At 50.4% G+C, this 575,549-nt stretch overlaps 2 protein-coding genes and 1 long non-coding RNA gene across 7 annotated transcripts; all 3 read left to right on the top strand.

Annotated features, from left to right (window-relative positions):
• Positions 1-184,312: 184,312 nt before the first annotated feature.
• On the top strand, positions 184,313-528,343 carry LOC131519405 (uncharacterized). 5 transcript variants are annotated; one of them, XR_009265618.1, is made up of 4 exons: positions 184,313-184,422; positions 323,931-325,810; positions 519,973-520,101; positions 526,858-527,430. XR_009265618.1 is itself a non-coding variant. In XM_058742434.1 (3 exons), the coding sequence occupies exons 2-3, from the start codon at positions 520,077-520,079 to the stop codon at positions 527,613-527,615; spliced, it is 783 nt and encodes a 260-aa protein (XP_058598417.1). In that variant the 5' UTR covers positions 476,465-476,662; positions 519,973-520,076; the 3' UTR covers positions 527,616-528,343. The 5 variants fall into 5 exon arrangements, 2 of the variants coding, with proteins under 2 accessions (XP_058598417.1, XP_058598407.1); XR_009265620.1 differs by lacking the exon at positions 526,858-527,430 and adding an exon at positions 526,256-526,444; XR_009265619.1 differs by lacking the exons at positions 184,313-184,422; positions 323,931-325,810 and adding an exon at positions 408,258-410,010.
• On the top strand, positions 487,186-489,327 carry SOX1 (SRY-box transcription factor 1). Its single transcript, XM_058742410.1, has one exon. The coding sequence runs from the start codon at positions 487,202-487,204 to the stop codon at positions 488,378-488,380; it is 1,179 nt and encodes a 392-aa protein (XP_058598393.1). The 5' UTR covers positions 487,186-487,201; the 3' UTR covers positions 488,381-489,327.
• A 26,521-nt stretch (positions 528,344-554,864) lies between the features above and the next one.
• On the top strand, positions 554,865-558,707 carry LOC131495077 (uncharacterized). The gene is made up of 3 exons (XR_009253764.1): positions 554,865-555,533; positions 556,901-557,097; positions 558,606-558,707. It is a non-coding gene; the product is annotated as an uncharacterized LOC131495077 (long non-coding RNA).
• The last annotated feature ends 16,842 nt before the right edge of the window (positions 558,708-575,549 follow it).

Raw genomic sequence — 575,549 nt, 5'->3', positions numbered from 1 at the left:
ACAGCTGTGCCCTCCCACCCCATGATGCAGAAAGCTTTTACTTAGAGCCTTTTCTTGTATGTTCCCTCCCCACCGCAGACCGTCAGGATTCAAATGCAGCATTGCTTCTCCTAGGTTCTGACTGTTAACAGATGGCTGCAGGATTATGGAAGACCGCAGCCAAGTACAGGATGCATTGCCAACCTAGAGGCAGTCACATTCAAAGGTTTAAAAAAGTCTTACAGAGGTAGTGGAAACCGAACACACAAACAGCGAACCACGCACCTGAGGTCTCCAATTTCAGGGCGTGGGGAGGTGGTGCTGGAACGTGGTTCCCTCCTGTCTCTGCATGTTGACTGCCGGAAATCCGCACAGCATCTGTTTCCTGGAGGCTCCCATAGCCGCTGGCCCTGCCCCGTTGGAGCACGTGCACCTGTCAACCGCAATAGCCTCCTTCCTCGTCTCTGTGTCCGTGGGGCACGGCTGTCTGTCTCTCTTGCTGTGCCGTCCGCTTGGGGGGACCAGAGCCTGGCACATAGGAAGCCCTTGGCATGTAGGTCACGTATGTGTTGGGACCTCTGCTGACAGCCTCTGACCCTGCCTCCTCAATGAATCTGTGCTGTTGCTCGAGCACAGGGTTTCGTCCTCTTTGAGAGCCCAGAGGTGGCCGAGCTCTCTGCTCGCCAGCTGGCCTCCCCCATCCATCCTCCATCAGAGTCAGCCATTCTTTAACCACGCAGAGTCCACATGACCTACTTCCTCCCACCTACGTCTTGTAGAAGATGCTCAATCCAAACACAATGAAAGAGCCCTTCTCCCTTTCCTGCTTGGTCTCTTACCACCCCAGATTGCCTGCAGGTTCTTTTGTTTTAATTGTGCTAAAACACGCAGCACATAAAACTAACCATCCTCACCATTGTAAGTGTGCGGTCAGCGGCATCGAGCACGTTCCCAGTGCGCTGTGCAGCCCTCTCCACCGTCCATCTCCAGAACGTTCTCATCTTCCCAAACGGAAGCTCTCTTCCCATTAATCACCAGCTCCCTACCCCATCCCCAGCCCTGATGGCCTCCGTTCTACTTCTCATTTCTGTGGATTTGATGACTCTGGGTCCCTCCTTTGTGTGGAATCACATAGTTGTGTTTTTTGGGGCCTGGCTTATTTTATTCAATATGATGTCTTCAGGGTTCATCCACGTTGAAATGTGTGTCAGAATCTTATTCCTTTTTTTTTTTTTTATTATTTGCTAATGTTTATTTACTTGTGTGAGAGAGACAGAGTGTGAGTGGGGGAGTGGCAGAGAGAGAGCGAGACACAGAATCGGAAGCAGGCTCCAGGCTCTGAGCTGTCAGCACAGAGCCCGACATGGGGCTCAAACCCACAGACCACGAAATCATGACCTGAGCCAAAGTTGGATGCTTACCGACTGAGCCACCCAAGCGCCCCTATGAATCTTCTTCTTCTTTTTTTTTTTTTTTTTTTTAATTTTTTTTTCAACGTTTTTTATTTATTTTTGGGACAGAGAGAGACAGAGCATGAACGGGGGAGGGGCAGAGAGAGAGAGGGAGACACAGAATCGGAAACAGGCTCCAGGCTCCGAGCCATCAGCCCAGAGCCTGACGCGGGGCTCGAACTCACGGACCGCGAGATCGTGACCTGGCTGAAGTCGGACGCTTAACCGACTGCGCCACCCAGGCGCCCTCTTCTTCTTTTTTAAGGCTGAGTAATTCCATGGTGTGGATGGACCACATATTTGTTTATCCGTCCTCTGTCGATGGACACTTGGGTCGACTCCACTTTTGGCCATTGTGAATACTGCTGGGAACGAAGGAGTGCAGATATCTGTGTGAGCCTGTGGGCCCTTGGAGACAGCACCCAGCCTCCTCCACACGTTCCTGGGCACTGCTCCCGCCATCCCCTGTCCGCCGTGCACCAACTCCGGCACCTGCCACTTGCCCCATCAAGGCTTGGCACAAGTGACCCCCTCTGGAGGGGCCTCCTGGATGCCCGAGCCGAGCCTGTGCCCTCACACTCTGTTCCTCTACCTTCCTCCGTGTTCTCATCGGTTAGCTTCACCACTCAGCTACAGGATTAGGCGTGAACCTTTTGGGACTCCGACAAATACATGTGTTGACTGGGTTAACAAAGGGAGAGTCAGGCAGTCTGGGCAACTTAAATTCGTTTGAGTCCCACTCCACACCATCCTTATAGCCTCAGTATACATCCTGGCTTCCTTTCAGAGCCCTGACTTCTATTCTGCCTTTGTTCTCGAGGGACCGTCCGGGCCGTTTTCACCGACCACAGCTCCTCTCTGCACAGAACACTGATTACCAGATGCCCAGCAATTGGGTGGGTGAGCCAAGGACACAGGGCTCCACAGAGCCAGTAACTTGCCCCCGAGTGAGGGTGATGCCTTTGTGTGAAGAAATTCCATGCTTTTTATACAATAAAATGTGAAACCACACTGGGAAAAAATATGTCAAACTAAATAACGGAAACCACTTTCCATTGACTTCTCAGGTCATTTGACCTGACCCCAAGCCTTAGTGGTCAGCCCTTTGGTTAACTACAGATGGCACAAAGAGATTAGTCCCGTAGTTACCGCTGATTCCCTTATTAGTCAATTTCCTGGTTTTATGTTCTGGACTTTGCCCTGGACCCACAACAAAAGCTTGGTGCATCTGGAGAATGGCACCCATTTGTCACTAGCCGAACCAGACACCCAGGAGAGAAGGAGTCGCACAGATCAGCATCTTTCGTGACAAGAGCCTCCCAGAGATGTTTATTTGGCCCGCATTGCACCCAATGGGCCTCACCCGCCTGTGCCTCCTGAAAGCCCACGCAGAAACAGTATCTACTGCTCCAGGGCCAGAAGGGTGTTGCCAGAGGTTGTAAGAAATCCACTCTGCCGGTTGACATCCGTCACTGGGGTTACCACCCCCACTTCCCACCCCGTCTCTCTCTCCCTGTTTTGAAACCACTAAAAGCAGATGGAGTGACTGCACTTCTGTCAGTGCGTCTGTGAGTGGTAGCGAAGGTTACATATTAAATGACCTCCTTGGGTGCCAGTTTCGTAATAAAGCATTTAGCAGCTAGCAAGTCTGTATGTTTGTGCTGGGTAGTTATTTGTTTCACTGAGATTAAAGAACTCTGAACTTTCAGTGTGTGCTATTTATTGTATTGAGCTGTGTTTAAAGGAAATCTGCTGCTTTTTCATTGACTGGAGTCTCTAGCTAACAGCACTTTAAAGAAGTGGAAAATGCTCAGTTATCACCCGATGTGAGCGGGATCAATAATCGTTTAGTAGCGTCTGATGATTGGAGGGGCTGTTACACACGAGAGCGGTGTCTCCTTGAGTGGCTCTTATCAGTCCTTTGTCCATCTCCCTCTGATAATCAGACCAAAAATATGGGGGGACTTCTCCCTTCTTAAGTCAAGCTTGTGAAAAACATTGGAGATATGATGAAACCCCCCACCTCATTGTTGAGCTCAGCCGGCAGGAAGGTCCAGGAGCTGGGTGGCTTTCTGTGACAGATGGGACCGGAAGGTGCACGCTCCACTGAGACACGCATCGAATGATGTCAGAGAGTGGGTCTCGCAACACTGAGACGACATTTAAGAAATTGGGGTTTAGAGCCCGAAGTCGTTGCCGTTTCCGCCCTCTTCTGTCCTTCAAGCCTGAGTGGGGTCGCGGCACACGAGGCGCGGCAGCTGTCGCCAGGGCACGCTGGCTGCGCCGGGAGCTTTGGTGAGCGCGCTGCGAAAGGAGGCGAAGGAAGAGTTTCAGGTTATAGTTGGAACCGACCCCTGTACTCCAGGATACTGGGCACTTCAGAGTTCCTGACGGGATCTCTCGAGCCCTGCTCTGGGCAGGACACTGTTTTAGGCGTGGGGTCCCAGCTGTGATGGGCCACATGTCTTGACAGCGTCCCTCCGTCCTGGAGGAGTGAGGATGAGCAGTGGATGGTGTGGACACTGTCGAGGCCTGTGAAGCAGAGTCGTGTCTGGGCTCCAGGGACAGGAAGCCTGTGGCAGGCTTGGGGGCTTGGCCACCGTGGTAGATCAGACCCTTGTCAGTCCCGCCCTTTGCCGTGACACATGGCGCCCCCTGGGGGACCAGGCGGAGTCTGTGTCACCACTGGAGTGTCTGCAAACGTGTGGTGACTGATGCCTTGAATGTGACGGTTCCAGCCTCGGGTGCCTGCACTCTCCCACTCGCTGTGCGGAGAGCAGACTCGCACAGCCGCCAGACCTGGGCCCCTCGCAGACCCCCAAAACTGCACACCAGACTGGGGGGGAGTCTGCACTGTTCTTGGGGAGAGTCCCAGCATCTGTTGCATCACTACCATCGTCCCTGCCTGGCACCCAAGATCAAGAAGGTCAAGCACTGTGTACGTGTCACGGGCACCGCTCCTCCTGCCTCGAGCAGGACCTGGCCAGAATAAAGCAAGACGTGCGTGCGCTTCTGCAGACGTCATCTCCGCACTGTCGTGTGGCTCTGCTGAGCCCGCCCGGGAAGGAGGTTCTCCCCTCAGAGCCGCCCCTCAGCTGCGCCCTCTCCTTGCCTTGAGCCTAAGCGGAAGGACAGGCCTGGCCTCCCCCCAGCCTGCCCTCCCCCGGGCTCGTGTGTGTATCCGCTCACACACACGTGCACACACACCCCTGTGTACCCCTGCAGGCACACCGACGCTCACGTGCACACACCCGCCTTCACACACCCACGTGCATGTGCTCATGCCCAGGTGTGCGTGTGCCCATGTGTGTGCCACCACCACGCTCACCTGAGACCCCAAGAGAGCAGGCACGAGGCCCATTGGAACACCCTGGGGAACAAAGCCTAACTCTGCTCTGACACAGTGACGCCCGTGGCTGACTTCAGCCCCACCCAGACACCCTTGTTTGCTGCCTCTGTGCCCCTCTCTGGCTGGCCTGGACTGCCTGATGTATCTGACCATTGTCACCAGGCCCCACAATTCATTGGCACCACTGTATCCCACTGTATCACCCCCGCCCTCGACGCTGTCAGGCTCCGATCGCCTCTGTCCCCAGCCTGAGCGGTGCCTCGGCTGCTGGAGAACGTCACTGCTGTGCACACAGCCCGTGGCCTCCACGAGGCCATCCTGCCCAGCCTTGCCATTTCCTACCCTCCGCGTAGCGGCTCTCATTTCCCCCGATGGCAAGCCCAAGCCTTTGCCGTCGGTCCCAGGCACCCACCCCATCTGCCTCCCTCCACACCAGCACGGCCTGGCTTCTCGGCTCTCCCAGAAGGAGGCCTCAGGCTGCCCCCCAGCTCTCGGCTTGTGGTCTCCACAGGCTCCTGACACTTGTGGCCGCAGTTTGCGGTTGGCCACGTGAACTGTGCTCCGCGCCAGCAGGCTGTGCTTGTGTCCCCAGCCCAGTCTCCAGAGCTTGGGAAAGTGCCACCCTCCCTGGCAAAGGGGACAGGGTGGAGGCCATCCTGGATGACTCAGATGATCCCTGAGACCCAGTCTAACCACAGGGCCCCTTCCTGCCTTCAGTCAGAGAGAAAGATGTGGTGGTGGAGGACGGGTCACAGGCAGAACGTGGCTGTCTATGGAGACAGAGGAGGTGGCCCACGAGCCGAGGCGCGTGGAACCTGGAAAAGGCAACCAACCTTGACGTGAGCCCCGGAGACCCGTGTTGGACGTCTGACCTCCACAGACTGTGAGAGAATCAATTGGTGTTGCTTTAAGCCGCTGAACTTGAGGCAGTTTGCTATGGTAGCAGTAGGACACTAGCACCCCGGCACTTTGACCGGGTCCTGCGTAGGGCAGTGTTCTCAGTAGATCCTTGTCGAGTCTGCGGATGGGTGAAGGGGCGCATTGTGCCTTCCTTTCTCCTCTGGAATTATTCAGAGCTGTCTCCACTTCCCACCCTCTGTTTCCTCAACTCCCTGCAACATGGCCACTGCTCATTACAACATCTTACTCAACTTCTTTCCTCACCTGAAACTTTAGAACACTCCCTGTTCTGGAAACTTTTCCCACAACCAACTGCACTCACATCTCCTCAAGCTCTTCTGTCTCCCGTTTGCTTTCTGCCTTTTCTGTTTGTCTTGGGCCTATGTAGCCACTCCCAGGCACATCACTCCCTCTCGGATCCCACAGTGACCTCTAAATTGATGAGTCCTTGTTTCTGTGGAGGCTCAACTATGCAGATTTTGGCCCTCTGGTCACACGCTGTGAGAGACAAAACATGCCGTATCAAACATGTTCCTGTTATGTGTCCTCCAGACTCTATGAGGTCTGTGAGCATTTCACAGTTCCTCTTCCTCAGGGAAAAATGTTGAGTGCCCCCATGATTTTAGAGGGTGGCCCAAAAAGCCAATCTGCATTGACCCCCACTGGACCTTGAGACTGCGGGCTGAGCTCTTGTGTCCAGGATCTCGTGCACTGCCTGGTGCACGGGTGGTAAGCACTGTGGCGATAAAACTTTTTTCTAGAATCACGATTTTCTTTTTTTTTTTTAATTAAAAAAATTTTTAATGTTTATTTATTGTTGAGACAGAGAGAGACAGAGCATGAGCAGGGGAGGGGCAGAGAGAGAGGGAGACACAGAATCTGAAACAGGCTCCAGGCTCTGAGCTGTCAGCACAGAGCCCAACACTGGGCTCGAACTCACGAACTGTGAGATCATGACCTGAGCCGAAGTCGGACGCTTAACTGACTGAGCCACCCAGGCGCCCCTAGAATCAGCATTTTCTAGAGTATGCCTCTTTATATCACCAAATAAGCTCATGACTGCGTATCTTTCGGTTTGTGCTGGGATTTCTAGAAGGATCTCTCAGGTGGCAACTGCCTAAAGTATATGTCAGCACTTCACTTGATAAACCCAGGTATTCCTGTAAGGACAATCTCCATAAATTTCATGTTCAAAAGATGCCAATCTGTTGCCTCGCCCCAGATATATCTGTTATGTCATTATTTGCTGAGAATTTCATCCGAGGAAGGGCTGTGTTAGCCTAGAGCTCTCTAAGAGAATTAAGTTGCTGAGGTTCAAGTAAGACTTTGTAATAAGCTAGACCTTGATAAAGACACCCAGGAACCTGCTCTGTGTAGCCTGTTTTTCAGAGAATGGACCTTCTTCTTTTTTCTTGGCAGCCAACTTAAAGAGGGGGACGTTTATTTTCCCTTTGACATGTTATTCTGTATTTTTGAAGGTGAGAAGGCATCCTGTTCAATAACAGGCATCCACACTTTTTCCACACCATTACCTTTTCTGGAACTCTTTTCTCCCCGACTCTATACTGTCATTTCCTCTCTGAGGCTGAATTAATTGCTCTTTCCTTATGCCCATTTTGATCATCTCTTGGTAATCACTAACACAAAATGGCTTGCATTTACCCTCTGTGTAAATCACGGGGTGGCCACTCTGTGACGAGCCGCTCTGTGTGCTTCGTGTAGTTGTGCGGGCCTGGGCTCTCCGTAAGTGGGGTTGAGTTGAAGTGATCAATGAAGCTTCCTCACCCCGTGCATTTCAAGTTGAAAGCCCCCACCCACTTTGGGTGTTTGCATTGAGCGTTGTACTTTTGACTGCTCTTGGCTTCCTGTCCCCTCCCATGGCTACCAGGAGCATGTGAGGGTATGAGGGACACTAGTGTGAGGGGTGCCTGTGTGGGAGATACAGGTCTGAGGGATGAGTGTGTGAGGGGTACTAGTGTGTGGAATACTCGCTGAAGGATAATTTAGCTTCTGAGGGATTTATGTTCCAATGAAGGAAACTGGAAAGGGGACCAAAACTCACGGCAGCTGGCGAGCTCACCCTGCTTGTGTCCTCAGGGGGCATAAGGACGGGGTTCTCAAGAGGAAGCTGGGCCGGGTTTGATGCCCTCAGAGAAAACAGACCTGGGGCTCCGTCCTCCTCCTCGAAAGCCTTCCCGACTGGCCATGGTCTGGTGGGTGGTGGAGGGGCCTGAGGCCTGGCCGAGCCCCAGAGCCCGTACTCTTTTCATGCTAACGTCTACTTTTAAGTGACTTTTGAGAGGCAGTTGTTCCTCCACCGGGAAGAACGCAAAAATGCCTCTAAACTCACGCTGGATAATGGCTTGCTTCCACCGAGGGATGGTCCGGAGGGTCTAATGGTCTCAAGGATTACGGTTCAATTTCCAGTGTTAACAGCAGAGCTGAAACTGGCAAAGGTGGTGAATGGCCATTTTCAGACACTCCTGACTAAAAGAAAGGATATTTTCCAATCTCTGCCTTTTGTCCCCTGGCTTAGCAGAAAGTATTCTTTTCATGCACACACGGGCAGGTGTAATGCTGTTCTTTTTGTGCATAACTTTTCATCTCAGGTCAATGCTGGGGTTTTTTTTTTCTTTTTTGTTCTGCTTTTCTTGAAGGAAACACACGTATTTATATATTTTGGAATACAAATAAAGTAGTGCACTTCCGATGAACTTTGTATTCAGTAGCTGCTTCGACATGGTAAAGTCATTCTTTTGGGGCACCGTTTTAAGATTTGGACTACTTTTACACGATGTGTACTTTTTCCAGTTAATCCTTTCAGCGGCAGTCTTCCAGGCCTATCCCTTAGTAATATTTAAAGACATCCCATGGCTCCTGGTCCCTCTCTGTTGCCAGAAGCCTGGCCTCGGCCTCGTCCAGTTGGACACTTGACTCTTCCCTCCAGTGCCTTTGCTCCTTTGCCCTCCCAGTGCAGCCTGCCTCGCTGGCCTGGAAGGTATCCAGCTGCTCACACACCGGAGTGGAGAGGAGGATGGGGCAGAGAGGCCGAAGCTTTTCTGTAGCCGGGGGTCTGACTTCGGCCCGCTGACCAGGGTGCCACCAGGTGGGCCAGGTGCCTGGCCATGCTGGAGCTGTAGGGGGCAGCCATCCCAGCACTCGCTCTCCCTTCCTCCGGGGGGTTCCTCTCCGGTGGGCTGTGCTTTGCAGGGGTAGGGGGGCATGTGGGACAGTGTGAGCCTGCTTCCCTCTATCCGTGCTCCCCCCCCACCCCCCCACAGCGTACCCTTTCCTCTACCCCTTGTCTTTCTATGTAGGATAGTCTCTTTGGCTGAAGGTGGACCTGTGGGCATGGAGGGTGGTGAGTGGTGGGCGTTCTCCGCCCCTCCTGCCGGAAGGAACGGTCTCAGCACTCAGGCCAAACACTCCCACCGGCGATTCCCTCGTGTGACAGACAGGGAGAGCGGCTTTCTCAGGTGCAGCAGAGAAAGTAGACCAAAGCTAAGGGACAGGGCGCTAAGCCCGGGCTACCTGGGCGCTGTCTCAGGGCTGCAGGGTCAGGCGGAGAGGGTCTAAGTCAGCCCATTGCCATAACCTCTCCAGTGCCACGTTACTCACCTGTCAGGTGAGGATTCTAGCGATGCTGGCATTACAGTTTGTCCTGATGACAGACGCAGGGCCTGGCATGCGATTATTATTTATAAGTATGAGGTCTCTGTGGATAAGTTTCCACAGAGGACGGCAAATGAAAGCTGTCATTTTATAACCTGCTCTCCATGGAACATAGAAATGCTAAGTGATGTGTGCTCAGTTAGAACCTCACGCGGCCCTGCCTTCCCTTTTCTCCACATCACCGCGAGTGGACGGTGAGAAGCACATTGTCACCTCTGTGCCGGGGCAGCTGTGGGCCAGGCATGGGGGGTCGGAGCTTGGTGGCGACTTAGGGAGTGCTGTGCACGCGTGCACACTTGCACAGGCCACCGCCTGGTTCTCGGCATCACCGGGAAGATGCTTGGGGAGGGCCCGCACCCGTTGGCTGTGTGCTCGAGCGGGACTCGCGCCGCCGCTGTCCCTGTGCTCCCCTGCAGAGCTGGCGGCGGCTCCCTGGCCGACTTTCCGGGGCTGCCGTCCGTGGAAGCTGCCCAGGTCCTGGCAAGGCCTTCGGTTCACAGGAGGATTCCCGGTCTGTGCTTGGTGTGGTCACCTGGTTGGGGGCGGCTCCCCTGGGGCTTGTCCCCCCTCCCCCAACCCCAACATGTCTCAGCTCTGCCTCAGGTTTGCCGAGGGTTGAGGCTGATGCCCGTCTGGCCCCCCTGAGAAAGGATGCTGAGGAAGGAGAGCGGGAGCGCCCCAGGGGCACAGAGGCCTTCAGCGTGTGGCCTGCAACTCTGGACTCGCTCTTGAAGGCGTCTGGTGACTCAGCCGCGCCGGCCCGGAAAGTTCCAGAGGAAAAGCTCCTGTATTTCACCGGCTGGCTCTTTGAGAAACTCAAGTCAGCCGTGGGAAGCGGCAGCTCGGTCTGGTCTCTTCTGGGCAAAGCCGTTTCTTACAATGCGTCTCACAGCCTCGCGCCTCCGTCAGGGCCATTCAGGGAGCGAGTGTAGCCGGGTCATTGCGTGGCTTCGAGACGGCTGGGCACGGTGGCTCGGGAGGTAGCACGGGGCAGCGCCTGAGCAAACACACCGTGTGGGGTTGGCAGATGAGGAGAGACATCACGTTATGGCCTGGGATGCGGCAGAGGCAGGTGAATAATTTTGAAACGGCTGTTTAGTGAAGGTTGCCGTGCACGTCCCAGCCTGCACGCGGTAGTCCACCGTGTCGCCTCTTAGCCCATAGACATCATCCGCAAGACTCGCCGTGCCTTCCCGTGCCCACTGGCCCATCCCTAGTGGCGGTATTTCCACCCCCCGTACGGCTCGTGTGATTTTGTGTAGGTGTGTAAACGCCTACATTTTGTGTTTGCACCTGAAACCAGAGTTTGGCATCCCCGGATGGAGGAAGGTCTACGGGCAAGGCCTCGGTTTCATCCTAAGGGAGGACATGTCGCTCCGGGATGACGTCTCCTTTGTTCTTCTTTAGGGGCCAAGGCGTTTCTGCTGTTCATTATGTGGACTCAATTAGAACCCCTGGCAGATCCAGAGAGGCTAGATCCAGAAGGCCCAGAGTCTGCCTTTCTAGTCACTGACCCCAGTGGCTGAATGCCTATCACGTTTGGAGGAGCCACATCTAAATTCTGACACTAAAATTCCGGCCCCACTCAAACCATCTTATACCCTAGAGTGGTCAAGATGTGGTCGCAAGGTTTGTCACCTTTCACCTCCCATCACGAGAAGCGTGGGTTTGGGGAAAGCAGGAAGAGCAGGGGTCCACCACAGATTTGGGACCTACCCCCAAGGCACCTTGCGGTTGACGCGCTGCCCCAGACCAAGAGTATGGACGCACCCTCCCAACCGCAGCAGCGGCCACATGGAGGCTGCCTTGGTCTGTGTACCAGGTTCTCTACCCTTCGAGGAATGACACTCAACTCCCAATTTCCAAAGAGGAAACTGAGGCCCAGGGAGGACCCGATGGCCACTGGCTGTCCCAGGTTCACACAAAGGCCTTTCCAAGGGCTTTAGACCCACATGATGTGGCCTTTCTCAGACTCTCTGTGCTTCTGGGTCACTTTGAAGCTTCTTACACTGGGCCGGGGAGCCCTGAGAAGGTTTTCCTGTCATTCTATGAGTATGGTGAAATAGTTTGCAAAGACAGGATGCAGCCCTTGCTTTGAAGGGCTTGCTCTCTTACAGGGCGACAGACACACACACTAGTGAGAAGGTCACATTCACTGGTTTGTTTTATTTACGGGGCAAATAAGTGGTTCTAGCCACAGGTTGTGACATGTCAGCGGTTGGGGGGGGCAGGGGCATGAGTGTAGGGGTCGCAGCAGAGGTGGGCCCTAACTGTCGGATTTGGAGGGAGCATGTTGGATGCAGGGACGGAGCGCATGGGGGAACACAGTGCAGCTTCCTTTCCAACACGGTTGAGGGTCTTCGGTGCCTCAGATCCCACATGAGCATGAGTGCAAGTGGGGCTGGGCCGCCACCCGCCCAGGGACCACCTGTGGTGGGGATTAGAACGGACACCCTTTCTCTGTGTGGGCCCAGCCCCATCGTTCCAGGGTGGGTGGCTTGGCAGCCAGAGTCCCACCATCTCCCTCAGCTGTCCTCAGTCCATCTGAGTGGCAGACAGCACGGTCAAAGGGATGTGTCCCGCTTCTGCTGAGCTTATGCCCTGGGTCGTGTTTGCGGGAAGGCAGCCCCGAAACAGGATGCTGAAAGAAAAAGTAGCCGTTCCCAACCGACAGAATGGGAAAAGATATTTGCAAGTGACATATCGGGTAAAGGGTTAGTATCCAAAATCTGTAAACAACTTACCAAACTCAACACCCGAAAAACAAATAATCCAGTGAAGAAATGGCAGAAGACATGAAGAAACACTTTTCCAAAGAAGACATCCAGATGGCCAACAGACACACGAAAAGATGTTCAACGTCACTGCTCATCAGGGAAATACAAATAAAAACCACACTGGTTTTGATTCATCTGACCTGACACCGGTCAGAGTGGCTAAAATGAACAACTCAGGAAACAACAGATGCTGGAAATGATGAGGAGAAAAGGGAACCCTCGTATACTGTTGGTGGGAATGCAAACTGGTGCAGCTGTTCTGGAAAACAGTGTGAAGGTTTTGCAAAAAATTAAAAATAGAACTACCCTACAACCCAGCAAAAGCACTACTAGGAATTTAACCAGGGGATATGGGAGTGCTGATGCATAGGGGCACATGTACCCCAATGTTTATAGCAGTGCTTTCAACAACAGCCAAATTATGGAAAAAGCCTAAATGTCCATCAACCAAGGAATGGAAAAAGAAGATGTGGTTTATATATAGAATGGAATACTACTTGGCAATGAGAAAGAATGAAATTATGCCATTGGCAGCAACGTGGATAGAACTGGGAGGTATTGTACTGACTGAAATAAGTCAGAGAAGGACAGATATCGTATGTTTTCACTCATATATGGATCTCAAGAAACTTAACAGAAGACCATGGGGCAAGGGGAGGGGAAAAAAATAGATACAAACAGAGAGGGAGGGAGGCAAACCACAAGAGACTCTTAAATACAGAGAACAAACAGAGGGTGAATGGGGGGTGGGGTGAGGGGAAAATGGGTGATGGGGAGGGAGGAGGGCATTTGTTGGGATGAGCACTGGGTGTTGTATGCAAGCGATGAACCATGGGACTCTACCCCCAAAACCAAGAGCACACTGTATGCACTGTATGTTAGCCAATTTGACAATAAATTATATTTAAAAAAAGAAAAGAAAAGAGAAGAAAAAGTAGTCATTCCAAATTGAGTGGAGGGCTGCGGGGACCAGACGCCAGGACTGGGAAGGCTTCCTCGGGTTGAGTGGTTGGTGTCCTCGAGAGGAGGAGAAGGAACCAGGTCAGTGTAGAGTAGAGAGAATATTCCAGGCAGACAGAATAACAACCTCATGGGCCTGAAGAGGGAAACACCTCAGGGAGTTTGAGAACTTTTAGAAAGCTGGTGTGAACAGCTTACACTGGGATTTCCTAAAATGGAAAATGCTTTCAGTTCTATCTGATTTGGTACTAGGTAGTAAAAGTCGTTAGAAGGACTTGGGAACCAAACAGAACCCTTCTAGAATGTTCGTGAATTTAGTTGCCTTCCATCTGGGGCAAAGTAAGCAACAAGCCCACAGAGTTGGTGCTGAGATTCAAGAGGGAGGAATTGGAATCTTTTCTGAACAGATGTTGTTAAGCACCTACCATGTGCTAGAATCTAGAGTCAGGCAAGGAAAAAACATACTTGAGCTGATGAGGACACTTTGAATCAGAAAGAGCTTCTGACTAAGTAGTATTGATGTAAAGGGGCTGTAAGTATGTCAAATAAAACAATCTCTGGAAGTAGGGCCTACACTGTGGGCCATTGGGATGGGATAGATCATAGCCTGTTGGATTATACTCTGTAAGACATACATTCTGGGGGTAATTAAGTTAACAAATGTGTGATCTAATAACACAATATCGTTTCTTGGATCAGTTAGCAGTTACCTTGATAATGCTATATAGCAAACCACACCAAATTCAGTGGTAGCAACAGCAATGCCTTGTTTTCACAGATGTGTTGGTTGGCTGGGGCTGGGCTGATCCATGCTGGGTGGCGTCCATGCTCCCCAAGCGATGGACGAGCTGTGTATGTTCTTGTGTCCGTAGCGGGGGTGTAAATGAACACGGGGAAACATGGAGGCTTCTTAAAGTCTGGGCTTGGAACTGGCCATTCAGTTAGTCAAGGCAGGCAGTGTGCCCGGCATAAGGTTAAGGGAGGGACCCCAACGCCCTTGCCCACCGTGAGGGGCAGGTGTGGATTCAGAGAGCGTGTGGAGTTAGGGTCAGTGCAGTCTAGCATTCCTCCCTTACCTGGAGATCACTTACCCAACAACTTCTACCATCCAGAACATTGTTTCAGAACAAAATAAGCAGAAATGGTTTCAAATAAAACAAAGTGACAAAATCTGTAGCCTACAATTCATGCACTCTATACCTGGGGGACCTTTAAGTTTTGCTCAGGCTGTTTACTTCTCCTTTATGTGTAATTCTGCTGAGAGTATGTCTTAGTCTGTTTGTGTTGCTGTAACAAATATCACAAACTAGGCATTGTATTTCTCACAGAAATTTCTCATAGAAATTTACTTCTCACAGTTCTGGAGGCCGGAAGCTCAAGATTGGGATGCCTGCAGATCCATTGGTGGGAGCTTGCTTCCTGGCTCATAGACCACTGTGTTTTCACTGTGTCCTCACGTGGCAGAGGGGGTCAAGGAGCTCTCTGGGGTCGCTTTTATAAGGGCACTAATTCCATTTATGAGGACGTGACCCTCATGACCTAATCACCTCCCCAAAGCCCCACCTGTAATCACCATCACCTTGGGGGTTAGGTTTTAACATATGAATTCTTGAGGGGGCACAAACATTCAGTCCATGGCATATAGCAATTCACAATAGGGCTCCCTGTCACTAGTGCTAAATCTCCTGGTTCTAGTGTGCCACATGGAATTCTAGAATATTACAAAGGCAACATTTAGCATCAAAATCATATTCTCAGATCAAGAGCAAAATATCTTCTAGATATGAAATTATTTTCCCCTTGGGTTTCTAGTTATTTATTTACTTGTGCAAATCTGTGATGGATGTTTAACTATATTTGTGAGAAAAATATTGAATATATAGCACTTGCCTAAACATGATATTAGGCACAGAAAACTAGAAAGGAAGGGTGCGCAGGTGAATGTGCTGTGTCCACGTTTATGGGATTGAGCTGGGGAAATGTCCTGCACAGGAGGAAGAGTGGTATTATCTTACACACGGTCCACGTGGTACAACGATGTGAACCGTTGCTGTCCTACAAGAAACTGCTTGAGCACCAGCCTGCCAGAGAAGGTCTTAAGTGGGGCTGGTCCCAGGAGGGCGGGATGTGGGTGAACAGCTCCACTGTCCATCCACATGCATAGCCATATCACTGAGGCAGCCCGACACAGAGTCCCTCGTCTTGCATTTCGGCCGGTCCTGCCAACCTCGCTGCCAAGCCTGTCATTCCCCTCCCAGGCCTCCACTGGGTCCTCTACCCCTGAGCCTGTGTCTCCCCTGGACTCCTGAATTGCTGCAGGGACTGTTATGTGCCCTGCTGATCAGTGTACTCCCAGCGTTTGGCACGGTGCCCGTACACAGGGGTGCTGAGGAAGCACACCGGCAAGTTCTCGGAAGGCCGCCCTTGGCATCCCGGACTGCCTGCCCCAACTTCTTTTCCCAAGGCCCTGTCCAGGCCTGCCAGGCCTAGAGGGTCTTCATCCTGCCCTCATGCCAGCTTCGTCTCTGGTTGTTCTCACCTTCAATATCTAGCTCTTGGGGGTTGAATTGTGTACCCTAAAGAGACTCATGGAAGTCCCAACTCTTGGAACTTGTGACTGTGACCTTACCTGTAAGTAGGGCATTTGTGCATTTAATCGAGTTAGGATGAGTCATACATCCTATACGTTGTGGGCCCATACACAATGACTAGTGTCCTCATAAGAAGAGAAAAATGCGGACGTGGAGATACACGGGTAGACCTCCTTAAGGCGATGGGGGTAGAGATTGCAGTGACACAGCCAAGTGGTCCAAGCCAAAGAATGCTGAGGATTGCTGGTGGTCACCAGAAGCTGGGAGAGAGGCCAGGAAGGTCCTCCCAAGAGCTGCCAGAGTGGGCCAACCCTTCAACACCTTGATCTGAGACATTGCCTCTAAAACTGTGAGAGGGTGAATGTCTGTTTTCTAAGCCACCAGTTTGTGATACTTTGTTATGGTGACCACAGGAAAATGATATGGCTGCCCACACACATGTGTTCTCCACTTCTCAAATCCCCCTGCCTCTCTTTCACTCCTCCCAGTGAACCCTGTCCTTCCATCCCATCTCAGCCTGGCCTCTGCCTCTGAAGAGTCTCCTCAGACTCCTTGGACTGGCCTGATGAGGCCATCGCTTTGTGACTTCACTTTGCCTGGTTCCCTCCCTTAGGCATGAGCATCACTACTGTAATTCTGCATTTGTCATATGAATTTGGTTATTTTCTGGACATCCCACTGGATGATAAACTCCACGAAGGCAAAGACTGGCTACTTCGCTTGCTGTTATACTCTGGTATCAAGTACAAGGCATGGCACTTGGGAGCTACTCAGCAAATTTTTGATGGATGGATGGATGGAAGATGGGTGGGTGGATGGATGGATGAGTGGGTGAGTGGCTAGGTGAGTGGATGGTGGGAGGGTGGGTGGATGGATGGATGGGTGGATAATGGATGGATGGGTGGGTGGGTGGGTAGGTGAGTGGATGGTGGGTGGGTGGGTGGATGGATGGATGGATGAGTGGGTGGGTAGGTGAGTGGGTGGGTGGATGGTTGGATGGGGAGGGGTGGGTGGGTAGATAAATGGATGGGTGGATGGGCAGGTGAGTGGCTGGTGGATGAATGAGTGGACAGAAGGGTGAGTGGGTGGGGTGGGTGGATGGATGGATGGATTGATGAGTGGAGGGTAGAAAAGTGAGTGGATGGATGATTGAAAACAAATGACAGATCGTATTCTGTGGATATTTTCTTGGGATAGCACTAACATCATTCTTTTCTGTGCAGTTCAAGCATAACAGGTTCTCATAGGCTTTCTTCGAGACTTGAGTAAGATTCTGTCCAACTCTCGCATACAGTTCCCAGAAGCCTATACCTTTTGTACTCCCTCCATTTTACAGATAAGGACGCTGAGGCTGAGCATGACTTACCCAGGGTGGATTGCGAATTCTGCCTATGCCTCTCACACCTGCAGCCACCCATGCTGCCACAGTGCCTGACCACGGAAGGTGCTGAGGTTGAAGCAGCAGCCGCGGGGTGGGCTGGGCAGTGTCACGAGGCAGCTGCATCCCTCTGTGTTCCTGTTGGAGGGCCCGGCTGTCCCCCTGCGATGTTCTCCCCGCGTCTTGTGCGCTTTGAATGTGTCCCCCCTGCTTCCTCTCTGCAGCAAATCCAGGGAGAATGGATATAGAAAGGCAGCCTCTCTCTCACTGTTCTGGAATCATCTCTGGGGATTTAGTGTGTGCTGAGCAGCTCTGTGCCTGGCTGCGGTTTTCTCTGTGGCCTCACAGTGAACAGTGAGCGTTTCCAGAGTCTCTCGTGACCCATTTATACTTTGCAAACCATTTCGAGAGCCCATCTTTACACAGCCCCCCACTTACATACTTCTGCATGCTTTCATGACGTTTTTCCAGAAGTGAGCAGGAATTTATGAGAGTGTCTTCAGAAAATGTAGCTCCCAGATGACATGAGCCAAATTAAGCCGCCAGCGTATGTGCGCAGTGTTGGCGGTGGGCACAGACAGAAACCACCTTGAGCCGATGTGATTGTGGCTTCGAGGTCGGGCTGTCACCTTCCTCCCAGAGACAGTCCTGGCAGTGCGGCCCGAGGAAGGCATGCGTTTCCCGAGCCCTGGGATAATAATACACCTCCTATTTATTTGAAATAAACTAGGCATAAGAAGTGAGATTAATGATATGTCCAGTCCCAGGGTAATCACTAAAATTAGCAGAAGCAAGTTGCATAATGCAAGTGGCGAACGTCCTTTTCTCGGGTGCTCCTGGGCTGCTCTGAATGGTCGGGTAATGAGTAATGCTAGGCCTGTTAATGAGAACAAGAATGCTTAAATAGGGAGGCTGCAAGGTTCTCTGCTGATTATTATCCACTACTTATGGGTGAATGGTGTTTGGGGTTAAATGTAAGAAATGCTCTCTGCCTCTCCCTCTCTCCTCCTCCTTCCCCTCTCTCTGCTTCGTCACCGGGCATTTTATAAATAGTGCTTGGGGTCAGGGAGACTTAAAAAAAACAAACCCAACATAACTCTCAACAGAAAATAAGGCTAGTGGTGCCTCCTGGAAGAATACCCCATGTGCCAGAGGCCATGCGTGTGAGGGAAGGGAGGCTTTGTCTCTCTCCTGTCGTTAGGGCTGCAGACACCTGACCCAGGTACAGGATCAATGCGCACGCGGGCCCTGGGCCTGGCGTTTTGTTTGTCTGCAGCTTGTGTGCTCTTCAGTTGCATGTCAGACCCTCAAAATCAATTCCTGTTTGATTTTTGCAACAGCCAAATGGGCCAGCTAACAAACGACAAAGGGCCCTATTCACAGCAAAGGGATTGTTGCATTTCACGTACAATTTTGCGGGAATTTAACCAAAAAAAAAAAAGAGACAGAGAAAGGCAACCCCTAACCAAGCACATAATTTTCCTGCACCATTCACTGTCTTGTCTGATTCACCGGCCCTCCTGCAAGCTGCCCAGCACAGTCCTCAGGAGGCGCTCACGCAGACGGGGCCCCAGGGTGGCATGGGCCCAGGGCCCACTGGGAGGAGTATTTTTTTATTTTTTTTAATGTTTATTTATTTTTGAGAGAGAGATAGCATGCATGCACAAGAAGAGGGGGGGCAGAGAGAGAGAGAGAGACAGACAGACAGAATGGGAAGCAGGCTCCAGGCTCTGAACTGTTAGCACAGAGCCCAGTGCGGGGCTCGAACCCATGAACTGCCAAGATCATGACCTGAGCTGAAGTCAGACGCTTAACCAACTGAGCCACCCAGGTGCCCCTGGAAGGCGCCTTTATTTGCCTTGCCTGGAGGGGTTGCGACTTCCACCTTCTCTACTCCCTTCTTGTTGTCTTTGCCCCTAAAAAAACTGTAATGGAGTCAAATCTGTGGCGCAGCCTCCTACTGCCCGTGTTTCTTCTCACCTGCCCTTCCTTACCCCTTACCAGCTCCCCCTGCCACATAGGTAGGGCAGGGGGGGTGGCCCCGTGTCCACAGGACATGATCCATTGGTGCCTGCTGCCTCCCTCCCCCCAACCCCGGCATCTCCAGAGGGCAAAACTTAGGATGAACCTTGAGGTTCACTTTATAGAATGGGAGATTTTGAAATTTTTTTTTTATTTTTTAATTTTTTTTGAGAGAGAGAGTGAGTGAGAGAGGGGCAGGGAGAGAGAGAGAATCCCAAGCAGGCTCCAGGATCTGAGCTGTCAGCACAGAGCCTGATGCACGGCTCTATCCCATGAACCATGAGATCATGACCTGAGCCAAAGTTGGACCTTTAACTGACTGAGCCACCCAGACACCCCTAGAGTGGGAGATTTTTTAAAATTAAAATTTTAATTACCTTCCAAATGTGTAGAAAAGCAAATTGGTAGGATGTCACGTTTACATTTTTCTTCGAATTCTCTCCAATCTTAATAGCATATCATATTGGTACAATACTGTCTTCTATTGGATTTCTAAATATTTGCTATCATACTGAATTTATTGTAGGGTAGATATTTTTTACATTGAAGAATTTAAAAATCAGATGCATCTCCCTCCACGGCACCTCACAGTTACAGGTGGCCACATTTTTCTCTTAGTAGTGCACAAGATAATGGTGTGTCTTATGACCAGCGGGGTCCGGCATTTAAATTCAGGTATTAGTATGGATGTTCTGACCTGTGTCCCTAAGACAAGGTTGGTACCTGCTGCTCCTCTCCTGGGGAAGCATGAGAGCCAGCTGTGAGATTTTGGTGCCACCGTCCCCAGACAGGGACAGATAAATAGCACAGAGCAGCCAGATGTATAACCACATCGAGAACAGTTAAAACATCACCAGTCCTGATTTTCTGGAATTCAGTATTACTCTACTGGTGTGTGTGTGTGTGTGTGTGTGTGTGTGTGTGTGTGTGTGATTTTGGGGTTGTTGGTGAGTGGTAGGGTGATTTACTTTATAGGTTTCAAATCCTTTTTAAAAAGATAAACAGGTTTATCTTATTATTTTTACTTTGATACTTTGACCAGATTCTAGCAGTTTCTGGCTTTAATGTATTAGATGCCTCCCTTCTCCCTTCTTTCCTCCCCTTCCTTCCTTCCTTCCTTCCTTCCTTCCTTCCTTCCTTCCTTCCTTCTTTCCTTCCCTCTAGCCTTCTTTCCTTCCTTCCTCTATCCTTCCTTCCCTCTATCCATCCATCCTTCCTTCCTTCCCTCCCTCTTTCCTTCCTTCCTTCCCTCCCTCTTTCTTTCTTTCCCTTTATCCTTCCTTCCTTCCTTCCTTCCTTCCTTCCTTCCTTCCTTCCATCCTTCCCTCTATCCTTCCTTCCCTCTATCCGTCCTTCCTTCCGTCTCTCCTTCCTTCCGTCTCTCCTTCCTTCCCTCCTTCCTTCCTTCCTTCCTTCCTTCCTTCCTTCCTTCCTTCCTTCCTTCCTTTTCCTTCCTTCTCCTTCCCTCTGCACTCCCTTCCCCCTTCTCCCCTCCTCCTCCCTCTCCTGTTTAAAGCCTCACCTCTGCCAGGCCCTGGGCCCTGCTGCCACCAGGCTAGATGTTTCTGTGTGCTTGCTCCCCTTTGCCCAAGTCAGCTGCATTTTGGTTCTTCTTCAGCTCACTGCACGTGACAGCCCTCTTCTGCCCCTGTTTGGTTAGGAGAAAACATGTGTTTTCCCGAGTTTTTCTTTGGAAATTGACTGAAGCTCCTCGCTTCTCGGGAAGTCGGGGCATCCTCACTGCTAAGTGATCATCCGGGAGGGTCTTGCCAGGTGTCCTGACTTCTAGGCCCCTCCCGGTCGCGGTTGTGGCCACACAATTTCTTTACCGTCTCGGGTACCAGACCCATCCTTACAAAAGGAACTGAGGTCCAGTTCTCTGGGGGATGGCTCAGGAGTCCTCTTGGGCTGGTGTTTTTCTTGGGGCAGAGTGAACGCTGCCCCGACCACTGGACCGCCTCCTTCTGCCATCCTGTCCTGAAGCCCCTTCCTCAGCTGGGTGGGAAGCACAGACAGAGAAGAGCCCTATCCTCCTCCCCTCGGCCGCAGGACAATAGGGGTGAGGCAGGGAAAACAGGGAGTTCTCTGGTGTTTCCCCTGTGCTTCGGATCCCCAGCCTAGATGGCTCTCCCTTGGTGGAGGCAGGGGCGACCAGGGGACCTCTGGAGACCCCTTCCTGGCCTGTGGGCATGGGGATGCGAAGGAGCCGTTGGTGTCGGTCTGCTCTGGGCTCTCCTGCCTCCTCCCACCAGAGAAGGACCTCATGACGTCCTTTGTGAAAGGCAGTGCCACCCAAGGTGGATTCCTAAGTGTGTGTGGGAGGGAGGGGTGGTGGCAGGTCCTGCCTTGGGCCTCACGGGGGCCCCCAGAGCCCTCGTCTCACGTCCCAAGTTCCCAGGTGAGTGACTCTGGAGTTGGTTTCTGCCCAATGGGCCCTTTGGCGAGCTTTCCTGCATGCCCTCTAGTGCTCCAACGTGCCTGGACAGGAGGATGGGCATCTGAGGAACTGCCACCCTTGCAGATTCACGTTCAGAACCCCCGCCAGGGACCCACCGGCTGATGCAGACTCCTGAGCTTCCTTGTGCACGACTGGCAGAAGGCAGAGACACCTACCTGTCTGCACCCCAAGGCTTTGCTAGGCAGCTTTACTGGAGAGGGTGGGCGCCGAATCCTTGCACAGTTAGTAACTGGGTTCGGTGGCCTTGCCTGGCGACAGACCTCCTACACATGTGGAAATTGCTACTGTGCTTAATCCTATGTGTAGAGAAAGCTGTTTTTTAGGGAATTTGGTGCCATCGTACTTTTGGGGCTTAATTTTATGTGGGTGGAATATTAGAGTTTGGTATCCGTTGGGGGACATGTTATATTTTGCAACAGAAGGAAAAATGCTACGGTAAATAACAATAAGGAGATTTGGAAGAATTTCAGCTTTTTAAAAGGGCCTTCTGTCTTCCATTCCCAAGAGAAAGAGGTTTCCTTTCTCTTTAGAATATTCAAAATCAGCATTAAGCATTAAGAGTCCTGATTTTGAACACCACTTTTCTTATTGGTATTTTCTCTCCAGAAATGGTTTAAGAGTTTCTCCTGTTAGTATTTCATTATAGACTTAATTTCTACCGTGTCCTTAAAAATTATTAAATGAATCTATTTTTAACCTAAAGGTAAAACGCATTCATTCTCAGGTAATGTTTTAAGTATTTGGATTATTTGAAATTAGATACTGCCTTTGTTTTTATTTTAAAAATGTACCGAAACAGTTTTAAATACAGCTGTGGCGCTAGCGTCAGTAAATATTTTACAGTGTGAATGTTTTGGAAACTCATTTTCACTTAATGTGTCTTAGCACTGTTGTTTTCCTTCCCCCGAGAGCCAGCCCCCAGCCGCGTTTCTGGGTCTGTCATTAGCGATGCCAGAGTCTCTGCAGCCTGGGACGGGCTGAAGGATTTTCCAGTCTGAGTTTGGTTGCATTTCTGGCTTTTGCAAATAGATGGCACTTTTGACTTATCCAAGAACAGCGCTGATCAGACCTCTGCACATGGAAAACACTCACAATGGTCTCTGTATAAGTCAGAAATGTATTTGTTACTATTCACGTGGAGGCTGGAGATTGTAAAATTAAGCCTCTCGGAAGACAGCAGTATTGCGTCTCTCTTAAATGCTAAAACCTTAAACACGACTACCCCAGGTATGAAAATTGGCGCATTTCATTCTGTTTTTATGATTTTAATTATGCGTTGGTGCGTGGCGGTCTTTGATCCGGAAGAGCAAAAGAAAAGGGTATAATGAAAGTTTGATTTGAAATAGCATTGTGTGGGGCTGTGAATGTTTTTAGTGACTCATTTGTTGCAAAAGGCCCTGGTGAGTATCTTGGTTTCCTCCCCTTTTCTTCCATCCGCACACACGTGTGTGCAGGCGCACGCACGCGCTCTCTCTCTCTCTCTCTCTCTCTCTCTCACATACACACACACACACACACACACACACACACACACACAGAGGAGGCTTATAGCCCCTCACGCGCACAGAGGGGAAAAAAATCCGGCTGTTGTCTTGCAAGTGTTACTTATCATATTAATTAAAATCTGGTGACATGATAACACCGCCAGCTGTGTGGGAAAGCGAGGGAAATTAACAAACGTTTGATTTGTTGTCTTGCTAATGTGACACTTATTATACAGGTCAGAGTAAAACAATACCTCAGCCAAAATATGCTAATGCAGCGGGGAACTGTTGCAGGGGTAAAAACAGTGGTGTTTATTATAATGAGGCAAAATAGCACGTTACCTTTAAGGGAAGAGGTGATCTTTGAATCAAGCGGCATAACCCAGTTTTTAAGCATCAAGTCGTCAGAAGTAAAAAGAAAATGTGTTAGAAACTTTTCCTGTATAAGCTTTGAAAAAACAATATGAGACCTTGTTTAAAATAATTTGGGTTCAAAGCAAATACGTTTGCTGTCTCATTTTTTGAACTACTTTTGTTAGGGTAGGAAATGAATTCCGTAGAACGTCACCATATTGCAAATGTGTTGTGTATGCTTTTGTGCTTTGTCATCATCAATTAGGTTTATAAGGATGGGAGTGGTTTAAAATCGGGCTGTATTTGCAGAGAAATAGTGGTATTTATATTCATCTTGGGGGTTATAAATGCTGCTAAGAGTGAAAGTCAAAATTGTTTTAAAAAGTATAAACAAGAGAGTGTAATCTTAAGGGAATTGGTTACCGCCACTGGGTGCCTTCCTCCGGGCTCTGCCCCACCTCCTTTGGTCTTCAGTCCTGCACACTTTCTTAGAACACTTGGCAAACTTCTGCATCCGGTGCGGCCGCAGACAGAGCTGGGGTCTGCATGTGTGTGCGGGGAACGCATCCTGCGTTTCTTGGGGGTCATAGCATTTGCATCTGTATGCTCTAAGATCCGAGATTTTCCCTTTTCTGAAGGGTTCTCTGCGTCCTGCTTCATCTTGGCAAGGCCTCTGCAGCCTGGACGGGATCCCTTCCCCCTGCTTCCTCCCCGTCCGCAGTTTTGCTCCTGCTCCTGAGATGGGGTGTGAAGTCGAGCATTTGTCTGGCAATCTTTGACAGCAGATTGTGTAGATTTTGCCTGAGCGCACACTCGTCGCTGGGAACTGAATTTTGAGTGAGCCACCAAGATCAAAGGTCAGACGGCAGGTCAGAAGGGTGGAGGTCCCCTTCCCAGGTGTGAGCGTGGTAGAGGGGGGCCAGGACAGGTTGGGGCCCTGGGGGGGGTCAACCACAACCTGTGCAGGCTGAGCTGTGTGGAGGCTCGGAATCTCCAGCCCCCCTCGGGGCCCTGTCCTAGGGCAGCGTGACTGTGCTCTCCACCACGTCCAGAAGCCACTGGTTGGGGGTGTGCTTTTACCTGGGAACCTCACCTGTGCACCTCAGCACTCGCCTTTGGGTCCTAACCGTGATGAAGGTGCTTTCGAACCTGCGTCACCGTTGGTTCTGTGGGCAGAGGACAGATTGTTTCGTACTGTTCTATCGTAACATGCCGAATGATTCCATTCAGAAAGCCAAGGTTTGAACATTAAGCCAAAACGGCAGTCCCGGAAGGCCGAGGGCTCCGGTAGGATCTGGGCTCCACATTGTAACTTCAGAAACGCCGCGGTAACAGTTTGCTCGTGGTCCATGTATTTGAGCTGTGCTGAGAGGGACCCTTGTCGTTGATCACGTCCATATAAATCATCACGTCTCCTACCGTGTGGGGGCAAGACGCGAGTAGGTCCAAAATATGATACTGTGTACACACATTCTCAGTTATTAGGAGGCGGTTTGCAGTCTGCTCGGACGGACAGAGCGCCGAGAGGCTACAGCGCGTCTCCTGTTAGCCCAGCAGTCTTAATCAGGCCTGCGTGACAGAAGTGGCATTTCGACATACAAAGACATTTAACTCCGACAAAAAAAAAACCACTGTATTTAGCTTTGAATGGATTTTTTTCTTCTTTGAAGAGCTTGTGTTTTTCTGAACATTAAATTATTAATGAAAGAGTGAAAGCAATAAATAAGGGACGATCGTAAATGTTACGGTCGTGGCTGCCAGATCCACACTACAGAGAGAAGCAAATGTCCAGTGTTGCCGAGGTTTTGTTTCCCTCCTGTCCGGGGACTTAAGCGGAGATGCAGAGAGCAAGCTTTGTGCGAACGTCCCAGCTGGAGGGGGTCCAGAGCATACCCAGAACGTGTTTGGTGATGCTGAGAACAAAATCAATAGCACATGCCCAGAGCAGGGTTTGAATCTATTAGATAAATGCTATCCAAATGCCATTATATATATTAAAAAAACACTTAACGTGGATGACCCATCAAGGTGTATTACTCTATCGGGGCGTGATGATGGAACTGAAACTAGGAAACAGGACTCTCAAGCAGCATTATTAAATAGCCTCCAAGTCTGACCCCTCCTTCCCCGCCATGAGGCCAGAGACACAAACAGCTACTTGCAGTGGCCATTAGTGTAGGGCGAGCCCGCACCCAGCATCAAAACAGTATGCTTCGTTCCAGACCGTGCTAGAATTTGTTCATGTGCCTGAAAGTCAGTGGCCGATTGATATGATTGACTTCGAACAAATAATGACAAATCACCCAAGGGATGTTGAGATGTCCTTCTGTCCACCTCATGTGTGCACTTTTCTCAACGTGCCCAGCCACAGATGCCGGGAATGTTCCAGGGCCGGAAGTACAGATTCACCTTAGGAAGACCCTGCATCCTGAGGCAGGTGAACACCCTGCGGCCACCAATGACAGTAGTGACCGCTGTGTTTGTGCCACTGGCCTCACCCCAGGCCGGTCTGTGCTCTGAACTGAGAGAGTGTTGTCAAGTGGAGTGAGCCCTCGCTCTGTGTGTGTGTGTGTGTGTGTGTGTGTGTGTGTGTGTGTGTGTCTGAACATTCTCCCTGTTGGGTTATGCACCCTCCCTCAACCTCGCCAGCTCTCCCTCTCCAGCTCAACTCAATTAACTGCCTAGAAGGCCACCCTTTCAGAGTGTTGTTCCAGACCGCAACTTGCTTTTCCGGAGCTGGTCGGAGGAGTGCGGCTCTGATAGCTGCTATTGGACCTCCTTCTCGTTACATTGATCTCCGTAATTGTGCTCACGTTCACTTTAATTCCTCTTTGCATAAGACCTAAAACGGCGCATTCTCGCGACACAGCAGATTCTGTGGCGGCTTTCAGTCCACCTGGGGACTTTGGAAACTGTGATGTGCAAGATACACTATTCCCAGGCTCCTCTCGGCCCTGGGGTGGCCCTTCCCTCAGCGCGTGTCCTGGGCAGCACCGCACAGGTCCGCACTTTGCAGTGGGCAGCGCTGCCTTGATCCTGTTTAAAAATAGACATAACGTAAGAACGAGCCCCGCAGACCTCCTTTTGTGTATGAGAAACAGTAATCTCATAGAATTAATTGAGAGAGCTGTCAGTCAGCCACTCCCTTCCCCGTAAGGCACTGAGGTAAGGACACATTTCTGACCTTCTCAGTGTTGACTTTTGTCGCCGCACCTGCCGGGTGTAACCCCCTAGCCCTTTTAGTTACAGTGAGCGTGACCCTGGTCGCCCTGCTCCTGTGCCGTGGCAACACGGCATTAGTATACTATTTATTTCCTCTAATTCTCCATAAATACTGGGGAGGGTGTGATGTAGAGAAAAGAAATTCAAAACATACCATTTGGATTTTAAGGACAGTTTTTGAAAAAGAGCAATTTCCATATATCAACACTTTTTGGTGTGATCCGTGAAACATTTTGATATGATTTAGCAAAACCAGTTTTTGCATCAGGAACGTTATAGCTACCTCATCTGCATATGTAAAGAACACAAAATGGAATCACATTAGGTATAAATTCAATGCGAAAGAGACGCCCTTCGTTAATGCAGCGTTACGGTGGAAAATTCACATGCACAGAAGTCATGAAATTCAGTGTTCCGGCTCTGGCAGCAATTACAGCTGGGCCACATTTGCATACTTTGGCATTATATATATGCCGGGAGGTCTTCTACCTTGAGAGGCAAGCGCAGGCTCTTTGCTCAGCCCCACAGTCTCTAGGAAGGGAGAACTGGTGACCGTGAATAAATTGTGAAATGCGCTTTTTCTTGAATCACGGGCTGTGTTTCCAAACTGAAACCGAGGGTAGAGACATCTCGTTAGAAATGCCGGTGGTGGTTCTGGACAGAACAGGAACACGGGAGGACAGGAGCAGCCCCGCCGCCCTGGAGAATGTGCTCAGTGCCCTTGGTTCCCAGGCCTGACCCTGGTCCCTAGAGCACCTGCCTGGGTAATGCATTGTTGGAAACAGGTTCCGGACGCCCCGTGGTTGCGCTATCACCCCTAGACCAGCCCTGGAGCTGACCTAGGTGGGCGTGCTCACAGATGGGGGAGGGAGTGCCGGGGTGGGGGGGAGCCTTCCACCCGTTGCTTTCACCCCTGCTAGTGCATTTCCATTTCAGACTCTCCCCATCCTCCAGGCCCCTCCTCCCCCTCCTCCTCCCCCCTCCCCCCACCCCTCCTCCTCCTCCCCCTTCCTGCCCCTTCTCCTCCCCCTTCCTCCCCCTCCTTCCCCTCCTCCTCACCCCTCCTTTCCTCCCCTTCCTCCTCCCCCTCCCCCTCCTTTCCTCCTTCTCCCCCTCCTCAACCCTTCCCCTCCTTTCCTCCTTCCCCTCCTCCTCACCCCTCCTCTCCTCCCCTCCTCTCCCTCCTCCTCACCCCTCCCCCACTCCTCCTCCTCCTCCTCACCCTTCCTGCCCCTTCTCCTCCCCATTCCTCCCCCTTTTCCCCCTCCTCCTCACTCCTCCCCCACTCCTCCTCCTCTTCACCCTTCCTGCCCCTTCTCCTCCACCTTCCTCTCCCTCCTTCCCCTCCTCCTCACCCCTCCTCTCCTTCCCTCCTCCCCTTCCTCCTCACCCCTCCCCCTCCTTCCCTTCTCTCCCTTCTCCTCACCCCTCCCCTCCTTCTCCCACCCCTCCTCCTCATCTTTCTAGTCCCTCTTTCTCCTCTTCCTCACCCTCTTCCCCTCCTTACCTTCTTTCTCATTCCTCCTCAACCTTTCTGACCCCCTTCCTGCCCCTCCTGCCCCACCTCCTCACCCTTCCTCCCTTTCCTCCTTATTCCTCCTCCCCCTCACCTCTCCCCTTCTCTCCTCACTCCCCTCCTCACCCCTCCTCCCCCTCTACCTGCCACTCCTCCTGCCCCACCTGCCCCTTCTCCTCCCCCCTCCCCCTCCTCCTTTCCTCTTCCTGCCCCTCCTGCCCCTCCTTCCCCCCTCCCTCCTCTCCTTCCCCCTCCTCCGTCTTCCTGCTCCTCCCCCATCTTCATCATCATCATCATCATCATCATCATCATCATCCACTGGGATGGTGCTTTCTGAGAACATTGCTAAAGTCGTCCTTTCACTGGATCTCTGCTCCAACTCCGTGGGGACCAGAAGGAGTTCCCACTCTCACTTTTGCACTGAGGCTGAAGGGCTGCCTTACCCAAGGTCAGGGCTGAAGCAGCCTTGACTCCTGGAGTTCTGGCTCCAAGCGTCTCTGCATCCCTGGCAGCCTTGGCCTCCTGCTTGCAGGCGGCAGCAAACAGAAACTGTTTTGTGGAGGTGGAAGCTGGATGGCTCCCAGCAGCTTTTGGTGGAGGCGTGGTGAGGGAGCTGCAGGGTTTGAATACCTGTCACGTGCGGGCTTGAGCCCAGACATCCAAGGAGCCGCGTGACCTCCCTGGAGACTCATATCCTCTTTTCCAATTTCCCTGGGGGGCCAACAGCTGGGTTCCTGGGGCCAGAGAGCCCTGCGACTTCAGGGTGGGTGCTCTGAGCAGTTCTTTCCCTCTGAGGAAACAAGCTCCCCATCAGTAGGCTGAGGGCACAGGTAGGCATCAGAGGGTGATGCAGGGCTGACCTCATTTCCTGCGTACCTGCGTTCCGCTCACGCCTAGTGGAGCCGGCAGCTACGGGATCTGTCGCCCCCTCCCCGCATCCCCTGTGTTCCGGCCGGTCCTTGAGGCCACTCGGTCCTTGCCTGGCGCTTCCAGGCCCCAAATCCGAAGCGCATGGGGACTTCTTATTGCCCAGCGTATACACAGCTGCTCTTTCAGATGCGTCTGAGCCCACCTCACAGGCACACCTGCCCGTGCTGACTGTGGCGTTCTGCCACAGTGGCTCTGATGCACTGCTGTGCCACCAGAGTTCTCCCTCCAGGCCAGGGAGGTCACGGTCCGGAGGGTCAGAAAGCCCCGACATACCCCCAAGTCAGGAGCTGATGGGTAAGAAGATGTGATGCCTGGTACTGCGGTTCCAAGACATTGGACCCAGTTGTCCCCTAGCCCGTGGTGATCTCTGCGACCTTTGCAGCCACCAAAAACATTATTTTAAAAAGTATGTGCCAGGGCACCTGGGTGGTTCAGTCGGCCGAGCATTGGACTCCTGTTTCCAGCTCAGGTGGTAATGTCTCAGTTTGTGAGTTCAAGCCCCGTGTCAGGCACAGAGCTTACTTTAGGTGCACCTGGGGGCTCAGTCAGTTAGGCATCTGACTCTTGATTTCTGCTCAGGTCATGATCTCACAGTTCATGGGTTTGAGCCCTGTATCAGGCTTTGTGCTGACAGCAGGGAGCCTGCTTGGGATTCTCTCTCTCCTTCTCTCTGCCCTTGCCCCACTCATTCTCACTCTAAATAAATAAATAAATAAATAAATAGATAAACAGTAAAAAAAAAAAAAAAAGTATGTGCGGCTCCAGTGACAGTGTGCTGAGGAAGGACTGAGCATGGGTTTGTGTGACCTTGAAGGAGTCACATAACCTCTCGCTGGTTCTGTTCTCCAGTTAAAGAAATCACAGTGAAGGTTCATGCCCACTGCGTCCGAGATCTTTGTGACTGGCCAAAACCTACCACGCCCAGAGGGGTGCTGTTTGTGGAGGGATTCAGGCACTGAGGGTGGATGCTGTCGGGCTCTGGGCTGTGCCCGCCGGCTGTGCGGATACAGCAGGCACTGGTCCAACTGTGTGGGTGACCCCTGAGAAGGACAGCCAGGACTTAGAGGTTGGTGGCGTTTACAAAGTGGGCTTTTTGTTCCTTCTCCCTTAAAGATCTGGGGCCAGCACCCCACCCTGCCCTTAGAAAGATTCTGTGTGTGTATTTAAAAAACCTTGTATGACAAAATTTGTTTTTTTTCCCTTTTTGGTGTAGGGTTTTACGAGTGTAACAGAGGCATAGATTCGTCAGGATAAAGAGCAGCTCCACCACCAGCAGACCCCCTCATGCTGGCCCTGCACAGTCACACCAGGGGTGGCTAACCGTCCTGGTTTTCCATGGAGGGAGGGGTGTCCTGGGACACAGGACTGTTGGTGCTGAACCTGGGAAAGTCCTAGAGTCACCGGGACAGCTTGGCCACCCTACCCCTGGGAACCCTGGGGCTCTCTTCCCTTATTTCGTTGGAGCACCTAGGAGCCTCTGAGGCGACGTCTCCTGCTCCACACGACGCCTCGAGGGTTCATGCGTGCTCATCCACGGGTGGCTCCGCTGATGGCTGGGTGGCATTCTGTGGTTTGGACGCATCGCATCTGCTTGTCTGTTTACCTGTGGAAGGACATTTGGGTCGTTTCCAGCTTTGGTGTTCACAGATGAAGCTCCCGTGAACTGTCGTGTGCAGGTTTTTGAATGTACGTGTTTTCATTTCTCTGTGAGTGGGATGGCTGGTCGTATGGCAAATCTGGGTTCAACTTGATAAGCACTTGATTACCGGTTTCCCACAGTGGTGTGCCGTTTCACTTTCCCACCGGGAAGATAGGAGTATTCCCATCGCCCTGCTCACGTACCTGAAACGAGGGTGCTCCTTCCTGCAGTGCTCAGCTTCAGGCCCCAGGGAACTCTTGATGGCATCTGGGGACAGTTTTGGTTGTCACAGCTTGGAGGGCCCTATTGGTCTCTCGTGGGTGGAGGCCAGTAGTGCTGCTAGACACCCTACGGTGCACAGGTCGAGCCCACGACGGGGACCTGTGCACACACAGGGCTAGTGATGCCTGCCTAAGACGGCCCTCAGCTCAACCATTAATTTAATTCAATTAAAATGGACAGAAATGCTGCCAGACAAGCATTCTGGAGACCAGGGAATAGTTTGACTGCTCGGGGCCTGCAGAGGCCCAGGATGGGGGTGTCAGGAGACCATGGGGGGCTCGTGTGGAAATGTGGGTCCTCCTGAGACCCTCAGAGCATCCTCACTCACCAGCCGGCCATCCCGTGAATGTGGAGTATGGCCCAGCGGCTTCTTAATTGTGTGAACAACTTAACTCCTTCCCTTGCCCAAAATGAATGAAAGTAGCCTAAAGAGAATGGGGTGTCTCAGGGCACTTCCTTAAAATAGAATTGTTTCCCTGCATTTTTAGTAAGCATCAAGTGGCCAGCAGAAATAGCAACAAGTCTGTGTATCTTTTAGAGTCAGATGAGAGGTAAAATAATTCACTTAAAGATGATTAAACCCAAGGAATGCATGGGAACCACAGTTATTTAATAAACAAGCAGGAAAGAGTTGAGTAAATCAGAAAGGAAGAGAACAGTATTTGGAGGAGATAGACACAGGCCAGAAGCTTTTCAAAGCCCCTGTGGTTTAGCTAAAACTTACGCACGTGAACGTCTGATAGGATTAGTTCCAGCTTGTGGGTTTCTGGGACGAGGGAGACGTGGGCACAGACACACGCCCACTGGGCCCCTCCAGCGCAGTGCCTTTTTTTTCAGATGTGGGTAACTGAGAAAAAAAATCAGTCATCTTTGGCATCTAAGACTTTAGGTCTTAGCTTACTTGTTGATTTCTCTTTCCCTGAGACACGTAACTTCTAAAGAACGGCGTATTCATCCGATTCTAATTTCTAATGACAATCAAAGCGACATCCAGCTTAAAAGACCATATCAAAGTGATTCAAATACCTAAATGCCTTGCGATTAAATGTACTTTTTGGTCAAGGGCTGCTTCATTGACAGTTGCCTTTCTTGGAGTCACCTCAGGACATTGTGGCTTCCATCTGGAGCCTCCTCGAAGGCGGGAGGCAGGGTCCCTATTCCACCTGCTGCCCTCGGTCCACTCGAGTCCCCCAGCAGCACATGGAACCGGGTGGGGCATTTTTGGTGCCGCTGCACACATTTGGGGTGCTCCTGGTCCTTGGTGCCCAGGAAGTCCTGTCCCGAGACAGGACCACCGAAGCCTCACCAGCCTGCCGGGGGCCCTGACTTGGGCCAGTTTGTGGAAACTGAGTTGGAAGAGCCAAAAGTGGAGGCTTACTTCTGGCTCCTGAGCAACTGCTTTGTACCTCTGGAGGCAAGTGCCGCCCTCGCTGGCTAAGCACTACTTCCCCTGGCCATGACCTTTGACTTACAAGATCCTGGTCTGAGCCGAGTGAGCCCCCAGAGCCCTGTGACTGTGCCCCCAACTTTCATGCCTGTCCTATTCCCTGGGTGCGGATGGGCCCGGGACCCTGCATTTCCAACCATGGGGGATGTCTACACTGCGGGTCCACGGCCCTCACCACGGAGGCCGGGTGAGGGGATTGGTTTCGGATTCTTGCCAAATGCCCTGACACCTCACTGCTTTCTAGCAAGGGGTTCTTGGCTGCACTTTAGACTCTCCAGGGGAACTTAGAAAGCTAGATGGACAGAAGCAAGATCCCTGGAACCTGCTTGCTGGCAGCCACAGACCCACACCGTGTCCTATCTTGGTAGAGAGTAGGGACCTTGCAATGGCGGGACACATTCAAACATACAACACCACGTGGTCCTCTTGCATTTGAAACACTTCACAGTCAGCACAGGCTGTGCTACGGTAAGACACTTGGCAGGGGTCGGTTCTCTTCCCAGGGCTCCGTCGGCTAAGTGCCTTTAAAGCCACCAACATCATTACCTCTAAAAAAGGCACAGGATGAAATGGAGAGTCTGACAGCATCCAGAGAGCAAGTATTCAGTGTTTCAAACAAATTAGTCATATTTGTCTGTGAAACTTTTGTAATGGCTCACGAGGGAAGACGTGGTTGAGAGGGGAATGCACGTGTGTGTACGTGCATGTGTATAAATGCGTGTGTGTGTACTGCCCGTGCCCACGTGCACACACCTGTACACTGGTGCACACAGTGTGCTGCGTACACGCATACGTACACTAGGTGCACATTCGTGTGTGCACGTGTATGTGCACACGTGTGCACATGAGTGTGATCACACATGAGGAAATGGCGGGTGGGCCACTTGCCAGGTCGTGTTGGTGAGCATGATCGTTACTTAGCATTCTCCTCTCAAGGAGCCCCGGGTGCTTTGCTGATGTCATTTCAGGCCAGCATGAAGCCGTGGAGGGTCCTCATTGTCACTCTGACAGGTGGAGGAGTTGGGGCAGGGCAAGGGTAAGTGACCCGAGTCGGGTGAGGCCTGGGGCTCTGTGACATTGCTCGTGTGTAAGGCGGGTTTACATACCTGTGCCGCCCACCCGGCAGGTCCCTTCGGTGGAGCTCGCAGGGGAGAGGGCAGCACGGCCTGGTTCCCGCTCTTGGGTGAGACGGGCAGGCCCAGAGGAGGCAGGCGGGCGATGGCAGCAGGCCCACAGCCTCTGGGCCAAGCCCTGGAAGTCGGGGAGGGTTTCCCAAAATAACGTTAGCTTGGGAGTGGGCTTCAATCAGAGGAGAGATGTGAGTTTGGGAAACAAAGTGGTAGATCCATGAGGAACAGTTGCTCTTTATTCTCTGGAGCTCATGGTTAGGATTTGGTCCTCTGGTCACTGACACACACGCACTGTTATGGTGTGATTCAGGCACACAGGGGACACACTGTTCCGCACAGCCGTGTGCTCACCACCAGCCTTGACGGGAGACCGCGGCAGAGTCCCCTCTGAGCCTCCTCTCCAGTCCCAGAGGTAACCACCTGCGGCCCCGAATTGTTGCCTTTAAGACCAATGAGCAAGATTAATTCACAGCTTGGAAAGGTTATAGAAACCCAGGCTGCTCTTTAACTGTTTTCATGGTTCTTGCTGGGGGCTGAACGTTCTGTTTTTTTTTTTTTTTTTTTTTTTTTAATTTATTTTTGAAGGAGAGAAAGACAGAGTGTGAGCGGGGGAGGGGCAGAGAGAGAGGGAGACACAGAATCCGAAGCAGCTCCAGGCTCCGAGCACTCAGCACAGCGCCCGACGCGGGGCTTGAACTCACGGAGTATGAGATCGATCATGACCTGAACTGAAGTCTAATGCTTAACCAACTGAGCCACCCAGGCGCCCCTTCATTGTAAATATTCTTAAATACAGTCACATTCTCTATGGGAATATTACAGTTAATCAGGCTAAAAGGGTTCTGTAGAAGTGTCATTCCCTTGGTGGTAACATTTTCCTATGAAGAAAAAGATACCAAGGGTCGAACGTAAGAGCAACATCCTGGTCATGTAAAAGTGCCTCTCTGGCAATGTAACTTCAGGAGATAATCTTGAAAACACATTTTACTGTCAACATTGACCGAAGGACTCATAGGCAGAGAGTTTAAGAGAGCCCATAAAACGTGGCCTGTGTACAGGGTCGGATTTTGCTCTTGTTCTTTCAGTGGCACGGCCTCCCTCCTGTTCTCACATCCTATCCCCACATTAACAAAGGCGTTTGCAACTCTCCTGTGTAGAATCCAAACAACAGGTGCCTACTGGGCACTAAGTGACCACACCTTGAGAACCGCTGCACTAACCAGTGGTTCTCTGTGTTGGTGGAAGATTAGACTCACCTGAGGAGTTTTGAGTCCCCTGATGTCCAGGCTGCAGCCCACCCTGCCTTGCTCTGCGTGTCACATGGAAGGACCCGGGCCCCCCCCGCCCCGTGTGGTCCCACAAGGATTCATTTTCTGCCTCCCCGTCGCACATGACCACGGTGAGAGCAACATAAAGCACGTGTGTTCTTCCCCGGTTCCTGTGGTCCCAAGTCTCTGGGCTCGGGGGCTCTCTCACCGGGCTGGAGTTCTGCGTCGGCCACTGTGACCTCACCCGGGCCCATTCTGGTTGTGGGGGGCGCCGGGCTGCTGGAGGCTGCAGACCGGGGCCTGTCTTCTTGCGAGCCAGCTTCAGTCTCTTTTCCTGTGTACCCCGTCCCTCATTAAGGCCTGGAATCTCTAAGGGGCTCATCAGATTGGGTCTGGCCCACCCAGGATAAACTTCTCCTTGGTTAACTCAGAGCTAACCGACCAAGGGGCCCTCATCTCATCTGCAAAACACCTTCACTTTTCTCTGGCCAAGTCACAGGAACCCCGTTGTGTTCTCCGGCCCTGCCCTCCCTCCTTGAGAGGATTATAGAGGTTGTCTTCATGGACGAGCAGGAGCAGACGTGAACAGGGGTCCTGGGGGCCATTCTGCAGACCGAGCCAGACCAGGAGCCTCACCATCGCTTCAGGAACCTGCTGGAAATGCAGTCTCTCGTTCCCACCCCACACCTACTGCATCACAGCCTCTGGGGCGGGTCCAGCAGTCTGTCTCATGAGCCCTCCAGGCAGTTCTGGGCTGGGTCCCCAGCCCTGGGTCCCGATGGAGTCTGCGCACAGAGTGAAAGGTGTCAGTGACAGCAGGGGGCGTGGAACCAACCGTCTGAGCTAACGTGCTTCACAAGGCTACTATTGAGGCTCCGCTCGCCTGGCCCAGCTATTCCCCTGGGCCCTCCCCTCTGCATGGGGAAGTCTAACAGAAGGGTCTGGCATGAAGCCCTGAGCCACCACCGTGAGTCCTCGCAGAGGGGAAGCTGAGACAGCCTGGAGCCAAGGCCTTTTGCTGCGTTGTTTGCTTAATGGGCTTTGTGCTATCCTGGTGCTGAGGGCCACCACTGTCCTGCTGGACCCTGGGTGGGACCCTGGCTCAGCCATTCACTGTGTGAACAAGCACGTCACTTGTTTCCTCATCTGTGGAAGGGGACCAATAATAGCATCTTTGTGGGATGTTTTTGTAAAGAGCCATTGAGATAATCCACCTAAGTACTTAGCGGAGTGCCACCAAGTGTGCCGTCAATACCTTTTAGCTGTTACTGTGATAATACTCGAATTGGAGAAGCCTCTAGAAACCGTCATATCCCTCCATTTTATGGAGGAGGAAAAGGAGAAGGCTCAGAAGGCTTAGAGACTAGCTGGTGATTACAGAAGCAGTGGCAGAGCCTCAATCAGGTTTTAACTCCATGCCTCCACCTGTCATCCTACCACCCGCTCTGTCCCTCCTTCCACCTGCCATCCCTCCCTCCATCACTCCCTCTGTCTCTCCATCTATCCATCCCTCCATCCGGCAAACATTTATGGGACATCTGAGTGCCAGGTGATGTCGCTGGTGATTCCTAGGTGAAAACGTATGGTTCCTGTGCTCACGATTCTCCTGGCTTAGTGGGAATGGGGGCTTCGGCATCGTTGATTGTGATGTGGGGATCACGCTGGCACGGGCGCTCCCTGGATCCTAAGGAAAGAGGAGGGCACTTCTCCAGCTCGTGTGGGGCAAGAGGTGGGTTAGGAAAGGTTTTCTGGATCTGAGAGGGTACGTGGTGTAACTTTGGGCAAGGAGAGAGTTCGTACACAAGCCGAGTGTGGTCCTCTGCCCAGCAGAGCCATCATCCTCTGGGAGGCTATACAAATGCAGAGTCCCAGGCCCCACCCCATGTTGGGATCTGCATTTTCAAAGGTTCCCGGGGGTTGATGAGCACGTGGCAGTTTGAGGCAGTTTAATGCCACGTGACACGATGTGCCCCCTCTCACTCCAGCTGTACTTGTGACATAAATGCAAGTGCTTTGCAGAATTCTGATACCAAATCTTGTTTTTCTCCATAGTTCCCGAGATGCGGTCCCCACCCTTGTCTAAGTCTAACCCCCGGGCATGAGGCGCTGCCTCGTGGTGCTGCACTTGCGATCTGGGCTCGCACGTTAAATAAAAGCGGCGACGTGTTAGAAGCAGACCAGGGCTCAGTTCTGGAAAATGGTATGAATACCATATAAACCAAATGGCCCCTACGTCCCTAGTCTCAACAAGAGAAAGCTCCCTAAAGAAAGGAGTGTGCTCTTTGGCGGCCACACCTCGGCGTGTCTGGTGGGTGCGGTCTGTGCTCTGGGCCGAGTTCGTCCTCTTCTGAGCCCCGCCCCCCCCCCCCCCCCCCATGCCTCCGCTGACACTGGGCATGCCGGCTATCTGCTGTGACCCGGGTCCTCGCAGCCCGGCCTTGGGATGTGGTGCCCTTGGCTCCTCTGCTCTGGTCGCCTCCGGGCCTCCTGCGGAAGCCGCTTTAATTGGCGGGTGGCCGGGCCCTGTCGTGGGGGCCGGGGGCACATGTCCATCTGCTGGCGGCACTTGTGCGGTGTGGTGCTGCCCCGGGCCTGGCGGGGGTGCCCGTGCCCCAGAGCGGGGCGAGTGGGGCAGGACCTCGAGCCCTTCCTGTCCCCCCATCCCCCAGGCCCCCTGCTCCCCTTCTTCAGAGGGCCGTCCTGGCCTCTCCAGCTCTCGGCGGAGAGGAAGGAGACGCAGGACGAAATGGGCAACTTACACTGTGAACGTGTGACACAGTGACGTTTTATTTTTGCCAAAAAATCAGTCCCGTAACGAAAGCACGAAGTCAAGCTAAATCATTAAAGAATTCCCACTAAATCCAACCGCTCTTCCCACTGGAGACACTTGGGTTGAATCTTTGTTCCAGATCGCACTCTTGAGTCCCCGATCCGCATTTCTGTCACCTAACGTGGCACATTTTGAGTTAGTGGCTGGCTGTCTCACCCTAAAATCAGTTCAAGGAAAACGCCTAACTTTCTACTGCGATGCTCTGTTTCCTCTCTTCTCAATTTCGCTGGTTGGCATTTCCAGTTCAGTTAGAGCCTGTGAGGCACCTTAAACACCTTTCCTTCCTTGTGCTAACTGCCAAATACCCACTGCCAACCCTTGTCAATTATATGATCTCCACATAATAGGAAAATCCCAAATTTATTTTGTCATGGACTGTTTTCTCCTCCTTATAAATGTAACCCAGTCTTACTGCAGAGCGCTTAGCAAATATAAAAATTATAAAGAAGTAGATGAGACCACTCCTCCCCCCCTCCCCCAACACACACACATAGCCACCATTTGCTGCTGTGCTTTTTTCTGGTCTAACTTGTGCCTCGAGAAAGTTCCCCGCAGTCTGCTTCTCAGTGGGAAATGCCTCTGTGCTCCCTGTCGTGGTGGAGGCCTTTTTGAGCCAACCCCTTCCTGTCTCTCCAGGTGCGTGTGTCAGGGCCTTGTCACATGGCCCATCACCTGGAATGTCACCCTGGTTCCCCTGAAGCGCCCCTCCCCCATGTCCCATATGCCTCTGTCTGCAGGAGAAAGCCCGCTGCTCCGCAGGTGGCTGGCTCTGTGTCCTTTGCTAGCCTGGTGCCATGGCGGACCCCTTCCTCACACCCAGCGTGTGCTCTGTGTCCCACGTGGTGGAGCCTCAGTAAATGTTTGCCGAGTGAGTGAGTGTGCTCTGAGCCTTGTGTGAGCAGATGTGATACGTCTTCTGTGCTCACCTGCGCTCCGTCTGCCTCTTCCTTGTCAGAGCCACACTAATGACCCCGAATTGTGCCCCACAGAGTGACTTGGCAGGCTGGCCGGGGCCACCACTGTCCGCAGGGACCTGCTGGGGCTCTCTGGTCTGTTGTCGGCGAAGGCACCAGGTTGCGGCTTTGCTGCTGCAAACCTCTCCCAGCGACAGAATGGGACCCCGCGCAATAAGACAGTATTGACTTGCGTTGAGAACACCCGTCAGATGTATTGATCTGAAAACAAAACGTTGGCCAGCATAGGGGCTACGGTCGGCACTTCACCTTGAGGGACAAAACGCTTGGGTAGCTCACAGAAATATGTATCCTCGCACACGTCTTGAATGTCTTTGCTAGCAACCTCTGAGAAATAGTTTGTGTGCTTGGGACTCCACAGCAGGAGTTAGCACCTCGTGCTGAAGTCCTCCGGGAGGGGAAGCTGGGATACGGGTCCCGCCCCTCCTTCCCAGCCCCCATGGTGAGGGCTGTGCTTGCCAGGCTGTCTGACTTCACTGTACGGGTCACCTTGGGGGAAGCCTGGTACTTTCTGTTTTAACAGCACAGGGCCAGGTTCCAGGGGAGCCAGGGTGGAGCCAAGTCACCCGGAGCCCCTAGGATGAATGTGCAAGTGGGTCGCTTCAAGTTCAAGTTGATGCGACACCCAAACTATGTACCTTTAGATAGTGTGCGTGTTGGCAGCCTGTAGCACCACATCCTTGGCACGAGTGAGGCTGGGAGGGACTGGGTCCAAGCTCCGTGAGGATAGATGTCGGGGCTGAGGAGGCCGAGGGGACCAGGGGGCTCGGCGGAGTTTCCCGGGGCTGTGCCACCCCACTGGTTTCACGGCTGCCCGGCGTGGCTGGGCGGCTCTGGATGGCGTGCTGCAGACTCAGCTGGAACTCTGCATTGCGGACGTGAGGAAGCTTCCTGGCGTGGAGCCGGCCTCCTGGTTTTCCAGAGGGCGTAGCGGCCATGGAGCTGTACCCTCCTGTGTCTTTGCTGACTTTCCCTGCTCTGAATTCATTCCTCGGTTTTGCCTTTTCTGACCCCAACCGCCCCACTAGCACCGAGGGAGGCTGCTTAATCGGCACGCTGTTTTCAGTGCAAGCAGCACCCCGGCGGGTGGGGGGGTGGTGGTGGTCTTTAACCTCTGGTGCTTCCCCAGTCGCTACGCCAATGGGGAGGGCACCGCCGACAGAGTCACCAGACGTTGTGTGGTGTGCGGGACAGTCCACGTGAGGAAGCAGCGTCCCCTGTCACACACATTCCATCAGGAAGTTGGAAACCCTGTCTCTAAGTGCCTGCTCCTTGTGCCAGCTTCTTTTCCGTGGTGTTTTCCGAGGCATTTCACACGGTTTTAATAATGCTACCGTTTTCAGAAATGCTTGAAAGAAGGGAAGGTTATTCTTGATGTTATTTGGAGCTTGACCAAAAGTTGGTCCCCTTTCAAATAGCCCCCCCACTGATGAGAACACCACTCGCATCTGAGTCACCATGTACACATACATCTGTCTCGTTTGACTCTTGTGACCGTCACGTTCACAGCAATGCAAGCGTCGACACAAACGTGGGGTGGCTTCAGGATGTCTCTGGGGTGATTCTGTCTAGGGACTTACTGGTGAGATCCATGGTGTTTCTCTTATGATCACTTCCCTTGAGTTGTGTTAGGACATTATGTCAAAACTTAAAACTATGTGTGCGGGTGGATTTTATTCCTCCTTTTTCAGATAGCACGGGAGATTATACAACAGGTTGTAAAGAAGGACCCTGGCTCTGCCTGCTGGTAGGGCACTTCGCACCTGCTTCTGACCTTGAGCCCTCTGACCACCCCTTTCTGGAACCTAGAACCTGACATGGACATGAGTCGGGCCAGACCCTCCTTCTGGGACTTGATTCATTTTTAGGTTCCTTTTAACTTCGCTCAACACTTGCCTATGTCTCTTTTCTTCAATTCCCGTCTTCACTCTCATTCAAATGTGTGAAGTGACGTTTGCTATGACGTCCTATGTCATGATGTCACACAGCCAATACACCACCTCCTATTAGGTCTGCATGTGGTCACATACATTGCCGTGTAATGTGTGTGCATAGTTTCCCTCTTGGCTTTATCTGTAATTTCGAGCATTTATTCTCTTTTCTTATTGACCTTATTCAAATTGTGCCCATTCTAAGAAATATGTAAGTTTATGTTTATGTTTATTACCTAACTCAGAATTTTATTTTATTTTATTATTTATTTTTACATTTTGTAATGTTTATTTAAAAAAATTTTTTTTTAACGTTTATTTATTTTTGAGACAGAGAGAGACAGAGCATGAACGGGGGAGGGGCAGAGAGAGAGGGAGACACAGAATCTGAAACAGGCTCCAGGCTCTGAGCTGTCAGCACAGAGCCCGATGCGGGGCCCGAACTCACGGACCGTGAGATCATGACCTGAGCCGAAGTCGGACACTTAACCGACTGAGCCACCCAGGCGCCCCTAAATCAGAATTTTAAATCCTATTTCATGAGAAAGTGACAAACATGTCAGCTGGCTTTTTCAATTTACAAAGTTGCCTTTGACTTGACTCTTACTCATAGCAGTGGATGTTTTTTAACTTAAAAATGTTTCTTTTGATTCATTTTTTCTTTCAGAGCATATAGGGTCTTTCTCATGTATGTCCTGTAATTATTGGCACAGTTGCTGTTTGGGCTTCACGAATCCAGTTGTTGGTAAACAGTGCCCTCCCCGAGCACACCGGCATGTGGTGATGGCGAGAAAGCAGCACTGTAGATGCCACAGAACGTGGAGTGGGGAATGGTGCGCGGGACAGGTGGATGCCAGGGGGCCGCCTGCTTGATAATTCGCTCCCTGTCATTTCCATCCTTGATCGCCAAAAAGGAGAAAAGCACCCCGTCTCACATCCTTTGCTTTGACTGGGGAGGGATCGTTACTGACGGAAAGCAGAACATTGGAACACTGAAGTCAGGAGCACATGCCTTCAGAGTCCCCTCCCTCAAGGTCTGAGGCCCCGGGTGGTATGAATGTGGGCCTCCTTTCCTGCAAATAACAGCCAAAGGCCTGTGGGATCCCTGGCACTGTGGCGGGTGCCAGGACACGGGGCAGAACCGGATGACTCCCCCCAAGTTGCTGTCGCATATCACAGAGGGAGGCGAATGCAGGGACAGGTGGAGACAAAGGATCTTTCCAGGAGGAAAGACCAGAGCAGGGAGGTCGGGACATGTGCCACATGTGTGGCTCCTGAATTGCTGAGGTGGTTTTTATTTTTCTTAAAATTTTTTTAGACATTTATTTATCATTAAGAGACAGAGAGAGACAGAGCATGAGCATGGGAAGGGCAGAGAGAGGGAGACACAGAATCCGAAGCAGGCTCTAGCCTCCGAGCTGTCAGCACAGAGCCCGACACGGGGCTCGAACCCACAAACCGCAAGATCATGACCTGGGCCGAAGTTGGACGCTTGACCAACTGAGCCACCCAGGCGCCCCCTGAGATTGTTTTTATTTATTTATTTAATTATTTATTTATTTTAATTTTTTTTAACATTTATTTATTTTTGAGAGACAGAGACAGAGCACAAATGGGGGAGGGGCAGAGAGAGAAGAGACACAGAATCGGAAGCAGGATCCAGGCTCCAAGCTGTCAGCACAGAGCCTGACACGGGGCTCAAACCCACAAACCATGAGATCATCACCTGAGCCGAAGTCAGAAGCCCAACCGACTGGGCCACCCAGGCGCCCCCTGAGGTGGTTTTTATACATAAGCAAGACTTTGCAGACAGAGAGGAGGAAGGCAGCAGGAACGGCACGTGCACATGTGTGGTGTCCTGAGTGGCCAGTGCTGTCTGAGGGACGGTGGGGGATGCCTTTGGAAGGGAGGCTGGACCAGGTTGGAAAGACTCTGGGGTGACAGGTCAGGAGTTGGGACAGCTGGTAGAGACCCAGAGGGGGAGTGTGTTCAGACTAACTTGTCTTTGGAAAAGGTTTCTGGCTGCTGAGCTGCCGGCAGAGTGGTTTGGAGGCTGTGGAGGGAAGTAATGGGACAGACCAAGGCTGTGGCCAGAGGGCTGGGTTTGGAGACACTTGTCTCGTGGGCTCCACGGGTGAACAGTAGATGCTGGGGGCGGGAGACAGGAAGGAGGAGATAAGCACCCTTCAGATCTCTAGCCTGGCTGACTGACGTGGGAGCCTGGAAACCAACGGGCTTAACGTGGTCTTTGAACTGTTTTCCAGTTCCGGTCGATCTGTGGTTCCTAAAGACTCAGGGGAGAATGGATGGTCTGGGCTCACAGGAGGAATGGGCTCCATGGGGGACGTGCTGTGTTGAGACCAAGCATTGGGGGGTTCAGGGACACATATGTACACACATTAATTCTCTGCAAAGAACAGTCCCACAGACTTTAAAACATACCGAATTGTAAAAGTGCCCCATGACTGACGTGCCAGAGAATGACAGATATGTTCAGAGTGGCCGGAGACTTTGGACTACGTAGCCTGGTTTGCTCATTTTCTAAGTGAGGTGGGATATGGGGGCCCTGGGAGGTTCAGTGAAGGTCACATATCTAGTGAGGGTCAGAAATGAGTTGGATCCTATGTTGTCCGGCCCTAAGTTTACACTGCGTTCACTCTCCCATGCTGTTTCTTTTTGTCTGTTCGTGTGTGTTATTAAAACACACATGGGTTCCCCAATATGAGAACTTCATTGTGAATGTGGTGGTTGTGTCGGAGAATATCCCTGTTCTTAGGAAATATACACCCAGGCATGACCAGGTAGAAATGCATGTTGTTTGCAGCCTATACTCAAAAGACTCAGGGAAAACAGCCATCTTTCTCTCTCTTTTTGGGATATATATATGTGTGTGTATGTGTGTGTGTGTGCCTGTGTGTGTGTGTGTGTGTGTGTGTGTGTGTATATGGATTATATATTATATATGTCTAGATTATACAGATGGATATCTGTATGTGTATATATGACAGACACAGAGATGTGTATGTACATACAGAGGTAGAGTTGGAGAATTGTCTCTGTGTGTATATACAGACAGATCAGACAGACAGCTAGATAGATCTAGATGGATACCTGTATATCCACCTGATGACTGTGGTTGATTAACCTGGTTGGCTTACTCACTTCCTGTAACGTTTGGCACTTCTCAGGTTGTTCTGACATACAGAACCTCCTCTGTTCTAATAGAACCCTCTCGGGAGGTAGAACAGGTGCATTGTCCGTTTTTCCTCCTGGCTGAATGGCTTCACTAAGATGCACCTAGCTGGCTGGAGACAGAGCCGACCTGTGAAGAGGTCTCTGGTGTTCTGTCCATTGCTGTCCACATTCTCTCAGCGGAGGCCGTGCTGCGTTCCGTCAGAGGGAGTCTGAAATGGGATCTATTTGGCCATCCCTGTTCGAAAGTTTTCTGTAACAGGAACCTCGGCAACAGTGTCCACGGGGAACATTTTCAGCCACGGGGGAGCGTCGTGTCAAAAAGAAAATGCCACGTCTTCTGTCAAGGAAATGATCCCCCGAGTCCGGCCCAAATAGGCACCGCTTATTCTGGTTCAGCTTCGCTCAGCAGTGTATTCTGGGGTCACTACTGTTGATAAGAAGCAAAACTTCTTTTTCTTTTTTCTCTTCAAAGAGAGGCATCTTGGATGCCATTGCCAACTTTGCCGTGGTTCTGTGGCCAGAGAGAAACTGGCATTGCCTGAAACTCAATTGTTACTTAATTTGTTCAAAAGCACTAGAAAATCTGGAAGAAGGGGCAGTGAGGGATGTTTTCCTGGTCAGGTTTTATTTGTTTCTGCACTTTGAGAAACTCTTGACAAGTAGACCGGGACACTTCCTGGTCATTTTTGTTCCTGGAGGATCTGACTCCACTTCAGAGCATTTTCGGCATGTTCAAAACTGTGTTCTGAGGAACATTTTTTTTTTTTTACAGTTAATTAGTGTTATATAAAAAGACTCTGCAGGACAAACAGATGCATCAAATGATTCACAGTCAACCTTGTTCTCAGTGAGCCACGTGGTCTCCAGCGTCCTACGGTTCTGGGAAATGTCATGATGAAGATATGCCTGGTTTTTGTTGAGCCTAGCGATTCCCAAATCTGTGGACTGCAGAGCCCCCGTTTTCTTTTCTTCTTTTTTAAAGTTTATTTTTTGAATTTATTTTGAGTGAGAGATAGAGAGCAAGTGGGAGAGGGGCGGGAGGGGAGAGGGAGAGAGAGATTGAGAATCCCAAGCAGGCTCCGCACTCCGTGCAGAGCCCGATGTGGGGCTCGGACTCAAGAACTGTGAGATCGTGACCTGAGCCGAAGTCGAGTCAGACGCTCAACCAACTGAGCCCCACAGGTGCTCCGAACCCCGCTTTTCATTGGTAATTATTAACATCAACGTTGGCAACTTCTCCCGTCTATTCTTTTGGGCTGAAGTTTGCAGTAACACCTAGTTTGATCGTTAGGAAAAAGAAGGTATCGGCTCCATTTTCTACTTAGGAATCTGTTCCTTCCGGGCTCTTCTCTACAGAAAGGTGCAGAGAGCATGAATATAGCTTGCAAATGTGTGTATTTAGGAGTGCAGGATGCTCTTAAAGTGTTGCATTTTAGGAGAGCCTAACCTGTAAACCAGGCGGTGAGGGGCAGATAGGCCTTGCTGAGTTAGGCCTGCTTCCCAGCGCTGGCGGCTGGCGGTGGCACGTGGGGCGGCTCACAAGATCCCCGAGCGCAGTCCTGCCTCGCTCTCCTGGGTTCACCTCCACTCACTCTGCTGTCTGCACAGTTTGGCACCTCCTGTTTTCCTCCGTCCCCTTCCGTCGCCTTCTTCAAACCCAGATCCTGGGTTTTCCTGACCTTACTGTCTTCCGTATGTGTGTTCGTGTGTTCTGGGTCACGTGTTGACGGGTTGCCTGCCGCGTGCACAACGCTGAGGGCAGAAGACCCAGAATGGTACCATGACAGTCGCCCTGTGCGCGAGAGCCTCTCAGTCCAGCTAAGGAAAGGCCTCTGGGAGGGAATTGCTCGGATCTGCCTCAGCTTTGTGGCCTGCTCCAACCCACCTTCTCCAGGAGGTGACATTCCCTGGGCCACGTAAGCCAGCGCTGACCTCCCGCCCTTGGAATTTTCACTTCAGTGTAGTCTGCTCTTGTCCCCTTACTATTTATTTATTTACTTACTAATTTTTCCACACTGAGGTTTTTTTTTTTTTTTTATTTAAATCCAAGTTAGGTAACATCTAGTGTAATAATAATTTCAGGAATAGAATTTAGTGATTCATCACTTACATATGACCCCCAGCGCTCACCCCAGCAAGTGTCCCCTTAAGGCCCCTCGCCCATTTAGCCCGTCCCCCCACTCAGTACCCCACCAGCAACCCTCAGTTTGTTCTCTGTATTTTATTATTTATTTTATTTTATTTTTATTTATTTATTTTTTTTTTTATTTTTGGGACAGAGAGAGACAGAGCATGAACGGGGGAGGGGCAGAGAGAGAGGGAGACACAGAATCGGAAGCAGGCTCCAGGCTCCGAGCCATCGGCCCAGAGCCTGACGCGGGGCTCGAACTCACGGACCGCGAGATCGTGACCTGGCTGAAGTCGGACGCTTAACCGACTGCGCCACCCAGGCGCCCCTGTATTTTATTATTTAAATGGAGCCAACTGTGCGTTCCCTTGGCTACTTGGTGGGGTTGAAAACCAGGATCATGTGTCAGGGCCCCCACGGTGCTAGGAGTGTGCATGGTGGGTGGTTGCCGGATTCCCCCTAACTCGGCACTCACCGAGCGCCACGTCGCAGCCCAGGACTAGGGGCTGGGGTACGAGAAGGGGGGGACACTTAAACCTTTCTTCGGGTGTTCGACACCCGGAAGGCGAGTTCCTCATCAGGGGCTAAAAAGTCCCCGAATTCCCCTCCCACGAGAGCTGTGCCTTTACAGCACTGTGACCCAAACCCAGTAAACGGTGGGTTGTAAGTCGGCACTCTGCATACACATTTGCCCGCACACCACACTGACACTAAAGTGTCGCACAACTTTGCAGGTGTGGTCAGGTGAAGAGGGTCCCACTGGAGTAGCACAGGTCCTCAACTCCATATGACTTCCTAGGAGGAGGAAGTTTGGATACAGACTCACAGGGGAGAAGCCACGTGGCAAGGGGGCCGCGGGACGGAGCATGCGCCCACAGGCCAAGGAGCACCGCGGGCCGGGGGCCACACCAGAAGCTGGGGACGTAGGAAGAGGTAAGGGAGGCTTCTCCCCTGGGGCTGCCAGAGGGGGCACGGCTCTGCTGACGCCCGAGTGTTGGGCCTCTGGCCTCCAGAAGACACATTCCGGTTGTGTTAAGCCGCCTGGTTTCTGGCAATGAGTTACAACAACCTAGGAAACGAGTGATACCATCACAGAGTTTTAAACAGGATGATAAACGTGACCCCATTTGCTTTTTTGAGAAAACCCAAGTGCTGTGGAAAAGGAAGGTGGGGACCAGGAAGGTGAGGCCCTTATATCAGCCACGGGGGTGTCGGAAACCTGGTGTGGCCCTCAACCGCATCACCTGCCACCCTGTTCTCCTGTTCAACTCCACGCCTGGCTGGGTGTCCAGTCTCTGCTTGGTGGCCGGACGGCCTTCAGACCAGCTCATGGGTTCCTGTCTTTCTTAAACCCCCACCTAACGTGGTCTGCTCGTCCCTCTGTCGTTTCACTAGAGCTGTTTTCTGGGAGCGCTTAATATTAGGAACCTGTCCTGAGAAAGACTGGAGTTTTTCTTGGTGCTTGGTGTTAAATCTGGCTTCACCAGTGAACCCATTTGGTGGCTCTGGCGGGCGACTCTGCGGTGTTTGCGCTGTGTGGAGACATTCTAGTTGTCACAACAGGCGGGACGGGCCTGCCAACGGTGTCTCGCTGGTAGAGCCCAGGGACGCCGGCCATCCCACAGGCGCAGGCCAGACTGGAACAGCCGAGAACGTCAGTGGTGCTGGGGTCACTTCCTCTCCACGCTCGCGCTCTCTCGTCTGCAAGAGCGCTTCCCTCGGGCCAGTGTGAGCATGGGGTGAACAATACACACGGTTCGACAGTGCCGGGCTTAGGTCCTCACTTAGAGGCCTGTCCCATGCCCCTGGGTGCCCACGGCACCAACACCGACACTCCACCCGTGAGTGACCTGCTGCTCACAGTGTGTCTGTCCTGCCACCTTCCTGTGTCTGCCCGCCACGGAGCGCACTCAAAGTGTCACCCTGGTGGTGCTCAAAGTCTTAGTTATCAGAGGGGACTGGTGTCTTTCTGTCCTCCAGGCCCTCCCTCTGTCTGGACCTGCTTTTCCCTCCCTCTCCCTCTGGCCCGTTGCTACGAATGCCTCAGGCTTGAGCTGGGCGGTGCTGCTCACATCTGGACTGGATTCCCTCACCCACCGTACTCCTGTCCCTCCATCATAGCCCCCGTCTGCCATAGGCCGCTGATTCCTCAGCCGTCCACCTCTCCAGCTTGGCGGCCACCGCAGTGGGGACAGGTCCTGCGGCTGTTCGCATGTCACTGGTTCTCGGCCCTCGGTGCCCTGCTTGGCACGTGGTTGGTACGGAGCAGACACTGGCCCAGTGAGTGAAGGGGTGGCCGACCTCCACAGGTAGGCTGAGTGGTCCGGGAGTGGCCGGCCTGGAGGTGCAGACGGAGCAGGAAAGTGTCGGATCTGGAACGGGCCGGGTGGGGGTTGTCCACCAGCCCCGTCTCCCCCTCCCCTGCACTGTGTAGGTGTCATGGCACCAGAGAGGAGAGTTCGTCACGTCTAAGGTGTGAGATCGCTCCCTCTTCCTGTCTTCCAACCACCTAGAGGTTGTTTTATTTAGCTCCTTCCGCTGGTACTTTTGTTACGTCGCCCAGTTACTGAGTGCAAAGTGTGAAGGATTCCTGTCCTCAAACCCTCGCCGCTGGAGGAGAGAGAGCGAGATGAGCGTTCGTGATACCGGGAAGAGGTGAGCACGTGCTCAAAGGCACGGAAGGCTCCCGAGGGGGAGGTTGGCTTTGGAGGATGCCGGGAGGGTGAGGGGAGTCTCGGGGGCCGACCGGAGCGGGGGTCAGGGAGGCAGGGGGTGCAGTGGCGTGCGGACGTCCCGAGGCGGGAGCCGCTCCTTGTCTGCGGGTTGGCAGGGGTGCCGTGCGGCTGCAAGAAACGGGAAAGCCACAGGGGGCTGACTTTCCTCCCGAGACGAGACAGGCAGCTCCCGGTGCCCGCGTAGCTGTTGGAAGGCCCAGCAGCGATTCGGCCTTGCTGACCTTCGTCCCCGTGCTTGGCCAGTACGTGGCTGTAAGAAGACCCGCTCTTCAGCTGTCACATCCGCTGTCAGGCTGGAAGAGGGGCGGCGGGGGCAGGACAGGCCGCGGGGGGGCCTGTTGCGGGAGGAAGGCAGCAGCTTCCTCTGACACCTGGGCCGACCCCCACTTCGGTGCCGTGGCCACGCTGTGGGGCAGGGAGTGGAAAGGACCCCAGAAGGTCAGAGTTCTGTCCGCCAGAGGGGCAATGCCCATCATCACGCTCAGGCTGCGGAAGGTGGAGAGAAAGCGCAGACTGAGGCTGGGCGAGGGGGAGCCTCGGCTGTCCCGCCAAGCGGTGGGACCCCGCGGAAGGCACGGGAACCGTTGAGGAATTCACCTGGGGAGGGCTGTACTTTAGAAAATTATTTATCTATTTTCAAAAGGTGTTACTTTTGGGGCACCTGGGTGGCTCAGTCGTTGAGCTTCCGACTTTGGCTCAGGGCATGATTTCATGTTTCATGGGTTTGAGTCCTTCATCGGATTTGATGTCAGCACAGAGCCTGCTTGCGTTTCTGTCTCCCTCTCTCTCTGTGCCTCCTCTACTTGCACACGCATGCGCTATCTTTGTCTCAAAGTAAATTAAAAAAAAAAAAAGAAATACTTTAAAACAAAAGATTTTACTTTTAAATAATCTCTACACCAAATGTAGGGCTCAAACTTACAACCCGAGATCGAGTCTCACACTCTAACAACTGAGCTGCCAGGTGCCCCTGGGGAGAGCTGTACTTTAGAAGAAGGATCTAGCAGCAAGTTGGGGAGTAGAATGAGCAGGGCAGGAGCGGAGGTGGAGAGAGAGTCGGGGAGCCCCCGCAGTAGCCCAGCGGAGGCCCGGCCAGGGTGTGGCTTCAAGGAGCAGGGTGGAAACCGAGAGGAGAGAGGACCGGGTGCCCAGGCCCAGGAGGTGGGGTTGGGGATGATGGTGCTGCATCGGAGGGGACAGTGTTGGGGTTAGCACCAGAATCTTATGGGGGTGCCAGTGAATCCCTAGGTGTCCCCAAGTTCGAGTTCCACCTCAGTCTGCAGCCCCCCCCCCCCCCACACACACACACAGGGTCTGTCTTTTCCAGTTTCAGCATATGGTTTGGGCACCTTGTGGAGTTCGAGACACTCTTCTCTTTTTCCACCTGCAGTTTGGGGTGGTTAAAAAGAGCAGCTGTCCTCAAGTCTTCTTCATGAGTCTCAGAAGTGGCATCTAACTCACTCGAAGAAGTACATCCTCCATAAATAGATTTGGCAGGAAAGCTGGGTGAGGTCCCATGATTATATAAAAACTAGTGTTCATTTTACATAAAATGTCAAGTTGGTCTTTAAATAGCAGTCTCTGAAGCACAAGCCATTTTATTATCCATTAAGTCATTTAGCATCCACTATACAGTTTTTCAAAGTTATTTTTCCCAGAGGGGTTGCTGATACACAGTATGCTTGCAGAAGGGCGCCAAGAGGAGAGGGGAGAGACTGTTGAGAAGAGACGAGCCTACAAGCAACCTCTTTAAACTGTTTACTTTATGATTTACAGAAAATGCAGATATCAAATTTGAGACAAGGAGTCAAAAGGAAAATCTCTAGATGCTGTCGTGGGCTCAGGGCTGTGTTTGGTGCAGCTCAGTGAGGCTTGCTCTGCTTTGCAGCTCTAATAGTTTCCATCTTGGACACCCATGGTCCTAAATCTGTCACCCACGTTGAATTCCTGACCAGGACCCCGTATCAGGCACAAATGCATCAGAGAGAAGCTGTGACCTCAGGCTGGTAAGAGCCCCATCTGTCTGGGGAGACTGAGTCCGCACATGTAAAGTGACCCAGATGCTCTCTGAACCGTAGATAATCTTGGCCTTACTCTTCATGCTTACTTACTCCTTGCTGCTTCTCATTTTAAAACGCCAGGATAGCCCTGGACCCCTCCTCCAGTCCCTGCTCCCACCGCGCTGGACTCATCCCCAGGAGGGTAACTCCCTCCAGCTCTTCGTCTGAAGTTGAGCCTCAGGGAAAGTTAAAATGTGCATGTGTCCCAGACCTCTGAACTGTCTATGGCTCACCCTGGAGGGCCCAGGGTCCCTTGATATAAACCCAAGGGGCCCGTGTGTTCTAGGGTGTTGGGCGTCATGCGACATTCGGGTTGAAGGTGGCTAGTGAGGACGGGTCCTGTCACTTGTATGTGTGTCAGTGGTCCCTTACTTTTCTGGGTGTGGCTCACCAGGGGGTGAGTGTGGTTTGGAAAGAGGACTTCCCATGAGGTAGAGTGCTTTTTTTTTTTTTTAAGTTTATTAAAAAATAAATGAACCTGCAAGATCATAACTTGAGCTGAGTTCAAGAGTCAGAGGCTTAACCCACTGAGCCACCCAGGCGCCTGGGAGTGGAGAGCTTTGAATTCCTTTTGTGGAGGATCAGATGGCAAGGTCAACCAGGGCGCTGTGTCCATTGGGTAAGGCCTGCTCCGTTTCACCCAGGGGCGGCCTCGTGGCCCTGAGCTTGAGTCTGTCCTGGGTGCTCTAAGTAATGCAGGCAGCTGGGATCTTGCTGTCCTAACATCGTTCCTGGTATTGTTTGTCCATTCCGACCCTACCTGGCTCTCTCAAAGTTGAAGCTGTTTCATTGGGGTGCTGCCTTGGACCAGTCAAGCATGGGATTTTTTTCTAGGGTGTGCTAGCCTGGGGTGCTGTAACAAAATACCACAGATTGGCCGGCTTGTCAACAGCATAAATTTAAGATCCAGTGCTGGCCGACTTGGTGTCTGGGGAGGGCTCTCTTCCTTGCCGCAGATGGCCATCCTCTCCTTGTGTCCTCATTTGGTGGAGGACCGTGTGTCATCTCTTAAGGCCACTAATCTCACTTGTGAGGGCTTCATCCATGTGACCTAATAAATGCCATCACATCACAAATTTGAACATGTGAATTTTGGGGGAAACAGTCTGTAACACAGGAGTAAAATTCAAGATATTTAATAACTCGTATGCCATGGATATAACCAGACAGAATAAGCCTCAGCTGTTACACAAGGGCATGTCCAAGAAGCCCCTATCAGCCAGGGATCAACCTTGGGGGTTTTGGGGTGGTCAGTGCAGCAAGGCATACGCAGGGAATGAAAGGCTGTAGTTATCTACCAAGTCCTGGGCAGTATTTCAGTATCTTAACATCTGGCACAGCTCTATCCACTGCTTACTGGATGAATATCAGTTTAATTAGCTTGAAGCTCATGAGTCTGTCCTGCTTGGTTTCTCCCTCCCTGCTGCTTGGAAATTTTGGAATTCCAGGGTCATCTTTTGTTGCACTGTAGGACTTGAGGGCAGATAGGTACCCAGGATATCTGCTTCCAGTTCCCAGAAAGATAGTGTCTAAACTATTGTCTGTTCCCTTTGACCTGCAAACTTCCCACTTCATATCATTTTCCCAGTAAAATAACACTATTTATTACTCTAATCCTGAAACTCAGCACCTCTTCCTAAGGACTTGAACCTATGGATTTTCCCGTGGACTCAGACACCTGCTGTGTGCCCATTCTGTGTCTTTGCTGGGGCCACATCCCCATGTGAAATGCCCCTCTGTCCACCTTCAAATGTCCCAGGCTGCTTATTACTTAAGTCTAAGTTAAATGTTCTCCCCCACCTTTCTTACCTCGTGCATTTCCTTTACTCTTCTAATTCTTCATTGGCACCTCTCACAGACCCGTCACTTTCCACTTGGATGGCAGTTATGTCTCTGCGCACCTGTCTGTGCTGTGACATCTCTGAGCCTAAGACTGGCATAGATCTTAATGTTTCCTGAGTGCCTCTGGCAACATAAAGATGTTTTATATGGTGATAAACTGAGGGAAGGACAAGTTAATAATTGTTCCTGGCATTTGTAGGAGGTAGAGGATTTACTGATATTTTGCATTCCAGAGTTCACCTGAATTTTACAACAATCTGTAAGCGAAGTTGGTTATGAGGTTTATATAGTGGGTAAAATTTATAATCTAAGTAGGTTATAGCCATAAATTACAGAAATGAATGGAGATAGCCATTATCAATTATTTAATGAATCTTTTTTTTTTTAATGTTTTATTTATTTTTGAGACAGAGAGAGAGCATGAACGGGGGAGGGGCAGAGAGAGAGGGAGACACAGAATCAGAAGCGGGCTCCAGGCTCTGAGCCATCAGCCCAGAGCCCGACGCGGGGCTCGAACTCACGGACCGTGAGATCGTGACCTGAGCCGAAGTCGGACGCTTAACCGACTGAGCCACCCAGGCGCCCCTTAATGAATCTTTGATAAATCTGAAGATTCATGTCAACCGTGATCCTGGTTTTAACTCAACAGATTGTGACATGAACTCCTGTTTTAGCATTTCTCCTAAATAAATACCTCTGGGTCGACTGGGTTGAGCTTTATGTCAGCCCCAGTCCCATATGCCTGTGAACCCAGGACACAACTGCAGAGATACAAGGTTGGCTAAGGTTTCCAAGGGGCTTTCAGCTTATTTGGGGAGACAGGGGAGTAAATCTATGAGATACCAAGTGTTTGGTTACCTCTTGCCGTGTAATCAACCCAAACAGCAGCTACGTCTCATGATTCTTTCTGCAGGTGGACTGGGCTCAGCGGGGGTGGGAGGAACCCTTCCACAGGGCTCACTTGGAGCTATCCGTGTGGGTGCGGTCAGAAGGTGCTGGAGTCATCTGCATCCTAAACATTGATGCTGAGGTTCGGGGGCCTCCCCTCTCTAGGTGATGCCCATATGGTCTCTCTGGTCTTTCCAGTAGGAGGGTCGACTGTGTACACAGTGGTTGGGACCTTCCACACACTGTGTCCCAAGAAGAGGGCACAGAACATGCCAGTCCTCTTAGCAGCAAGACCTGAGCCTGGCACAGTGTCATTCTAGCACATTCTCCTGGTTCATGGAACTCAGGTCCAACCCAGATTCAGTGTGAGAGGTCCAGCCCAGGAGGCATGGCCATAGCCACCACTGGAGATGAGCCAGCACACAGAGCAATGGGTGGGTTTTAGGAATGTGCACAGGCTGCCCTGGGAGCACAGAGAAGCCCAGATTCAGGGCAGAGATGGTTTCTGCAAGGTAATGAATCTAGAGCACATGTGGGTTTTTTTTTCTTTTTTTTTTTTTTTTTTTTGCAGTAAGTAAGATTTAGCCAAATGAAAAAGGAATACTCAGTGAGTGAGTGAATTAACAAGTGAATGAGTAGAGTCAGAAATAGAATATTGGGGTTTTCTATAAAAAAAAAAACCTAAGGTGGGAGGCGTGGAGATAATATGGAAGGCATTTTGGAGATGTGTAGACATGGAATGGAAGGATCATTCATCAACATGAAAAATGTCTGTCTTTTCACTACCCAGCTGGCATCACATCACTGCTGCAATCATGGGGACACATGTGCAGCGCACCAGCTCTGTACATGTTTAACTTTGACCTAGAGGTTTCAGCCAGTAAAATAGGACAGAAAAAGGAAAGAGGCAAACAGTTTCAAGATAGAGAAGGTGATGTTGTCGTTTTCAGATTAAGATTACCTAGAAGACCCAAAAGAATCAATGGAAAAACTATTGGCATAATGATTGAGTAGCGTAAGGTAACTAGTCACAAACTAAATGTTCAAACATGGAGAGCTTTCTTCTACACCAATGGTAGTCAGATAACATCACTGGGAAGACGTTCAGCAGGAGCTACAAAAGTTTACCTAAGAGTTAACATGACAAGAACCAGATAGGACCGAACCCAAGAAAATTATAACTCTACTGTATGACAAGAGAACACAAAAAGAGGTTTCGGTGATTGCAGGGACAGGCTCTGCCCCAGTTGGAAAACCAACACTGTAAAGGCATCATGCCTCTCCAAAGTGATTTGTAGGAGGCTTAAGGCAATTCCTATAAGACTGCAATGGGCATTTTCTTAGAACATGAGATCTTGATCTTTCTTGATCTTGGGGTTGTAAGTTTGAGCCCCACACTGGGCATAGAGATCACTCGAAATGAAATCTTAAACCCAAGAAACTTAGAGAAACCCATGAAATATCAGCAACATCAGATATTCACACAGATCATAAAGCTGTAATACTTAAGAGGGTGTTTTGCTGCCATAAGAGCAGATGGGCAGATCAAAAAGCCAAAAATGGAAACTGCCAAATGGACTCAAATATATAGTTAGTTCACGATAAATGTAATATTTCAGTCAGTGAGAAAGAAAAGGAATATTCTCTATGGAATGCTGAAATAATTGGTTAACCATTTGGAGGCAAAAAGTTAATTACATAACTTCATATATCATTTACAAAAAACAATACATTGAATGATTAAATGTAAAATAATTAAATCGTTCAGTAAGAAAAAGGAAATACAATCTTGGGATGTGGATGGAGGCTTTTTTCTTTTTTTTTTTTTAACAGTAAAGGGAGCAAAGTAAGTTGGAGAGATTTGACAATAACAAAAAAGAAATAGTTCTGTGTCTCTCAAAATACATGCAAATTAACCCCAAATGACAGACCAGGTGAAAATATTTGCAACAAAGATAAAGCCATGGCGTATTTTATCCACTACATAGAGGGATCACAGGGCAAGAAAGTAACACGTAATCTGGTAGAAAACTCAAAGGCAATGTGGAAAAGCAGAAATACAAATGGCTGGTAACTCCCTTAGAAGGTTCAATTTCTCTAGCAGTTAACGAAGCAGTAGTTAAAATGGGGTGTCATTTCATCTGTTAAACTGGCAAAGAAAGAACATGAGCGTTCCTAGTGTTGAGAAGGAGAGGCGATGGACACAGCAGAGAGGACTGAAGACAGTGAGTATTTTGGAGTGTAGTCTGACCTCAAGAGTTTTATAAAGTATATATATGTGTTGCCTTTTGACCTACCAGTTTCTTATCACAGAACTTATCATAAGAGGAGAATCAAGAATTTGCACACTGTTCATATAGGAATAACAGTCAGGGTGTTATGTCTGATTGTTAAAAACTAAAAACAGCCTAAATGCTTACTTTAAAACATGTAAGCTGTGACATCCATAAAGTGCTACACTGTCCAGCCTTTAGAAATTACTGTTTAGGGGTCGGGGCACCTGGGTGGCTCAGTCGTTTAAGTGTCCAACTTTGGTTCAGGTCATGATCTCCTGGTTCATGGGTTCGAGCACCACATCAGGCTCTGTGCTGACAGCTCAGAGCCAGGAGCCTGCTTCGGATTCTGTGTCTCCCTCTCTCTCTGCCCCTCCCCCGCTCACGCTCTTTCTCTGTCTCTCAAAAAATAAACTTAAACAAAAAGAAATTACTGTTTAAAGCATGAAAAGGCATCGCAAAATGTGCACAGCAGACGTCAAAGTGAAGCAAAGAGCAACGAAGAAACAACAGTAACCACAGCACAAAGCCAGGAGGCTGAACCATCAGTGCTGTATCCTGAATAGTCCTCTTTCTCTCCATCTAACTCTCCTAGAGAAAGAGCTTAAGTTCTATGTTAAATGTTAAGTTCATAACATTTTGAATAGTTATGTTTCCTCTTTGTGCTTTTTGGAGCTTTCCATGTTTTCTCCAATGGACCTGTGTCCCTTTTCTTTTTAATCCAAGAGGAAAATGTGGCTTGAAAAACAAAGCAAACAAATGTTAACTACGTATTGCTCAACTCCCGTATTGCTTAGATGTGGCTTTTGGTCCTGCTTTGGGGAGTCCCAACTCTTGCCTCCTGCTATATCCTTTCCAGGGACCTCAGGGCTGACAAATATACCAGGACAAAATTAGTTGTACTTGATTGTCTTCATCGGTCAAGCCGCTATAACGACACAGCACCGACTGGGCGGCTTGAACTACAAAATCTGTGTCTCATGGTCTGGAGTCTAGAAGTCTGAGATCAGGGAGGCAGCGTGGCTGGGTTCGGGGGTGGGGGTGGGGCTCTTCCCGGCTCCTCGCTGTGTCCTTGCTGTGACTGTGGAAGGGGCGAGGGCGCTCTCTGGGGTCTCCTTTATAAGAGCACCCACTCATTGCAGGGACTCAGCCTCATGACCGAAGCACCTTGCATAGACCCTCCTACACCATCACACTGCGGGGGTGGGGGTTTCAACACACAGATTTGGGGCACCCACATGTGGGCCACAGCGCCAGACTTAAATGTGATGGACTGTTTGGGGGAAGGAATGGAGGAAATTGGAAACTCAGGACGCGCGGGTAAATGGGACATTCAGTACATCAGGTTTCTCCAGGATTTCTGCCTCTGGGAGGCCCAAAGCTCTCTGATTTTCACTGCCTGTCAGCATCTCTGGCATGTTCTGGAAGCAGGTCTGCTGAGAAAGCCTGTATGAGCTCAGAGGAGTTCTTTTCTGGGGTGCCTTATTTGTAGAAGGTGGCTTCTCCCCAAGGCCGGCTCTTAAATTGTTTCCATGGTTAATGAGAAATAATTATGGTGAGGAGCCCCCAGCTCTGGACCTAAGTAACAGTCTCTGTTTAAAATAGTTTGTGGTTGGGGCGCCTGGGTGGCTCAGTCGGTTAAGCGTCCGACTTCGGCTCAGGTCATGATCTCGCGGTCCGTGAGTTCAAGCCCCGCGTCGGGCTCTGTGCTGACAGCTCAGAGCCTGGAGCCTGTTTCAGATTCTGTGTCTCCCTCTCTCTCTGCCCCTCCCCCGTTCATGCTCTGTCTCTCTCTGTCTCAAAAATAAATAAACGTTAAAAAAAAAATAAAATAGTTTGTGGTTGATATCAAGTGAGGCCAACATGGTCTTCCTCCCCCACCCCAGGTCTCCTTCTTTATATCATTCAGAGGGAGTGACTTTCAGCTCCACACCCCACGTGCAAGGGCAGAGGGCGCATCTGCTTCCCTGCTGTGTACACAACAGCAGCTGATTGTACATTATTCACCAGCGCACTAAATACAAAGGAGGAGAGGCGCAGGGCTCCATAGGTAAATTTGGAATTTTTTTTTTTTTAACAAATGTTTAAAAGTACCAGGAAGGAAGAAAGGGAGGGAATGAGGGAGGGAGGAAGGGAGGCAGAGGGAGGCGAGGGAAGGAAGAAGGAGGGGGAGGAAGGAAGGGAGGGAGAGAGAGGCAGAGGAAGGGAAGGAAGGAAGGAGGAAGGGGAGGGAGAGAAGGAGTGGGGGAAGGAAGGAGAGAAGGGGAGGGAGCGAGAGGGAAAGAAGAAGGAGGGAAGGGAGGGAGGGAGGGATGGGCAAGGAAGGAAGGAGGCGGAGGGAGAGAAGGAGTAGAGGAAGGAAGGAGGGAGGGGGAGGGAGAGGAGTGGAGAAGGGAGGGGGAGGGAGGGGGAAGGAGGGGGAAAGAAGGAAGGAGGGACGGAGGGATCAAGGGAGGGAGGCGGGAAGGAACCCCTAACAAATCAAGATGTCTTGGCCATGACTTTGCATTAGAGTTGCCCGTCTGCTTCTCAAGAATTCAAATGAATTTTGAGAATCCCCTTAGAAGTGACAACCCAAAGTGTAAGAAATGATAAACGGCTTTGGCCTCGGTAATTTTTATTAAGCACTAAATGTCACATTTAACCTGCATTACTGAGAGCAATTACCCACATATCAACAGTCAAGCGGCGCAGAGCCGTGCCTGGAGCGGCGCGTTTGGCTCCATCTGGGAATAAGGATTTTCAATTAGGAGCCAAATAGCTGCAGAGGGGCCGGGGTCCTCCGGGGCTCCCAGAGGAGGCCTGCGGGGTAGTCTTCCGAGTGAGTCATTGCTGGCAGTGTCAACAGATCATCCCCAGCCATCTGCTGCCAGAGCGGCGCTTACTTTATCAAATCTCAATATTTACAGACGCTGATCAGCTCGTGGGACCAGGATGGCTCCCTGCCAGGGAGTTCTGGGAGATTCATTTAAGGTGTGTTTCAGCAGGCTAATTAATTTACAAGCACCTGTGTCATCGCCGGGAGCTGTTAGCACAGCAGATGAGCCTCAGCCCGGGAGGGAGACTTTCTCTCGGCTAAATTGATTTCAATTGATTTTAATTTGCTGATGGCACAGTTGCAGGTTTAACGTGAGCCTAGCCCGAAGCCCCTGTTTTCGCCCCCCTTTTGGGAGTGAGCCTTGCGGATGGCGCATTTCTTGGCCCTGTCGTGGAGGCGAGGAAAGCCCGCGGCAGGAAGCTTGCGTGACACCTACAGGCTCCACGGACTCTCAGAAGCAATATTTACTGTGTCTAATCAGACGTGAGGCGCGGGCTGCCAGTTAACATCCAGGGTTCCCAGATAGATCCGGGCTTCGGATAAACAACAGATAATTTTTCAGTAGGCGAGCGTCCTGTGGGGACATTGTTATTTATCTGAAATCCAAACTTAACCAGGTGTCCTGGGTTTTATCCGCTGAGTCTGGTAGCACTGGTTGGGAGCTGCTGAGTCAGCACAGGAGCAAGCGTCCCCTCTACCTGGGTGGTCTCCTCTGCGGCTGAGATGTTCTTATCATGGACACTTGATTTTTCTTAATATATATCTTGTAAATATGTATGTTTTTTATTTGAGAGAGAGAGCACAATCGGGGAGAGGGGCAGAGGGGGAGGGAGGGAAGGAGAGGCAGAGGGAGGGGGGGGGGGAGGAGGTCAAGCAGGCTCCATGCTCAGCACGGAGCCTGATGCGGGGCTCGATCCCATGACCCTGGGATCATGACGCGAGCCAAAATCAAGAGTCGGACGCTCAACAGACTGAGCCCCCCAGGTGCCCCTTGATTTTTATGTGAAGGTTTGAATCAGAATTTCTGAGCCAGATCTTCCACTTCCTCCTCTAAACACAATTCCTACAACTACGTGCTCTTCCTAGCCAGCTGCTTGAATGATGGAGCGAATCTGCTGTAGGCTGACCCCCGCCCCCGCCAAGGTGATGGTGTTAGGGAGTGGGGCCTTTAGGAGGTGATTAGGTCCTGAGGGTGGGGCTGCTATGACGGATTAGCACCCTTATGAGAGACAGCCCTCCGCTTCCCTCTGCCTGCGCCGTGACAGCCAGCGGGGTGGCAGCCGTCTGGGGACCTCACCAGAACCCCACCACGCGGGCACTCTCATCTCAGACTTCCAGCTTCCGGAGCTGAGAGAAGTGAATGTGTGTTACTGAAGCTGCCCAGTCTGTTGTCCTTTGTCATAGCAGCCCCACTTGAGACAGACGGAGTGAGACTTGTTCAGTGTCACACAACTACGGTGAGGACCAGGACCTTGACGGTATTATCTTTTGGTGACGGGCAGAGATTCAAAGTTTGGACGGTGCTCATGTACATGTAATTAACATGTCCCAGGTGGAACTCATGTGTGGGGGACTCAGTTCCCCATTCCAGTTCCTGTGGGTGTCACCCGCACTGCCCTCTGCCTGGGCCTCCTCCCTCACGGAAATGGCCACCGGACTGATTGATCCTCCTGCCTCTCCCAGTTCTGGATCTTCATTAGATCACAGGGCTATTGTTAACCTGGGCCTGATTGTATTAGTAGTCAATTTGTAAGTAATTAAGTTCTCTGTTTATTTTTTAAAAGTGTTTTTGTCATTTATTTAATAAGTTTTGATTGCAGACTTACGTGTACAAAATGCTGTGATATACTCTGAGGGGGTTTGATTCAAGCATCAAGTCTAGACACAGGCCGTCTAGAAGCATACAACAAATACGTGTATATCTTGTGCTCAGTAGGATTTCATCCCTGGTGCTAAGACTTAAGAGAAAATTCTCCTGTGGTTCCTCATGGAAAGGTGGCTGTCCAGAGTGCTGAGTGTCATCCTAACAGCAGCCACGAGGACAACTTGTGAGAGCTGCTTCTTATGGTGCCCTTAAAACAGGCTACTGGTAAACCTAAATCTCGTACTTTGAATAAAAGTCACCAAGGTGATCCCAGAGTAATTGTAGACCTGGTTTTGGTCTGGCAGACCCCGAGCAAAGCACTGGATGAACACGTCCTTCGGCACCCTTCCTTCTCTCGGTGATGTGTTGCTAAGTACCTGGTGGCACTGATTTCCAGGCAGTGGGTTGGGCGAGTTTTCCCCGCCTAAACAGGGCCCACCTTGAAGCTGCTTAACATTGTTCCAAACGGAGAGTGAAAACCATTTGTTTCCTCAGACATCTTCGCTTCTGTACCGCCTTCCCAGGGCTTTTGTATCTGAGTGTTGCTAGTGTAGAATTGGCATTTTACTCAACTTAATTTCTTTTTAAAAATATAAATTACTATTTTTTTAGATGGCTGTTTCAGCTTTTGAGTAAGCAGTACCGTGAATGAAGTCATGGGTTTGATGCACTCTGTTTTCTTGTCTTGTTACTTGTTCATGTGTTGCTGAGATCACCTGTGTGTGTCCTGCAGCCTGCATAATCCCACGGTGGATGGGGTACCTGAGTCCTTCAGGAGAGATGAGGTTTAAGCAGAGATAGCCTCTATTCAGTAGAGGATTAAATAGAGCACCTGAAGGTGAAGGTTCCCCACAAAAGCTGCCAGGACACATGTCCTACCTTTCCACGAGAACTTTAAAAGTCTCAAGGTTCTGGTTGTGTACAGTACACTGAGATTTAGGAGGTCCTCCCTGGAGCATTTTCTCAGCTGGCTGCAGCTGGGAAGTGCTGCGGGTTCGGGATTTATGTGTGCGCAACAGTTGGTTAGAAATACCCACTGAGCAGGTGTTCTTGGAATCAGAGTATGGACTGATTTGATTGTTGGAGGCTGGTTCCCTGGCAGCATGCAGGACATTTGTTTGGGAGAGTGCTGGAGGCCCACAGCTGAGGAGGAGAGGGGAGGAGTGGGGGGATGTGGGGGAGCCAACGGGAATCGGGCTGGCCATGGTCTCAGTGGAGGACCTGGCTGGCCCCGTGGGGCGCCAGGAACCTGTGTGGTCTTTCAGGCTTTCCTGAGTTGGGGCAAGAGGGCCAACCCTTTCTAGCCTGGGTGGGCCACCTTCCATGTGGGCTGTGTCCAGAGGGGTGACCTTGGGTGAGGCGGCTCTCTCTGGACAGGGCTGTCCCTGAGAAGGGCTGGTGGCCGAGGGCCAGCCGCCAGCAGCTTCCTGTGTCCAGGAGTGGGACCTTGCCTTCTGAGGTGGGACAGGGGGGATCATAGCATCTTCCCCATTCACAAGGCAGGCATGTTTGACACTTGCCTCTTACGTATGCCATTGAGCCCTTTACACATCTTGTTGTGAATCCTCTCAATACACTTAAGAGGAAGGCATTTTTATCACTTCCATTTATCGTATGATAAAACTTTCATCCCGGGGTAGTAAAGGCACCAACATCAGTGAGTGGTTGAGTCAGGAGATGGAACCAGTGGGCTCACTCCAGGGCTCATTCCACTGTGGGGAGTTAAGTTCTGTAGATGTGTGCACACGCATATTTTACATGTGTGTATAAATATATATGCTATGGGCGTACGTGTGTGGATATATACGTAAACCTGTGTACAGCCCCGCCTCGTATGCTGGTTCAGATGCTGTCAGAAATAGTATTACCTGAAAACGTGTGTCAGGTGGTGGATGAGATAGAACTATCACTTTCTATCATGAGGGGAGAGCCGTCTGTGGAGGAAGGAGGCCCAGGATCTAGAGAATGAGGGTGGTTTGGCCCTTGAGGCCCAGAAGGCAGGGCTCGCACACCAGGTCTGGGGTCCAAGATTCTGGCCACCACATCCCCGTGGCAACCACAAGGTTTGAGAGGAGAAGCGTTTTGGACCCCTCCATGTGGGGGCATGTCGGACAGTCTTTGCCCCAGCCCGTGGAGGGGTGTCTCAGGCCACCTGGGGAAAGAGCCCAGATGTGTTGGGAAGCGGTATTTTCCTCTCCCAAGGCAGTCTCTGTTCATCCATCCCTTTGTCTCCTTGTCCGTCCCCCACGCAGTCTCCGGATCAAAGGGCGGATTCAGGGAGGCAGTGAAGGAAGAGATCCCTACGGAGGCATGTTCGGTTGCCCACTAGCCATTGATTAAGGCTTTGAAATTTGAATGCATTTCATCACGGTTGCAATTATTTTAGCCTGGGGGGAAAAAAAACTTTTATAGCAGGTGCTCACCAGCACCATTAGGAAGAAAAGTAAGTTACCTGAATAGTAACTTTAAAAAATGTCATATGCTTGGGAACCTCCCGAGATACTGGTTGTAAAATGCTCTCAGTGATAACACAGTGATTTAATTTGCTGCATGAGGTCCTTAATGATAAACCAGCTGAATAATGGTGATGAGTATTGGTGACATCGAGCTTAATTTTGGAATATATCAGGTCCTTGTTAGTGACAGTAGAATGGTGCCATCTGCGATGGGAAATACTTGCTTTCCAATTTTCCAGGGGGTGGAGTGGGGAGAAAGCATATGGGTGGCTCTTCCAAAAACAGGGCTTTAAAAGCATTCTTGTGTTTACCCTCCTAGAAATTATTATAGGATTCAACAAAGGAAGTTTGCTACCCTACTGACACGTGAGGTGGTGTTAAGGAGCAAGTTTTTGTTTTTTTTAACTAAAACAATTTTTTTTTTTATTTGAGAGAGAGAGTGTGAGCAGGGGAGAGGGGAAGAGAGAATCCCAAGCAGGCTCCCACGACCATGGGATCATGACCTGAGCCTAGGCTAGAGCAATCTAACCTAGGCTCAAACCGATGAGCCACCAGGAGCCCTGGGGCAGGTTTTGAATAAGTGTAATCAATGGCATTTTTAAAAAAATTTAGCACCTATAACTTAGCCTAGGTTGGATTACTCTCACATGTGCAAAGGTTAAGGATAAACCAATAAAAGCTGTAACTTTGTTTTACTCCAGTCGGAGTCCTACAAGATGATTAAGAACACGCCAGTCATCTCTCTGATAGAATCTTGCGTGTTCTTTATGCACAGAGTTGTCCTGAGAAACGGACTTTTAATTCTTAGGAAAGAAAGTGGATCAGTGCGGCAAACAGTAGGACTAGTGTCGTGAAAGGCCTATAGCTGAGGAGGGGTGTACGATTTCCATGTAAAGAAAGGCCTGGGATCCCACCAGACAGGGCTCATTAATTTAAGACAGTTGAACTCATAAGCATCAGAGTTCACAATTCAATTATGCAGGGAGATAATCTTCCTGTGGTGGTTTATTTAGCTCGTGAGTTCTAATTAATTCTGTTCCACGAGGGAGGGCTGCAGAGAGCAGCCTGGGCCCATAATCTCAGGGCTGTTCGTGTTCATTTTAGTAAGCTGTGCCCACGCACACGCGCGGCATAAAATACCTTCATCCAGTCTCTGTTGCATTTAGCTGACGACCTCAAGAGTCAGTGTTGGGATATTCTTTTAACTGAGCAGGCAGCAATTTCTAGAAACCATTGGGTTGTGTTCTGACTCTGCAGAAGCTGCCTATGGCAACTGTCCTGCTCCCTGTCACCCGTTTGGATGCTAAAAATAAGTAACAGATTCAACTCCAAGGATGACTCTGGTTGATAAGAGTCTATTTACAGTCTACCTGATCTGCCTCTGTCCTTTGGGGCCCCAGGATGCTCTCATTTCACTCCCGTATCAAAGCTCACTCCTCTCACCGTCTTCTGTGAGCCAGACCACAACCTACCTGAGTGCCCTGGTTTCTGATCTTCCTTTCCGGGCTTTCGACGAAGGTGAGGATGTCAGATGGCCCTCACAGTGGTAGGTTGAACACAGGGACAGGGAGTAGGACAGAACAGCTGGACTCTGAGGACAAATGCTTCGAAGAGTTGTTAATAGGTGCCACATGTTGTCCAGGATGGTGATACTTTGCTCGTCAGTATGTTTGGATGAGCTTGTTGTAGAATTTATTTTATTATAATGTGTGCATGTGTATATATCCTGTTTATGCATTTGGCCCACCTTGGGTGAGTGCTACGTGCCAGATACTGGGCGTAAAGTGGTAGGCTCGTCGGGACAAGCTAAGTTTTGTGAGGGAAACCACAGCCCCCAGAGCTCAGCAACCTGAAACAGCAAAGGCTGCTCAAGGTCCAGTTGGGGTCCTCCCTGTGTCTCTTCCCCTCCAGGCAGCACCCTCGGGAATGGTCATCTGCGGTAGAAGAGAGAGTGGGAGCTGTGGAAGGCCTTTCCCCAGCAGTCCGGTCCTTTGGGCCAGAAACGACACACGTGATTTCCACTCACAGTCCATTGGCTGAAACTGGCCACGGACCCTCCCAAACACACGGGGTCAGGAGGGGCACGTCCCTCAAATGCCCACAGAGCCCGGGGCCAGGGGTGTTTGGTGGTCAGCAAAGTGACTGCCCGCGTGGCGTGGACACATCTGTGCGGTACAGTTTGTTGGGCAGCTGGACATCAGCAGATGATTGCAGAAGTCACCACTGCAACCCTGATACGTGCCCTGGGGCAGTCTGAGGCATCACATGTGGTCCTTGGGCATTGTCGTCTATTCATGAGAGTAGTTTCTTGTTAGAGGTTTGACATCTCTTGGGTGGAATAAATCGCAACCCGTAAACGTTTAGAAGCCGAGGAAATTGACTAATAACTCTTGGTGGTTTTTAAATCCTATTCACTAGGTCTCTTGGGTTGAGGGGTCTGGTTGGACCAGAGGAGTTCTGACTTGGCCCATCTGGATTTGTTTGATCCACAGAAACTTTTCTCGGTCAACCATTCTCGGCACGGGTCAAAGGCAACAGCAACCTGATATTTTGGATTTGCGTATCAGATTTTCCAGGAAAATAGGTTTTGCTGCTTTGAAATATAATACAGACCAACCTCAAATAATTCTTTCACGTGAGAGCAATCTGAGGCCCGAGGAAGTTAGTGGCTTCTTAAGGCTATGTTAGAAACTAATGTCAGAGCTCAGTTGCTGCTTTCATTTTTCTAATCACTTAAAAAAATTGTGGTGGAATGCATATAAATAAAATGTACAGTTTTCACCATTTTACATATTTTTAAGTGTAAGTTCAGTGGCATTAACTGCGTTCACATAGTTGTGGGTCCCTCACCGTCGTCTGTCTCCAGAACTTCCTCCCCAACTGAAACTGTCCCCATTAAACACCAAGTCCCCATCCCTACCCTGTGGCCAAGAGCCCGGTGTCCCCCCAGACTTTGGGTGCTCTGTGCTGGGGTGAGTCCTCCAGGCTGGGGGTATGTCCGGTCTTTCAGCAGGACACCCCCAGATGTTAGGTTCCCCCAGTTACCACGGTTAGTCCTGCTCTGCTGTGGCAATAGTCACTCCTTGGGGATTGTGGGGCCTTTCCCCTGCCTGCCCCCGGGCTGGGGGCACATTCACCTGGGGAAGGCCGGGGCCTGCGGGGGTCTGTGGGTCCCAGTCTTCCCCACCTGTGGTCTTGGCCCCTGCAGAGCGGGGCACAGAGGGGAGATCCCCCCACATCTTTCCACGGCCTACTGGACACACTGCTCTCCTGTAGAGGCCGCTTGGCAGCCCCGTTTCCGATGGTTCGTGCAGTCGGACAAGGTGTATCATCCAGCCAGCATCTCTCAAAACTTGGGATATGTCATTAGGGCCATCGATGCTGATGACATTTCTTCACTACTGTTGCTTCTGTTTGAAGTGTTCAGTCAGTTGTACGGGGACAGACAGGAGACTCCACAGCCTGTGCACATGGCCCCGTCCCTCCTGAAGGTGCCTCCAGACACTGGAGAACAGCCCCTCGTGGAGGAGGCCCACGTCTCAGGAGAGGTGGGACTGGGTGCACCGGGGGACTTTGGTGGCTGCAGCGCTTGTATGAGAAGTGAGTGATGAATCAGGGAACGGTTGTGATGAATATTCAGGGAAGTTGTATGCAGCTGGGGTGTTCCGGTCATTGGAGGGACGGAGCTGAGAATCTTAGAGTCGCAGAAATTCTCAGGAGTTACATGGTCTGCCGGCATCAGATCACACCAGAACTTTTCAGTTTTCCTTTCAATTTCTGCCCCAGAGGAGTGGGAAAAACAGAAAATTCATAAGAAAAGGCACCTGGCATACTTGAGAAATTAGTAGTAGAATGTAAAAGACAGTAAAGGAAACAATCTTTTGATACAAAGTGTCATAGCCAACATAAATAAATAGGTTTTGCATCTGTGATGTTATAAAGTTAACATAGAAACACAAGAAGAGTCTTTTAATTTTTAACATATTTATTTACGTGTGTGTGTGTGTGTGTGTGTGTGTGTGAGAGAGAGAGAGAGAGAGAGAGAGAGAGAGAGAGAGTATGAGCAAGTGAAGGGCAGAGATAAGGAGACACAGAAACTGAAGCAGGCTCCAGGCTCTGAGCTGTCAGCACAGAGCCCGATGTGGGGCTTGAACTCACAAACTATCAGGTCGGGACCTGAGCTGAAGTCAGACGCTTAACTGACTGAGCCACCCAGGTGCCTCAAGAAGGGGTCTTGATGCCAGATTTGTTTGGACGAATCCAGATCCGATTCCAGGAGAAGAACTCGTAGTGATTTTGTTGTCATGAACTGAAAGGACCAGTTCAAGGCAAGCGCAGAGATTTGTTATTAGTAATTTAATTAACAAATGAAAATTAACTTTTCAAGTTGTACTGAAGGTATGCAATTTTAAAAACGTACTCTATATATGTGTTCATTTTAAGATAGAGCCACTTAGTAAAGTGGAAGGCATACGTTTAACAGAGAAGTTTACTTTTTTTTTTTTTTTTTTTTTAAGAAAAAGAACGAAAATAATGGGTGGGAGACAAATACACAAAGATTGGCCAGGTGGCCCAGGTGAAGTGTCATTTTCAAGACCCTGCTGTTCCTGAATCTCCCAATTCGAGGAAAGTTCTCAAAATAAAGGCCTTTGAGAACTAAGCTTTGCCGACCGAAGCTTATGGAGGGACGGTACAGTCCCAGGTCTTAGTGGGACGCACAGCCCTCACATCTCTAGTCCTGTTCGGAATGCTTCATCGTCCCCGCAGAGGGATGTGAACCGTTGACCACACCCTGCAGGCTGCCTCGACAAGGCGTCCTCATCTGAGTGGCTTACAAGAGACCCCAGCCTCTGTCGCCCCTCCCGACCCCTGCGCCACCACAGGGGCGCGGCTGAGCAGGGGGAAAACCCCGCTTGCCTCTCCTGGAGCCTATGGCTGTGCTGGCCTGCACGGGCTTGTTGCCGCGAGCGTGGTGGCCGCAGCCCTGATCTGCTGAAGGATGATGTTGTTATGACAGTGCCAGTCTCTCAACAGCTGGGGAGCCTTGAGGGTTGTATACTGGACGTCACACAAATACGTTTTTGGAGGTGATAATGTGGTGCTGGACGTAACGCTGGTACGATGAAAGAGGCACGTTTGCAGGAATAAACGATCAGAATGCTCTTTGGGGACAATGAAAGTTACTCTGAATAGTTTAAACTGGATAAACAGCTTTTAAAGCAAACCGCATGCTTCCAGGCATCCGTATGAGGCTTTTTACAGATTAGACTAGATCTCTGGGTAATATCGTTGGGGAAACATCCTCTGTTTCATCTGGAACCATGCAACTTTCTGATTAATAATATTAATGGGAGAACTGATATTCCTGTTTGTACAGGGAACAAAAATGCAATTCTAATAGAGGCCAGGACAGGGACGGGGAGCTTGTCAGGGGACGACTTCACGCTGATGCTCTCGAGTTCTGTCTTTGTTTAGCTTCTGGCTCCTTCCAAGCTGTTGGGTCTGTAGCCTTTATGTATCACCGACATCTGTCATCTCCATCCTCCATGTATGGGACACGGACCCTCCTGAGCTGTATGTTTAAGCCTCTTTAAAATTGCAGAGCGCAGAGTCTTGGTGATGATCCAACCCACACGTTGCCCACGAGAAGCAGCTTCCGCAGCCTGCTGTCCTCGATGTCGGTCCCCACCCTCGAACAGCAGCACAACCGGAATGTGCCGCAGGCTTCCCTGGCAGACGGGCCTTTAACGTATCAGTGGTGTTGCCCGTCGGTGCCGCTTCCCTGGAGCATTTGTTCCACTCCTCAGGGTTCCCTTCCCAGCCCCAAGTCGGCTCTGTGGTCAGGTGGCGGGGGGTGGGGGTGGGGAGGGGGACCAGCAGCCCTAATGTGACATGAGACAAAATTGCATGCTGTTTCCAACAACTTTGCATCCTGTGAAATCCTGGGCTGTGTCGTGTACGTGTGCGTGTATGTGTATGTGCATCTGGGCACATGTGTACGAGGCGATAAGAGTACAACTCTACTTGGGACTTGATGATGAAAACAGCAATGTGAAGATCACTTGTGGGAAGGTGGGTGTGGATTGCTGGGAAATGACTTTGTGAGGTGTGGGGACCATCACAGACTGTGCCCTCTGCAGGGCGTAACCCCCCACCCCCACCCCCCCGACCCCCCGCCTTGGGACCGCTGAGCCTCACACACACCCCCTGCCCTCTTTGGGACTGCCAAGTTCACACTCCCCCTGCCCTCTGCATGGCTGCCGAGTGTCACACACACTCTGCCCTCTGCAGGGAGTAACCCCCCCCTCCTTGGGACCACTGAGCCTCACACACCCCCCCCGCCCCTCGCCAAGTTCACACTCCCCCTGCCCTCTGCATGGCTGCTGAGTGTCACATACCCAGCGCGTCCTCTGGGGGGCTGCTGAGCGTCACACATACCCCTGCCCTCTGTGGGGTCTGGTTTCCTTGCTTGTGGAGGGCGGGTAGGTTCAGCACCCTCTAGGCCCCGGGCCCAGCCGCGTGCACATAGACGTTCCCAGAACACGCGCTGCACTGACTTGATGTGTAAGTTGTAACTGAGGCCGTATCCTCTCTCCCCTCCTGTGTGCCCCTAGACCGCACTGCCTATCACTGGTGCGTGGGACCGAGTCTGGACCCCATCCGGCCCTACCCGACGCCCCGGCTCGGCCTCCGTTCCCCACCAGCCCCTCAGGTGTGGTGTTCTGATCTCAAGCAAATTCCCTTCAATATTTCAGAGAAAGAAAACTCGATTTCCAACATGAAACCTGTTCCTAGGCTTCCTGCACGACTGAGCCGGGCCCTCCTTCCGACACCGGGCCCGTCTTTGTTCAGAGGAAGGAAGAATGAGGTAGACTGCAGAGTGCTCGGGCAGGCGTCTGCTGCTCTAGGAACACGTGTATTGTGGCGTATCATGTAACGGTGCGCTGTGGGGAATAGTAATGAATAGTTGGGACCACAATAATGCGCATTGTTGATGTTTGTTAAAATAAAGATATTCAATTTATAATAAAAGGGATTAAAAGCTTAATTCATGGCTATGTTAATATTTGCCTGCGAGTACTCAGATAAAGGGTGACGCACCTTATCACGTCGAACACCTGCGCGCACAAGTTCCTCCACGGAGATCTCCATGGGATTGCATGTTTTACAGAGCTTAAACTTTCATTTCCCAAAATAATGATATCATTCATTTACAGATATAGATAGGCTCTCCTCACTCCAACTCTATCCTGCAATGAGTATTGTGACTTCAGCTACAAAAATGCGGATTAATGGCGGCAGTGATCCGCCGCGATTTTCCCACTGCAACAGCAGACGAGCAGGCAGGCGCCAGCCAGCCGTGTGTGCACGCTGTCGCTTCTGGACGCCCGCAGGCTGCCCCCACCTGGAGGTTCTCCCGCCAGTAGAGGGGCATGGGGGAACCGGCGTGGTGGAAAGTGCCTGGCCACAGACACTTGTGAATCGAATCATGTTTTAAAGTATCCTGGCTGGGGTGGGGGGCTTTGCTCTTTGTGGGAGGTTTGTGACAAATTGTTTGGGTGAAGCGTCCTGATGGAAAGTTAACACGTGCTTGTGAGCACCTCTGACTTCATCATCCTGGGCTAATTCCCTAGGAGATGCAGAGGTATGGTCAACTGTGCCTGTAGCCTCAGAACCCCCACCAGAGTACTAAGCTACATGTTATGTAGGTGGTAGACTGTTGACATATTTAAAGATCTTGGTTGTATCAGTGTCCTGGGGGCGGCAACAGAGCCCCACCCTGGGGGGGGCTGCACCACAGACCTTGTTTCCTCCCAGTCCTGGAGGTGCTGGCCTGGGATCGGCGTGTGAGCCCAGGATTGGGGTGTGGGCAGGGCCGTGCTCTCTCTGATGGCACTGTGGAAGGGGGTCCCGCACACGCCCAGAGTCCCCGCGATGGTTCCTGTGGTCTCTGCTGTGTCCAGACCTCCTCTTTTATAAGGACACTGTCCCTGGATTGGGGCCACCCGACCCCTGTATGGCCTCAACCAACCACATCTGCAGCAACCTTGTTCCCAGATAAGGCCACATCCTGCGGTTCTGGGGGTCAGGGCTTGAAGATATGCCTTGTCAAGGACACGATTCAGCCTGTTACAGTGGTGGTAGCAGCTGGAGTCCTGGATTGCGTAGATGGCGGGGACCGGCATGAGGCCAGTGGTCTGAGCAGACGCTGCCTCACCCAGGGAGGTGGCCCAGAGAAGCTGGGCCCTGGGCAGGGCTGTTCTGTGGCCCCTGGCTGGCTTCTTGTTCCCAGACTTGCAGGAGTGCATGAGATGAGCATATGGACTGGCCCCACAGGCACCGTGGAGGAAGCCACCCCCGTGGCCGGGATCAGATGTAGGGAGATGGGGTAGACCCAGAACTCCCAGTGTCTCGAAATACAAGGGCGGTAAACTGTGATGCTCCTGGAAGTCAGGGAAGTGCTTCCTGGATGCAGATGGACGGACCCCGGTGATGGCGTTGGCGGTATCTGAGCCCAAACGCAGCAGCTTGTGGCCCACACGCGTTTCCAGGCCTCCCCTCATTCTGGGCCTGTGGAAATGAGTGAGGGCTCAGGAGCTGATGGGGTTAACCATACGCTCATCGGAAGAGCTCCCGTGGTCCTCCTGTTGTATTGGGCACTGTGCTGAACCTGTTGTATTCGTCACAGATGCATGACGTGACCCTCCACCAGGAGGAGGCCCTGATCCTGCTGTCTAGATAAAAGTGGGTGTTGAGTAATTTTCTCCAAGGGTCTCAGCTTCTGTTGGGTTTTGGCCCCATCAGTTTGGGTCCAGAGAGCTTGCTCTCGACCCTGTGCTGTCAGCCCCCGCCACAAAAACCACAAAAGGTTTCAGAAGGATGAGTTAGGGAAGAGCTTGCCGGTAAGCAGAAAGATAACTGGCTGGCTGTAAGGGCTGGCTAAGCTCTGGTGTCTGGTGGGAGGAAATCTGGCTTTCATGGGCTGGAATGTGTGTGAAGGGCATGGGAAATAAGTTGGGTAGGAAAGGTTGGAGTGACTATATAAGGGTTTAGAAGCAAGCAGAAGTCTCTAAAGTTGAGTCTTGCAGTGAGCAGGTGCCATAAACTGTTCAGAAAGAGGCGGACGTGTTGGGGAAGGTGGGCCAACTGGTCAGAGGGGGACCAGAAGCAGACACCTAGTGGCCTGCTCCCCACAGAGGGGGAGTGGGGGCGGTGGCCATGGTCTAGGTCTGGTGATGAGCTGCAGAGGTTGGATAAAGAGGAAAGAAAGGTTTTCAGTAGAAGACACTAAATTAGAAACAGATTTACTGCAAGAATAGGCATTATACATCATGATTATTCTTGGCCCTTATAATTTCATATGATTTAATATTTTTCTCAAAGAACCCATTGCGTATGCACTTGAAGTTGATTTCAAAAACAAACGTTCTGTGACTTTGCATGTAAATAGACCCACACGTCTGATAAAGTTGCCAGATCATGTGTCCCTTTATGTATTTCAGTTTGTGGCTCAGGAAACATGGGTCCAGGAGAAGACAGGGGGCTGTGAGCCACCACGCCAAGACTGAAGGGGCAGCGTGGGGACAGGCGGGCTCAGGAAGGCTGGCGGGTCTGGGAGCACAGCCTCGGGCTGACACCTCGGCCGGGCTGACATCTCAGCAGACACAGGGCAGCCCGGAGCAGGCCTTGAGAGGCGGGGAAGGCTGGGCTTGTGGAGACAAGAGCCCAAGGGCCAGAATCAGCAGGTGCGTGGGCACCAGGCCCCAAGTCGGGCTCACAAGTTGTGCTCGTCTTGTTTGATTCGGTGACCTCTGGCGAGGGCTTGTCAGAGGCCAGGTCCACCGGGTGCCGCATGGGCAGGGCAGGGCAGGCCTACACCCTGCCTCACGTGCTGGAGACATGCCTGGTTCTGGGGCGAGCATCAGTGTGGCTGCCTCTGAGTGTGGACAGAGGAGGCAGCCTGACAGCCTCATCTTCTACCTCTATGTCTGAAAAGTGGACACAGGACACGCCATCCATTGGTGCTGTTCACACACGTGAATTCATCCATATGCACAGTTGCACAGTGTTGTCTAAAAAGTCACCTTTATGGGGCATCTGGGTGGCTCAGTGGCTTAAGTGTCCGACTTTGGCTCAGATCATGATCTCACTGCTTGTGGAGTCCGAGCCCCTCATCGGGCTCTGTGCTGACAGCTCGCAGCTTGGAGCCTAGAGCCTGCTTCAGATTCTGTTTCCATCCCTCTGCCCCTTCCCCGCTCGCTCTCTCTTTCTTTCTCAAATATAAATAAATGTAAATAAAACAAATATAAAAAATCTAAAAAGTCACCTTTAAACGCATACATCATGGATTCTTTACAGAAGATACTGAACGATGTGTGGTTAGGATAGCTGCACGACCAGGATGCGCAGTGGCTTCCGGTCACAGGGACCGTGTCTGAAGGAGCATGGAGGAGGAATGGTGGAGGGGGTTTGCACGAAGAGCCTCTGATGGAGACCAGTTTGTGTTCCCGTGAGCTGCACTGTCCACTATGTCAGTACCCAGCTGCCAGCGGCCATCAGATTCGAGTTAATTCAGATTGAATATATTACAGCCTTAGTTCCTCAGTTACACTGGCCACATTTCAGGTGTTCAAAGAGCCACACTGGCTGCTGGCCACCGCACTGGACAGAGCAGGTGTGGGACATTTCCATCACTGCAGAAACTGGAGGGATGGCGTTGCCCTAGGGGACCACGTCTGCAGATCTAGAAACACCGCGGGGTGATCTGGTGTAGCTGGTTGTTTGTGTCACAAAATGAAATCAGCGTCCCTGTAACTATCGTCCCCCCCCTTATTTCCCTGTTGTCACCGTTTACGTAGGACAGGTCTATTTTCTTTTCTTTTCTTTTTCTTTTTTTTTTAGAAGAAAGGACAGGTCTATTTTCTATCTATTTTAGGTAGTAAAATACCAAAGTGGGTTTTAAAAGAGTCTATTTTAACTCTTTAGCTAGAAAAAGGCCAAAGTGGAACTTTGGAACAGTGGTAGGAAGGAGCGGCTAACAAAGTCGGCAAGAATAAAATTGTAACTGGCAGCTTATACAGTGTAAACAAGCGAAATTAGCAACCTTTGAAGTTGGTCGTTTGTTTTTAGGCGGCCACTGCAGCAATATTTCATTGTAGCTAAGTTTCAAATGCAGGGCAAAATGAAGCCAGTCTGCTCACTTGTGGGGTAAGAGGCACTTCTAAGGGTAGCTGGGGGCCCCTTCATTCTTTGCGCCACCACCCGCCTGTTAGGAGCTCCCAACGCCGCGGTGGCTTCGGGCTTGGCGGCTCCAGCAATTTGATTTCCTTTCAGCTCTGCAGTTGATGAGCTGGGTGACGTTGAGGATCTACCTGAGTAGATCCACCGAGCCTCAGTTTTCTCAGTGAAGAGGGATCCTGTGGCATGTCCCGTATGGGCTCCCGTCAGAGCGGGATGTGAGCTTAGCGCCGGACCCAACACACGCAAACCACCAGCTGTGCTTTGCGCCTGGTGCGGTTATAGCTGGTGGGCGCTGGAGACCAGGTAGGCTGGTGTCAGATGCGAGGATGGATTTAAAACTGCTGTCTCCACAGCCAGATCACGGCTTCCTGGGCAGGCTAAGAACTGGGCGCCCTTCAGAGCAATTTTCTGTTCGTACATGGGTGGCATTCAACAGGAAGATTTTGCTAGCTTTTGTTTTTTTTTTTTAAATTTTTTTTTTTAACGTTTATTTATTTTTGAAATAGAGAGCATGAACGGGGGAGGGTCAGAGAGAGAGAGGGAGACACAGAATCCGAAACAGGCTCCAGGCTCTGAGCTGTCAGCACAGAGCCCGACGTGGGGCTTGAACTCACAAGCCGCGAGATCATGACCTGAGCCGAAGTCGGATGCTTAACCGACTGAGCCACCCAGGTGCCCCGATTTTGCTAGCTTTTGAAACAGAGAACTGAACGAATAGAGAATAAAAAATTGGAACTTTTCTGATGAGACTGGTTTCATTTGACTCCGTGAGCGACCCGTGGATCATTTAAGTCTGACGGCGACACCCGGGCTGTTCCCAGATGCTCCCTGCGGACCAGGCTTGCACGCAGCATTTGTGAGCAGGGCGGTCCCACGCCGCTGTGTGAGCCCTTTCCGCACAGGGAGTGGGCAGATGTCGCTTGCGTGCGGTTGTGCCAGCACGTGTCCCAGGACAATAAACAGCTGCCAGATGAGCAAGAGAGGGAATCCGAGGTCAGGGCCAGGTCGGGACATGCTGGGGTCCGAAGGTTGGCTCTGTGGAAGATGGGGGCCCAGCTGTGGAGCGGCCGTGGTGGTCTCTGTGTGCGGACAGGGGGTGGCCCGAGACCAGTGAGGCTCCTGTAAGGTTGAGGAGCAAGACCCCCGACCCGAGGAGGGCGGCTGGGTGGGCGTCCACAGCAGGGGAGGGGCCGGAGAGTCCCTGTGGGACGGATGCTGGTTGTCCTGGGACAACAGTAACCTCAGAAAGGGACTCTGGAAAGGCACCTGGGAGGCTGGTGGATGTGGAGGTAAGTGCCCTTCCATGTTCACCGTGAACTTGATGCGTTCCCTGACTGTGACAGCACAGGACCGCTCCCTGTCACCCTTAGTCGCAGAGCCCCAATTCTGGCTGAGCCGTCCCTAAATGAAGGTGATGCTCCCGCCCTTCTCTGCGGCCACCTTGGCCTCACCCCGCGTTCTAGCTACTGAGGGCAAACAGACATGTGCATGTGACTTCCCGAATAGCTCTTTGGAGGCACACAGTGTGATGTTCTCCATCCGTCACCTCTGCCCGCCCCCAGAAGGACACCGGGAGGGACAGAGTGACAAGAGGCATACTGCATGGAAGGAGCTGTGTTTCTGACGCTTAGAGGCCTTCTGCTCCAGGCGCCTTCATGTGAGGGACAAATACGCCCTTACTGGATAAAGTCACTCTTCTCCCAGGGGTTGCTGTTCAGTCTGCCCAGGGCCGAGCTTCCCTCCAACCCCCACACCCCAGAAGGGGTGCTTTCGTGAACGGAGAGGGGCCTGGAGGCTCACCCTGGAAATAGGAGGACTAGATTACCCTGAATATATAATTCTTACTGAATTTATTTCTTCTTTTCTTAAAGAGAGCTTTTTTAAAATATTTATTTCTGAGAGAGAGAGAGAGAGAGAGAGAGAGAGAGCGCACAAACGGGGGAGGGGCAGACAGAGAGCGAGACACAGAATGGGAAGCAGGCTCCAGGCTCTGAGCTGTCAGCACAGAGCCCGACGTGGGTACTGAAACCACGAACTGCGAGATCGTGACCTGAACTGAAGTCGGACACTCAACCAACTGAGCCACCCAGGCGCCCCTTATTGAATTTATTTCTACATAAGACAAGTTTGGTTCAGTTGACCTGTTAAATTACTTAATTTTTGTGGACTCTGTTTCCTTATCTGTGGAGTGGGCACAATAATACCACTTGGAAGCTGGTTGTGAGAATTGCCTAGCGGAATGCCCAGCACACAGAATAGACTCGCAGACTCGATGCATGTGGGTCACAGAGCATCAGTGTTATAGGTCCTCAAGTACATTCTGTAAGAACAGAGTGAAGGACAAGATACTTTGCTTTTTTGCGAAGATCTAATTCTCATCCCTCTTTGGTTTGGTTTTCTCGAGACTGCTCCTTCCGATCATGGACCGTGCATTCACATGAGAATAAAAAGAATCCACGTTTTTTGATACGTGGGGCTAATCTCTGAATCCCTGGCATAAAGTGAATTCCTGAATATGTCCAATATGTCTTTATCTGAATTACTGTCATTTTCAGTGTTGATTAGTAAATGATGGCAAGTCTGCCTTTAGTCTTCTGTAGAGTGGAGGGAAATATTTATATAGGTGTGGGTGTGTGCACGCACATACACGTGCGTGGCTATTATGGAGTGTGGAATAGCTGGTCAGTTCCCTCCAAATAAAAGAGGAGTGAGTACAGGTTTTGAGGGGATTGCTTCAGAGTCCACTCCTCCTGGGTGTTGTCATGACACAGTTCAGCTCTGCCTTAGCCTGGACATTTTTAAAGAGAACTATGTTTATAGGAAGATGGGCTTCTGTCCCCACTCCTTCGTTTACACAGAATGACTTTTTCTTTAAACACTGGGACTTTTGTTATGCTAATCAGGCAGGGACCATTTCCAATTCAATTTCACCTGGGCCTGGTCAGCGGTTCCCTTTTGTGGCGTCTCTTGGGACCTTCCTTGTCTTTTAAGCTGTAATTTAGTTGGAGCTGCCGTCAATTTCCTGTGCTCATTACGTCTGCCGCGGTATCTCGGCCCTGTCATTGTGCTGATGTTCCAGACCAGAGGGGAGCGTGCCTCTCAGGCTGGCCTTCTGCCGGCCTCATGGCCCAGACCCAGGTCCCCTGGCCTCCTGCAGATGCCCTGTTCTCAGGTTGGTTCACATCAGATCTGGAGATGGGAGCTTGGCTCTGCAGAGACCTGTCAGGAGACGCCACTGCTCAGTGATTACTTAGTGGTTTCAACCAGGCGCACAGGCTGGGCCATGGCTCTCGCTCTGGCCCATCCTGGGAGAAATGAGCTTTCAAACCCACACTTTCAAAGTTGACACAGGAACACCAACCATTAAGAGTGTCTGATGATTGGGGTGCCTGGGTGGCTCAGTCAGTTAAGCGTCCGGCTTCGGCTCAGGTCATGATCTCACGGTTCGTGGGTTCCAGCCCCACGTCGGGCTCTGTGCTGACGGCTTGGAGTTTGGAGCCTGCTTTGGATTTTTCCCAGTTGTCATGGAAGTCAACGTCAGCCAGTTCCTGAATCGGGGCACCCGGTGTGGGGAGGCTGGGCCTTGAGCAGTTTTCTGGTGGGAAAAATGAAAACACACACCTGCTGGCATGAAGCGGGGGCTTCGTAGCTGCCAAGCTCTCACACACAATCGAGGTAACCCGAGAAGAGACCTGCCAGAACAGCCGGGCATCCTGTTTGTGGGAGAAACAGAACCTTTGGATCGGGCCTCAGAGGTTCATGTTGGCCTTATAATCGAGGGTTATTAGTTGCGGTGGACTTAAAAAAAAATCTACTTTCCTATAACACGTGAAGGTGACATTAACAAAACTGAGGAGACAGACACATGTGCCTTGTGAGTCTCTAGAATATTCCCTTCATCTGCGGTGCTCAGTGTGCTTGGATCTTGGTGTTTTCTTGTGCTGTTCCTCCTGGACCCCTGCAGCAGGTTAAGCTGATCCTAATGTTGGCACCTGTCTCTCAGAAAAAAAAAAAAAAATACAGCAAAGATTCCCTCTTCCTTTATCTGAATAATGGCTCAATTTATTAGTTGTGGATTAATCAATCCCTTGTTCCAAAAGAATTCTGAAGTAGTTGCATTATTAACCCAGGGGATAATTTCCTTCATTTACCATAAAGGTTTTGCAGAAAGTTTGAGGCCAGCCACGTTCACTTATCTCAGGAAGTTGCCTCGTTTTCTCGCCCAAGTGTCAGAGGGAACAGTGAGTGTTAGAGAAACACGTGTGGGCTCACACAGGCCCCCCCACCCCCACCCCGCCACAGGCTCGGCTTTCCTCCCTCCGCCTGAACCTTCTCACTGGCAGTGTTGCAGTCTAAGAAAGAAGGGTCTAGCACGCAGACTCCCTCAGCGCTCCCTTTAAGTCTCGGTTTTACTTCATGAGATATCTCTATGGCTGAAAAATTGCAATTAAGCGTAGTCTTTTACTGACATACTCGAGCATATTGCTTTTTACTCCTTCCCTCCAAATACTGCTACTGTCTAGTACAAATGGAAAGTGAGGCAGGGAGGTAAATGGCCTTGGCCAAGGTCGCCCAGCAAGACCCCTGAATATCCGGACCCCTGCAGAACTCTGGGCCAGCTCTCCACCAGCCCCACCACACCCGCAGGTGTGCTAGTAGGGGGAGGCAGTGGAGGCCCCAAAGAGCCAGAGGCCGGAGATAATACTCTAATAACACTTTGTGATGTCTGCATTAATATGACACACTGCAGTGACAGGGCCTCACAGTGGGAATATCACAATGGAGTGGGAGATTGTCACTGAGGCCAGGGCTCCCTGGGAGTCCATTCAGAGAAGGGGGTTTTCATTTTGCAGGCTTCTTAAAAGTTTGTTTCTGAAAGACACCTTTACTGGGATTTTTTCCCCCCAGCTCAAACATTCGCTGCCCTGGAGTAAACAGTCTGTATGTAGGGTTGCTCATTTTATTACCTTCTTTGGAATATCACCTGCTGGCCCCCAACACTGGGTCTTTTCTGGAAGTCAGAGGGGAGCGTTCATTTGTTTTCAAAATAAGAAAGCGCAAGAATGGTCTTTGCTCTGACCATGGATGCCATCGCCTCTCGCATCAGTATATGCAGGTGCAGGCTCTTAGATGGGCGATGGCCTCAAGGATGGGCGATCCAGAGGACGGACACTTGGGCAGTGTGTGAGGGCCGCCAGGAAGGGCCTGAAGGACCATTCTGGTGCCTTGCATGTCACCCAAAGAAATGCATTCCTTTGGATAAAGGTTCTTTGGCCCTTTGTAAAGATGCCCCCCAAAGTACCACCACTCAACATTCAAGGCCTCATTAGGGCAACCGGTCTGAGCGATAGGTGTCATTTGAAGTGTGTCTGAGGACTTCTAGAGGAAGCCATGACCTCGGACCACACCATGTAATTGTTGGCCCCTTGTAAGTTGGTCGGCAGGACTAGTTTGTGTCTGTCTGCACAGCCTTGCAGGGGTGACGGTGGCCCTGGTTTGCTCACCTGTGGTCCGGGTTCTCAGCAGTCAAAGGTCAGGGGGGGTGAAGCATCCCTTCTGTGACTCCTCCTCACCTCTGGTGCCCAGAACCCAGAGGCTTTCTTCAGAAAGGTTCTCTCCAGGCTTCCAGCTCTTACTCTGGTCCTTGTTCCATGTTGCTAAATACCCTGCTTACACTGCTCTTCCTTGAGTTTTCAGTTTGGGGTTTTACATATTGCCCTACTAAGGGTAAGGAAGATTTAACCTCGTTCGCTTTCTCGGAAGCCTACTTTCTCTCCCCCCATTGTGCCCATATGGGAATACTCTAATAGTTGGTCACACGGATACCCAGCATTTCTATGAACTTGCTGACCCATGTGCCATTCATGCTGTCACGGGATGCATGAAGATTGAGCTTTGTTCCTTGTACTTTTTGTTTATCCTGGAGTGGTTTTGTTCTCTTTCCGTAATTTCCTACATACTTCCTGCAGATCTATCTGTAAATGCTTATAATTTAAATACAAAGCGTTAGACTGACTTCGCCCCATCTGGACGGACTGCCCTCTAGACCAGCCACCTGGCTGGTTTTCTGGACTCTTCTGCCCTGACCCTCCTGCGATAGTTTAACCACTCCGCTGGCTAGATCCTGTTTCCTGGATGCCACGTTGAGCACGGACGGTTTTGTCTTCCTTTTGGTAGATCGCATCTTCCACTACCTTTCTGAAGAAAGTGTGTGTGGAAGGTGATTTAAATCACTGTCTTGTTTTCTGCATGCGGCCTTAGCTGGTGGTTGGCTGGGGATAGACATCTAGGTCACGTGTGATTGTCCCTCAGGTTTTAAAGATGTTACTCTCCCATCTTCGAGCTGCTGGTGCCGGGAGCCCCGAGGCCATTCTGGTTCTGGATTTTTGTCCTGAACTCCTTTCTGTCCCATCCCTAGAAGCCTTTAAAAAGGATCTTCTTTTGGGGCTCCTGGGTGGCTCAGTCCGTTAAGCATCTGACTCTCGGTTTCAGTTCAGGTCATGATTTCACAGTTCTTGAGTTTGAGCCCCATGTTGGGCTCTGCATTGACAGTGTGGAGCCTGCTTGGGATTCTCTTTCCCTCTCTCTGTCCCTCCCCTGCTCATTCTGTCTGCCTCTCTCTCTCTCTCTCTGAAAATAAATAAATAAACTTAAAAACCGTATGTAAAAAGGATCTTCTTTTGATCCCAATATACTGAAGCTTCAAGAGCATGGTCTTTGATATTTATTGTAGGTATCTGTGGATGGTTGTCTGTCATTCTATGGATGGGTCACTGAAGTCTGGATACTCACATTCTTCCATCTGGGAAGTTTTCTCCTAATTCTTTCATAATTTCTTCCTCTACGTTTTCCTTCTTTGTTTTACCTGGGGTTATACTACTCGAATATTCTGTCTTTTGTGTGGACCACTTAATTTTTCTTATTTTGGCTCTCTTTTTCATTTTGTTGATTTTTCGTATTGTTTATTTCTGAACAATTTCATCATCTTTCTCTCCTAAATTTTTCATTTTAATCCTACTTTTAATTCTTAAGATCTCTTAAGGTATCTTATTTTTTCCTTGAGTATGACTTGGATGTCTTGGTTACTAAGATGCAACATCTTCTCCTCAACATTATTAGTGGTTAGCTTTTTAAAAATTTTCTACGATGTTTATTTATTCTTGAGAGAGAGAGAGAGAGAGAGAGAGAGAGAGGGAGGGACAGAGAGAGAGAGAGGGAGACACAGAATCTGAAGCAGGCTCCAGGCTCTGAGCCCAACATGGGGCTCGAACTCACAGACTGCGAGATCATGACCTGAGCCGAAGTTGGTTGCTTAACCGACTAAGCCACCCAGGCGCTCTGCTTAGCTTTTTAAAAGAAAAATCTCTTCTGACCCCTGCCCGAGTTCCTCCTATCGATCTGTTCACTTGTTCATTTTCATCTCCGCCTTTCTCATTCATTCCTCTTGCACATCTGGCGGCCGTGGCTGCAGGCACATCGGAAGGCGCGGTGGTAAACAGCAGTGCAGAATCAGCTGCGCCTGCCTCCTGAGAGCCAACTGTTGAATGTTCGGAAACTTTGTGAGCTCATTGTTCTGTGCGACCATGATTAAAACTTAAATTGCACAAACTTGCAATTAAGTAAGTTATGTGGAAAACGGGAAATAAATCCTTAACACATCACCCTAATTACATTGACTGTATTTTACTGTTGTCCATATGGTGAAGTTCTTCATGGCCACAAGACAGTAGGCATCCCGTGCGATGGCACGCCGCCACACTTGTCTTCCCAGCTCCCAGAGGCGGGTGCGTCATGACGGCAGCTTGAAGTCAGCCGTGGTGGGAGCATTTACGCCACGGAAGTTGTCCAGCACTAGAGCAGGGCTCTCTGACCATGCAGCCCCACCAGGGAGTCTGTTGTGGTGCGTCCCCCCAGCGCACCAGGTGGTCACCTGTTCATGCCCCCTGGTGCTTGCCTGTCCAGAAGATAGCCCCTTGGGGTTCGTTTCCAAATGTGAGCAAGGACTTGCACCGATCAGTGCAGTGACCTCCCCTGCGGCCCGGGTCTCCAGGGCTCGTGGAAATGGCCCCGTGAACAAATGTCCCTCTCCAGCCGGGAGAAATTCTCTCTTTCCTTCATCAAAACTCAATTTCCTTCCAATGTTAGGTCTAAACAAAGGCCAGAACTTCAGCTAATAGTCCTTCTGAAGTTCACAAAACCATTGTCTGAAAATGTTCACATTGTGGTTCGGAAATGACTACTTTCCAAAGAACAAGGCCATTCCGATGTCGCTTTTACTTCTCAGTAGGAATGTTGGGTTTCAGTTCTTTTGTACGTTCAAGAAACTATAGTTTTTGTAGGCTACGCATTTTTTATTCTGTTTGAAAATATTTATAACAGTAATTAGCACCATATTCTGCAGTAAAGTGTTTAATATTTGTTGTAAAGGGAACTATAGCTGTGTGTGCCCACTGCAGTGTGGTATTTTAAAACATTCAAAATGGAGAGTCCTATAGTTAAGACACAAGACATCTTTGAATTACAGTTCAATTTTCTTAAAAAGTTAAAATAAAAATCAAATCATATACATATATCATTTGTGACAAAACTAATATTTTCTGAGCTCAGTGTTTTTGTCTAAAGATTATGACGTTTTGAATAGGAAAAAATATAAACAGCTAGAATAAGACAATCATGAAGAAATGAGATAATAGTCTTCAGATGAAACAATTAAATATGAATTATGACATAATTACAGACCCCCCGATGGGTAAAGAAGAAAGCTCCTGATGATATAATCGTGTTTTTCTGTAATGTCTATTGCTGTTTAGGCTAAAAAGATATTTGTTCCATCGCATTCTCTTCTATTTTGTTGTTTGAACCTTTCTCAAATGTTCCTTTAGGCTAGGAGATTTGTTGCTTCAACTGGGTTAAAAGTAGTGATCCTAAAAAAAAGTTTAATCAGAGTTCCGGTGGATCTGCATAGCAGAGCGCTCCCCCGCTTGGCAGACAGGGACACACAGAATTCCTCCTGTCGGGCTGCATTTCGGCATCATTTCAAAGCATTAACGGCACAGCCTTCAAAGTCACCAGTGCTTTTTCCTGAGCAGACTGGTGTACAATTTATTTAAAAGTTCAAAAAATCAAACAGGCTGTATCTACTTGTACAGGACGGATAGAATCATTCCGATCTGAGGCTTTCAATTTTGTTTTCATCTTACACAGTTTCATTCAGTAGTAAATGTCCTCATCCAGCCAGCATCGCTGCCTGAAGAGAAAGCTTAGTTTCTGGAGGTAGGTGGCTAGACGCTGAGGGAAGAAATTGTTATGTGTGCATATGGGCATAAATGCGGACGTATTCCTGTGTACTTTCGCCTTCATACGCACACACGTGCGTATCTGTGTCCTCACGGCAGTGGTTCATATGCACATATTTTCATAGACAAATGCAAACAACATGTTCATGTACATATGCATATACGCACATATTCATATACATACGTACCACATTTATCCATAAAAGCAGCAATATCCAGATCCAGATCCACGTTCATAAACACACTGACATTTCCGTGCACAGAGTTGGATTAGCCGGTGTGTCTGATGGCTTGTGCCATGACACTCAGGTTACAGTGTGTCTGGAGAAATCAAATGCCACTGTAGCAGCTATCCAGATTTGTATTTTACTCACTGTTAAATTTGGGTTAGATGATAAGCATGGATTTTTGGCCCACGCTGGCACCAGTACCCAATCTGACTTGCCAACAGCTCTTTTAGTACATCTGTCTACACCTGTGTTCTTCTCTCCATTGACTTCAAAAAGTTAAGGGTAAAAATGTCTGGGGTGGTTCATTCTGGATTTCTCACTTGTAAATTTACATCATCCTTTTTAAAATAAAACTAATTTTTTTATATGTAATGTAATTCATGGTTATTATAAAAAAAGGTGGAAAATATGGCCAAGTAAGGGTTGGCAGGAGCTGTTCAGCTACAGTGATGGGTAACGGGGCTGGAGTCCTCAACTACAATAACAGCGTATTTCTCCTTCCGACTGTTATTTTAGGGTGCTGAAATCCTGATGTAATTCAGTTTTGTATCCTGGTTTTATTCTAGTCGCGCTACAATATAAGCATCTCCCCATGTCATTGCAATTCTTTGTCAGCGGTTTTCAGAGGCTGTAAAACGTACCAGCATACATAGCCGCGTCTGGGTCACTCCTCCCGGGCTCTGTCATTGAGCACACACTTGCTCTCCATGGTTTGCGGTGTTAGGACTGTCTCAGAGTGAACATCTCTGAGTTAAGGATTCTTTTCTTTTCTTTCTTTTTTTTTTTTTTTTTTGTTAAATTTATTTATTTTCAGAGAGAGAAAGAGAGAACATGCTAGCAGGGAGGGGCAGAGAGAAAGGGAGACACAGAATCTGAAGCAGGCTCTAGGCTCTGAGCTGTCAGCACAGAGCCCGATGCGGGTGCTCGATCTCACAAACCGCAAGATCATGACCTGAGCTGAAGTCGGACGTTTAACCACCTGAGCCACCCAGGGTCCCCAAGGATTATTTTCTAAGAATAGATATTCAGAAGTGAAATTTCTGTGACAAGATATGAACACATTTAAGGCTCCTGATGTGTTGCCCAGTCACTTTCTCCTGGTCAGCATTTGCCCCTCCATGGGCAGGGCGAGAGCCTACATCCTACATCCCTTTAAGCTTGCTAGTGTTTCCGACCGCCTCAACCCTAGTGTTGACATTCACAGAACAGCCATTCCTCAACACCATTTTGTTCACGGGTGGTGTGGGAGGCTCTTTCCTGGTTTTCGTATAATGATACCACTTGGAACCCTCCAGAGCTCTAGCTAAGACTCTTCTCAGCCCCCACCCAGCCACGTTCTCTGCCCTGGGCAAACCGAGCTCCCTCTGGGTTCTCTGTCCTTGTCCTCTCTGGTTCTTAGCTCATGCTCTACTAAATTTGTTCCATTTTGGATCTTTTCATCATTCACCCTTTTTTCTATTCCATGATGACAGAGATGTGAAACTCAAGGCCCTCTTTGGCTTCCTAAAAGCAAGCAAACAAGAGCCCAGTCCATTCTTAGGAAGAGAAGAGCAGCCAGAAGGTCTGGCGTGGCTGAGGGTGGTCAGGGGCTGCCCTGAGGCGAGGCAGAGCCCCCACGAGCATTAGGCAGGGCTCAGGTTAGACACCTGGGCCCCAGCAGGCCTCCTCGCCTGGTCCTGCCCCTCTGTCCTGCCCCTCTCCCATAGCCTCAGGGGCCCTCATGGACCTCCAATCCCTCTCATTCCTCTGCACGGTCATGCACCCCTCCTTCCGCCTCCCCTGAATGGTCACAAGGTCAGGCCTTTATGTCAGAGGGTCAAGGTGCTTTGTGGGACAAGGGTTCTTCTCCTGGGCCAGCTCGTCCACTTGAGAAGGGAGTGGCAAGGGTGGGGGTAGTACACGCCTCGTTACAGTGAAATCTGAGGAGTCCGTGCTCCCCAACCTTAGGGTAATGGTTTTCGGACAGTTATACAGAGGGGGCGGTATCTGGTACGGCCACTAACTGCTTCTCTTCTGTTCCCTCTTCCATTCCTCTCTTTGAAGTATTTATTTATTTATTTATTTATTTATTTATTTTCAGGTATAATTAACATACAGCGTTCTGTTAGTTTCAGGCGTGCAATATAATGATTCGACATCTCAGTTCTCATCATGCTCTCAATCCCCTTTTTCTGTCTCCTGCTCTGTTCCCCACCCACCTCCCCTCTGGCGACCACCAGTTTGAGTCTGGTGTTTTTGATCTCTCTTTTTTGCTTTGTTAAATTTTAAATTCCACGTTCGAGTGAAATCGGATGGTATCTGATATTCTCTGACTTCCTTCGTTTAGTACCATACCGTCTGGCTCCATCCATGTTGCTGTAGATGGCAAGGTCTTATCCTTTCTATGGCTGAGTCATACTCCACGGTATACGCATACCACGTCATCTTGATCCTTCTATCCACGGACACGTGGGCTGCCTCCACATCTCAGCTATCGTGAACCACACGGCAGTAGACACAGGACTGCGTGTGTCTTTTCAAATTAGTGTTTTCGTTTTCTTTGGGTAAATAAATACCCAGCAGTGGAACTGCTGGGTCACATGGTATCTCCATTCTTAATTTTTAAACATTTTTTAAGATATTTATTTTTGAGAGAGAGAGAAAGAGAGAGAGAGAGAGAGAGACAGAGCGTGAGCGGGGGAGGGGCAGAGAGAGAGGGAGACACGGAATCCGAAGCAGCTCCAGGCTCCAAGCTGGCGGCACAGAGCCCAACACGGCTCGAGCACATGAACTGTGAGATTGTGACCTGAGCTGCAGCCGGACGCTTAAACGACGAAGCCACCCAGACGTCCCTCCCGTTTTAATTTTCTAAGGAATCTCCATACTGTTTTCCACGGTGGTTGCACCACTTTGTGTCCTTGAAGATTTTAAATCTACCCTCAGGCAAACACCCACTTCCTGGGCGGTGAAATGTTCTGCTTTTGACTTCCTTGTTTCAGAAGGACGCGTGCACAGGTCGGTGAGTCCAGAGGGCCAGTGGAGCCCCTGGGACGTGCCCCAGCCCCCCTGCCCCCAGTGTGGGAGTGGCGGTGACACGTGCAGACCCAAGACCTGGAAAAGAGGGAGGGAGGCGTCGCCAACAGTAAGCAGCGAGCAGACCGTGTCCTGTGAGCTGGGAGTCAGCTTGTCCTCGCTCGGTGCCCTGAGCCGGTGCCTCCCACCCTGGGTCCCTGGGCCAGCGAGCATCACGCGCCTCTTGGCGGACCTGTTGGTGGCGCGGTGTCCCCTGGGAGCAGGCCAGGAGTCTGACTGGCAACCGGGGCTCTGGGCGCTGCTGCGGCCCCTGCTATCTGAGCACACGGGGCTCAGGGTGAGCGGCCCCACCTTGCCAGAAAGACGGGGCTTCGGGCCCTGCGGGGAGGCCGTGTCCCATCCCGGCTTCGACGTGGGGGCAGGTGGGGTGCCGTGCTCCTGTGGTTTCTGTGACGCAAGACAAGATGTTCGGCGGGGTTAGCGTGAGGACAGTGCACCGCAGGAGGCTGTCATCGCAGTGGTTCTCATGACAGAGCGGGCACCTTTTTGTGTAATTACAGAGCGTGCTTATTCATTATTTTCACTTAGCTAGGTCCATGCTGCACGTGGATGTAGGACATAATATGTGAACGTGGTGTGTGTGCGACGCATACGTGTGTGTCCACCCATATTCAATACCCAGGCAGATAATGCCGTATAATAGTGTGGTACGCCGGAGTTTTAATCAAGGCGTCCCTTTGTGAGGGAGCAAAACTAATTGTGTTGTTGTGTGTTGGAGGTCAGAGTTGTTATAATAAAACATCCATCTTGGAGATTTTTAGAGGAACCTGTTTAAAAGGTTAAAGTGGGTAATTATCATACCCTAATTTACAGCTACTTGGCAATAAGAGTTGCTTTTCAATGAACCATTTATTCATGATCCACTGCTCCACACTGCGGGATTCTTCTTGACTAGGTTAGGAGATGTAATTAATAAATGATAGGATTATTTATGGTTCACGGTGCCAGATTGGGAAATACAATGATATACAGAGTGAGCTGAATGATTCTCACAAGCAGCCTAGCAGACTTTAATCCATGGATTGAATTGTCATATCACTTGATATAGTGAAGTGAATTCTGGATGGAATTCGTAGGACGTCTCTGCATGACGGCCTGGAGCTTCTCGGGTGCTGATAGAAGGCGGCCGTGCCCTGAGGCGCTTCCTGTCCATCGTGGTCTGGATGCAATTTGAGGGGAGGGGTACAGGTATGTTTGTAGGATTGCCCGTAGTAGGAATCCTCTCTAAATCATGGTTACAGATAAATTAGGACTCAGATTTAGAGTCATAACAAGACAAGAAATCTGAGGTACTCAACAAGCGTGCCTTCATATTATCAAGTCAAAACACGGTCAGCCTGAGCTACTAGATTTTTCCAAAGGTGAGTTTTTTGGCATAAAGACAATGTTTGTGATGTTGTTTGTTTTCCAAGCCCCTCATGACTCTGGCACTTAGTAAGCACCACGTGTCATTGAAAATTGCGACTTGCTTTGACTGGTGTGAGACCTCAGAGCTCAGGCCTGTCCCCTCCACGGATGGTCTGCAGGGATAGCATGCAAAGCCGTGGGGTCCACACGTGCCCACTTGGCCAAGATCGGCTTTGGCACCTGCCCCCCCAGATGACAGTCACCGCCACAGTGAGTGCAGCTGCAGAACTACCGTATCGCTGCCTCCTGGGGTCCGTGAAAGATGCCAGGAGCTGTGCTGTGTGTCCTACGATTTCAGAGTCCACCTTGCCACGTCCTGGGGGCTGACTGATGCCATTCCAGCCACGGGTGAGAGACCAGGGCTCAAAAATTGAGTGATACGTCTGGGGTGGCTCAGCTTGTGTGGGCAGGATAAGTCAGTGCTCAGGATCCCAGAGCGACAGCCCCATCCAAGAATCCCATAAAGTGTGTCTTTTGTGAGCTGTGAAGCACTTCTTCATGAGGTTTTTCTTTCCTTAAAAATTTTTTTTTAAGTTTATTTATTTTGAGAGAGAGAGAGAGAAGAGAGAGCGCGTGAGTGGGGTAGGGGCAGAGAGAGTGGGGAGAGAGGGAATCCCAAGCAGGCTCTGCAGTGTCATCACAGAGCCTGATACAGGGCTAGAACTCACGAACTGTGAGATCATGGCCTGAGCTGAAATCAAGAGTTGTAGGCTCAACCCACTGAACCCCTCCAGGCGCCCCCTCATGCACTTTTTCAAAGTAACCTGCCTGCTGCCCGGGGAACTTGGCTATAGATACATTTGTATTTACATTTATAATCAGTAGTAATAGGGAGAAGCGTCCCTGAGAGGTGGGAGGGACACAGGACCGGTGGCTCCCCTCATCCGTGGTCCATGGAAGGCGCCCAGAGCCCTAGTCTAGAAAGGGCTTCACCCAGGTCACTGGTTCACCCGTCTGATTATAAATATTTTGGAAGTTCCCTTTTCTACCTGCGTTGGGTTGAATAGTGCCTCTCACCATGACCACTCCGACCCTCAGAGTGTGACCTTGCTTGGAACAGGGACTTTGCACATGTGATTAGTAGGGTGAGGTCGCTCTGGAGTAGGGCAGGCCCCGATCCAATGACAGGTGTCCTGTAAATAGCGGGAGATTTGTGCGAACGTTCCACTGAGCACTTGAAAGTCGTGCAAGGGTAAGGGCAGATCATCCTTGAGTGTGGCTCTGAGGACATTTGGGGACAGGTAGCACCCTCCGTCTCTGCGGCCAAGTGCCAGAGCATGCCCAGCTACCATGGCAGTTAAAACGAGGGTGTGCACCAGCTTCAGTGGGAACCACAGACCCCGGGGAGCCGCTGTGAGGTCCTGTGGGATCCGAAATCTCGAAGTCTCCACGGGCAGAATATGTAAGGCTGGACACAGGATTTTCTTTCATCGTGCCTTCAACTTCAGAATCTTCCGGGTTGGGCTGCGTGTCAGATGGGGCTCCGGGTGCTCTTAGCACCTCAGAGGCAGGGCCAGGCCAGGCCAGGGTAGGGGTCGGCTGAGTCCTTTCATGGGGCCCTAAGATGCAGTCCCAGAACCTGGTGGGCATTGGCACATGTAGGGTCAGCTGTTGCCTGCGTTTTAAAGTGCTACTTCAAAGTCCTGTTTTGGGAGGAGTTGTAGACATACACACATTTGTTCTCCGGCTGGGGTTTGATAGGTGGCTGAGGAGTGGCCTCGTTTAACTGGGGAGGCAGGTTCTCAGTGGTAACAACTGCCAGATGCAGGGTCCCCCTTACGTGATAGGCATTTGTGGGGTTTCCTGATCTTTACCATAAGCTGGCAAGGAAGGTATGACTCTCACCTTCTGTTCTAGTTGAGGCTGAGACACAGAAGTTGACTCACCCATTCCAGGTTAAAAATGCCCGTGTGAGACAGTACCTGTGCCCGACTACAGTGCTGTGTGGATGTGGAACTTTCCGGCTCCTTTCTCGACTTAACAGACATAAATAGAGCTCGGACAGAGTTAATGCTTTCATGTCAGAAAAGGTTGTGCTTCGTTTCCAGTTGCTCGCATATCAGTTACGCATTTTGCGTATGGACACCTGTTTCCATTCTTCCCGGCTTGTCCGTTTTTCCTGTGTATCTGTCACCAGCTTTAGTCAAATAGGAGTGGCAGCTGTAGCAGTAAACTTAGAGTAGTTAATGGCATTATTTTTTAAGTCCTGGTAAAAATGGGGGCCAGCGAGGAAGCGTGCATTTGGTAGAAATGGAGCATGGGGACTTGACTTAGCCGCCCCCCGCCACCGCCCCGTTCTTAGAGATGTGGTCGTTTAGGTGCCGCAAGTACTCTTCATGGAATGAAATAACCCGGAGCTTTTTGACAGGCAGAGCAGCATTTGTTCGGCCCAAAGTCCAGCTCTGTGGCTTTTGAGCTTTGCTTAGTGTTTTGAATAACGAAACAGAAGGGCCTTTGTTTGGCAGCTTGAGGGTAGAGCGAGGCTGTAGGAGGCGGGACGGGAGGCGGGCTGCACAGCCTGAATCCGCAGGCAGCAGTGAAGCAGGGCGGGGCAGACGTTCCTGAAGTTGAACGGAGTCTTCGGAGTTTAAAGGAGAAAGAAACGGACGAGCACAATGAAGTTTTCCTGGAAGTATCTCCCTCTGTGGAATGGAATTTCTGCATGTGATTCCAAATTTAGTTCCCTTCTGCACCACTCTCCGCTGGGAGTTGTTGCCGTGCGTGAGTGAGCTCGGAGAACAGTTTGGAAGGGTGATTCGTGTTTCATTTCTGGTTTGTCCAAGTCTGATTACCCCCAAATGAACTTCAGTGCAGGGGCTGGGGCCTCAGTTTCCTCTGACGGACGGTGGCCACGACTTTGGAGCCTGTGTTTTGATTTGGAAGCTTGTTTTTGGGTAGGAGATTCAATTCTGTCAATTAAGGTAGAACACCTGCTTTTTCTCTGATTTTTCAGTAGATTTACATTTTGAAAAGCAAAGCAGGTGCTTGAATTTTGTAGCGTTATAATGAAATGGAAAATTGTCAATGTCACCCAAGTGATTGAAAAATTTCCGAAATGAAGTTGAATTCATGAAATGTTACAAGGCCATGAGACCCAATTTCAACATGGCTTCCAAGGGCAGAATCAGCCAGAGACCTAGTTAGAAGAATCTGGAGAGACTGATTCTTTATGTACTAACACTCTAGGGCTTTATGGATTCCCGGAGTTTTTTTTTTTTTTTTTAAAGGAGGGTCGGGATGCAATTTTATGTAGCATGTTTAATACAGCATTTGTGAATAGCAAATTGTCAGGAACTCTTAGGAGCGCTATTATATCTGTGATTCTGGAGCCAGGAATAGAGAAATTACAGCAATTACAGTCCCATCTCATTGATTAACGCGATTGCAAAATAGTCACGAAAATATTGGCATTGCTGCTGTAGTCTGTTTTACCTAATAACGTTCATGCCAATCAAACCAGATTTGTCAAAGGAAAGCATTAAAACAACAGTGGCAACACCCTCACCATCTCATCCCATGTAACTTAACGTATGTGAGGGGAAGGCTGGTAAGTCTCTCCCGAACGAACCGGTCTCTTCCCAATGCTGGCGTTTAGTTTGCAATCGCTGTTTCTTGACACAATCACAAAGATAGTTATAACTTTGTTATTATCTTTTAAATATTTATTTATTCTGGGGAGAGCTCACGCAGGGGAGGGGCAGAGAGAAGGGGACAGAGGATCTGAAGCAGGCTGTGTGCTGACAGGCTGACTGTAGCCAGCCTGATATGGGGCTCTAACCCACGAGCTGCAGTATCCTGACCGGAACTCATGAAACGTGTTATCATGACCTGAACCGAAGTCGGACGTTCAACTGACTGAGCCACCCAGGTGCCTCTAAGATAGTTAACTTTAAAATGTTACATATTTTGGGACGCCTGGGTAGCTCAGTTGGTTGAGCTTCTGACTTCGGCTCAGGTCATGATCTCACAGTTGGTGAGTTCGAGCCCTGCATCGGGCTCTGTGCCGAAGCTCAGAGCCTGGAGACTGCTTTGGATTCTGTGTCTCCCTCTCTCTCTGCCCCTCCCCCACGTGTGCTCTGTCTCTCAAAAAATAATAAATAAGAACGTTAAAATGCTACGTGTTTTGATATGTAAAGAAGTCACTGAACTGGATAGTCCTGTTACTACACATGTCATACAACAAATTTTTGAAAAGACAGAACCTGAAAGCCGGGTGATGGCTTCCCTGGAAAAAGTTGTTGTTCAGGAATTCTGTTTCTGTTTATGCGTCTTTCCACCAAAAGTGAGAGGCTGTACTTGGATGAAGTCCCTGAGCATGTGCAAGTCGTTGGCATTTCCGGGCTTTCTCTTTCGTTCTCCCTAGTGTCTCGTCTGGCAAGAGAATTTGCTCCTCGTCATCTCGCGCAGAAACGCTGCCTCCATATCACGTGTTACACCTTGTCCTACATCTTGTCCCTTATGTGGTTCTGTGACTTGTCCATGTTTTTATGCATGGACACCTTCAGTCTAAGCAAAAACTGTACAAATAAAATTCAGGGGCACCTGGGGCTCAGTCGGTTGAGTGTCCGCCTCTTGATCTCGGCTCAGGTCATGGTCCTGGGGTCCTGGGATCGAGTGTTAGGCTCTGTGCTGACGGCGTGGCGCCTGCTTGGGATCCTCTCCCTCCCTCTCTCCCTGCCCCTCCCTCTTTTTCAAAAAATAATAAATAAGCTTCAAAAAAGATGTCTCTAAATAAATAAGTAAACTAAAAAAATTCAGAGCATTTTGCAAAGCTTCCTCATTTACCTTGCTTTTCTGCTCTTGGCCCCTGCTCCTATGTTAATGTAAGTACGACTTTATATTGAGCCAAGAGTGATGGGATTTGGGGAAGATACTGAGGCCCTTTTCTTCCTGACCTCCAGATGACAGTTGTAGGGCACCGTTAGCTCTCTGAAAAGACTCCTCCTTAAGTTGCACGTGCCTCGATATGCTCGGTTGGGAAGCAGGAAGAATGAGAGAGAGTTGTTGAAAACACTGTGCGATGCAGACCCACACCAAGCTCATTAAAACCCCCATACTTAGTTTGTTGTTGATTGAAAGCTAAGACAAGGACATTTGTGAATGAGAATTAAGCCAGCCTCAAGCAGTACATTTATAAACTGCCAGCACCCCCAAACAGGATTGGATGTAAATAAAATCAGCAGCCTTTATTTCTTGCCCAGAGAAGTGACAGCACAAGGTACCCATCTATAAAGCCACGATAAGGTATATTCGAGCTCTGGCACTTGGGAGGCTAGCAGACATGTGGAATGTAAATGACAGGCTCCTTCTGTCCTTCAGCCCACCCATCGCTCCTTTCCAGCCTTGTCAGGTGCTCCCTGCCAGCCAGCAGGGAGCCCACCTCAAGCACAGCGGCTTCCTCCCTAAACCGCTGAACTCCTATTACCCATCGCTTATGGGATGCAGCCTTCCTGGATTTCTGCAAGGGCAAGTGACTTGCCGTCTCCTCTTTGCTCCTAAGGTACTATAGTCATATTTCTGTTACAGTGTTTACCCTCCTGAATTCACCCACTTACACACTTGAACGGGGTGTCTGCCCTGCTCCCCCTTTGTGCCAGCACCCAGTGTCCTATAAATATTTGTTCAGTACATGGATGTGGGAATGAGCGGATCAACTCAGCAAATTCAGCTGTGGTTCCCTCTCCCAGCCCTTGGGCCTCAGAGGTCATGCAGGGTGCCTACACAGAGCTCAAAATCCAGCTCTTACTGCAAGGATTAAATGAGGCAATGCCCACTATCACACTGCCTGGGATACTAAGTGCTCAGTAAACGCTAGCTGTTGTTCGCGGTGGACTCAATATTATTACGGGGCTTGAGAAAATGCAGTAAAGAGGCCTAGGCTCTGCTGTGTAACAGTAACATCAGCTAACGCTTACCTAGTGTTTACTGTATGCAAGACACTCGCGGAAGCCCTTCACACCGACCAGCTCACCGATGTCCTGGTGGCCCTGTGAGGGAGGTACTCTGAGGCTTCTGGTACAGAACAGCGCACTGAGACACAGAGAGACTGAGTAACTTGTTAAGATCGTGCAGCTAAAAAGAGGCAGATCTGGGATTCAAACCAAGGCAGTGCGAATCTAGCATCCATAATACAGAAATTATTTATTACGTGCCTACTGTGTACGAGGTGTTCTAGGTTGTACATGTCACTGCTGGAACTGCCAGAAATACACGGTTTCATCAGAATTTAAGGGAGAGAGATTCAGTCAAGCAAGCTGAGCTGTTCTGAAGATTTTGTTGGATTATAATCATTTATTTTCAGATTGAGTCTGGTCAGAGACTGAAATAATACAGGTTAGTCGTCCTCCAATGTTTTAGTCTAAGGATCCCTTTACACTCCTAAAATTTATATAGGACCCCAAGGAGCTTTTGTTTCTGTGGGTTATATCATTAATATCCCTGGATATTAACCACATTAGACATGAAAACAGAAACATTTGAAATATTGATTTATTTAAAAATTATAATGATAAACTCATTTTATGGTAATATAATGAACTTTTTTTTCCCTGAAAAATAGCTGTTTCCTCAAACAAAAATCATTAGTGACAAGAGTGGCAGTTTTTACATTTTTGCAAATTTCTTTGATGTCTGTCTTAAGAAAGATGCCTGGATTTTCATCCTCTTCTGCATCGGCTTGTTGCTGTGTGTTGTTGTGGCTGAAGAAGGTGAAGGCCACCGGGCCTCGTGCAGATGTGCAGCTGAGATGGGAGGAGGGTTTGAACAGCCTTGCAGATGGCGTGGGCACGCCTTTCTGGCACAGCACGACCCTCGGCACGGGGACGTGCCTTCTGGGTTGGTGGCCACACAGGATAGGAAGCCGGATGAGCAAACCTCTCCTGCTCTGTTAGGCTGAAATCATCACTCTTTGAATCAGATGTGATTGTGTAATATCACATGCTGGTCATCTGGAGAACACGATTCCCTCAGTTACATAGATCTTCCAAATGTGCCACATCAGAAGGTCACCTTCATTAATATCCTTGCTCTGTCCTCAGAGACATAAGTACCAAGATGTCAAGTCACCGAGGCCAAAACAAAGCTCACGAACTTTGAAGTTTCCTTTGAAATCTCATTTTCTCCTTGGTGAAAAAGACTAGCAATTGTTTTCCTTGAAGTAACAGGGTCTCCTCTTTGTGCGGTTTTCAGACAATGCTCGCCAAGCACCCAGCCTGAAGAGTGCTGGTCTGGGAGGTAGAGGACACTGGTGTCCCACAGAGGAGTGGCTGGTGCGCTCCTAGCTCCGCAGCCACACCTGTCCTGTCTCACCCTGTGGGGCATGGGCAGAAAGGCCTGGGGCCCAGGGCCATGCTTTCAGAAAAGGACTACTTTTTTCCACGTCATCAGGGACCTTCCTGTGTGACACTAGCTTTCTCTCTGTCTCTTTATCTCTGAGCCCAGGGTGGTGAACAGTTCGGGGATGACCAGTGAAGTCTGGTGGTAGGCCAAGTCACCAGAAGTTTGTCCACATCCGGTGAAGGGATGCTCCCCTCTTTCAGGTGTGGGCTGAATTCTGTCTCCCAGGATGATGTATCCAAGCCCTGACCTCCAGAACTGCAGGATGTGACCTTATTTGGGAACAAGGTCACTGCAGATGTCATTGGTTAAGTTGAGGTCATACAGGGGTCGGGTGGCCCTAATCCAGGGATGGTGTTCTTATAAAAGGGGAGGTGTGGACACAGCAGAGACCATGGGGAATGCCGAGGGGACTCTGGGTGTGTGCGGGACCCCCATCCCCAGCACTGTGAGAGGGAGCATGGCCCTGCCCACACCCCGATCCCAGGCCGCTCCCCAACCCCAGACCTGCACCCCGATCTCAGGCCCCACCCCGATCCCGGGCCCCACCCGCACCCAAATCCCAGACTGGGAGAGAACAGGGTCTGCAGTGCAGCTGGCCTGGGGTGGAGCTCTGTTATGGCCCCAGGACACAGGTACCCCCAGTCCACAGAGAAACATTCTCTGCTGCCAACGTATTTAGTCATGTGGTAGGAAATGCTGCATGGTCCTGCAAACACAGCCAGCAAATCCAGACTTTCTTTTGCTTATGCATTTCATTTCTTTCACTTGCTAACATAAATGGTGCTGAACTCAGAGTGCCTCTTGGCATAAAAGTGCTCACTGTCTTCACCAGTGACTCACGGCTTTTTCATCTTTGCTTCCTGTTTATTATTATTTCAGAGATTTTGCTTAAGCCTGTAAAAATATAGAGTTTATCTAGCTCTGTATGTTGCCCTAGAGAATAAACCTCCCTGATTCTGGAGGTGATTGTGGGCGGAAAACAAATTCTTTTACACTTTCAGGCTGTTTATGGTCCCTGTTACCACCTTCGGTGCCTTCTGGTTCCTGACCACATGAGACTGTGTCTCTGCATTCGTCCAGAAACAGAGAGGGCTGGGCTGCAGAGGAGGGCCAGGGGCCTGTTCTCCTGACGCCCTCCACGAGGGGAGGGCGCTGGGCCCCTGGCAGGGGCTCTGAAAGCAGCACGCGTCCTGAACCCAGAGACAGAATCACGCTGTACTGAGTCTGCAGTTTTCCTGTGAAGCTTTCTAATGAAGTCCAAGTGCAAACCAAGGGAGCCAGAAGACCGAGCGTGGCCTTGCGTTGTCCAGGTTTTTCTAATTTTTCTTCCTGATTTCTGGCTGCGTGATATCTTGGAGGTTCTCTTAGGAGGACACGTCCTGAAGGCTCCTGGCATGCCTGCTGGTGTCCACGTGAAGTTTGTGGTTTCAGTGCTTTTTTCCTCGTGGGCTGGTGTGGCAGTGTTGGTGGGCATTTCGTGTGAAGCATTTTGGAAGGATTATTAAGTGATTTGACATTATCCCTTCTGGAGCTGCCAGGGGAGACCCTTTGCAGAGGCACCGGGGTGGTTCATCTAAAGGCCAGTGGCACATATGGGACGATGAAAAGGGAGTGTGTGCAGAATTCGGCCGAAGGGACGGTGAGGCAGGCAGGGAGGGGTGAATGGCCAGTAAGCAGAAGGTTCAGCTCCAGGTTACGGGCTCGTCTGCTCCCCCTCCCGCCCCTCCCCACGCCAGCACAAGCCTGTGGCTCAGGCCGGCTCAGTGACCGTCACGGGGAAAATGCCACACACACGTTCGTCCTTCGCCTGTGCTCGTGCTGTGGTCCAGTGGCTAAACTTCCCACACGTTTCGCCTCCCTTTCCACCACGCGTGACCTCCGCCCTCCTCCGTTTGCGTGTGGCGCAGTGTGGCTTCACAGAAAGAAGTGCGCTTGCCGGGGACCCACGGGTGCAGACCTGTGCGCGGTGTCTTAGGAGGTCCTGGGTTTCTTTTCTTGCTGGGAAACGTTTGGTGATGATAAAATTTAAAAAAAAGAATAAAATATATGCTAACTAATTTGGATGTAAATTAAAAACAAAGAAAAAGAAAAGAGTCCCCAAGTGGCCGTGGCGCTCACCCTGCGGGCGGGGCCGGCGCTGAGGGTGGCGGGGAGACCCTGCACCTCAGGACCACCGCGTCACCTGCCTCTGATCGCAGAAGAGCTGCGGCCGGAGGAGCTGGGACCTGCCTGGCTCTGACGTTTTGTAGCCACCATCCAGGACGCTCTTGGTCATCTCCGCGTCCCCATTCTTAACGCGGGGTGATGCTGTGCCTCACTTCCTGCGCGGGGTGTCACAGGGACCACAGAAGAGTGAATAGGAGGAGTTATGTGTTGTCCTGGGTGCGGCCGGGGAGGGGCATCCCGGCTCTGTACCTGAAGCAGGTGCGCATTGACCCAGTCCACACACACCTCCTGTTCCGTGGGTAACCACGTCTCTCGGCTTGCGTCCCTCTTGATGGTGCCTGGAGGCCACCGCTCTACTCACGTTCCCTATGGCTATGGCATTTCAATAAATGGTTCTGGAGCCACCAGTCATTTCTGCCCAGACTCGCGTGTGTCCCTGAGAGGTGTGGAAAGCCTTTTCTGGTTGGAGAGTCGGGAGAGCTTTATTGTGCTGAGAACTCTTCGTCTGTGCATTGCTTAAAAAGTTCACCAGCTCAGTGGGTGTTGACCTCCCTGGGCGCCTCACCAGCACGTGTTCTCCCCCACCTGCTCTCCTGCCCTGTGCCCCCCTGCCCGGCCCTCCCTTACTGCTCTGAAGTCTTCGGACTGGCCTTGATCTGGAGCCTCGGCTCCGCGATGGCGCCCTGCCCCAGGGAAGCTCACCGCACGCACACATCCATGAAAGAAATGCCATTGACCCAGAAGTTCACTCGGAGAGCTGTAAAATTTGACTCCAAAGAGCCTTGAGAAGGCTTGCGGAAGTCTGTTTTTATAGCAGAGTGCTGCAAAACCAGGCACAATTCCCATTCATATGCCAAGACGGAGCGAACGTGGGGCACAGAGTGGTGTTATAAGTGTCTTTCTAAAAAAGTTCAGTGTTCAAACATGTTTGTTAATGTTACAGAAAAACAGCTTTCATTAAAAAACATTTTTTTAAGTTTACTTATTCGTTTTGAGAGAGAACACAAGTGGGGAAGGGGCAGAGAGAGAGGGAGAGAACCCCAAGCAGGCTCTGAGCTGTCAGCGCAGAGCCTGACGTGGAGCCCAATTCCACGAACTGTGAGATCACGACCTGAGCCAAGATCAGGAGTTGGATGCTTAACCAACTGAGCCTCCCAGGCGCCCCTGAAACAGCGTTCATTTTCAATACTTCCATTTTCATGGCGGTGTGCTGCCACACTGAGACCTACTGTGTGCTGCCTGCCACACCCACACGTGGGAACCCATGCCATCAGGGGCTCATGAGTGTGGGACAACACCTGCCACACAGGACAGGGCCGGCTCATCAGCCCTCTGCCTGGAACTGGAAGCAGAAAGGGGCTTTCCCAGCATGGCACTTCGTTCTAATGACATGGGCCAGTGGCCTCGTTCTACTGACCTCATTGGCATACCCACCCGGCAGGGCACAGCCAGATGAGTGGGGATAGCAGGTGCCACTGTGAGCCCCGCCTTCCCCCTTGGCCTCTCAGGCTGCACCTACCCACCCTTTCCCCGCCAGTCCAGCCCCGGAGGCAGCTCCAGCGTGCGTAGATGTAAGGTCCTTAAATTCAGTGTCCGGACATCCTTAGGTAGTTGATGCTTTGGGAAGGCCTTGGAATTCCAGAAATTCTATGCAATGTTGGTGTGTCATATATATTTTCTGGGGAGCATATCCAAAATTATCATCAGATTCTAAATATTCAGAATATGCTCTTGTGGCACAAGTTCTGCCTGGAACGATCATAAAGCAGATTCATGTGGGAGGTGTGCTGTTAATCCCTGTGGCTCTGAACCTGGCACCCCAAGGGGTGGGGGTCAGAATTTTCTGGGTCTAGGAGGGGAAGGAGGTGGTGTTAGACAGGGCCTGTGATGGGTAATTTTAGGTGTCAACTTGGCCAGGCCATGATTCCTAGATATTTAGTCAAACATGAGGGTCAATGTTGGTGAGGAAGTGTTAGATGGATGTGATTAACATTTAAATCAGTAGACTTTGGGGGCGCCTGGGTGGCTCAGTCGGTTAAGAGGCCGACTTCGGCTCAGGTCATGATCTCGCGGTCAGTGAGTTCAAGTCCCGCATCGGGCTCTGTGCTGACAGCTCAGAGCCTGGAGCCTGTTTCAGATTCTGTGTCTCCCTCTCTCTGACCCTCCCCCATTCATGCTCTGCCTCTCTCTGTCTCAAAAATAAATAAATGTTAAAAAAAAACAAAACACAAATCTCACTGCTGGCTTAGTTTAAATCAGTAGACTTTGAACAAAGCAGATTGTCTTCCTTGATGAGGGTGGGCCTCCTCCAATCAGAGGAAAAGGACCAAGGTCCCCCAAGGAAAAGGCACTTCTGTCCTGCAGACAGCCTTTGGAGTGGCACTCTCTGGGTCCCCAGCCTCCTGGCTTGCCCTGCAGATGTTACATGTGCCATCCCCTGTGATGTCCTGAGACAGTTCCTTAACCTAAATCCACTTTTCAATCTCTCTCTGTTTCCTTCTCTTTCTCTTTCTCTCTCTCTCTCCACACACACACACACACACACACACACACACACACATACACTCTTTATTGGCTCTGTTTCTCTGGAGAACCCTAATGCACAGCCCTACTTTTTCTATAAATGTTTATCAGTACTTACTATTTGCTGAGTATTTCAGATGTGCTATTTAATTCTCAGAATAACTCTATGAGATGCTGATGGCCCCCTTCTGGGGGTCAGGAGGACATTGGGGTCAGTCTGACACTCTGCCTTCATTCCTTGTGATTCCTAGCAGAATAGGAAGTCCCTCACGGGCTGTATTTCCTGGGCAGCACTGGTTACCTTCATTAGGGTAGAATGCGTTTTGTCTAAAGCCTTACGACTGTCAGAGTATGCTCAGCTGCTCTTTGGCATCAGGACAAATTTCCTTCTTAGGCTTTTCCTGGCTTCATCCTGAGCCTTCTTGTCTACATTGACACTTCCCAAACTGAAGGTCAGTGAGCTTGGAGGGACTGGTGGGGAGCCTTCGAGAGGCTGGTTTCCTCTGCAGCTCGGCCTCTGCTCCACGACCACCAGGCGGCCTGCTTCCCAGGGAGCCGACCCAGGGGCTCCTCTGGACCCCATTCCCGGCTAGCTCGGCCTCAGGAGAGGCACGGATTGACTTGGCGTAAGTTCAGCTGTGCAATCACTCCCGTGTGCAATCATGCTGCGTTCTCTCTCCCGGCCAAAGTGCTTGGCAGAGCCCGGACCCCGTGGGGAGGTGAGGGTGCCTCTCACCCACTCTCAACACCACTCACCCACGTTGACCGTACACTTGAGTGCAACACTCCTCTCATCCTCCAATCATACCCTGGACGAGGAGGAAAGATTGCAACTGCCACAGAGGCAGGGCTGGAACGGGGGCTCCTCCAGGCCGCCCCCGCCCTGCTGCTGCGTCCTGGCCGCTGCCCAGAGCAGGCCTCTCTTCTCGAGTCTTCTTGGGTCATCACCATCAGGAACACCGGGGTGGCATGAGTGGGGTTGTTCTGAACCCTGGATTTGGCATTCTCCGGTGGCACCGGGGGACTGCACCTCTGAGCCTGCCGGAGGAAGGGCAAATGTGGGAGTGCCAGCCCAAGGTGTGGGCTTCCGGGAGTGAGCGGGTCACGCCCGAGTTGTTAGTAGATGCCAAGATCCACAGAAAATGGAGCGAGGCCTTGAGGACAGGAGGGGGTGCGGGCTGTAGCGGGTGCCGTCACTGAGAGACTAAGCGTGGCCCACGGCGGGACCGTGCTCCCTGGGGGCCACGGGTCCCCGGATCCGTTGTCTTGACGTCAGCGGCCACCGTGTGACACTCCTTAGGCTGCCCTGTTTCTTTGGCCGCCATAGAAAGTTTGGCCTGGGAGGCGGACACTTGCCATCTGCAGTCTTTGTGTGAAGCCCTCTCTCTGACTCCTGAACGAAACTTTTCCCTGGATGAGCGCGTCTGTCCACGAAACGGACTCAGGTGCTCCCGTCCTCATGCTTTGTTAGCAGTCTGAGCTGCCAACTGCCCGCCCTGCTCCCGCTGCCTCTCCCGGGGCCGAGGTCCCCTTCCTCCTTTCAAACTGTTCCTCCAGACCCAAGCTGTGTCTGTTCCCTCCCGCATCTGCTCTTGCCATGTCAGCCAGGACCACCCTGTCACCTGACACCTCTCCATGGTTTCCCGATGTTGTGGACCGTCCCCTGCATGGCTTACCCCAGGCTACCTCCTGTTCTGCCCACCCTGGGAGGTGTTTCTTCAAAGTGCCCGGCACAGGTTGGGGGGGGGTGTCTCAGGAGGGAAAACGCCGTAGCGTGGTGACAGAGGGATAGGGACAGGAGTCACCAGCCATGTGAATGCATGGGGGCCGTGGGGGCTGCTGGGGTCCAGACCTCTTCCCCTTGGGTCAGCAGCGCTCCTGTCATGTTCTGTATGTGGCTCCCGGCACTCAGTTGACAAATAAAAAGTGGTTGTATATCTCATGAGAAGTACGTGTTTACAAAAAGGAATCGACCAGAAACCATAAACTGGCCACTAATTGCATATGAGTCATTGCCCTTAGAAGTAAAACTCTCATTTTAGGAAACGGGGAGTGTGGTGTGCTCTCAGGATTCGAAGCAGAGAGAAGTGGTGTCTCAGCAGTAGCGTGGCAGGCCTGGGGGCAGCCCACATCATTTATTGAGCCCCCCGCCCCCCCGCCCAGTGGTCAGGATACCAAGCTGAGTAAATCTCAAGCTCAGGGCGGGGATTGCACACAGATGGCGTCTAGAGGCCAACCGAGCCCTTCAGCGATGGGCTCCAGCGTAGAATGTTTCCAGACTGTCTCCTGCAGCTCTGCTTGTCCTTTCTTCCGTCCACCAGATTTCTCCTGGACTGCTTCCTCCATCAACGTCCGGATTAGTCAGGGTTCTTCTGTTGCAGGCCACAAAAACCAAATCTGCCTAATTTAAGCAGAAAAGGATTTTTATCTTGGACTGAAAGGGAAGAGTCAAGAGCCAGGTTCTGGTGGAGACAAAGCCCGAGCAGGTGCGGGAGTGTGGCTGGGAGGAAACTCGGACGCTTCCACAGCGTGTGGCTGGAGAACAGGCTCCCGCCTTCCTGTTGCTGCTTATTGGTGTCATGCCACATCTGCTCAGAGCCCAGAGTCGTGGCAGTGAGAATCTGAGTGACCTGGCCTTGATGAGTGTGCACCGTGGGCACCCCTGGGGAGAGGCGTCACCTGGATTCTCAGCAACTTGGTGCCTTTCTGAGCCGATGCCAGAGGGGAGGATCTGGAGAAAACCTAAGGTCCCAGTCTTCAGTTGCTAGGTGCAGGGAGACTGGGGATGGGGGAGAGGAGCAAGTTTAGTGGAGAGGGAGGCAAGGTAGCAAGTTGGTCTATGATCTATGAGTTGGGTGAAGCATCCAGGTGGGGAAAGCTGGTTAGCAGTTCGCCCGGAGATCGTGAGAAGGTTCCAGGCTAGAGGGGGCCATTGGACTTCATGTTAGAGGGTGACTGACTACAAGGAGTGGACTGGATTATACAGGGAAGGGAAGCAGGGTGAGAACCCAACACTGGAGGAGCTCTGCTGTTGTAGGACTGTCAAGGTTGGAGAGAGTCACCACAAGGAACTGGGTCTGGTGGCCAGTGCTGCCCGGGAGGCAAGCACACTGTCTTGGGTTCCCATGATATTGCCGTATCTTCTCCCACCCTGTCCGGTCACGGGCACCATATTGAAAGTGGCTGCACACGTTTCTCAGGCCTTTGGCTCTGATCAGTTGAGGGAACGTTTAGTGGCCGATTTCTTTGATGGAAGCTCTTGGAAATTTCTAGTTTTTATGAAAATTAAATAACATTAATTTTGGAGAAAAACACAGTTCTCTCCCCCCGCCCCCCCCCTCCCCCGTAATGCTTCAGAGGGCCAGGGTTTTAGCAGAACCGTTCAGTCTTTAGAACACGATGTGGAAGCCACCCCTCCTCACCCGTGCCACCCTGTGCTTTGACAGAACCCATGCATCACATTGTTTAGCAAGCCACCTCCTCCAAAGACATTGTACAGTCTATTTCCACAGAGCGAAAGGCTGACAGGGAGACAGATCACGACATGTTCAAGGTTATTCTTGCCAGGGCTCTGGATTCCACAGCAGTGGAAGTACAAATATTGTCACTGATGTGGCTTCCCATCTCTGCAGAAATGCGTACCCGACGCGGTAAATCATCTTCACTGGTTTCACCCCTTCCTCTCTCTACGCTTCGTATAAAGACAGCGATCGTGGCCACAGCCCCCATCGGAGGCCCCAGGCCCCCTCGCTGGTTGTGCAGCCGGGACTCCTGGACTCTGCCCTCGTTCCTGGGGCTGGGGCTTCGGCTCATGGTGAGCGAGCACGAGAGCCCCGCGGTGTGTTCAGCCATGTTGGCATTGTCGTTTGAGATTTCTTTTAATTAAAAGTCTGCCTCGGAGTATGTCAAGTACTTCTGTGTTTTTGCCATTCTTCTTATCTCTATGGCAACAAAAACATTTCAACATTTACATGGACATCATATTCTTAGCTAATGTACTATCTGAACCGTGTGTGTGCCGAGGAGGGCCCGGCAGAGGCTGCTTCTGCTGGCTGGGATGCTGGAGTTGCCAAGACAACCAGGAGGCCCAAAGATGTCCTCACGGGGAGCAATAAATGGAAGCTTTAAATTAATTCACCCTCGTGTGTTTTTGTAGCTTAAGTTGTTAATTGAAATAATAGGAATGACCTTCCATGTAGATTCAAAGCACCTGTCCTATTAAAATCATCTGTGCTATTTACTTAAGTACACTCGTCTATCAGGTAAATCTAGCGTGAAAAGGGGTAAATGGAAGACACATCGCACTGCTAGGTACTGAGTTGCGGTAATGGGGGAGGCAGCTTCCCTTGTGTCAGGCCTGAAATACGGGAAATAAAAATTTGTGTTTTGGAACTTCATTTGCTTCTGCTCTCTTCTTGCTGGCTCCAAATCTGGGGACCTCTGCAGCCTGTCAAACGCTGGCGCTCGGCTAAGGGGGGCAGCCTTCACTGTCCTGCCGGTGCGGTCAGGCCGGCGGACACACTAATGTGGTGCCCAGTGCCCTGCGCCGCTCCAGACCGCTGTCCCCTGCTCTCATAAGTATCCAGGCCGAAGTGTTCCCCCAGCACGGCGCCTGATGCTGTAGACAGTCCAGCAGCACCCCCTGCCCTGCCAATTCACCTGCTTCTCAGGATGCTGCTGTATGGGCACATCATAGCTTGGGATCCTAACTGATTTTTTCCTGCAAAGTGAAAGTCACGGGGGTGCCTACAGGAAAGTGGAGAAGAGAGTCTTCTCACCCATGGAAATGTGTTCTCGGTGACACTTTGCCTCTGAAGAATATTCTCTTGGGGCCATGGGTCAAATTTAGAGGTTACGTCCGTAAACTTGAGAGCTCAGAGGGAGGGATAGAAGCGTACATTTACATGATCCGATGTAAATATGGGGTTAATTGCAGGTGCCAACCCAAAGTGAGCCGACAAACCCTCAGGCCAGGTCTGCTGCCTTCCCCGAAATCCTCCTTATTCACTTCTAGACCTCCTTACTGCCTGGTAATGTCTTGCCCAAGTGTTGGATTGCCAGAATGGGAAGCCAGTCATCAGGCTTTGAGGTGATGGAGCCCCGGGCAGGCTCACACCTGCAGGACAGAGGCAGGAGCCCTAGGGCCAGGCCTGGGGGGTGGGTGGGGGCACCAGCCAGTGTGTGTGTGCAGAAGCCTCAGACTTTGAGGGAAGAAGGAAGGGAAGAAGAGAGGGAAGACATTACCAAGGGGAGAACTCAAACCTTTCTACTTCCTGCCTTTGTATCGGGCCAAGCTGCACGTATGGGTGTAACTTATTTTCTTAGTCCCTTGTAAGAAGTATGATCGAGAATTGTGCATTTTGGTTCCTGTTACCCAATGTCTATGGCTATAGACAAACAGAAACAAAACAACACAAAACAATAAACAAAAAGCAAATCTAAAATAAGCAAGTGTGCAGAACTCGTACTGTTTTGGGAATGAAATTCTGATTTTCCTGGATGTTTTCAGTAACACCGCTTCTTAATTGTGAGGTATGTGATGTAAGAGTCATATTCTGGGAACGTGTCTCAAGGGTCCCTGCTAATTTTGAGAGCCCAGCCAGAGGCAGCAGGGGAGAGATGGTGTAGCCTTGGGGGCACAGGGCAGACTTCCAAGGCCACCGCCTCTAGACCCTGGCATCTGCCCCCTAGAGCCCTGCTCAGTGACAGCACGAGGGCCATCCCTCCCTGCATGGCTGCCCTCACTTCAGGACTCAGAAAACAAGCCTCAGCCCTCCCCACGCTCTCTCATTTGACCAGAGTCTGGAGCACCTGCCCTGAGCCTCTGGCTGGGGCTCCTCCAGGGGGAGATGGGCGGGAGGGCGGCCCAGGCGCAGCAGCCAGCAGCGAGATTCCAGAGATGATTAACCACCAGGTTTCTAGGGGATTGGTAATCACTCTAATGGTTTTCTGACTGCTGATTTTAGAGGCATTATCAGGAGGGCTTTTATAATGATGACTTTTACTCTGTAGCTGCACTGTGTACTGTGACTGCATGCTATCGAGTAAACAGGGAGCTGACCTAAGCACAGTTCAAGCAAGCTCGCCAGTGAACAGGCGTGCACGTTGCTTTTTCATTTGGGGGGTGGGGGGGGTGCGAGTTTATTGGGGGTGTGACTTGTACTACTGGGTCTGGCTTTTTTCACCATTCATGAAAACGATGGCAAAGCTTTACTTTGAGGAGCTGTTTCTCCCCCAATTTAAAACTTTTCTCCCTTTTTAAAAAGGGCTTAATGAATCCTTGTGGCCACACGTATTTGACTTCAATTAAATGGCAGTTTCAGGCAGATCTACTGTCAGAAATAGTTAAATAATAAAATCAAATAAATAGTGAAAACCTCGACTTTCACCACGGATGGCATACACCAGCAGGGCGCTCTTGCTCATAAAGGTGTTCCTGCCACTGGAGCGCCCCCCCCCCCCCCAGTTCTCCTTCAAAAACATAAATGTTTGAACATGCGGCTGCTTTTAAAATAAGGACCTATCACTGGACATACGTTTGACTATCTCCATACCTGGGAATTCCTTGTTATGCTGGTTTGTGCCTTTTAAAAAAGAGAAAGACTGGCGGGGATGATCCTTCTTGGGAGAAGATGCTTGTGGTTCCAGAAAATAGGGTTATTGGACTCTGGGCTGGATGATTGCAAATCAAACACTGGGTGAATAATTGGGAACTTGGAGAAATCAGAGAGGATGCATCCCACAGAAGCACACGATTCCTTCTGTAAACACTGTGCTCTTGATGGATTGGAGAAGTGAAGCACGTTTCATGGCTCCTTGTGTGTCCAGCATGAGACCTGGCAGGTCCGTGCACGTGTGGATGCAGGGAAGGGCTCCAGCCGTATCGCTGGCGGTAAGTGACGTGTGCTGAGAAACTGAAAGAGAAGTCTAGGCTTCAAGTAAGGCCTTCCTTCTGGAATCCATCTTCCTTCTGGAATTTGCTAAGTTCATTATTGCCACACAGTGATTTTTTCCCATACCTTTGTGTATTTAATTTCCTTTTTAATAGACAAACTGTCATGGGAGGTTACATTGAGCATTATTATTCAAAGGAATGTTTATATCACTCAGATAAATATCATAGGGAATTATGGATTGGGAATGTATTTATTACACACACAACTGAGAAAAGTGTCTGTATTATCAAGTAAATACATGCTATATTTAAATGTGATAACAATCACCAATCACCAAGGTTTTCCTCAGTGTTCTGGAATTAGAATACATAGAAAGGCAAATTAATATTTAAACCTCCGTATACTTTGGAGAATCCCCAATATGCATAATAAAAAGCCACGACTGGGTCCCCTGCGGTGGGTAGGGTGGTGTCACAACTGAATTTACCCTGGGGCAGGAGAAGTAGGGGCCAGGGCTGAAGGTGATGCCTCCACCGCTAAAGTGGTAATTCCATGATTATTAAGAGCTTTTATTGCTTGTGGCTCCTCGGTGGGCAGCAGATAAAGTACTTGAAACAAAACAACTTAAGTCTTTGTGAGCCCAGATGCCAAGGTGAGGATAGGACACACAGCTGAGGTTAATTGGGTAATAATTATCAAACATGCAGAAAGCACGTACATGATGTTGTGCAAGTCAAAGGTGGAAGCTGGGACATGGAATGAGCTGCGGGAATGAAAAGTTTAGACCAGGTGGAGGCTGTGCAGGGCAGGAGGCCTGCGGTGGCATCTCGGTGATTTGATTTGGCTCAGGTGAAAGGTGACGTCCGTCAGCCACCCAGAGAATACACTTCCCTTCTCTCTTCCTTTTCGTTGGCAAGGAAGTAAGAACCAGGAAGCGGTTGGGACCAGCCTGTATGTCACACGATGAAGTAGTAGGAACTACCTAAGTTTACCTACATCTAGGAAAAGGACAACACGAGAGCTTCTGAATCTACCCAAGAGTGCACACAGAGTGTGTTCTCTGAGCATCTGTGGGGGCAGAGACTCCAAAACCAGGCTTAATGGTTCATTCCTGGGTTACATCTTCCAAGCAGTCAGGATGTTTATCCTTCTGGCTAACCAAAATCCGTTTTCAACCATTTGGGGGTGGTAGGGCTGGCTGGAACCTTAGAAGCTGTCAAGTGCAATCCCTTTATTTTGTAAGCAAGTAACTGGAATCCTAGAGAGGTAGTGTTCCTCACTCAGGATTACCTGAGCGGTCATGGCAAAACAGGGGGCCTTCTTATTTAGTATCCATGTGGAGAGACAGACCCTACTTCTAGAAGCCACTTAGGTCTCTAAATCAGTCTTACCCTGATTAGCAGCCCTAAATCCTTGAAAATTTCCCACTATATCACCTTTTCCTTCCCTCTAATTAAAGAAAAAAATTTTTTTAACGTTTATTTTTGAGACAGAGAGAGACAGAGCATGAACGGGGGAGAGTCAGAGAGAGAGCGAGATGCAGAATCCGAAACAGGCTCCAGGCTCCGAGCTGTCAGCACAGAGCCCGACGCGGGGCTCGAACTCACGGATCGTGAGATCATGACCTGAGCTGAAGTTGGACGCTTAACCGACTGAGCCACCCAGGCGCCCCTCCTTCCTTCAAATTTTTAATCAATAATAATTTGATCATATGTGATCTATAAACATCTACTGTATAATACAATGATATCTGAAGTATAGAGATATATAATCTTTAATAAGTACCTGGCAGTTCTAGAAACTGCAAGATTCTTTAAGAAAGTATCTTAGATAATCAATCCTCAGAAAAGTCCTGCCAGGTAAATACTATTATTTACATTTTAAGGTGAGGAACATGAGCTTCACAAGGGTCCAATATTTTACCCTCAGAGGTTAGGTCATAACAGAAGTGTTACCCCCACTGTGGTTTCTCCGTGTCCAGATCCGGGTGGCTGTATACATAATGTGCCCCCCTCCCTGGACTCCTTCCTTCTCTGAACCTTGTTGGAGGCTGAGATGCCCGAGTAGGATTCCAGAAGAAGACGCCCAGTAGAGCATCTCTGTGCCCACCATCTGTGTCCTGCTGCAGTAGCCCGTGTCCTTGACCCCCAGCCCTGGCCCCACTACCGGTCTTAGTTAATGCTTCCAAATGTATGCTCCACAAGACTAAGGACCGCACACACCTAGCGGATCAGAGGTTTGCGCTGTAATCAAACAGAGTGGCGTGCACAGAAGTCAACGGTGCGTGTGTTTGAACAGCCATAGATATAAGCGGTATTGTGAGGGACAGTAATGAGTTACTGCTACAAAGCCAAACGTCTCCATGCTCCTTGTCTTTATCACATCTGTCCACTGTACTGATGTGAAGGTCCTCCCTAACTTCCCTACAACCACACACGCACGCACGCACTGGGAAACGTGTGTCACACTCCTCTGTCCCGTCCCCCCCCCCCCCCCCAGCACTGACACTTTTCCTTTCTCACTCTCTCACTTGAAAGGCCCTACCCTGACTGGCCCCTTCAGCTCTCCCGTCAAAGCCCCTGATGTCCTGGAGCAGAATGACAGAGGGGTCTGGGGTCTGGGTCTGTGACTGGAAACATCCACGTTCCAGACCCTCCCTCCCAGACACCTGTGGATGTGACTTGGCTAAAGTGCAAAGTGACCGTGGTCGGGGGAGGAAAGATGGAAGGCAGGACCGTCCGAGACTCTGCGAGTCCAAACAGAGCCGTAAAATCAAGGTACCCCACAGATTGTGCTGATTTCCCCTTTGAGAAAATAGCCATCTTCCAACTGTATTCATTCATTCAACCACAATGTATTGAGTATTGAGCGACTGCAGTATTCTGTATTTGTGAGAAAAAAGTCTTAAGTGGCTCTTCAAAGAGCTGAAAGAGGGCTAAATCATTTATTAAGTCTTAAGATATCAGTCCCTGTGGCTTAGACTTGACAGGAAGTGGAAATTGAGTGAGGGGAACCCTACGGGTGTGGGATGTGCGAAGTAAGAGAGAGTCTTCATTTGGTGTGTCAGCTGAGGGCTTGGGCTGGGCTGAGACTGGCAGAAAATGACACTAATTAGGGATTTTATATTTCTTAAGCAGCCAGAGGCCAGAAATCCTCCGCCATAGGCTGGTGTACTCGGCCAGTGGAATGTGAGGGACGTGGTTGCTTTTTTATTTCTGTTCGGGCGTCATTAACGGTCTTGTTGCCCCAGTCCCTGGATGGCTGATCCGTCGTCAGCACTGACTCTGCCTTGCTGGCAAGAAGAAAAACGCACGCATGTACACACGGGGACGGGCCCACCAAGACGCTCCCCCGTAGGAAGCTTTCCTGAGCAACCCACCCAGCAACTTCTGTATGGCCCCCTGGTCAGAAGCATATCACATCACAGACACCGGTAGTTTGCAGGGCAGAGCATTTTACCTGGCACAGTGCCACCACAAAGAAGTCAACGTCGTTAATAAGGAGGAAGGGAGAGTGTACGTTCCTCGCATTGGGCGAGGTTTTTGGAAGTTGACCCAGTGGGGAGAAAGAAGTCAGAAGGCAAAGGGCTGGCCAGTCTGTCACGGACACTATGGGTACGATGATGATATGGGAGATACTCGAGTGGGCCTGCTGGAGGCAGGGTGGCTTGTAAGGGCTGGGGTGTGGGGTGTGGGCATGTGTGTGGAGTGCCTATGGTGTTCTAGAAGCTGCATTTTATATATGGAAACGGTGGCCATTTAGTCACTCTAACCGGGAGGCAGTCTGGTCTGGCGGTTATGGGTGTGGATAGTAGGGTCAGAAAGCCCTGGGTTACAGATCCCGTCTCTGAGCTCCTCACCGCTGGAGTTGGAGGTTACGGGTCAGCAAGCAGAGGGGGCTAAAGTGATCAGTGTGGAATCAGATCAGAGCGGGGACGTCCGTGTTGAGCTTGCATAGATACAGATGGCTGTACACACAGAAGTACTCACAGATATGGGCATATACCCAGGCCAGCACACACACACACATTTCTTTGTCAGCTAAGAGGGCCTGCAAGCAATGCCACCCCAGTAACGCCAAGCACACCGGTGCCCAGAGCCAGCTATCTGAGGCCATCTGTTCTCCGGCAAAGCAATCCGGGTCTCCTAAGAGAAATGCTGGTTCCCAGAAACGTACATGACGAGCCTGGAGCGCCATGGGGTGCCAGCGCCTGACTGCTGAATAACCCCAGGCAACAATAATGACACTTCGGGGGTGGGGACGCAGGAGCTAACCACAAGGGCCCCGATGGCCAAAGCTGGAAGAGTTTGGGAAACATGGGAAATAAAGTGGTATTGGATTGCAACTCCGAGTATGAAGGAAATATTCATGAGTCCATGTGGGTGTAAATAAGAAATTGGTTGAATAAGTAAACGGGGAGACGAGACAAATCTCCCATCTGGAAGAATTTCACGTACACACTGCCCGCAATTCCACAGCCACTGTGTATGCACCCCCCCTCCCCCCCGGCGATTCCGAACACACTATACGCACTCCTCTGGCGATTCCACATGCACACGTACACCGCACCCACCCACCCAAGCACTCACGTGCACACTCACACCACACACACACACCCACATACAGTCAACCAAGTACTCACAGTCACATGTTCACATTTCACCATTTGAAAACACTGGCAGAAGGAATCATGGGAACCGTTGTAATCTCGGGACTCTGCTCTCTCAGGGCAGGGAGGCTGAGGCACGGGTTACTTTCCCTGAAGGAATCCAATCATGAGACACTGATCCTTTGGGGAGAGCTGAGAAAGCTCTCATTTCTGGGAGTGCTCCCCAGTCCCAGGGAACCTTGACATCCTCACCCATGCGGGAAGGCCACGAACCGGAAGGTCTTTGACATCTGTGTGCCACTTGTGAGGAAGGCACAGGTATTAGTCAGGGAAGGGGCCCCGTGTCGACTACCCACTGTGGGGAAAAGGCCCGTGGTGCATGTGGTGCATCACCGGAGGGGAATTCTGGGTATGGTGGGATGCACACGTATTTGAAGAGCCAATATCAAGGCCATCGGCATTTCTGCTGGATCCCCAGCATCTCCCCATTGACTTGAACTTAATATACTCTGCGGCCAGCCGAGCCAAAGGCCCATTTGCCACGGTGTTTTTCTGTGCATTAGTGTCCATTATCAAGTAATGGGTGTCTATCAGTGTCAACATGTCCGCAGACAATTAATTCAGCTCACTACTTCTTCCTGGTAATCACGAGTCACTGGACCATCCGGTGCCACATGATATTAAGTACCCTTTTGACCACTGCAAGGAGCATTTACAGGAGGACATGAGGGAAAGTGACATTTAGTGTCTATGGCCGTGAGCTGACAGGCAATATCGCTTGTGAGAGAAAGAGATTTTTTTTATAGGAGGATTTCTTACAGGAGGACTTATATTTAGTATTTTGTATATTTTATGATTTACATTGAGTAGTAGATATTAAGCATTAATATATTGTGGGTTTTGTATTATATACTAAGTAGTAGACGTGGAATATATTTGGTGAAAGATTTTATAAAAATAATCATATATAGTAAGATTCTAGTTGTTCTTTAAGTGTTACGACCAGTTAGAAGAAATCACATAGGAGACGTGATCGCATTCGGAGGAGTGTACGTCAGGCGACAAGACAGAGGCAGTGGAGATAAGGAGGCTGGAGGCGTCCCTGGAGTGAGCGGAGTGAGTGGAGTGAGAGCCATCCGGGCCCCGACGGGCTGGACAGCTCGGCAGGCACTGAGCCGCGGGGGCTCCTTCAGCTGCAGGCCCTCTCGGCGCTCGCGGTAGTGAGAGACGCTGGTGTCTGCGGTGGAGGGACAGCTGTCCTAGCTGCTGGCCCCGTGGGAGGTGTGGGAACAAAGCTGTGGGATGAGTGCAGCGTCACCCAGGAAGTATGTGCGGGACTGAGCTGTAAATGGAAGGCACAGAACCGGACCCCGGAGCCTCCGGGCTTCTCGCGTCCTGCCGGCCTGCATCCCCCCACACTCACCAGCTGTGGCTGGTGTGCCTCAGTGCCTGGGACGGCCGGCTCTCGGAAACCCACCAAGAGATCGGGGGAATGGGCGGTTCCAGGAGAGGATGGGAAACCCCAAAACTGAAATGCAAACTTTTTAACTAAAAGTTTCGAGAAAGTAACACAAGGGCAAATTCATGAATGGCTACACTCAGTGTTCCTCAAATTGTGTTGCATTTGGAAAACGGTAAATTAGCTTTTCGTACACTAAAAAATCCCTGGGGGTGGCTCCCTAGGTTGAGCGACCGACTCTTGATTTCGGCTCAGGTCAGGAACTCACAGTTGGTGAGGTCGAGCCCTGCTCCGTGCTGACAGCATGGAGCCTTCTTGGGATTCTCTCTCTCTCTCTCTCTCTCTCTGCCCTTCCCTCTCTCATGCTCTCTCAAAATAAATAAACTTAAAAAACACTTAAAAAAACCCTGAGCATGCATACAGTTGCCAAGATGGCATAGCCTGTGGTAGATCAAATGTGTTATTTGTTGCCAAACAGGACAACAGTAACACAGGAGAAACTCGTAGGGCTTATTATTCTGTGCCAGGCCTGTTTCCCCTCCTAATGGGTATTAATTCATTTACTCACCATAGTAACCTGTGATATAAGCACTATTGTCATTTTCGTTCCATAAATGAGGCGGGGAGGTGTTAAGTCACTTCTAGATTACACAGTGCTGGACCTCTGCTTTACGCCATCTCTGAAAGGAACAATTATAAAATTCTTCAAAACTTAAAGGAAAACATTAGATCATTGTGGGGTGTGTGGGCACGCGTATGTCTTTCATATCCTTGGGGTGACTGGGGTGGGGTCTTTGAAAGAGTGCTTGGAGCTGGCAGGCGCTTCCAGTGGCTTTCCCGGCGACCAGGTGTGAAAAGCACAGTGGCTGTTTGGATGCTAGGCTTTGCTGCGCGGAAGTCCTGCCCCAGGAGTGACGGGCACGTCGCACGGGTGGACTTGTGTGTGGCTCTGGTCCGGGTAGCAGGCACAGCACACTGCCACCTGGGCTCCCCTTCTAAACCACACTGACCATGGCTGTGGGAGAGGCCGATGGGGGAGGGGGTCGGCCAGTGGGTACTGCCTTCCTCAGTTCTTCCTGGAATGGGAATCGGGTGTTTCTGGAACATGACTCTTTGAATGAATTGGGATTTTTCCCATTTGTCATTTTATTAGCAACTCATGGCAGCTGTTTTTTGGGGGCTAAAAAGAGGAGAAAGAAGAAGGCGTGTAAGTAAAAGGGGTAAGCTAATGGCTTGCCCAGAATGCTGTGGCCATTTATGGGGGCCCAAGGGACATAACAGAATTGCCATAATGTTACGTTTCACACATTTTATTTTAGCAATATGATCGTCTGGTCACTTCTGCAAATCAGTAGCACTGCAAAAGCGATTGTTATAATTATAGATTCATTCACTCTAAGATGGTTCAGACTGACTTTAGAGATCATACTACCAGATTTTCAGCTTAAAAATGACTTTATCCTGGGGGCGCCTGGGTGGCTCAGATGGTTAAGCGTCCAACTTCGGCTCAGGTCATGATCTTGCAGTTTGTGAGTTTGAGCCCCGCGTCGGGCTCTGTGCTGAGAGTTCAGAGCCTGGAGCCTGTTTCGGATTCTGTGTCTCCTGATCTCTCTACCTCCCCTCCGCTTGTGCTCCCCGCCCCCCGCCCCGCCCTGCTCAAAAATAAATGAACATTAAAAAAAAATTTTTTTAATGACATGATCCTGTCACGTATAACAGCAAGGTATGAACAAAACTGGAATTTCTTATGCACATCGTGAGAAACAGAAGTAAAGCTGTCCTGTGAGCTGTGCTCTGAGAGTGTGAGCTGGAAGGACTAACTTTTCCTATTACATGTGTTTGCCAGTATGTGTTTTCTCCCTCCTGTTTTGAGGACTGAGGTTCTCCCTCGATGTCACTCTGTCTTTCTCCGTCTTGACATTTAATTTGGGGGGGCAGGGGAAGGTGTCCGTGACGCCCCCTCGGAGAGGCAAGGGGTCCCCTGGGCAGGACGCCGTGGCGCATTGCAGGTCCTCTGGGAGAGCGTCATGCTGTTTTCGGGCCTACGTCTTAGGCTTCCCTGATGGCGAACCTCCGTGTCCCTGGGGAGAGGGAAAATAAAATTCTCTCAGCCCAAAACGTGCTGGGTGCTGTGCCCTGTTCATCCTTGGTAACGCTTACCTGGCAACTGGTTAACACAACGCCGAGAAACTTCTCTGTTTTCAGTCCCCGAAGCTGAGCAAGCATGTCGGTGTGGGCACACTCGTGACCCAGCTGTGCCCCTCGCCCCCTGGCCCCTGCTTTGATAAAGCCTCTGCCGAGTGTGGCTGCTCCTGGCTTTCCGGAGGAGACGGCACACAGTTCCAGAGGCCAAAACCACTTTTCAAACAACCACAGGTCTGTTTAATCCTGCGTCACCTTCCTGCTTCTTGCCGCCTGGCCGCGTGTGAAGCAGGTGCACAGGGCCCAGCGCCTACTTCCTCTCCTTCTCTCCCTGAGCGCCCGGGGCCAGGGCCGCCACGCATGCCTGCCAGGCCTTGGATCGCCTGCCTCCGCCCACGTGGGCTGGCACAGAACTGACGACAGCCGTCTGCACGGGACCCGGGACTCCTGGGACGTCACCAACGCTGGGGTGCACCGCTCTAAGTATTCTTGCACAGCTTGGGGCAGGGGGCTGAGCGGGACTCTCTTTCGGACTGTACTCCATAAAACTCTGCTGTCAGACAGCCCTCTAGGCCCTCAGTCAGATCCGTTGGTCCCTGTAGGCCAGCCTTCCCGAACCCAGGCTGACGGGCGAGAGCACGAGCAGGGCTCGGAGACACTGTGGGTTTCTGCCAGGTAGCCAGTCCCCACAGGGGCTGGCGTGTCCGGTCCACGGCCGGGGGGCACAGCCACGTGCCAGTCCCGACACGAGCTGGCGTCTCCAGTGCGTGGTGGGAGGAGCAAGGGAGGGCGTGGCCACATGTAAACAGTTCATGACCTTTTCCTATCATGACCACTTCTGACCATGGTGCTTTCATTATGGTCACTTCTGACGTAGCAGGTTTGTAAACGTGCAGTGCGGGGACGGATCCCCCAAATGCACAAGCTTGGATCCGACGTCATCACACAGAGTTGAGACGAGGACACGGTTCGTGGCCTTGTTTGAATGAAATACCCCTTGTCAACCCAAAGCAGAATGTTTACCCTGACTGGGTAATGATCGGTTTTCTAACCAGACGTGCACTTCTGGGCTGGTTCTCTGCTTACAATGTCCGCCTGTGTCTTCCCAGCCCTGTAAAGGGGGCCACATTCTGTGTGAAGGTAGGGAACGTCTCGCGAGACCTGGGAAGGAACGCGTCCATACCTGCTGGTCTCAGAGCTCGGGTGGACACATGGGGAGCCCAGAGGTGATGATGACAGGCATCCTGGGCTGTGACCAACAGCTGAAAACCATGTGTAGTTTTTACCGTGATTGCCGGTGTTCAAGGCTGTTTTAGTGAGCTGCTTACAACTGCAGAATGTGAACAGCCTTCCCCAGTTTCCTAAGTCAAGTTTAATGATATGTTTTAGCCAGCCCCCAAGTGCTAAAGTGGTCTCCATTGGATGGCAAATCACATCAAAGAAATAAAGAAATCAGCTGGAGAAAACTCCCAATGTGTAAGTTAAAAAAAAAAAATTCAGTCGTATTCTATTTTATTTTGGGGTGAGATAGAGTTATCTCACTTTTTTGCTAATTTATCTTCAGGTTTAAAGATGAGGACACCTGAGGTCTTACTCCCTGCCTGGTGTTAGTGTCAGAGACGAAGGGGTTGTATTGTTAATATTCACGGCGACTGTCATCTCTGAGTTCTCTAGTGCAGGTAGGGGAGCTTCTAATACTTACAACGCTTCATGGGCGGCTGCTGGGAACCCCATTCAGTGGGGAAAGAAGGTGAGTTGTAGGAGCTTATGTCGGACTGGGGCTGGAACAGGGACACAGCCCAGGACAGGAGGAACTGCTCTCGGGGCCTTCTTCCTGGCTGTGTGCCCCCAGCATGGAGACTGTGCCTCCCATCCACATCCAGCACGGTTCTCTCTGTCCCGGAACTCGTCACGGGCGCTAGATAATTCCCCATCATCTACGTGCTGGATCCATAGGGGCAGACACAGTTTGTTTAACAATATCCCCAGAGTCCGCAATAAAATAACTGAGGAAAACTCACATAGGAAAGATAGCATAGTCAAGTGGCTATGATTTGTTGTGGTTGACGTTGTTTTATTATTGTAGATGCTTGATTATAACTGAGTTCAAAAGAAAGTGTTCATGCTCTGTTAAAAATGTTTAAACACACAGGAATAAAAACTCTGGTGGGAAATAAAAGGAATTTTTTGCATGGAGCATGGGGCCAAGGATACGAAGTTGTTAGTCTGTTTCTTACGAAGTATAAACTATAGGACAAAATAGCTTCTTTCCAATTTACAAAAGCAATTGAATTCCAGCTTGACAGCATAGTTTCTTGGTGACTTTTAGTGTCCGTAGATTCTGAGAAGCAGAGGCAGGTCCCACTGTCCCGTCCGTGCACATGGTACACATGGGGCATTTCTGCACACGCTGAAAAGTGAGTTGGAGGCATGGTTCATATTACTGTCTCTGGGTGCCCAACCGTGACGGATATAAATATTTTATTAGGCAAACCTGCGGGTCTCTGAAGATTATATGTCTTATCAAGTTGACCCTTATAATTATGTTGTCTCCTGCAACCATGGGATCTCTTTTAATTTTGCAGTTCTCTGGTAAATATTGAACCACAAGGAAGGCGCACAACTGTAGGCAGAGACTAGTGAGGAGGGAACAGGGTTCCGGCAAGTGGGTAAGGACGCGTCTCCCTCCCGCTGCTCTGGAGAAGCCAGCACTTGGAGAAAGGGCCTAATTAGGCGAGAAAACAGTCTTCATCCTGTTTGATCCTTACTTTGTTACCTCTCGCTCTGCTGGGGTTTGGACCCACCTGCGTCTCCCATTTTTCAAGAGAACTTTCGTGCGAAGTCACGATCCCTGAGGAGGGTGAGGGCGCTGAGGCAGGAGAGGTGGGGATGTGAGCTGGCACTTTCCTCCTTGGTCCCCGCCCGCTGGCCGGGGCGTCTGCTCGCTTACCCTCCTCATCAGTTCGTGTTTCGCTCCAGGGCGCCACGGGCACAGCTGCGGAAGCACCCCGCGCGTGAGCCTGGCTATCCTGCATGGGGCGATGCTGACTGGGAAAGAGCCCCTTAGCCCCCAAGTGTGCACGGTGGGGATGGGGGGCAGGCACCGGTCAGCCTGGCTTCTCATCTCCCCCGTGCCCCAGAGCTCGGCCTGGATCCCTCTGTAGCTGATGGAGGCTGCGCCCTGGCCGTGCCCAGCAGGGCCCCTCCTTCGTCACTGCGGTCACTTCTGCGTGGCTTGCTCTCCCCCTCCCTGCCCTTCTTATCCTGTGCAGTATGTCCATCTTTCTCACACTCAGACAGACATAGCCCCAAACAGGTGTTCGGAGAAACAGATTTCTGGGTACAACCTGCCAGGCGGCGAGCCTACAGGCCACCCTCTCAGCTGGCCTCTCAGTGGTGCGAGACGTGAAATCAGGACGTTTCTGTGGCTTGTGTAGCAGTGGGAGGGGGACTCCTGCCTGACTCCACGGACGTTGCTTTCTGCAGGCTCCTGGTTGAGCGTCTGGCTTGTGAACAGTGTCGTGGGACCTCTTGTTCTGGGTGGGCTGACTGTGTTCAGTTTGGGGTGAGGCACCCACTGCCATCCTGGCCAGGGACTCTCCCAAGGGGGGTACAATCAAGGACTGGAGACAATGAAGGACAAGGCCACCAACAGGGTGGGGACCTCTGAGCCGGCGTGGTGCCACTCTGATGGGCTTCCTCCTGGCCCTGCAAAGTGGACACCGATCTCTTTGGAAAGGAGGCAAGAAGTAAATTAATTTGTGCAGCAACTAGATTAATCTGTGCACTTGAGGACTCAGGGAGCAGTGTTTATACTCTAAGGATACTGCTGGCCCAAGGGGCTGGGGGCTCCTCTCCCATTTGGGGGTCACCTCAGGACGTGACACCGCCCAGCCTCAGCACCATCACGGGGCTCAGACTCGTCCACTGGCATTAGGGTGGCAGCAGTGGGTGACAAGGCTGCAGTGGAAAGAGCTGACAAAGACACAGATGGCCGACTGTGAGAGGAAGAAGCCACAAGATACGGGGAGACCCCAGACGGCCCTGTCACTCGTTCTTTCTCTTGCTCTTTCTGTTTTTTCTGGTAGCAGAGTTTAGGATTTTAATTCGCTCCAAAGTCTCTGAAGCAAAGACCACAACAAGTCATCCCGCTTTCCTTTACAGCTCCTCCCTCCCAAAGCAAAGACAAGACACAGACGACCACAGCAGCACTATGTATGGGAAAATATTTAACTTTATACACGGGATCCTGCAGGAGAGTTTTGTACAGTGAATTCACCCTACCAGTGAGGGTTAGCTCCGTCACACAGGCCTTGGAAAAGCGTCCAATTGAGGCTGAGGGGGGTGGCAGGGAACCCGGGGGGGGGGGGTCTGTGGGCGGGGCCAGTCTGATGCCCAGTCCCGCATGGCCTCCAGAACATTGTAGACTCTGGTTCTAGGAGCTTGGGTTTTGAATCCCTGCTCTGCGGTGCTCCTGGGTCTGGGGCCAGTGACTTAAGCCCGGAGGGTTTGGTCGCTGCCAGGTGGGGACAGCAGTAGCATCTGCCTCTTGGTAGTTACACAGTATAAATGAGGTAGTTCCCGTACAGGACTTCACTGGGCCTCCTCGGCACCAAGTACTCAATAGCGGCCAAGGTCCTGCCTTTCTTGACAGACAAGAGAAATCAGTCCCTGGGAAAGTGGAGCTTTTCAGTCCAGGTTGTCATTTGTCCAGGACCCAGGGCAGATGTCGACCTGGCAGCGTCCTCAGCCTGCCCTGCTCCCCAGGCCCTCCTGTTTCCTGGTTCTGACACCTGCCTGTTGCGCTTCCTGTTCTCCGGGGAGGGGCCTTGGGGGAAGTAGTGATGGAAAATGGGACGGATTCCTTTCTCCTATAATTTGCTTGTGGAAGACAAATTCAGAATTAATCCCTTACTCACTGGTGGCAAACTACACAGCACCTCAGAAAGACGGTCCTATTGGACTGTTCTTTGGTTCTGGCTCAGTTGCACATTTCTGAAGTCTAAATTGTGCCCAAACATACCACCCTCCCCCTACTCCTTCTCTTCTTCTCTGTAGTTAAGTAACTTTTCTTTAAAAATCAAACAAACGAGCAAAAACTCTTCCTCCAGAATAATTAGAGATTTACAGAAGGTTGCAGAATAACAGACAGGGAGGCTGCACACCCAACCCCAGCCTCCGTCAGCACTAACGTTCCGCGACTAGAGCCCAGTGTCAATGCCAGGACGCGGCTTCTTCAGGTTCCAGCGGTTCCATGTGGACGCATTGCTGTGCGTGCGTACAATTCTGTGCTGTGGTGTCCCTTGAGGACCTGTACTCGCCACCCCACGGTCAAGCCACGTACCCAGCCATCGCCACAGACTCCTGTTAGCACACGGTTGGTGCACCCTGAGATCGGACTTTATCACTCAGCATGTTTCTGAGGTGAAACCAACACTCGTTCCTTTTCATCGCCACGCCGTAACCTGCGTGGAGATAGACCACGGTCTGTTTGACCACTTAGAGGACCCACGCTGTCTCCAGGGTGTGACTGTTGTTACCAGTAAAGCTGCCATGGACATTCATGGACAGGCTTTTGTGTCAACAAAGCTTCTTCGGAACAGATGACCAGGAAGGCGGTTGTTAGGTTATACGCTTAATTTGTTTATAGTTTTAATAGAAACTGGCACTGTCTTCCCAGAGTGGCCTTCCTGTTGAATGTTCTTACTGACAACATGTATGCATCCACTTTTGCTGGACACTGTCACTGGTTCCATTCTCACCATCATGGTAGCCATACAGTGATACCATATTGTGTTTTTTTTTTAATTAAAAAAATTTTTTTTAATGTTTTATTTTTTTGAGAGACAGAGAGAGACAAGAGTGTGAGTGGGGGAAGGAAGGGCAGAGAAAGAGAGGGAGACACAGAATCGGAAGCAGCTCCAGGCTTGAGCGGTCAGCACGGAGACCGACGTGGGGCTTGAACCCACGAACCATGAGATTGTGACCTGAGCCAAAGTCAGATGCTCAACCGACTGAGCCACCCGGATGCCCCTCTAAGTGGTTTTAATTTGCCTTTTTCTAACTTCTTTTATTTGCCATCTGTATGTCCTCTTTGGTAAAACAGCTATTCAGGTTTTTGGCCCATTTTGTAATTAAACTATTTTTTTTACTGTTGAGTTTTGAGAGTTCTTTGTATATTCTAGATACAAGTCCTTCTTTGCCTGGTATGTAATTTGCAAGTGTTTTCTCTCAGACTAATTTCTTTTCATCCTGTTAAACATTTTTAATTTTGACGAGTTCTTATTGTTTTCTCCTTGCTTGTGTGTCAAGTCTAAGAGTGCTTTGACTCATTCTAGGTCCTGAAGATTTTCTTCTTCTTCTTCTTTTTTTTTCTAAAAATTTTGTCGTTTTCCATTTTCTGTTGAGCCTGTGTTTGACGGTGGGCTGAGTTTCATTCTTTTTTTTTTGCCTAGGACAATCCAATTGTTCAATAGCACTTGCTGAAAAAGTTATTCTTCCTCCATTAAATTGCATTCACACTTTTGTGAAAAATCAGTTGGCCATATTTGCATGTGTCTGTTTCTGTGTTCTCTGTTCCATTCCACCCATCTCTGTTCTTCTGCCAATACCAGACTATTTTGATTACTGTAGATACATGATGGTGGACTGGTTCCTCCCTCTTTATTCTTCTTTTTCAAAATTGTTTTGACTATTCTAGAACATTTCCCTTTTCATACGCATTTTAGATTTTTTTAAATGTTTATTTATTTTTGAGAGAGAGAGAGGCAGACTGTAAGCAGGGGAGGGGCAGAGAGAGAAGGAGACACAGAATATGAAGCAGGCTCCAGCTGTCAGCACAGAACCCGATACAGGGCTTAAACCCACGGAACTGTGATATCATGACTTGAGCCGAATGTGGACGCTTAACTGACCGAGCCACCCAAGGCCCCTTCATATGCATTTTAGAATAAGCCTGTGTATGTTTATAAAAAAACAACAACAACAACTTTTCTGGGTTTTAGATAACAATTGCATTAAACCTATAGATTTATTTGAGTAGAATTGACATCTTGAGACATGTTGAGTCTTCCAATCCACAAATTTCGTATGCCTCTCCAATATTTATTTATTTATTTATTTAAAAAATTTTTAAATTTATTTTTGAGACAGAGAGAGACAGAGCATGAGCAGGGGAGAGGCAGAGAGAGATGGAGACACAGAATCCGAAGCAGGCTCCAGGCCCTGAGCTGTCAGGACAGAGCCTGATTCGGGGCTCGAGCTCACAGACAGTGAGACCATGACCTGAGCTGACACCGGACGCTTAACCGACTGAGCCACCCAGGTGCCCCGCCTCTTCAATTATGTACATCTTCTTTAATTCATTTCATTGTCATTTTGGAACTATCAGCATACAGATCCTGTACATGTTTATTTCTTTGGAACAGTTGCCAATGGTATTACATTTCTGATTTTCATTTCCCTTTGTTTATTGTTGATTTATAGAAATACAATTGATTTTTGTGTATCTTACGTCTTGTGACCTTCCTGAACTCACTGACTAATTCAAAGAATTTTTGTGGATTCCTTGGGATTTCTATGTGGGCAATCATATCACCTGTGAATATAGCCTATTTTCTTTCTTCCTTTCCAATCTACTCCTTTTATTTTTCTTGCCTTATTGCACTGGCTAGAACTTCTAGCACTAGGCTGAATAAATGAGGAAAACAGTGATACTTCCCCTCCCCCAACCTAAAGGAGGAAACGTTCAGTCTTTTCACCATTAAGTGTGACGTCCACTGTAGGTTTTTGTAGCTGCTTTTTATTAGGTTTAGGAAGTTTTCCTTTATTCCTAGTGTGCTCAGAATTTTTATTATAAATGGGTATTTGACTTTGTCAAGTGCTTTTTCTGCTTCAGTTAATATAAACATGTTTTTTTCTTTAGACTGTTGATATGGTGGATTACATTGATTTATTTTTGAATATTGAACCAGATTTGCATACCTGGAATAAATTCCACTTGGTCTTAGTGTATTATTCTTTTTGTACATTGCTGGATTCAGTTTGCTAATTTTTTTTTTTTTTTTGTATTTTATGTTCGAGCTTATGAGAAGTATTGGTCTGTAGTTTTCTATTGTCTTTGGCTGTTTTGGGTATCAGAATAATACCAGCTTCATAAAATGAGTTGAGAGGTACTCCCTCCTCTGCTGTTTTCTGGAGGAAATTATGTAAAATTGGTGTTAATTCTTTAAATGTTTATAACATTCTCCAGTGAAACTATCTGGGCATGAAGATTTCTTTTTCTATAACTCTTAAATTACAAATTAGAGTTTTTTGTAAGTTTGAAAGACTACATATTTGTTTATTCTTGAAAAGCAGGAGGCAGGTGCTATGAAAGCTTCTTTGGTAAGAAGCATGGCTTGTAGGCGGGGAAAGGAGTAAGACACGGAGATAATTTGGGTCAGTATCTTCATGATCCTGACATTTCTTACTTCTTTAAATGGTCCATTTTGGATACAGCACATGATGCAAAAGTTCATCTTTATTTTTATATGTTACATTCCGAAGACATTTTATGGCATGATTTTGATAAATGTTACCAATTTCTATTTCTTTCTGTTTTCAAACTTTTGGACCTTTACAATATAGAAATGCTTCTGGTCTTAACCTAGTTTTTTTCTCCCTGTTTCTCTATTATATTTAGAAGTGTGTTTCCAAAGTCAATTTCTTTCCTTGAGTTGTTACAAAAGAAGCAAGCATCTGCCCAGATAACTAGTGGAAGCTGAAAATCTATTCCTCTATGGTCCCTACTTGTGTGAAGTAAAGTTTGCAAAAGATTTCATGTTCTGCTAGCAAGTAAATTGTGGGATCTCTATGATCTACCTCAGTGTCAGTTAAGACAGTGCCAGCTAGGAAGTGTCGATTCTTTGAGGATGAAACATCTCCTTCACATGGCTATTTAAAACATATCTACGGAAAATATAAGAATATACAGATAGTCTCTGTATCTAAGTGCTGACTACCGCAGTGTGGAGGAAGGCCAGTTTGTTTCCTTCTGGGAATAGTCGCTACCGGGTAGTATTTATAAATGGCTTTCAAATGAATTATTTTAAAAATAAAAAATTTTTTCATTAAGCTCAGAAGGAGATGTAAATTCTGTTATCAAGGCCCCAGTAGTTTGTCTTTATGAAACAGATCCTGCAAATGTTCCAAATTTATTTTTTTTAATGAAAAACACATACACTTGTTTGATTACCCATGACGGTGAAGTAGGGAAGTCATTATAGACAGAGGAATCGCTATTGGCTTGCTTTCCTGTCTGGAGGAAGAGGAAAGGGTATGAGTATGTCCTCTCTGGTAACTCACCCCCCCAACAGAGCCAAAGCTGGTGCTCTTGGTCTCACCATTTAGAATCACCCCACAAGAAAACCTCCTATTATTTAGAAGTGCGTTATTGTCAGCAAGTAAATGCTCTCATCTCAGTGTTGATAAGGTTAAGGGAGAAGGATATTGCAGTCACCGCTTGTGTCCCAAAGCGGGGTGTGTTTCCATGAAAGCAGCTCTGTATAAATAGCAAATGCAGATTCTATCGATGATGTATCTTTGGACCGCTATTTATTTTCCCTTCAAAGTGTGTGAAATGCTGCTGATCTTTTTATTTCTTAGAGGATGAACAATTGCAGCCTTAAGAGACATTTAAATAATGCTTAATTTTTAAAGCAAGAGAATAAGACGAATGGATGCGTTCAGCTTAGGCTTCAGATCAGGTTTCTGTTTTTTTTTTAAAGCTTAATGTGTGATATTAGCCTATTAAATAGCGTTCTTTTATTTGATACATTCCCTATCCCCATTAGACATCATTTCCATTGATGATATTTTGCATTGTTTGCACGTTAGCGCATCTCATACTAAAATACAGGGGATGGAGGGGAAAATAATTAGATTTATGGCTTTGCACTTTTAGTTTCTGATTTAAACATCTGTTAAAAACTAGCTCACGATATGGTACATACAAGGCCATTATCTGGTTAAATGAGCTTATCAGAATAACATATCTCTGTGAGTGATTTTTCTGGAGAGGAGGAAAGCGGATAGCCAGCCCTTCCACTCGGTGGAAACACAACTTGGAATTTACCATAGCAGCAGAATGCAGTCAACACAACAGTCATCATTAGGCAGTTAATGGTGATAGCTTCTGTATAACTTCGTAATACTCAAGCTTCTCTTGGCGGGGGGGGGGGGGGGTGCTGGGAGGTGATGATGGCCCACCTTCAGGCGTGCAAGGAATTCTCCAGACCCTCGGCGTGGAAGGACCTACAGACGGACACTCAGAGAAGTCAGCAGGGCACATCACACTGTGGGCTGAAATGCCTAATCACTCCTAAAGATGCTGGAAAGGGGGGTCTAAAGGTATGTTCTGTCTACTGGCTGATTCTAGACTGTCTTTTCATGAGACCAAAGATAAAGTTAACAGTTTAAAATGACAGATTTGCAGATACACTGATGTGGGATTCAGACTTGGCTCTCCTACTTTAGATGCTTTACTTTGGGTAGTTTACTTCCACTTCTTCTTCTGTTTTTAATTAAAAACATTTTTTGAATGTTTATTTTATTTTTGAGGGGGAGAGAGAGCATGAGCGGGGGAGGTACAGACAGAGGGGGAGACACAGAATCTGAAGCAGGCTCCAGGCTCTGAGCTGTCAGCAAGAGCCCAATGCGGGGCTCGAACCCACAAACCATGAGCTCATGACCTGAGCGGAAGTTGGACACTTAGACAGCTGAGCCACCCAGGCGCCCTGAACCAGAACATTTCTATCCAAGCATGACATATATCCCCCATGTAGGGAGGGAGGCTTCCCTGTCCTTTGATAGAGGTTTAAAATTTCTGTAATTTTCTTTTTTTTATGTTTATTTTTGAGAGAAAGAGAGTGAGCAGAGGAGGGGCAGAGAGAGAGGGGGGACTAAGGATCCAAAGCAGGCTCCACACTGACAGCAGAGAGCCCAATGTGGGGCTCGAACTCACAAATTGCAAGATCATGACCTGAACTGAAGTCGGCTTAACCAACTGAGCCACCCACGCGCCCCTGTTTACTTCGACTTCTTGAGTCTACTTCCTCAGTTTTAAAATGTGGGAAATATTAGTTTTGTCTAAATAATTTCATGCCTTCTGTGTCTGGGAAAACTTTTTTCACATAAATTAAATACAGACTGAGTTTGAAGAGCCCATGACTTTTTCTTTTGCTCTAAATTCTAATGACTATTCCACTTATATTAGTATCTTGTGATTTAAACATACTGTAGAGCGGAGGGGTGTCTGGGTGACTCAGGTTAGGCGTCCGACTTTGACTCAGGTCATGAACTTGTGGTTTGTGGATTCGAGCACCACATCGGGTCTGTGCTGACAGTTCGGAGTCTGGAGCCTGCTTCGAATTCTGTGTCTCCCTCTCTCTCTGTTCCTCCCTGCTTACACTCTGTCTCTCTGTCTCTCTCAAAAATAAAGATTAAAAAATACCATAGTGTAGAAAGGAAACCATAAAAAATGAAGTGTGAACCATCAAGCCAACTTCACATGGATCCGAGAGGATGTGTGTAACTCCCAGCTTGTCGTAGGTGCATTGAGTTTCACATAGGTTTGCTGATACATTTGTGGTGCTGATAACTCAGTAGATTTCACTTCCCATGTGAGATGGGTGTATGGACTATGGACAGTAGCCTTCAGGACTTGCCTCCAGCCAGGAAGATCTGAGTTAGAATCCTGAATGCAACACTTTTTCACTACATCATCTCAGGCTGGTCTCTCAGTGTCTTTGTTTTGTTTGTTTGTTTTTAATATTTATTTATTTTTAAGAGAGAGGCAGACTGCGAGCAGGGGAGGGGCAGACAGAGAAGGAGACACAGAATCCGAAGCAGGCTACAGGCTCTGAGCTGTCAGCACAGAGCCTGATGCAGGGCTCGAACCCACGAACTGTGAGATCATGACCTGAGCCGAAGTCGGGCACTTAACCGACTGAGCTACCCAGGTGCCCTATCTCTCAGTGGTTCTGTAACCTCAGATTCTTTATTTGCAAAACAAGGGTAAAAATACCTGCTTTGAAAGTTGTAAGAATTCTAGGTGTTTTCTATTACAAGCTGGTGCAAAGTTAGGAGCTCTGACCACATGCCTGGATCTTAGCGAGTTTGCTAATGCAGTGCTGTCTTCATAGCACGAAAGGCATTGTTATTGGTATTGTCTTTCCCCAGACCCCCAGAGGATGGCACTCCCCCACCCTGCTGTGTAAATGGCTCTCGTTGAGGTCCTTCTAGACCCTGCCAGTGTTTTCCCTCAGGAATGTCCTTTAAAGCCAGGTCTCTCCCTCCCTTAGTATCTGATGTGTTCAGTAGTGATAACAGTATTTAGAAACCTTTGTCTCTCATGACAGGGTGGGATTCAATCAGCACCCTGTACCTATCTGTCCAAATCTGTCCTAATTAAGTGAAGCTCCTTTACGGGTGATCAACAGAAGTATAGGAGATGATTGGATTCCAAGTAACGTATATGGATAGCAAATTTCAAAAATAACTCAAAGCTTTAATGCCTAGTGCGAAGTTAAAAATAAGGTAAAAATTAAGAAGAAAATTGATGTCTTTAAGGAGAGCCATCCTTTTAAGTATACGTACCTCTGAGTTGGAAAGTTTATCTGATGAGATAGTTAAGCTGTAGGAAGCACTATTCAGTGTGTGGCAGGAGGAGAATGTTACTTGCAAAAATGGCTTGCGCTTTTTTTCCAAAGATGTTAATATCTTCAGCAGCCACATGTCCAGTGTGGAGCATGGTATAAAAGAAGTCATGCAGGAGACAACCCAACTTTCCCATTTCCTGGCGTGTGACACAGGGCAGTAGAACCTGTGATCTAATCTTTTAAAGCTAAGGGTTCCATATCTTCGAAATGGGGGAACGCCACCATCACCTTAGTTTCGAGGATTAAATGAAATAACATGTATGTACATAAACCACGTGGCTCAAACCTAGGCACAGCATGGGGGTTTAAGAACTACTCATTTTTGTTCCTGTGATTATGGGGGGAAAGCAAAAGCATTTAGTCATTTATTCAACGTTCTCTCCATTAACATATGTCTGACTTTGGGTTTTGAAATCCTGTGCACACACCCTCTAAGGTACTTTTCATCTTCTAGAATCCCTAAGAGTTTAACAAGCCCAGTCGATAAAGATAACCCACCGTTGATTCCTGGGGGCCACTAATCCACTCCTGGAGCATGGCCACCTCTGGGTAAAAAGAGCAACAAATATTTATCAGCTACATAACACCTCGACTACATTCAATGGAGTCCTTTTATAGTATTTCCTACAGGACGGAGATAAGAAAGCCGTGCACGACGGCGCTGTTACACCTGTGTGTGTTTATCCAGGTCTTTAAAAGATAAATACTGTAATCAGGGAGTCAAATATTAGGCAATTATAAGACTTCAGAGACTCGATGATGAATTCAGTCCCTTTCTCGCTAGTTGGGTGATGGATTTAAATCAGAAACAATAATCTTGCCCCGAAAGGGAGTTTCGCTCCCTCCCGGACAGCGGAAAAGTAGCCGAGAACCCTATGTGTATGTTTCAAAATAAGCTGCGCATCGTCTCAAGTCAACCTGGGTGTTAATCAGAAGATTGGTGAGGCTCATCAGTTCCGTCCTTGCACGCGGCTAATTGCATTAAAATTCTTCCGTGAGCACGCTTCGGATAGCCCAGCCACTTGGAACATGCAGTCAGTTCTGTGTTTCTCTTGTAACCTAGTGCCTGTTTGCTTGAGGTTATGAGCCACGTTCCACTCTGAGAGGTGTCCGTGCCCCGGGGCACACACAGTTCTGCCCGAGGGCCATCAGAGCTCCCGAAAGCAAGGGAGAGCACTCTGCTGGAGGTTCGTGAGCGAGCCTTCACGGCGTCTCCATTACGTGGCCTGGTTTTGGAGAGCCTTGATTTCCCTGATGTCTGAAGTAGGATTGATGACTCATTTCTCCATCTGGTGATTCCCAAAGAGAGACCAGTAGGCATACCTGAGCATAGCAGCCAGGAGCCAGTCTGGGAAGCAGTTGGGAAGGGCTTCTGGCTTCTGAGGAGACTGACCCAGACGGCACCTGCCACTTCCCTCGGCCGAGCCCAGACGGGAGGGGGCCTGTGGAGGGCCAGGGCAGAGACCCTGCTGTTTCATATTTGGGGTTCTACGTCCCCCATTTCCAAGGCTGGTGACTCTTAGAGGGAGAGATGGTAGAAAGGGGAGCAGGTTCAGAAAAAGAAGGCAATGAGTGGCTAACACTGAGACACTGCCAAGTGTCATCCTCAGGGAGGTAGTGGAGAGAAGGAAGGAAGTGAGAGAGGAACAAAGTTCCCAGCAGATCAGGGCACAAAGAACAGAAGGATGTGAGGTCAAGTCAGACTGGGGGCAAAGACACGCGTGAGAGGGCATCAGAACGGCAGAAACACGATGCTCCTGGAGCATCCCTTTGTGAGCTTCCCTTCACTGGGGAGTTTTCAGGTACCGGTACTGGCTGAGCGATGAAGAAGGCTGAGAGGTAGGTGTCGCTGTCCAGACCTTACCGGTGCGGGAGCCCGGTCTCAACAAGTAAAGTTCTGGGCACCACACAGCCGCTGGGTGACAGCAGCAGGAGTCTGCCTGTTTGCTACTACATTACTCTGGTTCTGTCCACCTCGGGGTTGGCAGACTTCTTCTGTAAGGGCTATAGCAAATATTTTAAGCTTTCTGTCACCATGTGGCTCAAAAGCAGCCACAGACAATATGCAAACGAATGGCCATGGTGGGGTACGATAAAACTTTATGTACAATACAGACAGTGGGCCAGAGTTAGCTTGAGGGCCCTAGCTTGCTCATGCCTGGTTTACATAAAGGTGGGCGGGTGCACTGGGGACAAAAAAAAAAAAAATCCAGATACGTGCCTGAAGGGAGCCTGAAGAGGGTGTAGGAGATGCCATGATGCATATTTAATAGGGCTGAGGAAGGTAGTGGTGCCAGTTACAGCAGGCCGCATTAGTGGTGGTTCCTGCAGCAGCTTAGCCACACAATCCCTTCTGTTGCTAAATCATCTTCATATGTTTTAAAAGCACAGGTGAAGTCACCCTGTGTCCTCAGTGTGAAAAGTTTCTTTCCTTTTTTAAAAAAAATTTTTTTTTAAATTTTTTTTTTTTTTCAACGTTTTTTATTTATTTTTGGGACAGAGAGAGACAGAGCATGAACGGGGGAGGGGCAGAGAGAGAGGGAGGCACAGAAGCGGAAACAGGCTCCAGGCTCTGAGCCATCAGCCCAGAGCCTGACGCGGGGCTCGAACTCACGGACTGCGAGATCGTGACCTGGCTGAAGTCGGACGCTTAACCGACTGCGCCACCCAGGCGCCCCTAAAAAAAAAAAATTTTTTTTAATGTTTATTTACTTTTGAGGGAAAGAGACAGAGGTGTGAGCAGGGGAGGGGCAGAGAAAGATGGAGACACAGAATCCGAAGCAGGCTCCAGGCTCCGAGCCGTCAGCACAGAGCCCGACGTGGGGCTCGAACCCATGAACTGTGAGATCAGTACCTGAGCCGAAGTCGGACGCTTAACCGACTGAGCCACCCAGACGCCCTGAACAGTTTCTTTCCTAAACAGCAGTCTCCCTCCCTATCTTCTGTTTCCAGCGCTCTGCCCAGAACCTCTGCTCAGTGACTGTCCTTCCTGGGGGTGAGCTCCGGTGGCTTCTAGGAGGTCACTCAGCCCCGTGTGAGAGGCTTGCCGAGGATCTGAGTTCACAAAACACTTTACTTTTTATCTCAGTACTTTCCTTGGCTCTTACTTCTTTTGGAGAGGAGTCCAGAGAATCGTCTAATGTCTTTTCTGTGTCCTACAAAAGTATCAAACACAAGTGTGGATGATTTTCCAGCCAGCGAAAGTCACCTTGTGGGAATTGACTTAATAATTTGTGTGTGTATTTTCTGTTTGTTGGAAGAACTGTGCTACAAGCAGGCCATTTGATTATCATTCATTTTCCTTGACAGTCAAATGCCTTGAAAATAAAACCCGGAGCTGGTATAGCGGAACAAACTTGAACTCTTGGTTGCAAAATGTTGATCTGCATCAACAGTTCAAAGAAAAATACAAGAAACGCTGTCCCTTGTCCAACAAGGAGCCAATTCAAGGACACAGCTGTGAATATGCCCCAGAATGGAACTCGCTTGCCTTATTTTGTGTCCAGCTAAGGGTACTCCAAACACATTACCTTCATTTGCTTTGTCTGCTTCTCGTTTGCATCATCAACACTCGTCTGACCTCTGTCCATTAGCAATACCAAGAAAAAAATTTCTTGTCCTTAATTAAAGTGTCTTTTTGAGCCTCCTGCTTCCTAATTGTTTCACCTCTGCCTGCAGAAGCACCAGGAAAAATTCTTCTTGTTCACCCTAAAGTATTGCTCCTGAGTTGTAGGATATTAGATTCATCAGAAACCTGTGTGGCCACCTGGCTCATTTCTAGCCTGTATTATGCCCACGAGAGAGCTTTAGTGAAGTCCGGGGGCTTGCTCATAAATGGGTGTGTGTGGACCCCTAATGCCTGGAGATTCTCTGAGTCTTGGGATGTAAATAGAAAAGCAGGATGATAAACATGGGTGTTTATCCCAGAAATAAGCTCTTCCCAAAAGATTGGCGGCCTGTTTATTCTCCAGTCTGCTTTCATCGTTGGCCTCAGTCACATGAAATTGATGGTACTCTCTTTAAAGTGCTGGAAAACACTATTTTTAAATGCTCATTCAGGAAGCCAGACACCCTGGAAGACCCGTGTTCCAGTTGTCACCAACTACGAAGATACTGTAGGTTCAGTGAGTCTTTGAGAGCAGAAAATCCGCATCTCGGTCATCGGACCTAGCGTCCTTGGATAGAACAACGAGTCTGTAGCTCAGTTTTAGGGCAGGGGTTGGCCGCCCGTGGCCTGGGGGCCAGATCTGGTCCACACGCATTTTCTGTGGCTACTGACCTAAGAATGGATTTTACATTTTTGAATGGATGGCAAGAAAATTAAAAGAAGAATGGCATTTTTGTGGTACATGAAAATGATATGAAATTCAAATGTCAATGGCCCTAAATAAAGTTTGCTTGGAAGACAGTCATGCCTATTTGTCTACACATGGCTTCTTTGAGACTATGAAGGCAGAGAAACAGAGAGAGCGTTTGGCTTGCAAAGTCAAAAATATTTATTATTTTATTTTTATTTTTATTAGTTTTTAAATAATAAAAATTAAAATTTTAAATTTATTATTATTATTATTATTTTAAATGTTTATTCATTTTTGAGAGAGAGAGAGAGAGAGAGCAGGGGCGGGGCAGAGAGAGAGGGAGACACAGAATCCGAAGCAGGCTCCAGGCTCTGAGCCATCAGCCCAGAGCCCAATGCAGGGCTCGAACTCGCGGACTGCAAGATCGTGACCTGAGCTGAAGTCGGACGCTTAACCGACTCAGCCACCCAGGCGCTCCTATTTTTTATTATTTTTTAAAGTTTATTTTGAGAGGGAGAGCGAGCCCGCACAGGGGAGGGGCAGAGAGAAAGGGAGAGAGAGAATCCCAAGCAGGCTCTGCACTGTCAGTGCAGAGCCCGACATGGGGCTTGAGCTCACGAACCGAGAGATCATGACCTGAGCTGAAACCAAGAGTCGGATGCTTGGCGCCCCATCTGTCCTTTAGAGACAGAGTTTGTGACACATGTGCTGAGTGTCACGCCTGGTACTTTGCTTGCTTTCTTTCATGTACATCATCTGCCCTGAAAATTCACTAAGTTCTGCTTAGGTATGTGGCACGGTGGCTCTGAAATATTTCCACTCTACTCTCAGCCCACGGAGTGGGAAACTTCCAAATGCAACAAAGACATCAACACTTGATGGTAAATGAAAATACACGGTGGTCGACCGTCTGGCATTAAAGACCCAGGCACGGCAGGCAAACCAAACCAGTCCCAATTTCAAATCATTTTCCCTAAATATAATGCGTTTCAGGAGAGATTAAGGAACCTGCTTACTGCAGGCAAGGCAGCCACGTGGCCCAGGCAGCAGGCCCTAGAAGGACTGAGTACACTCCGCCTCCCTCCTCTGGCACCTCTTTGTTAGGTCTCCCAGGAGTCTGCGCTGTCAGGGTCCTTCCTTTGTGCAGAAGGAAGCAGCAGGGGAGTGTGGGCAGGGCTGCTGCTAATCTGCAATCCAATGCGCATTTGTTTTGCTGTTGTTTGCTTCAGAGTTTCTGGAATCTATCACTTATATGGATTATGTAATAAGAGCCAATCAGCTCGGTGAAAACCAGCTTCCGAAAGGCAGGAAGTTTAATTTAAAAAAAAAAAAAGGATGGGACTGGCTTATGCCAGGTTATAAAAGTGAGGTTGACCCCAGTCTCCCTTTCCCCTCGGAGTCACGGCTCTATAGTTGGCTAGCTTTCCAGTAATTGAATCTGAAGGTCGTGTCCTGTTCTTTAAGAATTGCCAATGGAGTCTTGTAATCCTCTCCTGGCCTCCTCGGTGCATCAGGACTTCGGTTTATTGACATGTAATTAGATCAGGCTGTCACTACATCACTGTCAGCGTAGACATCACGGAGTACACAGCTGATCCATGCAAGATCTCCGCTGGGATGCCACCTGGCCTTGTCAGTCCTCCAGTCGAGGGCTACATCTCCTTTGCTGTGCCTCATTCCAATGGTGGCAGGAACTGTGGTGGCGGAAATCTGGTGTCTCAGGATTTTCCTGCTGACTTTCGACTGTCTTGTTTTCTGCAACACTGAAGGGCACCAGTGACGGTGAAATACTGAAGACGGGGACTGCAAACCCAACCATCCCGCATGACTCCTCCCTCTCTGGGTGACCCGCCCCCCCCCCCCCCCCGCCGCGAAGTAAGGCAAGCATAGGGGCCAGAATGCATGGAGCACCAGAATGTATGAGGGTTACAGTGTTTCCTCCCCTGAATGTTAATTGATGTGAGTTAATTTGGGGAAAAGAAGCCTAGTTTCTCTTTCTCAGATGACCAGTTATAAACAGGTGTTTACTGATAACACTGTAACTGACAAGAGGAAATGCACTGGGTGGACAGAGACGTGCCTGTAGATTGTCCCCTGTGTTTGGTGACAGTGAGTGCTCCCTGACACTGTTGAGTATCTTCCTCCACACCACGTTCTTCCCTGAGACTCTGAAGAAAGTACTCTAACCCCCCTCACTGTGCCCGTGAAGGAGCAGGGCTGAGGTTTGCTGTCCTGTGAGTGTCCCACAGGTTGGAACATCTGTGTCCTCTGCTCTCGGCCATGTCGCCAATGGCAATGGAGGGATTTTTGTATCCTTTCATAACTCCTGTTGCAATTATTTGCATTAGCAGTTCCAGCTACGGTGGGCGGCTCAGGGGAGGTCAGCTTGGGAACAAATCCAAACATTCTCAGCAGTGCAGGAGGTGGCCCAGACCCCACACAAGAAAACCGCTTCTTGGTTCTGTTCCCTGTGGGGTGAGAGGGCCATGTGGCCGTGGGAAGCAGTGGTGCCCTGGTCAGGGGAGGCTCTTTGTTACTGTGTATGGACCCCACGTGTGGGGAGGGGCGGCCTCGCGGAGGGGGGTCGGGTTCCCCCAGAGTGGGTCAGGTCCCCGCATGTGTGGAGGGGCAGGCCCCGGGAGTGGGTTGAGTCTCCCAGGAGCAAGGTCAGGTCCCTGGGAGCAGGTCGGGTCCTCCAGAGCAGGTCAGGTTCCCCAGGAGCAGGTCAGGTCCCCCGAAAGTGGTTCAGGTCCCGGAGTCCCTAGTTGGTTGGGTCCCCCGGAAGCGGGCCATCCCCTAGGGGCTTCACGTCGCCTGGTGCTGGTGGTTTTACCCTGTGGGAGACATGGAGGCCCAGACCGTCCTGGCTGGAGAGGGGACAGGGACCAGACAGGGAGCACAGTAGGGGAAGAGTCTACTCAGGAAGGCCTGTGTTCAGGGGCCACTGGGGAGGCCGAGGCAGCTCCCGGCAGCGCGCTCCGACCATGTGCACCAGCAGGTGCCCTGAGGAGGCTGTGCGGGGACGGGGCAACGCGGGCATCAGAGAACCGGTTGAGGGGAGTCCGTGACGCCAGGAGCTGCTTGGGGCTTGGGCCGCGGGCCTTCTCCCTTCCACGCTCCTGTGCCCGGGAGGCCCGACCGACCGTGGGAAGAGCTCGGCCCGCACACTCAGGGGCAGTGCTGGGCCTCCATAGGTGACAGGAGCCCCGACGTCACTGCGGTTGCTGCAGACAGCACGTGGTCCGTCTCACCTTCCTTCTGGGGGACGCACGTCTCGTTTGCGGTGAAGGAAAGTTGGAAAAGGAGGATGTGCTTGCAGTTAAATTAGAAATGCATCCAGTGCACAGTACACGTGACAAGCAACGGTGCTGGTGCTGTCAGCGCCCAGCGGGCCTCCCAGCGGTGGGCCGGGCCTCGGGCAAGCCATGCCCTCTGTGTGCACGCTGCTCTGTAGTTTGCACGAGCATCCCCTATGTTCGGTTGTATGCGTGTGAGTCCGGTTTGCACTCTAAAGATAGCTCAGACGGACTGTTCCTCACCTGTTCAAGATCTCTTGGAGGCAACTCCCTGTCAGCACAGGGGTGTGGGAATCTCCTCTTGCCCACAGCTGTGAGGCTAACCTGGTTTGTGCCGTGAGCCCCTACCTGCTTAAGCTTCTCTGGTGCTTTCTGCATCGCCTTGGCCCTGGGGAGCTGAAGGTGCGCGTCCCAGAGGTCTGCCCTGCACCCAGCCCCTGCACCCCTGCTTTTCTGTCTCCCTGGCCCGTGGGGAGCGGGCACTCCAGACCCCAGAGCTGGCCCCAGATGCTGAGGCTCATCCCCACACCTGTGCAAAGGGCAGCGTGGGTAGAATGATCTAACCACCTTGGACATATGTGACCTTGCCTGGGCTGCCTGCTTGCCTTTACTGCCCAGTGGAAGGCTCCACTAACTCTCTTTGCAGCAGGTGCATGTGTAGAAGGAATTGCTACAAGTTTGCCAAAGGTGTGAGCATCCTAAACTCAGAGAGGTAGTTGCTAACTCCCTCCCAACCCCAATTCATTTGGATGAACATTGAAGATGCAGACCGAACGGGCCAAGAGTTTGCAACACGAGGCCACACAGGGAGAGCTCGAGTGCTGCGTGGCCGGGGCTCCATACGTGGTGGTACACAAGCCAAGGGTCAGTGCCCTGGCAGCAGTCCACAGCTGGTCTATCCATCCAGTGGGCTATTACTCAGCCATAAAAGGGGGAATGAAGTGCTGACACATGTCACAGCACTGTGGGAAGGCAGACACAGAAGGCTACATACACTCTGATCCTATTTGTGTGAGAGTTCCAGAACAGGTGGATCAATAGAGATCCAAGCAGATGGCGGTCACCAGGTGGGGGGGGGGGGGGGAGGGGAGCTGAATGAGGAGAAACTCTTCAATGGGCACGGGGTTTCCTTTGGGATTCTGGAGTTAGATGGGACTGTTAGTTGCACAGCATTGTGAATCCAAGAAATGCTGTTGAACTGTTCATTGGAAAATGGTTTGTGTTACATTATGTGAATTTTTTAAAAAATTTATTTCAATTTAATTTAATATTTTTAAGTGTTTATTTACTTTTGAGAGAGAGAGCGTGAGTGAAGGGGAGCAGAGAGAGAGACACACACACAGAATCTGAAGGAGGCTCCAGGCTCAGAGCTGTCAGCACAAAGCCCGACGCGGGGCTCGAATCCACGAACCGTGAGATCGTGACCTGAGCCGAAGTCGGTCGCTCAACCGACTGAGCCACCCAGGCGCCCCTGTAAATTTCATTTTAGTAAAACACTTTAGAAAAATGCTTAAAAGGCACTGTACAAGGGGAGAAATACGCCGTCTCTCTGTTTGTGTTCCATTAGCAGGTAGAGTCTTGCAACTGATATTTTTGGCTGCAGCTCTGATTGGCATCTAGTGCTTAGGGGATGGCTGTGTGCTCAGACCTCCGTGGGTGTGTTGACCTTGACTTCGCGTCAAAGCCAGCTTTGTTCTAGCTTCCTGGAGGCTTGCTCCTTTCCAAGGATTAAATCAGATGCTGCATAGTGGATTTGGTGTGGAGTTTTGGTTTAAGCAGGACAGTATTTATCCTTTGTGAAAAATTGGTCAGGTGGGCTTATGTATTGACAGTTTATTTTATGAGAGGAAAAACAAACTCTACCAGATTTTCTCTAGGTTTTAAAAGAAGCAGTGAGAGCATGTTGGTCACTAGGTTACTGGTGTCTGTGATTTCATTACAGATTTCATCAGCTGTGCTTCTCAGGAAGGGAGATGAGGTATTTCATTTAGTGAACTGGGCTGAGTTTCTGCCTCAAAGAGCTCCTGGGTCTCTCACAGTCTGGTCTGTGCAGTGGATTCCGATCCTTCCTCTCCACGGAACCTTCTCTCTGGCTGCACCCAGATCGGACCGTCTGTGGTCTGTCGTGGTGGTTCTGCATCGGCCTCGACCACCCCGGTCAGTCCAGCCGGGGGCGGGATTTCCAGGCGCTGACTGCACACCTCCCAGGTACAGGTCACAGCCATCTGGTCCAGTGGAAAGCACAGCCCTTGCTCTCAAGGGCGCCTGGCCCTGGATGCGGCAGCAGGTGCGCTGGTACCCAGATGCTCTTAGCTGGAGTTCCGTAAATCTCATTTCGCAGGGGAAATAAACCTGCATTTCACATTCCGGAAATGCTAGCAGGCTGTAGGAAGTGGAGACAGTTTTCACAAACAGACTGAAATTTCAGGTGGATTTTAAGGGATGGGTGGAATTTACCTTGTATTTGAATTTAATACCTGTTATTATTATTTTAGATAGCAAAAGTAGACGCAGCTAGTATCCCCAAATCAGAAAACACAAACAGGTAGAAAAAGAACAGACCAAAAACGAACATACCTGACTAATGAAGAAATAAGACTGTGGGAACATTGGCATGATCTTTCCAGAACCTCCCTCGCCCCTTTTCTCCCCTTCCCTTCCCGTCCCCACCTCTCCGTCCTCCACCCTGCCTTACTTTAGTCTGTGTATATGGTCTATTGGTAGGCTGCTTCATAGGGACCAGGCACTATGCTAATGGTGCACACACAGACACACACACACACGCACAGAGAAATAGGATCATGATGTTCATAATCTGCCCTTTTCTCCTGATGGCATATTAACTTTTCCAGTGTAAGCAAATTTGTTTCTATGGCACAATTTTAAATGGCTTCAAACTATTGTGTTATGAAGCTAGGTGATGATTACACACTCTCTTGTGTTGGGTTTTCCCACTTTGGCTGGTGTAGTCACCATGATGAACACCCTGGTGCTAATCCTCTTGAGGATTCTTTTTCCTTCGATCAGTTCTCAGGATCATTGCATCAGTGGGCCTGTACATGTTACAGGGTTTTTTTTTCCAGAATGTCGCTGAACAGTCCCCTCAAATGCCTGGATTTATGCTCTGATCAGTGGAACAGCGTTGTGTCTGCTGCCCTGAGAGTTTGCTGAGAGTCTGGCCAGTTTGATAGGTGAAAAGTCACCACATATTTGCATTTATTTGATCATTGCTGACTGTTAAGTTTCCTATGTTACCTCCCTGTTTTGCCCTCCTTCCCTCCCCCTCCTCGTCTTCCCCCCATCTTCCCCCTCCTTCCTAATCCTCCCCTTCTCCTCCTCCCCTTCCTTCTTCTCCTCCACTCTCCCTCTTCTTCCTCTCCTGCCCACCTTCTTCTTCTCTTCCTCTTCTCTGAATTACTTTCTCAAACTTCTGGCCCCTGGTGTTTTTATTATTGGTTTATAGAAGCTCTTTATTTATTAAGGGTATTGCCCTTTGTCTTAAATGCTGAAAGCTTGTTTGTAAATGGAGGTCCCTGGGACTGACCAGGAGAAAGGGGAAGAGCTTTCCAAGAAGGAAATGAGAGGGATAGTGGTTCAGAGGTGGGACTGACCACACCTGCCTGGGAAATGTGGTGAGCCCTAGGGTGAGCACCGAAAAGCACTTGCAGATGGTGGATCAGAATCAGTCTGGACAGAGAGGCGGAGGCCCGAGCACAGGGTGCAGTTGCCAGGCCCTGCAGTGCCCCTGGGCGTGAGTGTGTGCGTGAGAGTGTGCATGTGTGTTTAGTTAACAGTGGCCAGAGAGCTATGGTTCTCCATGTAATTTGAATCTTCCACCAGTAGGGGTGGAAAGAGTTCTCTGGTGTAAGAATTCTGACAGGGGCACTTGGGTAACTCAGTCGGTTGAACATCCAACTCTTATTTTGGCTCAGGTCATGATCTTGTGGTCGTTGGAATTGAGCCCCAAGTCAGGCTCCGTGCTGAGTGTGGAGCCCACTTAAGATTCGGTCTCTCTCTCTTTCTCTCTCTGCCCCTCTTCCCCACTCACTTGCGCTCTCTCTCTCCCAAGTTAAAAAAAAAAGAATTCTGAGAAATGCCAATACACGACACATAGAGACTCTTCTCTACAGTAAGTTCTCAAACTCTGAGCTCTGACCACTAGTGACTTTTCTTCGGCAGGGACATCACCCGGGCAGCAGTGGCTTCCTAGATTTCACTGTGGTTGGCACTGTGGGAAAATCCCAAGCTCTGGAAGTGTCTCCAGCTTCCGGGAAGGGGGGAGGGATAAACACAGCACGTGTACACCGATGATGTCGGCACTCCAAGCATATGAGGCCCCATAGGATTCGGCGGTTCCAAACAAGAGGACTCACATTGGGTTCGAGGCAAAAGAAACTAGAAAGACGTCGGTGGGTCGGCTGGCGTTGGAGCCGCGGGGTCCTCTGCACCATGGTCCGCAGAGGCCCCGACCCAGGGCTGGCTGTTTCTCCTGCATCAGACGCAGCGGGCCTCTTGCCCACGCCTCTGGCATGGCCCAGGACAGATGTTTTCCTGGATGACCTTCTTCTGAGGCAGAGGAGAGTTTTGGAAGAGTAACTTTGGAAGGGCTTCAGCCTTTCGGGCTGGCCTGCTCTGCTTCAGAGGCCAGCTCCCGCCCTGGCCAGCTCCAGATCGCACGTGTCAGTCTGAACCCTGATGGCTTCATAGGTTGCATAATCTTAATCAACTGTGTGGGTTGAGAATGCCCCACCCAAAGTCATATGTCCAAGCCCTGACTCCCAGAACCGCAAGATGTGACCTTATTTGGAAACGAGGTCGCTACAAACGTAACTGGTTAAGTTGAGGCAGCTGTCCCCTGCTGCCTCTCTGTCTCCTGGCAGGTGTCATGGGGCCGGGACAGAGCATGGCTCTCACTCAGTTTTGCCTTCTCAGCTGTTAAAATTCGAAGTCATGCACAGGAAGCCATTTCAGTAGTTTCCCTCTTTGTGAAGTTACAGGACAGACACATTACGGTTTATTTTTGACTCCACCTTCTGAACTGGCACGACACATCTCCAGAACCCAAAAAGACCTCTTGGAAAACACTCCGGGATTTGTGGCAGGGAAGGTCAGATTGTTTGAAAATGACTAACGATTAGTTTATGGTGCTCGTAATACAGGTTCCATAACAATGGAATTAATCTTTAGAGGGAAAAATTAAAAGGTAGTTTGCCCCCGAGGGAGCCATGCAGGGTTTGCACATCAGTATGATGAGCGCTCATCGGGACAGACAGCAGAACCCCAGGACGCCTCATTGTTTAATCAGGATGGGTAATATCAACTTGATTAATCCACCGCGCTTCCCCGTGACAGGGCTGCTGGCCCCACCGCCTGGCACTGCTCCCATCCCCGCAAGGAGGGCACCTCTCCACGGGCCCACCTGCCTCTGCCCTTGGCTGGTGTGCCGCAAGCACTCACCTGTCACCTGAAGGGCAGCATGCCTGGCGGCCGCCTGGAAGAAGAAAGCTTCCTTCCCTCCCATAAGTGCAGAGGGATCCCAGGTTTCTGTGCCCCAGCTTTTACCTGGGGGGATGCTGGCTGCGGCTCTGACAGTGAATACAGACGCTGCCGAGTCGGACGTGTCCGTGGGGACCCCGCATCCCATGTCTGCAGATATGGCCACTCACCGTCCGTGCACGATTCTTTCTGGGGGAGGGGCGCACTTTTAGGAGACACAGAAAGGACTCTGGGATGCCCCAGTGGCTGTCTCTGCCTTGATGGGCCCCAGAGTCGGAGGGCCCAGACAGAGCCTGGCATGGAGCCTGAACCCCAAGGGGAGGAGTTAAGGTCCAACAAACAGGCTCTGCTGTCCTCACTTGACCACAGTGTTCTGGGTCCAGCCGAGACCACTCCTCTCCCACCACAAGAAAATTACTGAACTGATGTACCTGTTTTGATTGGTACAGTTTTCCCTCAGGGGAGGAGCATGCTCGTGCATTTATAGGTACATCCAAGGTAATCATTACATGGCGGTGTGCATGGGTGGGGCGTCCTGGGTGCCGCTGCAGAGCAAACGTGAGGCCGTGCCTTCCATTATGTGTGACGGTGTGTTTGTAGGGACGCTGACTCAATAGGAAAGGTGGGCATGCGTGTGTGTCCTAATTGAGGCGGGGGCGGGGGACCAAGACTGACCTGGGAGGGGGAAAATGAGTGGTAAGAATGGACGGCGTGCTTCCTTTTAATCGCGCTGTCCTTGGCAAGTGTAGGGGAGGCTGGAGGAACAATGGGGCACTCTCTGGTGAGACCTTGTGGCGCTTTGCACTCGGGGGTTTGAAACGGCGCCTTGTTCGCCTGCGTGTGCACAGCCTTACGGTTCCACCGTCTCCTGACCTTACAGTCTCGGGGTGGTGGCACAAAGTGCCGGCTTTCACAACTTCCAGATCATGTTGTAAAGGCAGCAGAGACCAGCAGCGTGCACGTGCTAGCATGATGTCGGTTAGCCTTGAGGAGAACGAGAGCTTGGGATTTTGAAACTGCTCAACAGCAAACAGGGAGCTTTTATCAACGTTACTCACAAGAAGAAGAATTTTCTGTCATTTTACTTTACAACACAATTAAATAAGGGATCGTGGTGAGCACACTATTATGGCTGCGCAGTAAAATTTATATTAAGAATCTCACTGTTTACAAAACATATTGTCTTGTAAAATGTTGCTTGTTTCATTTTAGGGAAAACACAAAAACCTCTCACACAATAAAGCATCCTCTTAACATCTTATAACAATATATTAAAACCATACATGCCACTAGGCCAGCAGGATGGATTTCCTCTGAAATTCTGGATATTAGCATATTAGTGATTGAAAAAGCTATTATTTGCCCTCAAGGGAAAATCTCTTAGCATCTTTCGCCAGCAAAATTTTGAAAAGATATGTATTTAAAATAAATCTGCACCTTACTTTTGAAAGAAAAGTGTAACTATACCAACAATTTAGCGGCCGTCCAATTTGCCCCCCTCGGAAGGAAGGAGACTCGGAACGCAGAATGGCTGCGTGGCCTCCGGGAGCTCCCGTGCACTGCGCCTGGGTTTTTATCTTCTCCTCAGGCTGAAAAGTATTTCCTTTTTATATTTTCCACATTGTTGTTTATACTTTCTTTCACTTCTACATTGTCAAGAATTTTCATTAGGAAAAGAAAGCAAAATGACCCCAGTATTAGCCAGTTGCCAACGTGGGTGCTGATAGCCGATGCTGTGTGTGTGTTTGGTGAGGGGGGAGTTCCCTTAAATGACATTGTAACGGGAAGCTTCCCTATTAACAGCGAACACCGCACGTTTTCCTAAATGCAAATATCAGAGAATCTGGTGTCCCCTTCCCGTTGGCTGGGACGTGGCTAACAGCCACCACGTTACAAACTGGCCGTTGCCCGTTGTGAAAATACAAGACGATGTAACATCATGACAGAGGCCACTGCCAGCACACAAGACAGGACATCGCGGCGGCCGCTTCCCATCAGTCAGCTTCCAGATCTCTGGGTGACGGTCTCTGGATGAACTTGATGCGCCGTCCTGGAGGCCATGGCAGGCCTGAGCACACAGGCAGTTCTGCTCATGTGATCGGCTCTGGGTAGAAGTGCTCTGTTAACGTGACCCCCAGCCTCTCATTTCCTGCTCCTGTTTGCTTTGGGGAAGAAGCCAGAAAAGTCTGCAGCTAACGCAGACCCTGAAGCCATCCTGGGCTTCTGGTAGGAACATGAAGGGACAGGCTGGTGGCCGCCGGGCAGAGGCCAGGGACACGAGTGTGTGCCCAGCTCTGCTGTCAGCCCTTCCCTGGATGCCCTCTCCGTCTCTCCTGATAGAGTCTCCCAGGCCATTTATGAAGCACCTGGTGCACGCCAGGGACTGTGAGAGCACCTACGCGTGTTTGTTCTTTGAATCTCACGCCACCCTGTGAGTGCATGTAGCCTGCAGTTTGTAGCCGCCCCGGTGTCACAGCCCCTACCCGACAGGACTCACGCCAGGCCTGCTCTGCTCCAGACCTCATGCTGTGGCTGTTGGGGCATATTTGAGGGGATGAGTTCTTCCAGAAGGGCCATTGCCTGATGAGGGCTGTAACAGCCACGTGCCTCCAATGGGACGGACTGGATTTCACGTGGTCGCAGAATCTCCTCATAGGAAGGCGGCAATCCTGGGGAGAGCTCTGGAACGCAGACAGATCTCTTGACAGATGACCGCCAGCCTCTGCCACTAAGCGTGGCACTGCAGTGAGGCTGGGCTCAGGGTCCCAGACAGCCAGGCCGGAGCCGAGATTCTACGTCATGGTGGGTAACTAGAGAGCACATCTTGTGTTTATTTCCGCCTACGGGTAGCTGGTGTGAGAGGCAATGGAAATGCACGCATTTGGTTCCATAAAATCACATTACGAAAAATGACCTGTGTTCCCAGACCCAGGGTTTCACCCCTCTGTAGGGCAGGCCCTGCACAGGATCGGCGGGGGGCGGGCTGAGCCTTCTGTGGAGCGTTCCAGCTCCAGAAACACGCCGGGGGTGATGGTCCGAGAGGCCACGCAAGTGTGGGCAGAAAATGGCCCTGTCTCCTTCATGGGGTATGACGGCTGCTTCAAGAGGTCACAGAGCTACACTGAGACACTGCGTGTGAGCTGAGATCCCGGCCCCTCCTGTCCTCAGCGCTGCCTCAGGACCTTCATGGCGAACAGCACTGCATCAGGTTTTAGGGTGTTTATTAATAACTTAAGCCTAAAGAATCTGAAAATCTCTGCTCAAGAGGAGGGAGATACTCTTTCTTTTTTACTTTTTTTTTTTTTTTTTTAAGTTTTACTTTATTTTTGAGAGAGAGAGAAAGCAGGGGAGGGACAGAGAGAGAGAGAAGGAGACACAGACTCTGAAGCAGGCTCCAGGCTCCAAGCTGTCAGCACAGAGCCCGATGCAGGACTTGAACTCATGAACTGTGAGATCATGACCTGAGCTGAAGTCGGACGCCTAACAGACAGAGCCCCCCAGGCGCCCCAGGAGATTCTCTTTCTGTTTGTTTCTCACATTTTAAAATTCTAAGAAAATGTGCCATTTTTAGTCTTGAGAAATACTTTCAGTGATGTCCTGGGCTTTTTTAGACACAATGTCAAAACTCTGGATGAGTGTCGTCAAAGGGGGTCTGCAGCAGGGCTATCCCCCATCCTTCTTGTGTGGGGGCCACGGTCTGACTTTGGGGACCTGGAGGCTGCAGATGCCATCTCCACGTGGGACCCCGAGAGGTGTCTGTGACGTGTGTGAAGAGCCAGGCTTTCCTGGGGCAGACAGGCTTTTGTGTGAAAGCCCAGGCTGTGTGGCCCCAGGAATGTCCCTGGCGGGGACATTGACGCACAGTGTGGTGAGAGGGATGCCTGGAGGGACGGCATGTGGCTCTGAGGCCACACGCTGTCCCGGCTCCTGTGACCGATCCCCAGATGCGGATCTCCCAACGTGAAACCAGGCTTCTGGGCGAGTGGCCAGACCGTGTCTTGTTTACCTGGTTTCCAGGCCTTATTTTGACTCCAAGTAGGAACCAGTGTCCTTCTTCCTGGTGTGCGGCTCATACCTGTAAACATACACCTGTGTTTCTGCCTGTTCTCATCCCTGCGAGATGCAGCGGGGACAGTTTGAGGTGTGGTAATGGAGAAGAGGACGTTTGATAGGATGCTTGTAGCTGTTGGGGCACATCAGGTCCCTCCTCCCCTGTAGGGTGGTGTCACCACTCCGACACTTTGGAAACATCCTCGTCGGAGGTCACAGGAGGTTGGAAACCTTTACCGAGATGCACTGTAAACGGAACGCGGACTGTGGATCATGGTCTGCCTTATGTGCTGTTGCCAGTGGTAAAGATAACGATGATTCTGGCAAACATTCTATCAGACTTTGAAGGGCCTTCTGTGTCTACCCGACACTGGACTAAAGCAGCAGAGAGTTGCCTGAGTTGTCCGTGAGGAGGGGGCGCGGAGCCACAGGGCAGTGGGTGTCAGGGTGAGCCTGGGAGGTGCGGGCCTCCACGTGGTCGGGGGGCACAGCCCGCTAGCAGGGTGCTCTGCGGGGCTGGGGGCTGCTGGGCCTTGGAAACACGGTGCCCGTCATTCACTCCTTCGGTCAGCTTGATTAATCGGGTCCTTCCTGCATTTCGGACCCTCTCTTGGGGCTGCAGACACGGGAACCATCGGCCCATGGCTTGCAGAGAAGGTAGGGAAGGAATGAAGCAAATGTGAGTCTGGTGTTGGGGGCCCACAGCGCCTCTGTGGGGAGGGCGGCAGAGCAGGGTCCAGGGTGGCCCAGGCAGGGAGCCGCAGCCTGCCCATGAGGGAGGGAGGATGGAGGACAGATGCAGCTGCCGGCATGCCCAGAGCTGTGTCCTGAGTGCTCCCGGAGCCCCCGAGAAAGCCGCCGGGATACAACGTGCATCCTTTCCCACTAAGGGGGCAGAAAGCCCAGGGTAGAGGCTGTCTCCCTGGGTTCAGCAGGCCAGACCAGAGGGAGGCCAGAGGTTGGGGGAAGGGTGAGGACTTGTCACCTGGCTTCGGTGGGGGCGAAGGTAATGTCTTCCCAGAAGGGTGACAGCAAGGAGCAGACTGGCTCAGTGGGGAGAATGTAAGATACCCTAGAACATTCTAGCGGGACACCCAGCAGTGGACGTGCAGGCACATGCTCAGGAGGGACACAGGACGGGGCTGTGGCGAGCAGGCCTACCCCCGTCTCTTAGGTTTCACTTGTTTCCCGCGTGCACCTGTCTGATGGGGGCCTTCCCGGACATCTCTAAACGGAGGCCCGGGGCCCATCTGGGCCCTTCCGTCCTTGGCACCACCATTTCCTCTAGCCTCCTGGAGCCCTTGCAGCCAGAAAGCAGAGCGGAAGTCTGGAGCCTCTGCGGGAGACCTCTTGGACCCGACAGTCCCAGGTCCCAGCCCAGCTGCGAGGTAGGGCGGGCCGGTGGCTCAGCCATGAGTCTGCAGGGGTGGTGAGAGCAGCCGGCCCCGGATCAGCAGGCGAGGTCAAGGCAGACCCACACCCACCGACGTCACGACACGACGGAAAACTGCCCGCGGCTTTTGACCTGGACAGTAAGACAAGGCTGCCTGTTCATTTACTGTGAGTGTTTACCTCCCCGCTCTGGTGTGGACCGAGCAGGGTAGAAGGGTGTCGGCTTCGTTCACCGCTTTCCGGCTCCCGGCTCGCGTAACGGCAGGGGACCGGAGCTGGAGCGTGTGCTGGGAGGGGCCGGCTAGGCGGCACGGGGACCGTGACTCACACTCAGGGAGCCGAGGTCAAGAGAGTGGACAGCTCTGAGGGGAAATGACCAGGTCTGTTCCTGTACGCTTTCTGCGCCAAAGATGAAATCGGTTGTTCACAGACACATTTTGACACCTGCACGAGATTATAAAAACTGCCTTATGACGCTGGTGCTTTGGTATAGATTTTGTCACTGCTGTTGCTCATTTTGAGCACAGGTCTGGCTTTCTGAGAAGAGAGCTCTGTAAATGGGCACCTCGGAGGAGGTCGGGCCAAAGAGAGGTTGTCTGCAGTACCCGCCCCGGGTCAGCTCCCTCCGGGAAATCTGGGAGGGCCCTTCCCCGTGTCTCCGGCTCCGGGGACCCTGAGGGCCCAGCCTCTGTCCTCACGTGGCCATCTTCTCCCTGCACCTCCTGTCTGTGTCCAAATGTCCTTGTTTTTGTAGGGACACCAGTCATATCGGAGGAGGGGTCCACTCTCCTCCACTGTGACCTCATGTTAACTAATCACATCTGTAATGACCCTATTTCCAAATAAGGTCGCATTCTGAGGTTCGGATTAGGGCTTTCCCCTGTCCTTTGGGGGACACAGTTCAACCCGGAACAGCCTCTATGGGGAAAAACGTGAACAGAGAACGGTGCTCGGGTTGTTTCATGGCCCCGAGGTACAGACTCTGACCCATCAGAGCAGACGCTTAGCCCATGAGGCGGGACACTAGTCAAAGGGAAGGATGCCTGTCTGTGGGCATGTGACTATGGGCCCCTGGTCAGGCTGGCAGCCTCTTCACCCCCTGGCCGGGCCAAACGAGCCTCAGGGGCAACCTGGGTGAGACTCAGCTGGTACAGTGTGTCCATGTACTGACTGGGGACCTGGGGGCTGTGTGGGGCACCTGCCTGTGTCTGTCATGTGGGGAGAGGTGTCCTTGGGCAGCCTCCTGGAAAGCGTGAGGTCTGGGACCAGGAGCAAGGACTGACCACCTGCACAGGAACAGAAAGGGTCCCCGCCCTGCACCTCGGGTCGCGGAAGTGTTGGCCTTGTTTGTGATGCGGACCGTGGGTTGAGGGAGCTCCTGGCTCTGTAGCTGCACCCGAACCTAGAATGTGCAGACAGACGTTACCAGTCCTTCCCGAGGGGGTGACCAGAAGACCCGACCGGGGCGGCAGGAGCCAAGACGGTCTGAGTCCTAGCAATAGGCAGGGCCGCTTTGAGAGGGAAGGAAGTGTACTGAACGTAAATATGAGTCTCTTATGTTCTCTGGGTTTTTATAGGAAATTGTAGCATCCTGGTCTGGGACTGTGTGTTCTTCGTGATAATTTACATCTCCCACAGAAATCTGCCAAGCAGCCAGCAGGCGACAGTGGATTGTTCCTGGCCCCACCACCGACTCAGGGCTGCCCCTCCTGTAATTGGGGAGAATGGGGAGAATGGCCCACAGCCCTTAGCACTGACTCAGCCTCTGTGGGCTCGCCTCCTCCTGGCTTTCCCCACGTTGCCTGAGGAGGCTGCTCTGGCTGAGCTCTGCTCTTTTCTCTTTGTGAAGGAGTTTTCTTTTCCCTTGATGTCTTTAACTTAAAAACAAAAATCAAAGAGTTGTGTGATTCCCATTGGGACGCATTATGCAGGAGGAAATTATTCCCATTAGAATCCGGTGAATTTCACATATATCTAGAATTGCTTTTATAATAAAAAATAAATGTTCTATAAGTGATAGTACCTGGGGAATATCACCAGTCCTGACATAAGTCTGGTTGATTTCGTGTTCGGAAGTCAGTTTGTCACGCCACTTAGCAGCATGACTATTGCACGGCATCTCATCTTTGATGGGTGTTCTGAAAAAATAACACTGTATCTCTGCCTTTAGTATTGCTTCATTTAGATTCCCGGTATGTTCGGGGCGGCTGCACCGTTTTACTCTAAAGAGCTCTGCACTTCCTCAGGGGTCCCCGGGCTGTGCGTGACAGAAAGGGGGCACACACTGCCACGTGATGCTCACTTCTGGCACAGTCCGCCTGAGAGGTGGTCTCTACCACCAGGTGAATGACAGCTGAGGCACAGTCCTGAACAGAGAGAGCCGGTCCGGCACACGCACCTGGAGGAGAAGGATGCAGAGGGGCCCTTAGCTAGAGAAGAGGGGCGGCCGGTTCAGGGGGGTGATGCCAAGTTTCGGGGGCCAGCACTCAGGGGTCCATGTGATTTTAGAGCTGCTCCTGGGGTTCAGAGAAAAGTCAGGGCGCGTCGCGTCCCCTACCGGTGTTTAATACCACGAGCAGCAATGCCCCAAACTGCAGTGCAGACGCGTGAGGCCAGGGCCCCCGAGGTGTCTGCAGGGTGAGCTGTAGAGTGAAATCTGAGTCCCCTCTGTGCCTCATCACCCACACCCACACCCACACCCGATTTTGTCCGTCTGTCCTCGCAAAGTTCACAGTGCACAGGTGCGAAAGTCCTTCCCACACAAACATTTTGAGTCTTTGTCTCCTTAGGTGCGTTTTGCAGGGTGTGCAGGTGAGACTCGTGGAGAAGGGCCTGGAGCCTTGTGGCCGTAGGAGCCGTCCCAGCCTCTGACACATGACGCCCTCCTTTATTTTAATCTCTCCCCCCACCAAAAAAAAAAAAACAAAAAAAACCCAAAAAACGTTTGGTCTCCATTTTCTTTAATGGGATGAGGCAATTTCTTTTAGATTTGCTTAAACTCACCCGCTAGCTCTGAAAGGAGAACATTATCTGTAGATCGAAACATCGCTCCTGCCCGAGCTGAGCTGTGGCTTGTGCGGAATCCAGCATAGTGAAGGCGGATGCCTCCAGAGCGTGTGCAGACTCCGTTGTTTCCTTTCTTCCTCCCCGCCACCGCCGTGAGGGCTGGAGCGGATTTTGGTTCACAGCACAGTGTGCAGTGTTAACTAGGTGACATATGGGTGGGGGACATTCCTGCCTGTCCACTGCCGCCGGGGGCGGGGGGGGGGCGTTTCCATGGAGATAAGAAGCAGAAGTGCTCCCTGCCACCTCATTGGTATGCATCCCCAGTACAGGTTCATTGTGCGTGTGCTAATGACAGGGTGGCTCGTAATAAAGATGGTGCACTGGAGAGATTTGCTGCCTTGGTATATTTTTCCCTGGCAGAAAACTACTTAGAGACTGTAGTCAGTAAGACGATGACTGGCAGGCTGAAGAGGCTGCTTAGCGGCATATGGGGGAAGGCTGGTGCTGTGTGCCACACGCATATGCTGCCATTAAACTCCAGCTTTGCGCTTTGTGTGTTCCTGGGCTCGTGCCAGGGAGCCCACCTGCTGCAAGAATACTTGTAAAGCCCAACTCAAAAGTGATTGAAAAGCTACTAGAATAAACTGTAATAACACAGTGCTTCACAGATGGGACATAATTGCAAGCTAAGTGCACAGCCTCGGCAGTAATGAAAACACGAGCCATTAAATTAAAATCATAAGGGAAAAAACGATAAAAGTCTGTTGATTTTTTTTTTTTAGTTTTATTGCAAAAACTTCAATTTTCCTGCCCTCATTAATCAAATACCATAAAACTATAGTGTGACTCTGTTCTCGTGGAGGTTCAGGCAATTAGAGCGGTGAATGTTGAGAAAAAGGATGTAACTTTTGTCATTCGCTTGCTGGCATAACGCAGACCCCCCGTCACCAGAGCCACCGGTCCCGACGCGTATGTGTCCATCTGCAGATCGAAAGAGCCTCCGGGAATTTGCCCTAAGTTACGGCGGTTTGTCTGAGTTTGTCCGGGGCCAGGGCCACGTGACCGTGGAACTTTCGCTTTGTGCTCCATATTCGCACGTGTGCAAAGTGAGCCCTTTCTCCCGGGTCAGCCCGCCCTTTGTGCTCCAACATTACGGATTTTCCACTTTTTTTGACAATCACGAGAGACCCCCCGAGCCGTGTGAACACGGGGGCTCGACGGGCGTCCGAGCCAGGGTGGCCGGTGGGCAGAGGCCAGGCCTCCGTGCGATGGGCGGTCGGGCGCCGGCAGGAGGCGGGGGCCGTGGGAGCCGAATGCGCGGCGGGCGGGGGGCCTCCCCGGGCGTCTGGTGCCCCCGGGGCCCCGGCACCATTGTTCTGCTGCTTTCTGTGGGTGGGCCTTCCGGGGAGAAAGGAGCGTTTGTGTCTCTGTCATCACCCAAGTAAACAGCCTTTAGAAGACTTTCTTTTTTCGTTTTTAATTATGCATTTCTTTGGCATTCCTCACGGCAGAGTGGACGAGTTCCCATCCATTCAAAAAAACAACAGAAAAAAAACAAACCCAGCAGCAACCACGGGATAAATATGTTTTCACTTTACAAGGGGAGCTCGGCGCGCAGTCCTGGGGCATCTCAAGCCGTTGATGGGGGAAGAACAACGTTTCTCCTGCTGGCCCTCCCGTCGGGGGACAGAGGGTCGTTTCTCCGAGAATCCCGCGCTCCCGACTCCGAGTCGCCGAAGAGCTGACGGGCCGTCTGAGCCGAAGCGGCTGTGGGAAAGCTCTCTGCGATTTGGTGGCAGGCAGGCTGGCAGCTGACAGTGCACGGGAGCACACAGCCTGGCATGGTCCCTGCCCAAAGACCGACCCACAGCCACCGGGCAAGAACAGGGTGGGCAGGCCAGGACCCCTGATCAGACAAATCTGTGGCTTTTAGACAGCTCAGCTGGGCCCAGCCACGGTGGGGGGGGGGGGGGGGAACGTCATGATCACCTGCCGCGACCATCGCAACACTCACATCACGCGGCCTCTAGCTGCTATTACTGCCTTCACACCTGAGTGTTTGCCACTTTTGCCCGGCGGGACCTGTCCAGACTCACCTCATGATGTGGTCTTCGAACGTGGCTCGTAGGACAAGTACACTCGAGTGTGGGCATCTCCCCTGCCTGTTTGTTCCATTTTTGCCTCCCTTCCTTGAGAACCGCTCGTCTCGCGGCCAGATGCCCCCAGATGGCAACCAGGTTTGATGGGCCACGGTGGCCCTGGCAGGAGTCTGGAACCAGGGAGGTCCAGAGAGAGGACAGAATCAGATGAGGCTTGGGGAAGGAAGTAGGCTCTGATGTGAACTTCAACAAGAAGGGGATGTGTAGCCTTTCTGGGCTGTGTTTGTATGAACAACACTGCCACAAGCCTCCTTCGCTGTGGTCACACTTGCTCTGCGGGGCTGTGCCTGTCCCACTGTCCCTTCCCTCTGCTTCGGACTGAAACTTGGGTAAAAACAGCCCCTCTAACTGCTGAAAGGGATGTGGCCCTGTGTTACACTCAAAGGGAGAATTTATACTGGTCCTTTTTCCTTCCTCAGCTAAACAACTGATGTGTAAAAAAGCATACACACGTGTGCTTTGCCGTAGGTGTCCATGGCCAGCCCGCATGGGTCCCCTATGAAATTTGCGGGGACCATGTGAGAGCCATCCACCACTTTCCAAGCAGCGTGGCGTAGCAGTGATTTACATGTGGTCGTTTGAAGGAGGGCGGTGGGAAGTCCACAGCAAATGAGTACTTTTAGAACACCTGCAACCACGTAAGCCTATGTTCATTTTTTGTGTGCAGCCTGGCTTTCTGGACTGTCAGCAGGATCCCCGATTTGAAATCCCAGCAAAGGGAGCCAGGCTCCGAGGGGCGCGCTGGGGAGACTCAGGAAGCGGCGTGTGCGAGTGTGCAAACCCAGTGTGGCTGCTCGGGAGATCTGAGTGTGCCTGCACCACACACGCATTATTTGGGGGTGTTCAGAGCTGTTTCTCAAGAATCCCGCTTATGCGTGTGTTTCTGTTTTATAAGAAAGTGTCGGGGCGCCTGAGTGGCTCGGTCGGTTAAGTGTCTGACTTCGGCTCAGGTCACAATATCACGGTTCGTGGGTTCGAGCCCTGCGTCGGGCTCTGTGTTGACAGCTCGGAGCCCGGAGCTTGCTTCGGATTCTGTGCCTCCCTCTCTCTGCCCCTCCCCTGCTCGTGCTCTGTCTCTCTCTCTCAAAAATAAATAAACATTTAAAAAAAATGTGTATGAGTGTGGCGTGGGCATGCGTCAGCAGCACCCCACGGGGCTTCACTTGTACACCCACGGAGCCGTTGGTGACATGTTGTTCTCTTGGAACAGGAGTTCCTGCTAAGCAGACTACCGGCTACTCTGTTGTTGGCTCCCTTGCTCTGCATTCTTTCTAATCTCTAAGCCCAAACCCAGATGAGATGCACGGTAGGCTGCCAGCCAACAGGGCTGCTGAAATCAGCGTGGTTTAGGGGCAAGTCCAAGCTGTGGTTACAGGACCGTGGAGTCAGCAGGGCCACCCTGCACGGCACGCAGTGCCCTCGCCGCTCATGGAATTGGTCAGCTTATGATTTGCGTCATCTGTTTTCTCTTTGCCTTACTTAGCAAGATGGTTTAAGAGAAAAAAAATGGCAATTTCTTTTGTAGTGGAAAACCTCAGGGGAGGATTGGAGGTGATGCAGTACGAATGGAGGCCCCTCAAAGGAAGGAGAAGGTGGCCTGTCCCAGGTCTCCTTCCGCAGGGGATGGCACAGAGTTACAGATGTGAGTTGTTACAAGTTCTTGTCACCTGCCAGCTCCTGCAGTGAAGGAATTGGCTCGACTTCTAGGTTAGAGCTCACAGGTTTTGCCCGATTCTCAGGCCTGGTGATGACGTATCCAACCTGGTATCTTACGTGTCCCCCAAAACACGCCCATTGGTATATTTAGTCATTGTGCGGTGTCCCTGCCTCTCGGGGGTCCGGACTATGGGAAATAATTCACAGAACACGGCCGTCCTCACTTGGATTTACTGGAGCAGGGGTGTGCCAGGCTATAGAATTGGATGCCCTCTCCACCCCAGCCTCTGCACTGTCGCCGAATGACCTTCAGCCAGGCCTTTGCCCTGCCCGGCCTGCCCCTGATAGTGTGCCCCCATCCTGACCTGTGTGCAGCCCACCTGTCCCCGAGCTTGCTCGCCTATCTGGAAGTCTGATGCCTGGATGAGAGGCCGTCGGTGCTCATGTCTGGGTCGCGGTTTCACAGGACCATGGCGGGTGTTCAGGGTCCCTGGTGGGCTGGGTGACGTTTGCAAGGCCTCATGCATATCCCTTGGGGGCGAATGCACTTGTGGGAGATTCACCTGAGGAGCCCTGTGGAGTCTCCTGAGGTGTTGACAGTGGTGGTTGTACCCGTGTTCGTCATCCCAGGCTGACCTGCCCTCCAGGACATGACTCTGTGCTCACACATGACTTCTCGCACCAGGGGCCGCTGTGTGTCCCCTCTGCTCAAGGCGGCGGGTCTGTCTCGGAGGTCATGGAGGGACTGGCTACATCACCCAAACCTGCCATTGTGACCACCTCTCTGATCACGGCCGTCCAGTCGAGAGGGCAACAGTGCCTGTGGCCTCCATCATTGTGAGTGAGGGGAGAGCCACCCTCTCTCCCTCCTGGAAGGGGCCTCAGGTTGCAGAGCACCCGGCCCTCTGCCAGCCTCCGGTGTTCTAACAACCTACTGGAAAAGGGCCCAGGGACTCAGTCCCGCCGGCTTGGAGGTGATAGAGCAGGGAAGGAGCTCGGGGTCTCTGCTGTTCCCAGCAGACACTTTTTTTTTTAATTTTATTAAGAAAGAGCCTTTTTTTACTAAAAAGCCAACACTTGCCTAGGCTTTATCCCTTGGTGGGGCAGTCTGGGCCACCAGCAGTTAGCGCCTGTCTCCTTTGCAGAACCGTGTGTGTGCGCCACAAAGTGCAAGGATAAGAGGCTCCCGCTAAGTTATAATCACAAACACAGCAGAGTGACGTTAGTGGGATGCCTTATGAAACCCAATCCTGCCGTGGCAAACATCACCATCTGTGGGGGTCCAGCCTCTCTGGGGGGGGGGGGGAGCAGCTGGGGAGGGGTTGTCTGTGTGCAGGAGTGGGGAGGGGGTTGGGCTGAGACCTCGGACAATCCCATGGGCACTCTGGGGGTGGGGACCCTCCAAGGGTACCTCTAACTGAGGCCCAGGACGAGCCAGGCAGCGTGGGGGTGTAACACTGGGGGACACCTGGTCTTCCGGAGCTGCTGTAACAGAGCACCACAGAGTGGACGCTGAACACAACAGGCTCTGGAAACTGCAAGGCTGGGTCGAGGTGTCCCTCTGACACCTGTGGGGTCAGGTCCCTCCTGCCTCTTCCAGCCTCCTGAGCTCCAAGGCTTGTCAAAAGCATGGTTCCAGTCTCTGCCTCCGTGGGCACGTGGCCTCTCCCTCAGGGTGTGTGTCTGTGTCCCCTCTTCCTTTTCTAGGGACACCGGTCATTGGGGTCCGGGCCCTGCTCCTGCATCACTTCGTCTTAGCTTACACATCTGCAAAGACCCTATTTCTGAACAAGGTCACATTCCGCGGTTCCTGGGGCCGTGGGCTACTTGTCCCAGGACAGATGGGCAGCCTCCTTTGGCTGGGGCAGTGGTTGAGGCGGGGGTCTTGGCTGGGAGCCTTCGGTCTTTCCTGAGTTGGGCGTGAGGGCTGTGGTGCTCAAGGGGAGATTTGTGCCCCATGCAGGCCCTTGTCCCATCCCTATGTGCTTCCACTGGGAGCTCGCGCCTGGGCTCCGAGGGGCAGCGTCAGTGGCAGGGCGTTCCTGAGGTTCTTGCACATGCAGTAATAATGTGGAATTTTCCCTTGGGTGCATGGGGGGTGGATCTGGATCCCATCACTTTCCCCACCGGTCCCTTTCTCTAGTCGCTGAGCTAGTCTACATCCCAGACGACCACTCCTGACCCTTCCTCCCACCACTTTCTTTCACAGTCCGACATCTTAAGCCACGTGCTCGTCCTCCTGCCCACCTGTCCTCAAAGCTGTGGCCTCCTTTCTTAGGACAGAAGGGACGTTGCAGGAAAGAGGGTCCCGCCGGCACTGGCAAAGCCAAGATAAGCTGATGGGAGGGGAGAGATTGCATGCAGGCTGTGCCTCGGCAGGAAGGGCTTCTGGAAGTTTCTTCCCCAAGCACATGCATCAACAGAGGCCACAGGGGTGAGGACACAGGGTGTCAGGGGCAGCCCCATTTCTGGAAGGTTTGTAGAAATGAGAGACACATAGAAGACAGACTACCCAGTAACCTGGGGTGAGATGCTCACAAAATAAGGAAACAGTGGGCTGAAGACACAGCCTAAGCTAGCCCCTGGAGGGTCTGGTAGGGAAAGGGCCACACAGGACACTCGACTCTACATACCATGCCCCTGGGGGCAGGTCGTGTGTCCTCAGCGGTTCCTTCCCTGTGAGAGTCAGAGGGCCATGAGGCTAGCACTCTGCTGCCCAGGGTTGTCCTCTCTGCCCCGCGTCCTCCCCCACGTCCTCCCTCACTCTGGGCTTTACTGTTTCAGATGAGGAAGAGCTTGGGTGAGAACACACCAGGCATCTGGATCTTTTGAGGCCACACCACTGTTCTCGGGAATGATTTCGATGCCACAGGGCAGGGGCTGTGGAGGCCCACACGGCAACACCTGAACCCGTGTCCCAACAGGCTCTGGTGGAGATGCACCTGTTCCCCCCACTGTAGCTGCACGTGTGTTCCAAGGCTGTTCCCAAATCAGCAGATCCCAAAATGCGTTGTCCTAAGAGAAAGAATAGAGTGTCTGGGTGTCTGAGACTCTCGGCCGGTTTCCGAGGAGCAAAGGCCTTGGCTGGGGCCATTCAGTGACTTCTTGGCTGGAAAGTCGCCAGTTGAAGGCTGACAGCAGCGGGCAGTGCTTGTGGGCCTGGGTCCATGGTCCTCTAACCTGAGCTCAAGACGGATGATAGGCAGCTGGAGATGCCACCAGCAGGGCAGGGGACAGTCCTGTGGGGGGAACCAAGCCCTCCTCCTTCCCACGCTGTGGCTCAGTCACCCACACCTGTCACCCCCCACGGGGGGGGGCAAGTGGCTGAGAGGGCCCATCAAAGGATGTGTCCTGCCTCCGGGCATGTTTTATTATGCAAATAGTTTAACTGTTTTATTAGGAAGATGATGTAGGTGGTTGAAAATACTTTTGGATCCTCTAAGGTTATCTTTGAATTCAAAAGGCAGTGTCCCCAGAGCTTGTCTTATAGTCTCTGCTTGGGATGTTACTGAAACAGGACACACCCCATCCCCCCACCCCCGCCCCGTCCCACTAAACGTCTCCTGGTTGCCTGTGGTGCACCTCACTAAACACCAAGAGGAAGACAGGGAGGTGCGACGTGACCCGGTCCAGGAGAAGCCGAGGAGCTAACTGAAGACGTGAGGACCTCATCTGAAAAAGTCATTGAAGAGGCGGCGATGAGCCTGAGCTTACGGGGTGAGTGAGCGGGAGTTAACAGCAGTCAGAGCCACGGAAAGTGAACTCTGCCAAGCAGCATGGTGGGGACCAGGTCTTGAGCCCGGGGCCAAGGTGATGGAGCAGGTGTGGCAGCAGGAGGACAGCTCAAAGCAAGGCAGCCTGGAGCGACACCAGACCGGGGACCACAGCTCACAGCCTCAGTTCCTCGTGTTCCTCGGCAAGTCACGGCCTCACACGTAAGACAAGAAGTCGCCCTGGGTTGAAAGTGTCCCCAAATCCATGTCCTTCCTGGAACCTCATGATGTACACTTATTTGGAACCAGGCAGTTAAGGTGAGGTCGTGTGGAGTAGAGGGGACCCCGACCCAATATGACTGGTGTCCTTGTAGAAGAAGAGACACGCAGGGATGGGTAGGTGCGGGCACAGACACATTGGCAGACACCACGTGACTGCGAGGCAACTATGGGAGTGACGAGGCCCAGTCCGGGGCACCAGGGGTGGTGGGGCCGCCGGGGGCTGGGCTGGCTGGCGTGGCCTGGCCGACACCTTGGCTGCGGACCCTGGCCTGCAGAGCCGTGGGAGAGCAGGGATCCGTTGCTCTGAGCCCCATGGTTTGTGGTCGTGTGTTCCTGCCAAGATGCTGACGCAGGGGGTGAACCAGTGCTCACGAGCCCAGTGGGTGGGCCGCCCCGTTGAAAAGGATCAGGAGGTCCCAGAGGGACAGTGTTGAGTTGGGCCAGGCTGGGCCAGCTGGAGGAGAGGCCTGAGGCCAGGCTGCCAGCAGAGGGAGTTTTGGGTGGAGGGAGGGACGGACAGGGAGACCGCTGAGGGCTTTGTGGGTACAGGGCACGGGTTTGGCGAGGGAGGCCTGATGGGCCAGGCCTTTCTTTGGGGAGACGCGGTGGGGCCATTGCCCTCCTGAGTTAATGAAGCTGCGTTCACTCTCCCCCGTGGATCGCCACTTCCCCAAAATTCCATGCTCCGACGGGAGAGCTGCAATCTGGTCCTCCTTCTTGGCGACAATTAAGCTTCCGACCAGGGTGAGCTGTTCCTCCATCACAACGTAAGACAATGAGAGCGTGTACGGCGGGGAGGTCGCGTGGCAGCACCAGTGGGCAGGGCTTTATCGGGAGCTCGGGCCCTGGTGTGGAGAGGCCCCTCTTTCTCCAGCAAGACACAAATCTGAATGTGAGATGTCATTAAAGCCTCCTTCCTCTGCTACTGCTTCTTTTAGAATAACAAAAACACATCAGTGGTGAGTTTCGCGTTATTTTTAATAAAAGAAAACCCTTTAATTTACATATATTTAAGGCTAAGTAAATGAAAATGCATTATGTTACCACTCTTCTAGTGAATAATGAGCCCATAGGGTTCAGAAGAATGTTTGCTTTTCAAACCTTGAGCTCGCCTAGCTCAAGTCTGCCCCTGGGGCGAGGGAGGGGGCACGCGTTGTTGTCAGGGGCACGCTGGGGCTGGCAATGCCCCAGCGGGAGACGTGGGGCAAATGGATTCTAGTCAAGCCACAGCCCCCAAATCTGGTCATCCAGGGCGTGTGCCCGGCAGGTGCTGAGCCCAGGCCCTGCTGGGAAGCCCAGGGCCACACTGTGGGCCTCCACCTCCCTCTCCTGAAAGCCGCACTTCCGGCACCGCCTCTCTGACAGCAGGCACCGGGAGCCGGGAAGACAAAAGAAATTACACACATACATGCGCATACCCACACACATATGCGCACACACCTGCGAACACACACATTTTTGTCTCCGGCGTTTTGTTAGAAGAAAATGTCCTTGGGGTCATTGAAAAATCACCATCATCCCTGACCTTCAGAGGAGAGCCTGGCATTCCGTGTCCTGCCGTGGTTCCCCGGAGAGGACAGCCTGTGGCCGTGTCTTCCCTGAGATCCGTGGGTGAGGTATTTGGCCCAGGCTCTGGCAGGCAGCACCCCAGGAGGAAGGTTCACTGTTAACGATGATGAACAGTCGCTAACAAGCATTTCCTGCGTTCTGCACTGACTTTGGTGGGGGCCTGCCTGCCTTTTCTAAGAAAGATACTTTCTTGTCAACCTGAATACAGAGGGAAACTGAGGCAGGCTCGAGTGACCAGAACCTGGGTTCATTCAGGAGCAGCAGCTGGGGACACACACACGGTAGCAGGTGGCAACGACCCCGTGGAAGGTCCGGGGTGGTGATGGTCACGGATGGGCAGGAGCGTCAAGAGGGGGCGTCCAGCCCGAGTCCCAGCAGTGAGTTCCCCGGCTCCGGGATGGGCAGAGACTCTTGGTGGCGCTCATCGGTCAGGAGGTGAGTGTGGTTTTCCGAAAGTCCCGTGTTTTCGGGGAATCAGTATGTCAGTTCTCAAGTTTCGGTTTCCTGAGGGCGCAGGTGTGAGCTTCTCCACTTCGTTCCTCTGGTGATGTTGTACCCTGAGAGTCTCTCACATTCTATACCTTCAGGGGCCACATTTGGGCTTGAGGGGCCCCCTCCTGGCTCCCTTGCCCCTCACTCCACCAAGCGTGAAGTGTGGGCTGGACACAGGAAAGAGAAACGCTCCCCTGCCAGGGAGGCCTCCAGGCTGCCAGGTGCCTGCTGGGGGCTCTCCTTGAGCACTCGCGGGTTTGCTCAAGCTGGGGAGGCTGCAGCGTCGCGTGCAGACCAACAGTCCCCTCGAGGTGGGGACTGAGCTCTGGCCGGGCCTCTCAGGGAGTCCTTCCTGCCTGGAGCAGGTTGGCCAGGGCTTCCAGGAGGAGGTAGCTCTAGTGTCAGACCCTGAAGGGCGGCTGAGGAACAGGCTGAGTGGCCCCAGGAGACCCGCGGCCGGAGCGGAGAGCAAAGGCAGGCCGGTCCCCTGGACTTTCAGGGACATTTCCTGCCCCGGTGCAAGGACACGCTCTTTTCTGCCTGTTTCTATTTTCCCCAGTTAATCAGGTGACTTGAAAAGAAGCTAGATAAGGGCATTGTTTGTGCTGACATCACCCTGACGATACTGTCTGGGGAGACCCGAGGGGGACGCTGCCTTTCTGAGCGATAGAGTCATTAGGGGCCTCTCATCACCTCTGCGCATCTAGGTTAATTACCACAGAAGGCCTGGAAATGGCAGCTATAATTTTTCTCAAGAAAGTACTGCTATTTTTACTCTTCGACAGACCCTATTTTGCAGTTCGGTGGTGTGATAATTTTCGTAGAACGGCTGTCGTGCGTTTGATTAAATTTGGGTTGCAAGTTAGGCAGTGATGGCCCCACGGCCCGTCGATCAGCTCCAAACAAGCAGCTGTTCCCTCCAGGAAACGGGGTGGGGCCTCTGCGGATGCCCGTGACCACCTTGGCACGAGATGCTTTCTGTTTAGGAAATCACAGCCAACATTTACCAAACAGCATAAGGTAACAAACCTCTGGCTTTGGGTTATCACTGAAGTCACCGCAAGGGATGCTGTTCAGAGAGCCTGTGTGGGCGGTTTCCTTTTAGAACGTTATTATGACCTGTGTGAATCTTGTGAAGTTTATTTTGAGAGAGCCAGCCGGAGTGGGGGGGCAGAGAGAGAGGGAGGGAAAGAATCCCAAACGGGCTCTGTGCTGTCACCACAGAGCCTGACATGGGTCTCACCATGAGATCATGACCTGAGCCGAAATCGAGAGTTGCATGCTTACCCGATGGAGCCACCCAGGTACCCCTCATGTGATGTTGAAGTAAGTAATTTGTGGCATAACTTGTTTGGGGTGAGATCCGGGAAATTGTGTCGTGTACCTGTTGAAGTCTCTCATGAAAGGACAGATGGCTTTCGTGGACATAACATCTCTATTTCCTTTTTTTTTGTTAATGTCTTATTTATTTTTGAGAGAGATAACAGAAACAATGTGAGCAGGGGAGGGGCAGAGAGAGAGGGAGACACAGAATCCGAAGCAGGCTCCAGGCCCCGAGCCGTCAGCACAGAGCCCAACAAGGGGCTTGAACTCATGAACTGTGAGATCATGACCTGAGTTGAAGTCGGATGTTCAACCAACTGAGCCGCCCAGGCACCCCTCTATTTCCTTTTGTTTCAAAACCAGATGAAATTTGAAATGCCTGATTTGAAACCTGTCCCTAGAGCTGTCTCTCCTGCCCTCCAGACCATCCATTGGAGTGTGGCCTGACTGCACCCCTGCCGTCTGCCTGGGGCGTGCACATCTGTGGTTTTGATTATTGGCAGCCTCTGGTGCTCTGTTCACAATCACGTGCAACTTGTAGGGGTGGGAGAAAGGATATTTGAACCTCTCTCTTCCTCCTGAAGTTAGCCCTTCGGTTCACCCCTTCCTTGTCCTTTGGGGAGCTGTGGAGGGTATGGAAGCCCTTGGTACAGTAATCAAATATGCAGGAGGGCGAGGCCTGGAGGCATTAGAACATGCCAGGGCGCCTGGGTGGCTCAGTCAGTTAAGCATCCGACTCTTGATTTCAGCTCAGGTCATGATCTCACGGTTTGTGGATTCAAGCCCCGCGTTGGGCTCTGTGCTGACAGCTTGGAGCCTGGAGCCTGCTTCGGATTTTGTGCCTCCCTCTCTGCCCCTCCCCCACTTGTGTCCTTCCGCCCTCCACAAATAAATAAACATTAAAGAAAAAAAAAAAAGAACATGCCTTCCTGTGGCATCACTGTCCTCCTGCGCAGCAGATGTCCAGGGCCAGCCAGTGTGGAAGATGGAGATTGTAGAGGAAAATTTTAGCATACGCGTCTCTTCTGGAGAGCGCTGGGCGCCCTCCCAGGTCTTTGGGGGAGTCAGGGTGGTGGCATCTTGATTGATTCAAATATGGCTTCGTTCAGGAAGCTCTTCCTGGGTCTCCACACCTTGAGTGCTGCGTGAAGGTATGTCTGTGATTGTGCGGGTGGTACCTGTGTCCCTGCGGGACCCGAGCTCTGTGGGAGCAGGGCCGTCCCTGCCTTGCAGCCGTGTCCCCAGGACAGCACAGCACCTGGCACTCAGACACCTGCTCAGGGCAGGATGCTCACGTTGTGATGTGGCTTGGCACAGGCACCCTCAGATGCCTGGGCCGGCATTAGAGTGTTCTTGAGGGAGCCCAGCCCTGAATGCTTAGCCTTTTGAAGGAGATGACTTACCAGTATGTTTTGTTTACTTTTGGGGAAATTGTCTCATTGGAGATCTGTGGGGCTGTTTTCTAAACTGAGGGCTGAACGTTGTGCTATGCTCATTCCTGAGGCTCTGTGGACTGTCACATTTGGGGATGAGCCGGCATGGCAAGGGAGAGGTTCCCCTGCTCCGCTCCCCTTAGGGGGGAAGTCATAACTGTCAGAAGCGAGATATAGCTGTCAAAAGTGCATGAAATCAGGTGTGCGAATGGGAAACAGAAGTCACAGTTCCTTTTGTTCTGTGACAGGGTAAGAATTTCAAATTTTTCATCAGAGAGGAAATAGAATTCTAGCAGTTACATCTAAGCGATGGGGGCCTGTCCCCAGAACCAGCGCTTGCTTATGCACAGCGAATTGACCCCAGTAACCCAACATGGCAAACCGGGGACAGTAGCTAAATGCACAGCAATTGTGTTTTGTTTGGCCAGTAAAACCAGCCCCTCTTCGACTGGGCACGTGCTCATTCCAGATGTGACCCTGGGCCCCGGTTCTCCATGCGCCCCGGGACTCGGCCTGGGTCTCCTGACCTGGTGGGATTGCCCCAGGAGGATCTGTCCTTGTCTGCACTGCCTCACCAGGCAGACATCCTGGCCTGTGATGGACACTGGGGTGGCTCAGCCAGCGGGATTCGAGGAAAGGCTGGGAGACTGATGGTCACCTTCTGGGTCCTGCTTGCTCTCTGTCCCCAGTGGCCCTCGTGGGCACCGCTGCTCTGTCTTGGGCCCCAACCTGGGCCCCAGGCAGGAAGAACAAGGAGGGACAGGCTGGGGACAGCCTGCTGGTCCGCTGTCTGTCTGTGTGCTCCTGGGGAGACAGCGGCCTGCCCAGAACCCCCCATTGGGGTGCATCCCCAGCCTCCAGACCGGTCCCTGCACCACTTGGCTGCTGGAGCCTGGGGTCTGCCCTGCACCCCCTGCGTCGGAGCCCCAGACCCTGAGTCTCCCTCAGAAACCCCACAGAATGGCTTGGGTCAGCCTCCTGCACTCAGCCTTCTTCCAGTCTGAGCCTTGGATTTTATCTGGGATGATACTTTCCCAGAGTGGCAGCCAGCGATAAGAGGCACGTCATTTGACTGTGACCCTCATGTGTCCATTTTCAACGTCCACAATCCCCGTGAGACTGTGTGGACAGCCAGCCCCAAAGGTCCCTTCCCCCACCTGCCAGAACCCTACATTTGCCACTCACCTCCAGCCCCAGTGCCCTCACTGGGATGGGGTCTGCCCTCAAGAGGTGGGGGAGGTCCCTCCAAAAGAGGGGTGCAGCCACCCTGGGAAGGCGAGGACCTTTCTACACCATGGGTCCTCCAGCAGGGAGGGCAGCCCTCGTCCTGCCATGTGGTGCACCTGGCCAGCCCATGCCCTCCTGCTCCTCCGTGGCTGCAGGGCTCTGGGGAGACAGGTCCCCCCTCACCCTGTTGGATTCGCACCTCCTACCTGGCAATTTGCTCCTTGGAACAGAGAGGCAAAACCAAACTTGCTTGCACAGACTGGCTCCAGCCTGGAGATTAACACCACTTCAGACAAGGATAGAATTTTCTAGGACATGACGTGCATTGGGCGCTTGGCGGCTGCAGGTGCTGTATTTTCTCTCTGCGGCCGACCATGGTCCTTGAGAAAATACCGAGTATACCCGTGTAGCCTCGGTCTTTCTGTTGGTGCGGCCCCGAGTCGTGATCAGATGCTTGGTCAAACACAATGTGAAGGATCGTGCAAACATTTGTAGCTGCGTAAATACTGAATAATTTACGAGGGCAAACCTCCATATGCAAATGTCATTGTTCGTGCATTTATGTATTTACTGTTGGTTGTGGGGGGCGGCTAGAGCCTCATTCTTCCAGAAGAGCAAACAAAGCTTACTCTCCCAGAGGAATTCACTCGTGCATGCTTGCACACCTACTGTGTGCGGGCGCCATGCTCCACACGACCTGTGTCCCCACCTGGGGGATTCCCACCCAGTGCTCCTTGGTCACCTGTGTCAGAGTCCCCGGGAAACTTTTCATAAGCAGCTTCCTGAGCTCCCCTCAGACCAACCAAATCAGAGCCTGTTGGGGTGCGCCCAGGAATCTGCGTCCTCACAAACGCCCCCGTGATGTGGGCCACACTCAAGTCTGGGAAGACCATTTCTGGCCAGCGATGTCTGAGAGTCAGGTGTGTGGGGCGGAGTTCCTGGGCCTCCCTGTAGGACAGGGCCTCCAGCTGGGTGGGGCTTTGCATCAGAATCAGCTGCGGAATGTTTTTTAGCCCAGTGCAGCCAGCACCCCCCCCCCCCCCCCACTTGGCCTGGAAGTTCTGATTCCTGAGGTCAACACGGGCCTGGACATCTGCATTTTTTGGCAAGCCCACCAGGCATCTCAGATGCGTGCTGAGAGAAAATGCACCAGGCCCAGATCACCATGGGTAATTCTGATGGAGACTCAGCATTTGTATCTTGTGACTCATCTGGTGAAGAAATCGGGACCCGCAGAGAGGCTGGGACTGCCCAAGCCATATTTCCCAACAGGTCCTGGCGGGACAGGTCCCCGGAGCCCGCTGCAATTTCCCACACACCACAGGTTTCTCCCCCCACCACCTCCCCAAGTGGGTGTGGGTGGGGAGCTGAGCTAGGTCCCAGGGCGGAGGTGGCCTTTGCTACTGCTGACCTGGGTGAAGCACAGGGATGGCTGGGTTACTGGGCCAGTGGTTAGTTACAAAGCTGTCTCCCTTTGGTCAACAGCTGTGATGTAGGAGCTTTGCCTGGGAATGGCAGATACCACACTGGATGGGACCAAGTCCCTGCCCTGCCATCACACATGTCCAGGGACAGAAGGATGGCACAGATAGCCAGGAGACCACATATCCCACGTTAAAATCAGATTAAGGCTGGGGCGCCCTGGTGGCTCAGTCGGTTAAGTGTCCGACTTTAGCTCAGGTCATGATCTCGCAGTTCGTGGGTTTGAGACCCACATCGGGCTTTGTGCTGACAGTTCTGAGCCTGGAGCCCGCTTGAGATCCTGTCTCTCTCTCTCTCTGCCTCTCCTCTGCTCATGCTCTCTCTCTCAAAAATGAGTAAACTTAAAAAAACTAAAAAAATATCAGATTGAGGCTTTCACATATCAATTTTTAAATGAACTTCTAAAGTTTAGAATAGCTTCAGCTTTACAGAAAAGTTGCAAAGAAAGCACCGAATTCCCAGACACCTCATACCCGGTTTCCCTTGCTGTGCGGTCTTACCTGAGTACGGCACACCTGATGTACCAGTGAACTGATATTTATACTTTATTAGTAACTAAAACCCATCCTTCTCTAATTTCTTCTTTTTCTAGGAAATGGCCTCTTCCTGTTTCAGGATGCCATCACCGTTTTTTTTTTTTTAATTTTTTTTAACGTTTATTTATTTTTGAGACAGAGAGAGACAGAGCATGAACAGAGGAGGGGCAGAGAGAGAGGGAGACACAGAATCTGAAACAGGCTCTATCTAGGCTCTGAGCTGTTGGCACAGAGCCTGATGCAGGGCTCGAACTCACAGACCGCGAGTTCATGACCTGAGCCGAAGTCGGACGCTCAACCGACCGAGCCACCCAGGCGCCCCAGCCATCACCGTTTTTAAAGCTTAGGCTTTGTTGAGCAGTTGCTAGGTGCCGAGCACTGTGATAAACGCTTCATATGCATTTTTTGAAATTTTCTCCTCTCAAGAACCCTGACTCGAGGCATGAAGTGACTTGCTCACAGACAAGCATCCCACCTGCTTCCGGGCTGAACACGAACTCAAGCGTGTCTCAGTTCAGGGCCACATTCCTACGCCATGTCGCTGCATCTTCCTGGAGGGGGGTGGAGGTGACTGGGGTGGAACCCCGCGTGGGGAACCCTCAGTGTGGAGCCCCAAGGTGGCCACAGGACAAATTGTCAGAGGGTTGTGACTTCTGAACCCTTGGGATGGTGAGTCAGAATGCTGGAAGAAAAGATTAGTCTGGTGTATTAACAGGCAGCTTCGATATTCACGTATCTGAATTCAGATACAGAGTTTCCTCCAACAGTAGGAGATAAAGATTCAAAGCCATAGTGTGACTTTAATTCACACAAGAAAGCAGCCCTGCCTGATATGTTTCCTAGATTGTCAGGAATTCTATGGTATCAGGATAAGTAATACACTGTGAGGTTATGGGTATGTTTTCTAAATAAATATGGTGGAAGAGTGGCTTCACATTGTACCTGTTTGCTCAGCCTTGAGTGTAGACGAAGTCACCATCTACATATCTTTGGCTCTTTACATGCGTTGGAGCTTTCAAATTCCAAATGGTAGAAACCCAACCGAAATCAACTTGACCGAAGACAGTCTGTTCACGCCACTAGAAAGGCCACAGTGGAAGAAACTCCAGGCTGGGTCCAGGCTCTGAGGGGTGTCACCTGGTGTCACTTGCGTTTGTCAGCTGGTCACACTCTCACCTGTTGCCAGAACCCTGGGAAAGAAGGGTGGAACCCTGAGCTGGCGGATGGCCATCCGTGATCCCAGGGAAAAGATCCTCTGCTCCCAGCCCCAGGCTCTGTTCTTTCCTCTGAGTTTCTTCCTCCTTAGTCAGCTCCGGTGGCCGTGTCTTAGTATGCAGGCTGGGGGCAAGTGATTTACTTCTCACCATTCTGGAGGCAAGAAATCCAAGATCAGGTCTTTCCCAGGGCCTCTCTCCTTGGCTTGCAGATGGCTGTCTTCTCGCTGTGTCCTCACGTGGTCATCCCTCTGTGCCTGTTTGTGTCTTTGTCACCTCCTCTTATAAGGACACCTGTCATATTGGGTTGGTGCCACCCTTGTGACCTCATTTTATCTTAATGACTTCTTTAAAGACTCTTCTTCCAAATGGAGTCCGTTCTGGGTAGTGGGGGTCAGGACTTCATCTGGTTGAAGTTGAGTCCATAACAGATTCTCCCATCCTTGCCCTGCACACATGATCACCGGGGGACCCTTTGTCACCCACCATATTTTGCACTGGAGCTCAAAGTTATTCCCATCAGCAATTTGAGTCATTTGTTGGAGAGACATCAGGAGCTCATCCCTGTGAGATCAGCAGGCTTTGTCAGCCACATTTTAGGAATAAGAACACCACTTTCCACTTCTAAATATCTGAAATATCTAAAAACAAACCCCTTGTTATCCTTTTCTTTTTAGGTTTTCCACATATTTTTCATAACTTAAAACCATGGTGGGGCATCTGGGTGGCTGAGTCGGTTAAATGTCTGTCTCTTGATTTGGGCTCAGATCATGATCTCACGGTTCATGGGATCGGGCTCCACATTGGAGGCTGCTGTCCGCACAGAGCCTGCTTGGGTTTCTGTCCCTCTCTCTGTCTCTCCCCAGCTCATGCTCTCGTTCTCTCTCTCTCTCTCTCAAACATAAATAAACATTAAAAGAATTAAAAAAAAACATGGTAAGAAACTCCAATGATGAACTGTTTTTAAATTCAGAAACTTTCACTGAAAGAGGTGGAGCCCTGGCCATTTACAATCAACATCTGCCTTTCTGAGAGTACTGTTCACACGCATGCACACGCACCCCGGAGGCGGTTTCTCCCATCCCTGGGGCGGGAGACAGGATCGGAGTGATCATCCTCTAACACACACCTGTCATCGACCTTCGGTGGATTTCAGGGACAGAGACCTTTCCCACAATTAGGGTGCACCCAGAGGACTAATCTGCTGCTTGTGTTCTTGTCGGAAACGGGATACTATAATGTAGCTGTCGACTGAAACGTGACTCCGTGGAACTTTGCTGAGACAGGTGGAGGGGCCGTCCCTCATCCTCTGTGCCCTCCGCTCCTGTGCACCTGCCACAGGCGACAGCGACTTGATTTTTAAGCCATTCGAAGGGCCTTGCGACAGCTTTTGTTGCTGGCTGGTTGAGGTTGTCACATGTTGGGCATATGAAAGAACAAGGTCAGGATTCTTTTTTCCTAAAACCTGTTGGACGGGCAGAGCTGTGTGCTGCTCTGTATCTCACGGTATCTGGGGACCTGGAGCCCGTCATGAAAGATGCGTACCCACCGTGTGTCACAGGAGACGGCCCCACCTTCGATCTGCGAACGCGCCCTGGAAGACACCTGCTCCGATGCGCTGATGGACAGTGCTTTAAGCATGTTTCCTATAACAGCTTAAGGCTCTGAAGGTAATTTATGAAGCAGAATTTCTGTTGACTTTGATCCTTTTGGTGGTTAAGTACTAATAAAATGAGACTAAGCTGGCCTAGATGTCTCACAGCTGGTGTTCAGAGTTGATGGACAACTGAAGCTCATCAAATATTCATCTCCTCCTGGCATCCTGCCCGCCTCCGGGAAGTTGTCACAGGAGCGCTGTCAAGGACGCACTGGGATGTGCCGCGTGCCCTCCTGCACTGGGCCTTCTTGGCCTGTGATCTGTTCCTTTCTGCCGCCGGCCTCATCGCGTGCCTGATTTTGTGGGCCCCGAGTGTGAGCGACTTTCTCTTTCTCCTGAGCACCATATCTTGGCACTTTTTCTTTAAAAGGTCTGGTTCCTGGGAAAACAGATCTGAGACCCAGATCTGCCTGCGGGAATTTTCTGGGGTGACCTCCCGGGGAGGGGCACTTGTGGAGGTGGGTCAGGTGACAGTGCATGCCCCAGCCAGCCCCTGGGAGCGTCACCCTGCTCTACCCACAGACTGAAGGCACCCCTCTGTCCTACTCATTCACTGGCCACCAGGAACAGGTCCCCGTGGGGTGGCTGGGAGAGACACTAGTGCCATAGTGGGAGAGGGTGTGGGGTCAGGGCCCCTGCCCTGCTGTGTCTCATCCCAGACAGATGCTTGTGTGGACTGCTGGGAGTCTGCGGACCTTAGAACTTGGTGGACCTGGCTGCTCCCGCTCGTGACAGTAGTTCTGTGACGTGGCTACTCGACGTCTGCTGCTAAGAGCCCTAGAGCGTGTGACACCTCTAAATGGTGTGTAACTCCTTCTGCGGATGGCCTGGCCTCGCTCTACAGCCGGGGTCCAGGACGAGATGTTCCTGTTGGCCACTGGTGCTACAGCTCAGCGCGACATTTCCCCACCGGGACCCCTCCACTGCCACAGGGTCCTTCAGGCCATGGGGTCCCACGGGAGGGCCGCCTGCCACTGCCTGGCCCTGCTGCATTCTCTGGGCCTACTGAGCCGGGAGCTCTTTCTGTCACTAGGTCAGCACAGGAGCCGTGTGCCCCAGTCTGCATTACACTGCCTGCTGAGCCCAAGGAGGTCCCCACCCCAGTCATGGCTTCTGCACGGCAGACGATGTGAGCGGGGTCTTTTCCCTTTTGCTTTGGAGGGTACGTCTCCGTCCTAAAACTGCCAATTCTTAGGATTTATCTCTCGTCACCTGGAATTCTCGTGTCTCCCTTCTCAGCCCTGCTCTTGAGGTCTGTGGCCGCTGATATGGTGGACTGTGGTCAGGTTCTGTGGGGAACTGGTCTCAGTGCTATAGGGCCCCTCGTGGGGAGCTGGGATGGCCCCAGGGCTGTAGGCCCCTCGTGGGGAGCTGGGATGGCCCCGGGGCTGTAGGTCCCTCGTGGGGAGCTGGGATGGCCCCGGGGCTGTAGGCCCCTCGTGGGGAGCTGGGATGGCCCCGGGGCTGTAGGTCCCTCGTGGGGAGCTGGGATGGCCCCGGGGCTGTAGGTCCCTCGTGGGGAGCTGGGATGGCCCCAGGGCTGTAGGTCCCTCGTGGGGAGCTGGGATGGCCCCAGTGCTGTAGGGCCCCTCATGCCAGAGGGCACAGAGTTAAAGCCAGCAAGGTGCTTGGCATCCACTGTCACCGTAAGCTACTTGGGTCCTACTTCTGGGTGGGGGTGCAGACAAGGCACTTTCCAGGTCAGAGGCTGGATCCCAAGCTCCCAACACCCTACCAATCTCTCCTGGTGGGGACCCCACACTAGGCACAAGGTTGACCCCCCAGACTGATGCCATCTCAGCGCTTGGCCGTGGTTCTTCCTCACTGTGATGATAGCATGTCTTCTGGTCAGTTTCTCCTCAATCTTATCATTATTTTTAATGTTTATTCAATTTTGGGGGAGAGAGAGAGGGAAAGAGAGAGAGCATGCGCTACTGGAGAGGAGCAGAGAGAGGGGGAGCCAGAGATTCTGAAGCAGGCTCCGGGCTCTGCGCTGTCAGCACAGAGCCCGACGCGGGGCTTGAACTCACGAACCGTGAGAGCATGACTCGAGCTGAAGTTGGGCGCTCAACCTACTGAGCCACCCAGGGGCCCCCTCTCCTCGATCTTCTACACGCTTCAGGGCTTCCTGGCACTGTCCTCACATCCCTTCTGCCGCATTTCTGACTGTGTGATGTCCAGTCACATTGGACATACCCTCTGCACATACCCTCCCCGCCCAGAAAATAGTGAGGATCTTGCCCAGTTTTCGGTCCTGGCAGGCGTCTTCCAAGCTCTGTGCTTCTTTTGCAGCTGTTATGTTTCTGCAAACCCGTCTGATAATTTCCCATTGCCACTTCCTGTGAGAGAGCAGGGGCCCTGCCCTTGAACTGTTCATGATTACCCAAGATGGCAAAATGCCCTGTGATTCTGGAGTTAATGGGGTGCTCTCAATTTACGACTGGGTGTGTTTTTGTTTGAAAGGCACACATCTCAGGACATGAATCTGGTTACAGTTGTTAGCTCACACCTTGAGTTTTGGCTCAAAAATATAGCTATTTGATCAAGTGAGGAAACTTCTGAAGATGTAGACTCTGGGCTGGCCAGCCTCAGGGCTGCGGAAGGTTCCAGACAGGGGAACACAGGTCAGGGCAGGAGGGCAGGGCTGGCGCTGGGAATCCCAAACTCACCGGCTGATTCCTCCTCACCTTGGCTTTGCTTTCCAGCACATGGATGAAACAGAGCTGGCAGAATGTCCATTTCCTTTTTAAAGTGATGTTTTCTTTGCAACTTCTTTGGCTGTTTTATCATTATTTTTTGCTCATCGGATGCCAGGATTATAAGTGTAGGAGGCAACGTGCGTAATTAGCAGAAACTTGGCTTTCGTCGGTTCAGACATGAAACTATATTATTAGGAAAGGGAACAGAGCAGAGCCTGTACGTGTGCAGAGGAGAGCCTCCAGTCACTTTGGGGGGGTTCCCTGGTGGTGGGGGGGGGGACACGACACATGAATAAATGCAAACGTTTGGAACAGGCGTGTCGTGCACAGACACCACAGAGGTATTTATCTATCCATGATCTGGAGTTAATGGAGGCCTTCAAAATAATTTGTTTATAATCAACATTTTCTTTTTTTTAAGTTTATTTATTTTGAGAGAGAGAGAGAGAGAGCGTGCATGTGCACAAGCAGGGGTAGGGCAGAGAGAGAGAGAGAGAGAGAGAGAGAATCCCAAGCAGGCTCTACACTCAGCGCCTCAGCGCAGAACCTGAGGTGGGGCTGGAACTCATGATCTCTGGGTACTTCATCTGTGTGTGTCTGTGTGTCTGTGTGTCTGTGTGTGTCTCTGTATGTGTCTGTGTGTGTTTGTGTGCCCATGTCTATATGTCTGTGCATGTGTGTGTCTGTGTGTCTGTGCATGTGTGTTGGGGGCGGGCATTGTGCTCTTTGGATGTGGTGAGTGAAGGAAGTGGAAAGAAGGCCACCCACATCTTGACCTTGGGACCAAAGCATTGTTGGGCAGCTCCCCGTAAGACAGATACCTTTGTCGTGCCACAAGCTTCTTGGCTCCACTCGGAGCAGCAGGGTCAGATGTTTCCTCAGATATGTCCAGATCGTCTTCCCTGAGCCACAGAGACATAGTCTGAACTCCACCTCGAATTAGCTCATGTGACCAGACACAACTTACGTCACCTAAGTCAGGCCAATCTGCTACAGCCCATCTGGCTGAATGGTGCATTCTCCTAAGGAGTGAGAATCTAACTTCCTTTTAAAAACAATTACACTGAAATGTTTAATTTGACATTCACAGGTCACGAGTCTGAGGGAGAAGAATCACCCTTTATCTTTTGCGCTCCCAAAAGAAAAGTAAATTGTTACCGTCAGATCTTTAGTTTCCCTGAACAGCAAGTTGACATCATAAACCACTAAAACCTTCCCTCCTGCTGTCCCGGGTCACTTGATCGACAGCCTGCTTGTGCAATGGCATTTCACTGTCCTGTCGACATCAATATCTTTCAAATATGTTCACTGGACAGTGCAGTATTTCTACAGGTCTGTGTATTGGTTCACGTGGTTTACTGTTTGGTAAGTGACAGCGACATCACAGCACATAAGCTAGTATCTTATTTAAAACAGTAATGGAACTTTCCTACATGTTTTAACAAATCTTAGGAGTCTTCCTTCTTCCAAGTACACACCTCCTCCATTTGGGTTTTGGAGGTAAAATGTGAAGTGGTGGAAATACCCTTGTAGCTCAAAGCGAATTGCCCAAGTCGAGACAACGACAAGGACGTTTGGGACTCTGAACTTCAGGAAGAGGAACTTTCCAGGGAGAGGAGTGGAGAGATCCAGAAACCATCTGTGAAACCAGGGAGTCCGCACAGAAGAAACACATAGAGGAAACACGACGGAGTTAACTGACGCCCCGTGTCCTTGGGGAGCCCCTGGTAGTGACGGGACCTTTAGGCGCCTCTGTGGGGATCAGCTGGTTTCTATTTATGAGTCACCCAAGTTGCGTCCTTCTCTCTGCCCCTGTCCACTCAGAAACAGTCAGCGGCTCTTGGCCACGCCCCGTGTTCCTCTCCCAAAATGCAAAGGGGGGGCTGCAGGGTTGTGGGCTTCCTCGATTTTCCTGAAAGGGGCGAGTCTAGGCCATAGGAGTTTGGTGAGATCTCCCCTCTCCTTCCTCCCCTCTGGTCATCCTTTTGCAGGAAACCTTGGAAGCGCACGGTTGCAGACTCGGTGTCTGGGTGCTCTCCTCTGCCCTCTTCTTGCACCACGTACCTGGTCTCGCTGGTGCCAACAGTGGGCTCTGCACCTTGCATACAGCAGGCGCCTGGTAAATGTAGAAGGGATGGATGAGTAATTAATAAAGGTTTGTTGGAAGGACTCGGGGCCTCGGGTGAGAGTGCCAGGTGCTGGGGGAGAAGCTTAGGGAAACAGTCTGGCCGGGCAGGCACCTCTTGGCCTCCCGGCCGCCCATCTTGCTGTGCACGGCCCGCTGCCCTTGTCTGCTCTCGAAATTCAACCTGCTCCTATGAAGAGTGTGTCCTCCATTCTATCTCCGTAATGTTTTTGTTGTTTAAAACGTATTTTCTGTTTCTCCATCTTAATCTCGTCTATGCTTATATGTCTCACTTTGCATCTGGTGACTTTAGACCTGGATCTTAATCTTCCCTCTCCTTCTCTTGAGTTTTTTTTTTTTTTTTTATCTCAGTGGCTTTTGGGTTTAGCTTTTACTTAAATACCATAAAACGTATCTTATGTGCACTCCTGACTCCTTTTTATATGCTCCACACAAAGCTGAAGGTGAGGCTTCAGAGCCAAAAGAATTGGACTTTTCAACCCCAAAGCCTAAAACCGCCTGGTCATGGGGGCACCTTGACATGCTCCCCTATAAGGCAGGGACACACACAGTGGCCACTCGTGGTGGGGTGGTCATGATCAGTGCTCTCAGGAGTTGGTGGATATTGTTAGTGATTTTAATGATCTTTTGCTTTTAATTCCTTTTTTTTCTATTTTTAAATTTATTTTTCTATTTTTGCTTGTTTATTTCCACTTCATTCCTTATTTTAACCTATTTGGTATAGGGCTTTCCAGTTTTATTCTAAACTTAATCTTATTAAAATGTAATTACAAAATAGATCATAAATTTAAAAAATAGTACAAAACAGACGTACACATGAACTATAATAACACCACCAAATGTGTGTTGACCACTGAGCTTGAGAACATGGGACACGGCCAGCGCCCAGGCAGCCCCTGCGTCCTCACTGAGGACGTCCTTGCTCCTGCAGAAGTAACCAGCACAGCCCGTGGGCATGGGTCCTCTATAGCAAGACAGTGACTGGTTTGGGGTGTCTCCTCACCTCACCTCACTGTAAGTGGAATCACGCTCCAGGCCTTGCTCTTTCCGCTCAACATTCTACTTTTGAGATCCGTTTTTCACTGTTTCACACAATGCATTTATCCCTTCTGATGTGATAGACACTGGGTTTGGTATGACAGCATTTGTCTCTTGTTTTTCCCCATAGTGTGCACACTCCTTGTGCCCTGTGTGCTGGTCTCTGCAGGAACGGATGGCCAGGTCACGGCGCGTACACATCTTCAGCATTAGTACGTGATGACAAAGTGTTGAACAAACTGACTCCCCTCGGTTCTCACCTTCACAGACCCTCAATACTATCAGACGTCTTTAGGTAAAAAAAACTCAGCCAGTAATTGTGAAACAGTATTCTGCTGGGGCTTAACTTTGCGTTTCCTGGGTCATAGTGAATTCATCCTGTATCTTGGGCCACCCCTGCGAAGTGCCCACTGTTACCTGTCACCTGTTTTTCTGTGGAGCCGATGGTCTTTTGCTTAGTGCTACACAGAAGCTCTACACATAGTCTGGACATGATTTCTTTGATGGTGGGTGGGGTGCACTTTATCTTCTTCCAATTTCTGACTTCTCATTCACTGTGCGGTATCTTCTGATGAACACTGTTCTAAATGCGGTTGGGTGTGTCCATCTTTTCCATTATGCACTGTGCTCTTTTAGTCTTTAAAAAAATCTTTTCTATGTGAAACTCATAAAGGTGTTATATTTTCTTCTGAATAAAGAAAATTATTTCACACCTAGGCTACTGATCCATTGTTTTTTATATAGTGTGAGGTAGGGAGCCCAGTTCTTGGTTTCTTTGGGTTACCAGTTGTCCCATTATTTCTTTACTTAACTGTAATGCCGGCTTGGTCAGAAATCAGGTTTCAGGGTCTGCTGCTAGTGTCGATACTCTGTTCCATTTGTTTGTCATTCCTCATGCCCATACCATACCATCATTACTATAACTGTATAGCAAGCCTCGATATTTGGTGTGTGGTTATATGATGATTATATTGATACAGTTTAATGCAAGAGTGACATTGAAATCTTATAATAAACTCCATTTGGACATGGGTTTCATTTGCTAATGATTTTGCAAATATTTTTTTCATGTGTAAGATTGGCCTGTCATCTTTGCTTCCCATACCACCCCTGATTTTTATAACAAGCCTTAGAAAGTAAGTCGGAGGAATATTTTCACTTTCGGTAGTCGCTGGAATGGTTGTGTGGTGTAATAAGACACTTCTTGGTAGTATTTACTTGTAAAACCATCTGTATATTCTTCGTAGATAGTTTAATGTAATTTAAAAAAATTTTTTTAATGTTTATTTTTGAGACAGAGGAAGACAGAGTGCGAGTTAGGGAGGGGCAGAGAGAGAGGGAGACACAGAATCCGAAACAGGCTCCAGGCTCTCAGCTGTCAGCACAGAGCCCGATGCAGGGCTCGAACCCATGAACTGTGAGATCATGACCTGAGCCAAAGTCAGACACTCAACTGACTGAGCCACCCAGGTGCCCCAACTTTGTAGATAGTTTAAAAAAATATTGATGCAAGGGGCGCCTGGGTGGCGCAGTCGGTTAAGCGTCCGACTTCAGCCAGGTCACGATCTCGCGGTCCGTGAGTTCGAGCCCCGCGTCGGGCTCTGGGCTGATGGCTCGGAGCCTGGAGCCTGTTTCCGATTCTGTGTCTCCCTCTCTCTCTGCCCCTCCCCCGTTCATGCTCTGTCTCTCTCTGTCCCAAAAAATAAATAAAAAACGTTGAAAAAAAAATTAAAAAAAAAAAAATATTGATGCAAGGCATTTAATGGTTATAGGATCTATAAGAGGTTATAGGACCCCCTTCTGGGGTCAGTTTGAATAACTTGTTTAATGCAGAAAATTTGTTATTTTCAAATTGGTTGGCCTAAGTATGTTCTTGATAATCTTAATAAAATTTAAAATATCTGCTGTGCATGCATTATTACCCACTTTTTAATTCATGCTGGTATATCTGATTTTCACTTTTTTTTACCTTTATAATCTCCAGAGATTTATTAATTTGATTAGTTTTTTTCAAATAACCAAATTTTGGCTTTGTCGATCCTTTCTCCTGTACCTGTATTTCTACTGCATTAAATTTTGTTCATCATCATTTCCTTTCTTTTACTTTGTTGACTTTGTTCTGCTATTTTAGTAGTTTATTAATGTCCAGGCTTTTTTTCTTTTCTAATATAATTGAAGACTATGAATTTGCTTCCTGTCATGACTTTGGCTGCATCCTGCAATTCCTGATAGCATTTTCATTATTTCTCAACTCTGAGTTATTTTCTAATTTTTATTATGATTACTATTTTGATGCATGAGGTTTTTCAAAGTGCATTTCTTACTTGACAAATATATGGATTTCTTTTAAAATCATTATGTTATTAATTTGAACTTAATGTGATTTATTGAATCTAAAAGGCTACACAAGAAGTATTCAGATTTCAGAAATGCTAAAATGTGGGTAAAATGACAACAGTAATTACAAGAAGTCACTGATTGTCACACACATCCAAATTTAGATTAGAGATACCAAAAACTAAAAAAGAAAATTATGCCTCAGAGTCTATAAAATTTTGTTGCAGTCAGAAACTGTGTTAATGTTATGTTAATTTATTCAAATATTGTGCAATTTGCTTCACATGATCAATATTTGTAAATGTTACTTGAGTGTTTAAAAAAATTAATTCTTTTCTATATATATTCCTGTTGTATTTTTCTATCAACCTTTTAACTACTGTTAATCTAGGTGTTTTATATCACTACTGATTTTTGTCTATTTGGTGTGTTGATTATACAGAGAGGTGTTTTAGAAATCATCTGTGATGCTAGATTTCCCAGTTTTTCTTTATAGTTCTATTTTTGTTTTATATATTTTGAAGCTGTATTATTAGGTACACTATACTTAGAATTGTTAAATTTTCTTATTGAATTGAACCTATTAAACATGCCATAATCTTTTTTAAAAGTTTTATATCTCGGGAAATTCTTTTTGCCTTCAAACTTTTTTGTTTTCAACTGATTAAGACGTACAAATGCCAGCTTTCTTTGGTTGTTTATTTGGAACATATTTTTCCATCTTTTTGCTTTTTGCCTGTCTGTGCCCTTATATTTTAGAAATGTCTCTTATAAACAGCAGATAGCTGGGATTTTTAAAATTCAGCATGATAATCTTACCCTTTTAATTAGGAAGTTTATTCATTTATAGTTATTGTGATTACTTGCATTCCTGTCTGTTTTACCTCATGCTAGTTGTCCTGCCTTTCTTAGGCTTTTTTTGTTCTGTTCTTATCTCTTTTTAAATTAATTAATTTTTTCTTCCTGTCTGATTTTCCAGCTCAGTTTAGAAGCAATACATTCTATTTCTATGATATTTTTGATTACTCTAAAATTAATAAGCCATAAACCATCTGACTTGACAAAGTCTACAGTTAATATTTACCCTCTTCACAAATGATATGAGTCTTAGCTAGCATGCTTTTATTATAAATTATGTGTTGCATCACTCTGTTTCTTGGCTCTGTCTTGTTATTTTTAACTGTACAAATTTATGTTATTATTTCCCAAAGCTAATGTTTGTTTGAACTTATGTAGATATTTACTATTTTCTTTAATAAACATTTCTTCTTGCATCTCAGATATTTTTTCCTGGGATTCCTTCTCTCTTCCTAGAGTTCACCCTATAAAAGTTCCTCTAATGAGGGTCAATCATGGTATTTTTGAAATGTCTTATTTTCATCATTATCTTTGAAAAATACAGTTATCTAACTAATAATTTCAAAGTTGTACCTATTTTTCCCCCAGAACCTTAAGGACATTATTCTATTGTCTTATGACTTCTCCTACTATTGAGAAGACACCTATCTTTCTAATTGTTATTTCATTTTAGGGAATCAATTTTTTTCTTCCCTGTTCAATTAAAAATGTCTCACTTTGTCGTTTATACTCATCAGTTTCACTAGGATGTATCTAGGTATGGATTGTTTTTAGTTGCCTTTCTTGGGGTTTATGGACATCCCAAATATGAAGATTCATGTCTTTGAGAAATGTCGAAAAGGTTTCTGCCATTATCTTTCCAAATACTGCCTCTCTCCCATTCAATTTTTCCCTCTAGAATTCTGATAAGAAATACTTTATATTTTCTCATATTGTGCTGTACTTATTAAGCCTTATATTTTCCTTACGTTTCCTTTCTCTAACTACTCCACACTGGGTAAGTTTTTGAGAATCAAGATCTGTCTTCCAATCATATAATTCTTTCTTTAGCTGTATCTAGTCTGCTGTGTAACTTTTCTATTAGAGTTTCTGTTTTCAATGATTAGATGTTTCGTTCTTTAAAAATTTGCTGTCAGGTATCTGTTGTACGTTTGGTCAGGAGAGACTTTAGCTTTTGTCGGTGTGTGTCACTCACTGTTTACCATCACCTGTGCAACATGTGTTAGGAAAAATAAAATGGCTGCTTGATGTCATTGACCTTTCCTTGACCCTTGATTCTGTGGGAAGAAACTGATTAGGGCACCATCACATCAGTTCCGCGGAATTCCATAGATACTGGTGTGTAAAAACCTGTGCATTAATATTACTTTGAACTGTGGCCTGTCAGTTTATAGGAATACCAGTGGGAGAAATCAAAAGTCTATTATAGAACCCTTTTCATTTAGATTATTAGTTAATGACTGTGTATTAGTTCTGGATGAGCTAGGTGATTGTCTCCGTGACAGAGAGATTAGGAACATTCATGCGAAGCCCTAACTGATGTGAGGCTACTTATAATCTTTATACCATTTGGTTTGAATATTCATTCTCTTTACTGCAGAAATGTTTGATTATGTTCTGCGTCTGAGGTCCTCTTGGGATGTTATATAGTAAATTGTATTTGGCAGAATTTCTTCTCTAAAATCTGAAAACTTGTTGATTCTGAAAAAAAACCAGTCCTGGGAATTTCAGATAAGGGATTGTTGCCTTTTAATACTTATATCATTGAGTTCGGGTGGGGATTAAATAACATAAATACTGTAGAGCTCTAAGTAGAGCATATACTCCTTGATAGTAAACCCTTAATAAGCAATAACCACTGACTACAGCACTCCAGAAATTGCTCTGATTATCATAGTTACTAAAGAGGTCGTGGGGACAGAGGGACTGGGCAGTGTGGACCTAGACATCTTAATATTTTTATGCTGTCTTGCATCTCACACATGTCAGAGTGCAAGCTACGTAAGCATTTTGGAAGCTTGTTAGGTACTAACATAGGTTGGAACCAGCAGGACTGAGAACTTTAAATGATTCAGTGGGATAGGAAGGAAATGGTAACGTGCCGCAGTCAGCGTAGGCAATCAAACTGCATCCAAAGAGATGGGAGAATTGTGTTATAAAATTGTGGCAGAGCATGGGTTTCTCAACTTCTGGCAGGAGGTGGTGGGGAGGGTTTATCTTCTTTTTGCATAGAAGTCAGTTTTGATGTTGTGCAGTATGTTTGTTTTATCTCCTGTTACTTATTGGATTTTTCTTCTTAATCAAATTAGCAAATACTTTTAAAAATTATTTAAGCTTTTTTAAATGTTTATTTATTTCAGAAAGAGAGACAGCGTGCGCACACACACGTGAGTGGGGGAGGGGCAGAGAGAAAGGGAGACGCAGAATCTGAAGCAGGCTCCAGGCTTCGAGCTGTCAGCACAGAGCCCGACACGGGGCTCGAACTCATGAACCGTGAGATCATGACCTGAGCCAAAGTTGGATGCTTAACCAACTGAGCCACCCAGGTGCCCCACTTTTAAAAATTACTTACAGCAAATATTTTTAAAGATAAATGCTGGCTGGTTGGTTGAGTTGAAAGATAGTCTTTGTTACTCTAAACCAACTTGGTAGTATTTATCAACTTTCTAAAGAATGCCAGCATCTTGAACCCACAATCTCCATTTCCAGGAATCAGTCTCAAAGAAGTGATGTGAAATGGAAACTAACACGTCTGTGCAGGAGGACGTACCCTCCAGGGTAGTAGCTAGTGTGTAGTTGGGAAAGGTGATATGCATGTGTATCCATTGGGGAATGGCCAACTAACTCACAGTATTTTCTGGGTACGGAATATTACAGAGCCATTGAAAGTGATGCTTTTTAGTGACACGGGAACTACTGGTGACAAATGTCCAGTGATAAAGCAGTATGCATGGTCTCCACTGTGTGAAACACATGCATACACAGAAAAATACCAGAAGAAAGAGCCGAAAATGCTTGTGTTTTACGTGTGGGATGATTGGATTACAAGTGTTTTTTAGTCCTCTCTCTGTCTGTCTCTCTCTCTCTCTTTTTTTTTTTTTTTTTTTGTATTTCACGTTATAACAATGAATTTATTTCTGAACAAAAAAGCAATACTAAGAAAAATGTAACTTGTGGACAGGGTGAGATCCACAGTGAAGTGTGGTAGCAAGAAAGAGGCAGCAGCCCAGGCTGAGGTTGAACCTGATGGCAGGCCCCGGCGCATGCCCGGCACATGCGGACCGCAGCCAAGCAGAGCCTGGTTTGGAAAGTCCGGGGAGTGTCCACGTGGAGACAATGCTCAGACCCTGGGGTCGAGGAAAGGGGGCAGCCATCCTGCCTCAGGGCAGAATTGTGTTGTCTCTGCAGATAGACCAGCCAGCTTGCATTGGGACAGATGGTTACGTCCAGGCCTTGATATATGTGCTTAGCCATTAATTTGCTTGTGAGTTTAGATCATGTGCCTCCTCCTCCTAATTCAGGGTCCCTGCAGCATCCCACACGTGGTGTTTCTGGTGTTGATACGTGTGGTGGTCACGAGCCCAGGCTTCTGGCGTCTGGCAGAACTTCTGGTCCTGCTAACTTACACTGAGCAGTTTGCTAGCCTCTCCAAAACTCAGCGCCCTCATTTATAGCAAAGGACTTGTTTTTGTTGGTTGTTACAAGGATGAAATGATAAAATATTAGGAGCTTAACAAAGTGCCCAATACAGAGCAAGAGTTTAAAAGGCAGAGCTGTAACCTCTCGGGCATAAAATCCGCCAGGCAAATCCCCACGTGGTAACACGAGCGTCCTCATCCAGAGACACGAGAAGAAACGTGGGTCTCAATTTGTGGAGACGCTTCTCCTGCACATCTCTACGGTCGGCCGCTCTGGCCCCCACGTGGCCTCCTGGGCGCCTACCGCAGGCTACGTCTGCTGCCCATCTTCTTGCCTCCTGGCCATGTGGCCCGGGTCCCACCCGCCTAGAACTTCGCTGGAAATTAAGTATGAAGTGCAAATTTGGGACACTGCCATCACAGGCCCTTTTTCTGCCTCTTGAGAATAGGGAGAGGGATGTGAGAGAAAGTAAATGAACAACAAGTGATTTTGCAGCTGGGCTGACGCGACGCTGTAACCTGGGACCGGGGCTTGCTCTTGACCCCTCGGTCCATCCTGGGGACTCTTCCATCTTTGCCCACCAGGTGAGAGCGGAGACGTGCCGCCCGGGACTTTGCATGCACTCTGTAACACCAGGGTGGGGTAAGCACGACTTACTTTGCTCACTAAGACAGTTTAACGTCCCTGTGCGGAGAGAGGACGTGCTGTGGAAGCAGTGCCCACGCTCCAGTCTGGCTCCAAGATGTCACTGCCTGTGCATCCGTGAGAAACGAGAGTTACAGCCGCAAATGATAGACCCTGTAAACGTGTTTAAATGCCACTCGTCCCCTCTAAGTCTTTCTCAATGCTGAGCGACAGCAGGGTGCGCTCAGGCCTGTTGAAGGGCGTCGGTATGCACTGGCCCTGCTGCTGGTCGGGAACGTTGGTATCGGGTGGCACTCATGTTCTGCCTCGACCCTAATGCGTGTTTATCCAGTTTGTTGGGTCTCTGGTGGTGGGTCCACTTTGAGGGAGGCCTGAAGCTTCCACCCAGCTCTGTTAAGGAGGGTGATCATGAAGTATTGATGTGAAATTCTAGGGCCTTCTGGGTCCATGAAAGGCTGTGCAGGAGGCAGGTGGAAGATGAAACTTCACTGGCTTCACGACGGAGCGGCCGTAACGAGACGTGACCCCCCGACTCCCACTGCTGTGTGTGGGGTTCCCCAGTCCTGAGGCTGCCTGTCGGCTGTCTGCCATTGCTCTTGGCCCATGGTCTGTCCCAGTTGAATCCCCCCAAGCAGGTGTATGCGCCCTGGACCCTCAGCCTCCGGCAGCCCCCTCTGTCACAAGTGGACGTCTCCTTCCAGGGAAAATCCACTGGGCTTACTACAGCGAGATCCAAGTGGTGACACATTACTTTCTTCGTGCCGCCACGAGCCCACTTGTCTGTGATAATTAGGAAAGAGACCCTTTTGAGAGTGAGAAGGGTGGGGGCGAGTGCAGAGGCAGGCTTCGCTGGCCCCGAGGTCAGGAGTGTGGGGTGGGGTCCCGAGACCAAGGCCCCGGTGTGGCTTCAGAGCAAGCATTAGGGACCGATAGCGCCCCCCTGGAAGGGAGGCTCCTGGAGGGTGGGAGGGGGTCCAGAGCAGGCCTGACTGTCAGAGCAGGCCTGACAGGTGTCTGTGTGGTGACAGGCCCACGGGATGAGCTCTGATAGGGCTGTGGGGGCTCAGCGTTGTGTCCAGAGGGAGTTAGAAACGGAGGTGAGTGAAAGGGCCGCCCTTGTCCTCATCCCCACAGAGGACACAAGTTCTGCCAGGAATGGGGATCAGAGGGAGACCGGGAATTCCTCACCCTGTGTGCTCCTGGAGCGTGGGTCTCGGGCCTCCCCTGTGCCCGGCAAGGGCCGTAAGCAAAAGCCACCACTGCCAAACGCCGCAGGGAGGGAAGAAGAAGATACAGCACCTGGTCACGCTTGACCTTGTGTTACAACAGCCGAGGCAGCACTCCGCCGGATGGCACAGAAGCGACGATGGCCGGAGCGGGTAAGGCCCCGGCGTGCGAACAGAGAGCCAGCACTGTGTGACTTAGGCGGGGACAACAGAGTCCACGGCCATCCCCGCTCATTCCCGCCGTGGCACAGCGACATGCAAACTTCCTAAAAAGTGGCGGAAGTAACGTGTATTCTTTTTCAGGCCAGAGGGGAAAGTTACGCCGTGGAGTAAGCACGCATCGATTATAGGATTACAGGAGCGTACGGTGTAATCTGTTATTCAGCAACAAAACCACAAACGTTACAAGTATCTCCACGGGTGGCACGAATACGAGCTCCAAACCTTCACATCAAAGGGGCGATGCCTCATTTCTGAGGAACAGCAGTGAAAGATCAAAATACTGTTCACACAGGAGGAAGCCCAAGACGGACATCTTTAAATGGGATGGAAGACTGTGAGAGGGAAATTACTCTCAAATTATGAAACCGGTAGACGTGGAAATTGTGAACTTTTGCCCCAAGGGTGAGGCAAACACGTGGGTCGAGCACACTGCTCCCAGCCACCGCCCAGCAGGTATGTCTGGCGCTCCCCCTGAGGAGGGGGAAGTCCCTCCGTGCCCCTTCCTCGGGGACCGGGCAAAGGAAGGCCTAACGCCAGCGACCCAGTGTGAACAGAGCAGCTCGCCAGGTGTTTCTGGGCACAGAGGAGCTGGGGCCAAGGTGACGCCAGCCTCGCCGCCTGCTTCACGTCCGACTCGCCCTCCTTCTGTCGTTTGCTGTCTCCGTCGTGTCCTGAGCGTTTTTTCCGTAACTCGGCCCCAGCACTCACATCCCGCGGTGACTTCCATGGAACGAGGGCCACTTTGCCACGAATGAGCACAGATGTCCCTCTGCAACAAGTGAATGCTCGGTGACCTGGCTGTTTCAGTGGGTGGAGAGACCAGGCGGGGGAGCCCAGGGCACCAGTGCCACACCCTGAAGCCACACTCAGAGGAGAGAGCTTCCAACCTGACCCTTTGTGTTCAGATTTTCAGCCTAAGTAATGGCTTGACACACTGGGTCCTCGGCCCATATGCATTATTTGGAGAGGATTGCACATAGTTTGTTTTTTAAAAAAATTATGTGGAATCTGATTATTCTGTAGGGAAAAAAATGCCGCTGATGCTAGGAAAATTACATTTAGAAAAATAGAAGAGATCAAAATGGGTATGACATTTTATATCCTGCATATTTCACTTAACATTATTACATCATGAGACTTTTCCCACATTAAGTGCTTGTGTAAGAAGACTTGTGAAAATGTACAGTTGTCTCCTATATAAATGCATAATTATTTATTTTCAGTTGATTTATTTTAAACCATTCTGCTCCCTGTGTTACATATGGAAAATTACAATTTATACCCTGGTTCAACAAAAATCTTAGTATTTGCTTTTTACTCTTTCCATAGGGGAGAAAAATCACGGAATGGAATTGCTGATTCAGGAGGAAGTAAACATTCACAAGGCACCTGGGATACATTGGAAATCTACACTCCAGAAATTTCCCGTAAATGGACATCCCGTCTGTAAGGTAGGATTCCCATCTATACTTGACAACTTGAGTATTGTGATTTTTTAAAAAATCTTTGCCATCTTGACTATTATGAAGATGACATTTACATCTAAGTCATATTCCTGTGGCCACAACTGAGGCTCAACATCTTTCATATGGTGACTGACTGTCTGCTGGGCTGCCTTTCTGAATCGCCTCTTTGTAGCTCATTCTTCTGTGAAGGTGTTGTTTTTTTCCTATTGATTTACAAGTGCTCTTTACGTATTGAGGACTCCAGAAGCCTTTTGGGTATTGTATGTGTTGTAAATATTGTCCCAATTTATCATTTGACCTTGTATATTTTTTAACAATAAAAGGCCATGAAAGTTTTAAGTTACCAAATCCATCAGCAGTTTAGTGTTCCTACTTTAACGTCGTGTTTACAAAATCTGTTTTCACACCACATATTTATGTATATAACTTTTTCCTCTAGTTCTTTCCTGGCTTTCGTGTGCTGTCATCCTTCTGCAGTTTATTTTTAGATGCATAGAGTGAATGCAAGTGTCAAAACTTATTTATTTATTGTTAATAGTTAAACACTTATTCCAGCAGAATTTACTTTGCAGTTCAGTCTTTCTCCACCTATTTCATATGTCCTTTTATTATTGCACTGGAGAACATGACATAGTTCGTTCTCCTTCTGCTTCTCTGTCCATATCTGGAACTGTTCACCTCACGTTCTGGAGGTTGCACACTAATCAATTGGTGTGGTCTGATACAGGATGTTTTCATGTGGAACACGCCTTCATAACTTTTTAATGAACTGTATCCTTCCGTATATAACTTAGTCAAGTTTGTAAAACTGTGTTATTAGACTTTTGATTGGAACTTCATTCATTAAATAAATAATCTTAACGAGTGAATTGACATCTTTATAACATGTGCAATGGCTTTTCTATCGAGGAATATTATATGCTTCTTGTTGTATTTATATCAGCTCCCTCAGTGAATGTTTGCTTGATGAAGGGATGTTTTTCGTATTTATTTCAGTGTCTTTTTTATGCTGTATGTATTTTATGCTGAACTGTTTTTCATTATTGTCGACATGTTGGAATTATACTAATTTTTGTATATTTGTTTTTCTACTGGCCATCCATGTGGTTCATGTTATTCGGAAAATTATTTTTTTGAGAGCAAGGTGGACGGGGAAATCTTACCACATGAAAATGGCGATAGTGTTGCCTTTTTTGCCTAATTCTTGCAATTCCCAGACAGCGGTACACAGCGGGAAGGAGAGCGGCGCCCAGCTCTGGCCCGTGTGAGGCACCAACGGCTGGGTGGTATGGCCGCCCCTCCCACACGTACAACATATAGGTGTTAGCTCCCTGTTGACTCCCACGCGACCTCTGAGATTTCAGGCGTCTCTTACTGGTCCTCGACATTTACTTTTCTCTATCTCTAAATAAATTAAATGTCTTTACCTCTTGTGGTTTGGAAAATATGAGCTTGGATTTTTAGTTTCTTTAGTGGCTACCCTAACTGTGTCTGAGTTCGGCTGATTCTGAGTTCTCTGATTATTAGTGTCAAAAATGAACCCTCAGCTATGTAAGATTAGGAGGGATCTTCCTCCCCTCCTCTGAAATAATTTCTGAACACTTAAAAATATAATGTGGGGAGCCCCTGGGTGGCTCAGTCAGTTGAGCGTCTGACTCTTAATTTCGGCTCAGCTGATGATCCCTGGGTCGTGGGGTTGAGCCCCGTGTCAGGCTCCACACTGAGAACAGAGGCTGGTTGGGTTTCTTTCTCTCCTTCTCTCTCTGCCCCTCCCCACTCGTGCTCTCTCTCTCTCTCTGTCTCTCAAATTAAAATATATATATATATATGTGTGTGCGTGTATATATAATCTGGGATTTTAAAGGAGATAGAAATGATCATGAAGATAATAATTTATAATACTTTGTTTTCTAGGAATAGTTTGATTTTTGTCTGATTTTGGAATCCTAATTACAGTTGTATAGATTTAATCCTATGTTTCTATCAGGAAGTCTGTGTGTTGGGGTCTGTGTCTGTATCCTTTGGGTTCCCTTCAGTTTAGATACTTTGCTCAGAGAGGTTGAGATGGTGGTCTTGCTTCTAGATTCTTCTCCTGCGCTTATGGTCTTGCTGCTCTTTGTGCATGTAGTTGCCTGGCATGGCCTTAGCGTTCTGAGTCCCGGCCATGCACCCTCAGAACTCGGGGGTCATTGCCACACTGTCCTTGGGATACACTGCCACGGTGACCATGCCTGGGGACAGCTGTCACTTCCTTTACTTGTATGTGTTTTTACCATTGATACTGAAAGTTTATGGGATTGTTTTCCCTGTGCCTTAAATTTAACTCACTGGCCCCTGTGCAGGAATGTGTCTCTTTGCTTTATTTTAGCAAAAACCTCCGTGAAATTTCAATTCTTTGTTGCTATTCTTTCCTTTGTTAAAACTTCATAGGCACAATGTTCTCCCTCTCTCTGTTTAAAAAATGTGTTCTATCTTCAACTTGCACTCAGGGAAGAATCTCAAATTTGTTTTCCAAATCCTCAGCTGAGTTTTCTGCGTGGCGATTAGCCACTCTCTTGCTGTCCTGAAGATTCGAATTCTGTGTTTTCCTTTCTGTCTGTGACCCTTTCTTATCCCCCAGCTTGTACCCTTCTAACTCTTACCTGTGTCCCTTTCACGGTAGTCTCTGTCTTCACCCTGTTTTCCTTCTGGTTTTCACGCAGCCTATATGACCCCGTGGGTTGAGAACACAGAGCAAACCCTTCCAGGAACTGTCCTTAGTTTTGCACAATGCACACCTCATATTACCAGGTCTTTGATCCCCACCTTGAAAAGATTTCCGCCTTTGCTTCCTGTTAGTGTAGTTTTACAGACTCCCTCCCCCCCCCCCCCAGCCCCCAGAGTCTGGGAGATCCGTATTCTCGCTGCTCTTCCTGGCCGCCCCGGGACTGTCGTTGTGTTTTCTGTTCCCCGGGGCCGGGCAGGCTTCCAGCTGCTGGAGCCCTTCTGGCCTGAGGAGTGCTGATCGGTCCCTCACATAAACACTGAGAGAAACAGTTGCGGACCCTGGAAAAGCCACCCTCCTTCCCTTTTCCAAACCCATGCATGGAAAATTCACCCCTAAACACAGGGCTTTTCTCCTTTCCCCTTTTTCTACCATGATGCTTTCATTCCAAAATGCATTGTTATTTGGTCCCACTGGCCCGCGTACAGGTGCGGAGACTGGCACCGGACCCTGTTCGCGGACACGGACCCACCTGCAGCGGCATCGGAAGGCCATTTGCACGTCTTCCTGATTTGTAACGTGATGCTTTGGACTATTAGACCCCGGTACTACATGTTTGCGTTTACCTTACATGACTACATGTAAATTTACATTATATGTGTACATGAAGCAGAATCTAAAAGTTGTAGATTTCAACTCCTTGACATGCTTGGTATCATCAAGTAGCTTTCAGAAAGATGTTTCGTGGAGACAGCCGGGCACGGGGTGTGTCCTCGGAATCCGTTTCCGTGTTTTATATTTCTGCATTTACTGACATAGTAATTCTGGCATTCCTGTGTGGAACGTGGGCTTACGTTGAAGGGGCAGTGAGAGGGGGAGGAGCCACACGGGTGTTTTAGGGGAAAGGAGGAAGGATGGGCGAGCGGAAGTCCTCACTGCACCGTGAATGGCGTGTTTGAAGCAAATAGCGTCTGTATCACAGGAGGTATAATCCTTTCTCAAAGCGGACGTAGCGTCTCAGTCTGCATGTCCCAGACGCACCCGGAGGACACGTTCATCTCCTGGTTTAGAGCTGGGGCTCATCCTTGATAGTTCAAAGCCTCCTAACCACGTACAAGGCGGTGTTTGAGGAAGGTGGATGTGAGCATTTACTTTGAGCCGGGGGCACCATGTTCATTATTTTCCTAAATTAGCAAGTCTCCCCGAAGCACTTTGCACAGTGCGGCACGTCACTGGCTCCTAGGAGCGCGTGGCAGGCTGGGCATCTGGCCCACTTTGAGGCTGGGTGGACCAGAGGGCTTCTGGGTCGAAGATTTTCTTGTTGGCTAGGACGCTCCCGAGCTCTGCTCTGCACAGAAGCGGGCCACGTTCAGGAAGGCTGCTCGCCTGACCGAGCCCCCGCCCGTGCAGGGGTGTGTGGCCTGAGCACAGAGTCGAGCTGCCCTGGTTCACTCCAGAGACTGTGGCCATCTGCTAGCTGTGGCCCCTGGCTCCTGGGACTGTGGATGACACCATGCAAGATGTCTTCACTGGCCCAGTGGCTTCACAGAAGGAGCCCCAGTTCACCTTCTTGGAGGCAGATCTTTGTTTCCTCCATGAGCCAGCACGGTAGGCAGAGGGTCCCCCAAGAAGTCTCCCCTCACGCCTGGAACCTGTGAATGGAATGTGTCGTGTGCATCAGGGACTTTGCAGATGAGACGGAGGCTATGGGTCTGATACCTGGATTCCCTGTGGGACTCACTCTGTTGACAGAAACCCTTAAGCCAGCTGGCGAGAGGGGGCGAGGCGAGGAGGGTGCCGGGGCTGGAGGCGGGAAGCGCCGGACCCGCTGTCACCGGGTTGAAGATGAAGGAGGTCGGGAGCCAGAGAAGTGGGGGCCTGCAGAGCGGAGAACGTCTCCCCGCCCAGACCCCAAGGACCTGGATTCTGCCCACAACCCAAGCACACCTGGAAGGGGAGCCCCCAGGCCTCCGAGGAGCTAGCCAAGCCCATCCCGTGGCAGCCGTGCAACTTGGGAGCACAGATCTGCCCTGCTTTGGGACACTCAGTGTGTGTCTGCCTTGGCAGAGATAGGAAAGCAGTACAGGCCGCTGGCAGTCTGCCAGGCTGGGGCTTGCCTCGCTGTCCCTGCTGGAGACCAGGGCCTGTCGGAGTTGGGAGGTTTCCCTGAGCGTCTGTCCTGGGCCCTGAGGTTCACGGTGCCAGGCGCCTGGCGCGCGAAGCCCCGCCGCCGAGCCCGCCTGGGGCGTACAGGGCAGGGGCCTCCACTTACCCGCTTATACCAGCCACGGTCCCGCCAGCGCGCACGGTTCATGGGGGCAGTGGTGGCACGGGGGGCCCCCGTCACTCGGCTGCAAGTCCGAGCTGAACGTGGGCACGTTCTTGCTTTCCCTTCACAGACCACCTAGAAGTGTCGAGACTCTAGGGGTCAGCAGGAGGCTCCGCACAGCCTGTCCTCAAGGGACAAGTTAGACTGAGCTCACTGTCCCGGGCCCGTTTCTCCCTGTTTGTTTATGTGGCTTGGCGGCCTAGACGCCTTCTTTTTAGCATTAGTAGTAATAACACAGTACTAGAGGTAGGAGCTGGTGTGTGTGGCACAGTGACCACACTGGGAGCTGGTCTGAACACTTTATCACATCTCATTTAATCCTCACATGAGCCCATCATCCCGCCTACAGTGAGAATCTTCTTTCAGTTTTGTGCTTCGCCCTCTGGTTTTCCTCTCCTCTTCCTTAACGAAATATTTTGAAGGGAGAGACTTTTGGTTTACGTCAGAGACAAATTCCCAAAAAAAAAAAAAAAAAAAAAATGGCCTCGCACCTGTGTAGACAGGTGCCCGTGCAGACATGCACCCTTGTAGGACAGGCGTCCATGCAGAACATGAGCCCCTGTGGGGCTGTCACCCTGGCAGGCTAGAGCGTGGTGCAGCCACCATGGCCTGCCTGTCCGAGGCAGGGATCTGGGCTTCTGTCCTAGGACTATAGCCAGCCCGCGGGGGGCACATGTGCCTTTCTTCTCCTGTCCTGCTGCTGCCACAGACTTGAGAGCCTTTCAGAAGTCCGACCAGGCCCGTTTGTGCACCTGTGGCGGTCTGCACACCCCAGCAGCACCCCCCGGGTGTCTGCCTCCTGGCTGGGTCCGCGCGGCCCAAGCCTTGCCACCCCACCCCACCCCATGCAACCCCAGGGTCCGGGGACCTGCTTCTGCTGCCTCCCTCCCGGGCTTGCCCGTCACTCACAGTAGACCCTCTGCACCTGAGCTTGGCTTCAGGCCCCGTGAGCGGAGACAGACCTACAAGGACTGGAGAAAGAACAAAAAGGACCTCTTACTTACAAGGCACACGCTGAGAAGCAGTTCACAGGGGGCGTTTTTGATGGTGTAATAACTGTGTTCGGGTGCCCCAAAGGCTGCTCACCTCCCACGTCTGGGCCTTTCTCCTCCAGTCTCTGCTGCTCCCCACATGGGTCATGCCATTTCCACCTTCTGGAAGCCATTCACCCTGTTTCTGGACTGCCTCTTGGGGTGAACCTCTCTGAATGTCGCAAACACCCGAGTTCCAGAAGGAAGGCAAGCCAGTCATCAGGGTCTACGAGGCTCACGTGCTTAAAAAGTCCCTTCCCTCATCTGGTTATTAATGCGCACGTGTAACAATTATTTACCGAGTATTAACCTGTTACCCGCAAGCAGGACGCCGTTCCTTCTTCTGACAACGGGAAGGCGCTGCACGATTTGATTTTCTTCTTTAGGAAAACACCATCACCAGACGCGCAGGAGTGAGGGCGGGTAGTGGTGCTGCAGACCCCAAGATGAGCAGGGAGGCGGCTGCACGGGCACCAATGAAGGGTGACAGTTGAAGGCCAGCAGCAGAAATACAGGTGGAAAAGGCAGAGCAGACAGTGAACTGCCCTGGAAAGAGAATCGCAGGGCGTGGGGACCAGCGGGACGCGGAAGCGGTCCCCCCAAGAACCCTCCTCCCGACACATCAATTCGGGAGCTTGCTTGAGGGTCCACCTTGTGTGGGTTGCTGAGGTTAGAAGGACCCAGGGCCACCATGAGGGGTCAGGCACCCATCTGGGCCACGTCTTTAAGGAGGGTGGGGGGATAGTCCGATCTGCAGAGTGAGGAGAAAGAGGTTTGGCCACGGGGCAAGCTGGCCCCGGGTGGGGCCTCGGTGGAGGGGATTTTCATTCTCCACAAGCTGCTTCCTCCTCTGTGCGCCCCCTTGTCGTGGCGGTGCTCTGAGACCGCCGCCGGGGTCTGTGCTGAGCTGTGGTGATGCGCCTGTGCGTCTTCAACCCTCCCTGCCCTCGTGGTGACTCCTGTGTCACTCTGCGGAACCCGGTGCAGAGCAGGTGGTCAGTCTTCTCCGCTTGCTGCCGCCACTCGCCGCCTTTCTCCGGTGCCCCTTCTCCGGTATGGATCCAGGTCTAAGCTGCAATCGAGCACAGTGGCATCCTCCCCCGGAGTGCTCTGCCCCGCCACACAGTTCTCGGTGCCCACGTAGCCCTGAGACTGAGCTGTGACCCTGCTCCTGAAACGGACCTCTCTGTCGCTCCCAACTTCCCCGTAAGCTTTCAGGGGACGGAGCGTAGGCTTATTCGTGCCCATGTGTCCACACAGATGCCTGCCCGCTTTGCCCATGGTAAGGGTTCAGTGAAGGATGAATGAAATTGAGAAACCGGAGAAATGACCCTGAGCCACATTTATTCCTGTGGTAGATCGCAAAACGTGGCCACACATCCCTTCCGTTCGGGTGCGTGTGCCTCGTCGCGGCATCACCTGGCCAATCTCCCCATCGAGAAGTAGGGTCTAGTTCCCCCCGCCCCTTAGATCCTTGGCTGCATCGTGGCCTCTTTTGACCAGTTAAATACCGTGGAAGTGACCTATCGCAGCGTTGGGGCCGTGTCTAAGAGGGCTTGCCGGCCTGAGACCCCTAGTAAGAAAGCCGGCCTGGTCTGCTAGACACTGAGCCACCACGGGGAGGAGCCACCAGCCACAACCAGCCACCCGACGTGAGGGTGACGGCACCCAGCCAGCCCTTCAGGGGACCAGCCATCTGAGGGGGCCACGTAAGGCCAGCAGAGGGGCCACCCGGCCAGCTCACATTATAAAAAATAACAAATCGTTCTTAGCCACCAAGTTGTGGGGCTCGCTGGTGGTGTAGCAAGCCCTAACTGGCACAGTTGTCTTGAATCCAAAGGCAGGAGGGATGTGAAATGGGTTGAAATCGGCCATCTGAGCTCTCAGAGCAGAGGCAAGACGACACCCTTACTCCTGGTGGGTTCTCCGCCACCAGCTGATGCCCGGCTCCGTCAGCACAACTGAACCAGAAACATATGGTTTGGAGCCACGTGTCCTCAGGATGATTGCAGGCTGCAGGTGAGACCCGCCACGCGGGATGGTAATGACGATTATTGCCGACGATCACTGGGGAACAGAGCAGAGCGCTGTGATTAACGGAGCACTCCTCAGCCTAAATGGGTCTCGACTGCAGAGATTTGCAGAACCAGGTGGTGTGGGGAGCGTCCTCATCCTCGGAGCAGGAGACGTGGTGCGTGTCTGGTGAGCAGCGGAGCAGGTGACTTCTCTCTCCGTTCGGAGCGGGAAGCGGAAGCCCTTCCGTCCACGCATCAGAGAGAATGCCCTCTAGGCGGGGTTCAGACGGGTCCCCGGGGAGCCCGCTGGGGCTCTGCCCTCAGAAGCAATTTATGTCTTTCAAGCCAATTAATGAAGTGATCAGATGAACAGTGCCTTCAGATGACGTGACCGTTAATTTCCATTTGGCAAACACTGGGGAAGCGCACGTTGCGTCAGGCACGGCGCTCGGCTCTGGAGGCCAGAGGCTGCACAGAGCCCTCAAGGAGTTCAAACCGGTTTAGGGGAGAGTCCACGTGTTCTGCTCAGTTAGTCCCATATTGAAAATGGACACAAATCTGTGTATGTTTAAATATGTGTCTAGACCCGTGCATCGGCGTGGAAAGGCCTTTTCCGCAGTAGTTTTAGATTGGGACCTGTGGTTGCACCTGACTCTGGAGCCTAAAGCTTGAGAAGAGTCAGTGCGGTGGGCTGAACAAATAGGTCAAAGGTCAGAGGTCACAGGGAACCACAGAGACCTGGGACCCAGGGGTGAGGAGGGCCGAGGGTGTTGGCCGAGTGGCCGTTCACCTGGCAACTGCCGGTCTAAAAGGACGCTCTCTGTTCCCTTTCACAGTTCAGATCTGGTCAGGAGCTGAAGTGTTCCAGTTTATTCTACACATTGGGTTAGGCCCCGATTAGGCATGCTGTGCCTTGGGCCTTGTCCGCTGGATCCATGAAGAAATTCTTGACTGGGAAAGTCTGTGAACTCTGGACGGCCTGCTGGAAGCAGGGGCCTGCTGTGACGGTGGCCTCCGTGGACAGGGCAGCCCAAGTGCTGGTCCCCGAGGCCCCTTTCCCATGGCCAGGGTGCCTCTCCCAGCCAGAGGCCTGGCGTGAGCTGGCAGCAGGGCGGCCACTGTTCTCGTTGTCCGAGGGGCAGTGGGCTGGTCTCTGCCAGTGTAGGAGTCCTATCCTCTGGGCGCCCCGCTCCGGTGTGGGACTGGAGGGGCTTAAAACAACAGGACACTGTTCTCTCCCAGTTCCGAGGCACGGTGTCCAAAACCAAGGTGTGGGTAGGGTCGTGCTCCTTCTAAAACCTGTGAGAGAGGATCCTTCCTTGCTTCTTCCAGCTTCCGGTGCTCCTGACCATCTTCAGCGTCCTTGGCCGGTGGATGCATGGCTCCAGTCTCTGCCTCTGTCTTCACATGGCCTCCTTTTATGTCTCTGTCTGTCTTCTGTTCTTACAAGGACACCAGTCATGCAGGATTAGGGGCCGGCCCAGCCCCAGTGTGGCTGCACCTTAACTAGTTACATCTGCCATGACCCTGTTTCCAAATAAGGTCGTGTTCATGGCTAGCGGGAGCGGCATGATTTGTGGGAATGCTAACCAAGCCAGGATACCTGTGAAATGTTCTTTCCAGCCTTGGATTCTGCCTAGTGCCTCAGTGACTACCAGGTGATGTGGCCCAGCCGGGGAGGGGCAGGAGTGCGGCAAGGGTGGGGGTGGCACATACACATCCCTTCTCAGCACCATGACCGCCCCTGTGACCTGCCTTTGCACGGCTCCCTTCCGGATTGCCTTCGGTCCTTAATCTGCAGACTCCTTCTAACTGTGTTCTCCTATAGCCACTCTGGCCACATTGTCTCCATCAGTGAAAGCACTGGCTGGAGTGCGTCGCTGGAGAGAAATTAACTGCCAAAGTCTACATGTTACACAGCATGTTACTTGCTGTCCCCCAAGTTTGCATCTACAGTAGTTAAGACGTCTATGTTGATGAACTAGATAAACCCTCAGATATCAGGCTTAACAATGTAGGAGTTTATTCCCACCTCCCACACAGATGGCTGTGGGTGTTCCTGGCCAGGGGGGTTCTCCAGGTGGCAATTCAGGGATCCAGCTCTTTCTGTCTTGTGGCCCATCCTCCTCAGCATGTTGTTCCCAAGGGACCAGCAAGGGACAGAACATGGAGAGTGGCACTCGGGAGGGGCATGCCACTTTCTTTCATGACCTCCTGCACCTGCCCTGTGCAGGTCCCTGACCAGGAGATCCCCTCAGTGTCAAATCAGAGGGCGGGGCCCTGCCCCCACGGAGCCTTAGTCTCGTTGGATTAGCATCACCACGAACCTGGTCACCAAGCCAGGATTCCACGGATCAGTCTGCTTCCCTCTCACCTCGGTGTCCAGGCAGGATTTCTGTACCCAGCCTAAATCTCAATCAGGATGGCCATTAAACTCAGTGGACTCCTCCTCAGCAGCTCCTAAATCTGTCTTCTCTTTGCCACATGCCACAGAGCCGCCACACGGCCTCCCCGCTGACCTTGCCTCTTGTGCTGACCACCTTCTGACTTTGCGTCACCTGCCAACACGGCGATCCTGAGACACCGTGGCTCAGACGGGCTGTGGCTGTGCAGTCACGCCCCAGTGCTCACCGTGTGAGGTCCAAATTCATTATGTAAAGTACTAGACTCTCTGGAACGAGGCCTCTCCCGGTTTCTCCATCCTTGTCCCTCAACACCCCCTCACCTCTCTGCTTCTGACCCACAAGCGCTCTGCCCACGCCAACCAAGCCCACTTGACACCTCCTGGCTACGGCACATTGTTCCTTATCTCTGTGTCCTTGAAGGAAATACGGTTCCTTCCTCTTACCTCTTGGTGAACTCTAAGAATGAATTCTTTACTTTGATTTTAGTTTTATTTTTTTTTATCAACTATTAAATATGTAGATAGTTAAAAAGCTAAGTCATTCTCCAACATTTGCACAAAGTACAAAAGGCCTTTGTCCCTGTTTATCCCTGCTTGGAGACAGTCGCTTCCAACTCTTCTCGGATTCTTTTGTACATATCTCCACATTTCTAAATAGAAGTGCTTGCATTGTTACTTCCTGAGTTTTTAATTTTTAGGCATTTATTTACTGAGCTGCTACTGTGAGAAAGTGGATTAGCCCCCTTCCCCCCCTTGGCCCCCAGGCTCCCAGCACTACAGCACACACGTACCTCAGGTGTGTTTGCGTTACCCGGTCTATTCCGTCGGGACACGTGGTACACCGGGAGGACCTTTCCTTTCCACACACGTTTCTTGGAGTTAACAACTATCTTTCCCCCCTCGGTTTTCTGTGTGTTTATAACTAATCACAAACCAAAGTCTTCTCTAATTGTGTAAGTCTGTCCATACTCTCAGGGGTGCTGGGTATGTTATCATTTCATCTTCTCGTGGAATCTCTTCCGGGGCCTTTAACCTCTTCTTTTTTTTAATTTATTTTTTTATTTTTTTATTTTTATTATTTTTTTTTAACGTTTATTTATTTTTGAGACAGAGAGAGACAGAGCATGAACAGGGGAGGGGCAGAGAGAGAGGGAGACACAGAATCTGAAACAGGCTCCAGGCTCTGAGCTGTCAGCACAGAGCCCGACGCGGGGCTCGAACTCACGGACCGTGAGATCGTGACCTGAGCCGAAGTCAGACGCTTAACCGACCAAGCCACCCAGGCACCCCTAACCTCTTCTGATCCAGACTTGTTTCCAGTCCCCTGTAGCGCCGCTGACTCATTGGGCCCCCCTCCGCTGCTATCTGGGGCTCCCTTTGCCTTTCTCTTGCGTTGGATCCCTTGTTTCCTGGACCTCGTGTTTTTCTCTTTCCTGACCCACTCCTTTTGTTGGAACACTTCCTTCATTAGATTTCTCATCGAGTATATGTGGGAGGTAAAGTTTTTACAACTTGTATGTCTGAAAATGATCTTTATTTTATCTTGTTTTTTATTTGGAAGTTTGGATATAGAAGCCCTAGCTGGAAATGGTTTTCATCCAGGATTTTGAAGGCATCAATGTTGCTCTGATCCTTTGTTTGTGGCCTTGTTTCTCTTCCCTCTGTGTTAGAACGACATAATGCTGTACTTGGACGTAGGCCTTTTTTCATCTGTTGTTTGGCAGTGGTGGGCTTCTTCAATTTGGAAACATGTGTCCTGGAAGTTTTCTGGAATTACTTCATTGATGATTTCCTCCTCTCTGTTGTGACTGTTATCTCCTTGTAGAATTCCGGTTGTTTGGACACTGGACCAATCCTCTAATGTTCTTATCATTACTTCTTGTTTTCCATTTCTAAATTTTTATTTCTATATTCTCTTTCTTTGTGTTTTCCTCTACTTCCTGAGAGGTTTACTTACTGCATTTTATATTCCAATCTTACTTATGGGTTTTCCATTTTTGACATCATATATTTAATTTCAGCTTTGTTCTCTAAATGATCCCTTTTTATAGTTTCCTGTTCTTGTTTCTTCATTATAATGTCATCTCTTATCTCTTTAAAGATATTTATGATAGTCTTCATAAAGCTTGTTTTTTCTTGTATGGCCTTTGATTTATCTGAGTAAGTGTTTTAGTGCTTGTTAACTTAAGCTCTGTATTTCATATTAGGGTCTTTGCTCGTTTGTCTGATGATACTTCGTTCTTCTCTCATATTTAAGTAGGAGGCACTAAAGGCACCTTGGAAGCTCCAGGCTTGCAGGTGGGGTGTGATGATTGTGGGATTTATTGTTAAGGAGGTCACTATTACTTAAGTTGGGGGACTTTAATATTGGTGTCTGGAGGTCTTTCTTAGCCTAATCAGTTGGCCCAGCCTGCTGTCTGGACTATAGAGGCCTGACAGCTTGCATTCTGAGTGCCTAGTAAGGGAAGGTGCTGAAAACGTGATGTTTGCCAAGTTTTACTTTGTTTTACTTGTAGCACGGTGCTTCCCCATCCCTGTGCTTCAGTCTCCCACTTTGCTCACTCTGGAGGTTAAATCCATAGTCTTCTGCTGGGATGAGGGGGGTCATTTCCCCAGCTTGCCTGTACTGGGAATGGTGATCCGGGCATCTGACCTCTTATAAAGGAGACTTTTAATCCATCTGCCTGTTTTTATCCCCATTTGGTTTACAGCTTTTGGAGGTCCAGGGCGCTGGTGATTACTGAGACTCCAGGTCGGTCCCCCCGCCCCCCCTCCCCTGCTGGGGCTCTGCTTCCCCCAGTGTAGCGGGTCAGTGGCCGACCATCCGCCTACAGTCCAGCTCCCCAAATCATGTCACTGCTCCCTCCTCTCCTTTCCTCTCTATCCTTGTGGGTTTGTACCTTTAAAAGGAATCTTGAGCTCTTTCTTTGGTGGGGACTCAGAGCAGGATTCAGTCTGCCATCCTTACAGGGACAAAGCACAAGCTTACCTCTCCTTTGGTATTTTCCCTAATCTCAGCCCAACCACCCGGCAAAATTGATCACTCTCGCCTTTGTTTGGGTCACCCTTGACCTTAATCATGCTGTCTAGGCCATATCTCCATTTGGACAAAATGCTCCCTGAAAGAAGGGACAGGACCTTGGTTTATTTATGTCCAGTCCCTGCCGCAGTGCCTGGCATTCAGTCATTCATTCTCCCAGCAGACATCCACAGAGTGCATGAAGTAGACATACAAATGTCAGGAATACAAAAACAAATTAGGTGTGGCCCGTGGGGTGGGGGTGGGGGGCTCACTACAGTGTCCCAGGGCCGTGGGAGGAAACAACGAACATGTAATCCGTATGGCCTTATATGCGTGAGTGTGTGTATATTCACATACATGTACACACTAAAACATGTAGCACTCAATAAAATCTGTACAACAAATGATACCTTCTTTCAAGATATTGACTGCACTTCCAAAATTATAAGGAGCTAATGAATGTGACCTTTGCTCCATTGTTATATTTACCAGCCTATTAAATGTGAAGGGATTTTTTTCAGAGTCTGAAATGTGTGTGTGTGTGTGTGAGAAATACATATGTATTTGCTCACTAATTCATTGGCCACGTCTGGCAGGCAGGCGGAAACACTGGTGAGGTAAATTTGTTTAGCCAAGGTTATTTTGCTGTTTATTAAATTGTGTTCTCCGTGTAGGAATCATGTCTGATTTACTCTTTCCACCCACAATACCCAGCAAATAGTTCTCTTGGAGTGCACAGTACATGGCAAAGACTTGACAAATATTGAATAAATAATGGATGGTTGAGTAGATGGACAGAAGATGGGTAGATAGGCGGGTGGGTAGATGGTTGGGGGGGTGGGGGGGTACGCGAACACACGGCTACGTGGACGGCTAGATGGGTGAGTGGAGGGGCGAATGATGCATTAATGGCTAGCCTTTGAATTTGAATTAATGATCTCAAAGGAAGGGCAGCTTTATGAAAATTAACTGACATGATGTGCTGGAAAACACTGGGTAAGCCCTAAAATAAAATGCATGGATTAAGGCGTTATTGTTGGATTTGTCTTCTTCATTCTATACCTCTTCTCAAACACACGATAAAGTGCCTTTCAGGTTGTCGTACCAATGGGTTTTGATTGTTGTAGATCTGGATGCTAAAGCAGACATCATGTAATGGTACTCATACACCGCCTGTCCTTGTCTATTTTTTCTCAACCTCAAGGATATGAAAGGAGGAAATGGACAAATGTTCCACTCCTTGTCTTTTATCTGAAAGTGCTAAAGTTTAATGAGAAAGAAAAGGCTTCAGAAAAGTCAGAATTTTATTTATTAACCACTTCTGTTTATTTTTTTATATGTCTGAAAATTCGTCTTGTTAAAAAAAAAAAGAGAAATCGTTATAAACTATGTAATTCTGAGTGTTAAGTTTTAGGCCTGAATTAACCATAGTTAGTCTCTGGTGGAGGGAAAGGGACTGACGTGCTTTATGATTTTTTATATCCTTAAGATCTGCAAGGGTTCTCAACTGTTCCCATGGCAAGGGGTGGTCTCCTTGGGAGAAGCCTGGCGATATGCAGGTTAAGATCCGGATTGTCCGTCTGGGGCTGGGGGAGAATAGCAGGCCTGGCACCCAGTGGGCTGAGGCCAGGGATGCTGCTGAGTATTTTACAGCCACAGGAAACCCGGCTCCTAGCAAAGAGTTATCTGGTCCAAAGTCTCAACAGTGTCACAGCTGAGAAACCCTCAAGTAGGGCGAGAGAAACGACAAAGGGCCTACAGGTTATAAATCTTGGAAAGAAAGGAAGGTTTTGATGAGAACTTCACGTATAGAGCGGCTAACCTTTAAGGGTGTTGCAAAACTTACACACCCGCCCTTCCTTATGAGTCACGTCCAAGTGAAGGGAAACACTGCCGGAGCCCTGTTTCCTCACTTTCATTAGCATACCTGGCTGATCGACCAAGCCACGCACTCTAGTCAGGCAATGCAGAGAGGCCCTCTTGCTGGAATTAAAGATTAAGTCTGCAAGAGGCTAATTTGGGAAAGGAAAAAGCAAGCACAGCATTTCTAGTAACCTCTTCTAAGGAGGAGAGAGGCCATCGTTTTGCTTTAGATGTTACTGTTGTTTTAAGGCTAGATGTTGCCCGAGTCGCCTGCCTTCCTAGGCAGAGAGACCTGTACTTGTTTCTAAGACAGACTCTCCTTTCAGGATGATCACTGTATTTTGTCCAAGAATTTGAGTGAATTCTTGGATTTTAAATAAGGAGGACAAAATATCCAAATTTTACCAAAAATCAAAAGTAGTGAATAATATGGTAAGAAGTGGAAGAAGGGCCTCAGAGGAGCCATTGGATGGAGAAAAGAAAGGGGTTTTGCTTTAATTGGATTTTAATGATCCCCTCTTTCTCCCTTCTGGCCTTTCTTTTTTTGTGAGGGGGAAAAAAACCTTAAAACATAAAGGTTAATCTAACTATACATTTTAAGCTTTTAAAGGCTCCATTACACAGCTTATTATGCTAACAGAAACATACCTGGCGTCTGCAGCTTCTAAATGTATCAGCAATGCACGTAATGACTCACTTAAAAGACCATGGCCAGAACTCTTTCACTTATTTCTATGTAAATTGGATGCTTCACAATTACTATAATATGTGTGAAATTCCACTTATTATTTCTTTTAACATAGAAACTTTTATCACTTAACTCACTGGACAGAATATTTGAGCCATTTGCAATCATTAGAGCATTTTGTTTGGTCAAACCCTTACGGGATTATGCTTCAGAAAAGACAGTGAATTATATTCATTGCAAGAAAACAGCAATTTTAAATATATATGGGGCACCAGGAAACTTTTCATTTTAGTGCAAATTCAATATTATATCTTACTTCTTTTTACAGCAGGGTAAGCTTTTATCTTTAAGCAATTTGTAAAACCCAGCATGTCACAGGAGTGAGGCAGACGGCGGAGATCAATCTGATAGATAAGTAGGGGCTTTGGGGAGAGAGGATGTGGCATCCCTGGGACTTGGGGAGTGTCTCCTTGCCACCCTGGTGGACGGCCCACGATGCTCAGCGCTTTCTCTCACTTCCAACGCGAACGAGCATCCAGATCCTGCCCGGCCCGGCCACCCTCAGCACCCCCAGCGTCTGGCAGAGACCCTCTACACTCCCCTGAACTTTGTGCACCTCACTCTGAAGAACACTGGGCTTTTTTCAAAGAGTCTCGAGGAAGAAACACAAAATGTGAGAAAGAAAGAGCGTTATCATTACCCCTGGGGCTGATTTCTCTTTGGGGCTCGGGGCTCGGTGTCTGAATCTGACGACACTTCATACAAGAGCCCCTGTGAGGCCTGGCGTATTTGAAGGTACCTCTCCTGCCTTACTCATTTGGGATACTTTGTGGAGAGGGGAAACAGCATCCAAGTGGAAATTTGCATACGTGCACCCTGAATTTTAAGACAAAGCACAGGTGGGTTTGTTTTTAATAAAGGATTGAGAACACTAAATTCAGACCGGGATTAATATCTAATTATGTAAACACCTAAACCGTTGGGCAAGATTTATTTTATTTTTTTATTGTGCCATTTAAAATGAAGCAATTTCTAAGTGACATATTTATTTCCCAAATTTTATTCTTTAAACTTCTACCAACGAAGATAAGCTGAAAAGTTTGCATGGGAGCTCTTATATATGGAATAAAAATCAAGTGATTTTATTTGGACTTTCATTATAATTTTTCCAGCTATATTCCTTAAAGAGAAGATACTTACATTTTCCCCCAAAACTGAAAACAAAGTTGTTATTTTTCTATTAGTGTTATGTTCCTTCGCATTGTGATAGTAGTCTCTGTAGACATACACAGGAAATTTTAAATACGCCACGTAATATATGCACTCACACTTAGCCGAGCGTGCGTGCGCGTGTGTGTCTGTGCGCGTGCACGTATGTGGGTGAAAGAGAGAAAGGGACAGAGAGGGGAGAGACCCAGGAAAGAACGACTGGTAACAATGGGCTTCATCTTCCACTGGAAGTTAACTGGCATGGACTTGATGTCGGAACCGTGTTAGCACAAAATAGTAACAGGTGAATGTATGATGCGCCTCGTCATTAACTTTGCACTAGAGGTAGATTCGGGTTTTAAAGTAAGAGATGGAGACTGAGATTCAAGTCCATTTCGCATTCGAGGGAGCAACAGTGAAGAAGTACAACAGGCCAACCAGGCAAGCTGGACCTCTAGGCACAGGAAGCAAACCGTCGGGAAACCGAGCGGCTCCCCCGGCACAACGAGCCACGGCCGCACATACCACGTACACCGGTCAGACTATGCAACTGCCCGTCTTGGAGCCTCACGGCTGAAGGACACACACGCACGTGCATGTATGCGTAACGTAATTTGGGCATGTCGTGCAAGTAACTGAAAGAAACAGCAGCCACCAAGTAGTGGGTGAAGGACAGTCGATCCACAATAGATGGAATAAAATGTGTAAATATTGCATATCCATTCTCACGTTACTCTTTGATAGAACCGCGCACGCCAGAGGTACTGAGGCTGTGTGCAGACTGCTCAATAGATGGAGGTGCCCGAAGAGAATTAAAGCACGCTGAAAGATGGCCATTACCCTCTTTGGGTTGGACGCTTAGAACAGACGATTTTATAAATTTTAAATTGATAATGTATTCGTAGCTCAAGCAGAGGAAAACCCAATACGTTTTTTTTTATTCTTTTTTTTTTTAAGCCTGCATATTTTCAAAGACCTCCTATAGTTAACATTATAATATAGTTAGTTGCTACAAATAATCGGGGGTGATTATAGGAAAACTGTCAGTGTCTGCTCAAGGTCTGAAAAGGCTGCAGCAAATAGCTTTTCTCTTTGCCATGGAGACTGGGGTCTGTTTTTACGGTTACTCTGGAAACCGGAGCCTTGCTGGTGTTAGTCCTTTTCAGTTACTTTAGCTATTAAACCCTCTGGTTGAGACAAAAGGCAGGAGGGTTGCAGACACTTCCTTAGAGGAGCAGGGCTCAGGCTGGGGAACGGGGCCCTGTCTATTCAGCTGGGAACGTTCTCCTCAAGGAGGCGGCGTGCTGCACTCCCGTGGTCCGGGGTCTACCTTTGCATGTTAGAATTTGGAAGCACATCGCCGAAACGTGCCTCCTCCCTCCTCTGTTCCCCCAGACATGAAGCCAGTGCCTGGAGTTAGGTGGGGAAGACCTCTCCTCTAGCTGCCCAGGCCCCAGGGGGGTGGGGCGCAGGGACAGCACGAGCACTTTGAATGTGAGCACAGGGTGGTGGACGCGAGGGGCGCGAGGGGCGGTAGCAAGGGTCCCGGAGCCTGGGATTGTTTTATGATGCAAATTCACACGTAGAGGCGACTGTGTGCATTTTGTTTTGTTTTAAGAAATCAGAGCAGAAATCACTGGTATTCTCTCCATCCTGTTACTGGATCCAGTAATCGCCTAGCGAGGAGAGCCCTGTGTTGGCAGATAGTTTACAGAGCAGGGAGGCCATCCGGAACGTGGAATTACAACAGGAATCCTGGATTCCTTGCAAGCTGGATGGGACTCTTCCTTTTTTTTTTTTTTTTTTTTTCCTTCTCTTCTCTCTCTTCCTCCAAACAGGAGTGTGCTTTCACCTGGGCGATAGTTTATCATTGCCTGCGTTTACCTTCATCTCACTTTCTGGTGAGAGTGTCCTCCTCTCAAGGAAAAGGGGTCCCCCCAGAAGGAGTGGCAGCCTGAACGGGCCACAAAGAGCATGCTTGTCGATGGAGCAGCCCTCCCTGGCAGGAACGTGGTCACACCGTGGAGGGAAGGCCACCGCAGGCGGGCGCAGGGGGCGTAAACCCCTTCCCTGGGCTCGCTTACTTTTCATTTGAACTATTAAATGTGTCGCCCCCAAACCCCATTACCATTCTCCCTCCGTCCTGTCCGTTACGAAGGATGAGATCCTGGCGGCAGAGTTAACACTGAAACACTCACTTGAAAAAGAAGCAACCAAATTAATAACAAGGAGTATTTGTTAACAAGAAGCAGCATGAAGGAGGGAAAAAAAAATCTGCTTTCTTTGTCAATGCACTTACCGCACGCAGTTCAGTGTTCTTAGTTATTTTAAATCAAAATGTGGAGTTACTTTAAATCGAGAGGCAAGTGGAATTTCCCCTCTCCCTGCCCGCCATCAGCACAGTGGAGAGTTCATAGTGACGTCCTCCGTCCTCCGGGCGGACCAAGGGAGGCGTCTGATTTGAATGAGCAGGGGCCCGAGTGCAGGAGGAGTCTTTCCGCCTTCTCAGTTCCAGCAAAGCAGAAACAGCAGTAACAGAAGGAACGTTCAGAGCCATGTAAAAGTTGCAAAGCCCACCATCGCCCCAGGCCAGGAGTTCTCATGGCGGGTATGGCTTCTGAACGACTCTTCCTGGATGTGACCGGGACTTGCAGCGTGGTCTAAAACAGTATTCAAGATGGCACCAGCCCTCCACAGAAGCCATTACCGTTTTTAATGGTCCTGTCATACTTTCAATCTAAATCACACTGATTTCTCTCTGAATGAAAATTACCTGGCAAACAGATCAAAGCTTAGTTATCAAAATTAGGCTTATATTTAAAGAGAATTCAGAACCCAAGGATACACCATTAATAATTTACTAACAATCACTAATTCAGCTTTGGTTTGGGAAAAACATAAGTATAAGGAGATTCGTAAAGCCCCACCCCCACCAATTTACATGTGTCTTCTGGATAACGTCATTCATTCATTCATTCATTCATTCATATCTTACAAAGATTTGTTTGGTTGGTGCTGGCTATGTGCTGGGTCCTATTTCTGGTGCTGAGAAGAATTTCATGAGCAAATGCATGAATATGTTTTGGGATAGCCCTTTTCAGATGCTGTCTGGTAACTGAACTGCCTTCTCAATGCATCTTGAAGGGAGAGGCAGGGAGAAGGAAGGGAGTTTCCTCCTTGATTAACACACCACTCATAATAATGTGGTGGAAATTGTTTTGACCCAGGAAACTTAAGCTTATTATATATTCCTTTTTTCTTCCGGTTTGCTCTGACCAATCAAAATAGGAAAATCCCATAAGCTGCAGGGCTGCTTTTTTTTTTAGCTTTTCATTAAGTTGTGATATGTAAGCAGTGCTGTCTCTGCTGTATTTCGTACAGACCAGTGGGTGAGGGTACCTTCGGGCTTATGGATGATTCCGCACATTCTACCTGGATGTTTTACCAGACACCAGCCTTCTGGATATCCTCTTTGTTTTGGACTTGTGACTAAAATTGTAATTGAATTTTTGGTTGGCTATTAGTAAATTGGTATTTTCTGTAACTTTGTCCAAGTGCATTGTTTCCCTGAGCGAATTTGGTAGCGGCTTCAGAGATGCATATGAATTCTCAATTTGAATTTTTTATTATTGTTTGAAAGTGATTCTGCAATATGTGTGCCCTTTGTGTAATGTCAGACATAACTCTAGGGGTTTATATAGTAAAGCCTGCCATCTTTTATAAATGGCTATTTATGAGTGAGTTATTAGTCCTTCGAAATTGGAGTTTTCCAAACAGTAGGCCTTGTCCTATATCCACCCGAATGCCAGATTCGTGCTACAATTTTCCGTCAAATTCAACTTTTCCTTTACGAGTGATTTCATGGATTTGTGTACAGGGATTCCCGGGACTGTCGTGCTTGTCCTTGTGTGCCAAGTTCTGGTAAGATCTCACTTCCTCACTCTGTAATTCTTTTCTCGGGTAAGCTGGCCACAGTGAGCTTTTTATACCCGGGTCATGGTAGTTACTGTCGTAAAGCTGATTTGATGGTTAAGATTATTGAGTCCTGCAGTATTTTGACTCTGGTAGTGCTGTGATACTCTTCAGATTCACTGTAATTTCATTTTCATGCATACATTTATATCTCATCTTTCTGAGTAGACCGTTAACTCCTTGAGGGCAAGGACCGTATTTTAAACACCTACGAGTTCACTGTTCTCCACTCCCCGTGTGTGGTATACTGCCCTGCTCAACGTGTCCTTTTGCTAAAGCTGATTATCAGTACCAGCAGACATGGTTGCCTAAATTGAGACCATCTCTGATTTTAGAGGACAGGGGGTGGGGATTGTAGCCCAGCCTTTTCCCACGGACGCACCGATGCCCGTCACATGGACTTGTGTTTTGTTACCCAATGGAGTGGAGACGGTGCTTGTGTGCAGAGCGGTCCCTGCTGGGTGACCAGCGAAGGGATCGTGGGTGGACGGGCTTGTTGGTACTGCGTACTGAAGGTGAGAGCCAGACACTCAGCCACGCGCAAGAGCTGATCATGCGGGGAACGAGGAAGGCCGGGTGGGCGGACCCGAGGTGTGCGGGCCCGTGCTCTGGCGGTAGTTTCCGGCCGCCCTTCCCTGCCCTCACTGTCATCTCCCTTCCGTACTAGCTCAGCCGTTGGGTGGAACATTCTACTGCATCTGTCCCCCTGCCCTCACATCGCGGATGTGTGTGTAACATCAGAAACCTGACACCTTGCAGGAAGGCGCTGATTTGTGACGGGCAGAGTTTTGTGAAGATACTTGATTTCAGTTCCATCTTAAATAATATAATGCTCTCTGGGACAATAGGGCTTTTTAGAAAATACAGACACAGTTTATGGAGTGGTTTTTTTTTTTTTTCCTCATTACATTTTAAATAGAATCCTGTATTTTCCCCTGGCTTTATAACTTGTGCAAAATATATCAAAAATATACAGAAGTGAATGAACAAATGTGAAAGCCGCAGATGTGCAGGATTAATCTGTATATTTTTATGCAAAGGACATTTTATGCCAGGACAGACAATAAACACATCCTTTTCCTCCTCTCCGGTCTATTATTTGAATCGCTTCAGTACCAGAAATTGTGCACATTAATAGGTTGGTGAATCTAGTGGTTTATTCATTTGTCTGTTTGAGCCATAGACAATTGCTGGGGGAGGCTTTCTGAGGGGATTGCTTTTGACGATTTTGTAAATACTTTGTGTATGTAAGTTTTATTTATCTGTGGGAAAGTACACAGTTTTCCAAGAGCCACTTTTAGGGCAGAAATACTAGAAAACATTGATGAAGAGTGTCAAGTTGAGGTTCAAAAGACAGTTCCCAAAGGGAACGTTAGCCCAGATGTGCTGAGACGTGGGGAAGGGTAAGAAGGGAATCTTCCCCAGGATCTCACCTGATCTGATACTTCTGGAAAATCGCTATTGATACAGAGAATCGGGACGTTGGTCCTAAGGTATTCCTAGTGTCTCTTCGACTGTTCCCTTTATGCTTCTGGACGTCTTCCTCCCCAGTTCTGACAGCATGCTTCATCAGGCACCACGCGTGAACACGTGCATGCACACGGGAACCAAAAAGAGAGAAGGGACGTTGGGGTCACGTGTGCTGAGCGCAAGCCTGTGGTCAAGTTGAGGCGAGGGCCCCCCCGGCCGCGGCAGTGACCCCGTGGCTCTGGGGGCAGGGGCTGTACCTGCACGGCAGCGCGACCCCACCCACTACGGTGAGAACGGATGGAGGTGGGGGGCAGGCAGGTGCACCTGCTCTCCGAGTCCGTCTGCCCACACTTGAAGAGGCCGTGCAGGCCTCCCCACGACTGAGGAGTAAAGACAGATCAGGAGGCTAGGTGTGGTCCGAACAAAGCCTGGGTAGTCGAGATATCCCAATTATAGCTATTTTGTGTCGCGGGCAGCCGCAGCACCCCACGCGATGCCTTGCCAAGGACAAAGCATTTCCTTGTGTTTACACTTTTTATTACTATGTAGGATTAGGTCTGTTGCACACACAGAAGAGGAAGTCATTTTATTTTACACAAATCAGCTACTTAAAGTAAATTGAGATATATAGAATTTACCAATGAAATGAGTGATTTGATGTGAATAAAAGAGGTGGTGTGGTGTAAATCAACACTGACAGCCAAATGGGGGAAATTGACAGAGCACTGTAATCACTCCCAACATCCACTGAAGTTATTGATCCAGAACCTCTATAATCCCCCTTCACATAACACAAGCAATTTCATATAATACCTGTAATAACGGTGCATTCAAACTCAAGTAGCCATCTGAAGCATTGTATCTAATGGCGGAGCAGGCCTTGCTGAGTAAGTGCCACAACTAGACACAAAAAGCGCCAATGACTCTTGCCTTTCACACGCAACAGCCTCTGAGAAGAGCTAGTTCCGAAGATAAACAGTTCCTAATGCCAAAGAAAATGAGCTATTAATTGCTGGCTCGCTAAATATGTTGTAAAAGACGGAGCGGTGGGCGCAGCGTGGAGAGAACGTAACTGGATTTGGGGGTTGATAAACTTCTTAGGTTATCCACACGCCCGGTATCTGATGTTAATTACAACAGAGGGAAGGCAGCTGACAGGCATTTAGCTGCCGGGTCATTACATCCTTCCCAGGTGCTTTTCCCGTGAAATGTTCCTCCAGTTTTACAAGCTCCTTCTTGCACTGATGGATTATTCCGCAGCCTTATCAAAGCTTTGCCAGCTCCTCATTAATATATAGAGCGAGCCGCACTGTTCTATATATCATTGTCTTCCTCTTGGGGAGGGCTAATCTGTCAGCCATTATCAGCCAGTCAGCAGAAGGTAGGCAATCAGAGCTGACAGCAAAGAATCACGGGAGATCAGGCGAGGTTAAATGAGGCTGACAGTTGTGATAATGATGATTATACTATAAATTAAGATATGATGATAAAGGAGAATAAAAGACACAATCTGAAGCAATATTTGGTTTAACATGTCTCTCTTTTTCGTTACTGTTAAATGGCCATAACATTTATCACACCGAACAAGAATGGACGTTTAACTACCATGATAAAATGGGACAGCATCAGATTGAAACCCAACAAGTTGTGATTACAGTGTCAGGCACTTTTCCACGGGCTGAGAAAAAAAAAAAAATGGGAGAGAGAGCATATGTTATAATCATTCATGCATTATTCTGTCGAAAGAAAAGAAAATAGATCTATTTTAGAAATGTCTTCAGCCTTCTCGATGGAAAACCAAAGGAAACAGTTAATATATTCTTCTGCTTCCCAGATCATTTTTATCAATGAAACAATGGGGAGAGAAGTGATAGGGCTCCCGCCACACCTTTTCCCCCAGACGCATGTTTATTAGAAGCTGGTTCGGAGACGGCACCGGGGTTCTGGGGATGCCTGCTCCCTGTTGCGTTCTGAAATAAAGGCAGCTAAAAATCAGCCCAAGCCTTCCCGCCCACGACTTTTCATAGGAGGCATTTACAGGCTGCAGTAAAACAAAAGTGAGGCACGATTGATTTGCCTTCAAAAATTAAGAAATGGAACAGCTGACGTAGCCGCACGAGTCATTAAACTGCCATTTCTCTGGGTAGAGAGGCTGCGATGTTTGGAGCCTGCACGAAATCTCGGCGGCTCGAAGGGAAGGAAAATGAAAACCCGAGGTCCTTTCCCTCCACCTGCGTAAGTGTCGAATCGCGTGGCTTCCAGGCATTACTTCTCCTCTGCACATGAGCACCGGCCACTGTCCCCCGGGTACCTGCGTGTCACAACGCCTAACACGGCTCAGGTGCGCTACCTCTGTCTGCCTATGGCGGGCTGACAGATCACGTAAGTCCCACGGTGAAATATGCATCCACTTCCTTTCGGATCTGTTTTCACTTTTCTAGTAAAATCAGGGACGGAGGAAAAAGAAGCCGTTTAATTCTCTTTCGCCTCCCTTGACAGTTTACTTTTCAGCTGGGAAAGAAAATTAGTTCTAGCTGAAAATATCCCACTCTGCCGTTCTGTGTTTACACTTCAGATGCTGAGAAATTGGGAGAATAAAAAGTTTAATGCTTTGGCTGTACCTGGTATTGATGGGTGCACACGGCTGTTGGGCTGATTGGTTTTGCTCGATGAGTATTTGTCCATTCAAACCAGGCTTTACTATCGGCATTTGCAACAAAGGCTTCTTAGTTGGGGCGGGGGCATCCTGTGGGCCCTGGGATGTCGGCCTCACTACCTGCCTGTAGCACCCCATTGCCAGAGTGACACCCCAGGTCGTCCCCAGATGCTGCCAAATGTCCCCTTGGGAGAACTATTGCTTTCAACCAATACTGTTAGCATATAGATAAACCAGCATGACTGTCTACTGCCCTGTGAAGGCTTCCCAGTGATTTCTGGGGTTTCTCATCCAGAGCAGGCAATTCGGCGGAAGTGAGTCGGGGGTGATTTTTAACATATAAACAACACGTTGGGGTGACTGTTTCCATTGTAAACCATTTCAGATTGCAGACTGAAGTTTGGCCAGTGAACCTCACAACAGCGTTTAAAAACAGGTTTAGAAACCTGTGGGTCCGTTCCGAAAATACTTAGCTGAGTACCCGGCTCTGGCCTTGAAGTTTACCCTCAGGAGCGACCAAGGAAGCAATGCTGGAGACGCCAGGAGGGCCCAAGGACATGTTAAGGCGTTTGAGACAAAGCGCACTTGTAGTAGATACACAGACTGTTAACATGTGAGCCGTGTCTTCACAGCGCGTGGATGTAACATTCTCTTCACGTACTTACACATCTTGCACATAAATAAACAGGTGTGAAAGATCGTTGCGCTGTTTTGCGTGGAAACCCGTGACTGCTTTGGAATAGAAGCCGCGGCGTCTCTGCGAAGGTGGGGGTTGTGCATGGCCATGTGTCGTCCCTGCAGTAGGGCCAGCGCGAGGCTTTCATGGAACACGGGGAGCAGCCTCACCACCTGCCCCCCTGGCTTCTGTGAGTTCACCTCAGAAGGTTGAGGCTCAGTCCAGTGGCCCTCCAGAATTACACTCTGTTCTTTTCTTCTTCTTCTTTCTCTCTCTCCTTTTCTTAGTTTAGTGCATCTTGCACTTTATTTATTTTTTAACTCCAGTTAGCTAACATACAGTCTTATGTGAGTTTCAGGGCTACAATGTCGTGATTCAGCACTTCCATACATCACCCTGTGCTCATCACAAGTGTCCTCCTTACTCCCCATCATCTATTTCACCCACCCCATCTCCCAGCTGCCCTCTGGTAACCATCAGTGTGTCCTCTATAGTTAAGAGTCTCTCTCTCTCTTTATTTCCCCTTTGTTCGTTTGTTTTGTTTCTTTTAAAAAACAAGTTTATGTATTTGAGAAAAAGAGAGAGAGAATTCCAAGCAGGCTCCATGCTGTCAGCACAGAACCTGACACAGGGCTCGATCTCACAGACCGTGAGATCATGACCTGAGCCAAGGTCAAGAGTCAGACACTTAACTGACTGAGCCCCCCAGGCGCCCCCATTTGTTTTGTGTCTTAAATTCCACATATGAGTGAGATCATACAGTATTTGTATTTCTCTGATTGACTTATTTCACTTAGCATAATACTCTCTAAGTCCATTCACACCATTGTAAATGGCAAGATTTCTTTCTTTCTTATGAGTAATATTCCATTGTGTGTGTGTGTATATATGTGTGTGTGTGCACACTCACACCACCTCTTCTGTATGCTCCATCCATGGATGGACCCTTGGGTTATTTCCATAATTTGGCTATTGTAGATAATGCTGCAATAAACATACGGGGACATGTATCTCTTTGAGCTAGTATTTTTGTATTCTCTGGGTAAATACCCAGTACTGTGACTACTGGATCATATAGTAGTTCTATGTTTAATTTTTTGAGGAACCTCCATACTATTTTCCAGAGTGGCTGTACCGGTTTGCATTCCCACCAACAGTGCACGGGGGTTCCCCTTTCTCCATATCCTTGCCAACACTTGTTTCTTGTGTTGTTGATTTTAGCCATCTGACAGGAGTGAGGGGGTGTCTCATTGCGGTTTTGATTTGCGTTTCCCTGATGAGTGACGTGGAGCATCTTTTCATGTGTCTGCTGGTCATCTGGATGTCTTCTTTGGAGAAATGTCTGTTCGTGTCTTCTGCCCATTTTTAAACTGGATTGTGTTTTCGGTGTTGAGTTGTATCAGTTCTTTATATATTTTGGACACTAACCCTTTATCTGATGGGTCATGTGCAAATATCTTCTTCCATTCCACAGGTTGCCTCTTAGTTTTGTTGATTGTTTCCTTTGCTTTGCAGAAGCTCTTTATTTTGATGAAGTTCCAATAGTTTATTTTTGTTTTTGTTTCCCTTGCCTCAGGAGACATATCTAGAGAGATGTTGCCATGACCACTGTTGAAGAAATTACTGCCTGTGCTCTATTCTCGAATTTTTATCGTTTCAGGTCTCACATTTAGGTCTTTAATCCATTTTCAACGTTTTTTATTTATTTTTGGGACAGAGAGAGACAGAGCATGAACAGGGGAGGGGCAGGGAGAGAGGGAGGCACAGAAGCGGAAACAGGCTCCAGGCTCTGAGCCATCAGCCCAGAGCCTGACGCGGGGCTCGAACTCACGGACCGCGAGATCGTGACCTGGCTGAAGTCGGACGCTTAACCGACTGCGCCACCCAGGCGCCCCAAATCCATTTTGAGTTTATTTTTGTGTAAGGTGCAAGAAAGTGGTCCAGTATCATTCTTTTGGATGTTGCTGTCCAGCTTTCCCAACACCATTTGTTGAAGAGACTTTTTCCATTGGATATTCTTTCCTGTTTTGTCAAAGATTAATTGACCATATAATTGTGGGTTCATTTCCACGTTTTCTATACTGTTCCATTGATGTATGTGTCTATTTTTCTGCTAGTACCATACTGTTTTGTTAGTACCACACACTTTGTAGTGTAACTTGAGGCCTGGAATTGCGATGCCTCCAGCTTTGCTTTTCTTTTTCAAGGTTGCTTTGGCTATTCAGGGCCTTTTGTGGTTCCACACAAATTTTAGGATTGCCTTAGTTCTGTGAAAAACTGGTGGTATTTTGACAGGAATTGCATTGAACTGTGGTATTTTGATAGGAATTGCATCGAATGTGTAGATTGCTTTGGGTAGTGTAGGCATGTTAACAATGGTTGTTCTTCCAATGCATGAGCATGGAATGTCTTTCCATGTCCTTGTGTCGTCCTCAGTTTTGTTCATCAGTGTTTATGGTTTTCAGAGTACGGGTCTTTCACCTCTTCAGTTAGGTCTGTTCCTAAGTATCTGATTATTTTGGGCACAGTTATGAATGAGGTTGTTTTCCCCTTCCTGCTGTTTCATTATTACTTTAAAGGAACGCAATAGATCTCTGTACATTGATTTCATATCCTGTGACCTTACTGAGTTCATTTATCAGTTCTAAGAGTTTTTTGGCGGAGTCTTTTGTGTTTTCTCTATAGAGTATCATGTCATCTGCAAATAGAGTTTTACTTCTTCCTTACCAATCTGGATGCCTTTTATTTCTTTTTCTTGTCTGATTGCTGAGGCTGGGACTTGCCATATTATGTTGAATAAAAGTGATGAGAGTGGACATCCTTGTCTTATTCCTGACCTTAGGGAAAAGCTCTCAATTTTTCCCCATTGAGTGTGATGTTTGCTGTGCGTTTTCCATATAAGGTCTTTACTATGCTGAGGTATGTTCCCTCCAGACCTACTTTGTTGAAGATATTTACACTCTGTTTTGATGGCATCTTTCTTCCCAGATGCAGGACGCATCTAGTGAGCGTGGGGAGAGGCTCTGGCACATGGGCTCTGCTCTGTCGTGCGGCACTTTCAGTGGGTGTTGAGCACAGCCCAGCCGTCAGTCTGGGCGCGGCCCTCCCGGCCAGTCCTGCACGATGGAGTCCAGAACAGCCGCCTTACTTCTGACGAATGGAGTTGCAGACAGACCTCCCAGTGCCTTCTTACTGCCCAGAGGCAAGTGGCGCACCGTCTGGCCTGCGATACTCCAGACTCAGTGAGCCCTCTAAAGACACTCAGAGCTCTGCCCTGGGGGCGCAGCTTGCCGTCCGGAGAGTGGTTCTAATTTTGGCACAGGAGCCGCAGGCAAGAAAATATCTTGTTCCTTAGTCCATTTTATTAACTTTGTTTTGTTGGCTTGAGCCTAGCGCTGTATTACCCCTGAATAATCACAGCTGCGCAGGTAGTTCCAGGAGCGCGAATGAGAGGCTTTCTTCAAGGGCCGTGCTCCTGCAGAAATGATTTGTACCCTCAGGCTGATTGTCACCGACAGAAAATGAGAACCAGGAACATTCAATGCAAAGTAATGTGTTCTGTACAATTACTGGATTAATAATTTTATTCCATTACTGTGTGGGGAGAGAGGACATCAGCCTGAAGATCTTCAGCTCTAGTATATTTCTAAGCGTCCTGTTAAGAGAGTGAGCAGGGGTCAGGAAACTTAATTATGCTATAACTAGATAGAAATTGCCAAGTGATAAAAAGAAACATCCAGACAGATTCAGCAGGAAATTACAGCTTTAATAATATAGCATAATGCCTACTTCTATACAATTATTGGAGAGACCCTGAATGGTTCAGAATAACAGGCTTGAGTTTCCAGTAAGGACAAAAAAAATCCCACTGAAAATGACATTTTGCACCTTGCTGTAAATATTTTTTTTTCAAAAAAGAAATAAATAGATAGTATTATTATTCAGTGATCAAAAATCTTATGCTCATTCCATCCCGGATGCTGTGACCACACTGACATTTTGAAATGATGAGAGGGTTGGATTATGAGGGGAGAAATTTACATTTGCAAATTAAGTTTCTGGTATTATACTTGGAATTAACAACTCGGTCTACTGCAGTCAGCCTTTGAGAAAGAAGACCCCCGCGTGTGGAGGCAGGGGGCATGGGTGCGGTCACTGTTCCCTCGAGTTCCAGCCGAGGCCGTGCGGAGGAGAGGCCCCGTGAGCCGTGCTCTGGAGGAGGGTGGGGGCGAGCTGGGGTGGGAGCGGCGGGGACCCTGGGCCGGGTGTCCTCCACGTGTTCGGAAACAGGGGCGGGAGAACTTTCCGAGCGGGGGGCCGAGCGGGCCTGACAGGAAGCAGTGAGCTGTTGCGAACGTGACCTGGAGTTTTAACTCAGGGCTGCGCCCGGCGTGTGGCACAGGACCCTCCTCTGATGTTTGTGTCGGGCCCTTTTTTCTCCCTCGTGCGGGAGGGAAAAGTCATTTCTCGTGCTCGCCCAAGAGAGCTCAGTGTTTCATTTTGTATTCTGAGGACGCAGATTAATCAGCCAGCTCCCTACCCAGAGATGGCCATTCTGCCCAGAAATCTGCATATCTGCATATTACGGTTCTTCCCCGAATTTAATTTCCTACAGGAGCTGATATTAATCACCCTGTTTAAACAGAGGGGATTTGGGGTCTATACAAATATGACATTTTTTTCCTGTAGAACTAGTAGAATATTTTTCCTCCTTTCTTTCTTTCTTTTTTCAATTTAAAGGGACAATAGCCTTACTGGCTTGGTCCTAAATAGCTTCTGTTGTTGCATTTTATTTTGACTTGACTGTTGACAACTGGGTTGGTGACAGTGAACCCAGATTCTACTTCTTAGACTTGAGAAATGCATTCAGTAGATTTGGAAATAGCATGGCCCCCACGTTTTGACAACGGTGACAGGGATTGTCTGTTCTGACGTCCCTCTACGTCGCACGCAAAAGCTAGGAAGCATTCACAGGATGGAACCACGGAATCTTCTAAGCAGCCCTCACTGCTTTACTCCAGCTTATTCTGTGCGGAGAAGTTAAATTCATCAGCTGTCGGTAACTCTGCCAGGATTATTTGGCGTATTTTGTTCTGGCTGCCACCGCACAATGGTGTCCCAGGCAGAAACAGGAGGCCGACGAATGGCGAGCTCAGGGCAATGTGCCGGTGTGCCTGGCACACCCGTGCCAGCTGGAAGAAGGCAGCAAGCATCAGTTACTGACGAGATACACCGCTGTTATTAAAACAGAAGCTGCCATCCAGGTTTTTGTTTAGACTCATACCCCAGCCTCTCTCGGCCACAGAGGCTAATTTGGATTGGCGCTTTTTCCAGGGGGTCTTGTGCAATGGCCTCAGGGAAGGTATGAGCCAGGAGGAGTAGGGAAATGTTTAGAAGGCCGAGTTCCCAGGCTCTGGAGATCCTGGCTGCCACCCCCATCCTGAACACTGGGATTTCCTGGAGCAGAAATCCTCGGGAGAGAAATAGAGGCAGTGGGTTCTGTGGATTGGCCCCACTGACATCGGACCGCTCCCGCTTTCTCGACTCTGAGCATTTTTGTTTCTGCGATTAGCAATGTGAGGTGGGGCAGGGCACCTCTTGAGTTGAGAGGAAATTCCCGGGGAGCCGGCATCCTCCCTTCTGTCCAGCAAGGCCACACAGTGCGCTCAAAAAGAGAGCAGGATTTTATGGCCCTAAGCTAAAACCACCGTTGGTGATATCACTCGATAACTAAAGGCCAAACAAAGACAAATGCTACTTTTTCTTGCTCACTCAAAAAGATTAATGACTTTCTCACACTCGGTGTTTTCTCTTTTTTAAAAAAAAAAATTTGTTTTAATGTTTGTTTATTTCCGAGACAGAGAGAGACAGAGCGCAAGCCGGGGAGGGGCAGAGAGAGAGGGAGACCTCGAATCCACAGCAGGCTCCAGACTCTGAGCTGTCGGCACAGAGCCCAACGCGGGGCTCGAACTCACAAACTGTGAGATCATGACCTGAGCCGAAGTCGGATGCTCCACCGACTGAGCCCCCCAGGCGCCCCCGGTGTTTTCTCTTTTAATTTATTTACGCCGTTCGGTTGAGAACAGGAGCTAGTTCTGGAGTAGCCGCCATCCATGAAATGGTTGATGTAGGAGTGAGCTGTTCAGCGGGTATGAAATCCAAAGGCCTGTCATCGTTGAGAAGAGATTACCAGTGTCTGTGTCACTCCTACCAGACTCCTAGGCTGTTCTATTTTCTTTGCCCATTGTAAATCACGAGGGTATCACCCCAGGCAAATAGTGGCTTAGATTGTTTATCTGTCTGTGCTAATAGCATTTTATTTGAAGTCTTAAAAGTCCCAAGTGGCTTAAAAGGGCACTATTACTCGACTTCGCATTTTATTGCAAAATGACTAGGTCCAGCCTCGTTTGCTTGGCTTTGAAGTCTTAATGCTACTTGGCTGTCAGATCCACGCATGTCCTTTCCAATTTAAACTTTGCAGGATTCCCTTGAAACAAGCCCCTTTCCTCTGCAGGGAATGAGGGACATTTAATAACTTGTAAAAATATTGTTTCTGAGATAGTAATATGTTGTCACTGATGTGATACATTTCACTAGTGGGTTTATCGCCAGCGTGTCTGAGAAAGAGGCTAACAATTTAAATGATGCTTTTCTAAGTAAGGGAGGGTACGTGACTGAATAGTGATGGATATTTATTTTCTGTTAAATTATTTTTAAGAAGGTAATCTGCATTACCCACTGCACCCCCATTCTGGCAAAAAAAACACATAGGGTGAAAATATTGGAAAGTTACACAATCCTTGGAGTAATCAATAAATACATCCTGAGAAAAAAATGCATTCAAATGTTGGCTTATCTCCAAGCAGTGTTTCAACCTGTAGAGATGTGCAGTCCCTCAGGGCAACAAACAATTAAGAGAAGTTGGTGGGGTGACAAGAAGGACTGTGGGTGTCGCTACCCCCAAGACTGAACCATCATCTGATACAAAGGGGTTGCATCACCCAGAGTGAGGGAGTCCCCCTCCCCACCGACTTCCATAGAGTTGCTGAACTCTCCCTTGAGGTGACAGATGGGAAATATGGTGACAGTGAGCAGAACTGGTGTGGAATTTTGGTCTGTAACCTGTGTATGGTGGCCCACGCAACCCACGGGTTACAGACCAAATATTTAACTGGCTAGATGTTATTGTGTGTGTGTGTTGTGCGTGTGTGGTGTGTGTGTGCACATATGTATGTGCATGTGTGTGTGTGTGTCTCTGTGTGTTTAGGAAAACATAATGTGCACAATCTACTGGGTGACGACATGTTTTAGAGAAACTCCCTGGGATCTCCATCCAGGTTGTAGATAAGAACACCCACCAAAGAAACTTCTCTATTTCTCTATATATTTCCTGGAAGTGGGACTTTCTGGGTGCCTCCCACTGCCCCCCATGTGGCTGGCACTCCCTGGAGCTGTGAGATGCGCTGTTATAGCCATAAAACCAAGGGAGACAGACTGCCAGCCTCATTCCCGAGGACTCTTTCTTGGTATTCTCAGTGGTACTGGTCAGAGGATTGTGAGTCTAAATGCAGTTGAAATTCAGAACTGTCTCACATGACGGGGCTCTCCCATAGCCTCCATACTTTGGTGACAGAACCCATGTGGGTGACGCCCACACGCCGGGGTCTGTCCCACTCACCCAACACTTCTGTAGGATCCTCACTTGCCTGGCTTGGTGGGATCTGTACTTGAGGGCAATGACCCACCCTGGAACTGCCCCAGCTGATGGGAGAGCCCGATCCCCCAGGATCTTTTGTCATCAAGCTCTTGAGGGTGCCAAGTTCAGAGGTGGCTTCCAGCCCAGGCAGCAACCACCATAAGTCCACACCGCTGGCCACCACCACTAACAATAGTGCCCTCCTCTCTGCTGGCCACGGTGCTCATGTTTGGCGAGAGTCACCTCACTTAATCCCACAGTAACCCTATTTCACCGAAAAAGAAGCCAGAGCTCAAGCAGGGTAGGAAAGTTCCTGAGTTTGCCAGAAAGCGGCTGGGTGTGCATTCAGACCCAAGCCAGTGACATCAGGTCCCCCCGTCTTTCCCTCCACCATTTCTCCTCTGTTTTATTTTGTTATTGCAGATGCAGAAAAGTGAGATCCTGGGAGGGACCTTGGTTGGGGCTCTTTGTGAATTTCCACTTAACTGGCCCTGTTGCTTGGGGAGGCCATTTCAAACCTTCTGCACCCTGGCCTCTCCATTTGTGGGCGAAAGCAGAGGTTAACCCTCCCGTACAGTGAGGGGGAGGAAGAGCAAAATCTTGGAAAATAATTCCTCTAGCACGTGCAAAATCAGCATCCAGATAATGCCTCCAGGGAGATGAGGACTGTTCCTTGTCAGGGGACCGGATGTGGTACAATCAAGAGACACGCAGAGACGTTGGCTCACTTTTATTTCCTTTTTTTTTTTTTTTTAACCCTGCAATTCTATTTATTTTATCCAGAAGTGACGAGAAAGCCCAATCTACAGATACTGGTGTAGAGGAGATGCATGTCAGAAGAAGGTAATTGACGGTAAATGTCAAATATTAAATCCTATCTGGTTATTACCCAGCATATTAGCGATGTAAGTAGCTTAACAATTACAGCTGTGATTGACTAGGTGGGAACCAAAATCCTAAACACCCAGCGCCAGAAGGGATAATTATAACACATTAGCACCTGCTCAGACAAGATTGACAATTCCAGCCTAACATCTGCTTAATATCACTTTCATACTTTCACGTATTTTTTTCCCTTTTGAATGGGGTAGCGTAAGATTTCCTCAAGGATAACAATAACCCAACATCTATGTTATTCATTCACATTATCACGGCTGCTTGTTGTCTGTGGTCAGGTTTCCTGCTGACACGTTTACAGTTGAATAAAGAGCAGAGAAATGAGGTACTGGGGACCAGGCAGGCACAGTTGTGGTGTGTTTCTTGAAAACGTTCCTGTCAGCCCGACGCATTTGAAAGAAATCCCAAAACATAGTGCTCAATCGGTTGGTAGTGTCTGTGAGAATAGGTACACATGCATTAAACTGGATTGGGCTCAGAGAGTGTGATCGGTTGGCCTCTCCATGAAAGCCACAGCAGTACTGGTCCCCCACAAAGGCGTGTGCCCCTGGACCTCTCAGGGTGAACAGGGCGACACCGAGACAAAGGCACGCTGCATATTCCCCACGTCGCTTTTTCTGGAAATGTTTGAGAAGCACATTGGAAAGACCCTGTGTCCCTTTCGGATTTGGTTTGCCCGCATCTCTACGGAACTAAAGGTACAGAGTTCTTGCCTGTGTATTAGGACGGAAGTGGAAGTTCATTTTAGTGACTTACTGTTGAATGAAAACTATTGTTTAATACTCTCCCGTTTTGCTCAGGATGCCTGACTGTCCCACAGTCAGGTGGTGAACTGGGCTCATCCATAGGGAACTGCAAGTCAGGCATCTGGGCTGCGGAAAGCTGCAGAGCTGAGCACACGGGATGTGGAGTTTTCTCAAAGGGGCTTGTGTTCACTGATGAATGCTTACATCTCACAGCCGTCAGTCTCTTGTCCTCTTACCCCTCATAGGTTCTTGCATTTTACAAGCATTTGTCGAGCATCTATCCTACACCAGCCTCAGTACGAAGTCTTTCAGGTGGAACCTGCAGCATTACGAAAAGCACAGAGCCTTCTGGTCATGCTTAAGGCAGGGGCCCCAGTGCAGGCTGCACAGAGTGGAGGCAGGGGGCTGACCATGTAGGAGAAGGGGGAGGAGCATGGCCCCAGTGGAGGCCTCGGGCCCTCTGTGGCTCATTCCTGTTTCAGGGCTGCAGGGGGGCCTCTCTTGGTGGCCCTGGCCACACCCTGTCTCCTACCCAGCTGCCTTGCAAACCAGCGAATCGGAAGTCCACTGGCTGGGAGGCGTCAGACTGGTGGGTGCTAGCACTTTCTATCCCTCCACCAACTCATGCACGCGCCTCTGTGCCGGTGGGACCCCGGCCTCCCTTCCTCGGCACGTCCAACCCCCTCTGTTCCCAAGGCTGCCTTGTGCAGAACCACATGGCAAACGGTGTGGACCCTCTTGACCTAAATCTGCTCTGATGGGCTCACTGTGTTCCAGGCCCTGAGTGGTCCTTGGGATCTGCTCTGATACAGACAGATATGCTGTTGCCCCGTGGAGGTTACCACATGAGAGGGAAAGCCATCACTGTACGGCCCGTGTTTCACAGGGCAAGGAGAGGACTGGGGTGCCAGCAGCTAAGCTCCACCTGGGGGGGAGGTGGAACCTCCACCTCGAAGTGCTAGTTGAGTCCTGGACGAGAAGTAAGAACTGGTTCGGAGGAACAGTCATTTCCTTCACTAATGCAGCTTACCAAACCCCGGTGGTTAAAAATTACCATTAATCCAATAAACAGTCTTTGTAGTAGTGGATAAGCTTGTATCATAATACCCGGACCGTTGCAGTAATCAGTAAGAAAATGGGCTGTATTTATAAGCATAAAATCGAGGCCATGCAAAAATGAAACCTTGTGCCGTGTTCAATCTCTTGAAATGGCGCCATCTTGCTAAAGAACAAGGTTCGTGAACTACAGGGAAAGCTTAGGTGCACAGATGCTGACAGTGATCTTGGTGTCAGGAGGACACTGGTCACAGGAGCCTGACATTCTGAGGGTGCAGTTTGGCTGGCGTAAGGGTTACCTAAGAGTGTGTATGGACTCCCGGCGCGGTCCTGATAAACAGTTAAAGAGCGACCTTTTCACCAGCAGATCCCCCAGGAATTGTGCTGGACGCCACTGCCCACATGCATGGGGCTGCTGGGACTGAGTTGGGGTGGAGGTCTCCCCTCGATGGTGTGCCTTCTCCCCGGGCAGACTCTGAATGGGAAGCGTCCTTGGAGGCTGAATCGCGAGGACCGGGACTGCGGACCTGCTTCTTCCTCCCCCACAGGGGGCCTTCCCATGGCGGTGGATTTGGGAGGGAAAAAGGAGAAAATTGCACCTGGTGCAGCCCGGTCGATGGCAGCGCAAGAGGGAACGGCAACTCCGATGCACCCTTACTCCGTCCCGATGCACCACATCCCGCAGGACGCCGAGCATGTTGTCTAGGTTTGCAAGAGCTTGTTATCTCTGCTCCCCGGCTGTGCTCTCAATGAGCAGCCCGTCTGAAGTGTGTCTTAACGGCTGGCTTTATGCACCAGGCACAAGATCCAAGAGGCTGATACAAGTACAAGAACACGTGGCTTGTGACAGCAAACCGGAACCTTCTCCTAAGTAGGAGAGGGTCATTAGGCGTCCCAGTGAGAAGTTAGGTTCAGGCCACGGGAATCGTCCTGCCTCCAGGCCATGCTGGAGGGACAGCAGGGCCACCGTGGGGCTCACGCTTTTCTGCGTCGTGCACATCCACGCGGCGGCTTGGATGTCATGGGCTTCGTCCCTGCTACTTCTCGTGTTCGTGTCCAGATACTATTTGCTGCTACCGCTTTACCGTCCGGGCTGTAACGTGCAGCTGCGTGGCAAGTTGAGGGCCGGATATCGGGAAATGGTAGCAGTGATAATAGGTAGGAAGGTAGGGATCCATGTTACCAGAAGCATTTGTGGTGAGCTGAAAATCTGGCCAAGGCACGTGTGGTCACGAGAGTGGACACTACTCTCTTCCACTTGCCTATTTCTGTCCCCATCCAAGCACTGTTATTTCAGCAGCAAGGGTTCTCACACGGGGAGGGAAGAACACGGGGCCGTCCCGTCTGTGCTGCATGAACTTGTCTGCTGTGCTGTCACCGTGCCAGCAGCTTCCTGAGATGAGACCCCCCCACCTCGTGATCCTTCCTCTGGGACAGAAGGTGTAAAGCCCCCAGGCACGGTGGGGCTGTGCATTTCAGAAGTGGACATCCTGCTGAAACCAGCGTGGTTTAGCGCCCACAGGGTCGCCCATCGGGGCCGGCTGCACACGTGGACTCCCGCCAGCGAGGTGTTGGCTACTGAGGACCTGCCACGAGTGATCTCCCCGCAGTGGCCTCATCGCCTCTGTCCCAAGTGGCACTCTGACCCCCCCACCTTCTAGTTATGGAAACTTCACAGATGGGGGTGAAGGAAAAGGAACTCACACAAGAAGCATTTTCCCTCGTGTGTAAGATTGTGCTTATTTTCTGCCTGGTTCTGAGCTTAGAGGGAAGTTCCTCAGCCCCCTTGTTCAGGGAGCCGTTCGCCAGTGTCCTGGGCGCCCTGACAGTGAGATGCTCACGCTATATCACATCTTATACCTAACATTTATACACAGCATTAATAGTAGCATGATATAAAATAGTATATAATTCATATAGTATACTTATTATATATAATTCATATGCATAGTAGAGAATTATAATTTTAGGTGGTATTTGTCCTCAAGTCTTAAAATGGCAGATAACGGCTACAAATTAAGTGGCACATATCCTGGAGGAGCGCTAGTTCCCCCCTTGACAGGGCCAGGGTGGTGCACAGCTAATGACTTGGGAAGGTAATAGAGCAGACCAGCACCCTGCTCCAGCGCAGCGCCAGCTGTGTCCAGCACCCAGAGCAGAGGGGCTGCCTCTAGGACCTGTTTTACCCTGACAGAGACTGAAATATTCACAAACATCTGAACAGTGGTGCTGGGGACAGTGGAGCCGGATGACCTCGGTCCAGGCAGTGGGGAGGAGCAGTGTGGGAGTGGTGGGGGGGACCCCTGCCCCCGCCTGCCCCCACTCCGCAGCCTCTGGCAGTCACTGCTCCACGTGGCTTCCTGCTGTTTGCCTCTTCCAGAACGTCCGATGAGAGAATGTACAGCGCTGTAGCCTTTCGAGACTGGCTTCTTCAACTTAGCAAATGAATTAAAGATTTATCCATTGGCAGCAGGAATCAATACGTTTGTTCCTTTCTATGGCTACTGTGAACATTCATATACTATGTGTGGGTGTGTGTGGTTAGGTGCGTGTGTGCATGTGTGTGTGGGCATGTTTGCGTGTATATGTACATGTGTGCATGTATATGCACAGGTGCGTGTGTGCATATGTGTGCATGCATGTGCATGCATATGTACATGTGTGAGCACACATATGTACATGTGTGCGTATGTTTATGTGTTCGTGCACATACATGTGCGTGCACACACATGAACACGTGTGCATGCATGTGTGTGCACACGCGTGTGTATATGTGTGCGTGTGCATGCACGTGTGTGTGACCGAGTCTGAGCTCCTTCCACTCTCCCCACGACAGGCCAGGACGTGGCGAGGCAGGATGTTGAGGTAAGGAAAACGACTGGATTCGGAAAGCCAGCAAACCGAGGAGATGGCGGATGGTTGTCCTAAAGAACCATCTCTCCTGGGCAAGAAATTCCAGCCTCTTTTATGTTGGCAAAAGGGGGAAGCAGGAGAAGGTTGGAGTCAAAAGTACTGATGTCTGTAGACATCTGAGGAAGGTCCAGTAACTTTTTGTCCCCAGTCAGTTGATCTTTAGGTACGGAATCTTGTCATGCTATTCCTCTAAATCTTAAACATAGCATGGTCCTTTCTGTACGTACTTCCGTATCTCCTCCGGTGAGGCACGTTTTGGGCAAAAAGCGGTTTTTGCAAATCTTAGCAATAAGCCAACCCCCCTGGATGTTGACATGCCTACGTGCAGGGCAAGGCAGAAGTTTCTAAGCTACAGGTCACAGCAGCAAGGGAAATAGAACCAGCATGGAGACAGACATGCTAAGTGTTTTTCCCATTATGTGTGTGAGTGAACATAAAAGTTTTAAATTCAGTGGGGCAAATCCCCAGGAGTAGGACTTCTGGGTCACGTGGTACATATATGTTTAACTCCCCAGGAAATCACCAAACTGTCTCAGAAAGTGACTGGAGACGTTCCTATCAGCCATGAATGAGAATTTGTTTCTCTGCACCCTTGCCAGCATTCGGTATTGTGAGTTTTAACATTTTTATTCATTTGTTTTTATTTTAATCATTCTAATTGGTGAATAGTGATTGGTATCTCATTGAGTTTGAATTTTCATTTCCTTAGTGACTAATGCTGTTGAGTATCTTTTCATAAGCTTATCTGCCATTGATACATCTTCGGTGAAGTAGCTGATCAGATCTTTTGTCTGGTTTGTATTGGGGTGTTTGTTTTTTTATTGTTGACTTTTAAATATTCTTTATATATTTTGGGTAGAAGACCTTTATCAGATACGGATTTACGAACATTTCTATCCGGCCCGTAGCTTGTATTTTCACTGTCTTGACAGTGTTTTTCACAAAAGATAAGTGTTTGCTTTGATAAAGTACAACTTACCAACTTTATATTTTTTAATGGATCGTGCTTTTGGTGTCATATCTAAAAACACATCACCAAACCCGAGGTCAAGTAGGCTTTCTTCAAGAAGTATGATCGAGTTAACATTTTACATTTAGGCATATGATTTGCTTTGAGGTAGTTTTGGATAAGGTGTGAAGTGTGGGTCAAGGTTGATTTACTCACTTACATAGGGATGTCCTGTATTTCCAGCAACATTTTTTACTCTATCTTTTCCTCCATCAAGTCAGTGTTGCCACCTTGCCCCAAATCAGTTGGCTATGTTTTTGTGGATCTGTTGTGAACTCCATCCTGGTCTGCTGGTTTATGCCCATACATTAGATGCTATCACATTTGCTATACCATGAATTTGGGCAATTTCTCGTCGGAATTCTCTTGGCTATTCTAGTTCCTTTGTCTTTGAACATACATTTTGGAATCAACTGGTTAATACCTATAGAAAACCTCGTTGAGATTTCGATGCAGATTATAGATCCAGTTGGAGAGAGCTGACATCCTAGCAACAATGGGCCGTGTTCCATGAACAGTCCATCTTTCCATTTATACATCCCTCCCTTGGTTTCTTTCATTGGCATGTTCATAGTAGAGACACCTGCACATAGTCTGTCACATTTACACCTAGGTACTTCGGTTTGGTGTTAAGGAGTATTGGTTTTTTAAAAGTTCAAATTCTAATGATTTGTGGCTCAAGACCTCAGCTGAGCTGAGAGAGCTGAGCTGCCAGATGTCAGAGCAGCTGATTAAGAAAACAAGCCACGTGGTAAGGACAGTGTTAAGCCTTCCACCCTCTGGTTCAGTAGTGTGAGCAGGAGGCCAAACCGGAGAGCGCGGTGGCTCCCTCAGTCTGTTTGCACCCATGGAATGGCGCCGGCTGGGGTCAGATGGACTAGGGCAGACGTGGGGTGATCTCACTGCTGAAGGGGCCCCAAAGAGAGGGGTCCGTGGTTTTATGGACCTGGGGGCTTGGGGGGAAGCAGGGGAGGGCTGGGAGAGGAAAGCAGTGACCACTGAGTCAGAACAGTGTCTTCAAGATTCCTCCTGACCCCTCAGTAAGGAGGGGCACCTAAGGAAGAGACCCCCAAATTGGGGCGCCTGGTTGGAAGGTAGATACACATAGGAGCACAGCTGGCCAGGGGGCCTGAGTCCTTGAAGCAACTCCCCTTAGAGCCCATGATGCGTGGACTGCACCTCAAGTCCGGTGCAGGGAGACCACCTCCCCTGTGCAGTGTGCTGGATGGAGCCTTTGCAATTGCCTGTGGCTTGCTGAGAGATTATACACAGGGGTTCGGCCAGGCACCGGACTCTTCCACTGACACATAGGAGTACAGGTTGGCTTTTGTGCTTTGTATGGTATCTCGTGAAATTCTTTAACTCGTGTATTAGTTCTGGGAGCCTTTTTGAAGATTTGGGGTCTTTTTCCTGCATAGATAATTGTGTCGTCTGCAATTAAGAACAATTTTATCTCATTCTTTCCAGTCTGTAGGTCCTTTCTTTCTTTCTCTTGTCCTGTTGTGCAGAACTTCCAGTGTGATGCTAAGTAGGAGAGGTAATCATGGACATACTTCCCGTGTGCCCAAACTCAGGGGAAGAATTCACGGCCTCATCGTCAGCGTGGCGTTAGCTGTGGGGTCATCGAAGACTCATGCCCTTTATCAGATTAAGGGGCTCACTTCTGTTGCTTCTTTGCTGAGGATTTAGATCACGAATGGATGTTGAGTTTTGTTAAAAGCTTTTTCTGCACCTGTTGAGATAATCACACGGTTTTTATTTTTTTGTTCTATTTATATGGGGAATTACGTAGATGAGTTGTCAGATGTTGAACTGGCCTTGTGTTTCTGGAATGAACCCGAGCTAGTTGCGTTGTGTTGGCCTCATTACATGTCACTGGGTTCTATTTACTAACTTTTCTACTTTTTTCCATCTGTGTTTCTGTTTTCCTCTTTTTCTGTATCCTCTTACGTTAAGTGAGCATTTTTTATGAGTCTGTTGAGTAATTTCCCTGGAGCTTAAAATATGCATTTCAGGGTTCGTCCCACTCTTGAGTACATTTGTGCCCATTTCAGTGGCGTATAAGACCCTTACAACAGTGGATTGCCAGCCCCCCACCTATTCCTGTGCAACGTTTGGCGTATCCTCTTTCTTTACGTATCCTATAAACATCCGAGGCATTGCCACTGGTTTTTTTTCTTTAAACCGGGGATTAACTAAATTTTTCGTTAGACCAGGTAATAACTATGGTGGGTGTTACAGGCTCTGTGTTGTCTGTGCAGCTAGTCAGCTGAAATCGGGCGTAGCTGATGTGGGAATGCACACGTTTCACTGTTTTCTGGTGAAACTTCACTCACACAAGCAGGTGGTGGGTAAGGTTTGACCAACAGGGTGTCATTCTCCAGCCCTGCTTTAGACGGCTACCTTCCTGAGAAAGTGAAAAATGAATTGAAACGCACCATTATAGTATTGTTTCCAGTGTCTTTTCACTCCCTTGTGCAGATTCAAGTGTTAGGGTCATCCAATCCTTCTAACCGGAGAATGTCCCTTAACATTTTTTTCCCTGTCGAATACGTCTACTGACGAATCAAATTCCCAGCTTCTGTTTTTTCCTAAGAAAGTCTTTATTTCTCCTTCATTTTTGAATTCTATTTTCTCTGGAATTCAGAGTCCACAGTTTTTCTTCTTTCAGCAGTTTAGAGGTGTGACTTCATTGTCTCCTGGTTCCCTTGGCTTCTGGGTCCTTGTCTTTGTGACGGGCCCCGGTCCTCTGCCTCCCACCTTTGCCATTCTTTGTTGTTGTTTTCAACAGTTTCACGCGACACCCTAGGTGGATTGTTTGTTCTGATCCTACTCGGTATTCTTGGAGCTGACTGGATCTGTGGTTTGGTGCCTGCCATTAATTTTGGAGCATTCGTGAGCAATGTTCCTTCAAACATTTCTTCTGCTTGTTCTCTCTTCTTCTCCTTTGCTGTTGCAATTGTGCGTGTTCTGAATGTTTGCCACGGACCCGCAGCGCTTGGATATGCTGCTCTGGGTTTTTCTTCCTTCTCTACACTTGTTCTCTTTGCATTTCAACTTTGGTAATTTCTGTTGACCTGCCTTCCAGTTCACTGACTCTTTTACGCCTGCATCAAATCTGCTGATGAGGCTTCAAGACACTTCTTCATCCCATTACAGTGGGGTTTTAAAATTTCTAGCATTTCCGTGTGGTTTTTTTCCTTAAACTTCCATCTCTCTGCTGGAATTCCCATCTGATCTTTTATGTGACCCACTTTTTCTGTTAAAGTCTTTAACATACTAATTATAGTTATTTTAAATCCCCTGGCAGATAGTTCAACAACTGTCTCGTAGCTCAGTCTGGTTCCAAGGATTGTGCTCCATTGGGAATGTGTTGGTGTTCCTGGCTTTTTTGTTTGTTTGTTTTTAATGCCTTGTCATGTTTTCTTGGGAGCTGTGCATGTTGTGTAGATGAGCAGAGTGAGAGAAATAGTATCCATGCCTGGGGGTGGGTGTGTCCGTCTTCTTCCTGAATCTGCAGTGTAAGGTTTGCAGCCCCTGGGTGGGAGTTGGGGGTGTGTGGGGTTTATCACTGCAGTAGCTCGCTCCATGGGAGCAGGCTTTAACACCTGCAGAGATCCCTTGGGGGGAGGTGGGGCATGGGGGGAGCAGGGTGAGTCTGTGTTTTCAGTCTTCCCTCAACACGGTACCCCCCGCCCCGGGAGGGTGTCTTTCAGGCGCCTTCCCCTCCCCGTCCCTCTCCCAGCAGGACTCTCTTGGGATTTTTCTGCCTTTTGTTAGCCGAGCTCCTTAGCCCCTTAGCCTGCCGCTGGTGGTGGGTGGGGGGTGTGGTTTCCGTCCTTCTGATGGAGGCTCATTCCTAGGCTTGCACCTTCCCCTGGGTCTTGGGGGTGTGGCTCTCTCGGTTCCCTGCCTCCCCTCGGTAACAGTTGTGGACTCAGAGCTTAAATTTAATACCCAGGAGTAGGCCGGGGTTTTGTTTTGTTCTGTTTTGTTTTCCTGCCTCTCCCCCCTCAGTCCCCTGCTCCGTGGTCACCAGTGCCCCCACCAGTGGACCACAGTTTGTCCTCCGGTGGAGATGGGGGGGCCACGGTTTGTCCTATGGCAGAGATGGGGGGGCACAGTTTGTCCTATGGCGGAGATGGAGGGCCACGGTTTGTCCTACGGCGGAGATGAGGGGGGGTCTGGGGGGGGGTCTCATGACCTTGCTCCGCACTGGTTGCTGTTTCTCCCCCCAGGTCTTCACCACAAGGCCTGGGTCTTGGGCTCTTTCTGCTCTTTTCCACGAGCATTTGGTAGGTTGGTAGAGAAAGGACCTGCAAAGTCATGCAGGCTCCCCGAATTTCTGCAGCCCCAGGGGCTCACGCTGGGCCTCCGCCAACGCTCAGCCATTACCAGTTGTGTCGTCTTGTCTCTATTTTAGGTGACCGGCGTCTGCGTCTCCCTGCAGCACTGTGTTGCAGAGGCTGAGCCCGCTGTTGGCTCTGCGACCTCAGCTCTCTGACAGGTCTGGGCCAAGTCGTGGATTTGGAGTCAGGCTGCTTCTTTCTCCCTGTAAGGATGGGAGCGACATTCCTTCCAAGGCAGCCCATGCTGGGGTGGAAGCGGGAAGCCTGCAGGACCCAAGGGGGCCCAGCGCACACGGGAGCGGGGATGTCTGCATCCCAGGGCTGTCGGCCTTGGCTGCGTGCTGGTCTCACCCAGGACACGACGCTCAGCCTCGGGTTGCACAGAGCTCTCCCCACGCCTCCAAGCACAGCCAAGACGGCAACAACCTGTCTGGTCCTTTGGGAACCTGTTGCTTGTGGTCAGCCCACTGTCTCCACGCTGGTGAGTGTGTCTTCCTCCGTAAGAGCCTGTTCTGAACTGATGACGGTAGCTGTTCCTTTCATCTATCCAGTAAAGTAGAAACACCAACGGCCTCTTTATGCCTTTTCCTAACAATGTGTGCCAAAAATGACTCCAACAAGGGGCACCTGGGGGGCTTAGGCGGTTAAGCATCTGACTCTCGGTTTCGGCTCAGGTCATGATGTCATGGTTTCATGAGTTTCAAGCCCCACATCGGGCTCTGTGCTGATGGTGCAGAGCCTGCTTGGGATCCCCTCTCTCTCCCTGTCTCTCTGAACCTTCCCTGCTCACGCTGTCTCAGTCTCTCTCTAAATAAATAAATAAAATTTTAAAAAATGAAATAAAATGACTCCAACAAGACAAAAAAACCAGTTTTGAGTTCTCTCTTTGGCTGATGATGCTTTTTGAAGCTTGCCAGAGGGATTGCTAATTGGTATCTGGTGTTACTGTTTTCTGGAGACAGAAGTAAAAGTCAATCTCATATAGTCTAATCAATTTGGTGAAAAAACCCCAGATATATATGGTTTTTTTTTTCTGATTTCCCAATCCAATTACCCATTACAATTATTTTTCTTTCCATGAAGTTGCTATTTGGCATTGAACTCTGTCACTATCAAAAAAGCATTGTGTTTGGCATTTGGTTTCCTTATGCCCATCTTAAGAGCCAGCTGCTTTAATTTCATCATTGCTCCCTAGACATAGGTTCCTTGAAACAGCTTCAACGAGCTCTCGTCTCTGAAGGAAATGGATGGATTCCATGAAACATAGTCACGTTTCAGGCAATACTGTCCTAACATCTACTGTCTCCTTCTGCTCCAGCTGACACTCTGTTTGAGGTGTTTGGACATTCCAAAGGCTGATTAGCCGTTGTTCCTGGGCTTCCCTGGTTTTGCTCCTCTGTGCACATCTGACCAGGACCAAGGCCATCTTGCCTGACCCCGGACTGTCTTCGTGGTCTTGCACATTCTGATGGCGTATGTGACACCTCACGTATGAGCTTCTGAAACTTGTGCGTGCATCCGATTCCCCGGGGGTCTCTTAGATTGCAGAAGGAACAGGAGGCTGGGGGTGGCCTGGGTCATGCATCGTTTACTAGCTCCCAGGTGGCACCGGGGCTGCCGGTCCCTGGACCACACTTCGAACGTCCATGTGCTAAAGGAGAGAAGTAAAAGGTGCAAAACCCCATTTTACCAATTTCTGGAACTTCTTATCCTCCTAATTTTCCAAAAGTCCCGGCCCATGTTTTAAAGGTTCAAATTACTAGAATATTCTTCCTGACCTTATCTTAGAGATCTCTCTGCACAGCATGAGGGCAGGAGCCCAGCCTCCGGGCCCAGAGCTGAGTGGGCATGCCCGGCGAGGCCCTGTGTTATGTGGCGGGCAAGGAGGCAGCTGGCACTCACCCCTCCTTTCTCCTTCCTTCCGCTTTTCTCCCGGCTAAGCCCCTACTGCACCCCCCGCCCCCAAGCTGCAAAGCCCAGGCTCACTCACAGGAGCCAGGACGATACCTGAGTCTTGCTGGAATGGCCTGACATTGGTGCGAGGTCATGCAGTACTGTCTGCAGATCCCTGACGGGGAGCGTCCCCAGTGCCACCTTGTGTGTTCTCAGCTGACTCCTCTTTCTGGGCCCCGTGTGGGGCTCTCTGGGTGCATCTTTTGGGAGGACCGGGCAGTGCTCCTGGATGCATCTGGATCTCACACAGAATTTAATGACCATTCACACACTAACAGTGATGCCCAGCAGGACCCTACCTCTCTGTCTCCCCGTGGCTGTCATGACGATCCCTCACATCCGAGAAAACCGTATCGTGTGCTTCATTAACTCCCTTCACCCTCCACGTACAGAGGCTCTGGATATTCACTGAAATGAGAAATCGGATCATATTATTCTTATCTCCTGTTTGATAGAACAGTCCAGAGAAAACTGACGTACACCTACTGACCTGGAGTGTTTTCTTCAATTTTTTTTTCCAAAGCTATTTGTCATTTACTTGTTTTTGACAACTATGAGCATGAAGTCATCATCTGAAAACATTGTGACCCCCTAAGACAGTACTGTGGAAGGAACACCGTGTGCACATCCAGGCCAACTACCCTCTTCTTCGTTCAGCTGCACCCCCTGACTGTAGGAGAGTGGACGCACAATGCTGGGAGGATGGTGTTCATGGGTGACTCCAACGTGACCCTTTCTACTGGGAATTAGGATCACATGGGCCCCACAGATGCTAGTCACATGTGCCCGAAGAGCTATGACAAGTGTCTAAGTGAGGTTGCTCAGGACTTACTGGAGGGAGGGAATGAGCAAATGGGCTGGGGAAAGTTTGGAAGTTTTGAACAAGGCCGGGGCAGCTCAAGAATTCCATCCCTTTCGGGAGAGAAGGCTGTTTATTAGGAACGGGCATTACATTCTAATCAGGGAGATTAATTTGAGGGAGACAGAGACAGCACGAGTGGAGGGGGGCAGAGAGAGAGAGAGAGAGAGAGAGAGAGAGAGAATACCAAGCAGGTTCCACGGTGTCAGCACAGAGCCTGACACGGGGCTCAAACCCACCAAGCCATGAGATCGTGACCTGACCAAAAATCAAGAGTCAGAAGCTTAGCTGACTGAGCCACCCGGGCGCCCTGGCAAAGGATGTCTTGAGATGATTATGGTTCTCTGTGCTGTGTGCCACCAGCAGGCGTCTGTGCACGGACCCGTCTGTGCACAGGACTAACCCTCTGTGGCCATGGTGTCTCATGCCCCCCGCCCCATGCTGTAATTCCAGCCAGTGATATTTCATTTATGGCTGTCCTGTCTATGTCCACAGTGCGGTTGGCCCACGGTTCTCTTTTGTTGTTATATTTTTATGAGACTTCGCTGCAGGATAATGATTGACTAATGGTGTAGCCAGGCAGCTTTCCATCCACATATGCAGGATCTAAAAATCTCCTTTTTCTCATTCCCGCAGAACACACAGGCCCTTTTGCCTTTGTGAGCAGCAGGGCCAATTTGCTATTTCTTTCTTGGCATTTATACATTTCTTCCGGCTACTTCCTCCATGCGCCTGTGTGGTGGGCTTATTTGGCTTTGATAGGGTGGCCCCAGTGGATAGGAACTCCGCTACGTTTTTCGTTACAGCCTTGTTATTATCATTATTAGACTTAGCTATTGTAGCACATGGGTCATGTACTGAGTATGCATGGCTTTAAATAATGTGACATTTTCCTGGGGCTAGTTTACATTAAATGCTAAGGAAGAATCTGATAATGACAAAGCAGACAGATGGGGTTTCTGAAATCAATCCCACAAGAACTCAGTTCAGAGGCCCTCGCTCTTGGAGATACGGTGTGAGGACGTGATCCCTGGAGCTGTAGGGTTTGGGAAGAACTCACCTGTTAGCAGCTGCCCTGGCTTTTCCTCCCACTGGCCTTACATAAAGATGGTGCCTTCCAGTTGAGGTTGCCAGAAATCATCTCTCTGGGCTGCCCACCTGAGAGTGAGGCAGTCCATGGCTGCAACCCCCCCAGTCACACAGGGCGGCTCTCATTAGGAGAGGGGGGGGTGGCTCAGCGAGACCGCGTTTATGGAGCACCTGGTGTTGGAGAGGCGAGCAGATGCTGGGGAACAGCCAGCAAAGGACACCATGTGCCCAGACGCTGCCGCGGCTCTGCCTGTGCCTGACCCGCCTCTCTGCCACCCACTTCTGTGCATGGACTACTTGGGACTCTGCTGGGTCCAGGGTGAAGTGGGGTCTGGCTTCCAGTTCACACATCCTATGGTGTGTGCATACTCAGTGAAAGCTTCATAACTCCCAGGTAGCTCACAATCCTTAACTGTCTGCTCCTTGAAGACCTGCCCAGGACCCTGTAGGAGACACCCAACCACATCCTGCTCTTACAATATCATTATTCACAGACGATGAAAGAAAAAAACAGATACATTGGCCTTTGTCAAAATTAAAAATTTTGTGCATCAAAGGACTCACTTTCACAGAGTGAAAAGGCAACCCACAGAATGGGAGAAAAGATCTGCAAATCATATATCTGATGAGGGGTTGATATTCACCGTATGTGAAGAATTCCTATAATGCAGTAACAAAGAAAACCAACTCGGTTAAAAAATGGGCTAAGGACTTGCATAGACATTTCTCTAGAGGAGACACGCACGTGGCCAGTAAGCACGCAAAAAACATGCTTGGTATCACTTGTTATTAGGGAAATGCAAATTGAAATCACATGGGTACTGTGTCCCACCCGTGAAGGTGGCCGCTCTCAAAAACCCGAAAACAAGTGTTAGTGAGGGTTGTGTGCTGCTGTGAGAATCCAAACAGGTACCGTCGCTGTGGAAAACAGTAGGACAGCTCCTCAGGAAAGTTAGCACAGACTTACCGTATGGTCCTGCAGTTTCACCACCAGCTATTTACTGAAAATAGTGTAGTAGCAATCCCAGGTATTGATACGCCCATGATCTCAGCAGCCAGAAGGTAGACACAACCCAGACATCCATCAGCAGACGAATGAACCAGCAGGAGTGGGATGTTGTGTGTGCAGAGGGACGTTGTTCAGCCTTAAAAGGCAGGAGATCCTGACACCTGCTATAAGATGGATGAAACTTGAAGACGTAGGTGTGCTGAGCAAAATGAGCCAGACACAAAAGACTGAGTCTGTGTATGTGAAGTAGTTAGAAATTCCCAGAGACAGAAAGCAGAACAGAGGTCACTGGGGTGGGGGAGGGGGGAGAGGCGTTACTGTTTTATGGGGATAGAGCTTCGGTTTGGGGAGATGAGAAAGTTCTGGACACAGACGGTGGGGGTGGCCACACAGCTCTGGGAGTGTGCGGAATGCCGCCGAGTTGCGTATTTGGGGTGATGGCATGCCTTGGGTTATGTGCATTTTACTACTATAGAGAATATTGTGTCCAAGGAACTGGTGCTGCTATTGGGAGTGCTGGCTCAAGATGTGACATCTGTATCTTTTTTTTTTTTAATTATTTTAAATGTTTATTTATTTTTGAGAGAGATGGAGTGTGAGCAGGGGAGGGGAAGAGAGAAGGAGACACAGAATCCGAAGCAGGCTCCAGACTCTGAGCTGTCAGCACAGAGCCCGATGCAGGGCTCGAAGTCATAGACCGCGAGATCATGACCTGAGCCGAAGTCGGATGCTCAACCGACTGAGCCACCCAGGCGCCCCTGTGACATCTGTATCTTTTTTTTTTTTAATTATTTTAAATGTTTATTTATTTTTGAGAGAGATGGAGTATGAGCAGGGGAGGGGAAGAGAGAAGGAGACACAGAATCCGAAGCAGGCTCCAGACTCTGAGCTGTCAGCACAGAGCCCGATGCAGGGCTCGAAGTCATAGACCGCGAGATCATGACCTGAGCCGAAGTCGGATGCTCAACCGACTGAGCCACCCAGGCGCCCCTGTGACATCTGTATCTTGCCAACACAGGGCTCTCTGTTGGGAGAGTGTGATTCATCTTGTTAGAAAAAAAAAAAGGAAAACACAGGGTAAAGAAGATTCTCATGTTATTTTGCTCAGATTTTGTTCTAAGATATTCTAAGGGTTGTCTCAGACCTAGATTATTGCTTCGGGCATGGGAAATCCGGAACGCCGTGATAGGATCTCAGGTTGGGAGGACTCTTACGAGGTCACCGTCTTGCCCCCGTCTGCAGCTGTCATATCATTTAAATTATCCCGGGTGGGCAGTGGCCTGTTCTTCTTATGAAAAAGATCTCTTCATGTCCCATTTCAATTTCAAGCATTTCACTGGCACGAGAATGTTCTCTGTGGATACCCTCAGGCACTCTGTTCAGGAGAGCATCTGTGGAGTGCACACCGTGACAGTACCTGGTCTCAGCATGACGGGGCCACCCGGATTTCCTGACGAGATCGCAGGGGGGTCCCCCAAACCAGCTTCCAGTCAGGGGTGTGGACAGAAGGTGAAGGCCACAGACCGCCTCTCTGCTGCCTCCTCCCCCACGTGTGGCCCCGTGTCCTCCCTCACCTCGCCCAGGCTCCAGGCATCGTTGCCGTTCCGTGTTCTTTCGAGCCCTCCCGAGTCCTGGACATTTTCCCCCTGCCCCTTGTGCTGGGTACCTTGTCGGTGAACCTGTGTTCTACAAAGCCTTTGTGGAACGGACGAAGGGAATAAACGCCCATGGTACACAGCTATTAAAATGGAATTATGTACTGTTTTCTTCCACTGCCCCAAACCCCTTCCAGAATTTGCCAAATCGTTCAATTTCATCTTCTATTCTGGAAGTCCCTAATCGCAGATGTTGATACTATGGCACGGTCACTTTTTGGTTAGGATGTACAGTGAACACAAGTCTAGACCTTAGGGAAATCAAGTTGCTGGCGACTTGTCATCTGTTACTTGTAAGGTCACATTATTCTGTTATCTAGTCACTGGTCAGATAGAGAGGAGAATGGGTTGTTTGGGGAACACAGCAGTTTATCATCTTGGTTTGTGGTTGCTCCGTGCAGGGCTATTCCCTCTGACCCGTTGATCAGCTGGTTTAGAGGGTCCCACATGCACACCTTTGAGGCAGAGAGCGGAGGCGCTGTCCTATACATGAGGAACCTCAGGCTTATGAGACCATCCCCCAGATAAGCAGCCTCAAACCCGCGTCTTTAACATCCCATTATTATAGAGCCAAGATGAGCAAAATCTCCTGTCTAAAATACGGTCAAGGGTACAGTATGGCATTCTATGGCGTGACGTGAGGCCTGGCCACCTGGGGAGGCCAGTGCTGCCTCCCCAGGCTTCTGAGCATGGCGTGCTTCTGGTTCTCCATTCCTCATCCTGGCTGATCTGCCGGCTCTGGTGCCTGCCTGGAAGGAAACCCGGAGGGGTGGGTATTGATGTACAGATGAAGTCAAATGCCATTATAATATGCAGCCTATAGTCGAACTGTTTAATCTGCCTTTGTTATCTGTCACATTGCTCGATGACAGAAAGCAATTGCATTACCGATCTATAAAGCTGGAGTTACTCCCTGGGTGATAATTGACCAGATTGGTATTTCTATTCATGGGTTTTTAAAAAGAAGGTAAAAGTGGGTTGTGTCCAAGTACAGCATTTGATTGTGTTAATAAATGTGATAATCAGGTTTGGATGTACAACCAAATGCCTCCCACGAGCAGTGCGGTCACCCAGCCTGCTGGGTCCCTGTAACCATATAGAACCAGAGGCCATTGTCCCAAAATTGCTACATTTGTGGTACAGGGTTGCTTCAACTGTGCCCACTGGAGTTATTTGTTCTAAAAACAAAGTTTTAAACGAAGAGTCCTATAAGAAAACAACATTCTGCTTCTTTTACCCCTTCCTTCCCTTCTTAAGAGAGTGTTCAGAATTTGGACGCCACGAGGCAGGAATCCCTCAAACCACAGAGAAGAGGCTCTCCAGTCTGGACTCCCGTGGTCCACCAGTCCAGGGCCAGCCTGCCCAGTTCTCAGCGGGGCAGCCGTGGAGGCCCGGCCCCCGGGGGGGTGAGCCCTGCTATCGCGCTCCGACCGGCTCCAGGGATGTTTGCTTGGCTCGTGGTACCTCTACCTTCTTCTCTGGGGCTCAGACGCACTGAAGGGCTGGGGACCGGCCTCGGGTGGAAGGACACCAGGCTTGGAGACAGGTGGGCCCAGGGTTAGATCCACCTCTACCCCTCCTGAAGGCTCGCTGTCAGCCAAGCCCCCCATTCTGTCTTGGTCACGTCTCCTGATGTCTCCATCTGTGGAAAGTAGCTAGCGTTTCCTGCCGTGGGGGTTTGCTGTGAGGCCACAGGGCAGCCCCGCAGAGCAGCCCCCCTCCAAATAGCCATAACGAGACCAAGACCGGTTATTCATATTTACAGTGTTGATTGCAACTGTCTTCCTTGGGTTTTGAATCTTGGAAGTCCAATGGTCAAAGCAGAATACAACAACAACAACAACAAAAAGAGGTGTATTATGTGGAAAGAGCAGGGCCAGGTCTTTGCCATTGACCTGGTGGGGTGGGCAAGTGACCCTGCGTGTGTGTGCCAAAGACTGGTCTTGAGTGTCGGGGAGCAGCTCCACACAGGGGCTGGTTTGCTCATTGGCGGGTGTCGTACCCCCGTCCTGGGGTGATGGTTGCTCGAGGACTTTGTCACGGAATGCAAGCATATGTGGAGATGCCCCTACAGCCCCATAACACCTTCAGTGTAACCGGCGGGATAAGAGTCCTTCTTTTAACGAAACACTCACCTTCTGGGAGCCTGTTGGCCACACCGCTCAGGGGCTCCTGGCCGCCCTGCACCTGACGCTGGCTCCCGAGGGAGGAGGCTGCACGGCTTCGCAGGAGGTTCAGGGAATGGAGGGATCAGCGGCAGTAATGACCACCCTGGCTGTTCACTCTGCCCTCTTGGGTGGCCTCAGAGCTGCAGCAACACCTATGTGACCTCTGGGTTGGCTAGAAACGCTGTGGTCACAGCTTGTTCCGATCTGTTTTCAGGATCGTCTAGGAGAGCCAATGGTAAATGGGTGGTACAAGACCTTGAAGCCTCCAGCTTGACGCTTTCCCATTAGGCAGGGAGTGCAGAACGCTGGCCTTTGCGGCAATCTATCTTCCATCTCTGTTTCTGTGACTCCCATCACCATGGTATCTCAGATCCTGGCAGGCACGCAGCTAAAAACAGAACCCGGGGGTGGGGGGAGTGTGCCCTTCCTGACTTCGGATCGTGTGGAGTTCTGTTCTTCAGGGAACAAACTGAGAGCACAGAGCTGGCTCCCTCCTCCCCCCAGGTGCCCCGACAAGGCACCGACCTTCAGGCCTTGGGGCGTAAGCTGGCGTCTGTAGTCTGTGTCTCAGCCTCCAAAGTGGGGGTGCAAGCCCACGTCACTCAGGGCCTGCTGGGATTTTGGTTGCTGGGATTCTCACTCATCCACATGTATCTGGAGGCCTGTGCCGGGCCAGGGGCGTGCCCCGTCCTCCAGCTGAGTGCGGGGTCACGGGAAAGTGCTCTGGTAACAGGTGCAGTGGCGGAACCTCCGCAGAAATGCTCCGGGGTCTCCAGGGGGCTCCCGTGGGCTGTATGGAGAGCTTGGCACAGGCCAGGCTGGGACTTGGACCAGTTGGAGTGGCCTGGACCTACGTGGGAGCGTCAACCTGGGGGGGGGCAGTAGAAGGTGACGCGGCAGGTACACTGAGTCAGGACGCTTCCACTCAGCCAGTGCTTCGTGAGCTAAGGCCCCACACGACACCTGAGGTGTGAGAGGCGGTGGGGTGGACCCCGGAGGTGCCCACCGATGCCCACAAGGGGGTGTGGACACGAGGCAAGGCAGTTTGCAGCCAGGAAGGTTTTACTGAGAAGTCATTGACCAAATGTTACCTAATGTTTCACGGTGGGAATTTTCTGTCGCGTGAGGGTGTTTTCAGCAAGAGGTGAGCACATAACATCGCAAGCAGAATGCCTCTTCCCGTGACGTGGGCATGCATTTAAATTTGTGGCGTGTTCCTCTTGCGTGAGAAGGCCGCTCTCCAGGCACAGCGGCGTTTCCGAGCTGTTTCTCACTGGCACACGGGTTTGGCGGATCCTGCCGTGTGTGGCTGGTGGGTGGTAATTCTAGCTGTCCCCTGATGGTGCAGACCTAGTGTCCTTGTGTCCTCCTCCTTGAGCTGTGTGACTGGGGAGGACGGGAGTCAGAGATGAAGCATCTCTGGGGTGAACCGGCTGCTGGTGGAGGAACAGAATGTCCTTTCCGAGAGGAGAAAGGGCAGAAGGGGTCAAGGCCTCCCTGGGGCTGCGGCTGATCTGGCCTCTGCTCTCCAGGGCTCCGCTCTGAAAGTGGACTTCAAAATTATCCCCGCCTCTCCATCTGGCCCGTGAACATGGCTCGCCTGGAAATAGGGTCTGTGAGCGTGATCGCAGTGAGGTGAGGACACGGGACGGCCCTAACCCAACATGACTGGTGTCCTTCTGGAGGGAAACTGACACAGAGATGGACACACTCGGAAGGGAGGCCATGTGGCGGCCCAGGTGGGTCATCTGCCACAAGCTACGGACCGCCAAGGCCAGCAGAAGCTGTTGTCCAGTGGCCTTGGAAGGAACCCGCCTCCCGACGCCTCCATCTGGAGCTTCTTGACTTGAGAAGGGAAGTTGCAGTTGTTAAAGCCAGGCTCACATGTGGGACACTGTTAGGGCAGGAAACTAACAGGCCGACCTTTCGATTCAGTGGCACAGACCAGACTGGCTCCTGGGCCACTTAGAAGAACGTCTCATGGATCCTTCACAAAGACGCCTCGGGAAGGTTTACTTTGAGGAGATTGCATGTTTAACGAGGCGCGCCCTGTGTTTGAACCTGCCCTCCAGGCTCTGGGAGGAGAGGCCGTCCGTAAGGATGACACCTTCATGGCCTGACCAGAGTGAAGCTCATGGCCGGGGCATCTGGGCCTGTTTGTAGAGATTGGGGTGCTGTCCTCTGAGGGAGCACGGGGCGGGTCCAGGAGCCTCCGTCAGTGATAGTGCAGCTGTCTGCCTTTATTTCTTCTTTAAATTTCTGATCGTTCATCAGTTTAGATACATCCTGTGTGATAGCTTTTCATCAGATTTGGCTGTTTTTCTGCCTTTTATTCTGGCTGTGTTCAAGTGCTCGGCTATGATCACTTTCAGCGACATCGCTTGGAAAACGCTGATAATTAGATTTAAATCATAAAGTATGCTAATGCATGCAGATAGTAGCAGGATAAAGATTTCAAAGGCAACTTAATGTATTCTTCTCCTTGGCAGAAGCCAAGCAGAGCTGTTTGGATAGTAGGTTATCTGCTGCTGTAAGACCAGGTTACACGAGAGGAGCCCGAGAACCCTCGGGGGCTGTGCTCAGGGTCCTTCGGGCTGGACCGCTGTCACAGTTAACAACAATTATGCTTCGGTTCTTGAAAACGCTTTCCGAACGTGTTCCATGCAGAGTGCACGTGCCCTCCTGTACGGCTCAATCTTTCCTTGCTGCGCATTTGTGGGGTGTCTGGTCTCTGGAAAACACCCATCAGGTGTCTGTGGGTGTCTTAGGGTCTCCAGCGTGGCCCTGCTCTTGGGGACATCAGACAATGGACGTATAAATGCAGCTGTCAGGTTACACGGATCCCCTGCCCACCACGAGTTAGTAGGGAAGGGGAGGACATGTGACTCACAGAGCAGACAGTCTCCACACGGGAGGTGGGGGGTGGACATCAGCCCTGCAGGGCAACCAAATGGGGGCAAAACATGGTCTCAGCGGCTGCACTCGGGCTGAGATGACCCCGGAGATGTTCTGGCCTCAGCAATTGGGAAGAGGTGTGCATCTGGAGACGGTTTCTGGATGGTGGGATTAGGAAGGAGGTGGGTGTGCTGTCCGCTGTGTGTGCAGCACTGAGAAGGGCCTAGAACCTTTGTGAGGAGGCAGGTGGATGGGCACCACTGGTGGAAGCCAGGGTTGCACATGCTCTGGGACGTCTCAGCATGACGTGCCATTGCACGAGAATGAGCCCGTAGGGTGGAGGTGAGGACTCGGCCGGCATCAGGAGCTAGGAGCAGACACCCCAACCCCCGTGACCTGGCACTAGCTTGGGCAGAAAGACACCCGGCGGCTTGTGCAGGACTCTGCCGGGAGCTGGCCCCTCCGTCTTCCAGTGTGCTGTCCTCAGGGGGCGACATACGTGGGACCACTCGGCTCCAATGGAAGAGGGGAGGCGGGTCAGCTCTGCAGCCTGCAGCTGGCCGGGCCCTTCACAGAGGTGAACGTAAGTGTCAACAGAGCCAGTCTAACACCAAAACGGAGAAGGATATTCGTGCAGTTTAAGCCTTGAGCCAGAGATTCAAACAGCTTACACACGCACAAGGCCTGCCCTGGCCACTCTGTCAAATCTCCTCGCCCGGCACCCCAGCCCCCTGCAGCAATTCCCCCCCCCCCCCCACTACCCTGCCCCGTGCCTGGGCCACACTCTACAGCTGTGGGTTCTGTACCCAACAGGGAACACACTTTTATTACTGCTTGTTCTCCAGCCCCACCCATTAAAGCACAGGGCCCATGAAGGACGCATGCTTTGCTTGGCGCTGACCAAGTCCAAGGGCTCAGAGGGGGCCTGCAGTACAGGCCCAACACATGTTGCTGAGTGCATGGATGGGCACAGAGGTTAGGTTCTCTTGTAGACGGACAGTGGGGCCGCCGGACAGACAGAGATGCCGAGGCCCATGGGATGCGCACAGAGGCGGGCTCCAGTGCCGTGAAATGGTGTTTCAAAATCAAAGGAACAGATACTTCTTGTCTTGTTTCCTATTGATGCGGTAAACATTTCCCAGTGCCGAGCTCTGTTTTTGGAGGGCTGAGCACATTCGTGAGGGCCATGAGCAGGCTAGTAGGATCATTTGATGCCTGGACATCTAAATCAGCAAACAGGGCCTCAGAGCGTCGGACCAGCCCTGAGGCTTTCCCGTCCAGGGCCCTCTTGTTGGCTTATGTTCACATCGTCCGATTTCCTGTCGAACCGAAGGAAGAAGTTCAGAAAGTCTCTTGCACTCATACACGGGCAGGGACATCAGTCATTATTTTTTTGCCTTAGGTAAAAAACCGGTAATACTGTTTTGATGTGCTCGTGTCATTTCTTCTTCACACAACTTCTTTTCTTCCTTTAATGAAAATGGTCTGATTTCACCGTGCCATGCAGCTAACAGACATGCGGTAGCCATCCCAGGGTGAGCGTCACGGCCCAGCCACTCCTCGGACACCTGACGTTCCTGAGACGCCAGGTCGAGCAAGCGAGCCAGTGACGGGGCGTCAGACGTGTTCTGGAGTCCATACTGACGGCCTTGTGATCTGTTCAGCTCGTTCTTCCCTTTAGTTTGTCATATGTCTTCCCGTTCTGCCTCCCGATCAACCCGTAGTGCACAAAACCACGTTTTATCATGCTGTAAAATGGAAAAAGATTTCTTTTCAAGCGTCACTGCGATTGTTTTGAAATGCCATTCTGTCTCTCTGTTAAGATTTAATTATCTGTTGCAAATAGCATCTGTGAATCAATGTTGCCCAACTCATTTTGGAATAGAAATGATCAAATATTTGGTAGCCAGAAAGCCAAGTGGGGAGAGCTACACCAAACACACAGCTTTCTGCTATGGCTCATGTTAAACACAACAACGTACAGAAATCAGAGAGGAAGAAAGGAGACAGACCAGCTGAGCCACACGGCGATCGTCGCTCTGGGTGGCCTCACGAACAATACCGCCTTGTGGGAGAGGCACACGCATGCACACGCATGCACACGGGCACACGCACGCACACACACATGCAGTCTGGCCCAGGAAACTTCGGCAGGTGCCTGGAAACCACCTTCTGTGTCACCTCTCACTGCAGAGACGGTGTCTCTCAAGATTTGCTCCCACACAGTCAGCTTCTCCCCCCTTAGAGGAGATACTTGAATCCTCCCCAGGCCATTGGGCACGTCTCCTCTGAAATGATATGGATGAGTGCCGGGCTATGCTGCCTGGCCTAGAAGTTTCTCTGCTCGAAGTCTGAGCATCTCCGGCGGTGTGGTGGGTGGAGTGCACGTCCTGCTTCCTGCTTCCTGCGTCTCCGCTGCCTCCTGTGAGCGAGCGCTGCCTCATTAGGGGTAATGCCTCTTCTGTCGTGGGTATTTTCCTGGAGTGGTTCCATCTCCAAATATGTTTTTTTCCCGTATCCACATGTCAATCAGCCCCTTGTCTAACACCAGAAAATGATAGTCGGGAGAATTGAAATTGCTAACAGTTTTAACACCAAAATTTAACTATTCAAGGTTCAGAATGATGGCAGAATAAATAGTGGCTTTCAGAATTGGGCCCCGTTACAGAGGCAAGTTTCCAAATTATTCTAATTTAATCTCCAAAGTTGCAGAAAACATTCAGACAAAGTCTGTTTATCTTGAGTGAGTCGATTCCCCAGGTTTCAGCCACAGGCCACGCTGGCCTAGCAAACTAAATACTCAGCTTTAATTTTTCCAAGCTCATGTTAGCTATGACATTGAACACTTCAGTTTTCCCTGGCCTTGTGCCCCTGGAGTGGGCCACCGGGTGGTCGGCATGCATGGGGGCAAGATGGTCCATGGAGGGCAGGCAGGGCCCTGGGCAGGGGGGCTGTCTGGGTTGTGGCATTTGGCAGATGCTGCCATTCCCTCTTGATGTCTCCCAGCTCCAGACATTCACCTTCACTGGGTCCATAGGTGGTTCTGAGAAGGCAGGGTTCAGACGCTTGGCTCAGCATCTTGGAATGCACCAGGGTCATTGTAGTCGCACAAACGGTTGAATTGGGATCCCTGTTGCCCACAGCCATTTACTCACAGCTGGTGTGTGTGGGCCCATTGGGGGTGACTGAACTTCACCCCAGCCCAAGGGGCTCTCCCAGGGGCTAACACAGACCCTAAGTCCCAGCCCTCCCCTGAGGGGTCCTAACAGCCTTCCTGGTCCCTGACAGCCCCCTCTGAGGCTCACCACCATTGCCTGTGACTAAGGACCCAGCCCCACCTGACCGTGGGTCTCCCCCGCAGGTCACCTGACCATGGGCTGGCCCTGGGACACACACCAGCTGAGGCTGAGCCTGGGGGCTCAGTCTGCTACGCTTCAGTGCGTTAGACTGGAGATAGCCTGAAGCCTTCAGCACCCCCACGTCCACCCTTGCTCGTTTCACACCCTCTCCCAGGTCGGTCAAGGTAGAGGAGGCTGTGAGGAAGGTGCTGTCAGCCTCACCCCCTGAATGTGGCCAGGAGCTCAGGACTGGATCTTTGGGTGAACTGCTATTTCGTAAGCTTCTTTCCGGAAAGCTGCCAGCCTCCCTTCTTGGATCGGTTGCACTGGACATGCGTGTGTGGTGGAGTTTCACTCTGCCATATGTAAGCCTTAAAAGGAGAAAGTAGAATGAATAAGTAGGGAGGGAGGAAAGGGAGAGCCACAGAGGGTGAGAGCTTGAATATGATGGGACTGACAAGTACCATGTGAGCTGAGGCAAAAACGCGGAATTTCACCGCTATTATTCGGCAGAGCGGCCTCCCAGACTTGGGGGTAAACACACATCGGGTCCTGCCTTTGAGAAGGAGACAGGTTCCCCAAAGCCGTGTTGTTGGGGGACAGTGCTTCGTGGACTGTATGTTCCTTTGCTGGATGGTAAACACGGAGAGATGTCCTTTTACGCGTTTTCTGTGTCAGAAAGCGTCAGGGAATCCAGGAGGCCGGCCAGGCCCTGCTCCTTTCTGTAAGAGCCCTCCTGAGACCCAGGAGCAGGGTAGTGGTGTGGGGGTGACCCACATGCAGGGAACTGTCCCCTGCCTGCCCTTCAAGGACTCACTTCCTGTCCCCGAGTGCCTCCTTCAGTGTGCGCTCACGTTCACGTGGCCTGCTCACCTCCTGTGAGAGTGCTCCTCTCGAGGGCCCTCCCCCAGTGGGAGAAGGGCTTGGACACACGGGCCACCTCACCAAAGACAAATCAGACGAAAATGGTGGCCACGTCTCTCTGACACCCACAGCTGATAAGTATCAACATCTGGAAAAGGGCACGATTTGTGTACAAATGAAACACAAATCACAGATTCATCACTTCCCTAATGAGGTTCTCTCTCAATCTTCTCTTTTCCTCAGAACACAGGCTGGCCCGCCTGACCCTGACCTTCTGTGATAATTAAGCTCTTTGTGATGGTCTGTCGCCCAGACACCCTCTGATTTTCCTTCCTTCATTTCCAGGACCCGCCTCATTAGAACAGTGTGACTCGAGCCAAGCACAGGGTCTCCAGTGCGGTTCCACCCACCGTGCACGTCAACATGCCACCATAATCTCAAGTGTTTCTCTGTTACTGACCCCCAGGCCCCTGGCTTCTGTCTCTGGACCACTGATAATGGCTCCAGCGCCAGGTTGTGACTGCTGCCTCCCACCCTGATCCTCGCTCATGGCTGCCAGGGGCCCCGTCATTATTTTGGCCACACACCCTTTCATGGTTTTTACCTTTAATCTCATTATCTGTCATTTTTCTGTCCCTAATGAATTCAGCATTTACCTTCGGGGACCGTGCCCTGCAGGTGACACTGCCTTCCCACCCCCATGTCGGGGCCTGTCTAGTGAATCCCATTAGCAGACGTCCTCACTGTGTGTCTTCCTCTCAGGACTGAACCGGCCCCGTCCGTTCTGTCACCTCCCACAGCAGTGACGTGTTTCCAGAGTCCGCTTTCCTTTCCAGCTGGACATTGTGAGTTCTCGGCATCCTGCGCGTCTGGTGCCCAGCGAATCACTCCTCGTGATGTTTTATGATGCTATGGTGGGCCTCCTCCGTGTAGCCTCTTTTACGTTCTTTCACTTCTTCCAACAAGCCAACAACAGCAGCAACAAAATGTATCAGCAAGATTGTGCATAATAAAGCACTGAAAGAGGCATTTTTGAGCTTTTTCTCCACTGCCCGCCATTTCTTATTAGTGTGTAAAGAAGGTCTGTTTCCTTAAGATGACTATTTAGCTACAGCTAGAAATTTTAATGAGGAGATGCTGCAGAATTTGGCCCCAGTATGTTGTGTGTGTGTGTGTGTGTGTGTGTGTGTGTGTATTTTCAGAGGACACTACCTTAACTACGTGCCAGGAAGCAAATGGACCCGTGATCTTCATTTTTTTTATGAAGCCCTAAATGTAAAATATATTCCATAATTACTTCTGAAAGCGACGCATTTCCATTTCCCTCGTCTTTCCTTGCAGGATCTGGAAATGGATGTTACCTTAGCCCCACGTAAGCATCGGACGTCGAACACACTCATTTCCCAATCACCCATGTTGACATGATTCTGATTTCTCGCCGCTGCTGCTCCTTTGGGAAACGTGTGCGTTACCGTCTGCTCCAGTCCCTTTTGTGAATGATGGGAGAAAATATTAATTGATTTTTTTAGGAATTAATTATCATTGCCAGGTTTCAGAGTCCCTATTGTCTCCCGGCGACCTCTGGCTCTATAAAGTCACACTGAATCTCATGATCTGTCGTGATACTTCATGGAGCCTTCCTTTCATCTCTGAGCACGGCTTTCTCACCTATTTTTTCTTGTAACTTTTAAACTTCATTATGAGATAAGATTTGCATTCTGCCGGGCCCTGGTACTTTGTATCTTACAGGAATTTCCCCTTCGGCATCCATCATTTTTGCCCTGCCTTCTCTGTAATAACAGCGCTTAGCATTTATATCGTACACATCTTCGAAGTGCCCCACAAACTTATGGAGGTTTAATTGTCTTGCCCTCGTGGGCCCTGCTGGAGCGGCTACCAGAGGCCCAGACGCTGACTCGGACGTCCGGGTAGGGTCCCCATGGGCCCCACCGCCTTCTCTCTGACCTTCCAGTTAATTCCACATTCAGGGGCCTCCCCATCAGGGGCTGAGGAGAGCCAAATCCTTCAGAGCAAGCCGCAGAACCTACTTACACATCTCACCCCATTAAAACTGTAATCGATTTCTAAAACCTACAGTGTAGCACTGTTAACGGGAAACATGCCACATTTAACGTAGAAGGAGATAGAAAATGGGGGCCATCCACTTAAATATGTAGCTTGGTTACTGTCAGCAGTCGGGTCAGTGGGGAACGAGCTTCCTAGAAATGCCCAGCACCAGGGATCAGTGGGCAGATGTTGTCTGCACGACATCCAACTGACGTGCAACTAACACCACTCTTCCCTGGAGCAGGGCTGTGGCCGGGCGCCTGTGATCGTCTTGGGATCGTGCCTGGAGATGTGCTGAGACTCACTCGGTAGCTTTTCCCATAAAAACAGCAAGGCACCATCTTGTCTGAAGCAGGGAATTAAGAATGGATTGTTCTTTGAGGTTCTTTCAGTTTATGCTTTCTCTAGAGAAGGCTCATTTCAAACAAACACCGCGTCTTCTCAGTGAGATCTACTAGACGTTTCCCACCAGAAGACCATCTCACTGGCCCCAGGATCATTTCCCTTCATGTCTTGGTCCTCACCTCTGTTTCCAACTTTCATTTTTTAAGCCTTGAAAATAAGTATAAATGTATAACCAAACTGCAGAGAAAACAATTTCTAGTGGGTACTCGTACTAACACCTTTTGAGCTACATTAAAAAAAAAAAACAGGGGCGCCTGGGTGGCGCAGTCGGTTAAGCGTCCGACTTCAGCCAGGTCACGATCTCGCGGTCCGTGAGTTCGAGCCCCGCGTCGGGCTCTGGGCTGATGGCTCGGAGCCTGGAGCCTGTTTCCGATTCTGTGTCTTCCTCTCTCTCTGCCCCTCCCCCGTTCATGCTCTGTCTCTCTCTGTCCCAAAAATAAATAAAAAATGTTAAAAAACAAAACAAAAAAAAAAAAACAGTGTATTTAGTAATCCATTAACTGAAAGTTGAAACCTTTTGGGAGCATTTACTCATATGCAGAGTACGACAGTGTTGATAAACATATTGATAATTCTGAGGCATGGCGAGTTTTGAAGAGCCTTCTAGATCATTCAATAAATATTAAATTATGTTTAGATTAATTTTTTAGAAATAGTATCTTTAACAACTGGGAAATTAACAGTTCAGTTACAGTGCATGTGTAACAAGTTTATTAACGAAATTTCTAGGATGCCTGGCATACCACATATGTTCATGGCATATATTAGGACAAGTACATAATGGGGTGATGCTTTTCTAACTTGAATAACTATTATACAAGGCTTTTGACTATTGCAGGGAAACTGATAAAATGGTAATATATAGGGTTCAGGAGTTACTCCTTATCAAGATAATCACATCTGGGTATCATAATGATTTTGCTGCCCTGGAAAGTCATATACTTTGTAGAATCCACAACCAGATGAATCATTACATGGGACCTATAATTAAATCACTTATAAAGGCTGTAAGTGCATGGCAAAGTTTATTGATTTCCTTGAGAATAATAACATCTTGACCTTGCCACTGTTCAAATGGGATTAAATAAATCTTCCCAGTGGGGCCGTGATGAAAGCAAGCAGGCTTCCTTCTCTTCTGTGAGTCTGCTGAGACTTTCCTCCAAGATACTAACTGACCCTATTACTTGTTGGACACACAGGAATGAGGTTGAGACATTCTTTTCCAGTTAATCCTGATTGAAATATGATTATCTTTTCCTATGGATTTATCTCTAGAACTGTGAGCTCTTGTCACAAAATGTCTTCAAAGCGTAGCCTCAGTCAAACTTCCACTGACTGGCACAGGCACTGAGGTCGTAAATGACGAGCAAAGCCAGACACGAGGCTTCCGTTCTGTTGGGCGGTGCTGTTCTCAGAGTGCATGTGTGTGCACGTGTGTGCGCGCGCACGTGTGTGTCTGCTGGTGCGTGTGTTAGCACGTGTGTGTGCTAGAACATGTATGTGTGTTTGTGTGTGTGTGGAAAACTGGAAAGGCAGTTAACAAGCTTGCTTGTGATCTGGGGCGACAGAGGGGAGGAGGAAAAGCATGCCCTCTTTGAGGGAGAGGGAGGCGTTGAAGGGTCCTGCTAATGAACGTGCAATGACCCGCATAGATGAGTCCCCTTCTAGAAAGGAGTGGAGTGCTGTGAAACTACATAACCAAAGAACTAAGGGGTCAGGGAAGGCTTTTCAGAAGACAGAACTTCATCTGAAATGTGTGTCTCCGTGCGTGCATTTATTCGTGCGTGTGTGTGCAAGGTGCACAGGTGTGTCTGTCTGTGTGTGCATATTTGTGCACACGTGTGCAAGGTACACGAGCAGGTCTCTGTGTGCATGTGTATTTGTGCGCATGTGTGCAAGGTGCATGGGTGTGTCTCTGCGTGAGCACGTATTTGTGTGAGCATGTGCAAGGTGCGTGGGTATGTCTGTGTACACATGTATGTGTGCACGTGTGTGCAAGGTGCACGGGTGTGTCTCTGTGTGTGCATGTGCAGCAGCGCCTGGGCAGGTGGGCTGTGGTCTGGACCCGAGGCCGAGCGGGCACAAAGGCTTCAGTGGGAGGTGGCACCTTGCTGTCCAGGCCCCGAGGGAGGCCAGCGTAGCAGGGCTCGGGAGGGCTGGCTGGAGGCAGAGGCCAGGCCAGAGAGGACGCCGGCCTCAGGCCCTGTGAGGCTGCGACTCAGCGTTGTAGGCCGATGCGCGGGTGTCAGACTCGCGTTTGTCAGGCTCACTGTGGGGTCAGTGAGGAGAGCCCCTAGGGAGGGCTCTGAGAGAGAACACACGCCTGGACGTGGGCATCTCTGAGCCTCAGAGTATCTGGAGTTGGACACACAGACGAGTGAGCGCGGCTGGTGCCGGGTCGGGCGTCAGGGACAGAGGGGCCCTGGCAGCCATGCCTTTCTGCCCAGCCTCCAAAGCGCTGCCCCTTCTGTTTGTTGCTCACGGGTCCATGGTCCTGGCAGCCTCCTCCCGCCCCCACTGCCCTCTCTCAAAGCACCACTCGCAAAAGCAGCCATGACCTCAGATGTCAGGTGAGCGTGGCCAGACTGAGGTGAGGACATTCCTGAGACCACGCTCCCATCTGTCTCCGACTGCATGGAGGCCTTTCTCGCTGGGATTTTCCGGCTGTGGTAGCAAACTATCACAGGTGGGGTGGCATAAAACAACAGAAGCGTGTTCCCTCCCAGTCTGGAGACCAGCAGTCAGAAAGGAGGATGTCGGCAGGCCTGCCCGCTCCCTGGGGGCTCGGAGGGGCCCCCACTCTCTGTTCCCGGCGGCCAAGGCGGTGTGTGGCATCCCTTGGCCCCCAGAGGCATCCTTCCGATCCCCATCTCTGTCGTGCCATGGCCACCTTCTCCTGTGTGGGCCTCTGTGTGTCTCCCTATGAGGACACCAGTCATATTGGATTAGGGGCCCATCTACTCCAGCATGACCTCATCTGAACATCTGCAAAAGCCCTCTTTCCAAATAAGGCCACATTCTCAGGTATGGAGGGCTAGCGCTTCTGTGTCTTTTGGGGAGAACGATCCAGCCCACAACAGCTGGCTTTTGGGTTTTCAGCTGCTAGAATTTGGGCAACCAGATCCCAGAGCTAGGACACTTTACTGAGGCACCCTGGGAAAACATGAAAGAAAGCGAAGCTAGCACTTGTCCCTGAAGAGCTTCAAATTAAAGTCCAGACTTGATTTCCTTCTTTCATAAACACTGTGGGACCATGATCCGTGATAAGTAGATACCTGCATCCAAATACAGCTTTATTGCTGCTGCCTTGAGATGACTTATTACAATATTTCAGCCACAGGAACTGTCACGTGGGACCTAACAAATGTGCAGAGGTCCTCCCCTGCAGAGCTGGCTTCTGTTATGTGAGACTTCTGGACACCCAGAGGTCTGTGGTAATTGAGCCGTGGCCACTTACTGCTGTGTGCCTGTTGCTGTCAGATTCTAAATACAGGCGTGCAACACTCCTCACTGAGCCTGCTGTGGGCCTGGCCACACTGCTCATGGTGACAGTCCCAGGTGGATTGAGATCGGGACGTGCCCCGGGATCCATCTGCACCACACGGTCTGCAGGGAGCTCTGGTGAATGCGAAGACTTCCGTGGCTTGACTTCCTGCGTTCCTTCTTCCATGAAGCTTGCGGGGGCTTCTGACGCACCGTCTCGTTCTATGCTGGCATTTCCATGTCGCATGCGTCACCAGCACGGTGGCCGAGAGACGTCACTATGAGGATCATTAAACAAACAAAGTTCATCAGAATAGGGTCCACATCCCCATCGAGGCCTTGAGCCCAGAACCTTTCCAGTCAGAGTGCCTCAACTATTTCTTGCCACTCCAGAATCATCAGTCAACACATACAGCAGTTAGTACGAGCTCTGTCACCATCTGCTGGGAAAGCGACCCCGCCCCCCACCCTCAGTGTCACAATCCATGAAGGCACCAGGCTTTCCACTCAGGGTAGCAAGGGGCTGCATGTAGTTGTGTCTCCCCCACCCCCAGCCCCGGCGATGGCCAGACATGGCCTCAAGCGGCCGTGTACCCCAGCATGCCACACAAACATTGTCATCTTTACGTGGGAAGTCTGCAAAGAGAAGTCCTAGAAGAGAGGGTATCGGGATCCTTTGAGAGGAGTGCTTTTTATTTAATTGCCACTTTGGTTCTTTGAGGCCTGATCTAAGTCCTACACAGTACTATGCTGCCTTCCCATTTGACCCCAGGCCATTCAGGAAACATCCATCCCAGATCCAGCACTGGCCCTGCTCTAGATGCAGATGAGACAGGGTTGTCCAAGACCCTGAACGGCCATGCCCCTGGGGACGGACATGGAAATATACACAGGCAATTAGCAACAGAGACAGCGCGGTGGCTCAGAGGGAGGGCAAGGCAGCTGAGAGCAGCCTGAGGAGTAGGACCACTTCCGTCAGCGGGACGGACGGTGGGATGGACAGCAGGATGGACAGTGGGATGGACAGTGAAGTAAATTCTTCCTGAGGAACTGACCTTTGAGCTGGGGCATGAGTGACAGAAGACACCAGCATGGTGAGTACTGAAGCAAGAGTGCTGGTGAGGCACAGGGTGAGTCCAATGTCCTGAGGCAGCAGAAGGCTCTCAAGGACTGGAGACGAGGCCGCCAGCTTCCACTTTGGTTCAAAAACCTCTTGACACTGTCCTGGTTGAAGACAGACTTGCAGAGTCAGTTAAGCGTGTTTTCCTCTGTGTTGGAGCAAGAACAGTGGCAATCCACGTCTGACACCCACTAAATATGCGCCTAGCACACTGTGGGGAACCAAGGAGCCGCCACGATGCACCACATGTGCATAACCCGCTCATTTATTCAGGTCAGGTACTCATTTGCAGCGTTCTGTCCAAAAGGAAAGCACTGTTACATTACGGAGTAAATAATGTGCTCAGAAATAGGATTTTGAAACACAGAATTGAGATTGACAGTAATAATTTGTATTTGTGGACTACTTTTCCGCCTTTGACCTCGGAATTTTTCTCAACATAGTATGAAAGCATGCACGTGTTTTACACACTCTCATGGCAACCCTGTGAGGCAAAATGGCTAATAATAGTAATAGTAAAAATAATAGGAGTTAATATTTACTGAATTCTGACTGCAGCCAGGTCATGCACATGCCTAAGGCAACAAATACCCATATATTTATTAATATAGTTTAGGGAAAATAGCTATAACTTACATGTGTATTGTGCTACGTAATGTGCTTACATTCAACAAATATTTAATGAGTCCCTACTATGTTCCAGGCACTGCTTTAGGGCCAGAGGATGGAGTAGTGAACAAAACAGACAAAATCTCTGCTCTACAGAGTTTACTTCATTTCTTTAATCCTTACAATACGTTAGCAAATACTTCCTATTATTGTTTCCATTTTAAGGATGAGAAAATGGAAATACAGAGACCTTAAATAACATTTCAGGTCACACAACTAACAAACGGTAAAGCCAATACTTCTGAAAGAACTCTGCAGCAGGAAGTGAGTCCCTCCAAATAAGGAGATGACTTGCTGGTTATAATTTCTTCTCATGGCTTGAGTGCTTGTGTGCTGCCAACACGTGAGGAGCACGGCTCCCGACCACACTGCAGCCAGCCTTATTGCCTGGAGCAGATCAAGATATTTCCCAGGGACTCAGGAAGTGGAGGGAAAGTACTCACAGGAGTTGTGGCACAAGGATATGAAGGTGCATCCTTCAGGAGTCCTACAGCACAGGAAATACAAGTGCACCGTCCAGAAGTCCTGTTGTAGGGACACAGGGAGTACAAGGGCACGGTCCAGAAGTCCTATTGTAGGGACACAGGAAGTACAAGTGCTCCCTCCAGGAGTCCTATTGTAGGGACACAGGAAGTACAAGTGATCCCTCCAGGAGTCCTATTGTAGGGACATAGGAAGTATAAAGTGCTCCCTCCAGGAGTCCTATTGTAGGGACATAGGAAGTATAAAGTGCTCCCTCCAGGAGTCCTATTGTAGGGACACAGGAAGTACAAGTGCTCCCTCCAGGAGTCCTATTGTAGGGACACAGGAAGTACAAGTGATCCCTCCAGGAGTCCTATTGTAGGGACACAGGAAGTACAAGTGAACTATCCAGGCCTTATTGTAGGGACATAGAAAGTGGAAGTGACCTTCCCTGCAGCCTCTTTCCAGGGCCTTCATCTCAGAAGTAGAATTACGTGACCCAGGAGTCCAGAATAAGCACTTCAAGGCACACAACCTTGTTCAACTTAATTCACTGTGTTTGGTATAAAAGCCACACACCAGCTTCGAATGCAATCGGAAGATGTTTCCAGGGTGCAGCCATTTCAGACGGCCGCAGACGAGATTCAGAATGGAAACAAAGCAGTGTGTGTCTCTTCCAAGGGAAAGATTATCTTTCCCTGGGACAGGTGGCCTCATGGCCTGGGAATGTCTTCTCGTGAGACAATTTACAACCATTCAGATTTCCTTTCCTGATTAAACCTGGTAACCAGATACACAGAGAAAACCCTAGCCTCTTGTCTCTCAGGAACCTCGAGGAATCCTCCTTCTGTAATGGACTACAGAGCAGAATAGCAGGGAAGTGATGGTGTCGTGACAACAAATGGCTCTGTCTGTGCGTGCAGAAGGGTGCTGGGTAAGTCCAGTACTGATTATTTATTCAGTAATCATTTATTCAGCTCACAATTCTGTGGTTTGATAAGTTTAGATGGGCATCAGCTGGAAACCTTTTGGCCTTTCTTGGCTAAAGTAACTCCAGAGTCATCAGTCGGTTACTGCCGTGCTTGCTCTGGACTTTTTTATTCCATGTCAATTGTCCAAAACAAGTTTTGATTGGCCACTGGGGGATACACACTGCCCTTGGCTCAGGGTTACCTGGTTCAAGGGGGTAGATACATGTAAACTGATACGATGTGCGTGTGGTCTGTGGTATAAAAGTACCTTGAAGAAAGACTATGGGGACATTCTAGAAGATGCCATCCCTTTTGCATGAGGTCATCAGAGATCATTTCAGCAAGGAAGGTGCTTCAGAACTGAGTTTTAAGGCTTACATAGGAGTTCATAAGGGAGGTAAAAGTTGGCCAGTATTCCCCATTAGAGAGAAAAGCAAGTGTGTTTGAAACTCCAGTTTGGTGTGTTGAAAACATGGACGAACGTGGACACAGGAGCCAGGGAGCAATTCAATATTCAGGCTGCATACAAAATTAGATAAAAATAGCAGACCCATCCAAAGCTAAATAAAAATTATTTTTAATGCAATCTGAATATCAGGTCAATATGACCGCAACATTAATGGTGTAAAACATGGAAGATCAAGTTTCTGTCCTAAACAAAAGTCAGAAGCACAGTTTACTGAATGATTATTTTATGCCGAGAGCTCATCTACCGCTTTGCAAGTGTTAGGTCGTTCCTTCCTCGTTCCGACTCTAGAGGTGTGCATCATCATCCCTGTCAGCACATGAGGAAGCTGAGGTTCTCAGAGGCAAGGTAATTTTCCCAAGTCACACAGAGGAAATGACAACAGCACGATTTGAACCCAAGTCCTCCAGCCCCGAACCCACACAGTTCCCACCAGGATACAGAAGTTTTACACCGTGTGCCGTCCCCGCAGGAAGATAAGACCAATGCGTGCCTCAGATGCGATCGTAGAAGAACGAACACTATTTCACATCGCGGCAGGAGGGACCACCCACATATGCTCAGGGCAAGGAGGGACATGAGGTCCACAGTGAAGCACTCAGAGCGCGCGTGCGGCTCTTCCCAGGGTGGTTATTTTAGACTCATAATCTGTTCTGTTCGTACGGATAAGTTTTCCCAGAGCCGCATCTGAGGCATCAAAGCAATGAATAGATGCCTCTTTATAAATTGCGCCATACTTCTTCCAGAAGCAATGTGTGTGCGCGCCTGCATATGGTTTTTGGGGGGCGCTTGTATGGGTGTGTTTGCTTGGGGCTTTAATAAAGAGTGATCCCAGACGTCAGCTCGCCTGGGGACTGGGGATGAACAACATTTGCAGACTTCCCTGATTGTTTTCCTTGTTGCCGAAACGTTTAGTTTGGTAAACTGCCAGCTGGCAGATAGAAAGACGCCTCTCTGTCCCTACCTCCCGGTTCAGCAACTTGTGCAGCTCCATTGCTGGATTAATTAGTGAATATCTGATAAAACGAGAGGAGACATACTTCTTGTTTCTAGGGGTCACGGTTTTGTTAAGTTGTTACTTTGTCTCCTGGAACAATCAGTACGTCGCAGAGCTACCTCACTATTGTGTCACTGCAAGACAGGGGAAGGGGCCTGTGAACCCAGAGAGCCTGGCCCAGCCCCCTCCCGTAGGCCTGGTTGGAGTTGTTCAGGAGTGTTGATGACGAGTGGTGTTGGAGAGCCTTGGGCGTGAGAAGCGTCCTTACCCCAGCACGCACTGGCAAGGCGGGCTGTGCACGGGAGGATGAACCCAGACATCAGAATGACGCTGACTCCTGTGGGTCCTGTGGACAGGATATGAGTGTCTAGACAGTGCTTGGCTAGGCTGCACCTTCTAACTCAAGTTCTGGTGCTCACACGATGAGGGGAATGAGGCGGGGGTAGGGGCAAGGGGCACTGTGCATTTGTAGCTGAACTATTTCTGTGTCCCTTCCCACAAAGGAGAGTGTGTCATCTGCCCTTCTCTCTGCCCTGCCCGCATCACAGATACACTTATTATTCTGCTTCTCCTTGAACGCACGCGTGAACATACACGCACACACACCAGCACACACATGCGCACACCAGCACGCACACGCCAGCATGCACACCACCGCATACATGCACCAGCGTGCATACACACACACCAGCACACACAGAACACGTGCATGTACACCAGCACACACACACACACATACACACACACACACACACACACACACACTCCTAGAACATCCCTGTCCAAAAGGACTTCTTACAATTATGGACATGTGCTCTGCGTTGTCCTGTGTGTCCACCCCTGGCAGTTGAGGGCTCACAGTGAGCCAGGGAGTCTGAGGGACGGATTCAGATTTAAACTCTCGGCTGCCAAACCGGCCGGCCTGGCCCTGGAGCAGAAGCTCTGTGAGGGTGGGATGTTTTTTGCTCACTTCTGTGTGCCCAGCACAGGGGGCTTCGGGTCGTGTCTGTCAGCTCACTGACAGAAGCGGTCAGAGGACACCGGCCGGGCAGCTTGGTGAGGCCCTGAACCTGCAGCCCACAGCCATTCGTCCCCGCCCCCACGCTCGCTCCAACACCGCACGTCCGTCGTCCAGAGAAGGAGACGGCCTGGACGGTGAGGCCTGTCGTGGTTCCTGCTGCTGTTGTCTTGGTGCCAGATTACGTCCCTCTCGCTGTGAGTCTCCCAGAGCCGATCAGAAGCCATACGCGTGTCCTATCCGATAACCTCCTTGGGCCGGTGAACTCCTCCAAACGTTTGCCCAGGGGAGACGCGGCACCGGCCGGTGTTTCCTGTCGTTGGCCGTGGATCCGCTCTCCCCACTGTCAGTGTCCTGGTGTCCCCAAGCAGGGCGGGCCCTGTGACCCATCCCCGCCTCCCCATCTCCTCACACGTCAGCTTCTGAGGCAACCTCGCCGTAGCTCGGAGCAGGGCCACAGGCCCTCTGTCCAGACCACCCACCTCCTTCAGCCTCCCCAGACCCTCTCTTTCCACTCCGCAGGCTCTGTAGTTTGAAGGCATCTACTTAGGAGGTGGCAGCCAGGTGACATCTGTCATTTAGGGTAAAAATTTACACAGTCATTGTCAGTGTTGTCACAGGGAAAGGATAAATTGTGATTATCCTTTGTGATGAGATGTCGCGCTTGCTTGGGGGTGATTCTGGCCACACCGCCCAAGCTTCCCGGAGGGGATATGCGGGGGAAGGTGGTGCCCGCGTCGGCAGCACAGCGGGACAGGCCGTGAGGCGGTTACAGATTTGTGTGAAATGCTCGCCACGGAGGAGGGCCACTGCCGAGGGGCCGGCTGCCGCCTCAGTCCCGCCAGTTCCTTTGTGAGCAAAGTCGGGCAACCGTGAGACCCGAATGAAAATTGCCAGGAGGGGCGGACAAGTAGGGCGTCTGAGATGCAGCGGTGAATAAACAGACGCGAATGAGTGCGGTGAGCGGCTGGCCTTGGCCCGCGGGACGGCTGGCTGCTCTGACAGCGACAGGAACCACGAGGCCCCCGGATAAATAGGTCTGTCCGCGTGCTGCTTCTCCAGGCCACACCTGCCTGTCATGGGCCACCCGGTCTGCGGCCCGAGGAAGCCGAGTGTCCCCAGCGGCCCCGGAGGATAACAAAGGAGTAGCACCTGCCTCAGAGGCCCACACGCTTCTCCCGGACGCCTCCTGCCGGCCTCCTGGCCTTCCTCCCTCCTGCTGGCCGCGGCCCCGGGCTTCTGGTCCCACCTTCCTGGCTCCGGGTCTGGGGCCCGCCTGCCCCCCCCCCCTCCCCACACTTGCTCCAAGGCGGCAGCAAGGCGAGTGATGAGGACTCCGTCAGGGTGTTGTTAGGGCTGTCTGGGCTCACAATGGCCCATTTCTGGTGATTGGCAGCTACTTACACTCAGCCTCCCACTGAGCTATTGGTGAGTGTTCTTGTTCTCTGCAATTTTAAACTGTTCCTGGCCTGAATATTAATATGTAAGGTCCAGTACATGGGGGAAAAATAATGGCATTTAAACCCTTTAACATCGAATCTGGATATAGCGAAATAATTCCAAAGTCTCCCCAGAAAGCTCTTAATTTAAGGCTGGCTGAGGCATGCAGGGCGGGGGCCGCATTGCTAATAAGTTGTTCAGTGCATATTCATATCTGGCTTGTATTAGGGCCACTTTTGAATGAAGAGGCTGGAAGAGACCCCACTCACATTCAAATAACACGTGATTACTGTTTAGTCTCTTTATACTCTATCTGGGTGCGTTCAGGCTATTACGTGAGACATTTTTAAAAACTTGTCACGAGAGGGACAATTTGGAACCAATTATACATAACGGATCATTTCGCACATCTTTATCTGGAATGTGAAACAACTCCTGCTTTTAATATCGTCTCTGTGTGTAATTTTTCGAAGGTAAATTATCCAGAACATAAGAAAACATGTTTTTTTTTTTCTCATTTAAATAAATTAGGTATTATTTTTCTGTATGATCAATGGGTTTAAACTTCCAAATAGCAGGCCTCGGTGGTCAGGGTTAGAATACTGAGCAAGATTGTTCCAAAGGCCAACCCCGAGTCCCCAAAGTTGAGCTGGGGGCCTGGAGGCAGGGTCTTTTCTCCTGTCCAAATTCTCCCCAGATTCTGTCTTTATTTTATCCTAAAAAAAAGTGAATTCTCAAATCCTGTTTACTATACACCTCTCATCCTTACTATATATACTATATATATATATATATATATATAATATACACACACTATATATATATATATAAACTATATACAGACATTTACTATATACCTCTCACCCTTACTATATATACTATATAAATACTATACACATGCTATATATATATGCTATATCTCTCATCCTTACTATATATACTATATATGCACACACACACACACACAATATATATATATATATATATATATATATATACACACACACATATATATGTATATATATGTACACACATATATATATACTATATACATACATTTACTATATACCTATTCTTACTATATATACTACACACTCCATACACACACACACACACACACACACACACACAGTTTACTTTATGCCTCTCATTCTCACTACATCATGGTAGGGTAGAGACTGTCCACCTGAATTGTGCCTGCTACCAATGGTCTGGGTCACCTGGCTGAGGTGCGCTTGTTAGTGTCCCAATGTTCGTTCATACTTTTCCCTCCTCCTGTGGAAGGGAGCCACTGTGCACAGCCCCACGCTGGGGGAGGGAGTTACGCTCCACCTCCTGAGGGTGAAATAGCTTCATAAATTATTTGGAATCTTTCTTCGTGGGAAATCCATCTCTTCTGCCCAATTTATTTATTTATTGAATTATTTAAATACATCATTGTGGACTCATGGATACAGGAATCATTTGCTTGTGATTCCATCCTTCTAAAGAACCAGCATATAGCTGTGGGTCCCTTTCTGGGTTTTCTGTTCTGTACCGTCGATCTACCTGCCTGTTTCTGTGCTGTTACCATACTGTATCGATGACTACAGCTTTGTAGTGTAGCTTGAAGTCAGGAATTGTGATGCCTCCAGCTTTGTGTTTCTTTTTCTTTTTTTTTTTTATTTTTTTTATTTTTTTTATTTTTGGGACAGAGAGAGACAGAGCATGAACGGGGGAGGGACAGAGAGAGAGGGAGACACAGAATCGGAAACAGGCTCCAGGCTCCGAGCCATCAGCCCAGAGCCTGACGCGGGGCTCGAACTCACGGACCGCGAGATCGTGACCTGGCTGAAGTCGGACGCTTAACCGACTGCGCCACCCAGGCGCCCCTGTGTTTCTTTTTCAACATTGCTTTGGCTATTCAGGGTCTTTTGTGGTTCCATACAAATTTTGTGGTTGTTTGTTCTAGCTCTGTGAAAAATGCTGGTGGTCTTTTGATGGGGATTGCATTGAATGTATAGACTACTTTGGGTAGTGTGGACACTGTAACAGTGTTTGGTCTTCCAATCCATGAACATAGAATGTTTTTCCATTTCTTTCTGTCATCTTCAATTTCTTTCATAAGTGGTCTGTAGTTTTCAGAATACAGATATTTTACCTCTTTGGTTGGGATTATTCATAGGTATATAATTGTTTTTGGTGCGATTGTAAATGGGATTGATTCCTTGATTTCTCTTTCTGCTGCTTCATTATTGACGTATACAAATGCAACAGAGGGACGCCTGGATGGCTCAGTTGGTTGAGTGTCCAACTGATTTCGGCTCAGATTGTGATCTCATGGTTCATGGGATTGAGCCTCAAGTCAGACTCTGTGCTGACAGTGCAGAGCCTGCTTGGGATTCTCTCTCTTTCTCTCTCTCTCTGCCCCTGCCCCACTCATGCACTCTCTCTCTCAAAAAAAAAAAATAATAAATAAATAAACTTTTAAAAAGTGTTGATTTTGTATCCTGTGACTTTACTAAATTTGTGCCCCAGTTCTAGCAATTTTTTTTGGTTTTGGGGATTTCAACAAAGCAGGAAAGAATATCCAGTGGAAAAAAGACAATCTCTTCAACAAGTGATTTTGGGAAAACTGGACAGCTATATGCAAAAGAATGAAACTGGGCCACTTTCTTACACTATACACAAAAAGAAATCCAAAATAGATGAAAGATCTAAATGTGAGACAGGAAACCATCAAAATCCTGGAGCAGAACACAGGAAGCAATCTTTTGACCTCAGCCATAACAAGTTATTTCCAGACATGTCTCCAGAGGCAAAGGAAACAAAAGCAAACATGAACTATTGGGACTTCATCAAGATAAAAAGCTTTTGCACCGCAAAAGAAACAACAAAACTAAAAGCCAGCTTATAGAATGGGAGAAGATATTTGCAAATGACATGTCTGATACAGTGTTAGTATCCAAAATCCATAAAGAACTTCTAAAACTCAGCACCCAAAAGGCAAATAATCCATTGAAGAAATGGGCAGAAGACATGAATAGACATTTTTCCAAGGAAGACATCCTGATGGCCAACAGACACATGAAAAGATGCTCAACATCACTTATCATCAGGGGAATACAAATCAAAACCACAACGAGATACCAACTCACACCTGTCACAATGGCTAACTCGCAATTTGTGGGTTCAAGCCCCACGTTGGGCTCTGTGCTGATAGCACAGAGTCTGCTTGGGATTCTCTCTCTCTCCCTCTCTCTCTGCCTCTCCCCTGCTCTCTCTCTTTCTCTCTCAAAATAAATAAATAAACTTAAAGAAAAAAGAAACATGAAAAAAAAGTAGAACCAGCACCCATGAATAGTATTTATGAGGGAAATAACACACACTCTGAAATTATTCATTTGCTAAAACATGGCAGGAGGCTAGGAGATATTTCTTAAATATAAGTGTTCATTGATTTTATAAAGTGCCTTCTAGAATGAAATGATACGTAGTTAATGATACATAGTTAATATGTAGTAAAGCTACATGCCCCCTTTCTGTAATCTCATATTACTATGCCCACTCATTTATTCATTCACACCATTAAAACTAATCCTAGGGATAGTGTCTTGATATTTACCTTTTTTCCTGATACATAGTTCAATCACTTATGTTGGGTCTTCACAATCTTGTAAATTAAAGATAAATCTGTAAACCTTATACTAGTCTACATAGCAATCCATCTACCCCGCCTGTCTTAATGAGCTGTCCACATGGGAACCAAGGATTGAACAAAATAGGCAATCTGTGTCCCTGGGAGGCCCACGTTACAGTCAGGTGGACCTTCGGTGCAGACACACATGAGTAAGAGAGCAAGAGCATTTTCAGCAGGGATGAGTGTCGTAAAGAAAGCAGAACAGAGCAAGGAGAGGGCAGGACATTCGCATAAGGGAGGGTGGGTCTGAGATGTTTGTGCCATCGTATTAGTTTCAAAGTCATTTCACTCCTGAGTCACAGTAGCAGGTATCCGTATATAATTTCTTCATGACGGCAATTGCATAAATGCACATAATTTGTGGGTAGAAATGCTATAGATCTTTTCTGCTTATGTAACAACTAACAGCTTTTTACACTTGATCTTAGCCAGAAGGCCAAGAAGTAATAGAGCTTTTTAGAGCTCGCAGAACCATCCACAGGCCTTACAGCATTTTATCACATCTCAACAATCCCACGGAGGAGGGATAGCTAAAGAGCACAGGGGTTTATCATCCGCTTCACTTCACAGCTGTGATGTTTTAGGAGGAGAGACCTTCAGTAGCCTGTCCAATGCTCTGAGCTAGTAAGTGGTACAAACGGGACCCACATTTAGATTTTAGGACCCCAACTTCACTGCTACAAGCCTCTTGGCATTTACAAAGCTCGGGTTATTGAAAATCCATCTGATTTCATTCAGGCCGTCTGTGAAAATGCTATGAGTCTCAGATGTAAGGTGTATTGTCATCAGGGGCTATGGGGGGGAACCTTGGCCAGTCCTCCATCGGGTTAAAAACAAAGCCAGTGTTATTGTCAACTGGAGAGGTGGAAATCGGGCCCTTGCCTGACAGCTGCCCCTTCTCAGTCCCTAATAGGGAAGCAAGTTTAAAATCCAAAATCATCCAACTCTTATGCCATCCAGGTGACGAGCACTCTACTTAAGACTCTGCATTTGTTGAATCTCACCATCAACCAACATGAGTTGATCAATCAACACATATTAGCACCACCTAATTTCCAACTTCTGAATGCCAAGTTCCAGAGATACACGCAGACAGCCCTTCCCCTCATAAAGCTTAGAGTCTAGCCAAGGAGATAAATACTAAACAAATTATCCCATCCATCCCATTCATCCATCATCCATCCATTCATCCACTATCTATTCGTTATCTATCCATCATCCATCCATCCATTCATCATCCATCATCCTTCCATCCATCATCCATCCATCCATCCATCCACTCAGCAAGTGTAAATGGACAAAGAGCTGGGAAGGAAGAGTCCTAGGGACTGTGGCAGTGCAGGGCAGAGCCCCAACATAAGTTGGGGTGAGCATAAAAAAGATTCTCAAAGAAGTGATACTGAGTGTAAGCCAGACTAGAGGACAAGAAAGTTCCAAAAAGGGCATCATTTGTGAGAAGACTTTTCACTTCTGGGAAACTGGAAGACCAGAATGGTGAAGCATGGAAAGGAGGAGGAAATGACGAGAGCTAACTTCGAGACCAGTCCCCTTTACCTCAAGCATAAAGCCCTAAGTGCAGGGCTTCTTGTGGCCCCTTGACCTCTTTTCCTCTCACTTTGCCATGCTCATGTGCCCCAACACATCCCTGTAAGACCCCAGGTGCTCACCTTTGCACCTGCCATCACAGCGCCCAGAGCATCTCTGCAGACAAGTGTGGGGCTCATTCCCTCACCTCTTTTGTCCTTGTCTGTATGCCTCCTCACAGTGAGGCCCTGGCCACCCTGTTTGTACAGCAAACTCTGAGTCCCTGGGACTCCTCATGCCTGTATCTTTATCCACTTTTCCCAGGATTTTTATCTTCTAGCGTGCTGTTGATTTCCTTGTTTTGTTTGGTGTCTAACTTCCCTCGAATGTGGTCTCTGTAATGCATGGGTTTTTCTCTGTTGTGTTCACAGATGTGGCCCTAGTAGTTAGGATATTGCATGGTTCTCTCAATAAACATTGGTGGAAACAATGCAGTGGAGGACCATTGAGGGATTTTAGGCAGGAAAGTGATGTGGTAACATTTGCATTATTAAAAGATTATTGTCTGCAATGAGGTGAATGGTTTGGAGGGGAGCCAGGGTTCTAGGGAGTGACCAGGTAGGATTTGATCAAAATTCGTTTGGCCGCTATTCCTGGAGGTTGCAGAAATAGATGTGGCCATAGAGGGAATATTGTCTGTAAAATGGTTTTAGGCTTCCAGACAAAAATAAACCTTGCCTAAAAATTAGGTGACCTCCGAGGAAGAGGGCCCAGAACGACACTTGGGGGTTTGACCCCCATTACCTACGTGGGTACATAAACCATGCCCATGTAGGTAGAAGCAGGCAGCTCCCAGGGCCAGCTGTGCCTCCTGCCAGCTTCAAGCAAACGAGAGAAAGCTCCAAAATTCAGAAAACGGAGTCCATGCTGGGTAGCCAAATGCAGCACTAGAACAAACAGGAGTCATCAAAGGGATCCAAGTTTCATTACGGAAGACAGGCTCTTGGGGTTGGGAGTCTGGGACTCCAGACATGGGACCCTCCGTGGGTAGATAAGATGTCCCCGTGGGTATCCTACTTGCTCTCAGCATACAGGGGCAGGGTCTCTGGCCACCAGGAGGGGAGAGAGGCCCGGAGGTCTAAAGGTTCCCCGGGAAAAGGGACTGCTATTTTCAGAAGACAGAACCACTTCTTTCCCTCAGAACCACCTCTCCCAGGGGCCACGAGACTTCCTAGACCAACACCACGTTGAATCCCCGTCAGCACAGCCCGTGTTTGGGTCACAGGGAACAGCAGGCCCACATTGCAAGATGTCCTAGACATGGCGGTGCCAGAACAGAAGCAGGGTTTTAGAATCTATCAGAAAGAGAGATGATAGACCTCGACTCCCTTTGTCATTGAACCACTGGGACATATGTGGCCCCAGGGAAACTTTCTCTCAGCTGCAGAGAAAAATGAGAAGGGATTCTGGGAAGGGTAGAAACCAGAGATGTCCCACTCCTGCTGGAAGCTTCTTAGACTCCTGGCAAGACTTGGGTCCTACAGATTTCCCCATAAACACTAGTTGAGATGCTCATACTCAGCAGTTCTCAAAGTAAGTCTGTAGGCCCCTGGAGGTCTTCGAGACCTCACAAGGCCCCGCAGGGTCAGAACCATTTGTGCAAGAGCTGGGGCTAAGCTTCACGGGCCTGCGTCTAAGAGGGTCCCATGCAGGGTCCATTGAGCTGCTGTTAGACTCTCCAAATTCATAACAATTTCTAAACAAGGGGCCCCATTTTCATTTTGCATGGGGCCCTATGACCTTTGTGCTTGGTCCTGAAGACAGTTCTTAGACAAGTGTGGTAGTTAGAGTTCTAGGACATGCCCGCACTGTGCACCCCTCGGAAGCATCCCTCTCTGAGTGGGGGGTGGGCCCAGTGTCGCCCCTGTGACTGTGCTCCATTACCAGGCCAAAGGGCTGTCGCAGATATCATCAAGGTCTCAAATGGGTGGACTTTGAGTTAATCGAAGAGATTATCTTGCATGGGTCTGTCCTAATCAGGTGAGCCCTTGCAAAACAGAGATTTTCTCCAGAGGGAGAAAGCCAACAGCCCTGCTGGGAATGGTCTGCAGGGGGGCCGCTGCCAGGAGCTGGGAGTGGCCCCTGGCAGGAGCTAGCAAGCAGGCAAGGACCTTAGCCATGTGGCCACAAGGAACTGAATTCTGCCTGAACGGGTTCGGAAGAGGAGCCCAAGTGCTGACAAGAACCACATGTGGACCGCAGCTATGGGAGACCTGAGCCCAGGATGTGGCTAAGCTCTGCCCAGACTCCTTGTCCACGGAAGTCGTGGGAAAACAAACGTGTCATATTTGTGGCTGCTCAGTTTGTGGTAATTTGCTTTGCGGCCCCAGAAAAGGAGCGGGATGTTGTGTGCATCTGTCACCATGTTGGCATCTGCATGGGCAGCAAGGTGCCTGGAGCCTTAGCATGGACCCGTGCGCCCCAGGAGTCACCACCCTCTTCACTGCCATGCACTTGCAGCGGGGAAAGCCGGCTGCACCTACGAATGTCCTGGAGGGAGCAGCAGAGAGTTTCACTGTATTAGATCTTTATTTTTTTAATGTTTATTTTTTATTTGTAAGAGAGGGGGAGGGGACAGGCAGCGAGAGAGAGAGGGAGACACAGAATCCGAAGCAGGCTCCAGGCTCCGAACTGTTGGCACAGAGCCCGATGCGGGGCTCGAACTCACGAGCTGCGAGATCATCACTTTATTAGGTCTTGGACCTTGAGCATGTGTCTTTTTAGTCCCTGTTTCTGCTGCCAACTGGAGCTTGCTGGCTGTCTCAGGAAGAGTACTGTGTTGGTGGCTCAATTTGCAGCCGAACTAACCACTCCTCCCACCGAGCACCAATGTGCTTGGAGAGATTTCTTTTTTTTTTTTTTTTTGATATTAAATACAATTTATTGTCAAACTGGTTTGCATACAACACCCAGTGCTTATCCCAACAGGTGCCCTCCTCAATGGCCGTCACCCTCTCTCCCCTCTCCCCCACCCCCATCCACCCTCAGTTTGTTCTCAGTATTTAAGAGTCTCTTATGGTTTGCCTCCCTCCCTCTCTGTAACTTTTTCCCCCTCCCCCTCCCCCCTGGTCTTCTGTTAAGTTTCTCAAGATCCACATATGAGTGAAAACGTATGCTATCTGTCCTTCTCTGACTTATTTCACTCAGCATAATACCCTCCGGTTCCATCCACGTTGCTGCAAATGGCCAGATTTCATTCTTTCTCATTGCCAAGTAGTATTCCATTGTGTGTGTAAACCGCATTTTCTTTATCCGTCCGTCAGTCAGTGGGCGTTTAGGCTCTTTGCATAGTTTGGAGAGATTTCTAAGAGACAGCCAGTACTTGTTCAGACTTGGGTGCTCAGCGGACGTTCCGCAAATCCATCCCTTCAGCGACAGTAAGTGGCAGTATTTGTTGTCAGCACTGAAAATCTGAATGTTCAGGTGAAAGTTAGAATTCAGGACAACTTACCATGCTCCCATGAGCTTGAGGTGCCCCCGTGCTTCAAGACGCTGCTCCTGAGATGTGGTGATCTTAACACGTGTGATCTTAACAAGGGTGATTTAAAAAAACATTGATAAAATTTATGATGGCTTGGAAGATTTGCATAACCCTGGCGAACCAGTAATTTCCAGGTGACAGTGCATGGCAGCACAAAACCATCCTTCAAAGGGCAAAGCCGACCAACGCGCTTCAATGTGGTCATGAACAAGTTTATTTCTGCGGCCCCGGATTCCACAGTTACCCGTGAGACACTGCCGCTGTCTGTGTTTCGGTGGAGAAGCAAAGGAAAAAACCCACGACCTCCTGAAAAGGCCCTTATAACACTGCTCCCTCCTGCAACTGCACATCTGTATGAGGCTGGTGAGGCTGGACTTTCTTCTTGCATTCCAACCAGAACAACACGCAGCAACAGACTCAATCCAGAAGGAGGATGAGAATCCGGCTGCCTTCATTGACCAAGGCATCAAAGACATTTGCAAAAATGTAAAAAATAATGCCATTCTTCTCACTGATTTTTTTTAAGAAAATACACTTATTTTCATACAGATATGTTACTTGAATTAATGGATAACGGATTTATTATAGTTATTTTTTAAATTAAATATGTAAACATTTTCATACCTTTAACTTCTAAAACAATAGTAAATATGACCCTTAGAAACAAAATCTTTTTGTTTTCCCATGTTTTTTTTAAAAAAATTTTAATATTTATTCACTTCTAAGAGAGAGAGAGACAGAGTATGAACGGGGGAGGAGCAGAAAAGAGAGGGAGACACAGAATCCGAACAGGCTCCAGGCTCTGAGCTGTCAGCACAGAGCCCGACGCGAGGCTCAAACTCATGAACCACGAGATCATGACCTGAGCTGAAGTTGGACGCTTAACCGACTGAGCCACCCAGGAGCCCCTCCATGATTTTTTTTTTTAAATGCTTATTTATTTATTTTTGAGAGTAGGGGAGAGGCAGAGAAGGGGAGACAAAGAATCCCAAGCAGGCTCTGTACTGACAATGTAGAGCCTGATGCAGGGCTCAAACTCGTGAACCATGAGATCATGACCTGAGCTGACACCAAGAATCGGACACTCAACCCCCTGAGCCACCCAGGCGCCCCATGTTTTCACATGATTTTTGATAGTATAAAGGGATCTTGAGGCCAAGAAGTTTGAGAATGGCTGATCTCACCTGACCTCGTGGCCCACAGTAAGGGACCAGGCTGGGAGAGGGAGAACACCTCAGTGTCAGTCACAGGCTGAACTGAGTCCCCCAGAAGATCAAGTCCTGAGCCCCAGTACCTGTGACTGGGACCTCATTTGGAAATAGGGTCATTACAGAAGTAATGAGGTGGCGATGAAGCCATCAGTATGACAAGTGTGACTGGTGTCTCTGTAAAAGGCGACATGTGGAGGCAGAGACAGATGTGCATAGGTGACGGTGTGAAGATGGCCATGTGGAGGGAGAGCTGTGTGTGCCAGGTGAGGGGACCGGGACTGCTGGCCCTGGCCAGGAGCTGGAAGAGGTGAGGAAGAGCTGTCCTTGGAGCCTCAGAGGGAGCACCGCCCTGCTGATGCCCTGACAGTGCATGTCAGGTCTTGGAGGCTGTGAGACAGTCTGTTGGTGTTGTGCAGTCAGCAGCCTGTGGCGCTGTGATTTGTCAGCCTTGGGACACGGACGCCCATGTGGATGCCCCTGTGCCTCCCCACATGGGTCCCCGGGTGATTTCACTCGTACCCCCCGGCCCTGCACCAGGGTGACAGGTGACATTCTGTCCATTGTACACGTCAGGGAACCAGAGGTGCACGGGACCCCAGACATCTGGGTCGTGCTCTTGCCCAGACCTGCTCCCTCAAGGGCTCGGTGGCCAGACTCAGGATTGTCTGTCTTTGGCCTACAGCGGTCTTTGGCCAAAAGCACTCCATTTGCTGAGGCAGAATTTATCCTTTAGTTGTGTTATTCATACCAGTGAGGTAATTATTATTTAATTGCATTGGCCGAGTTCCTAACTGTAAAGTTAATTAATAATTATTATTTTTTGCCAGGAACACTCGTTCAGTCAGCGTTAGGAGCCGTCAGTTTTCTCAGTGAATGTGGGAGCGCAGCCCAGCAAACACCGGCGGTTGGGGCTTCAGTTGGCAGGCAACGGAGGGGCCGGAGGGCCGGGGACCTGACCCGCCCAGGGTGACCCACGCGGAGAAGGGCGGCCGGGGGGGGGGGGGGGGTTGGGCGCACATGGGACCTGACCAGAGAGGGCAGAAAAGAGGGAATGGAGGAGGTGAGCCAACCTGTGCTCAGAGGAGTGTGTGGAGGCTGCCCAGGAACTGGCAGGGCCTGGAGGCTGGCTCATCCCACACTTTCCGAGCTGCCACATCCCACAGGCCCGGCTCGCTTGGCGGCAGGAAGCGTGCCCTGCTGCTGTTTCTGGAGGTACTTGTGGAATCTGTGACTTGCCCGGGATACCTGCTCTTCAGGAACAGGGCAGATCCCACTGGGGCGGCCCACACTCTCTTCCTCAGGCTTACTTCCTGTTTACCCTGTGGGGGCGCTGGTGTCTCCTCCTCGCCTCCCCCTCCTCTTCCTCACCTCTACTCCCTACTCTTACGGACCTAGACTTTTTGCTTTTTCTCTCTTTTCCACTATGAAAATCTACCTTTCAGGAAGATTCTGAGGATCTTTCAGATTAATGTGTTAATGATTCTCCTCAGGGGAAGGGAAGCTTGAGGTTTTAACAGGGACAAAATTGCATTAACTTAAGAGGAAGCTGTGGCTCGCTGGTGACAGAATGTCAGTGATCTGGCAGATTTATGAAAAAGGGCCTTATGGCCCCGCCCATGAAGCCACACGGTCTACCCGCCACGAACACTGGCTGGTGAGGCATGTCCTCCCTATGCCTCAGTCTCCCCCACACACTTCCTAGGAAGTTCTTCCTGTTCAACTCGTATTCTCCGTAGCTGAGCCTGACATAGCTGGGGCCCCAGACTCGGGTGTTTGGCACGGAATGATGGGCAGCTGGCCTGGGAAGCAGCACTCCCGGGCACCCTGGCCCTGCCCGGCATGAGTCCCGGCTCTCTGGAGAGTGACCTGACCGTGCACTTCCATGAGGCTGGGAAGGGGGGTGCAGGGCCTGGCGAGGGAGCACACCCGCTTTCCGTCCTTGATGGTTTGTCATGCTCGTTTCTATTTCACAGCACACGAATTCATTAAGAAGCCAGAGGTTGCACTTCCTTCCCCCTGGCGAAAAACTTCCATGTAATTTGGTGGAGAGGCTACTCTTAACTGAGGTCACCCAGGTCACCCACACCTCCTGCCACTTGGTGGGCATGGGCCCAGGGCCCGGACAGCAAGTCCTTCAGGGTCCCCCACCAGCCTGTCTGCACAGGGTCAATGTGAGGCCTTCTTCTCCTGCCAGGCCGCACTCACTGGGGTATTTCATGATTCTTTCACGTGGCAGAAATCACGGAAGTACGTCGGTGTGGAGGGAAATCATAAGCAATTGATTCAAATTGGAGAAGCCAGTTGATGAGATGCGTTTTCCCTGGTGATTTGTGTTAAGTGCACAAAATCAGGCCAGCCTTTGTGTTGTAACCGAGCCGCTCTCACAGCGGACAAATATTTCCTACCTAACAATTAACTTGCAGATGAGTCCATCTGAGCTATCCAGAGGGCAGATTACCCAGTTGTTGGATTATCCCGGACCCTCGTCTGCCCTCATTACATCCCTGCAGATAATGAGAAGACTCCCTCATGGCGGGATTGAGAAGGTGCCTTTATAATGCGTCGTCTGACTCTGTGTCCGATCATTCCTTCCCCGGCTTCCCCCCAGGGTGCTTGGTCATGTCGGTATCCGGGGGGAGAGAAGGTAGCTCGGGTTGTCAAGGGCACACAGTGAGTAGGCTGTGCCCTGGCAGCTGACCGCACTCCTGTTGTCTTTGAGGCCAACTCTGTGCTTTTTCTCTTGGACGCTGTCTTTGTGCTCTACACTGGAAAATGAAGTGCAGACTCCATCTGGAATCTAATGGTGTTCTCTTTGGAACACACTGACCATCGCTATTCACTAGAGTTTGCATTCTTAGATGCCCTGTCACTTTCTGTCATCTATTCCAGTTTTGCTGGAGACATCCTCGGGAATTGGCTCCACGATTAGCTATTATGTGCTCGTGTTTGATTGCGAACACGTTTCTGGCAGGCGTGCCAAGGAAACTTGGTGCCGTGTCTATGGAAGACCCTTAGTTGACCAGCTTGGGGATGAGCCGGAATGTTGGTCATCTGAACGGACCATTTCTTCACAGATGGGCAGGTCACCATAATGGAGTCAACTTGGTAACCTGATGGCTGAAAGGCCAGCCCTTAAGCTGCCTTTCACCAGCCAGTAGATGGGAGGGGTCAGGGTGTGGCCCGCCTCGCCTGCCAGCCACCCCTTCTTATTGAGGGCGGTGTTCACACCGCAAAAGTCAGACGAGACACTGAAGACTTGTCACAAGGCTTTATATTCTCTGTAACCTGTATGGAGAGCAATGATGGCCTTACCACTTGGAATTTGTTAAAATCTAAATTCAGTAGTTACCACCAGCTGGGGTGTGTGACTGCCTTCTTCCACCTGTGGGTCTGAGTTTGAATTCTTACACTGTCCGGGGTTGCCTTACCAGTGAGCACTTGGCATTCGGCGTATTTGCCGTAAGTTGAGAAGTTTGTATTCCTCGGTATTGGGTCCAGACATAGGGAGACTGGTTAGAAGGCCATTGTGTTGGTTGTCGCCCGTCACATAAATTAAGACAGCTATTTCCTGTGCACTTTCAAATACAATCCAATAACCTGGTAAGTTCTCCCTCCAATGAGAAATCTGACGTTAGTTAGTATAAGAGGGAGGAGATGCCCAAAGGGTGTGTTTGCAGGGCATGGTGGGAAAGAGAGTATTGTCTCTCCGATGGAGACAGGTTCCGCCTACGTGGTGTTTCATGAGCCGTGGGCATCGTCCCAGACTTCAGTCCTGCCTTTCTAGTGACTCCAAACAAACAAAGTTCATCTGATCCTAACACAGGCTTTATTTCATGAAAGCAGGTCACATCCAAAAAGAATCAGAAGGCTATTTCTTGGACTTTCCAGATGAGCGAGGACGTTGCGTTGGCGTTGATTACACCGAGGGCACTGTCCGAGGCCTTCAGGTAGAATGTCATTTTAAGTAGACATTGAATTAGAGCAGAGGATTCCACTCTCTGCGAAATTGGAGGCTTTTCAGACCGCTGTGAGCAGCATGAGAAAATGCTGGAATGTGGCAAAAGGCCGTGGCCAGGAATGGGAGCAGGAGAAGTTTAGTCCAAGGAGGATCCTGGGCCTCTCACATCAGAGGAGCCTCGGACGAGTGGGCAACCAGGGGGAGGAAAGACGTAATTACAGGGAGAGCAGGCGCGTGGCTGGTGCGTAGGGCTGTCATGTGCTGTGTAGATAAACCTTGTAGGACGGACGTGCACAGTCGGAGAGCAGAGCTGCGAGTCCGGGACGAGAGACAAGACTCTGGCAGGCACGGTGGCCCCCATACGTGTGGCCAGCACCGTTGTGAACAGGGAGATGGATCTTGGTGCAAGAGACAGGATCAGTGGGAAACCAAGGAACATAGTGGGAAAACCCTAAGGATGTGGGGAGAAATGACAACCAACGGGGGCCTCAAGCTTAGAAGGTAGCACAAAACTATGAAAGGCATGAAGAGATCTGAGTCTACAGTGGAATGTGAGGGTGCAGGAAGGTGAGCAGAGGCCAACACACGGCCATGGAAGGATAAGAAGACGCCCCTGTTGCTTCTCTAACCAGTGAGCAAATGACAGATTCACTGCAGATTCTGGGACACGTGTGGGGAACAGCCAGACAGTGTGTCCAGAGGCCTGGGTGTGTACGTTTATTCTGAATGGGACTCTGTCCACCGATTCCCAGTAAGATTCAGCCCAGCCTCCTCTCTGGTCTCCGCTTCAGGGCCAGGGACGTTGTCTTTGCCTCTGGCTGCGGGGCTGTGAGGAAGACAAGTAGGGGGCTATGTACAGCACCCTGCACGCCCCCCACCGATAATCACTGCCTGGATGAGTCCACACACGACTGAAGAGATGTGCGTATGCACACAAATCACACTCCCAACCGCACATGGGACCTCCCACGCCATGCACTCAGGAAGTATTCCGTTCAGATACAGCGTCCATGTTAGTGCTGCTCATTCACTCCTGGACACGCAGGAGAACTGCATTTTCCCGTGAGGTGAGGCCTGGCATGGTGATGAGGACCGTGGACACGTGTCACTCCTGAGTGGACACACTGCAGGGTGGGGTCTCTACACTCCCTTTCCCCCGTGATTGTGGAAGCACTGGCTGATATGGAGAGGGCATAAGATAAAAGATTCCAGAAGGCTGAGCCAGCACATGATGGGCGGCCCTGCAGAGCATCCTTGACCCACAGCTTGAGCTGCAAAGTGCTGAGAACCAGGTTAATTATGTCAAACCATGGAGGCTTTGGTGCCGGCTGTCACAGCAGCATGACTGGACCTACCCTGACTAGAAGTGGCCTCTGCAGTTCATCTTCCTTGGGTCCAGGCACGCTTGAACTGGGACAGGCCTGGGACTGGAGTCAGAGTGGACACAAAACCTCCTGGAAAGAAGGCTGCCTGGCATCGCTTACCGTCTTCGAAGAATGGCGCTCGGCCCCCGGGAGAAGTGCCTTCCTGAGCTGGTGCGGGAAGGGAGCCCGAGGCTCCCCCACCCTGCCGCCCGTCGGTGGCAGACCTGCCTGTCAGGCACAGATGCCGCGGTGCTCACTGCACGTGCAGCCCTGTGCCCCGAGGCCACCCCGTGCATGGGAGCCGGTGCGCCCTCCAACGGGGCAAGCCCGACAGACAGGCACACACCTACCACTGGCTGCCTCCCCTCAGCGGCCAGTCACCTAACGATGCCTGCGTCAGGGTGGGGGCTTGGACAGACAACCACTGGAAGGGGAATGGGCCCCACTCTGGGGAGGGAACCCCAGGACAGCAGCTGCCTGTTGGTCTCCCCGAAGTGGGCACGTGAGCAGCCTGGCTCACGGCCACCTGCCTCCCAAGACAAGGGCACTTACTGGTGCCTCTACTCAGAGAGATGCTGGATAAGGGGGAAGGGGGTGGGAAGGTCTGGGAGGTCCGCGTGCCCTGCGCTCGGGCACGAGACCTGCACGCCTGGCCATAAACATCAGCCTGGCTCAGTTCGGCTCCCATGTGCTGTGTGGACCGGGGCTGAGGTGCTGGGAGCACGTACTGCCAGGCGGATGCGGGCTTGGCCCCACCTTCTGGCCATTTCCTCGGCCGTGAAACAGAGAAGGACAAGCCTGCAGCCGCGTGGACCGCGGGATGATGCACGTCCAAGTTCTCAGTAAGCTGCAAAGAGCGAGTCTGTGCTCTTACAACGCTGACAACTCTGAGCGGCGTGGACAGCAGGCAGGGAGGGCATCCAGCCTCCTTGACCCGGCACAGGCCCCTGGCGGCCGTCAGCCGACCTCATGGGGCTGGTTGAGGGTCATCCTGTCCCCGTCTGCCACTGCCTGTGTGGCCTGCACGGCTGCGTGTCTAGACTCAGGCCCCACCATCCGGCACACGGCCTTCTCGCCCCGTGGCCTTGTGGGTGACCGCCCTGCCAGGCCCTGTGTCTTCAAGAGCAGCCTCTACGTGACTGGAGACAATGGTGGCACCATAACCAGAGCCAGGAAATGGTTGTGAGCTGGTAGTTTCTTCCAGAACAGGCGTGTGCCCAAGAGCGCAGTTACCCCAGGAAAATGTTTGGCCCGCCTACCCCCTGTTCCGTACTCTCTCCCTTCGCCTCCCGATGTGGGCCAGGGTGTGGGGGGGGGGGGGCTGCAAGTTCAGGGGCTGGTGGGAGACAGCGACCGTGAGGCCAGCAGCCTGTGTGCCTGAGTGTCCCCCGGACTCTGGGTCCAGGTCCCGCAGACATTTGCCGTGAAGTCAGTGCCGAGTCCTGACAGGGTTTTTTATTTTTTACTTTTTTGTATTCCTCTCATTTCTGTTGAAATGTGACACTCAAATTTGAGACGGGAGCAGAGATCAACAAACCCTGTCAGCCCTTGTCAGCCCAGGTGTGCCAGTACCAGCTTCCTAAATTATCGCTAATCCGCCGGGGTCTCTGGATCCGCAGCCTTCATCGAGCTGTTTGCTCACATTCAGTTAACACTTCACATCTCCCCTTCCGAGGTGTCACTGTTTGCCATTTAGTGAGTAGGCAGAACCGTGAGAGCGCCGTGAAGCACACAGATTTGGGACGCCGAGAAAGCTGATTAGCTATTCAGGGGGAATAATCTTATTGAGAGCAGTGAGTGCCGCGTAGAGAATGCTTCTCCCTTCCCGGTAACAATCTTCTAATTATGTTGTCAGGCTTGCTGTTGGGTTCTCCCCCTGTGCCATTAAGAAACCGTTTTCTGTGTTAAGAAAGAGATTTCCAGATTGTGATGCTGTTTGCTGATTTTTTTTTTTATTGTTTAAAGAATCTGTATGTATTAAACCAAACATTAAAAAATGACTCATGTGCAGCATAATTACTTGGGACGCGGCCCGGCGACACGGGTGGGGGTGCGGGCGGAAGGGGTGCACGGGGTGCTCGCGCGGGGTGGGGGGCGGGCGAGAGCTGGAACCGCACGTCAGTGTGCCTCCGGCCCACGCAGCCAGGGGGTCGGCAGGGGCCGGTAGTGCAGTGCGGCTGGAGGATCCCAGTCCCTGCCTGAAAGGGATGAATCACGGAGCCAGAAGACAGTGCCCACCCTGGAGCTGCGCCCTCTGATCTCAGACCCGAGTCGAGTGGGAGAGAGTCGGGGGCCAGGCGGAGTGCATGCCAAACTCTGGGGGACACTTCTCTTTGTGGGCAGGCAGTGTCTTCCTTCACACTACCTACTACCTGCTAACTTAAATAATGACTGGCAAGGAGCTTTTTCTTAATCTCTGCATGAGCCAGGGCACAAAGAGTGGGTATCAACAAGTTGCATTATAACAAATCTCAAAAAATAAACCTTGAAACCAAAGCTCCACGTGCCGTGCAGCAAATACAGTGTTTCTGGGGGTCTCCTCACTGGGACTCTGTACGTACTCATCACGAGGACTCGGGCTCCCTTTCTCTTGCTATGGGAGGAGTGTAGGCGGTTCCATTTGGAATTAATGTGCTTGGGAGCTTGATGACAACACCAGCTGGTGTGTTTACGGGGGTGCAGAGAGTGGTACCAAAAAGACCCATCTCGTAGTTCTGACCTACATGTCAGGAGGACTCTGTTATTCGTCAATCACTAAGCAACCAAGCAAGTGAAACAAGCAAGTGAGGCTGGCTCCGTGCCTCCTCGACGCTGGGCGCGGCTTCCTGGGAGGGTGTCAGCGTGGGCAGAACTGAGCCTGGGCCATCTTGGACGAATGCGTCACCTCTCTGAACCTTACAAGTAAGAATGAATATTCACTTCAGCATTGTTGTGAGGCTCAAAAGAAATTGCCCGACACCAGTAGGTGCTCATTGAATCGTACATTTTCTGACGTGGTCGGTCAGGCCACCAGATGCCGATTTCCAGTCGGGCTCTCTCTCCTTCTGCGTTTTGTTGCGTGTTCTCGGTGAGCGAGACGCACACACAATTTGAAAGATGCGGAAGAGTCAAGTTCTGGGGTTCATCACTTTGAGGCCCAGCTACTCCCTCTTTTACATCTCGGGGTTGGACCCCGGGACTGGTGCTCACTCAACACCAAGCCATAAACCCAGGGAAGATGAGGACCCCCCAGCGGCATTCCACTGTTGCGGGGGTTACCGTGAGTCCCCTGACCAGGCTGCTGCTAACTGGTTATTTTCAACACCTTACATTGCATCCAAGGCTACTGTGCGTATGTTTGAACACACGTGGTTTGCACCTGAGTTGGCGTATATGATAGATAAATTCCCTCAAGTGCAATTTCTGGGTCAAAACGTACATGTATTTTTTATAGGAAATGGCCGAATAGCTCTCGGTAGATTCTGTACCGACTTGCCTCCCCTCAGACCCCATCAGAGAGCATATCTCCCCACGTCTGACGTCCACACCAGTTCAAGATGCTCTCTGACTTTTTGATCTTTGCCGACCCAAGACAGAAATGATGGTGTCTCACTGTGGTTATAATTTGTATTTCTCTTTTTATGAGTAAAGTTGGTAGTTTTATGTGTAAGAGGCATTTGTGTCTCATTTTCTGTGAACTGTCTGCTTATATCCTGTGACCATTTGCTCTAATAGATTGCTGGTCTTTCGCTCATTGATTTGTGGAAGTTCTTTATCTACTAGACAAATTAGCACTTTATAATATGAGTTTGAATATTTTGATCTGGTTAGTCATTTGTCTTTTCTCTTTGTTCCCGTTCCTTTTGTAATTCAACATTTTTTTTTCAAATTTTTTGTGTAAGGTGAGTCAAAGACTTCTTAGGTGTGACACCAAAAGCACGATCTGTAAGAGAAAAAAAATGATAAATTGAACATAATCAAAATTAAGGACTTCAGCTCTTCAAAGGGCACTGTCAAGACAATGGAAAGACAAGTCACACACTGGGAGAAAATATTTGCAAATCATATATCTGATAAAAAAAAAAGACTTGCATCCAGAATACATAAGGAACTCTTAGAACTCAATAATAAAAAGACAAATAACCCAATTTAAAAAGTGGGCGTAAATATCTGAACAGACATTTCACCAAAGAAGAGACATAAATGACCAGTGAGCACATTAAGGGACGCGCAGCATCATTAGTCATAGGAAGACGCAGACTGAAGCCGTAAGGGAACAGCGCTTCACACCCACTAAGCAGGGCATCAGTGGCTAGACTGACAGAAAAGCGCTGGGGAGGATGTGGGGCAACTGGTCTCCACAGGTTGCCGGTGGGGACATCGGATGGAGCGGCCACTTTGGAATGTGTGTCGGCAGCTCCTTTAAAAGGTGACACGGTTTGCCATATGGCACGGCCGTCGCGCTCCCCGGTGTCTACCAGAAGACCCAAGCGCAAACGCACGTCCACACGATGACCCGCACACGGTGTTCATAGCAGCCTGCACCGTAGCCCAAATGCACAAGTACCCAGTGTCTGCGGGAGGCTGCAGGGACACACACACACCGCAGGACGTTATTCAGGAGGACAAAGGAGCATGCTGATGATGCACACAACGGCGCGCACGGCAGAATAACTCTCCTGAGTGAAGGAAACCTCACAAACGGCGTGCACACGTGTGCCTCTGTTTACACAACCTTCCAGAAAATGCACTCATCTTCAGAGGTGACTGGAGAGCGTGCTGTGGCAGAAGTCAGGATTGTGACCGCATGTGGTGTCTAGGTTGTGGGGGTGGCTTCATGGCAGTCCACTCATCAAAACCATCAGATGGTTCGCTTCCCGAATGTGGGTTTACCGTACAACAGATAACCCCCAACAAGCTGCTCAGGAAAGGGGGAGGTTGTGTGAGGAGCAGTCTTATAGGTTCTGGGTCTTGGGGTCATGAAAACAATTCTGTGTTTCTTCTAGTATTTTCTGTAAAGCCACACAGAGACTTCACAGCTTCATCTGTCGCTTGTATGTGGTCCTACCTGCGGTGCATACAGTAGAAATCCAGCTTTTTTTCCCAACCAGGCAACGTCGTTTACTGTAAAAATCAATCTTTCTACACACTCCCAAAGTGCCATCTGTCATGAAGTTTAAGCCCTGATTGTATTCGGCTCTGTTTCTGGACTTTCCTTTTTGATCTTTCTGTCCATCTACTTTTGTACCAGCATCACCCTGTTGTGATTTCTGTAGCTTTCAAAATATATTTTAATATTTAATGTGGAAAATCAAGTGATTTCTTTATTACTTCTAATTTTTAAAACATCTGACTATTCTCGCTATTTTGCTTTTCCAAATTCAGAGCCCGTGTATCCTCCTGCCTGTGCTCTGTGAAAGGTGGTATTGATCAGGTGTGCCGAACGGTGTAGACCGCCTCAGGGAGGGGGCAGCTTGACGCTCTTGACTTTTCCTGTCACAGCCCTACTTATCCTAGAACTTTTCCAATGACTTGTCTCTCCAGTAGTGTTTTAATTTATTTCATATAACAGGTCTCCTTTTCAATGAAGTATTTTAAGACCCTGTGGAAATTTAAAGATGAGATGGTCATATGTGGCCCTGTTGCTTGCTGAGCAGGTGACCAAGCCTGTTAACCTGTTTGCATCCCGGCCATCCTGTCACCCCAGACGTCATGCCACCTTCGCCGCGACAAGCCTGGCAGGAGAGGCAGGTGCACACAGACCGCGCAGTGTCCAGGCAGGCCTGGCCTCGACCCTGCGACTCTGCCTGGGCGCCGGGACACCGAGGAGCTCCGGGAAGCAGGCCGGCCTCCTCCACGACCAGGCTGGCACCTGCCGCGTTCCCTCCCCAGACTTGAGCTATTTTCCGATTCTTGACTCCCTGGGCCACCGTCGAATCCACCAACGCTGCTCGATACCTTCCAGTAAGGGCTGTGAGGGCCGATCAAACTCACATTAGGCCCAAAGGACAGACCTCAGTGCCTTCTGCTGGGCCCCTAACACTCTGCTTAGTTGTAAGAGTAGTAACGGCCATCGAGGCCTGGGTCAGACATCCTGACAGCACATCCTGCCCCAGCACCTCAGTGGGTCAGGTGTGGCGCTGTCCCGTGTGCAGACAAGCAACCTGATGGGACGGGAAGTTCCACAGCTGGGAGGGGTCGGGTCAGGTTCGAGCCCATGCATTTTTGCTGCAGGGCCTAAACCCCAAAGCTGTTCATCCATCATCACACATTTATTTTTTACTCATTTCTTTATTTGATTATTTACTTACTTATTTATTTTATTTAAATCCAAGTTAATTAACATACCATGTAGTATTGGCTTCCGGAGGAGAACCCAGTGATCGTGTCTTACATATGACACCCAGTGCGCATGCCAGCAGGTGCCCTCCTCAGTGCCCATCACCCTTCTAGCCCATCCCCCACCAGCTCCCTCCAGCAACCCTCAGTCTGTTCTCTGTGTTTAAGAGTTTCTTCTAGTTTGCCTCCCTGTCTGTTTTTATCTTCTTTTCCTTCCCTCCTATGCTCATCTGTTTTGTTTCTTAAATTCTACATATGAGTAAATCATGATATTTGTCTTTCTCTGACTTATTTCACTTAGCATAACGCCCTCTAGTTCCATCCACGTTGCTGCGAATGGCAAGATTTCATTCAATTTCATACTTTTTGATTGCCAAGTAATACTCCATTGTGTATTTACACCACATCTTCTTTATCCATTTGTCGTTTAATGGACATCTGGGCTCTTTCCGTACTTTGGCTATTGCTGATAGCGCTGTCGTAAACATTGGGGTGCAGGTGCCCCTTTGAATCAGCATTTCCATATCCTTTGGGTAAATACCTAGTAGTGCACTTGCTGGGTGATAGGGCAGTTCTGTTTCTAACTTTCTGAGGACCCTCCATGCTGTTCTCCAGAGTGGCCGCACCGGTTTGCACTCCCACCAACAGGGCACCGGGTTCCCCTTTCTCCACATCTCACCAACACCGGCTGTATCCTGAGTTGTTAAGGCATCCGACTTCTGCTCGGGTCGTGGTCTCGTGGCCCGTGAGTTGGAGCCCCATGTCATCACACATTTAAAGCAGGGACAAGGAAGGCTCGCCACCTGAAGGAGCAGGGGAGCTGGAGTGCTCTTGACCTCGAGGCGGGATTTCTAGGGAACGCTTGCAGAGGGGCAGGCCGGCCCTGACCCCAGGTGCTCCTGGACGAGGCTCTGCTGAGGCTGAGGCTGGCTGGCAACGCGACGCAGGGAAGTGAGTCAGCCTTTGCCCCAAAGTGGGGGTTTGAGGGAGGAGACAGGAGCGGGGTGAAGCCAGGTCCTGGAGGTGGAGGGAAGCGTGGGAGGAGCACGAGGAGGGGTGGGGCCCGCGGGGGCAGCAGCCTGAGGACACACTCAGTTTGGTCCTCTCTGTACTTCCCAGAAGGGGCCCCCTCCCCACCTGGGAGAGCTACAGAGAAGGAAAGGCAGAGAGAAAGGCCTGAACGGGAACAGAACCAGATATTTCTAATTCTCGGAATTGCCCACACCTCGAGGTGGGCAATTCACTGCGGCTCTGCTCTAATTAATAAGGCATTACACGTCATTTCTATTTAGCGGCCACTGTGCTAACATCGCCCCCACATGCTCTGCTCACCCCAGTTACAGAACGCCCCGTGGAGAGGGGAGGAGGCGGGAAGGAAAAGGTCAGGGTGTGCGTGCCCTGGCAGTCACCACTTGGCATGTGGATCGTCCTCCCCGGCTCCACAAACTTAGCAGCATGGCCTTAACCTGTGCTTATTTCTGTGGCTGGCGGGATTTCTGTTGGGCTTTGATCACGTTTGCTCTTAAAGCTACAGACGGCCTGGTGACATGGGGCTTGATAGGTGGCTGGGCATCTCTCCTCCTGGTCCTGCCTTCAGCTCCCAGCCCAGAAGCACTGGGATCCCATGTCCCTTTTCTGCAGGAATAAAGTGCACGGAGGTATTAGTCTCTCTGAGGTGCTTGATCATGGTCCTGGGTTCTCTCTCGTGCATCGGAAGCACAGAAGACAGAATTTTAAGACAGAAAGACCCGGAGAAATCATTAGGCCTGGCTTCTATCTCCTGAATGAGGGGTTCAGCAGAGCCCGAGCTCCGTGGCAGTGCTGTTGCCCTGTCTCCCTCACAGGGTTCATGAACCGTGCGCGCTAGCCCAAGGAGCCGTCACGGCCACCGTGACTACAGGCAGGGCGCTCCACTTGTATGAGCAGCTCTTTTGTGGAAAACTGGATCCTGCCTGCCCTGTGTCCCAAGTGTTAGGAATGGTTCCCTAGCAGCTGGCATAGGAGGGCATACTTCATAAACCAGAACGTTCCACGCAAGGCTGACACAGGTCCACTGTTTTCTGTCTGAGGAGCTGGCAGAAGAAAATGCCTGAGTCTTGGGGGAGATTGGGTTCCCACTGCCCGGCGTGTGGTGGGGGCTTTGCTGAAGACACAACTGTGCACGGACGGACACCTGATCCACAGACAGACATCCAGAGAGCGGGATGGTCTGTGGATTCCTCCTGACAACTTGCTAATGGGCCACGTGGGCGAACTAGTGTGTGCATGTCGAGAGGCGGGTGTGGAGCTGGGGCCCTGGGTGCAAGTGTGGGCTTTGGAGAGAGGGGGCTGTGTCCGTGTCTGGGAGAACGTGCCTGAATGTGGAAGAGAGAAGCAGGGGGGACCTCTGGCACAGACCAGCGAGGTGAAGGCATTTGCCCTCCTGACCCCTTGTTTTTGGAAGTGGTCGGTGAGGCCACTGGGCTTTGGGGTGCGCGTCCCGGTAGGGGAGGAAGGAGGTTGTCAGGAGCAGCGGGGCGGCAGACAGAGGATACCTAGTCTCTGTGTCCACCACCCCAGAGAGGAGCCGGGAAGATGCACATCCCCTGCAGTGACGCGGGGTTGCAGGGTGGCTGTGGGAAGGAAGGATGGGAGGGCAGTGTCCCTGCCGGGACAGGGGAGCTGCAGACCCCCATGTGCCTGCAAGACAGTGTGTGAGGGGCACGGCCCCAGACACAGGGTGGGCCGAGGCAGGGAGCTGAGTCACCTGGACTCGAAGCTTCCCCAAATCACGGGTGAGGCCCCAGAGGCCATTGCCAGGGCCGTGGGCCACACACAGAAGAGGCCAGTGACAGAGAGAGAGACAGGGAGATGGAGAGAAACATAGACCTTAGCAAGAAAGAGATCTCATCGGTGTCCAAGCACTTGGTGTGACTTCAGCAAGTCACCTGGGACCCAGAGAGCTTGGGGTGCATCTCTGATCTGACCGTTGCCACAAGCTGTGGCTCTCGGCCAGACCCCACAGGTCACCGGGACTCAGGGCCCACCTGCCTGGCACTTCAGGATGATGCCAGAACTCGAGGAGACCCGTGCCTTCCTGTGGGAGGTCCTGCACAGCCCTACTGTCTTCCTCTCGAGTCACATCATCCCCAAAGGCTCTTATCTACACCCCATTTCGGTGTGAAACCACAGAGCCCTGGAGGAATGTGGGTGCATTTGCCCTGGAGCAGCAGGCAAGACCACGATGCAGTCAGCCACACGTGGGCCATCGTCCGTCCCAACTGGCTATGACATCAGAGGTGGAGGGAACCCTGCATGCTGGTAACAAGCCCACCCCCAGAGAGAAGCCTGAAGACTGATGCGCAAAGACACTTGCCACCGGGCTCGGTGTTGGGGCCGCAGCCACAGGAGTGCAGCCGGGGGCACAGGCCACCCGCGTGCATCACACTCACTTGGGAGCCGGCAGACACCGGCGTGGGCTCTGCCCCACCGTCTGGAATCAGACCTTCCGGGAAGCTGCTAGATGGTGTGTCCCCCACCAGCCTGGGGTCCCATGGCACCCCGTGACCTCTCATGCCCCCGGAGGACCTTCTTCATGTTCAGGTGTGAGGCTCCAACAGTTTGACCCTGGTTTCTGCCTGGGGTGCAAGTTCCCGACTTGGAGGGTCACCGTGAGTGGTCAGGAACACACCCCGTGGAGTCAGGACACAGGGCAAACCCAGGTCCCTAGCTCGCAGTACTGGGCAGGAGGTGAGGTGACCGGACTGGCCTCTAGTTACCACCGCTCTGGCCTGTGGGGAGAGATAAGGTGACAGTAATCAGAGTAACACCCTTCACAGGGGCGGGTGAGGAGTAAGCGGGCCAGGAACAGCGTGCACTCAGCACAGGTCCTGACCCATCAGGGGCACCCAGCAACTATCCCGGGCATTCCCAGGGGAATGGGTGAAGGGCTAACGGCAATGATGTCACTGCAGGAGACCCTGGCCTGGGCCACCCGCTTGCTCCCACAACAGCTCTGGACATTGCACAGCAGGGAAGAGCATGCGGACAGCCCCGGCTTCTACTGAGCCCCAGACCTCAGTGTGTCACCGGCCGGGCAGGACAGGCCGGTGTCCCACCCCCAGCCAGACGGCATCTGTCCCCATGACTCCCCTTAACCCGGGCCTGGACGGTCCAGGTGGGGTCCAGGCGCTGATGAGGCTTTGCTGAGACGGAAGTGTCACTCCATCCGTGGTCCTCCAGACGGGACTCCGGCTTCTGACACTGAGACGCCATGAGAGAGAGAAGCAGAAGCCAGCTGGCCCCTAGGTAGCCTGAGTGTCTGTGACTCTTGTGTTCCTACGTGTGTAGGTGGACAGCTGTTCAGTGTCCCTGAGCCGCGCTCTGTTTCTTGTCACCGCTCAGACACTGCCTTCGGTGTTTCACTCAGTGCGATCCCAGCTGGGCCCCCTTGTGCAGGAGGCCGGGAGGGTCTCCTCTCCCGCAGCCCGGCCCTCAGTCCTCAGTGACTGTGACCCGGTCACCTGTGGCCCTTCTCTGACAAGCGTGCACACACACGCACACACGGAAATGCAAAAGAAAAGCTAAATGGACGGCCGTACTGTCGGGCGGGGTCTGCAGGAGGCCATGTGGAGTGTTAGTATTTGCAGGATATTCGCCAGGCCACTAGCGGAGGTGGGTTTCCCAGGGCGCCGCTGGCTTGTGTGGCTCTTTGGGGCAGGATGCAGAATCGCTGAGACACCAGGAGCACAAGGGCGGGTCTGTCTAGGATGGAGACCCGCCAGGAGGAGGGAAACCTGGCACAGTGGCCGGGCCGGGGCTCACTGACAGGGGCCTCCGCTTCCTCGGACCACACCTCCTCTCAGCCCCTGGATGGGGGTGGACAGAGACCCCGCATGGCTGCACGCGTCAGAGTGCGGAGTCTGCCGCAGGACGTGGCGGGCAGCTTGTCTGGAAGGACGGTGCCGGCCTCTGGCTGCTCCGAGGTTGGACCCGCAGACTCTGGCCTCTGGCACCCCCTCCTTAAGTGCCTTAGTGTTCACCCGCCAACGGAGGAGAGGACGGGGAGCCATGCAGGAGGGAGTCTCCTGCTCTGTCCTCTGAGTGTCAGGACACACAGTGCTTTTGAGGAGCTGTCGGGAGCTGGTGGTGTGCGTGGGGGGATCTCGGCAGAGGCAGCCCCTTCCTGAGGCTCTCTCCAGACCTCCCTGTACCTGCTACTGTGCAGGGTCCTCCCTCCCGGGTGAGGATGCGTTTTCAGTGCTGGGACCTCGTGGCCTCACATGTCCGCACACCCCATGTGGGCAGGGAGCTCTGTGGGTGTCCCTGGAGTTGAGGAGAATCCCTGGTAGGCGCTGGGAGCTTGGGGTGCAAACGAGGGAGGGAAGGGGAGGGGGAGGAGAGGGAAAGGGAAGGGGAGGAGGAAGGGGAGACAGAGGGGAGGGGAGGGGGAAGAGAGGGAAAGGGAAGGGGAGGAGGAAGGGGAGAGGGAGGGGAGGGGAGGAGGAGAGGGAAAGAGAAGGGGAGGAGGAAGGGGAGAGGAAGGGGAGAGGAAGAAGAGGGGAGGGGAGAAGGTTACATTTGGGGGCAGAAAACACAAGGAGGAAGTGCAGGCCACACCCCGCAAAGGTAGCCAGTGGAGAGTGGCATTGACCCCATCTGTCCGTCATCCCGCGTCAGGACTTGTGTTCGTTGACAACGTCACGGGCCTCCAGTGTGCAATTATAGTCAGAAGTGCCTTCTCACTAAGGTACATAATGATTCATGCTGAGAATGTAATTAAAATATTGTGGTAGTTTAAAAATAATACTCTATTAAGATAATACCCTAAAATGGCTAATTCAGAACGAGTGCTTCCCTCTCTGATTGCAGCATGGCTGCTATGGTATAGCGGATGCCTTCATTCGAACGTGGCGGCCTGTGGAAGTGCCCCCGGCAGCGTGCGCGGGACCCCGGCCGTGACATTTGAAAGTCTCCGTGTGCTCCCCACGTGTCTGCGAGCAGCGTCTCCAGTCGCCTGTGCTGTTTGAAATTCGGGCGGTGGGACACAGCAAGGCTCCTCTAAATACCGTCGCGGTCCATTCACATGAGGACAGACAGGACACCTGCTTGGCGACCTTTGCCACCGCCCTTCCACGAACTGCACAGAGTAGCAGTCTGAGACCCGGAGAGTGCGCAGGGCCGTGGGTGCTGGGTGGGGCTGGGACATCCGCCCCCCCACCCCCCCGCCCCGCCACACAGCACACACACCCTTCTGCTGGCTGGGAAGAGGCCCGGTCGGCAGCGAGGCGTGTGGCTGTCCTGGGAGTCAAGGCTCTGACCACAGTGCCTCCTCTCTAGGCGTCTGGAGAGGACACTGCGCAGTCAGCTGTGACCCGAGGGCCCTGCTGCACAGGCTGCTGTGTCCCCTCTCCTCCCGCCCAGGGCTTGACCTCTGAGGGTCCACAGCCCTCACCCACCCCCCAGGCTGCAGGCTGGGGGCACTGCTCCAGCAGTGACCCGTGAGGACATCTGGGCTCCACACAAATCTGTCTCAGAGTTGTTACTCCTTTAAAAAATAAAAAATACTCCTAATAAAAATAAAGTGCAATTAGGGGGCACCTGGGCAGCTCTGCCAGTTAAGCGTCTGACTCTTGGTTTTGGCTCAGGTCACGATCAGGTTCATGCATTTGAGCTCTGCATCAGGCTCTGTGCTGACCGTGCAGAGCCTACTTGGGATTCTCTCTCCCTCTCTCTCTGCCCCTCCCCTGCTCACGCTGTCTCTGTCTCTCTCAAAAAAATAAATAACAAACATTAAAAAAACAAAGTAAAATTGAAAAACAAAAACGAGGAGAAAGAAGACAGGCCAAGAATCCACTCGGGTTCACACAGAGTGTGGCCCGTGGGCCCTGCTTACACAGTGCAGCGGGTGTGGGCACAGAGGTTCACGAGGTCACACCTGCTTTGAGGCTGGAACTACACGTGGAGGAGAGCCCTGGGCCGCCTGGTCTCATGGCCTCACAGTCGGGAGGTGAAGAGGCCTAGGGGCAGAGTTGGCTGGGCTGGGTCCTTCCCAGGCTGTGACCCCAGGTCGGGGTGATCCCGGGTGGTCCTCGGCCTGTAGATACAGTTCCCCAGAGTCTGCCTCTGTTGTCATGTGGCCTCTTCCCTCTGTGGATGTCTGTCTTTGTGTCTCTTCCGCTGTCATTGGGACCCTAGCATTGGACTCCCACCCTATTGGCCTCATCTTTAACTACACCTGCAGGATGGACCCTGTGTCAAATCAAGTCACATTCTGAGATACTGAGGGTAGGGACTATAGTATATCCTTCGGGGAGGCACAACTCAGCTCGGAACAGAGGATGTGTGGTGTTACCGAAGCCGGAAGCCGGACCCTCACAGAGGTAGAACCTCTGGTCCTGGGGTACAGCTACTGCCAGGTGCCCCGTGGGCAGGAGCACAGGGCGAGTGGGGCCCAGGAAGAACCCCCGCTTCTCCCTCCACCTGCCCCTAGACAGTCCCCCGTGCTTCCCACTGGCTAGGCCACTGGAAGCCAGAGCACAGGGAACTCAGGAAATGTAATTCCCTGTGGTCGGGTGGAGCCATGCTGGGGAGCGGGCCTGCGGGCGGGGGGTACAGAGCTCGACCCAACCTGCCTTCTGGCCCTTATCTGCTTCCGTGCTCCGCTGGCCAGCGCTCCCCTTGGCTGAGCCTTGTGGGTTCGGTCCCCTTGCCCTGCCTCCCCCCGGGCTTCTCATGTGGTGGTGACACTCGTGGAACAGGGAGGAAGCCCTACCTCGCTCAGAGTGTGCACCTGCCAGTGGACACGTTCACGGAGTTCTGTCCAGAGAGGAGGTCGACTGATTATCCTGAAACCATCATTCGCATGCCTGTGCAGCCGCAGAGTTATTTGTGTTCCCAGCCGTCCTTCTCGTGGGGGCAAAGTGGTGTGTCCCGTTCACTGGGTCTCGGACGGTGTGTGGCATTGCCGGCATGACACAGTGGGGTCATCGTGAAACGCACAGAGGGTATGCCCCGCACTACTACCCCAGACAGGAGACCTCAATTATTAAGTGTCTTCCCCGTGCCGCAGACAGCAGACACGATGTCCTCTGGGGTCGATGGCACTGAGCTTGGATGGGGGTCGGGGGTGGCAAAAGCTGAATCCAAGGGGGACAGGGCCCCAATTTGCTGGACAGTTGGGGAAAGGGAGAAAGATTCAGTGAGAAGTGGTGTTCATAATGCCTTCACGGCCCAGACAAAATGTGTCCAAAGGACGGCCTTAAGGCCCAGTGGTGATTTTTGAGATGCGAGCATGGTTCAGTGTCCTTCCTCCTCCACAGCCGGACCGGCCCAGCAGGCACCTGTCTCTGTGTCCCTTCTCCCCACATGTCTGGGCTTGTCCCCAAGGCCCCCCCCCACCTCAAAAATGCCACCAGTCTACCCTGAAGCTCTGACTCTTCTGGCCAGGCTGCTTATTCCTATAAAGAGCCCCCTTCTTACCCGGCCGTCGCGTACGATGGCTCATTAGCCCTGGGACCTCCCGCGTTTGTGGCACCTCAGAGCGAACCGGGACGGAGGGTGGCGGCCTGCTTGTATCTCGGCTCCACAGACAGAAGGGTTTGCTTTTTATTTTATTTTTGTCCGCTTTGTTTTGGGAGCAGGATCTCTGGTCTTAGCTATGGTTTGTTTTGAAGACGAGTGTGGACAGAAGGAGAAGGCAGAGGTCAGGAAAGATAGAGGCGAGCCAGCCACCCCACCAGGCAGACGCTGTGACGCTTATAAATATTGCACTTGGTTCTCTGTGAAGCCACTCTTCTGAGAGTGCCGCGCGCACGCACATGCACTCTGCGTGCAGCAGGAGACCGGCCGGTGCCTCCAGAGAAATCTGTCTCTGAAGGGGGCTCTCAGGACTGCAGAGACGGGCTTTTCATACACGTTATACCCATGCTACATTCAACACAGTTTTCCTGTAACGAAAGAGCCCCGGCCCCCCATTCTCTCCCCCCCGGGAAAGAAACAGGCGGTTCTGCACTGAACCCGATTTTCCTGACTGGCAAGCTGGGCCTTTTCTGACATGAGAGGGAAGCACCCGCTGACCCTGGGACTGGGTGGGATGCAGCCCCGGGTGCCACCTTGCCTACACACATGGAGGGGGACGCAGGCCTTCCAAGGCCCTGTGCAGGCACGGTGTCCAGCACGGCCGGGCTCTGAGCCCCCAACCCCCACGCGGGGCGAGCTGTGACTGCTGTGACCCTCAGAGCCTTCCCCGCCGGCATCCAGGCCCCTCCGGGGAGAAAGGCCTTCCCGGCGCTGCAAATGCAGGATGCGAGTCCTTCTGTCTGCTCCGGGTTAATAATGGTGATGGCCCCCACCACGGCCACCATCACCACCACCAGTACCACCACTAGCTCCACTGCCACGGCCACCACCACTGCCACCACCAGTGTTACCACCACTGTCACCACTGCCATGGCCACCACCGTCACAGCCACCACCACCGTCACCACCACCCCTGCCACCATCTGCTGAGTGACTCTTGGCCTAAGCACGCCATCTCTGTTGTGACAGCTGGTCTTCGGCCGGGCCCAGGAAGCAGTTATTGTCACTCTTGTTTAACTTGAGGAAACGGCAGCCCAGAACCTGTGAATAACTTTCTAGGGCAACACAGGTCTCCAGAGCCGATCACACACCCAGGTCAGCCTGGAGACGGGGCAGGCGTGGGCCTGGGTGTCCCCTCTGGGAAGTCGACCCTGAGGACAGCCAGCCTGTCCCGCGGGCCCCTCTCACCCCTGCTTCCCCCTCCCCCTCCGCCCTCTTCCTTGCACCCCTTTCTCGTCTCTTCCTGTTGGTGTCACCAGGCCCTTTGTTGGCAAGCGACGGCACGAAGGAGGATGCACGTTTTCATGTTTATTTAGCCTCTCCCATTCAGCTTGCTGCTGCCTGTTCAAAAAGCAGGTGGATTAGATGGCTTAGAAAACCTCGTCTTTAAAACATAACTCTTTGTTCATTTTCTGTGGACCATGGAGCCATCTAGAATAAGATGGCTGAGCTTCCATAGACAGCATGCCATTCTGACCTGAGGGCGTGAGTCAACAAGATAATTCCACTTGCTGGTTGTCCGTCTCTAAAGGCTGAACTGCAGCTGGGAAAACACTGGCACCCCCCGCCCGTGCCACATGGCAGGACCTCCCTTGGTTCAGCTCACCTGCCAACGTGCTGTGGGCAACAGTTAATGTTTATTGTTACCTGCCGTGTGCCAGAGCCGTGCTCACTGTCCGGTTACAGAGCCAGTGACCCTGGGAAGTAGCTGTGCTCGTTCCCATTTCACATATTCGGTGGTCGAGGAGCTTGGCCCTGTGCCCGCAGCTGGCGGGGGGTGGGGGGACACTGCGTGCAGACGCATTGGCCTAACCCCCGAGATGTGCTGTCCCGGGACGGGGAGAGAGGGCGGTGACCACAGTCGGACCTAGAACTTCCAGCCACAGCTTAGCCACAAATGTTGGTGAAAAAGCAAAAGCCCAGTCAGCTGGCTGTTAAGCAACTTTGCTGCGCACACAAAGAAGTCCCCACGTGAATTACTTTTCCCACTGACTTAAACGAACGGGCAGCTGCTTTAACATCACGGAAGTAGAAAGGAGGTCATTGCGTGGTTCTGCAAGAAGTTTCCTAAAACTAAATTGCCAACTCTCTCCTTCCCCATGGAAGATCGATGCTACCCTGCGATCCGCTTATCCCCTGTGAGAAAGTACCAGCACATTAGTCATCAGTACCTGAAATAACTCAGTCACACCCGTTAGAAAGCAGTTCACCTGCGTTTTCAGCCCCGTGAGGTACAGAGAAGGCTCAGGTCCCCGATACCAACCCTGCCCGCTCCCGAGGGAGCCGGGGGCCACAGAAGCGTTGTACATGCTCCTTGTGAAGGGAGCCTGTGTGACCGGCCAGCCGTCCTCTCCTATGCGACGCCGCTGTTCATCCCGGGATGAACTGCTCCCCGTGCAGTGTGGACATCAGCACACAGCCTCCTCTCCTCTCTCCTCCTTCCTTTTCTTGCCACTCATTTGCCTGGAGCCTCTCCCCGCTCCGTTGCTGCCAGCCTTTCTTCGTTTGGTTATTTTAAAGGTGTTTTTTGTGCACAGACTGTAGACCAGGGATTGTGTATCCATCCATCTGTCTTTTAACGGGGGGCTGGCCCATTGTGTTTAGTGTAATGGGTAATTACTTGGTTTTACTTCTTCCATTCTGAAGTTTACCACTCATTTATTTTGTTATTCAGCATTCCTGTTTCCATCTTTGCGGGTTTGACCAGGCGTCATCCTTCCGTCCCTCTCCCTGCACGGTTGCTCCTTCCTTCGTACCAGGATTCATGGTGCCCTCCCGTCCTGGTTGCACAATCCGTCGTGTGAAACAAGATGCCGGGTGCCAGTTCCTGGGGGGCCCCCACACCCGCTCCACTCAGCAGACGGGCACAGGGGGTGCGATCTGCCGTGTGTCATGGCCTCAGCCCCCCAGTCGCCCCGCTGCGCTGGCCCCGGGTGTTGGAGATTTAACACTGTTGCTCTTGGGTATTTAAGGTTTTGCCTGTGGTGCGTGTCTTCAGTTTCCAAGCGTTTACTGAGCATGTGCATCATCTCTCCCTCCTCGCGAAGTGACTGCATCGTCGGTATTTATCTGCGTGTGTCTGCCTGCGGTTTGCTCACCCGCGTCCAGGCTCCTGGCTGGGCACTGTGTCCTCACATATCTCCCCGGGAAGGCGATCTGAAAACATGACTCCTCAAAACTAGCCTTCGTTCACCTCGACACACCATGGGAGTCCTGGGCCACGTCTCCCTTGCAGAGTCTAGAAGTTTCTTCTGGCACCTGTGGGCTGAAAGCCCACACAATTCCCAGCTGGGAGTTGATGCCACGCCCATAATTCGTGTGCTCCTTACTTCTAGGGGCTCGAGGACTGGCCTCTCCCTTCTCCCGCGGGGGTCTCCCCGACTCTGCCTGGCTGAGGGTCTCCCCATCTTTATCTCCTTCTGCTGGTCTAACACCTGTCCCCCTTCCCGTCCTTCATTTCCTTCCGGGACGCTTGCTGGTCAGCGGGTGGGTCTTGGGTCCCCCCTTGGTCCCTCCCTGCACTTGGAATCTTGTCTGCTCCATCCGTAGGACACACTTGCTCTCGGCCGTAACCGTTCTCTACTCCAGGGTGCCTGACTATAGTTTTTCAGCGGGACGTGGGCATTGGCTGTGCTGGACTTGCGTGACAGCTGTTTCCTCAGAGGCGCGTTCTGAGTGTTTACACCGGCTGCTCTAGCCGGATACCCCTCCGGGTACGGGTCAAGCCATGGACAGCCTGCATGGGTCCATGCCCTCGAGGCTTGGACAGTTGCCACAGCTCCAATGCCTGTCCAGGCTCCCGTCCAGCCCAGAGGGGTTGGTGAGAAAGGCCCACCTGTTCCCCATCAGGGTCAAGGCCCACAGGACCACTGGGCTCTGCCCTGCAAGCCGACTGGGGCTGGGGAGACCCACACCCGTCTTCCAGGTGCCAGTGACTCAGCTCCACACCGAGGCGTCCGTCCCCGTGTGCTGTGTTAGTGGGTGTGGTGACACTACGGGTTTGTGGGGACAGTTGCACCCAGGATTCCCATGGAGCGCCTTCGTCCTTTCTGACTTAGGAGACACAGTGCGGGCAGGTGCACTTTAGCATTAAGGACAGCGGTCGGGGCCAGCATAGCTAGTAGCTAACAACTCAGGGCCTGTCTGGCTATTAGGAGCGACATCTTCCCCATTTTGGCTGCTTGGGCTCTGCGTTAAGGAACCATGTGTTCTAGCTACCTTTTCTCATTTAATCCCCCTAACACGGGGTGAACGTGGCCCTTTTGTTTTCTCTTCTCAGACGAGAAAATGCAAGTGTCAGGAAGTTACGTGGCCCCAGATACTGAGCTGGTGAGTGGCAGGGTTGGTATTGGAACCCACACCTGTCTGGTCCCGAAGCCTACACTTTCACGGCACCTGTGACACGATCTTAGTCTGCACGTTTGCCTGGCGTCTGCCTCCCCGCCACCGGACGTAAGCCCAGGAGGGGACACCTTGTGTCTTTCCCTCTCTGCTATGGCCTTAACGCCAGCCTGCCATGGCGACTGTGTATAGGCGGCTCTGTGCGGGTGCCCACGAGAAAGCAGAAGACACTCTCTTCGGTCCATCAGCGACAATAAGCCCTCCTTCTTGACCTCTACTCCACTGCTGGCTTTGCCCATTCATACAGGACAAGCTGAAAGCAGGTGTGGGGACGTGGGAATTAGCCCGGCTCTCCAGATGGTTCTGGATTGGCCAAAGGAAATAGGGAGTGAGCTGAGCCCAGGGAGGTTGGGGCCGGAGGACCTTGCCTGGCGTCCAAGGCTGGTCCTCAAATAAGCAGCTTTGGCAGGGGCCTGACCATAGCCCCAGGGCAGAGGTGGGGTCCAGAAGGTCCCCCCTCCCCAGGACAGAAAGAGACTGCTAGGCTAATGGAAGGAACCAGCAGGTGGTTCACAGGGGGCAAGGGAACAGGCAGGAGGTGAGGGCCCCAGAGCATGAGTCCAGGGGGCCAGGCTCAGTGCAGGGAGCCAGCAGGCCCTGGGGGGTCTTTGTGAAGAGAAGGGGCTGGGCTGAGCAGGGGTCCCTAAGAGCGGGGCTTCCGGCCACGCGGCCCTGACACTGCTTGGGCTCCCGCAGCTCCTCGCTCTGGGGCTTCCTGCAGGCTCAGCCAGAACCAGGGCCTCAGGGACAGGGCCCGGTGCCCCCCAGCTCTCACCCCTAGGGCTGCTGCCCTGGGAAGCCAATTAGCACATGAATGAGTGCAGGAGTGTTGAAGGGCCAGGATGAGAAAAGGCTCTTTTTTTCAATTTTCCTGTTCTTCCCTAAGGGAGAAAATTTTAGAAAGATTAATGATTGTGATGACAAATATAGTTTAAAATTAAGGGTGGCATGTCTTTCCTCATCAATTTCTATTCTTTGGGTCATTAAACCTTGAAGTTTCAAATGGAAAGATGCTCACTCAATTAAAGCGGGGCTCCAGAAGCCCGCAGCACATCAAGGAGACGGCCCCCAGTCCTTCTTACCTTTTGTGACCGTGGCAACTGTATTTCGCTAAATCTGTGCACATCCGCTTACAAAATAGTTTGTTTTTTCAATAAAAGCATCACGTTGTTTTGACAGGACCACCTGTCAATGTGCACACTCCCTCCTGGGCTCCAGCCGAGGCCCGTTCTCCACGTCTCTGATCTCACGGCCCGGCATGCCCCGCGCATCCCAGGACACTCTGTCCCAACGCCTGCCCACCCGGGCCACCGAGGAGTGGGAACGTGCTGCCATCAGAGCAGCTAGTGCTGACGTGTCTGAATTACAAAGAAATCTGATGGCCGCACAGCTCGGAGCACCCTCTCCCCGTGAAGCCTCACCCCCATGCCCCGAGCTAGCCCCCTGGCCATCAGCAGGCAGACCCCCTGGGTGGGACCAGCCAGAAACCACAGCTGCACAATGCAGATAGGTCCTCTGGCCCCTCAAATCATGCCTGGCCCATAGGGCACCCAGCTCCAGCCTACAGGGCAAGCGCAGGCGCAACTCGACCTGCTCGGACAGGTGGACGCCCACCCCTCTGCCTTCGATCAGCGGCCATCTGCTCACCTAGCCTCGGTGCAGCCGGCTTCCTGAGACGTTCCTGTCACCTCATCTGTCCGCTGTTGGTTCCCACATCTGCACCCCTTTGCATGATATTGTACCCAGTTCCTAGAGTGACTCTTGGTACCCGGACCCTTATCACCTCTGCTCCATGGGTTAGGCTGTGTCCTAACACACTGGATATCCCTTCTGGGGCCCAGACCACTGGCTCTGTCAGCCTTGCACTGCCCTTAGATGGGCTTGGTCTCAGGCCTGTAGCCATCCCTGGGGCCGTGATCCTGTCTCCTGGTTTATTCTCGCTGCTCTGAGCTCGGGCAAAGCCAGGAAGTCCCCTCCAGGGGCCAGAGATGATACGGTCTGACTTCTGCATCTGGAGGACTCTGGTAGAAAAGGAGTCAAGGCGTAAGGGTGCCCGGAAGCCGTTCCTGGACTGTGCCTCTGCTCCCCAAGGCCCCCCTTCACCACTGCATTCCTCCATCAAGGTCCCACTAACTATGGACTCTTGGAGACAGGACTCACGTGTTGTTACCTCCAGATTCCCACTGCCCAGGACAGGTGCAAGAAAAATCTCTGTTGAATGAAGGAATTAGAAAAAAGCCAATGATGGGGCACCTGGGGGGGCTCAGTCGGTTAAGCCTCCAACTCTTGGTTTTGGCTCAGGTCATGATCTCACAGTTCATGAGTTTGAGCCCTGCATCAGGCTCTGAGCTGGCAGTGTGGAGCCTGCTTGGGATTCTCTGTCTCCCTTGCTCTCTGCCCCTCCCCTGCTCATTCTCTCTCTTTCTCTCTCTCTCTCTCCCTCCCTCCCTCCCTCTTAAAAATAAATAAACATTAAAAAAAAGCCAACAAAAGTAAAGACTTCCATGGCTTATGGATGCCCTTTGCTGAGTTTCTTCATGGAGACTCACAATGGGGACTCAGGGACCATGCTTAGGCAGGCAGGGAAACACCTTCTGACAAGATGCTAACAAGTGCATCTAGAAGGAATGTCTCAGTGAGTCACCAGGGCAATGAGAGTGTGTGGCTCCCTCTGCAGACCCCAGAGGACCCAGACTGCCAGTCCTTGAGAGTAGAAGGCACCATTCCAGTGTTCTGTTCTGTCCATGTAACACCAGGAATTAGAATCCAAGCTGCCTGGCATAGGGCCTCCAACCAACACTTGCCCGAGGGACATACCCATCCCGGTGCCCAAGGATGCGCCCTTCTTTCCTTTTTCATGTCAAGGATGGTTTGTGGAATAGCTACTCTGTTTATCCGAGTCGTGTACTACCTGAGAAGTCCTTAATTACAGAGCGGGATTGAAGTCCTGTATTTACCTACCACCCTCTCCTTAAGCTTCTATCAAATGACAGTAAATATACATTGTTTTAAAGGGCACAAACCGAGGGCAGGGAAAAATGAAGGAAAGACAATAGGGACAGAAGTTTAGAAGCCAGAGAGCAGATGTATGAGATTGACCCAGCAAAAGTGAGTCACTAGAAGCTGGACTATAGAAAGGACCCGGAAATGGGGTCACCATGTGCTTCTTAGAGACGTGCCAGCGTGTCTGGGAGAACGGGACTCTGGCAGCAAGGCTGTATAGGAAGCAGGTGTTCCCCGCCCCTAGGTGGATGGCTACCCTGTCCCAGGAGATGGTAGGACTGTGGGCAGAGACTCCCTGGGGCTGGGCTTGCTGGGGGATCTGGTGCCAGCAGGGCCCACAGAGAGTCTGTGTGGCCATCGGAACCCCCAGCCCCTTTTCCTGGTGGTCTTTGGGAGGGTGGGCAGTGAGCACTTTTGACCTCAGGCAAGTTGGAGGGTTCCTCTCCAGAGAAACTGAGGCACCCCAGAGAAAAGATTTGGAACACTTACAGAGGTTTAAAAACAAGTGAAGGGCTCACAATCAGAGTGCTTCTCAACAGGAACATTTGAAACAAGGAGACAAAACTTTATGGGAAAAAAAGTCATTGCCTTCATAGAATTTTAGCTCAAACTCTCAAGCCAGACGACATGTTCAGACACATAATTGCTCCATAAACGTGATCTCACACCCACTGTCTTAGCGGGCTTCCTGGACAGACGCATACCCCACCAAAATGAGGGGAAAAGCTGGCAGAGACAAAGGCACCAGGTTCAGGAAACTGGACCCCAAGCGGACAGAGGCAGAAGGGGCCCCCAGGGTGACAGGGAGCACAGGTGTTGAGGAGGGGGACACAGCTGCAGGGCCATGAGAGAACCTCACGATTTTTCCAGAGCGGAGGGAGGACTTGAGGATGAGCATGAAAAACTAACCGAGTGGAAAAGCCCATCGGTGAAGTCCGGGAAGAAAAAGAGTTGTGTAGAAGAAAACGTGACCACATGGCTCACAAACCACATTGTCACGAAATGTAATTCCACCTTCCACCTGCGGACCCAGGACCATTAGGCACGGCATCGGGTGCATCGGGAGGGGTGGGTATGGGGGCCAAATCTTCACTTTCCGTAACAGGAAGTCAGTAGGCAAAACTGAAGCTCAAACAGCAAGAGATAGGAGTGTAAGCATAACGTCTAGAGAACTTGAGATGAACGTGAGCTCGAGCAGCTGAAAGATTTTAACCAGAGAGCATCTGGGGACCGGAGGGAAGGACCGGGAGTCTGGAGGCAGGACGCAGCTGCTTTTGTCATTAGCCAGTTTGAGTTTTCAGACTCTGGACGTCTGTCCCTTATAAAATGTTTGCGTCAAGTATAGAAGAGCCCCAACAGACACTGGGGCTCCAGTCCCCATTTTGATGACTACAGCGTGGAGGTGTAGTGACCCGTCTGAGTTTCCGGCACTTTGCAGCCTCAGACAGTTCACTAGTGTGAATAATTCAGGATGGGGGCGGTGATATTCTTGCAATTAGCTGAAAATATTGACTGATTTTTCACCGCATGATCCAAGTGTGTCCTAGTCCTAATTATCTGTGTGGACTTTGCAGTAATTGTGAGAAATGGTAAAGGACTGAATAGAAGCAAAGTCAAGATTTCTTTGCAGTGGTTTGTAGCGCGGGTTCCGGTTTTAGCCGGACGACGAAGACCGTGGTGTCTCCTGAGAGGAGTGCCCTGTGTGCCTCCCACGGAAATGCCACGTGAATGCTCATAATGCACCGCACTCAATTTAAAGTGGTTTGGGATATGCATGGGACTAAAAAGAAAGCTGTTTTTGCCTTCCTCTACTGCGTCTTCTCACCTGAAAAGACAGTTGTGGGGTCTGAGTCCTGTGTCCTGCAGTCACTGCCTTGGAACAACAGCGGGAAATGTGGGGCCTCTGCAGAACTCATCTCAGTCTGGGTCTCGAGATTCCACTACGAGCTTTGCCCTTTCTGTTTTTCCCACTTGGCAGTGGCCCTCGGGCTCACACGGCGAGGTGGGGGAAGAGGGTGGGGGCCCATCCTTGGATCAGCCCCTGCTGGGATTCAGAGCCTGTCCTCATACACCCTGTCACTCCCTGTAAGGATGACAACCCAAGGCTCAGAGAGGTTTAGTAACTGGCCCAAAGCTACACAGCAAATGCCCAAGCAAGTGGGGATTGGAGCCCATGTCCTCCTGACTGAGGTCTGCTCCTTTGTCTGCCCTGGCTCCGCTGATCAGTGAGTGGTCCTGGCAATGCCTCTGCCCTGCCCCTTCCTGCCTTCGGGGGGACATCGGTGCCAGTTTGCCGGGAGGCTTTCGTGGAACAGTCCTGGGAGCCCTCAGAACTGCCCGGCACAGAAAGACGCAGTGAATACCTCCCACTTATATGTCTGTGGCTGCTGGTGGTATTGTTAAGATACCTGCTTCTCCTCAGAGTTTGCTTTTTAATTTGGAGACACATTCAGACTCTGTGTGGCTGGAGTTTGTAATGTCTGTAGGACACAGTCCCCTCAAGGAGGAGGGGGGGGGGGCGGGGGAGAGGCAGGGCGTGATGGTGGAGCAGGTGCTAAGAGAGGGAGGGACAGAGAGCATTTCTTATTGTCCAAGGTCATTTACACATGAAAGGGTGTTCTGTTGCCTTCTGTGACAGAGTCTGAAATGCAAAATCAAATGGAGACCCCAGGAAGCCATCCAGAGCCTTCTATTGAAGGAACCTGGTGGGGAGGGGGCAGCCTGGCTGGGGCTAGAATTGGCCTCCTTTGTCAGGTAAGGCTTCACCTCTTTTCACGCTGCTGCATGAGGACCCAGCCTTGAATAAACATAGACAGGCGTCCAGTGAGCGGGGCAGGGAGGCACTGGGATCCAGCAAAGCGCAAGGCATGCGGCGTGGCTCTCCTGGGGGTCAGCGGGTGCCTGGGCCTTCCCTGCGGCCGGCCTCGGGGCGGGCCTCACCCTTGCCATTCTCTGGGGGCTCCTAGATGTTGTAGGAGGGAGGAGTTCTGGAAGTCAGGCGGCCTCTTCGTGGAGTGGGATCTGTGTTCAGGGCAAGTGTACTGGGTGCCTGGATGCTGGGGGCACTGATAAAGCTGTGGCTGTGCCCAAGACACCGGCGGGGGCTGGGAGCCCCTGCTTCGCCTCCCCCACGTGAGCCCCCAGGAGCCTGAGTCTGGTCCACCCTGAGTTCACCAATGAGGAAACAAGCCCCTAGGCGTCGGGCCTGTCCCAGGCATGTCAGAGCCACTGGAACATTCTCTGGTGAGGGCCATCAGCTCCCCGAGCAGATGCTGGGCTGGGCTGGGCAGGGCACTGTCCCTGCTGTCCGTCTTCAGTGGGATTTCATCCCCTGGGCAGCCTGGAACTGGTTCTGACACCAGAGGGAAGCTAGGGCCTCATCAGAAATAGCACAGCAGGAAATACACACAAAACTCTGGGCTTCAAGGTGCTGTCACCTTCTGTGCTGATGCTCAGACTTGTGTTGGTGGGAATGAATGTCCTCCCCTGTTAGAACCTCACCCTATTCCTTTTAAGGCCATGGCTCCCCTTCCCCACAGACCCCGCGTCCTCACAGGGGGCTCACATCACAGGCCCTCAGACAGGGTGGGCCACCCCAGGCTCTGTTCCAGCATCAGGTGGGACCCAAGAATTTTGGTCACGCGTTCCCAGTGCCTGGGGAAACACAGCTGAGCCTTCTACGGGAGTGGGGACAGCAGGACAGGAAAGTCACAGGTGTCCGCAGAGAGCCTCAACACAGCTGGCATTTCAGCCTCGATTTTTCCCCTCCTGGTAAGCAGAGCTAGACTGCCCGCACCCCCTGATCCAGTGGTCAGAAAGTCGAACCTCTCCCCTGCTTGACCCTCCAGTCGCCGCCCCCTGTGATCCAGCAGTCTCAGTGCCGTGGCATCTGAGGTCATCTAGACCTTTGTGAAGAATGTGGTTTTCCATGGGAGCCGGCGGTCTGTGGCTGGGGCGGACACGAGGGCGGCTGCACGAGAGGCCCGTCTCGGGGCTGTGCCAGGCCACCGCTGTGTCCACACAGGCAGATGTGCAGTGGCCCTGCCTGTAGGTGGGGCCCGGTGTCCCTGTGGGAATATCGAGCCCGCTCCGCTGACCAGAGACTATACCAGACACTCAGATGAGCCATGGCCGCTCACTCCCGGCCCCGACTCATCCCCGAGGCCCTGGCTTTCTGGCCGATGCTGCCTTTCCAGCTCCTGCGTTCATGCGGACGGTCACTCAGGAATCAGTTCCCGTGCACGGCTCCCATGCATCAGCTACTTGTGGGGGCAGGAGCGAGGCCTGTCCTCACAGTGTTTATGGCTCACACATCACGTGAATATTTGCACCGATCATGAAGTGCAACTAAACACGCTCTGAACACCGCCCAGGGCACGAGGGGGTCCTTGTGGGCGGGTGCTGGAGCCGGTCTGTGAGGCAGTAGGCACGGGGTTGGGGGCAGGGGTGGGCAGGACGTTCCCTGCTGCACGCATCCAGGGTCCCTGCATCAGAAGGCCAGCGTGGGGGTACCAGGAAGCACGAGGGCACGAGGCTGGCCGCGGGGCGCAGGCGGCACGGGGAGGCGGCTGGGCTCTCCTGCCACCAGTTGGGGGCTCAAGAGAGGTGATGTGTCGAGGGTGGGGCAGGGAGCTCCCTGGGGGACAGGCTCTCTTCTCCTGCCTGACGGGGAGCTCGCACAGCTCCAGCCCGCGTGCCGGAGTCTGTTCTTCAATGACGATTGTATTTCCGGGGCCCACGACAGCGCCCTCACATGCACATCACAGGTGCTCAGTACACGTTTGTTAACAAAGGTCTCTTCCAGAGCTCGCAACAACCTGTCGGACAAGTTGCCCGTCTCGATACCTCGCTTTTCCCTGGATGTTCCTGGGAGCTGCTTCCCAAGCTACAAGCTGGCGACTGTGAGCAGAACACAGCCTGCTCACCCCTGGGGGGCTCTCCACCTGGGAGCTCCTTCTCGGTGGAGACGCACCCGGTTTCCAAGTGGTCTGTGCTGTTCCGGGGTGCAGCACCCTTTTCTCAGCCCAGGCCCCTTCCGAGACCAACTTTAGATGTGTGGTGTCCACACGGGATTCAGCCTCGTCCCCGGGCTCCACCCCAGGGAAGGCACTTGGCCTTGACCTCCATCCTTCCAGGGGTTGTGCCCGCCTTCTTGTGCCTGAGCTCCCCGGGGACAGGATCTGCCTGGTTTGGCTCACTGTCCTGCCCCCCTACATGTGGGAGGGTTTAACAACTGTCTGTTGGGTGGGTGAATAAATAAATGACCTTCAGGTGGTTCTCTGCAGAGCCTGTCACTCTCCACGTACGGTACACAGACCCGAGCATTGATCTACCCGTGCCCGTCCCTGCTTACTAGAGGGTGTGGCCTCTGCACCATGAGAGGTGCCCGTGAAACTGGCTGCACCCAGGAGGGTGCATCAGGTGAGTGTGTGCACCTTACGCTGACGGCACACCACCAGCCAGTAGCCTCTGCCTTACTGACCAATCACTCCTGCTCTCCGACTTAACTTACCAGCGACATGTGGGTAGAACTCAGCACTTACTCGTGTGTATACATGTTCACAGAGGGGGCTGGGTGTTCACTGAGAGCTCAGTTCCACACATCGTGTGTTCCTTTTATGCATCACCCTCACCTAACTTAACTCGCAGGCGTCCGCTGTGGAAGGGAACTTGGGCGTCTCTGGTCTGGAGGGTCCTCGACTGGCTGAGATCACGTCCCAGGAACAGCATGCCCGTGGAGCCATCTCAATAAAAACAAAAATTCCACTTTGCACAAAAACATTTTAAGGGACATAAAAATTTACAGTGCTGGTGAGAGTAAATTTAGTGCTTGTAGATTTAGACACCAAAGTGATGATTACACTAACAGCTATAAATATGCTCGATGTTATTTCTAGAAAATTGTACAACATAAATCAATGCTAACCATACACTTGTGTGCAATTAATGTTCCTGTTTTGACTGGAACACTAAAAGGACACCCAATGCATGAACTGTGGTAACAGTGTGGGTGGGGGGTGGCACCCAAGGACCACGTGGGTCCCTGGGGTGCTGGTGCAGGAGCACCCCACACCCCTCTTTCCCAGCATCCTGGTCACCTGGCAGGTTGATGCTTGAAATTAGCCATCGTGGGAGTGTTTACACTGGAGAAATCGGCAAGCCTACACAGCAGTGCTTTTCCTGCCTCCCTCCCTCCCTCTTCCATCTTCCCTTCCCTCCTCAGCCATTCCTCCTCCCCCCTCCTCCTTTCCTTCCCTCCTCTGCCCTTCCTCCTCCCCCCTCCTCCCTTCTTTCCCTCCCTACCTTCCTCCCTCCCTTCCTTCCTTCCTTCCTCCTTTCCTTCCGACAGCCAGTTACTAAACATTTACCAGCACACCACTGCCTGTATCCACCTGAATCAAGTTCACATCCAGATGTTACCTTCTGTGGGGCTTCCCTGCCCAGTTCCTGTCCTCTCTACCCCAACACACCAGTGACAGATAGAGAAACTGAGGTTCAGAGAGCCTTGGGACTGGCACAATGTAGCACAATTTATAGTAGCAAAACCACAGGGAAAACCCAGGCCATTTTCCACCCCACCAAATCCATCTACCACTCTGTGTCCATACTGCCAGGACAGTCCAGGATGTAGAACGTTTTGCTGGAAGACTGCCATTTACGATTTGAGATTTTGGAGTCACCATACTTCGGTGCTTCCTATGGAGTGTCACAAAGGTCTACATTTGCAGAAATTATTGGAGTGTTCTGTTTCTAGGATGGTGTTCAGGGTTGCTCAGATGTGGTACTCATCGGCATTACTAATGGAAACATATTCCCCTAATTGTTCAAAACCATCTCAGGACTGATAAATGTACAATATAAATATTTTATAGGTGTAATTCAATTAATCTCCAAAGCAAAATATCTGTTGGAGGCACGTAAACATACTGGTTAAATTGTATGTCTTCATTTCTTCCACTCCAATGGCTGAGACCGTAGAGAATAGACTATAAAAATTGCACCAAAGAGCTTATTCCCTTTTTATCGCCTGTCAAATTATTGCTACGACGCCCATGGTTGGTGGTGAAACATTGCAAACCGATGCTAGCTAGCGATGAAACGCCAAGTGTGAGTTGTGCATTGAGTTTAGGTAATGTACCAGAAAACATTGCATGAAAACACTAATTTTCTCAATATATATTAGTAGATGCAGCGTTTACCAATGAGAAGTGAAGATGTTTTTAAACAGTTTGTTGACTTGAAGTCTTGGCCAAGCTGCATAGAAATGCTGTCTGGTGGGTGTTAAGATTGGCCACAGAGGCACCCTTAGGGCTATGAGACCCTGGCTGCACCCACCTGGCCCTGACTGCCCCGACCATGTGGACCCTACCCCGGGCTCACTCACCATCCACCGTGGACCCTATCCTGGGCTCACTCACCATCCACCGTGGACCAACTCCAAACTCACTCACCATCCAAGGTTAGGCATTGCCAAAGTTCCTACCCTCCTACTGTTACTACAAACACAAGCACCGGCCCCTCCACCTCCTCCCAGCTCCCTATCAGCCCTGCGCAGCTGCTTCCAAAGGAGAACCTGCCACCCACTCGCCCTGGAGTGAGTCATGCTGCCGAAGGAGAGCCAGTTCCTATTAACAACACATCTCGAGCTGTTGAGCAAAGAGCTGGCTTAATTTAACTTATATGGCCTATAAAAAATAAAATAAGAGAAGCATGAGATAGATACGTTATTATCAGCCGTGGACGATACCAACGTTCAAACGTTTTATTATCTTATTATTGAGCAGTGTTTCCAAGAAGAACGTTTTTGTCTCTTATGTTGCTCATAGGAAACCTGTTCTTCAGCTTTAAGGAATAACTGTTGTCTAAGAGCACGAAGGGGAAAGTGGTATCTCGTGGATTTTACAGTGACTGATCTGATTACGGTCTGCTAAAAGCCAGTTCCAGCCTTGCTCAATTTGACTTTCCACTGGGCTCCTCCTTAGGTTTCTGGGACAAGCTGGGACCGTCATGTTTGGTGGGCTCCATCCTTGTGCCAATTCCAACAATCCTCATTAACTGCACACCAAGTAGGAAGAAGGTCGGACCTGAGAGTGCCCTCTGGCCCCCAGGCAGCACCAGAACGTGGTGGGAGAGCATTGGTTTGCTCGCTACCACGAAGCCCGGGCTGCTGTGGACCTTGTGGCTCTGACCACAGGCGTGGCAGATGGCCGGGCTGCAGTCCCTCTGGGAAGGAGGTGCTGACATTCAAGTGAGCACAGAGCAAACTGACACCGAAGCTAGTTCCCGCTTTCCGACTCCAGCACCTGGCAGAATTACGCATTAGTTCAACAACCACATTAAAAAGCAGTAGTGGGAAGCAACTGTGATGGTACAAGACTTCTCGCCCCCAAGTGCCCTTGAAGCAGAGCAGCATCAGAGTCTACTGGAAGAGACATTTCCTACATGAGGAAGAATCTGGGCGGTGAGGTGCCATCTCACACGGGCGCTTGGTGTTTGCTTCCATTTTCCACACGTATCTTTATGGTGTATTCTGTCTTCACGGGGCCAGCCTGGGGACCCCAAGAACTAGGTCTGACTGGAATATCTTAAGGGATTTTCCCAGGAAGGAGCAGGGAGTTATTTCCCAATATAATTTGTTTACTAAAGTAAGCACAGTTTATATACATTTTACGTGACTAGAATAAAACTTTATGGAGTTTTTCTTTGTAGGACGTTTGGAATATGGGTAGAGCCCCAAAGATAAAACCATCCCTAATCTCATTCCCAGACAGAAATCTTTGTTAATGGGTGGGGTGCATCAGCTCAGGCATTTCTGCCATAAATATCACGTAGCTCCCGAGAATCTTCAGTTCTGCAAAATTTTTAAAACAAAAATAGAGTTAAGGCAGACTCTCAAAATCTATGAAACTTCGTAAAAAGAGCCCAAACAAAAACGATATAATCTAACGTCTCCCCCCCCCCCCCCCCGGCCAGGATTCAGTGGCAGAATCTGGACATATTTCTGTTTGTCAAGATGGGGAGGCTCCTGGTACCCAGCAGGTGGGCACCACACCCCGAGGCACACAGGAACCCCCATAGCAAAGCATCATCCATCCATACCTTCGACAGCGCAGCCTGAGAAGACCGGCCCAACTCTCATTCGCCTGAGACCCCCCCTTGCCTTCCCTGTAACATCCTTTGGTCACCTGTCCTTGCTGCCATGTCGATTCACTTACTCCAGCACATGGGTGGCCATGTGCAGACATGCCCCATCTGAGGCCCAAAGACGACTAAGAGGCAGGCCCAACCCTGGAGAATCCCACTGATAGGGGCAACGTCAACAAATCTACCAATCTGCCCCATGAGATAGTCTTATGACAGCTTTCATTTCACAGATGCGGAAATCGGGGCAGCAACAAACCGTTACAGTAGATCAGAGTCCCAAATCAGCATGCAAGTAATGCAACAGGGTCACAGCAAATATTTACTGAGCTCCGTCCATGCCAGGGGCTGTGGAGCGAGTGGTGAGCAAAACACTGAGTTTTTCATAAAGACAATTTACGACAGCAATTGGTGGCTTTAACGTTATAAGGAAAAATACAATTATTTTTTAGTGTTCACATTTTAAAACTCATTTTTTCAAAAACTCAACTTATTCTTGGGGCGCCTGAGTGGCTCAGTCGGTTAAGCGTCTGACTTCAGCTCAGGTCACAATCTCACGGTCCGTGGGTTCGAGCCCCCCTCTGGCCATCAGCCCAGAGCCTGGAGCCTGCTTCCGATTCTGTGTCTCCCTCTCTCTCTGCTCCTCCCCCGTTCATGTTCTGTCCCTCTCTGTCTCAAAAATAAATAAATGTTAAAAAAAAAATTAAAAAAAAAAACAAAAAACAAACTCAACTTATTCTTTTGATTTTAAAGGATAAAAATATTATAATTGCCTTTGTCTTGATCTGTGGCTTCTGAAAAAATGTGTGTGTGTGTGTGTGTGTGTGTATATAATTGTCCCACAGGATAGCATTTTGAAAGAAACATCTAAATTAAACAACACTTAAATTAAAAACTCTTCCCTGAGGACATCAGCAAAAGTAATGAATTAATAGTGACACATTTTGTTCCTCTCATCTCCAATTCCTAGGGACAGTCTTCATGCTATGTCAATGAAAATGAAAAAAAAGAAAAGAAAAGAAAAACCTTATAGAATAAGAATTAAATTTTCGAGTTACAAAAGTTGCTCATTTCCTTGAGAGTCGGGCCCACACTTGTGTGTGCATTTATTTCTCAATGTTTTCATGTGTGTGGGGTGGGGTGCTCCGATGTAGCAATAAATACCCAGAAAAGGATCTAATAATCAGCGCTGTCCGATGTGGTAGCTTTTAAAATTAAAATTTGTGCTTTTAAAATTAAAATTTGAATTTAAGTTATTCAAAATCAACTAAAATTTAGCCCATGGTTCTTCATTCACACCAGCCGCATTTCACACACTCAACAGCCTTGCCTGCTGGCGGCCAGCATGTGGCAGTGCGTGGCTCCGGGCTAATGGTCATGGCACCATCACACAAAGCTCTGTTGACGGGGCCACCATGCACCCCGTGTTTCTAATTGCCAGTCAGTACCAAGGTAAGGATCTGTTCCAGATCTCTCTTTCTTTAGCCTTTGTGATAAGGAGCACCCAGCCCCATCATCAAACAAAGGGGGTAATTTTTGCGATTGTAAAAATTTTGTCACTTTGGATGCCTTGAGAGAGAACAATCAGATTTCATATGGAAACATTTTCAAACTTGGCCTTAGAAAGTGCTCTGACTTTGAGAGCCCACGAACGGTTCAGAGGTCCCCAAGACCCCTCAGCCATGTTCTGGTCTGAAAAGAAACTCCACGGGGCGTCTGTGGGGCAAGTACGTGCACAGGGCGGATCCCGGCACCACGAGGGGAGGGTCCGCCTCCGTCTCTAGCTCTGGCACGACAGCCGGCTGAGAACCAAACCCCTTGTCCTTCAGTGAGTCAGAGCCCCGTGGGCCACCCAGAGGCTCCTGCGGGCCTGTAGGTGGTGTGTGAGTGACAGGATGGGATGGCAGAGAGTCCAAGGTGGGACCAGCAATGTTTTTTTCATTACGAGGTTTTCCACCAGTTCCCTTCTTTTAGGACACAGCAGGACCAGAACGAACACGTTGGCCTGGAATGGATGGTGTGTGAGTGTGTCCCCCGCTTACCCAGGGTTTCACTTTCCGTGGTCTCAGTTACCCAGGGTCAACCCTGGACCGGGGGGCAAATGCCCCTCCTTCTGATGTAGCGTCAGAAGGTCACGTGCTGTGTCATGTGCTGCCTCCCTGCCTCCTTGCATGTTACCACGTGGGCATTTGATCATCTCACATCACGAGGAGGGTAAGGACAGGGCGGTATTTTGAGAGAGACCACACTCGTGCGACTTAGAGTATATTGTTGCAAGTGCTCTGTTCTTAGCTACTGTCGTTAGTCTCTTACTGTGCCTAATTTATGAATTAAAGTTCATCATAAATGTGCGTGTTTCAGGACGAAACGTAGTGTATATCGGGTTCAGTACCACGTGTGTTTTCAGGCGTCCCTGGGAGTCTCAGAACTGCCCCTGCACGGAGGGGGAGGCTGTTTCACATCGTGTAAGTTTAAGGTGTGCAGGGTATTGATGCAATACACTTGTATGTTGCAGTATGACCGGCCCCATGGCATTATCTGACCTCTATTGTGTAGCATAATTGTCATTTGTTTTTATGGTGAGAAAATTTGAAATCTAGTCTCTTAGCAACTTCCAAGGTCACAGTATTGTTGATCGTAATCTCCTTGCTGTGCACTGTGTCTCTAGACTTACTCATCTGCTACCTGCACCTCCGTGCCTCTGACCAGCATCTGCCCATCTCCCCACCTTGCACCCCAGTAGCCACTGGTCAGCTCTCCTTCTGTGAGCTCAGCTGGTTTAGATCACACGGACGAGTGAGGTCACACAGTTTGTCTTTCTTTACTTTCCTCGCTCGGCGTGAGATCCTCAAGGTCTGGCCGTGTTGTCACCAATGGCAAGGTTTCCTTTCTCCCCACGGCTGAGTAATATTCCTCTTCTGGGTGTGTCTCCAAAGGAAATGGAAACAGGGTCTTGTCTGCACCCCCATGTTGACCACAGCGTTACTTGCAGATTGTGATGTGGACATGAGCTCAGGGCCGTCCAGTGGATGGATGGGTAAAGATGGGCGTGTTTTAGGATCTTGGGTGAGGAACGAAGACCTCTTCCCACCAACAGCTGCCCAGCCCTCTCGTGGGCCTTGGAGCTTTGTTTAGCCCCACAGGCCTCCGAGCCGTTGGCCGGCAGCCCAGATGGCCCTCAGCAAGCTGACAGCGGAGTCGTTCTGCAGCATTGGTGAGACATGCCCACTCTGGCCAGCAGCCCCAGCCCTGGGCTGGAGGGTTTCCTTCACTTCCCGAGACGTCCTGGAGCCTCACCCGGGCAGCTTCCTTCCTGCTGGGGCAGTTCTGGTGGGGGGCAGTTCAGGGCCTCCATGAAGGCTCGAATCCTGGAGAATCCAGGAAACAGTCCTGGAAACCAGCTGTCACCCTGCAGGGCGGGAGCGCGCGTCTCGGGGGTGGTGGCCCTGAAGCATAGCGTGTCCCCTGCGTGCGCGGGTCTGCGGGGGTGTGCCCCTCCCGTGCAGCTGCTGGCTGGTACCATTTCGCTCTTGCTTTGTTCCTCACAACCTCTTAGCACTGAACTCCAGATGCGAGTGAAACGGTCACAAAAGAAGTATCTGGGTTAAATGCGTGCTAAACAGGTTTAAAATTACTGCTCATTGTTTGGAAGCAGATGCAAACCTCAAACAAATGCAAAACATCACGGCAGATGCAAAAGGGAGGGCGATTTGAAAATCGGATCCCAAGTGCTTGATTCTGCAGGGGGCAGAGTAGCCGCCTCCCCCCAACCCTTCCTCCCCCCCCCCCCCCCCCCGCCCTGCGTGCATGGGGCTGCGGGGCCGCGGGCCAGGTGCGCACTCCGAGAGCCTGTCCGCCCTGCCCGGCAGGGGCCTGTACGGTCCTCTAATTTCTTAGGCAGCGTCCTTTGTATTTCTCCTATCTTGGCAGTGCCCCTTAAAATGAGCCTCAAGCTCACTCCTGCTATTTATTTTCAGTAACTTTCTAAGGCTGCCCTGGGGCCTTTTCTCATCTTCGCACACCAGAGGTCCCTGCTCTGACCCCCAATAGCCAAACTCCCTCCTGTGGTAGCACGGCACATGTCTGTGCTTTGTTTTCTCCCTTGGTACATTTTTTTAAGCTTATTTATTTATTTTGAAAAAGAGGGAGAGAGAGAGAGAGCAGGGGAGGGGCAGAGAGAAAGAGACAGAGAATCCCAAGCAGGCTTTGGGCTGTCAGCACAGAGCCTGACACAGGGCTCGAATCCACAAACCCTGAGATCATGACCTGAGCCATAATCAAGAGTCGGATGTCTAACACACCGAGCACCCCAGGCGCCCCCTCCCTTGGTGCATTTTGTACAGTGTGTTTTGCAGGTTGCTAACAAGGCTCACGGTCACACAATCCAGCCCTCAAGCCTGGTTTTACACACAACATGTTTGACTCGGGACCTGTGTGCCGTGATGTGAACGTTGCCCACAGAACCTGGATCTATAGTCATAAAGTATTCCCAAAAAGTCTTCTGTTTTATTGCAGCACTGCTGGAGAAGGTTCTAGCGCTTCTTAATCGGTGGCAGGCATCTTAATAAGCCCCTGAGTCATCCTTCTGTGGGGTGGACACTCTTCATGCAGACTGGCTAAGACTCCAGGGCCCCAGACAGGATGCAGTGTGCCCAGGGTGCCCACCCTCCCTTCCTTCCTCCCTCCCTTCCTTCCTTCCTTCCTGCCTGCCTTCCTCCCTCCCTCCCTTCCTTCCTTCCTTCCTTCCTTCCTCCCTGTCTGCCTTCCTGCCTTCCTTTCCTTCCTTCCTTCCCTCCCTCTCTCTCTCCCTCCCTCCCTCCCTCCCTTCTTTTCTTTTCTTTTCTTTTCTTTTCTTTTCTTTTCTTTTCTTCTATAGGTTAATTCCACTTTCAATTTCCCAAATAGTCACACAGGGCCTGGTGATTATCCACCACCAGTCGGGGATCATGTGTCTCCTTAGAACTGGAAGTTTAACACGTACATTAAAAATATGACTACTATCACCGAATTAACCGTTGAACATTTTTAACAACTTTGGAAGCATAACTGTCATCACAGAAGAGAATATCTGTGTCCTGATCTCAAAATTGACATTTTGTGCACTGACCTGTCCATACTACAGAGGTCTTTTCCCTGGAGATACAGTCCCTCGAGTGAGGTCTTTTTGGAAGGCTGAACCCGCTAAATTCCTCTGAAGACAGAAGGAAAAACTGCTTCTGTGTCCTTCACCCTGTCCAGCTACCGCTGGTCCCCTACCCCTCCCAGCTGCCTGACCAAGATCAGCATGTTGAACATGAGCGGCCTCAACCCCCATCTCGTTGCTGGGCCCCCCATTCATCACTGACGGCACCCGCCCCCACTCTTCTTCCCCGACCCTGATGCGTTGCTAAACTACAGCCTTAGAGCTCATGCTTTCTCGGCACTGCCATGACCCAGGTGCTCACAAGACGTAGAGTTGATTTTGCATCTGGAAGGAAAGGCTCTCCCTCGAGCTGGCCCAGCCCCGTGAGCAGGCAGGTCCCTACCGCTGGGGGGTCTGCCCTGGCCACACAGAACTCCAGCGCTCGGGGCCTCTCTGTGCAGACACCGTGTCCTCAGAGGAGCTGGCCCAGAGCCCCGTGCAGGTGCCAGGCCAGGGTGGGGTGACGGCTGCAGTGAGCGGGGGGCCACCGTGAGGCAGGAAGTGCACCTTCTCCTCGTGAAGTGCGCGATGGAGCAGGACACCTGGGGATCCCTGCCTCAACGAAGAGAAGTTCCCAGAACAGGAAAGCTGTGCTGAATCCAGGGAATTTGGAAGATACAAGGCGTTCTCTATGGGGAGCCTCAAAAACGAGACTGTTTCTTTACACCTTGGATGTTTAAGATGTAAGGATGCCGAGAAAAAGACAACTTTTGGACTTAAAGCTGTTCTTTTATTCAGATGTGTGACGGTTAAGGACCACATAGACCATAAGTGTCCCCAAATCAAGCCAGGTGGTCTACCAGCTGGCCAGGACTGCTGCTGGCAGCCCCTGGAGAGAAGATAGCGGGGAAGGGACCATTGCCGGAGCACCTGTGCCTCGGTTTCCTCTTGTGGCATTGAGAAGAGATGCTCCCTGTGTTTGCCTCACCTCCCGGAACTGGGCAGCCCTTGGGGATTCCCTAGAGAAAGTTCTTGCTGTGTGTGGCACATTGCAGTCTAAGCACTGCAAGGAAAACCATTTCCAGCATTAGTGATAAAATTACTATTTTTACAACTGCTCCCTGAACCCCAGCGCACGAAGACCTTACCACAGGGCACCATTTTGTACCCCGTTAAAGTCAAAAGGTGTCTTTCTGCACCTTCCCTGGTGTCTTCGCTGGGAGAAAACTGGAGCCAGGTTAGATTGGTTAAATTCATAAGGCTGTGTTCTGTGTGCACAATACGCAGCAGAAAATTGAAACAGAGGATTCCTGGAGGAGGCACATTGTAGCAAGCTATGTAGCCGGCATTATTCGTCCTTTATTAAGTCCAGACGCGATGAGAGCCCGCTCCTCCTGGGGTGTGGACAAGTGGATGTCTAGAACCCTCACAGACAGCAATTCTCTTTATAAATAGCCGGGCTATTGGGCCCCAGCCCCCAGACAGCACTCGAGTGCCCACAAATGTCGTGAACAATGCAGCCAGGTGTGAGTCACACACGAGTTGGGGAGGGGCTGGGATGCACAGCGGCAGTCTTCAATGGCAGCCCCACCTGAAAGCGTGTTTGCAAAAGCATCTTCAGTTCCAGACTCCACTTTCCATTAGCACAGAGCAGCTGGAGCCCAGACACGCGGGTGCTGCCCGCAGCCCAGTGATGTTGCCGAGTGGGAGGCTTTCTGGGAATCAGGAGGGGCCAGGCCTCCTCCTGACATTCAGGACGCACCATGCAGAGTGCCCAGGAGATTTAACCCCCTCGCAGGGCGAGAGGGTCCTCTGTGCATCCCCCTGCCTAGATTATAAACAGCTTCCACCATGGTAATTACCTGCTTCTTGAGACGGGCTCGCTCTTCCTCCTCGGGGAGCCTTGTGAAGGACACGGCATCTCAGTGGGGAAGGGATGTCAGGGGCCTGGGGGTTAGTGCCAAGAGGAGAGATGTCTGCCTCCAGCCAGGGGTGTCCTAAATGAGAGACAGAATGACACATACCCCCTAAAAAATACATACGTGATGGTCTAAGAAGGGCATCGATAAGTGGCTTCATGGTCACAGAAATCACCCCCAAGCTTTAGGCTCCTCATCTGGAACATGGACATAAATGCTTACGCTCTCTGGGGGTTCTGTGACTCTAACTCGAGCCACAGTTGGTCAGAGGAGTCTGCGTTGAGCCAGCTACCTCCCCTCTGTCCCTATAGTAGACACTCAGCCTCCAACATGGCGGCTATGGGGTTGTTGCTCAACTGTGGTTAAAATTTGGGAGCCGAGAGAGGCAGGAGAGGCCCCCATGGGGGGGGAGGGTTCCCGGCCTTGGTGGCCCTGCCCTACAGGGGATACTTGGGATGGGGGTGGCCCTGGGGCTCCCCTGGCAGGCAGCAGTGGAAACAAGGATGTTCAGGGGTCCCATCCAGGGTCAGTCCTTACAGACGAGAAACTGAGCCTTAGGAAAGCAAAGACTCCTGGATTGTTTCCAGGAACAGCTGTGGGGCGGGAAGGCTGGGGACAGAGCAGGGACTAACCTCGTCTGGGTGCCTGCACACGGCAGGACCTGGGCACCAACCCATCCCCATCAAGAGCCTATGGGTGGCTCTTGCTGTCCCCATGTCAATTATGGGAAGCCGAGGCGGAAAGAAGTAGTGAACCGTGCAACGTCACACAAGTAGGAAGGGCAGGATGTGGGTCTGAACCAGTGTTGGTTAACTCCGAAACACCTGATCCTTCCACCAAGAGAGGGCAAGCGTCCAGGGGGCTTTGCCCACCCCACGATTGTGCTCAGGGCCCAGGCTTGCTTTTAAACTAAGACAGCCTTTCCTACATCCACCAAGAGGACTGAGAAGATGGTGATAAAGTGTATGTTCAGGCATGTTCAGGAAAGGCTGCATAGTATACTGCTTGACAGATTTAAAAAAAAGGAATCCATAAGGCACTGAGTTGTCCACAGTAAGGACTTTCTTTAATTCAACATTTTCACCCACTTGGTTACTAGTGACAAGCGCTGGAAGGAAACTGGGTGCCCCCTTCTCCAGGTAGAGTTGATTTAGCTGCGAGTAACAGCAAGTCTGAACATAAGAGCACACGTTAAAAAGGCTCTGTTTTTCTCACGTCTCCCAAAGTCATGAGGTTGCGGCTCTGACGTTGGTCTGACAGCTCAACAATAATGAGGACCACCGTGTGCAATTCTCTTGAGCCTTCTTCATGGCACAGAATGGCTGCTACATCACTGCCAGCTCCATGCTGTCCGTTTTCAAGGTGGGAAAGAGGAAGCGTGGCCAGTGGAGAAGGAAGATGAGGCCGTGGTGCCGGCAACTTTGTACATCATACAAGACATGGTGTCCCTGGGGCGCCTGGGTGGCTCAGTCGGTTGAGCGTACGACTTCGGCTCAGGTCATGATCTCACGATTTGTGAGTTCGGGCCTTGCGTCAGGCTCTGTGCTGACACCTCAGACCCTGCAGCCTGCTTCCAATTCTGTGTCTCCCTCTCTCTCTGCCCCTCCCCTGCTCATATTCTGCCTCTCTCTGTCTCTCAAAATTAAATAAATGTTAAAAAAAAAAAAAAAAGACATGGCGTCCCTCGGCAGCAGTGGGGCTGGCAAATTTGAGTGTTTGCTTTTCCAGTGTTTATAGCAGAGAAAGGCAGGAGTGAGAAGGTTTGCGCCCTGGGTGAGCCAGCCTACGTGAAAGGGTGAGCCAGGTGCGACTGGAGGTGTTGGGGTACACGGTTACAACCACACCAGTCTGTCTCCTAACGAGATCAATAGTAGAGTTCGATGTTTGTGTATTTTTATTTGTAGGGTTTACCTTATTGTATATTCAGATGTGACATGACCACGACATACGCACTGCGTATCGTTTGTATTTCTAAGGGATCACAGAACACGCTCGGAAGCAGGTGGAATGAGTAGTACCGCGGACACTTCACTTGCCCTGTTGCAGGGGTAGGGTGCTCAGCATGTCTTGTCAAGAAGTGGGGCTCCCCCGGAGGGGTTGCCCCTCAGCTTTGGTGTAAATCTAAAAAAGGCCCTGGGTCCACGTCTTTCCTGGGCCTTTCTCACAGCTTGTGCCAGTTAGACACAGGACAGTGCCATCCGCGATCTTGTGTGGCTGGGAGGAAGGTGCCCTGGCAGCCCCAGAGGGACAGACAGGGGCCTATAAAGTGGGTCCGTGACTGCAAGTGTGGACGACATAGAGGTTAGCCTAGGACCCCGTTTAGCAGCTGCCCCCAGGTGCCGTGGGCACCTAGCAGGGGCTGAGGGCACAGTATGGTTTGGACCCAGAGGAGACCCCACTGTCCTTCTGGGGGCCCATGGTGCCAATGCAAAGTGGGACCTCAGTCCCACAGAGGCTGCTACATGGGCCCAGGGCTGCTCAGCCACTAAAGCCAGTGGACAGCCCCCCCCCAATACCCTCTCAGAGGGCAGAGAATCTGCCAGACTGCCCCCTACCTCCCCTCCCCACCCTCTCCTCCTGTGTCCCTCCCCAGCTGCCCACGGGTGACAAGGCCTTGTGGGTCCCTGGAGATTAGAAGTCAAACAGGAGGAGGGAGGGTGAGAGGTTCTGACACAAGGATGCACTTGACTGAATGTTGATGTGGTTTTGAACCCCACAAGGGACTGAAGAATCTGGATGCCACAGCATCAATCTTCCACACCAAGCCTGAGGGTGAAATGCATCTTGCTACAAAATGTGACCTAGATATGCGTACATTTCTCCTTTGTGCCTAAGAAAATGGGTAGAAAAACAGCCTTCCTGGAGAAATCAGGATTCCCTTTGGAATCCGGACTTGTGCTCTGCCTATGTGCAATTGAAGATGCCCCACTGGAAATTCCAGCAGGTGCATCACGTGTATTCGAGGAATACAGTCTAGGGCTCAGGGGCAGCAGACATAGCTTGAGATGCCCCCTACGGTGTCATCCACGCGATGTTAGGTCCCAAGTCACCGACTCCGGGTTCCTCCCTCCATGCTGTATAGTCGCTCTGCAGAGACCAGCGTGCACGGAGCCAGGAGCAGCCCCTGGACGCAGGCCGTCTGTGAAGCCACCCCGAAGGTCTGCGTCCAGGCAGCAGCCACACAGATGAGTTTAGAAGCTGGTCCTGGGTGGCAGTTTCTCTCCAAGCCACAGGAGCCCGCTAGGGGTACCTTTATTGCAGAACCACAGAAACTGTATGATAATACACACAGTTGGTTTTAGCCACTGTGTTTTGGGGTAATTTGTGACACAGTGATGGATAGTTGTTATGAGGCCCTGTGGGAAGAGCCTCGGGGTTTTGAGCCTGTGCTCGTGTTAGCCCCTTGTGTGGACTGTGGATGCAGCAGACTTTTTCTAGTGAGTGGGCCACCAGTGTTCCCTCTTGGCCACTGGAGGAAGAACATGATTGTCTGAAAAGAGACTCTTACTTTGGCTAAGAAAGAAACAGCCGTGAAATGTATCCAACAAGCTCGAGCCATAGATTAGCTCCCTGAATGCACAGGAGAATGTGTCCCATTCTTGCTTTTTGAGATCAAAAGACCAAGTGAAAACAGGGTCCCTTTGAGGTGGCATCTTGTTCTTATATGAGCCACCTGCTCCCCAGGGCTCCCAGCTCTTGGCCTACCCCCACCCCCAACTAAGACTGACCATCTGCGTAAGAAAGGATCCCCTTGGGGCAACTTTGGCCTGACACTCCCTGGTCCCCAAACCAGCCCTGCTCTGGCTTCTTTCTCAAAATGGCTGCAGATAAAAATGTTTTTGTCATGAATTTCATAACGTGTGTTTCCTTCAGTCAAGGATGCTAAGACCTCAGGTCACATGGCAGTGGGCTATGTGCAGGGGTGAACTTGGGCCCCTTTGGGCCTTACTGGTAAAAGGTTGACCATAGCACTACTGACTCCAGACCGAGGACTGCTGGGGACCCCTCTGTGCTCCTGGGTTGGGCCACTTGGTCTAGATGTTCTTCACTGTTCCTTCTTCTGTCCCTGCACAGCACAGAGCCCATCCAGAAATGCTCAGGGAGCAGGTAGAGTTGGGTTAAGAACCTTTATTTGCAAGTAACACAACAATTCTGGTCAGTTTAAGTAAGAGAGAGCGTGTTTTAAGAAACTACTGTTCCCTGAAGCCGAGTGCAGCAAGGGCCTGGGTCACACACGCTGTCACCACAAGGCAGCACCCTCCCCTCTGTCCACTTCTCCTTTTCTCCTCCCCGGGCTCCCCCGTTGTGTGTCCTTTCCCATCACAGGCAGATACCGATGGTCTCTCGGTGCTAACTCCAAACCCCAGATGGGAACTGGCGTCTGGGGAACGTACCAGTGTTCGTCACTGTTTTCCTCTGGCAAATCAGCTGTTTCCAGGGCTTGAAGTCACCTGGTACCACTTGGTGCCTGGGCTTTGTTTGCCCAAGACTTAGTGTAATTACAAAGACCTAGAGGGTCACGCCTGGCAATTTCTCTCTCTCCAAGTCTTCAGGAGCTGACTCTCCATGTCTTGAGAGTGATGGAGAAGAGTGGAAGTACCTTGAGAAAAAGCAAGAGCTGACCCAACAAGAATGGACTGACTTAGGCATCACATTCTGTCCTCTGCCACCTAAACAACATTTTCCTGGTGTTTCATATGAGGATTCATTTATTGTCTTTATATGAAAAGCAGACCTCGTTTGGAGCTGTGTCTTGTGCTATTTGCCAGAAGAACCAAGCAAATTCTTGGCACACAGGAATCCCTGCCTTTGCCCACGCTGGGCCCTGTGCGCGGCCCCACACCCATCATCCAGCAGGCCAGGCTCGGCAGCATCACCCCAGGGAGTTTTCTCCAGCAAACTCGAGGGGCTTGGTACCTGCTCCTGATTGAGACCCTCATCGTTTACGCTTCACTGGGGTCTTTCTTAGCTTTCATGGACTATGTAAAAAAAATGGAACAAATGTAACAAAAATGGGATAAATATGAGCCAAATTGACCTCAAGAGCTAACAAACTTTATTTTGGAGAAAAAAATGGGAAGTTAACATTCCTTGCTTCAGTCCGTGAAAACCCAACTGAAAGTACTGAGTGTTGAGAGGAAATTCACTATACGGATGAGTCTTTGGGGGGCTAATATGTTTAGAAGAGAATATATCCACATCTGTAAGACAGAAAAAATCTGGTAACATACTTCACAGCCCTAAACGTATTAACATGTCACAGAAGTGAAGTCACTTGTCACAGTGAAGATTGGCATCATGTTGGCGGGGAAGAGCAGGGGCGCTGGCCGTGGTCCTGACGCTGGGCTGGCTCTGTTGCTCACGAGCTCCACAACTCCATCCCTTGTCACCTCACTCCCTCAGGTTTCCCCTGTGACCAACTGACAGTGTTCATTTCAGCTCCCACCATCCCAGTGTAATGGTTCGGTGATTTGTGTGCCTTTTCCTGGGAGCCAGCTTTGGGAGGGAGTACGGAGCTGGACTCTTTGTCCAGGGAATGTGGCCCTGCCCACAAGGACCCCTGTTAGGAGATGGGCTGGTACACCTGTATCTTCCACCTGTGTTGCATCCACACTTAGTTCAGTGAAGCCCTGACTCTACCAGCGGAAGATTCAGCTGCACCCATTTACTATCTGCACAGTGTTTCCTGTATCCCTCCCATGTCTTGCATCTTTAGAAGCGGGTGATTCCTGTGTGGCATTGAGACCGACTCTCGAGTCATCACACATGTGGTTTCCCTGAATACCTCCTTCCCTCATCACGTTCTAGACAGGATGGTTTACTTTTCACTGGCTTGGAAATTTATTCCCTGGTTTAGAGGCAAACATAAATATGCCCTCCTATCCCAGGGAGTCCCCAAACCTAACGGAACAAATCACAAGGTCACCCTGGGCACTGTGTCTGCCAGTGTCCTCACCTACTCTCCTACTCAAGGCCCCTGTGTCTTCTGGCACATGGGAAGCACTGGGCATCCTGAGCCATAACTCATAAACCAGCTGGCGGTGATCAGACTGGAGCAGAAGGTGACGACCGAGTCCTGCTGATTTCAGGAACATAAAAGGAGCAGAAGGGCTTTCCCCATAGACTCCCCCTTGCTGTGGGCAGAGGAGAGGAGCAACCAGAGAGAGCCTTGGACTAGAAGGTAGAACACTGTCCCTGCAGACACCTGCCGAGTACCTGCAGGCCCCATTGTTCACAGCAGTGACCTTTATAAAGTCACCATGAACTCTGAACTACCAAACGCTGAGCCATTGCTCTTGGGGAGATACAGGGTCAGGTTCCTGCGAGCCTCTGGTCACAATGTTTTCATAACTGATCAATACACATAATGGTACTTAATGTGTCTCTATTGAAAGACACCTTACTTAACCTGTGCTGTTGATTCATTAACGTGGAACTTGTGCCACCAGCACTGTGTCTTGTGCCTGAAGGAAGTCCACCTAGGGCACACACAAGCCCTGGCTGTCTCGCACCCAGAGGCCACAGACAGCATCTCAGCACCATGCTGAGGGTCCGCTTCAAACAGTGAAGTTACCAACACAAAGCACAACCATTGGGAAACGTGGCACTGAAGACCGCAAAAAGGATGCTCACTCTGGATTGGAAGCTGAGAGAGGAAGTCAGGGCTCTGCCCCGTTAGACCTCAGCTGAGAACACGCACGTTAGGTGACTCAGATTTTCCACTGGTCTGCACCTGTCAGTGGGTGACCACAAAAGCACGGTGATGAATGACTTTGGGGTTACAATAAATTTTAACAAGTAGGCAAATTCGCACACGCAGAATCTGAATAATACTGAGGATTCGCTGTATACAGTTCCTGGAGACAGAGAGAGCTACCTACATAAAGGTGAAGTCGAGCAGAATGTTTAAGAGATGAGGCTCTGATTCCAGCCCTGGCCCTGTCACTGCTGCTCTGTGATGTTGGGAGAGTTACCCAAACCCTCTGTGCACCAGTGGCATCATCTGTAAAATGGGATTCGTTCGTGTGGGTCTACAGCCCAGTGTTGCGGTGAGGTTGGGTGAGGCAGGTCTGGCCCGGCAGCGCTTGCTTCAGTAGAGTGAGTTGCTGTGATTATTGTGGATAGTTTCTTGTCCTCCCCTGCAGACATTAGAATCAGACTGCGATGCCCAGGACTCTATACACCCACGTAGGCATTTACTGGTGACCACATATGCATAATAATGTCGCTGGGCCCGCCAGTTCAGCACAGGCGCAAAGAAAACTTCTCTATTTCTTATTTAATCTATAAATTTTCAGGCTGAGATTTTTTCCTATTCAAGATCGGAACTAAATATAGACCGTCCTTGTCTAAATTTGGTAGGCTGAATCTCTTTACTCAAGTCTGGGTCTTGTGGCTATCACCAGCCAGCACTCCCCACCAAGATTTAATGACGCAGACCTTTTGATGTGAGCTGAAATAAACTGCCCTCTCTCAGGGCTCGAGTCTGGGAACAGGAAGGAAAGAAGGCTGGACACCATCTGTGAAGAAGAGAGGGAGAGAGCACCGAGGGGGACAGGATGGGTCATGTACCTGGTAGCTTACTCTTCTGAAGAAATGTGTGAAAAACAGAGAAACCAGAGAATCAAAAACAACTCTGTATATGTAGTAGGAAGACAACACGGGCTAGGAGAACTCTGATCGACTCTGGTAAGATCTGAGAATTGAGAATAATTTAATAAACACTCCCCAAGGCAAGCCATTAGCCTTGGGCATGGAGCTAATAAGAAGTACTTACAACTAGGTTTAGTGCCAAGTAATAGAGACTAAAAATAAAATAAGAAGAGAGAAGAACTCTTTACAGATTTCTGCTTTATCATCCCTGGGGTTGGCCTTGCTGTCACGGTCCAAAATGTCTGCTGGGGCTCTGACATCAAACTCGTGTTCCAAGCTGTGGGATGGAGGGGGGATAGAAAAAAGGTACACTCCTTCCCTTTCAAAGACACTACATGGAAACCTTATATTTCATGGAGAAAACCTTGCTCACATGGCCACACAGTTGCAAGGGAGTCTGGGAGATATTGCCACACTGTGCCCAGCCAAAAATCCTGGTTCAGTTAATTTTAAAAAGAAGGAAAGTGGAGATTTGGCCAGTGACTTTCAGCCTCTTCCCCCAGAAGAACCCCTAAGCAGGTGACCTTGTATGAAACACAAGGACAACCTTCCTGGGGCCTAAGCATCGTCGATCCTCACGGGCATGATGGCAGGAGGGAAACAGGAGTGTGGCTGTCAGAAAAATCTCTCTGGTGATGCCATGTAGGGAGATCAAAGACCAAAATGGTGCCATGTAACCATGAGGTGATCGGCCATCCCAACAGGATGTTACATTAATGTAATACAAGTTAATAAGGTGTGGGGAGGAGACTCGACTGTTATAAAATTGTTTGCAGGAGAATTGTTCCCCAGGAGTAAGTAGTGTAGCACCCAGCATGGCTGTTTTCCCAAGAGAGGCCATCCTACACGCACTCTGAGTGTAGACCCCCTAAGCTCCGACAGAGGGGTCAGCCACGCAGCCCCACACCCGGGCCAGCCTTCTGTGTGCCTCCATGCCTTTATGATCGAGCTGGGAGCAAGGTGTGGAGAGCACTGAGGAAAGCAAAGTGAAGTGGGCCATGTTCAGACTCAGTGGGAAGGACGACGGGGATGGGGAAAGGCCGTGGATGGCATGCCCCTCAGATGAGGGCAGAGCCCTTCTAAATGTGACAGCACACAGACAGATCTCCAGCCCCGAGACCCTGGGTCTCTCCCGCCACCACCTTCCTCGGCCCCCCTCCTGCCCTCCCAATGGGGCTTGGCCTGTGCTGTGCCAGGACTGGGCTCGTTGCCTGTGATGTGGGCCACTTTCCGTGGTGGAAAGGCAGGGCCCTGAACGTGGGCTGGGAAGAGATGCTTAGTGGCTGCACACCCGTGTGCGGTTAGTTACTGGGGAGCAGAGGTAAGAACAAGGTGTCATTAGAAGGGATGGATTTGAATTGTCACTGCCTGTGGTTTCAGTGTAACTTGGTTAACTATGAGTTTGAAGTTGATTTGAAGTTGATTTTTAATAATGGCCCAGTTTAACAAGCAGGTCCAAAAATTCCTAAAACTCTAATGACTGGCCCTTGCCAGTGGGAGCAAGATGGCCCCAGCACAAACTACCTTGTTTTCCTGCCAGCCACCTTGCCGCCCGCTCCTGACGCCCCGCCTGGCCGAGCCCTAGCCAGGTAAGATGTCCCCTCCGACCCACGTACCTGCACCCGAGACCCGGAGACAGGTAAGCACGGCCACGTGTGCCAGGAACGCCGACACCATGCTCCCAGCGGCTCTGAGAATGAAGGCTCCGAAGCCAGCAGAGCCGGGGCACAGAGACAGAAAGCAAATGTGGCAGAAGACAGTCAGTTTATCTTGGCTCCGTGAAACCACTCTGACTCCTTGCACCTGCTGTCCTGAAATTTGCAGATTTTCTTTGAATCCCCATCTGGACGTAATCATCACTTAGGATGCAGAAAGTTAATTTAGGGGAAGAAAGATCCACTGATCATCCCCACCCCACCCCCAGTGCCTGGTGACTCTGCGTCCGTGGGGAGCGTGCCAGCTTAGGGTGAATCACCAGTTACTGGCCTTGACTGCTGGCATCTCCTTAAAGGGCCACAGTTGAGTCAATCAGGCATTTAAAACAAACAAAAAAAAATGGAAAAAGATAGGCACTTCCTCCAGTAACGTTTCCCTAGGGGCTATTTGCCAGTCAACATTCTGGCATCATAGAAACAGGGCTGATGTGAAGACCCCTAAGGCTTACTTCCGTTCCTGAAAAAGTATAGGTTTGGGAGTGAGAAATAGATACTCAAGAAAACAAGAAAATGGAGAAAGAGAGGAAATCTTGAAGAGGTGGGGGCTGAGCACAGAAGCAGGGTCCAAAGCCAAAATCAATTCTGCATCAGTTATGGCTTTTATACTTTTAAGTCTTCCAGTTTTAGATGCTGGAAGTTTCTCTCACCCCCGTCGCGCCCCACCGCCTTCTCTCCCCATGCATCTGCATCCGGGGTGACACTGTCACAGGCATCTCATGGATGTGCACCACGTACAGGCAAAGGAATACTTTTGTATTCTCTTCTCTGTTTGTACACACGAACGGTAGCACCTCGTAACACATCATGTTTTGCCTGGATGTTTATCTCAAAGCCTAAGCTGGCCAAGATCCGAGAGACTTTTTATTCTCTTTGATGATGACAGACTCATTCCCTGGGATGAATGAACTGTAATTTGTTTAACCAACTCTCTGCTACTGACTGAGTGTTCCAATATTTTGAAATAAAAATAATGCCTAGCGTGCATACCTGAGGGACACATTTCTAAGAGTGAAATTGCCTTCAGTAGTTTACAAGCGTTTTTAAAATTTTCGTGTGTATTGCCAAGTTGCTTCCTATATTAGTTGTGCTGGTGGACACGCCCAACAGACTATAGAGTTCTTGTCTCTCCACACCCTTGTCAGGACCTTGCCAATCCCAGGCAGACAAGGATGCGTCATTTTAGCCGTAATCAGCACTTCTCTGAGTGCGGCCGAACATCTTTGCAAATGCTGACCACCCGTTTATGTTTCCTTCCTGTGACTTGACTACCTACAGACGCTGGACACTTCCACTGAATTGGAAATGTTTCTTTTCTAATTGATTTATAAGAGCCTTTATAGCTTAAGGAAATGGACTTTTCTGCGATTAAGTTACAGACATTGCTCCCAGGTTCTCCTTTGTCTTTTCATTTTGTTTCTGGGTGCTGGCGTCATTCACAGTTGTTCTTTATTGTGAAGCCAGGTTGCTCAGTCTTTCCTTTTTCCAGATGTCGTCAGTTACACAGACCTTATTTTGATATTGTCCTCTAAAAAGTATCCTATCGTCTTAAGATTTCATTTATTATGTCCAAAATTTTGGTCTACTTGCGATGTAACCTGGTTAAAGGTGAGACTGCCGAGTACCCGCTGTTTCCACGCAAATTAGATCCACCTTTCCCTCCGCTATTTGAAATGTCACCTTTATCACTTACCAAATCCCTGCATGTACTTGGGTCTCTTTGTAGATTTTCAGAGCCATCATGGATCTGTCTATTCTGATACAAACACTGCAATATTTAGTATCTTTACGGCACGCTGTGAGGACTGGTCCCCCTTATTCCCTTTCTAAAAGCAAATGATACCATCGGCCAGTCTTGGGTGTTTATTTTTCCATATGAATCCAGCGTATCTCATTCTCCCCCCTCAAACAAAAGAGAAGAATCCCTTGGTGGAGCTTTTGACATTAAACGTGTAGAATCGCTTAGGAAGCAGGGTGCCCGTCTGTGACTTACGCATCATCTTGTGTCAAACAGCAAACTTTACTCGTCGTTCTCTCAAGTTTACTTCGTGTCTTCAGGAGCATTGAGAGTCTTCTTGTGAATTCTCCCCAGGCACATTGTCATTCTTGGTGCTCTGTTACATGGGGTCACTGCTTCAATGTTTCTTCCCATAGTTCTCTGTGTCTTCCGTTTCTGGGCCTGCTGCCTGGTGGATGCAGTCGGTGGACAGTCATCCCAGACCTTCTTAAAAACAAGGAAAATTATGGGGTGCCTGGGAGGCTCGGTCCGTTAAGCATTGACTTCGGCTCAGGTCACGATCTCACGGTTTGTGGGTTCGAGCCCTGCGTCGGGCTCCGTGTTGGCAGCTCGGAGCCTGGAGTCTGCTTTGGATTCTGTCTTCCTTTTTCTCTGCCCCTCCCGCGCTCAAGCTCTCTCTCTGTCTCTCAAAAATCAATAAACATTGGGGCGGCTGGGCGGCTCAGTCGGTTGGGCATCCGACTTCAGCTCGGGTCATGATCTCACGGTTTGTGAGTTCGAGCCCCTCATCAGGCTCTGTGCTGACAGCTCAGAGCCTGGAGCCTGTTTCAGATTCTGTTTCCCTCTCTCTGCCCCTCCCCCACTCATGCTCTGTCTCTCTCTCTCTCTCTCAAAAATAAATAAACATTTAAAAAATAGTGAATAAACATTAAAACAAAATTTAAAGGAGGCACGCGAATTTGCCTCCCCAAAGTGACTTCCTGGCACTTAACACAGTCTTTGCTTTTTACTCTGTAGGCCCTGCCCGCCACCACTGTGCTGCCTGCCCGCCTGCCGCGTCTAGCACAGTGGACCCAACTGGTCTGCGGCCCAGCCGCCCCTCAGCCTAACTCAAAGCTGGTCCTGAAGGCACGAGGAGGTGGGCACCACCTTTGTCAAGAAATGTCATCGAGAAACCAGGGCATTCCCTCCAGGACTCCCTCAGGTCCATCAACGCTCACGTGATGCAGGTGCCATGCGCCAGCATCCTGGGCCGTCTGTGCCCAACCCGAGGTCCCGATCCTTGTGGTCTGTTACCACCGTTCCCAGGCCTTCGCACCCACTGCCAGCTTTGGGATGAGGTCGCTTCTGTCTGCATGGGCCCCAGGAGCTCTGCTTTCTCTCATTGTGCACGCTGAGGTCACACACTGAGTTGCATGTCCACGAAGGCCTTTCGTCACACAGGGCTCCACCGCACACGTCCCTGAGACACACCTGCAAGGTCGGGCTAGCGGGCCACCCTCTGCCTTCCATTTCTGGAGCTTTTTCCTTGTTTATTTAGGGACGCAGAAACAAAACAGGCTGATCAGACACCACCATGAAAGGCATTAGTAGGTTAAAAGCAAAAGCAGGTGAAAAGCTCATCCATGCACTGTCTTCAGCAGAGACAACACAGTCCCACCTCATGCAGGGACTCTCCTGCACCCCCTGGGGGACCCCAAAGCACCCCCTAGACACAAGCTTCCCCAGACACCCAGGATCCTTCCCAAGGCACCTTCAAACTGTGGCCATCGTTTGCATGAAGGACGGTACAAAGGAGAATAGACCGGTGGGTTTGCGGAAGCCAGCCTGGTCTCCTCCAGGACGGGATGTGGATCTGAAGTCATCCCTACCAAATGACAAGCCTATCGATAGCCGGGTTGCTATAACCAGGTGACCCGGGTCACTAGACACACTGCTTGTAAGGAAGGTGGTCTGTCCCCCGTGCAGTTTCCAGTCTGCAGAACAGCAGCGCCGTGAAGGACACGGGAGCAGAGGCCGAGGAAGACGTGCTTCCCCATGATGCTGTTAGAGCAGGAGAAGTCCCGAGGGGACCGTGAACGTGGGCCGTGTAGAGCCCACCTGCCAGCGACAGACGTGCAGTGACATTGGGGGCGGGACCCTGCGGTGGACACTGTGGCATTTCCAGGCCTGGACTGTCCACAGAGAACGACCAGGACAGAGTCGAAAACATACCGAGTAGGAAGTAGCTGCAGATCAAGGACCTGTTTGCACAAAATGCAGAGCTGTTCAGAGAAACAAGTGTCATCGGGACATGTTGGCCGTTACTTGGCATGAAAGTTTCAAGGTGGCTGCTCAGTGCGAGGGTGTGATGAAAGGGACGCCCTGAGCTGTGCCTGCTCCTCAGAGCCCATTCTGGAATGGACACCAGTCAGCGGGACTCGTCTTTTAAGCACCGCCTCCTGTCTCCCGCCAACTCTGCATGCGGCCTGCGGTGCCTGAGGGAGGCGTTCTTTACCGCGTTTTGTGCTTCTTTCTTCTCCCGGTTAACCAGGCCTATTTCTCCGGGAGTGAGGTGTGAGAACAGGTGCGCTCCCTGGAGAAGGCCGGGTCCTTCCTGTCATTGGTTCTTGGACAATTTCACCCTTTAGGACCCCTCCTCTCTCCTGCTAAAATCCAGAAGAAGTAGAGAAAAGTGTCCTTAGCCCAATGACTAACGCACCTGCAACTTTCTGGCTTCCTTATCAACCTCTCAACCCCAGGAACAGTGAACCCTGGATCAACATATCAGTCGAGGTCGACTTGGATTTGGATTACAAATTGCAATCATCTGAGAGGTGAGCCGTTGGCATGGACACCTGACTGTTTTCTGCAGCTGAGGATTAACGGACACACCGCCTGAGCACCTTCTCCGTCCGGTAAGTGCAGGTGCATGCGCCCTCGCTCCCTGAGACCCGGGCTTTCCGCGGGTGCTGCGCTGTCAGGAAGGCTCTGTGACGTGCGGGGTGCTGCAGGACAGTCATGTGCGTGTTCATTGTGTTAGCTGGGGGGACTCGGTCTCCAGAATTCACAGAATGTTCCTGCCATTTTTCTGGTTCCTCGAATGTCCTGAGTTTTCAGACAAGAGCTAGATTCGCCTGCTTGGGTGTGTGTGTTCTGGTGGGGGTGGAGAGAATCTCCTATTTTCATTTCATGATGTAAAAAACAGGTGAGGGGTCCAGGAAATAAATAAGTTAAAGAACCACTGGAATTGGGTGGATTGGGTCATAAAAAAGAAAAAAGAGCACAGTGAATAGAGTGAAAAGCTGGAGCAAACCGGGCATGACAGGGACAGGGGGACAGGGGGAGCAGTGGGTGCTGCAGGGGCTTGAACTTCAGGGGCAGGGCCCCCGCGAGTCCTGTGTGGGACAGGCCTTCAGGAAGGACAGGGAGGGGGTGTGGATTAAACCAAACCGATGGCTTGTACCTACAAAAGTTGAATGCGGCAGGTGAGGGCTGGCCCCACGGTGTGCCACTGGGCTCCTGGAGCAGGTGGTTTGAAGAGTGGGGAGACATGGCCTGACCCGCCCAGGCCTGTGCTCCAGAATCTTCTGGGGCCCCAGTGCCATGGGCCCAGCAGCGGGGAGGGTGCCTCTCAGGCAGCTCCCGCCATGCAAACGGCCCACAGTCACAGGTGAGGGAAGGGCTGTGACCTGAGAACTGCCCATTATTTTGCTATTCTATGAATTCCTGTCCTGTTGATATTTTAAAATATGAATCAGCTATTGTTTGATAAAAGTGTGGATTTGCAGTGTGCCCAAGCTTGCAGTGTAACTGGTACTTTCAGATCGTTGAGGGTGGGAATATTCTTGGAAAGGGTTTGCCATTTATTTTGTGTCACCAAAATGACCTTTGACCTATGAATTCCACTCTGAGGAATTGGAATTTTTTCCTAAGGAGAAAAACCAAATACCTGAAAACATACATGATCATTCATTTGGCATAGACAAAGATTGGTAAAAAAAAAAAAAAAAAAAAAAAAAAGAGGGGGAATAACTTTATCAATTATGATACATGTATTGTTGAGATTTTTGAATCTGTTGAGTCTGTTGAAAATTTTTTGAAGCAGTTTAACAATGTGGAAATTGCTAATGACTATAAAATGCCCAATACAAGATACAGGCATGGAGTATACACTTGGATCACATGCATAAGGAACAGTAATTTATGCAAAAGGAATCAACCTTCTCTTTCTTTCATGTTATAATTACATGTAATGATAGTTTCTTGTAATTCTTGATGTATTTCAATTTGTGTTCAGCCTCTTGTTTTATACTTTCTGTATCTTCCACACTGTGGTGGGCACAGCTCTCTGTGTCCCCCAAGCTTCCCTGCTACAAAGACACATTAGAGATTGGTGAGTGGGTGGGGTTATGTCCTACACTACCACATCTCCCCAGAGAGGAGGTGGGTTGCCACTCTTGCGGTCCCTGGAGGCCGGGATCTGAGGGAATCTCCAGCCAACAGGGCAGTGGGGACTCAGTCCTAGAACCTTACAGACTTCAGTTCTCTCAACAACCCAGCCTCTTGTGGGAGTGCGGGAAAAAGGCTGGGGCTCACATGGGAGTGTGGCCCCAGCCAGCACCGGGATTCCAGCCCGCTGGGGCCTGAGCACAGGACCCTGCTAACCCACATCCAGACTCCTGACCCACAGAGCCTGTGAGAAGAAAGGGTGTGAACCAAGTTCAAGGTGATTTGTCGTGCCACATGACAATAAGAACTCACGCCTATTTTAGGTTTCTTTTTATTTCCTTCCTTGGATTGCTTTAGATTTATCACATCTTTTTCCTGATGTTTATTTTCCTCCCTCTGCTAATTTGGTAGTTACCAATTCTGTTTCTGTTCTTTAGTTGTTCTCATGGGCATCAACATAAGAAAAATTAACTTAGAGTCTGAATTAGCCAGTAGCTTCACCCTTCGTTGACACCTTTACAACTCAGAACAGGTTAACTGCCTCTCTCCATCCTGATTTGCATGCTACCGCTGTGATTGATTTCACTGCAAGCTTGACTGTTTTCTTTTTAAACTCATCACACGTAATTATTGTTTTTACACAGTCAGCGTTTGCTTGGATTTCCCCACATGTTTACCACATTTTGTGTCCTCTGTCTCCTCCTTCATTTCAGACCATGTCACTGGGATCACACGCCTTCTGGGTGACATCAAACCCTCTGTTTATGGTCATCTAACAGTGCCTTTGTTTCCCCCCTGTCCTCAAACAGTGAGTGGTCTTGCTGGATGCAGTATTTGAGGTTGAGGTTTGCCCTCGGTAGTTGAAGATACGATTCCAGTTGCCTGATTTCCATTGTTCTGATGAGTAAGCTGTCAGTCCCTCCTCTGAAGGCAGTCTGTCCTTTCTCACTGGTGCTTTTAAGACCTTCTCTTGTTTTTCTTCTTCTGTTGCTGTGTTATGCTGAATCTAGGTATGGATTTCTTTTTAATTATTATGTATTGAATCATGGGGTTCTTCAATCTGTGGGATGATATCTTCCATTAGTCTCTATTTGGTTCTATTTGGTTGTTTTCCAGTCTTTATGACATCTGGGGTTTTTTTCTCATATTTTAGTATTTTTTATTTACTTAAACATATTAAAAATACTTTGTTTTTTGAGCCTATAATTATCACATCTTTAACTCTGTTATTGTACTTTTTTCATTTCATTCTCTTACCATTTTCGTCTGCCAGCTGAAACTTTTCATCTGTTCATGCATGTTGTTTACCTTTTCTATTAGTGCCTTTCAAGTGTTAATCATAGTTATTTAAATTCTTGGTGTCTGATAGTTTCAACATTTGGATCACACCTGCCTCTCATTCTGTTGACTGCTTTGTTTTCTGACAGTGAGTATAGTCCCTTCCTTCCTCCCCCCTCCTTCCTTCTCCTCCCTCCCTCCCTCCACTCTTCTCTCCTCCCTCCCTCCCTCCTTCCCTTCCTTCTCTTGTATGTCTTGTACTTTTTGGTTGAGAGCAAGATAGTTCATGTGGACACAGTACTGAGTTAATTATGTTTATGTGTAGAAAAAGGAGCACCCCTTTTTCCGCTTGGCCAGAAATTTTAGGGTTGAGTCTGCCTGATCTGAGTTGACTTTGGGATTTGTTGTTGCTATGGTTACTCTCCATGCAACCACCAGCATTCCTCTAGCTTTACCTGAGGGCGGGGGCTACTTTGCCAGAAAAACTTTCTTGGCGTCCACTTCATTCTCAGTTTTAAACCTCTTGTAACCATGCCTCCAGTGGGCCACATACTTGCCTCTCCCCCCGGGGTGGACCACCAAGCTTTCCATACAGCACTGGCCAGCCTGACATTGGGAGTCAAGACCCTCTCTTGTTTGGTGCAGACTCCGTCTTGGCAGGAACTGCCTCCTGGGTCTTGGGAGGGGAGCTTCCCCGGGAACGCAGCAGAAGACCTCTAATGGTCCAGATCCCAGTTGGCTTTCTGCCCGTTCCCGGAGAATTGAGCCTCTTCCTTTACCCTCCCCCAGCCACGACGGGTTTTCATCTGTGCCCTGGGAGTGACAACATTTTATACTCATGTTATCCCACACTCAGCCTTAGGCAGTTTGTTAACACCTGTAGCTGAGTTCTCATTACCCATCCTACCCTGGGGAGCCCCATCTTCTTTCTGCACCCTGACCGTGGTGAGTCACAGGTCTCGTCTTGTCTCCACGGAAGCACCTGTCTCTGCTTACGTAGCAGGCTGCTGTTGGTTGACCTGAAACCTCAGTGCTCTGATGGGCTCAAGAAAAGGCACATTTGTAGATCATTGGCTTTGTGTTATTGTCAGGGTAGGGCAATCCACTTGCCCGCCTTCTGCACCTGCTGCTCTGCTTCCGGCAGCTGCCTGCCCCAGTGTATTTAACCAGTCCCCTCAGATGGACTTTTCGTTTCTCCCAACCCTTTGCTATTTCAGACACCTCTGTGGAAAATGACATCATTTTTCACACTCGTGAATATCTCTGAGTAAGTTCCTGGGAGAGGAAGTGCCAGATCACAGGGAGGGCACATTCGGAATGTTTATATTTATCGCCATATTTATTTATGTTTATACATTATACACTTATGTTTATTGCTCTGTGAAGTTTAAGGAGTTTACACTCTTTGCCTAAGAAGTGAAAAATGGTTCCTGTGTTGTTTGAATTTGCTTTTCTCATATTACAGTGAGATTGAACTTCATTTCATATATTAAAGCAATTTTCATACTGCACTGCACACTTAAAAATGGTTAAAATAGCAAATTATATGTTATATATTTTCACAATAGAAAAGCTATTTGCATTCTTTTCTATGAATGAAATATTCATATTTTTACCCACTTTATAATAAATGTGTTTGCCTAATGTGTTTCAGTTGATTTTTCTAGATTTCTAAGTAGATAATCATATTTTCTGCAAATAAAAACAACACTGTATTTTCCTTTAAATCATCCTGGGAGGAGAAGGCATTCTTGTCTTCCTTATGACTTTACCAGGGGCGTTTTCCTGTTCTCACCATTCACGGCCTGGTTGGCGATTGGTTTGATGTGGTCGGTCTTTGTTAGGAGAAATGTATTTCTATTCCTATTTTCCTAAAAACATCTTTTAATCAAGAATCATTTTGTTTTCCTCAAAAAGATGCCATTGGAATTAAGGTTAGTATTGCATTTAATTTGCGAATCATTCTCAGGACGACTACCGTTATGTAAGTTGCTGGTATTTTATCCCATGTGTAAACGGATTCAATATTTATCACCATTCCTTGTATACAAGGGCATTTCCATTCTTGAGTCATTTTTAGATTCCTCTTTCAGTTAGCTGGTCAAATATTTGGGTGATTTTCCAAGAAAATTTGTGGTGGCGTGCTTCCTGAACTCTTGCTTCCATAGTTACATCTTTCTGTTCCCTACACGCAGGAGCATCAGGGCGGCCACACAAGGAGTCCTCTCGGTTCCCACTTCCCAACAGCGGAGCCCTGTCGTCCCGGCTTTCGAGGGCCTTCCCTTTGAAACCAGCCCGAGGTTTCTTCCTTCTGATATTTTGTGAGCATCTACATGCTGCATATAGAAATGTTTGTGCTTGGAAATCACACATTTGGCACGTGTCCGGGCCTAAGTCTTCCTTTACTGGTTTTCCTTGAAGTTGGAGGTTTCCCTTCCAACTGCAGATTTAGGTCTGCAGCCCCCCTCTCGTATCTCTTGCGCTTCCTCTATTCTCTTCTTCAGAAGGGCCAGTTATTTGCACTTTTAACCTGTATTGTGTGCGCTCCGAACCTTCCACCTTGTCAGAGTTTCACTTCTTTATCTGTTTCTTTTTTCTTGCCATCCTCCACATCACGAATCCACTTTTCTACAACTTGGTCTCTGCTCTTTCTGTCCTAACACTGAAATGTGCCATCATGTTATTTCTCCCTTTTAAAAAAAATGTTTATTTATTTATTTTTTTTTTTGAGAGGGAGAGAGAGATAGAGAGAGAGAGAGAGAGAGAGCGCATCCCGAACAGGCTTCATGCTGGGTCAGCACGACATGAGGCTCAATCCCATAAACCATAAGATCATGACCTGAGCCAAAATCAAGAGTCAGATGCTTATTCGACTGAGCCCCCCGGGTGCCCCGCTGTGACGTTATTTCTGCTAATGCATTCTTTTCATAAATGTCCCAGCCACTCTTTAATCCAGCTGGCTCTCATGCCATCTCATCTTTTAGCTCAAGTTCAGGTACTCACAGGGTGCCTACATTCCATGGAGTGTGCAAAGTGGGGTGATAAATTTTCTCCCTCACTCACTATCCCTTTAGTACAGAAGGATATTTCCATAGCTGTTACAGGAAGCTTTTGCTCTGCTTTGCCTTGGGTACTTGTGTTGGCATCGAGGGAGGCTTTCACCGGCATGGTGTCCACCCGGAGTCACCCTCGAATGGCTCCACTGCTCACCTGCATGCTCATAAAACCTGTTATCTGCTCTCAGGATGGTAAACTCCTTGATAAAAAAGCTATATTATTTGTGTGGCCATATAACAGTTGTGGCAAAGGGGAGGTGCTGGGGAGGTGGGAGAGGGTGTGTACTGGTGACCCTTTCTCCCTGACATCGTTCTGTGGTCAGAAGCTTCTCAGCATCATTTTGTGGTCAGAAGCTTCTACTCTACCTACCAAAGGTGGCCGCGTCCACGTTTGCTATAAATGCTGCCAGGCCAGCACTTGCATCCAGTAGGATTGTTGTATCTTCTAGGAAGACCCTGTGCATTGGCAAGGATAGAAACAGGAGAAGACCCCACCACTAACACTGCACTTTGATGGGGCCACACTTGTCTCTGGGCTTCTGGCTGAGGTATCTCAGACGCTCCTGATCTGCAGCAGAGAACTGTTCCAAGTAGGAGTTCATTATCTGTCCCTCCAACTATGAGATTGTTGGTGTAACTTAGCTCAAACTGTTCCTGCTTACGTCCCATGATCTTGAGTTGTTTTTTCTTAAGAAATTAAGTTTGTCGTTTAATGGAGCACCTGCTACACTGTAAGTAGTAAAAGCCTTTCAGGACTGTTACTTCTTACAACATGTACTGGGTAGCAGACCAAACTTTTCACCAAGATAATCTTGAAAAAGTAATAAAATTTCTTTACAAGGGGCACCTAGGTGGCTCAGCCGGTTGCATGTCTGACTTCGGCTCAGGTCATGATCTCGCGGTTCGTGAGTTCGAGCCCCGCATTGGGCTCTGTGCTGACAGCTCAGAGCCTGCTTCGGATCCTCTGTGCCCCCTCTCTCTGCCCCTCCCCGCCTTGTGCTCTCCCCCAAAATAAATAAATATGTTTAAAAATTGCTTTATAGTTTGCTTCAAGGAATCAGAGAGCAACGAGGGCAGCTACAGGTGAGGGGCCAAGACCCCGGGAGATGGGGTTCTCAGCAAGGTGAGCTCTGTGCTCTGGACTGCTGCTGCTATATCTTCAAACTTTCCTGGTTTATGCACCATAGGCCAAGAAATGGAGAGTCTTAGCAGACGTTAGTGGCTAAGAGGCTGGAGACCTAGGGAGAGCTTCTGGGGGTTCTGTGGTGTTAGGCACAAAACTGGAGTTCAGGGTTACTAAGGTCATTTTGGCTGGAGGAGCCCAGAGGAAAGAGAAGTATAACACGCATGGGTTGTTCTTGTTGTTGACACCTTTGCTGAACCTTAGCCAGATCAGGCATCTTCACAGACAGAAGCCTCTAAAGGCTGGTGGTCTCAGTGTTTGGGGGACACGCTGGAGTTCAAGACACACTGGGGGGGGGAGGAGGAAGGGTAAACATCATTTGCTCAGGTCAGCTTCCTATGGGGGAGCTCAAGGGGACCCTGAACAGGATCCCCTTGTGCCTGGGGACCCCAAGGTAGATGGAACTGAGGGATACACCTGAAGGGCTGTTCAGGCAGATGAGAAGGTGTTCTGCCCCCTGGTCCACTCGGGGGCATGGTCACTTCCTAGGTGGCCTCCTGCTCCTGGTACCCCCTGGAATGGCCTCACTTCACAACTCTGCCGTTATCAGTATAGACTGCTGATTGACGGTTAAGCATAGTTTCCAGAACGATTAGATTTTCCTCAAGGCATCCCAGAGCTAGCAGTGCACAGCTCATGTAGAATAACCATGAGGCCAGCAGCCACTGCTACGTTGCTGAAGGCGAGCCTTGACAAGGTCCTTCTGATAACCTTGTTGTTGTCAGAGCAAACGGGAGTCAGATGACCTCCAAGCTATAGGAATACACTCAGTGCAGTTGCCCACAAAGGGATTGAGAGGTCTCTGCCATAATTCGGAAGCCATGTGATATGACACCTCACTGCTCCTCGCAGATACAGAGAGGCCTGTGTTCAGCGAAGTGGGTGATGTGGAAATGGAGGTGAGACAGGATCTCGGGCAGGACTAAGACAGGTGCGTCGTCTGGATGAGAGTTTTGCTGGTTTCCCGTGATAACAGGGAGTGCTTGTGAGCACATAGATTGCCTGCTACCATGGGGCTAAATCCTTGCTACACAATGTCTGCCACAATTCCTACAGTGCCCCCATGTTTTCTGCCATCATTCCTACAGCGCCCCCTACATTATCGGCCATCATTCCTACAGCACTAGCGGTGCATGTGTGGAAAGCAAAGCTTGTAGAGACTCAATCCCTTGCCTAAGGTCACAAGGCTGAGAAGGAGCAGAGGAGGGACCGAGAGTCAGCTCTTCTGATGCTGACGCCCATCCCTACAGTTGCTGAGCCATATGCCCCCCTCTGCGGGGAGACATTAGCAAGTCCGTGAGCAGTGTGATGGCATGTGGATGTAAGCAGAAGAGATCACTGTCTGTCGTGGTGGCAGGGAGACAACTTGTTTTCCGTTCATATCGTTGATTGTTAGCGTCCTACACTGAAAGAGTGCTTTCCAGGTGTTGTAGATACACACTTGAGTTGGGGTGCACTCAACTGAAAAATGCGGTGAGCATTCACATGCTCAGGTGTATTTTTAAGTGAAGAAGGAAAGCCTCAAGAAAGTAGGCAGGCTATAATACAATTCATATAAAATACCCAGCTATTTAGGTACATATATTGCCTAAAGACACCTGAAGCTGGAGAGACACAGCTGCTCACTTCTCACAAGGTGAAAAGTCCACGACAAAATGTCAGCAGAGCTTGATGAAGAATTCAAGTGCATCTAACGTAGGTAAATTGTACGATTTGCTATAGCCAGATGTGTGTGCAGTGCAACAGGCCTACAGATCTTGATTGATACATAGATAGATGATAGATAGGTAATTGATAGATTATAGATAAATAGGTAGATAGCTAGCTAGAAAGATGATAGGTGATAGAGAGAGATAGGATGGACGGATGGATAGATAGGTACCTAGATAGGATGGATGGATGAATGGATAGATAGATGACTGGTAGATAGATAGAAAGATAGATAATTGATTGATAGACAGATGATAGATAAATAGATAATTAATAGATGATTGATAGATGATAGATAGATATAGATAGATAATTGATAGATGATTGATAGAAAATTGATAGATAGATAATATATATATAGATAGATAGATAATAGATAAATAGACAGACAGACAGACAGAAGTCTCATGATCTACAAGCTGGAGACCCAGGAAAGCTGGTGGTGTAGTTCAGGCCAAATCCTAAGGCCTGAGAACCAAGAGACCTGATGACATAATTCCCTATTCAAGGACAGGGGAAGACCCATGTCTCAGCCCAGGAAGTCAGGCAGAAAGGGGGTGGATTCTCCCTTCCTCCACCTCTTGTTCTATTCCAGCCCTCAGTGGATTGGATAACACCCAGTCACATTGGGAAGGGCAATGTGTCTCTCTGAGTTCACAGGAGCTAATGCTGGTCTCAGCTAGAAATACAGGCCTAGACAGACTCAGGAGTAATGTTTAACCTGAGCACCCTGTCCAATCAAATTGACACACACAGTCAGCCACCACAACGGGATTTCTCCACCAGGCCCACCGTGGGGTTTAGGCCCATCCGCAGACTTTCGCTCCCCGTCTGCCTGTGGAATCAGCAGCAGGCTGTGGCTCAGTGCTTCTAGCAAGATGGTGTGTCTGGAGATTGTTCCTTAAACACTACATCATTAACCATTATTGTATCTGCGGACAGGAAGGTGCCTGAGACGGGCAAGGAGGAAGGGCTTTCAGTCTTCCTGCATGTGTTTCTATATTTCTTTGGTCCTGTACAGTGATGTCTTTGGGCATCATGACGACAGAGGGAGTGTTGCACTCCGACGGAACCAGCCTGGTGAGGTTCACCCCTCACGCATGGCTTATGCTTGGCCACATCTGTTCTTCGAGTGGAGGTACCAGCTGCAGCCTTACCTCTCAGTCTTCCCCTGCGATTAAGACTAGGCTGACTTCCTGGATGGTAAGAGGTTTGGAAGACCGGGTAAAATTGTGGATCTGGGATGATTCCCGAGATTCTGCCTTTTTAAAAAATATTTATTTATTTTTGAGAGAGAGAGAGAGAGAGAGAGAGAGAGAATGCATGAATGAGGGAGGGGGATAGAGGGAGAGAGAGAATCCCAAGCAGGTTCCACGCTGTTAGCACAGATCCCAACATGGGGCTCGATCCTACAAACCATGAGATCATGACCTGAGCTGGAATCAAGAGCCAGATTCTTAACTGACTAACCTCCCCAGGTGCCCCAAGATTTTGCCTTTTAACAGCAGCTGCTGGTCCCCCAGCCTCACTGTGAGCGTCAGGACACTGGGGAGAACACCCGTGCGTGATGCTCAGGCTCAGGAGAGCTACGGCACCAAGGTCCTCTGGAGGCTGGAGACTCTTGGTTGTCAGTAACCTTGTGATAGAACTGAAAGATGACACATATGGCGGACATTGTCCAGTCGGTGCTGTGAATGACCTGGTGGCAGCTGTCGCGGCATGGACGGGCCGTGAGCAGGGTTCTGACCACAGATCTGCTGTGGAGTAGCTTTGTTTGCTGAAGGCCTCCGCGTCCTTGTCTGAAGTGAGTGGGTCCCATTAGGTGATCTCTGGAGTTTTGTTTGGCTGTGAAATGGAGGTTCTCGGGCCTGGAGCAGAATGATTCCACAGTTGAGTTTCATCTCTATGCACACAGAGTACCAGCCATTAAAGCTGACACAGGGGCTGAGCACCGAGGACTTCTGCTAGTATAAAAGACATCCAGATGTTGCAGATTTGAATTTGCATGTTTAACTGCTATTTTCCCAGGGGATCTGAAATGTCAAAATTGCATTCACGCTGGTTGTGAGCCTGCAGTGTCGTGCAGAGTGAAGAAATGTGTTGGTGGAAATCAGGGGGTTGGGGTTGTTGCTTCCTTGAACGTCTGATTCCCCAGAAAGTTTCACCAGCTGGAAAGAAGTTGGGGACAGACAGGCTTGTATATCTGGTGGAGCTGTGTGGATTTAAAGGGCAGAATGTCTCGCTAGGGCCCTGGGAGCGTTCTTTTTTCTTTTAAGTTTATTTATTTGGAGAGAGACAGAGACAGCGTGAGCAGGAGAGGGGCAGAGACAGAGGGAGAGAGAGAATCCCAAGCCGGCTCTACGCTGCCAGCACAGAGCCCCATGCGGGGCTGGATCCCACGAAACTGAGATCATGACCTGAGCTCAAACTGAGAGTCGGACGCTTAACTGAGCCACCCAGGTGCCCCGGAGCCTTCTTTTTTGTACACACTGAGTGGTGAATAAATCAATTTCTGTCCAGCCATGTGACTGATATTGGGGCGTGAATGAGTCCACAGCCTGCACCCTCCACGTATCTCGAGTTGCACAGGGCACCAAGACAGTGCTGGTTTCAGAGCCCAGGTCCAGGGGCCTCTAGCAGAGAACAGGAGGAGTCCACACCAGCTGCTGGTTTGGTGGAAGCCAGTGGAGACCACCCACATGAGAGCGAGCAGGGTCTGTTCAGGGGTTGCAGTCGCCAGGGGTCGGCTGCCATCGCTTGGGTCGGGCAGAGACTCGTGGCAGGCGGAGGCGGGAACAGCACAGGTGTGTCGTGATGCAGGTACCGGCCTGGGAAGCTGGGGGCCGTTATTGGAAGCAGGCGTCCCACCCCATTGGTCAGGGGAACGTAGCTGGCTTGATCTGCTTGGTCCTGAGTTGACAGTGGGGACAAAAGTTGGGGAAACTGTCGTTTACCAGTTGAGCTCTGGCCTTTTGGGGCAACTGTGATGGGGGTTGCCGTTTCAATTCTGGACTGTTACCAGAAATAGTGGTCAACTTCCTACTGACTTACAGATAACGGGCTGGCTTCCTGCACATCTGGCTTAGAGCAGGCTACTTCCTAGAGTGGCTCCTGCAGGGAAGGAGTCCTTCTCCTGGGCAGTTGCTACAGCTTGTGGATCAGAGTTCTGTCTTTATGCACAGCCTACCCATTGTCTTTGTGTGTTCGGTCTCTTAGGTTTTAAATGTAGCCAATGAGGGGAAGGCCCTTCCAAAGCTTTAAAGGAATCAAGATGGCTCCGCATAGGGGAAGGGGTTGAAGAATCCTAAAGGTCTTTTCAGGATGAGAGCTCCCCTCTAACCCAGCCAAGGAGACTGGGGCTGTGTTCTGTTCTAACGGGAAGGAAGCTTCTCTAATGGATCTGCCATCCCCATAACGGAGTCCAGTCTGGAGGACAAGGCTGTGTGTGGTGGCTCCATAAAGGACTTAAAGTAACTGAGTGAAAAGAAGACACATAGCTGGGAGGTGAGGGGAGAGGAAAGAGCCCAAGGCCAACCAGTTTCCATTACGCAGACCCCCTAAACTCCAAGCAGATTTTGACTAGCGATGGGACTTTTAAATGTAACTCAGTTTTGGAGAGGATGTATGCTGGGAAGAGTGGAAGGGAATATTTGAGTTACCGAACACAAATGCCACACTCACGCCAAACGACTGAAATGGGACTGAGCGTCATGTCGTCTCCGTGGAGTTAGGTCACCTTAGGGCAAATGGAGAAAACCAAGTTCCGGAAGCACAAAGGGGAAAACCAGACAGGTCCCACCTCATGGGGACTTCAGCAGTGCAGGCTGGACAGCACTTTCTTAGCCAAACCACCAGCCCTTTTGGGGTGGCCATAGAGGTTTTCAGTCGGCGCTGTGCCCAGCCCTACTGGAGCTTGAGGGAAAAGGAAACATCAGTCACACTGATCTTGCTTTCATTTCAAATTTTAAATGTTTCTCATGGATTTTTTACATTAACTTGGATTTGTTTAAGCATCGCAGTACAGTATCTTTACCTCTGTTACTGAGTTTTGGGGTGCACCCTTAGACTGCACACCCACGACGAGTACCCAGTCTAGCCCCCATCCGACTTTCAGTGCCCTGGATGATCCAGCAGGACGCTGGGTCCCTTCCCCTCCCCAACACCCTCTCCTCTTAATTCACACATTATAAAGCTGGTTGCTCAGTTTAATCTTAATGCAAAGGGAAATGGGTAGGTGGATATCCATTATAAATAAGGATATTATGCAATACACATGGAGCAAGGCAGAGCAGCCCCAAATTTTGGAAGTAATGGCAACAGAGAAACCAGTATACCACCCTGTTATGTGTTTTTAAGTTTGAGCAACCCGCGAGCCTACAGAGCAGAGACCTTGCTCTCAACGAGCCCAGACACAACGAGAGGGTGGGTACTGGCCATGTGCACCAGGAGGTCAAGGCCAGGGGCCCAGGGATGGCCCGTTTCAGCCGTGTTGCAAACTCCATACAAGCTTGAATCAAACTCTCTTCGTTTTCACCTGCCTTTCTGCTGTGTCCACTGTGCACAGTAATGTCACCAGCACAGGCATCTTGGGTGCAGGAGATGATGTGAAAAACTGATGGTACTGATGGCGAAGGTGATAAACTCCTGGAAATGAGAAAACTCTAACGAGAGGCTAACGAGCTGGGTGCTTGTCTGTGGATGGCATCTACCTCCTGGATGAGCAGCACAGATCGCGTAGAGGCTGTTTCGGGGGGTCACACTACGCTTGGAGGGCACGGATGGAGTTCCTCTGGCTTCCCCAAGAGAACATCCCGAGGTGTGTGGAAAGTACAGGGCCTCCAGTTAAGCTGGGATATCAGAGAAGCAACAAATACATTTTTAATATGTCTCAAACAGTGGTTGGGGGTCTGGTGTTTTTATTTGCGACCCTAACTGCGGAGGGCCTGGGGGTTGAAGAACACAGACAGAATTAGGACATTACAAGAGGCTGCTAGGGCACTGAGAACCCAAGGGGGAGCAGCGTGGCCAGTAACCTCTCCCTGCCTGCCCGCCCCCTCGCAAGCCTGGGGAGCCTTGGTGGCTTTGGCTCTGGGTCTTTGTACATTCCTAAGAAAGCCTCTGAGTCAGAACAATGCAGGGGAGAAGCAGGAGCTGAAGGAAAGAGCAAAATTAATGAGTAGGGGTGGTAGACTGCGTGATTCATGGTTTTGAGCAGAGATTTAAAGCGCTAGATAGGTTTACCTTAACTGCACAATGACGGATGATTCAGAGGCGACGGATGGAGATAAATGCCTCTGGGCAAAAGCACCAGAGGTGATTAAATTCTGCGAGAATTAGGGACAATGGGACAGGGTTCAGAAAAGAAGAAAAACTCCCTACGATAAAGGGTTTTCTCTAAAAACACCACATTCCCGTCCACAGCACATCCCACCCTGTACCTTGATCGCTTGGACATTTTGCCAGTTGTTTGCTCCTGAGACACTAGGTAACTCAGTGTGTCAGACGATGTACAAAGTATGAGGACAGGAGGAAAAACACCCTCTAAAAAAGGGGCAGGGAGGCTCAAAAGCCCTGCGTCATTAAGATTTGCACATGGATGCAGATCTCCAGGGCTCGCGTAATTCTCTGGACTCCAGGGAAGAGCTGAGCAGACTTCCCACCGGCAGGTTTGTATTCCGAATGTTCTTGGAGACAAGAATGGTTCTGAATAATGCGAAATGACTGTGAAAAACCAGTTCTGCATTTTATTCTGGCATGAATTAGAATCTCAAGCAGCACCAGGCTAGAGGGAGAGAGTGGAGCACGGCCCCCCAGTGGAGGGTCCCCACCACGCCAGCACCCCTGTCTCCAGCGGCCCTGCTGACCAGTGCCACTCAGGCAGCCAGCGTGCCTGAACCGCTGTCACCATGTCTCCAGGAAGATGGGCCCACGGGGAACGCCACTGGTGGCGGAGGCGAAGAGGTTTAGGGAGGTGCCAGCTCCTGGCACGGGGACAGTCTCCTGGATGACTCCGGTCCCACACTCCTACATTCAAACTTGGAGCAGCCTCTTTCAGTGTTTGGAGTGTGTGCTTTTCTGTGCACTGCTGGGATTGCAGGGGTGCGTGAGGATCAGGAAATCTGGGGACGGGCCCCTTGCTAGCGTCCGCATCTACTGCTGTGCTTTTCCTTAAGAAGAGAAAGTCAGGAAGAAGAAGAATCCCACCACCTAAGTCGTCATATACCAGTCAGTTGCGATACATTAACGTCGTCTGAGGTTAAGCTGGTATAACTCCCCGCCTGCCTCCCAGGCCAGGATGAAAGGTTCTTCCCACTTGGGGCGCCTGGGTGGCTCAGTCGGTTGGACATCCGACTTCAGCTCCGTCATGATCTCGCGGTTTGTGAGTTTAAGCCCTGTGTCGGGCTCTGTGCTGAGAGCCTGGAGCCTGCTTTGGATTCTGTGTCTCCCTCTCTCTCTCTCTCTGCCCCTCCCTGCTCTCTCTCTCTCTCTCTCAAAAGTAAATAAACATTTAAAAACATTTTTTAAAGAAAAGTTATTCCCACAACGTTCGCATCCCCTAAACCCACTACCGTGCACTCAGTCCTCCAGCTCCGGAGAGGAACGTGTCCTTGTTTCCCAGACCTAAGTCCTTGTGTCCACCAGCTCCCAAAGAGGAACCTGCTGGTCGCGCCCCTCCCCCCGCCCCGCCCCGGGGGTGTGGGACACCACCTGTTCCTGGATGACGGTTTTAGATACAGGATCAGAATCCCCGTTTTATAGAGAATACAGTTAAGAACACTGTGGGTATAAATTACTTTGTGAGCGTCTTGTAACATAGATGTGTGTACCACTAATTCTGCTCAGAACAGCTATGAATTTATCAGTCTTTTATTTACTGGGTTGTTCTCATTATTTGGCACCTATTTTAGTTCAGCAATTAGAATAGGCAAGGATATATATTAATAATTATAATTAGGTTTAGGAAAAATTAAAGCCAAGTGAAAACAAATGGATACATCTTTACAAGAAAATTTACTTCTTTGTTGTCTGGTTAGCATAGAGTCATTAAGGATTACAGATTGTTTGCAACCCTCTGCTCAGTCTATTTGTGTGGGAGAAAATACAAGAGGAAAAGAATGAGGGGGGTAAGGGGATGTGAACATTTGTTTTTATTTAGCGCCTGACGTCTGAAAATATTAGGAAGTGATGTTTTAAAGCCCATTTGTAAGGAGCCAAAGTTGGTGCCTTGTCATCGCATGGCTTTCGGCATTGTCCCGCTAACGAGGCTCGTCTGGCAGATTTCCTTGGATGCCACCAGGAGCAGACAAATGGTGGCATCACATGTTACGAAGCAGCATGGACGGCAGCCCCGGAGAGGGCTCCTCTAAGACGCTGGCAGTCTCTGTCTCCGGCACGGGATGCAGGTCAGCCCGGAGACGGCTCCTCTGGTCTGGTGGGCTGGGGACACGACCACCTCGTGGAGCTGATCGTCACATGTGCACGCTGGGGGGCACTTCTTGCCACTTCCGTGCCCTCTAAACTGTGCCAGCCACTTGCCAGTGAGACTTTCTGCAGCAGTGGTGTGAGGAGGGCCCAGCGCAGTGCGTCTGCGGTACCCGAGGCCCTCGGGAGACACCGTTGCCAGCGTTTTCTCTTGTTGGGATCTGTGGAAGCCGTCCCTGTGCTGATCTGCAGAGGCCCAGTGGTGTGGCCGGATAGCACGATCGTGCAAACCTCTCTGCCTCTTCCGCTTTCCAGTTTCACCCAGAAACAGTGCTCCTGGCAGAAACCCCAGATGGGAGCTCCGAAGACACCGGTCTGCAAGCGGCTTCTGCCCTTAGTGTCTGCACAGCCCGGCCGGGCGGGGGCAGGGGGTGAGGGGGGTGTGCCTCAGCCTCTGGGCCTCCGACTTCTCCACAAATCAGTAGGTCTGATCTTTTCTAGCCCTTAACTTTTACAATTCTGTTCCATTCATATACAAATTTCTTCTAAGCTCAGTACTTTACTGACTGGGGTTTGGGCTCTTTTGCCCAGCCAACTCTGTAGAACTGGACTCCAGCAATGAGGACAAGATGTGGGGTCCATGTGCCCGTCTGCCGGGGCCACTGGCAGCTCCATGTGACATGCACCAGAACTGTTTCCGTGTGCATATGGTCTCTTAGAAAACAAGGGGCTCATCGCTATTAGGTTGATCTCATTACACAGTAATAAATTAGAAGTTGCAGTGAGATTAGGTTGATTTCTGACTGACAAATTTTGGTTGCAGGGCAGAAAAGAAATAATCGTATTTAAAGCTACAATAGCTGTTACACCATATTATATTTAAAAACCCTTTAGAAGAATTAATTAATTTTAACCTTGTTACACTCTTCTGCAGTCGTGTTCCAAAATACCTAGCAGTGATTAATCATGATCAGAATTTTTATCAGTCATGATCTAATACATTTTTCCAAAAAGAAGATTTTATCACATGTTAAAATTACTTCGTTTGAGTTCTTTAATTGTAAATCTTAATCTTGTTTGAAAATATAATCTTTACCCATTCAGTATCATGCAAAGTTAGTGCTTCTACTCAAAAACACATTTTCAAACTTTGCTTTTGCTTGGATTCTTTTTCTTTTCTTTCTCTCTCTCTCTCTCTCTCTCTCTCTCTCACCACCCCTCCTTTTCTTTGCTACACCATATCATTTAATTTCATGTGGCTTTAATGAGTAATTGTTTTCAACAGCTTCTGAGAGTTTCAGTCAGCAATATTTCATTCTGGGATAAAAGGTAATGATCCATAAATTCTTAATGCCATATTTTTATAGCCAGTAAATTAGTCTTTAATGGGTTCAATAAGTTCTGTGATGTATGTCATTAATTGTTAATGGTGTTTTAACTAGATAATTGTCATGAAGGACTGTTTATCATCGCCGCTGGTGAATGACTGATCCGTGCTATCTGTTCTGGCCTCGTGTGCTGAGAGCAGGTCAGGTGCACAAAATGCACAGATCAAATATCAAATTCCAACACTTAACGCATCCTGATGGTGGCGGTGACATAATCCTACAGCCTTTGGTTCCTTGTTTTCATCTTCTGTATCGGTCAGCTACTGGTCCTATTCTACTAACAAGCCACTCCCAAGTTCCGTGGCTTAAAACAGTGATCATTTACACTAACATGACAGTTAGTTTTATGTGTTACCTTCGCTAGGCTCTGCTACCCAGATCATCAATCAGACATGAATCTAGGTGCTTCTATGAAGGCATTTTGTAGATACAGCAAACATTCACCATCAGTTGACTTTAAATAAAGGAGTGTACCTTCGATAATGTGGCTGGACCTCTTTCAATCAACTGAAGGCTAAAATACCAAAGACTGAGATTTCCTACAAAAGAAGGAATTCTGTCTCTAGGCTGCAGTGTAGATATCCTGAGTTCCCAGCCTGCTGCCTGCCCTATGATTCTAGACTCTCCAGCCCTGACTCAGGGGTCTGCAGACTGGGTGGGGACCAGCTGGTCTAGCATGGGTCCAACTGGGCTGGGTTCACTGCCATAGGCTGGCGTCTATCCTCATGTTTCTTGAGCTACCCAGGCCAGCCTTGTCTTGAGCAATGGCAGAGAAGGAAGAGGGCTAGCCTTATCACTCCAGCACATTGCAAGTCTTGCTTGACTCACGTCTGCTAACATCCTCTGGAAGAAGACGGGGCCCACGGTGCAGGGCAGGGAAGTTGTGTCACATATAGTCAGAAGAGCCACAAAGTTGTGCTCAGAGGGTGAAGGTAAAGGAGAGGGTAATGGATTTTCAGCAGTGACCCTTCTTCTGAGTCATACAAGGCTGGAAATCCAGTGCCCACATAATGGGCATGTCCTCATTTTCTCCCAGTATATTCACCCTGTCCCTCACTCAGGGCCAGACAGTGTCGGGGCCTCACAGGCCAGAAACATACTAAATGCTCCCTTGAAGGCGGTCTTCTCCAAGAACCTCAACAAGGCACCACTGGCAAGGAGCACAGAATTACTGTTTGAAATCCTCAATATTCCTGTGTTCATTGCCTGCTTTCTCTACAGTTCAGTTTGCTTTTTTCTTTTTAGGCAACTTTACATGAGTTAAACATTTATTTTCCAGCCCAATCAGTGGGTTTACTTTTGGCTTTTTGTAGCTATAAAAATGCTAGTTTCCCTCCTTTCTGCATTGATGATCTGTCCGGACAGCATCTGCTGCTGCCCTGAGATGAAGGCTACATCTGCAAAGGGACCTGGCAGAGGGGCACAGAGAAGCCATGGCAAGACCCCCGGGAGACAAGAGCATGACTTTCAGAGCCAGATGCATGAGCACGGTCAAAGACGTCCAGGCCACGGGAACTGCATATGCAAAATCTGAGAAATGATCGTTGGTGATAAGTGATAATTGCTCTGGGATAACCAAGCCTAACTCAACTGTTACATGGTCCAGCTGTGGAGTTGTGGTTCCGGAGCCTTTGCTGATCTGTCTAATCTACAAAAAACTACCCTAAAAAGGGCTGTCTCCCTCCTACTATGAATCTGCTCTCCAGAAAAGAATATGCATAAGCACACACACACATGCACACCCGTACGCGCACATGTGCACATGCACACACACACACATGCACATGATACACACCTTCGAAGCCTTCAGCTTTCTGACAAAGCGCACAGTTAGGGGACCTACAGTTTCAGGAGCTTGTGGGTCCATCAGTGGATTGCAAAGACATTTACAGGCTCAGATTTATAGGGTAGTTGATCAATTGAACATGTGAGATTAAGGAAAGGGAAAAATCAAGGATGGCTCAGTTTTCTCATCTGGTTGATTGGGTGGAGGATGAGGTCATTCCCCATGCTTAGAACAGGAGGAGAGCAGGGTCTGGGGGAGCGGTGAAGGCTGCAGTTTGCACACATAGGGTTTTGCCATGTCCTGGAGGTGGCCACCACCCAGGTCTGAAGCACAAGAGAGGAATGGGATTTGAAAACAGGGAGTAGGAATCACCAACACTGCTGTGATTGGAAGTGTTAGGGCCATATCCCTGGGGCCGTCAGCGCCCTTGGGAACAGAGGGGGAAAGGGCAGTTATGGGCAGTGAACTGAGTCTCAGATTCTAAAGGAAGAGCAGGCTCCAGGGGAGAAGGGCAGGGCCCCCGCCAGGCAGGTGCGATCGCTGGAGAAACGCCATGGATTCAGCAATAAGGTCGTTATTTAAAATTTGGGCTAAGCTTCTTCTGGGACGCTCAGCCCACTTGCCTGCAACGCCTGTCTCTTGGATGGTGTCTGAATTGCCCTGCGGGGCCGAAGCTTACTCTGTGGTGGGTCCAGTCACGGGAGTGCGGGGTGTCCCTGGCAGGGGGTGGAACCTGTTGCTTGAAAAGGCCCCGGTGCTGATCTGCACCCTCACACATGCGCCTGCCCCCGTGAGAGCCCCTGGTCTTCTGCACGGCGCCGTTCCCACGACTTAAAATTCTGGGCACACCGACCGTTCTATCAAGTTTCTTCCCCTGAAATTCACGAGAGCTGGACATGATTCCACTTCTGAAATGATACTCGTTCTTTACCGCCCCTTGCAGATGGTGCCGTGCAGGCCAGCCTTTGCCTGGAGTCTGGCTCTCGGCCCCTGCAGGCCTCAGGCTGGATCGTGAGCTGACAGGGTGATGAGGGCCCAGCCGACAACACACTGCGCCTCATTTGTTCTGAGGCTTCTGGTGTCTGCATCCAAATGCGTGTGGACACCGACACGGGCTGCGGTCTGTGGAGGGCCGGCGTGCAGCCGGGACATCAGGGCATGTGACATGCTGTGTCTGCACACACATAGGCATCTCAGAAGGTAGCCAACACAAGAACGAGACCCCAGCAAGGAGCAGGCAGGGCTTCTTTCACATCCAGAAAAACGTGGGCCACCGCCAAGGTCAAGCAAGACGCCCCTGGCTCAAGATTTGGCCTGGGCCATTGGCCTATCTCCCTGGCCTGGGCCACGTCCTTCTGCAGGGGTTGGGGGGGGGCCCTCCAGAGGCCCAGGGATGCTTCCTCTTCTGCAGTGGGACAAAGGGACTAACCCACCTGGGGTGAGGGTGCCGGGGTTCACCTGGAGGGTTGCCATGTGATGCGGCAGCTGGGAGCTGAGCACCGGGGCCGGCCCGCCGCTGCTAATGCAGAGACCCCCTCTCCCCCACTGTCTCATGTGCTACCTCGCCAGCCAGCCCCTCCTGGGAGCAGTGTTGTGTGTGGCACGTGCAGACTGTGGCACGCGAGCTGTCTTCACCTTCCAGTGGCTGCAGGCTCCCTCTGCCCACCACCCTCCTGTGTCCACAGAGACGCTTCCTAATCCCCTACGAGAGCCTAGACCATGATTGACCTGCTGCTGAGTGTGGGGTTCTGGCCAGCAGAGCAAACAGCCTCGCACCTTCACCCACACACACCCCGTGTGCTCAGCTAGTGCTACTGTGACAAGGGCTCGGACATTTCCTCCTCACAGTTCTGGAGGCTGGACAGTCCAAGGTCAAGGTGCCGGCACATTCGGTTCCGTAGAGCCCACTGCTGGCTTGCCCATGCCACTTCATGCTGGGTGCCTCTTCCAATAAGGACCCTAAATCCCACCGTGGGGGCTTCGCCCTCATGACCTCACCTAAACCCAATCACCTCTCAGAGGGCCCACCTCCAGATACCAGCCCTCTGGCCCTCTGGGAGGTGATTAGGCTTAGGTGGAGTCATGAGGTCATGACTTTGATTTCAGAGGATTTTTAGGGGAACACAAACACCCAGCCATAACAGAGGTGATCCGTCAACACCGGTCCTCGCCTCTGGCCAAGCACACAGGCCACCCCGGGGGCTCTCCATGCTGCCTCCAGGACGCCATGCTGCCCCAGTCGCTGCCTGAGTGGTTCTGGTTACCCGACACCTTCCATCCAGAGAGGTGGGAGGTCTTCGTGGAAGGCAATGCTCTGCCATGAGAAACCGTAAGCTTTGCCGTCCGCGCGAATATATCCAACGTGTGTCTAAGCTCAGCAGTTCACATGTCTCTGAAAGGGGGCTTGTTACACAACTGATGTGAAACACTGTTATCATGCAGTGTCTAATTAATGCTGGCAAAACAAAAATAGCAGAACAGCATACAGACACCTTGTAACTCAGTGATGAAAGGTACTATAGTCCAAATCATAGTAGATACACTAAAGGTAACATCACATCTGGAAAAATAACTTCATGATACGATGATGTGTAATAACAGCATGAATCAATGGAAAGACACACAGAGGAATATTGCTCGGCAATGAAAAAGAATGAAATCTTGCCATCTGCAACGTGGATGGAACTAGAGGGTATTATGCTAAGTGAAATAAGTCAGTCAGAGAAAGACAAATATATGACTTCACTCATATGTGGATTTTAAGATACAAAACAGATGGACACAAGGGAAGGGAAGCACAAATAAGATAAAAACAGAGAGAGACAAATCATATGAGACTCTTAAATACAGAGAACAAACTGAGGGCTGTTGGAGGGGAGGAGGGGGGATGGGCTAGAAGGGTGACGGGGATTAAGAGGAGGGCACTTGTTGGGATGAGCACTGGGTTTTTTTTTTTTTTTTTTTTTTAAAGGCTGTGATGGTTTTTCTTTTTTTTTTTTTAATTTTTTTTTCAACGTTTTTTATTTTTATTTTTGGGACAGAGAGAGACAGAGCATGAACGGGGGAGGGGCAGAGAGAGAGGGAGACACAGAATCGGAAACAGGCTCCAGGCTCCGAGCCATCAGCCCAGAGCCTGACGCGGGGCTCGAACTCACGGACCGCGAGATCGTGACCTGGCTGAAGTCGGACGCTTAACCGACTGCGCCATCCAGGCGCCCCGAGCACTGGGTTTTATAGGTAAGTGATGAATCACTAAATTCTATTCCTGAAATCATCATCACACTGTATGTTAACTAACTTGGACATAAATTTTAAAAATGATAAGTAATAAAAATAAATAAAATACATTGACATTATCTCTAGTTTAAAATGCATATAAACCTTCTTGCCTATGTAGGTTCATCACGAGAACAAATATAATCACTGCAGCCATCAGGAACCCTGGGGGCCAAAACTAGTAAAAAAGAATAGTGGGGGTGCCTGGGGGGCTCAGTCAGTTAAGCATCAGACTCTTGATTTCGGCACAAGTCATGATCGCACAGTCATGGGATCGAGCCCCACATGGGGCTCCATGCTGGATGTAGAGCCTGCTTGAGATTCTCTCTCTCTCTCTCTCTCTCTCTCTGTCTCCCCCCCCTCCACCCCTCCCCCATCCCCATCCCACACTCTCTCTCTCCCTCTAAAAAAAAAAAAGAAAAGAAAAGAACAATTAGATTGGGTCAACCAATAAATTAGATTCAGGCTCCCGGACATTGATAACAGCTGATTATAACCATTGAAGGGAGATCATCTTAATGAGTGAGATACCTTAAGAAAATAATTAAATGTTTAAACAATCTGCTGATTGATCCATCACTATTCATCTCTGAACACTTTCTATTCCTTATTTTATTTATTTTATTTCATTTTATTTTATTTTATTTTATTTTATTTTAAACATAGCTGACACACAATGTCACACTACTTTCAGGGGTACAACTTAGCGATGTGAGACATCTATACGTTATGCTGTGCTTACCACACAAGCGTAGCTACCGTCTGTCTTGTTACCTCACTATTTTTTTATTTTATTTTAAATTTATGTATAGTAAGATGCTTTTTGGCACACAGGTGTGTGGGTTCTGACCAACGTACAGAGGTCTGTACTCACCACAGTGAAGATACAGAACACGTGTGTCTCTCTCAGAATTGCCTTGTGCTCCGTCTTTGAGGTCAAAACCTCCCCAGAGTTCATCGCTGACAACCCTGATCTGTGCCCATCACTATCGGGCCCCTTTTCCAGAATGCCACTTAGGTGCAACAGGACAACAGGCAACCTTTTGAGCCGGCCTGCTTTGTGCCACGATGACGGGTTTGAAACGCATGTCTGTTCCTATGTGTCTCTGTGTGCTTTAGTATCCTGTCACTCTCCAGCCAAAGAACGTTTGGGGGCTTCTACGTTCTGGTGAGTGTGAGTCCCTATAAACATTTGTGTGTGGTCTCTGTGGAAACATGAGTTTTTGTCTCCCTTCCTTGGATAAATGCACAGGAGTGGGCTTGCTCGATCACACGGTGTGTTTAACTTAATTAAAATTGTCAAACAATTTCCCAGTGGGGCCCTACAATCTTGTGTTCCCAGCAGCAATGTGGGAAAGCCCCAGCTGTCCCACTCCCCATCAACACATGATATTGTCGATTTCTAACTGACAAACTTTCAGGCTTCAGAGGACAACACCAAGAAAGTGAAAAGAGAACGTACAGAATGGGGGAGACTTTCCAGTTATATATCTGACAAGGGTCTAATGACCAACTATGTAAAGTACTGTTACAACTCAACAACAAATAGATAGGGACGACTGGGTGGCTCAGTCGGTTGAGCATCCGACTCTTGATTTCAGCTCAGGTCATGATCCCAGGGTCATGGGATCAAGCCCCATGTCGGGCTCCACACTGAATGTGAGCCTAAGATCCTCTCTCTCCCTCTCTCTCTGCCCCTCCCCTGCTTGTGCGTGCTCTTTCTCCCTAAAATAAAAAAACAGTAAAACAAAAAATAGACAAATAGACAAATAACCTAATTAAAGAGTGAGCAAATGATCCGAATAGACTTTCTCCACAGAAGATTCACAAATGACTAATAAGAGGGGTTTGTCATCAGAGAAATGCAAATCAAATCCACAGTGAGGTACCACTTTGCATCTCCGAGGAGGCTGCAATCAAAAGACAGTAACGACAAGTGTTGGTGACAACATGGAACAGCTGGAACCCATAGACATTGCTGGTAGAAAGGAAAATATTGCAGACACTGTGGAACCCAGTGTGGCAGGTCCTCAGAAACATCCCGTGAATTCTGATATGTCCTATTTTTGTTTCCGTTCATCTCAAAGTATTTCCTAATTTCCCTCGTAATTTCTTCATTGACTGATTGATTACTTAGGAATGTGTAGATTAATTTCTACATATTTGTGGGTCACCTGGGTGGCCCAGTCAGGTGAGCGACCAACTTCAGCTCAGGTCACGATCTCACAGCTCATGAGTTCAAGCCCCGTGTCGGGCTCTGTGCTGACAGCTCAGAGCCTGGAGCCTGCTTCCAATTCTGTGTCTCCTTCTCTCTCTGCCCCTTCCCCACTTGTGCTCTGTCTCTCTCTGTCTCTCAAAAATAAATAAATGTAAAAAAAATTTTTTTTAAATAATTTCTACATATTTGTGAATCTCCAAATTTCCTTCTATTATTGATTTCTAATTTCAGTCCATTCTGATGAGAGAACATACTTTTTATGATTTCAATCCTTTTGCATTTATTGAGATATTATTGAAATGTATGGTCTAACATATTTGTATGTCCTGGAGAATGCTCCAGGTTCAACTGAGACGAATGTGTATTCTTGTCTTGTTGGATAGAATGTTATATGGATGTTGGTTAAATCCAGTTGGTTTATAGTATTGTTCAAGTGTTTTCTTTAGAGATCTTCTGTCTAGCTGTCCTATCTGTAATTGAAAGGGGAGCATAGAAATCTCCAACGTTTTTGTTGAATTAACTTTTCTCCCTTCCTTTCTATCAGTTCTTGCTTCCTTTATTTTGGGCCACTTTGGTTCATATTGTTTATACTTTTTCTATCTTTCTGGTAGATTGACACGTGTATCAAAATGTCCAACTTTGTATCTAGTAATACTTTTACCTTAAAGAGTATTTTGTGGATATTAGTATAGCTGTTCCAGTGCTGGGTTTTTTGGTTACTATTTTCGTGGTATATCTTTTCCTATCCTTTTGTTTCAACTTATTTGTGACTTTGGATATGAAGGAGGTCTCTTGCACACAAGATATGATTGTGGGATGTTTATCCATCCTGCCTATCTCTGCCCTTTGACTAAAGTGTTCATCCATTCACATTTTATGTAAATACTGATCAGGTAGGATTTACATCTGCCCTTTGGCTAACTGTCTTCTACATACCCTTTTTTTTTTGTTTGTTTCTCTGTTCATTCTGCTTTCTCCTTTGTTAAATATATATTTTCTAGTGCACCACTTCTAATTCCTTTGCTTCTTTTATTATATTTTTATTTTCCTGGCAGTTGTCCTAAGGACTGCCATTAGTAGCTAGTTTGGACTAATACCAACTTGACTCCAGCTGCACACGGTTGCAATGTCCTACAGATTTTTCCTTACAGACTGTATGGCTGTCACCACAGATTGATAAGGATTGTGTTATGTTCTTTTCTTTTAAATCAGATAAAAGACTTACATACAAAAACTTCTCCTATAGTTTTTGTATTTATCTATATAGTTACCTTGACTGGAGTTTTTATGTCATTATGAGGATGTGAGTTACTGTCCAGCATCCTCTGATTTTAGCCCAAAGGACTCTAGTATTTCCTATAGGACAGGTCTGGCAGTAAAAAACTCTCAGTTTTTGTTGATCTGGGAATGTCTTAATCTTTCCTTCACTCTTTTTTTTTAATTTTATTCATTTATTTATTTATTTATTTATTTGTGTGTGTGTGTGTGTGTGTGTGTATGTGAGGGGGGCGGGGAGGGAATCCCAAGCAAGCTCCACACTGTCAACACAGACCCTGATGCAGGGCTCGAACTCATAAACTGTGAAATCATGACCCGAGCTGAAGTCAGACACTTAACTGAATGAGCCACCCAGGTGCCCCTTTCCTTCACTCTTAATGGATAGTTTTGCTGGATATGGAATTCTTCGTTGCCAGTTTTTTTTTCCATCAGCATTTTGAAAATGTCATCCCATCGTTCTGAGGAGAAACCATTGTCAGTCTTACTAAGGATCCCTTATATGTGATGGGTCCCTTCTCTCTTCCTGCTTTTAAGATGCTCTCCTTGTCTGCCTGTCCATGGCTTATGATCTAGATGCGAATCTCTGAGGTTTTCTCATTTGGAGTTGGATGAGCTCCTTGAGTATACAGATTAATGTTCTCCATTCCATTTAGAAGGTTTTGCCATTATTTCTTCAAATACTCTTCCTGCCCTATTTTACTTTCCCTCTCATCAGGAGAGTCCTTCCCATCACATACCTGTTAGTGTGTTTGATGGTGCCTTGTAGGTTCCTGAGGCTCTGTTTATTTTCCTTCATTCATTTTTCTTTCTGTTTCTGAGAAAGACAGTCTCAACTGACACATCTTTGAGTTCACTGGTTCTCTCTTTGGCCTGCTCAAATCTGCTACCGAGGCCTGGTAATGAACTTTCCACTTCAGTAATGTATTTTCAGAATTTCCATTTGGATCTTTTATATATATATATATATACTTTCCCTCCCTCTGTGTTATTTTCTATGTGGTGAGACGTTATTCTACTTTTCATTAGTTCTTTGAACGCACTCTAAATAACTGTTTGGTGGACTTGGTCTAGAAAGTCCTATGTCTGGGCTGTCCCCACTGATTGCTTCCCCAAGTATTCGCCATCCTTTTGAGTTTCTTTGCATGTCTTGTGATGTTTTTGTTGTTGAAAACTGGACATTTTATATAATACAATACGTCAACTTTGGAGATCAGATTCTCTCCCTTCCTTGGCATTTGCTGTCGCTGGTTGTTTAGTACACTTCTTGTATTTAAGGTCTGGTTTTTGTCACATGTGGCCACTGAAATTCCTGCCCAGTAGCCTAGTGGTCCGCTAGTGATTGAACACAAATTTCCATAGACACTTAAAGCCAGTGAGCCCCCCAGTCTTTGCTGAGGGTCCAGTCTTCACTGTTTTATTGAGATTCAGCTTCAAACCTAGTTTTAGTTAGTTGCAGTTCTGAACTATTTCTGATGTGGGGGTGAATTTTTCCAACTACAGTTTCACCCCTTCAATCAAGAAGCATTTTAGAAGTTTTGCTTTTAAAAGATTTGGCCAGAGGGCTTTATATAACACAGACTGAATAGAATATGGGTATGGTATCATAATTTTAAATAAGAATTATTTTTTCAATGAGTAAGTTCTTTAAAAATAAAGGAAGAAGGGGGCACCTGGGTGGCTCAGTTGGTTGAGCGTCTAACTTCGGCTCAGGTCACAATCTCACAGTTTGTAGATTCGAGCCCCATGTCAGGCTCTGTGCTGACAGCTCAGAGCCTGGAACCTGCTTCCGATTCTGTGTCTCCCTCTCTCTCTTCCCCTCTGCTGCTCATGCTTTGTCTCTGTCTCTTTCAAAACTAAATAAAAACATTTAAAAATTAAAAAAAAAAGAAACTAGAAAACGGGGGTGCCTGGGTGGCTCAGTCGGTTGAGTGTCTGACTTCAGCTCAGGTCATGATCTCGTGGTCTGCGAGTTGAGCCCTGCGTTGGGCTCTGTGCTGACAGCTCGGAGCCTGGAACCTGCTTCAGATTCTGTGTCTCCCTCTCTCTCTGCCCCTCCCCTGCTTACACTCTTTCTCTCTCTCTCTCTCAAAAATAAATAAACATTAAACAATTTTTTAAAATAAAGGAGGAAGTCAGGTGGAACATGATCGACATACAGCCACTGGAGATCTTTTGGAATCTGGAAAAGACCCCTTCCTTTGTCAGTCCTTGAGCCCAAGTTAGACACTACTAGAACAGTTACAACAGGAGCTCCAATATTCGAGTTACAGATGTGCACACCTGTGCCTTGCTGGGGAGTGGGCCTGTAGAGGGTGGACGCCTTTTTTCACTTGTGCCTGTAGGCGGCCCTCAGTGGATGTTTCGACAGTGGTCATAGGAGATTGGATTTCTATGTCCAGGAATCCCCCCGGTTTGTTCACAGCTTCAAATATTCATTGAGATTCAGTCTTCCAAATGGACTAATTCGTTCTTGTCACACATGTGAGGTTTGAGAGGATTTGCTCTGGCATTTAGTTAAGGCCACAATTCATTTTGTAGAAATCACTTTGTAAATCAGCCCAATTATTGGGCACAGGTTGTTTGAAAATTTTGATATGAAAGAATTTACTGCCAAACCTGAAACGTGCTGTTATTCAAATGCACACGCAGAAGCAAACCTTTCAAAACAAACAAAACCACTGTACTCTGCTGAGCTCAGGTTGCTTGCATCGTCCGTACCTCTGATCCCAAACACTCGTGGAATGAGCAAGTGTCGACTCTTGTGTGGCAAGAGTCGGTGAGGAGGAGGGGAGGGCTCCTCTCCCTTGGGGAGTCACAGGGCACAAAACAGTGAGTGGAGCAGCTTGTGAGCAGGAAGAATGAAGTGAGCAAGTATACGGATCGGTACACGAGTAGGTTGGGTTGGGTACCCTTCACCAGAGCAAGCCGGCAGTAAAGCTTTAGGTGCGGCCTCATCCCTCGTGACTCCCTGGGGAGGGGACCTTGCTTGGTTGAGGTTCAAGGCCTGAGTTCTAATTAGCAGTGTAATTAGAGTTTGAACATGTTGCCCGCTGCACAGGGGCCAGCCCCGTGCCTCTGGGAGAAAGCGCGCTGAAGAACTCCCATGGAGCTGCATGGGAGGAAAGCGGCCCCATGCTGACCTGCCAGCGTGGTCTGCAGCGCGTCCTGTGTAATTTCGTGCCACTGTTTTGAATGTGCTGGCGAGGCTCGTTATTTTTAGCCGCATCAGCCAGGGGATCAGCATCCTGCTTGGGGGTGCTGCTTGGCGCCGGGACTTGCTTCCACACGCCTCTCAAAACAGCCAGAGGACGTCCCTCCCGTGGAGGGCAGAACTCTCTCTACTTGTGTCTCTGTTTCTCCTGCAAACCCACTTCTTTCAGCATTTGGAATTGGGAAGAGGCAGAAGGTAACAGTCGCTGTGGGCAGGAAGCTGCTCCCTCATCTGATGCTGGGAACCCCAGGGGCCCTGTGGCAGCTGACAGTCACCGACGGGGCCGGCAGACGCCCCCACCCGGTGCCACCGGGACACTGAATCCAGCGCCCCCCACACCACCCGTCCTGGCACAACGTAATGGTGTGAGGCCCGGCTATGCGGCTCTGAGGGCATCTCCCAGCTCCCAGGCAGCTTCCTTAACCTCTTTGCCTGTTTTCTCCAATGGGAGACAGGCATAATTGTGCTCACCGCACCAGAATGACGTATCTGTTGCCTTTCTACCCATTTAACAGAAAGCGTGTGGAAAGTGTCAGCTGTTGCCATCGTCTGGGCTGCCTTGTGTGCAGGCTTGTGGTGCCGGCCCTGACAGCCTCCTATGATTCCCGTAAGCACGCCCGTGATGATGGGCTGGGGAGGCCCCAGGAGGCAGCTGGAAGCCTATGGTCCAACAGTGAGTGCCTATCTCCTGATGAGGAAGGAAATGAAGATAAGTGCCTCCCAGAACAATCTAGCAGAAAAAGTGAACACGGCATGGTGATCATTGGAAACAGATGGTGAGGGGTCAGGGGTATGAGAAAGCCTCGTGGGGCTCTGGCTGAGACACGGCATCTACCGATGTCTAAGGGGGTGTCCGCAGGGCACGTGGGGACCAGCGAGGCTGGGGCACTGTGAGGCGCACAGGTGTGGCTGCAGACTTGGGGCGGGGGGGGGCGGTGGTGCAGCCTGCCACCGTGAGCCTGGATGGGCAGCCCCAGGGGTCAGGGCAGGGAGAAGCCCCGACCGTGACAGACAGGAGGGAGGGAAGGTGACCACCCGGGGGACCCAGGGCACCCAAGCCCCGGAAGCCGTGGGGAGATGGGGAGCTGTCCACAGTGGGCCTGCCTGCTGGTTCCCTGTGAGGCCAGCGGTGGAGCGGGGAGGAGGAAGCCATGGGTATGTGGTGGAGGAAGGAGGATGAACTAAGCAGAGGGAGGGGAGAAGGAGGCCAGCTGGATGAAGCTCCCGGTCCTGGAGCTGGAAGAGGCCTCATGGAGCCCTCCCAGGCGGCCTCAGCCAACCAAAGTCAGGGCGGCCGGGGCTGGGCAGGTGCGCTAAGGGGACTGCACCTTCTCTGCAGGTGCCCTGGCCCCATGCGGGGGCCGGGGGCGGGCGGGATGGAGAGACAGTCCTCGTTGGGAGAAGCGGCCTATGCCCCCTCCTCCCCCCACCAATCTTGGCAGAGCAGAGCCCCACGTGTCTGACCCGACAGCTGTGTGCAGGGGCTCAGCCTCCTGGGAAGGCTTAGTCCAGGCGACGCGAGCAAATCAGCCAACCTCCCAGAACCTGGGCCCCCGGTGGGCAGGGAGGCCAGTGTGAGGCTGCACAGGAGGACTCAGGTATCTCGACCATGCCAGCGTGGAAGTCAGGAGCCCCGTGGTTCCTCAGCCCTTGTCAGAAAACTAATGCAAAAATGTCAAGATTTATCTTCCTTAAGCCTAATTTTTCAACGGCCTAAAAAATGCATCTCAAAAGCCAGATGGGCATGAAAAAGTGATTTCTGCAGATGAGGTTGCTGCATGTGACGATGGAAGATGGGTGGTTTCAGACAGCAGAACTGGCTTTTGCTGAGGCAGCTGGCCAGGCAGTCCCTGCTGACCCTGATCACGCGGTGTGGCTGTGATTGCACTGTCTGGGGCTCACGCGGGAATGCTGATGGCTCTGGAGCCTGGCCGGGGCCCTGGTCACATTCCGCTGGATGACTGCAGAGAGTTCTGGGCTCAGCAGCGACAACTCTGCATGAACCCGAGAAGCCAGGCGTGAGCCACATCAGCGAATAAGTGTCACCCTGCAGTCCCAACACCGCCACACCCTTGCTGGGTCACTGCCGGAGCGTAAACATCTACTCTGACGTCCTCGGACAGAACGCGGGCAGGAGCATCCAGGAGCTGGTGTCCTGTCCTACAGGGAAAGGGGACAGAGTGGAAAATGGCATACGTGAGATTAGATCTGGGGTGGAGGACGGTTGTCAGGGCAGCACACACCACAAGAATAATAATGCCCATCCTCACACCACCCTGGTGGCTCTGCTGCCCTCCCCCCCCCCCACCATTGCCTTCCCTGTCTGTGCTCATCACCACCGTGAGTGAGGGTCTGCGTTTCAGTACAGGCTCTTCTTTTCATGTTGACTGGTCTATCCAAGTGGTTGGCCATGATTATTACAGGGTTTTCTGTCTTAATTGGTTAAGTCCAGAACTGCATTAGGTATCCCCGCCGTCCCTCTCTCCCCGCCACGGGCGCAGGACCAGCCAGGGACGACAGCAGCAGGTTTCAGTGCCCGGTGCCTCCAGGCCTTCTGACGCCAGCGCTGCCCCCTTGCCCCTGGGACGTGCCCGGGCCCCCACTTCCCGGGGAAGCAGCCGCTCTCACGCCTCGGGGCCAGGCCTGCTCTCTCACGGCTCCTTGTCGGGCCTGCTTGCCGCTCACGGCGCAGAGTGGTTTGGCCCACCGATGGCCCTCGTGATGGCAGTGATTACGCCCTGCGCGTCTCCCTGGCGCCAGCTGGGCAGCCGAGCGGCACATGGCGCTGGACGGGGCTCGGAGCAGGCTTCCCGGCAGGCTCTCGGGGACCCTGATAAACGGCTCGGGCAGACGCAGCCGCGGGCCATTTCTCTGCAGTCTGCGGTTCACACATCAGCTGCACCCACGGGCACCTGTCAGAGGTAGAGCCCCCCTGACACATCTGCCGACATCAAGGGCAGTGAAAGGACTGACGGGTGTCACGGCCGCAGGCCAGAGCAGGAGCCCATACGCCGCTGCCGCCTGCTCGGGAAACCCGGGGGAGGAACCAAAGCTGGCGCCGTGTGCCTGCGGGGAGGGAGGCCTCCTGTGCCGCAGCCGGGATGCCGTGCCAGCCCGTGGCCCTGTTTCCCTCCCCCACTCTCCCGTGTCTGTGTCACGCGGGGACGAGGTGGGAACACTCACTCTGTGTGTGTGCCCTCTTACACAAACCAGATGCGAACCTGCTGCTGGCCTTGTCTCCTCTCCCAGCCTCTGCTTTCTTAGCGACTCGAGGTACCCGCTGGGTACACTGGCACACAGACCTGGCACCCGGCCGCCGATGCAGCCTCAGGCCAACAGCACGCGGGCAGGGCACACGCCAGCCCCAGGCTCGGGCACCCAGGCCTCCCGCACTTCTGGACAGACGGCTGGGACTCTGGGGTTCCCGCGACCTGTTCGGGAACTGGGAACATACCGTGTGCCCACAGTTACAATTTGATGATACAGGATGCTGCTCGGGAAGGGCCGAAGGAAGAGGTGTACTGGGGGGGGGGGGTCTCCCTGGAATCGGGTTTTTTGTCCGGGTTTATTACATGGACATGACTGATTGAACCACCGGCTCCTGACTGAACTCTGTTCCCTCCTGGAGGTCAGAGGTCGGGCTGATATCCATGGTCTGTGGTTAGTCTTCACAGGCGCCGTCCTGGGGACGCTGCATGTCTCTGAGGAAGGTAGAGCAGGGCAGGGAGAGCAGTGAAGGGGACCCTGCCTGGACCCCGGAGCAGGGGAGCCGGAGGGCCGGCCGGCCGGGAATGGTGCTCTACAGAGTGAGGACGAGGCATACGGAGGGCAAGCCAGGTTGCGGTGCCTTTCCTCTGGTCTCTGGGCAAATGTCTGGGGAGAAAGCAGCCGGTGTGAAATAACACGGTAAGAACGCACGGCACGGCTTCGCAGGAAGGACCTGCCGGGACACGTAAGCGAGCGGTTCTCCAGAAAAATACTGCCAAGGAAACCCGGGGGGTGCTTACAGGCTGTCGTGGGTGGTGCACCTGCGGCCCCACCTCCATTCGCTCCTCTCGAAACCTCTCCTGTTCTTGCCGGGGCTGTGTTCTCTGCACTGTTTGTGCGCCTGTGGGACAGCAACAGGCTGTCACATTCTGTGACGCCTGGGGCTCGTCCTGCCAGAACCCTGGGGTGCCAGCGCCTCTGCCGACACCCCGCGGCCACACCTGCCCCAGCTCCCTGCCACTCCCGCTGCCTGGACTGCCGGCCTGCCCGCAGCCAGGACCCAGTGGCCACACAGCGTGTTCTTGGTGCTCTTTCCACCCCCACTAAGCCCGCCCAGACCCATTGCGCCAGTTTGCTGCAGGAGCCGTGTGCAGCCCTGCCCTTGTGTAGACAGGGAGCAGGCTCCACTGAGGACGGGGGAGAGCATGGTGGCCAAGGGGTCACGGGTCAGCCGCTAGTCTGTTGGGGGCGTCCACCTTCTCGTGGACACTGCTCCCGTTTGCAACTGTTCAGGCGTGATGACACGCTTCTCCAAGAAGCAGCCTGCTCCTCACGGCTGATTTCTAGAACAGCCCCTCGCCGCGTGGCAACCATGAGAGGCCCCACAGCCACCTCTGTGTGTTCTGTGCCTCAGGGTGGGGCCGAGCACCTGTCCTCCGCCTGCTGCTGTCTTGCAGGCACACGTTGGTGGGCCAGCAGGGGAGAGGCGGAGCCGTGCTCTGAGATGTCCTCATGGTGGGGCTGTGCCCCCGACCCTGGCCAAGCGACTCCCCCATGCTGGCATTTTCTCAAAGCCCTGCTAACCACCTTGGAGCCCAGGTCCACGTGGCACTTACACTCGGGCACCAGGACAGGCAGCCATTGCCTGGACTGACGGATGTCACACAGCACGCAGTTGGTGCCCAATAAGTGCTCCTTAAGCTGATCTGACTTCCAGCCTCATACAGAAACTTCTGGAGGGGTAAACGGCATCTTGTTCTGTGGCTTTGAGAAGAGGAAATTGCCAGAAAGCCAGTGGGTACAGGTGCTCGTTCTTTACCCCAGTTCTCACTGGAAAGAGCCCCTCAAATTCTGGAGCGTCTCCTGTCATTCTGCTGGACCGTAGTCAGACAGTGGCTCCCTAAAGTCAGTCCCTGGGGGGGTGGGCCATTGTCCCCCTGGGACAGAGAGCGCAGGCTGCACACTGGGGCCGTGGTCTCAACGAGAGGGAGAAGGAAGGGCCTTCCTCTCCGAGTCTGGAACCCGCAGAGACAGGGACGGTGCGTCACATCTGGGGTGTCGGGGCTAAGCGTCTGTCCACAGCTGTTCCCTTCCACCGAGTCTGCCACCAGGTCACACTCAACATCACCTCATCTGGTGTGCAAGGGAGGGTGGGGCAGAACCTTGCTTAAGCTGGGGACCCTCGAGGGAGAGGCCTCCAGGCAGGAGCTCCTGGGGGAGAGAGCCCCCGGGGAGTACCGAAGCCTGAGCCTCAGGCCTCGCCTGCCCCATGCGGCACAGAGGCTCATGCTAGGGTCACAGCACTGTCCTATTTAGGGGACAGGTGGTGCCCTGAAGGCGGCCCCTCTTTCCACGGTGCTGCCCCCACCTCCTTCATGAGGCTGCGAGCGGGTGAGCCCGCACAGGTCCCTCCTTAGTGCCCGGAACCACCGTGGCCACAGCCACTTCCTGCCCTGGGCGGCTGAGGGACCAGCAGTGTCCCCAGCACATCAAGCCCCGCTGATGGCATGAGGACGGGCCCAGACATCGCCAGTGGCACTTACTCCCGAGCGTCAGGGAGAATCGTCGGCTGACAGCCCAAGGAAATCCTCCTCCTCGGAGCCTGGTCGGCTCTCTTTGGAAGGCAGAGGGAGGGGACTGAGAACTGCAAGCTTCCAATATCAGTTTAGGGTTTTTTTTTTTTTTCCAAAACCAAGTCGTTTTGTTTTCTACCCCAAATTAAATGGAACAGGAAACAACAATCGCACTGGGTCCCAGCTACTTTCCTCTCATTTCAAAACTTTGAAGAGTGACAACCTGCCACTGTGTCTTAGGACCAGGGGGCCAGTACTCAGCAACCCACAACGCCTATGCGGGGCAGGGGGACCGGCTCCTTGTGTAGGAGCAGAGGCGGGGGAGGGGGCCCGTGGTGGCGCCTCCTTGCTCTTCCGCAAGCTGACTGAGGAGACTCCTTCCTTCCGATAAGAGCATTTACAAGGAGCGAGCATTCAGATCTCTCCTGGCAAGATATAAAATGCTGTGACATTTCCGGGGTCTTACATGCAAAGTAGTCTCAGTATGTGCAAGTATGACATACAATGACACAGAGAAAGGGAAGTGTGCGAATATACATGTAAAATGCCAGATGTGCACATCCTACGTAGTTCACCCAGAGGCAGACGTACACACACGTTCACTCTGAGGAATGAACCTGTCAGGTCTTCTGCGTCCTCAGCGGGTAAATAGTCTTTTAAATGCTGTCTGGACCCAATGTTGAGGCCTGGCTGGAGCCGACTGAACCCACACCACCAAGCACCTCCTTTATGGGGCTCACAGTCAGGGCCTAATCCCCCAGGGCAGGTGCCCAACACCTAGGTCAGCCCCGGCGCCCCAGAGCCCGCCGAAGAGGTCCATGCCAGCCGGCCCTCCACCTGCTGGCCCTGCTCACCCAATCCTTCCCCAGAAACCACTGGAGAGGCTCCTGCCTTTCTCCTCTGGCTCTGCCTCCTGACCTGCCCCGGGGCCTCTCTACGTGACCGTGTAGGCACAGTGGGCTCTTTAATCTGTAGATCTGTGAGTGATGCACTGTTCAGTGGCTCTCGTCTCTTGACCTCTTGGCCTCCCTACAACCCAAACAATAATAAAACCTGTTAAAACACGGCCACCAATCAAATTCAGCCTTTTCCAGATGGAGAAAAAGCTGGTGTCGAGGTAGATGCCTGAGAAATCCCATGTACCTGCCGGCTCTGTCCATGTTCCACATGTCCCACCGCACGTAGGACAGCCGCATGCACGCGAGTGACCACTGTCCACTCCTGATGGGAGAAAGTCCTCGGTAACCCTGGCTCTGCAGCGGTGGGCGCAGCTCCCCGGTGAGGGTGAGCCACGGATGGCCACTCACATGTGTACTGGCCTTCTCGCTGGGTTTCTTGCATGTCTGACCCTACGAGCTCCCTACTTTGGGTTAACTTTTTATCTGGTGCCCACATGCTGTTCCACTGTTGTCCGATTCAGAGGCAGATGATTTCTAAACTGAGCTAGGAGCTCAGCCCCTGGGTCTGGGGATGACAGTCCTGGGCCTCCCCAGTTGGGACTCAATGCACACGTGTTCCTGTAGCCACTTACAGGGTGCCTGTGGCATCACAGGCCCGGCCACAGGGAGCCCTGGTGTAACCGAGGCTGCAAATCCCAGAATCACAAACGGGCAGGGTCCTATCAGTGAAGTATCCAACCCTGGCTGGTCCCAGCAATGTTCAGAAGTGGAAGGACTGGGGACACCACACCCGACCAGGCAAAAAACCATTAAGGCCTCTGTGACCACATATGAAGGGGGTCCTTGGCTTGAGTGTCCCTTGTCCCTGCTGTGCTCACAGCTCTGACTTCTTGGGCACTCTCCCTCCCTTCCTTGGTCTGCAGACATGCGGCCAGCATCTTGCCTCCCGTCTCACTCATCCTGTGCTCCTGGTGAACAGTAGAGCAATGAGCTCCTGGTTTGGCTTGGCTTGGTTTGCAGACCTCATGCTCCTGGGCTCTTGGGTTGTGGGAGGCTGCTGTCCCCCGTGTGTGTGTTGAGGCAGGACCCCTCCCTCAGTGCCATCCTGCTCATGCCCCCATCACCTGCTTGGAGGTGTCTGACCTGCCTTGGTGCCATCCTGCTCATGCCCCCATCACCTGCTTGGAGGGGTCTGACCGGCCCCAGTGGCCCCTCCAATGGTTGGGCAGTGGCTATTCTGTGGCTGTTAGCACATTATCTCCCTATTATCCCAATGTGCCAGTTCATTGGTGGCCTCCTCTTTAACGGCCAAGGGTTTATGGGGACAGAGCCATGCCGACGGGGCCACTCTCTCCTCCTGTGACTGTGCTCCAAGAACAGCTATTGTCTGGAGGGTCTCCGGAGGCTCTTCTTTGTACTGACCCATCATCTTCAACATAAAATAATAAAGGACGGACACTTAGCTGTACGTCATCATCAATAGGAAAAATGTCAACATACAGATCCAGTTCTGGCTCACCCACCAGAGTGAAACCCAGTTAACACCCTGTGTAGGACGGTAGGGTAAAGCGTGGCTCTGCCGGGTGACGGTCATGAGTGTCGGTGGCCACATTTAGCAGGGGTAGAGTAGAGTGTGAGAGCCAGAGCAGTGACCTCACGGTCAAGGCTGACTGAGAAAGAGCTTCCAGCATGGAGACGATGTGGAGCCAGCCGAGCCAAGTGGGCATGACCCGCTCATTCCCTAAAATCCACGGTCAGTGTCCAGGATCCTAGAATGTCATCCACAAACCAAACAGGAAGTGCAAGTGTGGTGGGTGGAACGTGTCTCCCGTGTCTCCACCATCTGATGGCCATCGCCATCTGACGTTCTTCCTGTGGGATCCGGAACTGTCTCTTAGGTGTAATTCAGCCTCCTGCTCCCTGGGCTCCACCCACCAGGCTGGGCTGATCCTGCCTCAGAGCCACAGCGAATCAACCCCCTCCCATCGCCCACAGGACCATCACAGGACTGACACGGGACATTTGCTTGATTCTGTGTCACACCAATGTGGCTACGACAGCCCGGTCATCTCGGGCCTTCCTCCTCAGGATCCCCAGGGGTCCAGGCCTACATTTCTAAGATTTGATGGTGTCTCTGACCCTATATCTAAAAATCCTTCAAATTCATGCAGGGCTGATACCACAGGTGCATCTGGAGGAAAGCAGCTCAGTGTTGTTCTACTGCTCCTATAGGACCAGGCTCCTTGAATTTGGAAATACCAAGACGAATCAAGGGCTTCAGAAGCACCCGATTCAGATGTGTGAACTCACTCCCACCCTGCAGAATGCACCCAGAACCCAGCATCCTGGGACCGTCAGTGTCCTGAAGAACAGAGGAGACAGTCCCGTATCCAGTGACTGGTCTCATCCAGCGGGAATCAGAGCTCTTAGAGAGACACCATGGGCGCCACTCCTGCCTGCCTTCTCCTCACGGCTGGGGAATTGCCTTGGATGTTGGCACAGACGGGCATAGAACTCTCACTCCCTTCTGTCTTGAGGTGACTTCCCTGTGTGCAGGTGAGATGGGCCTCAAGCCCCTGGACTCTGCGGAGTGTCAGATTCTATAAGGATACTTCCCTCAAAACTGTCCTTGGTGCAAGAGAGTAAGTGACACAAGAGACCACCTACCTGAAATCAGCCACCCTCACACACCTGTGGGGTGGGCTCCTGCAGAAACTTCTTGGACCACAACCCAGCAGATGGCCTTGCTTCTGTGTACAACAGGGTCCAAGTGGAGCATCCCCTGGGTCACCTATGGCTGGGAGAGCGGGCTGGCAGGTGAATCACCATCCCTGGAAATCTGTACCTCTCTAGAGTGGGCTCTGTCATTCGGGTCCTTCTGTCCCCATTGTGTCCTGCCCAAATTCTGCACAACAGTGTCCCAACAGGCCCCTAACATGGCTACAAATTACCCTCTGTTCAGATAACAGAGTCCACTTGCCAAAGGCTGGTGTGACCAGGTCAGCCTCGGGCTCGAAGCTCTTCTGTGGCTTCCCACCGCCAAAGACAACCACCAGCACAACCTGGAGAGCCCGTCAGGATGATGACTCCCCCGGACGCTTCTCTGACACGTAGCCTCAAATCCCATTCGAAACTCCGTCCTTCCGCACCTCCGTGCTTCTGCAAATCAGTCTCCCAACTCCTCTGCTAGTCTGCCTCTTTCTGCCAGCCTACTTTTCCTTTGATGGGCTTGGCAGGCACTTTGTGGCTCACATCCTTCCTGGATGTAAACGCCCGCGTATCGGGTGCTGGCAGAGGCCACCTCCTCTCAGTTCTTACCCCTACGGTGACAGGTGGGTTACCTCAACTCCTGTGACCCCGGGGCTTTCCTGGAGGCCGAAGGAACAAGGAGCCAGCACGCAGGGCAGCTGTAATTGGTAACGGATGGGGACTTGGGGGGTAAATACTCCAGCCCCCTTTCCCCTCCATGGGGTGAGGCTGGGGTGTGTTCCACGCTGGCCACCGGAGCATCCCCATGGACTTCAGCCTCACTTGTGACTTGCTTGGCTGTGTGCCGCTTCCTGCTTCCTGCTCACATACTCCCCTGCTCTCCCTGTCCTGGGTCCTGCCCACAACCACTCCCCAGGGAGAGCCCCGGCACCCAAGTCCTTGCCCAGGGTGTCCTTCCTGAGGCACGCCAGCTCTCGGCAGGCGCCGTGCCTGTCCCCTTTGCACCCCGGCCCCTGGCTTTGCGGCTGAGAATTGGTGAGCTCAGCGGGTACGAGTTAAAGTAGTGATTAGCAGTAAAATAAAATTAACTTCACATGAGTCCATTTTGTCACTGTGAAAGAGCAGACCTAGGCCGGCCAACTCCATCTTGTTCTGTATCCTCCATCTTGAGTGACTATGTCCCCGACATGGCCGCAGAAAGAAGTTCCCGCTCAAACCTCAGACCACGCCTCTTCCCCTTGAGTAACTTCCCGCTCACCCGTTCAACATGAGTTGGGGCCTAGGCATAGATCTGTGGTCAGGGAGCCATCCTGAGGACGCAGAACGGGTGGAAGAAAGCCTTGAGTTTCCTTGTTTCACCTGGGGGTGGGCTGGGATGAGTCACTGGGGAAAGAAGAGCTCAGATGAAGGTGGAAAGATGGCAAGAGAACCCTACAATCCAGCACTTACTCTCTGCACCCCTGAGAAAAAGGCTGGGTGACCTGAGGGCCAGACTCTTCTGATTTGGGGGAGCAGGCCCAAGACCACTGACACTCTCAGAGCAGGAGCTCAAGGACAGGAGGGGGATGGGCTTTCCTCTTTGTAATCACTCTATTTTAAACCTTTCAGACCACGCCCATCAACCTGCGTGACGGGACTCTGATCCTTCCCCAGCCAATCGGCTGAGGCCATGAGCCTTCCCCAGCCAATCGGCTAAGGCCATTATCCCTATAAAACCTTTGTGCTCTTGAAACCCGCTCTCTCTCTCCAGTATCTCACCTTGTGTCGGTGCAGGTAGGGGATTGAGCTCGAGCTAGCTGGAATAAAGGCTTTTTGCTTTTGCATCGGACTCGGCTCCCTGGTGGTCTTTGGGGATCACGAATTCTGGGCATAACAAATGTCTCTGAAGAAGGATGTGGTACGTGGGGAAGACATAGGGAAGAAGTGACCAAAGTGAGATCCCTGACAACATGATGAGCTATGCCTCCCTGGAGAATGGAGACCCTCACCCAGCTCCACTCCATCCAGCGTCCATAGGCATGGATGGGAATTCTGCATCCCAGAGCCAGCCCATCAGCCAAGGGCAGAAGGATTTCTGTGTCCTCCTGGACACCCACCAGCACCTCGCCTCATCTCACTAGCACCCCCTTCCCCATCCAGAAGCTTTGTGTGTCTCTGAGCCCATGAACTGTCAGATCACATCACCTGCAGAGCACGGGGCTGGAGGGGGTGGACAGGGTGCCCGGGGAGGGGCGCTGTGAGGAAGAGGCTGGGGTGAGCGGCTTCGAGCCCTAGCCCTACCTCTGTTGGCCACTGTAGGGTGAAACCCAATGCTTCAGGTTTCCTCATTAACAGGGTTTACTCATCGCGAATGGCGTGGACTGGTCTGTGCCTCCCATTCCACTCCGCATCCGCACCCACCCCCGCGCTCCGCGTCCCCTGTCCCCGTGGCCCCCCTGCATGGCCCCCACGTGGACGCAGCTGGCGCTCTAACTGCCCTGGTGAGGCCAGGTTGTTTGCTGTGGGTCTGACCCGCCCATCCCTGCACAGTGACTGTGAGTGAACCACAGCCCCGTGGTGGGAACCCCGCCTAGGAAATTGAACCGTCATTTACAGGGACCTTCTTGCTGCCAACAAGAGTAATCTGAGAATAAAATGCTTCTTTTCTCAGTAAAAAGGTTTCAGGGCATTTTCCTTCGTGTAAGAAGCTGTGCAGCAGAGGCCTCTGTGATGATGATGTCCCCTGACGTCAGGGCGTGTCCTGTGGCGGAACACAGACTCTTACATGCAGTCACCACACGGCTGCTCCAGGGGACCTGCGAGGCGACCTGGCAGGTGTCTGCCCCAGCCCCACAGAGGGCCACCTTGTTGGGCTTTCAGTGTGAACCTGTTAGTTTAATTTGGGCCAAATGTGAGCATCTGCTGAGAATTGACCAGTTCTTCAGTTGTGAGTGAGGAATGCTGGAACGTGGAATCTGTAAGATTGGAAAATTAGAGTGAATGCATTTAGGAAAAGCTAGAGAACAGGTCACAAGTACTTGCTCCTTGTGATTGAGGAATGGATTTGCCCGGTGCGCTCCTTTATGACACACTGGGGTCTGCTTGTGACTGCAGCCCCCCAACCCACCCTGAGTGTTGGGTGAGCTCTGACGGGTCAGGGGCGCCCCTCCAGGAACGAGGTGCAGAGAGGTCCCCGCACGTGCCCTGCCACGGCACAGGCATCCACGTGGGGAGCACCTGCCGCGTGGTCTGCTGACCCCCAGGTTGGGAAAGACCTGCCCCACACTCTGCCCTCTGGCTCCTTGTCTGCTGCGCCCTCTCTCCACCCCCCTCCTCAAGCGAATTGCTTTCTTTTCTTCTCAAAGTGCTTTCTTCCAAACATTTTACAAATCTGACTTTCTGCGCCGGCCACGCGTGAGCATGTGTCCCGTCTCACCTCCCGACCTTCACCCCATCTTCTCGTTTGCACTCTTACTTCTTAACTCTGCAGCTAACTGGCTGCTACCCTTTCTCATTCATTTTTAAAATTCAGTTTATTTGAACCAAACAATGAGGACAAAAACAGCTCACCCGTTACTCCCACCCCCACCCCAGCCCCTGGCAGCCACCAGTCCACTCGGCATCTGTGAGCTTGGTTGTTAGGGGTTTTTTGTTTTTTTTTTAAGATTCCACATAAAATTGATGTCATACAGTATTTGTCTTTCTCTGACTTACCTCACTTCAAATAATGCCTTCAAGGTCCATCCATGTTGTAACAACGGGCAGGATTTCCTTCTTTTATGGCTAAATAATATTCCGTCGTAAATACGCAATCACGTCTTCTTCATCCACTCATCCATGGACACTGAGGTTGCTTCTGCGTCTTGGCTGTTGAATGATGATGCAATAAACAAGGCAGTGCAGATACCTCTTTGAGACGTGGATTTTGTTTCCTGCAGGTAAATGCCCAAAATTGGGATTACTGGATCGTAGGGTAGTTCCATTTTTAACTTTTGGAAGAAGCTCCACATTGATCTCCAGAGTGGCTGCGCCAGTTTGCATTCCCGCCAACAGTACATTACGGTTCCTTTTTCTCCGCGTCCTTGCCAACACTCGTGGTTTCTTGTGTTGATTTTAGCCATTCTGACAGGTGTGAGGTGGTATCTCATTGGGGTTTGATTTGTATTTCCCTGGTGATCAGTGATGTAGAGCATCTTTTCTTGTGTCAGTTGGTCATCTGGATGTCTTCTCTGGAGAAATGTCTGTTCGTGTCCTCTGTCCATTTTTTAATCGTATTGTTTGGGTTTTTGATGAGTTGTGTGAGTTCTTAGTATGTTTTGAATTTAAGTTTACCTGTATTACCTCCTGACATCAGTAAGGTATTTGTACCTAATTTTATCTCTGCTTTCTTCCTTCTCATCTTTCTTTGACACCACTCTGTTTCCTAAATGTCGTGCCCTTATAAACTTTGACTCTTTTTATGATTAAAAAAAATGTATGTTAACTTCTCTGGCTCTAACTGCTTCTATTTCCCCTTCTTTTCTACTTGGCTTACTGTGGCCAGCGAGGAGCCCAGCAGCCCGCCCCTTGGGTGGCCAAGGCAAGGACAGTGGCCACGGACAAGGGGGTTTTCAGGCCATTTCCCTTGGGCCCCTGTGCTGGCCTGGGGTCCTTGAAAGCAGATTCCTCAGCCCATTTTCAAGAGCCCCTTTCCAGGACTCCCTCTGGGGAACTGGAGCCAGATGATGTACCCCTTCCTGCTGCCCTTCTGCACGGCCAGGCCTGGTGCAATCATCATCACAGACCCACAGGTGGCTCAGGACGGCTCCTGGTCCTTTCCAGCAGGGTCCTGAGAGGCCCTTTAGACTCACACGTCAGCTACTCCTCATGCTCCGCGGCTGCCACGCCTTGGCTAGCAGGGGCAGTATGAAGGAACCACTGTGTCCTGCTTCACCCAGACAGACAGATACAGAGATACACTGAGCCGATTGTCTGGGATTCAGGTGGACCCTCCATACTTATCTCAGGAACACCTTCTCGCTGGCCTGCAGTACCCCAGCCTCTGCCATCTGAGCGTCACCACGTGAGGGGTGTAAGGAAACTTCTGCCCTGCACTGGGGTGCTCTGAGGGTTCAATAAGATGATGCGTGCGGAACGCTGAGCTCGGACCTCCATGCGTGAGGAGGGGTGGATGAGTGCCATGGTTGCGTGAGCAGCGTTGCGTCACTATTCCCAACGTGGCCTAGCCAGGGCCGGTCCCGGCGTCAGGGCCCCGTCGTGTGGGGAAATCTCTGGGTTGGTAGGGGATTGGCCGAGGGGCAGGCATGAGTGCCACCGAAGACCTTTCTAGCTCCACTGATGATGACCTCTTGCCTTGGGTCCTGGGTTTCTGGGTTTCTGAACCCCACCCCCATGGACTTGCCGAAGAACCGGGTCACTTCCTGTCTGCTGCCGGCAGGCTGCTTATAGTCCTTATTTCCCTGGCGGACACGGACACCCGAGGCTGGGTCTGCCGGCCACAAAGCCTCGTCCCCTGCTCTGACCCAGGGCTATGTCCACGCTCTGCTGTGGAGCACGTGTGCGTCCGGAGCAGAACTCTTCACACACAGCGTCTCTGGCCGGTAGCGCTTCCCCACCATCTCCCAGGCCTGCCCGAGCTGCGCCTTTGTTCGAGCTGACCCAGAGAGCCCGATATGTCAGAAAACTGCTTTCAGGGGGTGCTTGGCTGGCTCAGTCGGTGGAGTGTGTGACTCTTGATCTAGGATTGTGAGTTCAAGCCCCACGTTGGGAGTAGAGATTACTCAAAAAAATAAAATATTTTAGGGGCACCTGGGTGGTTCAGTCGGTTAAGCGTCCGACTTCATCTCAGGTCATGATCTCATGGTCTGTGAGTTCAAGCCCCACGTCGGGCCCTGTGCTGACAGCTCGGAGCCTGGAGCCTGCTTCTGATTCTGTGTCTCCCTCTCTCTCTGCCCCTCCCCTGCTCACGCTCTGTCTCTCTCTCTCTCAAAAATAAATAAATATTAAAAAAGAATGCCATTTATGTCCTATTTATTAATAAGGTAAAAACTCTAGAGTTACAGTTTCTTGGCCCTTCTCTGTCACACAAGAGACATGTGATCACAAAGATCCAGAGCAGTGTAAGGCAGGCCTTGTTCACCAACGCTCCTCCCTTCCCATCCAGAGGGCGTCTGTCCCATTATCTGGCAGGTGTGAGCCACTGTACAGAAACTTCGGGGGCCCAGAGATGCATCAGTTGAGACCAGTGGCCCTGGGCATATCACTGCCACACACTTCCAGCTCCATCAGCAAAGGTCTGAGGCCTGCAGGAACTGGTCCACACACCCAGGGATGGTGCCAGCAGCCTCATGAAGGCTCCGTTCATGGCCACCATGGTAAAGGTGACACCTGGACAGCTGGCCAGCCCCAAGGCTGGACATCCCTGCCCGGCCCCTCCACACAGAGTCTGGGCCTGAGGCTGAGCCGACATGCCTCTGAGCACCTGAGATTCAGGGCTCGTCCAGCGACAGGGTTCCCACGAAGCCACCGGTGTTAGGTGTCCTGTTCCCAGGGCCCCGAGCCTCCGGAGGTCCCGCTCGGGCAGGGCGATCATTCAGATGAGCTGAAATCCATCATATAATGAGCCCCATATGATACTCATCTTTGAGGAGACATGAATAAATCATTGTGCCCGGCAGGGGCCTTGTGCCCGCGGGGACAGGAGGAGGCGTACCCGCACTTTGATGAGCAGGACGGTGGGACGGCAGCCACTTCGGGATGAATGCCCTTTCTGTGCCAGCCCACCTAAGCCCCTGGCACCTGTGGAAACCGAAGCTGGACGGAGGGCACAGCCCTGCAGCCAAAGAAAGACAGCGGGAACAAAGCCGTCTGCTACCAGAGCTCCACCCCGGGCTGGCGGGCGGGCCGGTGGCTCGAAATGCCCGGAGCGCAAGCCGCCCCTCCTGCCTGGGACCCCCAGGGGCCTCCGTGAGGCAGACGTGGGTCTGTCCATGCCGCTGTTCCTCAGGCGGGCTCTCCCTCTAACAGACGTCATCCCGCCTCCACGGAGAGACAGTGCGGCAGGGCACTGACGCGGGGCTTGGGGCTCAGCTGTGAGTCCGGGTCACCCGCTGCTCTGCCCGCTCCAGGAGGTGGCTTTAGGAACAGACTTTGCTTCTCGGGTTCCTGGGGTCCCAGGCGTACAACCCGTGGTGGGGACCGATACAATAAAGAATCCTGGGGGGCCTGGGGGTGCGGGTGCTGGGGCCTCCACCCTTGACCAGCCCAGATATTGCACGGAGACCAAGATTCCAAACACTGGTGTGTCAGGGCACCTGGGAAGTTCTGACCCTGCGTAGCAAACTGTCTGTTAGTGTTGCTGTGAATCCAGCATGAAATCCAATCCGACAGGGAGGCTCCCGGAGCCGGGAGCACATTCCGGTAAACACTAGAGGTCTCATGTAGGGTCACGCCACTTAGAACCCAAATGCATTTTGGCAAATGGCTCCTTTCTTAACTGGGGGGACACTTAATATGGCCACCTTTTTTTCCTGTGTTTACAAGTGTTAGTCCTGCGGATATAGGTGTCCCCATCACACATGGGCCAACTTCCCTGGGGCGCATAGAGGGCCCAGCCAAGTAGCAAGGGCCGTGGCTTCAGAACCAGGCCCTGGGCCACAAGGTTGCTGACACTCATGCCCTGTGGCATCCCAAACCCACGACAGAGAGCCAGCGACAATGACTTCTCCAGGGACAGGAAGGGCTCCTGGCCCCTGGCTCCCCATTTCTTGGGGCCCACCATGGCATCACCCACTCAGAGCACTCCTGACCTGGGAAAGACACGGGTGTGGGGGCCATGAGGGAATTGGTGCCACATCCCCCCCATTTCCTTGTGGTTCCCCACAGCTGTCAGTGTTCACTGGGCTATAGAAACCTCCCCAACTGTCCATCTTCCCGGCTCTCCTCTTGTGTGTATGTGTGCCGCCTGGTGCTGGTCTCTTTACAAGGACACCTGTCATGCTGGATTGGGGCCACCCTGCTCCAGCGTGACCTCCTCTTAACCAAGCAAGCTACATCGGCAACGACCCCGTTTCCACATGGGGCCACATGCTGAGGCCCTGGGGGTGAGGGCTTCTGGGAGACTGTGGGGCACCACTCAACCCACAGCAGCTCAGATCCTGGTTCCTGGTTCCTGACTGTCCAGACCAGGGGTCTCCAGGGTCTTGATGCTTTGTTCGCATGCTACTAATGCTTTTGAAAAACCAAGTACTCACTGTCCTGTTTTTAAGACAACATTTACGATTTTGTGGCCTGAGTCTACATGGCTGCCTGGATGTGTGTTCTAACATAGTGTGGGTGGTAGCTGCAGCATTTATCCCATGGGCCCCAGAAGGCCCTGTGCATGTGCAGGGGGGTGTGCTGTCCGCCCCTCACCCGGATCAGCAGTTTCTCCACCTTCCTGGCTGTGCTAACTACCCGCCCTGCACTGACCCAGGCCTCTCTCGCTTTGGGGCTGTGCTCGGCCCCATCCTCTCCCAGGCTGCCCGGGTCCTGCCCTAGTCAGCCAGTGCTAGTCCCAGTCCCACTGTGGCCTGGTGAAGCCCCCTCCATGTTCCAGCCCATGTTCCATGTTCCCAAACGTGTTCAGCGTCTTTCTTTAAGTGAACGTTTGAGGAAGCTCCAGACACAGCAGAGGAGGGCACAGGTGCTCTGTCTGGGAAAGGTGGGGTGCTGGAGCCTCGGGTCCCCCCCCCCCGGGGGCTCCCCACAAGGCACCTCAGGACAGCCCCGAGGCCCTTCTGCACATTCAGGAGCTGCCGGAAGCATCTTCTAGAAACCACCACACAACGTCAGCGTGTTCACACAGACACGTGTGGAAAAGCAGGTGCATTTTCTGTTGGGTCACTTCGCTCACAACTGTGGAGGCAGGCCGTCCATGGGCAGCGCGGCCTGGATCATTTGTGCCCAAGCAGTCACGTCGGATATTGTCATGTGGTCACATTCAGGAATCTGGTGGTGCTCGAGGCCCTCATTTGGAATAAAGGATTGTGTCAGCATTTCTGAATTCCTATTTTCAATGATTTGTAATGAAGCATCTTTTTAAAATGGTTTCAGCTGTTGGAGCTATATGCAGCCAAGAGAATAGATCCTGGGGCTTTTTTAGCACTCCACTAACTATGAAATTGTTTGATTTTTACAAAACATATTTAGCAAATTGTTAAAAGTATTGGCTAAACACAGCATTTCATAAATGAAATGTTGAAACGATCAAGATGTTGAACTTTAAAATCATCTGCTTTCGCTGAACAGTGCCTTTTTTTACAAAGTTCAATTTTTAACATAATTTTACACAACATTATAAGTGCATCGCTACATGTTGTAAATATCACGCCACTACACATTCTAATTACCTGATTACATTCATTTACATTAAATTTGTGATTGAATGTAATTTCATGCTTCGTGAGTGACAGTCCTTTCAAGACACTCTGATCACACTGTGTCGCTGCGTGCGGAAGCCAGCGCACCCGGACCCGGGACATCCACAACAGCAGTTAGCAAACCAGCCGATGCGTCGGGGTTGGCAAGTCAACGGCTCGTGGAGAACCGTGTGTTAGAGAGCTCGCCTGCACCAAGGGAGGCGCTGGAAGAAGGGCCCTCGCGTCCGTGGCTTTGGTCTTCTGGGGTCCTGAGACCGTAACCAAGTAAGAGACCACTTTGTCTCAAAAAGTAGGGGATTTTGCTCCGTGCTGTGAGGATAGCAGCGTCACAGGGAGGGTGACGGCCACCTCCCACATTGTGGCCAAGTCCTCGTAACCCCCGGGAAGCCCGTCTTCACTTGCAGGATGTCGTGGGCTTCTTCCAAATTCTGTCTCCTCTCCTGCCGTCACCATAGCAACCTACATCCTGTGGTGTGCCCAGGGACACTCTCAGATCAGCTAGGAGGGGGAGTCTTAGCCCTGAATTTGGCCTTGCATAACTGATTTTATTTCTTCTGGGGAACATTCAGACTCATGTGACGTTTTAGCAGACACGAGTAACAGTGAAAGGCCTCTGGATGTGTTGGCTCCCCGTGACATCCTGATGGTCTGTATTTGTTGGAGTCCTCCCCTACGGGTAGCATGGAAAGATCAGGAGAACCCAAAACTATCTGTGTGCTGCATGGGAATGACAGAGGAACACAGGTGCGGGTGCGTGCTCTAGGACGAGACGGGGACCCTCACCCGGCAGCCAGGGCAGGCTTGTGCGCGAGCTCCGTGGCACTTCCCCAGGCACAGGTGGGGCCCCTCCACCTGCACGAGCATTTAAGAGAAACAAACCACAGCCTCCCTCTCCTGAGGGGACAAACGAAGGTACGGTGTGAGTGTGCTCACCAGAGCACGTGCAAGAGTGACCCGACGGATTTGTGAAGGCAGATTGCTGGCCGTGCCCTGGCGCTCCTGACTCAGTACAGCTGGGCTGGGAGGGGTCTCCTCTCCATGATATTATGGAGACATAGGGTCCCCCAGACAGAGCCCCGCTGGCTTCAAGAACAGCACTAGGATCTCAGTCTGATCCCACCACCTATTGACCCTGAGGTGGAGCCGCCTTTCTATCTGCACCTCCCCCCGCCCCAAACTGACAGCCTCTTATTTAGAAAGAGCAGTGAGATCAGTCACCTAGAAGGAAAGGAAGAGGGCATCTTCCCAGAGCCCGGTTCCTCTCCAGAAACCAGTTTATGAACCAGTTGCCAGAGATCCCTGGACTGAGGGATTTATTTGATCCAACCCACTAAATATGCATTCAGGGTCCATTCCGCAGGAAAGATTCTGAAGACCTTTCCTCAAGGGACTCACCTGTTGAGAATGTCCATGACCAAATCCAGCCCAGGAGCTTCCCTCCATGGCGAAGATTTACACGTGGGGGATAGTATTTTATTTTGTTAATGTTTATTTATTTTTGAGAGAGAGAGAGCACGTGAATGGGGAGGGACAGGGAGTGGGGGACAGAGGCTCTGTGCTGTTAGCACATGATTGACACAGGGCTCGGACTCATGGACCACGAGATAGTGACCTGAGCCAAAGTCAGTTGCTTAACCGACTGAGCCACCAGGCGCCCCGACACTTGGGGGCTGATATCTTACACAATGTCAGTCTTTTCCTTTAAGTCTATCACAGGTCTAGTAGGAAAGCGAACAACTATACTTTCCTCCCATTTTGTTCCAAAAGCGAAGTAATCGTTCTGTTCCTGAGCTCACACAAGCCAGGTTCTCTTCAGATCAAAGACATTCCGTCGATATTCAAAGTAGGCAGAAAGGTGTGAACCAGAAAAATAAGCAATGTTTCTGGAAGTCGCAGGGGTGGAGGAAGGCAGAGGAGACCCCCACTTTGGGATCGGAAGTACTATCTTGTATTTTGCACGTCATTGGAAACAGGTGCAGCGTAAGAGATGCCAAAAGATGATTGTGGAAGCGGGCGATTTCTGACGGTACTGGGATAACCAGACGACCGCTGGTCATGCAAAGTCCCGCTGCCCCCCCCCCACTCCCATGCGTTACTCACACAGGGGTGCTGAACTGCTGGCGGATGTGCGGGGCAGGGGGTGTTCTGTGGGTGGGGTTCTTCTTACTGCGGTGGCTCGGACGGCCACTCCCAGCCACAGAGGACGGGGACCTGTCTTCCCAACAGCTGTTGCTTAGACCTCCCAGGGTCACTAAATTGTGCAAACTTGTCCTGCGTGTCCCCCAGGCTTCATTTCTGCTGTGTCTGCAGGCCAGTGCCTGCCTGCCTTTCTGCCTGCCTGCCTTCCTTCCTGCCTTCCTTCCTTCCTGCCTTCCTTCCTGCCTTCCTGCCTGTCTTCCTTCCTTCCTTCCTGCCTTCCTGTCTGCCTTCCTTCCTGCCTTCCTGCCTTTCTGCCTGCCTTCCTTCCTTCCCGTCTGCCTGCCTTCCTTCCTTCCTTCTTTCCTTCCTTCCTTCCTGCCTTCCTGCCTTCCTGCCTGCCTTCCTACCTGCCTTCTTTCCTGCCATCCTGCCTTCCTGCCTTCCTGTCTGCCTTCCTGTCTGCCTTCCTTCCTGCCTTTCTCCCTTCCTTCCTGACTTCCTTCCTTCCTTCCTTCAGCATTTAACATATTTATCAAGACACTGGTTTAAAACATTTAGTAAATAGACTTTCACAAAGGCAGGAGATGTGGTTGAGGCCTTGCCAGCCCCCAGCCCCACACCCATCTCAGCCAGTGCCTGGATTGTTCTATATTTGTATTTCTGAGAAGAGAAATCGAAGCCATGTAGGTTTATTGTTTGTTGCTGTAGCCTGTGAGTCACCCCGTGCCCACTAGAGCCGCTTCCTGGCTTCCCCTCAGCTAATGCCAGTTTGGGGAGCCCCCGCTGTGCCACCGCGGCTCCTGTGACATGTGCGGCGCGTGTGGATGTGGTATCCTTGGGGACGGTGGTCCTGGCAGACGACCTGCTTGCCGAGCACCGTTCTGAGCACTTGACATGTATTGTCACAGCCCCGGGAAGGAAGTACCAGGAAGCACCCATTTTACAGATGGGGAAATTGAGGTCAGCTTTCCTAAGTTCGTACACACCGAAGATTTGACTGGTACTTCCATAATACTATCCGATTATGTATGTGTTAACATCTTCACCCCTCTGTGATGCTGACTTCGCAGGTGGGTCCATCCCGGGGAGCATTTGCAGAAGTAGGAATTCTGAGCCCTGCCTGGGGCCCAGGCCCTCTCATCCACCAAGAACAGCTCTCACACAACGTGGAGAGTGGCATAGCGAGGGACCCCTTTTCCTTGGTGAGGCGCCGAGGCCGGGGGCTGTCTGGGTCCCTCGTCCTTCCCACCCCGGGGCCCATCGGAGCCGCCTGCCTCCCCGCCACCTGCTCCCTCCTGCCTGGTACCATCAGGTGACCACGCAGAGCTGTCTGACAGGAGCCGCCGGCATTTTCTAAGGTAAGCAGGTGCAGGAGGAAAAAGGGCCATGCTTCTTAGGAAGTCAGACAGCCATGCAGCACACAGAGGCAGGCGGCTGCTCTCAAAGCCGCAAATCAGGTCCTTTCATTTGTGTAGAATGGATCGATTTTGAATGCACAACTTGAAATTGCTGGTTATAGAATTTGGTACATTTGACTGTAGTATAATTGTCCAAGGCTGTGCTATCCCAATCCCAACCCCAGGTGACAAGCTCACGCTCTGGTCTGATTCTTCCGGAGTCATCACCTGGTGTCCCAGGAAGCGCGTTTTGTAGGAGATGCCATTTCTGCTTCTATTTCCAGCATATGAGTGACACTCTTGGGGTGCCTTTGTTTTCCTGAAACATTACCTACCTGCCATGGGCTACTGCTTCGGATTTTTCAGAATGGATTTTCATCTGTGTGTTCATGCTCTTTCCTGCTGACTTCTGCTCAGCTGAACCCTGCAAACGAAACAGTGCAAGTAGTCCTATGCCAAAACACCCGCTCTCCTCTGTCTCCAGTTTTAAGCACTCCTTCAGACTCTGGCTTCTCCGTGAGAAGCAGCATTGGGCACAGAGGAGAGGAAGATGTTGGTGTCACGGCCTCACACAAAGGGGCCCTGACCTCGCCCCCCGATAACCCCGAGTCCAGGCTGCGGCCGAGGAAGGCTGTCCCCAGAGGTGACCCACTAGCGGGAAGTGTAGGACAGCGCCCCACTCCACTATGAATGTTGCCATTCCTAGAAAACGAAGAGGGGCCATCTCAGGAAGGGCATGTGGTGTCGCGGCCATCTAAGCCTGGCATGAACTAGGGGACCCAGTCCCTTCTAACAGCCCAGGTCAGCCTGCCCCCCATCGACGCCAGGAGGGCTCCCTGCATGTGGGCCACCGAGGAGCAGACGTCTGAGCCTGGCATGCAGGCTGATTAAACTCAAATGCATAGTCCCCGTGGCTCTGTCCCTGTGGGCCACGACTGATCCCCACCTACGTCACAGGAAGTTGCCCCTTCTGCCTAGAGTTCAGTCCCATTTGCTTCATAGAAGGCTCTATGTTTGAAAGAAAGGAAGAAAAAACCTATTGAGAAGGAGGAGGGGAGAAGGGAGGAAAGACAGAGGAAAGAAGGAAGCAGGGGGGAGAGGACAGAGCGAGAAGGGAAAATTCCTTTCACTAATGGTCTCTCGTTAAAGTAAGTTAAGAAGAGTGGTGAAAGGCCACATGAGATAGGCCTGTTCCCGTGTCACCACTGGTTTTGACTTTTGTTGTGAACTACAGCCTTCCATGGCTCAGACAGCTGTGAACAGCAGGTGTCCCTCTCCGTGCCTCTGACCTCTCCCCTTTGGGTGCACACGTCTGTCACATTGATTCCTCTCTCTGAACCCAACAGTGTTACATTTTTCACAGAGAAAATGTGGATTATAAGATCCCCCAGATAAGTAATACAATTAAAAACACAGCAAAAGGGGTGCCTGGGGAGCTCAGTCAGTTAAGCGTCTGACTCCTGATCCCAGCTCAGGTCACGATCTCACGGTTTGTGAGTTCAAGCCTGGCATCGGGCTCTGTGCTGACAGCCTAGAGCCTGCTCGGGATTCTCTCTCTCCTTCTCTCTGCCCCTCCCCGGCTCGCACTCTTCTGTCTCTCCCCCTCCCTCTCTAAATAAATAAATAAACATTAAAAATTTTTTTAAAAATTCTGCCCTGTGGACATGGACGCTCCCTGCTGGCTCACATCCTGGGACCTTCACTGTTGACAGCCCGACGCCTGGGCCTGTGGCCTTTTTTTCTGTTCATTTGTTATCCTAACTTCTCATTTTTTAAACAAACGTGAGATCACATTCTTGCTGTAGTTTCACAACTTGATTTGTAGTTGACAATAAACTGTGGTTCTCTCTCTACATCAGTACAAATACCCCCTTTCTTCTTTTGCTTCTCAGTTGATGCGCCATATCTCCTTGTGCACATGGTTTTGTAGTTTATTCTTTAACCAGAAAATCCCAAGGGACATCTGCATTACTTGCGACTGTGTTTTGCACTAAGTCATTTCCAAATCTGTAAGCAGCCCTGCAGTGAACACTCCTCCCGCTGGGGCACACTCTGGAAGCACCTCTGGTGTGGGGAGTCCCAGGAGTAAAAACCAGGGTGAGTGTGAGCGCTGAAAGCCCCAGTGTGTGTCTGCGTGCGCCCGTCCCATCCCTCTCTGTGTTGGTGGCTGTGGCTGAGAGAGGCGCCCTGTGTCTGCAGAAACCCGGCCAGGAGTCCCCGTCCCCACTCACATTTCTTTTGCTCTCCCGCCTAAAACAATGCTGTTGCACGGAGACTGGTCTAGAAGCTACCGTATGTGGGCTTTGCAGGACTTAATCTCCACACTAATCAAGATGGACGCTTTCCACAGCAGCATGTCTGTGAGGCCCTGATGTGCGCCCCGTCCTCTGATTCTGGGGCCCGGCTTCTTCCGGAGGGAGGAGGGGGAGGGTGACGGGAGGGTGACAGCCACATGCTCGGCTGTCCTGAGGCCATCGATTTCGTCTCAGGTCCCTGAGCTGTGCGTGTACAGGACTTAGCTGGGCGTTCCAGCTGGTGCTGTGTGACCAGGGCTGGCTTCTTCTACCCTGTTGAGTGCTGAGGCCTGCGTCCACTGTTGTGGGCTCCTGGCCGGCCCCGGGCCGGGGGAGGAGGGCACGTAGCACACACACACACACACATCTTTAACCTTTTATGATGAGGATCAACATTCAGGACAGTGACCCACAAGGCTGCAAAATCCAGAATCAGCAAAGAAACACCAATTTGCAGCCGTTTTCTGTATTCTCAGAGGCAGAAAAATGTTCCCACACATTTTCACATACACTTGCGATAGCATTTCTCAAAAACAAAAGTTATATCTGGGTTAACTGTATTAATCAGGAAAAAATTTAAAATTTAACCCAAATGCCCCATTTTCTGAGCATCGCTGTAGAGTCTCCTGCCCCGCGTGCACCGTGGCCCACGCTGTGACCTACTGCACGCGCCTCCCCGTGTCCTCAGCCAGGCCACCACCCGCTCACCCAGACCCCACCTGTGCCACAGACGCGTTCCCTTTGGTTCTGCACGTGTCTTTCACCACCGCAGGGGTCTAACTAGTACGGAAAGGAACATCTTTATTTTAATGGTTATCTAGTTACTCGAACCTGTACTGCACAGGAAAAAGCTAAAACTGTCGCATCGAACCCACGATTTCAACAATATTGTTGCTTAGCTAAGTACAAGAAGTGAGTCAATTTGAAGTCAATTTAAAGAAAAGTATTGAGTAAATGGCGGTACAGGTGGTCCAGGGCTGTGTTAAGAGCAGACAGTGATAATCAAGTGATGGGGTCACAGCTCAGTCCCCCTACATTCTTCTCTTCTGGAGGACCCTCTGGTCCCTCAGCACTGAGCTTTGGGCCACACGGGTGTCACCCCTGAGCCCGTGCGCACACATCTGCCATCCCCTTCCGTGCGGGGAGGGAGTGTTGATCCAATGTCTGCTGACTGGGGCATTAACTGAAAGTTAAGCCTGGTCTCTTTTAGGAATTGATGAAAACCTTTGGGAAAAAATTTTATCTGTATGTATTTGTAGGTTTGTTTTTTTTTTTCTGAACATAGAACTAAGACATGCTTGTTGTCAAGGGAAAAAAAATGCGTATATGGTAAAAAAGAAAACTTCCCAAAAATTGCCACCCAGGAAAAATAAAAATGAGTCCTCCCCCGCCCATCCCATTCTCTCCCTCTCTCCACACAGACACACGCACATGTGCACGCACACACCTTTGTAATTTGTATGCTGACACAGACCATCCTCTGTGCGCTGCTCTCATATGTATGGATCCGTTTCCTGTCCTCATTCAAGTAACACCAGTCCCCCAACAACACAGCTCAGTGTCATAACTAAAAACTTGCATGAAGTACCAGCCTCACTGCCAGCTACTCTGTGACCACGACAGACGCGCACCAAGGTCTGTGACAGATGACGTGTGTCCCAGGCCTGCCCTCGCACAGACGGCAGAGTGGGTAGGCGTGATGCCTCCCTGTGTCCGGCAATGAACCCACAGGACATTTCATGGACCCGGACGCTGCAGAGGGACCTGGCCGCAGAGAAGGCATACGGCACAGAAGCCCGAGGCGGCCACCGCACGGCCAGGATCCGAGCTGAATGTGAGCGGTGCAAACAGCAGCAAGGGCCGGCCGCGGGGAGGGGCTCGCTGTGGTGGGGACCTGAGCCGCACAGCCAAGGGCGCGGAGTGAGGACAGTGGGCATCCCAGAGGCAGTGACATAGCAGACCCATCGCGAGCGCCCGCAGAGGCTGGCAGTGACCCGCTCTGTGTCCCAGGTCTCTCCGAGGACAGGCAGGTACTGTTCAAACACCTTTATTTCTTATTACAAAGAAATAAAGCCCTTTATACTCTTAGTGTTCCTATCGTGTCACACTACACTGACCTGAATAGGCATCAAGCGTTAGGAAAACATTATTGTTACATTTATAACTAACAGTAAGAGAGTTTCTAAGGTTTTAATAGTTAAAAAATTTTTTTAATTACTTATTTATTATTTTTTGAGAGAGAGAGCAAGTAGGGGAGGGGCAGAGAGAGGGAGAGAGAAAATCCCAAGCAGGTTCTGTGCTGTCAGGACAGAGCCCAACATGGGGCTCGAACCCATGAACTGTGAGATTATGGCCTGAGCCGAAGTTGGACGCCTAACCAACTGAATCACCCAGGCGCCCCCTTAACAAAAATTTTTAAAGGTTACTGTGCACCTGTCTCCCCGCTGATCCTGGAGACAGTCTTCCTGGTTTGAGCCAGGACTGCCGGAATGGGGAAAACGGGATCATTCTGCCTTCAGGTTTCCTCCCACGACACGTGACTCCTCTTCTGTGCCCGCACACAGACTGGCTGGACTCTGGGCTGTTGCCTTCATTTCCTCAGCAAGCCCTTCTTGGTGGGTTTTTAGGTAAGCCCCATTTTTAAAATTTTAAATCTGGGAGGAGAAGGTGCCCAGGAGTAGCGGGGATCCCGAGCCGGGAAGAAAGTGCTGCAGAAAGGGAGTGAAATCCCCACTCCTCTGCCCGAATGTGCCCGGGGTTTTATTATAAACATGTCCCGTCTGTTAATAAACAGCCCATTGTTGTTGATGTCACAGCTGGAGGGCTGCACGGACATGTGCCTGCCCACGTCCTCTTTACTCTGCTGCTGATGCGCACTCCTGCCTTAGGGTCACAGGGGGGCCAGACACCTGACATCCAGGGCGAGGCAGAGGAAATGGACAGCAGGTTGGGGTCACACAAGCCCGGGGAGGGGACAATGCACTGCACACAAGGCTGCTCGGGGCCCTCTCTGACAGGAAGAACAAGCAGGCACCACGGGGACAAGCTCGCAGGCAGGAGAGGGCGGGGTGGCCCCTGGGTCCCCTGGGAGCACACGGCTGCCTCGCTGGAAGAATTCCACGGGCTGGCAGGAAACCGAAGCCCACCACTCAGGACTCAGCAGGCCCTGCGCCTGGTCCCCCTGATAAGGAGGGCTGCTTGGCTGAGGGACCTTATCCGTGGCTGCAGAGTCGGGAGGGGACCCGCAGTCAGGCCTTCTGAGACCCCCACAGCTACCCCAGACATCAAGGCAGCACATGACGCTGGGTCTTAATTTTAGTCCTTACACAAAATACCGTTTATGCTCAGAACAGCAGAAACTCCGCTGGCTCTGCTTGTCATCTAGCAACCGCTGGGTGGACCGTCCAGCTGGCCACCTACCTGTGTCCCTAAAAGGGAAGTTTAACCACATGGGGACGTCAGCTTATCCTACAAAGGACACATCAGCTGTGAATGGAAACGCTCCCATGCCAGGCTCTCCCTAGTTTGACCTACACGGGCACCTGCCGATTGCCCACCACGTGGAGCCCCGCCAATCGGTACAAACTGTGGACAGTGCGCACACCCCACCTGTGACCCTGTCTCTGTTTTCATGTTTCGTTTTGCTATTTATTTCTCAGAAAGCACTGTCTGCATGTGATACACACTCAAGGGCAGCAAAGAGCATGCTGGGGGGCACCTCCTACGGGGCAGGCACGTCTGCACGGTGCCCTCGCACAGGAGGCAGTTTGCTGCAGAACAGTCACCGCATGGTTTTTGTTATGCGTCGACTACGAGCCTCCCAAGTGCACGTGGCTCCCCTGACACATAGCACGTGGGCAACCAGGCTCGAGAGCAAACACAGGCCCAGACATCGGCCTGCCTTCGCCTCCATGGCCCGCTGTCACCTGGGCCGACAGAGTGTCTCCCCATGAAGTGTGCCTGCCCCCACCCTGAGCAAGCGGCCATTCGCTGACCTGACACAAGGACATTTGCAGGATGTGCTCCTTCCATCTTTATTGTCGCGCCAACGCACTGCTGTGTCCCGTGAAGAAAAAATTGCAGCTCGTGCCTGCCGCATAGGGACGACACACACCATCGTGGGCGTCTGTATTTGCCTTTAAAAATAATTGGGTGGGTGGGGGGGTGTGCCTGGTGGTTCATTCGGTTAAGTGTCTGACTTCGGCTCAGGTCATGATCTCGTGGTTTGTGGGTTCGAGCCCCGCATCAGGCTCTGTGCTGACAGCTCAGAGCCTGGAGCTTGCTTCGGATTCTGTGTCTCCCTCTCCCTCTGCCCCTCCCTGGCTCATGCTCTGTCTCTGTCTCTGTCTCTCTCTCAAAAATAAATAAACATTGAAAAAAAGATAAATAATTCGAGCTACAGATCGCTTAGAGAATCGCGGCTGCAAGCTAAGGTAGGTGACGTGAGGACTCTAGCCGGAGATTAGAGATAATAGCCAGCGCCCTGCACCCATGTGACTTCCTACTCACCAACCCAGTAGAGCCCTCGCTGGGGAGGGTCCACTTGTGGCCAGGAAATGTGGAATCAGGGCCCCCACGAAACTCAGAACATTTTTACCTTTTTCAAAAGTGTTTCCCTATTCTCTGCTTCTTTATTTCTGGATGTTTACTCTCCTCACGGTGTCCCCTCCTGCAGTCACGAGTGTGGCAGACCTCGCGGTACTGACTGCGAGGTCAGTTTCTAACCTGGCTCACTTTGGACAATATTTACCTTTTCCTGATGGTTTGATGTGAGGAAAGATGTGATAAAATTGCTGGGATTTCAAAAGGAGAGATCACGTGAATGAGTCGGATCACAAGACCTATTCACACTCAGGTTCAACCAGTGCCAGATACGACACAAACGTTCCATGCCACCACACTATTTAGTGAGTGTTGAAAAGATCAGGCGACTCTCAGAACAAGCAGAGTCTCCGCTTTTCGGGGAGAGGACACAAAACAAGAGAGGATGAACGGGACCTTGTCGTTACTGGCTAATTCCAGCAAACCTGAGTGTCCACCCATGATTATCTTCTGTGCAGTTGGGCACAGGCTGTTCTCACCCACTCTGTGCCCGTGACACACCAGGGAAGCTAACTCAGAGATCTCCCCGCTTCCTTCCGGTCAGCACCTGCTGGGGTCAGCCTGTGGCCGAATTCCAGAGCATTTTCTGCCAACCATTATCTCAACCCCTCAACCCACACCTCACCAAGAAGCTTCCTCGGAAGCTGGCTTGGTGGTAACTCCCTGGTGATGCTACAGAGGGAAGACGCTGCCCTTTTGCCGCCTCTTATGACCGTTGTGGTCACCTCCTGCCCACCCCTGCATCGACCCAGGGATCCGCAGGACCCTAGGTGTCTTGGCATTTTAACGATAGAAAATCTAGAGAAACCTAATTGTATCAAAGCTGAAATTGCAATCACTTGTAGTCCTTATTGTGAAATAATTTGAAAAACCATAGTCTCTTGGAAGCATTCTGCCACAGCCCTCCAGGATCAGACACGGATCTCCAGGCTGTGCTCTGGGCTGCTGTCATGGACTGAACTGTGTCCCTGTGAAGGTGGCGAAGTCCTAGCCTCCTAGCACCTATGAGGCTGACCTTTTTTGAAAAAGAGTCATGGCCGATGATCAAATTAAGATGAGATCATCCATCATGATGTGCTGTCCTTGTAAACCCTGATCCTCATCCGTTGTGAGTGGTATCCTTATAAAAGGAGGGAGTCTGGACACAGGTGCACACACAGGGAGAGTACAAGGTGAGCGTGGGGGTGGGTGATGCTTCTACAAGCCCAGAAACACTGAGGATCACCAGAAGCTACCACCAGCTGGGGGAAGAGGAGGGGAGCAGGGAGCAGACTGTCCCTCGTGGCCTCAGAAGAAGCCGGCCGTGCCGCTATGGTGATCTGGCTGTGCCCTCCACACCATGAGGCAGTAACCCAGCCCATGTGTGGTGCCGTTCAGTGGTCTGCACAAGCCAGCACCCTCTGTGAGAGATAACCTTCTTCCAGCTGTGCAATGTCCTTGGACTTGCCTTTATTATGTTGAAAACAAGAGGAGTTGGACAGGTCTGGAATGTCAAGAGAAACAGCACCTTGGGCCCCAGCATGTGAAGCAGGTAACTGTGGGCATGCTGTGGCCGGAGCGTCAGCTGGGGGGCAGGGAGTCTGCTACCCACCTGCCACAGCCCTTCTCCTGGGAGCATCTTCAGGGAGCCCAGGTTGGAAACCACTTGACCATCCTGCCTCAGGTCACCGAGAAGCTCTAGATCGTCTGACAATGAACTCACCATCCGAGTGCATCACAGCACAACATACCGTAAAATACACATTTGAGGTGTAACTGTCTTTTAAAAAGTCTTCTTTATTGCAGGTTATTTTGTGTTTGAGTATTTGAGTGTGTGTGTGTGTGTGTGTGTGTGTGTGCTCGTGCGCACGCACGTGTGAGAGGGACGAGATGGTTCACGTCTTTTTGGTTGACTTTGGTAAATCCACAGACCCTCCCAACCCTGGCAAGTGTGAGTGCACCTACAGCCACACTGCCCATCGACCCCAGATAAGGTCAGGGAGGCCAGAAAGGGAGCGGGTAGCCAGCCTCGCCTGTGAATGGTTGGCCATCAACAGCAGCCTCCACAAGAGGAGACTTCACAGAAAACACTCTCCTGGACATCATCCTGTGCTGGTCTCCTTGCCTCCAGTCTCTTCCTCCAGCATTCTTGTTGAAGGCAGTGTGAAGGGAGCGTTAGCAGAACCGTGGTCTCGCACCCCTGCGTGAGCCGTGGTTTCTTCGCTCTTCGACATGCACAGCGGCCCTGAGGCTCCATCGATGTGAGCTAAATGCCGCATCTGAAACCAACCACAAGCGATTAGAGTGTTAAATGGGCTTTTTCGGGTCTTGCACGGCCAGGTCTGTCTGACACATGGGATGGAGTGTGAGGGGACGCCACCCGTTTACCCCATGTTCCTGATGGTGCAGAAGGAACGCTGGGCTCAAGCCTGGATTTTTCCAAGTTTCCTGTGATGTAGTCTTCATAAGTGCATTTTACTGAGAAGTACTATATTCAGGTCCCACTGGCCAGCCCCTCTCAGGGGATATGCAGAGTTACAGTCCACTCATTGGGACCACTGGCCGCATGAGGAACCCAGCCCCGGGCCCCACAGTGACAGCCTGCTTATTGGGACCACTGGCCTGGCTCCCTCCCTTCCTGATGTCACTGCCCTGCCGCCTTCCTTGCGTCTCCTGGGATCACCTCCCAAATAACGCTCTGCTCTCAATCTGTCTCTGGACGGCATGGGGGGAATCCCGTGTGAAATGATGTAGACTTGATCCTGGAGGCAGGGGAGCCATGGAAGATTATAAGCCAGGAGCTGGCAGCCTGGGTCAACGTTTCAGGACGTTCATTCTGCCACAATGTGGAGGAAGGACAAGCTGGGAGACAGGACGGACGGCAGTGGCTGCCAGGGAGAGGAATGCAGAACAGGGAACCGGAGCCCCTGGGAGCACCAGGCATGTAGAGGAAGGAAACTGAGGAAGGATGAGGGGGGAGGGGAAAGCAGAAGACCCCGACCCGTTTCTCCAGAAGCAGCGGGAACTGCGTGCTCCAGGGATCACTCCCGTTCTTGTGGCTCCCTGAGGCCGGGAGACGGCTGTGAGCCAGCGCACAGACGGGAGACCCAACAGGTAGGGACGGGTACTCCTCAGTGAATGGCCATCGGGCCACACATGCAGGGAATCTGGTCCGGAGGGTGGTTGAGATGGTGAAATAACCCACCTTCCTGGACGGCGCACAGTTCCTTCCATGTGGTGTGTTTTCAGTCCGTTTATGTTCAGTTTAATTAGATGAACCTGAAGTTGATGATCGCTGGCTGTTTGTCTTTTGGCTTCGAGGAAAAATCTGCGAAGCAACATGCTTCTCAAACCACAAATGTCTAGGACGGTTTTACAGGGGTTATTCCTGGTGGCTACGTGCCAACTCTTTAAGTATCTCTCAGAATAAAAGGGGCAAGGTTTTAGGTTGTCCTTTCCTCGTAACTACTGAAAGCCACAAGGAATGTTTTGCTCACTCATAGCCACTTATTTTATACACGAAACAGGATAGAATGGTATCTCGGCTTCCTCTTGGGAAGAGCACTGTGTCCCCTGGGAGGCGGATCTGGTAAATCACGCGAGCAGAGGATGCACTGCGAGGGGACAGCACGGGGATCGAAGTGATGTTCAGTGTTCCTGGCTGTGGGAGAGAGAAGATAAAACAAACACACGCGTGCGCACGCGACAACGTGGCAGGAGGCAGGGGAGGGGGAGGGTTTGGGCCTCACGCACTTGGGTCCCTTCCCGCGACCCCAGTAGGTTGTCAGCAGAAACAGTCATAAGTACGGAATGCTTCACGGGATTGATTCTGTTGTGGCTCCTTTCAAATATGTGTGTGCTGTAGGCAGAGGGAAGGTCAGGAGTGCAAGAAAGGAATGCTAGGCAGGTGCTGACACACGACGAAGCCACGCGCAGGTGAAGGAGACGGGCAGGATCAAAGTGCAGCGGCCAGGTGACGGCTGTTCTGGCAGATGTGGACGGTTCACGTGGCTGCAGTGTGGCAGCTGCACAGGGACAGACAGATGGGGAACATGCTGTGGGTCGCGCAGGGACAGACAGATGGGGACGTGCCTTGGGCAAAGCGGGGATCACGCCAGGAGGGGCCTCCAGAGCAGCCAGGGGTTGGGGCCCCATCCCTGAGGACAAAGCATGCCCTTGAGCATGCCACCTGCTGTAAATAAGTGAAGGTTTTATTCTTAGCATCCCCGTGAGTCACGGCTGTGGCGGTGGGACGGAGAACAGGGCAGACACGTGTAGAAACTAGTGGCTGGTGTCCAACGGTCCCTTACGACAGAGAGCGAAGAGGCAACGTTGAGATTGGGCCAGTAGAATCGGTGCCTTCCGTCAAAGCCGGGAGTGTGAGGAGAGCCGTTTATTTGTAGCGACAAGAGGGACGTGATGAGCCACAGTGAGAGCCGTGTGGGTTCGAGGCAGCAGTGAGGTGTTCGTGTGGAAGGTCCCCACATAGCCAGAAATTCAGGCTGGGAATTGATGGAGATAACGTGAGGCCAGAAACAGCAGTGACTGCTGCAGACAGTGGAAAGGAGAAGGGGCCGGGCAGCACTCAGAGCCCCTGCTGGCTCTCCAGAGTCCTCTGTGGCTGGCGTGTCCCTGCCTCCGGCTCGCAGGCAGGGTCCTGGCACAGACACGCTCTTTACGATTGACCGTGTTGTTCGCCTGGGGCCGGGGGACAGCAGGCGGGCAAGCGTGGGGCGTATGAGTCTTTGCACGTGCGTCAGAGAGAAGTCTGGAGGCAGGTGGGGAGCTGCCCGTTGGGCTCAGCTGGGAGTGTGAGGGGGGCACGCTGGGCCCTGGCTGGCACCGGGAGGAGGGGACATGGAGGAATCCGGTGCCACAGACAGAAAAGCTGTGCTAGCTGCCGGGTGAGCTGTGCTGTGACCGGTGCCTCCTGCTCTCCCTCACCGTCGGGCACATGCATGGGCCTCACGCCACGAAGCAGGAAGTCGTGTACCTTCTCCAGTCTCTCCTCCTCTTGTGGGTGTGCCGTGAGGAAGGGCTAGAATCCATCGGGGAAAGAAAGGCTGGAGTAGAAAATGAGATCATTTTTATGCACACGAATGATGGTGTTTTTGGCGACGTCAGGGCTGAGTTCCGTCCTCCCCAAGGAGCACAGAACTTTCTTCACTTTCTGTTTTTTTTCCTATAATTTATTTTTTTTTATAATTTACATCCAAATTAGTTAGCATATAGTGCAACAATGATTTCAGGAGTAGATTCCTTAGTGCCCCTCCCCCATTTAGCCAACCCCCCCCCTACAACCCCTCCAGCAAGCCTGTTTGTTCTCCATATTTATGAGTCTCTTCTGTTTTGTCCCCCTCCCTGTTTTTATATTATTTTTGTTTCTCTTCCCTTATGTTCATCTGTTCTGTGCCTTAAAGTCCTCATATGAGTGAAGTCATATGATATGTCTTTCTCTGACTAATTTCGGTTAGCATAATACCCTCCAGTTCTATCCATGTAGTTGCAAATGGCAAGATTCCATTCTTTTTGATTCCCGAGTAATACTCCATTGTATTTATATACCACATCTTCTTTATCCATTCATCCATCAATGGACATTTAGGCTCTTTCCATACTTTGGCTGTTGTTGATGGCGCTGCTATAAACATGGGGATGCATGTGCCCCTTCGAATCAGCATTTCTGTATCCCTTGGATAAATGCCCAGTAGTGCACTTGCTGGGTCGTAGGGCAGTTCCGTTTCTAACTTTCTGAGGACCCTCCACGCTGTTCTCCAGCGCGGCTTCAGCAGTTTGCACTCCCACCTTCCACTTTCCTAACAGCTTCATGTTTCATGGGGGTCATCTTGGCATCTTCCCGCTGAAGTGTTAGTTTTGGGATGTCCGCAAGAACGAGGAAGGCCAGGGCCAGCCGGGGCAGCTGGGTGAACGGGGCCCTAAGGGTTGGGCCTCAGGGAGCAGCCCAGACGCATCAGGAGGCTGAGTCGGTGGGGTCCCTCGGAGACCAGAGCACGCAGCGTCTCACCTAGACCGTCACTGAATGGTGCGGGTACAGGCTTCTCCAATGGTGATGATGTGCATGACCACACATGACCTGGTGAACAGGTGCATCTCACTGTCACGAGGTGATGCCTCTTTAGTTCTGGTGTCTGGAATGTTGGCGTGCTTCAGACAGCCCTTACATTCTTTCCTACTATAATTTTCAAAGACACCTGAGTGTCACCTGTCGGCTCGGGAACCGGGGTCCTGTCCTTCACACCCCTCCCTTCGTGCGTTTTCAGTGGGACAACAGTGGATTGGCAGGTCTCCTATATGTTCAGCTTCTTCAGAGAAGGAGCCTTACCTGCTTCTCATCAACCACTGGATCCCAGCATCTCATGGAGCCAGGTACACAGCAGGCTCGCAGTAAATATATGTGGATTCAATTCATCGATTAAATTAATTTATTTCCAATCTTCACAATCATTCCTCTGAACATCAGTTCCCATTGGAAGATTGAGCAGACAAGAATATACAGACTGCCTACATTGGGGTACCTGGCTGGATCAGTCGGTAGAGCATGTGACTCTGGATCTCGGGGCTGGGAGTTCAAGCCCCACATCGGGTGTAGAGCCTGCTTAAAAAACAAACATAGATTGGGGCACCTGGGTGTCTCGGTTGAATGTCTGACTTGGGCTCAGGTCATGATCTCACAGTTTGTGAGTTCAAGCCCCACATCAGGCTCTGTGCTGACAGCTCAGAGCCTGGAGCCTGCTTCAGATTCTGTGTCTCCCTCTCTCTCTGCCCCTCCCCTGCTCATGCTCTGTCTCTCTCTGTCTCAAAAATAAATATAAACATTAAAAAATTTTAAAAATAGGGCGCCTGGGTGGCTCAGTCAGTTGGGCATCCAACTTCGGCTCAGGTCATGATCCTACGGCTCGTTGGTTTGAGCCCCACATCGCGCTTTGTGCTGACAGCTCAGAGCCTGGAGCCTGCTTCAGATTCTGTGTCTCCCTCTCTGCCCCTTCCCCACTTGTGCTCTGTCTCTAAAAAATAAATAAACATTAAAAAAAAAAAGTAGATCGACTGAATTAATATCGCCCTCAGGACATACTTAGGATGTTCTTGGTTTTTTTCTTTATCTTTTTCAAAGCCCTGATGTCATTGTGGGGAGTTACTCATTCTTCATTCATTTAATAGATATTGATCGAGTGGACAAAGTGAGGGACTGCAGGTGAAACAGTAAACAAGTCACCTGACCATGCACGGGGAGGGGCAGGCCACAGCCCGATACGAATCAGATGCATAACAGGTGAGGTGCAGAGAAACACCTCGGAGAACACCCAAGCAGGCGGGGCCAGGGGAGCAGGTGCTGGGAGCACCCAGGAGAAGGATGAGCCAGGACCGTCAACACGGCGCCCAGCTGCTCGCCCAGCCTCCTTCAGCGCTGCTTGCTCATTGGGGTTTCGCTCTTCTCCAAAAGTCAAGAGGAGGAAGGACGTCCCCTGAGTTGTCGTGGTCAAGGGCATGAGCCCAGCGTTTGAGGCTTCGTGCAGCCGGGGAGAGGTGGGGCCGCAGCTGGGAGGGAGCGGGGGCAGCCCAGGACTGGAGGGCGTCCCCAAGGAGCGCGTGCAGTGGCTGCCGCCTCGCGTGGCCCCTGGAGCCCACGTCACTGGTCACGCTTCCCTGATGTGTCAGGTCAACACTGGCCCCAGAGGAGCTCACGAGTTAACACGTCTGTTTCCAGGCGAATAAACAGTAACAGTCATGCTGGTACAGAGACAAAAGTAATGTGTTCGTGCAAACACACGTGACAGAGGCTCAGCAAACTTGAGGCCTGTGTGTGTTGAGCCCTGAGGAACAGGGCTCGTGCTATCACTTCTGCTTGGCTCTCGCCAACGTGGAAGTGACTGGAAAAGCCGGATGCGTCCTCAGGTGGTTGTGCATTTGTTGAGAATCAAACTCTTGCCTGAAGCAGAACATCCTAGTGCCAGGAGGCTCGCTGGCTGCCATGCACGGAGAGGGAGAGGCACCCCGTCATGGCGGGGTGTCCGGGGCTCACAGAGCAGAGACACCCACAGAAGAGCCCCAACCCCGCTGCTTGGAAGCTTCGGGCAAGTTGCCCGACCTCAGGGCCTTCGCATCTGCTGCTTCCTCTGCCCGTGACACTCTGTCGCAAACACACACTTGGGCCCAACGCTGTGCTCCACCAGGGCCTTCTCTCTGTTAGATGGGAAAACAGCCTCAGGCTTCCTGGCCTTGTTCTCCAACAAGCTCTTCTCACTACCTGACATTCTGCGTCTTTGATTTGATCAGGCATGCTCTCCCTCTGGTACAGTGTAGACCCTGTGAGGGCTGGGACATGCATGTTTGTTTGCCAGAGCACCCAGAGCCATGTCATAGTCACTGCAGAGCACAGCAAGAACCCCAGCCAGTGGGTGCAGTCCTGCCTGTGTGCCCTGGCCGGCCGGCTCCTGCTAAGCTCCTGGGGAGGACGGGGGGCTGATGCCCTCACGCAGGACGAAGGCCCTGGTGCTTCTCACCCAGGGACGGCAGGTACTACGTTAACTGACCTGTGTGTCCCATCTTAAGGAGCCAATGGCTCAGACACACTCCCAGGACTTCAAAGCAAGCCTCTTGTCCCTTAGTGACCTATAACCTCGAACTTCGTAGGTACTGACGGGCTGTCGGAGCCACGTGCCTCTAACAACTTGCGTGGCAGTGTCTGGCCTTAGTCTGTGGGACACCAGAGGCTTTTTGAGGGGAAAGTAACAGAGAGCAACCCTCAGGCTCCTGGACACATACTGCAAAAAATTAAGAACACATTTCCTTTTTTATTGTGGCAAAATATACATGACAAACCCTAAGTTGAACCATGTTTAAGTTACAGATCAGGGCGTCAAGTGCACGTCCCTACGCAGCCACCACCTCTGTCTGCGGAACTTTCTCGTCTTGCGGACTGGGTCTCTGCACCCACTAGACACGGCTCCCCAGCCCGCCCGCCAGCCCCCAGCGCCCACTGTCCGACTTTCCGTGTCGGGGTCTCTTGGGGGTGTCTGTCCTTCTGTGTCTGGCTCATCTCAATGTGCTCAAGCTTCACCCATGTTGTAGCAGATGCAGGAATTTCTTGACTTGTTAAGGCTGAGTAATTCCATCGTGTGGATGCAGACTGCTGTGTCCATCCATGCAGGGCCAACGCTCACTTGGGTTCTTCCACCTTTTGGCTGTTGGGGAGCGCTGCTCTCTGCAGGGACGTCCGGGGCCCCGAAGAGCAAGCTTCACACCATGTGTTTGGAAAGGCAGCCACTGGGAAGGGGTGGTGGCTCCTGGGGTTGCCGGTGGCCTGGGCCCTGCCCCCATTCTGTGTGTGATGACGACAAGCCGGGGTCGTCCTGAGCCTCTGTCGGGCGCCCACGTCCGCTTGGGATGTGAAGATGGCCCACCACATGTAGCCCGGCTCGCGGGGAGAAGGGGTGCCTCCCCCACGGGTGGCCAGCTGGCAGGGCAGGAGGGGTGCGCTGGGTTTTCGTCTCTGGGCGTCTCCCCCTTCTTTCCTCCGGGCCTAACACAGTCCAGAGCAAAATGTCCATCACGTCCCAGCAGGTGGCCTCGGGTGCGCCTGTGGGCTTCGCCGCCCTCGGTGACACCCAGGGACCCAGGCTGACCTCCAGGATTCCATCTTCTCTCATCTCGCCGGGCCGCGTGGTTTCAGACACGGCAGCCTAGACGTGCAGCCTGCCACCGCCGCAATCCATTACACTGTCAGCCAGGCGGGGGCCTCAGTGCGGGCCAAGTGTCAACAGAAGGTGAGGAAGGAAATCAGCCACAATCTAAGGCTAATTACCCTGCCTAGAAGTTAATTAAATGCTTGTTAAGAGCAGCAGGGTAGATCCCAATTCAACTTGTCTAATAACAGTCCCCTGACGTTCCCGGACACTGGGATTCGTACCGGGCTTCAATAACTCTGCCGAGGGCAATAACATCCTGTCACGTCTCAGAGTCGGGTGGCCTCCACGACGCACGGGCCTTGGTATTTTCTGCACTAATTTGCCACATATCGGGCACTTCGTATGTGTTTAATTTACACACGTTTTAATTTAGGGGACCCTGGATTGTTCCAATGATTTTGTCATTTCCCCCTTTTTCCAAGAGGAAAAGAAAAGGAACAAAAAAATAGCCCACGAGCTGCAGAAGCGGTCAGCAGCACTATTTTGTATGATTTGGGGTAATGACCATGATTAATGCTTGTTTATTGTTATATCTCTTGTGTTATGTAAATAAAGCTGTGGCCTTCTCCTTCCAATTTCAGGGTGGTACGGCTGCTTTCATTTGGAAGCGAGCAGAGGGGGGTCGGGGAGAGCCCTGCCAGCCTGCGGGTGCGCTCTGAGCCTCCGCCCGGCGGTGCCCACCCCAGAGCCACCAGCCCGAGTGGGGGGGAGCCAACGCCACCCGGACCAGGCCTCCCTCCCCCATCCTCTCCCAGGGACGCGGGCTCTGCCAAGGCTCGCAGGGGAGTGGGAGCTGCCGCCCCCCCCCCTGCATGCGGAAGCCAGCTGGCGGGAAGTGGGGGTCAGCAGGGGAGCCGCAGGCCCCAGACTGGCAGCCACGAGGTCCTTCCCTGTGTCCTTCCAGCCCCCACAGGAGAGGAGCGGCAGGTGCGGAAAGAGAAGTTCGCGGCGGTGGTGTCTGGGATGGTTCGGGGACTGAGGAGGGCGGGAGAGGAGGTCTGCCGTCCCCTGTCCCTGCCGGCACTTGGGATCAGACACGGTTGTGTTCAGAGGCAGAATGACAGCGCCACAAAGGAGTTTCCGGTAAATGCAGGTTTGGGGTTGCTTGTTGTCTTTGTAAGAAACACGTTAATGCCTCTTAACCGGATCCTGACTTGTGACCAGGTTCTGCTGTCCAGCCAGTGAATGGTGGTGCCGTCCGCATGAGCCACCCTCCAGCGTGCTGGCCGCGTCTCTGGAAAAGGACGCCAGTGACAAACGTGGTTGCTGACAGAGCAGGCTTTGTCCAGGGCGGCCGGGAGGCTGCGTGCCAGGCGTAGGGGAGACTCAAAGTGGGATCGTTGCTTCCTCACAAGGTGGGCACGCTCGGTTGTCTTCCAGAAGCCCAGGTGTGGGTGTGCAAGGGCACTGTGTCCACCCGCTCGCTTCTGCACACGGGGCCGCCGCACAGCCCAGCCAGGCTGTGCCCTGACCTGCCGGCCTGTCCGCGTTCCTCAGGAGACAGGGTGGTGAAAGGGTTAATCGAGAGCCCCCCTTGCATTTACACCTCCTCTCCAAACAGCATGAATTAATGAAAAGATGTAAGCACTCAGATCTTTGCTGGCAAGAATGCTTGTTGAAATAATCAATTAACCTTGGAAGATCCAATTGACAGGGCTTAAGTGCAAAGTTATTTAAGATGCCAGATTATCTAGCCAGATGATTGCATTCGCTGCGATGCAAGAAGGCGGCAAGAATGCTTCTGAGAAATTTCAAGGCTCCAGAAAGATTTAACGTTATTTCCCCACAGAATTAATCTGCCCATTAGAACATGCTTTAACCTCTCACAAGTAATATCCTGGGATGACTTTAATTTACCTTCTTCCTTCTTTGATACGGTGAAAAATGACCCCAAGACAGCAAACATATAGATCCGTTTCACACTTTGGCTTTCCTTTCTTTTAAAATTGTTTTTGAAATGAACGAAATCTCAATCTATATCCACCTTTATTTTAATCCAGAGATTCTAAATCCACGGATGCACCCGCTGGATGTCCCTCACTCGGCAGGATGCGATGCTGACTGTCTTCGAATAGAGACGAGAGCATCTCACTCAGACAGTGCCTCTGTGATGAAACTCTCATTGTACGAGCCCCGCACACGGCCTTGGGGTGGGGGGCCCTCAGCACGTGGCATCAGCGGGTACGTGTGACATGTGACCGACCGTGGCCAAGTAGTGCCGGGGACGTCAGCTCTGCAGGGCAAGGGGCAAAGGTGGTTTCCTTTTGGATTTGTCCTGCTAAGTGATACGAGATGAGCGGTTGGTTGTGCACGGATCGTGACTTACTCCACGCTAAGGAGCCATTCACAAGATGCGAGTGTTGCTATAATTTGGAGGAGTCACTGCAGAAGCGAGCGTAATTCCGACTTTGCGTTCCCCGACCCTGGCTAGCTCCATGACAGTTTTTGTTTCCTATGAAAGCAGCCTGCTTATTGGTAATTCCTTTAAATAAAGGAATTATTTTCCCAAGCAATTTGTTTTGATTGTGCTACGTTCTAGTTCGGCCTCCTCTGCTGCGATGAAAGAAAAAGAGCTAATCTGGCTGGTTTACGATCTTGCTGCAAATAAAAGACAAGTGGAAAATGAAATTTTCGAAAAGCTAAACTCCTAATTTTTGAGACAAAATGTGAATGAAAATGATGAACTTATTCATAAGAGATGGGAATTTTGAAATGAATGATTTACGGGTATAAGCATTAAATATATTAATTTAGGACGGAGGCAGCAGATGTAAGTGTTATTCGGTGGCCGAGTGCAAAGGATGAGGTGTAGACAGTGCACGTAGTCATGCTGTTTGGGGGAGCGTGAATCCAAGAGCCCAGGGAATGAAATGAACCAGTGGGTGGTGGGCACTGGTGCAACACAGCTGAGTGTTTGTGTCCATCTTGACGGCCCTGAGTTCGTGAACGCACCCCACGAACTACACTTTGAGCCCTACGGGGCTCCGCGGCTTGGCATTCTTTAAGAGTACATGACTAGCTGTAACTCTGGACATCAGTCTCCACATTATTGACGTTGGGGGTCCGATCATTCTTTGTTCTGGGGGTGGGGTGCCTTACAGGATGTTTAGCAGTATCCCTTGCCTCTACCCACTAGATGCCAGGAGCACCTCACTGGCCCCATGGTTGGGACAGTCAGGTTACCTCCAGATGTTAGCAAATCTCTTAGTCCCTAAGAGAAAAATAGCCCCCAACCAGGAAGCCCTGCTGTAACCTGACGGCCCACAGCCCTGTGAACCTTGTGCTTAGGCCTCGTCAGAGACAGGTGTGCCTCGAGGCTAAGGACACATAAGGCTCAGGACCCCTCACTTCCACAGGCCCTTAGAAGGCTCCATACCTAATTTTGTATTTATAACTCAAAGTTTGCAATTTTTCACATCTTTATTAAAGAAGACACCCCAAGTTCAAAAACTTCAGGCTCCATAAAACCTGGGCATGTGCCTAGGTCTCAGTTGATATCAACTGAGAAAATCAACTTATTTTATAGAACCCAAATCTGTTCAAAATGGCCTCCTACTTCTTTTCATATCGGTCAGTTTGTTTGTCCATTCAGTTAATGAGAGTGTCCCCATCCGAACTCAATATCCCCAGCCTTGTGGAGCCTGATGAGGTTTTGAGCAAAACAATTCAGGCTCCCCTGACATGCTCCACCCCCTCGTGCTTGGAGAAAACTTTCACAATCGAGGAAGCCACAGGCCCCTGTTTTCATCGCCTGAGGATTCCACACAAATGTAGGTCACCAACTAAAAGTTCTACTAATGATTTTTCATAAAAATGCTTTCAGATGAAAAATTCCTTGAGGAATAATCCCAGTCCTGGCCAACATCTTCTTGATTCTTAAAACATAGTGAGGGAAATGAGTTGCATTATGTGTATTTCCTACTGAAACCCTCTCTTGGAGAAGTTAGAGCTCTGGAATAATCAGGTGGATGGCAGGCCTATATAAAAATGACTCACTCCAACTATCTGACTGTGTACTCACTCTTAAATCCTTAAAGACTTCTTGACTATTCACTAAAATTAAACCTGGCATAGATGAATGGATAGAGGGATGGATGGAGAGGTGGATGGATGGGTAGATGGATGGATGGATGGATGGATGGATAGATGACGGATGGATGGATGGTTGGATGGACGGAGAGATAGATAATGGCTGGGTGATGGATAGATGGATGGATGATGGATCAATGAAGAGATGGATAGATGGATGGGTGGATAAAAGAATAGATAAAGAAAAAAAAAAGAATAAAGAGATGGCTTTTTCCATTTTATTTCTCCTAAAAGGGAACCCAAGAAATTGTTATCAATGGGCAACATTGGCAGAACTAGGAATTTGGGGGAGATTATGGAAGCTGTGAGGGATTTTCACTTTTCATTCTGTACTTTTCTTTAATGTTTGCATTTCTTTGTAGTGTATGAATTATTATTATGTGGGTGGGTTATCTGGTTGGTGGAATAACGAATGGGTTGTTTGTTTTCTTATGTATATATTTCAATATTTTTAATGACTGAACTTTGAGTGATGAACCCATCAGGGAGCCTCCTGATGTATGGTTTACACATTTTCACCTCATTTTTGCTAAATGTAGCAGACTCTCGCAGTTACTTCTTAATCTTCTCATATTTGTGGATCGTTTCAAGCCGCCTCATATCCTTCGCTGAATGAGGCAGTAAAGAAATAAATATCTATGAAATATATAAAATGATATTGTCGGACCTCAGGCAAGGATACAGAATAAAGCAACATAAACGTTTTTACTTACCGTGTCCCCAGGCGGCACCTCTACCTGAAAAGAGCAGTCATCCCTTTCTGACTGCACCCCGGACCACCAGGATTTCCACAGAGAGCTCAGCTGCTCTTTAGCTGTTCCCTGTTAGCCTGGGGCACCTCCACGTGTGTGGGAAGGGAGGGTGGGAGTCCTCCCACTCTGCGTTCAGCCACGGAGCCCCTCCTGCCTCCCAAGCTCCTTGCCCTCGACTTGTCCTGCCATGTCCACCTGTGTGCTTCCTGCCAAGTGGGCTGGAGACAGCAGCCAGGCTTGTGCAGCTGACCCCAGTCTACCCAGGGCCTGGGGCACGGTCTGCCACAGAGAGAAGTGCTCCATGGAGGAAGGAAGGGTGAGATTCAACAAGTACGGGTCTTCCTTCTCCTCTTCACGAATTAGAGCTGCCTGAGCTAGAAGTGGTCTCTCCTTTACGGAAATGATCTTTTCTTCCATGAAATTGTAGTCAGAAAGACACTTCTTACCACCGCCTTCGGTAGCTGCCTCCTCCAATCTGGATCACAGAGGAACTGTTCAACCTGAGAAACCCCTTGAAAAGGCCGTGTTCTACTTCTGTTGCAGATGGGCACGCGTACCTGTATGGCAAAAGCTGGTTGATGCCCCGTCTCTGGACCATTCACCGACTGTGGGTCCGTGGTCGTTCTGGGCCATGCACCGACTGTGGCTGCGTGGTCGTGGACGCTGATTTTGCAGCTCCGCTACACTTTGGTGGCCCTGCTCTGGAGGACTGCCCTCTGCAAGTCCCTCGTTATTTCTGGTCTGGCTGGAAAGCTGCAGAACGGCCCTGGGCCACTGAGGGACGCCAGTTCTTGGCTCAGGATGCTGGCCAAGCTCAGCAGCCTCCCTGTGCCAAAAGGCCCCAGGAACTCCCTTCGCCTCCCTTCACACCTCACCAAACCTAAGACACCCTCCAGTTTGTCACTCGGCCCCAAAGCAGCATGGCTGCCTGGTCTCAGCCGGCCCAGCCCTGGAGATAGTGTCTGCGGCTTCCGGAGGGCCAGTAGACCTGCAGACAGCCTTCTCTCTCCACGTCCAGTCTCTCCTGCCTCGGCCTCAAGCCCCGCCCCCAGACAGGGCCACACCCCTCGCAGGAGCAGTCCCTGGACTTCGAGGTGGGGGAAGTGGACAGACGGAGGCAGCAGCACCCTGCCAGGCTCCGGGTTGTCATTATAGCTACACTTGGAGCCACGATGCCCTGAGCCGGCCTGTAGCCAGCGGGGCTGGACCCTAGACACCCCGCACCCTGACGTGGGATGGTGTATTCTCCCGAACGCGCGTCTCCCCAGGCAGATGCTGAGACGCCGGGGTGTGGGCACAGCACAGCCCCCCTGGGAAGGTCCAAACAACTGGCCGTTCACACAGAAATGCAGCCGTCTGCTCTGGGAGATACCTGAACTAGGAGCAGAAAGTGAAAGGCGTCCTCGGGGTGAAATGCATGTGCCTCTATCTGGGGAGACTGCAGGTTCTCACGGCCAGCCCACGCCCTGGCCACGGTCCTCGGTTCCGAGGCTGTGCTCGGTGATCACCTGCTTTTACCTCCTAAGTATGGAACTTGAAGTGCTAGCCTCTCCCTCAACAAGACCCTACTCGAAGGTTTTCTCTGGAAGGATGGCTTTAATGTCACAGCCAAGAGAAAACAAGAACGAAGACAGCTCAGTTTTTGTCCCATCCCCAAGGGTGACACGGCTCAGTGTGGTCTCACCCCCAAGAGTGACACGGCTTCCTTGCTTCCCCCAAACTTGTGGATAGGGGCTCGGCACAGATGGAAGGGTCTTCTCTCTTCTGCTGTTGCCCTCGGGGGCCTCTGGCAGCCAGTGGGGGGCCCAAAGTGGGGGCGGGGCTGGTTCTCTGCACTGAGATCAGGGCCTGTGAACCCAGCACGAACTCTACTCACTGGGCTGTTGTTAGACAAAACCGCACCCCCCCCAACCTTCCAGGAACCTGTGCATCTTGCCTCATGCTCTTTTGAAGGTAAAGCTTCAAGCCAGCTAACCTCTGAATTTTTCATAGTATCTTTTGAAAATCAGTTAAAAACACGATTTCACTTATATGTGGGATTTAAGAAACACAACCGATGAACACGGGAAGGGAAGGAAACATAAGATAAAAACAGAGAGAGAGACAACCCATAAGAGACTCTTATATAAAGAGAACTGAGGGTTGCTGGAGGGGCGGGGATGGGCTAGATGGGTGACGGGCACTGAGGAGGGCACCTGTTGGCATGAGCCCTGGGTATCATATGGAAGTGATCAATCACTGTGTTCTGCTCCTGAAGCCAAGACTACACTGTATGTTAGCTAACTTGTGTTTAAATAAATAAATTTTTTTTAAAAATCCCCTTAAAAAATTGGTTTTGGTTGGGTTAGCCAAACTCTGGTTTTAAATCCTACATGGATTATGAATCTGCAGATAAGCACTGCAGACCCAAAGCTCTCAGGCACGTCTGGGGTTTTCGAGGGAGCTCCCGGGGCAGGGTAGAGGCACTGCTTACTCGCTCCGCAGCCTGGTGTCCAGAGTCACACGCTCCTGCTGCCCCGTGACACGTCAACAAACAGCACAAGCAGGGAAGTGTCTTTTCTTGCACACTCTGTGCCTCAAGTTCATTTTCTCTCAAAGTCCCATCTTGGAACCCTTGAACCCCATCACCCTGAATGCTTCCAGCCCTCTTCTCTGCGTGAGCTGGGCATCTCCCCAGAGGAGATGGGATCCCATGAGAAACTCAGTCTCTTCACTCAAAGTCAAGGACATGATCTAAACCACTGACGACAACTGCCCAGAAACAGAAGTGCAGGCCCCGATCGGTGGCTGCTCCGTGACAGCGCAGCGCCCCCCGCAGGTCCTGGAGTCTTGACCCCACCAGTGCCCTCTGCTTGCTGGGCTCCAGTCAAGACGACAAAGATGGCCAGCTTGGTAACACATGGCACTTACCACATGCCAGTCACAGCCCACTTCTCTCCGCAGGCTAACGCACCAGGTGTCCATCCCAACCACCGTGTGGCGGGGACCTTGATTATTATTCCCGTCAAAGGGGGAGAAGCTGAGTCAGGAGATGTGAAGAGGCTTGGCCAAGGCCACACAGGGACTTGTAAAGTGAGTGGCTCAGGGGTACACCCTGGCAACCCCAACAGTAAGTCTCCAAACCCTACATCGTGCTCACTGAATAGCCCACCAGTAAACACCACACACAGTAAACAGATCTGTTCGCATCAGGAGCCTGGGAGACACTGGACCAGCTCAGCTGCAGAGCCATGAGGGGCCTCCGCCCATCGGGACCTGTCCACACCCTCTCATTTCCCTGCTGAGCAGCAGCCGTCCCCCTCAGAGCCCTTCTCCCAGGGAAATGTGTGCTCACGCAGCTCTCGTCCACTGGAAATCCGCTGCCATGGTCCACAGTTCAGAACTTAGAGCGTGGTCGCGTCACCGGGTGTCATTCTAGAGGCCACCTCTGCCTCGTTTGCTCCTGTGGCAGACCCTCCAGGGCAGCTCAGCCAGGGGTTCTAAACGTGCCACCTTTCGTGGGAAGGACGCGTGCAGACAAGCCTATGAGCACAAAGCAACATCCTGGTGAACGGCGTGGACTGTTCCCTGGCTCTGCTGAGCAGAGCCGTGAAAACGGCAGCGTCCTGTCTACAGTGAACTCACACATCCGTGGCACCAGGGCCGTGCACCACACACTCCTACACGCGTGACCGGTCAGAAGGCACCAGCAGAAAAGACTGTCCTGCAGTAAAGTGGGAAGGGGGACGTGGCCCTGGCGCCCTCAGGTCTGAACGTGCCCTGCTGTCCACACGCTGAGATGCACACGGAACGTTAGGAGCTTGTTGTGTTCTGTCCAAATCACCTTTATTTCAAGTCCCCAAACCTTCTGGCTCTCTGGATCCTCCTCCTACTGGAGAATGTGTACACTGTTCCGGAAAGTTCTGCGAGGCCTCTGTAGGGTTTGGCTTGGGGAGGGGACTGTCAGTTCACCTGCCTGGTTTGGGTTCTGTGACAGCCAGGCCTGCCTCACCATCAGTTACCTGAGGGGCTCCCCGGGGGTCCCCAGACCAGCGCTGTAAGGGAGAAATGCAATTGAACAGATGGGAGTTTAAATATTCTAACAGCCGCATATGAAACAAAAAGTAAACAGAAATAAGGAAAATTAGATTTAATCATATACTTTGCTTCATCCAGTATCTGAAAAATACATTCTTTTCAAACCATCAATCATGTTCCCTGGTATTTACCAAAATGACTTAAAAACTACATCCACGCAGAAACCTGCACAGAGATGTTTAGAGCAGCTTTACTCATCATCGCCAAAATTTGGGAGCAGCCAGGATGGATGATAGACTGTGGTCCCCCCGACAACGGGGCGTCATTCGGCACTAAAGACGCAGGGGCCGTCGAGCCCCGTAAAGACGCGGAGGAATCTTGAACGCATATGGCTAAGTGAGAGAGGCCAATCTGAAAAGGCTGCACCCAGTGATGCCAGCTACATGACATTCCGGAAAAGGCAAAACTGTGGAAACAATAAAAGATCAGTGGTTGCCAGGGGATGGGGGGGATGAACAGCAGAGCAGAGAGGGTTTCCAGGGTGGTGAGGCCACGTGGCGGAATGCTGTCATGGGGGACACACGTCATTACAGGTTGGCCAACCCACAGAGTGCGCGACACCAGGCGTGAGCCCTGATGCACACCTTGGACTCTGGGCGATCAGTTGTGATGATGTCCCACCCCGCTGGGGATGTGGACGTGGGGGGCAGGGCGAGTGGGAAATCCCTGTTTCTTTCTCTCAGTTTAGCCACACACCTTAAACAGCTCCAACATATAGTATATCCATTAAGATTTTTATTTTCAACGTAACTCTTCAAAACCTGATATGTATTCTGCACTCATGGCCCTTAATTCCACGGGGTTTCAGGTCTCCGTGGCTGCCCCGGACCGGCGGCTCGCGCCCTCAGTGTTCTGAGGCCGGGCACCCGGGCAGCTACCTGCTAGGTGGAGCCCCGGGCAGGGGGACACAAGGAGAAGAACCACGGTTTGAGGCTCAGGAAGCTGTGCCTCCATCAGTATAGCAGACTCCTGGGCGTGACGTGTCTTCCTTGGGCCATGTTCATCCTGCCTGTAAATCGCAGCGTGTGACGGATGGGCCTTAACGGGTTTCACCTCGTGGTCAGGCACACGCAGGTGTGTGCAAGCACCTTTTCCCAATTTTACCTTTTCTTCCTCAAACTCACCAGCAGGGAAGCCGCTTGAGTTTGGGTGCTCACAGCCCCAGCACTTAGCAGGTGTTTCCTCCGCTTTATTTCACAGACTCGCGGCTGGGGCACTGGTGCCACGCAGACAGACGTTCAGTGGGTGTTCGCCAAATTCCGTGGGTAACTATTCTTTTAGGAAAGGCCTGTGTTTTAGGGAAAGTATATAAATAGGTATCAGAAATTTTCTTACTTTGCCATATAATAAAGGTTGCAAAATAGATCTTTAGAAAAAAAACACAAATTTTAAAGCCTCGATTATTTTATGTGAGAACAGACTGCTCTGCATTGAAAACCCTTTCGTCGGGCATTTTCACTGTCCACTAAACTGCTCAGTTGAAAATTAGTCCTGTTACTAAAGAGTAAATCTAGTACCAAAATGGTCGGTTGGGGGGTGACAGGAAGGTGGGAAGGCTCACATCCCCAAAAGCCTGTCCTCCCTGGGCAGCTCAGTGGCCCTCGGGACGCTAACGCAGAAGGCAGAGCTACCTGGGTCCCAGACGGCGAGCAGGCCCACACGAGTCCTTCCCACCAGCCACAGGCCGGCCGTGGCCACAGTCCCTGGACCCGCAGTGGGATGCGTAACACAGGGGACTGCGCAGGCCCCGGTCACCATGCTCCTCCTCCTCCTCCTCCTCCTCCATCAAATGGGTGAAGAGCTGCCTTTCCGCACAGAGTTCCGGAGGCTTCCCGAGGACATGCACGGGCACGAGCGCAGCACCTGGACACGGCAAATGCTCAGTAAACACTCTGGACCACAGCCCGTGTCCTGCACTCTCCAGATCTCCCACGCAGGCCGAACAGGCCAGAGCAGGCCTGCAACAGTATTTACAGCGTGCACGAAAGAGCGGGTCGATTTCCAGGGGGCGGACGGAATAAATGAATGTGAAATGGGGCACCGGGGGAAAGTGCGGGAAGAAAATGGGAGCCTGAGAATGAGGAGGAACACACAGCCAAGCAGAGCAAGAGGGCCTCGGCTCCGTGGAGGCCAAGTAAGCGAAATGCCTGCTGGCGAACAGGTGGGCACTCCGCCAAGCTGTGTAATACAGAAGTGATTAATTGAGGCAGCCGGGAGAGGATTAGAACAGAGAGCTTTTGATATTGTGCAGTTGGGAGGGAAGGCCACAAGGAATTTTAAAGCATACGGAAAAAAAAAATAAAAAGGGAGGAAAAAGAGCTGAAAAAAAATTAGAGACTGGAGAACTGATTTTTTTTTTTTTTAATGGGTTTGCTCTTTAATCCAGTGAAACAGGCAGTGCTCAGCTAATAACATGAATTTCTCCTTTGGTTAGTTGTCCTCGGGAAACAAATCCTTGTTCAGAAATCTAGACATCCCAGAGCCCAATAATGTGAAATGAAACTCACTCAAGAAATACATCATGAAGTGATCGTGCTATGTAAGCTCTTGAAGACACTTTCAGATCCCTCCACGCGCACGTCCGTTGTGAAAATGTGGATTCTTGCACATCACATGTGAGAATCTGGGAGTGAGACGGGTAGACGCCTGACGTCCTCTGCCTGGTTGAGACCGCAACGTATAACAGTCGAGAAGGAGAGCCTGAAAGATTGAAGACAAGAGGGCTGTGTGTAACGACCTTTGTCAGCCCCCCTGCAAGAGTAGAGTGGGATCACCTAGAATTCGTGGCACGTTTTCTTCCTGAGAGCCTGAACTGCATACTGTCTCTAACTTAGAGTCCCCGAGGTGACCACGCAGGGCATGTGGCACAAGGACACCCTTTGTCTGTAGGAATCGTGGAAGTTTGGCGGTGGGGGAAGGCGGGGGGACAGGGGGCAGGGCAGATAGACACAAGTTGTCAAGCCCATTCCAGAACTGGAGGTTCTGGGGACCTGATGGGGTCCCCAGAACCTGAAGTGACATCTACACTCACTTCCTGACCTCCAGCCAGCCCTCCGTCCGCTGAACTTTGGACAGACCCAAGGAAGCAGAACACTTGAAAGTTGCCTCTTGTGGCCCTGGACGTCTGTGGTGACCCAGCACTTAGAAAACAAGTCGTTTTGTACAGCTGCCTGCCCTCCCCGCCTGTGTGCCCGCAAGCCGTCCTGTCTGGGCAGCCCCATGGGACCGCGTGCAGAGCGAGCCCCTTACCGCGTGGTACCTAGTACTGCACTATCGAACGGAAAGGAATTCACACAAAGGACTCCCGCGAACCATGGAGTCTCTGCGTCACCGCTCACTCCACAATTTAGTATTGAGCCGCTCAAGGTCTGAGAATCTGTGCACAAAGTTGAACGCTCCTGTAGACACAGTGGGTGTTTATTAGAGTGTCTATACATCAAAGGTAACTATGTTCCTATCTTTCACTACTGCTTTTCACGGATGCCGTATTTAAAGATTTCCAAGTATCTGGGGCCATCAGAGATCCGAGACCTAACCCCAGTTTGTCTGCTAGCCAGTCGTGAGCCAGTCACATTCCTGCAGATCTCAATTTCTCCCTCTGTAAAATGGGAATGTTAGACCAGCTGACTTCCGTGATTCCTTCCACGTCTGTTCTGTGAGCCTCTACGACTCACGCCTCCTCCAGCTACGGTCACTTCTGCCACGCACACACCGTCACTCTCGCATGGGTGCAAGGGTGCATGCCCCACTGTGACGTCCCAGACGGAGTCTGATCCTTCCTGTACCTCGAGTGTCTGCAGCAGTGGCCACAACGAAGTGGCCCACGCAGACACTGGGCCGTCAGGGAAGGTGGGCGGGTACTCAGAAGCCCGTGGGGCCCACGGACCTAGGTTCTGCTTTTGTCTTTGACAACAAAGAGGCCTGGATGCTTGCACAGCTAAGAGATGCACCCCCTACATGAACCCAATTTTCAGGAAATCCTAAAGGTTTCCCTTCTACCACTCTGTTCTCATAATTTCAAAAGGCAACTCTCCCATTGTGCCCATTTCTAAAGATGAGGAAACGGAGGCTCAGAGGCTGGACACAAGGCCCATGGTAGCTGGACTGGAATCTGGGACGCCAGCTTGGATTGTATTCCATTGTCTACTTTTGCTGGCATCAACAAATGTTATGAGTTTTTCATTTTTTCCTGAGTTTCTTGGACTGCTTCACCAAGCTCTCAGGTCTGTGATCTTTGTAGATGTAGAACTCTCCAGAATCTGTCAAAATGTTGGCTTTGGAGCTATTCAAAGAATCCTGATTTTAGAGTCTATGCACTGATGTCTATTCCTGTTTCTGTCATGGGAAATGCATATATTTCAAAGACATTTTTACAAATGTCCACTATAAAATCTAAATCACAAAAGCACAGCAACAGAGTCACTGTGTCAGATGTTATTGAAATTCACATTGTTTCTTGGTGCTGCAGAGAGAAGTACTTCTGGAATATGAATGTGACACGAACAGTCATCCCAAGCCAGGGACACCCACTCGGCCACACTGGCAGGAGGTGGGGACACGGGGCAGGCAAAGGGCATGCAGACCCTTAAAACGCTGAAGAACATGCTGTCACCAAAAAGACCAGAGATAACGCATGTTGGCAAAGACGTGGAGAAAAGGGAGCCCTCGTGCACTGTTGGGAATAGAAACTGGTGTGGCCACTCGCGAAAACAGTACGGAATCCCTCAAAAATTAAAGGCAGAAGTGCTGTACAGCACAGTAGTCCCACTTCTGGGTATTTATCTGAAAGAAATGAAAACGGGATCTCGAAGAGGCATCTGCACCACCAGGTTGATAGCAGCGTTACTCACAATGTCCGGGACATAGAGACGGGCTCAGTGCCCACCGACAGGCAAATGGATGAAGAAGGTACATACGTGGAATATTAATCAGCAGGAAGTTTCGCCATTTGCAATAACATGGATGGACCCTGGGGACGTTATCCTAAATGAGATCAATCAGAGAAAGACAAATATTATATAATTTCTTATTTGTGGCATCTAAAAAAACTGAACTCATAGAAACAGAGGATAGATTGCCAGAAGGGAGGGGGAGTGAAATGGTGAGGGTGGTCGAAAAGTACAAACTTTCAGTAACGAGATAAAATTTTTTAGAAATGTGTGTCGGGAAAAAATACTGACAAAACAGCTGGAAGTATGAGCTGTTGGTATTTTTCAGCCTAAAGTAAGGCACGTTCGTTTACAGAATTGGAACGAAACAGTAAAGTGTGGGGCCAGACCACCCAAAAGGAGTAACTGAAGATTGCCCACCACGCACAGGCAGGGCTGGGGGCTGCACATTTCCCGCTAAGCATGCCTTCGTGGTCTTGCAAAGCCCCCGACCTCTGAGAGCCTCGGCATGCTGGTTTGGAAAACGCGAAGTGTGGGGGATTCTGCGCCTGAGGCCCGCACGAGCCTGCGGGAGGAGGAGCCGGCCGTGGGTTCCCACTGTCCGTCACTGCTCTGGGTTCACGTTCACTGTGGCGCACACGCACGACCGTGTGCCGGCCATGCCTCTCTTCCCGTGACCACAGCGGTCGTTCTGCGCCGGAAAACAGCAACTTCCATGGCAAAACACGAATCCCTCGGTTGATATATTTCCAGATATGCTCCTTGTAAGTGGCACATAGTCAGGTGTCCAGCTACAGCTCATCCCTCGAATGGGGATGGTCCACGTGGGGTGAGCGTGTGCAGACATAGCGTGAGGACTCTCTCTGAGGCAGGTGTGCAGAATCCCAGCGCAGGGCCTTCCGGGCAAGACATCCACTGCCTTTCCCCATCACAGCAAAAATGCTAAATTGTTTTTCCTGTTGGCATGAGTGTCTGAAGATGTGTCACCAGAAGAAGACCTGTATTCAAAACGTGCTCCCTCCTCGGATTGGCCCGGCAAGTCGGAGTTTACAGTGTGTAACCTGCAGGCCCGTTTTCCCACGCAGTGGGGACCGTTTACTGGAGAAATACGTAGCAGCTGCACGCGAAAGGTTACGCCGAACCACCGAGCCCACCGACTGGCGGGATGCGCAGCTTCACCGTGGCCGCAGAATCCCACCCCGGCCCCCCTCGCGGGGACCAGCAGGCCACCGTCGAGTGCGCGGGACATACAGCCACTGCTACCCACAGGGAGACCGACATCCTATACGTGGAACATTCCGGAAGTTGTCAGAAAGGCTAAGGTGCCCCTTCTACCTGGGAGTGTGGGCGGCAGGGTGCATCCCCAGCCTGTGCTGGCTGAGTGAACCTTCCGGAAGGCCCTGCAGATCTACATCGGGGGTGAGGGATGAAGAGGAGGAATCGGGGCGCCCCCCCCCCCACGGCGGCACCTGAGCTGACCCAGCGTGCCCCCCCCCCCACGGCTGGGGGAATGGTTGCATCCAGCGTGGCCTCGCTGCCCATATGCCATTCAGCTCCTGTCTGCCTTTTTGTTTACACTGGGGACACAATGGGAGCTACAGTCCTTCCAATACATCATTTATAAGTGTATTCTACCTCTGAATGTACAGACAGAGCTTGCTGTGGGTGAATAAGCCCCTGTGAATATTGCCAAGACACTGTGCTTTGTTCAGCACTATTCTTCACAATAGATACCACACTTTGGAAGTAATTTTAAAAAGGGAATCAAAATAGTGGTACTTTTAGCCTTTGTTTCTTTTATACCACAGTGCATTCTCTGTCTCTCATTCAGCCGCTCCCATTATACTGACAAATTAAATAAACCACTCCATTGCAGAAAGGCTCGGCCAGGCAGGGGCTTCATCCATCCACTGCGGCCCCGGGAAGTGGAAAGAAACACTGAGGCGGTTTCTGCTACCAATTGCAGCTAACTTCAGTCGAGGAGCCAAAAAAAAAAAAAAAAAATGGGGGGTAGGATTCAGAACTTGAGGGGGCTGGCAGCACCCAAGAGCTGGCCTCCGCGGCAGGTAATGTCCACGGCGGAGAGGGCCGCGGCTTCTAGAAGTGCTGAGAGTCCCTTCCTGCTGCGTGGGCCTGGGAACAGGAGCAGGTGAGTCACAGGAGGCGCCTGGGTGGCCGGAGCCTGCTGGCGAGGGGCAGGCCAGGGGCACCGCGGGGCCGAGTGCTCGCTGTTCCAGGAGGCCCAGAAGGTTCCCCCTCGCAAGCATCTTGGCTTTTCTCTCCTTTTCGCAAAGCGGAATTTATTCAGACGTTCGCTGACTGCTTCCTGCAGGGCGAGTGAATGGCTCCGGCACAGAAGGAGAAGCGCTCTCTCCGTCTTTCTCTCTCTCCCTCTCTCAGTCTCTCCCTGTGTCTGTGTCTCTGTCTCTCCTTCTCTCCCTTAAGCTCCGCCGTGACTTTTAGAAGCTTCTGGTCTGTGCAGTCACAGATGTTTGAAATGCAGGCAAAGGAAGAGTGGGACATAGGACTTCTGAGGGCGGAACCGTGTCTGGTCTCTCCTGGTCCGAAGCTTCCTGGAGACATGAACGCCAACTTTGGAACATAATCCTCTAACTTTTGGCCTGAAACCATTTTTATTTTTTCAGGGGAACAAAAGAACAAAACCATTACTTTTCACTTGGGGAGAAAGCTCTTTTAAATTGCTAACTGGTTATTTTTGAAAAAAGACCAATGTCCTTTGAACCAGGATGCACACCGGCATTGCGGCTTCCGATCCTTCCTGAGGCTCTGTCTCTAAAAGTCGCTCCGGTTTGATCGGCCGAGTGGGCGCTGCTGTTGCCAAAGTGTCCTTCGGCGTCTGTGCGGGGACCCCACGGTCCCCACACCCCTTCTGCTGCCACCCACTCAACAAAATGAGCGGGATCGGTGGGAAAGAGAGAGAGCGCTTGCTGTCAGAGGCGCTGATTTCCTTATGAAAACAGAGCGCCAGTAAATGGCAGTTCCAGGCGGCAGCTTTGAAGGCGCCAGCCCCCAGCCAGGATGACCTCATTGAAAATGCGCGCCGTCTCAGGCACGGAGTGGGGGACTCTGTGCTCCCACAGAGGCGTCCCCTGGCTTCGAAGTCAGAGGCCACTGCAGGCAAAGAGAAATATTGAGCCAAAAGAGTTTGAACAGAGCCATCGGGGTTCATCTTTTATTACCAAAGAAAGACTTGAAAAAGCCCAGGTGAAATTTCCTTCCATTGTCTAGGAAAATTCTCTGTAATTTGCCCCCAGGGAAATCCAAGCGCCTGGCGGCCGGGGGCGGGGGGTGGGGGGGTCACCTCCTCTGTCCTTCTCTCTTCCTTTCTCGGGGTAAATGTCTCCGGGGTCCCTGGAGAACGGAGTGGGTGAGCGGGGGCTGAAGGTCAGGGTTGCCCACTGTGGCCTGACTTTTAAGCTAAAGAGGTTTTTCTTTCTCTTGTTGCCATGCCAGGTCTAATTTGGTGGCATTATGCTAACGGGGAAGGCCCGCTCCTGACAGGAGGGGTTCAATGAGATTACAAGCTTTGCAGTCTGTCGGCAGCTCCCGCTGCCCGGACCTTAAATGGGGATTTAATGGCCAGCTTTATCTGTAGCGTATCAGTGGAAATCTGCTGTTTTCAGCAACTTAATTGGCACTGTGTTTGCAGGAGTTTTTCGGGGAGGTGGGAGAGCTGACCAGATTTTAATGCTGAATTATTTAGAGATCACACTACCAGAATGTCAGTGGAAATCTGTGGTGCGTTTTGTTTTTCCGAAGCGCGGAGAGCTTCTGAACGGGCAAGATGCCGGATTCTGCTGTGACGCCCGAAACTTTCTAAAAATATTCAGAGGGTCTGACGTAGTTTATTTATAGATGGGATGCACAAGAGTAACAGTTGCTCTCGCAACATATGTGCGGTGTCTGACTTGCGGGGCGGTGAGAACATGCGACAGACGGGCAGGGAGCTCTGCCCAAGCCGAGTGCGTGTCGGTCTTTCCAGAATTTTAGCAGATGGGATCCGTGTGTCCCTGGGGTGCATTACAGGTGACTGAGGCAGTGCAGACCCACATCGGGGCAAGGGACCCGTGTGGGCGCGTGTGCACGTGCACGTGTGTGCAGGACGGAGCACAGGCTGTGTCCAGCGTGCTGGCTGGTCTGTGTGTCAGGTGCGTACGTAAAGGCTGGACTGTATGAAACCACAGACACCCCATCCTGTCTGCCCTACAGACCCGTCGGTTACCCACGGTTCCATCCGGTGTGTTCAGAAGGACGAGCCTGAAGAGTCGGGTTTTGCAAACACCCACCCACAGAGGGAGGGGGGCGCGGTGTCCTCTCAGGATTTCCTGCAGCAGAGAGGGGACAAGCGGCCTGCGCCTGCATGGTGGTGGCACTCGAGGCGGCGGGTATGGGGAGCCCGGGAAGGGGGACACGTGGGATTGCTGGAGAAAAGGAGGCAGAAGGAAGGAAGAAAACGGAGAAAATGTTTTCCCGGCAGACACACCAGCATTGTCTGTTCCCAGTTAGGGTCAGTCCGGAAAGTTCAGGATTAGTAAATTTAATATCCTGTCAAAATTCTCATGATAATGAATCCCGGCCGGTGGCTGGCACCGCGCTTCGGCACTGCGGCTGGCGGAGATAGCGCAGCTCATTTATGAGCGGGAGGTGCGGCGGCGCCGGGCCCGCTGTCCCCGCCGCGCTGCGGGGGCCACACGGCCGGGGCCCCTCCGAGCTGCTCGGCCACGAGCCCCGGCTTCCCCGGGACAGTCGGGAACCGCCTGGTAGGAAAACCTACGCCCGACATGGTCTCTCCCGCCTGTTGTGGCGCCGCGCCAGCCGTGTCTTTAATCCAAAAGCAAGGGAGGAGGACGGACACCGAGACCCCGGAGCCGGGAGAGAGGAGAGCTGGCTGAGGACGGGCGGCTGCCGGGAGAGTCGATCGGCTCCTGGTAGCACGGCCTGGGCAGGTTTTAGGCTGCGGGGGTGAGGCAAGATGTCGTGTCCCCCAGCGAGGAGCGTGGAAACGAGAAAGTTCCTGTGCAATTTGTTCAAGGCTCTGCACCTCTGTAAGCAGCTGTCAGGTCCGTACATTATGGTACATTGAATCTGAATGAGGCTCTCAACATCAAAACCGTGCATCCATTATGATATCATCTCCCGCTCTGAGCCGTAATGCTTATTAATTCTGCACCCATACTCTCCCGGCTTCAGCAAATGTATTCCATCAGCCTAGCATTTAATTTAATTAGTACAGCTGGGCTCTCATTCTCCTCTCTGTGTCAGAGGTATTGTCAGCACGTTCTGCTATAACACAATTACTGATTGCTTTTAGATAGGCAGAAATATGATTAGGGTATTGGGTGGCTGTATCATAAGCCTTATTAGATTCATTTGAAATCTGGAGATAAATAGGAAACTTTTATTTGCAGTGTAATGAGATTATGCTTATTAGGCCGAGACCTCACAGCCTTTTGCAAAGAACAGTGTATCAGTAGGATTATACTCTGGGAGCACACTCTTTGCTCCCAGGATCCGAGCCGAGCCGTTTCTGAGCGCCTCCAAGAATTCGCTGTTGTCACACTGTATACGTTTTAGGATTATGGCCAGCTTGGCATCGTCTCCGTGATGAAGGGCACGGATATCCCTTTTCCTTCTCAAAGTCTGATGGAATACACATACCTCTCCAGATGGGATTTTATTTTATGAGAAGTGTTTTGAAAAATCAGTGCACAGGCTAAAAGAAATTATACTTTTAAACGTATTTATTTGCTTTTAAAGATGTTTGCATTTATTAGATGTCGCTTACAGAGATTGGCATATAATGAACATCGTAAAAATCCCTAGTGCTCAATCTCTAAAACATTTATCACCGCTGTTATTGTTTTGATAACAGCTTAGTACAATTCCAGAAACGTTTATTTTTTTCTTTGGTACTTATTTGATAATCTCAAATTTCTAATATCCGCAGGAACTTTCTCCTACCCGGAACAAATCACTTCTGAGTGGGGTGGAATGATCACGAAAGGGTTCATATGATTTCAGGAAATGTGTTGAAAAAGAAAGAATTCAAGATGGCAATATATTCAACTGTGCTAAAATTTGTCAAGTGCTCTTACTGGCTGTAAAATAAAGTACTTTTGCGTACCCAAGGAAAATGATGACGATTTTCCTGGGTATAAAAGTTGGGGAACGGTATACGTGAATTTTGCCTTAGGAAAATCCAAGGTGTAAAATCAAAATTGGCAACTTCACGCAGTGTTTTCAAACTGAGTTATCTCCTGTACCCCTCCCAGCACCCGCCCACTCCCTTTCCACCAGATAATTCATAACATTACTTGATTTAAATAAACCCAGGTAGGCAGTTTTCATGAATTCGTTTATTGCATGAGACGTGCACATACGATGAAGGTTCTTTGGTGTTAATTTCCACAGAACAAGAAGCATTTATTGCTTAGTTAAGGATGTGGCCAGATCAAGATACGTGAGGAGGAAAATGTGGGACTCTCACGGAATGAAAGCTAAAGAGAGATGGGGCTCCGGGGCGGGGAAAAAGGGAGGGTCCTTGCTAAATGGGCACAGAGTTTCTACCTGGGGGATGGAAAGTTCTGGAAATGGTGGTGGTGATCTTTCAAGATTGGGCATATAATTCATGCCACCGAATTATACACATAAAAACATTTAAGGTGGCGCATTTTTTATGTTGTATGTATTTTACTGTAACGAAAGGAAAAGAAAAGGAAGGGGGGAGGTGTGCACCGTGAGCGCGAGCCACAGGTTAAGAAGTCCGTGACTCCCTACTTTGGCTGGTGGATTTGCCAATGACAGTGAATTTTAAGTTCCCATTAAGTGAGATGTGTGTTCCTGCAAAGCTCAATTTGATCATTTCCTGCCAAATAAAGTATAAGAAACCGTAGCGAAGACATTCGTTCTTTCTCCCTCCCCAAAGGTCTCGCTCAGCCTTGGTAAGAATTGTGGGTGGCAACATTCGTATCCAGAATTAAAATCGGCCGACTCTGTTCAAGGATTAATAATCCAGAGAGGGACTGAACGAATAAGGAATGAAGAGACATCCAAAAAAGTGACATCTTTTCCCCAATGGCACTGAGGAGAAGGTGGCCAAGAGCCTTGCTCTCTGCTGCCATCTTTTTTTTTTTTTAGGTTTATTGAGGTATAATTGACAAGATCGTAAGACATTTAAAATGTCCATCGTGCTGGCGATGTAGTATACATTGTGAAACGATCCCCCCGAACAGCCAGCTATCACATCTGTGACCTCACTTAGTTACCTTTTTTGATAATGTGAGAATGTGGAAGTCCACAAATGTCAATGATACATCGGTGTCATCCAGGAGTCACCATGTTTTACATACACAACCTGCTGTATTCATCGCGTCCTGAAAGTCTGTGCCCTTTGACCAACCTCTGCTACCCCCACAGCCATGTTGAGTGGGGAGAACTGGAGGGGAGGCAGGGTGAGGAAAGAGGGAGAGTGGGCGTGGCCCCCAAAGGCAGCAGAAGCCCAAGGAGACCTGTAAACCCACCTCACCTCAACCCACACACCCCAGCCTCCCCATTCCTTCAGCAGACAATCGGACACAGCTCCACAGAGCGCTCGCGTTGCCCCAGCGCCGTCTTGGTGCTGTTGGCAAGTGCTGCTGGTGTTTGTGATTTAACTAAATATTGTTTGGGCTGCTCAAGTATGATTGCAAAAAATATATAAAGACTTGGTTTTTCTATGAAAACAAAATAGAGTATTTTGGAAAGACTATGTAAGAGCAAGCTTTTTTTTTTTTAATTTCATTTATTTTGAGAGAGAGAGACAGAGTGTGAGCAGCAGAGAGAGAGGGAGACACAGAATCCGAAGCAGACTCCAGGCTCTGAGCTGTCAGGACAGAGCCGGACGCTGGGCTAGAACCCATGAAGCAAGAGATCATGACGGGAGCCCAGATCAAGAGTTGGACACTTAACCGACGGAGCCACCCAGACGCCTATTTTTAAAAATACGGACTCACCCGTGGGCAAGGCCAGAGTCAGCTGCTAGGGAAAATCGTGGAAACCTAGGATCCTACATTCAGAATGCTGCACACACAAGTGGTTTTGATTGTTTCAGTGTGAAGAAACGTGGAAGGTGCACTATGCGTAGAAGTTGCATGGGAAACAGGGCTCTGAAGCCACGGCGCAGCCCTGGCCCTGCGTTGAAACACATGTGTGCCGTCTATTCCAGGCTCCAGGCACAGACCAACCTGTGTCCAGACTCCCCTACTCTAAGGCTCACGTGCCAGCCTTGAGAGCCTCCTCGCGGGGAGTCAGGAGGAGGACGCAGGGTGGCCACGCTGGGGCCCCGCCTGCACTTCCAAATGCAGGGAATTCTCCAGTGTTCTGTGCAGGTTCCTGGAGGTTGCAGTTGGGGTGGAACCAGCAGGTCCCAGTGAATAAATGTCAAGCAGAAGCACACCAGCAGGTGCAGCGGGTGTGGTCCAGGGATGGACACAAGGCAGGGACCAGCATGGAAGGGTGGAATGGGGAGAAGCATCAGAGCCGGCAGCTGGGGACCCTCCACCACCCTCCAAGGAAGGCTTAGGTATTCATCTGGAAAAGTCTCATTTAACCCATTTACCCATCACACGGACCCCTGTTCCCAGAAGTGAGGCTGCCCGGGGAAGCAGGTGCGCGCTGCAGGGCAGGTGGGAGGGGATGGCCTGGGTCTTGGCCCCGAGCTGCCCACTGGGGCAGCGTCCTAGAGCACTGGTCCTCCCCTGCAGAGCACAAGGCCTGAACATGATGTCTGCATGGCCCTTCCCACACCAGAGTCTGGTGCTCTGCGGCCTCATAGACCTCCTTCCTGGCCAGAGAAGAAATGAAAGTCTCTTACTTGGGTGTTTCTGCCACTCAGTGGGCCTCCACCTCTGTTGCCGGGACCGGATTATTCTCTTAAGTCTCTCTGTCTTCTCTGTGTATTTCAGCCACTGGGAAAACAGGACACAACCACGGCTTTGTTCCAGGAGTAGTGTGAGGGTTTAATAGCAGCACTGAGCCGCACACATGCTTCATACAGACTTCCACAATACATGTGACCTATGACACGCACACACACGTGTGCATGCACGCACGCACACTATCTCTGACACAGCCAACCAGCACGGTTGAGCCACTCGGCCCTCAACCTGCCACTGCGCTGTCACCCGGCGATTCCTGCTGTCACGCGACATAACTGACGAGGAAGAAACAGGTCTCCAAACTACGTCTTTGTATTCAGATGCACCGTGAGCTTACTGAGTCCTTTACCTCTAATCTAACCCAGCCAAGCTAACCTGTTACCCACACAGCACAGGTTTTCTTTTCTGTTTTGACCAAACACAAAAGGTTTGAAAACATAAAAAAATAAATAAGGTGGGTGAGAGCAGGTGTTAGTTTCCTGGGGCAACAGTGGCAAAGCAGCACGGACCGGGCGCCCCAGACAACTGATGGTCTCACCACCTGGAGGCTGACACCCGAGACCGACCCACAGGGCTGGGTCCTCTTGTGGCCGGCAGGGAGGATGTGCGCCAGGCTCTCCCGGCTTCTGGTGGCCGCGGGCAACCTTGGCCTTCCTTGGCTCATGGAAGCATCGTTCCAACCTCTGTTGTCCCACAGTCACCTTCCCCTGTGTCTGTCTCTGTGTCTCTTCAAGGACACAGGTCAGAGTGGATTAAGGCCCTCCTCCAGCATGAACTCATCTTAATGGATCACATCTGCCAAGACCTTCTGTCCAAACAAGTTCCCGTTCCAAGGTAGGGCTTCAACACGTGCATTGTGGAGACACAATTCAACTCATGAAAAGAGCAGAAAACATTTTGCTCAGAAATGACGGGAGTCATGAAGTGTGCCAGGAGAAATCACCATGATTCCCGTTCCGCGGCATCTTCTGAATAGGCCCAACCAGACCAGACGGAGCCCACGGCTCGTCCTAAACCCTGGTGACGGCAGCTGGCGGTCCACCCTTCCATTTTCACCACAAAACCACATGGTGGTTTACTGCAACTTTCCCTGAAATAAATTGGCAATCTCACTGCATTTCTAAGAGCATCTGTGTCATGGGTGGCATCAGGAGAAAAGGCAGATTGGAGAGACATAGAGACTAGACATCAGGAACCACACAGATCGTCCAGAGAGTGGGCAGAGCCTCACAACCAGGTTGGAGACTTGGAAGTTCCCACATAGTGTGGACTCTGGGGCTGAAGCTATCCAGCCTGTGGGCCCTCCCTCCAGGGCAGCAACGGGGTGGGCCCTGAGCCAGGCCCACTAAGCCGGACGCTGCAGGGTGGAGGCCCCAGCACGCTGTGAGGGCTGGCGGGCAGCCAGGGGGAGGTGGCTGTCTCGGGCAGGTCACCATCGACATTTGGCTCTAGGCGATAGGATTCAGGAGCCGTAAGTGAAGGGTCTGCCTCTCACCGAAGGGTCAGCCTGCCCTCTGGCAACGGCCATGGACCAGGGCCCACCTGATACCCCGAGGTCCCAGAGCCCTCACCCCAGCCTTAGCGCCCTTCAGGGGAACCCCATTATCCAAATTTTTCCCAGCAACATTTCCCGGTCAGAACTCAGCCTCACCTCCGTCTGCCTCCACGGGGGCTGTGCCCCTGACACAGAGATGAGCCTAGAGTTCACTCACCCTACCCTATCTCCTGAGAGGCTTGTCTGCCATGTCCTCGATCCCAGACTCATCCTGGTGCTGTTCAGCACACAGAAAGTCACAGCCCCATGGGAAGGGCTGGAAAGATGTATTTTTCAAAAGCACCTTTGTTATTTGTGACAGTCTATCGAGGTTGGGAAATACGTCTTCTGTCCTCCGGCTCCTGCCACGGCTCACCAGTGCAGGTGCTCCTGGTACCTCCAGTTACTGATGAGGACACGGCCCAAGGGAGTGATGCACCCACAGTCACACAGCTCGGGGGCTTGGGAGGCCACTTCAGACACCACTGCATCCGTGACAGACACACTGCCAGGGTGACAGGAACCGATATTTGGGGGGTTGGGCAGCTCAGGGTCTCTGGAAACCTTGTGATTCACACTCATAAGCACATGTATCCTTCACCTTTAGCCTTGGTGAAACACTGTACTTCTCAGAAGCTATCTCCCCGAAGAAAGCTCTGCAAGTGTGCCAGACCACAAAGGGTGGATGAGCTTAAACAACCCGGTGGGTGGGGACAAAGGGAGCGCTGCATTCTGGGAAACTCCCACCCTGCCACCCCCAGGGTCACTGGGCTGCGTTATTAACTCCAAGGCAGATAGCATCGCAGTGGCTTTCAGAATAGCCGGTGCGCTAAAATTTTGTTTAAAAGGAAATTGTATCATTAGGTGCTAAGTACGTGTTTGCCACTAAATAAAAATAATTTTGATCTCTGGCCTTGTTTTGCAGGCAAAACTGTATAAGCAGGAAACAAGGATAGTCAGTTTTCCTGGAACTAGCGGGAGAAATGACAGTGTAATCATCGCTATATGTTTGTTTGATGTAGATTCGAAGGTAGAATCATAACAGAAGTAATTAGAGTAATTATTGAAGTTAGCATTTAAGCCAAAAGCCCCAGGGAATATTACACGTTTGTTCATCTGAGCCCAGCCTGCTTCCTGTTAAAGCTACGGCCAAGACAAAATCCTCTGCTGGTCTGTTCTTTGGTGAGCACCCGTTTGGAATACGTCCCCGCCTCAGGGCCACGGCTCCCTGCGATGTCCTTTGTAGGCTACTTGACGATATCATCCAAGGAAGCGGAAAGTAACGAGAGAGAGCATTAATCCTTCTAGAATTGCCATCCCATGCGTGACGACCATGTGTTTTCCAGAATCGTGCCCCAAGGCGAGAAGGTTGCAGGCAGCGCATTCTGGATGCAAGAGCCCAGAGTCTAGCTGTTTGTCCTTTCAGATCTGTAGGGACCCAAGTCCTTCCCGCCAGAGTAACTAAGTGTGAGCCAAGGTGGCGGAATTTTATAATCCGCTTCCAGACCTAAATTCACTTCTGGGTGCCCCTGTCCTGAAAATAACTGGTCAGAAAAATACCGAGTGCCACGGCAGACTTCGATTTATTCTTGGCTCGTTGGGTTTTAATCATTTTACTTAAACCTACGGACTTCAGTAACGAGGGTAATTGTAATCCTCACCTGGGGTCAGAAAGGATAATGGAGTTACCCGTGAACGGTCTGTACAAATTAGAGTGCACCATCTCAAGTCAGGCGTGTACATCCTGACTTGCACCTACGTTACCACTCTGCGATGAAGCTGGGGGCGTGATCTCTAATTATGTGCTTATTTACATAGGACAGAAAGTGACTCAATCGGAAATGAGACGGGGTCACTTGGGGGTTCAAATAACCCATCCATTAATTAAACCACCTGTCTCTATAATCCATACGTGAACACCACCCATATAGGATTTAGGATGTAATCAAAGAGGGAGATACAAATGTATGTGTGTGTGCAGAGCAGTTTGTGGGACAGGAGAGACTCAGTGCACGTTGTGTGAGCTCTCTGCCGTGTCCGTGTCCTGGTCCCGTGACCCCAGGCACGTTGTGTGAGCTCTCTGTGCCTCATTTGTCTCCTCTGTAAAATGGGGGTGAAACCCTGTGTCCTGGGGTGGCTGTGAGGACCAGGCGCAATGATGCGTATGACACAGCGCAGGGCTGGCACGCAGTGGGCACCGGGCGCATGCTGGTCATGGCCTCGATGGCAGATCCTGTGCCGGTGACCAGCCAGTCCTGCCCCAGAGGAAAGTGAAGCATCTGTCCGATGGGAGTCATTCTCTTTTTCTCTTACAAGAAGGAGAGTTGGGGCACGTGGGTGGTGCAGTCATTTGAGCGTCGACTCTTGCAGCTCAGGTCCTGATCCCAGGGTCGTGGGATGGAGTCCCGTGTTGGGCTCTGAGATGATCGTGGAGTCTGCTTGAGATTCTTTCTCTCCTCTCTCTGCCCCTCCCCCATGCGCACGTGTGCTCTCTCACTCTCTCTCTCTCTCTAAAATTTAAAAAAAAAAAAAAAAAAAAAGGAGGCTCCAGGGATTGAACTACCAAGAAAGTTTGAAAGAATTCGATTATTTTTTCCAACTGTGGATCACAGCCCTGTCCTCACCTGTGGTGACAGTTCATTCCCGCTCCCCAAGCCATAACTTCATTGGGAACCTCCTGCTTCCTAGACCCGGTCTCTTCAATGGCTCTCTGCAGACTGGCCGGCCCGGCCCCCTGCCGGGAACCACCATGTCCCGGCCCACGCTCCTTGTGCTGATTCCCACAGCCACCTTTTGGTCCCAGAAAGAGTCACAGGACTGGGAACAGTTGGCTGGGACAAAACCCATTGGTCACATAAAGAGTTTGGTATACAGATGGTCACTGAGCCTTATTGTGGAAGAATTTTAAAATAACTACTAATTAACATCAAAGCAACTTTCAAAGAACATGACTCAGGTTTTCTGGCTGTTTGGCCATTCAGATGATCAAGGTTGGTGACCCCTTACACACCTGTTCCACATGTTCTCGGTGTGAGTCTTTCAAATAAAAGGCAAGCTCAGACCCTAACTGCACTCGTGTCCCAGGCAAGCAGGGGCCCCTCCCCGTCAAAAGGTGTCCTTTCCTTCAGAAACCCAAACCATAGCAAACGACACACACATCTTTGTCCAGAGCCCTGAATTCACTGAACTTGTACCCACGTGACATCGTTAACAGACTGGACTCTGGCAGGTGCTGAGAGCAAACAAAGGTGGCTGTTCACACGGGAGAACTTTGGGTGTCAGAGTTACTGTGTCCCAGGCACCCCGTTCCTGCAGCAAGTGCCTGGCGACCGTGGGCACTCAGAGAGGTCACCTCTGCAGCTGACCATCACATCCAGCCACTGAAGCCCTTCTCATCTTCATCACCTATAAAAACCCCTGAATGTTAACAAATGGTAGACATAATGTGTGGAAAGCGATACCTGCATTGAAGTGACGTGATTGTGGTCACCTTCGCCAGCATGTACACAGTGTTGGTGGCAGTGAGGACCCCCAGGTGTATCCATGTGGTTGTAAGCATTCTCTGCAGTGTTTTCAACATGGCAAACCTGGAGAATTCTGAGAGACCAAAGCAGACAGCTCCATCCAGGAGCACGCTATCTTGGGTGGGGAGTGGGGAGGACAGAGCTCCAGCCGGGAGCACACTGTCTGGGGGGAGGGGGGAGATCAGAGCTCTAGCCAAGAGCACGGTGTCTGGGGAGGTGGAGAGACAGAGCTCTAGCCGGGAGCATGATGTCTTGGGGGAGGGGGGGAGGACAGAGCTCCAGCCAGAAGCACGGTGTCTGGGGGGAAGGGGGAGGACAGAGCTCCAGCCGGGAGCACAGTGTCTGGGGGTTGGAGGGACAGAGCTCCAGCTGGGAGCACCGTGTCTGGGAGGAGGGAGGGAGGTTCCTTGGTGGAGTCAGCTGGGAGTCTGAGTGGCAGAACCACCTAAAAGAACACGCATCCTGTGGCTTTGGATGTCGTGTGCCTGAAGGTCCGTGGGTCCAGGTGGAGAGACTATGTCTGGGATGTCCTTCATACATCTGCAAGACTTTCAACCTAAAGGGACAGATCAGTCAGCAAAGGCGGACGCGTCCCCCGACGTGGTGAATACAAGAAGACCAAAACCAAGAAAACAGTTGCTGCCCTGAAGAAAACAATAACTGGGTGGGGGCAGGGAGACGTGCACATACTTTTTAAAACCAAGCATGTGAGGTAGGGCCACGCGGGGACCACATGGCTGTGAGCCAGCAACCAGAGATTGGAGGATGCGATCCCCACTCTGGCCGCACAAGGCTCCCGGGTCTGCAAAGACGGTCGGTCCTGTTTGTGTGGGAAGGTCAGCAGTTGTGCAGCTGTGGGACCTCAATGACCACCTCCTGTGCCTGTGAGTCCTCGTGGGTCGTTCCAGATGTGCTCAGAGGCTCTGTCCAAGGAATTACTCTGGGAAGAGGCCCGATGGAAATACACTAATGGTCAATAAGCCTTACACCCTTTGCCAGAGTGATGTCACCGCAAGTTGAGACACCACTTCAGAAACAAGATGTTTCACTGACTTTAAACTGCCCGATTAAAGCAGTCGAGTGATCTGTTTAGCTAACGGCAGCTGGGGGTTACAGGACTCTTTAAAGTGAGGTGTGCAAGGTTGTGGACGCTGCTTACATTTCCTGCGTCAGCCCCAGGCTGCCAGACGTGGAAAACAGTGAAGCTCCCCGAGTCCCCGGCGTGGTTCTGACACGGCCCCACAGCCCACCCCTTTCTTCTGGAGCTGCTGACGCTGCCCAGAGCAGCTGAAGAACACACAGGATGATCCCTCTTCAACATGCTCCATGCATCTCGAGGACTTTTTGGTAAAAGGCATACTTCAAAAATGCAAAAATATAAACTTAAATCAGTCACCCAAGCCTCAGTAAAGGCTGTGCTAACGAGAAGGGAGAGCCCACGGGCTCCCACCCCCTGCCAGCCACCCTTCGCAAACTGGGGAGGGGGGCGTGCGGAGGGCGGGCACCCCGGTCCCTTGAGGAGATCTGCATCCCTGCCCAGCAATCTGGTCCAGTCTTCTGGTGGCAGGAAAGCAGCTGTTGGTTTCCCAGAGGGTCCTGAACACGCCGTCTCTGTTCCAGAAGCTCTTAGAACTATCTGCCTGTGTCCTGGAGGCCCGGTCGGAGTCCACCACCCGGCTCAGGCTGACGCTTTCACCCCTCAGTGGGCGACCCCCTGTCCCCTTCCACGGGCCCTCTGACCTGAGAATGAGATTTCTGTCCACCTGGCAGAGACCAGCCAAGCGAGGAGATGGTGATGTCCAGGGGCACAGTGGATGTCCAGTGCCCATGCTGGCACGAGGCATTGAGCAGCCAGCGTTGGATGAAGTCCCGGGTGCTGGACGAAATGGGCCAGTGGGCATCCAGAAATGTGAACAAAACAGTCACGGGTCAGAAAAGTGGCAGAGGAATGGCATGGGGGGGGGAGGGGGAGGGGGACAGCTCATCTCTCGTGGGTCGTGGCCCGTGGGAAATGTATTCCTCTACTTCCTGTCCGCAGGCCATCCTGCAGGCTGCTGAGCATCCACAAATGTCGTCCACGTTCTTTCTCTCCCTGTCCACGCGATGCTCACGTCTCATCCACTGAAGACACCTCGCGATCGGTGAGGGAGGGCACGGCTCCCACTGCGCCATAATATTCCTACATGGGGGTCAGCCCGTCGAGACTTCCTACACAAGTCTGTGCTGGGGCGGCCCCTGCCCCCCCCATCCACCCTACACGCCTGCAGCGTCTCTGCCTCGTCCATCACCTGCCAGTGGCCCCAGGGCTGCCTGCCCTGGCCCTTCGTGCATGTCCCTGCGTTCACTGTCAGCCCTTCTCCCTTTCATACTACAGTGTCATAGACTACATTCCCTGTGCCGTCGTCTTCACTCCCGTGACTCAGTTATTTTGTAACTAGAAGTTTGTACCTCTTAATCCCCTCACCTGTGCCACCCATCCCCTACCCCCCCACCACCCCCACTGGTGGCCACCAGAATGTTCTCTGTATCTATGAGTCTGTTTCTGTTCTGTTTGTTTTCTTTGGTTCCACATGTGAGTAGAATCATGTGGTCTTGTCTCTCTCTGGCTGACGAACCTCACTTAGCAAGATGCCCTCCAGGAGCCTCCATTTTGGTGTCAGTTCCTTCAGCAAATGTCTAGGCGTGGAGTCCGGGTCTCTCTCACGCCCCACGCAAGCTGGCCCGTCCCCGGTGCGCCTCGGCCCCCAACCACCGACGCTGCCGGTGCCCTCCTCTTCCCGCCTCCTCCCCCTGTGCCTTCAGGTGGGCGCCCCAAGACCGCGGGCCCAGCGCCCGAGAGCCCCACTCCCCTGAGTCGTTGACCCACAGCCACTGACTGTCCCTCCTCGGGCCTGTGCACGCGGGGAGGAGGGGCTGCCTCACGGTTGGTGTTGGGTCCACGTCTCACCCACGGAAGCGCCCCGGGGGGCGTCACAGCCAAACAGCCTGGAGGCCTGGAGCCTGAGGTGAGGCAGGGTTAGCTCCTTCTGAGGCCGTGAGGGACAGTCTGCACCAGCCTCCCTCCCCGGAGTGTAGACGGCCGTCTTCTCCCCGTGTCTCCACGTCAGCTTTCCTCAGTGCATCAACCTGTGTCCCAATTTCCCCTCTTTGTAAGGACGCCAGTCACACTGGATGAGGGCTATTTCCACCTACCACGACCCTGTCCCCCGATAAGGTCACGGTCTGAGGCACTGGGGGTGAGGACGTGGGCATATGAATTTGGGGTGCGTACATTCAGCCCACAGTAGCACCTCCGTCCCGGATTCGGGAACAACATTCCCAGGGGTGTGCGGGCCACTTCCCCGTGAATGTTCCCCATCAGGTAAACACACCACGACTGCCCCAACCACAGTCCCCTCGAGTCTGAGCTCTCTCCTGCTCCAGTGTCATCAGTGATCTCCGCCACTTTTCCTCTTCTAAACCCGCCCCTTCCCCATTCCCTGACTGAAGTTCTGTCTTTCCATATTGACCTTTGGAAATCAATCCTGCCTCCTCCAAGAAGCCTGCGGGACTGCCCCTGGGAAGTGCCTTTCTCTCCGGAAATCCCTGTATCCTTTGGTGTCTGGCAACGCAGCCCTTTTGCCTGAGGAGTACTTGCTCTCCCGGGAAGCTGTGTCTACTCCCCTGAGGCTGGGCGGCGTCCAGCATGGCCCATCTCGAGTGTCCTGCACTCAGAACACTGGTTCTCGGTACCACTTGCTGATGGAGATAATGGTGAGACAAAATGGGGTATCAGAGGAGTGAGACACATCCGACCTCCCGTGCCCCGGGAGAGACGTGTGTGTCTCACATATGTGGTGTCAGTGTTCCCATAATGCTGGCTGTGAAATAGACCATTGGTTCTATTGAAACTGATTTATTGAGGATCACATAAACTTGGTGTTTACTTATGGTTGATTTCCTCTGCAGAGAACATTTGAGGGTCCCCCAAAGCCACATCCGGCTGAAGAGAGCCTCATGTGAATATACATGCACACATGTGCACATGCCCCGACCCCACCTGCCCCCTCACCCGCCACATGTGTTGTGGGACCCCAGCCCCATCTGGAGTCACAACCCGCCCTCTGACTCAGATAATCCCGTTCTGCCTCTTTATGACACCTAAGCCCTCAGCACCCGCCTCCACCAGCAGGCCAGGATTTTTTAAAGACGCATCCTACGTTAATTGTAGGATTCATGCATTTCTTAATCATTTAACGTGTGAAGAACTGTGTTAACATTTTATTACGTTCCCATCTTTTTTTAAAAATGTGTCACTGGTGACATTTTTGAGCATTATATCCCTAACCGTTTTTTTCCCCCGTGAAGTTCTGTGGTTTTCATTGCACGATTTTGCATTGCACTATGATATTTAAGAACACGAATGTTGGGGCACCTGGGTGGCTCAGTCAGTTGAGGTTCTGATTCCTGAGTTTGGCACAGATCATAATGTGACAGTTCGCGGGTTCGAGCCCCGTGTCGGGCTCTGTACTGACAGAGCAGAGACTGCTTGGGATTCTCTCTGTCCCTCTCTACCCCACCCCTGCTCCTTGCTCTGTCAAAATAAATATCAATAAACTTTTTTAAAAGAACACATGTGTCACATTATAGCATTTGGAGTAAGCCATATCCAGGCTTACATCCTGTGCGACACCGTTGGAGAATGAGGATACAGGTGCCTAAAGTCAGGTGACATAGTGATTCCAGTAGATTGTAGTCTCGTTCTAGATCCTCTGGGTTCATAGTTCATAGGATGGAATTCAGTACAGCCTGTGTTGTCTTAAAGGGCAAACCCACAGCAATCATCACACTCAATGAAGAAAAACTGAGACTTTCCATCACTTTTATTCAACACAGTCCTGGAAGTCCTAGCCATAGTAACCAGGCAACAAACAGAAATAAAAGGCATCCAGACTGGTAAGGAAGAAGTAAAACTTTCAGTGTTTACAGATGACATGATATTATATAGAGAAAACCCAAAAGACTCCACCAAAAAACTACCAGAACTGATGAATGCATTCAGTAAGGTCGCAGGATACAAAATCAACATACAGAAATCCGTTGCATTTCTATCCAGCAAAAATGAAGCAGTGGAAAGAGAAATGAAGAAAACAATCCCATTTACAAATGCACCCAAAATAATGAAGCACCTAGGAATAAACTTGACCAGAGAGGTGAAAGAAAGACCTGTACCCTGAAACTATGAAACACGGATGAAAGAAATTCAAGACGATGCAAAGAGATGGAAAGACATTCCATGCTCGTGGATTGGAAGAACCAATGTTGTTAAAATGTCCACACCATCCAAAGCAATATACACATTTAATGCAATCCCTATCAAAATACCAATAGCATTTTTCACAGAGCTAGAACACGCAATCCTCAAATTTGTATGGAACCACAAAAGACCCTGATTAGCCAAAGCAACTGAAAAAGAAAAACAAAGCCAGAAGTATCCCAATTCCAGATTTCAAGTTATACTACAAAGCTGTAATCATGAAAACAGTATAAAAATAGATACGAAGATCAATGCAACAAGGTAGAAAACCCAGAAGTCAACCCACAACTATATGGTCAATTAATCTTTGACAAAGCAGGAATGAATATACAATGGGCAAAAGACAAGCTCTTCAACAAAGAAATTGATGATGTTGGGAAAACTACCCAGCTACATGTGAAAGAATGAAACTGGACCACTTTCATACACCATACACAAAAATAAACTCAAGATGGGTTAAGAACCTAAGTGTGAGACCTGAAACCATAAAAATCCTGGAGGAGAACACAGGCAGTAATTTCTCTGACATGAGCTGTAGCAACATTTTTCTAGATATGTCTCCTGAGGGAAGGGAAACAAAAGCAAAAATAAACTACTGAGACTATATCAAAATAAATAAAAATCTTCTGCACAGTGAAGGAAACAATCAACAAAACCAAAAGTCACCCTACTGAGTGGGAGAAGATGTTTTCAAATGACATATCCGATAAGGGGCTGGCATCCAAAATATATAAAGAACTGATACAACCCAATACCAAAAACCAAATAATCCAATTAAAAATGGGCAGAAGACATGAATAGACATTTCTCCAAAGAAGACATCCAGATGGCCCACAGACACATGAAAAGATGGTCAACATCAGTCATCATCTGGGAAATACAAACCAAACCCACAATGAGACACCACCTCACACCTGTTCATCAATACAAGAAACAACATGTGTCAGGGAGGATGTGGAGAAAAGGGAAGGAACCCTCATGCACTGTTGGTAGGAATGTGAACTGGTGCGGCCACCTTGGAAAATAGTATGAAGGTTCCTCAAAAAGCTAAAAATAGAACTACCCTCTGATCCAGTAATCATGCTATTGGGTGTTTATCCAAAAATACAAAAAAACTAATTCAAAGGGATACATGCACCTTTGTTTATTGCAGCATTATTTATAACAGCCAAGATATGGAAGCAGCCAAAGTGTCTATCCATAGATGAAGGATAAAGAAGATATGATATATATTTTATATATATATATATATATATATATATATATATACATATATATATATATGCACACACATACACATACAAGGGAATATTACTCAGCCATTGAAAAGAATGAAATCTCGCCATTTGCAACAATGTGGATAGAGCTAGAGAGAGGGCAAAGTAAATCAGAGCATGACAAATACCATATGATCTGACTCATGTGTGATCTAAGAAACAAAACAAATGAGCAAAGGAGACGAAAGAGAAAGAGAGAGAGAGAGAGAAAAACCAAGAAACAGACTCTTAACTACAGAGAACACACTGATGGTTCCCAGAGGGGAGGTGGGTGAGGGATGGGGATTAAGGAGGGCACTTACCGTGATGAGTGCCGGGTGATGTATGGAAGTGCTCATTCACTATACATACACATGAAGCTGATATAACTGTATGTTGATTACACTGGAATTAAAAACTTAATAGGAAAATACTGGGTATGTTGGAGGGAGCTGCCCATCCTCCCAGGGCACTGTCTTTTGAGCAAAGTTTGGGAATATCTGAGCTGGAGCAAAGTTTGGGAATATCTGAGCTCATAATCCTTATGAGGGAAACAATTGCAACAGGAAGAATGTTCCCCTGCTGTGGCTGCCTCCAGAGTTTAGCCATGTATCTTTGAAGTCGACTCCAAAGCCCAGTTATACAACAAAGTCACTCTTCTGGGATAACTTAATTTCTGCTGATGGTCTTTTAAATGTTAGAAAATACCGTAACAAAATGAATGCCTGAAATCCCAAACCCGCTGCTCAGTGAATGAATCGGCTCTATGCCCTTGCCAGGTCTGTCACAGATATTTCTTTATGCCGCTTTACCCGACTCTCACTTCACTTATCAATTAAATACGTACTGTGTCACGTCTGTTTCTGCAAAGGACACCAGCTAACCCCTAGAGGTGCCCAGATGACTAATTCTGTGACGTATTTCCAAAGGGCTTATAGTCAGAAGATGTAGCTATGTGAGTGACCGTGGCACGTGACAACAGATTGTCTTCACCAGAGACCAGGATATGGCTCTGGGGGAGGGAAGCCCACCCTTGGCCGAGGGTCAAGGGGGACTCGTGGCTGAGGAGCATTTGAGAGACCCTTGAACCCTTCACATGCATCCGGGCACTGGTGCCAAAGGCCTACGTTCTTAGAATACTTTCTTGCTAAGTCGGTGTTATAAATACGATTTTTACCCCTAAAGTGTTCTTTCTCACCTTGCTTTCTGTTCGGTTCCAGGAGATTGCTGTAAAATCACTAGGCACAGCTCCCCACCCGTCCCCGTGCAGCTCTCCGGAGAGCAGCAAGGTCCTTCCCATTTTCCCATTTACTTTCAAATCTCTCACCTTTGTCAATTAACAGCAGATCCTAACTGCACGTGAAAGAAATCTCGGTGCCTTTTAATTTCAATCCCAGTTGATTTGACATCCAGGTTTATACTGTTACTTTGTGGAACTAGCAACAGGGGCAATTGAAATGCAGAAACTTGCATCCACAGGTGTGCCATATTTGCATTTCATGAGTGGTCTCCGGTGAATAGAGTTTATACATTCTCTCCTGAATGAACACAGCGGTGGCAGAGGCAGCACTGAGGACGCCCAGGCCACCTCCTAGCAACCGCCAGGTTTCCAAGGGCAAATAGCTCCTTCCGACCCTAAGCAACTAGACGAGAACATCAAAACATGCCTCGCACCAGACCTCCAGGACCCATTACTGTGAGGAGCTGTTACCTCGGTCGTGAGTGACAGAGCCCTAATTATTAAGGTAATTAGAAGTTATAACACTGGCAATATTAAAGGGAGAACTTCTAGAGCCCATTAACAATGTTACTTTAAGTGATCTGGCTGTGAACTGTTCAAATCTCTAATTACATTATACGTCTGTCTTAAAGGGTGATGTAATTAACTGATGGGAGCAGGGATTAATGTATACTGACGGCTGGTAACACTCGTAAGTACTATTTTCACAGGAACGGCTGCAACAATGCCATTTACTGTTCTTGCACTTAACTGTATACACTGTGTAGCTAAAAAAACAAAAAAATCCTGACCTTGATATATTTGTGAGCATTTTAGGCACAGGTATTTTTGTTCCTTCTTTTCCTTATTTAATGCGTTTCTGTACATATATGGTGTATTCACCTAAACGTGGTTAAAGATAAATCGAGGTAACTTTAGTTTATACATACAATGCAGATTCTATTTTTTTAGTGCATACAGACTTGGAAACAGTATGCCTTTCTATCTACTGCGGGATCCGTTTGCTCTGGTGACTTAAAGTTACAAAGAAAATCTTCAAGTAATTAATATACCATTGAATTTTTTTATCTTTTGTGGCACAAATAATAAGTTTTACAGTGCACACATCATGCCTTGGTTCTCCACAAATATTTGTTTTAATTTTATTTTTTATTTTTTAAAATTTACATGCAAATGAGCATATAGCGAAACAATGATTTCAGGAGTAGATTCCAGTGATTCATCCCCTATGTATAACACCCAGTGCTCGTCCCAACAAGTGTCCTCCCTAAAGCCCCTTGCCCATTTAGCCATCCCCACCCACAACCCCTCCAGCAACCCTCAGTTTGTTTTCCATATTTATCAGTCTCTTCTGTTTTGTCCCCCTCCCTGTTTTATATTATTTTTGTTTCCCTTCCCTTATATTCATCTGTTTTGTCTCTTAAAGTCTTCATATGAGTGAAGTCATATGATTTTTGTCTTTCTCTGACTGACTAATTTCACTTAGCATAATACCCTCCAGTTCCATCCACGTAGTTGCAAATGGCAAGATTTCATTCTTTTTCATTGCCGAGAAATACTCCATTGTATATATACCACATCTTCTTTATCCATCCATCCATCAATGGACATCTGGGCTCTTTCCATACTTTGGCTATTGTTGGTAGTGCTGCTATAAACATGGGGGTGCATGCGTCCCTTTGAAACAGCACACCTGTATCCCTTGGATAAATGCCTAGTAGTGCAATTGCTGGGTCGTAGGGTAGTTCTATTTTTAGTTTTTTGAGGAACCTCCATACTGTTGTCCAGAGTAAAACAGTGGCTGCACCAGCTTGCATTCCCACCAACAATGCAAAACAGATCCTCTTTCTCAGCATCCTCGCCAACATCTGTTGTTGCCTGAGCTGTTAATGTTAGCCATTCAGACAGGGGTGAGGTGGTATTTCATTGTGGTTTTGATTTGTATTTCCCTGATGATAAGTGATGTTGAGCATTTTTTCATGTGTCGGTTGGCCATCTGGATGTCTTCTTTGGAGAAGTGTCTATTCATGTCTTTTGCCCATTTCTTCACTGGGTTATTTGTTTTTTGGGTGTTGAGTTTGATAAGTTCTTTATAGATTTTGGATACTAACCCTTTATCTGATATGTCATTTGCAAATATCTTCTCCCATTCTGTTGGTTGCCTTTTAGTTTTGCTGATTGTTTCCTTTGCTGTGCAGAAGCTTTTTATTTTGATGAGGTCCCAGTAGTTCATTTTTGCTTTTGTTTCCCTTGTCTCTGGAGACGTGTTGAGTAAGAAGCTGCTGTGGCCTAGGTCAAAGAGGTTTTTGCCTGCTTTCTCCTCGAGGATTTTTGATGGCTTCCTGTCTTACATTGAGGTCTTTCATCCATTTTGAGTTTATTTTTGTGTCTGGTGTAAGAAAGTGGTCCAGGTTCATTCTTCTGCATGTTGCTGTCCAGTTTTCCCAGCACCACTTGAAGAGACTGTCTTTAATCCATTGGATGTTCTTTCTTGCTTTGTCAAAGATTAGTTGGCCATACGTTTGTGGGTCCATTTCTGGGTTCTCTATTCTGTTCCATTGATCTGAGTGTCTGTTCTTGTGCCAGTACCAGATTGTCTTGATGATTACAGCTTTGTAGTATAGCTTGAAGTCTGGGATTGTGATGCCTCCTGCTTTGGTTTTCTTTTTCAAGATTGCTTTGGTTATTCGGGGTCTTTTCTGGTTCCATACAAATTTTAGGATTGTTTGTTCTAGCTCTGTGATGAATGCTGGTGTTACTTTGATAGGGATTGCATTGAATATGTAGATTGCTTTAGGTAGTATCGACATTTTAACAATATTTGTTCTTCCTATCCAGGAGCATGGAATCTTTTTCCATTTTTTTTGTGTCTTCTTCAATTTCTTTCATAAGCTTTCTATAGTTTTCAGTGTATAAATTTTTCACATCTCCACAAATATTTATCGTGAAATCCAATTTGCTTTTTAGTTAAGACCTGGTAAGATTTGCTCATTTATTACAAACCATCTATGATCAAAAATTAGACTTCCAGAAATGACAATATTTCATTTTGCCTTTATTGAGACCTTTGCTTTTTCTCAGTCCTCTTTCATTTGAAAATCATCAGCTACTTCACGATATGTGTCATGTGCGAATATTGAAAATGCCCCCACTCTCATCTACATGTGTCCCCGCCCTGTGGCCTTCACAGTGGACTCAAGCTAATGTTCGGACCTCAGTCTCTGGACTGGACAGCACCCTCTCCTCCTCCCTCTTGTCTGCCTCCAGCTGTCCGTCTGTGGCTGCTGCCCGGTGTCGAGGCGCAGGAGGGATGGCCCCACTCACCCCACTCCATCTGCTGAGGGAAGAGCCATCACAGGGGCACCTCCAGCTCCTCTCTCGGGGTTCTGGGCATCACACTCGCACATGGACTCTGCTCACAAGTTCAGGTGCAGAACAGCGATCCGTAGAGAGAGAAGAAAGGAGTGTGGGGCCCACTTTTGGTGGCTTATTATACTTCATGCTGAAGGAATTGGAAATGTGGACCCCTAGACTTGCCTTCTAAAGTCCTGTCCTAGAGGATGTGGAGAAACGGGAACCCTCTTGCACTGTTGGTGGGAATGCAAACTGGTGCAGCCACTCTGGAAAACAGTGTGGAGGTTCATCAAAAAATTAAAAATAGACCTACCTTATGACCCAGCAGTAGCACTGTTAGGAATTTACCCAAGGGATACAGGAATACTGATGCATAGGGGCACTCGTACCCCAATGTTTATAACAGCACTCTCAACAATAGCCAAATTGTGGAAAGAGCCTAAATGTCCATCAACTGATGAATGGATAAAGAAATTGTGGTTTATATACACAATGGAGTACTACGTGGCAATGAGAAAGAATGAAATATGGCCCTGTGTAGCAACATGGATGGAACTGGAGAGTGTGATGCTAAGTGAAATAAGCCATACAGAGAAAGACAGATACCTATGTTTTCACTCTTATGTGGATCCTGAGAAACTTAACAGAAACCCATGGGGGAGGGCAAGGAATAAAAAAAGAGGTTAGAGTGGGAGAGAGCCAAAGCATAAGAGACTCTTAAAAACTGAGAACAAACTGAGGGTTGATGGGGGGTGGGAGGGAGGGGAGTGTAGGTGATGGATATTGAAGAGGGCATCTTTTGGGATGAGCACTGGGTGCTGTATGGAAACCAATTTGACAATAAATTTCATATATTAAAAATAATAATAATAAAAATAAAGTCCCGTCCTGTCTCGAGACTGTGTCCAGAGCCCGGGGGCGACACCCTTGGAAAGGAAGAACTGAGCGTGAGGGAAGAGAACAAAGCCTTTCTGGGGGATTAGGATGTACTGTGTTCCAGGTCTAACGATGTGCACAAGGTGACCCGATACAGCCACAGTACCCCCAGTGGGAGATTTCCCCAAGGTCTGATTCCATCCAACTCTGAAGAAGCGGGAAAGTGGCCGTGTGCCTGCCCATCCTGTGCTTTCTTTTTTTTTTTTTAATTTTTTTAATGCTTTTATTTAGTTTTGAGAGAGAGAGAGAGAGACAGAGACAGAGTATGAGCAGGGGAGGAGCAGAGAGAGAGGGAGACACAGAATCCAAAGCAGGCTCCAGGCTCCAAACTGTCAGCACAGAGCTCGACGCGGGGCTCGAACTTACGGGCTGTGACATCATGACCTGAGCTGAAGTCGGACGCTTAACTTACTGAGCCACCCAGGCACCCCCCTTTCCCATGCTTTCTGTCTCTGCAGTGGACACGCCTACCTGTCTCCCCAACAGCCACTCACACATACTTTCTTCTTTTGTAAAAATTTTTTAACATTTTTATTTATTTTTGAGAGACAGGGAGAGCGCCCAAGCAGGGGAGGGGCAGAGAGAGAAGGAGACACAGAATCCAAAGCAGGCTCTAGGCTCTGAGCTGTCAGCACAGAGCCTGATGCGGGGCTCGAACTCAAAGACTACAAGACCATGACCTGAGCCAAAGTCAGACGCTTAAAGGACTGAGCCACGCAGGTGCCCTACTTTCTTCTTTTTTAATGAAAGCTTGATCTTTCTCAAGTCCCCACCATATTCCCTGTCATCACCTGCTTCAAGGGAAGGGGTCCCGGTCCCAACCCAAGGCATCAGCCTGTCACGGGCTCTGCTTCTGACAGAGGACGATTAGGCATGATACTGTCCCCGCCCAGGAAGCACAGAGAGATTTCTTTGCTCATAGAATGGGACACGTAGCAACATATGTCCTCTTCCACTGTGGGACACCATCCTGAGAGAGCCAGGTCGTGTTGGAACACAACACCTGCTGTGGAAGGAGCCGTGCAAACTGGCCGAGGACCACATGATACCTGCAGATGGCGGGAAGGAAAGATGGAAAGAACTGGGGCCCTTGTTCATCCAGTTAAAACCCAGAGACCAAACTTTGGGGCTTTTTTAATTTATGATGGAAACAAAGAATTTTTCTTATTGTTAAAAGCGGTTCAATTGGAGTTTTCTGTTACTCAGGGCCACAGTGTCCCCATTGCAACCCATTTCTTCTTATTTGGCTATTCTTATCACAGATGATCCTGAAAAAGAGCAAAAAAAAAAAAGGCAATATTGGGTCATTTGTTCAAGGACAGAAGAGACCTTGAAGCTGGGAGCTCTGCTGAAAAACAGGAAGTCAGTCTGGCTCCTTAAAGTCGCCTCCCTCCACCCTGCCTCTCGGGCACCAAGCAGGAGGAGTGACCAACAACGAAGAAGGAGTAAGTAAATGAGGAGTGTGTTAGTGACATTGGAGCCATTGGGGCCTTCTTACAGCGGCATGACCTGGGAAGAGCTTTTCTGGGCTCAGAATACTTCTGTCTTAAGATAATTATACACCAGCCACCAGAGGCGTGGTCTGATGTCACGTTTTTCATGCCCTGTTTTCTTCACACTTGAGCTACACATCTCTTCCTGTTTAAGGACCAGCACCAGTTCTCAAGCAAAAATCTAATGATGCAAGTCTGTTCTTCTCACATTGCTTTAGAGAAAGAACACTTACAAAATTCCACCCATAACATGTCAGGGCATGGCCAGGGCTTCCGGAAAACCGTCTGTCGCAGCCTCTGTCTAAGGAGGGGACTTAGCACAGACGGGTTAACATCTGTGCGTGGCAAGCCCTCACTTCCACCATTACCATCCGGTGCACGCGTCAGCCTCAAAAGCGGGTCTCGTTTATCCCAATTCACAGATGCCTGAAAAGACTAAGAATCTTAAGTAACTTTCCCGAAGGTCAATTCTAGATTTCTAATCCACGTCTTTCTGATGACACAGCCAGGACTCTGCCAAGGCCTTTGGAGATATGTGATGAGAGAATTAAGGATTAATTTAATTGTTTACGTATTATCTTTCATTATGTGTTTGTTGTTTTTTCCAAAGCAAAGATTGCAATTTTATAAAACACGAACCCCAGCTCATTTGGATTTTGAAATTAGCTGTCGCCAAAATATATGGAACTGAATACATTAAAACTGAAGTGTCCCCACTCCTTGCTCCCCGTGGTATGTGGGCCACGTGCATCCACTCTCAGAACGACTTTCAAGGGGACATTCATCTAAATGAGACACTGTCCATAGTTACATACACACACACAACACACACACACACACACACACACACACACGGTGGGAGACCTTTCCATGGCAGCAAGAGCTGAAGATCTCTGCCACATCCCACCAGCACCAAACCCAAGGAAATGGGTAAATTAACTCCGCATGTGTGCATTTTCATCTTCAACACGTGGCAACATCTTCCTGCCTTTCTTTGGCGGTGTCCGTGATTTTGTACGTGAAGAAAAGGATTGTGATCCTTAGCACTTTTTCACTCTCAAGGACACCGCTTTGTAAACACATTCAGATACGTCTCTCCTTGTGGGCACAGGGACCCCATGTGCAAACCCCTTTCTCACTATGTGTCTCACGGCACTCTGTCACACCTGTGTCTGTAAAAACAAGTCCGTTTTCTCAATGGTTTTCACTTAACCACAGCCAATGCTACCTAGAGCTAAGAGCTTATATTTTGCATATCTCACAGTTAGAAGCCCATTTACAATATGCTTTCTGATAAAGTTTAACCTTTGTTTGCTTTAGATGTCTCTGGATAAAATTATTGAGTCATTTTTATTCACTATAAAACATCAGAGAATTAACTTGCAACACGTGGGAAGACGTTGGTGAAAAAGGAAACCCTATGAAGTGTAAAGAATTTGAGCTAAAACTAGTGGGATTATTAACATTTGAAAATTATGAACGCTGCAGGAGCACTAAAGCATTTTCATTTTTAAGAGCATTCTATCAGAAGCACACTCTGAAAACGTGCAGAATTTGGGACCTGTACAGTGAATAGAATTGAAATCGGATGAAGGCATTCACACCCTCAAAAGATTTTCTCACCTTTTTTGTTTCTTTTTCCTTTCTTGCTAATAAGTACTGAATTCAAATTTTGCTAGTACAAAACTAGGGCCTTGCAGAATCTTACGCTTCTGTAATAGTCTTGAACTACCTTATTCCAGGTGTGTGTGTTCATGGAGATGCATGTCTACATGTGCATATGCTTGTATGCACGATGGAGTAACCACTTAATTCAAGGGGTTGTGCCTTTAACCACAGCAGATAGTCTTTGGTTGTTGTAGGTGGTTGTTTTGTTAGATCTAAGAGTTTCTAGGATCTCATTGTTTCATGAGCCAGTCAGTGTTCATAGAGGCAACCTTCAGCGTATTCTGTAAAAGAAGTCAAACAAGGGTGTGGATGACTCAGACTCATGGATAGTCTGCTTAGCTGCACCAGAGACAGGTCCAGCGACCATGGGCAAGTTCTAGAAACCCGACTCCTCTTCAGAAAAAGAGCAGGAAAGCTACTCTCTTCCAATAGATCATTTCTTTTTCACTTGCTCGTAGCTGTGAAATCAGCTTGCTCCTGATTCCAGGAGGCAGGAATCCCACGGGGGGACCGTCTCTCCATGCTGCCAAGCAATCAGCTTCTGAACTTGACTTTTTACTGTCAACAGCTCCCACTCTTCCAGCTAATTTTAATGAAACATTGTTGTAATCTTTCATGAAAACTAGTTTTAATATTATCCAATGAGGACACGCTAGCCAATGTTCTTGGGAGCTAACCTAAGACTGAAACTGAGCTTCCGGTGCTTTGATAAAATAATCTGATGATTATTTTATGATGTAACGAAGGACAGTATACTTAAAACACTCTTTTCTGAGATGGAAATAAGGGAGACTGGCACTGGCTCCCTGTAAACTTAACTCCTCACCAAGCTCTATATCAAGAGGGTAAGGTGCACCTGTGACCACATTAGGTTTTTGTCCATGTGAGTCACGTCTACAAATATTTACAAGGTTGAGAATGAACACTGATACATTTTAGAATGTTTAATAATTTATGTTAACAATAATATATAAAAGCAATGATAAATAAATATTGTTTTTAACCTGTTTTTATAACTATATTTTCAAGAAAAAAAGAAGCAGTTTAGCAAGAAGAGTGGTGTTATTCTAAATCTGGCTTCGAGGTAGAGAGCTGGACTCCCATGTCTGCTTCAGTGTCTGGTCTGTTGCTGTCTGTAGTTTGGGTTGAAGTAGCTGGAAAAGGGAGAAGTGTTTTAATAGTCCTTTTAAATACCTGTGGATATGCTTCTTTGTTACCACGAAATGTGACAGACGTTACTATGCTACCGTTAACTGCACTGTGGGATCTGAAAACCCCTGCACGAACACTTTGTAGCATCTCACATGTGAATCCATTGGCTAATCTTACATTTTGAGTGGATCTTTTAACCCGTTCGTGGTTTCATGACATTGTGCTCTGGTCATTCGGAAAAATCGTGCAAGTGACACATTTTGTTATACCATATTTGAAAATTACAATCATTACATACCACTGACTTCATCAGAAGAGAAAAGCCTTTACGACTTGGAAAACTGTGCTCATAGCAGTAAAAGCAAGTTTTCAAAAAGGTGCATTTTCATTTTCAAAATCAAATGTCATCCCTGGCAGCAAATGCTGCCAGTTACTTTCCTTGTCCACCTCAGCTGATAGTCAGGTCTTAATGCCCACAGTGGGTCCGTCAGTTGTTCTTTGCGATAAAGACGGTGCTCTGTGGGGGAAAGAGGCTAGTTTAGCTGGCAACCCAAACAGCCTCACACTGCCCCCACAGAGAACAGGTGCACCTCTGTGCATACCCTTCCCATTTCCTTGCACAGAATGCTGAAAAGACACACTCCCAGGTCAAGAATGATCAAAATGAACAATTTCTACACACCGTCAAGGCCATTCGTAAGTACAGCCGGCATTATTATTTTTTCCTGGGAGCACGTGGCAGTGACGCATACCGTGACGACCAGCACAGTTAGGGGCTGCTGCCTGGATTTGGGCTCAGACCCCAGCGGTTTGCCCACTGGTGGTTCTGCACCACTGCTTCAACGCCAGCACCACCTGCTGTATCATGAAAACATTTTGGAACTTGGGAATGTTTATAAGGATTTTGGGGTTCACCAGGTGCCTATGTACCTACCACATTGTGAAAATTGCTCAGTTAGGGGCACCTGACTGTCTCAGTCAGTAGAGCATGAGATCTTGGGGTTATGAGTTCAAGCCCCACACTGGGTGTAGAGATTCCTTACAAATAAAATCTCGACAGAGAGAGAGAAACAGAGAGAGAGGAAATCGCTAAATTAGATGCTGGGAGAGGATTTAAAATAAAAAGCAATTATTTCACTAGAAATCTAGGAGAACTCCAGGAACAAACAGAAATAATTCAAGTGCAGGCATAGTGGTAGGGGAAGATCTTTAGCTACCCAAATGGCCAGATGTATGATGTACTTTGAGACGTTTGCCTGGAAAGGCCTAGTAGCTTACAGACTCCTAAGTAGTATCTATAGTTTGAATTGTATCTACCAAATTGCAAATGAGGAATGAATGGGCATTCATTCATTCAGATCATTCATTCATTCAAATGCCGGTGTGCTAATCAGAGTGTAGCAATGTGTGTGTCCTGCTTTTCAAGGAAAGGGCTACTTCCTGCCTGTGGCTCCACTGGGAGTGGGCTAGGGAAGGGTACCTGATTCTCAGTATATTTGGAATTACAGTTAATTTCAATAAAAGCCAGTGTTCATTTTGGAAAGAAAAAAAAGGGAATGTGACTTGCATCCTGCAGAAAATGAAATGACAAAAATTTTAGGAAGCAAAAAGCTGTTCTATCAGTAAAGTAGGTAAAATTTGTAAAATGTTAGTATGTAGGCAATCCACATTTCAGGCCATAAATCCATTTTTTAAGCAAACAAAGACAGTGAAAGCTAACAATGGTTAGAGCTGCAGTTAATCTTTAGAATTCAATTTATGCCTTGGCAGTTCACTCTGTTTTTTGGTGAACACACGTTTCTGAAACCTTTTTGGCTTCAATTCAGGCAAAAGCAAAACAAGGCTGAGAAGGTACAGCATTATGAGACTCTCAGATTAATGCCGAAGACGGCAACTCCCAGCACATTTGTTTTAAAGGTTGTGCATCTGATTATGAGTGCCTTTAATAAGCTTTTTTTTTGGAATAAAATGGGATAGATCTAAAAATGGAAAGTAAATGCATTGCTAATGTGTATTGATATTTTAAGAATATTGGTGTTTCCACAACTGGTTGGTACAGAAAATACATTACGAAGTATTTGCAGGCAAGGTGTTTTAAAGTCTTGTTTGGACCATTTGTTGATCACTTTATGACTGTTTAATAAGCCATTAAGGAGTCTACATAACTGCAACATAATTATTTATTAAACCTTTTACAACGAAATGAGCACTTAGAAAGAGAGAGCTGTCTCTACTGTGTCTGAACCAATAATTATAACGTATTTACCATGTGTTTTTTTGTGTCATTGAGGCATGGGAAATTGTGTGTGTAGTGGTTTCACATTTTATCCATAAGGGTGGTTATTTTATAAATGTGCTAAATCTAATTAGAACATGTATAGCCAAGAAAACCAGCCACCAGCACAAAGCTCCACCCACCTGGCCATTTGTTGCCTGATGTCACTTCCTTTGTCCCAGAATAGATAGTGACTGTGTCTGGTTAGCAGCATTGGGCAGCATGTCCAGAATAAAGAAAAAGATGGGTTTTTTTTCCCCTCAGAAGTTCCTGGTGAGAAGAATCCACGTACCTGCTGCGGTAGGAGCTGATACCCCGTCACCTTTGGGTGTGCACAGTGTGGTCTGAGGGTCCTACCAGGGGCTAATTCCTACAGTCCCCAGGGGTCTCGGGGAGCTTCTCGAAATGACCTTTTCTATGTAACTATGTGTGTATTTCATAATGTTCAGGATGTGAATCAACAATATAACCTAGGAAATATAAGAGGAGAAACGAAAATTACAGGCCAGGAAAACCAAGACCCCCCTGCCCCAAAGCCTGTACGGAGTATATATTTTTATATATAAAGATTTAAGCGTTCAAATAACTCTTAAAAATGAAGTAAATGCATGAACCCAGGTGGTATCTGTTTTCCGTAGTCTGACTTACTTCCCTCTAAGCGTCCATGTTGTCACAAAGAGACAATTCATCTTTTTTGTGGCTGCATGATATTCCATTAGACAGACACACACACACACACACACACACACACACACACACACACCATGTCTTTCTTATCTGTCAGCTATGGATGGACACTTGGGTTGCTTCCAACCTTGGCTGTTGTAAATAGCACTGCGGCAAACATACAGGTACATGTATCTTTTCACATTTGTGGTTTTGTTTCCTTTGCATCAATACCAGTAGTGGAGTTAGTTTGGTAGTGGAATTATATGGCAGTTCTATTTTTACCTTTTTGAGGCACCTGCCTACTGTTCTTCACAGTGGCTGCACCAGTTTGCATTCCCACCAGCAGTGCAAGAGGGTTCCCATTTCTCCACATCTTCACCAGCACTTTTTATTTATTGTCTTTTTGATTCTAGCCATTCCATTCTCACAGGTGTGAGGCGGTATCTCATTGTGGTTTTGATTTGCATTTCCCTGATGAGGAGTGTTGTTGAGCATCTTTTCATGTATCTGTTGGCCATCTGGATGTCTTCTCTGGAGACATATCTCCCGCCTTCTGCCCATTTTTAATTGATTGTTTCATTTTGGGTATTGGATTGTATCTGTTCTTTGTATATTTTGGACACTAACCCTTTATCAGATATGTCACTGGCAAATATCTTCCCCCATTCAGTAGGCTGCCTTTCCATTTTGCTGATTATTTCCTTCACTGAACGGAAGTTTTTAATTTTTTTTTATTTTTTTAAGTTTATTTACTATTTTTTGGGAGAGACAGAGACAGCATGAGTGGGGGATGGGGGCAGAGAGGCAGGGAGATAGGGAATCCCAAGCAAGCTCCAAGCTGTCAGCACAGAGTCTGATGCAGGACTTGAACCCACAAAACTGTGAGGTCATGACCTGAGCTGAAATCGAGAATTGGACGCTTAGCTGACTGAGCCCCCCAGGTGCCCCAAGAAGCTTTTTATTTTGATGAAGTCCCAATAGTTTATTTTTGCTTTTGTTTCCCTTGCCTCAGGAGACATATCTAGAAAAACGTTGGTATGGCCGATGTCAGAGAGATTACTGCCTGTGCTGTCTGCCAGGATTTTGTGGTTCTAGGTCTCACACTTAGGTCTTTCATACATTTTGAGTTGACTTTTGTGTATGGTGTAAGAAAGTACTTACAGTACACTCTTTCTGCATGCAGCTGTCTAGTATTCTCAACACCATTTGTTGAAGAGCTTGTCTTTTTCCCATTGTATATTCATTCCTGCTTTGTCAAAAATTAATTGACCATATAGTTGTGGGTTGCCTTTGGGTTTTCTACCTTGTTGCATTGATCTTCGTATCTATTTTTATACTGTTTTCATGATTACAGCTTTGTAGTATAACTTGAAATCTGGAATTGGGATACTTCTGGCTTTGTTTTTCTTTTTCAGTTGCTTTGGCTAATCAGGGTCTTTTGTGGTTCCATACAAATTTGAGGATTGCGTGTTCTAGCTCTGTGAAAAATGCTATTGGTATTTTGATAGGGATTGCATTAAATGTGTATATTGCTTTGGATGGTGTGGACATTTTAACAACATTGGTTCTTCCAATCCATGAACATGGAATGTCTTTCCATCTCTTTGCATCGTCTTGAATTTCTTTCATCCGTGTTTCATAGTTTCAGGGTACAGGTCTTTCTTTCACCTCTTTGGTCAAGTTTATTCCTAGGTGCTTCATTATTTTGGGTGCATTTGTAAATGGGATTATTTTCTTCATTTCTCTTTCCGCTGCTTCATTTTTGCTAGATAGAAATGCAATGGATTTCTGTATGTTGATTTTGTATCCTGCGACCTTACTGAATTCATTTATCAGTTCTGGTAGTTTTTGGTGGAGTCTTTTGGGTTTTCTCTATATAATATCATGTCACCTGTAAACACTGAAAGTTTTACTTCTTCCTTACCAGTTTGGATGCCTGTTATTTCTAAATTTTTTTAACGTTTATTTATTCTTGAGACAGAGAGCATGAACAGGGGAGGGGCAGAGAGAAAGGAAGACACAGAATCCAAAACAGGCTCCAGGCTCTGAGCTGTCAGCACAGAGCCCGACGCGGGGCTCAAACCCACGAACTGTAAGACCATGACCTGAGCCAAAGTCAGACACTTAACCGACTGAGCCACCCAGGCACCCCTGGATGCCTGTTATTTCTTTATGTAGTGTAATTGCTGTGGCTAGGACTTCCAGCAACGTGTTGAATAAAAGTGGTGAGAATGAACATCCTTGTCTGGTTCCTGACCTTAGGGGAAAAGCTCTCAGTTTTGCACAGGAAGGCTACTGTTAACAATAACAAACAGAAAATAGCAAGTATTGGTGAGGATATGGAGAAATTGGGAGCCTCGTATGTGGCTGGTGGGGAATGTAAAATGGTGCCACTGCTATAAGAGACGAGATGGCCGCTCCTCAACAACTTGAAAATAGTCTCACTATATGACCCCCGGTCCCAGTCCTGGGGTGGATATTCTTGAAAGAATTCAAAGTAGGAACCTGAGAAAATATCTGTACACCCTTCCTTGTTCACAGCAACATTATTCACAATCGCCAAAAGGTGGAAACATTCCAACTGTCCATCAACAGATGACTGGATCAACAAAATGTGGTGTCCATACAGTGGAATACTATACAGCCTCTAAAATCAAGGAGATTCTTGGGGCACCTGGGGCGCTCAGTCGGTTAAGCATCTGACTCTTGGTTTCAGCTCAGGTCATGATCTCACAGTTTGTGAGTTTGAACCCCACATTGGTTTCTACACTGGCAGTGTGGAGCCTGCTTGGGATTCTCTCTCTCCTCCTCTCTGCCCCTCCCCTGCTTGCTCACTCTCTCTCAGTCTCTCTCAAAATAAATAAATAAACTTTAAAAAAAAAAAAAGCAAGGAAATTCTGGCTGCAACATGGATGAATCTTGGAGACGCTGGGGCTAAGTGGATAAGCCAGTCACAGAGGACAGTGTCTGATTCCACTCATACGAAGTACGTTGAGTAGTCAGATTTATACAGATGGAAGTACATTGGCAGATGCCAGCCTCTGGGGGGCAGGTGAATGGAGAGTTAATGTCCAGGGACAGGGTTTCAGTTCTGCAAGATGAAGAAGGTTCTAGAGATAGATGGTGGTGATGGGAGTATAATAATGTGAATGTACTTAATGCCACTAAACTGTATACTTAAAAGTGGTCAAAATGGAAAATTTTATCTTATGGATATTTTGCGCCGATTTTTTAAATATTTAGAAATCGACAAAAGTCAATATCCAGTCGATGTTCAAAATTTCCCAGTTGTCTCATAAATGCCTTTTTTGCTGCTGTTGGTTTATTCATATCCAGACCCAAACAAGGTCTACGTGCTGTGTGAGGCCCATATGCTTCTTACATCTTTTCTGGCCGCTGTCTGCTCCCCTTCCCTTCCTTCCACTCTTGCTGCGTGTTTACTGAAGGAGCCAAGTCATGTAACCGTCAGCTTACACTTACACTCTCTCGTCGTGTAACCGTTCCCACATTCGGCATTTTGCTGATTGCATCCATATAACTGTCTGTCCCTGGATTTTCTGCAAATTGATCATTTTTTCTAGAACCGTGCCATCCAGTGGAAGCTTCTGCAGTGGTGGGAATGTTCTACTTTGGTACTGTCCCCGGCAGCAGCCACCAGCCACGTTGTGGCTGCCGAGCACGTGAAGTGTGGCTTGTGCTGCTGAGCAATGAATATTTAACTTAAAGTAATTCAATTTTTTTAATTTTATTTTTTATTTTTTAAAATTTGCATCCAAACTAGTTAGCATATAGTGCAACAATGATTTCAGGAGTAGATTCCTTAGTGCCCCTCCCCTATTTAGCCCATCCCCCCCTCCCACAACCCCTCCAGCAACCCTCAGTTTGTTCTCCATATTTGAGTCTCATGCTTTGCCCCCCTCCCTGTTTTTATATTATTTTTGTTTTCCTTCCCTTATGTTCATCTGTTTGGTCTCTTAAAGTCCTCATTGAGTAATTCAATTTTGAATACTTTCTTAGACCCAGCTCTAGAACAGCACAGTCCCAGAGGCTTGATCAAATCCACGCTTTTTTGCTGTTGTCCGAGAAGCACTTTGACGGGATGTTTGCTCGGGTGACAACCGACCCACCGCAGACTCCAGCCCGGCCCCAGGGCGCTGGGCTGCTGCCCGGTGGTAGGCCCTTCCCCTGCGGCCCTTACAGTCGTGCCCGTGGGTGCTCCCGCTCATGGCCTCTCTGGGGGCCGTCGGGCCTCTCTCTATCCTCAGAGCTTCACCTGGCCATGCAGCCAAGTACCCGGTGGTGGCATGAAACCAGGCACCTTCCTCAAAACCCACCGCTTCCTGCCGGGTTGGGTCCGGTCCTTCCGGACCACTTATCTTCTGTGGCATATCCACAAAACCATCGCCTTTCTGTGTCGTCCTCAGGTCCCCTAAGGGACCTGAATTTCAGGAATATGTGACTGTCTCAAGATACCCTCCTGGGCTCCTCAGTGCATCTACCCATCCACCTGCTTTGAGACGGAAATTCTGACACCTGTTAATACCCACCTCACGGTTACCAGCCATCGGTTCTGTTAACAAAAAAGTCAACTCCTCCTCTTCCTCCTTCCCCCTCCCCTCCTCCTCCCACTCCTCTTCCCCTCCTGCTCCTCCCTCCTCCCCTCCTGCTCCTCCCTACTTCTCCTCCCCCTCCTTCCCCTCCTCCTCCTCCTCCTCCCTCTTTTCCTCCTCCCACTCCTCCTCCCCCCACCTCTCCTCCTCCCCTCCTGCTCTTTCCTCCTCCCTTCTTGCTTCTCCCTCCTCCCCTCCTGCTCTTCCCTACTTCTCCTCCCCCTTGTTCCCCTCCTCCTCCTCCCCCCTCCCCTCCTCCTCCTCCTCCTCCTCCCGCTCCTCCTCCTCCCTCTTCTCCTCCTTTGAACACACTTCTCCTTGGGGCACCTGGGTGGTTCAGTCAGTTAAGCGTCCGACTTCGGCTCAGGTCATGATCTCGTGGTCCGTGAGTTCGAGCCCCACATCGGGCTCTGTGCTGACAGCTCGGAGCCTGGAGCCTGCTTTGGATTCTGCATCTCCCTCTCTCTCTGCCCCTCCCCTGCTCGTGCTCTGTCTCTGTCTCAAAAATAAATAAAAACATTAAAAAATTTTTTTAAACACACTCCTCCTTGAAGACAACATGAATTCTTCCCAGATAACAAGACTACATCTTATTTTCTTCTTACTGGTGAACACAGGATTGCTTCCAGTCACTTGCTACTTTACAGAGTGCTGGAGTCAGTCACCTCTTGCACACACTTTACACACGTGCAGGTACGTCTTTAGGACAAACCCCAGAAGTAGGATCGCATCTGTGATGGTGACAGACGCAGCCCAGCCACACCATAGCACGTGCTCCCACCTGTGCCTGTGTGCGGACTCCCAGTCCACAGAGCACATTGTCCACGTGTGGGATTTGTGCGGTGCTCTTATGTCACAAGTGGTGTCGCAGAAGGTTCAGCATCTTCTCATGCACTTAGGGGCCATTTGTGTCCCTTTCCTGTGGACCAACCTGTTCACTTCCTTTGCCCATTTGTTGTTGGTCGTCTGTCTTTTTCTTATTGATTTACAAGGCACTTTACATATTAGGGAAATTAGTCCTCCATGATATGAAGTTGCCTTTATTTTAACTGTAGTTGGATTAATGAGTCTTCATTAGTTTTCCCCACCCCAGGTTGTAAAGGAATTTGCCCGTGCTTGATTCTAGTATTCGCATAGTTTGTTTGTTTGTTTACATTTAATTTTTTAATCCATTTGGAGTCTCTTCTAGTATTAGGTGTAATACGTGAACCAATGTTCACGTTTTCTGGTTGGCTCTGAACTTTCCTCTGTTCCACTTGTCTTTCTGTCTGTCCACCTGTCGGGCTCCGCACCACACCACCTACCCACTGAGGCTTCACGTTTGGGGTCTGGGGGCGCTGGGACCCCTTCCGTGGCTCTTCTTTTTAGGAATTCCTGGACATTCTTTATTTTTCCTTATCAACTTTGAAATTAGCTTGTTTTATTTTTTAAAAAGATGCTGGCAGTAATTTCAATGGGTTCATATTAAATTTATGTGATAAGTTAAGGAGGGTTTGTATCTTCCCGGCATCAAGACTCCTGATTCAAGGGGGCCGTGTGTTTCCTTCTGCCTGAGCCTGCACGGATTTCTGCTGTGTGAAAGCTTCCCTCACGCACGATTCCCACATCCCTTCTTGACTTTACTCTAGTTTCGTCGTGACGGCTGCTGCCGCCATTCTTTTTGCCGTGATCGGTGGGGATCTTTCCTTCCATTTGCATTCCAATTTGTTGTTTGTATCTGTGATGGATATAGATGTTCAAATATGAATACACGACAACTGGACTGTGGTCTTCAAGAATGTGGAAACCAAAAAAAAAAAAAAAAGGCAAAAAAACATAACCAATGGGGGATTGTTCAGATTGAAAGGAAGCTCAGGGCACGTGATAAGCTTACGCGACATGAGATTGTCGTTGGGACCTGGAGTTTTGAAAACATGCAAAGAACGCTTTGGGGACAAGTGGGGAAACTTGTGCTCGGGCTGTAAACTGGGCATCAGTGTGGAGTCGAGGGCACGGTGCCTGGGCTGGTTGGACAACATCCTCGTTCTGGGACACGCCCGGGGCTGGGCGAAGGATCGCCAGTCTGCAGTTTACTTCCAAATGGTTTGGCAACAAGTGAAATTCCCACACACAGACGCGCACATGTGGGCAGAGGGGCAAACTTGGAAAAATGTTAGCAGTTGGCGAATATAAAATGTCCATTGTGTTATTCTCTCGGCTGTTCTGGGAGTTTGAAATGTTTCCAAATAAAAAGCCGGGGCCAAAGAGAGCATCTGTGTAAACCCTTGGCACGTCGTAGGTGTGCAGTGTTGATGTGGCTGGTCACACCCCAGCGGGACCAGAACTCTGCGGAGAATATAGAGGGTTTTATGCGTCCGTGGGGCGTCTCCCTCCCTGCTTCCTGAAGGCCCCCGGGTCGGGGAGCGGGTGCAGGCCTGGCTGCTTTATCGCTCAGTTCTCACTGATCACAAGAGTCCTCTGGGTACCGCTCCCCCTGCCGCCCACAGAACTGGTCATTTCTGTACGAACATGTCCTGATGGGCTACTTTCCGAGGTTCGGTGAATGGCGCAGTCTCTTCCCGGCGCCCCCACCTGCGGCCTGCAGCTGCTGAAGCCCACCCCGGGCCCTCCATCCTGCCTGGGCAGAGACGAAGACACCCCAGAGAGACAGCGATGAAGGACAGACGGACAGACGGACACATGCACAAGTGAGGTGCACTTGCCTTGTGCTGTCTCTTCCGTGAGAAGACTTTTCACCATCATGAGCTGGAGGCAGAGGGGGAAGGGCGCCCACAGGTGCCGAGGGGAGTGAGCTAAGGGGCGGCCGGTGCCAGCGGGGCAGGCAGTGACGGGTGTCCAGAACCACCGCCACGCCCAACGACTGCGAGGGATCTGGGTCACAGAGGCAGCGGACACCAACGCGGGGACATCCAGCTGGATGCTGAGCAGAGAGGGCTGGCGGGTGTGAAGGCGATGCTACGTGGGTGAGTGTCAGGCATGGTGCAAGGGGCAGCCCTGGGGGCCTCAGAGGAGCCGTGCTGGACAGAGCAACGACGGAGGGTGGCTTGCGTGTTGTGATGAGGTGTGAGAGTTGCCCCAGTGAAAGCAAAGCAAACTCACGGGTCCCGTCGGCAGGGACAGGAGAGCTCGGGAACAAAACCCTGACTGACTGAGCCGAGTACAAGGCCACACAAGGAGCGACCACCCTGAGCACGTACAGAGACCCCAATGCTGCCATCTCACCAGGACCGTGCAGCCTCCACCCCCAGGGACACACGGCACCTCTGCACCTGCCGTGTGTCAGGAGTCCCTGCCTCTGTCTGCTGTCGGCCGTGAGGGATTCCAAAAGGTTTGGAAGGATCAGTATGTTCTAGAAAAGGAGGAGGAGGCATCTCAGGAGAGGAAAATGATGCCAAGAAAAACAGGCCTTGAAAATTATTCTGAATGTAAGATTCATTATCCCCTGAAACCTATATGATAAAATTAATTAGTCGTGTGCTTGGGTTTCCTTTGTCCGTCTCTAGGGTGTCACCTGCATGGTTTTCACTCACTGGGTAATGGCCGTGTAAGCACAGCTCCACTCAGCTGAGTGCGGGCCAGCGCCCTCCTCCACAGCCTGGCAGCCAGTGCCGCCCAGGCCTCTCCGAGCACGAGACCTTGGCAGGGTCTGGTGGGTGACAGAGACAAGGCCTGCGAGTCGGGCCCAGGGGGTAAAGGGAGAGCAACGTCGGAGGAACCAGCAGCATCGAGGAGGAAAGTTCAGGTCAGTGAGGTCGGAGTTTAGGAAGCACGAGAGGGGCCCAGAGGTGGGCACAGGCCTGGGTACCCGGGACCAGCAGGCACCAGCAGAAGCAGCCACATCGGAGCGGAACGGGCCGGGACATCCCAGACAAACTGGTCGGAAAGTCCCCGTTGCCCCACCAAGGGAACCACAGGCAGATGCGTAATGACCTCCCAAGGCTTTGATGACAGCTGATCTTCTCTGTCACCGGGCCCGGGCGGCTGGAACCTCCATTCTCTCACATTAAGAAACCAAAGCTCTGTAGGCGTGTTTTGTCCGACAGACAAGATCCCACTTCTGTTTTGAGGACATCGAACAGTTCAGGAGAAAAACACGAGATATCAAATTGTTGACGCCACTTCAGGTAAGTCCTGTCAGCATCCCCCCACCCCCCGGCTGCCCGGATCGTGGGACAAGCCCTGGGAACATGGCCACCGATGCCCCCCCGGCTGATTTGCTGACTCCCACCCGAGAGGGCGCGCACTTGGACCGGCCCAGTGGCAGGACACCAGCCTCGCCTGGGGGAGGGTGACAGGGCGACCGCCAGAAGCCCCCTGCTCTGTCACATGCAGAGCCACTGCCTCGTGACAAAGAGGGGATGGAGGTGACGTCTACCGCGGCCTGAGCCGCGTCCTCACTGCTCAGTGCTGCTGGAATATTCCCCCGGAGTTTCTATGGGTCCAAACTTCACCCCGCCCACCCGGTAGAAAGTGTTTTATGTTTTCACACAGGGTAGATTTCTATGCTTGTTAGCAAAGGCCTCCTTCTCAGGAAGACAGCCTGACTGACATATTTTCACACCCATGGAGTTTCAAATGAAGTCAAAGTCCAAGCAAAATGCCACAGCTACCGAACCACACGAGCTAAATCGATGAGGGCCTCACGGTCCTGCGTGCGGGTGAAAAGGCTGCGCACTGGGCAAGCTTTGTGTTTCCCGGCTCCTGGGGGGTGGGGGGGGAGGGCAGGTGTGGAGCGTCCCCCGCGGTCCTGTGGGCTGCTGGCTCTCTGGGAGGGACACCGACGACGTGTCCTTGGGCCGTGCTCCTCCCAGGCCAGCACGCTGGATCAATACCTCACAAGCAGGAGGCTTCCGCCCGCAGGGAAGAGGGACAGTGAACAGGTGACCCGCCTTCCGGAGGACTTTCCACCCGCTGCAGACGCATGCAGGCACGGGGGCCTGGGCCTTCTGGAGACCTGGGGGCCATTTTTCAGTCTGCCGTCTCATCACAGCCCCTGGTGTTGTTGCGGGTTCGCATTCAGTAAGGATCCCTTGGGTCCGGCGGCAGGAGACCTCGCGTCACGCACGGATCCTCGCCAGGCTCCACCGGGGACCAAGGTTTGGTAACTTTAGTTCTTATGCTGTTGCATCACCCAGAGACCTGGTGAGGGGGCTGCCAATTCTGATGTTCAGTGATTACGACAAGTGACATCATCACTGATGAGAGGGAGGTGAGGCACCAATACCGAAGTCGATAACGTGAGCGTCGTCCGCCTAAAACGGAGCCCGCGCTCCAACTGCTTGTCCCCAGTGGGGTTCTCGGGGTCCGCTGGGGGCTTGTCCAGCAGCTGCAGCGCTCAGTGCCCCTGGGGGGCTTTCCCGGGCACCCGGCGGGTCTGCCACCAGCATTCACGGGGACACAAGTGGCAAGGACATGAGTGAGTCCCCGTAAAGGGCAGACACTTCCCCACGTCACTGCCGGCCACAGGTCTAGACTCCCCGTTCTGATGCTCAGGACACCCCAAGGCCAGAGGAGGGGGGCCCGGGTCCTCGTCGCCTCCGTGCTGATCAGGGAGGTGCTCGGCAGAGGTGTGCCGAGTGAGGGAGCGTTAGTGCTGCCCTTTATGAGCACCTACTGTATGCCAGGCACTGTGCTGGGAGCCCCGTGCGTACTGTCTCCCACACTCAGCACGATGCCACAGAGCACATGCACTCCACACGTGTAGCTGTGGAAACCGTGGCTCCACGGCCGCTTCTGCCCGAGTCCCGGCCACGTGAGCAGTGGGGCGACAGCCCCAGCTGGTCTGCCTGACTCCACACCTCCGCCCTTCCTGCCCCGCACATCCCCGTCCCCCAGAAGCAGACTCGCTTCAACGGCCAGTCCGGTCAGGTTTTCCTGAACACCTGCTGCCTGTCCTGTGTGCCTCTGGGCCTGGGCGCTGTGGCGCCCGCTCCCCTTCCCGCGGTCCACGGTGAGCGCCTGCTCGTGCTCCAGGACTTGGCTCCGCGCACAGGCTGCGCGGGTCGGTTCCCTGCCCCTCTGCCTCCTGGCTGTGCAAGCGGGAGCTAGTTCCCCAAACCCTACACTTGGCTGCTCTGAGATGCAACGCTCACCGCCTACAGCGGGCAGCAGGCCGACTAAAGCCCACTCAGCATTAATGTCCACTTACCTCCCATCAGCTGTCTCCCCCTCCCCTGCTTTTGGTGTCAGATACCCCTTGTCTCTCTCTTGTGGCGGCTGGTGGGTGCCCCTGTGCTCGCCCCGGCTGCCCTGAATTTCACTGTCCGGTTCCCTTTTGGCTGACTGTTCCAGACCATCACCTTCTTGCAGAGAAAATTCTCGTTCATGTGTGTGCAGCCATTTCCTGTGTCTGTCTGGATTCCCCGGGTCCATGCGGGTAGAAACCTGGTTTATCTCGCTCACTTTGACACCTAATCCGTGGTCGTGGGTCCTCGGTAAGTGCCTGAGGGTGACTGAGTAGCCAGGTGGCCCATGCTGAGTAAAAAGGTGGGCCCCCACCTTGCAGATCGGCAGTCAAGGTCAGGATACACAGGACAGGCCGAAAACTAGGCGCCCCCCGCCCAGGGTTGCTGCAAAGCCTCGGGGAGGGGGCGAGGGACACATGTGGCCTGGCCCGGGAAAAGTCCAGTGACTCGTTTTGAGGGTTGAAGGGGGATTTGAATTTGGGTAAGAGAAGGGACACAGAAGAGCAACCACAGAAGCCACGTGTGGAAGGAACCGGAGAGGCTGGCCCAGCTGCCCGCCCTGGGACTGGTCCTGGAGCTGGGTGTGTGCACTGCACTCCCTGCCGTCACATTATGCAGGAGGGAAAGACCCGTGCAGATGCGGGGGCCCTGGCTGCTGGCAAGGGCGGAGCTCGCAGACACAGGGCACTGCAGGCCCCGCCAGGGGGTGCACTGAATGAAGGTCATTGCCCTTATCTCTCTCCTCTCCAAAGGTCTACCTTCTTTCTCTCAGCGGCCCGTGGAAAGGTGACCTTGTCTGCGATGCCTTTGGCAGCCAGCCTCGTGCTTCCATGCCTCCACTTCATTTCTGCAGCCGCCACGGGTGCCTGTTCTTCACGGATGCTCTTGTGTCTGTGATAAGTGTCCACTGGGATTCTCTGCAGCTGTAAGCTCCCTGAGGTCCAGGACTATGTGTTTCTGGTTTTCTCCCCTGACGACTCCCTGGAAGTTCCCTGGTTTCTGCCCACGTGTCGCTGCCCGTGATGTGCTTGAGTATGGGGACGTGTCCATCATTTGTGTCCCCTGGATAGACTGCCATCTCCTTAAAGATCAGGTCTTAGCAATTTTACATCCCCAGAGACTAGGAAAGTGCTTGCACGGGTGTCCAGTGTTAGTGTTTGTTAAATCAAAGAGCAGATGAATGGATGAATGGATGAACCAACGAATGGACAAAAACACCCAACCTTCCCAGATCTGGTGACGTATCTCCCGATGGTTTAGCAAAAGCACAGCAAGCAGTCTAGGGACCCCTGTGAGAACTGAGGGCTGTCGGGAGGGGGCAGGCAGTGGGGCTCCAGCCTGGATCCCAGGAAGGACTCCTGACCCCTGAAAATGTGACCCACCAGCAACCTTTGTCACATTCACAAAAATGGGGTATCGGGTGCACTGAAACCATAGGGTTCGTGGACACACTGCCAGAATCAGGAAGCTGTCCACCCCCACCACTCTAAGAAAACCTCTCAACCCCCCAAAAACTGTGACCCCCACATCAAGCTGCACATTCCCACTGTGGCCTCGCTCACAAACACTGTTCACAGAGCTGTGGACACAGGAGCACCACCGGGGAGGGGTCCCACCCATACAGCATTTCCAGGTGGCAGGAAATGGCCACTCAGCAAGAGGGGGTGCCCGCTTCCCCCTGGAACTGTCCCCCAGGTCAGACACCCTACGTGGGGGGACGTAGTCCACACTTGGCACCCCAGCGGCAAATGCGCTCTGAGCTCCGGCCCCCACAGGAGAGGAAGACAGACGTGCCTCCTGTGTGGGAAGGATGGTGTCAGCTCACAGGTGTGTAACGAGTCGGCACGGGACGCACTTTGTGGCAGAGACCTTGCGTCGCTGTGTCTGGAACATTCCAACAGCAAGGAGACAGTGCTTCCTGATGTCCCCTCTGCATTCTTCATCGAAGTTAGTAAATAAATGAGGCGCTAATTCCTGCGGATACCATTTCCTGTGGAGGCAACAAAAACACCATCGAAACCAGCCAGCATCGCCCTGGAAGGCCAGCCCCGGACCAGCACTGACCACTCTCATGCTCCTTCTCATTCCAGGATTCACTAGTGCAGTGCAGTCACCGGAGCCCCATGGAAAGAACCCTTCTCCCCTCCCTTCAAATCCCCGCTATAGAGTCTCTTTTCTGGAATTCTCCTTGTGACCCATAAGAACAGAACAAAACCAGGCACCTTCTGTGACGTTCCGTTCCCACGTGGAGATGGGCAACTTCGTGTGCACACAGGGCCGTCTCCCCAGAGGACGCCAGCTCGGCCAGGAGGACTCCCCTCTGCCCCCACCTCGCGCCAGCTCGCTCTCTGCGGGCCCTGGGAACCCCACTCTCTTGCCCATGAGCAGAAGTTGGCGTTGTGGTTGAATACTCGGCCTGGAAGGCGCCCCAGCAGACATGGTCTGATGCCTGGCCACAGGAGGGGCTCACTGCTCCCCAGGAGTCCAAACCCAGACTCGTCCCTTTCTCCAGGTGACTTCACGGGCCTCCCGCACGGTTTCCTCGTGGAGCCTGTGGCTCTACAAGCAAATAGTAAGTTTTACTTCCTGCCCTCTTGGTCAGCACCTGTCACCGAAGGAGCCCTGGTGGCCTTGGTAGAAGTCAGACTGAGTGCAGCAGGACGGAGCTCTTGGCATCCAGACTGTGATGCTGTATTTGAAATCCAAGCAGTCACAGCCTGTGGGACGCAAACATTTTTAGGGGTTGGTGAGCTGGCAGCTGGCGGGTCTCTAGTGGTCTGGTCACTGGGGATACAGCAGGGCCCCGTGTGGCCATTTGTCCAGGACAGGCACCGGTCCTGTGATGCCATCGTGGCCCCTGCTCCTACTAATGGAAGTGTCCTTCTCTCGTGCAAGGAGACCAAGTTTCCTGGGTGCCCGCGGGCTGCCAGGGTGACTCCATCTGCCGTCTGAAAAGCTGGCGGGAGGGGCAGGCGGCAGAGACACCGCTGTGAATGGGGACCCGGCGCTTTCCTCTCCATCGGGTCCCAGGGAGCAGAAGCAACACTAAATTCCGTGTTCGCCCATGTGCTGGGCACCCGCATCTCTGTGAAAGCCTCTTTGTTCGCACAGAAGGAAAAGAACCCACTGCCAGCACCGCACCAGAACCGGGAACTGGTCCTTATCAACCTAGTGGACCCGCCGATTCCCCTTCCTGATCCCATTTCGGGGGCCTCTTGTTCCTTGGGCCTCACACTTGGATGCACCTTTTCCACCCCAGCTCCTGTCTCCTTCGTGTCTGGAGGGTCCTCACTGTGTCCAAGAGCCCTGCAGCCGGTGCCCCCAGCGTTCACTGACCCGCTAAGGTGCCGAGTATCAGAAGCAGACCTTACAGCCCATCTAGTCTCATCCAGATTCCTTATTCCACTGGTGAGAAGCCAGAGAGCCAGAGAGGGGGCTTCCTAGGGCCACCATCAGAGCAGCCACCCCAGGTTTATCGTCCGTTGTCAAACATCACTTTCAAAAAAAATTTTTTTAATGTGTATTTATTTTTGAGAGAGAGACAGAGCGTGAGCAGGGGAGGGGCAGAGAGAGAGAGGGAGACACAGAATCCGAAGCAGGCTCCAGGCTCCGAGCTGTCAGCAAAGAGCCCGACATGGTGCTCGAACCCATGAACCGGGAGAACATGACCTGAGCCAAAGTTGGACACTTAAACGACTGAGCCACCCAGGCGCCCCTAACATCACTTTAATCTTTGCGTTTGTTATTGGAGGACAGACCTGCTTCTGTTAAAACAATAAGAAAAGGATGCTGTTTATTTAGCGTGTATCAGAGCCCACACTGACTCCCATGATCACAGGGCTGTCTGTTTGTTCCGATGAGAAAACCAAACCTTTTAAGAAGTGTGTCACCAATCATCGCGTGGCAGAGACTGCCTGCTGGCTGCGTACATGCCCCTGGGCATTCCTGAGGAGCTGACCCCCTGGTCCCCTGTGTCCCTTGCCTTGGAAACAGCCTCTGGACGCGAACCACAGCAGGCACAGTGGGAGGGCCCCTAAACTTGGGCAAGTGAGAGCCGAGGTTCCGGAAAGGAAGTAGAGACACACCAGCACCCCTGGGCTCTGCCCAATTATCCACCACGTGTCCAGCCAGTTTTTAAAAATTACTCAGGCAGTGGGGTTGTCATGGGCTGAATTGTGTCTCCTCAGAATCCATGTGTTTGAGTCCTGACCCCCAGGAGCCCCAAATGTGACCTCGTCTGAAGACACAGGAGCAGTCGGACCCCTTGCTAGCTGCAGTCTCCACCTCCGTGGATCCCAGCTCTTCTCAGCCCGTGCAGAGTGTCTCTCAGCCTCAAAGCCTGGGCCCCTGCCCCCTTTCAGAGCTCACGCTCAGTCCATGGGCAAACAGATCTCACCCTGTGCTCACGTCCACATCTCCACCACGGACACTGCCTCCACCCACATTGTCCCCCCTGCAGCCAGTAGCTAGCACGACATTTGGAAATGTACCACAGTCTCATCACTGTCTCGCTCAGGATCTTCCGGAGCCTCCCAGCTCCCTCAAAATGCAAGCTAAAGCGTTCACGGAATCCTCCAAGGTCATCCCTCCACACCTGACCATCACCCTCCCCCCCACTCCAGAAAACCGGTTGCTTATGGTTCCTGGAGCACTCCAAACTCCCTCCCACCCCATGCTTGCTCTGTCTAGAAAGCTCTGTTTGAATGTCCTCTTCTCACTGAGACCTGCCCTGGCCCGCCCAAGTCCCTCCCCCTTAACCATGCCCTGCTGTCCCCAAAGCATGTGGTGGCATTGAACATCTGCACACGGCGCTCGGATCTGTTAGTTTCCCACCAGCTCCCCCAGCTGAAGTGCAAGTCCCACACGTTGGCACTTGAGTTGGGTCACACCCGCCCTGCAGAGCCCACATTACTGGCCTGGCAAGAGGCCCCCCATCTATGCACCGAATTCACGAATTCGGTGAATGAATTCAGGAATTCACGAATTCACGAATGAGTGACTTTTGCTCCGTCACCATCAACTGAGAAGAGAAATCTGCTAATCCTCCTAGATTCTAGCCAATCTCTTATCTCCTTGTTTCTCTTGCTACAAAATGGAAGCAATACCATAATACTAGCGATGCGACAAACGCACACATTTGCTTCACGAGAGCAACAGTTATTAGAAGTGTTCCAAGAATTGCTTTGGAGGAAATATAAAACACGTCTCTTCCCTGCTAAGGACCTCTGCTATACAGATGAGCAGTCACGGTAGCCTTGGTGTGTCTACACCTGCAAAGTTCAGTGTGATCGCTCTCTGTGGTTCTTTAAATGTAAACTGAATAAAATTAAAGTTTCAGTAGCTCAGTAGCATTCAGGTGCTCACCAGCCACAGCTAGCTGGTGGTTACAACTGTGGACATTCCAGATACGGGACATTGCCATCATCACTAGGTTTTTGAAAGCTTGGGTCTAAAACCTTGATTGCCTAGAATTATTCTCTGTCTCCAATTAATTTAAGGACCGACTGAGATTATTTAATGCAGAGAAAAAGAAAATAATTTCTCCTATTTAAACAACAAAAATTAGCAGGTTCACAAAAAATATTTCAATAGACTATCTTGCCATCTGCCCAGATTCCACATGACTGTGTACATGGAAAAGAAACCGTGATAAAACCAGATGACATGGGCATGAGCATCGGCTTTGGAACGTATCTTAAATCATCCCCCTAACGCTCCGTGCCGCCGTTCCTACGTTCCCGCTGCAGGCGACCATGCGAAACCGCATCAACATTTAATACGCAGAAGTCCCCTGCGGGTGCCGACACAGCCACGTTTGTCCCGATGCCCCTGGAATCACAAAACAGCAGTGTGGAACCAGGGCTGTGAAAGGTGGTCTGACAGACGTGTTGTTTCCCGGCCACATTTTTAAACCTTAAATGTGTAGGAACCCCCAATTCTCCAACTCTCCCACCTTGGAAAGGGGTTTCCAAGCCTTGGGACTCATGCATGTTGTCTGTCCCACCGTGACTCTGTTTTTGGAAACTGGAACAGGGCACTTTTCGGTTTGGGAAGGCTCCTCCCTAGCTTGTCTTCAGGAAAGCTGGTTGAGTTCATTTATGCCAAAGGCTTTACGCTTATTGGAAAGAAACTTCATCTACCGCACCTAAATGACTGTGATATGCAACTAAAATTATCCTGATGCAAACCTCATCCCATTAAGCAAAGACTAAAAGCTGAGGATGGGGAGACGCTGCCTCCAGAACCCTTGCCAAGCATCCTACCTGCTCGGCACACACGCATCAGAAATGGCATTTTGCATAAGTGGTTTTTATTCAGCGATTATTGAGAAATCACCTCTCTATCACAGCACCCCCTCAGTGGGTAATTGACAAGTGCTCACTCTCGCAGGCAAGAGAAAATGTAACAAACTATAGAATATGCATGGAAACATATAGCATACTTCCTTTGGCTAAAATGCACAACAATTTGTTGGGAAGAGGTTTAATCTTTTGCCATGTTAATACCTTTAACCTTTTAAGAAAGACCAAATCATTGTCTTTTTGAGACCAGTGAAACTGCTGGTTTTCCCAGCTGCGTTCCCAGAAACACGTGTGGATTCAACAGTGTGTGTTAACCCAAAGTCCCACTGGACCCTTAGTGCTATGAACACAAGAGGTGGCTAATCCAGGCTGATGCCAGGGAGAAAAATATATTTCCTGTTGGAAAAACAGTGGGATTGCACCAAAATATGTGAAATCAGCACACTTTATTTCCTCAGAAGTCGATTCTTTAGACTCCAATTTAACAATGACAGATTCTGCAGACTAAGAAAAAGCTTCGTTAAGGAAGCAGAGAAGGACCTTCCTCAATGGCTGCCCTTGAAGTTTGCAAAGGAAGGTCAGACAAAAACGAGGTATGCTGTCCTCACCCCTTCCCATGGCCCATCACACCTGTGCCATCACCTCCCTGTCTCAGTCGTCGCTGCCTTTTCTAGTTGGACCTCTACTGTGGGTTGAATTGCATCCCCACAAAAAAGTCATGTTGACGGCCAATCCTCAGTACCCCGATGTGACCCTGTTTGGAAATAAGGCCTTTAAAGGTGTAATTAGTTAAGATGAGGTCATACTGCAGTAGGAAGGGCCCCAATCCAATATGGCAGGGGTCCTTCTAAGGAGACAAGAGAGACAGACACACACGGAGGGAAGAATGCCATGTCACAATGGAGGCAGAGCCTGGGGAGATGCACCTACAAGCTGAGAGATGTCAGGGACCACCGCCACCAGACAGATGCCATGGACCAAGGCCACCAGACAGATGTCACGGACCACCACCACCAGAGAGATGCCACGGACTGGACCACCACCACCAGAGAGATGTCATGGACCACCACCACCAGAGAGATGCCAGGGACCAAAGCTACCAGAGAGACATCACAGACCACTGCCACCAGAGGCCAGAGAGGTGAGGAAGTCCTCTTTCTACCTGGTCTCAGAGGAGCAGGGCCCCCAGAACGATGGAAGCATCAATTTCTATTGTTGTGAGCCATCCGTCTGTGGCACTTTGTTAAGGCAGCCCCAGAACACTCATGCCCTGTACGGGGGAGACCCAGGAAGCTGCCTCCCTTCCCAGATGGGTGGTGATGTCACTGTCCCTACAGCCGCGTCACCGCATACACGTGAGTTTAGAAGGGAACGTGAAAGTGGCTGTTATTCAGAGTGGTAGAACTAAGTATGTATTTTCTTTTCTCTAATCCTCCAATTTTATCTAATGCTGATATCTCATGTACATTTTTGTGAAGGTTAATAAAAGAAATTCATAGGCTAAGTGGGTTTTCAGATCCAAGTAACCATGTTACTGCCAGAAGGCCCCGGGAAATGCCTGATTCCACCCACATGGCTGGTGAAGGCCACACCTGCAGCCTCTCTCCGGCCAGTCAGAGCCGTCACTCACCCTGACGTGGGGGTGTTTTGGCACCCTCTGGGATTCTGGGCTGGGGGCGAGCACCTGCCCCCATGAGAGCGTCACCCCAGCATTCTCTGGTGTCCATCGGGGGCGTTGGAAAGACAGTCAATGCAGGTGGTGCTTTTTTGAAGGGTGACTTCTTCCCCTGGCTGCTTTTCAGTTCTGTCTTTGGTCTTTGGGGTCCCACTGTGACACACCTGCCATGGCTCCCCCTTCATCTATCTCGCTTAGAGTACACTGGGCTTCTTGAATCTGAGTTGGATGTCATTTAATAGTTCTGGAAGATTATCGGCCGTTGTGTTTTCCACTATTTCGTTCTCTGTATCCGCCCTTCTTGGGCTTGTGTGTCTTACGCTGTTACCCTGGGTGCCCTCTGTCCTCTGGCATTCTCACTGTCTGTCTGTCCATGGTGATGTTTGGATGGGCTTCTGAACCAGCTCCTGATCTCTAGCTTTCTCTTTTGCTCGCCTGATTTGGTCTCCAGTCTATCCAGTGAGTTCTTGGTTGACTTGTCATTTTTAGTTCAGAATTTTTAAAAATTTCTATTTCACATTCTGTAGTTTCCAATTCCCCGCCTGTTGACTTCAGCGTGGTTTGATCTCTTACAACACAGTAAACACAATCACCGTAGAAACCACACCTACCAACTTCTGTACCCAGAACCACTCCCGGTCTGCTCCTGGCACCCTGGGTCCTGCTTTTCACTCCCAGTGTGTCGTCCCTTCGTGTCTGCTGGTCCCCGGCTGTGTGCTGGACACAGTGCTCTGAGGAAATCACTGCAGGCCTAGAGTGATGTTGCGTTCCCTCAGGAAGATTTTTATTTGCTCCTAGAGGTCACAGGCAGAGGTAGCGGTCTGGGACCACCTTAAGCCAGCGTCAAGCCCTGAGGTTTCCTGGGCACCAGTTGGTTGAACTACAGAACTCTGCAAAGCTGCTACGGCTTCCTCTGCCGAGTGCCAGCTGGGGATGGGGGAGTGGGGGACGCTTTAGCAAAACTCTCCAATCTGGTGGGCCCCAAACTCCAACCTTTTCCCTTGGCTCCACAGGGCCACCAAAGGCATACTTCAGTCCCTGTCTCTGTTCAGTCAGTGCCTAGAAGATCCAAAGAGGCCGTCCAGGCCAGAGTCTGTCTCTGGGCTCCAGTCCTTTCCCAGATGTGGTCCAGTAATGTCTCAGTCTCTTATTACTTCTCTGATGCTTTAAAAAAACTGATTGTGTTTGTTTTCCAGTTTGCTCAGGTTTTTGGGTGATCCTCTGTGGGATAGAGTAAATTATATAGTCAGTATATACTATGATATTTGCCTTTATGATTTGCAAATTATATTTGAATGTAATTATGTATATTATAAATATATATTATTATACTTGCTTTCATAATTTGCAAGTTATATTTGAACACACACACACACACACACACACACAGTTACCGTGGTAGGAAGCCAACCAGTCTGCCGTTACTGGAAGTGGAAGTTCCCTCAATAAGAAACTCAAGTATAGATAAAGCTGCACTTATAAAAATTTCCATTAAAAAATTCCTCTTGAAGCCCTTTAAAAATTTTCCAAGTGATAGACCTTCACGTGTATTAATTCATCCAGTGTCACTGCAGCTACCTCGGACATTATACTGTCATTATCTACAGTTTTAAATGAAGAAATTGTGGTCCAGAGACATAGAATAACTTGACCGAGAACACACAATGAGTCAGGGGCAGGGCTACAATTTAAACCCAGGCCTGCCTAACTTCCTAGCCTATTCTTTTTATCTCTGCATTAAAGACAGGATAGAAAACTGATATTTTAATCTGTTTTGTGCAAAGCAGGAAAGAGTTCTTCGGGAGATGAGTGGCATTCATGAACAGCCAAGAAATCAATGGATAAAATATGCTTTCACTGCATATTTTATACAAATTACTTCAACCATAAAATTTGACAGCTTGTAAATAATGGCTTAAGAAACCCAGAGAAAAGAGGCAAAATTAATTTAGAGGCTGATTGTCCCCAGTCTTTCGCTGAAACCCCCTGTTCTCTGCCTCCCAACCCATGACGGCATCTCGTGTATGTTCACTTCATTTCCATTTTCCTTCAATTTCTCTCTGTGTCTAAATGATGGAAGAGTTACAACACAAATGTGCATTTATTTTAGGAAGTATATAGGATGAAAAACAAGCTTAAATTTTTTAAATCATTGAAACGAGTTTCTATTCTAGCAAGCACAAAGCAGTGTGGGATGGTGATGAGGAAGCAGACAGTACATAATCACGTACTTACGTGCTAAACTGAGATTTACAGTAGTCTCACCCCAAAAAACGCGTGAAGTCTCTTTTAGGAACATTACATTGCACCTTTTATCGTTCTCTTAAAATATAAGACAGTCGATTTCTTTTTGCTTTTGCAAAAACACAAATTTTAGTAAAGTATCAAAACAATCATTGAGAATCTTAACTTCCGTTTGGGAATTGATCACATGAAACAGCTTCAAACAAATACACAATCTTGTTTTTCTCTAAAAGTCTTCCCATGCACATCAATCCAACAGGCAAATCTGAAACCCCGGGCACTTCCTGGGGTCCTTTTAACATGAGGTTCCTGATTCAGTGGGTCTGGGGTGGACTCCCAGGTAACACTCATGCTGCTGGGTGTGGGACATTTTATTTTTAGGCTTCAAAGTTCAGCAGTGTAGTCCTTGAATGACATACAGGATATGTAAGAAATATCCAGTAATAGTACCAATAAAAAAATGTTCAGTAATACTCTCATTATTTTTTTGATGTTTATTTATTTTTGAGAGACAGAGCAGGGAGGGGCAGAGAGAGAGAGGGAGACCCAGAATCCGCAGCAGGCTCCAGGCTCTGAGCTGTCAGCACAGAGCCCTACGCAGGGCTCGAACTCACGAACCGTGAGATCATGACCTGAGCTGAAGTCGGACGCTTAACCGACTGAGCCACCCAGATGCCCCGGATTTTTAAATCTAAGTAAATTTGTCTAAAAAATTAGATAAGACTTCATTAGCATTGTCTTTTAATATTATTTTCTAGCACTGCAAATAACTGTCAAGCAGGCATGTGAAACACCGTTTTTTGGGGGTTTTTTTGGATTTTTTTTATTGATATGCATAACTTCGCTTTTTGAGAGAACATCCCACGGAGCCTCAAAGAAAAGACCTCGGTAAGTGTATCTGTTATCAGAAGAGACAGACAGGGAGGCAGACAGATTGTTGTACCTTTAAGCCTACTAGGGAAGTAAAACAAAAATGTGTTTTTGTGTCAAGTAACAAGAAAAAATGGGGAAAAGTGTTAACTTGGTGTCTTCATAGGCAATACCGTATTTGTCCTCACGAGTGACAAACACTAAGTTCAGTGTGATACAGCATGCTTCCTTTATTGCCAAGTGCAACTCACTTAAAATAGAGGACTCATAACCCCAAACACAAATCACTACTATTTAAAAAAGAAAAACACATGGCCAATATCCAATGAGAGAAGGAAAGAGAGGGACAGACAGACAGAAAGAATAGAGAGAGAAAGAGAAGGAGGAGGGCGGGAGGAGGGGAAGAAAGAAAGACTAAAATAGCAAATCTCATGGTGGATGCTTGGCTGTTCCTTTGTTTATCCCCAAAGAAATGCATCTTTATTTTATCATTTACAAAGATACCCAGAGCCAAGTAACTATTCAGTTCCAAAGTCTCTCCATGAACCTCTCAGGAGGAAAAATTATTCTGAATGCCCTTGGGCAGCGATGTGAAAAATAATGATCAATTTATATTGCAAACAAATCTCAGTTCTTAAAAATGGGCCGGGTTCCTCACTCACCATTCTGTCCCTTATCTGTCATGAAACAAGGACTCTTGAGGAAAAGCAAGAAACAGGCAGAGAAACAAGGTATCAGTACAATGGAGGTAGACTGTTTGTTGTATTTGAAAAGAACACAGCGATTCCTCAACATAGCCTAGTTTCTCACTGGACGGTAACAGGCACTTCATCCTCAAGAAATTTCCTAAGAGTGAGTTAAAAACTCTGTTGGCAAGGGGCGCCTGGGTGGCTCAGTCAGTTGGTTAAGCGTCCGACTTCGGCTCAGGTCATGATCTCGCGGTTCGTGAGTTCGAGCCCCATGTCGGGCTCTGTGCTGACAGCTCAGAGCCTGGAGCCTGTTTCAGATTCTGTGTCTCCCTCTCTCTCTGACCCTCCCCCGTTCATGCTCTGTCTCTGTCTCAAAAGTAAATAAACGTTACAAAAAATTAAAACAAACAAACAAACAAACAAAAAACCTCTGTTGGCAAAATATTCTGAAAATTCATGACCTCCCAGTGCTTGGGTTCACTTTGTGATCAAACGTTCTCATCCTCACATTGTGTTTTGCTTCCTTTTTTTTTTTTTTCATTTTTTTTTCTCTATCGGGAAATAAGCATGAACTTGTTGGAATTCGTGGCGCCAAGGGTATGGATTCAGTCTCCACATGGATGTGTCCCCTCCATACTGCTTCTAAAGTCACGGACTTACTCTCTGAACGCTTAGTTATCTTTTAAGCAAATTGTGGGAAGACCGAAAACAATCTTATTTTGCATGTTCGTTGCTTTTCATTTCTGCCTCTTGACGCCGGTTTCCACCTGGTATCGTGTCCTTTCACCGAGCGCCTCTTTTAGCGTTGTTTGTAGTGCGGGTGTATTAGCTGTGAGTCCTGCCCGCTTTCACTGATGTGAAAATCTCCTTTAACAGCCTTCTTCTGAGGGATGTGTTTGCTTCCTATGAAACTGCTGTGGGTCGATAGTTTGGGGGAGGCGGTTTTAAAGACATCCTTCCTTTACTTTATGGTCCCTATTGTACTTCACGGGGAATCAACTTATGCCCCTGTGTTTGCGTCTCTTCTCTCCAGCTAATTTCAAGATTTTCCCTTTATCTTTGTTTTCAGCTGTGTAACTACAATGTGCTTAGTATGATTGTTTTTGTATTTATGTTGCTTGGAGTTGGATGAGCTTCCTGGATCTGTAAACCATGTTTTTCATCAAATTAAGCAGGTATTGGTCATTATTTCCTCAAGAACATGTTCATATCTCATATCACCAGCTCCTCCTTCTGGCCTCCAATTACATGTGTGTTAGACTATTTGATAATGTCCATAGGTCCCTGAGACTCCTCTGTTTATTTTTCTTCAGTTTTTTTCTCTCCATTCTTCAGATGGAACAATATATGTTAATGTCTTCAGATTAATTACTCTTCTTTCTGACATCTCCTGCCTGTTGTCAAGCCTACCTCATGGATTTTCATTGTAGTTACTCTATTTTTAAGATCCACAACATTCATTTGTCTCCTGCTTATAACTCCCAATTCTTTGCTGAGTTTCTCAGTCTGTTTGCTTATTAAGACTGGCTTTTCCTTCAAGTCTTTGAACATATAAAAGTTCCTTTAAAATCTTTGCTAAGACTGGGGCACCTGGGTGGCTCAGTTGGTTAAGCGTCCGACTTCAGCTCAGGTCATGATCTCACGGTTCGTGAGTTCCAGCCCTGCGTTGGGCTCTGTGCTGACAGGTCAGAGCCTGGAGCCTACTTTGGATTCTGTGTCTCCTCTCCCTCTCCCCCTCCCCTGCTCACGCTCTGTCTCTGTCCCTCTCTCAAAAATAAATAAACATTAAAAAAAATTTATAATCTTTGCTAAGTGCACACTCTGGGCCGTCTCAGGGTTAGTTTCTATTGACCAGTTTTTGTCTTGACTAAAGATCTCATCTTCCTGTTTCCCAATATGCCTACTGACTTTTTCAAACTGTTTTTGTTTGTTTTTCTCCAGCCACATTCAGCTGTTCATTTGGAAGTGTTGGGTGTCGGGAGTTCACTTAACCAAGGTTGTGGTTTGGCCATAGTAGAGTTAGTGAAATAAGGATGGGTTGAGACTGTTTTTAAGGCTGTGAGCATAAGGACCGACTGGACTATGAACTGGGTCAGAGAAGTTAACCCCAAGAGCTGCACAATTGTTGGAGTTAAAGACTAGAGGTTTGCACACAGGCATCTTGCAGCTACTGTCCGTCCACATGACAAGAACACTGGTGGCAGGTGCTTATGGGGAAAGAGTCAAAGATACAGACTATGTAACTGTGTGTGGATTGTAGATAATGTGTCCTAGAGACTGAATTCTGCTCCCCTCATCTTTTTAGTATTGACTGTTATGACAGCAGGCAAATCAGTGACTGAATGATCACCGTAAACTTGGTTTCCTGCTTTATTGGTGCAGATCCGTGGGCGTCTAGTGTTTCCAAAGGCTCTCTCACTTGGCCAGACTTAACTGTCAACATATATTTATGTCCCTTGTGGATCTTTCCAGGCCTTGGCATTAGGTTTTGCTGGGGCTGGACTAGAGGAAAGCTTACACAGGAATGTGTTCCTCACTCGTGAAGGGGTCTTTCTGGTGTCTCGTCTGGATGCCACGGGTGGCAGAGGTGGGTGTGTGAGCTCTCTCGCAGCAGGGCTGGAGCACAGACAGTGTCGACACCGCTCATGCTCCGGTTTTCTGTTTTCCTCTCGATCCCTTACCAGCTCCCGTCTGGTAAGCCCTGGCGAATCTGGCCTCGTGCAAGGACAGCCTGGCTTTGGGCCACACACAAGGGCATCCGGGCCCTCTCCTGGCATGATTCTCCCCGCTCTGATGTTTCACCCCACAGATTCCAGCTGGTTCAGGTTCCCAGAGCTCCGACTGCTGCTTTCTCAACTCAGGGGGGCCACCGTGATCTCTTTGAGCTCTAGCCGTCTGTACCACATCCGGTAAATTGTCCCCAGGCAGAGAGCAAGGGCATGAGCTCACCTCATGAGTGTACTTCTGTTAAAGATCATGCTCTTGGGATGCCTGGTACCTGCTGCTGGGAAACTGCTGTCTCTCACATATTTTGTGATATTTTGCAGTTACCTGTGGCTGCAGGGCAATCTAGGAACAGTTCCTCCATCATAGGCAGCAGCCCATTATCATTTATCTTTACCTATCCAGTAAATATTTATTGAGTATCTACAATGTGCTAGACATCAGAAATGCAGGGTTTAGGGGCGCCTGGGTGGTTCAGTCAGTTAAGTATCCCGCTCTTGATTTCAGCTCAGGTCGCAATCCCAAGTTTTTGAGATCGAGCCCTGCGTCAGAGTCTGGGCTGAGAGCACGGACCCTGCTTGAGATTCTCTCTGCCCCTCCCCTGTGCTCTGGCATGCATGCTCACATATTCTCTCCCTCTCAAAAAAAAACAAAAAAAAACACCAAACAGGAAATACAGGGTTGAACAAATGATGCAATCTTTGCCCTCACAAAGTTTACGGTCTAGGGGGGAAAATGGATATTAAACAAATAGCCACAGAAATAAGTCTGTAGTTAAAACTGCGATAGATGTTCGGTGTTTGAACTGTGACAGAGTACCCTTATTTATGCTGTGTGGAAACCTCTTCAAGTGAATCGGGTGATGAGCAGGTGGGACAAGAGTTTGGGGACAAAGTGTCCAAGACGCAAGAGCTTATGAGAACCAAGACAAGGTTATGAGAGGAGACCCAAGGGCTTGACACTGGTACCTGGGGACCCAGTCCAAGATGGCCCCGGAATAGCCAGTGGGGCATTGGCTAACAGTATGAGATTGTATCTTCAGAGGAGGGGCACCGCTGAAATGTTCTGAGCAGGGTCAGGTTCAGCAGCGTGCTCCGCACACAGGCAACAAAACCCGATCTGGTGCTCACACATCTGTCGCGCCTGCGTCTTCCAAGACAGCGAGGACGATACGCCTCTCAGAGGGCACTAACGCTAGATGCGGATGTTGGCCGCGAGAGAGGCAATGTGATGTAGGTCAGCATCTATCGAGACCATGAAGTTTTGGCAGTTAATCTTTGCCTTTCAAATGTTCAGGTGATGAGATCGGCCTCAAAAGTCCTTCCCATTTAATGCGTTGGCTCTTTGGGCTCCCGGCGTGTGTGGTTTGCCGTAGTAAGGACCAGCTGGGGACGGAGCTGAGTTGTGTCCATCAGGCGGGCAATCTAGAGGGCAAATGCTCAAAGACACTAGGGTTGAAGAAGAGTGGAAGGAGAGGAGGACGACCCACAGGAAAATCACTCTCATACAATCACCAGAAATAACTTCTACAGTCTTCCTTGGATCCCTGACAAAAAGAGCCAGTTAATAAATACCTATTGCCGTCAAGGTTATCCTTATATGCCACTCTTCAATTTAAGCTTAAACATTTTTCTATCATCAAAGAGAAAGCCTCAAACACAGCGTCTCCAAACTCACATATCAAGTCAGCCCTTCACACGGTCGGCAAAGTGCTTATTATTTCCCTCCACTCAAGTTAGGCAATTTTTGCCCAAGAGGGACAAGTGTTGGTTAGTCTGATCCATTTTGGCGTCAATCGTCTGGTGACTTAAATATTTTCTTTGTGGCAAAGAGAAATTAATATTCATATGCATATGATACTTTTTCAAACTATTGCAAAAGGAGCTTGGTTCCAAAAAATTCTAAAGAGATTCTGATACAGTTACAGCCTGCATCTTTTCTGTGTAAGATACTAGCCAAAAAGATGTGTGTCTGTGTACGTGCACGCGTGTGTGTGTCTGTAGGCAGCTATACGCCCATAATCGTGTGCATATATAACCTAGCATCTCAGTGCCACCTCACATATATTTTACTCGGCTAAATTACTGAAAATAAAATGTATAGTATGATATATTGCAAACATATATTGTGTACAGTTTGTATATAAAAAAGAAAGAATGATTAAAAGTCGATGACAGACTGTTTATAAATCTTGATTGCTTCATAATTTTAACTTTGAGCAACATTTTTATCATAATTATAGGCTTTCTTAAAGCATTTATGCAGATTGTTGTTACTCAAAAGGGGGTTTATTCCATTTTGGTGTAAACTACACTTTTTTTTTCTTTATGAAATCACTCTTTGAGTTCCTAATACTCACTACTCTGCCAGAGCTGCAAAATTCAACAGCAGGAAGTGTTTATGTCAAGAGGGCGGTCGCTGTGCCCCTGCCCATCTGCCCCCCGCACTGCCCCACTGGCTGGGGCGAGGGTGGAAATTCCCTGTGATGATCGGCATTGATCTTCAGACGCTTCTGGATTTCTCCTCCAACACTGATGCTCCTGTGAGGCCAGCACACTTTTGTACCCACTTCCCAGACCAAGAAGTTGAACCCTAGAGGTTTAAATCATGAAGGATGTTCCATTATTCAAGTCTGGGCTCACAAAGCATTAGCTCTAGCAAGGAGATACAGACACAGTGAAATCCCGCTGCCTTACTGTGAAGCCTGGGAAATTGAGGTCCCAGACTGGTGAAGCAACCATGCCCCTCATAGTCAGATGTTCGCCTGCGCTGAGCTCACGCGCCACGATAGAACCTTATTCTAGGCTGAGTCGTTCAGGGGCTTCAGTAGCATGTACATTTGAAACCAGAGAAAAGTCCTATCACCTTTTTTTCCCAAGGAAGCTTCACCTTCACCATGTGATCACAGACCTAAAAGCGAGGGAGGAAAAGAAATCCGTCACCAGAAACAAAACTAAAACAAAAGCAAACGAAGCTTTAAGGAGTACACACCGGGGGCACCTGGGTGGCTCAGTCGGTTGAGCGTCTGACTTTGGCTCAAGTCATGATCTCACGGTTCGTGGGTTCGAGCCCCACATTGGGCTCTGTGCTGACAGCTCGGAGCCTTGCGCCTGCTTCATTTTCTGTGTCTCCTTCTCTCTGTGCCTTCCCCTGCTCATGCTCTGTCTCTCTCAAAAATAAATAAACACTAAAAAAAAAAAAATGGAAGCAGTACACACTGGACGGAAGAGAGCAGCATCAAAGGCCGACTGAGAGGGCCGGTCCAGAAGAAACACCCCAAGTCTCCCCCAACCCCACCTGCGGACCTGCTTTCTAGCAGAGGACTGTGTGCCCGGCGAGGACAAGACCCAGTTCAGCATCGGGTCCCCGGGGCCCACACGGGGCCTGGCACGCAGTTGGAGATCAGTAAATCTTTGTGACATGGATGAATGAAGTTCTGAAAAAAGAAAAAAAAACTCCCACACCAAAGAAGGAATAGGATCCAAAGGCTGTAATTTATGGAATAGGGGTTGCACCCTGAGTATTTCAACTGAGCTTTTGGTCAAGTCCATAAATCAGCCTTTTATCAGTGGAGGTAACACAAAACTTAAGATTTGGTAACAGTTTCCCAAAAGAGCCAATTTGATTACAAGACAGCAGGTGACAGAGTGCCAAACAGCTATTACAGACTGCAGGTCTGAAAAACATTCTGAGAAAGGAGAATTCATCCTAGGTTTTCAGATGAAAACACTGAAGTGTCAAGGTAAATAGAGTCCCGGGTTCCTGCAAACAGATGCCTCTGGCCAGGGCAGCCCCTGGTCAGGCTGGCGGCTTTCTCCCTGGAGAATGAGGCATGGCTTGGCCTGACATCCCTCCATCCACTCACGGCTCCCCTTTGCCGGGGAAACCCACATGAGCGTGTCCGCAGGAAGACCACACAAGAGGGCTTGGAATGAATGAATGACACGGTGATTTTTTTGAGTGCCAGGTCTCGGGTGCTTTTACAGTGACCACATCACTCAGTTGTTCAATAATCCTACAAGCCGGGAGTGAATCTCTCTACTCTACAGGCGAGGGCACAGATTGGGAGAAGGGGAGTCCCTTGCTCAAGGTCGCACGGCACAGGACAGCAGAACAAAGCCAGGCTGCAGTGCAGGTGGCCTTGCACTAACTAATGCCAGGACCACCTCACTTGTGAACAAACACCTCCACGCTGACAGTGCGCACACCGCTCTCCCGGGCGCCTGCCGCCCTCAGTGCCATCCACAGGCTGGAAAGCCACCTTGTCTAGACTAGAGTGCACATCAACTGTGAAGCAGACGAGGCCGTAAATATTAGCAACTTTACTAAGTGATTTTAGCTTTTCGAAGATCATCTGTTTCCGTTAGAATTAATCAATGGCTGAGAAGATCCTTTATTCAAACATGTATTCATATAGAGAGGTATCTACAGAGAGGAAGCTCCGTATTCATTTATGCGTGTGAGTACATCACACTCCTCCTCCTTTTACGGACAACTAGTCATTCAAGTTCTTCTCCACGGACCATATTTAACCCTTTGGTGAGGTCCTCCAATGATTACAGGTGCGAGTCTACATGAAGCCTGGAATAAAATGAACTACTGGCCCTTTCCAGCTCTGATTCGGAGACCATTTGGAGATCCCAGTTCTCTTCCTGGTCAAGAACTTGTGGACTCAGTTCTAAGGGCACCCGTTTTGCTGCGAGGGTTGCCTGCCGGGAAAGAATGGGACGGGAGAGACTTATGTCCAGGTAAATGTGAATATGGAAACTTGGGAAATCAGCAAAATTCATTATTTTACTGCTCACGACTTGGTTCAGTTTAAATCCTTGGATAAATGGCATAGAAACATATCACCAGGAGAGAGTTATCATCTTTAACAAAGAGTGAGTAGATAGAACTTAAATAATTCGTGGGGGGGTGGATTCGAATAATGTGGAGAGCCCACTAACTATGACTATGACTGTAGACACGGCCCCACCTCCTGGAAGCTTCCTTCGAAAGAAGCCTGCCCTCTCCAGCCTCTGCTCGCCTCTCCTCCCCCCTCCAAGCCCCTCCTCAGGGCTCTTCCAGTGGTCTTTCTCTGGTAGGCACGGCTGCAGCATACCTAACACTGGGATCGTGTGGCCCCTCAACCACACATGGCTGTTATGTTCAGCACGTGTGACTTGCCCTCCCCTCCCCTTTACGCCTTTTACACCTTAGTAAGTCTGTCCAGTGAGGACCTGCCTCTTGCCCAGTCCTACCTTCTAACTCCAAGTCAGACATCACACGTGCTGAGGCAGCTCTGCCTGCCCAAGGTGACACCGGTCCTGTTTGACAACCCCCAGCACCCCCGTTCACTTCAGAAGACCAGCGAGGATTCTGTGGGACAATTGGAGGATGCCCAGTCGTGGTTCACTATATATACATGGGAACACGGATACATCCAGAGTACACGTCAGCATAGTCCACGACGTTACCCACGGAGGCTGTAGTAAGCGCTTTTACGTTATAATACTTCCTTAACATTGGAAAACCATTTATTATAATTATAAGACGACGTGATTTCTTGGAGGATTTTTTTTAAGTTTATTCATTTATATATATAGAGAGAGAACACGCACACACAAGCTGGGGAGGGACAGAGAGAGGAGGAGGGACAGAATCCCAAGCAGGCTCAGTGCTGATGCAAAGCTCACCCACCAGCCATGAGGTCATGACCTGAACCAAGATCAAGAGTCAGACACTTAACCAACTGAGCCCCCCAGGCGCGCCCCTCTTGGAGGATTTTTAAGTAATTTCTTAGAAATATTAGTTTCAGGCAGGGACTCTCAACTCTGAATTATAATCAGAATCACTTCGGGCCTTTTTTGAAAATGCTGCTAAGTCTTTCAGGAGATTGAGTCAGTTGATCTGGGATAGGACACTGGAATGTTCTAGAAGGCAGCAGGTGATTTGAATGTGAAGTAGAGCTGCGTTCCCACTAGTCTGGATACTTTCACATGTGAAAATAGCGGGCTGTGGTCAGAGAGGGAAATCTTCACATCTTTATTTTTATGCATTTAGAATTAATTAGTCCTAGAGGCCTGTGAAAACTCTCACAAAGTTGGCACATCTGGTTTTCCATTACAATATAATCAGACTAAGTGCACACCAGAGAAGCTTCGGTTCTCTTCAAACTTCCAGTGGAATATTTGTTCTTACATTTAAAAGAGTTGGGGGAGCATTAAATTATGTTTTGATTCCATTCCATCAAGGAGACGATGAGACACAAGGAGGGGCCTTGTTTCCAGCGTGTTTAGCGTGTGCGTTTGTGGAAAATGAGAACGAGTCTCACTCAGGCTGACTGTATGGTAAAGCAGATTAAAACTAGCGTTTTGACCTCTGTTTATTATAGATAGTAGCCTAAAGACTCTTGGTCATTTTTAAAGGCCTACCATGAGGGAATTTGCAAAACAGAGTGGAGCAGCTTTCTTTCTCCAAGGGAAAACCCTGAGAATTTTTTTTTAATCTTCATACTGATACATGTGCCTTTTATCACATCTTGTGGTATAAGCAGAATCTTCCGTTTTGACCTTCCAGCCTCAAGAAGAAGTTCTAGCTGAAGACTTGGGAGGATGGTTCTGGCAAAGGGAAGGAGAAGTGTGGGGGGGGGGAGCAGCAAACCAGAGGCAGTCCCTTTTCTAAAAATCTAACAAGAAGTCTGTTGTCCCACGGCCCTTACTTGATAAATTAGGACGTAGTCTTGTAAACATGTGCATTCCGTGGGCAAGTTGGGCATCGCCAGCAGGTGACAACTCGGGACATTTGGGGAAATGTGGGGAGACACACGTCTGTGCGTGAGTAAACGCGACCGCCCTTCCTGCGGAAAAATCAGCCAATGCACGGATTTGCCAGGAGAACCGAACGTGCAGGACCCCGCGCCCCCCAACCACGCCCCAGTGTTAATGGTGCGCGGGGACCAGACATACAAAGGGTCCGCGGGAGCTGCAGGGAAGGAAAGGGAGGCGAGGTTCTCCAAGAGCTCGGGGCCCTGCAGGCCTTGGGGAGGAGAGCCCGCTGGGGAGAGGAGGGGGAGTCCCAGGCCCGCCCGGGGGCGCCTGAACAAAGAAGATGTTCTTTTGCGCCTCCGCCCTCCCCTCGCGGCAGCGAGGGCGCCGCGCACCCTCCGCCCCCGCCCTCGGCACCTGCAGGGAGAACGAGGGGATCCGACCCGCATGCCCCAGCTCGGGCCAGCGGGCAGGGGGAGCGGCCGCTGCCCCCCGCGCTCTGGTTGTGGCTCTGGGCCTCGCTGCGGCCCCGCGTGGCCGCCGACACCTGGCTGCCCTGGGTTGTGCCCGCCAGCCCCGCCACGGTGGCTGGTCGGCCTCACTGGCCGGGGCCGCGGGAAAGGCTGGCAGCGGGGCCCAGGTCGCCGTGCAGAAGCCGGGGCGCGGCGCGGGCCCGAGGGCAGCGCGGGGCTGGGCTCAAGGTCGCCGGGGCCCGCCGCAGGCGTGTGCAGGGCTGAGGCGGGCGGGCCGGGGGCGAAGGGTGGGGGGGTAGGGCGGGGGCGGGCCCCTCGCCGCAGTCCTTCCCCGGCCGCGCAGCGCCTTCGGCCCGCGGGGCTTCCTTGCCGAGTCCCGAGGCCGCGACTTGCTTCCCGGAGAAGCGCGTCCCGAGGATGCGCGCCCGCGTACGCAGGGGCCCCTCGGAGCCCGACCGGGAGGGAGGTTAAGGCTCCACAGCCCCCACTGATGTGAGATGCGGGTTTGACATCTGTTTGCCACAGTGTTTTGCACTTAGCCCAACACCCACTATTAAGTGACAGATCGTGGCAGCCTGTCAAAGCCGGCTGACTGGCGGCTGCGCCGCTTACAAAACCACTCAAATATTTGCAGTGTTGTACCCAATCTTTCAGTGATTTAACGTGTAAAATGTAAGTCAAAGTTTTAAATCTGGATTCCAAAATGTTTCCATTCTCCATACAGAAGGAAAGCGCTCTCAGGGTGTCTGCTGGAATCGGTCCAACCCCAGCGCCTTCGTGCCCCCCCCCCAACCACGAGATTCCTGCGCAAAACCGGTTTTAAAAAAATGTCAAGCACCACACTCTCTTCCTGTTGTCACCGAGATTTCAGGTGACATAACTAAATTGCCTTAAACTCCAAGGGAACGCGGTCTCTCAAAAGCAGATTTCAAATAATAATAATAATAATAATAATAATAATAATAACAACTGCCAAGTCAAGCAACCTACCTGCTTTATTTTGCATGTAACAGTTACACCAGCGTGCCTTTCGGGGAAAGCGAACCGCTAGGAAGGGTCCCGGCTAGCGTCCGAGCTGTCCCCCCATTTCCAGAACACTACCTCCTCTCCCTGAACTTCTTGGGAGCCGAGTCCGGTTCAGAAATAATTTGCAACTGACATAGTGTTTCTCTAGATTAAAGTCCATTGAGTAAAAGTCATGTGGGTTTTTTGTCTCCACAATTGGGAGCCAGACAAGGATCTCCTGAAAACTGCAGCTGCAAGCAGTGAAAAAAAAAATTATCACGCACTTGTCCAAGATGTATAGATAAATGCACACACCCTTGCCTTGGAGCGCCAAGGGGCTGACAAGCACCGAAGACGTTCCCGTGAGCCCTACTGCTACTTCTTTATTCCAAAAAAAAAAAAAAAAAAAAAAAAAAATGGTAAATGGCTTTCCCTCTGGTGGGAGGGGCTCATGTGTCCTTGGGGTCATCATTTTCAGAAAGACAGCTCTTGATCCATTTCCAGAGAGTATCAGAGGGTGCTAGTTCTAAGTCCCAAGTGCTGACATCTTTACACAGTTGAGGAGAAAGAGAACAGAAGAGAGAGAAAAGGAAGGCGGTAGGGGGGAGACAGACAGACAGACACACACAGAGACAGAGATAACAGAAGAGAAGTACAGGGAAGAGAGGCCCAAGTGGGGGTGGGGGTAGGGGTGGGGGTGGGGCCGAGATGTGGCTCCAGCCCAGGCGCCTTCGCCGCGGGTGGCTTGGTCCTCCAAAGGGGCGGCCAGGGACTCTGCCCCGCAGAGGGCTCCCCACCAGCCGTGGAGCCGAAATGCCAGGCCACCTGACCGTGGACACTTTTTACCTGGAGAGTTTTGTGTCCACAACACTAATCCTTAGTCACTGCCTTCCGTTCAGCAGCTGGGGGGGGGGGGGGGTTGCTTAAAAGCGAGTAGCAGAGGAGGAGGTGGGGGACGGAAAACAAGGCCAAGGTGTCCCCTGGGCGGAAGAACAAAGCTGAAACTCCATCGCGGCGAGGGGCGAGCCTAGAGCGGGGACGTGGCGGGATGGGAGCAGGGGGCGGCGCCGATGGCCCTGGGACACGGCCGAGGGGACTCGGGACCGCGGGTGGGGGCGGACATCCTCCCCCTCAGAGACAGGAGAGCAGCTGGAGGCGAAAATCGGAAGCGTGTGTGATACGGGAGTGACATCTATTTTATGGGGAGGGGGCAGAGGCTCGCGGGCAGCCTGGGCGGAGGTACAGGGAGGAGCGCGCTCTGGCCCCTGCGGTTTTGCTGAGCGGGAATCTGAGCCCAGGCGGGGCCTGGTGGGGAGCGGCGCCGGGGGATGGGGCCCAGGGCGAGGGGCGCGCGGGCGGCCCGGGTGGGGGTGGGGGGAGACGGGGGGCGCGGCGCAGGGGCTCGGGGGGCGCGCGGCTCCACCTCCCGCTCAAAACGGCGTCGCAGCTGCTCGCGAACCAACTGCTCGATTCTATTCACTGTCGAGCAGGAACAAAAAAGTGGCTATTTATTAGAATACTTGTTTGGTATTGTTCGGCGCCACACAAAAGGCGTTTCATTATGTGCAGGGATCCCCCTTTTTCCAGAGAAAAACAATAACTTGAAATTGTCTTTAAAGTCTTCCCTATCAATAATAAATTTCATTTTCTTGTCTCTCTCGCCCGCAGCGCGTGTGTCTGGGAGGGTGTGCGCGAGGCGGGCGAGCCGCGGGTGCGTGTGCAGCGAGTGTGCGAGCGGGGGAGCGTGTGTGCGCGTGTGAGTGTGCGTGCGCGTGGCGCCGCGTCTACGGTGCGGGCGCCGCCGGGAGCCGGCCGGCGGGGGTCCCCGGGTGGAGGCGCCCGGCGCGCGGAGCGGGCGGGCCAGCGGGACCCGAGGCGCGGGGCCGGCAGGTGCGGCGGGCGGAGCGCCGGGGACCCGCCGGCGCCGGAGGAGGAACTCACTGTAAGTGCCTGAACTTGCGCGGGGCCGCGGGCCGCGCGAAGCTGGGGAGGGGGCGTGAAAGGCGCGGCGAGGGGCGCGGTGTCTCCACGGTGACTTCCCCAAAAGGCGCGCACTGTGTCCCCGCGGCTGTCCCCGGTAAAGAACAGGTGCGTAGCCCTGGTGACCGCCTAGGGCTATTCTCGAGCCTGGCGGGGGGGGGGGGGGGCATTTGTCATTTTCTAGTCTGTACGGTCACTCCTCCCTCCTTCTCGGCTTTTGGGATTGGCCGCCGCCCAGTGGACCGACACTTGTTCCTCTCCGGGTCGCCCTGTTTTGGCAGGGCGGAGGACGGTCGGGGCAGCGGTTTGCGGGAGGGCTGGTGGCGGCGGCGGCGGCGGCGGCCCCCTTCTCCCGGCTCCGCGCCCTTGCCCTTGGCGGCGCTGGCTCCGGCTCTTGGCTGTGCGCACCCAGCGGCGCTGAGAACGAAATCCGCCGGTGGAGATTATGTTTTAAAAATGAACACGTAGAGCGTGTGCCATTTAGTGAGAGGTGTTTTGGGCAAAGAATCAATTTAACTTTGACTGACCGACGGTCTTGACTGTTAATACACACACACACACACACACACACACACACACACACCAATGAGCAGTGAGCCCTTGACAAGCCGCAAACGCCTCTGGACCCACCGGGTGCCCGGCCCGGAACCCCCCGCGAGCGTGGCGGTCGTCCTGGTCCCGCAGGCTAGGGGAGGGCACCCCGAGATGGGGCCCGGGGTGCCCCCAAAGCCCCGCCCGCTGAGCGGCGGGGGTGACCCCGGCGCGGGCGCCCAGTCCCCCTCGGTGCGTCCTCCCTCCTCCTGCGAAATCGCGCCCGCTCGGCATCTCTGGTACCCGCCTCGGTCCTCCGAGCGCACAGCCCGCAGCCTCCCCACCCGCGCGGGGCCGCCGCCCGCTTCCGCCCTGATTTCCCAGGTTTGAGCCGCCCGCGGAGAGGAAAGGTCGAGAAGTTTCAAGGGTCACATGGATTCTCGGCTGCGGCCGGTGCTGGAGTGGACGGACGGGGCGGGGCCGGCCTGGCAGCCATCGACCCGGGACTGAACGAGGCTGGCCGATTCGGCCTGCAGGAAACAGGTGTTCGAACACGATAGCGGCCGCCAGTCAATTAACCCATTAACAGCCCGCTTTACCGCATTGGTTTCCGGGAGCGCGGAGGGGCCGGCGTCCTGGAAGCCCCTTTGTGAAGGGCGGGGGAGCGGGACGGACTACGCTCTCGGCACCTCGATGGGCTCAGGGCACCCTAAAGCCCTGGCCACCTCAGCAGTGCTGCCCAGGCGGCGGGTCGGGGTTTTCCCTTAGGCTGGAGTTAGGGAGGGAGGGGTCCTGCTCTGTTCTACCCCAGAACCAGGATCTCGTTACCCCAGGCCCCTCCCCCTGCTTGGGCCTAACGGGCCTGTGGTGCCTGAAACGTCCCGCGCGGCCAGTGTCCCGGACACACCCAAGGGTGGCGAAGACCAAAGGTTAAGGCCAGGATCCACGCGGAAAGGAATTCCGCCCCCACCCCACCTCCTCTCCAGGTCTCCCCGGAGAGCGTCTCTCCCGGAGCGCGAGGCAGGCCGGGTAGCTCGTCCCAGCTTGGATCAACACAGAACGCCCAAAAACGACAGAAAACGTCCAGGTGGCCTCGAGTTCTGGTCCTTTTTATTCCTGGAGAGGTTGGACCGAAAGGCTGAGCCAGGAGTGGGAGTCAGCTGCTGCTGCGAGCGTGGGGGCGGGGGGGGGGGGGCGGTGAAGGGCAGTTGGGATAGAAGGAGGCGGCCTCTGCCAAGGACCCTGGGGGGAAGCGTGGGCAGCGACACTGAACGGACCCATTCCCCTGCCGCCAGTAGGAAGAGGTGGTGGAGCTGTGCTCAGGGTGCAGGCGACCTGCTCACTGGCCGAGATCGCGTCTACCTGGAAAGGCCGGTGGTAACTGGCCTCTCCAGTCGCAGATGTGGCTGTGAGCTCTGAGGGCTGAACACAATTTCAGCCAAAATATGTAGAAAGCACAGGGTCCCTGCTCTGTAACCGGAACACCCCTTCCCTGTGGCCTGCTGGGGCCCTCCGTCCTTTGGGGGCCCCTCCCCAGAGCGCTGGGTGCCAGCCCTGGAGCAGCCAGTCCCCAAGGGGAGACACAGTGCCAGCAGCCGGTTGGAGAGCTGGAACCCTCCGTTAACCAGTTTTGCAGGAAACTATGTTCACCCACTTTTTCCACACTGCCCCCCGAGATTTAGGGTTCAAAGGCTGTGTGAAGCAGTTCTCTTCCTGATCTGCCAAACCTTCTGCCTCATTTTCATGGTGCCCCCGCCTGTGGGGAAGGGGCATCCGGGGGATGCTTGAGGGTGGGCTGCGGGTCCTGCCCGGCCCGTCCTGTGTGTGCAAGGCCTGCACCCCAAATAAGGAGGAAGGAACACTGCAATGTGATCCTCAGAAAGCACCCCCCCCCCAGGTGGGTCCTCGACCTTCACGGGAAGCGGAGGGAAATCTGACTTCCCCTCAGCGGTCAGCCGTGTCTGCCCCCCACCCCCCAGGTGAGAGAGCATCGCAGTGAGCCCACGGGGCCTCCTTCCGGGGAGCGCACAGGGCAAGGGCGCTGGCTTCTGGGCCCAACCCCGCTGCTCCAGGACCTCAGAGGGCCTCCCTTTGTGATTGCAGTTTCTGGAGTAAGCAACACGCCCCACTGAAAGGCTTGAAATTGTGTCAAAGTGATGTTTTAATCTCGTTGAAAAGTGTATTAAAGGACAAGATGTAATTTATGTGAGACGCGCCGATGGAAGGAGAGATTGGAGAGGATGGCCCTTTCGCTCCTGTGAACCCCGTGTCACGTTGGTATTGAAGCCCGTGTGGCTAATCTAATTTGCAATAACAGGCATGGCCTGTAAGAAAAAAGCATCTCTGATTTCACTTTATTTCTTTTCATATAGAAATTCCTCATGACTTGTCTCCTCTTGTGAGTGATGCCTTTTCTATGTGGGGCTAATGAGAGAGTGTGAGACAGGGCTGTGTTCCTGCTCACTGCGCCTCTCCCCTGCAAACACCCCTGGTAACCAGGCTCACCTGGACTGGCCTGGACTCAGCGGGGACGCATCAGGGCCTTGAAAGACCCGCTCTGAGCGCTTCAGAAACTATCGCCCCGCGGCCTGCTGGGTGCCTGCGTTTACCTGCAGAGGCTGGTTGTGTCTCCCAAGGATTTTGGCTTTGGAAGTTAGCTCCGTCAGAAGTCCTGTATTCTCAGACCTTTACGTTCTACAGATTTTAATTTGAATGGTGAGGAAGCTCCCCGCGTTCCGGAAAGTTTGATCTTTGATGAGTCTTTGCACTTGCTTACAGAGGACCCAGACACACCCACTGTCACACCAGGTGCTCTGTATTCTTATTACGTGCGGCACACGAGCATTCTTTATCAATAAAAAACTACGCGTTAGAAAATTACAACTTTTGTACAATGTAAAAAGGTGTATTCAAACTGTTAATTATGGGGGGGGTTGTGTAAATGAAACTTTACCAGTGACCCATTTAATTTGGTGGTAATTACTGACAAAATAAGACAAGGAAGAATCACAATGCAGTATGTTTTCTCGAAGGAGACCATTGCGCACAGGTAGTTAAGCCAAGAAGGAAGACAAAATCTGCGGGCGGCGGTGGGGGGAGGTTGCAGATGTATAAAAAGTATACAAAAATCCCACTGTGAAACCATTCGGATTGAAACAGCAGAGAACGCGGCTCAGGCGGCCTCCGGAGAAGCCCCAGCGAAATTTAGAGGCGCCGGCGTTTTCTCCTTAAAACCCAAGGCTCCGGCACCGACAGGTCAGCTCTGCGGATCCGCCGACTTGAGCAGCGACTTTTGCGGGTCCTGGAAACGCGGGCGGCTCTTTGCAGCCCGGCCTCCGCTCTCCCGGCAGGACGGGCGCCCGCGGCGGGCGGAGGGGGGGAGGGGAGGGGAAGAGCACGGCTGCACCCCTGCCCAGCGCGCTCCCGGCAGGCGCGGCTGGCGGCCTCTTCCTTCCCGGCTTCCTCGAAGGACTTGCGGGGACAGGCGGAGGCAGGGACGCGGGTCCCGGCGCTTTACTCCCAAGGTCCGCCTGCGGCCCCAGCGTCAGGCGGCGGCTTGGCCGAGGCCAACCAGCCGGGCCTCCGGGCACTGGCCGGGGTTCCCGCTCGACTCGCTTTCCCGCCAAGTTGTTAATCGGTATGGACGAGAGAATACCACCCTTCCGCGCCCACCGGGCGTCGCGCGCGCCCACCACGTACCTTGGCCGGGGATGCTGGGACCTCCTGGCTGGCGCCCCGGGCCCGGCGAGGGCGGGGGGGGGGGGGGGGGGCGGGAGCCCGGGCAGAGCTCGGGTCCCTAAAGGCCGCCCAGTAGAACTGCGCCCCAAAGCCGCGCCGGGCCCAGCTCCCCGCCCAACTGGCTTGGGCCCGGTGGGCGCCCTGGAGGAGACCCCAGAGTCCAGGTGTGCGGGGCAGGCGGCCCGCCGCGATTCTGGGGGGAAAGTTTCCCACCGAAGGGCCGGGCGGGCTGAGAGGCAGGAGGAACCCGAGCTGGCGGCGAGGCCCGGACGGCCTGGCACCCCGCGGCCGCCCAGCCCCGCGCCCGGCCCGCCGCCCCCCCCTCTCCCGAGCGCCCGCAGCTCCGCCGGGCCGAGGGCGTGGGGCCCCCCTCGGGTCCCAGCGCTTCCCTCCCCTTGTCTTGTGTCTTTCATTCATAAACCTGGTGGCCACGGACGCAGCTTGAATATTGACGCCTCTCCCCCAACTGCTCTGCCGTTAACCCAATTACAGAATTCATCAAGAACTGTGTTGAATTATCTCTTTCCATACAGTATCAGCATTAGCCTAATTAAAAGCTATAATGTCTGATATAATGATTAAATCGTTAGCTCTGCTGTAGGGAAGCAATATTTTGTTTTCCCTTCAATTAGAAGCTGATTGAGGTTTTCAGAGCAGGTCAGCTGTGAAATTTGAATTATATGTGTGAGTACTGCTCACAGGGTGAGCCCCTACTCGAAAGCTCCCAGAGATTCTCCAAATGCTTTCACCCAGAGAGCTAGGAGGCACGAAACAACACTCGCGCGCGCACACACAGGGTTGTTTGCTTTTCGGGGGGGATGTGCGGATCCCCACACTGATGGCTGAGGAAGGCCTTCATGTCCCCTGTCCCGCAGACACGCCGGGCGCAGGCCTCCGAACCCGGAGAGGGCCGCGGACTTGCGAGCTCAGAGCGGCCACAAAGGTCTCCTGCTCAGTTGCCATCCCCAAATGGCAGGGGCCGCTGGAAGTTCCCTACTGGCGAGCGGCTCTTTTTCTTCTCCTTCCTCTTTACCCCTTTCTGTGACTATTTTTCCCCCTTTAAAAGAAAAAAAAAATCAACAAAGAAACTTTTGTGCTACTTTGCCTCCGTTGGCTTTGTTTGGGAACAACGGGACAAGTTAGCAGGGTCAGGGCACAGAGGGGGGACCCAGAGCGCCCTGGGACCCGGGCCAGACCAGTGTCCCTTACGACGCTGGGGTTGACCCCCGCGCACCCTGCCTGGAAAAGCCCCGAAGGCGCGCGCCGAGCCCCAGAGACGGGCGCAACGCCGCAGGAGCTGGACGCGGGCGCGGGGCCCGAGGCCCGGAGCTCCGAGAGGCGGCGAGGGCGGCAGCGGCCAGCAGACGGCGATCGCGGCCCGCGCTCCCGCGGCTCCCGGCAGGGGGGAAACGCGGCCTCCGCCGCCGCCTCCCCGCGCTGTCCCCCTCCAGCGGCACACGCCTCTCCTCGGTCTGCGCCTCCTGTCGGCAGAGATGACCTCGAAGGCCCGAGCTGCCTCCCCGTCTTCCTGTTCTCTCTCCCGCGCTCGCTCCGCCGCCGCCACCTCCTCCTCCTCCTTGCAGCCTCTTCTCGGATCACTTTTTTTCGCTCCCCGAGTCCTGCCTTGAATTGGTGGCTCCCTCCCTCAGGATCTGCCTCCCCGGAATCTCTCGGGTCTCGGTCCTTCGGGGCGACTCCAGAGCCTAGAAGGCTGCGCCCAGGCCGGGCCTCGGTTCTCCCCCGGCCTGGGAAGCCCCAGGAGCTTAACTCCTGCGGGGGCGCAGCCGCCGGCGGTGTGCGCGCATCTCCTGGGCGAGTGTCACCGGGACCCGCCGACTGAGCCAAGGCCGCGGAAGACAGGAATGTTTGGTCTCACTGCTTCCCTGCGGTGACCTTTCACTGACTCCCGTCCCCACCTGCCAACTCCTGACCTGTCCATCTCTCTGCTTGCTTGGAGCTGTGGACTGGTGCTGGCACAGAAAGTCTCCTCTAGGTGCCCGAAACGCAGCTTTCATTTAAAGATTGCTAGGGGCGATCTACAGGGAGTTCTGTCCACTCTGACCGTCTCTGCTTCCCAGATTTCTCCTGAGCACAACCACGGAGCTGTGGGGAAAGTCAAAGCCAAAAGTCTTAGTTACTCCACAGAAGCACTTTACACTGGTGGTGTTAGAAGTCCAGAACTCAGTTTATTTAAAAGTCAGGGGCTCTTGTGCAATTGCCCAAATACATCATGTACATAGATATGCATATATTCTGTATGTCTACCCACCTGGATGTACACGTGCAGATCTCCTCTGTGAACACATGATGTTTATGAATGCATATACTCTTTGCGGGCATTGTGTATTCGCATGCGTATGTGTGCCATATGTATATACACATACGTATACATACACCCACGTGTGCATGTGTGTGTATATAATTTCCTCTAACGGAGCTTAGATCTGAATTCTCTTTGAGGATCATGCCCACAAGTTAAATAAAAGAACAGCAAGTATCTTCACCTATCCATATTGCCAAGTTGATCTTCACTTTGGCATTTTGAGCAAAAAGATACAATGAAGTTTCTGAGAAGCCAAAAAAAAAAAGCCAATTCGGTCAATCATCAGTGAACTAATCCTTCCCTCAGGGTCTGGGCCCTGACGTTACCTGGAAATTGTGTAGTCTGTCTTCAAATCCTCTAGCACCCAACCTTGAAGAATCCCTCAGTCCCAAGGAGGCCCCTGCCAACCTAGTGGAGGTGAAGAGGGGAGAAACAAAACTGGGGAGAGGAGGTGTTTTCCAAACCGGTTTTTGGACAGTTTCCTCTCCTTTCAAAGAGTCACTGGGGAGAGGGGTCAGAAGGAGTGAGGAACTGAGGCTCCCAGAAGCTGTCACCGACGGGAGTCGATGTGACGCCCCTCAGTCTCCATGCCAGGGTGGAAGGCGCGGAGAGGTCTGGCACTCACTGCCCTGCCACTGCCTAATTGGCACAGGCGGCTGGTGCCAATCATCTATTGCTTGGCAACAAGTTACACCTGCGGCTCCAGTTTAATGCTTGTGCATGTGGACACCCAGAGCGTGCACCCGCTCGGGCCCAGGGAGCATCTCGTCACTCAAAAGGGCTTGTGGAGAGAGCCCTGAACGCTAAGCATCAGCGTGATCTCACGCAAGGCTAAACCATTTACCTCCCATTTAGATGCTCCGGAAAACAAGGGTAACACCGTATTTGGAAACAATTTTCAGGATGGTGGTAGAAAGAAACCAGACCGTTCAAAGTCGGCCATCCAAGTTCCCAAAAGCATAAAGCATTCCTGCAATGCTGACTGGAGTGCAGGGTGTTTATAAAATAAATTGCCCCATTGATATGGAAAATAATGTGCCAAGCCTGACTCACACAAAGCATTTTCAGGGGGTCTTAGGCTATTTAGTTTAAAATCTAAATTGAAAAGCAGAGGAAAAGAAATCTTTCAATTGCTAAGTGGATAATATAGTTTATAATTTGTAAACCATTTCCTTTATTTCAGTCTTGCTGACTTTCCATAACACACTGGATCTCACTGCACACCCATCGCCTCCTAAATTATCAAAGGAAAAACAGGCCTGTAGCATTCTTAAACAATATTCTTGTTCTTTTTTTGTTCACTCACAATGTAACTGATATTTGGAGGTAGTGCATGAAACAAATCAAAAGATTTAACAAACTTGATTGATGAAATGAGAAGGTAGTTGAAAACCGACTTTATAACCTAGATATTTAGTGAAAAACTAAATACAAAACGACATTTCCTTTCTAATATAATTATGTATTATTTGATGAGTTCACTATTAACTGCTGAATGGCCTGAAGCGGAAGCAGTTCAATCTGCAGAGACCATTTTGCTGTCGCATGGCATACTGTAGCAACCTTGAAATAATAATAAAAAGGCTATACAGTAATAATCACGGTAACTGGGATCACAGAGAGCAGGACGCCTGCACCTCGGGCGAGCAATGGGGTCAGGATATTCACCACCTCAGAGGTTTTTTTAATGGAGGGGGAGGGAGAAGGTGTCACGTGCTCACTGCCCAGCACACTTCAACGTCCTTATTAGAACGCTTAGGGTCATCGTCGCCGGTACATGGTTATTCCGATTACAAGATGGTCAGTCACGCCGCTGTGGTTGGGCTCGGCTTCACCCACGTCCCCTAAGCACCTCCCTCTCCAGGGCGCGCACACACGCCTGCGTGGAGTAGGCACGAGGGGTTCTAGGGCTCGAGGGAGTCTCTGAAAAAAAAAAAAGGGGGGGGGGGCTCTGGGCCACTTGCTTATCGTTCGGACTGAAATGGTAGCGTGAGCGCCACGGTGGGGGCTCCGGACTTGGCTTGGAAATCTCTTGTGCGTCCCCAGATGGAGCACACTGTGAGGGTTAGGAGTTGTGGCCGAAGACAGGGCCTCACTCCTCCCAGGAACCAGGCCTTTCGTTCGCATTATGTAGGAAAGCGGCATCTGTCGCTGAGTCGCGAGGCCCCGCTTCTCCCGTTCGGTGTCCAGTGGGCCCCGCTGCGTTCACGCAGTTTTCATAGATCTTGGGCCAACAGCTGCTGGAAGATTCGCTCCAGAAAAGCGTGGGCTCCATCGTTCTTTCGCGATTTCAACCAACTTTTTCGATTGTTGTGGAGTCACTACTAGACTCCAGATAGATCTTGTTGTCTCCCAGCTCCCTGGCAATTCCTTTTGAGGAGGAAGGAGCCAAATTGAGAAGACGCCCCCAGGCTCATTGAAACCCTCAACAAACACACACACAGAGTTCAGGGCTGATGGAGCGAAGTCTGACAAAACGCCCCCTCTCCTCCTTAGGGGGATTCTCGGGGCCTGGACCGGGAGGGCCTTGTGGATGAGACAGGGCACTGGAGAACCTCCGCCCATGCGGCGGCCGAGCAGGTATACCCGGGAGGGTCTCGCAGGAGAACTCGTGGGGGGCTTCGGAGCTGCGGATCTCAGACGCCCCCCAGCTACCCCCGGCTCCCGGGGGCGTGCCTCTCCTCCCAGGCCTCGGCCCCAACTTTCCCCCTCCCAGCAAGCGCAGACTTGGCCGGCGGGGGTGCCGCGGGGCTGGGTCTCCAGTGCGCTCCTCTAAACAAGGCTCGGGGCTGTATTCCCCCCCAACCCCCATTCCCCCCCCCCCCACCGCCCCGAACGAGTCTTTCTCCGTCTTCGCTTTTAAACCCAACCTTAATCGTTCGGAGCGCGCGGGCGGGAGAGGCGAGGAGGGCGAGCTCGGGGTTCGCCGCCGCCGCCGCCGCCGCCGCCGCGCGCGCTCAGGAAGCAGCGTGGCTGTGCCCCCTCCCAGGCCTCCTTCCCCCTCCTTCCTGCCCCTGCTCCCCCTCCTTCCTCCCCTCCTCCCGCCCCGCCGCCCGCGCCCCGAGCTTCTACTCCCTCCCCACGTCACTCGCCAGCGCGCCATGCAAATCACCGCCGCCGCCGGCTCCCATTGGCCGCGGCGCGCTCATTTAATGGCAGCCCGGGCCCGGCGTATGGCTGCTGGGCCCCGCGCGCCGCCGGCCCCGCGTGCGCCTCCGCTCCGAGCGCACGGCCTCGGGCAGGCAGCGGGCAGCCAGTCCCGGGCTCGGCGGCCCCGCTCTCTGGCCCTCTCCTCGCGCCTGCGCTGCCCCCGGCCCCCCTCCCCAGCGGCCCCCCTCCGCGCCCCCCTCCGCGCCCCGCTCCCCCCCGGGCACCTGGGACCCGCACATGCCCAACGCACGCGGCGCGGCGCGCTGCTAGAAGTTGTAGCCCCGGAGTTGGAGGCCGCCGAGGACCGAGCGCAGGAGCGAGAAGGCGGCGCTCGGCGGCGGCCAGCGAGGAGGCGGCGGAGAGCCCCGGGCCAGGCCCCGCGCACGGCTCACGTCCCGAAAAGTGGAGCTGCAGCTTGGCGACGCCTGCACCTGTTTGCGCCGCTCCGCCGAGGCGACCGGGCTGCGGCGGCGGCGGCGGCGAAGACGACGACCCCGGCCAGCGCCCTCTTCGGCAAGTGGTTTGAGCACCAGGAGAAACTTTGCACCTGTGAGCCGGACCTGCGCTGAGTGCGTGTGTTTTTGCCTCCCGTTCCGTTGTCTTCGCTTCCACCTGCGCCCCGCTCTCCTCTCCGGTAGGACTTCTCCCCCTCCCCGCGTCCCGCTCCGTTCGATTGAGCCCCTCTCCACCCTCCGCCCCCCGGCCGTCTATGCTCCCGGCCCTCCCCGCGCGGTGCCGGTGAACCCGCGGGCCGCCCCGATGTACAGCATGATGATGGAGACCGACCTGCACTCGCCTGGCGGCGCCCAGGCCCCCACGAACCTGTCGGGCCCGGCCGGGGCGGGCGGCGGTGGGGGTGGCGGTGGCGGCGGCGGCGGCGGCGGCGGGGTCGCCAAGGCCAACCAGGACCGGGTCAAGCGGCCCATGAACGCCTTCATGGTGTGGTCCCGCGGGCAGCGGCGCAAGATGGCCCAGGAGAACCCCAAGATGCACAACTCGGAGATCAGCAAGCGCCTGGGCGCCGAGTGGAAGGTCATGTCCGAGGCCGAGAAGCGGCCGTTCATCGACGAGGCCAAGCGGCTGCGCGCGCTGCACATGAAGGAGCACCCGGATTACAAGTACCGGCCGCGCCGCAAGACCAAGACGCTGCTCAAGAAGGACAAGTACTCGCTGGCCGGCGGGCTGCTGGCGGCCGGCGCGGGCGGCGGCGGCGCGGCGGTGGCCATGGGCGTGGGCGTGGGCGTGGGCGCGGCGGCCGTGGGTCAGCGCCTGGAGAGCCCGGGCGGCGCGGCGGGCGGCGGCTACGCGCACGTCAACGGCTGGGCCAACGGCGCCTACCCCGGCTCGGTGGCGGCGGCGGCGGCGGCCGCGGCCATGATGCAGGAGGCACAGCTGGCCTACGGGCAGCACCCGGGCGCGGGCGGCGCGCACCCGCACGCCCACCCGGCGCACCCGCACCCGCACCACCCGCACGCGCACCCGCACAACCCGCAGCCCATGCACCGCTACGACATGGGCGCGCTGCAGTACAGCCCCATCTCTAACTCGCAGGGCTACATGAGCGCCTCGCCCTCGGGCTACGGCGGCCTCCCCTACGGCGCCGCGGCCGCCGCCGCCGCCGCCGCGGGCGGCGCGCACCAGAACTCGGCCGTGGCGGCGGCGGCAGCGGCGGCGGCCGCGTCGTCGGGCGCCCTGGGCGCGCTGGGCTCGCTCGTCAAGTCCGAGCCGAGCGGCAGCCCGCCCGCCCCCGCGCACTCGCGGGCGCCGTGCCCCGGGGACCTGCGCGAGATGATCAGCATGTACTTGCCCGCCGGCGAGGGCGGAGACCCGGCGGCGGCCGCGGCGGCCGCGGCGCAGAGCCGGCTGCACTCGCTGCCTCAGCACTACCAGGGCGCGGGCGCGGGCGTCAACGGCACGGTGCCCCTGACGCACATTTAGGGACGCGGGGACTCTGCGGCCCGCGCCCACGACGCGCGACGAGGGAGCGTGCGGCCCGCCCCGGGCGGCCTTGCTTTTGTACAGACGTTTCCACGTTCTTGTAAAGAGGAAGGCACTGGCGGCGACGAGCGCGGGCGACCCGCGGCCCCCACCTCCCCTTTGCGGGAGCTCCTGGGGACCCGCCGAGCGCTGACACCGCCGTGCGGTCTAGGCCGACTTCGGGGCTTTCTTGAGACTTTTTGTACAGTATTTATCACTCACGGAGGAGGCGGAAAGCGTTTTCTTTGCGCGAGGGGACAAAGGCCAAGCCAAGCGAGAGGCGACTCCCAACTTTTCTATCCCGGCCGGCGCGCCCCCTCACCCTGCACCGCTTCCTGGCGCCGTTTAGTCGCCCGAGACCCGAGGCTCGGTGCCGGGAGCTGTGCTCGTTCGTTATTGATGTAGTGAGGCAGATCCAGACACTTAACGACTTTTTTGTAGTTGTTACCGCTTTTTTTTTCTTTTTTTCTTTTTTTCTTTTTGGTTGGTTTGTTAATTTATACACAGATCTCCCCAGTGCTTTCGGGTGGCCGCGTTATATTCTGGGTTTTGTAAAACTTTCTGTATCTGAGCATTTCCATTTTTTTTTTGTTTTGTATTATTTCTTGTAAATGCATTGTGAAATTTTTATTTTCGGCGTTGCGGTGTGGGGAGGGGGATTCAGATTATGTACATAATTTCCTAAAAAGCCTTTCTTCTAAAAACGAAAAAAGACCTCTCCTTAAAACAAAAAATGCATCGAGTTTTGAGTCAATAAATTTGAGAGAGAGAGGGAGAAAAAAGCCCAGTTTTCCCCTGTAATTGGAACGTGCTAATTTTATATGCATGTTTTGTGACTTTAAAATACAATCAGTAAATCAGAAGAAGGAGAAAGAGGCGTTATCAGCATAAACTAAAAGTGAGAGACTCCCCGGGGGGTGGGGGGGGCGGGGAGAATACGATCTTCACGGAGCTCCCTTCAGTGGAAGGGAAGAAACTTAAAATCGATAGATGGTTTTGTAGCATTTACAGTGTTAATACGGATCAAGAAATAATGACCAGGTTTCTATTGGCCCTTTGGTGTGTTGTTTCTAACCGCGGGCCCACATGGATGCTTCTGCGTCCCCGCCGCCTAGGATCTCTGCCGAAGTTTGGTCTGCAGGACGAAGGGGACCCCGATGGCGGCACCAGGCCCCTGACGGATGACCTCCGTGGGGTCACGGAGGCCTCCAATTGCCCCGCAAGTAACAAGATTGCAAATGGAATTTATCTGAATTTGTCTCAAGGGAACACACTTGGAGCCAAAATGTAGTGCAACCGAGCCCCCTCCGTCCCTCCTCAGCCCCTCCCTCTGGCTTCTTTCTCCTTGGGAAAGGGCAAACCGATCAAGGATTCTCTCTCTTTCTCTCCCCCCCACCCCCAACATAAATACACAGCACACTCACTCCATACACTCACTCCACCACCCCCCTGCCCGCAGAGTGAACTGGGATACACAAAATGTGGTGTTTGTTATTCCTAACGAGATCGGAGGGTGTTTGATGCTTTAAATTTTTTAATTATATTTTTTCTAGGTGTTTATGGGTACACTGCAGTTTTTTCTGGAATTTCAAGTTTTCTGTAAAACTTTGTCTTCAAGTAACCTGACAGCATTAAATACTGCATTTAAAAGTTATACTGTAGCAAATACGTTTTGAAATTAGTCACAACATAGAGATGAAGTTACATTCTGGGGGAGAAAAAAAAGCCTTGAGGCCACATCAAAACACGTTGATTTCATCAGCTTTAGGCCTCCTCCTTCATTTTCTTTTCTTGTCCTGGAATGAGCAGAGACCATCTCTCCAAAAATGGGCCTGTGCTCCTAGGTTAATGAGAACCTCATTCAGCCTGCGTTGGAGAATAGCTTTAAGTAAAATGCTAAACTGGCAATTGACATGTGTCTTTTTTGGAGTCATTTTGATAATTTGGCTTAAACCATGCATTTTTTAAAGTGACTGCAAAAATTTCAGGAACGATGTCCACTGCTTCTTTCTAACAGATAATAAAGTCCCCTCTTTTTTTCTTTTTTCTTTTATTTAAGCAATCTGATCCTTTGTGACACGGTGGCCCCCGAAAGTGTTTGGATATGTGTGGATTGCTGAGTGGCACAGCATCAGGAAGTAGTCTGGGGATACATGAATAAATGCCACACAATCCTCTGGGAGATGCTTTGGGAAATTCGGTAATGCTCTGCTAATTCACCACACCCAGCTTAAGGAGCGGGGCCACATGGCTCTGAAACGTAGGTTAAACGGACTCTCTCCGTGCTTTTGCTAACCCTAATCCCAACATGTCCCCGCACTTATTAAAGCAGCACACAGATGTGTGGTTGTGGCCACACGTGTGTATGCCCCTGGTTGGTATGTGTGCTCAGCCACTGGCATCCAGATCCTGGCTCATCCCCCGTATTAGTGATGTGGTCACACTCGTGTGTCAGACTGAGAAGTGTAGCACCGGGCAGGAGTTCTGGACACAGCTGTCCCTGGGTCTCCCCGAAGGTGGATGTAGGACATTTTCCCGCCTGTGCGGCATACAGAGCCGAAATTCAATGCCAGGTGCAGGGAGCCACTTCTGTTAAAAACCCAGGAAGATCTTAACATAGGAATTCCTGAAATCCCGCGAAATTTGTTGTGTTGATTAGAACGACATGGAGAAAAGCAAATAGAGATCCGTGAATGACTCCATTAAAAATAAGCCGGGATGGGGGGAGCAGCCGGTGGCTGGGATGCATGTCGGGGCTGAGACCCTGGCTCTCCAGCAGCGTTTGTGCGGTTTACACTCGTGGAGAAAATTTCCCACTAGGCCCTGGAGACGGCTCGCTCGCCTGCGAATTTGGTTCTCGTCAAGGTTCCTCCTCATGACATTCAGGAAACCAACCGGGATCTGAGGACTCTGATATGATGGCTTCATTCACTCCCCCAATCACAGGGTGCTTGTTCTCCCCACAGCTTCGTCCCGTCTTTGCTGCAGAACCTGGCGCAGAACGCGGACAGGACTCGCTGGGGAGCCGGGTGCAAAGTTTGCAGAACTTGGCGCAGAAGGCCGTTCTAGCCGCGGGTGGCACGGTTTGCCGCGAGGGGGGAGGGGGAGTTGTCTGGTTTCCCACCACCTGTATTTAAACGAACAGGCCCTTTTTGTGGCTGCCCTTGGGACTTGACTCCAGCCCCCCGCGCCCGGCCCGGGAATCCCACAGTAGCGAGATGCCATGCACTGGCCGGAGAACCAGCGCCGGCAGGCGCGCCCGCTCTGCAGATGTGGGTCGGGAGCTTGGCTGACGGGTCTATTAAAGGCGCGCGTGGGAGAAGGCTCGCACGCACGTTCACGCAGTTCTTTTTCCCGACAAAGACTCGGCCACGCAGAGCTCTGTCTCCGGAAAATTCCGCTTAATTCGAGAAAGCATCCGGGGCCCCGGGAGGCGCGATCCAGGGCGGCCGGGCTCCGGCACCCGCCGCCCGCCCGCGGCCCCCCTCCCCGCGGCCCCTCCGGCTCCCCCCCTCCCGGCTTCCGCAGCCTGGGCCGCGGGGCAGAGGCTCCAGAAACGTCGGCGGCAGAATGTAATAATAGGTTTGATTCCTTGGAAACTTCAAGTGAAAAGCAGACTTGGCCTTGGCGCAGCCCCTTTTCCAGCACGACTCTTGGCGGGATTGAAATGCTGGGCCAGAGGGGAGGGGAGAGGGGCGCAGGGCCCCGGGGCGAGCAGCCGAGGGGGGTGGGTCCGGTCCCCGCCCCCGGGGCCTGCAGGGTCGCCCCCCAGCCCGACGGCGAGGCCCGGCGGAGAGGGAGGGGGGCTCGGAGCCCGCGTCCCCGCCCCTCCTCCGCCCCCCGCCCGGCCCTTCCCCTCCAGCTGCGCGCCGCCCGCCCCCGGGAACCCAGCGGCGTGGGCGGTGGGGCGCTGGGGGCGCGGCCCAGGTCCCCTCCCGGCGGGGGGCGGGGGCGGCCGGCCTCCCGCCCCGCTCGCCGCCCTTCCCGGGCCCTGCTCCGGCGGAGCCCCGGCCGGGACGGCTCCCTGGCCTTCGCGCCCCGCTTGCGTCCTCCCCTCTCCGCCGTGCTCACCCCTTCCCGGCCCGCCAGCCGCCCGCCTCCCTCCGCCTTTACCTCCGTCCCCTCCCGCCTCCGACTCAGTCCCTTCCTTTCTCCGCGCGCCCGGCCTCCCTTTGTCCTCGCCGCGTCCGTCTCCGCCCTGCGCCCCGGCTGCTGCTGCCGCCGAGTCGGGTCGGGGTCGGCCGGTACCCGGACGTGGCCCGTCGCCCCCCGCTCGCTCGGCCGCGTCCCCACCGGCTCGCGCGGGAGGGGCGGGGACCCCGGCAGCGACCCGGAGCCCCGCGGCCGGGCCGCCCCGACCCTCCCGGTGCAGCCTGGGCTCCGGGGCTGGCGGTGTCAGCCGCGGGGGATTAAGGTGACTGATGCGAGGGAAGAGGCAGAGTGTTTTTGTGTTTAAAGAGAGCGGGATTAGTAGAGAGAAAGTCCTGACCCGGGGTCAGCTGCAAGTCAAACCCTTTTACAATCAGCGGGCGGAACAAGCGCGTCTCCGGGCCGGGCCGCAACACGTGGGGGGAAGGCGGCGGGGCGGCGGGGCGGGGGGGAGGGGGGGGGGAGAGGGGGACCCGTACCCCCGGACTGCGGGGTGGAGGATAGGGAAAGTGAGCGTCCGCACCCCCGGACCGTGGGGTGGAGAGCGGGGGGGGGGGGGAGATGGGGGTCCGCACCCCCGGATTGCGGGGTGGAGGGCGGGGAGAGGTGAGGGTCCGCACCCCCGGAATGCCAGGTGGAGGGCTGGGGGAGAGGGGGCCCGCACCCCCGGACTGCGGGGTGGAGGGCAGGGGGAGGTGAGGGTCCGCACCCCCGGAATGCCAGGTGGAGGGCTGGGGGAGAGGGGGGCCCGCACCCCCGGACTGCGGGGTGCAGGGCGGGGGGAGAGGGGGCCGAGATTAGGGACTGGCACTCCTGGCCCGAGCGCGCACTGGACGGGGCGAGCGGAGGGGGCGCGGGGCGGGGTCGCGAATCACAGCGGTGCGGGTTCGCAGCTTTGCAGGGTGGGATTAGCTGCCCATCAGAATTCCTTCCAAGCCGGAATGCCTGCGTCTGCCGTTTCCTGGGCCGTCTCCCGCTGCTCCTCGGATGGGAGCCTGGGGAGAAGGCCTGATGGGCTCCCTTCTTTAGGGGCTCTGTCTTACTAAAGCAGCTCTTTTTCCGTAAGAAACCCAAACCGAAAGCCCAGGCCCTGGGGCGAGGGGCGCTTCCCGGCCTCCCGTCCAGAACCCCGGCCTCACTTAGGCCCTTGCAAACACAGATCGGAGGCGTGTAGCAGTGAGGGCAGGGGGAATATGTTAGGACCCCCATTGTCCATCAGGGTGGAGGAGTGAGGCCCTCATTTGGGTTATAAACCAGGCGTTTTTTCATCAGGGAGTGAAATCCCCTGGCGGCGGGTGGGGGTGGGGCGCTGACCTCAAAAGTAATAAAAACTGGAGTTTGGGGGGAAGGATGAGAGGGGTCAGGAGAAAAGAACAGAACAGAGATAAATTTGTCTTCCTTAGCAGTCAGGTTCAGAATTTATGCTTAAGTAACACCAAGAGTTTTGACAAATATAAAAAACAAGGGAAAACACGACAAGCAAACTATCCATCCAATATAGAAAAAGGTCATCTATCTTGATAAACAAACAAACAAATAAAAAATCCAGGATTGGCACACTTTTCTCTAAGTTGGCTTTTCGTCTTTAAATGTGAAAACATCGACACCACATTGAGAGAGAGAAAGCAAGGTTACAAACACCACAAAAGGAGGGACTGGGAGTGAACCCAGGCCCTTCCCGGGGCAACACCGGGTACCCTGGCGGCACATGGGCTCCGGGTTCAAAACCAAGCAGCCAAAACTCGCCAAGTAGCTCAGGAACTTGCTAAATGTAACCGATGGGGAAAATTGGTCTGTGGCAAAAACTCTGGACTCTGAGAGTAATTCTGGATGCCCGGCAGGCAGCTCCAAGGCTTTAATTGCCGGCAGCCACTTCAGAGCAGCCACGCGGGCACATTAAAGACGTTTGTCAAGAACAGGTCACATGCAAAGTCTCGAAATAGTCAGCCAGTCAAATCAGTGGAAAAAATCAGCTTTTGTTAGATTTTGCAGCTTCAGGAATTAGGCATTCACTGCAGAGCTGCGGTTTTGAGAAATTGCAATGTCAGGCATGTTCCCAATGGGGAAATATTGTGAACGTGGAGGAATGTAAGATTGGGTCTGACAATGGGGAAACTGACAAGAGGTATCACCCAGACATTGTTTTCTCTCTGAGCACCCCGAAATGCTAACTAGAGACGATATCTAGAGGCAGCAATAGCACTCGCAGTTCGTCCTACGCACTTGAGACCTACGGAAACAAGAGTCTCACCCGCCTGGAGTACTGACCCAGGACTTCCTACGACGAATCCCAGAATGTAGGGCAAAGTACCCGATAGGTAGACACAACCACAAACACGACACCAGCAGGAAGAAATTCAAAGCAGAGGCCAACTTGTCTTTTTATTTCTAAGCAACAGGATAGGAGGAAAGCCAGGCGAGCGTCCTTTAACCCGGAAAAGGATTTAGAACCCTCTTGCTTTTAAGTCATCCAAACTATCGGGGGAATTTTCAGGACATAGAAAAGCCCAAACTTCAGCGGTAAATTTACCGTGAATTTCCGTGTAGAGATCGACGCAGAAGCTTCGCTCTTTGTGTTCAAAACCGAACTGAAGAGTGAAGTTGATTCCTGTAAAAATTGGCTATTTGCGTTTTCACCCTACAGAGAAATGACAGATGTGTGCTCAAAGAAAAGGAAGAATTTAGGTGAAAAGTTAGTCAATATGGTATTTTTCGTATTTCTAATGTCTGTTGAACCGTAGCACAGCAACATGGGAAAGAATACAGGATTTGGAGGAAGACAGGATTGCAGTTGAATCCAGGCTTAGCATGTGTCAGCTCATTGCCCTTGATCAAGTGTCCTTCTTCTGAGTCCATTTTCTCATATGCAAAAAGAAATACTAGAACCCACTTCATAAGAATATGGTCAGGATTAATGATGTAAGGAGCATGCTGTGTCTAGCAAAGAATAGACCGTCAATAAGTGGTCACTTGACATAGAAGCCTGTGTCGGCCCGGGCAGGGGTACAGTGGGACATCAATGCCAAATTTGGCCTGAGTGAGAGCAGTGTTAATTGTATGTGCCAATACAATGCGCCGATATATTCATATTAATAACAACCCGTCTTTAGAGTTACGTGACAACCATCCTATTCATTCATTCATCTGTTCAACAAATACCAGTTATGGGCACATTGTACATCTGGGTTATCACAGGAGCACGTGTGTGTGTGTGTGTGTGTGTGTGTGTGTGTGTGGCCAGGTGCTGGGGCTCACTACCCAGTGGGTGGGACTCATTGTCACATGAACGAGTACGTTATTGAGGGCAACAGTTGGGGGGCAGAGGTATCTGCTTCATGCTGACTGATCATTCGTGCCCTATTTGGGGGAATCAGGGAAGGCTTCTCAGAGGGAGTGAAAGATGGAAGCCGGACATCCTGGTGCTGCTCCAACATTCCCTGTCGCCAGTCTTGACACGAGGCGTAGGCACTGCATTTCTGTACGCACCAGTGAAGAGTGCCACATAAACCTGAGCAGAGGATACACGAGAACCGCTTTGGTTTTCAGTGAACTGCTAATGCAGATTGGCTCTGAGCTGTCAAAGATGTAGACTCAGAGGTTCGCTCTGGCAGCGGGCTCCCGTCTTCAGGGTGCACAGGACACGGGAGAGCTTGCTTCACATCCAGAATCAAAGACCCCGTGCCCCTGACAGGCCAAGCCTGGGGTTCCAGTGACACCCGGGATCTGCACCGTCGTAGGCACACCCCGACGAGGTGAGACGGGTCCTGCGTGATACTGGGAAACCGGTGTCAGGGGAGAGGCCCCCAAATTTGTATGATAAATAGAGCTGCTAAAGCTGTGTCTAGATCATTTAAATTCAAGTAGCGATTTATTACTTATAAAGTGCTCTCACTTAATTGTTCAATTACATGACTTTTGAAAAAAATTGAATTAGCGAGAGAAGAAAAAAATTTAAGCTGGATTATTAGAATGTCATAAAGAGGAAGGACTGACTGATTTACTGCCTTTATTTTCCGTTTTCCAACAAATCGTTCTGGCTGCCTGTAAAGAACTTTGCCGCTCCTGAACCACAGTTAACGTTAAAACACCAAGAGCATATACCACGCACTCGCCTTTTGCTTTTCAGGGGCCAAAGCATTCATGTCAGTTAGCTGAGAGTAATTTTAGTGGCACATGACATGGAAGGAGGGACATTTAATAGTGCCCATGAGATGGGATAAATCAGCTTAACTGATAGGTCATGATTATAACAAAGTGTGGTATCATTAGTTTCTCCATACTGTCATCTGTGAAATGGGAATATTTTGTTGTTAAAAAACCTTGATCCATTCACTACTTTAAACATCTTTGTGCAAATCGAGGGGCTGCCGTATGAACAAGTAAGCTGTATACACGGGCAGTGCTACATCTACAAAGCACGCAGTTCTGCTTTATGGACGTCCCTATTACCGCCGATCACAGTAAAGACCGCATTCCTGCTGTTGACAGACACAGATGGGGATTAAGGTGTGGTTGTGGGAGAAATCGTGACCTATGTGAATGGCATGTGAGAAAATAAATTTTAAATACAAGATAATGAGAGAAAATGTTCCATAAAAAAGAATCAAAACTGTGTTGATAATCTAAGAATTCCAGTATGGGTTTTAGGTAATTTCAGGACACAAGGTGTCATTCAGGAAGTCTAATAATCTATGCATTTTAACTATAGCTTTTTGGAGACAGTGACTTTGCCTTTGTTGACTAAATCATTCATAATTTTAACGGATGAGAATGTCAGGCCAGATAATCAGGCCCCTGTAGATAGTGGGGAGGGCGGAGTTTCTTAAACTGACTCGTTCTGAATATTATCACATGTCATTAATACCACTGCTGCCCCTAGTGCCACCATCACGTGCATGTCCCTTTTCTGTTCCCCACAACACCCAGAACGGGGGATGCTCTGTCACCACGTGGCGAATCCAAAGGAAAGAAAATCCTGCACTCAGAAAGGAGGCATGTGCGGGAGCGGAGTTGTTTATGTTGGAGCCAATGAAATGAAGAGAGAAGAATAAAAATTGAGCAAAGTAAAAATCTAGGGTGGCTCTGAACACAGGATTGCTCCTGGCCAACACCATCAGACTCAGCCTCTGTGGGGACAGTTGGGAGAGGTCCTGGGGCTGCCAGTATTTACGACCAAAAGGGTCACGAAGCTACTGACCGTATTTTAGTAGGTCCTTAGCATATGGGCTTACGTGTCAGTATGTCACCTGTAATTCTCTCCGAGATGCATGGATTTAAATTTGGTTATGATAATCTGAGTAAGATACTAATGTAAAAAACTTTCCTGATCATTAAAAAAAAATTGTTTTAGTCTTTCAAAGTTAGAATACTACTGGAAATGTATTCTCAGTTTTAAAATATGAACTATGAAATTTGGAAAACAAACTAAAGTATGCACTTGCTAAGGGGAATTATATAAAAGCCTTGAGATAATTAAACCATATTTTATTCCCCAAAACAAATATATCACCTGTAGGCACTACTTGCAGAACGCTAAAATTGTATTTAAAATCACAGCTCAAATTTAATTATGCATGTGCATTAAAAATAGATCATTTAAAATCAAGCTACAAGCTACAAGTTCAATATAAATACGAACAAATTAAGTTTTAACTGAATTTGAAACAGTTATGATTATAAGAAATCAGGTTTGGAAAAAAAACCAGAACATTTACAATAACATTTTAAGGTGAAGTCGTCACATTAGGGATTTATTTAAACTTAACGTCCAGAAAGGGGCCAGACTAGCATGCTTCTGCCTGAAACCCTGCCAGAGAGGAGAGCCCCCAACAGCCTCCTGCAGGTGAAGGCTTTGCCGGCCAGAACAGCTTTGGAGGGAGCAGGTGCACCCTTGGCAGTGACCACATGGAAGGCCTCACTCCCAACATCACCAAGGCTCCTGGAGACCAGAAACTGATTGGCTTGATTCCCCACCCACCCCCCACCATCAGCAGAGTTCCGAGCACCTCGTACGGGGAAAGCAGCCATTCACCGAAGTGAATCCATGCAGAAGGGCACACGTAGGGGTATAGGCTGCTGACAAGGAACCAGAGAGAGCTAGGCTGGCCTCAGCCGGGGCCCCCTGCATCCCCAGGGGAGGGTCCAGTGTCACGTGTGATGGTGTGAAGGAGAGAAGGCCCCTCGGGGGCTCAGCATAGTGCCTGCCACATCTCAGGACACGGGGAGCAGTAGTGTCTTTGTGGCCGCCGTTTTTGTGGTTCTTCGGGAGATACACAACGCAAAATGGAGGCTGGAGAGCAGGACACGCCCTCCCGTGGCCTGGTGCTGAGGCAGCAGAGGCTCCGGAAGAGTAAAGCTCTCTCACCTCCATGTCCCATAAAACGGGACTGAGGGGCAGTGGAGGCCACGGGGCTTGTATTTCAATTCTGAATTCCCCAAGACCTGCTCTGTGATTCGGCAGGTAGTGGGGTGCAGCGAATGTTTGTTAGTCAAGTGAAGTGTTACGACTGTTGTATTGCGTTGTGCAGTGTCGTGTCTTGCAGTTTCATGCTGTGCTGTTTCGTGTTCTGTTAAGGTCAAGGGGTTCTCTCAGGACCATCAGGGCAAAGTCACACCCGGCGTGCAGAGATGGTCCAGGCACCTGGCGAAAAGGAAGCATGGCAGGGACGAGGCGGTCACCTCCGGGGCTGCAAGGCAGAACTGGGAGCCTCCTGGTAGGAGTCACACAGTGGGGACATTACCTCTTCCTGCTTTAATCATACAACTAGCAAGGAACCTAGGAAAGAGCTTATGGGGACCCGCCTCACGGCGGTGACCCTGACGTGGAAATAGGTTGGCAGCTGTCCGGTCCCAGCCAGCACTGTCTCCAGATGCTCACCTTCTCACTCTTCTTCGTAACAATCCTTGTCGCAGTGTGAATCTGACCTGTAACCTGCTTGTGTGTCTGAAATGTACAAACCTGGGAAGGTACTTCCTATAATTAGAGTGGTGGGTGTCGGACCGTGCAGAGGGAGGCACAGGGCACCCGTACTTGGGGACAGGATGGGCCCAGGGCCCTGTCCCAACTCTGTCCCTACTGTGCTTTCCCACACTGTGAGCAGAGGCACCCTGGGGGCCCCCACAGAATCAGAGAGACTGCTCAGGATGTTTACACTCCAAGGGAACACAAGAATCCTGGCCACTCGATCCGATGCCGGCCAGATCCCTCTGCTGGCATCTTATCTTCGTGAAACTGGGTTTTCAGCAGCTGACTTTTTTCAACTGTCAAAAGTAATTTGCATGGGAAACTCGGAGCGGACCCAGAAATGAGGTATCAGGGTCCAACCTGATCCCAGGTTTGCAGAGGCGTGCAGTATGCAGACTGTACACAAGGCCGCTGATCAATAATCGTGGCTGATGGGGGAGCAAAGTGAAAGTGAATACTTTTTCACTCAATTTATGTAATTAAAAAATCGTCACTAAGTTATTAGCACATACATGTTTATTAAGTTGTTTAGACTTACCTACTTAACAAACAGAACCGTTAGATACGTCTTTTGGCCTGCGGCACTCTAAATAATTACTGGGATGCTAAGAGGGCGCTAAAAATGCATACAATTCAAATTGATATGGAATTTGTAGCTTATAGATTGACGTAAAATTATTTTTGCTTTTATTATATCAATACAAAGGCATCATTTAATTTAAGCTGCAACTTTAAATATAATCTTATTTTTCTGCCAATACTTACTACAGATGATGTATTCATTTTGGATAATTAGTGGTCTATTTTAAGAATTTTTTTATAAATTCCATTAGTAAGTGATAATATCCCTTGTTATCCAAATTTCCCTTTTTTAAAAAACTGAGAATACATTTCCAGTAGGGTCCTCGGTTTGAGAACAGAGGTAAATGATTTATTTATGTTTAAATGAGAATAAAGTTTTTACGTTAGTATTTTGCTCAGATTACCATAACCAAATTTAAATCCATGCATCTCGGAGAGAATTACAGGTGATAAAACACAGACACGTCAGTCCGTTTGCTAAGGACCTGCTAAAATATGGTCAGTAGCTTTGTGTCCCTTTTGGTATAAATGCTTCCAGCCCCAGGATCTCTCCCAACTTTCTTTTCTTTCTTAAATTAAAAAAAAAAAAAACATTTTTTTACATTGATTTATTTTTGAGAAACAGAGTGAGACAAAGCATGAGCAGGGGAGGGACAGAGAGAAAAGGAGACACAGAATCCGAAGCAGGCTCCAGGCTCCGAGCCGTCAGCACAGAGCCCAACAAGGGGCTCGAACCCACAAACTGTGAGATCATGACCTGAGCTGAAGTCAGTCGGTTGAGCCACCCAGGTGCCCCGTTTCTTAAATTTTTTTTAATGTTTATTTATTTTTGTGAGAGAGAGACAGACCATGAGTGAGGGAGGGGCAGAGAGAGAGGGAGACACAGACTCCGAACAGGCTCCAGGCTCTGAGTTGTCAGCACAGAGCCCTACGCGGGGCTCGAACTCATGGACCTCGAGATTGCCACCTGAGCCACAATCTGATGCTCAACCGACTGAGCCCCCAGGCGCCCCTCTCCCAACTGTCCCCACAGAGGCTGAGTCTGATGGTGTTGGCCAGGGCAGGCCTGCGTTCAGAGCCACCCTAGATTTTTGCTTTGCTTGATTTTTATTCTTCTCTGTTCATTTCATTGGCTCTAATATAAACAATTCCATTCCCACACATGCCTCCTTTCCGAGTGCAGGATTTACTTTCCTCGAGATGTGCCACATGGTGACAGAGCGTCATCCCCTATTCTGGGTGTTGTGGGGAACAGACAAGGGACATGGACGTGATGGTAGCACTAGGGGCAGCAGATGTTATCCCGTGTGATAAAGGGCCAAGTGGCTGGTAGTTCAGGTGTGAAGGGGAACTTCAAACAGCACGGGGTCGGCGGGACCCTCAGCGTTACTCTGAAACCAAAACATGTGATTCACCACTCTCGTTCTTGCAAGTAATTATATTTGTCGTGTATTCAAATCAAATATACGCAAATAGGAGCAAATGCCTCCCTTGGAAGAGGCAGCTGTCCGTCATGTACGTTAACTGACTTTCTTCAAAAGCTCATTGGTATTTTAAGTTATTTTACTTCCTGTTTTGGTTTTGTTTGTGTCCCTGGGGAGGCAGTGAGGTCCACAGGGGCGGGAGGGTGGTGGGACTTAGATCAGCAGTTTGTAGGACCCACGTTCAAGCAAAACATGAAAGGCTTTGGGCTCAGCGTCTGTTTCAGCCGGTTCAGGGATGTGAGTGGTTTCTATACTCACTACAAAAGTACTCAGATTCGCCCGTGGGAGCCAGGGCTCTGGTATGAACATGGAATTGTGTTTGAAGTATAGATGACTGAAATCCTTTGGCCCGATGGATTCACTACAGTGACTGGAACATGGGAACAAGGAGAGAACATAATTCAGGCCAAAAAATACACAGAATGTTAAGAAAATGATCAGGAATGAGGGGTTACCCAGAGCTCAAGTGGATGCAAAGCAGAGGGAGTCAGACGGGTCACCCTGGAGCCACGGAAACGGGAGAAAGTCAGGGAGGCCTCCCTGTGGCTCAGAGGCCACTCCTGTACCACAGAGGTCTCACTGCACCACTGAGGCCACCCTGGCAACTCGGAGGCCACCCCTGAACCCCAGAGGCTGCCCCTGAACCACGGAGGCCTCATTGCACCACGGAGGCCACCCCCACACCCCGGAGGCCACCCCTGCACCATGGAGGTCACCCCTGCACCATAGAGGCCACCCCTGCACTACGGAGGTCACCCTGCACCCCGGAGGCCACCCCTGCACCATGGAGGCCACCCCTGCATCATGGAGGTCACCCCTGCACCATAGAGGCCACCCCTGCACTACGGAGGTCACCCTGCACCCCCGAGGCCTCCCCTACACCATGGAGGCCTCCCCTACACCATGGAGGCCACCCTTGAACCACGGAGGCCTCACTGCACCACAGAGGCCACCCCTGCACCACAGAGGCCACCCCTGAACCACAGAGGCTGCCCTGAACCACGGAGGCTGCCCCTGAACCACAGAGGCGACCCCGCACCACAGGGACTGGGGTCCTGGAAGACTGGGAGCCAGCACCACACTCTCTGCCTGTGCTTGTATGGGGTTCTCTGAAGCAAAGAGACTTCTGAACTGCCTGCGGACACTCGGCATCCCCCCCCCGCCAGCCCCCTTAGGCTCCTCTGTGGCCACCGTCACAGAGTGCCAGAGGCTGAGGGGTGGAGAACAGCAGAGACCGTGGCCTCACAGTGTGTAAGCAGGGCGTCTGGGACAGAGATGCTGGTCCCCTCCCCAGCTTCCGGGCGTTCACTGGCGGTCGTGGGCATGGCTTGGCTGTGGACACATGACCCATCTCTGCCTTCGCCTTCACATGGCCTCCTCCGTGTGTCCAATTTCCCCGTGGCACACGGGCAGCGGTCACCCGGGTTAGGGCCGCCCCAACACTGTCTTCTTCACTCGATCATCGGCGAGGACCCCATATCCAAATGAGGTCCCATCAGGGGCCCGGGACTTCAACATCCTCTTGGGGAGCACCATTCAAGCCGCAACCCTTGTGATTCTGGTGCTAATAAGCTTTCCTGCCTAGGAAGTATCGCACATTCTGAGGGCCCAGGTTCTACTAGAAAATTGACTAGTTTAGGCTTTGGCCGTCTTTCGAATATTCTGCGTGCAAGTGTGCCCTAAATCTATTTGTAAACAGGACCCTTTTAATACAACTTGACGGGCCCCTGACACTGGTTTGGAGTCCTCCTTGAATTAATCGGCTAGGTGACAGCACGGCAGAAGCAGAGGCTGCAGGGCGAGGGCTGGACTTACCACAGACACACTGAGGCAGTAGGTGGTAGGACACAGACTCAGTCAGTTCACCCCGAATGTGTCGCTGCCATCACAGGAGAAAGAAAACTGAACATATCCTGGGTTCCAGACAGACTTGCCCTTAGTTTTCTTATTTATTTTTTAAGGTTTCTTTATTGATTTATTTTTGAGAGAGTGGGGGAGGGGTGCAGAGAGAGAATCCCAAGCGGGCTCCAAGAAGAGCCAGACTTGGGGCTCAAACCCACGAACCATGAGATCATGACCTGAGCCAAAATTAAGAGTCAGACGCTTAACCGAGTGAGCCACCCAGGCACCCCCTTTTTTACTTATCTTTAATTGAATAAAAATTTATCTCGCTGTTAAATGTATGTCTGTAAACCACCTCTATCTCTTTGGGAAGAATGTAATGTATAAAGAGATTAATCACTATTACAATTCACACATATAATCTCTTTTAATCCTCACTGCATGTCAAGAGTATAATTATTCCCCCCTTTTTATAGATGAAAAGTAATATCAAAAAGCAGATGTTTAATGAACAGGAAGTTCAGGATTAAAATCTAGACCTGACAGAGTCTAATATTTATAATTAATGTAGTCCATATGAATATTTTTAATGGACTATATTTTTAGAGTGGTTTTAGGTTCACAGCGATATTGAGTGGCAAGTGTGGAGTTCCTGCCCCCATACACACAGCCTCTTCCATTCCCCACATCCCCTCGCATTTGTCACAGCGGGCGAGCCTGCACTGACTCATCATCATCACCCAGAGTCCATAGTGTGCATTAGGGTCCACCCTTGGTGTTGTGCATCCTGTGGGTTTGCACAGGTTGTAACGTCCTGTGTCCACCATCATAGTATCACACAGAGTCCTTTCACTGCCCTGTGAATCTCCTGTGCTCCACCTGCCACTGGAGGATTATTCTTAATTTATTTATTTTAGATGGTATCTATTGGATCATACTCCTAATAAACTGTAAAGCTTCCATGTTCTTTTACATTCTTCCCCACTCTCCTCTTTCCCATAGTAGACATGTAACATCAATACTCAGTGTACATCTTAGTCTGAAAATGGAACTACTGTTCATGACTGAGCCCCATGGTAATGATGATTAGATTTCCTTCCTTGTGAAACTCTTTTTCCTGGAGTTGGTAATGGTCTTGGTTTGTGAAAGTTGTTAATTCACTTAGGTTTCTCTGTTCTTTATTTTTTTTAAGTTTATTTATATAGTTATTTATTGGGTGAGGGGAGGGGCAAAGAGAGAATCCCTAGCAGGTTCCGTGCTGTCAGCTCAGAGCCCAACACCAGGCTCAATCTCAGGAACGTGAGATCATGACCTGAGTTGAAATCAAGAATTGGTTGCATAACTTACTGAGACCTCCAGATGCCCCACTTTTCTCTGTTCTTATCACAAATTCTTTCCGTGCTTGGTATCAGTATCATAAACATCTTTGATAATCAAATGCAAGAATTTATGAGTTCCCTTTCTCCCTGCAGCCACTCCTGCCAGAGCCCTCTGTCTGCCTGCTCCAGGTTGGATGGGTTGCTCTCAAGTGTTGACACAAGGCTGTCAACACCACTCTTCACTCCACCTTTCTTCCATGTGGAGCTCCCATTTTCTGGATCCCATGTTTTCCCTCTTGCTTGAGCTACTCCCTTGTTTTGTGAAGTGGTATCTTCTAGCAAGCTGTGCTTGGTAGGTATAGGATTCTAGGTGAAAAATAATTTTTTCTTGAAATTTTGTCTTCTAACTTACTATCTTGCTTTTGAGTAGTCTATACAACTGTTCTTTATAGTTTACTGAGGGACACTTGATATGCAATAAACTATACATTTGTAAAGGGTACAGTTTGATTCCTTTTAAAAAATACACACACACACACACACACACACACACACTCATGAAACAATCAACACAATCAAGATAATGAACATATCCATTATCCCCAAAAGTTTCCTTACCATCTTTGCAAACCCTCCCTCTTCCTACAGGTAACTACAAATCTGCTTTTTATCACTATAGATTTGTTTCCATTTTCTAGAATTTTATATAAATGGAATTGTATAGTATGTAATCTGCATCTAGCCTCTTTCACTTAGCACAATTATTATGAAATTCATCCATGTTACAGCATTATAAGTAGGCTATTCATTCTTCCTATTATTGAGTAGCATTCCACTGCCTGGATGTACTACAATTTGTTTGTACACCAAATGTCCATCAGGACATTTGTAGCCAATTTTTGGCTGTCATGAATTTGTGTGCAAGTTTTTGTGTGGACATGTGCTTTCATTTTGCTTGGATAAATACCTAAGTGTGGAATGGTTGTGTCACAGGTATATGTTTAAATGTTTAAGACATTACAAAACTGGTTTTCAGCGTATGCCTACTGTACTACATTCCTACCAGCAGTATATGAGAGTTCTGGTTACTCCACATCCACACCAACATTTGCTTTTTGTTTTTAGATATACAACTGCTTGACTGGTAGTATCCCATTATATTTTTAATTTGCATTCCCTAATGATGAATCTTTTCATGTGCTTATTAGCTATATATATATATTTTTTTTCTTTATAGACAAGTGTCTGTTCAAACAGGTTGCCCGTTTTTATAATTTTTTGAATTATTGAGTTTTGACAGTTCTTAATATATATTGGATATAAGTCAGGTACCAGTTTTGCAAATATTTTCTCATTCTGTAGCTTGCCTTTTAATTTTCTTAACAATATCTTTTGAAAAATAAAAGCTCTAAGTTTTGATGAAGTCTGATTTATCGGTTTCTTCTTTTTTTTTCTTTTTTTTTTTTTTACCTGTTCATGCCTTTGTGTTGTGTTTAAGGAATCTTTGCCAAAGTCAACATCACCAAGCCTGTCTCCTATGATTTCTTCTGGAATTGTGATGCCTGATAGCCACTACCTAATATGGCTATTTATATTTAACATTAAATCAAGTAAAATTAAAAATTTTAAAGTTTGTTCCTCAGTCACACTAGCCACATTTCAAGCACTCAGTCACATGTGGTTAATGGCTGTTATCTTGCACAGTACAGGCAGAGTATTTTTGTCATCATAGAAGATTCTGGTGAACCAAACTGTAACATTCTGTAGGTTTACATAGACCCACATTCAGGTCTATGATGCATTTTGAGTTAACTTTTGTATGTGGCATGAGGTTAAGGTTAATATTTTTGCATATGGTTACTCAATGGTTCTAATATCACTTTTGAATAGATTATTTTTTCCCTATTAAATTGCTTTGGTGCCTTTGTCAACAATCAATTAACCATACATGGGTGGGTCTACTTGTGGATTCTTTATCCTAATACATTGATCTATAGCTCTGTCTTCATGCCAGCACAGCACAGTCTTGATTTTTGTAATAAGTCTTGAAAACAAATAGTGCTAATCCTTCTACTTTTTAAAATTTTTGTAAAAATCGTTTTGGCTCTTATATGCATTAGTATTTCTATATGAAATTTAGATTAAGTTTGTCCATTTCTACAAAAAGGTTTCTGCCATTTTACCTGGGATTTTATGGAATCTATGGATGCATTTTGGGAGAATTGATATCTTTACGGTATTGGGCCTTTCAATTTGTCAATATGTTATTTTTCTCCATATATTTAAATATCCCCTAATATCTCTTAGCAATGTTTTGTAGTTTTCAGTGTACAGATCTTGTACTCCAAACTATTTCATATTTGATTATTGTAAGCTGTATGGTTTTTTGAATTTCAGTTTCTGATTGTTCATTGCCAATAGAGAGAAATACAATTGATTTTTGAATTTTGATCTTGTATTTTGTAACTTTGATAAGTTTCTTACAAGTTCTAGTAGCGCTTTTTTTTTTTTTTGGCAGCTTCTGTAAGATTTTTGACCAAAGAAATTCTACCATCAGCAAATAAAGACATTTTTATTTCTACCTTTCTAACCTAAATGCCTTTTTCGTACCTTATTGCACTGGCTAGAAGCTCCAGCACAATTTGACGAGCAGTAGTGAGAGCAATATTCTTGTCCCATTCTTGATCATAGGGAGAAAGCTTTCAGGCTTTCATCATTAAATATAATGTTAGCTGTAGATAGTTCATTGGGTTGGATTCTTGATCCTTTATATTTGACTGGTTTTTATTTTGTTTGCTTGTTTTCTATTCTTTCTATGTAAGTTATTCTGGGTGGGTTTTTTATTCCCTCTCTTTATTTCTGATTTTTGAAATTGCATGATTATGTGTGTAATGTAAGTCTTTTTTTCATTTATTGTACTGGATGTACTGGATATTTGGTGTGTTCTTTCAATCTTTAAAGTCCTTATTCTTCAATTCTGTGAAATTACATCAAATATTTCTTTGATCTTTCCTTCCTCTATTTTCCTCTGTTCTCTCTTTCTTGAATTCCTATTAATTAGAGATCACATCTTCTGCCTCGTCCTCTGAATTTCACAATTGTTCTCTATTCCTTCTCCCTCCCCCTTCTCTTTTGGTTTTGGTTTTTTGTTTGTTCATTTGTCTGTCTATTTGTTTGTTTTGGAGAGTTTCTCATATTTAATTTGAAACCTTATTTTCATAAAAGGAATTCTGTAAGCCAAATCTATGTTACCATGTGAGAGAATTTCCAGTCACCTCCAAGAGAGAACACATGTTTTGGTGAGTCTGTGAGTAAAATTGTTATTATGATGTATTTACAAGGAGAAAAGGATTAATGATCCAGAACTCTCTAATGATGAGTTTACTTGGGAAATGCATTCTGCTGACATAAAAGGGGAAAGTACTCAGTTGGGATCCAGGATCTCGGTTCTCACATCATTAATTTATCAGTGTGTGTGGGGCAAGTGTTTTCAGAGGTGGCACGCCTATCATCTAGATTCACTCACTCAACGAGTGAATAACACCTGTACATACAAGGTTCTGATGTACAAAAACATGGTATTTTGAATCATCTGGAAAATGTAACTTGCTTTGAATACAATAAAGTAAAAATGGGAAAAGAATATTGTTCTACATTTAAGAAGAGCATAGCTGTTGACGGGGTGCTTGGGTGATTCAATCGATTGAGCATCCGACTTTGGCTCAGGTCATGAGCTCGCGGTTTGCGGATTTGAGCCTGCATCGGGCTCTGTACTGACACCTCAGAGTCTAGAGCCTGCTTCAGATTCTGTGACTCCTTCTCTCTCTACCCCTCTCCCACTCTCATTCTGTCTCTCTCCTTCAAAAATAAGTTAAAACATTTAAAAAAGAGAGAGAGCTTAGCCGATGAAAAACAACACATGTAACAAAAGAAAAAATTAAATAATTGTCTATATCGTACACAGAAAATCATACTGATTGAAGTGTTGATATTTGGTTTGGATATTTGTGGATTTTTCTAGCATTTCTTAAGGGGTAATCATATACCAGAACTACTTGAGATGCTTCCTAAGAATATGGTTTCCTGAATCCCATCCAGGAAGACACTCAGATTAGGCAGACCTTAATACGAGGGCGGATGTGTCTGAGAAATCTTCATTTATAACAAACTTTCCAAGTAACTGCTTTGCCCATGAAAGTTTGAAAACCACTGTATTCAGACAAGGTCTACATGTCTTTGCTAACACATTGACTAATAAGATGAGAAAAAAAATTTCCACTTGATTTCCCCAAGGCATAAACTACTCTTTATGAAATTATTGAGTTATTCTAACCTTTGGAAGTTAAATTAATTCTTTTAACACACAAAACATTAGATTTTAACAAAACTGGCTTTAAGGCCATAGACATCTTCCTTAGGACCTTAGAGCTGTACTCTGATCACTTGAAATAAGAGTACTATGATTGAGAAATTGAGTTTTTAATTAAAATGCATTTAAATGGCTACATGTGGCTAGTGGCTGCTGTATTGGACAGAGCAGATGCTGACCATTTTCATCGTCACAGAAAGTTCTACTAAACAGTGCTGTCTTAGAGGGTAAATCTAGTTTCCAGTGATGCCCAATTTATTTTTCATGTGTTCATGAAGTCCCCTGGCTTCCTTGCAGGAAAGCTGCTAGAGTAAAAAATAATGTTACTAGTCTTATTTATGGAGACAATATATTTTGTATACTGCATTATATTTATGGACAAGACAGATTTTGATTAGAAAGTCTTTATGGATGAATGGAAATATTTCATTTCATTTTCTTATCATTTTTTAAAATTCAAGTATAATTAACATGCAGTGCTATATTCGTTTCAGGTGGACAATATAGCGATTCAACAATCCCATACATTACCCAGTGCTCGTCATGATAAGTGTGCTCTTAATCACCCTCCCCATTTCCCCCATCCCCCTGCCCACCTCTTCCCTGGTAACCATCAGTTTGTTCTCTGTAGTGAGTCTGTTTCCTGGTTTGTCTCTGTGTCTCTTTTTTATTTCTGTAGCTATTTGTTTTGTTTTTTAATTCCACATATGAGTGAGATCATATGGTATAGGTCTTTCTATGACTGACTTCACTTAGCATTATATTCTCTAGTTCCATCCATGTTGTTACAAATGGCAAGATTTCATTCTTTTTTATGGCTGAGTAATACCCCATTGTGTGTGTGTGTGTGTGTGTGTGTGTGTGTGTGTATACATACCACCCCCTCTTTATCTGTTCATCTATTGATAGACACTTGGACTCCTTCTGTAATTTGACTATTGTACATAACGCTGCAATAAACATAGGGATACACATATCCTTTCAAATGCGTGTGTTTGTATTCTTTAGGTAAATGGCATGATCACTGGATTATATGGTACTTCTATTTTTAATTCTTTGAGGGACTCCATATTGTTTTCCACAGTCACCGTATCAGTTTGCATTCCCACCAACAATGCAAGAGGGTTCCTCTTTCTTCACATCTTCACCAACACTTGTTCCTTGAGCCTTTCATTTTAGCTATTCTGACAGGTACCTGTGAGATGATATCTCACTGTGAGTTTGATTTGTATTTCCCTGATGATGACTGATGCTGAGCATCTTTTCAGTTGTCTGTGGGCCATCTGGATGTCTTCTTTGGAGAAATGTCTGTTCATGTCTTCTGCCCATTTTTAATTAGATTTTTTTTTTTTTGGTGTTAAGTTGTAGAAGTTCTTTTCTTTTTAAGAATTTTTTTAAGTAAACTCTATGCCCAACACGGGGCTCAAACTTAGGACTTCGTGATGAAGAGTCACATGCTCTACCAACTGAGTCAGCCAGGTACTCCATGTTGTGTAAGTTCTTTACATATTTTGGATACTAAGTCTTTATCACATATGCCATTGGTAAACATCTCCTTCCATTCATTGGTTGTCTTTTAGTTTTGTTGATTGTTTCCTTTGCTGTGCAGAAGCTTTTTATTTTGATGTAGTCCCAATAGTTTATTTTTGCTTTTGTATCCCTTGCCTCAGGAGATAGATCTAGAAAAATGTTGCTACGGTGGGCATCAAGGAAATTACTGTCTGTGTTCTCTTCTAATATTTTTATGGTTTCAGGTCTCACATTTAGGTCCTTATCCATTTTGAGTTTATTTTTCTGTAGGGTGTGAGAAAGTGGTCCTCATTCTTTTACATATAGCTCTCCAGTTTTCCCAATGCCCTTTGTTGAAGAGACTATCCTTTCCCATTGAATATTATTTCCTCCTATGTTGAAGGTTAATTGACCATAGAATTGTGGGTTTATTTCTGGGCTATTCTGTTCCATGGATCTATGTGTCTATTTTTGTGCCAGTTCCATACTGTTTTTATCACTGCATCTTTGTAGTATAACTTGAAATTTGGAACTGTGATACCTTTAGCTTTGTTTTTATTTTTCAATTTCTTTGGCTATTTAGGGTATTTGTGGTTCCATACAAATTTGAGGATTATTTGTTCTAGCTCTGTGAAGAATGCTGCTGTTGCTTTGATAGGGATTGCATTGAATATGTAGATTGATTTGGGTAGTATCGACATTTAAAAAAAAATTTTTTTTTAACGTTTATTTATTTTTGAGACAGAGAGAGACAGAGCATGAATGGGGGAGGGTCAGAGAGAGGGAGACACAGAATCCAAAACAGGCTCCAGGCTCTGAGCTGTCAGCACAGAGCCTGACACGGGGCTCGAACTCACAGAGTGCGAGATCATGACCTGAGCCAAAGTCAGCTGCTTAACCGACTGAGCCACCCAGGCGCCCCGGGTAGTATTGACATTTTAACAATATTTGTTCTTCCAATCGATGAGCTTGGAATGTCTTTCTATTTCTTTGCATCGTCTTGAATTTCTTTCATCAATGTTTTACAGTTTTCAGAGTACAGGTCTTTCACCTAGTTTATTATTCCTAGGTATTTTATTATTTTTGGTGCAGTTGTAAATACAATTACTTTCTTAATTTCTCTTTCTTCCATTTCATTGTTAGTCTACAGAAATGCAATGAATTTCTGTATATTGATTTTATATCCTGTGACCTTGCTGAATTCATTTATCAGTTTTAGTAGTTTTTTCAGTGGAGTCTTTAGAGTTTTCTGTATAAATTATGTCATATGCAAACTGTGAAAGTTTTACTTCTTCCTTATCAATTTGGATGTCTTTTATTCCTTTTTCTTGTCTGATTGCTGTGGCTGGGACTTCCAGTACTTTGTTGCGTAAAAGTGAGAGTGGACATCCTTATCTTGTTTCTGACCTTAAGAGGAAATCACTCAGTTTTTGACCATTGAGTATGATGTTACCTGTGGGTTTTCCATATATGGCATTTATTATGTTGGGGTATGTTCCCTCTAAATCTCTTTTGTCAAGGGTTTTTATCATGAATATATATTGTACTTTGTCAAATGCTTTTTCTGCATCTATTGAAATGGTTCTATGGTTTTTATCTTTTCTCTTGTTGATGTGATGTATTATGTTGATTGGTTTACAAATATTGAACTACTCTTGCACTCCAGAATAAATCCCATTTCATCTTGGTAAATGATTTTTTTAAGGTATTGGATTTGGTTTGCTAGTATTTTGTTGAGGATTTTTTCATCTATGTACATCAGAGATGTATTGGCCTGTAGTTCTTTTTTTTTTTTTTTTTTTCAAGATTTTATTTTTGAGTAATCTCTACACCCATCATGGGCTTGAAACCACAACTCTGACATCAAGATTTGCACACTCCATCAACTGAGCCAGCCAGGCATCTCTCTTGTTCTCTTTCTTTGTGGTGTCTTTATCTGGTTTTAATATCAGGGTGATGCTAGCCTCCTAGGATGATTTTGGAAGTTTTCCATCCTCTTCTATTTTTTGGAAAAGTTTGAAAGAGTACGTACTAACTCTTCTTTATTTTTTTAAAATATAAAAGATTTTTCCAACTTTATGTATTTTGAGAGAGAAAACACGAGTGGCAGAGAGAGTGGAAGAGAGAGAATCCCAAGCAGGCTCCACACTATCAGCGCAGAGCCCAACACAGGGCCTGGACTCACAAACCGTGAGATCATGACCTGACCTGAAATCAAGAGTCGGATGCTCATCTGACAGAGCCACCCAGGTGCCCCCTAACTCCTCTTTAAATAGTTGGTAGCATCCCCATGTGAAGCTGTCTGGTCTTGAACTTTTGTTTGTAGGGAATTTTTTTACTACTGATTCAATTTCATTGTTGGTAATTAGTCTGAGTTTTCTATTTCTTCCTGACTCAGAGAGGTTATAAATTTCTAAGGATTTTATCCACTTCATCCAGGTTGCCCAATTTGTTGGCATACAATTTTTCATAATACTGACTTACAATCCTTTGTATTTCTTTGGTGTTGGCTGTTATTCCACCCCCCCCCATTTCTGATTTTGTTTATTCGAGTCCTCTCTTTTTTGATGAGTCTGGCTAAAGGTTTATCAGTCTTATTGATATTTTCAAAGAATCAGCTCCTACTTTCATTCATCTGTTCTCTTGGCGTTTTTTAGTTTCTATCGGAACTATTTAATTTTAGAAAGTATTTTTCAGTTCTAGAATTTTCATGTGTTCTTTTCCAATCATTTTTACTTCTCTGTTGGCTTTGCCCCTCTGTTCCCACAATATAGCCATACTTTCATTGAAAATTTTCAACCCATTTGTAATAGCTGTATTAAAGTCTATCCTTTCTGTCATTACAGTTCAGTTTCTTTTAAGTGATTTTACTACTGTTCACATTTTTCTCACATTTCTTTGCTGCTTTACATGTCTGGCAGTTTTTTATTGTATCCTGGGCATGATGGATGCCACATTGTTGAATGTCCAAATTTTATCATCTTCACTTAAAGAGTATGAAATTTAATTCTGAGGCAGTTAACTTACTTGCAGATCACCTTGTGAAGTCTTGTCCCTAAGCTTCGTTGGGACACCTCTAGAGTAGTCTTTACTCTAGGGCTCGAGTAGCCCTAGTCTTAGCTTTATTCTCTTGGGATATTAGTGGAGCACTCAGTGAGTTCAGTGTGGTCTTTCCGGATTGGGTGGTCAGTGTTTCAGTATTTTCCAGCCCTGTGTAAGTTCTGGAATATCTACTTCTCCCACTTCTCCTTGGTCATTGAACTTTGTCCACCATATCAGAACCTGGCCTCAGCACAGACCACCAGCTCTTCAGTCAGGTACTCAAGGGGATGTCTATGCAGATTTGTGGAATCCTTGTCTGATGCCTCATACCCTGCCCTCCAGGTCCCCTTTCGGTCCTACCCTCCAACTTTCGTCCCCTCACCCTGGCGGAACTGTCTTATTCTGCGTGGGCTCCCCCTCCCTGCACCATGGTTTGAGAAGTGCCTCCAGGCATAAATCTGGGTGACTGTGGGGTTGCCTCATCTGTTTTTACCCTCTCTGGGGTCACAATTTTATATTGCTTGTTGCCCAACATCTGAAAACAGTTATCTTGTATATTTTGTTCTGTTTTATAGTTCCTTAATAGTAGAAGGTCTAGTTTGATACCAATTTTCCATCATGTCCAGAAGTATAAGTGCAAATGGAAATCAACCATCAAATTCAGCTTAAAAAATCACCAGAATTAAAAAAAAAAATTAATAGTGGCCTTTCCACAAACAAATTTGCTCAGAGGACAAAGCCCAGATAAATTAAATTTACTTGGATAGGGAGGATTTTCAGCATTCAACACAGTAATTTGCCACATGAGTCCATCAAGTTCTGGTTTAGACAGATACCCATTTATAAAATGAAATCAAGAGGAGGCCATAGTTCTTCCATGGACGTGGCCTACTGGATGAGGAAGCAAGAGACTTTGGTTGCTCTGGATCCATTGTGCCTGCTTGTATAACCTTGGGCTATAACTTTGGTTCCCTGTGTGCCAAGATTCCCTGGGACATCACGGCACACTCACAGAGATGCCATGGGATATTTTCAACTTTCAACAGAGGCACGGTGATACCTGTCACCTGGTGGATACCACGCACACAGCCAGCCTTAAGTGGTTTGTTCAACATTAGATTATGCCACACGCCTTACAAGAGCATCTTATCTTTGTCAAGGTGGGTTTTGGGCAGTTTCTGTGATAAAAAGTGAGGACCACACACAGGCAAGTGACAGGAAGGTGATGGTGGCCAAATCGAATTCCAGTGGCGGGCATACGTGCCATTAGTAAGAACTCATGATTATTTGAGAATGTAATTAAAATATCAGTGTCTTCCTTCAATTTACATGTATTTTTTTCCAAATGGCTACAGATTTGTTAGTACCTAAAAATGTTTTAAGTTGAAACTAAACTATTTAAAACTACTAGGCATTTTTTTGGACAAAATGGCAGAGACACTGTCACTCCTGTGACAAAATGGCAGAGACACTGAGGGCACCATGGATTCAGAAAGCATAGCGGCTTCTGGACTGGACGGGTAACCTATCACCGGTCCTATCCGCAAAATGCAGGTGTTGCATTAAATTCTCTTTTTGTTCTGACATTTTAGGAATCTGCAGTTCTATATCACTACAAGTGGTGGGTTTTTTGTTGTTGTTTTGTTTGTTTTGTTTTAAGTAGGCTTCACACCCAGCCCAAGGCTTGAACTCATGACCCTGAGTTTAAGAGTCAGAGGCTCAACTGACTGAGCCACCCAGGCACCCCAGTATTATAAATGGTTCTCAAGTGGTAGAGTGAATGTGGCATGCTAATTGGGTCACTTCTATCGGGGGAGCAAAGAAGAAATGCTAAGATTCCCAGCTCATCTCTGAAGCAAGGGTCCCCAGGTCTCCAAAGGGAAAATAGGATACCAGAGACAGATTCAAGAATTCCTCAAGCTGATAAGAAACATGATTTTTAAGTCAGTTCAAATTCCCATATCAGACATGGGACAGCTCTAGCCCAGGGTAGAAACACTGGATTCACTCCAGAACTCTCCCATACCTTTAGAACAGGGGCTGTTAACCTGGGATCGAAGGACTCCATCCATGCACAGAATTCAGAATGCCCCCAGAACAGAAAAATATTCACCTTTATTTTTATTAACTTTGAGTTGAAACTTAGCATTTTTCTTCAGTTACGAACGTAGTCAACAAGCGTCAGGAGTATTAGCATTTCCTGTGATGTTGCCACCCATTGAAATAATGGGATTTTCCTTTCACAGGACAGTCTTACACTCACAGCCATTATGACCTTGCAGTAGTTTTTACACCTGCCGCAGACCTTATTACTCAGTGCGTTATGGAGGGAAATTATTACTGTATCATGAAATATTTTTAAAACGTATTTCGATAATTGCTTTTCAAAGTACAAGTTGTTTCTTTGATAACCTTAAGTATTGGTTTTAATTTTTTTTTATTGTGAAGGACTTGGAACATACGTAAAAGCAGACTGAAAGATATATAGGATCCCACACATCCATCATCCAGCTCTACTCCCAAATCCTTCTTAATGCTGCACGATCCTGTAGTAACTCCTGACATGATATAGGTTGTCCATCGTGTAGAGTTTCCAACAGTCTAGTATATGGCTGCATCCCCATGGTGTAGTTCATCGTGTCCCTCTGTCCCTCTTTCTTCCGTGGTTCCTATAAACTGAAAATTGGCTCTAGAGGCTTGATGTCAGCAGGTTTTAGGGGCAGAAGAAGGGGCGAGATTACTCCTAGATATCTCCATCAACAACCATGGGTCCATTAGTTGGTTAGGGATCACAAAATGGTTTCACTCTACCATTTCTTCTAATGTATTATCTGTAACATTTCTCCAAGGAAACGCATGCCTCATCAATGACTTGGTTACCCAGTGGTACAGTTAGTATAGGAAGTCAGAATACATGTTCTTGATTCTATTTATCAATTTTCTAAGTAATGACTGGGTTCCTTTTATGCATCTCATTTTGTACACTTATTTTTTTTAATGTTTATTTTGAGAGGCAGGGGAGGGGCAGAGAGAGACTCCCAAGTGGGATCCATGCTGTCAGCTCAGAGCCCAACACAGGGCTGGAACTTCTGAACCGTGGGATCGTGACTTGAGCCAAGATCACGAGTCAGACGCTAAATGGACTGAGCCACCCAGGCACCCCTTAGTTTATACAGTTAGAACCATTAGCCTGAGAAGGGGTTCTGGGCTTCACCAGCCTGTGCGATGAGGCGATGTCCCGGAACTCCCCCTGTGGACTCCCCCAAGAGATACAGATGCTCCTTCTAGCTCTTCTGCAGGGTCCTTCCAACCGTAGCAACCGTCCATTCCCCTTGGCCCACCACACTTCACCTCCTGCATGTTGGTGCTTGTGCTGGATGCATGTGTGTAAGTCTTACAGCAGGAGCTGTGCATGTGGAGACAGCTCTGCTAGTGGCCATGTTCACGCGCGGACCGTGCTCCTTACCAACTGTATGGGCCAGGCAGATTCCTCACTCCTCGGACCTTCAGGTTCTTCATATAGAAACTGGCAAAAATGTTATCTAACTTGAAGGATTCTTCTGAGAACTAAAGACGGGGAGATTCCTGAGAGATTGAGACGTTATAGGTGCTCAACAAATATGTGTTAGATCTGATTCTTTGTCGCCAACAGCAGAGGACTGTTAATTAGATCTTTGGTACTGGTCATGGCAGTACCTACACCACCACTGTAGGGCCCTAGGTCACGTGGCAGCATTGCAGCCCCCGCCCCCCACCACTTCTCTCCACTCCCCCCTGCTTCCTTCCCGTGCCTTCTCCTCCGCCTCTTTCCATTCCCTCCTCCTCTTCTCTCTTGGCCCTTCACTCTTGCTCTCTGACTCTGTCTCTCTCAGCTCTCTTCCAAACCAATTTCCTGCCTCCCAAAGGTGCAGGGTGGCCCTGCTCGAGACAGAGCAGTCTGATTCTGAAACGCACTTTCTAGCGAGCTGTGTTCCACCCACAACACGACACATCTCATCTCTTCCCTGAGCCCTCACTAGGCTGCCCCATTCAAGACCTTACAACAGAGTCGGCATCTCACGCACCCTGGGCTTGAAGTAGCCATGTCCTGCACTGACCCTCAGTCCACGGAGAAGTATCTACGCTGTGTTTCAACCCATCCTTACAAGCTCATGGCATATTCCATTTGGTTCATCTGAAAAATCAGCTGGTCCCTAAAACCCACTTAGGATTCTTTTTCTTTTTTTTTTTTTTGCACCCCCCTGGTCACATTCTTCTTCCCTTTCTGAGCTCTGCTGTCTCAATCTTTCAAGCACTCCCCTCAAGCCGTCTCACCCACCACACCTTTTCTTCCTCTTCCAGATGAATTGGCTGCTTCTTCTAAAGCAGAGGCACCTATCAGGATGGTTCCTGTGTTCACATCCTATGTGAGCAACCCCAGTGTCTATCAGTGTCTCTCACTGATGACTCATCAATATCTCAATGACTCATCAATATCTTATCAATATTTCTCACCAGTGTCTCCTCAAAGTCTCATTAATGATTCCATCAATGTCTCATTGATGTCTTTCATCAATGACTCATCAATGTTTCATCAATGATATATCAATGACTCGGTGATGTCTCACCAGTGACTCATCAATGACTGTCAATATCTCATCAATGTCTCATCAATGACTCCATCAATGTCCCATTGATGTGTAGTCCATGCCTCTTGTGGATGTCTCTCCTTGCCCCGTCAGAGGTCCCATTGAGGGTAGCATGGTGGGCTGTTAGGAACATCTCAGTCATGAAGACACAAGTTTGGATGTTGGCTTTTCTGTATACTAGTGGGGTTCCCCTGAACCTCAGTTTTCTTAGTGTAACATGGGCATTAAAAGCCTGTGCCCCAGCTTTGTTGACACTAAACAACAGATTTTGTGTCTAGTACAGACGTGTATTAACAAATGAGGGTCAACAAGCATGAGCCCCTTTCCTGCTCTGCCTCTCTCCCTGTCCACAGTAAAGGCTCTTCCTCCATTGTGTTCTAGGGTCCGGTCCCTCCTGGTGCCACAGGTCTGGGCTCCTTTAGCATGGCATTCAAGGCTCCTTGTTTTCTGCTGTTCCCTCAAAGGCACCCCATCCCCTACTAATACCAAACATCCTGATATCTTGAAGGACAGCAAATTGTGTCCTCGGCCCTAGTCCACGAAGAAAATTCCTGCTCACGTGTGTCATCCTCACGGTGCGCCCGAAGTGTCCGTGGGCTGCCCTCCATGCTGAGGCCCGTGCACACTTCTGGATCTTCCTCTCTGTCTGGGAAGGCATTTCCCTGATCCTTATTCCAGCACTCATGTAGAAAGTTCCAGGCCATAGGAAATAAGCTGAGATCTGAGTTCCTCTGTGACCTCATTTGCTGTAAGCAAAGTGAAACGTGATCATTTCACAGAACTGAAGACCCGGAAGAGCTTCTGATTTGGGAAGAACAATTTTTTAAATGGATTTGTATGCATAACATCCATTGCTGTTGGTGATGGTGGAGTCAGTGACTAATGAAAATGTCGTTTGCTGTGATTTTTATAAATTACAGTAAATATGCCAGTCCTCATCCACAGCAGCTGTTGAAATGCAGGCAGCCGTCTGGAGCAGAGGCCAGGGGACCTCACCAGAGCCTCAAGAGGTAGACCCCACAGGTGCAAATTGACACCCAGGAAAACAGTAGTTAATACATTCTAGAATTTGGAGAAAGAGAGAATGTTAAAATAAACGTATGTCAAGCAGACAAATTTGGACTTCTCCAAGAGGATCTGTCACATCAAACAGGAAATAGCTATAAATTACTTGTAATAGTAAAAATCTTGTCATTTATAACCTTTAAAGCAACGGGCTCATTTAACACATCAACTCCTAGATCATAATCTAGGACAGTCAGCCTGGGTATTTATTTCACTTTTAATGTGTAGAAGCCAGAGCCAACCATGCATGGTCCACAAAACACCCCACAGCGTGCCGTCAGCATTTGGAACCATAGAATGAGCCAGGGAGATAAGTACCTCAGCCCAGGGTGACGAATATGTCAAGATATGAAAACCCTTTCTGCTCCTAAAAAGAAAATTAAGACGTGATTGGAAATGTCATGCCTTGGGTAGTCTCATAATGAATAATTCCAAATAAATCCCACCATTATTCTGTTTATTTGTTTTACTTAGAAGCTATTTGAAGTCATTGGAGCTGAAAGTGTGTCTCAACATGCCAAGCGTATTTACTGTATCTTGTAATCATCTTGCTAACCGGTGCGCGGGCAAACAATAATTGGAGTTCTGTGTTTGTTTCAGACACCTCTGCGCATGCCGCCCACAGATGAGAAATCCGGCTCGGAGACATGTTGAAAGGGCCGAAATGCCTTCGCTAAAGATGGACACACAAAGCCATCCTCTGCATGACGAAGATTCGGTGGCAACAAGGTATTTACGATGGTGATGCTCAATGAAGTTTCCGTGCACCCAATAAGTACTTGGTGTTCGTGGATACGGGGTGGAGGAAGGAGAGGAGGGGCGAGAACGCGGTAACCACACCCTCCACGGTGAGGAAGCGCCCGCGGGGGTGGGAGCCCAGCCTACAGCTCACACTGGCAGCTATGCCGGCGTCACGAGGCACGAGGAAGGACACAGCGTTGGTCTCCGCGAAGACACTAACGCAAAGCGGCACGCCGTCCTGTTTCTTTTGATATTCTCTCTGACGGCCTCTGACCTCCGTGTTTTCTCCCCGACTCGGATCAGTCAGTGCTTAACTCTGCCAGAGCCAGCCCCCGGCTCCCGCAAGATGCTGCGGTCTGCACAGCACCTGTGAGTGTGTGACAGATGTGTGCACACACGTGTGCACAGGCAGGCACACACATATGCACACGTGCGTGTTCACACACGCATGCGGGCACACACATACATGCTGTACACACGTGCACATGCATGCAGGCACAGGCACGTACACACGCGCACACACGCGCATGCAGGCACGTACACACACACAGGCACACGTGCACAGTCACAGATGCAGGCACATGCACGCACATTCACACACGCACATGCACGTGTGTGTTCACACACGCACACAGGCACACACACGTGCACAGCCTGGGATGACGCAGCTGTGGCAGCAGCCACATTAAGAATCCTGGGTCTGTTGGTTGGGTGACTTTTCCCCATTTTGCTTTTGTGCAGTCTCCCGGTACGCTTCTAGTGGGGTAACAATTTGCCTCTGTCCAAATGTATGCACGCAAGCTAATTTAGAAAGACCAGACCCACTAAATTTAATCTTAAAAAGAAGCTAACAATTACAAATTAGCTTCAACTGTAAGCAGTTCAACTGGTTCCTTGCATTTGGGTTGCTCTCCCTCTGAACCGAATCCTGTTTTTGTAGCCGTGCCTAGTTACCATAGACTGACTGGCGGTTGCTGATGAGGGAAGAAGAGGGGCTTGAGGACAAGAGAGAGTCTGCAGGTAGAGCTTGGGCACTATTCGGGGCACACGGATAACAATCCCATATTTCCGGGAGAAGAGCGGATACCGCAAACCAGATCATCCAAATCAACAGCCTCCCGCCTGGAGTACCGAAACCAGACAAGCCAAACCGTGCCAGGCCAAGCCGAAATTAGTCACTTTATTTTGGCTGACACGCAACGTTTATATGTGCGGGGTAACACGCTGATCTTTAGGAGTGTGCATGCATCCAGTAAATTGAAGAATTGGATTCTTTTTGTAGCCTAGGTAATTTCTAGAAGCACCAACAACCTATACCTTTAGCCTCGATTGTTGGATTGTTACCGACAAAAGCCTATTTTTGTCTTTTCTTTTTCTTCTTTTGGTGAACTGAATGGATAATGGTCTCAATTCTACATTTTTAAATTATATGTAACTATAGAGTATGGGTTGCGTGTGTTGACTACATATTATTTTAACACATCTGTTAATTTTTAACAAAGTTAATTTCTCCAGAATGGTGGTTAATTTTGAAAACGTCGTGGGCAAAATGTTACAGACTCATCATTCGACTAGCACAACCACGCATCCTGCGTTGGTTGGTTGGAAGACACACGGTTTTAGCTTCATCACCTCTGGAATCTGCACGGACCGTTACCATCAGTGACAACCACAACTGTAACCAGCAGATTTGTTTCCTTGCACGGTGGCAGGTAAAATAAAGGTGCATCCTGCACTAAATAGCATCTGAGGCTTGTTGAAGAAAACGAGTGCACGTGTGTGGTGTTAACCTACGGATAGTCTCTTGTCTGTGTGGTTTGGGGTGAGGACAGACGCGTGTCAACACTGTTCATCCGTAATACTTCTCTAGGTTGGAATTTGTACGAGTGAAGTTCCCAAACTTCAGCACGGTTGTTTTTGTTCTGAGTCTTCTATATGCAAGTGGTTCACACTGGATGGCTGTGTGTGTTTGACAGAGAGTTCCTCTTGCTTTGTCCGTCACCAACTGAAAAGGTTACAAACGAAAACTCTGGGAGAGGAAGAAGCAAGCTGATCCAAACTGGTACCAAATCTGATGATGAGTCAAAAAAAAAAAATCACCAAGTTAGTACCACTGAATGGGATTTATTAATATTTTAAATTTCGAGATGAACGTGTAGATGTGCAGCAAAATGCCATGCTGTATTTGCATTTGTTTTCTGGAAACCTTATGAGGCAACTATTGTAATGCAGAAAAATGTCTACCACTGACCCCTCAGCCGTGCTACCCCGCATTTCCAGCCTGAATTGTTTCTTGTCTCTTCTCAGAGCCAGAAGTCCTGGAGGGGGCTGGGAGCCACATTTAAATATGAGGTCAGTTGGAGGTGGTGTGGGGACAGTAGAGAGAAGAGAAAAAGTATGTTTAGATTTTAAAATCTTTAAACAATTAAAAAAAATTTTTTTTTAATGTTTATTTATTTTTGAGACAGAGAGAGACAGAGCATGAACGGGGGAGGGTCAGAGAGAGGGAGACACAGAATCTGAAACAGGCTCCAGGCTCTGAGCCGTCAGCACAGAGCCCGATGCGGGGCTCAAACCCACGGACACTGAGATCGTGACCTGAGCCGAAGTCAGACACTTAGCCGACTGAGCCACCCAGGCGCCCCTAAACAATTTTTAATGTTTCTTTATTTTCAAGAGAGACAGAGAGGCAGAACATGAGCGGGGGAGGGGCAGAGAGATGAAGACCCAGAATCCGAAGCAGGCTCCAGGCTCCGAGCTGTCAGCACAGAGACCGCCACGGGGCTCGAACTCACAAGCCGTGAGATCATGACCTGAGCTGAAGTCAGCCGCTTAACCGACCGAGCCCCCCAGGTGCCCCTACATTTAAAAAATTGTAAATGATAAGGATTCCGTACAGGAAAAATAGACATGTTGGCCCAGTGCTCCCACACCTGCCTCTTAGCACAGCTTGCCGGCCGGTGGGACACAGGGACCTATGCACACACACGTGCAGTGAAGGCGTCTGTTTGTTTTGCCTCTGGCAGAGATGTGATTCAATGGCCGGGGTCGATGTGGCTTCACTTTTAGCCCCCTCTGCTTCTCCCCTCATCACATCTTCCTGGCAGCATTAACTCACTGCCCTATAGGTAGCATTTAAAGGGAATTACCTATGACTTCAACTATTTGTCCCTTATCGACTGATGTTACACTACAAGGATTTGCATTGAAAGGGCACAAAGAAGGAGCAAGTCGTGGCACCTGGCCAAATAAAAGAGTAATGTTCTGGTGAATTTAGCCTGAATAATTCACTGCTGTGGAAAAGTGGGAAAGTGCAAGGTGAACCCTTTGACCAATAAATCTCTCCTGCCCATGAAGCCCTTATCTGGTCCCCTCCAACATATTCTGCACGAGGAAGCCATCATCGTTGGCTCTGGTTTGTTATTTGTAAACCTTGATCTTCTGCACTTGGTGTCCTAAATATGGATAATTAGCATCAGTTTATCGTGCTTCTGCATATTTTCTCTTCTCTCCAAACATGCACGCTTCTATTGGCTGCCGTTCTGCCACAGAAGATTATGGAGACAGATTGCAGAGAATGAATGTGCTCAACGAGATTAGGAAGGAATAGAAATACCAACTTGGCCAATAAATTCCTCGTGAGAGCCGCTTATCATACAATTACACGTTGACTTGTCTCACACTCTCCCAGCCCCTTAATCCAATGCCCCCCCCAAGAATAAAATTTCACTAATTTCTGAATTGCTGCACACCCCCCTGACTTGTTACCGAGAACAGTTGGAGGGAGAAACGCTGCCGAAAACAACACGTCAAACTTTGCAATAAAAAAATTAAACTTTAAATGTCAAAATGGGCGGGATGAGTTTGGGATGTTGCAAGCCTGTTAGCATCTGTGAATGAATGCACAGAGCCTTGGCACAGAGAGGCATTCAACTTCTGTTTGAGCACCAGATCCTCCCATTGTGCCCCTGGTGGGGGCTCAGAGCTGTATGGGGGGGGGGGTGACTGTGCCCCTGGTGGGGGCTCAGAGCTGTATGGGGGGGGGTGACTGTGCCCCTGGTGGGGGCTCAGAGCTGTATGGGGGGGCGACTCTGCCCCTGGTGGGGACTCAGACCTGTATGGGGGGTGGGCGACTGTGCCCCTGGTGGGGACTCAGAGCTGTATGGGGGGTGGGCGACTGTGCCCCTGGTGGGGACTCAGAGCTGTATGGGGGAGCTGTGCCCCTGGTGGGGGCTCAGAGCTGTATGGGGGGGCGACTCTGCCCCTGGTGGGGACTCAGACCTGTATGGGGGGTGGGCAACTGTGCCCCTGGTGGGGACTCAGACCTGTATGGGGGGTGGGCGACTGTGCCCCTGGTGGGGACTCAGACCTGTATGGGGGGTGGGCGACTGTGCCCCTGGTGGGGACTCAGAGCTGTATGGGGGAGCTGTGCCCCTGGTGGGGGCTCAGAGCTGTATGGGGGGCTGTGCCACTGTTGGGGGCTCAGAGCTGTATGGGGGGGTGACTGTGCCCCTGGTGGGGACTCAGAGCTGTATGGGGGGGGCTGTGCCCCTCGTGAGGCTCAGAGCTGTATGGGAGTGTGGGGCTGTGCCTCTGGAGGGGGCTCAGAGCTGTATGGGGGGGCGACTGTGCCCCTGGTAGGGCTCAGAGCTGTATGGGGGAGGCTGTGCCCTTGGTGGGGGCTCAGAGCTGTATGGGGGGGAGGGGCTGTGCCCCTGATGGGGGCTCAGAGTTGTATGGGGGGGGCTGTGCCCCTGGTGGGGGCTCAGAGCTGTATGGGGGGGCGACTGTGCCCCTGGTAGTGACTCAGAGCTATATTGGGGGGTGACTGTGCCCCTGGTGGGGCTGAGAGCTGTATGGGGGGTGACTATGCCCCTCGTGGGGACTCAGAGCTATATGGGGGGGGCTGTGCCCCTGGTGGTGACTCAGAGCTGTATTGGCGGGTGACTGTGCCCCTGGTTCGGCTCAGAGCTGTATGGGGGGGAGGCTGTCTGACCTGCTGTAGGACGGGACCAAGCCTTGGCTTAATTTCTTTTTTTTTTTTTTTAAACGTTTTTTATTTATTTTGGGGACAGAGAGAGACAGAGCATGGACGGGGGAGGGGCAGAGAGAGAGGGAGACACAGAATCGGAAACAGGCTCCAGGCTCCGAGCCATCAGCCCAGAGCCTGACGCGGGGCTCGAACTCACGGACCGCGAGATCGTGACCTGGCTGAAGTCGGACGCTTAACCGACTGCGCCACCCAGGCACCCCGGCTTAATTTCTTATTATTACTGATAACAATCCGATGCCCCTGAGTGCTTGTGGGCATGTCACTAGACCTCTGTGAGTGCAGTCCCCTCCTTGCTCAGACATGTGTCACACATTATGGTTCCTTATGCACATTTATGTGCAAAAATCAAATCTTGCCCATTCCTTGTCACAGAGAAGCGTGTAACCACGAAGGCTGCCTCAGGGCATCCACAGAGAGAGCCCTCCTGTCCTGTGTCTGTGAATGTTACTCTCCCCAGGGCTTTATAATCAGGTGGGTATTTAAAGAGGCCCATTGAACTCTCCACCAGGCAGTAGTCATTGTTATGACACACCCACAAAAGCCAGGCAACCCCACCAGAGGAACCTCCACGGGCCAGAAGTTATGCTCACTGGAAGAATGGAAACCCAGATCATGTCCTAAAACTGATACATTTGTGCTGGCAGAAGAGGAGAGGCTTTCAGTTCACCGTGAGGAAAAGTAATCGCTGAAGACACTCACAGCAATTATAAACAGTTTTCACGCATAGATCTTGAGGTTGCCTTTGCTTTTTTTTTCTCCAAGTCACGTCTGTTAGGCGTCACCAAGGAGAGGACCTTATACCCAATCCAGAGAAGAGACTCCATAACTCCGGAGAGCTGTTTCCAGGCTCTGAGCGCAGAGACAAACCTGGACAATATTCATTCGGCAAATATATACTGAGCGCCTCCTCTGTGCCAGGACTGTTCTAGAAGGGTGGGGTGTAGCAACACAAAGAATCCCGCCTCGGACAAGCTAATAGTTAAAGTAAGTTTGCCTTTTGCAAACTCGGTGATCTACTGGTTGTCAAGAATTTCCTTTTTCAGAGACAGAGCCAGCCTGGACCTGCCTTCCCTCCTTGTACCTTGATAGGGACAGTGACCCCAGGCCTGCAAGGAAGGCTTCCAGAACCATAGCTACCCACACCTGCTGGAGGCCGGAGGCCCCGTCTGCAGTTCCAACAGCTCAGGCAGGTTTCCCGCATCAACAGTGTAGAAGAAACAAGCACATCTCAGATGTCAGGGAAGTTCTGCTTTCCCTGAACCCTCCTCCTTTCCAAAGCCGCCCGGGGTGGGGGGGCAGGGGGGGCATGGGTCCTGCTGGATGGGGTGCAGGGGACCTGGAGACTGGTTGTTTTCCTTTCCTAGGGGAAAGGTGTGGAGGCTTTGCAGCACTAATAGCAGGGGACTGGGAGCCTTGGCTTCCTCTCGGGCGCTGCCAAGGCCAGCAAGGCTGTAGGCAGGTGTCTCACGGGGAAGCTGAGCTCAGCTACCAGAGCCGGGGGAACCTCCGCGGAAAAGGTACAATCAGATGGGGAGTTAGAACTGGCCTCTTCTCCCCAGGTCCTGTTTCCTGAGCTGGAGAGCTAAAGGGGGGCGGGGGGCAGTGAGAAGGAACCGTTTGCCATTAATCTGGGAACAAACGGCTAACCTCGGTGACTGGTATTTTCGCTTTTCTTTTCTCACTTTTCTCAGTGTGGGGAAGCGCGGAGACCGCGCGGAGCGATTGTGAGGGGCTCTGCTGGAATTTGGCAGCGCGGAGGCTTGGAGAACAGCCCCATGCTGGCTCCCATTCAGCAGGCCAGTTTTCCTCGAGCTTTGGAAGTTTCGCTCAGCCGTGCACTCAATGGCTTCACAAAGCTGATTACAAGCTTCAGCGCATTCCTGAAGGAGCCAAAAGCGACGCAGGTGCAAACGAGCCGAGGGAGCCCCTTATCCCGGTGACAGAATGGGACAAGCTGGGAAAGGCTTGGACCACACAAATCCAAGCTCACCAGGCAGCAGAAAGCCTGCCTTGGGAACCGGGGGTCATTATCCGCCCTATTCAGCGGGGCCCAGGGACCCTGGGGGCCCGGAGGCCAGCCCGCGCGGGAGCGCCAGTGCGCCTTGGGGCTGTGGGGACCCCGCCAGGGCCTGGGGCCGGGCCGGGGCGCCGGGTGGAGGGCCGTGCCTCTGCACCCGCGGCTTCGGTAAAATCTGTGCTCCGACGTGCCCATATCAACACCAGTAGGGACACAGGAGAAAAAGCGCGCCAGACGCAACCGGGTGTGTGGACACTGCAAAACGTTGGCTCATCCAGCGTCCAGACCTCCCTGCCCTGTCTCTGCCCGGCCTGGCGCTGCGCGTCCCCGACGGGCCCCCAGGCCACTGACACAGCCGCAAGGGTCATTCTGCGCCCTTTCTCTCCCAGCCCCTCTTTCCTTTCAGTCTTCCTAGAGACGGGGTCCCGCTGAGCACAGCCCGACGCGGTGCTGTGGGAGGGACAGTGGGGGTGGGGTGGCAGGTCACGGGGTCGCCCCTTCGAACTGCTCTTGGCTTGGCCTCGGATGCCTTTGCTGCGAGACTGATTCCCTGGCAGGGAGGAGGGCCCGGCCTCTCTGGAAGAACGAAAGACGTCCCCCACTCACGCTCAGGGACCAGGGCCGGGGGACAGGGGGCCGCAGGCCGAGGAGGAGGGATTCCAGGCAGAGGAGCTGGTACGCGGACGTCCCCCTGGGGCCGCCACCGGCCCGCGTCAGCTGCGGGGCAGTGAGTCCCCGCGAGCGCGGCGTCTGCCTGGTGCGCGCCCCTCGCTGCCCGCCGCGCGCGGGGCCTGGTGGCGCCCGGGGGTCCCCGCGGGCAGGGCCAGGGCAGGGCGCTCGCGCTGACGCTCTTTTGTCTGATAACTAATTTGAGTTAATGCGATCTTTATGTAAAGCTAACAGCGGATAATTGTCTATTTTCTCGCCAACAATCTCCATCACAATCACTTATCTGGAAACCTGCGCCGGATTAATCGTCATATTCCCGAGATGAGCGTCGCTGCGATCCGCAGCGAGCCCGGGTGGGGACCTGGGAACGCCTCCCCCACGCTTGCGGGCCCGGTGCGTGCGTCACGGCTACTGGCCGCAAGTTGGGGGGCCCGCCGGGCTGGTGCCCACGGGCGCGCACGGCGCCTTCTTCAGGGATCGCTTCTACTTCTACTCGGGTGGGTTGGGGGACGGGGTGCAGGAGGCGGAGGGAGAGGAAGGAGGGGAGGAGGAAGAGGAAGAGGGGAGGCGGGTGGAGGTCCTGCGGGGCTGCAGGGCGGGGCACAGCTTGGGTCTAACTGGGCCTCCTGGTCCACGCGGCGGGAGTCGTCAGCGCCAGAATCAAGTCTCCTGACGGGGGAGAGAGCATGCCCCCTCCCCTTGTTTTCTGCAGAAAAGACATTCCCTCCCTTCCTCTGGGTCGCTCTAGCTTCGTGCCCTGCCCCAGCCACCCGTCACCGCCTTAGATCCCTCCTCCAGAGTCCCCCATATCTGGAAATTATTGGCAATAGTTACACCCCTCTCCCGTGATTGAAATACCCAAGGAGAGAGCCTGAGGTGTGGAGGCACGGCCCAGTGCCGCAATCCCCACCAGGCCCCAGGGTGAGGGGTAAAAATGCAGTCGGGGCCTCTGGGGGAAAGGCGCTTGCACGACAAAGATTTTGTCTTTCTGAGCTGAAGTCAAAACATCCGTGTCAGATGAAACCGCGCGTGGTGGCGGTTCTCTGCGCGCGCGCTGCCGCGCTGTGTGCACTCTTGGGAGACCGAGTACGTGTGCCTGGTGACTTGGAAGTAACCCATTCTGCTTACTTCCACTCCGATCTGCCAGCCAAGGGCGCAGCATCGCAACTTTCCAAAATGGTGTTTCTGGAAAAGAGAAATCCGGTCTGGATTTGTGACAGTTTGGGGCCACATAGAAGGAAGCTGTATGTTTCCCTCTTGGCCGACCCTTAGAATTCTAAAAGGAAAGGCATACGGTGAAATAAAATGCCATAAAATTGTTGTATTTTTAGATAAAGGAGGACCCCAAATTGCCCCCCAAATGGGGCATTGTGAAGTCCTGCTAAAATCCGCAAGCCTTCAATTTTCCCCTCCAGCAACTTGATGAGGTCTCTGAAGGCAGACAAGTAAACCCACCCTCCTGGCCGGCCAGCGCGGCCCCTGCGGAGTTTCCCAGGGCGGCTTTGTGCCGAGGCCTCCGGGAATCACCCCGCTCTCTCTCTCACCTGAATCTTGTCATCTCGGCCATCTTGAAGTGATCCTGGAACAATGCTGGTCCCCGCGGCCCGAGCCGCTGGTCAATCAGGCAGAACGGACCGTGCAGATGGAAGGGGGGGAGGCAAGCGCCGGGAACACTGGGGCCCATTGTCCTGGGCGTTTCAAAGCGCCGAGCAGCTGCACAGACTTGTCGCCTCGGACCCTCGGTTGCCACACTAATGTCATCATTGCAGAACATCAGATTTTGAGCACTATACAGTCCGAATTCATTAGCAGCCTTCTCGGCAAAGGTCTCTCTTCTCCGTGACAAGTTTCAAACTCCAGATCCCCTTCTGTGGGGAGGAGGAGGGGGGCGCTTTGCAAGTGACAACTGCAGACCATCCAGAGTTTCCTCTTTCTGGTGAATTCCAACCTTTGTAACTGTCCTTGGGGTTCAGATCTCAGAAGGACGTCTGACTCAAGCCACTCGGGTCTCGGGTCTCGAGGCTTCTGCATTTTCTGAGTGTTGCTTGCAAGTTTACCGCCCCCTCCCCCCCCCCCCCCCCCCCGCCAGCAGCCAGCGTAACAGGTGAAGTGAATTTAACAGACCGGCGGGCCCCCCCCCCTCCGCCCCGTCTCAGGATAATGAGGTGAAAGATTTTGAAGTCTTTTCTGTAGCTGGAACTCAAATCTACACATTAGAGCAGTTGTGCCCTAAAACAAACAAGTTATTCACACCAGACACGTGCCTTGTCCGGCTACCGAATGGCTACTCTTCCATGCTGCCATCCTGCCTCCTGTCCCCTCACCACCTTGTGTCCCCACCCCCCACCTTCCAGGGTGGCCTCTTTTTTTTCAGAACCTTGTGGGTGGGCGGGTCCCAGGGCCACAGAGGCCTAGGGCACCCACAAACACAGCTCAGCTCTGTCCTCCGGAAGCTTGCCTTCACCTCCCCACCGCTGGCCTCTGTTAATGTGTCCTTCCTCTGCCTCCTTCTAGGAACCCATGCCCTTCATCCTATCCCTTCCTCACCGGGGGCTGGAAGACCTTCCCAGGAAAGGCAGTCAATGTGGAGAAAGGCTCTGGGCCCTTCCCAGCGAGGAGCTGAGAAGCAGATGTGGAGGCCAAGGGTGTGGAAAGGCCAAGGCCTCCCTGGGGGCCCTACAGACCCCCCCCCCAGCCCCAGCCCCGCACCTCAAAGCCTCTCAGGTGCCTCTGGTTTCCTGACAAACTGAAGGTGCAACCAAGTCACATTTTTGTAAACACAAGAATGGCCCCATTTGGTGTCTTGTTTGCTCGGGTGTCTGTCGGGTGAGGGTTGGGGGCGACTCAACTGTAGGTGGTCGCTTTAGGGGCTCCAGAGAATTGACCTAGAACCCTCCTTTTTCTCCCAGGAAAATTCTATGATTTGGGCCTGGACCTTGCGGCTGCTCTTGGAAGTCTGTGCGTGTCTGGGCTCTGGGCCCTGGAGCTCCCCAGCACCCTTGGGGTACCCTCCCCCGCAGGTCCACAAGTGTGTGTGTGTGTGGGGTGCCTGAAGCCAGAGGCAGCTCCTGGGAGATCCTGGCTGTGGTGCACACGATGACAAGTTCCAGGGGGGATGGCGGTTTTGCAGGCTTGGAGTCCCAATGTCTCTCCAGGGTGTAGACAGTGTCTGGTTCATCGGGGCATCCACAGTACGTTTCTGAAGGACTGAAGATGCCCTGGTCACGGGTAGAGCTGATGGCCAGGAAAGTGTCCATGGCCTGGGGTCGGGGGAGGGGCTCTTCCTGGCAGAGGCGGTTGGCCAGCACTGGCCCTGGAGCTCACACACATTCACTTCTCACACACATTCACTCCCACACATGCCTTACACACTCACGGCCCCACACAGCACACGCGCTGTGCCCCCCATTCAGATGAGCACCTAGAGGCTCTCTCTGGAACACCGGCGCGTGCTCCACAGAGCCACACGCGTTCCCTCGTGAGCATCTCCCCTCCCCCACTCGACGCCCCTGAGGGTCCTGCAGTGCAGGCTGGCTGAGCGGGGTGGGTGGCCAGGGAGTCCTGGATCCCCCTGGGGGAGAACCACACACCGTGAGGAATACTCTGTTAGATACACACACAGGGACGAATGAACGAATCTCTACAGAATTCAACAAATAGGGCAGTCGAGGAAGGACGAGGGTGGGTTGTTCCTGGATCCTTTCCTTCTGAGCTATCAGAGGGGACGCCTCCGAGCTTGCTAGAGTGGGCGCAATTACCACTTTGTTCCCGTGGGTCCCACCTCTGCTTTCTCCCAGGATATTCTGCCCTGACGCCCGCTCACACCGCGGTGACCCAGAGTGGGGGCCGCCGGCCAGGTGTGGCCCGGAGTGCACAGAACGGGCCGTGGGGGCACACGGCGGATGGGCCAGCTTTCAAAGACGTGGTGTGAAAGGAGGCACGTGAAATATCTCCCTGGTCCTTTAAAAATATTAATTTCATGTGGAAATGATTGTATTTTGGATATATTGGGTAAAATAAAATACATTTTTGAAGTTAATTTCTTCTTTCTGCTTCTTTCACTTTTTAAAAATGTAGCTTTTAGGAAATTAAAAAATGTTTTAACATTTATTTATTTTTAAGAGAGAGAGAAACAGAGTGCAAGTGGTGGTGGTGCAGAGAGAGAGGGAGACACAGAATCCGAACAGGCTCCAGGCTCCAAGCCTCCAGCACAGAGTCCGACGCGGGGGTCGAACCCACGAACCGTGAGATCGTGACCTGAGCCTAAGTCAGACGCTTAACTGATGGAGCCCCCAGGAGCTCCTTAGGAAATTTAATATGACCTGTGTGTCTCCTAGTTGTGGCTTGCTGGCTTTCCCACAGATCCTTCCAGAAATGGAGGAGGAAACTGCTGAGCATGAGGTTTAGCAGGAGGCAGTGCAGACCCTCCGGGTGAAAGTTGCTTTTGTGCGTAACCTGTCATTGAGGCCTCTGCTTCTGCGAGAGGGGAGCACGGTGGGGGCAGGGCGGTAGTGCATTGTATCTTATTGTCTGGTTCATTTTCTTTCCATCTTGACTTTAATTCCGTCTAATTGCTGTATTGTGATCTCAGTCAGCAATCTGAAATGAACTCTCAAGTAACTTCTGAAGACTCTTGTTACAAATGTTGGATCGTGATGAAGTCTAAATGACAACAGTTTACTCCCTAATGTCTACAGGGCCTGAAGTAACCCTTTCCTGTAATTTCTAAATTTCCGGTCAGCTTTGGGTACTCCTCCTGCCTTCTCTCTCCCCTTGCGAGACATTTCCACCTCCACCCCCCACCGCCACTTGAGACAAACAAAGAGGGAGCTGGAGCCAGAATTCACAGCTCCCCAAACGCTTTCTGCCGAGCAAGAATGGAATTGCTTCCAGACTTGTTTACTCCTGTGATTGACGTGTAGCTTTAAAAGTTTCTGAGGTCACACCTGGGTCAACAACATCACAATAAAACATATTAGCAAACACTTTTTATTTTATTTTTTCGACATTTTTTTATTGTAAAGAAAGCATTTGAAAACGGTCTACCTGAACATTTTAGAGACAAGATCTCTAGAAATAAAGTTACGATACTTAGAAATTATATTTCTTCTTCTGATGACAGCAAGAAAGAAGGGGTTGTCCCGAGAAGGTGGTTTATAGGAAGTTCCGAGTGACCGCCGTGCGAACACTCTACGCGTGCTCATACTTGGAGTGCACAGGTCGTGTTTTTACATATTTACTGTGAGGATCATACAACTAGCAAAGAATCGATGCGGTAAAAATGTGAGGCGAGCCTACTTCACCAATAAGTTGGAAGAATCTACTAAATACTTTGGGGTCAAATTTAAAACTTGTGTTGATCATAGAAGGCTCTCCTCTGGCCGACTGGCAGTGTCCATGTAACGTTCTATTTGGGGCACAATTAACTTTAAGGGAAAAAGAAAATGCAGAGTACCAGAGATGATCAAGGTTTTGTCGATAAACTGACTGAAATGGTTTATTCGTTGTATTAATTCCTTGGAAAATATCACTCTTGTTATCTGAGGCTTGTGTTCAGTTAATAAGAAACCGATAGAAAGACTTAATTATTTACTCTGCCTGACTGGTTTTTAAAGTTTCCAGGGAAATAACTAAAAATGTAGCCTGTATCTTGCTAAAGAGCCATCGACATCCACTAGAAGCTCAGGCCACCTCACTCTGGATGTGGCATATTTATTAGTACGACAGGCAGTTTATTTCCAGGATGACTCCTGTCCACTGTCATTGAACTTACTGGGGTAACCAGAAGAAGCAAACTGGAAGAATTTAACCTGTTTAACTGCTCTTCTAGTCTTTGGAATCATCTCAGAGTAAAAGAACCAAACGTGATTAATGAGCAGCGAGGACCCATCCGGTCACATGGCACCCAACAATTAAAATCCGACACTCCAGCCAAGTTCACTGCCGCCGTGTTCTTGTTTATTTAATATGCGACTTGCATGGCCTCATTTGCTTCCTCATGTTATAAAACTAGACAGACTCTCATTCACTCTCCTGTTTTTCTTTTTCCCCTAAAGACTCTAATGGTTATATACTTTCAAATATTTGCAGACAAGATATTCTGGATAAATCATCTAAGATTAACTAAATTAGGTCAACGTCCATGCAGGGCCAGGGAGATAGTCCCTCGTGTTCAAATTATCTGGTGTCAGCTATATTGATTGAAACAGCACTGCCGACCGAAAAAAAAAAAAAAAAGAAAAAGAAAGAAAGAAAGAAAGAAAGAAAGAAAAAGTCTTATTACAAGATGTCTCAAAAACAGATAAGAGAGCAACGAAGCCCTCTCGTAAATGAGGGGCCTTATCTAGATTTTAATATGGTGGTAAGCAAATTGTACATGTTTTTGCAAGTTAGACAACTTATATGGGAAGCAGACATTTCTGAAGTTTCTCTAATTCTAAGCCAGTCACTGTAGTTTGCATATCTGTCCATGGTTCGTGGGGTCTTTGTTCTTCTCCTCAAAATACGATCCATAGAAAGGCTGAAATATTACCACATTCAGGGCACATTGTCTGGATTGTTTAACCCTTTCTAGGACAGACAGAGAGCCCGAGGCTGATGGCACCCGAGGGCGTCTGTGTGAGGGCCCTTCTGCCTGTCCGCTCACTTTCCATACCGGGCTTCACACACCGTTTCTTTCTTTCTGGAAACTGCTGATCATACTGATGAGATTCCTTGTAATAGGACGCAAACAAGAGTTGGGGAAGAAAGTTCTTGAGCCTTTCATCTAGAGGCCACACTGCTGGAGTCAAGACAACAACGCAGGTGACTCTGGCGGGCCATAGCCTCCAGACCCGTGTCAGAGGTGAATCCGTGCCCGTTACGGCTCCCCGTGATGAACGCTGTCCTGCCCAAGCTCACAGCCTTGTTCCTCCCGCTGCCACTGTAGTGTATGTATTATCACGCCAGACAGTTAGTAAGTTGATGATGTGATATAATTAATAGAATGGCTGTTGGTGAATATATTTCAAAACTACACACAGGCTAGTCTAATAACTAGGGGATACCGTCCCACTTAGAAATCACTATTTTTAGGGGCGCCTGGGTGGCTCAGTCGGTTAAGCATCCGACTTTGGCTCAGGTCACGATCTTGGCGGTTTGTGGGTTCGAGGCCTACGGCGGGCTCTGTGCTGACAGCTCAGAGCCTGGATGGAGCCTGCTTGGGATTCTGTGTCTCCCTGTCTCTCTGCCCCTCTTCCCCACACTCTCTCTCTTTCCGTCTGCCTCTCTCTCTCAAATAAGTAAACATTAAAAACATTATTAAATTCACTATATTTGGAACATATTTCTGAGCGGCAGTCACGTGATAGCCATTATATTCAGGTGTCTCTGGCGTAAACGTACTGGCTCAGGCAGTAAGTTGTAATGAAATATAACCAAGAAGAAAATGCAGCCTGAAAGTGACCGCTGTCGAGTGCATTCTGGGAGGACAGTGAGCCCTTTGCAGGGGATGCGGCAGGCGCTCCGATATTGTAGCAAGCAGCCCCGGGGGTGGGTATGCATTCTGGACAAGCAGGTGCCAAAACAAAAACAGAAAAGCAAAATAAATCAGAGTTTGAGGTCTGGAATAAAGAATTTTTTTAATTTAAAATACCAAATTCTACTTGAGGACGAGGGCTGATAACCAACCGCCTGGGGGAGCTGACACCCTGCCCTCTGGCCCCCTGAGTGTGGCAGCCGCGTGTCGTCCAGGCAGGCGCCCCAGGACCACTGTCGCATAAGAGTGGGTGGAAGCCAGCAAAGACTCAACCCAGCTCATGACCCTTCGTGCCCGTGCTCACCCCACAGAAGCCTGCGTTACAGCAGACTTGACTCCGTAGTTTTTTTTTTTTAATGTTTTTGAGAGAGACAGAGACAGAGTGTGAACAGGGGAGGGGCAGAGAGAGGGAGACACAGAATCCAAAACAGGCTCCAGGCTCTGAGCTATCAGCCCAGAGCCCGACGCGGGGCTCAAACTCACAAGCCATGAGATCGTGACCCGAGCTGAAGTCGGACGCTCAACCGACTGAGCCACCCAGGCGCCCCTGACTCCGTAGTTTTGAAGACTGGTCCGCAATATGCCTGGTGTTCCCACCACAGACATGCATCCAGCCGAAGGGCTTGCTGTCCCTCTGGCACTTTACCTGGTGTGGCCTTTCCTAAGCTCTCTGGCCATTCTGCATCTAGACCCCCACGTGCACCAACACGGGGTTGTGTCTGGGAAGTAGGACGGGTGCCCGAGCTTTCTGCACACCCTTCAGCTTGCCTGGTGAAGCCCCTTCCCACTCTGGAAGGGCAAGAGTTTGTCCCCTGCCTCCTGCCACCCCGACAGCGCCCCTCTGTGAGAGCAGGTGGATAGAAGAGTGTCCTCTCCGTCCACGAGCCCAGCTGCTGACTGCAGCTCCTTCCTCCTTGATCTGAGCAGGCCCCGGGGCTTGGTTCATGTGCTTGTCTCTCAAGGAGGAAAGATGGCACGCCAATGGAGGGGTCCTGCCAAGCTCCCCCGCGAGAACATCTTCCTGCAGACCCGTAGCTTCGTCTTTTGTCTTAGCCGGTACCTTCACTGGGGTCCATTCGTAAGCTGCAACGGTAGCTTCTTTTCTCTCAAAAAGAAGGCAGAAGACAACAGGGTAGAGTTCAGTTCCATGGGTACTTATTAGACGCCTATTGTGTTCGTGGTGCTCTGCAAGGTGCAGGATACAAAACTGAAAAAGATCCTGGTTATGATCCATGTTCCGAAGGAAGGAAAGAAAGAAAGAGAGAAAGAGAGAGAGAAGGAGTGGGAGGGAGAGAGGGAGGGAGGGAGGGAAGGAAAGAAGGAAGGAAGGAAGGAAGGAAGGAAGGAAGGAAGGAAGGAAGGAGAGAGACACACACAGAGAGAAGTAGACCAGGTAGAGACAGGGAGAGAGAAACAAAGAGATACAGAGTCACGGAGAGACAGAGAGAAACAGACGCAAAGACCCGAGGACACAGGTAGGGTCACTGCAGGTGGACAGCGGGTGGCTGGGGCAGCGGCAGCAGCATCAGGGCCACAGGAGGCAGGTGGTCATGCTTTTAAGGTGCTGCAAGGAGGCAGGGTCGTGTGTTTTTCCTCACGCGGTTCAGGGGGAGGAAGGCATGAGGTCCGCCAGCTGGGGCTGGAGTTTGCTGAGCAAGGGGTTCATGCAGGGCTCAGTATAGTGGCCGATCACCCGGCCGCCCGGTGCCACAGGACACAGGACATGCCACAGGACAAGCACCACACAGTGCACTCAGGTGCACGAGAGCTATGCAGACATGAGATTTGTTGGGTATGAATAGTTTCCTAGGCCTTTTTAGTAAAAAAAATAAAATTATCAAAATTGATGAAATGTAAAATTCTTCTCCCACTCTGATGGGCTTTTCATTAAAACTGGGTGATAAAAGGGGATCCTTGGGGGCGCCTGGGGGGCTCAGTCGGTTGAGCCTCCGACTCTTGATTTCAGCTCAGGTCATGATCTCATGGTTGTGGGTTCAAGCCCTGTGTCGGGCTCTGTGCGGACAGCATGGAGCCTGCTTGGGATTCCCTCTCTCCCTCTCTCTCTCCCTCTCTCTGTGCCGCCCTCCACTCTCTCTCTCTCAAAGTAAATAAATAAACTTTTAAAAAGTGGGTGATAAAGGTACAAATACACAATTAATGCTTACATATTTATAGCTGTCATTTTTTGTTGATTTTTCAAAGAATTGAAGAAATGAAAACTGAATGACTCTATAGAGTTTGAAAGAGACATCTCAATACCTTTCATATTCTGGTCTTGAAAAATATTTCCATTTTAATCTTGTTAAGGCCGCACTTGAAAATGCCAGGACTTAACAGTTAACACACACTTGGAGAAAACTTTGTTGCATCCTTAATTTGTACACAGGGAAATGGTGTATCCATTCAAGATGAGGTTTTCTTTCTTTCTGATTTAATTGGTGGGAGATCAGTTGCAAGACGGAGGGAAGGAAGGAGGGACAGTGGGTCACAGCCTCCCGCGCAGACTGGATGGCTGCTCGATGCCCAAGGCCTGCCGTGTGCAGAGCGCGGGGAGGAACAAGGGGCGTGAGCTTTGGGGAGCAGCCCGGCTAGGACATGACTTGTGTCCCCAAACAGACATGTAGAAACCCTAACCCCCGGAACCTTGGAAGCTGAGCTTGATGGGAAACTGGGTTGTTGCAGATGTAATTAGCTGAGGCGTGGCCAGCCGGGAGCAACGTGGCCCTCCTCTAACTTGACTGTGTCCCCGTAAGAAGCAAACATGGGCAAGAAGGCCACAGAAAGTGCAGAGACCGGACTGGTCTCCTCCCACAGACTGCCCACAAACACCAGAATCCGGGAGGGGGCAGAGGGATTCCCTGCAGTGGATCTCCAAGGGCACATCCCCCCTGGCACTTTGACTCGGGGCTCCAGGCCTCCAGAGCAGGGAGAGATCACACCATGTGTGCACTCTGGAGCCACGGCCCAGGGACACCGACCAGCGGGACCGCAAGGACAACGGTCCCTCCTCACCTCGCTGCCCGCACAGGTGCTGGTTCCTATGCAAGGTGCAGGCCCCAGGCGCTCCCCACTGAGGGTCCAGGAGAACCGGTCCACGGGGCCACGGGGACAGGTTCGGAAGCAGGCGCTTCCAGGGGCCCCAGAACAAGGGCAGTTTGCAAAGGTGGAGCAGCGTGCAGGGAAACCAGGAGGCTGGTGTGGGGCCCACCTTCCCACCCCCAGGCCGAGGGATGGGGGGGCAGCAGTCACCAGACCCAGGTCGGCGGGGGCAGGAGGTTGTGCATAGAGAAGCATGAACCTGCCCTGAGAGCTGGGCAGCCGGGCAGGTGGTGGGGGGAGGGGAGGGGCACTGGGCAGAGATGGGCCTGCCTGGTGGGTGCCCAATCTTGCTTCTGTGTCTGTACAAAGCACGTGTGGCCTCCAAGTCACCTCTGCCTCCCAGGGGAAGGGGTGGGGACAGATCAGCAGGCCGCATGGGGAGGGGGCCCCACAGCACAGTGACGTCTTCTCCAGAAGGCAGTACAGAGGGATGTCGACCCAAAGTGCCCACCCAACTCTCCACTTCACTGGGATTTGCGAGCTGACTCAGTGACTTTTTTCATTTGCTGATGAAGCCAGTGGTTCCTCTGGAGTCCCGACCCCCCATTTGGTCACTCTTGGCCGGGGTCAGCCCGGGCACCTGGGGAGCAGCAGACACGGTGTGCGGCCTGTGCTGATAGCCTGATGTCCCTGGTGCTGGCGGGATGTTGCATCAGGCCGTGCGGAGGGGAGTCCTCGGTGGGACCCATTTCAGCTCTGACCGCACCTGCGCAGGGCAGTGTCACTGCCTGTCAGTCCCCGCATCAGCTCCAAAGCTGTGGCACGTGGGCGGGTCCCGCCTTGGACTTATTCTAGCGCCCACACTCAGGTAGGTCTTGGAGCCTGTGATTCCCCCTGGGGCCGCGGAGAGGCTCAGGCGTGTTTTTATCCCGGTGCCCAGAGCCCCGCAGGCCCCCCGACCAGCAAGCCCCTGGCGGACCCTTCTGCTAGACTCCCAGCAGCCAGGACGACCTCAGCAGACACTCCCACCGCCGCTGGTCCATGGGGCCTGGCCCAGGGTGGGTGCGAAAGTGAGGCCCGCTGTGCCAGTTCAGATGGCAGCATCTTCAGGAGGTGAGGGACTGTCCCCAGTTCACTCCCAGTCCTCCTCTGAATGCGTGGGGTGAAATCTTGCAATCTGAATCTGAACGTAAAGAATAATAAATGAGAAATGAAATCAAAACTCCTCATATATCAAATGCACCACTGCGAGGGAGACAGGACTTTAAATGGATTCATGTAGACACATTTCAAAACGGGCAATTTGGATATTAAAACGCAAACGCTATCAGTGGCTTTGGGGAACGAGGCCAGCTCAGCTGGCTGGGGACAGGCCACTGCACACCCCTTCCCCCAGCCCACTCGCTCAGATGACCCCCTCAGCCAGACTTGCAGCATTGCCTCACGATCCTGGGTTTGTTCTGTGTTCCTCCCACCCCTTCGGGATGGGACCTTTGCCTCAATTTGCCTTATTTCCACAGCACTGAGTACAGTGCTGGTGTAGGACTTGACAGGGGTGGGGGAGGGGGTAGCAGGGAAGAGAGGAAGAGCGAGGGGAGTGAGGAAGGGAGGGGGGAGAAGAGGGGGAAGGGTGGAGGGGGAGCAAAGGAGAAGGGGAAGAGAGAGGGAGGGGAGGGAGAGAAAAGGGGAAGGAAGGGAAGGGGAGGGGAAGAGGGGGAGGGGAAAAGAGGAGGGGAGAAAGGGGAGGAGAGGGGAAGGGGAGGGAGGGGGGAAGAGAGGGGAGAGGGAGTAGAGGAGAAAGGAGAGGGAGGGGAGGGAGGGGAAGAGGAGGAGAGCAAAGGAGAGGGGAGGGGGAGGGGAAGAGAAGGGGGAGGGGAGTACAGCAGGGAGAGTATCTGGGGAGTGATGCTTCCAGACTCCACTGTGGGAGCGCCTGGCTGTCTCTGGGACACAAGGGAGACCTGCTGCACTCCCGGCATCCGACTGGGCACAGGCCAGGCCAGCTTTCCCTGTGACGTGGCCGCAGGCCCTCCCACAGACTGCTGGCGAGGCTCTTGCAAACTTTTCTTTATTGTTTTTATTTTCACCGTCCCTTAACTTCGGTCTCTAGGAAAAAAGACACTCTAGGGGTGGGCTGAGGACGGGCACCAGTAAACAACTGAACAGTACAACGTGGTTCCTCTGACCTTACGGGACGGCCCACCCGGGGAAGGTTCGCAGACAGACACGGGCCACATCCACCTGCACGAGAGCCACTTCGGGGAGACCGGGACATGGCCAGTGCCTTAGGACTTTGCCCCTAACGGGGGGCACAGGGGTCTTTGCCTTGTCCTGGTGCAGACTCACCAACACCTAGTCCCTGGTCGAAGAATCTGGCACCGAGAGCCGGAACTCTCCAATTCAGCCGCTTGGGCTATGAAGCTCTAAGTTGGGGCAAAAAGATTCTCCAGTCAAGGGAAATGTGTTATTTTACTTTGGATAAAAAGATGGCAGGCCCAGCTGTGGACGGCTCTAACCTGACCACATCTCTGGGCCCGGCTGCTGTGGGGTGTCCACGGGACGGACGCGGGGCCTGACCCAGCCAGCGCCCCCGGGGACCCATGTGTAATGTGGTGATTTTCGGGAGCTGGGCAGTGCTGGCTTCTCCTCCAGGATGCATTTGCGCTTAGAAACGGAGCCATCATTCTGTTCTCTGAGGAGTGGTGTTGAAGACAATTACTTAGGGATGTTCCAGAAATTCCCAAATACAAAGATTAATTATAGTCATTTTTAGATTTCATGAAAACAGTTGTTTAAGAGAAACGGCCATAAAACTGCTTTGTGATCACGCTCCATTTATCAAGGTACACGGAAATACAGTATAATTACTGTGGGGTTTTGGTTATTTGAATTAAGAAGTACTAAACTCATTTTGCAGCTATTTTGGGCAAGAGCAGGAAGAAATGACTAATATAATGAATGACTTCTTTTTGTGTGCAGATTTCAAAATATGAGCCCTGTACTATAGGCCGTGTGTGTGTGTGTGTGTGTGTGTGTGTGGTGAAGTCAAGTCTTTTCTTTTTTTTCAAAAAAAAATTTTTTTGATGTTAGAAGGCAGCATTATATGGGAGAGGAGGGAGAGAAGGAAACATGTCTCGAAGTCGTGTGTCCCTTGAATGACACTTCCTGGCACAAACAGGTCTTCAAACTCTTGTCATCTGTGGGAGCAGGGTGGGTTCTGCCCACTGGGCATCTCAGGAGCCAGGAGAGCTCTGCTCGGGTGCGTGGGGCTCCTTCTCCAGCAGAGCCAAGTGTGACCCCTTGTCCACGGGCACCGTACTCGAGCCAAGGAACCAAAGGCAGGGCTTGGTTTAAGACCATGTACAAAGGGTCGAGGATCTTTCCTTCTGAAACTGTGTTCTCAGGACCAGCCTCTGCTTATCTTCCTTCCCTCTCCATAGGGCATATCTGCCCGCAGCCGTCAACGTCGTCCTTTTCTTTAATCTGGAACAGTACGACCGAAGAATTCCATATTAAGGTTCGTCTTGTACAGAATCATTTATTTCTTTCAATCCAGTTGGAGACTTCAGAAATCATCTTCTTTAGCCCTTACCTTAGTAGTATTCCCGAATAGACTTGGCTTTTGAAGACAAAGATGGAGTTTTTGTTTGTTTCTTTTTGAGGGAGAGAGAGAGAGAGGCGGAGGGAGAGAGAGAGAATCTTAAACAGACTCCAGGCTCTGCAGAGATCATGACCAGAGCTGAAATCAAGAGTCAGACTCTTAACCAACAGAGCCACCCAGGTGCCCCCAAAGATGGACTTTTAACAATAATCTGCAAAATTCCTTAGAATAAAGACATTTTTCTTCATGCCTAAGGGCACACGTCTTTTATAACTGGGCCCCTCACCCTTCTCCTAGAGTCAGCAGGAAGGGGTCTGTTCTCACAGGGATGATGGGAGCTACCCCATCACGACTTTTTTTAACGACTCAAATTTTTTTGGTTAATTATTTTAGTTTCCACAGGTATTTCAGTGCTGAAAATATCACAAAGACTCTTCTTCCCCCCATGCTTAGATGCCTTACCTAATATCATGGAAAGTCAGAGTGTTGCCCTTCTAGGTAATGAACTGCTGTCTCACTCGGATCCCCAAGCATTTTCCTGTTCACTTTTGCTAAGCAACTGTATTAATTAGCTACTGCTGTGTGAAAAATCACCCAAAACTCAGAGGCAAGAATTCTCACTTCGCAGATTCTGTGAGTCAGCAGTGAGGGAGTGACTGGGCTTGGTGGCTCAGCCCCGGGTCCCTCGTGAGGTTGTGTTGAGGATGTCAGCAGGGCTGCTGTAGCGTTAAGGTGATTCTTCATGGGAGAACTGGCCGGTGACACGTGAGGAAGGTGATATTTGATGCTCACTTTTAAATTCTTCCCCACCCTGTGCAGAATCCACCCTAGACACAAATTTTTGATGCTGATAGCCTCAGACTTATAGCTACAGATGTTTATAGAGACATTATTATAAACCAGAAAACATTGGAAATACCCCACAAGGACCACTCTGGAGGTGTGATGCACCCAGCGCCTTGTGTGGCTGGCAGGGGGAGGAGGAAGGGGGTGTCTGCTTGGAGAAAGCCAGCTCTGGGCTTCAAGATGCCGGATGAAGATAAGGCATTGAGGACACTGGAGCAAATGTGAGCAGAGAGAAGACGGCTGTTTGAAGATCTCCGGAGGTGGGGAGGTGCAAAGGGACGGCGAGGGGGGTAGTCTGGAGCTTCCTCAGTTTTCTCCTACAGGCAGTGGCTCTGGGGAGGCTGACTGTAGGCTACATGCATGGTGACCTAAATAAATACCAAAAAACGGAAAGCAAACTAAGAAAAATGTCTGCAAACTAAAAAAATAAGAAGAAATCCACCAAAATGTCAATTGTGGTTATCTCTAGATGAGGTTGTAGGTGATTTTCCCTTCATTTAAGTTTTAATTTTAAAAAATTGCAAGTTTAAATTAAAAAAAAAATTAATGTTTTCATTTATTTTTGAGAGAGGGAGAGAGACAGAGCTTGAGCGGGGGAGGGGCAGAGAGAGAGGGAGACACAGAATCCGAAGCAGCTCCAGGCTCCGAGCTGACAGCACAGAGCCCGACGCGGGGCTCGAACTCACAAACTGTGAGATTATGACCTGAGCTAAAGTTGGATGCTTAACCGACTGAGCCACCCAGGCGCCCACAAGTTTAAATTTTTATAGGAAGGATGCATCAATTTTTAATATACCTTCTTTTTACCGAAACATTTTCAAAATTCGCGCAGTTATGGTCCAGTTGTTTTAGCGCACAGCTGTAGCAGTTTTGACAAATGCAAACGTGTAATCACCACCACAAGGGAAACACAGACAGATCCCGTACCCTGCCCACCCTTCAGGGATCTCTCCTCCCACCCTTTGTGGTCAAACCCCGGCCCTGCTCAGAGCCCAGGCCACATTGACTGGGTCTCTGTCCCTCCCGCCTTGCCGTTCCAGAATGGCCCGTGAATGGAACCGTGAATGGAGGAGTGCAGCCTCCTGGGTCTGGCTTTCTTGCACCTGAGCCGCCTGCCCCACTGGACTGCGGACTCCATTGCCGTCGTTTGCGGGAACCAGCTTGTTTTCTCTCCCATCTGAGGGACACCGGAGTTCTTCCCGGTGTTTGGCAGTTGCCAAAAAAGCTACTAAAAGCATTTGGGGGAGCGAGTTTTGTTTTCATCTGGATAACCGCGAAGGTGTAGGATTACGAGGGTTCCATCTTACGGTACGATCGTGTTTATTAGAAGCTTCTGAACTGTCTTTCAGAACGGCCACACCATTTGCCTTGTATGAGAATTCCTGTTGCCCCATATCTTCACTGACACTTAGGAATGTAAGCGTTCTTTTTAGCCGTTAATTGGTACACTGAATATATTAAATGTAGAGGCATCTCCCTGTGGTTTTAACTTGCGATTCCCTGCCGACTCATGGTATTGAGCATTTTCTCATGTGCTTGTTGGCCATCGATATTATCTCTTTGGTAAAATCTGTGTTGAAATATTTTGCCAATTTTATTATCGGCTTGTTTGGTTTCTTGTCGCTGAGATTTGAGGGTTCCTTATATACTCTGTACACAAGTCCTTTGCCAGGCATGTGATTTACAAATATTTTTCCTAATCCATATCTTGTATTTTTCCTCTCTTAAGAGTAACAGGGACAGAGCAGAAGTTTCTCAGTTTTGACAAAGACCAGTGTATTCATTTATCCTTGTGGATTATGCTTCTATGTTGCATTTAAGACCTTTTCACTGAACTCAAGCTCACAAAGGTTTTCTCCTATATTTTCTACAATTTTTAAATTTTTTTTAAATGTTTACTCATTCTTGAGAGAGAGAGAGAGAGAGAGGCAGAGCATGAACAGGGGAGGTGCAGAGAGAGAGGGGGACACAGAATCTGAAGCAGGTTCCAGGCTCTGAGCTGTCAGCACAGAGCCTGATGGGCTCGAACCCACGAACTATAATGACCTGAGCCTAAGTTGGACGCTCAACCAACTGAGCCACCCAGGCACTCCTACAATTTTTATATTTTATGTTTTACATTTAGGTCTATAATCAATTTTGAGTTAATAGACAGTGGCTCTCTTTTTTGTCTTCATACAAAGTTAAATGGTCTTTGCACCTTTGTCAAAACTCAGTTGACCTGATCTGCGTGACTCTAACTCTGGGCTCTTTCCTTGTGATCTACATACCCCTGGTTTCTCCATGACACCATCTTGATTCTGGGAGCTTTAAAGTAGGTGTCGGAATCAGGTAGTTTTAATTTTGTTCTTTTTCAAAATTGTTTTCATGTAAATTTTAGAGTCAGTTTGTCTATCCCTAAAGAATCTTGCTGGGGTTTGGATTGGGATTGCCTCCGCCCTGCAGCTCAGTTCTGGAAGAGTTGACGTGCTGACCACAGTAAGCCTGCTGGCAGTGCATGTTTTCTGTTACTTTGGGCCTTTCGTTTCTCTCATCAGTGCTTGTAGTCGGCACACAGACCCCGCCCGTATTAAGTGGTACAAATAACTGAATATTTCATTTGCATGCTACCGTTGAAATGATAGTTTTTAAGAGTTTTATTTCCAGTTGTTTATTTCTAGTACCTAGACGTACAATTGATGTTTTTTGTATATATTGGCGACGTATCCTATGACCTTGCTACGCTCAACTAGACCTTATAGAGATTCCACAGGATTTGTGGTGGAGACGACCGCGCCCTCTGTGAATGGGGACAGCCTATTTCTTCCTTCACAATCTGCAGATTATGTTTCTCTTCTTTGCCTAGTCTCGCTGGTAAGGATTTCCGGCATGATGTCAAATAGCACAGGGAAGCGGTAAGACCAGAGAGTCTTCCTTTGTCCTGAAGCATTCCATCTTTACCCTTAGGTCCGATGTTAGCTATAGGTTTTTCACAGATTTCCTTTACCAGGTTAAGGAAGTTCCCTTCCTAGTTTGCTGAGGGTTCAAATCGGGCATAAGTCTGCTTCCCCCACACCTCATGAGATGGTCACGTGAGTTTTTTCATTTTGTTTGTTAGCACAACACCGTGTTTATTGATTTCTAAATGTTGAGTCTACCTTGCATTCTTGGGATAGACCCCACTTAGTCATAATAATATTGTTCTTACTGAAAATGCCAAATTTTATTTGTTTTTTTTTGTTTATTTTTTTTTTTTCCTGAGGACTTCCGTGTCTAACGCCCATGAAGAATATTGGTCTGCAGTTTTCTCATCATGTCTTTTCTGTGTTTTGTAGCAGGGTAACGCTGACCTCATAATGTAAGTTTGGAGGGCTCCTGCTTCTTCTATTTTCTGGAAGAAATTGTGTAAACTAGTCTCATATTTTGCTTAGAGGTCAGATAGGATTTTCCAGTGAAATTATCTGAGTTTAGAGGATTTTTTGTTTTAAGTTTTCAAGTATGACCACCATTTCTTTAACAGATATGGAGCAAAGTTATCTCTTTCTTTGTGAGTGGCTTTGGTTGTCTTTCAAGAAATTGGCCATTTAATCTAAGCAATTAGGTGAAAGAGTTGTTCAGAGCATTTCCGTATTGCATCTGTAGTGTCTCTTGGCCTGTAGCACACAGCCTGTCTCTCTTCCTCCTGATGCTCGTCTCTGTTTCTCTTGGTCAGTCCAGCTAGAATCTTACCATTTCTTAAGTCTTTCCAAAGAACCAGCTACTGGTTTCATGAGTTTCTTCTATGGCTTTCTGCTTTCATTCCATGGATATCTGCTTTATGATTTTCTTCACTTTTGTTTACTTTGCTCTTGTTTTTCTAGCTTCTTAAGGTGAGAGGCTAGAATCATGCTTTGAGATATTATTTATTTTTATTAAAAATTTTTTAACGTTTATTTATTACTGAGAGACAGAGACACAGCATGAGCAGGGGAGGGGCAGAGAGAGAGGGAGACACAGAATCCAAAGCAGGCTCCAGGCTCTGAGCTGTCAACACAGAGCCTGACACGGGCTGGAACCCACAAACCACAAGATCATGACCTGAGTGGAAGTCAGACACTCAGCCGTCTGAGCCACCCAGGTGTCCCCTCTCCTTTTTTTAATAAGTGGCTTCAAAAGACAAGTGCCCTACCAAATGATCTTTTAAGATTTTTTAAAATTGTTTTTAATGTTTATTTTTGAGAGAGAGAGAGGGAGCACGAGCAGGGGAGGGGCAGAGAAAGAGGGAGACACAGAATCAGAAGCCGCTCCAGGCTCTGAGCTGTCAGCACAGAGCCTGATGTGGGGCTCAAACCCACAAACCGCGAGATCATGACCTGAGCCGAAGTCGGACACTTAACTGACTGAGCCACCCACGTACCCTACGATATTATTTATTTTTAGATGTGAGCATTTAAATCTATACTCTTTGAGACAACTGAGTGGTTTGGTTGATTGAGGATCCGTCTCTTGATCTCAGCTCAGGTGTTGATCAGGGTTGTGAGTTCAAACCCCGTGTTGGGCTCCACGCTGGGCATGAAGCCTACTTAAAAATACATATATATTCTTTGTCTAAGCCCTGCTTTAGCTGCATCCGTCTATTTTTGATATGTTGTGTTTTAGTTTTTATTCAGATAAAAATATTTTCTAAGTTTCCTCGATACCTTCCTCTTGACCTGTGGGTTATTTTAAAATGTGTTGTTTAATATCCAAATAATCAGGAATTTTCTGGCTATCTTCCTGTGAGTGATTTCCTTCTTAATTCCATTGTGTTTGAACAATGGAGTTTATATGGCTTCAATTCTTTTGCATTTGTAAGGGTGTGGTTAACGGTGTGTGGCAGGAGCGTCCAGCGGGCGCCCCGAGGGGCACTGCTCTGTGAAGCTGGCTCCGCACTAGGCGGCTTCCTGTCTACACTGTCCGCAGGTGGCCCAACCGGCTCAGGGCTGGCTTCCTTCGATTGTTTTCCTCTTTGAAAATTGGCCAGAGTTAGTTTGCTCTTTGCATGTCGAGTAAGTTTGGATTCTATTCTGGACACTTTGAATGATATATTGTGAGACTCTGGATCTTGTTAAAATCGTCTTGAGGACGTTGATTCTTGTTTGTGGTTTGTTGCATCAGGCAATCCACCTGGTTAGGTTCCAAACGCAAATTCCTCCTGACTTCTATGGATGGTGATTCCAATGCCAGTTACATTTGCCAAGCCTGCGCTCTGCTGCCTGGGATTGGACCCCACCTGCTCTGTGTTGGGGGGTTCTGTCACAGCTCAGGTTCCACAGCCCTGCCCGTGCTTCTGGCGTGTTGCTGGCATGTGAGTTTATACAGAACCGGGGAATCCCTTTCTCCCTTCTGGGATTTCGCCCACACTTGACAGCATCTCGTGGCCCCTTTTCCAAATGTCTCTGGCCAGATAAATGCGATCCTCTCAGAATCTCTCCAGAATTTTGGCAGTTTCAGGTCCAAAGAACAATGGAAAGAGAAAGAGAGAGAGAGAGAGAGAGAGAGAGAGAGAGATAACAGGTGTTTCTTTCATTCTTCACAGAAAAGTCCTTTCCCCAGAGTTCACAGAGATGGGTTTTCTCTTGGGATCTTAGAGGGTAGCACCATTACTGTGACAGTGTGGGTTCAAAAGTGGGGCTGGCCTCAGGGCAGGGCCAGAAGAGAAAAATACACACACACAGAGAAAAACAGGGATTGTCCCCAGATTGTCTGGTGCATGAGGCTGACTTTTGCCAATCCTCTGGGAAAAGTTGGGGTGTCTCTTGTCCTTGCTGCACACCTGAAAGATAAGGAGGTCTCTGGTGAGTGCGCCCTTGGGTCAAAGCTGACACATACAGAAAGGGGACACTGGGAAACTCGGCGCAGACATACCAATTGTTCTCCCGGTGGGGAGACTCTGCCCAGCCTGCTTCTCTTGCGTACTGCTGAAGGCCAGGACATCGCATGTGGTATTTTGCTCAGAGTCTCTGGTTACGTCGGGGAGCCCAGACAACGGTGCTTCACAGCCTCTTGGCCTGCACAAGCCCCATTCATTTTCCAGCTCTTCCTCACTTTCCAACACGAAAATCTGTTCTAAGTTCAAGACCTGACATCAGATTTTCTCCGAGGAGTCTTGCTTCCTTTGACAAGAGTTTACACATGCGGATCTGGGTGGCGGAGCGCTCCCTGCTCGCGACGCTTCTGGGACTGAAGTTAGGGACTCACGGGGCACCTCCGGTGTGAAGCACCCTTGCAGGGCCCTCCCTGCCTTCCCCACTCCACACCCCTCCCCCTTTTCCTGCTCAGACCCCTGCTTCCAGAGATTCCAAAGTATCTATCTGTTCACTGGCTCCCACCTCCAACAGGTGCGGCACGGAGGCAGAACCAGAGGGTTGGCAGAGCCCAGAAAGCAGAGTTCAGCGTCTCCACACTTCTTTTTATCGTACGTGGTTTCAGACTGGAACATACACACCGGGTGCTGTGAGCAGTCTCAACTGGCCCGCCTTTCGTCTCGTTTCCACTCACCCCAGGGGCAAGGATTTTTGTCTGGGTTTCCCAGCTGGGGTTTCTTTTTACAAAATTGTGTGTGTGTGTGTGTGTGTCCTTGTTTCCACTTCTTTCTCACAGAAAAGGTAACTTACACATATACCTTGCCCCTTGTCCTTCCCTGAGCGGACGGTGCTGGAAATTCCTCCAGGTCAGCTCACGAAAAGTTATTTGGGATGTGGCTCCCGTCCTGGCACACGCCTGGCCTTGCACGAGGGCGGTTTCTCAGCCCCTGTGATAAAGCCCTGCCTAGAGCCCACTCTACCTTCTCCTCTGCTGTCTCCCCTCCTCCTGTCCTATCCACCACAGGTAGGAAATTCCAGAACTCCAGGGTGACCACCAGCAGCCCTCTGGTTTCCTGGTTGGCCCTCTGGCCCTCCCTCCTCCCCCTCCCCTCCTCCCTTCCCTCTCCTCCTCTCCCTCTCCTTCCCCCCCTTCCCTCTCCTCCTCTCCCTCTCCCTCCCCCTCTCTTCCCCCTCCTCCTCTCCCTCTCCCTCCCCCTCTCTTCCCCCTCCTCCTCTTCCTCTCCCTCCCCCCTTCCCTCTCCTCCTCTTCCTCTCCCTCTCCCTCCCCCCTTCCCCCTCCTCCTCTCCCTCTCCCTCCCCCTCTCTTCCCTCTCCTCCTCTCCCTCTCCCTCCCTCCTCCCTTCCCCCTCCTCCTCTCCCTCTCCCTCTCCCTCCCTTCCCCCTCCTCCTCTCCCTCTCCCTCTCCCTCCCTTCCCCCTCCTCCTCTCCCTCTCCCTCTCCCTCCCTTCCCCCTCTTCCTCTCCCTCTCCCTCCCTTCCCCCTCCTCCTCTCCCTCTCCCTCCCCCTCTCTTCCCCCTCCTCCTCTCCCTCTCCCTCCCCCTCTCTTCCCCCTCCTCCTCTCCCTCTCCCTCTCCCTCCCTTCCCCTCCTCCTCTCCCTCTCCCTCTCCCTCCCTTCCCCCTCCTCCTCTCCCTCTCCCTCTCCCTCCCTTCCCCCTCCTCCTCCCCCTCCCCCCTCCTCCTCTCCCAATCTGTCCCTGCCTCTGCTCCACCATGGCTGTCTGATACAGATTCTTTCTGTTTACATTTTCTTTTTCTTTTAAATAAAAAAGCATGTTATACAAATCCTACAATCATACATTAACAATCAAAATGAAAATGCCCTGAGCAAGTAACAAAGGTCACAAGGCAGTCCCACCAGGGAGGGAGCGGGCATCAGGATACAGGTGGGGGCACGGCAGGCAGGAGTTGGCAGGACACTGTTCACGCCAACACGCAAACTGAGAGGCTCAGCAAAGGTGAGTAATGTTTAGAAGCCAAGTAAAAAATACCAGTGCGATCCTGATGACACTCAAAATAATACAACTCAGCAGAAATCCCTGGATGGTTTTAACTGAAATTATCTCTTTCTGTTGAATTGTCCAGATAATTTAAAAGCTCACCTATAATTTGGGCTGAAATAAAAGCCTTTTTAAAAATGTTTATTTAGTTTTAAGAGAGAGAGAGAGAGACAGAACATGAGTGGAGGAGGGGCGGAGAGAGAAGGAGACACAGAATCTGAAGCAGCTCCAGGCTCTGAGCTGGCAGCACAGAGCCTGACGTGGGGCTCGAACCCACGACCTGAGCCAAGTAAAGTGCTCAACCGACTGAACCCCCCAGGCGCCCCGGTAAAAGCTCTTTTAAAGGGCATTCCTTTTACTTGGTTCATTCCCTGTCAGAGGGAGGGGCTTCATGGAACTCCTGGGCCCTGCCATCAGGGACCCTTGAGGACCCTGGTGAGTGCTCCCAACAAGCTCTGAGGGGCGGACATCCCCGAGGCAGAAAGAAGGCATCGGGGGACGGGGAAAGGGTGTCAGTCTTCTTTGTTCATATTACAACAACCCCAAGTCTGGTCAATATTCCTTAAGCATGCGTTTTCAAAGTCCGTAATGGCAGGTAAGCGATATTGGGGTAAACATGAGCTGGTGAATTAGTCAGACAAACTAGATTTTAACCACTGCCTCTGTTGTCTCATGGTAAAGTGATATCCACTGTTCAAACTAAGGAGGCTACACTGCAAAGCCAGGAGGCCTTTAACAATCCCAGAGTGAATCACGCTCCCTGATCCTTCACTGCTAAGTGCAGTAGGCCTACCACTCTGGGCTCTGGGGCTGGCAGCACCAATGCGCCCTGACACTCAGCCCGGAGCTTGGCCGCCCAGAGCCCCCTCCCCATGCGCTGGCCCCTACCCCAGCCCCTACCCCATCCCTGCCCCTGCCCCTGCCCCAGGGGCTGCCCCAGGCTCACCCCCCCAGGAGACTCGAGTGTTGGCCCATCACAGATGCCTGCAAATGTTCATCGGTTGAAACAGCAAACACAAGGTCCTCTGAAGCAGGGGAACCCTGTGTCCGGCCAAGAGTGACCACGAGGGTTTGTTTAAACTGTTTCAGTGTTTATGTAGGTAGCTCACCCTGGAAGTTGTCATGCACTGTAGAGAGGTAGGATGACAGACGGACGGACAGACAGACATCTTCACAACTGCTGCCTGGGCACATGACTGTCACCACGGCAGGGAGGGCAAAAGCGACGTCGCTGACAGTAGCCTTGAGCAGAGGGCACGGCTGGGGCTGAAGAGAGGGCAGTCCCGCTGGGGCGGGCGAGGGGCCACGTCCTGAGCACCTGCCGCCTCCATATCATAGATCTGATTAGAGCTGAAGCAAATCACCCCCTTGGGAATGTGTCTGACGGTCAGCGTGCGGTTGTTTGGAGCCAGGACACTTGGGAAGCGTGCAGCTGAGGGGCCTGAGGCGTCAGCATGGCGTCCAGGGAGTCCCGCCTACGGGCCGGCACATCCAGGCCTGTCTGGTCCCACTGTCCATGGGCTCACAGACTGAGTCACATCATCTCCCCGCCACCGGGAGCAAACACCACCCGCACACTCTGCTCTGCCGGCCGACGCGCCGGTGGTCTGAGTGAGTTAGAAGTCTCCAAGCACAGCCGCACCAGGAGCCCCCAGCAACCGCTGTATCACATGCCGCATGCTAACCTTGGTGAGCTTTGCACCGTGAGCGTCTACGTGGAGCATCTGGGGGCGTCCTGTGCGGTCACGTGTGTGCTAGGCGGCACTGTCCCCGCTGCCCTCTCTATGGGCGTAGATGACAATGACACTCATACCTCCCTATGGTCAGGATGCCTGTGCCCACGACTTATGTCCATGCCCGTCTCTTTAGACACATGACGAGCACGTCGCTGCACAGCCCGTCTAGCAGAGGTTTGTGCACAGCAAAGGCTCAACACCTTTCTGACTGGGGGCAAAATGCATCTCTCTGATCCTACGTCATCTGTACACATACACCTCGTGGTGGCTGATGAATGTTTCTTGTGCTATAAACAAACCTGGAACTCCTGCCCGTCGTGCGGATGAAAGGAACACAGAGAATTTGCACTCTGTTGTCACGCCTTTGTGCTGTGGCATCAAACAGGACAGGTGTTCGTGAGCACATCCCCTGTCCAACACGTTCCTTGCTGCAGCGAACATCCTCGCACACTCAGATGCGCGAACCTTTTGCATAAATGCACACACAGAGCGGGAGTAAACCCTCCCACTAACAGCGAGCCTGGGCCACACAGCAAGAGACGCCGCTAGATTTGCCTTTGTTTGAAAACAAGAGCCTAGTGGCCATCGTGACCCAGGAGAAGGGCATTTTCTGGCATTTAGCAAGTGACCAGAGGACTCTGAAAACATGGAGGGATCAAAGGCCCCAGGAAAATAGCAAATGGCACTGTCCCGCTGGTCATTAATCACCAGAGTCGTTGGGCCTGGGGGGCAGGCAGCGCCACCGCCATTGTAAACTATACACACGTAGAGAAGAAAGTAGGGACCCCCTCACACACGGGGAAAGTTAGTGTGGAGATGCTCGGTGCTCATCACCATGGTCACACCGGGCCGTTCACGGCGGCTCTCCTGGCGCGGAGGCTGATTGGGCAGGCAGGCGAATACGGTGCTCACCACGTCTTGATGTTCGGCGGGGTTTTCGTGGGTCCTTTCTTTGAAAATAAAATCTGGTGGACCATGCTCATGGCTTCGCAAATGACGACACACGGAAAAGAGACCGAGGAGTGGGTCCTCAGCACAGCAGCTGCTAAACGTCCCTGCAGAGGGACAATCTGTCCCGCCGTTGACCGAACAATTCCACCAGGAACCCCAGATGGGCTCTTGATTCTAGAAACGTATAGTTTGTTAATGATTTCCTTTTTCTTTTTTTTAGTTTATTTGATTCATTTTGAGAGATAGAGAACACCAGCAAGGGAGGGGCAGAGAGAAAGGGACAGAGAGAATCCCAAGTGGACTCTGCACTGTTCGCACAGACCCCAGTGCAGGACTCAAACTCGCAAACGTGAGATCATGACCCGGACTGAAACCAAGAGTCAGATGCTTAACTGACTGAGTCCCACCCCGGCACCCCATAATTTGTTAATGATGTCATCAATGAACCTGTTCCTGGGATTCTGCTGAGTGCAGGTGTGGCCGGCAGGGCATCTGTGGACAAGCATGGAGGGAACGAAGGGAAGCCTCGTTCAGCCTGGTTCCTTCATCTAAGCCTTCAAACTATGACTGAGATGTGCCAGAATGATGTGCAGACAGTGGTGGCATCTCTGTGACTAATGAAACCAGGACGTGACCCCGTGGGAGCTCAGCTTCGGGAGCTCAGCCCCTGGCCAAGGGTGGGGAGACTTGAGGGGTGGTCTCTGTTTGCTTTCTCTCTGATTTCCTCACCCCCAGAAGACCAGGCTTCTAGAAATAATTGTTGTCTCCTTTTCCCCGAGAGTCCCAAGAGCTACTTTTGCAGGAATAATGTCACCCCCCGAAAGGAAAGGGACACGGAGCCTTGGTTTTCAGATGTAAAAACCACAACTGCACGTCTGTTTCCGAGTTTCCAATGCCTGGTGAAAATGGAAGACAGATGGATGTGCACTGCCCGGGACGGTGCTGAGCAGGCAGTGGACTATTGGACAAAGACACGGCACATGGGAGACCCCGCGGCCGCTGACCCAGCCTGGCCAGGCCAACCCACACCGACCGGTCTGCAAGCGGATGGCCACGTCCGTGGGGAAGAAGGGGCGCTATCGCAGAGGCAAGAGCTACAAACTTCCTGTGCAGTTTTGCAAAGCAACGCAGTGTCTCCTGAACCCCATCGGCTTGTTTTGTTCACTCCTGTTATTTCGCTGTTTCAGTAATGAGTGTTTATCATGTGTTACACGGTGTCATCCATGACAGACTGGAAATTAGAAAAGGAAGATCAGCGGTCAAGCGGGCTGGGAGGTGGCACACAGTCACAGGGAAGCACCGCATCCCCTCCCCATTCCCCACCCCCAGGGACTGGACGACACCAACGATGAGCTGAGACACGCCTTCCTAGGGGATTAATTTTATGGCTCCCTTTTTTGGGAACGATCTCTAGGCATCAGCTTTTCTGTTCTTTTTGTTTGGTAAACTCAGGGCGTCGTGCAAACGAGCACACGCCTGCTCGCGGCCAGTCCCTCCATCCTGAGGCTCCCAGCTGGGAAACCGTCCCAGAGACGACATCAGTTGAGAAGTGATCCCAGACAGGGTCCCTGAGAGGCCACCAGAACACAGGGCCCCGTACTCTCCGAGCATTGCCGGGGTCAGCGGTGAGCACTGTCCAGTTGACAAAGAGGTTATACCCCAAGTTCCACTGTGCATTAGTGGCTCGGAACTTAGAATTCCATTTCATGGAAATAGTGTTAGAAAGCGAGCCTATCAGAGCCCACTTAACTCATAATCTAGCTGAGGCTTTAAAGAAATCTTTCTCAAAAAGTATTCCGAATCTCCCCGAAGCCTGGCCACTCCCGGCTGGTCTCTGCCTCTGGACTTGCTCTCGCCGAATCAACCTTCAGGCTGCAGTCAGAGAGACCCTGCGACAGCTCTCTGTGACCGCCCACCGCACAGCCCTGGCGGGCCCCCCGGGATCCCCGCTTTAGCCCGGCTGCTCCACCTCCCTGCCTGGTTGGTGGTTTCACCGGCTGCCCACCAGCCAGAGCACGAGGGGCCTCCCAGGGCGTGGGCCCCCTGTCCCCCACCCCTGCACCAGCAGACTCTGCTTCCCTGTGTCTGATCGCACCTGCCCATCCTTCGGGCTTGGCTGAGAAGAACGTTCCTCAAGTAGATTTTCTCAGCCCGAGGACTCTCCTCCAGGTGAGTCCCTGAATTTCCTCCCTCTCCGCCTTGAATTTCCCCATCGTAGAACCCATCCTGTGGTTCCAGCTGCCACCAGGGGCTGTCCTCTCCCTCCCTCTCTCCCTCTCTCTCTCCTCCCTCTCTCTCTCTCTTTCTCTGTCCACACATAGTCCCTGGCACACGGCAAACGCTCAGGTGAATAGAATCAAACTGACAGAGACTCAGACAAGCTGATCTTTGCCAGAGCAGAGCCATATATGTTGGGGACATCACACCATGTCACATTAAAGATGTTTAGAAGAGGAGACAGATAACTTAGCACATCGTAACATCTCTGGGGGTGTCAAGATCCCCCATGTAGGAATGAAGGTTGAATTTTTGTGGCCCAGATGGGCTGAGCTAAGATTCCCAGGTATAAGTTAGGATGTGATTTTACTTGGTCTAGACTAGCACTTTGTCCCCCGACTGTCCAGCAGGGGTGTGGGCCCGGCAGGCCTGTGCTTGGAGGGGCTCGGACAGCGGCCAAGGGTATCCTTGCAGCAAAGTTGTGGAGAGGGGTGCTTGTCTGGGTGGGAGGCTGAGCTCCATGGCCTGGAGCTCCCTCTGAAATTCTAATGACACCTGGGAATAAGGGAACCCCTTGCCCCTCCTTTGGGGGTTCCTTCTGTGCCGAGGAGGCCCTGGGACCACCCGGCAGCCACACTGGAGCTCTTCCCCAAAGAGGAGACTGAGGTCAGCATCCCCGCCAGCACGCCAGCAGGGTGGACCCTCGGATCATTTGTTCCTCGGGATGATGGTGAACTGGCCTCTTGTTTTTCTTGCGAAATTTCTGTATGTTTCCAGTTTTGAGCTGAAAGCGAAAATAAGCCTTTTGCTTTATTGTGGCTACTTCCACTCATTTATATTGTCAAAAGTCATTACTTCTTCCAATTCAAAGAGCTGTTTATCAGTTTGCTAAATAAGGTGTTGACGTGTCGTAAGTGTTAATTCGCACCAGAGAGTGATGCTCAGAGACTCACCAACAGGACTGAAAATAAGCGGGTCTCGTTGGCTTGCTGACTCAGTCACCTGCATCATTTCCAAGCAGGAGTTAAAGAAGTCCGTGCTCGCCTCCTGTAGTCTGGCCGCGAGAGCAGCTAAGCCGCCCTGGTTCGGGCAGTGCTGTGGCCGTGTGGACGTCTGTCACCCGTGTGGGTCAGGACCAAAGCCTGTTGTGTGAACACGGACACTGGAGTTCATGGAATCTTCCATTTTGTTGGAACTAGGAACACAGTCCCCACAATAGCCACACAGTTAATTTTGCTTCAAATCTTTTTTCCCTTAATTGAGTTCATTATACAAAGAGACATCTCGAATGCCTTTTGTTTTGTTTTGTTTTGTTGCAGCAATATTAGTCCAAGACTCAGGCAGCCCATTGTCTCACTTGGAACTGTCAGGAATCAAGTGGTGACGGAGGCTCTCCTTGTCCGGGCACGGTTTTTCCACCACGGAACCGAGACCCAGAGAAGTGAATCCTTTTCCAACCTCCAGGCCGCTGTGGCCGTGGATTACTGAACTTGGCAAAAGCCAGCTTCCTCTAGAGGTGGGTGTTCAGGAAACGCAGGCAAACTGTTACCAGGAGTGGATGCAGAAATAGATGTATAAACTCTTAAAGTCGCTTGAATTGCAATCCATCCAACAAGCAAGACTCTTTCACGTCAGGTTGGCCGAAGGCGTGACCTCCAGGAAGGCTCGTGCTGTCCCCCGCACGGGTGGCCAGGTTGTGCGTTGTGCCGCTCCGTGTGCGCCCAACAGCGATACGCTGTATACAGACATACGTGCACATAAAGTCCTGTTTGCCAAACTCACGGTAATTTATGTAATTATACACATAATGTATTTTAACCAAATACACAAAGAAGATCTTTATAATGCCACTTAGGGTCTAGATTTAACTTAAACCACTACTTAGTCTATCTCTCTAATAGGATACTAAAAGGGAATTTTATGACAACATTATCAGTAGCATTTTGCTGATAATTAGAATAACAATAATAATACTGAGATATTTTTTCAGTAATAATGGTGTTATTAATGAGATTTTTATGAAAGACAGACTTCTTTGGTATAATTATGAAAATTGATCTTTTGCATTTTACTTATTCACTGAAATCAGATAAGTGGCTTAACTACATGTATTATTTCTAATAAATATTCAAAAGAATGCATTTAAACAAGGCTTCTGATTCCATTCTTGCTCATATTCCTTGCATTTAAATAAAAGTGTAATTGCTCTGCTTTTTAAACTGCTAGTTTGGATTAGCTGTCTAACCTGTACAGTGTAGCTGTTTGCTGTTTGCATTTTTAATAGCTTTATTACCATTTGGTGAAGCCTTAATTTCTGGCTCCCTTGAAGAGTCCTGCCTTTAAGTCAGCACTACAATTTAACCAGCAATAATCTGTCAAGATAAGATAAAGGCCCACACCAGATGAGACGCAGTATTTTGTGGGGCTTTCTGTCATTGTTAAAGGCAAGATCCCAGTGTGTCAAAATGTAGCCTCTGAAAGTTTTCCAAACTTTGAGGCATAATTTTACAGTTCACATTTTTAATCGATGGCTCCAGAATGCATTATCTCGTTCACCGGGGAAAGCAATTAGCATCTGTGCCTTGTTACCTGTGAATATATGGGCTCAAGGACGTCAGCAAGAACATGTACTCGGGTGTGTGTGCGTGTGCCCAGTACCGCGGCTGGTCAGAGCAGAAGTCTTTGGTTGTTCAGCAATAAGGTGTGTGTTTTCTAAGAATCTGAGACGGTACAAATGTGAGGACACGCTTTGTTTTTAAAATTATGTCAGGGGCGCCTGGATGGCTCAGTCGGTTAAGCGGCCGACTTCGGCTCAGGTCACGATCTCGCGGTCCGTGAGTTCGAGCCCCGCGTCGGGCTCTGGGCTGATGGCTCAGAGCCTGGAGCCTGCTTCCGATTCTGTGTCTCCTGCTCTCTCTGACCCTCCCCCATTCATGCTCTGTCTCTCTCTGTCTCAAAAATAAATAAACGTTAAAAAAAAATTTTTTTAATAAAAAAACATAAAATTATGTCAAACATGTCCAGGTGGAGAGACTACGGTAATGACCCCCACGCACCCTTCGTCCGATCTGAGCTGCTGGCAATTCGTAGACCTCGTTCTGCCCATTGAAACCCTCACCTCCCACCCCAGCGAACCCCGAATGCCGAATGTTCTAATATGTGAGTCTTTATGTGGGGATCTTTAAAAAACAAGGAAACAGGGCGCCTGGGTGGCTCAGTCGGTTAAGCGTCCAACTCCGGCTCAGATCATGATCTCACAGTTCATGAGTTCGAACCCCAAATCTGCTGATAGCACAGAGCTTGCTTCAGGTCTTTTGTCCCCCTCTCTCTCTCTCTGCCCCTCTCTGGCTTCTACCCTCTCTCTCTCAAAAATAAACATTAAAAAAATCATGATTGTGTACACAGTCACAACTAAAAAAAATCAACAATAATCCCTTAAGGTCATAAGATACCAGTTTAAAATTATTTTTTTTACGTTTATTTATTTATTTTTTTTTTTTTAATTTTTTTTTCAACGTTTATTTATTTTTGGGACAGAGACAGAGCATGAACGGGGGAGGGACAGAGAGAGAGGGAGACACAGAATCGGAAACAGGCTCCAGGCTCTGAGCCATCAGCCCAGAGCCTGACGCGGGGCTCGAACTCACGGACCGTGAGATCGTGACCTGGCTGAAGTCGGACGCTTAACCGACTGCGCCACCCAGGCGCCCCATGTTTATTTATTTTTGAGACAGAGAGAGAGCATGAACGGGGGAGGGTCAGAGAGAGAGGGAGACACAGAATCTGAAACAGGCTCCAGGCTCTGAGCTGTCAGCACAGAGCCCGATGTGGGGCTCGAACTCACGGACTGCGAGATCATGACCTGAGCCGAAGTCGGATGCCCAACAGACTGAGCCACCCAGGCGCCCCAAGATACCAGCTTAAATTCTGCAGTGTCTCACTTATGTATGTCACAGATAAATATATTTTCTCAGTATTTTAAGAAGATTCACTTTAGGGATCCTGGGTGGCTCAGTCGGTTAAGCGTCCGACTTTAGATTTTGGCTTGGGTCATGATCTTGCGTTTTGTGGGTGCAAGCCCTGTGCCGGGCTCTGTGCTGACAGCACGGAGCCTGCTTGGGATTCTCTTTCTCTTACTCTCTCTCTGCCCCTGCTTGCCCTATCTGTCTCTCTCAAAATTAATAAATAAGCTTAAAAAGAAGACTCCCTTGAGCCAGGATCAAATAAGGCTCCTGCACCGTGACTGGTTGAAACGCTTGCTGAGCCATTCTCGATAGATGCATCTTCCTGCTGCTTCTCCTTCCTTCTGATCTTATAATTTGCTTGTCGAAGGAGACAGTCATGGGTCTGCAGTGGTTCCCATTTGGGGGAATCTTCCCAGGTGTGTCGCACTGGGTCTAGTCTGACACGCTCCTCTGAAGAGCCTGGAAATTCTAATTCCACTGGGGTTTCGACCAGATTCCTGCCCCAGGGGGAGGGCAGTTTCTCTGTCAGGAGGTGGCTGATGCCTGGCTGTGTCCCCCTCCCTGTGATGACAGTGGCCGTTGGTGCTCAAGGGCGAGACACGTGCCCGTGTTAGGGTTGGAACACGGTCCTGTCCTCACCCCGTCCTTCTCCACAAATTAACAAGCTGGAGCCCTTCTATGAAAAGAAAACGTCCCTTGTATTGTATCTGGTTGCCCAGTGTGTGGCTCAGAGTCCTTCTCGTTATGGAAGGGCCAGGGTGGGGGGACGGCCTTGGAGAGAACTGTGACTGTGACCAGGGGCCCTCCGGCAGGAGCCCTTCTGGCTTTTTGGGGACGACAAAGAGCCCTGCATTGTGTGTGTGTGTGTGTGTGTGTGTGTGTGTGGAATGCATCAAGAATCCGCGTGTTATCCTTGCGTGGGTGCCATGCTGATCGTCTCTGTACAGTGTGATTCTACCAGAAGTGCCCCTGAGCACAAGAACCCGCCTCTTAGCTCAGGACCTGGGCGAGTACAGGTCTGTACAATGGGAGCGAGGAAGCCTGGCCCTTGGAGTCACATCAGAGGCTCAGGGAGCCTCCCTAGTGGGATATCACCAACAGCTGGGTCATCGCGATGCTTATGGCGGCTTACCGTCCCTTGTCCTGTGCCCTGTGGGAGGGAACCGAGGGACCACTTGTCCTCTCACTCCCGCTGGAGACGAGCAGACCGGTTGTCAGTGGTGACGGGGCCACGGGCAGAATGTTAGGGACAGACCGCCAGTAATGGAGGCTCTCGGGTCTGTTGGGTCAGGGACCCCTCCTCACAAGTCTATGCTCACGTGTCAGGGCCCTGGCTAGTCCAGCAGAATGGGGGGTCCTCAGGGGACCCAAGGTCACTGGCAGCAGAAGGCGGACAGGGACATCTGCAGACCCGGGGTGCCTCCTGAGGGGCGCATTTGCTGGGCAGCCAATGGGGAGCTCCAGGTGGGATAAGCAGAGCAAAGTGGATGATGGAGAAGCTAGGGTGGGACTAAGGCAGGGACAGCCATGTAATCCAGGGTGGCCGAGGACCTCAGTTCAGTGAGCAAAGAGGAGGAGTCAGTGCTCGACTGGCCCCGTCAGAGCCACTGAGCGTGTTGTCATCGTGTATGTGCCCATTCTCACGCTAGCTGCCGGACCGACTGTCAGCCGGTCCAAGGGGGTCAGTGAGGAAATGTGCCCCCGGGGTTTTAAGGCCACCCGCAATGTCCCAGCAGCCGTGCTGGACCAGGTTCCTGCAGTCAGCCCCTCCCAGGGTGGCCAGCCGCGTCCCGGGTCATTGGGCACTGTGGTCGCAGACACGAGGCCACACGTTCCTCAGGTCCTGGGCTTTGAAGGCTCTCCCACCCAAGCTGTCTCATTTGACGCATACGTGACTTTAAGGAGGTGGCGGTGGCCACAGGGAGGAGCCAGGAGCAGGGAAGCACCACAGTTTCCATTTTACAGGATGAGAAAGACGAAATGCAATGCAGGGCACATGTGGGGCACAGGGAAAGTTCTGGAAAAGAAGCATCCAGAATCCCAAGGCAGTCTTAGCCCACCACATACCAGTGACTCAGGTGCTCCGCACAGTCAGCCACCGAGTCTCTGTTCCAGCGAGAACACTGTCAGTACGTGTAGGTTACGGGGACTTAGGCCCAGTGTCAGTTCATGCTCAACATCCTTGCTCTCCTCTGGGGCCAGCCGACCTTCGTCATGAATATTAATTAATAAACAGTCCCCGAAAGGATAAAATGAGAGCTACCGAGCCTCCTATTACAGAAGCCAACTCTGGAAACGGGGATGGGCTCCAGGGAGCCAGGATTTACACAGCCAGGTGTTTGCAAGACTAGCCATTTGTGAGTGGCTCCTGTTCGTTGTTCTAAATTCTTTCGCAGCGTAAAAGAGCCCACAGCGTTTCACCACCTCTAAAGAATCATTCTTCAGGTTCCAGCTACGGTGCCGGGGGAGGGGCAGTGACCCCGGAGCCAGGTGCCCAAGGTTCCTTCTGCTTCTGGAAACTTGGGCAAATCGCGGAACCCCTCACGCCCCCCCCCCGGACAATGGCCCTGAGGGGGGCGCCAGCAGCACTGGGAGCCGCCAGGGCCGGGTGACGCGGTATTTGCAGAACATCTGGACAGAGCCTGGCTCACGGTGAGCGCACAAGAGCGGTTAGCTCTCGTCAAGGAGGAGGGACGGCCCACAGCATCTCGACAGTGCGCCTCGGGCATCCGACTGGCTTCCCGTGGAACAGAGACACCCAACAACATCCCCCAAAGATGTCCTTCCTCAAGAACGAAGGAGGCTCCTGACTCTTTATTCTGGGCCCTCAGTTTTCCTTACTTCCTCTCTGCGAAGGTGGAGTTAATGCGATTGCAGGATGGTTCCAGGGCGTGCGAGGGGCAGGTGTGGACGGAGCCAGGGGTTCTCAGAGGCAGAGCACACCCTTTTGGGACACAGAGAACATCTGCGGCACATGGGGAGGGGACGCTTGTGCCAATATCACGTTCTTATTAGCTCTTGAATCATACGGTGGGGAGAAAAAAGCATTAGCAAATGTGAGCACTACACACAGTGCGTCGGCCAGACACCAGCCTGAAGGCAGACCAGGGCTTCTGTGAGGACTTCCTCCCGTGGTGACCACTGGCTCAGGGGAACCAGACCTGGCGGCCTGTAAAACTCAAGACAATGAACTTGACAGACAGCCAGATTCCTGCTTTCAGCCAGTTTAGGGTTACTATAATCTCATTATTATGCTTGAAAGACAGCGAGTAATGGAATCCGAGAGAGTGTGCTGGCTCTCCCGAGGCACCTTCTCCTCGATGCCAGTTCCCCCGGATTCCCCGGCCCGGCGAGGCCGGTTCAACCACTTCTCCAGCAGAAACACTCCTCCAGTCGGCCCAAGAGCTGCTCACCGAGTTCAGCGGTTTGATCGGGTCAAGCATTAAATTAACCCCTGGGCCCCGTCCCCCGAGAATAGCTTGCTCCTCTCAATCGCTGTCAAACTGGTGACAGGGAAGGTGCTTGTAAGCAAGCTCCCGGGCTCCCTCCCCCGGCGTCCAGCCTCGCCAGGGTGGTTCCGTGTGCTTTTCACCAACACAAAGGCTGGCATCGCGAGGCGTTCTGCCCGCTCTCATCATCTGGAACCAAACACTTGTGGGTATTTCGCATTCTCTGCAAAGACAATACAGTTAAGTTCAACAAAGGCTGGATGAATTATTAATTGCACTTTATGGAAAAACACATCTATTAGGAATGTGACTCATCAAGCAGAAAGGTTTCCTGAGATGCGTGGTTTGTGTGATCCAGCTTACGGCTCTGTTGTATCGATCTTGCCCAAAAAGGCCGACTCTGAGAAGCAAACGCTATTAGAAGCCACAGACAGAGAGTCAGGGCTGGGAGAGAATAGCCACAACTTTCTTCACAGTCTGGGTCGTGGGCGACCCCTCCCCCGCAAAACACAGCGTGAACGGAGGTTTGTACAACTCGACACCCACAAACATCTGACCTTTAGACTTCTTTCTTCTTTACATTTTGGAGGAGTCCCTGTGGGTGTTTGTCTGTATTGTAAACTTAGTAATAAAAAAACCCAAAACTGGGAAGTGTGTGGCTTACCAAACTCCACCAGCAACACCGAGTTCCTGGCAAGCTTGGCTTGCATTTTTGCCATAGCTGAGGTTGGGACCGTGTCCAAAAAGAAGCCCTTAGGATCCTTCCACTGGAAGCACCGCACGGTTGAAAGGAGTGCACCTGGTTACCGGTCTGAGCTCAAGGATGCTGTGAGTGGCTTTGGACTTCACCCAGATTGCTTTCACTATATCCCAAAGCTGAAAGGAGGTTGTGCAAAGGACGCGAGTGACGGAAGGATGCTGGCAGGCAGGCACAGTTCGGTGGTGCCCTCTCTGTGTCCTCCAGACATTTGTCACATTTGGGAGTCTTAGCCGCCGAAGGGGAGTGAAGTGCCCTTTAACTCTGGGCAGCCCCGAGCCAGAGGCTCATGGCCTTTCAGACACCCAGCCGGGAGGCCTTGTACAGCCCAGTGAGTTCAGAACTCTGCCCTCCATCCAGCGTGTAGACAGGGCAGAGGATTTCCAGTCCATGCTTTACACAGGGTAGGGAACCACCCCTGCACCTGCACCAAAGGTCTGGGGGCTCTTCATTTGTGCCCATGCAGGGGGTCCTGGGGGCAGCTGTGAGCACGGCCCTCCCAGGGGTCACAGTAGTGGGGACAGTGGTACATTAGCATGATGACCAATTATTCTGATGTCTCTAGCTCAGCCTCAAAGACCCACAACAAACCCCCAGTGCTGGCTACCAGTAACCTTGAGGAGACTGCTGTGAAGAGTTTATCACTGGCTCTATGCACGGAATCGTGCTCCCCACCCCCAAATTCAAACGTCAAAGCCCTAACTCCCGAAGTGATGACGGTACTTGGAGACGAGGCCTTGGGGCAGTATTTAAGGTTACATGAGGTCACGAGGATGGGGCACTCATGATGGAATTCGTGTCCTTGTAAGAAAAGAGACCGGAGAACTTGCACTTGGTCTCTCTCTCCCCCTACCTCTCTCTCTCTCTCTCTCTCCCACTCCCATTTTCTCCTTCTCCCCCACGTGAAGCTGTTTTCCAACAAGGAAGTGGGCTCTCACCAGGACCTGAGTGGACCAGAACCTTGATCCTGGACTTCCCAGCCTCTGGGACTGTGATAAACAAACTCCCATTGTTTAAGCCACCTGGTGTATGGTGTTCTGTTACGGCAACTCTTAGCTGGTCCAAGGGGGGTCGAATTTATGTTTCTATATAGAGGACATGGCCGCGTTTACACACTGACACGGAAAGAGAAAAACACGTGTTCTGTTTTAGAACAATTTAACTATTTTTTGTATAGACCCGTTTCCACAGGAGGCAGAAAGTCATACAAGTTGATATTGTAGCATATTTTCTGCAGCGGAATATTAACACGGAGTATGAGAAGTGGGTGAGTTTATGCCAAAACGAGGTTATTAATAAGAACGATGCTCCACAGCTGTGTGGCGCTTTTCATCCTGGAAGAGGGTTTACAAAACCAAACCTGCAGGAAACAAATATTCATAACTCCCACCTGCACTTCAGAGATGAAGAAGAAATAGGCGACGGAGGTATTAATAAGAAGAAGAAGCTTTTGCAAGAGCTGGAGATAAAACTCTCAAGAGGCCGCCTCCCTGCCGCCGAGGCCGCCTTGTCTACCCCACCTTCCGAGAGACAGCTCCATGGCGCTTGGAGAACAAAAGTTCAGTCCTTCAGCTCCAGCATTTTGCTCGAAGTGCTTCTGGTACCGTTTCCACATGCTGTCCTCTCCGTCGGGCGATGGTCACATCCACTGTCCCTAAGAACCAACTGAGGCAGGGTGGAGAGTCCTGTCCAAGCCCCCGGGGCACCGATTCGCCTCCACGGCACCCTCCCGTGGAGGAGGCGTTAGCAGCCCCGTTTACAGAGCCCGCTGGCCACGTGGTCAGCAGTCGAATGGATCTGCCCAGTATTATTTCGTGCTGAGGATTATCTTTGTGATCAAGGTGACCAGCTAACAGCAAATTTTAAAGCACAAGAAATAGATTCCTCTGTGTCATTTGAGTGGTAAGTCTGGCAGCGAAAGCTACCCCACAGTAACTGAGAATGCAACCTTCTTTGGAAAGAAGGTCAAGGCGGCCGTAACTGACTAAGATGACATCACACCGGAGTAGGGTGGGGGCCCTGATCCAACGCGGCTGCTGTCGAGTTGGAGGCGTGGTACCCACAGGCCAAGGAAGGCCGAGTCGGGCCAGGGACCCACGCCTCGCACCAGGTGCTGGAGGAGTCAGGAAGGACCCTCCGCTGGAGCTTTTGGAAGGAGCACAGCCCCTTGACTTCGTGGCCTCGGACACTGGCCTCTAAAACGGCAGAAGAGTAAACTGTGTTGTAAGCCATCTAGTTTGGTGCTCTGTGATAGTAGCCAGGGGAGATGGATGGATACACTGGGGTTCAGTGATTCAGGCTGTCAAGTTTAGGATTAATATGGGCTAGCCTCGTGCACCGAGAGATGTGAGGTTCCCCAGAACCTAGTGCTGCAGATGGGCTGGGTGTGTGTTACGGTGAAGACTGAAAACCGGAAAGCTGCCTTTCCCCCCGGCCTCAGAGCCCTGGTGTCTCAGGGCTGGCGGGCCCGGGGCTGCTGGTGCCGAGCCGGCATGAAGAAGCTGTCTCCCCACCGGTGAGGTTTGCTTGCCTCGGAAGCAGAGTCAGTCCGAGCTGATGTCGCAAACCTGACAAGCTCTGTCCCGGAGCGTCGGCCCTCCTTCGCTTCATACTCCCCGGGTCGTGTAGACAAGCAGCGTGTCAGAGCTGGACGAGAACGCGGGGTCTTCAGCGCCCCCTGAGGTGCGGGACCGAATGGCACCTCCGAACACCTGCCCCACCTCCTCCCGACTCATTTGAATGTGGTATTAGATATCTTGTTGATTACTTCCTGATTATGAAAGTCATACCAACTTAGCAAACTATCCAGGTGCTTCACAATGGTGGCGAGCAGAGTGTGGGAGTGGCCGCAGGCCCTCCCCGGAGAGACCTGTCAGAGTGAAATGCTCTGGGTCACTGCTCATCTATCTGCAGTTGTACGTTGTACCTTAAGTGCTCAGGTCAACAGGAGGGGAATGGAATCCACAGGAGGGCAGGCGTTTGGGGAACTGTTAAGTCCCTCGCTTTCCTGTGCTGCACACACAATATGTAGACTCCCAAAGGACAGGGATCCTGGGGGTGTTGCAGCCAAATGTGGGCTCCCAGGCAGAGCGTTTACCCCGAGTTTCCATCTCTTTGATGTGCTGGGTTAGCACAATGAAGAGAAACACAAACCCCTTCCTTAATCCTCGCCTGGCCTGACTCCACGAGCGGGGTCCATGCCCCCACTGTTCGGTGCCCCATCCTGCTTCTTGGGCATGAGAAGCCCCAAGTGCCCAGGCTCGCTCCAAGAGCTCCTTCTGGAGCCAATACTCAAGAAAGACCCCCAAATCGGGAAGCCACTCACCCTCCCCCCAGGGTGGTCCCCCCAACTGTAACATTCCACGATGGGCTGGTTACTCTACAAAGTCAAACTCAGTGATGCGTATATTGATTCCACGGACATTTATTAGGGGCTCAACAGGTGCCGAGTCTGTGTGCTAGGAGCACACACGGAGGCAGACAGAGACCCCTCCTTCTTGAATCCTGGACATCAGGCAGAGAAGAGAGATACTGAGCAGAAGCCTGGGGCCTGGGACAAAGGAGCAATGGGGGCTGTCGTGAACTGAATGTCTGCATCCCCCCAAAATTCACATGTTGAAGCCCTAGACCCCAGTGTGATGGTACTGGGGGTGGGGCCAGTGAGTAGATGGAGACAAATTCAGGAGCTTGAGGCCGCCATGATGGAAACGGTGTCCTTACAAGAAGAGGAAGAGACCAGAGAACCCCCCACAGCCCCTCATGCACCAAGAAAGGCCCTGTGTCTACAGGGAGCATAGGAGGGAGTATCTACAAGCGGGGAAGAAAGACCTCACCAAGACCCCAGTGCACCAGTTTGTGAGATTTGGCAATATTTGGAGATGAAGAAATCTTCTGGGCTCATTTCAAATCACTTATGCACAATCAAGGGGCAGTGTCACGAAGGTAATCTAGGACCTCCTGTAGGATTCCAATCTTCAGCTTTCGTCGAGAAATGAGTGAGGGAGAATGAGCAGATGATACATGCACCTTTGATGGTTTCCCAGGGAACAGACTTCAGTGTCTTACACGTTTTCACTTTTAGTCTTATGCCCCTCATTTTAACCAACAGAATGCAAAAGCACTGTCAGAAGCCTCAAGAAGAGCTTGAGCCCTTGAGAGACCCTGTCAATCCTTGTCTGTGATTCCGGGCGATAGCCACAGCCTGTTTCAAATATCATGTCTCGAGACCAGTGGCTGCTACTGTCATGGAAAATACAAGACGGCAGCTGGCCGAGGTGTCTCACTCTAAACAGGGGCTCTTGGTGTCCAGACATGCACCGAGCTCCCTGGCTTCTACGTTCTCACACAGATGTGGGTTTGTTCAAATGCTGTCAATGCACTGGGTACGTGACTTAGGACCTGAGAAAGCTCAGGAGTCTGTCCGCCTTTTAGAAGTCTCAATGGTGCCATTAGAAACTCTTCTCCTCGGGGCGCCTGGGGAACTCAGTTGGTTAAGCATCCAAATTTGGCTCAGGTCATGATGTCATGGTTCGTGAGTTTGAGCCCCGCATCAGGCTTACCGCTATCAGCCTGTCAGCACAGAGCCCGCTTCAGGTCCTCTGTCCCCCTCTTTCTGCCCCTCCCCCACTTGTGCTCTCCCCCCAAATAAATAAATATTAAAACAAAAAAAGAAAACTCCTCTCCTTCGATAGAGAAAGCACAGACTTGCAGTCCCTGGGAAAGACCCCACAAAGATCCCTAGAGCCTTACTGCTCAGAGCTGTTGTTCTGTGCATCAATATCACAGCTCTGGTGATTAGAAAGAGAAGTTAGCAATTATTTTTGGTAGATAAGTGGATGCTTCTTAAAAGAAAATTCAGTCCACAAAAATTCAAACTTTCAATGTCTGAAGGCATGCCAAAACTCACCCTGAGCCTTCCTAGGTAAAAAACCTAATTAATTGGCTCACCTAAAGTGAACATTTCAGGGGAAGGACTGCTTTCAGGCATGAATATTTTACGACTCAAACAGCATCGTTAGGGGTTGGATTCTTTTTGCTCTGACTTCTGCTATGTTGTTTTTAGTCTTAATCCCCACGCGCTAACAAGATGGAGTCCCTGGCTCAGTCTCTGACATCCTCGCGTGTTTCAGCTCCGATGGCAAGCGAGTTCTCTTTTCCAGAAGTCACACTCGAAGTCCCACTGCATCGCTTGGCTGTGGCAGAGCCAGGTGCCCATTATGGAATGAGCTTTTGTTGGGTGGGGGGGACTGCATCGCTCTTCCTGGTGGGGTCCGGGCCCAGAGGCGGGAATGGGGTCCTGCACTGGGGCCACATGGACTGAGAACGGGTGATTTCACTGCCAAAGGTCTGGTTACTGGAGGAGGGCTATGGAGGCTGCAGACAAAAAGAGAGCTTCACTACACTTTCCAAGCAGACAAATTATGGGGTTACGATTCACGATTCACACTACAGAGGAGCCTTCACTTAACAAAAGGGTACTTTACAGAAGGATTCACTGAAGGTTTCCTTTAAACAGTTGTCTCCAACAGCAGCTAATCCCTTGTTTAGTGATCATTAATGCTTCAGTAGAAAAGCTGAGGGAAGAAAACCTTACAGCTAAAATGTAAGAGCCACTGTCAATTGAGAATCAATCAAGAAAGAAATAAAACAAATTTGAAATGGTAGGTTAGTCAACTGGAAAATGGGATTTGATTTACATAAAACTCACAAACACATCTATGCAGGAAGCAAGGTCATGTCTATTGAGGAAAAATTGCATGGATTTAGGAATATGGTTAGTGATGATCCTGATTCTCCAAAGGAAGCAAAATCATTCTGTAAGTTCTAGGTGCCCATAAGGCAGGCCATTAGAGGGTTTCCTGCATAGCACATCCCAGTCCTTAGCCTTGAGCAAATCAGCCAAGTAAGTGAGCACTTACAGAATGAGCACTTACAGTGCCTCGTTGTTTGGGGCATCTATTCACAGTAGAGACTGTCGGGGGTAACTAAGAAGCCCAAGATAGTTCTTGGGGTTGGTTCTCGTATTGACTGTTATGATCTATATTAAGAAGGCAGGTAAGATTTGCCTTTCTGAAAGTTCTAATTATTCATTGGCCATTGAATGCATATGAAAGCTCTCATTAACATTTACAAATCACATAGGTCAATGCTTATTTGTTTTGTGACGTTTTAGTTCCCTAAAATCATTATCATGTTTGTTATTTTATTGCTACTGCTGTTGTTTATATTTAGTTGCTACGTTCTTTGGCAATTCCGGTTAATGGCTCATCTTCATAAACTGTGATCTTTATTATTACATACTGCCTGCTTTTGTCTGGTTTAGAGCCATTAGTCCTAAATTCTTCATTATGTGTCATCAATATTGCCACTTCTTTCTGTTTACATGTGTTTATATTGTTTGCATGTTCCTCATTTTCAAATTTCCTTACCACTTTGTCAGAAGGATGTTTTAGAAACGACATATAGCTGGGTTTTTAAAAAAAGAAAAAAGCACACAGTCTAACAACCTCTGATTTTAAGAGAGCAATTTATCTCATTCACATTTAGTGTAAAATAGATCATCCTATTCTTTTGTCTTAGGTCGTGATCGTTATTGGTTAAACTTTAGTCTGCTTTCTTTTTCCTTTTCTTCATTTTGGATGGTTTGATTTAGCTGACATTCATTCCCACTTTTCTTTCTTTGACATTTCTGCATTTTTTATTCAGCTAGTGACTATGCATCCAGTCCTCATTCTTCTAACTCATACACGCTTTTCAACTGTTGGATGAAAACCAGAACCAAAGTCTTTGACTCCTTCACTTTCCCCTTTACACAAGGCAGACGAGATAAAACAGTTGTAATCTGATCTGTTCTCTCCTTATAACTCCTCATTTTTGCTAAGATACGTTAGCATTTTAGTGCAAGAACATTATTAGGTTTTCCCTTGTAGCATGCCTTTTCTCTCGTAAAACAATAATCTACCCTTTATTACATGTTTTCAGTCTTTTTATTATTTGTTATTATTGGAGCTGATTCTGAAGGGTACAGAGTTCATTCCTACCCACTCTCTCTCTTATTTACCTCCTCTTTTCTTGAGGTTGGCAATAAGTGGAAGGTTGACACTCAAGTTTGTGTTGAAAATCCATTCTCTTGGGGCGCCTGGGTGGCTCAGTCAGTTAAGCGGCCGACTTCGGCTCAGGTCATGATCTCGCAGTCCGTGAGTTCGAGCCCCACGTCGGGCTCTGTGCTGACAGCTCAGAGCCTGGAGCCTGTTTCAGATTCTGTGTCTCCCTCTCTCTGACCCTCCCCCATTCATGCTCTGTCTCTCTCTGTCTCAAAAATAAATAAACGTTAAAAAAATTAAAAAAAAGAAAATCCATTCTCTTGAGTCTTTCCAAAGCACCCGTTTACATTATACAATTATTGTCATCATGACTTTGTGAATTAGTCCCCCTTTTACTAGTGAGAAAATTGAAGACAGTCATGTCTTAGTGCTATATGCCCCCACCCCACTTTCCTAACGCTCTCCTGCCCTAAGACACCAAAAGGAGTTTCTTGTTCGCCAGAAGTAGTCTCTGGGAGCATTTGTGTATCAAGGATAAATGCCAGGATCTCAACAAAAGCTTTTTTTTTTGTTTTTATTTATTTTTGAGACAGAGAGAGACAGAGCATGAATGGGGGAGGGTCAGAGAGAGAGGGAAACACAGAATCTGAGACAGGCTCCAGGCTCTGAGCCGTCAGCACAGAGCCTGATGCGGGGCTCGAATGCATGGACTGCGAGATCATAACCTGAGCTGCAGTCAGATGCTTAACCGACTGAGCCACCCAGGCACCCCCAACAAAAGTTTTTTAAGTAAAAGAGGCCACTGCCCCAATAGGATCGTTGAAATGCAGAAGTTGATTTTAGTGAAACTTATATGAAAGAAACAAAATAGAATATTAATTTCTTCAAAATCACTTATCTCCTTGTATCACGGTTTTTATTGTCTCTTTAGAGCAGAGATGTTTTACCTGGATTTTGTGTATCTTTACATTGGTAACTGTCAGAGAGTGGGTAGGGGAGGATGGGGAGGAAGGGGTGGGGAGGAGGATGGAGGGTGGGTGAAGAGGTCTGTTGGGGTTCCTTTCTAGGTCTTTCATCATGCCCTGTGATTTCATCCATCTGTCTATCCGTTCACTCTGTAGACATTTCTGGATCCGTCTGGGAGTTGAGATTCTGGGATGCATGAACCCCCTCTCCACACTGAGCAGCTCCAGCCTGACAGGGAAGACAGACAAGAAAACTGAAAATCACAATACGATGCAGCGTGTGCTATTTCCAAAGGGGCCGCTGTCTGTAGGCCTGGTCACCCACCACGGGCTCACCTCTCTGCAGCTTTCCCGGGATGCAGACACGGCCCCTTCCCCCGACATCAGTGTCAGCGAGGCCTGAGCTCAGCCTCGCAGTCCTGCCCCGGGGGCCCAGCCGCAGCCCATGCCTTGTGAGCTCTGTCCAGGCCTGTTTTGCACACCATCCTCGAAGAAAGGTTCGTGAACAGAGTATGCAAATTCGGGTCAAAGACTGATGGAGGAGAAGTAGGTTAGGCTTGAACCACACCGTCATCCGGGGAGGCGCTGGTCACGTGCCCCACATCCTCAATTTGTGGGTCTCCAGTGAAAAGCCGCACTTCCCTCACAGTCCAGGGATGACGTCCAGCCTTGCAAGAACACGCCCAACAACGGATAGCATGTGCTTCCTGACACCCCTGTGTCCTCTGACTCGTTCGTCCATCTTGCTGACACTTACCCAGCAAAACGCTGGAGGCCCACTGGGGAGTGTTCACTGAGCGCCTACTGGGTGCTCAGTGCTGCGTCCACATGCAGCGACGTTTCTGGGTGGCCTGCTGTTCTTTTCCAGGAACAGTGCCCGACACGTACGTTGTCCCAGCTCACGAGAATAAGCCCCAGGTTCCATCTATTCAGCCCTTGTAAGAGATAAGTCTGTCTGGTTTCTCCTCCGCTTGCAGAGTCTCCGGGCAGTCAGAGGCTGGTCACGATTTGCCGGCCTGCTCTAGGATTGCTCCCTACTCGTTTCTATTTTTAAAACTTCACGTATTGGATTCCCCGAGATCCAGGTAATCAAAGCGAACGTTTCAAAACTCAGTAAAGACAACTTCCTAAGAAATGAGAGCTGACGCTTTCCGTGGCTCTGAAAAAGCAAAGTGGTTTCTTCCCATCGTAACTTTGTCTCTGCACAAAACAGTCTCGATATTTTTGAAACATCCAACTTGGAGGTGACTTGGCTTTGTGAGATACGCAAGCATCGTCCCCTTGTGACTTCAAGGCTGGAAATTCGATAGTTCACTGCGGGGCCATCACCAGAAACCACGTCACCTGCTCGCGGGACGCCTTCTTCCTGCCACGCTGCTTCAGTATTAATTCCTGCAGCGGAAATGGTGAGAGGTCGGTGACTTTTCACCTTCACAAAAGGAGTTTCCATGGTAACAAAAACATGCTGGGTGATTCGCAGTTAAAAACAAAGCAAAACAAAACTAGTCCGAAGTCCAGGTCGTGTTGGAACTCGGGCCACGAAGATTCACTCTGCAACCACGAACGTGGGAGTCCGCGTGGTGAACATGGGGTGCAGGGCGGTGGGACCTGGGTGCCTGCACTTCTGCCTCCTGACAACACTTGAAATTAAAATTTTAGTTAAATGCCTTCATCTTCCCACTACATGGCAGGTGACTTCCAAAGCGAGTAGGAAGGAAGAGTAATTTGCTGAGGGGAGATGGGGAAACAAAGGTGTAGCAGACTCACGGACCCCGAGAACACCCGGGTCTCCTAGGGAAATGCGCTGAAATCGGAAACCCCCATCCCTTGGGGGTGTAGCTTTTGTCTCTGCTGTTTAATTACACGGGGAGGGCCAAGTGAGGTACACAATTTACAGATTCCTGTTTCTCCCCGAGGAAGGAGAAAGTGATCTATTTGCAGGAGTTCTATATTTTTTTCAGGCACTTTATGGAGACACCCCCACCCCCTTGGTTGCTGACTGTAAAATAAGAAAACTATTACCCAGCTGGGGTAACAATAGGCTCCCACAGTGCCTTTCTGCTCAGCCGGCAGCTGCAGCGAAAGTGGGAACACAGCAGCAGGCTAACATTCTTTCCTTGCAGACTGTTTCTATGGGCAAGGAGCCCTCCCACTGATCCGATGTATTTTCTATGCAAAACTGCACAAGAAGTGACATTTTAAAAGTTTTGACCTTTGTTTTTTTTTTTTTTTGCATGAACCGAGGCATACATTTTTTAAACCTTCTGACAGGGTGTCTGTTAGAAACAGCAATAGCCATTACTGTAATAATAAAATGTTTTCAAAATTTGAAAATTCTATATTAAATATAATGCACAGATAACCTTTGTCTGGAAAATGATAGTGATGTGGGCCTTGGAACCACTTCTTTATTGTTCCAGGAAAACAGATTATGACAGATTTCAGGCATATTTAGGAAACAGTTTCACTGGACGCAATGTTTTCATTTGCTAATTTAAGACTTGCGTGTTTTTTTTTTCCCCAAAAAGGATTCGGAAGAGTTTTGCATTCATTCATATGCCAAGGTATTTCCACTTAATATTAATAGTCATGGTATTTGTTCAGGAAACTATTCTTTGCATAACAAAAATATTATTTAAAAAATCAGTTTTGTATCTCAATACATTTAGAGTTTTTTCTCCTTTGAGAGAAGTTTAATTCTTATTTGAATCTAAAAGTTCTCTCTATTAAGAAAAAAAAGAGGAACACAAAATAGCCGAGAGACCAAATGTCAAAGAGAACTTTCTTTAAAAGACCTTCCAATTAGTAAGGGACATGAATGGGGGTGGGGGGGAAGGCTCAGCTACAAAGATATAAAGAAAGAAAATTAGGGCAAATGAGATGTTGAATTATTTGCAACAAAAGGTGGGTGAACTAAAGATGGATGAGGAAATACCACATTCTCCAGTTAAAGGATTATGTTGCTTTCGAGTCTCAGCCCAGCCCTGCAAGTGACTACAGTGGCCGAGCAGGGGTCCGCCAGCCTGGGCGCTCTGGACTCTCTTGCCTAATCTGTCCTTCAACAGCTGCCGATGTGAACTTTTATGTTTAAGGCTAGAAGATTTTCAGGGGTAAGTGGAGTGAGCTTTGCTAAGATGTTTGGAAATAAGTGTGCCAGCCCCTCCCTGGGGTGGGAGGGGGGGTTCGCAATTCAAGATAGCAGGGCGAGTTCTGGTCGCAGACCAGCCTCCAAGAAACCGCCCTCAGTTTGGATTCTGTGTCCCCCCCTCTTCCTTCTTGCTCTGGGCTGACCTCTTAACTCCTGTCTCTCCTCCTGGATGATGGAGACAACAGCAATCATCACCACCAGACAGTCGGTCCCTGGCTAACTAATGAGTCACTGCAAATTGCTAATTTGATTCCTACCGTGAACTTTCAGACAAGTGCTTTCCCTAAATCACAAAGTTGTAAAACTCCTGCAGATAACGAGAGTGGGATTTCATTCAGAAATTTCAGATGGCTTCAGTAGCACAAACTACCTGTCAACTCCGACTCACTCACGGAAAAGACATCCGTCAAGCTGGGGTGCTAGGAGCTTATTAAAATTTTGCGTCTTATATGAGAAAAAAAATCTTTTTATGCTGTTATATATAAAGGGAAGCATTTGGAATGACACTGACATTTTCTTAACCCGTTGGTACTATTTAGAAATTCCAATAATGGAGTCTTAGAGCTGGGAACGCTGAATTCACCAAATTCAAACCTGAAGAAACTGGAGATCAGAGAGGTTAAGTGACTTACCCAAGGTCA

The sequence above is a fragment of the Neofelis nebulosa genome, chromosome 1 (genome assembly GCF_028018385.1).
Source record: "Neofelis nebulosa isolate mNeoNeb1 chromosome 1, mNeoNeb1.pri, whole genome shotgun sequence".
NCBI lineage: Eukaryota > Metazoa > Chordata > Mammalia > Carnivora > Felidae > Neofelis > Neofelis nebulosa.
This window is presented reverse-complemented; position numbering and strand designations above follow the sequence as displayed.

Excerpts from the sequence above, each read along its gene's own strand:
- SOX1 (XM_058742410.1), top strand. The coding sequence starts at position 487,202 with ATGTACAGCATGATGATGGAGACCGACCTGCACTCGCCTGGCGGCGCC.
- LOC131519405 (XM_058742434.1), top strand. The coding sequence starts at position 520,077 with ATGACGAAGATTCGGTGGCAACAAG. Across the intron at positions 520,102-526,857 it reads GAAGATTCGGTGGCAACAAG|TGTGGGGAAGCGCGGAGACC; the intron begins GTATTTACGATG and ends CACTTTTCTCAG.